The sequence below is a fragment of the Nomascus leucogenys genome, chromosome 24 (genome assembly GCF_006542625.1).
Source record: "Nomascus leucogenys isolate Asia chromosome 24, Asia_NLE_v1, whole genome shotgun sequence".
In the NCBI taxonomy this organism is placed as follows: Eukaryota; Metazoa; Chordata; class Mammalia; order Primates; family Hylobatidae; genus Nomascus; species Nomascus leucogenys.
Genome location: NC_044404.1, coordinates 12,820,623 through 13,397,338, shown reverse-complemented (window position 1 = coordinate 13,397,338; position 576,716 = coordinate 12,820,623). Strand labels below are relative to the sequence as shown.

General features: G+C 46.9%; 4 protein-coding genes, 2 non-coding genes and 2 pseudogenes across 13 annotated transcripts; 4 read left to right on the top strand and 4 right to left on the bottom strand.

Annotated features, from left to right (window-relative positions):
- Window positions 1-19,498: 19,498 nt before the first annotated feature.
- On the top strand, window positions 19,499-69,658 carry DHRS3 (dehydrogenase/reductase 3). Of its 3 annotated transcripts, none has more exons than XM_030805565.1 (6): window positions 19,499-20,610; window positions 56,888-57,031; window positions 58,126-58,245; window positions 58,582-58,820; window positions 64,671-64,796; window positions 69,144-69,658. In XM_030805565.1, exons 1-6 carry the CDS (start codon window positions 20,416-20,418, stop codon window positions 69,226-69,228), a joined length of 909 nt encoding a protein of 302 aa, XP_030661425.1. In that variant the 5' UTR covers window positions 19,499-20,415; the 3' UTR covers window positions 69,229-69,658. The 3 variants fall into 3 exon arrangements, with proteins under 3 accessions (XP_030661425.1, XP_030661427.1, XP_030661426.1); XM_030805567.1 differs by lacking the exon at window positions 19,499-20,610 and adding an exon at window positions 41,482-41,886; XM_030805566.1 differs by lacking the exon at window positions 19,499-20,610 and adding an exon at window positions 41,787-42,109.
- On the top strand, window positions 67,479-67,579 carry LOC115833124 (annotated as a pseudogene).
- Window positions 69,659-124,443: 54,785 nt separating the features above from the next.
- VPS13D (vacuolar protein sorting 13 homolog D) lies at window positions 124,444-400,094 on the bottom strand. 5 transcript variants are annotated; one of them, XM_030805963.1, is made up of 70 exons: window positions 399,997-400,094; window positions 395,852-396,024; window positions 387,706-387,783; window positions 385,605-385,795; window positions 385,424-385,504; window positions 380,724-380,840; window positions 376,499-376,603; window positions 373,829-373,999; window positions 373,261-373,361; window positions 372,246-372,414; window positions 369,560-369,661; window positions 369,205-369,406; window positions 368,283-368,462; window positions 363,192-363,322; window positions 362,297-362,372; window positions 361,334-361,504; window positions 359,024-359,154; window positions 357,555-357,687; window positions 352,826-355,039; window positions 351,216-351,367; window positions 347,119-348,150; window positions 342,502-342,592; window positions 339,678-339,804; window positions 337,074-337,254; window positions 331,386-331,568; window positions 326,138-326,360; window positions 321,973-322,183; window positions 318,870-319,041; window positions 318,570-318,682; window positions 316,204-316,416; window positions 312,205-312,470; window positions 310,916-311,049; window positions 308,595-308,750; window positions 306,356-306,566; window positions 305,333-305,407; window positions 301,008-301,214; window positions 298,945-299,034; window positions 295,507-295,647; window positions 293,067-293,189; window positions 290,294-290,368; window positions 286,724-286,826; window positions 285,557-285,709; window positions 283,091-283,226; window positions 281,985-282,032; window positions 279,647-279,797; window positions 279,246-279,456; window positions 274,054-274,301; window positions 272,187-272,378; window positions 271,753-271,879; window positions 269,678-269,820; window positions 265,768-265,898; window positions 265,371-265,546; window positions 260,141-260,264; window positions 259,040-259,275; window positions 254,912-255,020; window positions 250,181-250,344; window positions 249,176-249,284; window positions 245,381-245,560; window positions 243,167-243,280; window positions 242,207-242,356; window positions 237,358-237,507; window positions 235,965-236,061; window positions 233,716-233,864; window positions 222,510-222,644; window positions 220,905-221,072; window positions 181,696-181,828; window positions 177,414-177,609; window positions 140,402-140,533; window positions 129,393-129,633; window positions 124,444-127,581 (listed from the first exon to the last, which is right to left on the bottom strand). In XM_030805963.1, the coding sequence occupies exons 2-70, from the start codon at window positions 395,946-395,948 to the stop codon at window positions 127,450-127,452; spliced, it is 13,164 nt and encodes a 4,387-aa protein (XP_030661823.1). In that variant the 5' UTR covers window positions 395,949-396,024; window positions 399,997-400,094; the 3' UTR covers window positions 124,444-127,449. The 5 variants fall into 5 exon arrangements, with proteins under 5 accessions (XP_030661823.1, XP_030661825.1, XP_030661826.1 ...); XM_030805965.1 differs by lacking the exon at window positions 290,294-290,368; XM_030805966.1 differs by lacking the exon at window positions 395,852-396,024.
- LOC115833076 lies at window positions 129,088-129,240 on the bottom strand. Its single transcript, XR_004028528.1, has one exon. It is a non-coding gene; the product is annotated as a small nucleolar RNA ACA59 (small nucleolar RNA).
- Window positions 400,095-408,837: 8,743 nt separating the features above from the next.
- Window positions 408,838-408,961, top strand: LOC115833109 (annotated as a pseudogene).
- Window positions 408,962-420,543: 11,582 nt separating this feature from the next.
- On the bottom strand, window positions 420,544-461,414 carry TNFRSF1B (TNF receptor superfamily member 1B). Its single transcript, XM_003274258.3, has 10 exons — window positions 461,202-461,414; window positions 441,083-441,182; window positions 438,902-439,030; window positions 437,878-438,027; window positions 437,295-437,388; window positions 436,731-436,966; window positions 435,770-435,847; window positions 435,188-435,222; window positions 427,628-427,835; window positions 420,544-423,062 (listed from the first exon to the last, which is right to left on the bottom strand). Exons 1-10 carry the CDS (start codon window positions 461,277-461,279, stop codon window positions 422,782-422,784), a joined length of 1,389 nt encoding a protein of 462 aa, XP_003274306.2. The 5' UTR covers window positions 461,280-461,414; the 3' UTR covers window positions 420,544-422,781.
- Window positions 461,415-484,204: 22,790 nt separating this feature from the next.
- Window positions 484,205-564,061, bottom strand: TNFRSF8 (TNF receptor superfamily member 8). 2 transcript variants are annotated; one of them, XM_030805471.1, is made up of 15 exons: window positions 563,686-564,061; window positions 543,910-543,997; window positions 531,895-532,011; window positions 524,596-524,748; window positions 519,449-519,539; window positions 518,900-519,063; window positions 517,098-517,214; window positions 513,352-513,504; window positions 505,432-505,525; window positions 504,983-505,095; window positions 502,812-502,913; window positions 502,628-502,681; window positions 492,999-493,024; window positions 489,978-490,185; window positions 484,205-486,126 (listed from the first exon to the last, which is right to left on the bottom strand). In XM_030805471.1, exons 1-15 carry the CDS (start codon window positions 563,746-563,748, stop codon window positions 485,882-485,884), a joined length of 1,788 nt encoding a protein of 595 aa, XP_030661331.1. In that variant the 5' UTR covers window positions 563,749-564,061; the 3' UTR covers window positions 484,205-485,881. The 2 variants fall into 2 exon arrangements, with proteins under 2 accessions (XP_030661331.1, XP_030661332.1); XM_030805472.1 differs by lacking the exon at window positions 543,910-543,997 and having other exon boundaries at window positions 489,978-490,182; window positions 563,686-563,987.
- Window positions 550,377-550,480, top strand: LOC115833092. Its single transcript, XR_004028542.1, has one exon. It is a non-coding gene; the product is annotated as a U6 spliceosomal RNA (small nuclear RNA).
- Window positions 564,062-576,716: the final 12,655 nt, after the last annotated feature.

The following is a 576,716-nucleotide window of genomic DNA, read 5'->3' as shown; positions in this document are numbered from 1 at the left end:
AGCATTTCCATCCCAGGCCTGGGAGGACTCCCACTGGGAGGCTGGGTTTGTCTTCCTGCGAGAGAAACCCAGGCACGCAGGGGCAAGGGGCAAGGTACTCATCTACCTCCCCCCAGCCTCCCGAAGCGTTAACTGGTAAACAGCTGAGCAATGTTCAGCCAGAGGACTTTCCTGGGGTGTGAGCTTCCCTTGGGAGGCAGGGTGGGGGCCAGCAGTGAAGAGGCAGTTTCCTCTCAGGCAGAAACTTGGTTGGGTTTCAAATTCAAAGGAATGACCTTGGTCAGGAGCCTGACATCTATTTCATGACCATGTGGCATTTTCCAGCACCAGTCTAAGCATCAGTAAACATGAAGGGGTAGGGGCGTAATGGACACTGTACCCATTTTACAGCAGGAAACCAAGATAGGAAGAAGTGAAGTGACTTGCCCAAGGGCACACAGCAAGTGAGTGGCAGAACTGGACTCTAAACCCAGGGGAGTCCACCCCAGGGGCTGTGGGGCTGTGTCTGGCCACCATGAGATTCACCTTCGCTTTAACTAACAGGGTTAAAAATGACATCACAGGACCGGGTGTGGTGGCTCACACCTGTAATCCCAGCACTTTGGGAGACCAAGGCAGGCGGATCACGAGGTCAAGAGATCGAGACTATCCTGGCCAACATGGTGAAATCCCGTCTCTACTAAAAATACAAAAATTAGCTGGGTGTGGTGGCACACGCCTGTAGTCCCAGCTACTCAGGAGGCTGAGGTAGGAGAATTGCTCGAACCCAGGAGGTGGAGGTTGCAGTGAGCCAAGATCGCACCACTGCACTCCAGCCTGGGGACAGAGCAAGACTCCGTCAAAAAAAGAAAAAAAAAAAAGACATCACAGAGGTGGAGTCATCCGCACCATTTCCCATAAGACAGCCTTGACAGTCCATGACTAGCTGAGGTCCTGTCTTAGCTGTGACAAGCCAGACCTTGAGGCTGGGTTTTCTAATGTCCCCTTGTGCCCCCGCAGGAGGACAGAACTAGTGTGTGGGGCTCACTGCCCAGGAAGGGGCACTTAGGGGGTGCCAAGCCTCCCTCTGAGAGCTCTACCCCTGACTCTTATCAAGAAGCCCTCACACACCCCCGATGTAGGCACTCCAGCTGTCCCCATTTCACAGATGTGGAAGCCAAGGCCCAGGGACATTAAAAACTTTGCTCCAGGTGAGGCACTGTTTAAGTGAAGAAGGAGGAATATCCGTGTCCTGTTGATGAGGAGCAAATGATCACAAACTCAGTGGCTTAAAACAACATAAACACATTCTTTCACAATTCTGGAGGCTGGAAGTCCAAAATCAAGGGGTAGGCAGGGCCACAGTCCCTCCGGAGGTTCTAGGGGAATCCTTCTGAAACGGCATCATTTGCCTGGGGTAATACCCCAGGTTCGTTGCCTCACGCCAAGGAACTTAAGGATGCATACACGCAAGGAGTGAGTTTAAGGGTGGAAGTTTAATAGGCAGAAGGGAAAAGCTCCCTCCCAGTTTGCATCGAGATGCGGTAGATGCGGTAGATGAGCTTGAGGAGGCGGTGTCTGATTTACATAGGGCGCAGAGGATTGGTTGGACCAGATGTGTCATTTACATAGCGCAGGAAGAAGCTGGCCATCCCACCCTAATCTTTTTTTTTTTTTTTTTTTTTGAGACGGAGTCTCGCTCTGTCGCCCAGGCTGGAGTGCAGTGGCACAATCTCGGCTCACTGCAAGCATCACCTCCTGGGTTCGAGCCATTCTCCTGCCTCAGCCTCCCGAGTAGCTGGGACTACAGGCGCCCACCACCACGCCCGGCTAATTTTTTTGTATTTTTAGTGGAGACGGGATTTCACTGTGTTAGCCAGGATGGTCTCGATCTCCTGACCTTGTGATCCGCCCGCCTCGGCCTCCCAAAGTGCTGGGATTACAGGCGTGAGCCACGGCGCCTGGCCCTAATCTTTTGTTATACAGATGAGGTCTCCACCTGGGCAGCGCCGCATTGTCTGCTTCTTTACTGCACATGTGGCCTCCATGTTGAACATGCCTGGTCCCCAGATAGCCGTTTCCTACGGGCACGTGGGAAATTCCTACGTACACACAGGCACACAGGAATTTACTGCCGGCATTTCCTACGCAAGCTTCCAGCTTGCTTACCTGTTTGCAGCTTGATTTTTCAGGCTGCTTTTTGTTAGAAAAAGAAATGATTTGCCTGTAATCCTAGTACTTTGGGAGGCCGAGGAGGGCAGATCACCTGAGGTCAGGAGTTCGAGACCGGCCTGACCAATATGGAGAAACCCCGTCTCTACTAAAAATACAAAATTAGCCAGGCGTGGTGGCCCATGCCTGTAATCCCAGGTACTCGGGAGGCTGAGGAATCGCTTGAACCTGGGAGGCAGAGGTTGCTGTGAGCCGAGATCGCGCCATTGCACTCCAGCCTGGGCAACAAGAGTGAAACTCTGTCTCAAAAAAAAAAAAAAAGAAAAAAAAAGAAAAGAAAAAGAAAAAGAAAAAAAGTATTTGGAGGCTGCTTCTTTTAAAGGGAAAACCTTACCGCGGACTGTCTTGCCTTCACTATCCACCTAAATTATTTATTTTTAGCTCCTGTATCACTTCCTGGCCTCTTGGAGCTTCCGGTAGCTCCAGGGTTCTGCAGCTTGCAGCTGCGTCACTCCAGTCTCTGCCTCTGTCCTCACATCGATCGGCCTTCTCTTCCCTGGGCGTCTGTCTTCTCTCATAATGACACCTGTCGTTGGATTTGGAACCCCTCTGGCTATTCCAAAATGACCTCATCTTGAGATCCTTAGTCAAACCTGCAAAGACCCTTTCCAAGTCAAGTCACATTCACACATTCAGAGATTAGGGTGGAGATATATCTTTCGGGGGACCCCCTTCCAACTCGCTACAGAGGATTTGAACCAGGTCTGGCTGTCACTCAGCCTTTAAAACCGCATGAGGGGGTAGGGGAGAAGTGAGGATGGTTAATGGATACAGAAAATAGAATGAATAAGAACTAGTATTTGACAGCACAGCGTGGTGGCTATACTCAGTCATAATTTAATGGCCAGGTGCAGTGGCTCATGCCTGTAATTCCAACACTTCGGGAGGCTGAAGTGGGAAGATCACTTGAGCTCAGGAATTTGAGACCAGCCTGAGCAACATAGTAAGACCACCTCATTTCTAAAGAAAAATAATAATAATAATTTAATTTTACATTTAAAAATAACTAAAGATATGATTGGATTGTTTATAACACAAAGGATAAATGCTTAAGATTATAGATTCCCATTTACCCTGATGTGATCATTACAGACTGTATGCCTGTATCAAAATATCTCAGGTACCCCACAAATATATACACCTGCTATGTACCCACAAAAATTAAAAAGTAAAAAAATAAAAACAACACAAGACATCCAGCCAGGCGCGGTAGCTCACGCCTGTAATCCCAGCACTTTGGGAGGCCGAGGAGGGGGAACATGAGGTCAGGAGATCGAGACCATCCTGGCTAACACGGTGAAACCCCGTCTCTACTAAAAATACAAAAAAATTAGCCAGGCGTGGTGGTGGGCACCTGTAGTCCCAGCTACTCGAGAGGCTGAGGCAGGAGAATGGCGTGAACCTGGGAGGCAGAGCTTGCAGTGAGCCGAGATCCAGCCACTGCACTCCAGCCTGGGCAACAGAACGAGACTCCATCTCAAAAAAAAAAAACACACACACACACAAGACATCCAACAAGTGCCCAGGGCACCATCACCTTGTGGGGGTGAGGAGCTCCTGCCTACCCCAATTAGAGCTGAAAGCACAGAAAGTCCACTTCCTTGAGACGCCTGGTCACACAGGGACAGTATGGCCTGGAATTTCGAGCGTTTGGGACAGAGAAACCTGGGTGGTTTTCTCACCTCCACCATTTCTTCCAATAAAACTTCCTCAATTCCCCCAACCCTGCCCTTGGCAAATCCCCCACTCACCTGCCACTCACGCGACACTCTGTCCTCTCCTCTGGGACATCTCGCAAGTGTGAATCCACTTTTGTGGTCAGTGATTTCTGCCTGTCCCTCCACCTCCGCTAGATGTGAGGGAGAAGGGCAGTGGCTACAACTACTCATGTGGACATCTTACCCCGTGGGGCTTTTCTCTTTGTTTGTAACAGCTTTATTGAGATGTAATTCACATACCGTACAATTCACCTATTTAAAATGTACAATTCAAGGTTGTTGCGGCGGCTCATGCCTGTAATCCCAGCACTTTGGGAGGCCAAGGCAGGTGGATTGCTTGAGCCCAGGAGTTCAAGACCAGCCTGGACAACATAGGGAGACTCTGTCTCCAAAAAAAAAAAAAAAAAAAAAAAAAAAAATACAAAAACTTGTTGGGTGTGTTGGTGAGAGTCTGTGGTCCCAGCTACTCAGGAGAGGGAGATGGGAGGATCGCTTAAGCCCTGGGAGGCAGAGGCTGCAGTGAGCCGTGATTGCACCACTGCACTCCAGCCTAGGTGATAAAACAAGATCTTGTCTCAAAAAAAAAAAAAGAAAAAAACTTAAGAGTACAATTTAATGGGTTTTAGTATATTTATACAGTGGTGCAGCCATCACTGCAATCAATTTTAGAACATTTTTACCATCTTCCCTCTTAAATTCTGTCCCCATTAGCAGTCACTCCCCTTTTCCCCTCCCCCATGCCCTAGCAACCACTAACCTGATTTCTGTCTCTATGGAGCTACCTGTTTTGGATATTTCATAGAAACAGAATCAGACAATGTGTGGTCTTTGTGACTAGCTTTTTCACTTATGTTTCAAGGCTCGTGCATGTCACAGCATATACAGTACATTTCATACCTTTTCACTGACAAATAATATTGCACTGTATGGATTTGCCACATTCTATTCATCCATTCATTAATCTGTGGACATTTGCGTTGTTTCTGTTTGTTGGTCATTATGAATAACACGGCTATTAAAGCAGCATCCATGTGCAAGGTTTTTTTTGTTTGTTTGTTTTTTGTTTTTGTTTGTTTGTTTTTCTGAGATGGAATTTCACTCTTGTTGCCCAGGCTGGAGTGCAATGGCACGATCTCAGCTCACTGCAACCTCCGCCTCCTGGGTTCAAGCGATTCTCCTGCCTCAGCCTCCCTAGTAGCTGGAATTACAGGCAAGTGCCACGCCCGACTACTTTTTGTATTTTTAGTAGAGACGGGGTTTTGCCATATTGGCCAGGCTGGTCTTGAACTGCTTACCTCAGACGATCTGCCCACCTTGGCCTCCCAAAGTGCTGGGATTGGAGGCGTGAGCCACCATGCCTGGCCCATTGTACAAGTTTTTGTGTGGACATATGTTTTCATCTCTCTTGGGTTTATACGTAGGAGTGGAATGGCTGGGTCACATGGAAACATCACGTTGAACCTTTTGAGGCCCCCGGGGGTTTTTAGTGAAAGACTCAATGTCTCTCATCATGACTTTGGCCCAGAGACTTGGCCTTCCCAAGCCTTAGTTTTCTTACCTATATAATGAGAATGGATTCACTCAACAAATATTTATCAAGCACAGACTATAGGCTGGGCCCTGTTCTGGGTTCTGGGACAAATTCCTGTCCTTGGGGAGCTGACTTCCAATGGGGAGAGCTGGATGATAAACAAACAATGACTTCAATATAGCAAGTCCAAGAGAAGTGCTCCAGAGAAAAGGCAAAGGAGGAGACGGGGGATGCAGAATGGGGGAGTATTACTGTTATGGGATCTTTAGGTTGTCATTTTTCTGGCCAGAAACCTCTGTGGCTGGGGGCGCCTTTGCCCAAGTTTTGCTCAGGCCCACTGGGTTTCCTTCACCTACTTGGCCTGGTAGGTTGAGCTCAGCTCACGCTACTGGCCTGGGTCCCACACCTGCAAATCAGAGGAGGAATGGCAAGGGGCGTATGAGTAAATATGGGGTCCGGCCACTGTGCACAGACAGACATGCCAGCTGCTGCAGCAGGATGAGCAGCTCTGGGTGCCGGCAAAGTCGCTGGCTCTCTGCGAGGCTGCAGCCAGACCAGGCGCACTGCAAGTAGCTTCCACAGTTGGCACCAGGGAACACAGTGGCATTCAGAAGCTTGGAGACACCAGGAACTGTAGGGTCCAAAAGAGGGAGTCAGAGCCCTGGCTTAGGGAGCTCTCAGGTCTGGGGTCCCTGAGGGGCCACAGCTCTTCTCTTCACCCACAGCATGGCAAGCAAGGGGCACGTCTCAACCCTGTTTGTGTTACAGCTCTTTTAGTCTCACCATTCAGTGGGTCCTGAGTTCTTGTCCTGCGACAAGGAAGAATGAGGTACACAGACAAGAGGAAGTGCAAGACGAAGAGGAGCTTTATTGAGCAATAGAACAGCTCAGAGGAAACTGGCAGGGGGCAGCTCCTTTCTGCAGCCAGGGTGTCCCCACAAGTGTTCAGCTCCTAGCAGAGAGGGTAGCTCCTCTCTGCAGCTGGTCATCCAGTCATCTGTGCAGCTCTCAGCAGAGAGGAGACCATATAGTGGGTGGCTCATCTCTGCAGGCAGGTCATCCCATCGTCTCTGTAGCTCTCAACAGAAAGGAGGCCCTGGAGTGGGTAGCTACTCTGCAGCTGGTCGTCCTGACACCTGCTCAGCTCTGGCTGATCTTGGGGCCTTTATGGGCCTCAGAGGGGAAGAATTGCATGATGATTGGTCCATAGGTGGCCATGGGTGAGTCCAGAAAAGGCACCACAAGTTCCCACTCTGCGGAACTGGCAGCCCAGCCCCCAGCTTTCAGACTCTCCTAGCCTAAAGGTAAGGTCTCACTGGGGACTCACCACCGCCTTCTGCTAAGGAAACTGTCTGCCTCCTGCTGTTGTTTTTGGCACCTAGGCTGTAGGTGCCAAGGGGTGCCTGCTGCCATCAGCCCCCCCTCGGCTTCCCTCCTAAGCTTGTCAGTTCCCAAAGTCCAGAGGGGGCCAAGGCAGCAAGGGGCTAGCATGTCAGCACTGCCCTGAGTATGCAAACATCCAGCCGGGCTGCAACAGCACCCAGACTCAGCCCCGACTTTGCTCCAAGATCAGAGCTGGCACCAACAGCAGGGAGAAGCCAGGCAGCGGGAGCAGGCACTTCTGAGCCTGCGAGGGTGGGGGACCTTCTTGGACCCCAAGAGTGCCGGGATGCCTGGGTCTGCAGCGGCAGTTTGGGCAGCTGCAGCTGCACCCAGGAGTATGGGGATCCTGCCTACTCTGAGGAGCATGAGGCCTGGGTCTGCAGCCAAGGTTTGGGTGGCTGCAGCTGTCCCCAGGGGGCAGAGCTCATGCCTGCTCTTGGGCCCCGAGAGCACAGGGATGCCTTGGTCCACAGCTTTGGCTTGGATGGCTGCAGCAATAGCTGGGGAGCTCCTGCCCCAACACAGAGGGATGTGACTCCTGCTTGTCCCCAGCTCCCACCGGCTCCATGGAGCATGTAGCCCCAGCCTCGCCTCCCTACTGCAGCTGGCATGATGGCAGTAGCCACTCCAGATGGCCTGCCGCTGCCATCATTACAGTGTTAATGACATCCTCAGTGACACTGAGCTGAGACCTGTAGAAGGTGGGGGAGCGAGTCTTGCAGATATGCAGGGGTTGGGGGGATCACAGTCGTCCCTGCTCATCAGATCTTTTTGCCAGAATTGCATGTAGCCACATTGATTATCTGTGTCCTCACCATCTCGGGAGTCAATTCTTGTGAAGTTTGCCCAAAAACATTATTTTGAATTCATTAGAAGCTCAGGGTCGTGAACAAGCCAAGTGTAATGAAAACACTCAGCCTTGGGGAAACCTGGGAGGACTCTGGGAGGAGGTGGCATTTGACTGCCACCACCTTCTATTGAAGGGTAAATAGAAATGAGGAGGGTCTCTCTGACTGTCCAGTCCCTATCACAAGGAAGCTCTCTGGGGAGCCTCTGCACCCTTCTGAAAGGAGACAAAGGGGCAGCTCAAACGGGTCAATGGGGAGTCCAGTGTAGAAGCTGCCCCAGGATTCCTGAAGCCAGGTTGTCTTTGAGGAGTGCTTGAGGCTTAGGAGAGTCTCTACCCGGGCCGGCTCCTGGTTTTATGCAAAGCAGCAGAGCTTCCCTGCTCCACGCCTGTCCCTATTCTTAACAGAAGCCTTTGTTTCCTCCCAGTGCCTTCCCCTCACCCTCCTCCCCAACCTGCCAAGGCCACCAACCAGAAGCTAATTTGAAACAGTACATTTGGGAGCAGGAGAGAGGCAGAACAAGGCAAGTGTCTGCTTTGCCCCCAGGCCAGCCTGAGGGAAAACCTCCACTAGTGGGCATCTGGCCTTCCTTTGTCTTGGTTGAATCAACAGTCCATTCATTCATGAGAAAATTCATTCAACAAACATTTCCTGCACATCTCCTCTGTGCTGCCCCCAAGCAGTCCCCAGGCTGGAAGGGGTGAAAGAGGGGGGAGAGCCACAAGTAAATAAACGCATGCCATAAAGTGTTTCTGGCATTCTGACAGCCATCTTCATTGGGTGCACAGCCCTAATAGGTCTCAGTCTGGGAAAGGGGCCAGATGCAGGACCAGCTACATCATTTGCAGGTGCAAAATGAAATGCAGGCACCTCATTCACAAATTAAGGATTTCCACAGGCCGGGCGCGGTGGCTCACGCCTGTAATCCCAACACTTTGGGAGGCAGAGGTGGGTGGATCACGAGGTCAGGAGTTCAAGACCAGCCTGACCAACATGGTGAAACCCCATCTCTACTAAAAATACAAAAATTAGCTGGGCATGGTGGTGCACACCTGTAATCTCAGCTACTCCGGAGGCTGAGGCAGGAGAATCACTTGAACCCAGGAGGCAAAGGTTGCAGTGAACTGAGATCACGCCACTGCACTCCAGCCTAGGCAACAAAGTGAGACTGTGTCTCAAAAAAAAAAAAAATTAAGGATTTCCACAGCAAACCACTGAAACAAGCGTGGGGCCCTCCTCAGTGTGGGGGCCTGTGGAACAGCCCAGATCACGTGTCCACAAAGCTGATCTGGCTCCTACTCCTCAAGAGGTTGCCAATCAGACACAAGATTTGGACAGGTTATTTCACCTCTCTATTTTCAGTTTCTTGATCTGGAAAAGTGAGTTTGTACCCGCCACGTACATTGGGTCGTTTGGTAACCACCCAGTGGGTTCTTCCTGCCTGCTGCACAAACAAAACCAATCCATTGAGACCATGGCATTGCAGTAAACAAAGAGTTTAATTGACCCGAGACTGGCCATACCATGCAGGAGACAGAGTTATTACACAAATCAATCTTGTTGAAGACTTGGAGGTTAGAGGTTTTTTCTTTTTCTTTTTTCTTTTTCTTTTCTTTTTTTTTTTTTTTTTGAGACAGAGTCTTGCTCTGTCGCCCAGGCTGGAGTGTAGGGGCACGATCTCGGCTCACTGCAACCTCCGCCTCCCAGGTTCAAACATTCTCCTGCCTCAGCCTCCCGAGTAGGTGGGATTACAGGCACCTGCCACCCCGCCTGGCTAATTTTTGTATTTTTAGTAGAGACAGGGTTTCACCACATTGGCTAGGCTGGTCTCGAACTCCTGACCTTTTTGCAGGTGAGGCCACTCTCATCCCCTAAAGCAACCTTAGAAAGGTCCTGTCCCGGGGTGAGGCAACAGGGTAAGCAACAGGGTGAGGAGAGAGGTATTCATTCCTGGTTTTACAAACCTGTTGTTTTTTCTCTCTGGGTCCCAAAACTGAAGGGCAGCCCTCAACCCCTTCTGGCCCCATAGATGTTCAGTGTTTGACTAAGATGAAATAGGCCAGGCGCGGTGGCTCACGCTTGTAATCCCAGCACTTTGGGAGGCCAAGGCGGATGGATCACGAGGTCAGGAGATCAAGACCATCCTGGCTAACACGGTGAAACCCCATCTCTACTAAAAATATATTAAAAAAAAAATTAGTCGGGCGTGGTGGCAGGCCCCTGTAGTCCCAGCTACTTGGGAGGCTGAGGCAGGAGAATGGCATGAATCCAGGAGGAGGCGGAGCTTGCAGTGAGCTGAGATTGCGCCACTGGACTCCAGACTGGGCAACAGAGCGAGACTCTGTCTCAAAAAAAAAAAAAGAAAAAAAAAATGAAATAAAGACCCAACATGATCTGAACAAAGTGTTTTTATGAACTCATGAAAAGAGTCCTTATTAGAAAGGGCTTAGGCAGGAGGCAGGCTTGGGGGGTTGCAACATGTCTGATCACTTTCTGCAGGCTCCTGGCAAGCAGTGATCATTAGCGGATTTTGTTCTGGGGAGGCTCAGTGTCAGCACCACATTATGGGATTTTATGGGATTTATGCACAGAACTTTCCTACAAAGCAAGGTATTATAGGACGGATTAGGCAGTTCCAAGAAGCCAAGGTCCTGGCTCCCCTCTCTGTCTTATTTTTTGGGAGAGTGTTTCAGAGGCCGGTGATCAGGGGCTCTCTGGCCTCACCCCTGTAAAAGAAGCATGCTTTTACAGAAAGATCATACGGTGGATTTTTTTAATAGAAACTCATTATAAAACATAAACAATATGTAAAAAGGCATTAAAAGAAGATAAAAAGCATAAACAATATGTAAAAAGGCATTAAAAGAAGATAAAATCAAGATAAGATAAAAGTGCCATCATCCACAGACAGCCACTGTCAACATTCTGTGTTTCCTTCCTGTCTTTTTTCTGTGTGCAGGCATGTGTGTGCTCACAGGGAGACAGAGAGCTTCAGAGCAGGGAGCAGAGACAGAAGCAGAGAGGATGGGCTTTGATGTCAAACCGAGCTGAATTGTAATCCCCTATCTGCCACTCACTGGCTCCATGAACTTGGCCAAGTTGCTTTACCTCTATTTCCAGTGATGTAAAAGGAGACCATAGATCCTACCTCCAGGGAGTTCTTTTGATTAAATGAGATTAAATGAATATAAAGCATTTAGTGTACAACCTGACACACAGTAAATCCCAACCAAACAGTAACTAAATAAATATGGATATATACTATGGGCCTTTTCGTTCCAAAAACGGGATCATACTGGTGACTCAATTTTGTATCCTAACCCTGTAAGAATTTCACTGCTATCAATATGGAAAAATTGACTTCTATTCCCAGGCAGCTGAAAAGTAATAATGATACAATTTCCAATTATACCTTGCTTCCTAGACTAAACTTTTAACAATGTAGTATACTGTCAATATACTTTTTGTTTTTTTGTTTTGTTTTGTTTTGTTTTAGACAGGATCTCACTCCAGTTGCCCAGGATGGAATGCAGTGGTGAGATCACGACTCACTGCAGCCTCAACTTCCCCAGCTCAGGTGATTCTCCCACCTCAACATCCTGAGTAGTTGGGACTACAGGCACACATCACCACGCCCGGCTAATTTTTGCATTTTTAATGGAGACAGGGTTTCACCATGTTGCCCAGGCTGGTCTCAAACTCCTGGACTCAAGCAATCTGCTCGCCATGGCCTCCCAAAGTGCTGGGATTACAGGTGTGAGCCACCACCATACCTGGCCAGTGTGCACCGTTTTTTTGTTTGTTTGTTTTTTGAGACAAAGTCTCGCTCTGTTGCCCAGGCTGGAGTGCAGTGGTGCTATCTTGGCTCACTACAACCTCCACCTCCTGGGTTCAAGCAATTCTCCTGCCTCAGCCTCCTGAGTAGCTGGGATTACAGGCGCATGCCACCATGCCTGGCCAATTTTTGTAATTTTTAGTAGAGACGGGGTTTCACCATATTGGCCACGCTGGTCTTAAACTCCTGACCTCAAGTGATCCACCTGCCTCAGCCTCCCAAAGTGCTGGGATTACAGGTGTGAGCCACCACGCTTGGCCAGTGTGCACATTTTGTTTGTTTTTTGAGACAAAGTCTCACTCTGTCACCCAGGCTGGAGTGCATTGGTGCTATATTGGCTTACTACAACCTCCTCCTCCTGGGTTCAAGCAATCCTCCTGCCTCAGCCTCCCAAAGTGCTGGAATTACAGGTATGTGCCACCATGCCCAGTTAATTTTTCTAATTTTTAGTAGAGATGGGGTTTCACCATGTTGGCCAGGCTGGACTTAAACTCCTGACCTCAAGTGATCCACCCACCTCAGCCTCTCAAAGTGCTGGGATTGCAGGTGTGAACCACCACGGCTGGCCCAGTGTGCACGTTTTTTGCGTTTTGTTGTCCTTGTTTTCCTTCTGCCCATCGAAAATCCAACTTGCACCTGACTGAGGCTGCAGGTTCGTAAAATCCAGAGGATCTGCCTGTTCCACCTGTGTTCCAGTAACACCACTTAAAACTGCATGATTTTGACATGTTACCCCGTCCTCTCTGGGCCTCAGTTTCCTCATCTGTGAAATGGGAACAGCAATGGTGTCCCCTCAGCAGCAGGCTGTCGCAGCCAAGTAAGATACTCCACATGACGCACTGCACCTGGCATCTAGTAAGCATTCAGTAAAAGGTAAAATAATTAAGTTTCTTGAGTTTGAGACATAATCTTCATATTACAAATATATGCACTTCCAATTTGTTTTCTACTTGTTTTTATAAACTGATTAGGGCAACATGCATTAAGATATTGAAATAGTCCGGGTGTGGTGGCTCACGCCTGTAATCCCAGCACTTTGGGAGGCAGAGGTGGGTGGATCACCTGAGGTTGGAAGTTTGAGACCAGCCTGGCCAACATGGCAAAACCTTGACTCTACTGAAAATACAAAAATTAGCCGGGCATGGTGGCGGGCTCCTGTAGTTCACCTACTCAGGAGGCTGAGGCAGGGGAATCGCTTGAAACTGGGAGGCAGAGGTTGCAGTAAACTGAGATGGTGCTACTGCACTCCAGCCTGGGTGACAGAGCGAGATTCCAACTCAAAAAAAAAGAAAAAAGATATTGAAATAATTGGCCAAACAGAGCTTTTCAATGATAGAGTAGTCATTGAAGGGAGCCATGGCTGGCAGGAAGCACCTTCATGCACTCTGCCCACGGAGAGAGACAAGCCGGATGACAGGCAAGCTAACCCTAGCCCTAACTCTAACCCTAACCCTAACCCTAACCCTAACGGTAACCTGGACACAGGTGGCTGAGGACCCAGGATATTCTGCAAAGCCAGGGAGTCTCCTGTCTGCCTCCCCACCTGAAGGCAGGGACTGGACTATGCTTGTCATCTTAGACAGCCCTTCTAAAAAATGGCAGAGACATCATAAATCCTGAGAGAGGCCCATTGTCAGAGGCAGTTAGAAGCAGTGGTCTTGGGCAAGTTATTGAATCTTTGGAGGTCTCTGTCCTCATCAGTTCAGTTAGGTCCAGATGAGACATTACCTTTAAGGAGCGAAAGAAGTACCAGGGTGTGGTAAGCACTCAATAAATGGTAGCTCTTTGTGATGACAAATCCATCACTAGAGTCACAGGCTTTTGTTTTGTTTTGTTTTAACCTCTCAATGAAATCAGTCTCCTGCGTGACCTCTTTAACAACTTCTTCTTACAGTGGATATTAAAACCTGGGTTAGGCCGGGCATGGTGGCTCATGCCTGTAGTTCCAGCACTTTGGGAGGCCAAGATGGGTGGATTGCTTGAGCCCAGGAGTTTGATGCAGCATGGGCAACATGGTGAGGCCCCATAACTACAAAAAAAAAATACAAAAATTAGCCAGCTGTGGTGGTGCGTGCCTGTAGTATCAGCTACTCAGGAGGCTGAGGCAGGAGGATCGATTGAGCCCCAGAAGTGGAGGCTGTGGTGAGCCATGACCACACCACTGCATTCCAGCCTGGGTGACAGTAACGCTTTATTTAAAAAAAAAAAAAAACCTGGGTCTTTGTGAATATATTTCCAGAAAGAGTATAGATAGAAAAGTAGATTTTTTTTTTTTTGAGACAAGGTCTCACTCTGTCATCCAAGCTAGAGTGCAGTGGTACAATCACAGCTCACTGCAGCCTCCACCTCCTGGATTCAAGCAATCCCCCTGCCTCAGCCTCCTGAGTAATTGGGACTATAGGCATGCACCACTGCACCTGGCTAATTTTTCTATTTTTTGTAGAGATGGGGTTTTACTATGCTGTCCTTGAACTCACTAAGTTGCTGGTCTTAAGCTACTGGACTCAAGTGATCCTCCTGCCTCAGCCTCTCAAAGTGCCGGGATGACAGGCATGAGCCACCGTGCCCAGCCTGGAAAGTAGATTTTGCCTTCTTGAGACTGCTTCATTTATTTCTTAGGACTTGACAGACTGAAGTTTGCTAGCTTGCTAGTGGTAGAGGAGAGACGTTGACAAACTGAAAACAGTCCACAGACCAAATCTGGACCACTGCCTTTTTTAATACAGTTTGAGAGTCTGAATGGTTTTCAGTTTTAAATGGTTGGAAAATAATCAAAACAAGAATGATATTTCATGACGTGTGAAAGTTGCATGAAATTCATATGCCTGCGTTCATAAATAAGGTTTTATTGGAACATGCCCACACTCATTCATTTCCATTTGGTCACTGCTTTGATGCTAGAACAGCAGAGGTGAGTTGTTTTGAGAGATCCATGTGGCCCACGTGTTTCAACAGAGATCCATGCGGCCCCTTTATGGAAAAGGTCCGCTGACTCTTGGTTTAGGGTAAGGATTTAGTATTCCCATGGCCCCAGCTCTCTCCCACCCACCCTCACGACTGTCTGTCCCTGCCTCCCCGGCTCCCCGCTCAGCCCCAGCCCCACCCCAGAGAGTGTGTTCCTTGAGGACATGAAGCCGGGAGAAGGACACAAACGACCACTAGCATCTCCCTGCCAGGCACCACCCCAGGCCCTGCAGAGATGTCATTTCAGTAGTGACAACATTCCTACTTTAGGGATGAGGAAACTGAGGCTCAGAGAGGCAAATCATCTGCCCGAATTTACACAGATAATAAGCGGCAGAGCTTGGATCTGACCCCAGCCATGCTAGCGTCAAACCCATACTCCACGCCCTGGTTTAGAATTACGTGACCGGCCCAGAGGCAGGACACAGGTGAGCACCCGTGGGTGCCCTCTGGCCTCGGCCCAAACTTTCTCAGGTGACACGGTGACACCCTGGGGCCTGTTCCCTTGCTAAGCACATCCCTCCCACTCCTCCGTGTTCCTGCCATGTTTCAGCCTTGGCTCCCGCCTGCATTTTCACCCGACCCTGGCAGCCAGAATAAACACGGCTGCCCCAGCACCCGCTCCTATGGAGCCAAAAGAACTTACTTCCCTGCTGCCATGGCCTGGGATTCCAAACAATAATGAAAAAAAACCTAAGCCCGTGCCCAGAAGAGACAGACACGATTCCATGGAAAATACTCACCTGTGGCGGGGCGTGGGGGAGGCATTTCGTGGACTGAGGGGAGCCGTCTAACCTGCTTTTATGCGTCCAGTTTTACCCACCAGGCCTCGCCGAGGAGGAAAGGGGCCCTCTTGGCGAATGTTCTGTATTAGGAAGGGGACGTGTTTTATGAGGGTTTTAAATCGTCTCTGGCCTTTGCAGATTTGCTTTCCTGGACCATGGTCCCCATGGTCCCCCCAAGGGATTTTCCACTCACCTGATGCCTGTTTTCTCCTCTCTGTTGCCTCTGGCCAGGCAAACTGCCCAGTCGGCCATTGCATACGACTCATGTTTTCCCAGGAGCCTGTCTCCATGAAGAGACCCTCCAGGGCGGCTGATGTTAAACTTCGTGGAACACTTTTTTCCACTAGACCAGGAGGTTTTCCAAATCTCCCTGGCTGAACACTGCCAGCTTGTTCTGCTCAGGGGAAAGTAGCCAATTGTCCCGCAAAGCCATGTACATGTGTGAGTCCACGTGTGTCTGTGTGCACATGCATTTGTGTGTGTCAATCACACCAAGTCGTTGGTATTAAAATCCTGCTCAAAAGCTGGAGGAAGGGTCAGGAGGGAGGCAGAATAGCTCAGCAGTGAGCACAGACCTACTGGGATTTGGCTCCTGTGACTGCAGTCTCTTGGGAGGGGAGGGGAGAGGAAGGAAGGGGCCCCCCATCCCCACCCCAAAGTCCCTGAGCTGGGCACTCATGGCAGCAGAGCTCCAGGTGTCACTGTTCACCCATCATGAGCTGGTGGCCCATGGCCATCCCTGGCCTGAGTACCAATGGCCTCCTCACTGTTCCCCCGACATCCACTCAGTTCCCAGAGCTATCCTGGACCCAGCAGCCTGAGCAGACTCCGAAAACAGAGATTCCAGCACATCTGCCCTTTGCTCCACAGCCCCCTCCCAAAAGCCCCCATCGCACTGCAGATGAAACCCAAAGACCTCCTCCTGCCTGCAGGCCCCAGCCTCAGTACTTTTCAAACCTCAGTGAGCCAAGGAGCACCTGGGGATCTCGTTCAGTAAAATGCAGAGCCTGATTCAGGAGGGCCAGGGTGCGGCCTGGGATTCTGCATTGCTTTTTGTTTTTTTTTTGAGACAGAGTCTTGCTCTGTGGCCCAGGCTAGAGTACAGTGACACGATCTCAGCTCACTGCAACCTCCACCTCTGGGGTTCAAGCGATTCTCCTGCCTCAGCCTCCCATATAGCTGAGATTACAGGTACACCCCACTGTACCAGGCTAATTTTTGTATTTTTTATAGAAACGGGGTTTCCCCATGTTGCCCAGGCTGGTCTCAAACTCCTGGCCTCAGGTGATCCGCCTACCTCAGCCTCCCAAAGTGCTGGAATTACAGGCATGAGCCACCGCACCCGGCCTGGATTCTGCATTTCTAACAGGCTTCTGGTCCAGGAACCGCAGGGTGAGTGTGGATCCTCACTGCACCGGGGGAGCTGAGCCATGGAAAAAGTTAGTTCTCCCGACTGCAGCTCACCTCTTCCCTTCAGCCCAGAAAGGCTCCTTTCACATTTTCAGGGACAGACCTGGGATGTGAAATTTCAAACTCTGCCCTGAGTTAAATTCCGGCAGGGGGTACCAAGAGCAAAGGAGAAAGGCTGGGGGAGGGAGGGAAAGGCAGAGAGGATGTGTCCCTTCTGTTCTCACTGAAGCTAGGCCACAGCGACCCTCAGGGCCAGCCTGCTGAACTGTGCACACACGCGTCACCCTCACACAAGGTCTCCTTGGCCCCATCTTCCCAGGGACCTCGGGGGAGGGCAACAGAGGAGGTGACAGTTTCTCTCTGAGCAGTTGATGCTGGGAGAAAACTGTGGCTTGCAGAGCTGCCAGTCCCACAAAAACCACATCCTGAAAGGTGGACCAAGAAAAAAAAGGCCACCATCCACCTCAGGCCAGCTTCTGGAACTGTCAGTTCCTTTGGGGAATGTCTGATATGTTCTTTTTTCCTCTGATTTCATCCCAAACCTTTTGAGAAGCAGGTTGCGTGGCCTTGCACAAGTTACTTAGATTTACTGAGCCTGTTTCCTCCTGCAATAAACGGGCATGTGCCTCCCTGGGCTGTTAAGGAAATTAAATCAGAAACTGTGTAAAGGCCCTGAGGCACTAAAGGTCAATTTGGGTTCCCGACCTCCTACCCACCCACTGTCTGCCCTCCATCCCAGGCACACAACCAGAGAGATGTAAGAGGGACCTAATGGTTACCCAGCCGGTCTGGCATCTGACCAGGGTGGGCTAGTTGGGGTGAAAATGCATCTCTGTATATGAGTTGCTTCATATCTTTTGGCTTTAGTTTCCCCAGCCATTAAAGTGTGTCGGGGGTTGGGGAGGAGGACTATAATCTTCCCAAGCCCTTTTAGACTTGGGGTGTTGACCTTACATGAGAGAAATGCCTGGAAGAAAAGCATAGCTAGTTAGCAGGAACGCTGCGAGGCTGGAAGCCAGGCAGCTCGGAGGCGCAGTATCCTATCTAGGCCACTAGGCGGCTCCGAGGACAACAGATGAGCAAAGCCCGCTTTTGCAGCCTGGTTCTGTCTTCATATCTTTCCAGGCTTCTTCGCAGGCCTGGCGGACACCAGCCGCTGCTGGGTGGGAAAGGCCTGTCACTCCCAGGCTGGAATCTCTTTCCCATTTTTACAGACCTCGAAGATGGGAGGAGGCCGTCACCACAATGGAGTCCGGCCCTGGGGTCTGATGGAGACATTGGTCCGCCCTTCGGTCAGACTCTTGGAGGCGTTGAGGGGGTCTCTGCTCTGCAACCCTTAGCTGAACCCCATCCTCCACTTGTCTCCTCCCGTCTGGTCAGAGTGGGAAGAGGTCTGGATTGGGATCCCCCTTCTGCACGTCCTGGCTGGGTAACCTGGACGATGGGATAATAGTCCCCCGATTGCAAGGTCAGGGGAAGGACTAAGTGTCAGAATATAGGCCCTCAGTGCAGGACAGTTGCTCATCCTAAGCCTCTCCCGCCTTTTGCTCTTCCAGTGGCTTTTCACCCAGAAGGAAGATCCTCACCTGCAGAACTTCTCCCCAGAACTAGGTCTTTGCAGGTGACGAGGTAATCCCAGCCTCCCCTCCCCGCAGATCAGCGTTTTTCGAAGTGACTTTCTCACCCGGGCGGAGCATTAAAAGTACCGATCCCAGCGCACCCAGCCCTGCTGAATCAGAATCTCTGGGGGTGAGGCCCAGGAATCGCCGTCTGAACAAGTCGCGGGCTGGAAACGGCTGCCCCAGATTACAGGGCAGCTCCCTGCTTCGCTCTCGCTCCTCCGGCCCCGGGAACGTGCAGGGGGGCGGGAGGCAAGTCCCATCAGCACTTTGAACTGGGGCTGCTTTTTAGTGACTCACCTCCCAGACTTCCTGCAACAGACAACTCTAAATAGCTCGGTCCCACCCTCTAGCAGGGGAGACATTCCGGTCGGGAAGGGCAGGAGGTTAGAAGGTGGGTGCCCCGCCAGGGCAGTCCAGGGAGACCCAAGGACAGGAGACGCTGGCTGCACAGCACAGGGGCGCAGGAATAGGACGTTTTGTTTGCAGGCTTTTGTTATTAAGGAAATTGCTGTCAGTCAAGGTAATTCTAGCTCAGATGAGCAATAAATATGCTCCCAGCTAATCTTATGGGGATTTTATTGGCACCCGGAGCAGAGGTTCCTTTACCCTGACTACTCCCTCCCCTCAAAGCAAAGTCCTGCTCCCCAGAGGCTTCCCCCTAAGCATCGTGAGGGACTTGGGTCAGGCTTTTAAAAGTCCACTCTAAGTGAACACAGAAGAGGTCCGGGCAAAGGTGAGGAGTGGCTTCCTGATCCTACCTGGAGGCCGGGGATGACCAAATGACCTGAAATAAAACCCTGGGTGACCTGGTTGGATCAAGGCATACGCAAGCTCCCCCGGGCCTGCTCCACACTCAGGGGTGATCACCTGGCCCGCGGGCGGCCCAGGCAAGGAGGAATGTCTCGAGAAGGCAGCCGGCTCGCCGGAGTCGGTTCCAGCGTGTTCGAGTTACAGCTGCGAGCCCTCAGGGACACCGGCGGCAAGTCCCGGCTTGCAGAGAGGGGAGCCAGTCCCGGGAGAGCGCGAGTCCCGGCGAGCCCGAGTGCGCGCCTTATGCGCGCTCCCCGCGACGGCGCAGGGGGAGGGGAGGCCGCAGCAGCCACTCAGAGGAACGGTAGTGAAGCCTCCCAACAACTTTAACTGTCAATCAGGCTTAATGGGGTATTAAAAAAATGGGGGAAAAAGGGGCCGCCCTCTCCGCGACGCGGCTGCCCGGGGAGCGAATGAATAGGGCCGCGCAGACCAAGGCGTCCGATCCACGCGCGCTCCACACCCGGACCCTCTCCAAGTTGGAAAGGACAAAAAGAAGGCAATAAATGCTAAAAAGGGAGAGAAGGGGAGCTGGATCGAGCGGCAACTCCCAGCCTCTGCTGGAACAGAGAGGGAGGGAGGAAGCCGGAGCGAGCGAGCGCGCGCGAGGGCGAGCGCTGCACGTAAAGAAACTGACACCCGGACCCCCCACTTCTCCTGCACGTTGCTGGCAATCAGATCGCGTTTAAGCAATTTCCTGAGCCCAAGAATAGCAATGAGTCGGGAGACTTTCGCGGGCTGAAATTGGGAGCTCCAAGCACTTTTTCCCCCCACTTTTTTTTTTTTTCCTGGAGACGGGGTGGGGGTGGGGGCGCTACAATTTGGAAACAGCCTTTTTTTTTTTTTTTTTTTTTTTTTAATCTTGCACTTTGAAACCGCGCGACCGAGGCAGGGTGCGCGCGTGTGGTTGGTGCCTTTTTTTTTTTTTTTTTCTTCCCCTCCCTAAACTCCTCTGTCAGTCTGTAAACATTACCTGAGAATTCCCCAGCCGAAACGGCTGCTGGGGCAAGAAACTTCTTGTTAGAACTTTCCACCTCCGGCTTCCCCCTCCACGTCTTTTACCGTCCCAACCTTAGGAGACGCTTTTTCTCCCCCAGAGGAGAATTTATCTTTTTTTTTTTTTTTTCTTTTTCTCACCCGGTGCTTTGCATTTGGGAAGAGGTGATTTCAAGAGTGGCCAGGTGGGACGCCTCTCTCCTCCTTATTCGGTTTACTATTTATTGTTCGGGGTGTTTTTTAATTCCTGTATTGCTCGGCCCGGGGAGTTTCGCCCCCTGCCCGGCTCCGCGGCGCGGAGGATGGTGTGGAAACGGCTGGGCGCGCTGGTGGTGTTCCCTCTACAGATGATCTATCTGGTGGTGAAAGCAGCCGTCGGACTGGTGCTGCCCGCCAAGCTGCGGGACCTGTCGCGGGAGAACGTCCTCATCACCGGCGGCGGGAGAGGCATCGGGCGTCAGCTCGCCCGCGAGTTCGCGGAGCGCGGCGCCAGAAAGGTACCAGGCACTGCGACTCCAGGGAGTGGGGGGCCGCAGGGGCTGGGGTGAGCCCACCTGCTGCCGCTGCGGGATCCCGCGCCCGGGAGCTGAGAGTCGCCGGCCACCCCACTTCTCTGCGCCACCCACGAGTGCTGAGCTAGTCGGTTTCACCTTGTAAATTTCCCGGGCACCGGACTGTCTTTTTTGGCAGGTTCAGAGTTGATCCGCTCCTTTGGGATCGGTGGCTGGCTGACTGGGCTATTCACCCCCACCCTGAAACTTAGGAGACCCACCCATTTCCCACATTCCTGCCTCCCAAAGGAAGGTGTTGTGCCCCCCTCCCCCGCCTTCCCCCCTTTTTCTTGCCGCCACCCTGGTGAGTGCAGGGTGTGCGCACTCCTGGGTAGAGCTGGGAGCCGCCTGCTAGCTGGCGCCTCGTATTTTCCTTGGCAACCCGCTACCCAGCCCCAACCTGGGCGGCTGCAGCTCTGAAGACACGAGAGGGGGTACTTGGTTTGGGTTTGAAAAGGGAAGAGCGGTCTTGGATGTAGTAGTCTGGCCGGACCGACACTGAGAGGCCCAGGTGTTTGGAAAGCAGGAAAGAGGAGGCCAGGGTAAGCAGCTACTGATAAAGAGCCCTTGTTCTCACCTTCAACCCTGTCCCCTCCCCCCAGTACAACCCCAGGGATCCCTCCCCATTTAGCTGGAAGGTGGTGCTGCAAGGAGGGTCCTGCCCACCAGACACGGCCTTTAACTTTTTGGTGGTCCTGGCACCCCTTGCTCCAGGTTTTGGAGACCTGGTGCCAGAGAGTGGGGAGAGTGAGCAGGCTGTCACCCAACTCCCAGCCCAGGCCAGGCTGACTCACCCGGTGACCAGAGCCATCGGGAGAGGGAGGCAGGCCAGGCTGTCTCCAGCCAGCCCTGTGAAGAGGAAAAGAGAAAACAGGGAATTAGTTTGAAACTTAAACTGTTGTGAACTAGGGGGGTGAAAGGGCCGCAAAGCCAGCTGATCTGACATGGAGCCGCATACCTTGGGGATTAAGTAAATATGTACTGTAGAAAACCAAACCTGCATGTAATTCCAGGTTGCTTTTGTTTTGTTAAATACTGCCCTGAGATTTACAATTCCTCCGGGGTGGCTCTGACTGGGACTGAACTTTGGAGCCTGAACTATCAGCCAAAGCCGATCCGATTAACTCTTCCCTAGCCGGGCTGGCCGGAGCCTGTGGTGGCCAAGCTAGCAGGGGTCTGGCTGTCCAGGACTCCCTCTTCTCCTTGGGTGGTTTGGACAGCCGCTTGACCTTGCATTTGGAGGAGGAGTTGGGAAGTGTTTTTAACCCTTGGACACAACGAATAAGGGGAAATCAGAGTTGTTCTCAGCAGTTTCATTTCCTTGAGGCGATGCCCCATAAAAGGGCTCCCGAAGCTCTTTGTGAAGGGGTCTCAAAAGGGCAGATGAGGGTGTCCTTTGCGGGGGGATGTGGGGTTTGGGACAATTGCATGTGATTGTCATTCTTTAGCTGTCTGCATCCCACAGAGACTTTTTTCTGAGTCTTCCAGCTGGCCCAAGTCCTAGGTCTCTTTTACTGTTCTTGTAGCTGACTACAGTAGGCAGATGAGGAACTCTTAGTCAATCTGGAAAAACTCGACTGACTATAAACAATCCTAAATTGAAAGAAGTGTATGGCATTGGGGGGTGGGTGTGATAGTACAGAGTGGAGCCTGCAAGTTCACGCACCGAGAACCAAACCCCACCTAACTTGGACTGGACGTCCTCTTCCAGGGAATCCAGCCAGGGCCAATTAGAAATATGTCTTAAATTGGTGTCAGGGTCACCAAAAACAAAAACAGGATCCATGGGGGCCTGTGAAACTTCGAGTGCCATTCATGCTTGGTTCAGTCATCTGACTCGTCAGGATGACCAGCAGCGCTCCCTGTAACTCGACATTATCTGACCAATTACTGGAGCTACACTTTATAATGAGGCTTCTGTTTGCTGTCATGGTGGGGAGTTTGGAATTGTGGCTTCTTGCCTAACACCAGTGAGAGGACTTTGGGACAAACCCCCAGAGCCAGGAGTGTTTTGGGGCCTAGTGGGGTTGGGAACAAAGGGTCAAGTGTTGAGGGAGTGGGGAATTTATGGTTGGGGACAGGTGTGAACAGTGGGCTTGGGGGTGGCCCAAGAGTACTGGACCAGAGAGGGCCAGTGCCACCCGCAGCCTGCAGTGATACTAGACAGGGGGCGGCTGTGTGGAACCACAGATGACGTTCCTTCTCCTCTTGATGGAAGTGGAGGCTGCATCTGAGAGCTTCCCAGCCTAGATTCTGGTGGCTGCATCTGAGAGCTTCCCAGCCTAGATTCTGGTGGGATTGGATCTGGGGGGAAGACCCCAAAAAGAAAAAAAAAAAAAAGGAGTACCAGAGTCTCTGCAGAGAGCTGACATGTCCAGGAGTTATTTGTTTATTTGGGAAGGAGGGAGAGTTGACAACCCAGTTTCCCATAATGACCTTGAGTTAAATAGGATTTGGCAATATTTGTGGGTGGTGGTGAGCCTTAGGGTGCAAAGGTGGCCCAAATAAGCGAGGGTTTTTTTTTTTAAAGGCACACTAAGGCTGTAAGAATTTGAAAGCTCAGGACACATCTCTCCTTACCCACAGTGCACTGCGGCAGACAGAGGCAGGGCCAGTCATAGTTAGGGTCTGCAGGTGTAAATTAATTTTCTATGCCCTCCTAGAATTCCTTCCACAAAAGCATTCACAAACCTTAAGCTTATTCCCCTTCCCTCCAAGGGAACTAACTTCTGGCTAGTGGTCAGCCCAGGCTCCAGTCTTTGAGTTTGACACGGTGTTAGCAGGAGCCCCTGGGAGGACAAGTGGACCGTTCATTTAGAAGTATTTGTAGGGGCCATTCCAGCCTTTGGTTTGGTATCAAGCAAGTGGCCGGATGAAAGTCTTGGGCCATGATTGCAAACCTTGGGAGGTGGGCAACATACATGGGCCTAACACCATGTCAAGAACTCCAGGACCTTGGCTGGGAGCAGTGGCTCATGCCTGTAATCCCAGCACTTTGGGAGGCTGAGGCAGGCAGATCACTTGAGGTCAGGAGTTCGAGACCAGCCTGGCCAACATGGTGAATCCCCATCTCCACTAAAAATACAAAAAATTATCCAGGCATGGTGGTAAGCACCTGTAATCCCAGCTACTCGGGACGCTGAGGCAGGAGAAGTGCTTGAACCCGGGAGGTGGAGGTTGCAGTGAGCCTAGATCACGCCATTGCACTCCAGCCTTGGCGACAGAGCAAAACTCTGTCTCAAAAACAAACAAACAAAAAAACTCAATTCCCATTTCAGAGAGGTAGTCTGAGGGGAGGTATTTCCGGAGGGTAGTATGGGAACTGGCTTGGAGTTCTGTCTTGCTGTCAGTGAATTTACAGCATGTGGATAGATAGCCCTGTTCCTAAAGCACCCAGCTAGGAACTAGCACTGTGAGTAGATTTATGAACCCCATTCTCCGGCACTTCCACTCAGCAAGTCCTGTGTCCTTCCCATCCCTAGCCCTGGGGCCAGCCCAAGCTCATAAGTCCCTTGACACCGTCTCTGAGAGACCTAGCTTAGCAAACCTACCTGGGGTATCTGTTCGGTGTTTGGCGCAGCTCTGGGCCTGTAGGAAAATGTAGCAAAGATGAATAAAGACCTAGAGTGTGGCCAGGGGCTTACAGTGAGGGCACAAATCACCATGTGTATGTGCTTCCTGTGGTTACCATGACAAATTAGCACAAACTTGATGGCTTACCACGACAAAATGTAGTTTCTTGTGGTTCTGGAGGCCAGAAGTCTGAAATCAAGGCATCAGCAGGGTTCCGGGTTCCTCTCCACTCGAAGACTCTAGGGGAAGATCCTTCGTCATCTCTTGCAGCTCCTGGTGGCTCCTGATGCTCCTTGGCTTGTGGAAGCATGGCTCCAATCTCTCCTTTCATCATCCCATGGCCTTCCTTGCTGTGTGTGTCTAGGTCCCATCATCTCCTTTTTTTTTTTTTTGAAACAGAGTGTCACTCTTATTGCCCAGGCTGGAGTGCAATGGCGTGATCTTGGCTCACTGCAACTTCTGCCTCCCAGATTCAAGCGATTCTCCTGTCTCAGCCTCCCGAGTAACTGGGATTACAGGCGTGCATGCCACCATGCCCAACTCATTTTGTATTTTTAGTAGAGATGGGGTTTCTCCATGTTGGTCAGGCTGGTCTCGAACTCCCAACCTCAGGTGATCCACCAGCCTCAGCCTCCCAAAGTGCTCAGATTACAGGTGTGAGCCACCATGCCCACCCCCATCATCTTCTTATAAGGACACTAGTTATTGGATTCAGGGCACATACTAAATCCAGTGTGATTGCATCTCAAGATCCTTAACTAGTTATAGCTCCAAAAACTCTCTTTCCAAATGAGGTGACATTCTGAAGTTCTGGATGGGCATGAAGTCTGGGGGATGCCACACGGTGGAAGTGCAGAGGAGCAGTTAATTTATAGCAAGCACTCATGAAAGGTTTCATGAAGGAAGGAGCATTTGACTGAGCCTTGAAGAAGGTCAAGAGTTTCAACCAGAAGGGGTGTGACAAGGGCAATCTAGGTGCAAGAAACCACCTGATCAAAAGCTCTACCTGGCTGGAATTGTGGGAGGGAAGTGGAAAGGGAAGCAAGAAAACACTGTATTGTGGGATAAGGAGGTAAGCAGGGAGTTTATACCTCAGACTCTGAGTCAGGTCAGTACTGGTGAGAATAGGAAAAGAGAGAAAGAGAAGAGAAGGGTCCAGACAGGTCATCTGTGGGTCCCTAGAGTCATCAGGCCAAAACAGCTGCACTAACCAATTTACAGGGGAGAGAGCAGTGGCCCATCTCTCCCTCCTCACTCTGTGCAGCCTGAAAGCAGGCAGGTAGGCTACCTGTTCTACCTGTGACATCTAGAAGTGTTTCCACTTGGAGCATCGGTCACAACTGACCTTACAAATGAGGCTGTCTCATGAATAGACAAACATCTTCTTACTCCCCCAGGCCCTTCCCTTGGGGGAACAAGGGTGGGTGTCTACCTCTGGGACCACGCCCCCCTGCAGTCTTGCTCACCTGTGCGGGAGGCCAGAGACTAAGCTTTTATTTATTTATTTATTTACTTACTTATTTATTTATTTAAAAATAGAGACGGGAGTCTTGCTATGTTGCTTAGGTTAGTCTCGAACTCTTGGGCTCAAGCAATCCTCCCTTCTTGGCCTTCCAAAGTGCTGGGATTACAGGTGTGAGCTTCCACACCCGGCCAGGACTGGGTTCTTGACCCTGGAAAAGTTACTACCTTCTCCAGGTTGCAGCTGAGAAGCACACCTATAAAATGAGAGGGGTTACAATGATCCCTAAGATCCTGGCATGCTCGAAAATTCTCATCTTACAGATCAGTCAACCCAAGAAAGCAATGGATTACCAGGCTTCCCTGAGTTGCAAGCAGGAGACTTCCGGGTGAAGAAAGCATCTGTCCCCATCACTGATGATCTCAGGCTTTGCTAGTCATCAGATGCCACCAAATGAAAAAGAAGCAACTCAGAGTTGGAAGATGTGCTGTGTCCCAGCTCCGCCGAGCCCCACACCCGTTTAAAACTCCTCAACAGGTAGCTGTCTGCCGTGGATTTATTTCAGCTCTTGCAGAAGACGTTAATATTTCCAAACTGTCGCTTCTAAGGGAATAAGGGACCCAAGTTCCCTAACTAGCATGTCAAACAAAATTTCCTGTTTTTTTCTCCTAAATTCACCAACTTGTCTATTTGGGCTTTCAGGAATGCCTCCTCCATCTAGTAATATTGAATCTGAGTCAAGTTCATTTTCAGTGTACCCAGCCCTTCTGCTAATTCTCGTTTCGACTTCAAGCTCTTCTGAGCTTCTATCTTTTCAGGTGAAGCGCACTTGTTTATGGCTGCACAGATCCCTTCCAAGCCCTTCTGATCTCTGCATCATTGCAGTTACTTTCTCTGGTTCATTTCCATCTTGGTACTTGCCGAGGCCATCTGCTTTGAGAAAGTGATCTCGGCTGTATTTATGAGGTGTCCTTTCTACCCAGGAAGTGTATCTGGTTGTCACAATCGCCGTAACAAAAGCCCTTGTCTTAACCTGCCACTACCAGCGATATCCTGCCACAGTTTTGAGTATCAGTGCGGGATGGGTCCCACACACTACACGTTCTCCCTTATCCTTGGACAAAAGCATGAACACACCTAGAATTTTATGAGGTCGTGCCCACCGTTGTCTTCAGGAGACACAATCCAAAAATGTAAGTCCATAAGATACTTGAAACATTTCAAACATATTATTCAGATGAACCATGAGGATTAGGAAACCACTGAAGCCCATTGGAAATGAGAAAAGTGAGTCTATTTAGACACTAGCATGCCCAAATGTGTGCTCATCTGCTGTGGCACCCCTGAAATGAGTGAGATCTTAGAATCTGAAAATGAGCACATGCCTAGATTCTCAACAAGAAAGTGCCGGGTTAGCAAATGAATGGTTGGTGGGAACTCATTCATTTATTCACTTATTCATACATTCAGCACATTTATTGAGCACCTACTATATGCCAGGCGCTGTTCTGGGCACTGAAGGCATGCAAGGAGCAAAGCAGATGAAAATCCCCACCCATGTAGTGAGAGCTGGCATTTTAGTAAGGGAGACAGATAGAAAGCAAGATCAGTAGAACAGCATATTCTCAAGCCTGTAATCCCAGCACTTTAGGAGGCTAAGGCAGGCAGAACACTTGAGGTCAGGAATTCAAGACCAGCCTGACCCAACATGGTGAAACCTCCGTCTCTACTAATAATACAAAAAAACCCAAAATGCTGGGCATGGTGGAGCGCACCTGTAATCCCAGCTACTTGGGAGGCTGAGGCATGAGAATTGCTTGAACCTGGGAGGTGGAGGTTGCAGTGAGCAGAGATCATTCCACTGCACTCCAGCCTGAGCAACAGTGGGAGACTCTGTCTCAAAAAATAAATAAATAAATAAATAAATAAATAAATAAATCAGCACATTGAATTGTCATCATAAACAATGAGGAAAAAACCAATGAGGCAGGAAGGATGGGAATGCAAGGGCCTGAGATTCTAGGTAGGGTATAAGGAAGGTCACACTGAGAAGGAGACACGAGGAAAGACCTGAAGGAGGCGAGGGCATGGTGGGAAGGGAGCAGTAGCGTTCCAGGGAGAGGACAGAGCAAGGGCTCTGAGGAGAGAGTGGAGTGTCTGAGGACCGAGAGGTGGCCAGTGTGGCTGGAGCAGTGAGTGAGTGGGGAGGAAGAACTAAGGGGGACAGGTTCCCATGTAGGACAGGTAGACCTAGCTGGCCCCAGGACTCAAGCGTCATGCCCTCATCCAAGCCTTAGCAGGATCCCCTGGCTGCTGTGACAGGCAGGCGGTGGAGGTGTCAGGCCAGGAGTGGGGGACCTGCTAGGAGGCTGCCGGATCTCCATGCCTCCTCCAAGAATATCACCCAGACTTGCTTTGCCACCTTCTTTGAGAGCTTCCCAGAGCTCAGGGAATGCTGTCAGCATTGCACTAGAGTTTTAGAGGATGCTGAGGGCCTCCTCTGATATCTTTACCGTCAAGATGGAAGTGTCTGGGCTGAGGGAAGTGGAGAATCTAGGCAGGCCAGGGTGGCACTGTTGGAGGGGGTGGGAGGCAGCTGGCATCCAGCCCTCGGGGCTCTGCTGGGCAGCCCTGCTCCTAGCCAGATCCTGATCTTTCTTGCTGGTAACTTAGGTGAGGAGTGACAACCAGCTTCAGGGTGACACGGCTCCGAGGAATCGTGACTACGTTGCCCCCGTTCATTGATTCAGCAAACTAGGCCTTGGAGATGCAGCAGGGAACCTCATAAACAAGGTTCTCTCCTTGTGGCACTTAGTGTTCCTGGAGTGACCACCATCCCCAGATTGAAAAATCTGACACTGTGGAAGGATGAGTTGACACCAACAAGCAGGCTTCTAACGGCAGTAGTGCTTAACCCCTCTAAATAAAAGCAGATAACTGTGCTGGTGCTCAGAGTGAAGGAGATGCTTGTCAGTCCTGCTTTGTCAAACGACTTCTGGGGCATTGTGTCCATGTGGGCCAGCACTTTGACAGGGCCCTTGACCAACTGGAAGGTATACAGGGAGCAGGCTGGGTGACAAGGGCTAGAAGCCATGATGGGTTGGGTGGCAAATCCATGGGAATATAGTTGACTGCTTAAGAGGCAGGAGAGGGTATCAGCTGCATTCCAGTACCACAGAGGCATGGGACCTGTTCTAGATGGTTCTGGAGGCCCACGCTAGGCCCGTGGGGAGAGCTTGAAAATGCAGACCTGGGCCCTGCAAGAGAAACACCTTCCTGCCCTTTGGAACAGGTTGCTCTTTAAGCAAACATGGTGTCGAGATTTCTGCACTGGGGGAGGTTAGGTTCTGGACAACCTCCCGGGTCCCTTCTACCCTTTGATTCTGTGAGTCATTGTCATGATGTCAGTGAGGGCAATGACACAGGCAGGGGCAGGGGGCAGGAGGAAAAGAGGACACCACCATCAATCAACCAACACTTGAAAATTAAAAGGAGGCAGCCCTTCTCAGCATGACTTCAGCAGGATCCTCGAGCAGTGATGTCATTCCTTTGTCCAGGCTTTCCAGGGTGCTGGGGAGCAGGGAGGAGGCGAGAGGGTGCAGGGTGGGCACAGACTCACATCGTTCACTCTTGCTTGGACTCCTGTGGCTTCCGAACTGGATGCTGATGGCTTCTTTGCATTCCTAGTAATATTCATGACCGTGGTGCTCTACATGTCTGTGGTACCATACGTGATTGGTAATATATATGACTGTGGTAATATACAAGGGGGCTTCAAAAAGGTGGTGGAAAATGGAATTAAAGGATGAAAATAAAAAATACAGGCCAGGCACAGTGGCTCACTCCTGTAATCCCAGTACCGTGGGAGGCCGAGGCGGGCAGATCACTTGACATCAGGCATTCGAGACCAGCCTGTCCAACAGGATGAGACCCCATCTCTACTAAAAATACAAAAATTATCTGGCACGGTGGTGTATGCCTGTGATCCCAGCTACTCGGGAGACTGAGGCAGGAGAATCACTTGAACCCGGGAGGCGGAGGTTGCAGTGAGTGGAGATCTCACCACTGCACTTCAGCCTGGGCAACAGAGCAAGACTGCGTCTCTCTCCCTCTCTCCATATGCACACACACACATATATACAAATATGTATATTTTATTTCTCAACATAAGCTTCATCAAGTTACAAGACACTTTTGTAAGCAATGATACCAGCCATCTAGTCCATCCCTAAATAACTGAAGGTCCTGAGAGTTCAGCCATGTCAATACAGCCTTTTTTTTACATCATTAGCTGAAGAAAAATGGATGCCCTTTGTCTTAGTCCTTTCTCACATTGCTATAGGGAAATATTAGAGACTGAGTAATTTATAAAGGAAAGAAGTTAACTGACTCACAGTTAGTTGACTCGCATGGCTGAGGAGGCCGCAGGAAACTTACCGTCATGGCGGAAGGAGAAGGGGAAGCAAGGCACCTTCTTCACAAGGCGGCAGGAAGGAGAATGAACTTAGGAGGAGCTACCGAACACTTATAAAACCATCAGATCACGTGAGAACTCACTCACTGTCATGAGAACAGCATAGAGGAAACACTCCCATGATCCAATTATGGCTACCTCATCTCTCCCTTGGCAGATGGGATTATGGGGATTATAATTCAAGATGAGATTTGGGTGGGGACACAAAGCCTAACTGGATCACCCTTTAAAGATTTTTTAAGATTAGGAAACAAAAGGAAGTCAGAAAGAGCCAAATCAGGACTGTAAAGTGGATGCCTAATGATTTCCCATCAAAACCCTCACAAAATTGTCCTTGTTTGATGAGAGGAATGAATGGGAACCTTGTCTTAGTGGAGCACGACCATCTGGCGAGGCTTTCCTGGGTGTTTTTCTGCTGAAGGTTTGGCTAACTTTCTCAAAACGCTCTCATTATAAGCAGATATTATTGTTCTTGTCTCTCCAGAAAGTTAACAAGCAAAATGCCTTGAACATCCCAAAAAAACTATTGCCATGACCTTTGCTCTTGGCCGGTCTGCTTTTGCTTTGACTGGGCCACATCCACCTCTTGGTAGCCATTGCTTTGATTGTGCCTTGTCTTCAGGATTGTAGTGGTTAATGCTTCATCCTCTCTTACAGTTCTTTGAAGAAATGCTTCAAGATCTTGATCCCACTTGTTTAAAATTTTCATTGAAAGCAGCCAGATGTGGTGGCTCACACCTGTAATCCCAGCACTTTGGGAGGCCAAGGCAGGTGGATCACCTGAGGTCGGGAGTTTGAGACCTGCCTGACCAACATGGAGAAACCCCGTCTCTACTAAAAATGCAAAAAAAAAAAAAAAAAAAAAAAAAAATTAGCTGGGCATAGTGGCGCATGCCTGTAATCTCAGCTACTCAGGAGGCTGAGGCAGGAGAATTGCTTGAACCCGGGAGGCGGAGGTTGCCGTGAGCCAAGATCACGTCATTGCACTCCAGCCTGGACAACAAGAGTGAAACTTGGTCTCAAAAAAAGTAAATAAATAAATAAATAAATAGTAAATAAATAAATAAAATAAAATTTTCATTGAAAGCTTTGCTCTCATCTGCACCTGATCTGGATGCAGTAGTTTTGGTGCCCATCAAGTGGAAAGTTTGTTCAACTTTAATTTTTCAGTCAGAATTGTGTACACGGAACCAATGGAGATGTCTATGGTATTGGCTATTTTTTTTTTTTTTTTTTGCTGTTAATTGTCAGTCCTCTTCAGTTAGAGCACAAACAAGATCAACTTTTTCTTTCTAATTTGATGTGGATGGTCTGGCACTTCAGGCTTTATCTTCAACATCGTCTCATCCCTTCTTAAAAAGTTATCCATTTATTAACTACTGCTGATTTCTTTTTTTTGTTTTTTGAGACAGAGTCTCACTCTGTCGCCAGGCTGGAGTGCAGTGACATGATTTCAGCTCACTGCAACCTCTGCCTCCTGGGTTCAAGCAATTCTCCTGCCTCAGCCTCCCAAGTAGCTGGGACTACAGGTGCACATCACCATGCCTGGCTAATTTTTGTATTTTTAGTAGAGACGGGATTTCACCACGTTGACCAGGATGATCTCGGTCTCTTGACCTTGTGATCCGCCTGCCTCGGCCTCCCAAAGTGCTGGGATTACAGGTGTGAGGCACCGCGCCCAACCAACTGCTGATTTCTTTGGGGCATTGTCCCCATAAACTTTTCATAAAGTATCAGCGATTTCACCATTCTTCCATCTAAGCAAGCTTCACTGTAAATTTGATATTCGTTTTTGTTTCAGTTTTAGTAGAATTTATGTTGCTCTGATAGGACTTCTTTTCAAACTGATGTCTTATCCTTCTTAGTGCCTCAAAATAGATCCCATTTAGTCATGTTATAACAAGTTACTTATTTTGGGGCAAAAAAAATCTCAAATATATGCCTAGTTTTTTCATAATATGCATTTTCCTTGAACTTTTTGAAGACCCTTTGTACATGATTGTGGTAAAAGCATGAATGTAGGAATATACATGGCACTATTACTATACATGGTACTATTAATATACATGGTACTATTAATGACTATGGTACTGTACAGGACATGGTATTGTATATGACTGTGGTATTCTACATGACTGTTACTATATATGACTGTAGTACTATATACATGATGTGGTGCTGTACATGGCTGTGGTACTATATATAACTGATAATATACATGACTCTAGTACTATACATGATTGTGCTAATATACATAACTGTGGTAATATACATTGACTGATACTGTATGTAACTGCAGTACTGTACATGATTGTGGTAACATACATGGCTGCTAATATACATGGCTGATACTATACATGACTTTGGTACTGTACATAACCATGGTAATATACAAGATAGATACTGTACATGACCTTGGTAATATACAAGATGGATACTCTACAAGACCATAGTAATATGCAAGAATGATACTGTACATGACCATGGTAATATACAACATTGATACTGTACATAACTGTGGTAATATACAAGACTGATACTGTACATGACCATAGTAATATACAAGATTGATACTGTACATAACCGTAGTAATATACAAGACTGATACTGTATATGACCTTGGTAATATACAAGATTGATACTGTACATAACCGTAGTAATATACAGGACTGATACTGTATATGACCTTGGTAATATACAAGATTGATATACTGTACATAACCGTGGTAATATACAAGACTGATACTGTACATGACCATGGTAATATACATGGCTGTGGCGCTGTAGGTGGCTGTGGCAATGTGTGTGACGATAGTAATACACGTGACTTGGTACTCTACATGACTACACAGTGCTTTTGCACATTCATTGTCTTCCTTGACCTTCCTTTTTTTTTGAGATGGAGTTGTGCCAGTCGCCCAGGCTGGAGTGCAGTGGCACGATCTCAGCTCACTGCAACCTCCACCTCCTCCCGGGTTCAAGTGATTCTCTTGCCTCAGCCTCCCGGGTTCAAGCGATTCTCCTGCCTCAGCCTCCCGAGTAGCTGGGATTACAGGCATGTGCCACCCCAGCTAATTTTTATATTTTTAGTAGAGATGGGGTTTCACCATGTTGGCCAGGATGGTCTCGATCTCTTGACCTTGTGATCCGCCTGCCTCAGCCTCCCAAAGTGCTGGGATTACAGGCGTGAGCCACCGCACCCGGCCAGCAGCACGCATTTCTGAGATCCAGGTGAAGTGGCCGTCCTGGGACACGTCGCTGAGGGCAGATTCTGAACCCAGGCTTCCCAGCTTCAACACTGCATCTTTTCCCGCTGCAACAGATAATCTCAGCCTGGCCTGGCCTGCCTCATTCAGGGTCATGGAGAGGTCAAGAGACAAGCTGTTAAGTAATGGGGCTTAGTACACAGAGGGTTCTGGAGAGAGCTGTGATAAGCAGTGAGTGAGTCAACAGGATGCGGGCAGGGATGTAGTGAAATCCGCTTTTACACAAACATCGTTTAGAGCACTGAGTAGCAGTATTTGCATACAATGAATGGGAGACTTGCCAAAGGAATAAAATAGTCCTCAGTTATCAGGGTTTCTTTTTTAAAGAGTAAACTGACAAGCAGGGGAATAGCACAGTTGAATTTCTTTCATTTGACAACTAGTGTGACATCTTAACATGCAGAGACCCAGCTGCAGAGGAGAGAGTGAGTGACAGCTCCCTCCAGTTAAGCCCGAGGTCACTGAGCTCTGCGTGGCCTGAGAGCTTTGATCACTGTAAATTAAGGAAAATCTTAGAAGACTTCTTGAAGTAGGTGGCAACTGAGGGGGTTGCAGTAACTCTCCATTTTTTTGCTGGTTGTAGAGCCCTTCAAGGGTCTGAAGAAAATATGAACTCTAACCAAGGAAGAAGGTGCAACTGAAAGTTTTGTACTTTTAAGGGGTCATGTACCCCTGTCACCTATCCTAGACTCTGGGTTAAGAAGGCTTGGACTAGATATAATCAAAACCCATCCAAGCCCTACAGGCTCAGATGCAGGCCCAGGGGGAGAGCTCGTGTGAGAGGCAGGGAACGCCCCAGTATCCTGTGACACAGAAGCCAGGGCAAGCTCAGGGTGGAGAGTACAGATGTGTGGCTTGGTGCTTAAGGCCACCAATGGTCAGCCTGGTGAAGGCCACTGGGCCCCAGCCTTTCTTACCCCATTGGCCAACCCTACTTCAAGGAATGTGACCTTAAATCCCCTTTTCAGCAGCCTTTTGGGGATTTTGATGAGTGAAGCGTATGATGATCTTGTCCACACTGAAACAGCCTCCTAGGGAACACGGTCTCCTGTCTGCGTCCCACCTCCCGCAACCACTTCTACCAGCCTCCAAGCCCCGCGGTCCCCATGCAGACCTCAGCACCAGCTGAGGTTCAAGGTCCAGGTTTTCAAACTGGGTTCCAGAGCACCCTAGAAGCCCCAAGAAGGTAGGGCCAAGTGGGAGTTGGAGCAGGAAGGGTTCTGAGGAACCCCTCCTTCCTGTGGAGTAGATCGGTGTTGTCACTTCTGTTTTGTGGCTTACAATTCCATGTTAAGATTTTGGCTTGCGTTTTGAAAGAAAGTCATTGTTTTAAAGAAAGGAAAAGAATAAGGCTTGAAAATGATGCTTCAAGGAAATGACTCAGCCCACTCCCTCTCCTCGATGGACCCTTCTTGGATTTGCTGGACGTCCCCACTTTAATGACACCTCCACCTTTGGCTCTTTACTCCAAGGTGCTGTGGCTTCTGGACCAAATGCCCTCTAGTTCGCTTCGGCTTTTGCCCCGCAGGAGAGGGACCCACACTCCCACCCCAGACGTGTGGAACCCCTCTGCCCTCAGCCTCGACACCTCCTCTACCTCTGGGGTGCCCACAAGCTAGAAGCTCTGAATGCCCAACCGGGGCTGAGACAGCCTCTCCAAGGGGGACTCAGCCCAAATCCATTTGCCAGAAAGGACACAGGAGGTTTCTCCCAGGCCCTCCCTGCCTCCAAAGCACCCATCCCTGGGAGAGTGTGCCTTGACAACCCCAGCCCCAAAGCCCAGACCTGGCCCGTAGGCAGTGTCACAGTGGCCAAAATCTTTTGGGCGGTAGAGGCCGGCTCTGGCCAGAGCACTCATGCAATTTGTAGTGCCGGCCAGGGCTGCTGGAAACCAGTTCCTAATGCTGTAGATTATGAGAGGCCTCCCAGTGACCTGCTGTGTGACCTTGGGCAAGCAACCCTCTCTGGGCTTTGATTCCCTCATCTGAAAAATGAAGATGTGGAAATGTAGTGAAATAGCTCCTATCACCTCCTGGGTAATTGCGAGAGTGTTTCCAAGAGACAACCACTCCTTCCAGTTGGGGCAATGGCCGTGGGGGTGGGGGGCGGTGGATACGCCCTGCTCCAGCCCTTCTCCTGCATATTAGACCAGATGCTCAGCAGGGCACCAGGGAAAAAAGGCAACAAACCCGCTGGCCTGACTCAACCTTGGTTCTGGGACTCCCCCGGGAAGGAGAGAGTTCTGCCCCTGCCACAGAAGCCCTCGGGGAAATTGGAGCCCTTGACCCTTTCTAGAAGTCTGTGGAAGGGAACCACTCCCTACAGGGAGGCTGGCCATCTCCCTTCCACCCATGGCCTGACCCCTGTTGAGATGACCCGTGGCACAGCCCCTATCTTCCCAGGCAGGGGCTGGTCCAACATAGGCCTTTCTGCAACCCAGGGGCTGAGGCTGGTCAGGGGTACAGCCTCCTCTCTGGTCCTGGCTGCCCAACCCCCACAACCATCCAACTTCCCCTGCACAAGGCATTAGTCATTTTTGATGTCTGCGTCCAAGTAGCTCAATTGGTCAGGACTGGGCTGCGGTGAGGCCAAAGTCAAGGGTTACCATAGCAACTCACCACACTTTGTGGCCACTTGTTGATATCCACAGGGGCAGGGGGCATGCCCTCTCACTCACCAAGTATCTGGCAACTGGCACAGCACCTGGCCCACAGTAGATACTTAATAAAGGGTTGTTGCCTAAATGAATGCATGACCGACCCATCGTAGCTAGGTAGAGCCAGTGATTATTGAACACCTACTATGTGCCAGGGACTGTTCTAAGCCCTGACATGTCACAAGGTCATTTACTCCTCGAAGTAACCTTCCAGCGTGGGTACTGTTATCATCTTCTTCTTACCAACAGGACTCTGAGGGTCAGTAACTTAGAATCACACAGCTAGTAAATGACCCAGCAGGATTGGAACCCAGGGTGTCTGCTTGTAACCAATGAGTCTTGCCTTTTGGTTGACAGTTTCACGGAAGAGATGGTGTTGATGGCCCCTGGTGGAGTCCATAGCCAGACAGTCTATATGGGTCAAACAACATCACCTCCAGCTTTCCCGATGGGGGCTCAGATTGGTTTATTGACTCATGGGACCAGATTGGTTTATTGACTCATGGGACCAGAAGTCCCTGGGTAGGGCTGACTTCGGGCATGTCTCCAGGGGTCAGTGCTGTCAGGATTCAGGAGAGCTTCTCTCTCCCCTCACTTTGAGGCAGACCTCTCTGCCACGGGGCTGCTCACACCTGCCCCCTGCTGCTCGTAACGTAACCTTTCCAGCTCCCATTCGAGTAGACACAGGTGTTCTTTGCCCAGAAGTCCTGGAAGGGTCCAGGAATTGGGTCTCTCTGGCAGTGACTGGGTGAGCCTGAACCAAGGAAATGGTGCTCTATTTGGCCAGCTGTGGGTCATGGCCAGACTCTGAGCCAGGGGTATACCAGCCCCAGCCAAGCCATAGGGTTTGGGAGTCGGGAGGTGGGCTTCTGCAGGGCAGATGGGGATACCATGAGCAGGAGCAAGGGGTCCAGTACACCTTCTTGTGGAAGGACAGCACTCATCTTTCAGTCATGCCATGTGGAAACAGCCAGGAGAGCCAGGCCTGCCTGTATCAGGCAGCCCTCCAGATCTAATCCTGCAGACCTTATCAGGTCATTTGCTGATGCCTTACCACCCCCTTTATGTCCCCAAGAAAAAAAAAATATAGAATGGACTTTTCAGGGTTGAGCTAAAATCTCTGCCTTCAAGGAGATTGTAGTTCAAAGAGGCAAAATGCTCAGCCACCGAAGTCCAGCAGGTTGTCAACAGACTGACTTTGGAACCTTTTCTAGACGACAGATAGAGAGATAGACTGTGATATGAGAGGAAAGAAGCCCTTTGCTAGGTCACGGTTGCTAGTGATACTTCACAGGTGCGAGAGGCCAGCTCTCCCTCCCCTCCAGATGTGGGCAGGGAAGCAGAACAGAGATGATATTGGGTCCTTCCAAGGTGGTTGGTGGGGGGCCTCTGGAGTCCTTTTAGAGCTTCCCCAGCCCAGCAAGCAGTGGCCCCTCTCACAGGCCTGGTGGCAGGTCACCGTGGGGAGCTGGGGCCAGTGTGACTATAAAGGGCGGCATGACCTTCATGCAGGCAGGCAGTCCTGCCAGACACACCCACATGGCGTCTGTCCACCTCTGGCTGCACGGCCCATGTTCTTACATCTCAGTTGCCAAAGAATTAAGAGTCTGACCTGGCCTCTCCAGGCCACTTCCCTATGAGCACACAGCAGAGGAGACAGGGTCCTTAAGGGATGGCAAGACACAAGGTCAGTGTGGACTGGGCACATGGTGCCCTCCGAGGGCTCACACCTCCTCAGCCAGCAGATCCATGCCTTGGCTTTGGGGATGTTTCCTGAGCTTTCAAGTCAGCGGAACTGTGTGTGTGTTTTGTGTGTGTGTGTGCGGTTCCTTCTTTCTCAAGGAGCCAGTAAAGCATAGAGATTCAGATTCTGAGTTCAGGAGTCAACCGCACCAAAGTTCATATGCTGGCTCTTCTATTCGCTTTGCCATGTGACCTTGAGCAAGTTACTAGACCTCTCTGAGCCCACATGCCTTGGTAGGGCAGACCATGGCTGGAGGCAGCTACAAGCACAGACAGGGGCTTCCAACCAGTCTTTGTTGTTAATAAAGTGCTACCCATGTGCTAAACAATTTCCGTGACAATCTGATTTACTCCTCAGAGCAACCCTATGACACAGTCACTGTTCCCAGTTTAAAGATGGAAATACTAGGGCTCAGAAAGTTTAAACACTTGCCCAAGGTCACACAGCCCAGGTAGCCATGGGATTCGAATCCAGGCAGTCTGGCTTCTAGGAAAGGAAACCTGGCTGTGCCTAGGACTGGGGTCTAAGCTGAGGCATTAAGGATGAGATAGAAGCAGCAGAAGGAAAATATCCCAGGCGGAGGGAAAGAGCAGAGCTAGAAAATGGGAGATGAGAGAGTTTGTTTCCTTTGGGAAAAAGACCCTGGCCTGGCCAGAACAAAAGTGTGAGCAGGGAGTGGAGAGAGATGGACACGGCCATACCTCATAGAGCCTGGTGGTTGTGGGGTGAAGTCTGGACATGATTGGGAGAGTACTAGGGAGCCACTGAAGGCTTTCTACAGGATGCACAACCAGCCCACATTAATGGAAGGTGACAGAAGCCTGATTTTCCATAGAATTCTCTGATGTTGGAGGGATGTGATGCTCTCTGAGGACCGCGGAAAATCACTTTCTGTGGGGCTGGTGCTTGGGAAAATTTCTGCCTCACCTGGCCCTATAGGCCAAGGGCCTGGCTTTTCTCCCAGCATCCTGGTCTTTGCAGGGTGTGCTGGCCTGGCCATTTCCCATTGAATGTCCCGCTTCCCCTGAATCCCCTGGCCCTCTGGGCCCAGAGCCACAGCCTGATAGCATGAGACCAGTCAGCCGGAAGGGTCAACTCCAAGGCAGTTGACCTTCATCCTAGCAGAGATTAAACTGATTTCTAATTAATAGCCTGTAGGATAGCTACCTTGGCACAGCTTGCAAGTAATTTAAGGCTTGTCCTTAGAGGCTGGTCCATAAATTACGTTTAATTAGCTGAAGGTCTCCCTGGGACACATCAGCCTGGTGTGTGATTGAGCCTACCAGCTCAGTGACCTCTGAATTTCATGTTGGAGTATGAGGGAGATGCTGAGATATTCCAGTAAAATGTTTATTTCCTTTTCCAAAATAAGAGCAGAATTCTTTCTTCTGCCAGCAGCTCCGAGAGGTACCACCAACTGGTCTGGGGGTCTCTGCTCAGCTAGTTCCTGGCTTTGCTCTTGACCGATTACTTATACTTCCAGGGTCTCAGTGCCTTATCTCTAAAAAGAAGCCGAGTTCAAGTCTACAGACCCTTATCTGAAACCCTTAAGGCTAGCTGTGTCTCACAGGTCTGATGTTTTGGATTTTAGAAATGCAATCCAGCACATAGGCCATATACCTAGTGACGCCCACAGCAAGGTCTAGGGCGGCCACCCGTAATCACAGTGATAGTCACCACAGTGGGATAAAGAGACCAGAACTAGCCTCATGATGGTTCCAGTTAGTGCTTGCTCTAAACGCATGTGTCAAAATTAAATGTAGGATTTTAGAGCTTTTTGGATTCTAGAACGGAGGATAAGGGGCCGTAAACCTCACTGTTGAACTCAGAGAAACTCCTAAGTAAATGCTAATTATGATGAGGACTGTCGTTATTTTTTTTTGTTTTATTTCACTTGCTGAGACAGAGTCTCACTCCATCACTCAGGCTAGAGTGCATTGGTGCGATCTCAGCTCACGGCAGCCTCAACCTCCCAGGCTCACGTGATCCTCCCGAGCGGCTGGGACTACAGGCGCGCACCACCACGCCCGGCTAACTTTAGTATTTTTAGTGGAGACAGGCTTTTGCCATGTTGCCCAGGTTACCTGTTGTTGTTATTCCTCTTTCCCCTACAGCTAATACGCTGCCATGTCTACTGCCCCTGCACATGTAGAGATTGGATGTGCGGGCAACTTTTAGTTTGCCAGGTGTCACCTGTCTGCCGGGGATGTGTGATACGTTCTCCCTGGAGTGGCTCTGCCCGAGCTGTGTTTGTGTTTCCTGCTGCCTGGGGGAGCGTGGAAGGCTCGTGACTTGGCACGAGGTCCCACTGGGTGTTCCTGTTGGGCACCCTCTGTGTGATGGCTGGAGCTGGCTTCCTGGGTGTGACCCAGGGATTCTCACTGGGCCCTGCACTTGGTTTGAGGCTCTGCTGTCACCATCTTGAAATTCTTTACAATTTTTGAACCAGGGACCCTGAGAATTATGTGGCTGGTCCTAACGATAGCCATACCACACAGGTTGTCAACTTCATCCCTCCCAAGTTCCCCTCAAAGGGAAGTTACTAATGTTTCACAGAAGAGGCAAAACTATTTCATTCAATCATTCACATAGTCACCGGGCACCCAATTAACAAGCCAGGCCTGGAAATTCCTTGGAGAGCCTACGTTCTAGAGAGCGTGTGTGTTTGAGAATGGAAGAAATAGACAAAAACCAAGCAAACAAATAACCACAATCACTTCAGATAGTGACTAAGTGCTGCAAAGACAAGAAAGCAGAGGGATGTTAGGGAGAAGGATGTAAAGATTAAATTCAGTGAAGGAGAAGCTGGAATCAGGGCTGGAGTTCAGCTGTGCCTTGTTGCACTCCAGGGGTACTCACTAAAGATCTGGGGTCATTTCAGGCCGGGCGCGGTGGCTCACGCCTGTAATCCTAACACTTTGGGAGGCTGAAGTGGGTGGACCAGTTGAGGTCAGGAGTTCGAGACCAGCCTGGCCAAGATGGTGAAACTCTGTCTCTACTAAAAGTAGAAAAATTAGCCTGGCGCAGTGATGGGCGCCTGTAATCCCAGGTACTCGGGAAGCTGAGGCAGGAGAATCACTTGAACCCGGGAGGCGGAAGTTGCAGTGAGCCGAGATCGCGCCACTGCACTCCAGCCCGGGTGACAGAGCAAGACTCCGTCTAGGGCGGGGGGAGATCTGGGGTCATTTCTAGGTTCCCCACCCCCCACAAGGCAAGGTGATCATTAGCTAATGGGGTCCAAGTAGGGGAGTCAATGGGGGTCTCCTTGAGCCAGGGTGGACTATTCATCCCCAAAGACCTCGTCACCCCAGCTTCTCACAATAAACCCAGAGACTCAGTTTGGGGGGGCATGGGTGAGGAGAAGGGCAGCTTTGGTTTCTCTGAGGGTCTCCAAGTTCTCGCCGTGCCAGGCCCCCTGCACCTGAGGCTTCTGACCGGCCCTGCGGTTTGGAGAGCATTTTCTTGCACTTTTGACCTTCCCCACACCAGCACAGGGAGGCCAGTTTCAGTTTTCCCCACTTCCCCAGATGGAGATGGTGAAGCTCAGAGATGCCAAGTGACTCATCCAAAAGTCACACAGCAAATCAACTCCAGAGCAGATTCCTTGAGGCCCCAACCAGGCTGCTTTTCATTCCAAAGGACAGTGCAGGCTCTCAGCTCTGAGCGCTGGCTGCCAAGTTAGTGCGGTCCAGGGCTGCTCTGGGAGCTCCGCGAGATAAACAGGCCCCCTGCTTCGGAAGGGAGGGGCGGTGCGCGGCCAACGGGACACTTTTATACCTCTTTATACCTGGAAGCCATCCCTGCAACCCCCCATCCAGGCTTTGCAAGGGAGAAGTAATGAGCTTCCCAGAAAGCCCAGGGCAAAGGCAGGCACCTCCCCAATCTCTTCCCACGAAAACCCGAAGCTGACCTCGGAGGCCCAGCCCTCGGGTTTAGAGGCTTCTTGGGGAAGCGGAGACAGAGACCCTAGAGGAGAGGCTGCCCCCGGAGGGGAGGGAGCTGCCAGCCCCCAGGGGTGCTCGAGGGGAGCGAGGCCGCTCCAGGGAGGCGGGTGCCCGCCAGAGGGGCGGCGAGGGCTGCCGGGACGGTTCACGCGGCGGCCAGCAGACTGGCTGCGTGTTGCAATGTCTGGTGGCGTTTGCAGCATCCTGTCCGTGTGTGCAGCTGGGGTAACCTCGGGCCGGCGGAGGAGCGCGTGTGGCTCGTAGGCCCTGCGGCCGGAGGCTGCTGGCACCTTGCATCTCATTTACAGCTCCGGGTTCAGCCACAGGTCAGCGGCGCCCGTGACATCACGGCGTCTGTTTACCGACGGGTCTGGGCAAGAGCGGGCGGTCCCGGGGCGGGAGGGGGACCCCAGCAGCGCCCCGGCCCCCAGCCCGTCTCCCCTCCTCGCCCCCTCCGCCCAGCCCCTCCTCGTCTGCACCTGAGACCTCAACCCAGCCCCCTTCTGCAGCCACCTACCCTGCCCCCTCCCCATCTGCACCAGGGATCCCAACCCAGCACCTCTCCACAGCCCCCAGCCTCTCCCATCGCCCCCCATCTGTACCCTTACCCCACCGCGGCCTTCCTTCGCAGCCCGGCCCAGGACCCCAACCTGCTTCCCCGCTTTCCCCGCAAAGCCCTCCCTATCTGCTCCCGGGACACCACCTGGCCCCCTCCTCACCCGCTCCACCCAGTCGCCTTCCCGTCTGCACCCAGGACCCCAGCCTCGCCCCGCCCCCTCCCCATCTATCTCCCGCCCCTTCCCATCCCCTTTCCACCCCTTTCCTATCCGCCGCTTGGGATCCCAGCCCGATCCCCACCCAGCACTGCAGCCGCGCCCAGCCCCTCCCGGGACCCCCGCGACCCCGCCCCGCGCCCACCCCTGGGCCCACTTTCAGAAAGACTTCCTGGAGCCTCCTGCCCGACCCGCTGAGGCTTGGCGGCTCCTCCTGCCACCCCCTCACGCCATCATGTGAGCCAGGCTGGCCTCCCGGCCGCGCACCGAGCCGGCTGCAGCTCGTTAGCTGTCAGGGCCGGGGTTGGGACGGCCCGGGCACTTTGTTATTGGAAACTGGGCTCACCCCCGCTGCGCTAGGTGGGTCCCAGGCGCTGGGGCAGCCTCTTCCCTGGGAGCTGCCCTTGCCACCTGGAACTGCTTTCTCGATCACCGCCTCCCCTCCCCTCCCCTCCCTCTGCGTAAACCAATTGTTCTGGAAGCTGAAGGGACCCGGGATTCTCTTCCTGCACACCTGGGGCTTGTCAGAGCCAACCCTCCTGGAGAGGGAGGCGCTGGGGCTCAGGGAACGGCAACCTCATTCTTCCATTTTCTCAGGCCAAACGCTCTGGGGTCCTCTGGGAAGCTCACTTTCTCCAGCACCCAGCTCTGCAACCGTCCAGAATCCCTCTTCTCCCATCACCTAAGCACCCCAGCCCAGCCCCTTCCAGCTTCATGTCAGAGGCTGTCTTTCTTCTGCTTACAACCTCCCAATCTACCCCATCTCACAATAGAATTCAAAGTCCTGCTGTGGCTGGTGTCTCCCGCTTGCTCTTCCACACTGGTCTCCGTGCTGGGGAAGCTCATTCCCACCCCAGGGCCTTTGCACCAGCTGTTCCCTCCACCAGGGATGCTCTTCCTCCACACATCTGTATCGCTCCCTCCTTCACTTCCCTCAGATCTCTTCCAAAATGTTACTTTAACCAAGAGGACTTCCCTGCACCTTCCCCCACCATCTGAATACCACTCCCGCCCCGTAATCACTCCCTCCAACCCCCTACAAAGCTATGTGTTCCTCCCATGCACTTCTAGCACTTTCTAGTGGCTAGAAAACTACTTACTATACAGTCATTCGTTCACGTGAACAAGTGTTCATGCTCGTCGTCCCCGGACTTAACACACAAGCAAACTCCGCAAGTGAGATAAATGTATTCCCCGCTGGATCCCAGGGCCTCCAAAGTGCCTGGTGTACACAATTCCACAAATACTCCTTGAATGAATGAGGCAGGACAGGGCTGTTAAAAGAGCTTCCCTTTGGAGTCCGGCCCTTGCTTTGAAACTTCTAGTAGTGCAGCCTGCATGAGTTACTTAGACTGTCTAAATTTGAATCCCACCCGGGTGGACAGTAACCTGGAGATGTGCGCTGTGAGGGAAGGGTGGTCTGTAGATGCTGGCTCCTCCCTCCCCTCCTTGGCACTCCCACCCCAAGATCACCCAGCACTTTCCAGCAAGAGGTCCAGTGGGGGAAAGGGGCAAAGGTTATGAGGCATCAGCCATGAACTCTAGCCTGAGTTTCTCTGCCTCCGTGTTTTGCCAAGTGTGGCCCTGGGCAGTCAGATGGAGGTGGAGCCCCGGCCAGTCTTGTAGGCTGTGGATGTTTGTGAAAAGAAATATCAGCCCATGGGTTTCTGGCTGGGAGTGAGCAGTGTTCTGCCTGCCCCGAGTCAGCTTTTGTGACCATTTCCCTGGAGAGTTTTCTGAGTGGTCCCAGAACCAAAAAGTTTCGCAAGAATCACACCCAGGGATGAGGTGGAGACTGCCCAGTTGTCAGGTACTGGCTCTTGGCAGGGCGTGGTTTTAGCATTTGAAGGAGTGTCCTCAGGAGCACGAGGTGCTCATCACAGGGGGAGACATGCCTGTCTCAGCAACTGGGAAGGAGGAAATCAAAGAAGGGTAGAAATCAAATCAGAGCTGGTGTTTGTGGGGTTGGGGCATTTTACATGAAGACCTCTTGGGTAAAGAGACACTTGAGCAGAACCTATGAGAAGGTGGCCAGGTGTGGTACCTCACTCCTGTAATCCCAGCACTTTGGGAGACTGAGGCAGGAGGATCACTTGAAGCCAGGAATTCAAGACCAGCCTGGGCAACAATGTGAGACCCCCGTCTCTACAGATAATAATAATCATAACAATTTTTTAAAAAGAAGAGAGGGTGCCCTACAAGGAGAGGGATACTTGGGAAAAGAGAGCAGAGAGCAGCCAGTGCAAAGGCCCTGAGGTAGAGGGGCCAGTGCTTCTGCAGGGCCGAGACCTAGGAGGGAGGAGCTGAGACGAGGGGATGGGGCAGACCAGGAAGGGCCTGCGATCCCAGTAAACACTAGATTCCAGTCTGTGAGATAGGCAGCCATCAGTAGTCATGAGCAGGGTGACGTGGCCTGACACATTCTAGAAGGATCTCTGGCTGTTGTGTTGAGAACAGACTGAGGCAGGGGCCCTGGGGCAAAGGTAGGAGCCAGGTGACCTTTTGGGACCAGGTGAGGGGTCCACCTGTGCTCCAGGTGAAGGGCGCTGAGGCAGGGCCCCCAGGTGCCGTGGAGGTGGCGAGAAGTGGTGAGAAGCCTCTGGATTTCAGAGGTCAGGCTGACAGGGTGCGTGGTGGAGTGGGCATACGGTCAGAGAAAACACTTAATGCGGGACAGTGAAGAGGCTTCGGAGGTTAAAAAGAGCTGGGCATCTGAAAACAGGGAGTGGTGTGGAGGGGACGCAGCCTCTGTCACCTCCCAGCCTCGGGAGCCTGGGGCTGGGCCTCGCTTGGCCTCCTCTGTTGAATGAGGATAATGGAGCCCATTTGTGTTAGTTTCCCGTCAATGGCACAACAAATGACCACCAGCTGCGTGGCCCAAAACACCAGAGCTGCTCTCACGTTTCTGGGTACCAGAAGTCCAAACTCCAGGTGTCAGCTGGGCCCCACTCCCTCCCGGGCTCTAGGGAAGGATCCTTCCTTGTCTCTTTCAGCTCTTGGTGGCTCTTGGCAGCTCCTGGCATCGCCTTCCTTGCGGCCGCCTCACTGCCGTCTCTGCTTCCATCTTCACACAGCCTTCCTCTCCTCTGTGTGTCCCTCTTCTGTCTCTCATGAGGACACTAGTCCTTAGATTGAGAGCCCACCCTAACCCAGGATGATCTCTCTTTGAGGTCCTCAACTCAATCACAGCTACTCAATGACAAAGACCCTTTTTCAGCATAAGGTCACATTCACAGGTACCAAGGGTCAGGACTTGGACTCAGCTTCTCAGGGGACACTAATCAGCCAACTGTACCACCCCCGGGCAGCCGAGAGGATTCAGTCTAAGAGCCCAGAGCGGGACCCAGCCTGCAGTAAAGGTCCACAGACTGCTCACTGTGGTGGCGATGAGTGCTTGCCACAGTCCCGTCCCGCCCACTTGGAGACCAAGGGTGCTCCAGGCACACCCCATACCCCCTCACAGCAAACACCAGCCCTGGGCACTGTGCTGACCCATGCTCAGAACAGCTTCTGTCCTCACCTGTCCTCCCACCTGAGCCCCATCAGAGCCCCAGTGTCCTCGCAGAGGGGCAAGGAACATCTCTGTCATGCCTTTCATAACCACTTGGTCATCAAGACCGAATGATGACCGCACCTTTCCCTCGTTCCCTGGGAGGTGGACACCTTTCTGTCCAGTCCTTGGCACATGGCATCTGCTCACTGTACCTGTGCACCGAATGAATATGTTGTTTTGTAGGGTCATTTCGCTCCCGCAGGTAAAGTCAGTGGCAAGGGCACAGATTGCGTAAGTTGAGGTTCCAGCTCTACCGCTTACCGCTTGGAATTACATAGCCCCTTCGTGTATCAGTTTTCTCGGGTATGAGCCCTTCTGAGCTGACAGAGGACTAGACACCCCATGGCACCCATGCTGAGGCAGCGTGGCCAGCTAGTGAGCCCCACATGCATGTCAGAGCTACTGTCATTCCTGTGCCTCCCAAGCCAGCCAGTTCCAGGCTGGATGTCCGCCTGGAGGAAGTCTCTGCCCTGCTCCAGGTTGCGGTCAGGGACTTGTGGGAGGGCGACACCGCTGGCTGATCTAATTTGAGGAGCTTCATCACAATCCTCCCCAACAGCTCAGCCAGCGGTAGCCAAAACATTCTCGGCAGGCCAAAACAGGGGCCTGGAGCCAGGGAAAGCCTGTTTCGCAGGGCTACGTGGGAGAGACCTGCCTAGGCTGCAGCAGCTGAGCAGTGCAGGAACAGGAAGGACACATAAGGACCTAGCCGAAGTCCCTGACAGGCCCAGTGGCTTCTGTCACCTCTGACCTCCTGGGGTCAGCCGTGGGGCACCTGTAACGAACCTAGGGCTACACCAATAAATGCCAGCTGTTACTATTCTTATTAGCACAGCAACAGATATAGATCCCCCTTGCTGATGGAAGATCCAGAACGCTGTTGGGGTAATGGTTGCCTGGAAGACCCCTTCTGAAGCTCTATGTCTGTCTCCTCCCCTAGAAACAGCCTTGAGTGGGGCAAAACCACAGAATCGCGCGATCTCTCTGTCCCCATCCTTTTACCTGACAGCATGCAGACTGGATTGTGTAGAGTCTGGAAAACAGGCCTCCCAGAAAAAAAGGTGGAAGGGATTAGAAAGTCTGGGAAGGATTTGCTGGAAGTTGGTACCTGATCATTGTGGATCAGTTTTGATCAGTGTGATCAGTGTGGATCTGCACAGGAAGCAGAAGAGCTGGTAGGCTTGTTGGGTGTGCCCGGGTGACAGGCCAGCACTCTCAATGGGTGACAGCTAGAGGGATCCCACTGGGGTCCATTCGGAGAAAGCAGGCTTCCTTCCAGGGCTGTGCTGGAGAGGAACAGGCTGCAGATTCAGAGTCACATTCCAACTATTTTTTTTTTTTAGCAACAGAGTCTTTGTAGAAATGACTATTCTAGGTCGGGCGCGGTGGCTCACGCCTGTAATCCCAGCACTTTGGGAGGCCGAGGCAGGTGGATCACCTGAGGTCAGGAGTTCGAGACCAGCTTGGCCAACATGGAGAAACCCCGTCTCTACTAAAATTATAAAATTAGCCGGGCGTGGTGGTGCACGCCTGTAATCCCAGCTACTCGGGAGGCTGAGGCAGGAGAATCGCTCAAACCCGGGAGGTGAAGGTTTCAGTGAGCCAAGATCGCGCCACTGCACTCCAGTCTGGGCAACAAGAGTGAAACATCATCTCAAAGAAAAAGAAATGACTATTCTAGAAACCTGAAGTGTCACCACTCTGGGTGACTGGGGCAGGAGCGAGGAGAAGCCTGGAATGATGTCTGCCTGCTCCCCACGCCACCCTCAGCACCTCCAGAGGCTCCTCACCAGAACCCCCAGAGTTCCTTGGGGCTCTGCTTGAAAACCTCTCCTCCCTAAGAAATCCCCCCGCAACTTGCTCTGCAGGTGGACAGTTTTGACAGCTGGTCTCTACCTTCTCAGGTTTGGGGGCATAGACAAAGGAGGGTCTTCTAAGTAAGGTGGAAGGATGGAATCAAGAGATAGCAAGATTCTGCGGTTTTGCCCCAGTCAAGGCTGTGCCTAGGGCAGGCATGCCCTGGGCAGTCAGATGGAGGTGGAGACCAGATGGGGTCTTCCAGGCAACCATTTCCCCAACAGGGCATGTGGATCTTCTACTGCAAAGGGGGATCTATTTCTGTTGCTGTGCTAATAATAATAATAATAACAACAATAATAATAATGACAGCTAGCTTTTTAAAAAACAGAGACAGAGTCTTGCTATGTTGCCCAGGCTGATCTTGAGCTCCTGGCCTCAAGCGATTCCCCCACCTCGGCCTCCCAAAGTGCTGGGAATATAGGCGTGAGCCACCATATCCAGCCCACAGCTGGCATTTATTGTGCCCTTTCTTAATCCTCCCAACCTACTCTTCAAAGTGGGTGTTTTAGGCTGGGCGCGGTGGCTCACACCTGTAATTCACCATGTTGGTGAATTATGGTGAAACCCCATCTCAACTAAAAATACAAAAATTAGCTGGGTGTGGTGGCACACACCTGTAATCCCAGCTACTTGGGAGGCTGAGGCAGGAGAATCGCTCAAACCCGGGAAGCAGAGGAGGCAGTGAGCTGAGATCGCGCCACTGCACGCCAGCCTAGGCCACAGAGCGAGGCTCTATCTCAAAAAAGAAAAGAAAAAGAAAAGAAAAGAGAGAAGAGAAGAGAAAAGAAAAGAAAAAGAGTGGATGTTTTAAACCTTAATTCATAGAGGTTAAGTTCATGTAATTCATAACTGTTAAAGAATTGAACCCAGGCAGTCTGGCTCCGCAGCCCATGTTCTAAGCTGCTCTACTCGAGATAGGGTCTCTCCTTTTGGAAATAGGGTTGTGAAAGGGGGAAATTCCAGTTGTAACCTATGCCACGCTCACACTCACCCTCTGCTATCTAGCACCCCATTCTAACCCTAATGTCTTACAAGCTAGATGCTGCTTGCCTGCTCCTTCTCATCTGACCACAGGGATGGATTTTTATTAACAGCCTCCTACTGGAGGGGCCGGGGCAGAGAGCTGTGCACCCTCCACGCTGTGACCTTCCCACCCCACCGCCCAGCCTGCTGTGGTTTGGGGTCTCTGGCGGGTATTTTCTTTCCCTCTGAGAAGCCAAGTCAGCACCAATCCAGCTCCAAAACATGGGGCCCATGGGACATGAGCTGGCCTGCCAAAGATCTGCCCAGGGTCTCAGATCTTTCCGGGGCTGCCAATTATAAACAGATGCTCCTCCTGGGACCCACCCAGAGACCACCCAGCTCATGTCGCCGGTGGGAGGGTGAGCTGCAGCTGAACTCCAGGAATGAAAGCCAAGTCCAGCAAGCCCCTCTGGGCTAGGAAGGCAAGGCTGGGTAGAGAAGGGGCACTCGGTATCCTCCTGGGGCTGGTGTCTTGTGATGATGTTAGCTGAGCTTTTACTCTTATGCCTGGCCCATGCTGGATGCTGGGGTTACGAGATGAATAAGATTCCCTGGAGGACCTTGCACGCTCATGGGAGAGGCAGGGGTGTTCACCAATCAGTCAGCATGCTCACATCTGTGCACTAGTGGAGGTTGAACAAAGGCTAGTGTTAGCAGTGAGGAATGGGTATCCTGAGTCAGGCTGATCTGCTCTTATGAGCTGCGTGACCTTGGAGGAGTCACTGTCTGTCTGAGGCTTACCTATTAAATGGAGAAGGTAAACATACCCACCTCGAGGGGTTGTAAGGATTAAAGAAGAAAACATATCCATGTACTCAGCACAGTGTCTGGCCCATGACAACTGCTCAACAGATTTAGCCATTGTATAGTGGTGGCGCTGTTGTTGTTGTGGGGAGGCTGGAAGGAACAGCCAGAGAGGCTTCAGAACTGAGGGAACATTCAAGTAGGGTTTTGCAGGTTGAATAGGAGTCCATAAGTAGCCCTGAATTTGAAACAGAGAAAAACAGCCCGGGCCAGGCACCAGGTAAGGACACAGGAGAAACCTGAATTTGAGAGATTTAGTCCCTGTCCTCTAAGAGACAGGATATAGACCCCAAATGGCAGTGACAGCACACGCAGGGCCAAGAGCACTGTGTAACGAGCAAGTGGAAACTGGGAGCTGTGGATCCCCTGGCAGGCTCCCTCCCTTACTCACTCAACAACGGGAAGAGAGATGTGAATAGACAGTCACTTGCCAATGGATGAGGGCCCCCGAAGGGCACCACTCCGGGGCTCGGGGACAAGGGGTTGGACCCACAGGGCTGAGTGACGTTACCTGTGGGTAAAGAATCTATTTGGAGAGTGATCCATGGGGAAGCTTTTACTCCACCTTCTGTTGTTTTTTGTTTTGTTTTGTTTTTTGTTTTTTTGAGACTGGGTCTCTCTCTGTCATCCAGGCTGGAGTGCAGTGGTGAGATCTTGGCTCACTGCAGCCTCTGTCCCCTGGGCTCAAGCGATCCTCCCACCTCAGCCTCCTGAGCCACCACACCCAGCCCCACCTTCTATTTTTAAGATCATAAATAACAACACTTGTTCTTTAGAGATATTTTTTGCTTATACAAATATAAAGAAGCAAAAGACAGTCAGCTGTGATCCTGCCTGAGATAACCAATCTCTGCGTAGCCTGTTGACTTCCATTGACCTGGTAGCTTATGCTTGTAATCCCAGCACTTTGGGAGGCTGAGGTGGGACAATCACTTGAGCCCCAGGAGCTTGAGACCAGCCTGGGGAAACATGGCAAAACCCCATCTCTACAAAAAATATAAAAATTAGCCAGGAGTAGTGGCTTGCACCTCTGGTCCCAGCTACTTGGGAGGCTGAGGTGGGAGGATCACCTGAGCCCAGGAAATGGAGGCTGCAGTGAGTCATGATTGTGCCACTGCACTCCAGCCTGGGCAACAGAGCGAGACTCTGTCTCAAAAAAAAAAAAAAGTTTAGAGTTGAGATTATCTTATTCAAATAGTGTTGCACCCATTTTGTCTGAACATTAGACTCATGAGTACTTTTCCATGTCGTGACACTTATCATTTTAAAGCCTGCAGAAGAGGGTGTATCAGAGGCAGTGCTATGATTTTCTCAGCTTTTCCTCCCCATGGGAAATACCAACAGGGAGTGGGTACTGAGCAGTTAGTTAGTGGATGCCAGCTTCTGCCAGCTTAATCCCCACAGGATCCCTTGAAGAGAGGAGATGTGCTTTCTCTTATAGGACAGTGAGTGGTGGTGCAATCCCCACAGCCTGGGGAGCTAGACATGACCTTGGTTCAAATCGCAGCTCCATTATTCAGTTGCTGTGTGACCTCAGACAAACTGCAGTGAACTACAGTTTCCTTATCTTTAAAATTATGACATGGCTACCTTGTCAATTCCCCGATGCAAATGAGGTTTTCTTGTTTCTTCTTTATCCCACTTAACTGTCGTTTGCGACTGACTGTTTTCTGGTTCCTTCTCTGTCTTCCCCCACTGGAATGTGGGTTCCTTGAAGCAGGATCACATCTGCTTCATTCTCTGTTGGATCACCACCCCAGCCCATAGCCGGCTGTCTGTGTGGTGCTGGATGGACGGGGCTGTTGTGGACATTGGAGGAGACAAAGCAGGAGAAGGCTGGCTGGGCGGGGATGAATGCAGGGCATGGGGATGCCTCTGAGGAGAGTAGAACCATCAAAGCTCAGATGACCCCACCGTGCCCGGGGGCTTAGGGGTGCCTCTGCAAAGGTCCGAGGCTCTGGGTTCGAATCCTGTATCACAGTGAGTGGCGTAGGGGGAGTTACTTACCCTACCGTAAGGAAAAAGCCACGGTTTTCTCCACTGTGACCATGGATAATGACAGCCTTCAGCGCAGAGGGCCGCTGAGCAGTCTGTCTGGCTATAGCCGCTGTGAGAGCAGCTCTGGGCGAGGGCAGGACAGCCCGGGGCCCCAGAGACCAGAGGTCTTTCTCCCCTTCCCGCCTCCCCCTACCAGTCACTAGGAGAGAGAAGGGGACAAAAGCTCACCATTTGCCCCGGAGGGGAGGGAAGAGGAGGGGAGGCCTGGAGGTGCTGAGCCACCCCAGCCCTTATTCTATAAACCCTGCTTAAGAGTAAATTCCAGGCCTCTGGCCTTGCCAGCTGCTGCCTGTCCCAAGTTCACTAAGAGGCAGCCACACTGGTTCCAAGGGCTCAGAAATCAGTTCCCTCTGCAGGCCCCCACCCCACATACCCTCAGACGCCCGCCTCCACCCGCCCAGTCCTCATGCTCATGCTGGCCCTGGGTGGGACCCTTGTCCTGTCAGCTGTGCAGGTCACCTCCAGGGAACTCTGGCAGCAGCCACCTGGGCAGGCCTGCAGAGCGGTATCTGCCAGTTACCTGGTCAGTGATGGAGATTCCCCAGAAGGGTCAGGGTAGGAGGCTGGAGGGGGAAGAGGAGCCAGGAAGGGACAGTGGCTGGGGCAGCTCCACGGGGCAGCACCTACCAGGGAAAGGGGCCCATTCCCTCCACTCAGCTCGCTCTGGCGCCAGCCCAGCACTTCAGAGGCGCTACTGGTTCCTAAGATGGAAGGTGCCCAGCCCCACTTCCCTGCGACTCCCAGCATCCACCAAGGACCTAAGGAAACACAACAGCACACATGGCTACACACTCACTCACACACACACAGTCACACACAAACACACACTCACACAGAGACACATAGAGACACACAGACACACAGAGACATAGACTCACATAGAGAGACACACAGAGACACACATTCAGAGACACAGAGACACACACACACACACTCGCACACAGACACACACACAAACACATACACTTACACAGAGAAATGCCCACAGACACACACACAGAGACACACACACCGAGAGATGTACACAGACACACACATGATCTCGCACACAGAGATAGAATGGGATAGAATTGGGGCCCAGGGGGTTGGGGGTGAGGAGGCAGAAAGGCAAACCTATCATGATGCCAGGGAGAGGTGAGGCCAGTTCCCCAGCCCGCCTGGGGCGCCCTCAACAGACCCTTGAAAGGAAACAGCCAAGTCTTAGGGCCCTGCCTGGGGGGCTTCCTGGCCCACAGAAGATAGTGGGAGACAGCTTTCATTTCTTCTCCCTCAGCCCTGCTCCACTTCCTCTCCAGGGTGGTCTTCCAGCTAGGTCGACAGTGCTGGGGTGACCACTTGCCCCCACAGACATCTGAACCCTATACCTTCCTGCAAGCCCCCCGCTTTAAGCTTTCCTCTCTGTCAACTTGCCCAGCAATTCTTAGGGCCCCCAGAGGCACCTCTCCTTGCCTCAGCCAGACCCCAGGGGACTGTGCAAGCCCCATGGTCCTGTTACACATAGGAGCCAGAGGGAGGATGGGGTTAGGCGGGACCAGAACAGAAGAATGGAAACCAAGGATTACCTCCCCCTTGGGCTGACATACTCAGAAACCAGATGGATGGATAGGTGCAGTGGGGCTGGTGGGTGGGGCTGGTGGGTGGGTGGGTGGGTGGATGAATGCATAGATGAATGGAGTTGGGCAGGTGAATAAATGGATGGATGGATGCATGAATGCATGGATGGATGAAGTGGGGTAGGTGAGCGGATGGTTGGATAGATGGAGTAGGGTAGATGAGGGATAGATGGGTGGGTGGGTGGATGGGTGGATGGATGGATGAATGGATGGATGGATGGAGTGGGTGAGTGCATGGAGGGATGCATGAATGGATGGAGTAGGGTAGGTGAGTTGATGGATGGGTGGGTGGATGGATGGATGGATGGATGGATGGAGTGGGGTAGTTGAGGGATGGATGGATGGATGGATGGATGGATGGATGGATGGATGGATGGATAAGTAGGTGAGTGGGTGGGTGGATGGATGGGTGGATGGATGGATGGATGGATGGATGGGGTGGGGTGGGTGAGGGATGGATGGATGGCTGGATGGATGGATGGATGGAGTGGGGTAGGTGAGTGGATAGATTAATGGAATGGGGTAAGTGAGTGGATGGGTAGATGGAGTTGGGTAGGTAATTGGGTACAGTGGGGTAGGTGAGGGATGGATAGATGGATGGATGGGTGGAGAAGCAGATGAGCGGAGGGATGGATGGAATAGGGTAGGTGTGTGGATGAATGCATGGATGGATGAATGGAGTGGGGTAGGTGAGTGGATAGATTAATGGAATGGGATAGGTGAGTGGATGAATGGATGGAGTTGGGTAGGTGGTGGGTACAGTGGGTACAGTGGGGTAGGTGAGAGATGTATAGATGGATGGATGGGTGGAGAAGTAGGTGAGTGGATGGATAGATGGAGTGGGGTGGGTGAGTGGATGGATGGATGCATGGATGGATGGATGGATGGATGGATGGATGGATGGAGTGGGGTGGATGGATGCATGGTGAGTGGATGGATGGATGCATGGATGGATGGAGTAGGGTAGATGAGGGATGGATGGATGGGTGGATGGTTGGATGGAGTGGGGTAGATGAGGGAGGGATGGATGGATGGAGTGGGGTGGCTAGATGGATGGACTGGTGAATGGGAGAGTGGACAGATGGACAGATAGATGGATGGGTGGCTGTATAGACAGGATGCTAAGGGAGGAATAAAGGAAACCTAGATGACAATGGCTGCAAGGCAAGGGGGGTGGTCCAGTGGAGTGGAGGAGGCCTACACCAAATTGCCTGCCTGGAGCAAATGTTTTTCTTTTTTCTTTTCCATGAACTGAACCTCCCAGCTTCTCCTGGAGGAACACATTCTGTTTTTAGTTCAACAGACAAGAAAGTGTCCCTTGGAGACTGTTTAATTGCAGTCCATCTGCCTTTGAAGGACTTGTATGGTCATGGAGAGGAACTAACGGGACCCACTTGTTAAGCCCCTTCCTGTATTTCAAGGCCTTAATTAAAATAAAGTGGCTAGACTAAGTGGGGGTTTCAAATTGGGCTTTAGAGAACACTTTTTTTTGGTAAAATATTTTGAAAGCTTTTAAAACTCTAATTTAAAAAATCGATTCCATTGGAGAATACCGGAATTTCTGAGAGCCGCCAACTAGGCCTGTTTTGTGCCCTCTCTGCTTAAGTGACAGTTCTGAGATTTCAAGGTGAGCAGCGGATAAACGGTTACCATTAGCAACTCCTTATCAATGTGACTTTTCTGTATACCGTGTAACAAAGCAAAATAGAGAAATCAGTTGTCTCTGGGTCTGATGTCATTGGAGCCGCCATCTGTAACCCCCAGTTTAAAATGTTTACCTTCCCAAAGCTGCCACTTTGTTCTCATTAGCAACCTTCAGAGTAAGAAAATATTATGGAGTCAGGTGTATCATTTATTCCTTTTCTAAGTTTCACGCATTGGGGTTTCCACGCTGGATATTTTTTAAGGGGAAATTTCACTGATAGTCTTAAAGAAAAGAGAAAAGAAACAAAAATAGAAGGCCACTGGACGAATTCCCAAGAACCCTTTCGGCTCTTCCTGTCTCTGCTTCTGACCTCCGGGCGGTGTTCAGCCCCCTGCCTTTCTCCCTCTGTGCTGGTGAAGCTGGTTCTTAGTTAAGGCTCTTGGTCCCCCTGTCATCTGACTCCAGGCCCTTTTACCAACAGAGGCCTTACTGACCCCAGTGACATATCGTGGGGAGGTGCGTCGTCCTCCGTTAGGTCAAGGTTAAGAATTAGCCAGGCTTCTCTTCTGAGCCTTTTATGGGCTGGCCATTCATAAATTTGCCCAAACCCTCAGTGGTCCTGCCAAGGTCAGCTTCTGGCGTAATGAGTCCATGTTTATTACCTGCCGGGTGAGGCCATGCTTCCTTCTCAGTGGCAGCCTCGTCACTGCCCTTCCAGAATTTCCCTAGGGGAGTGACTGCAGCTAGATGGGAGGCTCGGCTTAGCTCCTGTGAACCTTGAGGCTGGAATGGACCCATCTATGCTACCAGCTGGTGTTAATAATCCTGGCTCTGGCCAGGCGCGGTGGCTCACGCTTGTAATCCCAGCACTTTGGGAGGCCGAGGCGGGAGGATCACGAGGTCAGGAGATCGAGACCACAGTGAAACCCCATCTCTACTAAAAATACAAAAAATTAGCCGGGCGTGGTGGCGGGTGCCTGTAGTCCCAGCTACTCGGAGAGGCTGAGGCAGGAGAATGGCGTGAACCTAGGAGGCGGAGCTTGCAGTGAGCTGAGATTGCGCCACTGCACTCCAGCCTGGGCGACAGAGTAAGACTCCATCTCAAAAAATAAAAAATAAAAAATAAAAAAAATCCTGGCTCTAGACCCAGTTGGTGAAGCCAGCTGATTCCTAAAGGAGAGCATTCTGGAGCATTGTGCTAAAAGTAATATACAAGAAAAACTTGTAAATACCCGTCAATTGATTGATCATAAGTGGGCTCAGAAACTACTGGTTCACCCAAGAGTAGATCATATCCCTTTAAAAAGTTCTATTGTTGGCTGGGGGCAGGGGCTCACACCTGTAATCCCGGCACTTGAGAGGCCGAGATGGGAGGATTGCTTGAACCCAGGAGTTCAAGACCAGCCTGGGCAACATAAGAATAACCCTACTCTACAAAATTTTTTTTTTTAATTAGCTAGGTATGGTAGCATGCACCTGTGGTCCCAGCCACTCCAGAGGCTGAGGTGGGAGGATCTCTTGAGCCCAGGAGTTTGAGGCTGCAGTGAGCTATGATCGCACTACTGCGTTCTAGCCTGGGCAACAGAACAAGACCCTGCCTCAAAAAAAACCAAAGTTATATTATTAATCTATGTTGTATTTTTTATCTTTCGGTGGAACCAGGGAGGCCAGTCATTTCAAGACAAATCACTTTAAATCCTGAATTTCTGGTGGCAATTGTTGCATCACCGTGGCTTAATGACCATTTGTTCTGCGTTGTTATTCTCTTCTTCCAGATTGTTCTCTGGGGCCGGACTGAGAAATGCCTGAAAGAGACGACAGAGGAGATCCGGCAGATGGGCACTGAGTGCCATTACTTCATCTGCGATGTGGGCAACCGGGAGGAGGTGTACCAGACGGCCAAGGCTGTCCGGGAGAAGGTCCGTAGCCTGGGAGGGTCTGTTCCTAGCACAGCTGACCACAGGCTAATTCCGGGCAAAGAGAACATTCTCATGTGGCCTGGAAGAGAGCTCTGCTTATGGCACAATGGCTTTGTCAGGGGCACCTTTGGGGACTCTCCCATGAAGTTGGCCCTAGTTACATAGGCAGGGATTAGGGTTGATTACGTAACAGGCGTAATCATCTGTTATTCCCTTGGAAATGTAGACAGTGTGGGTTTCTCTCCAGGACCATTGGCCTCTGGGAAAATCCTTCTGACTCCAGTCATCTGTTTGGACTAAATATATCAGTGACCTCCAAGAGAGGGAAACCCACCCTGAGTGTCTGGCACATGGTAATGTTAACTGTTTTTATGTCACAGTAACCTCATTTATTATAAATATACTGTGTGCCAGGTAGAGTGTGTGCCATAAATTATTTCTCCTCCTCAGAACAGTCCTGATGTGGCATTAGCCCCATCTCACAAATCAAGACTGGCGCTCAGAGAGGCAGTTCTCTTCCCCAGGCCCCGTGGCTGCTGGTGGTGGGGCCAGGTGGCTGCTGGGCCTCTATGTAGGCAGGATAACTGGAACTAGGCTGGCGGAAAGTGGCCTGTGGGAAGGAATATCTAAGAAAAACTTGTGGGAATGTCTAAGAAAAACTTGATTGATCATAAATGGACTCAGAAATTACTCTTTCACTTAGGAGTAAGCCATATCCCTTTTAAAAAGTATATTGGGCCAGGTGCGGGGGCTGACACCTGTAATCCCAGCATTTTGGGAGACCGAGGCGGGCGGGTCACTTGAGGTCAGAACAAGACTATCCTGGCCAACATGGTGAAACCCTATCTCTACTAAAAATATAAAAATTAGCCGGGCATGGTGGCAGGAGCCTGTAATCCTGGCTACTTGGGAGGCAGAGGCATGAGAATTGCTTGAACCTGGGAGGCAGAGGTGGCAGTGAGCCGAGATGGTGCCACTGCACTCCAGCCTGGACAAGATGGAGTGAGACTCCATCTCAGAAACAAACAAAAAACATATATTGTTGGCCCTGGACTGGCTGCCCTCATGGCCCCGTGGCTCCCTCTCGCCTGCAGGTGGGTGACATCACCATCCTGGTGAACAATGCCGCCGTGGTCCACGGGAAGAGCCTAATGGACAGTGACGATGATGCCCTCCTCAAGTCCCAACACATCAACACCCTGGGCCAGTTCTGGGTAAGGGCTATCCCGGGCCAGGGCCAGCCCTGGGCGTGCAGGGAGCCCAGGCAGGATGGAGGGGAGGGGATGCTTTGCCAGGGCTTGGGCTTAGGCCAGCAGGGATGTCCACGAACGAGGGGGCCAGACAAGACGAATGACCAGCTCCCGGACACATCAGACTTTGTGAAATACGCTCAGTGTCCTGGGGCAGGGAGCCCTGGGCCCTCTCCCTCACAGGAAGGCTCAGGCACTAGAGCATCATGTGTGTCCAGGGTGGGCTGTTCTCCCCGAAAGAAAGGTGGAGGGGTTGTCAGAGCAGCGGCTGCTCCACCCTGACACCCCATCCGCCCTCAGACCACCAAGGCCTTCCTGCCACGTATGCTGGAGCTGCAGAACGGCCACATCGTGTGCCTCAACTCCGTGCTGGCACTGTCTGCCATCCCCGGTGCCATTGACTACTGCACATCCAAAGCGTCAGCCTTCGCCTTCATGGAGAGCCTGACCCTGGGGCTGCTGGACTGTCCGGGAGTCAGCGCCACCACAGTGCTGCCCTTTCACACCAGCACCGAGATGTTCCAGGGCATGAGAGTCAGGTCAGTGAGCACGGGACCCACCTCGGGACCAGCCTTCTCACCCGCCTCCCCAAGCCATTCAGTCAGCCAACTGCAGAAAGAGCTCTGATATAAAAATCGGGCTAGGCACGGTGCCTCATACCTATAATCCTAGCATTTTGGGAAGCCAAGGCAGGTGGATCACTTGTGTCCAGCAATCCAGTCTGAGACCAGCCTGGGCAGCATGGAGAAACCGTGTGTCTACAAAAAAAAAAAAAAATTAAAAATTAGCTAGGCATGGTGATGCACACCTGTATTCCCAGCTATTTGGGAGGCTGAGGTGGGAGGATCAATTGCTTGAGCCCAGGAAGTTGAGGCTGCAAGTGAGCTGTGATTGTGCGACTGCACTCCAGCCTGGGAGACAGAGTGAGACCCTGTCTCAAAACAAAAAGTCACCAAGGAGCCTCTACCCTCTGTTTGACGCTGTCTTACCTGGTTCTCGGTCTGCAAGGCAGTGATGCCACAACGGGGAGGGTCCTGCTGCTTGGTTCAGGGAGCTTGTATGAAACGACCAGAGCTACAGGCATGCAGCGGGATGTGCCCAAAGGTCAAATGAGGGAGATGCACTTCCACAGCATCATGCGGGGCAAAGGAAGCTTGAGACATAGGGTGCATTCTGCCTGGTTCCACCTGTGAGAAGTTCCAAAACAGGCAAAGCTGGGTTAGGGTGATGGAAAACGGACACATGGCTTCCCCTGGAGGGCTGGGGGTGTAACCTGGGAGGGAGGCCGAGGGAACTAGCAAGACTTTCGGAAATGTTCTCTCTTCTTGATCTTAGCAGTCATTAAATACGTGAAAGTTAATCAAACTGTCTGCTTAAGATTTATACCTTTTGTTATATGCAAATTATAGCTCAATTTATTTGTTTGTTTATTTATTTATTTATTTATTGAGATGGAGTTTCGCTCTGTTGCCCAGGCTGGAGTGCAGTGTCACGATCTCGGCTCACTGCAACCTTCACCTCCTTGGTTCAAGTGATTCTCCTGCCTCAGCCTCCCGAGTAGCTGGGATTACAGGCGTGCACTCGCACCCAGCTAATTTTTGTATTTTTAATAGAGACGGGGTTTCACTATGTCGGCCAGGCTGATCTCACACTCCCAACCTCAGGTGATCCACCTACCTCAGCCTCCCAAAGTGCAGGGATGACAGGTGGGAGCCACCGCGCCTGGCCATAGCTCAATTTAAAATAAGCAATAGGGAGGTCCCACCACTCTTCCTCCAGGCCAATTAAGTCAAGGGGAACGGGGACTACTGGTCTAGAGCTCATGCCACCTGGGGTGGTGACTCCCTCATAGCTGTGATGTACTCTGTGACATTGGGTCCTGTTAATTACTGCTCTGGCTGATCTGTAAGATGGGGTGCGTGAATGTCTCCATCATAGGTTCTGCAGTGAGGACAAAGTGGAATCCGGCAGGGAACACCATATGTGGTACATATTAAGTGCCCAATAAATGGCGCTTTAATGATGTGCTGTCATGTAGGGGCATGACGTCATCGATGAATGAAAACTGGGAATTACTCAAATACTATTCTCTCTGGTTTTTTGCAATCCAGCATACAGTGCTTCACCTTCTGAATTATATATTTCAGCTGCTTCCAAAAATGAGGATGACATGGAAGGGTCATGAGGAGAATTCAGTGAGACAATTTAGTGTAGTGCATGCCACGTGGGAGTCACTCATTATGCCTTAGTTACTATTAATAGGGACAGTGCGGTGTTGACTGTCAAGAATCAAAAAGACTGGGCTTGGTGGCTCATGACTGTAATCCCAGCACTTTGGGAGGCTGAGGCAGGAGGATGGCTTGAGCCCAGGAAATTAGAAATAATACATGTAACACATCTAGTGCAAAGCCCGAGGAGCTGCTGCTTTTATTATTTTTACTAACAATAAACATCTTCATAAATGCATGTTATTAATTTTCCTAGCAGACCACCTGGTTTGCATGCAAATTGTCACCAATTCTGAATTTTGAGGAGTCTAGACTAATGGCTACTAATGCTTCCTGTTGGCTTTTTCCCCCCATGGGTTTTGGTTTGGTTTCTTTTCATCTGAGTATACAGAAGGGGCTCAATAAATGCGTACTGGACAGAAGTGCATCAGTGGCAGTCTGCAGTTTTGTTTTGTTTTCTTTAAGACGGAATCTTGCTCTGTCGCCCAGGCTGGAGTGCAGTGGTGCGATCTCTGCTCACTGTAAGCTCCGTCTCCCGGGTTCACACCATTCTCCTGCCTCAGCCTCCCAAGTAGCTGGGACTACAGGCGCTCACCAACATGCCCAGCTAATTTTTTGTATTTTTAGTAGAGACAGGGTTTCACTGTGTTAGCCAGGTTGGTCTCAATCTCCTGACCTTGTGATCTGTCCACCTCGGCCTCCCAAAGTGCTGGGATTACAGGCGTGAGCCACCGCGCCCAGCCCTCAGTCTGCAGTTCTAACTGGGTGTCCTGAGCACAGGAGCAAGCAGGACATTGCAGACATCCAGTTTGTGTGTCTATTCCACCTTCTAGCATAGTTTCTTTTCTACCACTTTAAGAAGGAAATTCAAGGTTTTCCTGCCACATTTTTTCAGAGTGTGAACCCAAACTGTTTGGGGTCAAATCCCAGCTCTGTGTGACCCTGGCCAAGTTACTTGACTTTTCTCTGCTTCAGTTTCCTCACCTCTAAAAAGAGATTCATAATAATAGTATCCCCAGCTGGGCACGGTGGCTCACGCCTGTAATCCCAGCACTTTGGGAGGCCAAGGCGGGCAGGTCACCTGAGGTCAGGAGTTCAAGACCAGCCTGGCCAACATCGTGAAACCCTGTCTCTATTAAAAATACAAAAATTAGCCAGGCATGGTGGTGGGTGCCTGTAATTCCAGCTACTCAGTAGGCTGAGGCAGGAGGATCGCTTGAACCTGGGAGGTGGAGGTTGCAGTGAGCCGAAATTGCACCATTGCACTCCAGCCTGGGCAACAGAGCAAGACTCCACTCAAAAATGAATAATAATAATAATAATAGTATCCCCTTTTCACGGGTTAGATGAGCTCCTGTGTGTGAGTCATCTGGCCACGCCTGGCAAGTAGCGACCACTAGGCGAATATTAGCTACCTATGGTTGTGCAGGGGAGCCCCAAGCTCGGCCAGAAGAGTAGTACAAGGAAGATGGGTACCTAGCCAACTCCCGTTTCCTAAAAGAATAAAAAATGGATAAAAGCATTGGTTTCCTCCTACAACCATGCTTAACAGCCTCCCAGGGTTAAATGGGTTAAATGTGAAGACATGTTTAGGACAAAATGGATGAGTTTCCCAGCAAGACTGGCCATGTCAGTGGATGTTATTGTTTATAAATTGCTATTTATTGAGCCTCTTTTTTATTTTTTTCTTTTGAGACAAAGTCTTGCTCTGTCACCCAGGCTGGAGTGCAGTCGTGTGATCTTGGCTCACTGCAACCTCCGCCTCCCAGGTTCAAGCAATTCTCCTGTCTCAGCCTCCCAAGTAGCTGGGATTACAGGCACCTGCCTTCATGCCTGGCTAATTTTTGTATTTTTAGTAGAGACAGTGTTTTGCCATGTTGCCCAGGCTGGTCTTGAACTCCTGGCCTCAAGTGATCCACCTGCCTCGGCCTCCCAAAGTGCTGGGGTTACAGGCATGAGCCACCATGCCCAGCCAATTGAGCCTCTTCGATGTTCCAGCCATAGAACCACCTGGAGCCACTAGACACTTTACAGTGGCCCTCACAGCAACCCTGCAAGAGAACTTTTATTCCCATTTTACAGATGAGGGAACTGAGGCTCAGAGAAGCAAAGTTACTTGCCCAAGTGGACTTGCCCAAGTCCACACAGCTTGCAACTGGCTAGCTGAGCATGCTTCTTCCACGAATTTGCACTGCTTCCGTGGGAGTTAATAGCTGTGCCAGTTCCCCATGTCCCCATCCCACCCACCGTGGAGAGGAAGGAGAAAATCCTGTGCACAGATGTGCTTGAGGCCTCCTCTGTTGGCTTCCCTGGCAGGGGTCTTACCAAGAAGGATTCCCCTCAAGCCCATGGACTTTGGTCTGTCCATCCTGCCTTCCCTTTCCCAAGAGACAGGCCAGGCCACAGGTGGAAGCCAGAGAATCCAGACTGTCCACGACACCTGTAGGACTCCAGTATCAGTGAGCTGCCTCAACACGTTCATCTCTGTAGAACGGCAGAGGCTGGCCCCTCTTGACCACAGGGCTGTGGGCCTCAGAATCACCATCATGGCCAGGCATGGTAGCTGGGTTCACACCAGTAATCCCAGTGCTTTGGGAGGCTGAGGCAGGGGAATCACTTCAGCCCAGGAGTTGCCAACCTGGGCAACATGGCAAAACCCCATCTCTACAAAAAATATAAAAATTATCTGGGCATGGTGTGTGCACCTGCAGTCCCAGCTACTCGGGTGGCTGAGGCAGAAGGATTACTTGAGCCCAGGGAGGTCGAGGCTGCAGTGAGCTGTGATCACGTCACTGCACTCCAGCCTGGGCAACAAAGTGAGACCCTGGACTCAAAAATAAAAAACAAAAAAAGAATCACCATCGTGATGACAAAGGAATTACAGGGCAGGGGGTAAGATCCATGTGCCCTCTAAGGCCAAGCCCCCGCTAGGAGTCCAAGGGCTGCCTGTTACTCAGGAATGACATCAAACTTGGGTGATTCATCACCCTTAATCTTCCTGGTGCCAGAGCGGATCACAAGCTCTTTGTGGGATTGGGGTCAGAGCCAGCAACATGGGCCCGGCACCTATAGATCCAGGAAGGGCAGGAAGAGCAGCGAGCAAAGGTGATGGAGCATTGGCCTGGTTTGAATCCTTAGCGCCCTACTGACTCAATACAACCTCAGTTTCCTTATCTGTAAATCGGGAGAATAATTTGTACATGAGTCTGGCACTTAGGGAACATCATCATTGTTTGGGTCTAGGGTCAGATGCTTTTAAATAGTCATGAGAAGCCCCTGATGTTTGCTTATGCAATCATTCATTCATTCATTTTGAGACGGAAAGCACTGTGCAAATCTTTGAATCAATGCATCAATGAATGAGTTAGTGAACCAGCAAGCTGAGCCGAAGCCATCGCTAGCCAAGCCCCTGCCTCCAAACAGAATGAGCAGGACACATTTGGGAAGCAGCAAGTCGTCAGTGTGTTCAGTCCTTCAAGTATTTATTGAGCACATACTATGTATCAGATGCTGTGCTAGATGCAGGGGAGCAGGACCGACCAGGCCTCCACCCTCATGGAACTCATAGCCCGATGGGGGAGATAGGCCACTGACAAGGAAACAACCCAAAAAGCAAGGCCTTCCTAGGTGGGGTGAACGTGGTCAAGGAAATTAGCAGGGGACGGGATCAGAGGTCGCTTTGGGTGGACTGGCCTGAGATGCCTCCCAAAGAAGGAGCTGGGAGGAGAGAGCCAGGCCGTGGAGAGAGCTGGCACAAAGCCCTGACCCGAGCATGTGATGTGACAAGAACAGAAATGGGCCTGTCCTGAAGGAGCAGAGTGTAGGGAAAAGGACTCAGAAGGACAGCCAGGGCCCAGATCGTGCAGGGCCGTGGAAAGGCCAAGCCCTAGGGCACTGGGAGCCCTTGGAGGGCTTGGGAGAATGGGTTGCCGGTGGGTGGGCTAGAAGTCCTTGACTCAAGAAGAGACCCCTGTGTGCCTGGAGGAGTGAGGGAATGTGGCACCTGGATGAGTGTGGGGTAGAGGGAGTATTCCAAGCAGGCCTCGAATCTCTCAGGCAGGAAAGGCCAAAGGGTGACCCAGATATATCAGCCTCATAGAGGCTTCCAGATAAGCACATGCCTCTCCAGGAGAAACCCACTGTGTCTCTTCCTGTGTTCAGGTTTCCCAACCTCTTTCCCCCACTGAAGCCAGAGACAGTGGCCCGGAGGACAGTGGAAGCTGTGCAGCTCAACCAGGCCCTCCTCCTCCTCCCATGGACGATGCATGCCCTCGTTATCTTGAAAAGGTATGGGGCTGGGAGAGAACACTCTGGGTCAGGGGAAAATACGCATGTGATCGATTAGTCATGTCTGCTGTGGGCATGAGCATGAGGAGTGCTGGCACATTTGCCATTGACGTACTGTACTTACTGTGGGGCAGCAGTTCTCAAACTTGTTAGTCACAGGGCCCCTTAGAATTTTAAAAAGTATGGAGGAACCCAAAGAGCTTTTGTTAATGTGAGTTGTAGCTATCGCTATTTACTATATTAGAAATTAAAAGCCAGGGCCGGGCGCAGTGGCTCACGCCTGTAATCTTAGCACTTTGGGAGGCCGAGGCAGGTGGATCACAAGATCAGGAGATTGAGACCATCCTGGCTAAAATGGCGAAACCCTGTCTCTACTGAAAATACAAAAAGAAATTAGCTGGGCATGGTGGTGGGTACCTGTAGTCCCAGCTACTTGGGAGGCTGAGGCAGGAGAATGGTGTGAACCCAGGAGGTGGAGCCTGCAGTGAGCTGAGATAGCGCCACTGCACTCCAGCCTGGGCAACTGAGCGAGACTCTGTCTCAAAAAAAAAAAAAAAAAAGAAGAAGGAGGAAATTAAAAGCCAGAAAAATGTTATAAGATGTATACATTTGTTTATAATCTTTATTCATTTATAAATAGCTATAACAAACCCATTACATTAATATAAATATATTTTTATGACAACTAGTTATGTATTCTAAAACAAAATAAATGTAGTCAGGAGTGGCATTGTTTTACATTTTTGCAAATCTCTTTGTTTGGCTTAATTGAAGACAATGGGATTCTTCTATGTGCATCTGATTTCAATTTGTTGTGATATCTCGTGTCACATAGCCTCTGGAAAATTCTACCATTCACTGAGAGAATGAAAGTGAAAAAACAAATAACATCTTAGTATTATTACCGAAACAATTTGGCCAGGCACGGTGGCTCACGCCTGTAATCCTAGCACTTTCAGAGGCCGCAGTGGGTGGATCACCTGAGGTTGGGAGTTCAAGACCAGCGTGACCAACATGGAGAAACCCTGTCTGTACTAAAAATACAAAAAAAATTAGCTGGGTGTGGTGGCGTGCGCCTGTAATCCCAGCTACCTGGGAGGCTGAGGCAGGAAAATCGCCTGAACCCAGGAGGCAGAGGTTGAGGTAAGCCAAGATCGCGCCACCGCACTCCAGCCTGGGCAACAAGAACGAAACCCCGTCTCAAAAACAAAAAAACAAAACAACAATTTGACCTCACAGACCCCTGAAGAGATCTCGGGTACCCCAAAGGGTTCCTGGACCTCACTTTGAGAATCGCTGTTCTAGAGCCTATTGGACATAGCCCCTGCCCTCAGGAAGTTTACTGTTAGAGGGAACACAGGGATCTTGATGCCAAGGGCTCAGAATTCACAGAAGCGTCTTAGTACCAGTCAGGTGGGATGTAGCGGGGCAGACCACTTTGGGGAGGCAGGCTTTATAAAGGAGAGACTCCTCCTCCAGAATTTGCCTGGCATCCTATTCCCCTAGAACTTTCCAGGCTTTGTGCAGCAAACCCTTCCCATCCCAGTCCCACACTCAGTTTTCTTGGGCCTCTTAGTACAGCAGGAGATTCTTGTCCCTGGAGCCACAAGTGACCATGGGCTCTTGGCTCCCCTGAGGCTCTGGCCCCCGCCTGACTGAGCCCCTCTGACTTGGAAGTCTTTTTAAGGAAGGTAAGTCCCCAAGTGCCAGGCTGGCCCCTGCTCTCATGAGACATGCACTCCCAGGAAAGCCAACTTCTGCCCTGGCTGCTGGGACGTGGTGAGCCCCAGCTGAGGGGCTGCCCCAAAACATGCAGGGCGCAGAAACCTCGAAACCGAGGGGCAAGCCCGATCAGCCCTCTCTTCCCCAAACTCAAAGCCCTTTCAGAGGCACAGGGAAGGGGGCACCCAGGGGCATCCAGGCCACACCTCGGCCTCCCTCAGTCCATCCTGATCTCAGGTCTGAGATGCTCCTCAGCCGTCTCTAGGACCCCCTAGTTGATCAGGGGCTCAGGTCTTCACTGAGGTCAGGCTGCCACCCTCCACCTCAGGGGAGCTTCTTAGAAGCCTTCCAGAGCTTTCTAGAGAAAATTTGGTCTAGAACACCTCAGCACTCTCCACAGTAAGCCCTCAGCCTTCATTTTCCAACCTTCCCCACAACTACTTTTGAACAGGAAGCAGGAGCCACCCCCCTCCGCATTCTCTGAACTGCATCCCTCCTCACCTTCCCCAGGAGAAAGCAAGGCTCAACTCTAATACCACCACCCCCAGGAAGCCTTCCAGATTGCTCCAGCTGGAAGTGAACCTTTTTCATCTTGTACTTAGAGTGGGCCAGGACCCTTCAGTTTGAGTCACCAAACAGCCTGAGGGCCCTCTCTGTGCTGGGCCCATGTGAAGGCCTGGGGATCAGAGATGAAATATCCACCACGAAGGCCCCCACAGGCTTGACAAGTAAACGGGTGGGAACTACACCAGGGCTTGCTGGGGAAGCGCCAGAGCTCCAGCTGTACAAGGAGAAGCCTGAGGGTGAGCCCAGGACACTTCCCTGGAGGATGTGACGCCCAAATCGAACCTGATTCCTCAGATCCACACGGTCATCTTTGTGGAATCAGGGGCAGTTGGGATCGATGGATCTATGAGCTGCCTGTGGGCGCCAAGATGCTAAGAGCTTGGGTTTGAAAGTGTGTTGTATGAAGGGAGAGAAGGTCAGCACTCCCCTCGACAAGGAGCACACACAGGTTAAGCCATTGTCACCTACTTAGTGGCATCTAACCATCATTTGTTTTTAATGGGTACAAAAAATAGACCGAATAAACAAGTCTTTGATAGCACAGCAGGGTGACCATAGTTAATAATAATTTAATTGTACGCTTAAAAATAACTAAAAGGGCCAGGCACAGTGGCTCACGCCTATGATCCCAGCACTTTGGAAGGCCGAGGCGGGCAGATCACCTGAGGTCAGGAGTTCAAGACCAGCCTGGCCAACATGGCGAAAACCCGTCTCTACTAAAAATACAGAAATTAGATGGGCGTGGTGGCACATGCCTGTAATCCCAGCTACTCGGGAGGCTGAGGCAGGAAAATTGCTTGAACCCAGGAAGCAGAGGTTGCAGTGACCCCAGATCGTGCCACTGCACTCCAGCCTGGGCAACAGAGTTGAGACTCTGTCTCAAAAAATAATAATAAACATAAAAATAAATTAAAAAACTAAAAGTGTATACTTGGATTGTTTGTAACACAACAGATAAATGCTTGAGGTGATGGATACCCCATTTACGCTGATGTGATTATTATACATTTGCATGCCTGTATCAAAGTATTTCATGTACCCCATAAATATATATACCTACTATGTACCCACAAAAATTAAAAATAAAAAATGAGCTCTGTTTCAGGATCTAGGAAAAAGATAAAAATTTTAAATTTAAAAAAAAGTTTGCTCTGACCACTCACTCTCTGCCTTTTTAAAATATATATTTTAAAAAGAGTGTGTGTGTGTGTGTGTGTGTGTGTGTGTGTGTGTGTGAGAGAGAGAGATAGAGAGAGAGACAGAGTTTTACTCTTGTCGCCCAGGCTGGAGTGCAATGGCGCGATCCCGGCCCACTGCAACCTCCGCCTCCTAGGTCATGCAATTCTCCTGCCTCAGTCTCCCGAGTAGCTGGGATTACAGGTGCTCGCCACCACGCCCAGCTAATTTTTGTATTTTTAGTAGAGACAGGGTTTTGCCATGTTGGCTAGGCTGTTCTCGAACTCCTGAGGTGATCCACCCACCTTGGCCTCCCAAAATGCTGGGATTACAGGCATGAGCCACCACGCCCAGCCTGAAAAGAATTTTTGAGACAGGGTCTGGCTCTGCCACCCAGGCTGGAATGCAGCAGTACAATCTCAGCTCACTTCAACCTCCACCTCTTGGGTTCAAGCCATCCTCCCACCTCAGCCTCCCCAGTAGCTACGACTATAGGCACATGCCACCATGCCCAGCTAATTTTTGTATATTTTTGTAGAGACAGGGTTTCACCTTGTTGCCCAGGCTGGTCTTGAATTCCTGGGCTCAAGCGATCCGCTCACCTCGGCCTCCCAAAGTACTTGGATTATAGGCATGAGCCACTGCACCCAGCCTCCCCCTGCCTTTTTAACAGCTGCTTATCCACTTACTTGAAAGCTCTTCCCCTGGGGAGGGTGGGGGTTTGGGGAGAAACTGGTGTGTGGCTTGGAGGGGTGGGGAGCACCTTCAGGAACCAGCCCTCCACTGCCCCATCTCACATGGCCACCAGCGACCCAGCCCCTGGATCCTGCCCCGCTGACCATCGCTGACCATCACTATCTTCTTTTCTTCCTCCCACTCCAGCATACTTCCACAGGCTGCACTCGAGGAGATCCACAAATTCTCAGGAACCTACACCTGCATGAACACTTTCAAAGGGCGGACATAGAGACAGGATGAAGACACGCTTGAGGAGTCACGGAGTTTGGGGGCCACAGCACCTGGGCACACACCCGAGCGCCTGTCCATTGGCATGCTTCTGCTGGGTGAGCAGGACAGCTCCTGTACCCAGTGAAGAATCTGGCTGCCCCTGGGCCAGTCCCAGGACCTTTGCACAGGACTGATGAGTGTAACTGACCCCCAAAGGGAGGCAGGAAACCAGCCGGAAGCCACCTTGACACTTTTGTACATTTCCAGTTCTGTAGAGTTTATTGTCAATTGCTTCTCAAGTCTAACCAGCCTCAGCAATGTGCATAGACCATTTCCAGAAGGGTCTGTCCCCAGATGCTCTGCCTCCCGTTCCAAAACCCACTCATCCTCAGCTTGCGCAAACTGGTTGAACGGCAGGAATGAGAAATAAAGAGAGATGGCTTTTGTGAGTTCCTTTGTTCAAATCTTCGGTGGGCAGTTGGGAGGGAGCCAGTCTCAACCACAAAACTCCATCCTTTGAGAGAGAACTGGTCTGTTCAAGGTCCCCAACTGCCAAGGGTGGAGAGAAGGGGGCCGAAATCAGGAGAGAAAGTGGAGCCAGGCCTAGGGGCAGAGAGAGGTGCCGGGTTCCTTGCCGGCTCCACCAGGCCCCTCCCAGCAGCCACGGGTTGAGGCCGCTTTGTCTCCTTGGTGTGACCTTTATGAACCAGTCTGCAGACAGCTGGCCACAGCTAGAGATGCCCTCTGTCCTGCCATGGCACCACCAGCCTCCAGGCCACCAACTCAGGAGAGCAAAACCAGTGTTTATGGAGCACCCACTGTCTACCTAGGGTGTGTGTGGTGCAGAGAGGGGAATGTTGCTGAGAAGACCACCAGTACAAGAAGCCAATAATCTGGTTAGGAAAGGATCACAGGTCACCGGAAATACAGTGACAACTCCTCACCATAAGGCCAGTGCCGAGGGGTGCTACAGACCGAGTCCCATTTGATCACAGGGGCAGGGGGAGGTCTGGAGTGGCAGAAGAGATTGGCCCAGGTTCCATCAATGGGACAAAGTCACGGCCAAAATGACCTAGTAGAGATGCCCCCTGCTTCCTCCGGGGCGCACGCTCCCTGCTGCCACAAGCTTAATAAACCTCACCTTGGGTAGCGGGGAAGTGAGTGGGCCATGTCATTTCATATCAAGTAGGCTCCATTCATACAGCTCTTGCAGATGGGTGCCAGGGTGGCAGGAGGGGAGCAGGCAAGGTCCCCGGGAGGTGAAGGAGGTCACAGCCCTCTGACCCAACCCAGGAGCTTCCCCAAGAGTCACATAAAGTCTTAACCTACATGCAAACCTCAGGCTGAAACCTCCCAGTTTGGAGAATATTAGACATGGCTCAGGTGATCATCAGTCTGGTCTATGTGCAGAAATGCCAAGTCATGATTATAGCCGTGCTTTTTTTTTCTTTTTTCTTTTTTTTTTTTTCAACATGGGAACTTGCTCTGTCACCTAGGCTGGAGTGTGGGGTGGAATGGCACAATCACGGCTCACTGCAGCCTCGACCTCCCGGGCTCAAACAATCCTCCACGGCAGCCTCCAGAGTAGCTGGGATTACAGGTGCGTGCCACCACGCCCAGCTGTTTTCTTGTTATTTTTCATAGAGACAGGGGTCTTGTTATGTTGTCCAGGCTGGTCTTGAACCCCTAGGCTCAAGCAATCCTCCCTCAGCCTCCCAAAGTGCTGGGATTACTGGTGTGAGCTACCACACCCGGCCTGTAGCCACTCTTGATTGAGTACCTAGAATGGAGGCCAGTCCCCAGGCATAACATTTTAACTCTTCATTATCCATGCCACTTGGCAGCAGCTGAAGACCAAAAAAACACAACTCTGAGACCACTCTGGAGACTTCCAACAGCCTTGATGTGGAGCAGCCAGAATGTGACGCCCAAATCTCAGTGGCTTCCAACAATGAGGGTTTCTGCCTTATTATTGCTACTTGTCCTTCAAGAATGGCTACAGGTGTGCTCCGTGTCATCTTCACTCTGAAACTCAGGCTGACCAGGGGGCCTCTGGGAGGATGTCTTGTGGCACAGGGTAGACATACCTGGTGAACTGTGCGCTGGCTCTTGAAGTTTCTGCCTGGAAACAACACTGTCACTTCTGCTCACATTTCACTGGCCGGAACAGGTCACGTGGTGGAGCCTGTTATTAACATAGCAGGAAATACAATCCCGCGTGGAGGAGCAGTCGCTAGTTCTGAACCAGGCTGCCACGCCAGGGAAGCAGACATCACGAGCAAAAATTAAAATATAGGTTGAGGACAGAGGGAAGCAGATGTATGGCTTCCAACTGCAAGCCCAAGGCCACAGTGACTTTTGGGAGGGCACAGAAGGTGCTAAGCAGAGCTCTAAAGAGGCAACTGTCAGTGTTCGCCTCACGCTAAACTTATTTAGGTCCTCACTCTGTTGCCCAGGCTGGAGTGCAGTGGCCTGATCATGGCCACTGCAGCCTCCACCTCCCAGGCTCAAGCAACCCTCCCACCTCAGCCTCCCGAGTAGCTGAGACTACAGGCATGTGCCACCACGCCTGGCTCACTTATTCATTTTTTGTAAAGATAGGGCCTTGCTATGTTGCCCAGGCTAGTCTGGAATTCCTGGCTCAAGCAACCCTTCTGCCTTGACTTCCCAAAGGAAAGCTGGGAGTACAGGTGTGAGCCACTGCACCTGGCCCACACTAACCTTTTGAAAAGTGGTATTATGAAGCCCATTTCATAAGTGAGAAGACACTCGGCAGGGGAAACCCTTGCCCAAGTTGGTGGGCTTGTGAGCACTGGAGCCAGGTTTTTTTTTTTTAGAGGGACAGGGTGTTTCTCTGTTGTCCAGGCTGGAGTGCAGTGGCACAATCATAGCTCACTGCAGCCTGGAACTCCTGGGCTCAAGGGATCTAGAACCAGTTCTGCCTGACCCCCAAGTCCCCTTGCTGACTACAGTACCAGGTGACAGCAAACGACGAGGCCCCAAGCCAGGACCCATCTCCTTTTTGGTCCTTGAGGACATGTTACCAAAGTATGGGGGGTTGCTAAAGACGTCCTCCTGGAATGTCCACACCCATCTATCGCCCCACCCTTAGTGTGTCTAGACACAAGTGAGCCCACAGGGCAGATGCCTCTCACTGGCTTTCCCGGGAAACAGGTTGGGGATGAGCACGTCTCAGTGGGCAGGGATAAACGAGGAGGATGAAATGGGGGTCTTGTCTTAGTCCCGATTTTTCTGACCATCCTTGAGCTGCAGACAGACTTGTGTCCTCATGGTGTGGCCCCAGCCCAGCCTTTTGGAGAGGATTTGACTCCTGAGGTTTCCATGAAATTGCATTTGGCCTGCAGGCCAGGAGTGCAGCAAGGATCCCTGAAGTCTGATTGGACTCTGGGAGTTGCAAGCCCTGCCAGCCCTCCCCAGTTACATTAAGAACCAATCGCTGTGTTAGCAGAGTGGGACCCTGGCTTCCCAGAGCCCCAGGGGCTTCTGACAGCAGGGCAGGGCCTGGTCCCACCCCACCCCCTCCCTCTCAGCGAGGAGCTTTCAGTCTTTTTCTGGATCTTTTCCCAGAGGAACCAAAAGAAAAAGCACTGGGCAGAATCCCAGGAGGCCCCATTCTGGTCCCTCTCCCAGAAGGTTTGGCACTCAGAGAGCCTTGAGAGTGAGCGTGGAGAGCTAATTCTGTCCTTAGCTTGGCCATGCAAAGAAGAGTGACAAGTGCCAAACCCCCAAGGGGCAGGATGGGGCAGGCCAACCCTGGGAAGAGGACTTGGGTCCTGGGAAATAACCTCGTTGCCATGCTTAGGGTTCCTCCCCATCCCCAAGGAAAACCAGATTGGAGGTAGGGATCCAGCCCAGGGAAGCACCAGACCCAAGCCCCATGCTGGCACCATTCCAGGGGCCTGGACTATCTGGCCTGCTGAATGTTCAGGAATTGAGTCTGTGGCCACTGCCCTGCTCCTGGGGGACAGAATGCTTTGACAAATGGACTTTCTTCTTCTTGAGCCAAACTGATGTCCGGGAGGGACCAGGCTGACAGAAAGCTCCTGGGCTGATCACACGGAGAGCCCTGCCTGATGAGGCAGACAGCCCTTGCCCCTGGGGATGTCCCAGTTCAGTGGGGATCAAAAAAGGAGCCAAGTCACAAATACAGGAACCCCACTGCCTCAGTCCTAATCAGCACAAAGGGAAGAAGATGGTTGTGGTTTGTGGACAAGGGGGTCATCTATGGTGAGAAGCAACCCCCACCCACCACAGCACATCTGGGACTTCTGACCCTGAGGGGTCTTCTCTGATATTCAGGAGAGGCCTTCCAGGGGAAGCAGGTCTGTGGTAAGAACCCAGAGGTGTATGCCTGTGAAGAGGGCTTCTATATATGGGCAGCCCTCACTTGAGGAAAAGCCAGGAGGTGACAAATGTCCCTTGTATTAGTTCATTCTCACACTGCTATAAAGAACTACCCAAGACTGGGTAATTTATAAAGAAAAGAGGTTTAATTGGCTCATGGTTCCACAGGCTGTACAGGAAGCATGGCTGGGGAGGCCTCAGGAACCTCACCCTGGGGAATCATGGCAGAAGGCAAAGGGGAAGCCATCACATCTTCACATGGCCAGCAGGAGAGAGACAGAAGGGGAGAGTGCCACACACTTTTAAACAACCAGAGCTCATGAGAACTTGCCCACTATCGCAAGACTAGAAAGGGAGAAATCTGCCCTCATGATTCAGTCACCTCCCACCAGGTCCCTCCCCCAACATTGGGAATTACAATTCAACATGAGATTTGGGTGAGGACACAGAGCCAAAACATAAAATTCCATCCCTGGCCCCTTCCAAATCTTTTGTCTTTCTCACATTTCAAAACCAATTATGCCTTTCCAACAGTCTCCCAAAGTCTTAACTCATTCCAGCATTAACTCAAAAGTCCAAATCCAAAGTCTCATTTGAGACAAGGCAAGTCCCTTCTGCCTATGAGCCTGTAAATCAAAAACAAGTTAGTTACTTCCATGATACAATGGAGGTACAGGCATTGGGTAAATGCTCCCATTCCAAAGGGGAGAAATTGGCCAAAATAAAGGGGCTACAGACCCCATGCAAGTCCAAAACCCAGCTGGGCAGTCATTAAATCTTAAAGTTCCAAAATAATCTCCTTTGGCTCCATGTATCACATCCAGGCCACGATGACACAATAAGTAGGCTCCCAAGACCTTGGGCAGCTCCACCCCTGTGGCTCTGCAGAGTACAGGCCCAACAGCTGCTTTCACAGGCTGGTGTTGAGTGCCTATGGCTTTCCAGGCACACAGTGAAAGCTGTTGGTGGATCTACAATTTTGGCATGAGGAGGACAGTGGCCCTCTTCTCACAGCTCCACTAGGCAGTGCCCTAGTGGGGACTCTGTGTGGGGGCTACAACCCCACATTTCCCCTTCGCACTACTATAGTAGAAGTTCTCTGTGCGGGCTCCACCCCTCCAGCAGACTTCTCTCTGGACATCCAGGTGTTCCATACATCCTCTGAAATCTAAGTGGAGGCTCCCAAACCTCAACTCTTTCCCTCTGTGCACCCACAAGCCCAGCACCATGTGAAAGCTGCCAAGGCTTGGGGTTTGCACCCACTGAAGCAATGGCCCAAGCTCTACATTGGCCCCTTTTGGCCACAGCTGGAGCATCACGTCCCAAGGCACCAGGGCTCTGGGCCTGGCCCACAAAACCATTTTTCCCTCCTAGGCCTCCAGGCCTATGATGGGAGGGGCTGTGCAAAGTTCTCTGACATGCCCTGTAGGCATTTTCCTCATTATCTTGGCTATTAACATTCAGCTCCTCTTTACTTAAGCAAATTTCTACAGCCTTGAATCTCTCCCCCAAAACACAACAAAAAATGGGTTTTTCTTTTCTACCACATGGTCAGGCTGCAAATTTTCCTAACTTTTATGTTCTGCTTCCCTTTTAAATACAAGTTTCAATTTCACACCATCTCTTTGTGAACACATATGAGCATATGCAGTTAGAAGCAGCTAGGTCACCTCTTGAATGCTTTGCTGCTTGGAAACTTATTCTGCCAGATACCCTAAATCATCTCTATCAAGCTCAAAGTTCCACAGATCCCTAGAGCAGGGACACAATGCTGCCAGTCTCTTTGCTAAAGCACAGCAAGAGTGACCTTTCCAATTCCCAGTAAGTTCCTCTTCTCCATCTGAGACCATCTCAGCTTAGACTTTACTGTCCATATCACCATCAGCATTTTGGTCACAACCATTCAACAAATCTCTAGGAAGTTCCAAACTTTCCCTCATCTTCCTGTCTTCTTCTGAGCCCTCCAAACTATTCCAACCTCTGCTTGTTACTCAGTTCCAAAGTCACTTCCGCATTTTCAGGTATCTTTATAACAATGGCCCACTTCTCTGGTATCAATTTTAGTGCCATTCTCACACTGCTATAAAGAACTACCTCAGACTAGATAATTTATAAAGAAAAGAGATTTAATTGACTCACCATTCCACAGGCTGTACAAGAGGCATGGTGGCAGAGGCCTCAGGAAATACACAATCATGGTGGAAGGGTGAAGGGGAAGTAAGCACATATTCATATGGCAGCAGGAGAGAGAGCAAAGAGGGAAGGGGTACACCTTTTTTTTTTTTTTTGAGACAGAGTCTCACTCTGTCACCCAGGCTGAAGTGCAATGGTGCAATCTCGGCTCACTGCAACCTCCGCCTCCCAGGTTCAAACGATCCTCCTGCCTAAGCCTCCCAAGTAGGTGGGACTACAGGTGTGTCACTACTCCTGGCTAATTTTTGTATTTTTCATAGAGAGGGGGTTTCACTATGTTGGCCAGGCTGGTCTCGAACTCCTGATCTTGTGATCCACCCATCTTGGCCTCCCAAAGTGCTGGGATTACAGGTGTGAGCCACCGAGCCTGGCCAGGCCTACATATTTTTAAACAACCAGATCTTGTGAAAACTTACTCATTATCATGAGAACAGCAAAGGGAAAATCTATCCCTATGATTCAAACACCTCTCACCAGGTCCCACCCCCAAACCTGGGGATTACAATTCAACATGAGATTTGGGTGGGGACACAGAGCCAAGCCATATCATCCCTCAACCGAAAAGGAAGGCTTGGGGACATCCCTGGCATGCTGAGCTCCCTGAGAGTGGGGCTGTCACACTGTGATGTAATTTACAGATATTTGTTACCACACTGCTCTCCATAAACGAGGGCTGCCCACTATGAACCAGAATTGGCTCAGCCTGGGCCAGGGGGCCACTACCTCTGAGCTGTACAGGGTCCAGTCCCCACCTCTCACAACCTCCTGAGGCACTCAGCTCACAGCAGCCTTGGTGCTCAGATGCCCCTTCCAGGGTGCCCCAGTTCTCCCAGACCCCCCAGGAGGCCAGGGGACTCCCCAAGAGGTGGGAGGCCCTGATATTTGGAGGGAGGAAATTCACACTCTGGAGTTCCACTGGCCTGGGTTCAAATCCTGACTCTGCCAACTTTTAGTGTGACGTCAACTTTTTTCAGCTGCAGAGCAGAGGTGATGCAGGTCCCTGCCTGCCTCCTGGGACTGTGGTAAACATCCAGTGCTCGTGGGATCTAAGAAGGCCCTGTGAACTTCTGAGGGCGTGGTGCGACGCTGGTGGCTCCCACGGCTCCCAGCCAGGACCCAGCTGTCCCCCAGGACACATGGGGCAGTGATGCCTTGGTTTGGCCTGTGACAGCAGCATCCTGCAAAGCCTGGCTGGTTCCCATGTGATTGGGGTGGGATGAAGCTGTGGCTCGGAACACACCAACATGGGCTGGGCTCAGTGGCTCACGCCTGTAGTCCCAGCACTTTGGGAGGCTGAGGTGGGCAGATCACAAGGTCAGGAGATCAAGACTATCCTGGCTAAAAAGGTGAAACCCCATCTCTACTAAAAATACAAAAAATTAGCTGGGTGTGGTGGCGCGTGCCTGTAGTCCCAGCTGCTCGGGAGACTAAGGCAGGAGAATCACTTGAACCCGGGAGGCGGAGGTTTCAGTGAGCCGAGATCGCACCACTGCACTCCAGCCTGGGCCACAAAGTGAGACTCTGACTCAAAAAAAAAAAAAAAAAAAAAAAAAAACACCAGCCTGGCCAACATGGTGAAACCCCATCTCTACTAAAAATACAAAAATTAGCTGGGTGCAGGTGCGGTGGTGTGCGCCTGTAATCCCAGCTACTCAAGAGGCTAAGACACAAGAATCACTTGAACCCAGGAGGCGAAGTTTGCAGTGAGCCGAGATCGCGCCACTGCACTCCAGCCTGGGCGACAGAGTGAGACTCCGTCTCAATAAATAAACAAATAAATAAATCTGCCCTATGCAGGGAAGCTGGGCTATCCGTCTAGGTGTTGAGCAACAGTGAGAAAATATTTCTGAGGGTTTCTACCGTAGTGGCCACATCACAGATGTCAATGGGTTCCGTCTACATGATCACCCAGACGCCACTCTAGTATCTTGGTGGCTCACATTCCACGGCTCAGGCTCTCTCTCTCCCTTCTGAGAAGATGCTGAGTTCTTGCTGAGAGCACCTGGGGCTCCCCGCACACACCATGCAGTCCCTCCACCTGGAGCTCTGTCTCCAGCTTCTCCCATCCCAACTCGCAAGCCCCGCCTCAGACGTCACCTCCCAGAGGTGTCCCAGCCAATCTCAGCCTTTTGCTTATTTTAGTCATCAGTCATCTCACCACTTGCCACTATTATTTTTTATATATTTTTATTTTTATTTTCGAGATGGGGATCTCACAATATTGCCCAGGCTGGTCTTGAACTGCTGGACCCAAGCAATCCTCCCTCCTTGGCCTCAGGATTACAAAGTGCCCCAGGATTACAGGCATGAGCCACTGCCTCCTGTCTATTTTTTATATTTCCCAGCTTGATTGAGATATAACTCACACCACACAATTCGCCTATTGAAGTGTGCAATTCAGTGGCACTCAGCATATTCACAGAGTTACGTGAACATCACCATAATCATTTTAGGACAGTTTTATCACCCCAAAAAGAAACCGTGTGCTCACTAGCAGCCTCTCTCCATCTTCCCCCAACTCAGCCCTTGGAAACCCCCAATCTACTTCTGTCTCTGTGGATGTGCCTGTTCCGGACACTTCATATACGTGGAATCCTACAGCATGTGGCCGTTCATGACCGGCTTCCTTCACGAGCATCACGTTTTTGAGGTTCATCCACGGTGGAGCGTGGATCAGGACTTCGTTCCTTGTTATTGCCGAATATCTTCATAGTACGGCTCTACGGCTCTCCCACAAGTTGTTCATCCATTTATTCGTCACTATCAATGGATATTTGGGGCTATTTTTACTTATTACTTTCTTGCTCTGTCTGAGTCTGTCTCCCCCTCTGGATCAGACACCCCAGGAGAGCAGGGGTGGCCACTTTTCTCAGCACCGGGAAGAGTGCCAGGCATGGACTAAACACTTAGTGAATGTTTGCTGTCTGAACGAAGAGGGACAAATTCTTCTTCTTCTTGCTTTTTTTTTTTTTTTTTTTTGAGACAGAGTTTTGTTCTTGTTGACCAGGCTGGAGTGCAATGGCGTGATCTCGGGTCACTGTAACCTCCGCCTCCCAGGTTCAAGTGATTCTCCTGCCTCAGCCTCCCGAGTAGCTGGAATTACAGGCATGTGCCACCATGCCCGGCTAATTTTGTATTTTTAGCAGAGACGGGGTTTCACCATGTTGGTCAGGCTGGTCTCAAACTCCAGACCCCAGGTGATCTACCTGCCTAGGCCTCCCAAAGTGCTGGGATTAGAGGCGTGAGCCACCACACCCAGCCCAAATCCCTCTTTGGAGGCAGCCGACATGGGTACTTTGCTGTTTACCCCAAACACCCCGTTTTCCCACACACCTTCCCTTTCACTTCCACATGGGCCCTTGAACAAGAAAACCAACACAGATTATTCGGTGTTTGATGTCAATATCAGCATTTCCTCAACAGCAGCACTGCTGGCTTCCCAGATGGGATTCTTCATTGTGGTGGGGGCTGTCCCATGCTCTGTAGGGGTCTGGCAGCTTCCCCCGTCTCCACTCACTGGTTGCCACAAGCACCTTCCCCCACCCCCAGTTGTGACAACCCAAAGAGTCTCTGGACATTACCAAATGTCCCCTAAGGCAGTGGTCCCCAACCTTATTTGCACCAGGGACTAGCTTTGTGGAAGAATTTTTCCATGGGCCTGTGGTGGCAGGGATGGTTTTGCGATGATTCAACCACATTACATTTACGTGCACTCTACTTCTATTATTATTACATTGTAATTGTACAATGTCATAATTATACAACTCACCATAATGTAGAATCAGAGGGAGCCCTGAGCTTGTTTTCCTATAACTAGATGGTCCCATCTGGGGCTAATGGGAGACACAGATCATCAGGCATTAGATTCTCATAAGGAGCATGCAACCTAGATCCCTCTCATGCACAGTTCACAAGAGGGTTCAAGCTCCTATGAGAATCTAATGCTGCCGCTGATCTGACAGGAGGCGGAGCTCAGGCGGTAATGCGAATGATGGAGAGCAGCTGTAAATACAGAGGAAGCTTCACTCATTTGCCTTCCACTCACCTCCTGCTGTGCGGCCTATTTCCTAACAGGCCATGGACCAATACCTTAGGGACCCCTGCCCGAAGGAGTTAAATCATCCCCTGTCAGGAACCCCTGGTCTACATTCATTTTCTCATTTCTTCTTAACTCGGAGCAGTGAGAGCTGGCATTATTGGCACTAAGTAGCTGAAGAGACTGAAGCCCAGAGAGCTTCCGTGGCCTGACTACAGGGAGGCCCGCAGCAGAACAGGGAGGTGAACCATCTGCCCAGGGCTGGGCCTTTAACCCGCCAAGGGGGAGCCAGGAAACCTCTTGGGCCTTCCATGTAACCACTTGAATCTCTCCCTCTTTGGAGCTGGTTTGAAAACTTCACTCCACCCTCTTGGTGAGTTCCGCCAGCACTGCAGAATTTTCCAGGCTGCCTTCCCCCCTCCAGCCCACAAATCCTTATCATTCCTTTCGTTTCTCAGTATTCACAAGACAAGAGAAATAAGCCGTTGGAGGCAGACACAAGCTGTGTTTGTTCCTTCGAGCTGCTGCTGTGATGTAACTGGATCCTGCTTGGGAAGGTCACAAGGAGACTGTGGGCAGAGCCCCAGCATGGGGCCTGGCTGTGGGCACGAGAGAAGGCTAAACATCCCCCAGATGCCACGGTGGATTCCTCAGGCAATGAGCTTCCTGGAGGGGGTGGCTGAGTGGGGTTCTGGCCCTAGACCACCCTTCTCAGCCATGCCAGGCCAATCTCCTTTGCTGTCCACACTGGCTGCAAACCGACTTGTCCAGCCTATCTGGGAGCCATGGAGTTTGCAGAGAAGGGAAGAGACTGGAGTTTGGAGCCAGCCATGACTGGCTGAGATTCCAAATCATGGCTCTGTGGGAACTGGAGCTTCACCTTCACCTTAACTTAACCTCTGTGAGCCTCAGTTTCCTCATCTACAGGATGGGACTAATAACCCTGTCCTCCATAAAGTTGCTTGTAAAAATCAAGGGAGTAATACACACCATAAATTAATGCATGTGTGCTCGGTATTAATACCAAGTAACAAATTAATAAATTTGTATTACATCTTATTTTATATTCTATTATAATAAAAGTAATAACTCATTGTGTGCTTCATATGGGATAGACCCTAAGTTATATACATTTAATAATGAAAATTTCCCAATATTTTACAGGGAACTGAGGTAGAGAGAGATGAGGTCATCTTCCCAGGGCTTATTCACAGCTAGTAACTGGTAGAGCTGAGATTTGAACCCCAAAAACTAGTTGCGAAATCCTGGCTCTTAATCCCCGAGTTTTGTGATTTCTTGAATAAGAAGCCTGCTGTGTAAAGAGTGCAGAGATGGTACTTGCCATTATTCGTCAATATCTTTATGCAGTCCAGGACCTGGCCTCCTCCCGCCCAATCCATGTCAGTGTCAACGCCAGGTTCCGGCACACCTTTGCCTGACTGCCTGCTGCCTGTTGCAGGTGGGCCAAGGCCAGCCTCAGGTCGGCTTCTGGGTCCCTGTCCTTCTGTGATGAGGCATAGATCTCCTTCCAGAGCTCACTGGGGACAGCCCTGCCCTCTTCACTGTGGGCCCAGGAGGAAGCAGAGCATCCACGTCTTCCATGCTCCAACCCTTCCTCAGAATACACACTTGCCCACCTTCTCCCCCTCTCCAGGCCCCAAGGCTTGGCACAAAGCAGCACCCATGGGCAGACTGCTCCTCTGGCCAATTCCTGGAGCCCCTAAAATGTGCCCAGCACTCTGCCAGGTGCTTTGAGGGACACTTAACAAGAATGAGGCCAGGTGCAGTGGCTCACTCCTGTAATCCCAGCATTTTGGGAGGCCAAGATGGGAGGATCACTTGAGCCCAGGAGTTTGAGACCTGGGCAACACAGGGAGACCTTGTCTCTACAAAAATAGTTAAAGATATTAGCCAGGCGTGCTGGCATGTGCCTGTGGTCCCAGCTACTCAGGAGGCTGAGGTGGGAGGATCGCCTGAGCCCGTCAGGTCAAGGCTGCAATGGGCCGAGATCATGCCATTGCACTACAGTCTGAGCAACAGAACACAACTGTGTCTTAAAAAAAAATAGATAAGTAGAGTGAAGAAGTGGCATTCATGCAGTGCCTGCCCAGTGTACTGCCCAGGCTTACCCTGGCAGTGGTAAGCCAGCCAGGGGTTCACCAGCCTCAAGCCAGGAACTCCCTCCCTGGGGTGCCCTAGTCCCTGGCAACAGACACCGACATTACCTGCAGAGTGTCTCAAATGGATGTAGGGAGCTCAGAACCTAGGCAGACGTCAAGAGATGCAGCCAGACCCCAGCCTGCAAGTCCTGCCCTAGGCTGGTCTGGTGGGCACAGGTGCCCTGGCTGCAGCCGTCGCCGCTGAACCCTAGGAGACCCTGCTGGCCCTGGGTGTGCCCTGCTGCCGCCACCCCCACCCTCTCTGCTTGTCTGCTTCCCTCGTTGCTGAGTCAAAGGCTGGGGGAGCATCTGATCCATCGAGTCATGAGGATGCCCACGCCTCAGCAGCCAGGGGCGGGGAGGCAGGTACGGGGCCTGTTTGTCTCATGCTTTCAGTCAGAAGTTCCTCTGGAAACATCCCAAGCCTCAGACAAGGGCTGCTTCCCTGACCAGCCGATGGGCCCCCATGAGACACTAGAAAACTCCCCGAGTGGTTTCTGGTCCCATTCACAGCAATTCTTGCTTGGGCAGAAAGGAGGAATTTATTGATTCGTGTAACTGGAAAGCCCAATGATCATGGGTTCCTGTTATTGCTGGATCCAGGGTGCAAGAAGTGTTTCCAGGATGCAGCCAGGACCCAGTTTCTCTTTCTCTGTCTTTCATTTCCACATCCTCTGGGCTGGCTTCATCCTCAGACATCTTACTCTCATGATGACAAACTGGCTGCCTCAGCTCCACCTGACAGCCACCCTCCCAGGTACGAGGGCAGCAGGAAGAGAGTCTCTCTCTAGTGACCCAGAGTTAGTTCTGATTGGTTCTGGTTGGTTTGAGTTGAGTCACATGTCCATGTATAAGCCAATCACATTGGCCAGAAGAATGCAATGCTCTGATTGGCCAGCCCTGAGTCTTGTGGTCTTCTGTCCCTGCAGCCAAGGAGGGAATCCGCCCGTGGAGGCACATAGACTGCAAGTTGGAGAGGGGAGGTTCCCTGGAAGCCCAATGGGGTGCCCTTGCCAGGGGAAGAGTGAAAGGATGCTGGGCACCAAAAGCAATAGCTGTCACCAGAATGGCCATTAATAGACTCCTTGACTTGCCCCTGGGCCTTTGTGAGTGACAGTTGGCCTGTGCCCTGACAGGCAGCCCTGAGCTCCTGGGTCTCTGTCCTGTCCTGATTGACGGTTGGCCAGCATGGTGACAGGTAGTTGGCAGCCCCCTCCTGACTGCCGGCCCCTCCTGACTGGCAGTCGGTGGGCGTCCTGGTGGGCAGCTGGCAGTGTGCTGTTGGCAGCTGACCAGTCCTGTCTGGCAGTCCATCATGGGCTGCCCTGGGGCAGGGACAGGGAACCCCTGGGATCAACCCCGTCTGGTTCTGCCTCTGTCTCTGCCCTTCCTTGCAGGAGTGGAGTTAGCCCTGCTCCACCGCTCCCCAGCCAGGGGGAGAAAAATGGCCGCTGGCGGGGCTGGGGCTGGTTCTAAAAGCCTTTTCTCCTCACGGGGTAGCGGGAGCCCCTGTCCTGCCACAGCAAGAGGCCATTTGGGGCCAGCAGTGCCCTCTGGGAGCTGGAGCCAGTGGCCTTGGGGTGGAGGAATTCGGGAAATGTTGGAATGGGTGCCTGGTTTGTCCCTGCTCATTCAGTGTCACTCTGCTTCCAACAAATAGTTCTTAAAGGCCAACTGTAGGTCAGGCATTGGGGGTGCGGCCGTGAACTTGGGCAGGGGCTCCTCGGCACTGAGCTTTCAGCAGATTGTGGAGGGGGCCATGATGCGTATTAGATGGGATGGGGAAGCCTTGTGTGAAGTGGTATGTGAGCCAGCACGCAGGCAAGGCTGGGGAGAAGGGGAGGGTGTTCCAGGGAATGGAAGGCAGTGAGCAGCTGCAGTGAAGCCATGAGCGCCAGGGCTCCGGGCTCGGGAGAGGCCACATTGAAGAGCACATAATGGGCCTTGTAGGGATCGTGGATCTTTTCCCAAGGGACAAGGTGCCAGAGCAGGGAGGAGCCATGATGAGGCCTGCATTTGAGAAAGGTCATTCCGGTTGCAGACAGCCGGACTGTGGAGGATGCAGGTGGAAGCAGGGAGCCCGTCCATCATCCAGACAAGAAACGAGGTGGCCAGGGCGGGAGGGGTCACTGTAAGGAGTGGGAAGATCTGAGCGTAGTGAACAGGTCTGGGGTGGGGGCCTGGTCACTGAAGAAGAAGCCTGGCCCCGCTGTGCAGGCGCCACGGGGCGGGTGCCCACCTCATTAGTGCTTTGTGCCTTGTGCCAGCCCCTCAGGCCAAGAAAGCCCCTTAGGAAAAAGAATGGGTCCCTGTGCCTGGGCTGGGAGGGGCTGACAGGGCAGCCTGGTGGGCAATTGGAGGGTGGGGTGCTGGCCCAGGGCTAGGGTAGGACGCGGGGAGCAGCAGGTCATCCCCCTGCTACAGGGAGGCTGAGGGTGGGGTGCTGGCCCAGGGCCAGGGAAGGATGGGGAGAGCAGCGGGTCATCTTCCTGCTACAGGGACACAGCAGAGGGCTGAGGGCCAGTGTGTGTCGTGGAGTGCTGGCCAGGCGGAGGGGCTCCAGGCCCCAGTCCTCAAAGAGCCGAACGTCACCGTGATAATGTCACGTGCTTCCATCACGCTGTGACGCTTCCAGGGCACTCCTGAGTTTGTATCATGTGGTTCCTCCTATATCACTCCTGGGAGGTAGGGCTGTGTCCCCTGCCCGATGAAGAAATCAGGATTCAGGGAGCAGCCAGCACCCAGACCTGGCATGGAAGAATGGAGTGGGACCTGGCCCCTGCCACCTGTGTTTCCAGGGCTGGGATCCTGAGATGAGGCTGCCCTGCTGGGGCCTGGGGCCCCAGGGGAGGCAGGAACAAGATCCCTGGACACCACCATCCTTTTCCCAGCTCTTCCTCCCCTGAGCTGTGCCCTTGGCTGATCTCTCAGGAAGTCCTGACAGTTCTTCCCCTCCCTCTTCCCTGGCTCTCCCCTCCCCTCTGTCTCACCTGCACTTTTGGACAGTCTCCTAAGTGTCCACAGTGTCCCACTCCATGGACTCTGAGTCCCCCACCACACAGCCAGGGAGTCCTTTCCAGAACACAGATCTGACCATGCCATCTTCTGTGTAGAACCTTCAATGACTCCCCATTGCCTACAGGATAGATAAATCTTACATGACTCCTCAGCAAGGCCTAAAAGGCTCTTTCTGACCTGGTCCAGCCAATGAGGCTCCATAAATTTTGCTGGGTGATTTTCCAGAGTGAAAGAAACATTATCTTTCTGGACAAGTATTAAAGAAAAACTTTCATTCTCATCAACACATGGAAAGATGGAGTCTCTCCTTTTTTTTTTTTTTTGAGACACAGCCTGTCACCCAGGCTGGAGTGCAATGGCTTGATCTCAGCTCACTGCAACCTCTGCCTCACGGGTTCAAGCAGTTCTCCTGTCTCAGCCTCCCAAATAGCTGGGGTTACAGGCACCTACCACCACGCCCCGCTAATTTTTTGTATTTTTAGTAGAGACAGGGTTTCACCATATTGGTCAGGCTGGTCTCAAACTCCTGACCTCAGGTGATCCACCTGCCTCGGCCTCTTAAAGTGCTGGGATTACAGGCGTGAGCCAGGAAATCCAGCCAGGAATCTCTCCTTTATGTATAAAAGTGCTAGCACACAAAGGGGAATGTGGACCAATGCTCATGGCAGCATTATTTATGTTGAAAAAGAAACAAGAAAACGATGCAAATTTGCATCAGTTAGGAGTAGGGATGACTTATGGTAGCTACTCATACAATGGAACACTACACAGCAATGAAAATGAACACCTCCCAGCCACATGCAATAACATGGGTGACACAAACAAAACATTGAGCAAAGGCAGTCAGATACAAAAGACTATATTCTGTATGACGAAGTTCAAAGACAAGTGCAACTCATCTGTGAGATCGAGGTAACCCGAGTGGTCACCTTTAGGGCTGCTATGGTTGAGGGGAAAACCTCTGAGGGCAGGAAATGTTGGGTGTCATGATCTGAGGGGTGGCCACGCACATGTGACACTGACTGAGCTGTACACTTCAGAACTCTGCACCGTATGTGGGGCCTACCCCATTACAAAAGCAAGCAAGTGGCCAGGAGCAGTGGCTCACGCCTGTAATCCCAACACTTTGGGAGGCCAAGGTGGGAGGATTGCTTAAGACCCCTCCTGACTGGCAGTCGGTGGGCATCCTGGTGGGCACCTGGCAGTGTGGTGTTGACAGCTGACCAGTTCTGTCCGGCAGCCCATCATGGGCCGCCCTGGGTCAGGGACGGGGAACCCCTGGGGTCAACCCCATCTGGCTCTGGCTCTGCCCTTCCCTGCAGGAGTGGAATCAGCCCTGCTCCACCACTCCCCAGCCACGGGGAGAAAAATGGCGGCTGAGGGGCTGCGGCTCATTCTAAAAGGAGTTCGAGACCAGCCTGGGCAACATAGTGGGACCTTGTCTCTACAAAAAAAAAAAAAAAAAAAAAATTAAAAATTAGCAGGGCGTAGGGATGAGCATCTGTAGTCCCTGCTACTCAGGAGGCTGAGGTGGGAAGATCGTTTGAGCCTGGGAGGTCAAGGCTGCAGTGAGCTATGATGTCGCACCACTGCACTCCAGCCTGGATGACAAGGCAAGACCCTGTTTCAAAAAAACAAAAAAAAAAAGCAAGTGATATTAACCACGATTCATCCCAGATTAGGAATCTCGTGCAGCTATGAACAAGAATGACTCAGATATGCTGGAGCCGGGGCTGCCCCGCGCGGCGTGGTCAGTAAACAGCTGCGGAGGAGTGTGTGGTGGGGATCCTATTATTGTCAAAACAAGCGATTCCCTGCTGACACACACGCCCAGGTGTCCACACGCTTGTGTGCATTTGTGAGTGCGGAGACCGTGGAGAAAAGGTCACCTGAGATATGGGGGGCGGGGCTGCGGCTGGGATGATTCACTCTTGGTCTATCTTCGTGTTTCCACTGGCTGCTGCCAACACAAATGACTTTTATAGTTGCCAAAAAGGGATTTCAATGAAAGAATGAAAAGTGAGAATGGGAAAGAGAGTCCAGGGGCTGAGAGCGCTGGCTTTGGGGTCAGAGTGACCTGGGTTGTTCGGTCACCACCAGCTTGGAGAAGTAAGGAGGTGACTACCCCCGACCCCCAGCCGAGTCTCCCAGGCTGGAAGACCGAGCTGCTTCATGGATGATGGAAGTCACATGTGCCAGGCCCTTTGCACAACCTGGGACCCCACGTGGTCAGTGGCACTGTCACTATGGCCACGACTGTCCTCTGCCCTCCATCCCCAACCCGAATCCCTCTGAACTCCCTCTCTCCACAGCCTTGTCGCATCTGTCAAAGGGAAAGGGAGACCGAAGGGTCTTCGGAGATCAGACCCTGAGCCATCAGAGGCAGACCGAAGGCCCGGAGGCCACCCCAGGGCCAGGGAAGGAGGCCGGCCTCCCTTCGGAGGCTGGCTGGTCCATGTGTCTGGCTCCCGCCCAAAGCCAGGATGACAGATGGCCCCCGCAGGAAAGGTCACTGTCTCCTGAGCAGTTGTGTGTTTGGCAAAGGCGGGCGGGCGGGGCGCCTTCCGAGGCTGGCGGATGTCTGGCCTTCGGGGGCCTGCACCTCGCCGGCAACCGGACTTTATTTTGGTTACTGAAGATGGGAAGGCTCCGGTCATAAATAACTGTCCACAGCCATGTAGCCATCCTCTCCTGGCGCCCGGGCCCCAGGCCTCTTCAAGGTCAGCATGTCCCTGCCTCAGGGCTTGGGTGGGAGGTCTGGTGGCGGGGCTCGGAAGCCCAGTGGGGAGGCGGGGGAGAAGGGAGAGGGGTCTCAGGGCCTGGGTTCAGAGCAAGGTTAGCCAAATAGTGGATAAATTAAGCGAGGGAACAGACAGCTCCCCTCACTGTGAACTTTTCACCCAGCTAACCTGCTCCTCACCCACTCTCAGGTGGCGGCGGCTCCCGCCCCGGGGCTGTCACCTCTCGGGGGGGTTGTCACCTGCCTCTTCCCCCACTGCCAGCCCAGGTGAGGCTGAGGATGGAGGGCTCGGGACAGACTCCCCAGCCAAGGGCCCAGCGAGAAGCTGTCGTGACTTCATCTGGAAGCTCAGGGCTTGGCCCAGCCTGAGGTCCACACTTGGGCAGGGTGGCCAAGCTTCCTCCCTCCCTCCCTCCCTCCCTCCCTCTCCAATGCCCTCACCTGGGCTGGTCACACAACCCTGGCGAACCCCAGCATCTGCCCTTGATGGGGACAGGGGACCCTTGCGGGGGGACCAGGGTCATTCCACCTGAAGTTGACCCTGGCGCTCCGGGGCTTCTCCCAGGCGTGACCCTCTCGCCCAACCCTTCTTCTCTTTGCTTGTTTCCAACCTGAGCCACCCCTTAGGGGTCAGCTCTACCTTCAGGGAAGAAGGGAAGAACCCTCCCTCTGGAAAAGTGGGTTCAGGGACTCCCGGGCGATGGCCATGGCCCCAGGCTCCTGCCCCAAAGGTTTGTCCCTCACTCACTGGAACCCACCTGGACCAGACATCATGGACAGAAGCCTCTAGGTAGCCACAGAGTGGGTGGCTTATGGGTTTGGAGGAGACAGTGGAAGTGTCTGATCCCCCCAGGAAGGAGGGTCCGCAGGAGAGCAGGACGAGACCTGGCGGTCTGGTCACAGGCCCCGGCCTCCAGCCGCCCTCTTCCGCCAATCTCCTCCGCTGCTGCCTGCCCAGCTCATATCCTCAGATGGTTCCCCAAGAAGATGCAGGGCCCAAATCCACGTGGAGCTGGGCCGGGGCGAAGGGTGACCCAGGCGGGCACAGGAGGATGCCCTGGGGCCCTGCGAGTGGCCTGATGTCCCTTCACTCCACGGCACTGGGTGGCTGTGGCATGCTGAGCACTGGGCTGGTGCCTGCGTCCACAGAGGGGAGAGTGACAGAGAGGGGGCAGGAGGTGGGCAGACAGATGTGGGCACAGACCACACACAGGGCAAATGCCAGGGGGATGGAATCCTTGGAGGGCAGCTTTGGTGGGGCTGTCAGCACAGGCCTCTCAAAGGAGGTGGCCTTTGAGCTGAGGTCCGAATGACAGGAGGGACACCTGTGTAAGGAGAGTGGTGTGAGCTGAGGTCAAGAGCTGGGCAGAGCAGATGCACAGGGCCGCGGGGCAGTGTTACGGGCCAGGAATTAGCAGGGGTCACGCCAAGGTCATGAGCTGAGATTCGCCCTTGGGCTTCTTGGTAGATTGTCCTCCTGTTGTTGAATTGAGGCGACCCCATCTCCCTAACGAGGGCACCCTCTGATCCTGTCCACCACAGGGAGGACCCAGGACAGACGAGCCCTCTGGGAGGCTCGTCATTGGGAGCCAGTCCTTCTGGCTCTGTCATTTCCCATCCTGGCTTTAGGCCCTGTAGTCTCAGTTTGGGTTTCTGTAAAATGGGAGTTCAGTATCAATCTTCTCCAGGACTGAGGAGGAGAAAAAAAAAATGCAGCTGCTTGGGAAGCGAGCATCCCCTGGAGAGAGGGTGGAGGAGGAGGAAATGTGCTCGCAGCTTGGCAAGCAGGCGGGAGCATTTGGCCCCCGTTCTCGCAGTCACAGACGTTCCAATGTGGCCAACACCCCGTGGAGGAAATGAAAACCCGAATGCTTTGTCCCTACCATCTGTAACTTTCTTCTCTCCCTGGGGAGGCATTTGGTGCTGACAGGCCTGAGGCCTCTGTAGGAAGGGAGGATCGGACCATCCCTGGTGCGATATAGACCCCTGAGGTCTATATTCTGGGACTGGGGACCCACAGGCTGCCTGCTCCTCGCTGGACCCAGAGCCATCCTTCCCATGAAACAAATGTACCCAGTTTGGGGCCAATCATGTCAAGAACACAATCCCTTGAGTTGTGTTCCTAAGAGTGGGGCTCCACTGCCCAGACTAGTCACACCCTCCTACCCCGTCCTCCTGGCGTCAGGAGCCTGCCAGCTCCTGTATGGGGACCTAACAGGATGAACCCTGTGGTCATTACCCATCATCATAGGCTATGGCCAGGGAGACGGGGAACTTGGGCCCAGGGTGGAAAGGATGAGGCTGTGGCTCTCCTATGAAGAGGTGTCTGACTTCAGGGAATCTTCCTGGGACTCCATAAACCATCACCATTGTTTACTAACATGCAATTAGCTCTATCTTTTCCTTCTTTCCTTTTATTTTCCTTTTCTTTTCCTTTCTTTCTTTCTTTCACTTTCTTTCTTTCTTTCTTCTTTCTTTCCTTCTTTCTTTCTTCTTTCTTTCTTTCTTTTTCTTTTTCTACTCTTTCCTTTCCTTTCCTTTCCTCTTTTTTTCTTTTTTTTTTTTTTGAGACGTAGTCTGTCTCTGTGGCCCAGGCTGGAGTGCAATGGCGTGATCTCGGCTCGCTGCAACCTCTGCCTTCCGGGTTCAAGCGATTCTCCTGCCTCAGCCTCAGGAGTATGCCAGCATGCCTGGCTAATTTTTATATTTTTTTAGTAGAGTCAGGGTTTAGCCATGTTGGCCAGGCTGGTCTCAAACTCCTGGCCTCAGGCAATCCACCCGCCTCGGTGTCCCAAAGTGCTGGGCCATAGCTCTATGTTTTCTAATTGTAAAAATGATACAGCAAAGCGCGGTGGCTCATGCCTGTAATCCCAACACTTTGGGAGGCTTGAGTCCAAGGGTTCAAGACCAGCGTGGGCAACATGGTGAAATCCCGTCCCTACAAAAAGTACAAAAACTGGCCTGGCACGGTGGCTCATTCCTGTAATCCCAGCACTTTGGGAGGCCGAGGCAGGCGGATCATGAGGTCAGGAGATTGAGACCATCCTGGCCAACATGGTGAAACCCCCTCTTTACTAAAAATACAAAAATTAGCTGGGCGTGGTGGCACATGCCTGTAATCTCAGCTATTCATGAGGCTGAGGCAGGAGAATCTCTTGAACTAGGGAGTTGGAGGTTGCAGTGAACCAAGATTGTGCCACTGCACTCCAGCCTGGTGACAGAGCAAGACTCCATCTCAAATAAATAAATAAATAAATAAGTATAAAAATTAGCCCAGCGTGGTGGCAGGCGCCTGTAGTCCCAGCTACTTGGGAGGCTGAGGCTGAGGCAGGAGGATCGCTTGAGCACCAGAGGCGGAGGTTGCAGTGAGCTAAGATTGAGCCACTGCCTGGGCGACTGAGTGAGATCCCATCTCAAAATAAATAAATAAAAATGATACATAATTATTTTTATTTTGTTTTTTTGAGACGAAGTCTTGCTCTTGTCCCCCAGGCTGGAGTGCAGTGGCACAATCTCAGCTGATTACAACCTCCACCTTCCGGTTTCAAGCAATTCTCCTGCCTCAGCCTCCCGAGTAGCTGGGGTTACAGGCGCCCGCCACCACACCAGCCTAATTTTTGCATCTTTAGTAGAGACGGGGTGTCTCCATGTTGGCCAGGCTGGTCTCAAACTCCTGACCTCGGGTGATCCACCCGCCTCGAACTCCCAAAGTGCTGGGATTACAGGCATGAGCCACCGTGCCCGGCCGATATATTATTATTTTTTTAAATTAAAATACTGCCAACATGCATTCAGATCTGGGCCGAGATTTCGCTGCATCGAGGCGGTTTGTTTTCCCCAACTACCTCATTAAACGTGTGTCTGTCACAGAGGAAGTGCTCCATTCAGATGTGTTGAATGAATGAAGGAAGGAAGGGAGGAAGGAAGGGATCATGAGATAAACTTATGTGATCCTTCAAAGAGAGCTGACTACTTTAAAAATGGGTCACTGTGGTCATCACCATCCTGCTCCCCAGAGAAACAGGTTCTTCCTGAAGCTGTGCCCACCCGCGGTGGGATTTCCCCCAAAGACCATGACCTTTCCGCTTCCTGTCTTTCCCACAGTTCCCCAGCCAGGGGCTTCCCAGAGCAGATGGTCCGTCCATGGGCTCATTGTTTTAAAATATTTAATCAGTATTATTACAAAGATGATATCGTGACAAGAAAGGAAAAAAATTAAAAAAAAATTGGGCACTCACCAAGTACCCAATTTTTTCAATCATCTTTATAATTTATGATTTTTGCTTAACACTTTCATAGATTTTTTTGTATTTCCGCATAATCTTTAAATTTCTCCTTTTAAATATCATTTTAATAGTTTTCTACTATTCCTTCATGGGGTTTTACCGTATTTTTGGAAAGTTTTTTTTGATAGTGGATGTTTAGGTTGTTTCCAGTTTTTTGCTGCTGACAATAATGCAGCCGTGCATGTTCGAATGGCTCTGGCTTTTTGCATCTCATAAAGCTTTTCCTTGGGATGAATTCCAATAGAGAGTTACTGGGATGGAAACACCGTCATATGACTTTCTTTCTCTGGGTGTTAGTTAATTTCTAAGTACGATAGCAATTTGCAATCCCTTCAACAGCAGAGTGAGTACCTGAATTTCTCTGCGTGCTTCACAATCCTGGGTGTGGCCTTAAGAACACTTTTCTTTTCCTGGTGCAGTGGCTCATGCCTGTAATACCTGCACTTTGGGAGGCTGAGGCAGGAGGATCACTTAAGCCCAGGAGTTTAAGACCAGTCTGGTCAACATAGGGAGATAGGGAGGCCCTTTTTCTACCAAAAATAATTAAAATTAGCCAGGCGTGGTGGCACATGCGGGCAGTTCCACCCGTGGTCCCACTGAGATGAGCAGATTGAACTAAGCCATGATCACACCACTGGACTCCAATCTGGGTGCCAGAGCGAGACCTCGTCTCAAAAAAAAAAACCCTTTTTTTAATTCATTTTGTAAATATAAAATAGTCTCTTAATACTGCCTTAGTATCCCCCTCTTCGATGATGAGTGAGGACAATCACGTGAACTCACAGCACGAGCTTGCCATGTTCACTAACCTCTGAGCCCCAACCGGGTCAGATATAAACTGGGAATAATGCCATTTTCAGCTGGTAAGTTTTTCTTTTTGTCCAATTCAGCCAATCATTTGATCTTTATTTGTTTATTTATAGGAGCTTTAGATACATGTGGTACTTTCAGAATAGCAAAATCAAAACATGGTCTTTGCCCCAAGAACTTACGACCTATTTCCGTATCGCCAGTGTCTCTCAGAACTACCCTAAATGAGTCTTAGGAGTAGTTTGAATGTCCAATAGTAATTACATCATCTGTGGAACCCAGATGCCTCAGAAATAAATTAATTTCATCTCAGACGTAGTTATCAGGGTTGTGACTATGTAAACAGTTTTCATCACTTCATACCTGAATGAATGAATTATATTCTGCAGAAAACTGGTTGGTTGGAGAGATTTAATTAAGACAGGAATGCAGGAATTTTCTTGGGACAAACAAAAGGATTATAGAACTTCATAAATAATATAGAAAAAAATTAGAAACATGTACATTTGTTGGTTGGATTTTCTTTTTTCTTTCTTTTTTTTTTTTTTTTTTTTTGAGACAGGGTCTCACTCTGTTGTCCAGGCTGAAGTGTGGTGGCATTATCCTGGATGGCTCACTGCAGCCTCGACCTCCTGGGCTCAAATGATCCTCCCACCTCAGCCTCCCAGTAGCTGGAACCACTGGTGAGTGCCACCATCCATAGCTAATTATTTTATTTGTAGAGATGAGATCTCGCTGTGCTGCCCAGGCTGCTCTTGAACTCTTGGGCTTGAGTAATTCTCCCACCTTGGCCTCCCAAACTGCTGGTATTATAGGTGGGAGCCACTGTGCCTGGCCATTTGATTGGATTTTCTTGCTATACTCCCTGTGATAATTAAGTGAGATGTAAAACTTACTTCATTGTCTAAGACAGATAAGCATTCAATGAATGCTGATTGCCCAACTCTAGTTTCTTCATATGTAAGTGATTCTTTCACATCCTCTGTTCATCTACATTAAGCTCAATGTTTTTCTTGTTTATTTTAATGAATTCTTTATATATTATAGCCACTCTTTTGCTTCCTGTTTCCTGACATTTTACTTTGCCCACAAAATTTAGAATATTGGAAATATTTCATGTCCTGGGTTACATTAGAGTCACACTCCTGCTGTTCTACCCCTGTCCCGCCAACTCTCTAAGACTCAGTGGGCTGAAATGAGAGCCAGGAGGTTTAGCAGTTGGAGCAATTTAGTTGATTTTGTCCTAGGCTCAGGCAGCTTTCCCTGATGTCATTTGTTCCCTGGGGATTTGGCTCATTGAAGCACACAGAATAATTCTTCTGGAATGAAAGGACTTAGAATCTCCTCATTCAGAGGGTCTCTTGCCTCAAATTCTATTCTGGGTCGGTTTTCTTATTTTATGGTGGTAGTTGTTATTGTTCTTGCTTTTTCTCCTTTTGCAGCAAACTCATTCATTTATCAAATTTCCAACAAGAGCGTTCTAGGTGCAAGACTTTGAATTTTGGGGACACAATGGTGAACAAAACAGACATGTCCCTGCCCAAGCGGAGTTCACAGCAGAGTTCCTGGGAGATGCACACTGGCCAATGCCATCCGGTCCACAAGTGCTCATCAGGCACCTGCCGTGTGCCAGGCTGTCTTCTGGGCCTGGGGACAGACAGGTGAGCAGAGATGGTCCCTACCATCAGGAGCTTATCATCAACACAAATCCACGAAACATGACATTTAACATGCGCAAAGCTGCAAAGGAAGGGCTGGCAGAGCCATGTGGACTACGGTACAGGGAGGGACTTATTCTGACCAGGGGGTCTGCCAGGAGGGGTGTCAGTCATGGAAGGCTTCCCTGAGGAAGCGACCTGTGTCATGAGCTCGATGGCTGACTTAGAATTAACCGGGCAAATGGGGACAAGACTTTTTGACACAAAGGGAGTAATAGATGCAAAGCACTTGGGGTGGGAGGAAACAGTTTTAAGGGCCCACTCAGTGCTGGATCCAGGGTGGGGCACCAGGATTCTTGGGGCCAAAAGGCTGGGTTTCTCCTCGTCTGGTGAATCAGAGTTTGGGGGAAGCCTCTCCTGGTTCAGCCCAACCTCAGAGCCCTGATCCACCACCGGGGCAGCTCAGCTCAGCTCATCTTTTGTCTGGTGGTGGGGAAAGGCTGTTGGGGGAGCTGAGGGGCAGAAGCCTGTTTTTGGAAGGCCCGTGGCACAGAGTAAGGGAGGGCCACGTGGAGCCCTATGGTCACCCTGCTACTTTCTCTGACCTCAGCTGCGGCTTGGCCTCCCGCCCTTCGGGAGTTCACAGGGAGGTGAAATCTGCAAGCGGGGGCTGGTTTCTTCCCCTCCTGGGAGGACTGAGCTGTCCAGACAAGGCCCGGGAAGGCCCCTTCCTCCCCTTCCAGGGCTCTCTGGGATCCGATGAGCCATTTGTCCAGCTCTGTCCTCTCCCCTCCTCAGCTCTGGGGACAGAGCAGCTGGGACTGCAAAGACTGTCCTGTTCCTGATGTAGGTCCCCACACCTGGAGACCCAGGGGCTGAGGCCGGCCCCCTGCACCTCCTCCAAGCTGCTGAGTTCAGCTGCACTCTGTGGCCCCAGGAAGGCATGGGAAAGGCACTTCATGTCTGGCGAGGCGCACGCTGCAAACCAGGCTCTGGCGCTTTGCCTCTGCGAGCACTGGGGGCTGTCACTTACGACCCTGTCCTTACAGGGAAATTCCAGCCCACAGCTCAGGGCCTTGGGAGCAGCCGCATAGACTTCGGAGCCAGGCAGCTCTGCGTTGGAGTCCCTGACCTGTCTCACTCTCTGCAGGACGCCTGGCACATTTACCTCTCTGAGCCTCAGTTTCTCCATGTGTAAAAAGAGGTCGACCCCTAAGCTGCAGAGCTGTGGTACTTATGGTGGCAGCTGGTGACAATTCCTGACAGTGGGAGTTGGGGGGTTCTTTACCACCAGTGGCTCCTCTCAGAGTCATTCAACCCAGGCATGGGTACTGGGGAGATGGTCAGTGCCACCCAGGTGAACCGAGGCCTCACGTGTAGGAGCCTGCTTTCTGGAAGGGAGGCTCTGCCAGCAAGTCTCATTTCATCCTCGAAAGAACCCAGGGATGGAGATATAAGCAGGATTCGCCTCTGACAGATGAGGAGAGGTTCAGAGAGGTGGACAAACTCACTCAAGGTTGCACAGCAAGTAAAAGGCCCAGCTGGGATCCTCCAGGGGTTGCTGGACCAGGGAGCCCGTCCTCTGCACCGTCAGGAGGGGTCCAGTGCTGGGCCCTGAAGCCAGGAGCCCGAGAGGACGTTCTCAGCACCAGCTCCGCCTACAAGCTCAGGATTTCCCACCCCCCATGCACTGCACCCGGGACCCCAAGACAGTGCCCACCCGCACACTGGGCTCTGGCCTCAGCCTGCCTCTGAGAACTTGGCGTTGGAGTTGGGGGAGGGTGAAGGAGGGAAAGGCGGCCCTCGGAGCTGTCCCTGGGAGGGGAGCCGTTTGGCGTGCGGGCCGGGCCAGGCTGGCCTCCTTTGTTGCAGGCTGACAGGACGGTGCGGCCACCACACACTTCAGCTGCCAACTCGCCGCGGTCACTCAATCCATCACCGAGGGCGGGGGCTCCCGGCCCTGCTGGCTCCTGGCCGCTCGGCCTGCGGTGTTGTTTTAGTCTGACTCGGGCTGTGAGATAAACGGGGCATGAACCGGCCCCCTGGCAAGGGGTCAGCCCCTTCTGCCCTCATTAAAGTGCCAATCAAGAAGAGGAATGGAGACGCTGAGTGAGCTCAGCCCTCTCGGCCAAGGGGGCAGGAGCCGGTCCCCCCACCACGGATGCCTGGAGAATTCCATCCAGGGCCTGCGGGCGTCTGGTTGCAACACACTCAAGGCAGCCGGCCCTTCGTGTTCCCTTCCTTCCCAAGCCTGCGTATGTGAGCAGCGGGTGGGGTGGGTACTTGCGACTTTGAATTTCCAGCTCCCCCAACTGGAAGGGAAATTCAAAGCCGCAAGTACCCACCCACCTCCTGCTCACACCGGCAGGCTTGACTTGCTGTTGTGGCAACGTCACAAACCACCCCGAAACTTTATGGCTTAAAACAATTATCTCCAGGCATGGTGACTCACGCCTGTAAAACTAGCACTTTGAGAGACCAAAGTGGGAGGATTGCTTGAGGTCAGGAGTTCAAGACCAGCCTGGCCAACATAGTGAGATCCCACCTCTATCAAAAAATATAAAAACTAGCTGGATGTAATGGGGCACGCCTGTAATCCCAGCCACTCAGGAGGCTGAGGCAGGAAGATCACTTGATTCCAGGAGTTCAAGGCTGCACTGAGCCACTTGCACTCTAGCCTGGACCACAGAGCAAGACCCTCTCTCAAAAAACCAAACCAAACCAAACAAACAAACAAAAAAACACTCAGCCATTTGATGATCTTGTTTGAACCTGAGGGTGGACAGGGCTCAGCTAGGTGAATCATCTGCTCCATCATCTGCTGGGGCGGTGGCTGGAGGGGCCGTTGGCTGGGGCTCTTCTGGGCTGAAGGGTTCAACATGGCTCAGGCACGTGGCATCTTTGTGGGGAGACCCAGAAGGCTGGGATACCCAGTTCACAAGGATGGCTGTGCCTGTCTCTCCATCCCTGTGGAGTTTTGGGGCCTCTCTCCCTGTCTTACATGGCCTCTCCATGTGGTCTGTCCTGCAGGGTAGCCAGACTATTCAGTGACTTGGGGCTCCCAAAAGCACATGAGTGAAGGTGCTAGGCCTTCGTAAGGTTTTGGCCTGGAACATGGCACAGAGGAACGTCTGCCCCATCCTAAAGCAAGTCAGGGACCAGCTCTCTTTTCTCCTGGGCACTCTGCCTGGATGGTGAGTGGGTCAGCAGCCTCTTGGGGTGTGGGGTGAGGTGGCTGGAATTCTCTCTCTCGCTCTCTCTCTATATATATATGTATACACACACACACACACACACACACTCCACAATTCTTCAATTCTCTGGAAGAACCCCTCAAAGTCTATAACAAGGCATTCGTAAAAACATAATTAATAGTATGCTTTCATATTAATTTTACATATTAAATAAAAATAATAATTGGACCGGGTGCAGTGACTCACGCCTGTAATTCCAGCACTTTGCGAGGCCAAGGCAGGCAGATCACTTGAGGATCTGCCAGCAGTTCAAGACCAGCCTGGGCAACATGGCAAAACCCTGTCCCTACAAAAAATTAGCCAGGCACAGTGACATGTGCCTGTAGTCCCAGCTACTCGGGAGTCTGAGGTGGGAAGATCACCTGAACACAGGAAGCAGAGGTTGCAATGAGCTGAGATTGCACCCCTGCACTCCAGACTGGGAGACAGAGTGAGAGTGTCTCAATAATAATAGCAATGATAATAATAATTGTTACCATTGCTTAAGAACTTATGCCAAGCATTGTTCTAAGCAATTATAGCCTATTTAATTCCCCTGATAGCCCTATAGGGATGATATAACTGTTACCCTTGCTTTACATGTGTCTAAGATAAGTGGCTAAACTGTAATAGACTCCCAAACATTTAGTAACTCAAACACAATAGAGGTTTTTATCTCGTTCTCTTAAGGAAAGCTCAGCATTCCTGGTGGGCAGGCAGCCCTCCTCCCTTTACTGTCCCATAGATCCAGGCTCCATCCATCCTGTGACCCGCCCCTCACCTCTGGTCCCCAGTAGTGCATAGATCACTCTGGCAGCTACATGAAGACTGGGCCATGGATGGTGTGTGCAGCTGTGGGTAAGCAGAGGGGTTTGGGATATTCACCATTTGCCTTCTAAATTTACTCTCCCTTTGTTCACCCTGCTGTCTGCCCTGGGAGGCTGCCCTCTGTGGACTATATCAGTGGGCTCCCCAACCCTCCAGCTTCCAGTTCGTCTCAGCCAGTGGGAGACAGAGCAGGAGATCAGAGGGCAAGAGGAGAGGGGAGGGTATTGATTTTCCTGGCTCTCTGTCTCCACTAGGCTGTAGTTTGGAAGTAGCTGACTTTTTCTACCAAAGGCTATGGCTCCCATCAGGGGGCCAGCAGCTTTAACTCTCACCCATCTTAGGGATGGTAAGAGGATACGTCACCGTCTCTTGTTGGTATCCCTGATCCCACCCACAGCTTGTAATCAGCCCGCCTGCTAACCTCTCTGCAATCTCTGTATCTGTCAGAGGATATAGCTCATCTACATTCTGCAGTGGTCTCAGCTGGCACAGGAGGCAAGGGAGGAAGCAAGGAAGCATTGAGAATGCTACAGTAATAATCCAGGAGGGAGATGATAGTGGGGTAGCTTTCCAAGGTCGGGCCAACGGGATTTTCTGATGGATTGGATATGGGGTTCGAATAAAAGAGAAGTTTCCAGGATGATTCCAAAATGGTTGGCTTGAGCAACTGGGAAAATGGAGTTATTTATTAAGATGGGTAAGACCAAAGGAGAGGCAGGCTTAGTCAGTTTTGGACATGTTAAGTAAGGGATGCTTTTTAGACTTCTAAATGGAGACATTGAGAGGCAGATGGAGCTCTGAGTTTGAATTTCAGGGCAGAAAGTCAGGCTGGAGATAAGACTTTGAGAACTGCCCGTATACAGATGATATTTAAAGCCATAGGATTCAGTGAGATAACCAAGGAGAGTTTGGCTGAAGAAAGGAAGAGGTCTTATAGTGAATGCTGTGGCTCTCCAACATTTGGACGCCAGGAAGATAAGAACAAAGAATAACGAGTGAAGTAGGAGGAAAACGAAGGAATTGGGTTTTCTGGAAGCAAATTTAAAAAAAAAAAAGTTTCAAGGAGAGAGTGGCTGGCGTGGTGGCTCACGCCTGTAATCCCAAGGCGGGCAGATCACGAGGCCAGGAGATCAAGACCATCCTGGCTAACATGGTGAAAACCCGTCTCCACTAAAGTACAAAAAATTAGCCGGGCGTGGTGGCACACACCTGTGGTCCTAGCTACTCAGGAGACTGAGGCAGGAGAATTGCTTGAACCCAAGAGGCAGAGGTTGCAGTGAGCCAAGATTGTGCCACTGCACTCCAGCCTGGGTGACAGAATGAGACTCCATCTCAAAAAAAAAAAAAAAAAAAAGAAAAAGAAGGAGAGAGCGTACTCAACCATGACAAATACAGCTTTTATTCAGATTAGATAAGGCCTTATCATGAAGATTAGAGCTTGAAATATGAATGTCATTGATTATCTGGAAAGGGTGAGGTTGTGGGGATGAAAGCTTAATTGGAAAGGGCTCAGAGAAGAGGAGAAATTTCTGGCTCGATCCATGGCAGAGAAGCTGGTACTGGACAAATCTGCCTGTCATAAATAACTGCAAAAATGGTCAAAATATATGAAACAATTATTAGGCATTAGACCGCAGGCAATGCCATGCTACAATCCTTTTAAAAGGGAAACACACAAGGCTGAACTACACATCCACCTTGACTTTCTGCCTTGGGGTAATTTTCAAACCGTGGTACCAGGAAGAGGATTACACGCAGAGAGTCACAGTCTCTCTGGGTGGAGAAAAGGAAGCTCAGGGTTCAGGGCAGCAAAAACAGCTAGAATTTGTGGGCAGGTTACCAAAAAGGAGGGAACCACAGAGAAATCCAGAAAGGCTACCATTCAGAAGTAAAGATCATACCTTAGGAGTAAGGGCTTCATCCTAAAACTGTGAGTAAAACTGAAATAGACCCACCCTTTAATAGACTTTAAACAAAGTCTAAAATCAACCTTTAACAAAATCAAGACAATCCACCAATTACTTAATTGCCAGAAAAAAATGTTTAACACTCTTCAGAGGATAGTATCATAACCCAGAGTTTCTACAACGAGGCAATCAAAATGTTTAGTGTATAATAAAAAATTACTAGACATGTACAGAAGCAGGGAATGTGAACCATTGACAAGGGAAGAAAAAAAGGCAGTCAATAGCAGCAAAGTCAATATAATCCAGATGTTGGAATTAGCAGACAAAAGCATTAAAATATATAAATATATTAAAGGATTTAGTGGAAAGGGAGACAAAACATGTGAGGAGATGGGGAAATTCAACATAGAAACGAAAACCTTTAAAAATAATTTTGAAAATTATGTATGCATTTATTTGTAGAGAGAAGGTCTCCCTGTGTTACCCAGGCTGGTCTTGAGCTCCTGGTCTCAAGCAGTCCTCCCAAAGTGCTAGGATAACAGGTGTTAAGCCACCATGCTTGGCTGAAATGAAATTTTTTTTTTGTATTTTTTTATGTATGCTTTTATTTTTCTGTGATTACAAACACAACTGAATATCAAATGCACAAAGTAAGAATTATACGGGGAAAAAAAATCAGATATGTTCATATATATATCACCTTTTCAAGGCTATTTCCATCCAGAATAACCTTGATTTGCCAGGGCCAATAGAAAGAAGTCACTAAATTGCCTTTAGTCAAATTTGTGTGTTTGCTTTCTTCTGTAATTCCAATACCTCCACCATCAATGACTTGAGATAGCTGCCAAGGTGTTAAATAATCAGTGCCAGTGTCTTCATTCATTCTACAATGAAGGCTGTCACTTCACACTTGGAAGGTTGCACAGCGGCCAGGCAGAGACGCTCCTCACTTCTTCCCAGACGGGGTGGCGGCCGGGCAGAAGCGCTCCTCACTTCCCAGACGGGGCGGCCGGGCAGAGGCGCTCCTCACATCCCAGACAATGGACGGCCAGGCAGAGACGCTCCTCACTTCCTAGACGGGGTGGCGGCCGGGTAGAGGCTGTAATCTTAGCACTTTGGGAGGCCAAGGCAGGCGGCTGGGAGGTGGAGGTTGTAGCGAGCCGAGATCACGCCACTGCACTCCAGCCTGGGCAACTTTGAGCATTGAGTGAGCGAGACTCCGTCTGTAATCCCAGCACTTCGGGAGGCCGAGGCGGGCAGATCACTGGAGGTCAGGAGTTGGAGACCAGCCTGGCCAACACGGCAAAACCCCGTCTCCACCAAAAATACAAAAACCAGCCAGGCGTGGTGGTGTGCGCCTGCAGTCCCAGGTATTCGGCAGGCCGAGGCAGGAGAATCACAGGAGCCCGAGGCAGGGAGGTTGCAGTGAGCCGAGATTATGGTGCTGTACTGCAGGCTGGGCAACAGAGGGAGACTGTCTCAGAAAAGAAAAAAAAAGAAAGAAAAGAAAAGAAAAGAAAAGAGAAAAGAGAAGGGAAGGGAAGGGGAAGGGGAAGGGGAAGGGGAAGGGGAAGGGGAAGGGAAGGGAAGGGGAAGGGAGGGGAGGAGAGGGGAGGGGAGGAGAGGGGAGGGGAGGAGAGGGGAGGGGAGGAGAGGGGAGGGGAGGAGGGGAGGGGAGGGGAGGGGAGGGGAGGGGAAGGGAAGAAGGAAAGAAGAAAAGAAGGAAAGAAGGAAAGAAGGAAAGAAAGAAAGAAAGAGAAAAGTTGGAAGGAAGGAAAGAAGGAAAGAAGGAAGGAAGGGAAGGCAGGCAGGCAGAAATGAAAATTTTTAAATGGAAATTCTAGAACTGAAAAATATATAATGTGAAATAAATAACTTTTTGGAAGTGCTTAATAGCATATTAGACATGGCAGAATAAAGAATCTATGAACTCAAGACAAGTCAACAGAAATTATCAAAACTGAGGCACACAGAGAAAGAATAATCAAATAAGACACAACAAAGCAGTCAAAAACGTGGGACAATATTAAATGAGCTAATATGCTTTTATTTGGAGTTGCAGAATGAAAGGGAGAGAAAATGGGACAAAGAAAATATTGGAAGAGGTAATGGCCACTTTCCAAAACGGATGAACTATAGCAACCCACGGATTCAAAAAGCTCAGCACATCCTAAATAGGATAAATACAGAAATACTATACCTAGACCATCATAGTCAAACTGCTAAAAGCTAAGGACAAGGAAAGCATTCTTAAGAATCAGCTGGAGAAGTATGGACACATCACATCCAAGAGAACAAAAATAAGAATTATGGCTGACTTCTGATCAGAAACTTTAGAAACCAAACATAATAGAATGATATATTTAAAGTGCTGAAGGAATGTAGAATTCTTCATCCTGTGAAAATATCCTTCAAAACTAAGGTAAAATAAAGACATTTTCAGGAAAACAAAAATTGAGATAGGCCAGGTGCCGTGCCTCATGCCTGTAATCCCAGCATTTTGGGAGGCCGAGGTGGGAGGATCACTTGAGCCCAGGAGTTCGAAACCAGGCTGGGCAATAAAGTGAAACCTCCTCTTAACAAAGAATCTAAAAAATTAGCCAGGTGTGGTGACGCATGCCTGTAGTCCTAGCTATTCAGGAGGCTGAGGTGGGAGGATTGCTTTAGCCCAGGAGGTCGAGGCTGCAGTGAGTTGTGATTGCACTACTGCACTACAGCCTGGGCAAGAGAGCAAAACTCTGTCAAACACACACACACACACACACACACACACACACACACACACACCAAACACTAAAGAACGTTCTTTAGGTGACCCAAATGGGTCGGGCGCGGTGGTTCACGCCTGTAATCCCAGCACTTTGGGAGGCCGAGGTGGGTGGATCACGAGGTCAGGAGATCAAGACCATCCTGGCTAACACAGTGAAACCCCATCTCTACTAAAAATACAAAAAATTAGCCGGGCATGGTGACAGGCACCTGTAGCCCCAGCTACTCGGGAGGTTGAGGCAGGAGAATGGCGTGAACCCAGGAGGTGGAGCTTGCAGTGAGCCAAGACCACGCCACTGCACTCCAGCCTGGGCAACAGAGTGAGACTGCGTCTCAAAAAAAAAAGGTGACCCAAATGGAATCTTAGATCTTTGGGAAGGAATAAAAAACACCAGAAACGGTAAAAATAAGTAGGTGTTTATAAAAATTTATTTAAGGCCGGGCACAGTGGCTCATGCCTATAATCCCAGCACTTTGGGAGGCCAAGGCATGAGGATCACTTGAACCCAGGATTCTGAGAACAGCCTGAGCAACACAGCAAAATCCTGTTTCTATAAAAAATACAAAAATTAGACGAGCATGGTGGCATGTGCCTGCAGTCCCGGCTACTCGGGAGGCTGAGGTGGGAGGATCGTTTGAGCCCGAGAGGCAGAGGTTGCAGTGAGTTGAGATTGTGCCACTATACTCCAGCCTGGGCAAGAGAGCCAGACCCTGCCTGTGATGGTTAATATTGCATGTCAACTTGATTGGATTGAAGGATGCAAACTATTGTTCCTGAGTTTGTCTGTGAGGGTGTTGCCAGAGGAGATTAACATTTGAGTTAGTGGATTGGAAGAGGCAGACCCACCCTCCATCTGGGTGGGCACCATCTAATCAGCTGCCACTGCGGCTAGGATAAAAACAGGCAGAGGGGGGGGGGGGGGGGGGGGGGGGGGGGGGGGGGGGGGGGGGGGGGGGGGGGGGGGGGGGGGGGGGGGGGGGGGGGGGGGGGGGCGCCACTAGCGGGGCAGGGGACGTAAAAAAAACAGGCAGAGGAACGTGGAGGAAGCAGACTGGCCGAGTCTTCCAGCCTTTATCTTTCTCCCGTGGTGGAGGCTTCCTGCCCTTGAACATTGGACTACAAGCTCTTCAGCTTTTGGAGTCTTGGACTTATACCAGTGGTTTGCCAGGGACTCTCGGGCCTTTGGCCACAGACAGAAGGCTACACTGTCGGTTTCCCTACTTTTGAGGTTTGAGGACTTGCACTGGCTTCCTTGCTCCTCGGCTTGTAGACGGCCTATTGTGGAACTTCACCTTGTGATTGTGGGAGTCAATACTGCTTAATAAATTCCCCTTCATATATACACCTATCCTATGAGTTGTGTCCCTCTAGAGAACCCTGATTAATACATTGTCTCAAAAAAAAAAAAAAAAATACAAGCCAAAACTGACAGAACTCAAAGAAGAAATCAAGAACTCCACCATCATAACTGGAAATTCTAACACTCCTCTTGGAGATATTGACAGAACAAGCATAAGTAACAAATCAATAGCGATACAGAGGGTTTGCAACGGAGTCTATGAGAAGAGAAGGTGGAGAGAGAAACTTCAATCTTTTGAGAAATTATGTTTTAAAGAGAGCCAGGCCAGGCACAGTGGCTCACGCCTGTAATCCCCACACTTTGGGAGGCCACGGCAGGCAGATCACCTGAGGTCAGGAGTTTAAACGGGCCTGACCAACATGGCAAAACCCTGTCTCTACTAAAAATACAAAAGTTAGCTGGGCGTGGTGGTGTGTGCCTGTAATCCTAGCTACTGGGGAGGCTGAGGCAGGAGAATCGCTTGAACCTGGGGGGCAGAGGCTGCAGTGAGCTGAGATCAAGCCACTGTGCTCCAGCCTGGGAGACAGAGCAAGACTCAGTCTCAAAAAAATAAATAAGTAAAAATAATAAAAATAAAGAGAGCAAAGAATTGAGCAGTGGCTGGATCGGGGTACAGGATCAAGGGTGGATTAAGAGGTGAGAAGTAACAGTGTGTTTGTGTGCTGGTGGCCAGGAGGGGTGGGTCCAGGAGGGATCCAGGAGTAGTGGCATCTGATGACTGGGGACAGTGAGTGGACAGCTTTAGATACAGTGTCTTTCAGTAGGCAAGAGAGGACGGGATGCTGGGCCTAGGAAGGAGAGTCAGCGTGAAGGGGAGCTGTGTTCATGTGTCAGGGGGACACAGCTGGAGAAGGGGACTCTTCCCCAAGGCGGTGACAGCCTGAGCCTCTGGGCCCTGCTCTGTGGCCAGGCCTCCAGAGAATGGGGCAGCTTGGGCAGGATTCTCCCCAGTCTCTGAGACTCCTGTGCCCCTGTTCTTCTCCAGGTCTTTGTCCCAAGATAATTCAAGTTAATCATGGGAAGCTATCCCATGATAAGAGGCTAGAACAAGAGTGCTGCTTTATAATTTTTCTATTTTTTTTAACATTTAGGGATTTGTTCCAGCCTTTAAAATAAGCAGATAAGGATAGAAAACACAGACAAAGATAAAAAAAACAGATAAGAGGCTGAGCGCAGTGGCTCATGCCTGTAATCCCAGCACTTTGGGAAGCCAAGGCAGGCGGATCACTTGAGGTCAGGAGTTCAAGACCAGCCTGGCCAACATGGAGAAACCCCATCTCCACTAAAAATACAAAAATTAGCCAGGTGTGGTGGCATGTCCCTATAGTTCCCAGCTACTTGGGAGGCTGAGGCAGGAGAATCACTTGAACCCGGGAGACTGCAGTAAGCTGAGATTGCACCACTGCACTCCAGCTTGGGCAATACAGTGAGACTCCATCTCAAAACACAAACAAACCAGAAAAGATTTTTAAAACATAGTTCACGGCCGGGCGTGGTGGCTCACGCTTGTAATCCCAGCACTTTGGGAGGCCGAGGCGGGTGGATCACGAGGTCAGGAGATCGAGACCAGGTGAAACCCCGTCTCTACTAAAAATACAAAAAATTAGCCGGGCGTGGTGGCGGGCGCCTGTAGTCCCAGCTACTCAGAGAGGCTGAGGCAGGAGAATGGCGTGAACCCGGGAGGCGGAGCTTGCAGTGAGCCAAGATTGCGCCACTGCACTCCAGCCTGGGTGCCAGAGCAAGACTCCGTCTCAAAAAACAAAAAACAAACAAACAAAAAAACATAGTTCACAGAAAAGGAAATGGCTCTTAAACATAATTTCCCATAAGAGAAGTATACATTCAAACTACACTGAGATACCCATTTTCTCCAAATTGGCAAAGTTCAGAAAATTTGCTAACAGATTGCATTGGTAAGGGTGTGGGTAAATGCACTGTCATTCATTTCCAGTGGCTGCGTAAATTGGTACAAAACCTATGGAAGGCAATTTAGCAATATTTATCAAAATTACAGGTGCACAAAGGATTGGGCAATTTCTCCTCTAGGACTTTTTAACTTATCAAAAAAATCAAGTATGCACAAGGTGATTCGTGGCAGCCTTGTGAATAGCAAGAAGATTGGGAAGGCTGGAAACAACCTAAGTGACTATGGGTGGGGGACTGGCGGAATAAATACGGTATTTCTATACAATGGAAATTATGTTGTAATCCAAGAAAACAGAATGGTCTTTATGCGGCGGCTCACAACTCACCCATCCCAACCAGTTACAGATTTCTTTGCTGCTTCTCCACTCCCACCGCTTCACTTGACAAGCCTTTGAAAATAAAAAATAAAAGAAAGTTCATGTGCTGATAAGGAATGATCTCCAAGACAAAGTGAAAAATGCAAGGAAGTACTATGTTAGAATCTTTGTAAAAAATAAAATATGAAAAGAGAGGCTGGGTGTGGTGGCTCACGCCTATAATCCCAGCACTTTGGGGGGCCAAGGCGGGCGGATCACTTGAGGCCAGGAGTTCGGGACCAGCCTGGCCAACATAGTGAAACTCTGTCTCTACTAAAAATACAAAAAATAAAATTAGCCAGGCGTGGTGGCACACACCTGTAATCCCAGCCACTTGGGGGGCTGAGCTAGGAGAATCGCTTGAATCTGGGAGGTGGAGGTTGCAGTGAGCCAAGATTGGGCCACTGCACTACAGCCTGGGTGGCAGAGCAAGACTCCATCAAAAAAAGAAAAAAAAAAGAGGAGTGGAGAGTAAATATACAGATATATATGTAATTGCCAACACACGCACACATATAATTTGACAAATTGTATTTTAAAAGAGAACAAAGAATTGAGCATTGGCTGGATTGAGGTACGAGATCAAGGGTGGATTGAGATGAGAAAAATAACAGTGTGTTTGTGTGCTGGGTTGGGGGGGCTGTCCAGGAAGGGTGGACCCAGGAAGGATGGGATCTGGCCTATTTTATATATACACAAATGTGTGTGTGTGTGTTTGTGTGTGTGTCTTCCTGGAAAAAAATACACAAGAAACCAGGGTGGGGAACTGGGTAGTTGAATGACAGAGTGGGCGGGAGGAGAGTGATAAGGCAAGCTAAGTAAAAACAAACACAGAAGGTAAGAGATAGCATTTAACAAACAGCACTCCACACCGTCTACTTCCTGTTCCCTTCCCAATACTACCTCTCCTCTTCTAGACAGACGCGTTTCAGGAATTCCACCTATAAAGTCTGAAGGGCATTTAAACCCCACTCAGTAATTTGACCATCAACTAGGCTAAGTGGGCAAGAGGTATGCTGGGGTGAGAGCCCCTGGGCACATGGGTATGTTTTTTCTGCTTAAGATGGAGATGGAATTACCACACTCAGGAGACGGTTTACAACTAACGATGCACCATTCCTGTTTTCAGTCTGTTGACATTTTAAAAATATTATAAATTTTTACATTCAAACACTAAGAGCCACCGACACTGTCTTTGGTCATTTGTGAGAATGCTGTTGATATGATAACTAGATTAACAGAAAAAAGCTGAGGGTCAAATGTGAGCTGATGAAAAGTTGACAGGATGTCTCCCTTCCCCTAATACCTCCGCTTTTATTAACAGCATGGATGTCATCTTTTTTTTTTATTTTTTTGAGACGGAGTCTCGCTTCGTTGCCCAGGCTGCAGTCCAGTGAAGCAATCTCGGCTCACTACAACCTCTGCCTCCCAGGTTCAAGCCATTCTCCTGCCTCAGCCTCCTGAGTAGCTGGGATTATAAGTGTGAGCCACCACGCCTGGCTAATTTTTGTATTTTGAGTAGAGACGGAGTGTCACCATGTTGGCCAGGCTGGTCTTGAACTCCTGACCTCGTGGTCCACCCAAAGTGGATCACTCCTGACCTTGGCCTCTCAAAATGCTGGGATTACAGGTGTGAGCCTCTGTGCGGCCGCTAACTCCTGCGCTGAGTGCACTGGGACGGACCGGTGGGGGAAGCCTTTGCTCAGCCCTGGACCACCAAGGTCTCCGCTGGGCTGCTCTCCCCTCGGCCTGCTTGCGTGTGCAAGTCCACGGGCACACGTCCTGCCTTCATGCCTTGGACTTTAAACACCCTGGGCAGCTGGCCAGGCCTTGGTTTTGTTTGCAGAGTTGCCTAATCTAATATTGGTATTTAGCAAACAAAGCCCAAACGAGGGAGAAGTAGGCCCCTCTTGCCTCTTCTGAGCTCCCAGGGCTCTCCAGTGGACCCAAGAAGCACCGTGAGATGCCCCAAAATTTCATGGCCAAATAAAGAAACTTGAGTTAACCTTCTCTGTGGTTGACAGGCAATCCTCAGAGCAGGAGTTTTAGGTCCAGGCCACCCCACGCAAGGAATCCTGCTAGGAGAAAATGGGTCACTCCTAGTGGGGCTGGCCTGGGGCAGACTGTGGGGTGAAGAGGGCTGGCCATGTGCCCCTGACGCCCATTCCTCAGATGCCCGCTGCTCTCCCGCTCCGTAGAGGCCGTGGACCTTGTATTCTTGCGGTGGCAGCTCCCCCTCTTCTCACAGCTCCTGGCTCCCTCCTGTCATCCAGATGTGTGTTCCACGGAGCTCTACAATTAAACAGATGCATCTGACAGCGACCTGCCCTTCACCCAGCAAGACACTCTCGAAGTGCCAAAGCCGTAGGTGGACATCATCATGGTGGCCGTTTGGGCCATGGCCGGAGATCCTGGAGGGCCTGGAGCAGAGGGGCCTTCCCTTCCCACGGGGCTCCCACCAAACCCCCGTCTCCTGTCGTGGCTGGTTCAGTTCCAACCCTTGTGCCCTTTGAGATCACCTCCAGCCCACGCTGCAAAGTCCACTCACCCGCCCTCCTGAGGAGCTCGTGCGTAGCCCAGGCTGCCACAGAGGGTGACGTGCACCTGGGGAAGAAAGGCAGGTCATGGTCTTGGGCCACAGCTGCTTCTCATAGACTGGACGGAGCAGGTGATGTGTCAGCCAGGAAGGAGGAAGGAGGCACTCTCGGCCACGGACAGGCTCCGGGAACAGGTTCCTCACAGCAGGACCCAGGCCCCGCCCTCCTCGAGGGCCCAGGATCCAGACGCTTCCGAAAGTGCTCTCCTTGCATTTCCTGACCCACCTCTACCGTGCCGTCCAATCTGACAGCCACCAGCTACAGCGGCAATGGAAATGCGCCTATTCGGAGTTGAGCTGTTCTATAAGCGTGAAACAGGCACCACATTTCAAAGATTTCGTGCAAAATCACAACATAAACCATCTCATTAACAATGTTTTCTATTGATTATACATTACATGATAATGTCTTGGACATATTGTCTTTAATTATTAAAATTAACTTTCCATTTCTTTTTCTTAAAAAATGTCACCTAGAAAATTTTATTTTTATTTCTTTTTATATTTATTTATTTATTTATTATTTTTTGAAACAGAGTTTCACTCTGTCGCCCAGGCTAGAGTGCAATGGTGCGATCTCGGCTCACTGCAACCTCCGCCTCCCAGGTTCAAGCAATTCTCCTGCCTCAGCCTCCTGAGTAGCTGGGATTACAGGTGGGTGCCACCACACCTGACTAATTTTTCTATTTTTAGTAGAGACGGGTTTCACCATGTTGGTCAGGCTGGTTTCGAACTCCTGACCTCGTGATCTGCCAGCCTCAGCCTCCCAAAGTGCTGGGGTTACAGGCGTGAGCCACCGCACCCAGCCTATTTATTTTTATTTTTTAGTGACAGGGTCTTGCTCTGTTGCAGAGGCTGGAGTGCAGTGGTTCGATCTCAGCTCACTGCAGCCTCTACCTCCTGAGTTCAAGAAGCCTCAGCCTCCCTACTAGCTGGGACTACAGACATGTGCCACGATGCCCAGCTCATTTTTTTTTATTTTTAAAGTAGAGACAAGGTCTCACTATGTTTCCCCAGCTGGTCCTGAACTCCTGAGCTCAAGCAGTCCTCCCGCCTCAGCCTCCCAAAGTACTGGGATTATAGATGTCAGCCACTGCTCCCAGCCTAAACAATTTTAAATTACATGTGTGACTTGCATTGTTTCTTTGTTTTTCTTTTTGGATACAGAGTCTTGCTCTGTTGCCCCGGCTGGAGTGCAGTGGTGCCATCTCACTCACTGCAACGTCCTGGGATTACAGGCGTGCATCGTCATGCCCAGCTGATTTTTGTATTTTTAGTAAAGATAGAGATGGGGTTTCGCCATGTTGGCCAGGCTGGTCTCAAACTCCTGGCCTCAAGGGATCCGCCTGCCTCGGCCTCCCAAAGTGCTGGGATTCCAGGAGCCCAGGTGACTTGCATTATTTCTATGGGACAGCGCCGGTCCACTTGGTAACGGTGGAAGCCATATTTCTCAGAATCCACTTCCTGTAGGTCTCAGGGCAGAGTTGTCAAGAGGGAAGGCACCCATGATTTGAGAGGCAAAGGTGAGGCTGGCCTTGCTGACCAACACTGACCCCAGGCCCACCCCAGACCCTTTGCTGCAAACTCACAGAAGACACCTCCCAAAGACGCCCACCCTGGCCCCCTCGGAAGTCCTCCTTGCCCTCCACCCAGCTGGGTGAGGCCTGACTCCTAGAATACATCCTTTTTTCCACGACAGACCTCATGGTTCTGGCTGCTTGTTGAACCCTGTCTGATCCCCACCTCTCCTGGGCCTCTGGAGGCCGCATCCAACACAGCTGAGAAGGTTAAGGTTAAGGTCTCAAAATACAGCCGGCCGCAGCTCAACAGCAAGAGGCCTCCTGCCCAGGCCTCTAGGGTTCCATCTCCTCTCCTTCTGCCCACCACCCCTGGCTATTCTCTCTCCCATTCGCTACCCACTTCCCCTCCTCTCCTCCCTGTCTGCGGGCTCCTTCCTTCCAGTCCACAAGCAGCTCAGCTTCCTGCTGCTTTTAAAACACCAACATGGCAAAAACCAAAACCACCCTCCCTCCCACAGTCAAATTTTAAAGATAATCTACACTCCCTTCTTCACCTTTGGATCCTATTTCAACACTGGGGACTGGCTTCTGGCCCACATCCCAGAGCCGCCAGGGACAAGGCCACCAATGGCCTCATTTCCCAATCCCCAGCCTCTTTTCAGTCTTGCTCCACCTGAGAGCAGAGGTGGTCACTAGTCCCTCTTCCTCTGCCCTTTTCCCCATGACACCCCCTTTGTCATCCCCGTCACTGACCCTTCCTGGTTCCTCCTCCCCTGGCAGTTCTTACGTTGACATTTCCCAGGGTGCTGGCCTTAGACTCCTCACTTTATGCTCCCTCTGGGTAAGGCATTCATGCCAGGACTTATTTAAACTACTGTCTCCAGGCCAGGTGCGGTGGCTCAAGCCTGGAATCCCAGCACTTTGGGAGGCTGAGGTGGGTGGATCACTTGAGGTCAGTTCAAGGCCAGCCTGGCCAACATGGTGAAACCCCATCTCTACTAAAAACACAAAAATTAGCCAGGCGTGGTGGCACATTTCTGTAGTTGCAGCTACTCAGGAGGCTGAGGCAGGAGAATCGCTTGAACCTGGGAGGCAGAGGTTGCAGTGAGCTGAGATCGCAGCGCGGCGCTCCAGCCTGGGCAGCAGAGTGAGGCTCTGTCTCCAAAAAATAAACGAACAAACAAACAAAATACTGTCTCCAAAAGAATGACTCCCCCATCTCTACCTTTCTAATGCTGCTAACTGGATATTCTGCAGGGTCCCATGTTCAATGTGTCCAAAGTGAAACCCATCACCTAAGATGGCCTCCCAGTTCTCTCTCTCTTTTTTTTTTTTTTTGAGATGGAGTCTCGCTCTGTTGCCCAGGCTGGAGTACAATGGTGCAGTCTCGGCTCACTGCAACCTCCGCCTCCCAGGTTCAAGCGATTCTCTTCCTTAGCCTCCTGAGTAGCTGGGATTACAGGCGCACGCCACCACGTCCGGCTAATTTTTTGTATTTTTAGTAGAGACAGGGTTTCACTGTGTTAGCCAGGATGCTCTTGGTCTCCTGACCTCGTGATCCGCCCACCTCGGCCTCCCAAAGTGCTGGGATTACAGGCATGAGCCTCCCAGTTCTCTATCTCAGGGAGTAGCCAAGGCCAGAGGCACATTTACTCATTTAGGTTACCGGCTTCCTGTTCTCGAAGAGAAAATCTCTCTCTGCTCACTCCCATTCACGCCTCTTCACACCACTGACTCTTTTTTTAAAGCTTAGTTTGGCCATTACTCTCACTCTGCACGATTCTGAGCTCCTCTAGGCGGCTTTGTGTGTCAGGAGTTTGTGGGTTTTCATTGCTGCATAGTATTCTAACCTTATGTTATACTATAGTTTGTTTATCATAAAATGAATTGGAAAGTGCTTTCTTCTCTAGTGTGGACTTGTGTAGCGTTGATACTAATTTTTCCTTGAGTGTTTTCCTTGAGTGGAATTCACAAGTGAAGCCATCTGGGCCTGGATTTTTTGTGTAGGGGGAAGGTTTTTGATTAAAAATTTAATTTCATTGATAGATATAGGGCTATTCAAATTTCCCGTTTCTCCTATGAAGTTTTGTTACTTGTGCCTTTCGAGAAATGTGTCCATTTTATCTGCATTGTTAGATTTAAAGGCAAAAAGTTATTCATAATATCCCCCTGCTATCCTGTAAACAGCTAGGGTCTGTAATGATGTTTCTCCTTTTCTCCCCAGTGTGGAATATTTTGGGGAGGTTGTGGGGGAGACGGAGAGAACTAAAGCCTAATCCTCCACAGTAGAAAATCAGTAGACCACACCTGCAACTGGAAAAAAAATGCAAAAATAGGTGAAAACATGATATTTGGAAAAATAGAGTTAAATACAAGTAGACATTGGAAAAGAGTTCAAAGTAGCTGCCTCTGGGGACAGGATTAGTGTGGCGTGGAACACGGTGGGGCACAGGATTGGAAAATAGTTCATTCCAAGCTCCCATAAAACTCCAGTTCAGGACTCTTTCATTCTAGATCTCCCCTCACCCACCTGCCCTGCCCTTCCCCAATTCAGACTGCACTGAAGATGTTTCAGTCCTTTTGGGAACTTCTCTCATCAACTCCATGAGGGGCCTTGGCTTAGTCTGGCGGTGCCAATTGTCAGACCCAACTCCTCTCCCATCTCCAGGGATGACAGACACTGGACATCCCCCAGGACCCTTACCTTGGACCAGTGGTGTGCTTAGTAGGCTGGAAGCCCATAGAACTATTCTGAGTTTTTTGTTTTGTTTTGTTTTGTTTTTTGTTTTTAACTCTTCCTTTCTCAATATGACAAAACTACTTTCAATGACAAAAACAGCAATTACCTGCCAGGCACAGTGGCTCACGCCTGTAATCCCAGCACTTTGGGCAGATCACCTGAGGTCGGGAGTTCGAGACCAGCCTGACCAACATGGAGAAACCCCGTCTCTACTAAAAATACAAAATTAGCCGGGTATGGTGGCGCATGCCTGTAATCCCAGCTACACGGGAGACTGAGGCAAGAGAATCGCTTGAACCCAGGAGGCAGAGGTTGCAGTGAGCCAAGATCGCGCCATTGCACTCCAGCCTGGGCAACAAGAGTGAAATTCTGTCTCAAAAAAAAAAAAAACCCAGCAATTACCTTTGCAGCAACCTAATATCTTCACTAATACTAATGAATGAAACAATAAGAAGAAAATAAATGCAGATGGTGAAAATTTTTTACTGAACTTTAAAAATACACAATCACAGTACAAAAGTATGACAGTACAAAAGGGCACAACTACTTACTCTTATTACATGTTTTTTGTTGGTTTGTTTGCTTTTTTGAGACAGAGTCTCGTTCTGTTGCCCAGGCTGGAGTGCAGTGGCGCGATCTCAGCTCACTGCAACCTCCGCCTCCTGGGTTCAAGCAATTCTCCTGTCTCAGCCTCCTGAGTAGCTGGGATTGCAGGCGCCTGCCACCACACCAGGCTAATTTTTGTATCTTTAGTAGAGACGGGGTTTCTCCATGTTGGCCAGGCTGATCTTCAACTCCTGACCTCAGGTGATCCGCCCGCCTCAGCCTCCCAAAGTGCTGGGATTACAGGCGTGAGCCACTGCATCCGGCCATTGCTATGTATTTATTATATTTACTTAATGATTTGTATTTTGGTCTTTTGGTGATAGCCATATATAACAAATGTCTATTTATTATATATCAAATAGACATTTGTTATATCTATCACTTTGAGGTAATTCTCCAGTAACTAGTAAGTGGATTTTAAGAAAATCATCAGCAAAAGGTACAACTGAAATTGTGGCAATTATAAAATCATACTGCTAACATAACAATTTTCTTTACATTTCATGGATGAACTAAAATTTGCACTTACCAGACAAGAAGATTCCCCTTCCTAGTCTGGATTCTATTTCACTCTTTAAGGTTTTGTTTCTGAGACAAAGTGTCTCTCTGTCGCCCAGGCTGGAGTGCAGTGGCACGATCTCAGCTCACCGCAACCTCCACCTCCCAAGTTCAAGCGATTCTCCTGCCTCAGCCTACTGAGTAGCTGGGATTACAGGCGCGCACCACCATGCCCAGCTAATTTTTTTGTTTTTTTAGTAGACACGGGGTTTCACCATGTTGGCCAGGCTGGTCTCAAACTCCTGACCTCAGGAGATCCACCTGCCTTGACCGACCTCCCAGAGTGTTGGGATTACAGGCGTGAGCCACCGCGCCCAGCCTCACTCTGTAAGTTTTAAAACACAAATAAACTGCAAGTGAGGCCGGGCGCGGTGGCTCACACCTGTAATCCCAGCACTCTGAAAGGCTGAGATGGGCAAATCACTTGAGGTCAGGAGTTCGAGGCCAGCCCGGCCAACATGGTGAAACTCCGTCTCTACTAAAAATACAAAAATTAGCTGGGTGTGGTGGTGCATGCCTGCAATTTCAATTACATGGGAGGCTGAGGCAGGAGAATTGCTTGAACCTGGGAGGTGGAGGTTGCAGTGAGCCGAGATCGCGCCATGGCACTCCAGCCTGGGAGACAAGAGTGAAACTCCGTCTCAAAAAAATAAAATAAAATAAAATAAAACCGCAAGTGGTCACACAGAATGACAGCATTGAAGCAACTCAAGTCCCATTGCTTTGTCTTAAAATCTGTTTAAATGCAGGAATATGTTGGAACAGGGGGGTTAGAGACTCCAATGTGCCCCAAGCAAGCCTGAACAATTCCAAACCATTAGAACATTCTCTTGAAATGAAGGTGCGTTAGCTGAGTCCACACTTGGTGGGCGCCCACTGCATAACCGGAGGATCTCAGAATTAATGTCCACGTGGTGTACAAGGTTTACTAAAGGAAAAGTACCACAATGTGCTAATTTAAAGCGTGCCTACATATCTACTAAAACTCACTGGAATTTAAACTCACTAAAGATTTTTGAGGGGAGGAGAATTTTATCTCCACCCCAAATCTCCAGATTTTGTTTAGAATTGCCAAGAACACAGTGATAATAAAAAGCAGCCGGCTTTTAGTCCTAGTTTTATTATTGTTTTTTAATTGTTTGCAGGCTGGATCTGCACTCTTTCTCCAGCATGCAGGCTCCTACTCCCACCGACCGCCCTTGTAAGTCACTGTCGTGGGCCAAAGTTCCATGGCCACCGTGTCATATTCATCTCTCCTTAACCTGCCATTGGTGCTTCATCCTGCCTAATGTCACTCTGTCTGAAATTCCAACAAAACTTACAGGCAATGTCCTCTATATTGTTGAATACGACATATGTCTTACTTGGCGTTTTAGCGCCATGCAATCCAGTTGACTGTATTTTCCTTCTCGAAGCACTGTTTTTTTTTTTTTTTTTTTTGAGATGGAGTCTCACTCTGTCACCCAGGCTGGAGTACAGTGGCGTGATCTCGGCTCACTGCAAGCTCCACCTTCCAGCTTCACGTCATTCTCCTGCCTCCGCCTCCCGAGTAGCTGGGACTATAGGCGCCCGCCACCACGCCTGGCTAATTTTTTTTGTATTTTTAGTAGAGACAGGGTTTCACCATGTTAGCCAGGATGGTCTCCATCTCCTGACCTCGTAATCTGCCCACCTCGGCCTCCCAAAGTGCTGGGATTACAGGCGTGAGCCACCGCACCCGGCCGAAGCACTGTCTTCTATTTTGCCAGCCACCTCTCTAGTTGCTCCTTCGCCATCTCCTTTGCTCGTGCTCCTACACACATCCATTACATGCTGGAACTCCTTAGGGCTTGTCCAGGCCCCCTTCTCATCTCAAATTCTACTCTCATTATCATCAAATCTGCCCCCATGGTTTTAAACACGTCACTGGTTGCTTAAGCTAGAAACCCAGAAGCTACACTTGATATTTCTTTTTCCCTAATCTCGCTCTCTCTTTTTTTTTTTTGAGACAAGTCTTGCTGTCTCCCAAGGTGGAGTGCAGTGGTGCAATCTCGGTTCACTGCACACTTGACTTTAGGACTCAAGTGATTCTCCTGTCTTGGTCTCCTTAGTAGCTGGGAGTACAGGCGTGTGCCACCACGGCCAGCTAATTTTTTTTTTTTTTAGAGATGGGGTCTTGCTATGTTGCCCAGGCTGGTTTTGAAGTTTCAAACTCCTGGGCTCTGGTGATCCTTCCGCCTCCATCTTACAAAGTGTTAGGATTGTAGGCGTAAGCCACCCTGCTTGGCCCCTAATCTCTGCATGAAATCAATCTCACTGGTTTTTCTGTTCTCCCTCAAAAACATATCCGGACTCTATTGGCTCCCTTCCATCTCTCTGCCCCCATCCTCATCCAAGCCTCCTTATTTCTTGCCTGGGCTATTGCAGCTGCTCCCCACTACTAACTCATGCTACCCTGTCTCCATCTGCAGCCAGACAGCTATTTCTTTTGCGACACCAACCTCACTGTGGAACCCTCTGCTTATAGCCTCTCCTAGCGTGGCTTACAGAGTCCAACATGACCTGGCCCGGCTGCGCCCCCCACCTCCTCTCATTGTGCTCCAGCCAGTCCAGGGATCCTGGGACTCAGCTGTGCTAAGCAGGTCCCTGCCTCAGGGCTCCAAACGGACACTGCCCTCTTCCCGGTGCCTCGTGAACTCTCCTCACTCTTGCTGGACTCAGACCATCCGCCTCTTTCTCGGTTGAGTCTTCCCTGCCACACCCTGACGTCCACCACTAGTATAGCTAGCTCAGTGAGGGCAGCAAGAATGCCACCCTATTCACTGTACATCCATGCACCCAGTACCGAGCCTGGCACCCAGTACGTGCTCAAGAGCAGGGGCTGGAAGTGCCTCCCTGTTGTTGGAGGGGCAGAGGATTAGGTTCTGTAGCATCAGAGTCACTTGTGTTGTCTGGGAACACCTAGGGATGCGTGATCTCTGTGGACAAACCGTGGAACAGATTCAGAGTTCCCTTTCTGCAGGCTTGGCCAACCTTCCCAGAAGCCTCTGTGTACCCCTTAAGCGTCTTAGGAAAATACGCCCAAAAGGCAGGAATTTTCCCTCTAAAGTGGCCCTGGGAGCTGTTTCAGCACCCGCCCCCTCCCAGCACCGCCTCCTCCCGTCTCCCACACACCCCCTCCCTTGGGGGCTCACTTGCCCAGGGTTTCCAAGAGCCGAGTTGGTCTAGATTCACACATTTCCTCCAAGTCAAAACGTACCCATGACCTTTCTGTGCTTTTGAGTCAGACCAGAATAAGCATGAGGTGTGAAGTTTTATGAGCCCCTGGGAGCTGCTGACGCTGGCTGTGCTCCTTGGGTAAGACTGTGGGAGAACACGGTCTGGCTCCTCTCAGCGACAAATGGGTTGGCCCCGCTCCTGGGCGTAGGGCAGGCAGCTCTGTAGTGCAATTGTTCAGCATCAAATCCTTCTGAAGTTCCAACTGGAGTATTTGGAGGAAGCTTAATTAAGGCTGCTGTGTTCTTTTTCCTTTCTTCTAACTTTGTTTACTTTAAGCACTTACTGCACTTCCAAAGGATATAGCTGGAGTTAGAAACTCTGCCCCTCAGGCCACTTGAAGATGCAAGGCAGTCTCTCCCACACACAAAATAAGATCCTGCAGGACTTAATTCAGACAGTCTACAAAGTTCTGTGTGTCTGTCTGTCTGTCTATTTGCATGCCTCAAAGAGAGAATATACTTTTGTTTCATATGCTCATGGAACATTTATTTATTTATTTTAGATAGAGTCTCGCTCTGTTGCCCAGGCTGGAGTGCAGTGGCACGATCTCGGCTCACTGCAACCTCCGCCTCCTGGGTTCAAGCAATTCTTCTGCCTCAGCCTCCCAAGTAGCTGGGACTACAGGCGCAAGCCACCATGCCCGACTAATTTTTTTGTATTTTTAGTAGAGACGAGGTTTCACCATATTGGCCGTGCTAGTCTTGAACTCCTGACTTCATGATCTGCCCGCCTCGGCCTCCCAAAGTGCTGAGATTATAGGCATGAGCCACTGAGCCTGGCCCTGGAACATTTACATAAACCGATCAAGTACTTGGACAATAAGAAAATTACAACGAATTTTTTTTTTTTTTTTTTGGTCAGAGTCTCACTTTTGTTATGCAGGCTGGAGTGCAGTGGTTATGGCTCACTGCAGCCTCAACCTCCCCGGCTCAAGGGATCCTCTCACCCAAGTAGCTGGGACTAAGGCGCGCACCACCACGCCAGGCTCATTTTTGTATATTTTGCAGAGATGGGGTTTCGCTGTGTTGCCCAGACTGATCTCAAACTCCTGAGCTGAAGTGATCTGCCCACCTTGGCCTCCCAAAGTGCTGGGATTACAGGCATGAGCCCCTGCGCGCAGCCCAGATGTTTTTAGAGTGTAGAAATCTTCAGGTTACATTTATTTACTGATCATAATCCAATAAACTTCAAAACATTAATTTAAAGGAGATAATTTGGCTGGGCACAGTGGCTCATGCCTGTAATCCCAGCACTTTGGGAGACTGAGGCGGGAGGATTGCTTGAGGTCAGGAGTTCGAGACCAGCCTGGCCAACATGGTGAAACCCCATCTCTATTAAAAATACAAAAAATTAGCCAGGTGTGTGGCATACCAAGTCCCAGCTACTCGGGAGGCTGAGGCAGGAGAATCACTTGAACCTGGGAGGCAGAGGTTGCAGTGAACCAAGATTGCACCACTGCACTCCAGCCTGGGCGACAGAGCCAGACTTCGTCTCAGATAGATAGACAGATAGATGATAGACAGATAGATAGATGATTAGATAGACAGACAGATAGATAGATGATAGACAGACAGATAGATAAATAAGATAATATTTGGAAATTAACAAGTAGGTAATCCTTAGATCAAAGAAGAAATTAAAAGCAAAATTAAAGACTACATAGAAAGCAATAAAAGGAGAACGCTTAATGCCAAAATTAATGAGGCAAACAGAGTACCAGAGGAAAATTTATAACCTAAAAATAAGAAAGATGAAAAAAACACAACACTACAAAACAAAATACTTACCTTAGAAAGCAAGAAAAGAATAGCAAAATAAATCAAAACAGGCCAGGTATAGGGACCAAAAGATTAAAGATGTGATCAATAAAATAACAAAAAGTAGCAAAGAAAAGTACATTTCGAACCGGTTCTTTGAAAAGAACACTAACTCCTCAAAAAGTTAGTTATGAAAAAAAAGTAAAAACAAAAAAAGAAAAAAAAAAAAAAAAAAATTTTTTTTTTTTTTTTTTTTTTTTTTTTTTTTTTTTTTTTTTTTTTTTTTTAATCAAGCAAGATAAGGAATGAGAAAGGAGTAATAACCAGATATGAGGCCTTAAAATAATTTTAAGAGAATACATGCAACTGTACCAGCAACAAATTCAAAAAGTTAAGAGAACTGAATGATTAAAAAAAATCAAATGTTACCAAAATTGACCTATGAAGAAATGGAAAACTTGAATACTCCAATAAACAGAGTAGAGTGCGGGATGATGATTAAACGGCACCATTGAAAAGAGTTCTAGCCCAGGCACAGTGGCTCATGCCTGTAATCCTAGCACTTTGGGAGGCCGAGACGAGCGGATTGCCCGAGTTCAGAAGTTTGAGACCAGCCTGGGCAACACAGTGAAACCCTGTCTCTACTAAAATACACACACACAAAATTAGCTGGGCCTGGTGTCGGGCGCCTCTAGTCCCAGCTACTCGGGAGGCTGAGGCAGGAGAATTGCTTGCACTCACAAGGCAGAGGTTGCAGTGTGCTGAGATTGCGCCACTGCACTCCAGCCTGGGCGACAGAGCGAGGCTCCATCTCAAAAAAAAGTTTTATAACCTAAGGGTTTACAGCCCGCTTTTATCCAAGCTTTGAAAATCAGAACAGAAAATTCTAATGTAATTTAAGTATTGTAAGCCAAATGGTGTTAAGTTCCCCAGTCCATTCTACGAAGACAGCATAATTTTCATTCTAAAGTCTGATGAAGAGACCGGGCACCGTGGCTCATGCCTATAATCCCAGCACTTTGGGAAGCTGAGGCAGGTGGATCAGTTGAGTCCACGAGTTTGAGACCAGCCTGGGCAACACAGTAAGACCCTATCTCTACTCAAAATAAAAAAAAATTAGCCGGGCAAGGTGGCACATGCCTATAGCCCCAGCTCCATGGGAGGCTGAGGTGGGAGGATTGCTTGAGCCCAGGAGTTCAAGGTTGTGGTGAGCCAAGACTGAGCCACTGCCCTCCAGCCTGGGCAACAGAGTGAGACCCTGTCTCAAAAGAAAAAAAAACGTTACTCTGAAAAAAAGAAAATTATAGGCCACTTTCACTTAAAAAGTGCCAGGACTCAAAATGTTAGCAAAAGAGCCAGGAATGTATCAAAAGAATAACAAACTAACACATTTTATCCAAGTGGAATCCATTATTCCAGGGATTAAGAGTGGTTCTGTATCAGGAAATCTATCAACATGTTACTTAAACAAAAATTAAAGGAGAAGAAACAGTATAATAATAAACTGTTCATAATAATAGATGCTGAAAGGCATTTGCTGTAATTCAGCAAATGCCGTTCCTAACAGTAAATCCAAATGCCAACAAACAAAACGATGGTCAAATTCACTGCTGGGGACACGCAAGATAAAGTAACAATGAACTATCACTTTGTACCCATCAGACAGGTAAGAGGCGCAGGGATGGGTGCTGCCCTTCACATTCCCACCAGCACTGGGGGAAAGTGGTCTGGAACATACCTCCTAACTAATCAGCTCCCGTGAAGCGACTGCACAGAAATAGAACTGGCGTGTAAATGCATACATATGAGGGCATCTATTGCAGTGTTGATCTTCGGGGCAGGGTGGAAGCATCTGGAAAGCAAAGTGAATGCCCACTGAAGCAGGAATAGGTGAGCAAATTATAGAACATTTACACCATTAATGAACATGCAGCACTTCAGAGAATAAACTAGAGTGATACCAGCCTGAGGGAACAGTGAGAAAAGCAAGTCACAAAACAGTGTTTAATAGATTCCATTTTTGTAAACACAAATGTTAGGAATCTATGAATATGTCTATCTGCATATGAAACTATACATAATTATATAATGTGGTGAAAATTTGGGCAACACACAAGGTTATTAATTTTGAGGTGGAGTGGATGGAATAGAGAGGGACGATATAGTGGGGGGAGCAAAGAGGGAAGACTACTTTTAAAAAGTGTCAGTAGGATTATTCAGCAGTGTTGTTTTTTTTTTTTTTTGTTTTTTTTGACACGGTCTTGCTCAGTCACCCAGGCTAGAGTACAGTGGTGCAATCGAACTCACTGCAGCCTTAACCTCCTGGGCTTAAGTGATACTCTTGCCTCAGCCTCTCAAGAAGCTGGGACTGCAGGCATCCATCACCATGCCTGGCCTTTTTTTTTTTTTTTTTTTTTTTTTTAGTAGAGACAGGGTCTCCCTCTGTTGCCTAGGCTGGTCTTGATCCTCCTGGCTTGGCTTTCTAAAGCGCTGGAATTACAATCCCTTTCTCTGGTCTTTATGATTGCTTTTATCATGCCCCTAGCCAGAGAGCCACAACTTGGATGATCTTCAAGACCCCTGCAGATGCGAGTGCAATCTCACTTCCAGTTTCCTGAAGAAGTGCTCTTCCAGGTTAATCCAAACTTCTAAATAATAATGAACATGCTTGGGCGTGTGTTCAGGAAGCACTTTCTGTTCTTAGGGTCTTGGGATGCAGTGTGCAGTGAACAGCAAACATCAAGTATCTCTTACGGTGCTAGAAATCACATTCTTGGTCTAAAGAGCTGGGGTGAAAGCTGTGTTTGTAGCCGACCAATACCTGCAAGACGCCTTGCTGAACTCGGCTGAGGAAATGGAAGATCGTCATACACATACCCTTTCTATGTCAATGACATCCCCATGCCCTGGAGTGGCTGGCTGCTTCACCGTCAAACACTGACTGTCCCACTGCATCTGTGAACCCCTGAAGAGTCTAATTGTGTGTGCATGTGGGGGTTGCTAACCACACCTCCCACTTGGAAGGGGCATAGTCTTCAGAAGCTTTGGTTTGGAAAGCATAGGCCTTCCCTTCTCTAGGCTTTTGGATTTCTGTTGACATTTTGTTCTGACTGGCTCTTGGCCAGTTCAACTGGGCAACGGTGGATGAGGTACTTGAATAGGTGAGGGGGAACATTTCTTGATTAAAGCCAATTCTTTGCCTATCCTACAACACTGAAGCTGTGCAGCTAAATGTGGCCGGACAAAAATACAACCAGGCTGCCCGATTCCGCTGTAAATTCATGGTCATCGATGTCAAATGGGTCCTTAATGTCGCCCGGCAAACATACCATGCTTCTGTGGCCTATTCCCTTTCCCGTCATCCTACATGACTATGTGTACCTTCTCTCTCTCCAAATCTGCATCACTTCCTGCCCTGTATTCATTCTTGCCTGATGTGAGAAAACAGGAGCAATCAACCGAATCTCAAGCTCTCCCACCTCCACCCATCTTCCTGGCCCGCCAGGCCCTCTTCTCCCTTATTCTTTCCCTGCCCTCTTGAATTTCTGGTCAGTTCTCTCCATTTATGGCCAGATTCCTCTAGGGAGCTGTTGATATTTCTCTCCTTCCATTTTCCTCTTGAATCGACTCCAACCCAGCTTTCACCTCCAATGCTCCATTGAAACCGTTCTCAGAAAGATCTCCAGTGACTTCAGCATTGCTAGGTCCATTGATAATTGTTGGTCCGCATCCCACCTGACTTAGCAGCAGCACTCAATAGTCTTTGAAACCTTTCTGGCCTCAGCTTCTAGGATCCACCCCCTCCTGGTGTCACTCCATCTCTGGATGATCCTTCTGAGTCTCCTTTGCTGTTTCTTTTTTTTTTTTGTTGTTGTTGTTGAGACAGAGTTGCCAGGCTATTGTGCCAGGCTGGAGTGCAGTAGCGTGATCTCGGCTCACTGCAACCTCTGCCTCCCGGGTTCAAGCAATTCTCCTGCCTCAGCCTCCCAAGTAGCTGGGACTACAGGTGCCCACCACCATGCCCAGCTAATTTTTTGTATTTTTAGTTATATACATAATTATATAACGTGGTGAAAATTTGGGCGACACACGAGGTTATTAATTTTGAGGTGGAGTGGATGGAATAGAGAGGGGCGATATAGTGGGTGTTAGAGACGAGGTTTCATCATGTTAGCCAGGATGGTGTCAATCTCCTGACCTTGTGATCCGCCTGCCTCAGCCTCCCAAAGTGCTGGGATTACAGGCGTGAGCCACCGTGCCCGGCCTCCTTTGCTGTTTCTTCTTCAGCTGCCTAAACCCTAAATGTGACGTCTGTCCCGCTGGGGCTTGGACTAGGAACCTCAGAGTGGACTGAGCAGCAGCCAGTGTAGCACGGAGACTGCCACTTCCTCTTGGGAGGCTGAGACTGGTTAAGGTGTGGGGGTGCTTCCCCAGGCTTGGGGGGAGAGGCCACATTTTATTGTGAACATCACACTATGTTTGGTGTTTGTCACTGGCGATAGCTCTAGCAGCTGTGGGTCACCAAGAGACCAGAAGAAAACAAAAGGACAAGTCTGGGAAGTCCACAGAGCATTTTATTCCACAGGAAGAAAAATGATGATTCTGATATGAGAACCAGACTCAAGAGTCTTCACACACTGGTGACTGTAATAGTGTTTACATAACAGAGAACCAGATATTTTTAGAATTTTATCAAGCAGCTACTATGGTATTTTGAGGCACAGATCATACTTACAAACAAAATGGCCCCGGAGCCTTCAGAACGTTGCGATGAGTACCCACCAAGCAGCAAGACACTCTGGGATTTGGGGGAAGGGGCCGCTTGCCTGTTTTCCACTGTGTAGTGACCAGGCCCAGGGGCTGGGGAAGCACTGGCCTGGCTCACCCTTCAGTGGGCACAGAGAAGCAGCGACAGCCAGGGAGTGACACGGGTCGGCCAACTGTGCTGGGTCAAGGGACTGGGTAGCTTTGGATATCTCCTTACCCAATTTACTCTTATTCCACTTATTTTACTTTCCTCAGAGATGAACTGCGTGTTTGAGGCGGAAAGAAAAGCAGCATAAATGATCTTAACAAAGTCTTAGGCATTGCTGGCTGCATATCAGTTTACAAAGAGACGGGGCATTTAAGGAGCCAGGGGCAGGGCCTGTTTCCTCCAAAGCTTTAGATGTTTTCCTGGTGAGAACCAGGAGGGGATGTCAAATGCCCCTGAAACCTTCTGGCCTTGTCTGGCCCAGGGCTGCAGGGCAGGGGAGAGCTGAGAAGTGGAGCAGCTCGCAGCTGGCCCTCCCATCTCCCACCCAGCCCCGCCCTAGATGGTCTTTGGATTCCATTTTAACATCTGCCTCTCCTAAGGTGCAAATGTCAAAGTGCTTGGTTGTGCAATCACAGGAGATGGGCAGCTATTTAAAGAGCTGATTAAAATTAGAAAGGAGCCCAAGGGGGGCATCTGAACACTTCTCTGGATTCCTCCTGAAGCACCAGCCCACAGGGCAGCCCAGAGCTAACTTCCTCAGTCAGGTCTGAGAACACCCAGCACTGCTGCGGCCCAAAGCGGATTTTCTTAGTAACACTAAACTCCTTAATCTCATCAAGAGATTTCAAGTGACTTTGTTCCAGAAGGTGATAGAAGGCTCACTGACGCATACAATCAACCCTTCCAAGAGTCTCATCTTTTAAGAGATCATGATCTCAGGCAGTGGGTTACTGATGACAAAAACCACAAGCCAAACTTGTGGGGGTGCAAAGAGGGAGGCTGAGGAGGAAGCTGCGGAGGAGCTGCCACTTGGCTGTATCCTGCTGCCATCTTGTGCAGTGCATGAGTACTGAGACAATCATGACCACCCCCCAGCAAGACGCACACAAACTAAAACTCACCCAGTGCTGCAAAAGCCAAGTTTCAATTCTGCAATCCACTAACTTGGAGTTCAGCAAAGGCAACCAAGCCTCGGAGTTCAAGAAAGCTGATCCTTGAACACTATGTAGCTACTTGTGCTAAAGCTCCCTTCCTTCCTCTCTGCATGCGTGCACACACACACACACACACACACACACACAGAGACACAGAGACACAGAGGGGAAGTGGGAGAGGAAAGGGAGGGGAAGAAGATTAGCTTCATTTGTGTCTTGGAAGGATTTGGGTCATGAGTTATAAACACCAAAACCTTCCACGCATCCACTGATCCACTGAGTCATCCCAGACTCAGCTACATGTGACAAGGTTGTGGAAATTGATTAGCTTTATTAAAATAAAAATTTAAAAATCACAAGGTGACTCATTCATTCTAAAGTGAGGCCCTTTTTCCCTTCTCCCTATCTGCTTAATCCTTACAGAAAAGCGAAAACACCAAAAACAAGACCCAGGGCGCTCATACTAGGCCTTGCTCCCAGTAGGAATTTAAAACCAAGGATAAGAGATGTCTTCGTCAAATCTTGGTTCCACGAAAAGCTTACCCACGCAGCTTTTTAATACTCCTATTTCATCCCCCTTTCTGGAACTCTCCCTGCTCCCTTCTCATCCTGGGGTTTCCATCCTGTGTCTCCTCGGGCTGTGGAGCTGCGATGCCTGCCTGTGGCTTTATTAAAAAGAAAACAGTTCCGGGGCTTTGTTCTTGGTTGCTGCTGCCCAGGCAGGAGAGCACTCTTATGTGGATTTCTGATTTGTTGCAATAGTTCAATGGGATTTTTTTTTTCCTTCTCAATCAACAGAGTTTACCAATGTTTCCAACCTCTCTAATAATAACCTGAGAAAACTTACAATGCTGACTTGCACACGTGTGGTAATGGAGCACAGGTTTCCCCCTAAGTTTGGTAAGACTAGTTAGGAAAAAGCCAAATGGATAACTTAAAACATAATTTGCGAGAATCTAAGCACTCTTTGTAAAATGGGGGTGAGAAATTAAAAGTGGGCTCCCAAGTCCCTCTCCTAGATCCTTCCGAAGGGCCAGCGCCAGTCCTGGGTGCCACAGCTCACGGCCCAACTGGACAGCCACGATGTCAAAGGCGTCCCTTTCAGGACCACAGCCCTCACCTCAACCCACTTTACTGGGAATACTTTAGTCTCCAAAACTAAGACGTAACATTCTTTAACTTTTAAGAATGCCTTTCTATAGACAGTATCCTGAATTAGACATCTAGAATTAGTGCAATAGAAGATCCAATATAATTTTATATTACTTTACAGTTAACAAACCTTTACACATAGCACAGGCCCTGTTCAGAAACTTTCCTATATATTTACAAACACACTGTTGTACATATATACATGTTAACAAAATACAGGGCAATCTAAAAATTAGATTCATCTCAGTACATGTTTTTAAACGCTATTTAACCAATACCTTTAAAAATTATTTCACATAATCTAAAATAACTCCCTGCCTCACAAATTAATACAATTTCCATTTATACTTTTCCTCATGAGGATTTACTTTCCCTCATTCCTTGACAACTTCCCCAAACCCGACTCCGGTTCTGCCTCTAACGTCAGCCGAGAGCTGGGCCTCTTTCCTCCTGGTGGGTCTGCGCTGTGTCGGGAGCGCCCGTCTCGGCAGCGGGGCTTCAGGAGTCCAACTCCAGCTGCTCTCGGTTCTCGCTGAGTCTTAACATAAGCTGCTGTTCATAGTAGAGGCTCTTTGCGTAGTTTATTTCTTGTGACAACTTGACAGCGAGGACCTCAGATTTCACGTGGACCTAAGGAGGAGAACAGGATGGGTCACCTGTCCCCAGGATGGGGAAACCCAGGAATCAGATCCACCCAGGCGGCGGCTCCCAGCCCAGCTGCGTCTCAGGATGGGATGTACACGTCAAAGAAACAGTGATGGCCGGGGCTGCTCCTACTTCAATTGCACTCACAAGTCTGGGGTGGGTCCCTGCAAATTTTTTTTTTTTTTTTTTTTTTTTTTGAGACGGAGTCTCTGTTGCCCAGGCGCAATCTTGGCTCACTGCAACCTCCGCCTCCCGGGTTCAAGCGATTCTCCTGCCTCAGCCTCCCAAGTAGCTGGGACTACAGGCGTGTGCCTGGCTAACAATTTTTTTTTTTTTTTTGGTAGAGATGGGGTTTCACCGTGTTAGCCAGGATGGTCTCAAACTCCTGACCTCGTGATCCACCCGCCTTGGCCTCCAAAAGTGCTGGGATTACAGGCATGAGCCACCGCGCCTGGCCAGTCTGTCTTTTTAAACATTCCCCAGGACTGTACAGCCAACCCATACTCACCTGACATTTGAGACCTCCCCCCACCGGCCATAACTGATCTGCAGAGGTAAGACCAAGAGCAAGAATGTGGGATTCACATCTAAGGTCTGGTAACGGCTGATGAAGGAAGAAGAATCAGTGAACAAAAGCCTCTAGGTCTTTCTTACCACAAACACCTCTCTGCCCACCTGCTTTGAAAGGGGCAGAAGTATAGTGGGCGAGGCTGCCCACCTGCTACAGTGAAGGGATCTGGAGAAATACTCACACTTTGAGGTGCTCGCCCTCTTCATTAGCCAGCTCTAACTTAAGCCAATGACCCCAGGGGAGCCTTACACAAGCCCAAACAGGCCCAAGTGCATTCCTGAGCAGGGGGAGGCCAAAGGACTCCGGAGGAGAGAGGCCCAATAAGGCTGGTGCTATTTCCGATCCGTAGAGAGAGCAGAAGTGGGCAGGCCCTTTTGATTAACGTATCATTCTTGAATGCAAGCTTCAAAATCCGGGTATACTGGGTGAGAATGAGCAGGACTAACACCTGGGTGTCATGGCAAGCCACCAGGGTCGACTGGCCAGAGACAGATCCGAGAGGGGCTCTGCAGCCAGCTCTGGTGCCAAGCCACTTGGATTTGAACCCCGGCTCCTCAAGGTCAGCTGTGTAGCCTTGAATGAATCACCTGCCATGACCAATAGTGAGGAGGGGATGACAGCAACACAGTGATCAGACAACCCACAAGACAGCCAGCCCTCCAGGAACGTTAGCTACTCGCAGGAGCTTTATTATTTAAAAGCCTTGTCATAACAATACCTTGTCCCCTTTGGAGGCAAAGTATAACTTTTATTTACAAGTACTTATTGAGCACGCTAGATGCTACTAGAACAAAAGTTATGGTTTCCACCGTTAAGGAGAAACAATGGAGAAGCCAGCGTGAGTGAGCTCCAGCGCTTTCTTCGATTCGGTGCACTGAAGAATCCCATTTGGGGAGCAGAAAAACCCTGTGTGTTGTGTTAGCTGTTCCTTATCACCAACGAGAGTTAAGTATTGTTACCCTCACTACATCTATGGGTAACTGAGGCACAAACCTTGTGAGGCAGTTAACGTTCCCAGGGTCACCCATGGGCCAGCTGGGAGGGCAGCATCACCCCAGGAACATACCCCGGGCCCCTCCCATGTTCAGGACTGAGAGGCAGCACTCCTGGGAAGGGCCCAGCCTGAACCTCCTAAATGAGCTCCTGCTGAGGAGGGGGAAGCAGGGCAGAGGCATCGAGGCCCTGGCCCCGCCCCTCAGGAGCCTGAGAACAGCCGGGCACTCACCATGGGCTTCTGGTGGGAGGGGCCGGGGATGGACACTCCACTGCTCGTGCTCACGGCTTTCTTGGTCACCTGCACATACACCTTCCCATGGTCTTTGGAAACAAGGCAGTGGTAGAGGTCATCGTATTTGACTTCTAGGAAAATGGCTTCTCGATCCACGTAGTCTCCACTTTTCAGGAAATAAACAGCTTTGGAGGAGATGAGCACGCAGTAGCTGTCAATGTTCTCCACAGCGATGAAGCTGCAAAGCGAGACGGGAACACAGGAGTGACACCTGGGGCTTCGCCCAGCATCAGGGGGAGGCCCACTGTGGGCTCTGTGGCCCCAGGGCCTGAGTGCGAATCCCGGCCCCCTTGCTCACTACACCTTGGGCAGGTGGCTTAATCACGCTGAGCTTCAGCTTCCACTTTTGTAAATTAGGAACAAAAGTGGGCCTGGCCTCAGGAGGCTGTTGTGACGCCCATGGCCATGGCACCCCACACCCCTCGATGGGGTGCTGGATAAACGTCAGCTAATGATGACCACCAACAATTTCAACAATAGAAATACTTTTATATCCTGAAATTGTATCTTGTGGGGTGTTTGTTGTTATTTTCCTGTGGGCATTTTTGGATAGCTTAAAGCTTACAGAAAACTGTAACAATACTCTATTGGACAAAACAGAAAACACAACGCAGCTGAGAAAGTGAACTGCCTGGCAGAGGGGAGGGAAACATGAAGGGGCGAGAAGACATGGCTGGGGGCGCTGAAAGCTGAGGAGGAAAAAGCAGAATTAAACAGGTTCATCAAACGGCACGCCATGAAGAGACAGCCTGGCGTTAAAACACCTGTACTCCCACATCCGCTTCCTCCCTCTCTAAGCTCAGCACCTCCAGGGACAGGGCACTCCCCTATCCACTTCATGTTCAGAAAACTCGAAGAGTCAGAAAACGCTTTCTTAGGTAAAGCTGTCATCTTCCTTTTGGAAACTTCTAGTTGTTACTTCAGGAGCTTTAGGGCCACTCCGAAAAAACTGAATTCCTCTATCATGGAGCTCACACATTTAAAGTGGAAATTTATGCACATCAAACCTCTCTGGCCACTGAATGAAGAGCAGTGAACCTTGGGAACAGCGTGACAGTTCCCCCCGGCCTGGCTGCCTCCCCTGCATCTTGTGACAGCCCTTCACAATGGGGCTGCAGCGTCCAGGGACAGCAGACAAGGATGGACGGCGGCAGGAATACTAAAGGCTGACGACAGAGTGGCGGTCAAGCTCCCTCTGGCAAACTGAATTGCTCAGAGCCAGGCTCCACCTGGAAGTGTTCTGAAACCTGGGTCCAGAACGGCGTTGTTCCCAGGTCCTCTGAAGGAGGCAGAAGCCTGGGGGTAGGAGGTGACCTGCCTGTCGAGGGGAACAGGCTGCCGGGCCCTCGCTCACTTGGGGTCCGTGCAGGATGCACACCTGCTCTCTCAACTTCTCTAAATCCCATCCCCCTCCCCGCAAGGATCACAGGTTCTAACTTCTCTGTGAAGCATCCCCCATATACTCCAGCCTCTCCTCCACTTTTGAGCATTTAATTGTGATGGCCCCCAAAGCACAGCCAAGCACAAACTCGTTCTTTCCACGTGTCCTGGATAAGTCTCTTTGCTCTCTGACTACGAGGTGAGCCCTGTAAGTGGGGTCCGTATCTCACAGCACCGTGTCTCCCTGAGCACCCCACAGAGTTGGCCACCCCGTCAGCACTCAGTAAGTGTCTGCCTTATTCCAGTTGCCATTTTAATTACAGACGCCCATGACAAAAACTGGGGTTTATTGTTCTATTCTAACTGGTTGGCAATGCCAAGAATGTAGACTTGTAAAGTCTCAGTGCCAAAATTAGACAGACCCACAGCCTTCAGTGTACAGGCCACTCAGCACAGACATTCTCACATCTTGCGCTCTAACAGCATTGAGAGCAGCAGCATCACTGAACAGAGTTGAATGGAATCTGAAATAGCTGGTCCAGGGAAGAAAGGAGGGCGCGGGGAAAGACAGAAAGACAGACAGAGAGGGATAAAAATGATCCTGACACAGAGAAGAGGTGACACAGCGCCAGCCAGAACCGGTGGGGACCCGAGCTGAGACCCTGGAGCAGCCTACACCCCTGAGCATCGGTGGGCCTGGTGCACAGCCACTGAGGCCGTCACGGGCTCTCCAAGGAGACTCCAAAGTTGGCCACCATGATTGGGATGACAGCAGGAATGTGCATGAAAAATCTAACTGAGATTTGAGGTTCTTTCCTCTAGGTGAGCACAGCACAGGCACTTCCACCTCAATGCCCAGCCCCCAGCCCCCAGTGCCACCACATTAGGCACTCGACATAGCTGACATTTACATGTCAGCCAAGGGCTTCCCATCCGGACAGATGCTCTCACACCCAGGCCAGAGTGGCCGACATGACTAGTGTGCTTTCCATCCCAGAACACTTCTATAGGCTTTAAAACAGACTCTTTTCCAAGATGCCCCAGATGGTTCAAGTCCTCCATCAGGCCAGAACCACTTCTGGAGGAGGGGTGACTCTGAGCTGGGACGCCCTCCGGAAAAGTAGAGAGCACAGCGAAGGAAACACAGGCCGAGCCGGCAGGAAAGCCCAGCCCGCTGGCTGACTCTGGCCAAGTCCGCTGCTTTCTTGGTAGCCCAGACTCCTTCATCTCTCTGATGGAGAGGGTAATCCCTGCCAGTTTTCTTCACAAAGTGAGCACGGAGGTCAAGGAATTCATGTCCATACAGAAAGGTAAGTGGAGGAAGGCAGTGCTGTCACTCCACACGGATCTCTGTCCTGTAAGTCCAGGACCCTGTGCATGCCCCGAAGCTGCTACTGATAATAACATATTTTTGGAAATTGTGCGTGAAATGTTCTAAAGTCCTTTCAAATCAAAAGCAGATCAGAGCCAAGGGTCTGGCTGAAGGAAGGAAGAAGGGAGAGAGTGAGGCCACAGCTGGAACTGGGCAGTGACCCCAGGGACCAGGCGGCCACAGCTCTGGCCCATCATCCTCCTGCAGCTTTCCTGCATCCCACAATGGCCAGGGCTTTGGGTTGCATCATCATCGTTATTATTATTAATTTTAATTTAATTTTTTCTTTTTCTTTTTTTACAAAATCTGCCAAACACATCAAAGAATAATTAAATAGCTCCAGACCAGACCCTTTATCTAATGGAGCCTGATACCAAACTTGTCACTCTGTGAGAGAAGCAGCAAAACTCAGGGTGGTAAGAGAAGCCTGGCAAACGTGGCACGCTCCACACCCTCCCCTCTGCCCAGCTGCACCTTCTTCCGTTCCCTTTCTCTAAAGCAACAGGCAATTCCCCCTCCCTGGCCTAGTTCTCCCAGGCTTTCCTTTGCCTCACTTAAGGTTCCTTGAGGTGCTCACACTGCTTCGTAGTCTCAAACCCAGGCTCTCTTCTCTTCACTGCCCTTAGAATCAAGCATCCCGCAAGGCCTGCTTTTGGTCCACAAACGAGTGACTGTTGGAAAAACCTCGAGGGAAGAAGGCCACCATGGTCTCAGGTGGCCCTGAGCACACTCCTTCTGTTCTCTGATCTGTTATTAACTGAGAGGAAAGGGGAGCAAAAAAATGCAGCCAGAAACACACAGCATCGGATAAGCTTTATCCTTCCAATCTGAGACCTAGAGAAACACACAGCATCAGATAAGCTTTATCCTTCCAATCTGAGACCTAGAGAAGTCACCTCAGTATTCAGTTGACACATTTTAGGTTGCTGTAGATACTATAATTGATTCTATTTAAAAAATATGATTTTTATACTATTCTTAAACCTCGGTTAAAAGTTTCACCTCTTGGGGCAGAGCATGGTGGCTCCCACCTATAATCCCAGCACTTTGGGAAGCTGAGGCGGGAGGATTGCTGGAGCCCAGGAGTTTGAGACCATCCTGGGCCACATAGTGAGACCCCCATCTCTATTAAAAAGAAAAAAAAAAAAAAAGAAAAGAAGAAAGAAAAAAGTTTTAAGTCCCCTTTAAGGAGAGAAGAGGATACTCTGGCCTTGGGGCTCAGTGTCAGAAAGTTTCTTCTGAGAGAAGGGAAGGCTGCAGCACCAGCTTACACCCTCTTCCAAGATGACAGGTGCTAAGAGTGGGTGAATCTGCCAGGAGCCAGTGCCGCCTTAGTAGAACCCACCGTCACTAATGACATCCATAAACCACGAAACACGGGGCATTCTCAATAGCAGCCGTAGTACCATCAACAGCAGCCTCAGGCCTCCTCTGGGGCAGGTCACAACGTCCTCCCAAGCCATGCTGCAGTCTCGCCAGGGGAGCCAGTTGCCCTGATGCCAGTCGTCTCCGCCTCTCTCTTTGCCTAGAGCTTCCCCATCTTGATGTGTAGAACCCCATGGGTCTACTCTGTGGGGCCACCGTGATGGTGTGAGCTAATCTACGCGCCCCACACAGAAGAGATCCACAGTTAATGGTGGCTCTTCTGTTGAGAACAGGTGCCCAGTTATCCCAAACCTGTGGGGATGACCCCTCCTTCCCCCACACATCCTCTCATCAGCAGATTGGAGAGAGATCTCTCTCTAGAAGGCCACATGGAAAACAGACTCATGACCAACTTCTCTCAGGGAGAAATCTGCCAAGTAACTGTTTCAGCCACTCTACTTAATTTTCCTCCCGCTCTTTTTTTTTTTTTTTTTCAATAATAACTCATTTATATACCTGATTCTACTCCCTCTGGAGTCATTTCAAAATCAGAAGCATTCTGAGACGCCTGACTCAGTGCTCCTGGAACAGGCTCCTCTACCCCTAGGCGTTACCCACCCCAGGTCCACCTATGGCCCTGACTCCCTGGTCTGGGCCCAGTGTTGCTCTGAGTGCCAGGCCCTCTTCAGGGCACCTCAACACGTCCACTGGGGAGATGCTCCTTCTCCAACCGTTGCTCTTCAGCACTCCCAGCCTCAGCTGATGGCATCCCCATCAACCAGACAGGCAAGGAGCCCGGAGCCACTCACAACCCTCCTCCTCACTCAGATTCCAATTTAGCAGTTGAGGGATCCACTGACGCTGCCTCCTAAATGCCTCTCCAATCTGTCCTCTTCCTGTCATCGTTACGGCCACTGTGTTCAAGCCTCTCCACCTTCTACTTGGACTACCCCACGGGCCTAACTGGCTTTCTGCCTTCAGTCTCTCTACCTGCTGCTGTCAAGGTTTATTTTTCATGAGGAATTTTGAGTGGGATCCTCTTCCTCACAATCTCACTCCCACCTACAGGAGAGGCAAGCTCCTCGGCATGACCACTAAGGTCAGCCTTCAGCAACTGGCCTGGGAGCCCACCCTTCCAGCCTCTGCTCCTTCTCTCCACATGTGCTGCTGCTGCAAAAGGCTGACCCCAAATCCTCTAGACCTGCCGTGAGCTCTTCTGCCCATGTCTCTGCCCAGCACTGTGCTCTGCCCATGTGCCTTCTCTCCTTGGCACATTCCTCCGCCTCCTGCAAGGTCAGGTGACTTGTCCAGCGCCTTCTCTGTGAAGCCTTCCCTGGCTTTCCAGTATAAATTAATCACTTCCCATCTGTGGTTCCATAATACGTTGCTCATACTTCTATTTTAACAGCAATATATGTTACAGGTTGTTGGTAATACAGTGTCTGCTTCCCCTGCTAAACTGTGAATGCACTGAGGACAGAGGAAATTTCTTACTCACCCTGGCACATAGTAGGATTCAATAAATGTATGCGTTAGTCTGTCTCAGAAAATGGCACTGGCATTACGGTAAGGCAAGAAATTTGCCAGTGCACAGGCAACTTTGGATGCTGGACATATGTTACCAGTAGGAAAGTTGAAAACTTCTCTTAGAACTCCTGATTTAGCTTTTAAAGATTTAGCAAACCTTTAACTTTATCAGAGTAGCTGAGGCATCTGCCAAATGCAAGTTTTAATTCAGGGGCATATCAACAAATGGCCAATTCTGTAAGTGTCAATAGTTACTAGTACATTATTTCCTGGTTTAGGAAATGGAAGCTAATAAATTCTATTCCATTCCTCAGAAGGAGGAACTGTTTTTATTTTGAGACTGTATATGTTACTATAAGGTTTGTATTTCTAATGATATGCTATTAGAATCAATATCATATGGTGTGCTCAAAAATTTTCCTGATTTCTCTCTCTCTCTGAAATTTCTCAAGGAGACAAGGTACTAAAATCGTAAACAACATGTTTACAAAGTAGACAAGAAAAGAGACTTTTACTCTTGATTTTATTTTCTTCTATACTCTTGGATTTGCTAACCATGTGTATGAATATCTTTTTGAGACAGGGTCTCACTCTGTCACCCAGGCTGGAGTGCAGTGGCGTGATCTCAGCTCACTGCAGCCTTGACCTCCCAGGCTCAAGCCATCCTCCCACCTCAGCTTCCCAAGTAGCTGGGGCTAAAGGTGTATGCCACCATGCCTGGCTAACTTTTGTATGGATGGGGTTTTGCCATGTTGCTCAGGTTGGTCTTGAACTCCCGGCCTCAAGCGATCCTCCCACTTCAGCCTCATAGCTCTTTGGGAGGCTGAGGTGGGAGGATGACTTGAGGCCAGGAGTTCAGACCAGCCTGGGCAACATGGCGAGACCTCATCTCTACAAAAAATTGAAAAGAGGAACGACTTATCTGGCTGCTGGATGCATAGGCTACTTTTATTTTTTATACTTTTCTGTATTTAAAAAAACCTCATAAATGTTACTTTCTAAAACTACATTTAAAAAGTACAATTTCCTAATTGAATACCCTTTATTTCCTTCTCCTGCCTGATTGCTCTGGCCAGAACTTCCAGCACTATGTTGAATAGCAGTGGTGAGAGAGGGCATCCCTGTCTTGTGCCAGTTTTCAAAGGGAATATGCTTCCAGTTTTTGCCCATTCAGTATGATATTGGCTGTGGGCTTGTCATAGATAGCTCTTATTATTTTGAGATACGTCCCATCAATACCTAATTAATTGAGAGTTTTTAGCATGAAGGGTTGTTGAATTTTGTCAAAGGCCTTTTCTGCCTCTATTGAGATAATCATGTGGTTTTTGTCTTTGGTTCTGTTTATATGCTGGATTACATTTATTGATTTGCGTATGTTGAACCAGCCTTGCATCCCAGGGATGAAGCCCACTTGATCGTGGTGTATAAGCTTTTTGATGTGCTGCTGGATTCGGTTTGCCAGTATTTTACTGAGGATTTTTGCATCAATGTTCATCAAGGATATTGGTCTGAAATTCTCTTTTTTGGTTATGTCTCTTCCAGGCTTTGGTATCAGGACGATGCTGGCCTCATAAAATGTGTTAGGGAGGATTCCCTCTTTTTCTATCGATTGGAATAGTTTCAGAAGGAATGGTAACCAGTTCCTCCTTGTACCTCTGGTAGAATTCGGCTGTGAATCCATCAGGTCCTGGACTCTTTTTGGTTGGTAAGCTATTGATTATTGCCACAATTTCAGAGCCTGTTATTGGCCTATTCAGAGATTCAACTTCTTCCTGGTTTAGTCTTGGGAGGGTGTATTTGTCGAGGAATTTATCCATTTCTTCTAGATTTTCTAGTTTATTTGCGTAGAGGTGTTTGTAGTATTCTCTGATGGTAGACTGTATTTCTGTGGGATCGGTGGTGATATCCCCTTTTTCATTTTTTATTGTGTCTATTTGATTCTTCTCTCTTTTCTTATTAGTCTTGCTAGCAGTCTATCAATTTTGTTGATCTTTTCAAAAAACCAGCTCCTGGATTCATTAATTTTTTGAAGGGTTTTTTGTGTCTCTATTTCCTTCAGTTCTGCTCTGATTTTAGTTATTTCTTGCCTTCTGCTAGCTTTCGAATGTGTTTGCTCTTGCTTTTCTAGTTCTTTTAATTGTGATGTTAGGGTGTCAATTTTGGATCTTTCCTGCTTTCTCTTGTGGGCATTTAGTGCTATAAATTTCCCTCTACACACTGCTTTGAATGTGTCCCAGAGATTCTGGTATGCTGTGTCTTTGTTCTCGCTGGTTTCAAAGAACATCTTTATTTCTGCCTTCATTTCATTATGTACCCAATAAAAAAAAAAAAAGTACAATTTAAATTGTCTTAATTCCAAACAGCAGTATAGTAGAGCAGCTTCGTAGGTCACGCGGGTTGCTCATGAGCATTTTTTAAAAGGCAGGAGCCACCCTACTGCTCACCAGCCTGGTGTGCACCGTTACATGTGATGCAGTATTAGAAATAAAATAGGTACCTTAAAAAAAAAGAAAATGAGTTTCTGGCTACAAATGAGACATGAGTTAGAAAGAAAAATTAATTTCACCATATAGGACAAATTTTACTTTAACATCATCTTAATCTGGATCCTGTTTCAAACCAAAATTGAGAAAGATGGGAAGCAATGACAATTGCGTAACTTATCAGAGGAATACATGATTAATTTGAAAGTGAAGACTTTTCAGCTGGCCAGACCAGAAATCATACGTCGGTAACTATCTTTTTAATATTAATTAATTAAATAGAATGACAAAATTAAATGCAACTCGATCTGGGAGAACAAAGTTGAAGTCACCAAGGCACTGGGGACTTTGTGGGGTTTTCACTCCATCGGGAAATAATTACACAATATTTTCCAGAAGTGAAACAGTGAGCCTAACTGGAAAAAAATGTGGAAACATTTAGTCAGAACAGTAGAGCAAGGTATTAAAGATCCTTTAAAGGGGTTAACTCTGAAGGGAAATATGCAAATAATTAGGTCTTCAAACATGTTTTTAATTACAAATCTAGGATAAAAGTCAGAGGTATAATTTGGCGCTCGTGGGCTTTTCCTGAAAACTCCCTTCCTGCAAAGTGATGAGTGTAATGTTCACTCCACCGCGAAGACCCAGGCTGACAACTGAGGACACTTCAGAGGAACATGCGCCACACTCCCTGATGGCTTCTTCCTTGTACACTTGGGAAGGCCACGGTCACATGCCTCCTTCAGCATTCACTGGCAAGATTTAACCCACAACTTGGGTGGAGACACATGGTTTTCATCTTTAAAGTCAAAATTCATTCATGCCAATATCTCTTCCTAGTTCATATGAATTTCATGAGTTTCATGAAAACTATTTTACTGATTTCATTTTGATTCCAGTTTTTAGCTCTCTCTGGCTCTGTTTTTCAATGTGTGTATCTCACTGGGAGCAGTCCTATGTTGGCTGTGCAATTTCTTCTACTGCAAACGCATTTCAGTGACCACAGATAGTTCGACTTGAATAGAGGTGAGTTGGGGAGGAAAGTGAAAAGACAACATGCAATAATTTATGATCTTTTAGCCTGTGACTAAAAAACCCCCAAATGATTGGAAAATGGACACATGTGAACACAAATGCTGAACTGCAGCTATCTGGCTATATGTACTGGGTACCTATTAGATGCCAGGCACTGTTCTATGTGCTGAGGATTCTTTCCTGAATGGAACAGGCAAAAATCCCAGCCTCACAGGGCTGCCATTGTAGTAGACTCTGCACCACGTCCTGCCAGACCTGAGAAATGACTCTCTAGACCCCCCTTCCAAAAGCTAAAAGTTCCATCTACAAAGCAGTATCAAGAGCAGTCATGGTACCAAATCCCTGCCCCAAGGAAGGCAGGAATATAAAGTTCTCCCTGGAGTGAACTGATGGGCACTCTGGGCACTGGACTGAAACGGCAGAACCTATTAGCAACACCTGCTGTGGACAGAGTTACTCCCTCCCCGCCAATTCATATGTGGAAGCCCTAACCCCAATGTGACCATTTGGAGTAAGAAAGTAATTACAGTTAAATTAAGTCATAAGGTTGGGGCCCTGAGCTGATAGGATTAGTACCCTTATAAGAGACACCAGAGAGCTCCCCCTCTCTCTCTGCAATGTGAGGACACAGTGAGAAGAGGGCTATCTGCAAGCCAGGAAGAGAACCCCCACCAGCAGCAGAATCAGAAGATGCCTTGATCCTGGACCTCTCAGCCTTTAGAACTGCGAGAAGACAAATTTCTGTTGCTTAAGCTGCCCAGCCTATAATATTTTATAATGGCAACCTAAGTAGACAAAACAAGAAAATACAACTCCATTTTCAAGAGACCTTCTAATAACACCACAGGGGTCACACAAGGCACATGCAGGAAGATGCCATTCTATCTGGCAAGCAACAAATACCTTCTGGATTTGGCTTTTGATATCCGCATTCAAATACTGCCATGAAAATATGAGATGAGATCTACTTAACACCGTCCCTAACGACTCTGAAGACTATCCTGACAGTTGACCTCTATTTCAGACATTCCTCCACCCACCAAAAACATTCACAGCACTCAAAATCCTCCGAAGCTCGCTTTACCTTAAAGGAAACGACAAATAAGCATCAGAAGAAATTAAACTAGTATTTTGCTACTCCCAGACACAACCAACTGCTTTCTCTGGGCTGGTGGTTCTAACACCTATTCAGGTTACAGAGCACTTTTATGCTACAAGGATCTCTGCAAAATATCCTAAAATAGTGAAATACTTAATTCTACCATGTCAACTAGGAATAATATCACTAACTGAAGATATGACAAGGTATATAAAGCTCCATATTTAAAGAGTAACAAAGCAATCTTAAGAAAAATACATTTCCAAAATGTCCAACTATTAGTTGTTTGCTATTTGTTTTTCTGTTTTGTTTTGCTAGCATTCTGCAGCAAAAATGGGGTATCAAAGTTTAAGAAATGTTTACAGGAGAAAAACCTTAAAATTGAGAACATTTTATTCATGATCTTCTCTCTTTGAACTAACTAGAAAGAGACTGCCATTATCTAGAAACAAAACACTAAGGCCAGGCTGTGGCACACAGTTGAGAACCACTCCTTTGAGTAAAAGGCTGTTTACCATCAGTTATATCTAAATCTAAAAAACATTTGGGGCAAGGAATTCTTTGACCAGATCTAAGGTCCAAGAGTCATGAAAATAACTCCGATCAGATGGAGACTTCTCAGGATCAAAAGGAGAAGACGCAACTCAGTAGACCCACAGGGCTGGTTTCCCATGCTCTGACTTACAATTCGTCCTGTATGTTGTCTGTGAGTTTGAAGAGCTGCTCCTGTCCTTCCGCCTGGCTCTCAGAATATCGGGGAAGCAGTCCCTGGGGCCCCGTGCAGCAACGCGGTTTCCGAATCCTCTGTGCTTGAGTCCTGGATGGGTAAATGGACAAAAAGCCAAGAGGTTAAGTGTGCAGGTTAAAATGATTTTCCTTTGTCACTAAGACAAAAGCACTCAGTAATACGAGACATACTCTACATTTAGTGAACAGAATTAAACTACAGTATTGCCTGTGAATGCACCACGAAATAGTGGTTAAAGACCCTCATTTGAGTTTGAATCCTGCCTCTACCATTTTCTGGCCATGTGATCATGGATTAGTTGGTTACCTTCCTTAACCCTCAGTTTCCGTTTTCTCTCTGAAACAGGACGATGACACCTACCTTACAGGACCGCTGTGAAGATCAAATAAAACAGTGCCCGCCAAGCCTGGTCCTGGCGGATGGTGAGCTGCCCACCAGCGGCGGCTCTCGTTCCTGCGGTTATTACTATAATAGATCCCCCCGGGCCGCACCCTGTTTTTCTAGGCATCTCTTCAGGAGAGCCATCTTTGGATTTGTGATGGGTCTGGAAGAAAATCCTGGGCATTTAGTAAGAACACACCAACCCTTGAGACTTCTTCTAAGATGAGGTCAGTTGCTTGGGCAAAGGGTGAGGGACGTGGTAATCATGCGAGGGGAAGAATGCCTCCTGGACCTGGACCTGGCCCAGGCCACAGGCTGGGATTCCGCAGAGGCTCTAACTCGGGCCACTCAGCTGTCGGCTGCCCGGAGGAATCTGCTTTGTTATGGCTTTCAGGGTAGGCTGATGTTGTCTTTTTCCGCACAGCATATACAGGGTAATTGGTAAGTACTTTCTGGTGTTTTCCTAGAAACAGGAGTGCACATTTGTCTTGGAAAGGCTGTGCATATTTCAGATGACTGATAACAGCGCACTGGGTCTGTCCTCGGCCTTGTACTTGCTGTACTTATTATTTGTTCCTGGAGCTCACTGAAGCAAAACACCCCTCTCTAGACAGATCTAAAAGAGAGAAGGCTTCCACATTGAATCAGCACTTCAGAAACAGGAACTAACAGTAAGCAGCATAGAGATTTACTTACAAGGGCAGAAAGTGCCCTGGTGGGCAAGTCAGGTTGGAAATATGGACAGAAACAACCCCAGAAACTTGTCACAGGCCATGCAATGGGCCATGCACAGCTGGGGTAACTGAAAAGTGCTCCTGAATCCAGGTCAGCACTCAGTTCATCAGGCTGTGACATCTGAAGGACAGCCTCATACCTTGGTGAGGTTTAATGGGTGCTGGAAAGACAAAAATCCAGCAATAATTTTACAAAAGTTCAGTTATAAGGACGTCTTCAGTACTATTAATTGTACTCTCTAAGGGTAATACAAAGAGACTTTATAGAAGTTTCAATGATCTGCACTAAGGGAAAGAGTACAAAACCCATTGCATTTATATCACACACTCACATACCCTGCCAGTCTCAATTCTTCCTTCAAGATGCAGGCTTACAGTTGGCTACTCAGAGCCCAACTATCGATTGAAGGTGGGGAGGGCAGTACAGGGGCCGCTGCTAACCCATCAGCAGAGAAGCTGGACGACTGCTGCCGAGAGGATGCTGGTAACCTCTGCGGGCAGGGGGGTTGGGGGAAGGAGCTTGGCATGCCTCTCCAGGTAGCAGAGCTCTGTTCTTATCTCCTCGCCTAGCAAAACACCTGCTGTCATTCCAATAACTGCCTACACAGGCTAATAAAGTATCCTTTCCCCAAGGCAGTCCTGCTGACCTCTCTGTCAGGCTACATGGTAGAAGCCCAAAGGCTCTCCAAGAGGAATATGGCAGGGTCTGCTTCCTCATCACTTTCAATGTAAGGTTTGATTCAGACTCGTCTCAACACATCTTCCTCAATCAACTGGGAGGCCTGCAGGCTCAAATTCAATATATATCCCAAATCTGACTATTTCTCCATCTCCATCATAACTAACAAAGGATCCCTGGATTTGTAATATGTTATTACAGTAGCCTCATCATTTGTTCTCTTTCTTTCCATCCTTGTCCACTCTCCTCATGGTAATGAGAATGGCCCTTTCAAAAGATAAGTTACATTGGCCCGGCACAGTGGCTCACGCCTGTAATCCCAGCACTTTGGGAGGCCGAGGCAGATGGATCACGAGGTCAGGAGATCAAGATCATCCTGGCTAACACGGTGAAACCCCGTCTCTACTAAAAATACAAAAAATTAGCTGGGGGGGGGGGTGGTGGGCACCTGTAGTCCCAGCTATTCAGGAGGCTGAGGCAGGAGAATGGCATGAACCCAGGAGGCGGAGCTTGCAGTGAGCCGAGATCATGCCACTGCACTCCAGCCTGGGCAACAGAGCAAGACTCTGTCTCAAAAAAAAAAAAAAAAGTTAAGTTACATCAAGTCAGTCATCCACTCAAAACACATTTGCTTTCCATCCCAGGTGGATAAACATGTTATTTACTGCTTGGCTCCCATGTGGACTGGAAGCTCCAGGAGAGGGGGAATTTGTTTCATTCACTGCATTCCTGGGATGCAGAACAGTGTCTGGTTTACGGTAGAACAGCAGTCAGGATAAGCTGAATAAACGAGTGAGTGCCTGGTGGCTGGCAGATGGTATAAGGGCAATTAATTGAGCTAAACAGGAAGGCCAGTATGCAGGCTTTGGTGGAGAGTTTGAAGACCAGGGATTTTGAGCCCTGAAAGCAAAATCAACACTGAGGCAAAATATGAAGCAGCTAGAACCCCATCCTCCTGACAGAAAGGTCAAGGCTGTCTGTCTGCCCCACTGATCAAAACACAGAAAGGGACATGACGGCAATGTCCTGAAGCTGACACTGATGACAGGCCTTTCCCTTACATGAAGCAGGATTTTCATTAGTACTCAAAGCTGAGGGAAAACATGCTACCAGGCAGGAGAAAACTTGCTGAAGTCCTAAATGCCTCTGGTGGATCCGAGCAAGCCAGAGAAGCCAAGGAAAGGCGACTTGTTTCTGGACCTGAGCTCTTAAAAATTTAATCTCATGACAGCTCCAGAATAGTTGAGAATGGGAGTAAAGGGCTCACCTTGTTGATCTTCTCACACAATCAAACAGCTTTCTAGTGTAAACAGTTATTTCCTGACTCAGTGGACTCCCTCAGAGCCTTCCCCAGGTTTCAGTGATCCAACCTCACCCCCACTCCCAATACATTATTTTTTAACCTGCAAACTGCAAACCCACCAAAACATCAGGGAATACAAAAGCAGAGTGGCTCCCCTGAGGATACACACTGACTATTGTTGTTATGTTTCTTTTCTTGACTGTCTTCACAATAGGCCACAAACTATCTTCCCATTTCCAGGGTTCTTGCCTTTTGATCAAACAATATCAAGGGCAAGGTTGGATTCAGTGCTCAACACTGCTGACTAGGGGAGCTCACTGTGGCATTCAAGGCTAATTTTTCACATCAACATGGAAGAAAAGACAGATGAGTTCAATTTTACCCTAAAAGGAAACATCTTCTGTTACAGTCTTATGAATACAAGGACTTCCAGAAGGCATACTCTTCCTAGAAGCAGAAAGCTGGATTAAAGGAATTTTCCCCCCACTCCCCTATCACCTCATCAATGTCAGTGCCTGAAAAACTCTTCTTTCTTCTCTAAAACTCAACTAAAAATTTACCTTCTCAGGTCCAAGTTGGTAGGCTGTGGGTAGGGGGAGAGTATTTAAAGTCACTGCATATGAACAAATTTAGTTCCAATCTTAAAGAATTACTAAAATAATGTAAAAAGCTAACAGTAAGCTAGTGTTTTCAAACCTCGTAAGCCAGCAAAAAGTTTAAAGTGAAGTTCGTGTGACGATGCTGTTTTCTTCATCTATTGATGTAACACTGTACATTCAAGTAGGCCTTTAAAACGAGTATGACCATGTAACAGCAATCCTACATTTGTTCATGCTCAGTGACAGTGTGTCCATTTTTAAGTGACTTTCCTGTATGTTCCAGTGAGCCTATGAGCACCTGGAGGGAAAGGACTCTAGTCCTTTTTTTTTTTGAGATGGAGTCTCGCTCTGTCACCCAGGCTGGAGTGCAATGGTGCAATCCCGGCTCACTGCAAGCTCTGCCTCCCGGGTTCATGCCATTATCCTGCCTCAGCCTCCCGAGTAGCTGGGATTAGAGGTACCCACCACCACACCCGGCTAATTTTTTATATTTTTAGTAGAGACGGGGTTTCACCGTGTTAGCCAGGATGGTCTCAAATCTCCTGACCTCGTTATCCACCTGCCTTGGCCTCTCAAAGTGCTGGGATTACAGGCGTGAGCCACCGCACACGGCCAGTCCTTTTTTTTTTTTTTATAACTGGTCTTTAGGACTGGGCTTATTATCCTCAATTCAAAGCCCACTCTCATCATTGGGCTCTCTTTATTTATTTGAAATAAACATCTGTGGAAGCAAAAAGCAAAAAAAAAACTCCATCACTCTATCGTGGACCACAAGTTGGTCTTCTGCCACCCCAAATCCCTGTTCCTCCTTTACCTAAGGCGGCTGCTGTTCTGAATCTTGTGTTTCTCATTCCCATGCTTTTCTTTCTTATGTAGTCTTACCACATTTCAAAGGACGCTCCAGTACATTCTGGTTATGTTCTTTGGGTTTAGTTTTGGGCTTTTGAAAAAGGATGTCGCTGTCACATTGCTAAGATTCAGGCATTCTTTTGTGTGTAGCTATGATTAATTCACCATGTCTCTGCTTTATTAATATTCCATTGTATGACTATCCCATGATATATCCATCTTCCTGTTGATGGCACATGGGTTTCTTCCAGGTTCTGCTATTACAAATGATGCTATTATGAACATTCCTGTACGTGTTTCCTGGTGAACTTTGAGAATCTATCTAGGGGGAATTTGCTGGCTCACAAGATATAAATGTTCACTTAACAAGATAATCCAAACTGTGTTCGAAGTGGCTGAACTATTTTTACACTCCTGCCAATGAGGCATTTAAGAGGCCCTAGCAATCTACATCCAACACTTGGTATTGTCTAGGACAGCACTGTCCAATACATAGCCACTGACCACATGTGGCTACTGAGCATGTGAAATGTGGCCAGTGGAACTAAAGGACTGAATTTTAAATTTAAATTGTATTTTGGATAGCCCTGGTCTAGACTCTTGAATCTTTGCTGCTTGAATGGATATTAAATGTCTTTTTATTGTTTTTTCATTCCCATCTTCTCCCTTCAGTCTATAGCCTACAGCATAGTGGTAACCAATAAATACATAAATTAATAAATCAAAAAAAGTGGAGTAGCTGCGGATCCTGCCATTGGCGCTATAGCAGCAGATCAACGTCTAAACGACTTGGGCCCACCACTGTTAGGCCTGCAGCCCCCCTGGTGGCTTTGTTCCTTTCCTCTGACCACCTTTGCTACTACCTGGGCAGGGTCTTGATACAATAATTCTGGGGACAATGGATCACCAAACAAGAGGTGGCCAAAATCCACCCACTCACCTCTCCTTAGTCGACAGCATCTCTTATGAACCAACACTCAACCTAAGAGTCTGTTCAGTGCACATGCAGCAACTCTGCCTCCACAAACCTTTGTTTGGCCAAAGGTCTGCGGTATATTTAATTGCTGCCAGCTGGAGCTTGTCGGCCATGTTAAGCCCTCAGCTGCTGCGGTTTATAAATTTCACAGTGTATAGAAAGAAGCAGTCCTTCCAGTCAACCAGCTAATCCAGAATGTCAGCACCAAACCAACTTGAGCTTTGAACTCCATGAAAATGTCAGGGAGTCTACTGTACAGCATAGAGGACTCTTCCCCCAGGGAAGCGGCTGTGGATACAGTGGCTGATACACTGCAGATATTCATCCAGTGAGGGCAATCAATACAGAGTGTGCCTGCATCTGGCCATTGCTATCTGACATACACCAAAGGCCCAAAACCAATGATCAGAGTAGTAACAACTCATGTCTTTTCTTAAAAAAAATGAACAGTAAATCCAAACAAGGTGACACAGGGAGATCTAGCCAATTCCACTTGGTTGATCTTGCCTTTCAGCCTGAGAGTCAACCATTAGCCAGGCATTAATTATTCGTAGCTTATATGATGAGTAACTACGTCATAGTTCTGTTAGTTAAGACAGATGCTGTGCACACATACACATACCCCTACACAGCTTAATTTGGTTAAGAAGTCTGTCATGGCCAATGTCCATCAACCAAGTGATGTTCAAAAACAATCAGTAAGTGAGTAGAAAGTGTATGTCACACATGTGACATTAGCATCATAGTATGTTTATTCAACTGATGGCTGCCATCTTCCTTAAGGGCTGTGTGATGGGTTGTGCTTGTACTCACTTTATGTATGTGTCCAGGGCTTTTGTTTTAATCAACTATCTTACTGATATATACTGTGCTCGAGTGTGCACAATTAGACTGAGAACGAAGGTCAATCCAGACTGCCTCTTCCAATACTGGTCACTGATAACAGCTACAAGATACCAGGGTTCTTGACCAAATGGCCTAATCAAACATTTGTCATTTCTCTAAGAGAAACCCCACAGTCTGTCTAAATAGTACTGTCTGCACTGGAGTAGATGAATTGGTGAAAAACCCTCTGGTATCCACAGCAGTACAATGTCTGCAAGCCCAAGAAGCCCACCATGCTGTGGGCTGCATCTATCTTGAACCTGTAGCTCCTACCATGCCATGGGCTGCATCTATCTCGGACCCATAGCTCCCACCATGCCATGGGCTGCATCTATCTTGAACCTGTAGCTCCCAGCATGCCGTGGGCTGCATCTATCTCAGACCTGTAGCTCCCACCATGCCGTGGGCTGCATCTATCTCGGACCTGTAGCTCCCATCATGCCATAGGCTGCAACTGCCTCTGACTTATAGCTCCCTCCTCTTGGCCACATGCATCTACTTCTAAAGACGAAGTGGAAAAGCATTTCTTCTCCATAAACAGATTTTACTCCTTTCAGTGCAAACTGTAATCAGAGAAGACTCTACTAGAGGATGAAAATTTCTAAAGTTTGCCTCTGTTTACATGAGAAATTCTTCCCCATAGTTTCAAGAGAAACAGAAATAGAACCCACTCAAAGATAGTATTCAATCCGTAGGTTGGGACAATTTGGATTTTGGACACATGGAAAATAGGTTGGGCAGAAAGAAACCCTATGCTAGCAGAGATTGGTTCTTAAATGGAATTACTGACTGAGGATCCAAACTAGGGTAGCCAGAAAAACGAGCCTACTTAGAGCCCTGCAAATGGTTTGTGCCTGCCTCCTCCAGTCCCCTATCCAACCAACCTTTCCCAAACTATCATATGCAGAGGCCAGCACTAGGCCCTGAAGAAGACTGGGATGAATTAAGTATCCAGGGAGCTTACGGCAATTCAGTGGAGGAGATGAACAGAAATGGCAACGAGAACACAGCAGGGAAGCACTAGGAGAGACAGGGAGCACTAGAGTAGGCAGCATCATATAATGGCTGAGAGGATCGGCTCTGGAGCCAGCCTGCCCAGTGGGTTTGAATCCCAGCTCTACCACTTACGAACTGTAACCACAGGCAAATTATGTGACTTCTTGGAGCGATGGTTTTCTCATCTATAAAATGGGGGTGATGATGGGTTGTTGTGAGGAGTAGATAAGTCAATACATGTACAGTGCTTAGAACAGAGCCTAGTACATAATAGGCACTCGATAAAATGCTACCTATTCTTTTTATTAGTATATTATTTAGAGTGCCATGGGTGCACACGAGGAACCCTAGTTGAGGTGTCTGGGATCTAAGATGGGCTAGGGTGCAACATCCAACCTCTTGTACTTAGTTTTCCTACTGGGGAGGCTCACTGCTTCAAACTGAAGTATTTTCCTTTCCCCTTTGCTTTCTTGTTAACATTCTACTTACCTCTCCCGAGAGTTCTCAAGTCATACATGTATAACACACATAAAATCCCATGTTGTACTACTGCCACTGAAAATGTGAGAAAGATGTTGATTCAAGAAATCATTAGAAATTATATTAATATTGTTAAGTTTTTAGCAATTTGACATCCAGCAGCAGGGACGACATTTCCTGGGCTGGGTTTTCTCCCATCAGTGGGATTCACACCTGACTTGTTTATAGGGGTCAAGGCTTCCCATAATTTAACACATGTTTTGGGGACCCCATGACACTGCAACTGTGACAGCTGGTAGGACTAATGCCAACAGATACGCCTATTGGGATTTAAACTCTAAGACAAAAATACTCCAGATTTTTTTTCTTAGTCAACTGCCTCAGGGGCGAGACTACCTGTTAATGGCTGGGTGGGGAGGGGCAGAGTTACTTTATAAAGAATTCCAAGAAAGTAGATCATGTTATAGTAAGAATGGAGGCTAAAAGGCTTGGATTTCTTAAAAGGCCATAATTTTTGCATGCATTCTGGGTTTGCTTTGCTTTTACAAAACAGTAGACAACCTATAAAGTGGTTTGCAACTTTCAACATCATGGAAGAACAAGGCGCTTCACAAATGTAAGCTTTGTGTTCTAAGTAGAACATTCTGAGTCAGAGAGTGTAGTGCTTATTGGAATCTCTCAAGCCATTATCCCATTCCTTGCTAACCTGTCACCTCTAATGCCAATCCCAAGATATTTCACAAGAACCGAAATACACCATCTCTGGTAAGCTTTATTTTGTGGCTATTAAGTACACATGCTAATAATAACAAGCTGATTACATTAATAAACCATACATTTTCACTACTTTTTTTTTTTTTTTTTTTTTTTTGGTTCAAATGATTTTCCTGCCTTAGCCTCTGAAAGTGCTGGGATTGCAGGTGTGGGCCACCGTGTCCAGACCAATATTTTCAGATTTATTTCTGGCAAATGATTACATAATCTCTTTCTTTTAATGTTTATATTATCTACCTTCTCCCAAAGTTGACCTCTTTTAAGAGAAGAGATGAAATTTAAGAACAAAGTAGTATAAAGGAATAAACACAGACTGAAAAAAGACAAACACAGGCTGAAATCCCAGTCACTTATTAGCTGGGTGACACTGAAGAAGTTACTAGATTGTTCTTAGCCTCAGTTTCCTCATCAATAGGTGAGAACTTAATACCTACTTGGTTGATAATGTTGAGATAAAATATGAAGAATGTGTAGCATAGTGCCTAGCACACAGTAGGTACTTGTAAAAGTTAATCATCTCCCTCTTTCCTACCTTTATTCAGAACTATTGGGTGTCAAGTCCATTTAAAATACCAAAATGCAAAACTGCAGTATTTAAAATTTTATCTTGATGGAGCACCCTGGGGAACAAGTTTTCCTGAATCTGTCTGAATGACTCATTAGGAGCACATCACATGTTGGGTACAGAGGTGTTTTCTGAAGAAATGAGTGCTTAAAGCATTTACTCACCTGACCCACTCCCATCCATATCCTATTGCCTGACAGAGCTTTTTAAAAGGAGCTAGGGCGAATCAAACTAGCAGCTCAATGAATTATACCAGATATCAAATTCTCAGAATTGAAATTAATGAAGTTTTAGAAAAGTGCCATTAATAAAACTCACAGCAGGCGCTTTCAAAAAAAATTTCAGGGGTAAAACACTTTCTGCAAATGAAGTTTGTAACACAATCTTAGTACGTACAACTGCTGACAATGAAGCTGCCTTGACTGAAGTGTGGAAGGTGTGTGTCCTAACTGTCACCTCTCCCCTGGGAAGCCCTGAAGCCCCTCCCCCAGGGCCTCTTTCAATGACCAAAGCCAAGCAGATATGAGAAAGCTCCAGCCCCCAGAGGGGACCTGCTTTGTGATTTGTTAGCTCTTTTTTTTTTTTTTTGAGATGGAATCTCACTCTGTCACCCAGGCTGCAGTGTAGTGGTATGATCTCGGCTCACTGCAACCTCCGCCTCCTGGGTTCAAGCAATTCTCCTGCCTCAGCTTCCCGAGTAGCTGGGATTACAGGTATGCGGCACCATGCCCGGCTAATTTTTTTGTATTTTTAGTAGAGATGGGGTTTCACCATATTGGCCAGGCTGGTCTAGAACTCCTGACCTTGTGATCTGCCCGCCTCGGCCTCCCAAAGTGCTGGGGATTACAGGCGTGAGCCACCCTGCCCGACCCGATTTGTTTGCTTTTTCAAGACCGCCTGTTCACTCAGCCTGGAGGTTTTAAATCTCCTTCTACTATCAAACAGAGACTATGGAGGAGGGTGAGGAGGAAAAGAAAGGGGCAACAGGAGCAGATGCTTCAAAAAGTACTAGGGACACGGAAATTAAGAACTCAGGAGAATGAAAACTTGTGCAATCACCACACTCATGGGTTTTTAAAGAGAATCTGTTTCAGGCCCTGCAGTTAGACTTCAGATGGTAGAGGGAGAAACTGAGGCTCTTGGGAGGGTCTCAGGGGAGCCAGTGACATGCTCTCCTTCCAGTCACTCATCTCTTCCAGGGAGGGTGATTCTTCTGAATCCAAGCCATGGCCTGGAAACGTAGGTGTTGAGGGAAGCCACGCAGAACCAAGGATTCTTGTCTCTTCTATGCATGGTCGCACCTCAGCACTCAGAACGGTGCTGCGTGCTGAGAGGGTGCTCAAGACATATGTGATAAAGGAGCAGACCAGGGCCACAAGACTGAGAACTGGGTGCAGGGGAGCCAGAGCTGCCACTTCTGAAGCCCAGAGGGTGAAGCAGCAGTCCGCAGTGGACCTCCTCCTCCAAACCTGAGCCAGAGAAAGGCAGGGCATTGGTAACAACTCAAGAACTCAAGGACCCCTGGAGTATAGGAATGCTGATCATTCCAACGTGGGGGGGACACTAGAAAGTTACTGACCTGGGTCACGTTCACCCAGAGGGCAACTGGAGAGCTGCCTGGTGGCCTCCGGGGAAGGTGCACCGTCTGCATTTTCCAGGAAGGAAAAGAACAGTGGGGCTTGGAACCCTGGCCGCTCCTCAGGAGCCTGGCTCCCTGTAGACAGTTGACATTCAGCACTTAAACGGCTCAGAACCGTCTGACCAAGGGATCAGGTCACTGCACTAGCTCACATTCCCCAGGAGAACTCTCTTCAAAGGATTTTTTACAACACGGCTCTCATTATTTTGGACCCAAGTTTTAGGTTCTTTAGAACTAGACACAGGAAGGAAGCAACCAGTCACCCACTCCTCCTCATCTTCCTCCCGACCAGCTGGTGCTTTTCATTGTTTGCCCTTAAATGTAACCTATGGCTGAGCTTTCTCAGAAGCCAGGGCCACCTCTAGCCAGATGTACCCCTCTAGAAGCAAGAGATGGCACCTTCTCCTTGAACTTGTGCCAAACTGGCCTGGCTCATCATTCCAACGCCCTCAAGAGTATCTTGGATTTTTAGGCAAAGGAAGAGATTTCTTTGTTCCGCCTCTTGCCATAGCGCCTGGGTGTAAAGCCACAGCAGGCATGAGGCAAGAATATCCATGTGTCTGAGTGGGGACTGGGTTCAATGGTGTCCTTTCTCTGTGGACAGGAAGGAGGCAGGACACGAGCTGGCAGCTTGGTGGTGCCCTTCAGTGCCTCTACAAGGGGTACATTTCTGCCTGGTGCTGCGACGGTCAACCTGGTAACAAAAGATTATTCTTTATTTGGTGATAAGGAGGTCAAGCTGCCTTTTAATTAAGTGCGGCCAGTGTTAACATGAATTGGACTGATTGTCATAGTCCATCAACCCTTGGCAAACTGGTTTGTTTGGTCTGGACAGCAAACAACATTCCACACTACTGGATTTTTTCTCCCAGATCCCCTGCGGGCCCACCCCCGCTCCAACAACCTTTTTAAAAATTACAATCTGTTCTGATGTCTCAAGTTACATTCTGTAAATAATAAGCAACACTGATGAAATGCAAAAAGCTGAAAATTTGTAAAGCAGAAAGATCTGCAGTATGTCCCACATCTGTGTCACATTAAACATGCACTCAACGGATTTGCTGATTCCTGCCTAATCAGTACACAGGGTGATGCGGGCCAGAAGGGCTCTTGTGCCATATGACACGGCAGGGCCAAGGGCCACCAAATGCAGGCAAGGAAGGCCAGGAGCTGGCAACCTAAGGTACAGATGCCAAGACCACTGTGCAGACAACCCTGGGCTGGCCACCCTGCCTGTTTCAGTTTGCGTGCATTGCAAGCTGGTGGGTCACTGCTGCGGTCAGGTCAGGAGAGAACAGCCGCTCAGAACCCTCTTCACAGTCCTCAATGTTGCTGAAGCCGGGCCCATGCGGTTAAACTAAATAACATGTTTTAATGACAAAATGTCTCATTTGAAAGAGTTGGCTCCCCATACATTTAAATGACTACGAAAATAAAAATAGAATTGAAATAAACCAGTTAAAGTCCATTTAGTTAAATGTTTAGAGGATACTAGAGGTGAGAGTTGCTATGCCATGCCAGACAAAATTTGATCCATCTTTTTTTATCCCAAGCATTTTACATACACAAAGACGCACAAACACGTGTGTGTACACGTGCATATGCACTCATATTCCCATATTTAAAAAATTGGCAGAACATTAGAGACAAACTGGCAAGTTTTAAACTTGTGGCATCATGCTGAGTCCTTGAATGATTATGAGGCTCCATATTAGAAAAAAAAAAAGATTCAGATTCAACAAAAAGGAGCATTTAACCCTCCAAGGAGACTCCATAAAAAAACTCCGTGTTATCAACACCTCCTCAACGAGCTCTTTTATCTGTACTTTCCCACCAATCTTAGGGCAGAAGAAACCAGGATTGAGACTGTTGGGCCACCAAGGTCCACGCTATGTCTCTACAGCTGCACTGACTGAGTGCTGAATGTATACTGGATACTCTAAGCCTCCCAAGATTCATATAAGGAAGTATCTTACTAGTATTTCATTTTATGGATGAGGAAGCTATGCCTGACAAAGCCAAACTAGATCTTGGGTCTTTCTGACTCTCTTGATGTACTTGGTCAACTTACTGAATGGTGTGATTTTGATGAACATCTCTTTAATACATACTCTGAGTCCATCACTACGTGAGGTATTCTGAACATCCTTGAGGAATACCAAAAAAGGCAATAACAACAAACTCACAATCCAATTGAGAGGATAAGATCTACATCCTTGAAGTGACTCTGTAGAAAACCTAGCCCATGTATCAACAATGAAAGAGTGAAGGAGGTAAGTGGGAGCGCTGGGGTGGTCCAGCACTATATGCTACAGAGGGTAGGACGGGCTTCCTGGGAAGGCCTGGCCCAAGCAGGGCCCTGCCTCAAGGCACAGCAGGATTTTTACTAATACAAGAATGTACGGCATCAGTACTAATTGGTCACGTTTTACAACAGGAACTGGTGGAAAGAAATACTAAGAAATAGGAGGAAACAAAAACAAAAACCACTTAATAGGCCACGCCACATATAATCCAAAAACATCTGGCTGAAGCCTCATTCTTTTTTTTTATTTTTTTTTGAGACGGAGTCCCGCTCTGTTGCCCAGCTGGAGTGCAGTGGCACCATCTCAGCTCACTGCAACCTCCGCATCCCTGGTTCAAGTGATTCTCCTGCCTCAGCCTCCTGAGTAGCTGGGATTACAGGCGTGTGCCACCACACCCAGGTAATTTTTGTATTTTTAGTAGAGACAGGGTTTCACCATGTTGGTCAGGCTGGTCTCGAACTCCTGACCTCATGATCTGCCCACCTCGGCCTCCCAAAGTGCTGGGATTACAGGCGTGAGCCACCGTGCCTGGCTGAAGCTTCATTCTTAATGCCAAAGCGATTCCTAAAGAACTGTAGGCACAGTGATGGTCTTTTATAAAGTCATGATGCAGATTCTAACTTACAGGAACGGAATTCACCAAGAGGCTGATATAAACTTTGTCAATATCTGGAAGAAAGATATGTACTTACATGGATGACAAACTGGCTAAATGACAACTGTTGAAGGGTTAGACCAACACTGGATAAGAATTTAAAAAAAAACACATACTAAAATGACAAACTCTGACCTTAACAGGTTTAAAAGGATTGAAGCAAAGAATACACAATGTAATTCACAAAAGAAGAAAAATTCAAATGGCCAACTGAAATACGAAAAGATGTTTCAACGCTTCTAATTCTCAAAGAAATGCAAGTAGTAACACAGATACTCACTTTCAGATTGGCAAAGACTTAAAAGAGTAACAATGCCTGGTTCTGAGTACAGCATCTGGCACACTGCAGCTACTTCATAAAATTCTTGACTGAATTCTGAATGAATGAATAGCCAGAGCTGGTACACGGCTGGAGGAGTCAGTCCTCTCACACATTGTGGGTGGGAGTACAAATCGTTTCAACTCCCTAGAAGGCAATTTGCAATGTGTTTCAAAGCAGAAGATATACACACCCTTAAATCCAGCAATCATATTTTTAGGACTTTAGCCTAAGGAGAGAATTATTCAAGTAAGATAGGATATATGTAGAGGATGCTTATAAATAGCAACAAATTAAAAACATCAATCAATGGGGGACTAGTTAAGTACCTTACGGAATATTTGTATTATAATATTATGTAAATGTTAAAAATGATTTTTGGAATGGAAAGACGTTCTAGCGCCATTGTAGAGTGAAAAAGATTAGACATCAACATATGTACTCCCATTCATGTCAAATCATATATATATACACACACTAGTGTATATACACATATGTACCCAAAGAGATGTGGGATTACCATTATTAATCTCTTAGTGCTTGTCAATGCCTAGGGAGAGTAAGTCCTTTTTATTTTCTTCTTTGAAGTGGGAATAATAGTACCCATCACATTCGTTTTGTAAGGATTAAAGAGATAATTCATGCAAGGCCTCTGGAGCAGTGTCCATACACTCTAAGAGATCATATATTGTATGTATTTTCAGAAGTTTACATTTGTACATTCTTTAACTTACATAATCAAACTATTTTTTAAAAAAGACGATATAGAGAGCATTCAGGCACAAATGCCAAAATGTCTAATATGCATTTAAAATCAAAGCATGAAGAGTGCAAATTTCTACCATCATATACCGCATACAGCACAGGCTGGGTGCAGACTAGGAAAGAAGGCATCAGAATGGCTAGGCTTAGTCAGGAATGGCTTTCTTCTGGATAAGGGGAGGCTGGGTGGAGTTTCTCAAGAGTAAAGGGCCATCAGTTGACCATTACTATCTATGCTTCTTCTACCCAAGATTGGGAGGCAAAGCCCTGTACTATCCTAGCTGGTGGTGAACAGGGCCGTGAAAGTTGCTTTGTTAACCCAAGGGTCATCTGCAGGTCTCCTTCCTAGCCTGCCTGACTTACTTCTCCAGCACGGTCTTGCTTTCTGACCCTGAATAGCAGGAAGGCGGGCTTCTCTTGCTTGCAGTAACCAGCCAGCTTGGAGCAGCATGCTCTAACCGAGGAGCAGTAAGTGCTGGCTGGTCCCAAATGGACCCAGGCGCTCAGCACTCTCCCTAAAGTGCCATGAAGCAAGACACAGTTTGCAGATAGGGGTACTCAATGAATGGGCAAAAGCAAAAGCTCTCTGCCTCCCTGCTTGCCCGAAATTCCCTTCCGGCCAATACAGGGAGACAGAACATCTGGAACTGGTTTTGAGGCTCCCCAGCTGCAGAGCCACTAGAGTGAAGGGGTTTACAGACTGTCCTTTCTGATTCTCATCAGGGTGAACTACAGCCTAGAAGACAAGCTGGTTCAGAGACCAAATCAACTTTGCTTTGAAATGTTCTCCTTTCCCCATCCCCCTTGAAAGCAGAATTAATGATCCAGGTGGTGGGAAATCAAAAAATAAAAGAGAAGGACTTGGGGTCACCTCAGGTGCATTTCTGTGCCTTCATAAAAATCAGATACACCCCTTGGGTCAGAGTTGACACCAAACCTTCAGAGCACTTGTCCTTCTAGGAAACAAGAACCAACAACACCGAATCCATTTGAACTCCTGGACTGTGGGGCTTGCCTATACAAGCCTGGAAATCGATGTACATAAAATGTGTTAGAACTTGGTGAAAGCCAGTGGGGAAAGAGGCCAGACCCTTTCAGGTCGGGGAAGGGGTTGGGCAGGGAGCGGAAAGACCTATCTGGTGACAGCCCCGGCTCACACTCCACTATGTGCCTTTTCTACTTGGCCCCATTGGGTACTGGGATGCGGACTTGCAAGCAGGACAAACTGGTCAGCAGCAGGCCCTGGGCCCCTGCCTGGGCCTCCCACTGCCTCTGGGAAAAGCAGGTGCAGCCAGGAGTTGGCCAATGCAGAGGCAACAGCACCACTTCCTATCATGCTTCTCTGAGCAACACAAAGCCTGTGCTCTAGACTTTCCTCCAACTGAGGGTTTGTTTCTCCCTCTGGACCTGGGGGCAAAAGGCAGACAGAGAGGGCAGGTGCCAGTGTCTTCCAAAGACCAAGTTCCTTGGGGTGGAGAGAAGCAAGCAGGCCTGGGGCAAACTTGAAGTTGACAAAGGAGAGTGAGTCACACAGAAGGCAGGAAATGAGTCTTCAGTTACTGCTCTTCATTGCTCCCTTTCCAAAGGATTGCTCAGATCCAAGAAGCTGAGACCAGACTTCCTTCTGCATGTTACATAAAGCACTGGGAACCTTCTAGTTAGTGCCCTCTGTCTTGAGATTTTTGCAGATAAGAATTTCCATAAATCCCAGGTAGTCAATCATCTGGCTACCTCATGGCATTTTTAGGTACTGTTAAACAGAACCAGAAAATTTCAAAAGAGCAGCAGAATTTCTTTATACAATTCAACCTTAAATACATGATGAGGCGAACCCTCAAACAGGTACTCCATTAAAAGTCAGCCAATACCAACGTTTGCTGAACTTCAGGATTAGCAATCACGTAATGGAGTCCAGATCGTAAGTTAGCTCCATCCTGGGACTCACTACCAAAGCCAATTTCTAGGTTTTTAAAGCACTTTGACCATGGAAGCATAACACAATCCAACAATCTCTGGGTTGGCCAGCCATTTAGTCTCTTCTCCTACCTCTAGAAAGCTTTTGTCCAGGAGCCGCAGCACCCAAATAAACAGAAGCTCTCCCTGGCCTCCAAAAGGAGACGGCTATGACATACTGAGAACATGCTCCTGGGACAGTCTACTGCGGAGGCTTCTTGTACTGTGTACCAGCTGGAGTTCCCAGGTTACCGCCTGGTGAAGATAGTCTTGGCTGCATGGCAGAGCAAAGATGGGTTGGAGCAGAGAAGTGTCATTGCTATTCTGTGACAAACTGGCACATTGTGAACTTGGAAGGCTGTAGTAGTTCATTATTTAGGGAGTGGAATGGAGTACACAGGGATGGACCGGGGACAGCACAGCTCCTGGGCACAAAGCTTATTGACCTGCTTCTCTAGGCACTGGCACTAAAAGGCCACGGTCTCTTCATGCTCAGGCCCACTGCTGTTTGGCCCAAAGAAGCCCTTGAACATGAGCCCTTCCAAGCTTCCCGGCTACAGTATATCCCTCACACTGTCTCTGTGTTAAGCGGGTGGTCTGAGGGAATTCGATACATACCCTTCATTCACATTATGGGGTTCAAATTTTATAGTACCTCCCCTCCAAGTGAACCCGGGTCTTTGCACAAATCTTCTGGGCTATAGGCAGATATTCAGCTCCTACCCTTCATATCCAAGAATCGAAAGGAAGTAGACCTAACATTTGGTCAGATGCTTTCGATTGAAATCATGAGGCCTTTTGATGTGAGGGACCGAGAGAAGGCCCAGAAGCAGCACAGACATTAGGAGCATGTACTCTGTGTTCAGTTGGCCAGGGTCCACATTCTGGTTCCCTTCCTTACTACCTTTGAAAACTTAGACAAGTTACGTATCCCCTGTGTGCCTCAACTTTCCCATCTGTACAATGGGGAAAGTATAGCACCTCATAGGGTGGTTGTGAGGACTGAATACTAATGACAGCGATACCATGCAAACTAGTCAACGTTTTGGATCAGTTTCTGCAGCACTGTCGTCCCAAGCAGGTGTCCGCCTAAGAGGCATTGTCCATTGCAGACAAGCAGCAATCTGGAAGTGACAGACACAGATTTCTTCCTGGACACCATGGACAACGCACAGGCAGGTCCCAAGTTTGGCCAAAGAACGTGACTGGCTGATGGACAGGACTAAACTACCCCTTCACCCACTTTCTTCCTTTTGTCCTTTGAACACAGGCAGCCCTTTCTTTCTGACTATACTTATGCTAAATCCTTGTTTGTCTGCCCATTTCCTCAATGCAGTACCCACTGTAAGAACCCAGGCCACTCCAGGCCCTGCTGTGACAATGTGCCTATTTCCACATGCCCTCCCTATTGAAGGGACAGAGTTCCCATGGGGCCACCGGCCTCGGACAGTGAGAACTCTGGGCTCACAGGCCACTCCGTGGGGCGGCCTTCCACCTGCTCTGTTTTAGCACCTGGGCTTAGCTGTGGAAGGCCAGAAAGCAAGGCTATTAACAGCCTTCGAGGTGGTGGGGAAGGAAAACGGCATCATCCCAAGCTTGACGAGAGCACTCCACAGCCAGCATCTGACCCACCTCTGCCACAGATGCGGCCTCCTTGGAGACGGGCAGGTTTCCTGTGGTGTCAGCCCCGTTTCCTCCAGCAACATTATACCGCAAACAGAGAGCTACTCTGAAGAAAGCACTAGGGTGTCCCGTTTCTGGCCGGGGCGGGGGGAGGGAGGCAGACTGCTTTGCTTCTCCAGAGAGAAACATCACCGTGCCTTGACCCTCTCTAGACAGCGTTTCTTCCTCTCCCCAGTCCTGAAAAGCTGTTTGAAGAAAAGAAACGTGCAGGCTTTCCTTTATGACCTCAGATGGGCAAGTTCTGAATGGCAGCTGGGTCTATTACATGCAGTGTGAGAGGGTTAAACAGGACAGCCTCGACTCTTTATAAACTTTTGCCCTGTGGATATGCACTCATTGGCGGCAGTACAAGACTCGAGCTGTATTACACGCCTTAACGATATGGTTCAACTGTCGGTCAGGCTTGGGCCTGGCACTGGGCCAGACCGCAATCAATGGGACACAGAACCTCCCCCTTTCAGATCATCACGAAGGCTCATATTATCTCCTTTTCGTCGTGCTGGTTAAATTTATGGAGCAGAACCCTGAAGCCGCATTCCTCGGCCTGGGCCGGCCCACGCGGCACTCCCTCCCTTTGTTCAGTACTGTAAGCCAGCCGTGCTTCGGAGGACTGCAGGGTTGTTAGTTCAGGCACTGACTGTTTGCTCATGACTGAAGTGAAAAGAGTTCAGGGGAAGGGCAAAAGGACAGCCCAAGTGTAAAACCCCATCCCAGCAGGCCCTGGGCCCCTATATATAGGCCCCGAGCTGCTCCTGAATGTCACATTTCACTTTGTTCTCACAAAAGCAAAATCTTCAGTCTGATCCCTGACGAACCTTCCATAAAACAGCTGCTGAGTCCTCCTACAGTGCACCCCCACTTGAACTCCTGGATCTTCTGGGGTGCCATGGGAGGCAAGCTTGCCCTTAATACAACCACACTAAAAGGAGACAGATTTCTATAGCTGTCTGCTAGTCCTCCCAGGTTCCACAGGAGATGGGAATGCCAACCCTGGCTACTAGCCAGTCTTATTTTTAATATAGAAAAAAAAAATAAACTTATTTTTTGGTCTTTGGCTATAAGGGAGGGACACGTGAGTGCTGTATGTGAATGCATGTGTGTGTGCACGGGATGGAAGTGTTTATAGGGGATTTAGTCTTATGGAATCAAATAGGAGAAGGTCCCAAGCATTAGCCCTGCCGAATCTATCCATGTGTTCTCATTAATACTCTGATTAGCAACCAAAGTGTTCAACAAGCAGCTCACATGGGCAGGACTTCATTTTAGTTTTAGAGTTTAGCCCAAGAGGAGGGCTTTCCTGGAATGTTCTAGAGTGGCATATTTACAGCTCACTACAGAGGACGCCACTGGAGGGCTGGAAAGGCAGGTCATCGCAGAGGTGAATCCAGGCTCTTCAAGTGATTAACTGTGAGTCTATGGTTTATCACATCGAGCTGTTGTGTATTAGTGGGTCCACCTGTAAAATGAGGCTACTGGGTTGAATTTTGGAAGTCTGAAATGATTACTTGAACTCTTCTAATAACGAAGGCCCAAGCAAAATAGAGAAAGAAAGAGTAGGAGGAACATAGAGAAAAAATTCAAAACCAAAAACAAACCAAAGGTATAAGAGGAGCAGGTGGGAAAAACGGCCTCTGAGGGGTGAGCCATTGCTGACTTGATACGTGTTTTTCTGGTCAGCTTTGTCTTCACCCATCTTGATACAATACTAAGAGTTGGGCCCAAGCTTGTTAAAAATAAAAACAGAAATCCCATACTAGCAACTACATGCCCACTGGCACTTTCCAATTCTGGGTAGAAGCAGACTTCTTCAATGGGGTTTAGTGAAGCCAGTGGTCTGTTTCAAATAAGACCCTAGTTCTATCTGAAGGTGAAAAGTCACGCTTCCTCATTCAAAGTAAGCCATGTATTTCTGAATAGAAACTGTAAATATACTCTTGGATTTTCCTCACAAGGTTTCCTTGTCTACTGTGTTTGGAGCTGGTAAGTGAATTTGCCATTCCAAATCTCAATTTAAAGCCCCTTTTGGTGGTGGCTGCGGGGTAGAGGGGAGGTGCCACGGATCACAGAAAACCATCTCTTGTTATATCCGTCTTATCTATGCTTTTGTATACTATTTGTTCTGGTTTGTTTAAAATACAGTGTTACAGAGAACCACTTAAGCTGGGAAATAAAAGGCAAGAAAGAGGTAGGCTAATTTAGGAAATTTTCAAGAAAAATGTGTAATCCAGTCAATCTGTCTCCACTTATTCATATACATGTTCAGGGTTCAATTAAGTCTTTAGTCATAATATCTCACATCTCCCAGGACAATCTACAAAGCACTTGCACTCACATGATCACGCAGGTTACATTAATACACGTAAATGAATCCAGTCTCCATTAGGCGTCGAGTGTGTAACACGAGGACTCCTGAAGGCCTACTTTGGCCCGTCATGAGCCCAGATGCATCAACAGTCTCTGATATATTAAAATTTGGAAAGCTGGACCTACCCCTGAGAACGAGACTTTATTATGGGCCAAGACAGACTAAGAACTTATAAACTCAATGCCCCCGCTTCCTGTGGACTTTTTCTATCTCAGGATCACTTTTATGACAATATTCCAGGAACATGCAATTCTAAGTAAATAAATTGGCCAAACTCTGAAAATGCAGGAACACAAGTTGCTTACAAATGAGATGTAGAAACCAGGACAAAGAGAGCTGCCATAGCAGACTCACTGGTGTGCACGCTTCTCTCCTGTACATTCTGTGGTTTGCCTGTTCCACGAGCTACGTGACACTGCTATTTACTCTAGCACTGTGGCCAAGGCTAAGAAGTACTCATCTAATACGGGTTTGGGAACTAAAAGGAAATATGTTTTGGAATTTACTTTTTCACACCCACACACCATTCTTGTACAAAATGCCTCTGTCAAGGTGTTTTTTTTTTTTTTAAACATTGATTTCTTGGCCATCAGCTAAAAGAAACTGAACATTCAAGTACCTCCATGATGACTGAGCATGCGGGAAGTGGTTGATTTACAACAGGTTCCCTGGACATTTTATTTGATGCATGCTGTCCTGACACACTCCACCCATGTGATCGAGCCTGCTATGTATGTCTGGGGCCACTTTGTAGTTTTCCCAGAGGTGAAATCAGAGGGAGGGCTGAAGTGGTGACAAGGCCAAATTGGCTACAGACTCAATCCCTTGCAGGGATGAGATGTAACTAACTTAAATGGTGCTAAGTCCAGCTGGGGATTAGACTAGGGCCACAACCTGCTAAAGAATACTTTAGGTACATTACAGCTGCAGATTAACCTACTGCTTTTTTATTTTTAGAATACATTATCGGGCTGCCATATATTCTGCATGGGCTTTTTCTTCATTCTAACATCCAGCTTCCTCCCTGATGGCAGAGCCAGCCCTAGGAAGGCAGCTTCCTCTGTGCCACTCCTCCAGGAAGTTACACAACTAGTTATTCACCTCAGCCATGCAGACATGACCAGGGCAAGGATGACCCTCTCCCCCTTTGTATGGGGGAGAATGACCTGAGGTGGGGATATAAAGCTGTCTGCACAAGGTCACGAAGCACAGTAGCGTCAGAGCTGGAGTCAGGGCTCTGCTCTCATGATTTGCAATCCTGTTCTCTTGCCAAGGGGCCAAGCTGCTTCCAGTACCCAAAGGGAACATCCAATAGCTTATTTTGATCACAGAGAGTTGAGTCAAGAAGGAACTGATCCTATGCTGACAGAGTGAATGAATGTGAACTGCTGCCACTTCCGCACAATAATCAGGACGAGGCTCCATGCTACTCTGTCAGTTCCACCACTGCCTTTTGGGAAAAAGAATAAAATCCCATGAATCTCTCTAAAACTTAAAAAAAAAAATCTGCATTAGTATATTGGGATTTAATAGGGTTTTAAAAAAATCTGTCACTACAGTGCGTTGTACTTATCATATGTTCTAAGAAGAGCCCAAGTTGCAAATGAATTGCCTGTGGCCTGAATGCTATTCCCCCAAGAGCTACCTCCCTTGCCTAAAGGATACCCAAAATTTCCTAGGAGGCTCAAACGGCAACAGTTAAATTTCGGGAATTACGACAAATGGGAGGATGAAGTTTGAAATGAATTACAAAGGGAACATTTATAATCTAGAGAATGTTCATTTTCAAAGGCTCAAGGCATTACGATAATCCACAGTTATCGATCTTGTATTTTCATTACGCAGAAATTGTGAAATAAAAGATGCATGATGAAAGCAATGTTTGAAAGGGCCCATCATACTTAGTTAGAAATGAAAGAAATAGTTTTTCCTCTTAAACACTTAGCCCTGAACTTTTTTTTTTTTTTTTTTTTTTTTTTTTTTAACAGACCTAGGGGACCCCGACCTACATAATAATATTGTTGTGAGATTGTCCTGGCGGGAGTCAGACAGATCAGCCCTCGACAGTTCCAAGAGCCCCACTGAAAAGGAATCTGATTCTACAATTTAAAACCCTTAAATAATACTGAACAGTGGACTGTCGTGCGTCTGGAAAATATAACCATTTTTGAAGAATGCTTTCCAAACCACGTAATGCTTTTAAAGCTGTTTATCAAAAGAGCTGGATGAGCCACGGTGGCCTGAAACAGTTTATCAGCTGTTACAGGGTCGCATGCCCCATCCTAATTTCCTTAAGCACTCCATCATTCTCGGTTGTCCTAGTCTCGGCAGACAACAGATGCCAATGTTTGGAGACATTTGCTACATAACTTTTACCCGACAAACCTGGCTCCAGGACAGATTTCCATGTCATGTGGGGCTTTTGGCTGAACTCTGCTCGAACCCAGAGGCATATCATTTACAGCAGACACTAACAATAGTTTGGGGTCACCTGCTCTTCACAAGTGGGTTCGGAGCAAGTTCGTGGCCTCTGCACACCTTTTCCAGTGCGGTTCCCACACACAAAGGCTCAGAGCCCAGGAGAGTCCCTCCACCCAGCAACTCAACCAGGTTTGGTGGCCTGAGTTCAACTGTTCATTTTGTGTGAAGAAAGAGAATGGGAAAGACAAAAGCCCAGCCAAGCACATGAACTCCTAGTCCTCGTACTCTAGCAGGTGGTCGGCAAGAATCCGGGGACAGGGTTGAATTTAAGTAAGAGCTATGGACACAATCCCTGTTTCACCTTCACACAACATTCCAACAATATTCAGGGGAGAATATTCACACCGACACCATTTCTTGAGCCCTACCTGCATGCCACATGCCAGGCTGAGTGCTTTATATACATGATATAATTTAATCCATGTAACCACCCACCAAGGTAGGCATACGACTCAAAGGAATCTCATCTCAGACAGATTAAGAAGGGAAAAACTTGCTCCAGGCCACAGCCAAGCAGCGGCCCAATGACTCAAACCGAGGGCCATCCGACTCCCCAGTAGGCCTGTTTACCCTCGCACTGCAGATGCGGGAAGCAAACAGTGCTGCGGAACCCCTTCTTGCTTCCTGCAAATGCGTGGTTTCTTTTCACACTGACTGCCACATTGCCCCTTCCTATTTCTTTTTCAGAACTGGGGAAGAACCTGTGATTTTACGTCCTTTCCACATCTTTTTCTGAAACAAGCGCTTCTCTTTGAAGAAAGACCTCTTGCCCTTGGAGTGTCAAGATAAGAAAACTTTCAGCAACTTCCCTTGGAAACTACAAAACACCCATCAGCACCCAGGATCTAAGTACAGTCGCTCCCCAGCTGCTGGCCCCTCTGAATAGCTTTTATGGTTCAATGAGGGGTGGTGACAGGGCCATGTCACTACCGTAGGGTGTGCTATTTCTTTCATGTTCCTGGGATCTGACAAGAGCCTTCCACAACCTGTTTCTTTACAACACACAGAATGAGAGATTAAAGACCAATACCAGACTCAAAGCAGGGGCTGGGACTGGCAATGGCTTCTCACCAGATGTATTCTCAATCTTTCAGGGAAAGTAAGAGCCACAGACTACCTGAGCAGATGCTGTGCAAAAGCTGCTGTGATGACTAAATGAGATAATACATAGAACCATGGCTGAATGGATATGGGTTTCATAAAACCACACTAATTCAGAGCCACTAGTTGGGGGTAAAGGGGAAAGAACACCAAGAAAGGAAACACAAATTAGTGAAAAGTCTAAATTATAGGACTTCTGATTAAACATGACAGATCTAGTCCAGAGACCCCTCTAAAGGGAAAGCGAAGGGATATAAATGGCACGAATCCAAAAGGATAAAGAGAAGGTGTCAACAATATTTTAAAAGCTGAAAAGCAGATGGACACGTGGCGCTGAAATGTAAGCCTGAGGGAGTGGAAGCCACAAAGCAGAAAGCTAATTAGGATGGTGGCCTCCACTGCATTTCAGAAAGATGGAGGCAGCAAGTAGCTCTGAAGGCCTGGAGCATAAAGGAGAAACAGGTAGGCCTGGAGTGAGGTGAAAACAGGAAGATTGGTTAAAAGGCTGCACGGGAAGCAGTTAGAGCTTCAGGTCCCCTCTCTCATCCCCATTCAGTTTTGCTCCTCTCAACAGGAGCCCAGAGTCAGCAGGTCCCCACTTGATCATTCCACAGTAAGGCCCCCTCAGCCTCAAACCAAGAGCTCCCAATTGGCTTTTTAGTGCCTCATCTTTAAAGAGGAGTAGAACAGATAGTCAAGAATCACCAGATTCTCTGGGGACTGTCTCTATTCATGAAAGAAAAAGACCAAAACAAATAAATGGAAGAAAGAAACTCAGAATAGTACTGCTATAGGACTACTATAGAAAAATAGCTTAGAGACAAAAATAGCTAGACAACAACCAGTCAGATGGGAGCAGAGGACATCAAGAGGGAGAATTTAATTAGAAACCAATAAATTGCTCAATGCATTTGTACACATACAGAAGAGTGTTTGTGGATAAATTAGCAATAGGTAGATTTTTTTTTTTTTTTTAAGAAAACTGAGTTACTAGGCCCAGGGTTAAAAAAATGTGGAAACTAAGCATTTGAGAATAAATTACGAATGCACAAATAGAAAATGAAGCAGACAATACTGAAAGAGCAGTTACTAACTCCAGGGAGAAAAAAACAAATCACAACGTTTAAAAAGGAAACATCATCAAAGTGACCTGGGTGGGGGGCTTCACTGAGAATACTATTTACGCAGTCATAATAATGAAAAACGGAATACTAAGTTATTCAAAAAGGATCATACAACTGTACTGAAAAATGGGGAAAGGGAACATGTATGTATAACAACATGAAGTCAAATGATGTCAAGAAATAGCAGTTGGTTTATTTATTTATGAAATATAAAGCTAAATACCTCCACATTGAAGAAATGGCCCAAAGTGTTGAAAGTGGTTGCCTCTGAGGGAGCAGGAATCAGGGAAATGTAGGGCAGGAGATTGCTGTTTTTTGGTTTTAGACATTTAGAAAGACTTCAACTTAAAAAAGTGAATACATATCTACTTTGATAAAATCTAATTTGAAAGGTAAATTTGTCATAGCAAAATAATTCAGGTAAAAATAATAGGTTTTTAAACACTGTTCTTCTTTTTTTGAGATAGAGTCTTACTCTGTCACCCAGGCTGGAGTGTAGTGGCACGATTTCGGCTCACTGCAACCTCTGCCTCCTAGGTTCAAGCGATTCTCATGTCTCAGCCTCCTGAGTAGCTGGGACTACAGGCGTGTGCCACCATGCCCAGCTGATTTCTGTATTTTTTAGTGGAGACAGGGTTTCCTCATGTTGGCCAGGCTAGTCCTGAACTCTGGCCTCAGGTAATCTGCCCGCTTCAGCCTCCCAAAGTCCTGGGATTACAGGTGTGAGCCACCACGCCTGGCCACCACTGTTCTTATTAATTGCACAGAAGATACTAAATATTTATTAAATATAGCTAAGGTATAAAAAAACTAAAAAATCAAAGGATCATTGGCTAATTTTATAAACAATTAGTAGAACTGTAACAGTTTGTTTTCGAGGAGCTGTGATGGACCCGGTCATGAGGGAAAAACGCCTGTAATTACCGCTCTCAACACATACCATACGCACAAATGCAATTTTGTTGTTTTCAAGAATAAACAGTAAGTCAAATCACTAAAAAATGAGTTCCTCAAGAGAACTATAGGGAAACTTCCTTTAATGAACATGTAAGAGTGACTTAAGAATATTAACACAAAAACCAAACAGCCTGGTGATTCTTCAGAGCAGTTTGTCCTCAATTATTTAAATATTCCCAGTACTTAATACCTATTAAATGCCTGAAATGTAGTAGGAGTTCAAGACTGAATTAATAAATTTCTACTGTCAATTTGCCTGTACGTACTAAGTGATGGATCTGAATATCACAAGGTCAGAATTGGCTCAACTGAATTAACTGGGCCCTCAATAGTTCAAACAAAAATAGAAACACACTTCAAGGTTTGCATCTTCTCACTAAAGGATAGAAAAGCACTTCACATGTGGTAATTTGGCCTCTAACGCCTCAGGAGGTGGGCAGGTGCCAGTTATTACCACTCTAACTGTGCTGCTGGGGTCAATTAGTAAAGTCTAGGGAACCGATGAGCCCTGGCCTCTGTCCATCCCGGCATTACTCTGCGAGGTTACCATGGATTCTAGCCAGGATTCCTGTGACCCACACTCCTCATAACGAGAGGTGAGGTTTTGCTCTGTCTCCCCTTTGAAGTCTCCTGCAGTCCCTGGGATTTTATGATACAGTTTGGGTCACCCCTGCCATTATCGATGTTTGAAGTATGTTTGGGGAAATCTGCTAGGAGTTGTCTCTGGTGTTAACACAGAACAACTGCCTCATAAAAACTGCTTTCTACAAGGAGTTCAAAGGAGCTTATCCAAATATTGTGGGTTTATCCTACTCCAGCAACTTTGCTAGGGGAGAAAGTTGAGGTTTTGGCAAGTGAATTCTGAAACAGATACACCTTCTCGAGTACCTGCAAGAGTCAGGGCAGTGCAAACACAACCAAGCAGCCTTTGGACAAGATCCTGCACTTTGAAGTAATCTGCTCTACACTTACTACCCTGCCGAAATTAAAATTTATTGGGATGGTAGGTTAAGGTGAAGGACTAAATTAGGTAAATTATTGTAAGAGGTCTTTCTGATATGTGATAAAATCTTTCCAATTGTTACTTCCAGAAACCCAGTAAAAGTCAGGAGCAAACCAGGAGGGCTGACAACTGTTGGCAGGAGGCCAAAGGGAAGCATTGCATTACAGCGGCTCCTACGGTTTAGTCCGAATTAGCCCATCATTGCCGATACATGCTACTTATCAGCAAGATGATGGATTATCAATCACCGTATTCTCAAATAAAGCAGCTTGTCAGAAAAATTAACCAGGTACGTTTGTTGGCTGGTGGCGTGTATGCAGAGTCACAGAAGGTGAGGAGAGTGGCACCTGCATGTTTTCGTAAATCTCTTAAGTCTTGCTAACTGGAAAACAGCTGTATTCTATCTGCTTCTACAGTCAATCTGTTACAATATCACACATCGTGTAGCTTCTGGAAAACTCCACCGTACACTCATTAGAGAATACTATTATAACAATTGTTATATCTATAAATTCATATATAAGTATATGAATATATACAAATAGGTTTTAGGTTATGGATCTGGGGTTCCGCAGGGGGTCCCTAGACCGTATTTTGAGACCCTCTGTTCTAAAAGAACCCATATGTACAAATTCTCTCTGCTAATCAGAAAGTGGTTTCCTCAATGTATTAAAGTAAATCCACTAAGGATACAGATAAGTAACATTATTAATTTGAATTATATAAGCCCAATATAACAAAAGTTTTTGTTTGTTTGTTTTTGTTTTTTTTTGAGACAGAGTTTCACTCCCATCACCCAGGCTGGAGTGCAGTGGTGCAATCTCAGCTCACAGCAGCCTTGACCTCCAGGGCTCAAGCGATTTTCTTGCCTCAGCCTCTGGAGTAGCCGGGACCACAGGCGCATGCCAGCATACCCAGCTAATTTTTGTATATTTTTGTAGAGACAGGGTTTCACTATGTTGCCCAGGCTGGTCTCGAGCTTGTGAGCTCAAATGATCTACCTGCCCCAGCCTCCCAAAGTGTTGGGATTACAGGCGTGAGCCACCACGCCCAGCCTCTTTTAGAGTATACTGTGATAAGAATGTTTTACTAATTCAATCTTATTTCCCCTTCACTTGACAAGTTAGTGAGAAATTTAGCAAGAAAATGTCTTTGAGAAGGAGTCTGGCAAAAGAGTACCAGATAAATACATCAGGGCAAGAAAACCACAGATGAATTATAACACCCAAACCTATCTTTCCTTCCCTTAGTGCTTCCAAGCCATAATGTGTAATACAATAGTGAGTCTTTAAGTCCTGCTAGTCCAAATGCCCTCTGTGCATCGCAGAATTATCTTACAGTCTAAAGCTCTCTGGGAGCAGGGGAGTTGAACTTTAACAACTCCTCTTGTTAAAGATTTAAATTTTATCTTGGGCAAAGGTGGATGATTCTGTAAGGGAAAAACATGAGAGACATGGGATAGTCATGAAAACCTAAAAATAAGTAAATCCAATGCCTTTACAGAGGAGTTCCACAAATAACAAATGGCTCTTCAGCCTTCTCTAATGCACAAAATACAAATTTTTTCTCAAAAGGAAATACAGACACTGTTTTATTTTTTCTTGAAGTTCAAACCAAAAATCTCAAATGTCTATCTTATGTATGTAATATTAGGTGTCACGTTAGAGTTTTAAAAACAAATTCACTGAACACAGAAGGGACTACAGATGTATAATGGCAACATTATTTCATTTTTAAATGGAATAACCCCAAATCAGAAAATAAATGGAATAACCCCAAATCACACTTTCCATTCATTTTCTTTGCACAAGGACCTGCTGGTTGAGATGCAAGGACTGGACTTTGAAGAGATGTTGATTCAGATGTAAATTCAGTAGGTTTTTTTTTTTTTCTTTTGGAAGCAGGATAGTGTGGTTTCTATGAAGTCAGTCATCTCTGCATGCCAAAAATGGCAAAAATTAGACGCTCTCCTTTCTAGAAATGATTATAATGTACCATGACCAAAAAAGTGGGTTTTTTCCTAACAGATAATCTTGCATAAAAATGACTCTTGGGATTTCAGAAATGGAAAGGCTTTTCTCAAACACGTGTGTGCATGAACACACACACTTTGCATTTTTTCCAACAATAGATTTGAGCTTTCCATAAGTTATGTTATAATGAGAATGGCATCGTCTGGGGCCTTTGAGTGAAAAGGGAATACAGTATTTAGAGTTCAGCGAGAGGGAAGAAGCCTGTCTCAGAAAATAAGATTTCTCTGCTTATGTTCCTGTGAGAGGAATTTTAACTTATAAGGCATGAAGGACTGTTAAGATGCTTCTTTAAAATATCTGATCCTGACTGGGTGTGGTGGCTCACGCCTGTAATCCCAACACTTTGAAAGGCCAAGGTCGGCAGATCATGAGGTCAGGAGTTCGAGACCGGCCTGGCCAACATGGTGAAACCCCATCTCTACTAAAAATATAAGAATTAGCTGGGCGAGATGGCATGCGCCTGCCATCCCAGCTACTCTGAAGGCTGAGGCAGGAGCACTGCTTGAGCCCAGGAGGTGGAGGATGCAGTGAGCCGAGACTGTCCAGGCGACAGAGCAAGACTCTGTCTTGAAAAAAATAAAAATAAAATATCCGATCCTATAATTTCATCAGCTTAATTTCAGAGCCAAGTGAGACATCCAATGTCATCAACACAGATCTTAGTGTTCTTCTGGGGTTGCTCACGTAGAGGGAGGAATGAGAAAATGACCCATCTACCTTCAAGCATTCTCTGGAAAGACCTGATTTGGCAAGATCAGGAAGTGAGGATATATGGCTCTCACCTCACAAATATATACGCAAGGGTGAGTAGAAGATAAAGGGACTGTCACTATATCTACTGTGCCATGTTTGGACAACAGAGGAGAGATCTGACAGTCCCTTCACTTCAGCTGGATATAGCAATAATTTTTCAGTTTCACTGAAATGTAATGCCTTTTTCATGATGAAACTGACATGTTAACTAACACAATGGCTGTCCCAAGCAGCAGATGTTACACCAAGCCAAAAGACAGATATGCTCAAAGATTAGAACCACAGCCTTAGGGTCAAACAGGTACAAGTTCCAGCTTTTCACCTCTGCCATATACATGCCTCTATATGGATGCTACTACAGCGTACAGGACTCATCTGGGACTCATCAAGCGTGCTGGAACTTCCTAGGTAAGTATGAGGCAGGAGCCACAGGATAACATATCAGATCTTTCTGAAATGTTAATTTTACTGGGTAGCAATTAAAAATATTTTCTTATTAAGCCAAACATGGAATAAAATATAAAACCCATTTACAGTTTTAGGGAACAGGAACTCTGAAAGAAATATTGGACTTGATCCACTCTAGATACATGGGATATCAGCCTACTCTCATGCCTTGAATGGAATATTAGTGGGAAAAAAATGAACACTGGTATATCCTAATAAACATTTGAATCTTTACTCAATTTTTACCTTTGGAAGTTCCCTAAAGGCTCAATTCAAGCCAATTCTGCTTGATGTGCTATGTGTAATACCAAGTATAAGAAATGGCTGCTTTCAGAGCAGAGTAATTAAAAGCAGTATTACCCAGCTAGGATGAAAAAGTTAATGGAAGCATTTCCTAAGTTCTCTTTGCAGACTTATTTTTTTTTTTTTTGAGATGGAGTCTCGCTCTGTTGCCAGGCTGGAGTGCAGTGGCGCAATCTCGGCTCACTGCAACCTCTGCCTCCCGGGTTCAAGCAATTCTCCTGCCTCAGCCTCCCAAGTAGCTGGGAGTACAGGTGCGCACCACCACGCCCAGCTGATTTTTGTACTTTTAGTAGAGACAGGGTTTCAACATGTTGGCCAGAACGGTCTCGATCTCTTGACCTTGTGATCCGCCCACCTTGGCCTCCCAAAGTGCTGGGATTATAGGCATGAGCCACGACACCCAGCCTCTTTGCAGACTTTTTGCTGACCTGTCCAACCTGACTGCATTCAGGCTCTGGTGACCCAAAAGAGTCTTAGTCCTTTTACCCTGGAGAGTCATGAGTAAGGTGCAAACACTGTTAACAAAAGGGGCCTTTCCTTATGAAAACCCACTTCCGTTTCACATCTAAGATGTCATTCACGAGAAGTGTCTTAACAGATTTTGGGTGGTGTTTTGGGACTGTTTTTACTGAAAAAGTCAAATATGCCCACCATAAATCTTTTCTGTGAAATCAACCAAAAAGTTTCTTTTTCAAAAGTTCTCAGAGCAAATGGAATTTACATCTACGTGCACAATCCAAGGGTCCTGGGATTCCAGAACATTATCAGTCCTGATGGCTATATTCTTAAACACTGATCTATCATTATCCTTCAAATTCCCCTTCCTCCTTATCTAACTTAAATAACGAGATAAGCTCCAACACTCCTGAGCTTTGCTAAATTAGTTTAAATATTTCAAGTTCTGCCAACTCCTACTTCTCTCCCCACTTTTGGGTCTTGACTTAAAAGGTGAAGAAATATTTTAGAGGAAACCTCAGGGCCCAGCTTCATAAATCTTCATCTGCTACTTCCCTAAAATGTCATGCATCCCATAGTCTGCAACAGATGGCATTTGGAGAAACAAACAAGCAAACACATAGTGCAGAGGCAGACATTCCTTTCTTCTCAAAGGTATTTTTGCCTTCTTTTGTGAAATGGCTGCTCCCGGGTCCCTGCAACTTTCTACTAAGTATCTTTTCAAACACTGCCATCAGAGGCCGTCACATTTACACAGTGGACTGGGCACTCTCACATGGCTTGGCACCTTGCTTGGGCCTGGTCTGTTTGAAGGGTAGCAGGCTCTTCACATAGCTTCAGTGGCACCTCAAGTGTGGCTGCATCTGTGCCATTTTCATAAACTTTACTTGGGAACAGACAAATGTGGCCCAATACACGTAGGCCAGAAGATGCAACCTGAGCCAGCAGAACGTTGCCTTGGAAAAGGTTTCTCATTTCAGTTCCAAACCACACATACTTGTACAGTGAACAAATGCAGTGGGGGATATTGGTCCACAACACTCATGTTGAGGCCAAAGGCTCTGCAGTCCTCCGCCCTCTTCTCTCCCCACCCCCACCTGCCTTCCTGAGAACTATTGGGTTGCCTGGAAATTTCAGAGGAAAGTTAGGTGGCTGTCGCTTGGAATGCCAACGCACTCCAACAAGGAGAGGAACTTGGAAGTATTTTAATCTAAAAGAACATAAGGAGGGGGGTTCCCTATAAATAAAATCATGTTCAAATAAACACAAAAAAGGAGCCAATGTTTCCTGTAAGGCCACTTTTCAGATGGATTACTGGAAGGAGTACTCTTTCACAGTTTTATGGCTTACTTTCCTATCATCTGCTTAAAATTTGGGTCTTTTAAAACATAGATGCTAAGATCTAAGCCTTTACTTGGATGAAATATTACAAAGGAAGCAGAAAGTCTCATTCCAATTGCAGGCTCAGAGGCAGAACTCTTGGACTCTTGGGTTCTATTCCTGGCTTGGTCCCTGGGCTCAGGTCAACCCTCGGTCAGAATCTCACTTCTAATCCCTTCAAATCATTTGTTAGTCCCTGTTGTCTAAACAGTGGGGAAAAACCCTGAGTAACACCCCTGGATCCTGTTCAATCAACTGGGATGGTTGGAGATGGTTATAACTCACTTCCAAGAAACCAGGGTGATTTATCCCTCGGTGATAGTGTTAGAGCCAGTGTGTTCCTGAGAGATACAGTGTCATCAGAACAAACTGGCACTGAAACATTTCTCCACCTGCAGGGATCTCTGCGCTCCTTTAATAGGACTTTAAAACAATATCACCCAGCATTTTTATAGTTCTTTATAGCTTCCACATTAAAATAACTCTGGTTGGGCTTCAAACCCCTGAGAAGCAGAATAAACAGAGAGATAAATTTATCCCCACTTTATAGATGAAAAAACTAAAACTGAGTCTTACACAGATGTCTTGACTTGACCCAGGGCCCAAAGCTAATAAGTAAGGTGGTTGGGACTCTGGCCTGTTGTTTTCCAGATCAAGTGTTCTCTTTCTTTGTTTAACAGGGTCTCACTGTTGCCCAGGCTGGAGTGCAGGGGCACAATCATAGCTCACTGCAGCCTCAACCTTCCAGGCTTCAGCAATCTTCCCACCTCAGCCTCCCAAGTAGCAAGAACCAGAGGTGCACACCACCCACCACCATACCCAGGTATTTTTTTTTTTTTTTAAGAGATGGGGGCTCATTATGTTACCCAGGCTGGTGTCAAACTCCTGGGCTCAAGCGATCCTCCCACCTTGGCCTCCCAAAGTGCTGGATCACAGGTGTGCACCACCATGCCCAGCCCAAGCACTCTCTTCTAATGCATAGCTCCTCATGAATACTTCTGGACCTGGAAAAATGGACTGAGGGACATTGGTGAAACGGCTGCTATGTATCCCTTCAGAAGAACCTGTAATTTTAGCTTTTTCTGCACAGTAAAGGACACTGATCCACTGATCCAAACATATACCCCACTCGCCTCTGCCCCACTTGCCTCTGGTAACTTCTGCCATGACTCTGCCACTACTGGCACCTCCAGGAATAGAGAAGGGATGTGGAAGTTAATCCCCCTCCTTTGAGGATATATGAAGACCGGCTGTGCCTCAATTATCACGGTGGCTTTCGTTTCTAGGAGGAGTGAATGGTTAGGCAGATCGCTGTCTCATGAAACTTGCAGTTAAACTTCATTTTTTTTTTCTTTTTTTCTGCAGCCTACAAAGTTGGAACTTGCAGTTAAACTTCAATTAGGCTGCCCAATTACTGTCTGCTTTGAGTCAAGCTGCACAACTTTTCTATATCCCGAGTGCCTCATCTATATGGAAATGTAAAACTTCATTGGGCTGAGATGAGGAGTGGCCAGTGCTGACTGTGAATGGCTCCCCAGTGCCTTCATGAGGACATGGTCTCTGCTGCTGAGGTCCAGATAAGGCTAAGGTGGCAGGCCAGAGGAACCAGACAGAGAAAAATGCAGTGCTGGTCAAGACATGAATCATGTCAGCGTGCAGGTAATAGTAAAGTAAATCTTGAGTCAGCAGGGAAGAAACTATGTGGAATGCCATATCTTGACACTAACTGACTCTGAAACACATATAAGAGAAATCCAATGAGCCCCCTCCCCGCAGACCCAGGTAGCAGGGTGCAATGCAGTGGTGCTGGGCACAAGGTCAAGACATAGGCTGGGTCTAAGTCTAGGTCTACCATCTCCGACCAGCTGTGTGGCTGTGGACAAGCTCCATGACTTCTCTGGACTGTCTTGTCCTCATTTGTAAATCAGGTATGAAGATTAAATGGGATTCCACACGTGGAGGCACAAAGACGATGCCTGGCACATAGATAAGTTCCTTCCTTTTGGTGTTGCACACACAGTAGTTTCCTTTTACCTGGAAGGTGATTCTCTCTTCTCTTCACCTGGCCAACTCCTACTTCATACTCCAGGCTTCACCTCAAATATTACTTCCCTAGAAAAGCCTGTCTCAACTCCCCTGATCACTAGGTTAGCCACCCTCCTTCTCCCCATCACCTTCTCTGATCATAGTCTCATGGCACCCTCTAAGTCTCCTCTATGTCATTTGTCACAATTTCAGCAAATAAGTGTTTATGTAATTTTTTATGTTTGCTGCCCTGCTTGATTATAAGCTCTTTGAGACCAGGGACAGTTTTGGTTTCTGCTATTCCCAACCCTGAGTTCATAGGAAATTTTCAATCACTATTTACTGACAGGGAATGAATAAATGGCAGCTACGTACTGGCTGACAGAAAATCAAACTTCTATGGCAATGTTGAACAACTAATAAAAATGACAAGAATGTCCCTCTCAAAGACATTCTTTCTGCAGTGACCGTGGCTACATTACTTGTGCTCCTAAAAAGAATGAAAAACCTCATCAAGACTTTCAAGCTGACAATGTATAAAATTCAAGCCATTTCTTTCTCGTCAACATTATTAAAACTTCACAGCACAAAATCATCTTTAAAAAATTTATCACATATACCTTGAACCCTTTTTATCAATCAATCCCTTGGCTATTTTGACATTTTAAGAATACACATGCTTCTTCGGGAACTCTTAGGCATCTTCAGCTTTACACTTCATTAAGTCTTATTTTCTTAACAAATACTGGAGGTGGACTTCTTGGGCTTCGAGCAGAGATGGAAAAACTAACTGGAAATACTTTTGAAGCCTCCTCACTGCCTGCCCCTCCCCACAACTTCATAAATGCTTCAAAATATACTCAAGGATTGTTTTAGTTTTGTATCTGAGAATAGAATGTAACTTAACTAAAGTAAACCATACAGAGTTTACTCAGCTGCTTCCAGATGGAAGGCATTCTGGCACAGCACACTGCATGGCCCCAGTCCACAATCGGAGCGTTTCCCCTACTGCAGTAATGCGTCTTCAGTAAGTTTTCCTGGTGACAGACAAATGGATTCACTTCAATTGGGGACAATTTCACTTCATATCCTATTTGAGGGAGTGATAGGGTGTGGATGTGGGCCAGGCCCTAGGCATTCTAAAAGGGCGTACTAATTCACTCAGGGAAAATCTATTATCCAGGCAGCAGCAAAATCCTTCTGGGCTTGAGTCGAGTCTAGCTTGGCTGGGCCCTTAACATTCATTATACCCTTTGTTGATAAGAATCCCCAATTAGTCACTCTGGAAAAGGGAGGCTAAAATAGGCCATTCAAGCAAAGAGCTACGTTAAAGTGGTTGGGTTCTGTGGGGTTTGGAACCATATGGGCTGTCCCTGATTTCCAGTCTCAGCTGGTATCAAGGCCAGACAGCCATCCCACAGCAGACTTGCCGACCTGCTGGGGGGACTGGGGGGTGGCACTTTTCTTTATGAGGTTGGGGCTGGCACTTTCAAGCAGAAGGAAAATTAAGAAGGAACAGACCCATGTGGTGAACAACAACTGTGGGGATTCTAGAACTATACCATGGGGTGTAGGAGTAAGAACCAGACTACAATCTGACAGTTTTCTTCATGGGCATGTGGGGATCCAGTTGGCTTGGTGAACAGAAGAAGCTTCTAACAATTTAATCCTAATTCTGACCTCTCTAGTGGAGAAAAATAACAAAATATACTCATATATACCTATATATATAATATGCTATATATACATACATATATAAAATATGCTATATATATATATATATTTATATGAAAAATTCATGCCAGGTTTCTGTACCTCATTTTCATGTTTTTATATTAGGCAGATCAGAAATTTCAGTTACAAGTATTCGAATTAAAAACCCTATAACTAAGAAAGTACACAATTAAACACATCAGTATGGATTAGGAGAAGCAGCAGACCTAGCCTGGAAACTGCAAAAGCCACTCTTCCCACACCACTGACCTGGGGCCGCTGAGTGTGGCTGTGTCTCTCACCGCCTGGGCTGTTTCTGATGCAAAATCCAAGGCACCTGCCACTGGCTTGGTTACAGTGCCAACAAGCCCTTTTCCAAGGCCAGATATGAAACCGCTGACACCCCCTTCTGTTTTCACACCTTCCACTGTCGAAGTTATAACACTGGTCAGTCCACCAATGATACCTAGTGAAAAAGACAAGGGCTGTTGTAACCCGACAAGGACAAAAGCAAAAGCATTTAAAGCCAAACCCCTTGATTATGGAATGATAACTTAAGGCCATTCTATTAATCTCTGTGCCAGAGAGGCCACAGACAGGCCAACTGACAGAAGAGGATCCTGCAGATTTGCCCATTAAGTTCAGAGTCAGAGGATATATGTTACATGTTAGTCAGAAGTAAAATGTGTTCCAGTTCAAAAAAAAAAAAAAAAATCAAAGAAAAGCTGAGAGGTTAACAGTGGCCAATTTTTCGATCCCAGAGCTTGGGCAGCCTATGGACAATCAGGAGAGGATACAGATAGAGGATTAAATCAACAGGAGACTAGAAAATTGGGCCTTTGGGGAAAGTTTGAAGATGATGGCATCCTATGAAACATAAGGCAGAGGCTGGGCGCAGTGGCTCACGCCCGTAATCCCAGCACTTTGGGCGACTGCAGCGGGCAGATCACGAGGTCAAGAGATCGAGACCATCCTGGCCAACATGGTGAAACCTCATCTTTACTAAAAATACAAAAATTAGCTGGGCGTGGTGATGCGTGCCTGTAGTCCCAGCTACTCGGGAGGCTAAGGCAGGAGAATTGCTTGAACCCAGGAGGCGGAGGCTGCAGTGAGCCGAGATTGCACCATTGCACTCCAGCCTGGTGACCGAGCGAGACTCTGTCTCAAAAAAAAGAAAGAAAGAAAGAAAGAAAGAAAGAAAGAAAGAAAGAAAGAAAGAAAGATATATAAGGCAGAGAGAGATAACTAAATGTAGTTGTTTCTTAGTATCCATGTGGGATTGATCCAGGATCCCCTGCAGATACCAAAATCCTAGGATGCTCAAGTCCCTTACATAATGTGCTGTAGGTGTTTGCATATAACCTACACACACCGTCCTGTATACATTAAATCACCTCTAGATTATTTATAGTAGCTAATACAATGCCCACATATCACTTCGTTTGTGTGGAGTCAATACAGTATTTGAAACGTGTGGCAAATTCAAATTTTGCCTTCTGGCACTTTGTGAAATCTTTTTTTTTCCCAAATATTTTCCATCCATGGTTGGCTGAATCTGTGGATATGGAGAGCTGATGGGATACATTTGCGGTTTTCAAAGAACACTATGGGGGTGACTGGCCAACCCCACTGGATGCTTGAAATAAGGTAAAAGCTACTGCATGCTTTGATGAAATTCGGTATCGGCGATTACATAAACCTTCATGAAGAGCACCCCAAAAAGCTGTGAAAGCTGGCTAGGACCCTCAATGGAGTCAGTTCAAAAGACCAATCTGGGTCAAAAAGACATTCCAAACATTTTGCAAGTTGACAGCAATGGCTGAAAACACCTTAGAAGAGGCCAGAAGCTGGCAGAGGCTGAAGAGGTCACAGTCACTGAAGGGAAGAGGCAGCCCGTCCGGGGAGCATCTCCAGGACCTGTGCCAGGGACACTCACAGGATGTTTACCCTCTGACAGTGGGGTGTGAGGAAGCTCTCTAGACTGTTCAGCTCTAGTGAGACAAATTGGTAAAGGAAACTCCTTGGGTGAGAATGTACTAACAATTCACAACATTTCTTTTGGATTCTGGGTAAATTTGCTCCAGTGAGGCAATATCTCTTTCCCAAACTTTCTGTTTTTGTTTTTTTTAAGAAACAGGGTGTCCATCTGTCACCCAGGCTGGAGTGCAGTGGCATGATTACCGCTTGCTGCAGCCTTAAACTCCTGGGCTCAAGCGATTCTCCCTCTAGGTCTTCCAAAGTACCGGGCTTACTGTCCTGAGCCACTGCACCCAGCCCTTTCCCAAACTTTTGAACAAAGTTCTTGGCAGAGCACACACAGAACAGGAATTCAGACTGGGACCTGAGAGACAGAACATGACTGAACCTGGGTCCAGCAGGGCCTGCAGAGAGAACTGAGCACAATTCCCAGTTCTTACACCAAGGGGATTGAGTGGATTCTGGTTCTTATTATCTTCTAAAGGTCTTTTCATCCTAAGGGAAGACTCTCACTCCAGGATACTGCCTTCATATAACCCAGAGCTCAGTGGATCCTCTTTGGATGAAGCCACTGGCTCCCAGAGAGGCTGTACATATTATAGGAATGATTCTTGATGAGAGGTAATTTTGCAGCTTTGAACCAATCATGCATTTTCTCAGCACATTTGTGTGTTCATCCAGAAAGTGAGGAGAGCCATGCTCTCTCCACGTTGCAAGGATGCTGGCCAGATAAAGGCCACCATACATAACAAAGCATTTTATATTCATTTTAAAAGTCTTCTAAGAGTCCAATGTACTGTCATTACCGTTACTAGAAAGAATGATTAAACCTTAACCTCAAATGATTGCCCAACACTCAACTTTTAAAATCCATAAACAAATTACTTTCAGCCAAATTTCACTTCTGGCCTGACGTCTCCTTAGGAACAGCTCCCTTTATGGTTGGGCAGCCTTAGGAAAAGCAAAAGCATTTTGATCCAAATCTCACCATTAGGAAAGCTGATAAACAAAAACTCTATTCTAAACGTGTCCTAAGCACAAATAGAAATATAATTTTTTACTGTCTATATTCCTTCCTCTTCTTCCAAATGCAGATAATTAATACTGATCAGTCTTGATATGACTCTGATAGCTTTGGATGGTTCCTAAGGATCTGGTACAAAGAGTTTAATTTACTAAGCCTTACTATGCATGAGCTATGTGCCAAGTGTCATGTGAGGTACACAAAGATAAAGGTGAATGCAAAGTGGTCTTTCTCCCCTCCTCACATTCTCAATCTATCAGACGTACACAGCTGGTGACATACACAACCCAGACTGTGCTCTGTCATTAACTCTAACAGGGACAATCGAGCTGGGAAAATGTATTGAGTTGGGACTTACAGGCTGAGTAGGATTTTGATAGACAAGGAAGTGAGGCAGCGGAGGCAGAGCAGAAGGACCATGTGTGAGCAAGGACTTGGAAGCACACCTGGGAAGCAGTACATAGCTCTGTGTGGCCAAAGTGCAACATGGCTGAGGGATGGTGGTTGGAAAATTGGCTGGATTTATAGTTCCAAGGGCCTTGGATGCTGTACTAAGAAATTGTTAAGAAAAATGCAACAAAAGGCAAATGACTCAGAATTAAAACATTAAAAGAATTCAAAGTCAGAAACCAAATGCATTCATGCCATCACCAACATCTCTTAGGCAGATAAATTCATAATTTTAGTGAATGCACATTTTTGCAAAACTAAAAAACACCTGGGCTACAAACCTGGCCACAGATTCCCCATTTCAATTTCTTTGGAAGGAATGATCAGTAAGAAGGCAGAGGTTACAATTCTAAGAAGAGAAGTAGCAGCTACAATTCTAAGAACAGGTCTGGTTGATTACACCTTATGATACTTTGAGAACAGAAGCCAGAGAACGAAAAGGAATTGCAATGTGCACAACATGCAGAAAACGAATGAGGAGTTCTCACCGGCTGTGGTATTTCAACTGCAAGGAGGATAAAGTAAGAGAGCTTGGAAGGCTATCAGGTACATCAACACAGGATTTCCTCTGTTGTCAGCTTTTTTTTTTTTTTTTGAAATGGAGTCTTGCTCTGTTGCCAGGCTGGAGTGCAGTGGCACAATCTCAGCTCATTGCAACCTCTGCCTCCAGGGTTCAAGCAATTCTCCTGCCTCAGCCTCCCGAGTAGCTGGGATTACAGGTGTGTACCACCACGCCCAGCTAATTTTTGTATTTTTGGTAGAGACGGGGTTCCACCATGTTGGCCAGGCTGGTATCAAACTCCTAACCTCAAATGATCCACCCGCCTCAACCTCCCAAAGTGCTGGGATTATGGGAGTGAGCCACTGTGCCTGGCCTAATTTTTGTATTTTTAGTAGAGGCGGGGTTTCACCCTGTTGGCCAGGCTGGCCTCAAACTCCTGACCTCATGATCCGCTCTCCTAGGCCTCCCAAAATGCTGGGATTACAAGCATGAGCCACTGCGCCCAGCCCAGCTTTCTTTTTTTATAGCTGCAATCAGATTGATACAAAGGCGCCTCTGAGGACCAGCAGCAGCAGAGCCTGATGTCACCCATGACTTACCATGAGCCAGGCCATGGATGCCGGCTACAAGGTGTTCACCACTTGTGGCTGCGTGGTACCTGATGTACTCCCGCTCTGACTGATGCCGATTGTCCATCGTCTTCCCTAAGCCATCTGATAATGTTCCAGCAAACTAGAAGGAGTTAAAAACAGGAAAAGAGTTTTAAAGTCTTAGCACTATTTTTACTATTTGAAATACTTTAAATAAATTTAAATTAAATACATTTAGATAAGCCCATGCTGGTCTGCAGTGGTGTGATCTCATCTCATTGCAACCTCTGCCTCCCAGGCTCAAGTGATTCTCCTGCCTCAGGCTCCCGAGTAGCTGAGATTACAGGTGTGTACCACCACACTTGGCTAATTTTTGTATTTTTAGTAGAGATGGGGTTTCATCATGTTGGTCAGGCTAGTCTCGAACTCCTGACCTCAAGTGATCTGCCCACCTAGGCCTCCCAAAGTTCTGGGATTATAGGCATGAGCCACTGTGCCTGGCCAATAATTTAAATATAAATAAATTTAAATATTTTAAATGCAGTTACCTATACTGTCTGCCCCAGGTGAGTGGTTCTCAAAAGGACTGGACACATACAAATTGGGGGATGCATACAATGGAGGACACTAGGCTTTGCAAAGCAACTACTAAAAATATTTAATGACATTCACTTTCCAGAATACTACTCCAAATTTACTGAAAAAATCAGAGGTATAACAAAATAGTCTTGAGGGAGGAGAAGTGAGCTTCAGGACTGTATCATGGTAAGAACATAGGCTCTTTGCCCTAAGAATCAGTGGAATTCAAAACAGGAAATGTGTCAGATTGTTGCTTTAGGGTTTGGTATCAAATATTTGGAGACATCAAACTCCCTCCAGTAATGCTCTCTTTCATTTATTCAATAATTACTGAGTACCTATGAGGTGCCAAGCTCCATTTGTCAAAAGCCAAAAACGAAATCAATGGAAAGATGAACAGGTTAGGTTACCTTTCATAGGAGGTGGCAGACTTGAACTCATGATTTCAAATGCAAACCCACCCTTTCCACAATTCAGAGATTTTATTTATCCTGGCATACTTTAACCAGAAAAGCTGTCTCATCCATCAAAGCTGGGATAAAAAGGACATAAAACTCTGTTTTGTCACAAGACAATCTGAAAAGGTTTAAAGTGACAGTTAATAAACCACAGAGTACTTATCCTCATCATTCAGGCATAAAAAGAGAAGGATATCAAATATATAATTAACCGTCTCAGGAAGGATCTACCAAAACAAGTGGTTTAAGTGCCAATGACCCAGGACTAACCTCTTAGAAAACTCACAGGAATGTTCCTTAGATACAAGGCTCAGGGGAAAGCCTCAAGGCAAGCTGCCTGCCTGGAAGGCCCAGGAACTGGGTGGCCATCTAGGGGCCTATTTCATTCTCCTTTGGCAAGGGGGTTAGGGTGCGTGTTACACAGATCAGATCTGCCCTGGAAACCTCAGTCATGAGGATTCTTGACACAAGTGACACGTGATTTCTGGGCACAGAAGAGGGACTAGTGAACGCAGCAGTAATTCCACGTAAAGCAACAGTTCCTGGAAGAAGCTATGGGCAGACTCATGCCTTTTACTCAGTACAAATATTTTACAACCTAGGGCAGTGATTCCTGACCTTTCTGGAGATGTAACCCCTATCATTATGTTTGCTTTCTGCCTTGCCTTCTATATCACTGCCTGTCTAATGAGAGAATTAAAGTTAATGAGAATTAATAACTTCCTTTAGGACAACTGGAAACACCACACAATGCTGCAAAGCTAGCACCGTGAATCACTAAGGAGTGGCTTCAGTCAGAGACCCCATCTGAGAGTTACCACAGTATAGGAGAAGGGCCACAAGCTGGGGCATCTGACCAAATCCGGCTTCAGTCCTCCCTCGACCATTCTGGTAACTACATGACCCTGAGCAAGGTCACCTATCTCTGAGCCTCCTCTGCATCTGAAGAATAGCGAGAGTACGTACTTTGTCATGTGGCTGGGAGCATTCATGACAATGGCTCGGGGGCCTGGTATCTAGTTAGCATTCTTACTATTCTTATTACTCTGCTACTAGTCCAAGGAGGAACATGCTGCAGTGTTTGAGGGAAGCCTGTCGAAGGTTTAGAATTATGGTCATTTGCACTACAGTGTAACATAATAAAATCCTCTCTTTCCAGCAGATAAACACCAGCCTCCCAAGTAAGTTTTTGGAGTGGTACCACTTACAAAATTAGAGTGTTGGACTCCACGATTTCCAAAATCCTTTCCAGCTCTGGCACTGTGTGACCTACAACCCAAGGTAGAATGTCTTTACTAAGTACTTCCTCTGAGCCCAGGACAGATTTAGGTACTGCTGAAGACACAAACAAACAGCAGCCTTGAACCCTGCCCTCAAGATCTGACAGTCTCTTTGAGAAGGTAACAATAGTATACACTAAACAGTCAGCAGGAACCCAGGACACAAACTACACAGAAAGGAAATGTGACCTTTGTTTTGGAAAGAATCAATAAGAGTCCCTGCTATGTTTAGAATTAAGTAGGCTGCCAGTGTTCTTCAGGTTCTGGACAAAAACGTGTCTCTCTGGTGCCCCAGACGCTGTGAGAACCACAGTTATGTGACGTGTGCCCATGTCCTGTGTGTCTCCAGGGGACACATCTCCACCTGAAGAGACCCAGGAGCACTGCAGCCAATTCAGGGTCTTATTCAGGTCTTTCCTGTTTCTCTCAAGCTCTTACATTCTTTGTAAGAGCTTACATTCTCTTTCTTGGAAGACAGATTGGGTAAAGTGCTTTTTACCTATTGCTGGCAGCTAACTAGGAGGAAGTTACAAATCCCGTAATACTCCCCCGCCCCAACCAAGAGAATATGGGAGAATAATCTAGGCAGAATACCCAATATCACTCCCTCTTCTTCTACTGCCATCAGTTAATATCCAAAGTTGATGAGTGAGCCTATGCCAAAAGCTTAATTTCCAACTAAGTCTGCTGTGGCAGCCTCAGCTCCCCAGCACCAACTGGGTCCTGGGTGTTCTCTGTACAAAGACAATGTATTGACCCAAGGAGGATGGGATGAGATGACCTAAGACATCACTCTTTCCTCTAATGCTGGATTCTTCCATAAGATGAAGACCTTTGCCATGGAAAGGTACCTACACCTATCTCAACTTACTGTAGGACTTCTGTCTGAATTCCTGTTTCTCTGTCCATAAATAATTGCTTGTGCAAGCCAACTGGACTTGTCCTTTGGCACTTGTTAACAGTCAACCATTACAAAAGTCTTCACCCCTAGAAATACAGCTTTGAGAACCCAGAAAACTTGAGTGGATGTTGAAATCTATGATCCAACCAAACCTATATTGATGAGTAGTTAATCAGATTTTACTGGGAAAGACGTTTTACAGAAACTAAACCAAAGCCAGCCAGATGATGGATACAGTGGTAAAGGTAGGGCCCTGGGCCAGTTCACTGCACTCTGAGTATTGAATCCAGACTACCATAAAGCATGTGGCCTCCTTTTACTATGGAGGCATTTACTTAGGCATCCTTAATTCTACCCCATTCCCCACCTCAGTGGGAAGGTAAGTCCTGCCCAGCTGTTATTTCTCCCTCAAAGACAGCAGAAAACACGTGGGCTGTGGAGGGAGGGAATTCCAGTGGTGCTCATCATGGGTGCCCTCTGGCCTTGCTCTTCTCTGAAGCTTGGAAGCACTATTTTACCCAGGTCCTTGACTTTGAAGATGGTCATCAAAACAGGGCAGAGATACCCAAAAGAGCTACACCATCATGTAGGAGTGACTGGCCCAGGCCATCCTTCATGATCCCATCCTCCCACTGTCTTGTGACAAGTAAAGCCTGGAGGTAGAGGTCCAGATTATTCAGACGAAGGAGAAATGAGTCCCGATGTGAGCAAGTACAAATCCACTACACATCCAGTCAACCAAGCAATCCAACATGTGCAGAAGCCCTACTTGTATGGCAGGCTAGAGACAGAGAATCAGAAATCAGAAGTGGTTTCTGTCTCTTGCCTTCAAGACCTCAGTAGGGAAGTATGGATGTGGCATAATAGAAAGATAATCACACCTGAGTTTGAATTTTGACTGTGACACCCAACAGCTATGAGATCACAGACAAATAATCTTTGCGGGCCTCTGTTTTCCTCCTTTTCAAAATGGGGATACAAATATTCCCTACAAAGATGCTGTAAGGATTAGGTAATACATGTAAGGCACATAGCACAGAGCCTGATACATATGAGACATTCAATAAGAACAGTATTATGTTACCTAAATTTTGACTTCTTCATATGCAAAATGGGAATAATCGGATTCTGCAGGATTGTCTTGAGGATTCAGGGATCGTGTGCACGTAAAGCATCTGGCATGGCATATCCCCCCTAGCAAAGCGGAAGCTATCTGTAGCGGGCATAACAGCACCAGGGTGTGCTAGGCTTTTAAACTGGGAAAGCGACTAGCAACTGGAAGGTAATCTGCAGACAATTTGTAACTCTTTGGTTATAATACCTTAATACCAGAAGGAGCATTTGCAGAGACTTAAGTCTGCCTACCTCATTTTGCAGCAATCTCAAGTCCACAAAATACTTAAGGCTTCAAGTGCATGTTGTTCTAGCTAAAATGAAAGGTTCCAAGGAACAAAATGTCCTTCAGAAAATCTGCTGTTACACTCACAAAGACAATGATTTTCCCCTTCCTTTCACTTCAACACACGCCATACTTGTGAATTCTGGCCACAGTCCGAAGTCATTAACTTCTATAAAGCAATATTTTCAGCAAGAGGGTAAAAATCTCAGAAGTACTTCAAGATGCCAGTTCTACTGAATAGCTAACACACACTCTGTCAACACCCCCTTCCCAAAATAATCTCATTGTCTACACAAATGGAGACACCGCAAATTAGCCTGGGTTTTGGGCCTGGCTCTGAAGGGTTGATTTTATAAAACCTAAATTCAAGTAGACACTGGAATGGGGCAAGGGAAAAAATTCACACTGTGTTCCTCTATTCTGTCCGATCAGTTTACCTGACCCTTTTATGATCTTCAGCAAGCATGGGGTGCCAAAGGCATTTGGCCAGTGTAACAGGAGCTGGGGCTTGAATTTCTCTCCCTTCTCTTGGGTTCTTCTTTCACAGTTATTTACCTAATGGAAATTTCCTCTTTAATATCTTTGCCTCACTGAGTAATTGCTGGTGGCAGTATCTTCCTTGTCACCAGGGAAGATGATAACCAAACACAACAGGAAAAGAAAGAGAAGTGGCAGGACTCCATAGCGTGATGGAGAAGTTTTATATTCTTCCAAGTACAGATGCTCCTTGACTTATGATGGGATTACATCTGGGTAAGCCCATTTTTAAGTTGAAAAGGCTGCAAAAATGAATTTCATACACCTAACATATCTAAACATGCCCAGAACACTTATATTAGCTGACAGCTGGGCGAAGTCATCTGGCCGCAGGGCTCACTGTAGAGTATTTGTTCCCTCTTCATGATCACGTGGCTAACTAGGAGCTGCGGCTGCTGCTGCCCACCACTGCAACAGAATCAGATCACATGTCACCAGCCCAGGAAGACCAAAACTCAAAATCTGAAGTACAGTTTCTACTGAATGCATATAGCTTTTGCGTCATCGTCAAGTCAAAAAATCGTAAGTTAAACCACCACAAGTCAGAGACTATACAAGGCTGTACAGCTGCAAACCTCAGCTACCAACACAGCTCTAATTCTAACCAGCATTGTCTGCAATAAGCTATGTTTGAACCCATAAATTTGGAAAACCCAACTATCTATTGTGCCTCTAAGTAAGGCTGCCATAAACTTTGTGGGAGCTGCCATGATGCAGTCAAACAAGCAGGAGCAAAGGAATCAAATCTTACCCTGACAAGTTACCAAACACGCATGCTGGTGGAAGAAGCTTAATTTCTCTGAACCTCAGTTTATCCATCTGCTAAAATCACATACTTTCTATCTTTTTGCTGGCTGAGTCTCGCTCTGTCACCCAGGCTGGAGTGCAGTGGTGCAATCACAGCTCACTGCAACCTCCACCTCCTGGGTTCAAGCGGTTCTCCTGCCTCAGCCTCCCGTAGCAGGGATTACAGTTGTGTGCCACCACGCCTGGCTAATTTTTGTATTTTTAGTAGAGACAGGGTCTCACCGTGTTGGCCAGGCTGGTCTTGAACTCCTGGCTTCAGGTGATCTGCCTGCCTCGGCCCCACAAGGTGCTAGGATTACAGGCATGAGCCACCAAGCCTGGCCTGCAAAGGACTGTTTTGAAGAGTTAAGAGGATAATTAATGCAAAATGTTTGGTGTAGCATTTGGCCAACACTTTTTACAAGTTTCTTAGAAGTAGTATGGGACTTTCAACTTCAGAGTCATTTTCAACTCTGCTGGTATACTACTAGGAAAACCACCTTTGAGTCATGTAAGACCTAAGTCACTTCAGAACGAAAGTCTTCACCACTGACTTCTGTTTGACACTGTCAAAATATCCACAGTTAAAAAGTATTCTGAGTGCGAGTTTTGCCTTGATGTTGAAGAACCCTTTCGTGATACTCACAAACAGAGAAGAGTTAAAGGAAAATGTGACCTGAAAAGCAGTGAATATCTATTGTTTATAAAAGGCAAACCAAACGGCTAGTCCTCACTCAGCCAAATCACGAAGGGGTGGTGAGACTGGGAAGAGGATTAAAAAAAAAAAAAAAAAAAAAGGCACGGAACAAGTTGAGGTTTGGCAAGAAGGAAGCATTTCTGGATTCCAGATTTCTACCCACTAGAAGAGGAGTGCGTTTGTCTGTTTTCAGTTCTACTTGGTTATGGATTATGTATAGCCCTTAAGGCAAAGAGAAAAGAAGGGGAGGAATCCAGAAAGGGGACCCTGAATAAAAACAATAGAGGCATTTTAAAGTTGGGACTGACATCCTAATTCCAGTAATATGCCTAAGCCAATGACCTTGCTTTTTTTTTTTTTCCTGGTCTCTGGAGATCTAAAAGCCCTCCTACCCTAAGATGCACACCATGTTGCTATTTCACGGATAAACACTTATCAGGCAACAGACACTCCTTTTTCAGTTAAGAAACAAAGTTATCTAAAGCCACCCAGAATTATCTCAGCACACAAGGTTGAAACACATGCAAGGAAGTCAGGCCTCAGGACTGTCCTGCTGTCTTAACTAACCCAAGACACACGCCTGCTGAACTGGCAAGTTTCTCTTGCTATTCTGCAACTCTGACCCAGTTGTGAACTCAGATGCTGTTTCAGATTAATCTGGAAGCTCAGAGTGGTTTGAAGCATTCCCATAATAGGATTTTGCTTTTTCCTTAAAAAGGATTGGTGGAGTATGCTATAAAGTGAAAAGCACAGAAATAAGCAGGATGTACACAGGTAGAATCAAGACAATTGATCTTCAACATAGAGAAGTCGGGGCTTAGTCAAATCCTATTTTCCCTATAGTTTTTCTACATTGAGTATAAAGAATTATGAAGGAAGGATGAATCCTGAGGCCCAGCTGTGGACGGAATTGTGTCCTGCCTTTCAGCTCTTCATCAGCTAGGACCCAGTGTAAGACTTTTTGGCAGAAGGGGTGCATGCTCATGGTGAAAATGTGAGGCCCCTACTTGTCCGTTGCTGAAAACCCCATAAAGCGTGCAGAGGGAAGCCTGAAGACAGGTTTCCCTACAGTTAGTACTGGCCATGGGGAATATGCCTTCCCACCCCATGAGAGCTCCAGTTTTGCCATCCTAACAAGGTTTTTCAATATGCATAAATAGCTTGTGCCTCAGTACTGAACCAGGAGATAGATTATAACGCAGGAAAAAAATTCCCTCTATGGTGGTCACACTATAAAGCCTGATTTGGCAGATAACTTATTTCAACTCCAAGAAAGCACACAGGCTTTCAAAAGCAGAGTCCTGATGCCAAGTCTGTCATTAGTATCAGCTGGGTGAACATGAGCAAAAGACACACTCTCTTTAGGATCAGTGTCCTCATCTACAAAACAGGGAGAACACCACCCATGGAGTTACCCACGGAGACCTTGGTTACGAAAGCACTTGGAAAAAAACACAAATCAAAGGGTTATTACTGGAAATCCTATCCTTTCTTCCAATGAGTGCTCTCCGGCTCCCTCCTCTTTCTCCCCCACTGAATCTTGCATGTCTCATCCTAAACTATGGAGATCACCTCACGCCCATTCTGGAACAAAGGAAAGCATAAATATGTCAATTAAAATCGCAAAATACAGAACTCTAGAAATGAAACCGAACATTCCTCAACAGAAAAGAAGCTCAAGATGATCTCCTTCCTAGTCACAAGAACTCCATTCTTACAAAGTACTTTGTATTTATTTCAAATGAAAAAATATATTCACTTTAATGCCAAAGGCTTAGAAGAAAGGAGGTTGGTGACGTCAGAGAGAATAATCATAGATGCTGGGCACCAGTATAAGCTGAGCTTCTTGTGGCAAAAGTAAATAGGTTTCGAGGGTTTGGAATAAGTTTTTTGAGGTTTTTAGAAAGAAATCCGTTCCCAACTATTTCTTTAAATAAATTAAGTTTCAGATGAGTGTGTAGCAGAGTAGGTAAGGGCAAACTTCCAAGTACTGAAGACCACAGTGGAACTTCTGGAATCATAAGCATCAGCCAACAATGTTCGTCACGTGCCAGCCACTGTCTTTGGGGCCTCTCATCAATGAAATATTTAACTAGCTTAATCCTCACAACAATCCTGTGAGGTAGTATTATTATGCTTATTTTACAGATAAAGCTGGAAAGACCATGAGCATTTCCAGCAAAAGTCTGCTAAGTATCTATGTGTGATACTGGGTAACTTAGAGAGGTAACCCAACCATGACTTTTGCTATTGTCTTCATAGAAAAATTCCTTCCTAAATGCCAGTGAAAATTATACAGAATCATCAGGCATATCTCTTTTCTCTCCCAAGTAGCAGAACTGACAAAGGAAGGCAGGTGACAAAAGTATATTAAAAAATTTCTGAAAAATTACATGCAAATATCTGGACAAGAAAGAGGAGTCAGCCTCCAGTGTTCTTTCTTGATCCATATCCCTAACTCAGACACCTGGCCCACTTCCATCACCCAGACCTTTCCAGAGGCCACTTGGCCTAGAATCTACTTCTTTTCCCGAAGCTACTACTCTGACAATCTGAAACAGGCCCTGAAGAAATAGGAGGCTTGGTACATGTCCGTTACATGGATCACATCATACCACACCAGCTTACATTACTAGTATGTACCATTTATACTAGGAAGAAAGATGGAGGCCAGGAGATTAGGACCAGTGATTTCAAGAGGTGCTGCCTATGGAGGAGAGGTCTCCTCTCCCACCCCAGTGTCTCACAGGACAATGATTTCCTGAAGGAGGTAGAGCACCAAAGCTAAAACATTTGCTTAGTTAGAGCTGGTCTGGTCAAGCAAACTAACTCCAAAAGAAGCTACTGCTCTGGAAAGGCCTGTTTCATGTACCAGTAATGGACACATATGGAGATACAAATATAGGGGGATATGGAGAGAAGAGGACTATGGAGAGAAAGCAGGCAAAACCAACCATGCTCCTAGAGTAAAAAAAGAAGATTTTGAAAGTTCATCTGGTTCAATCTTCATTCCTCTTGATCTTTGCCATTGTTCATTCTTTTTTTTCTTTTTTGAGAGGGAGTCTTGATCTGTCACCCAGGCTGGAGTGCAGTGGCATGATCTTGGCTCACTGCAACCTCCGCCTCCTGGGGGTCAAGCAATTCTCCTGCCTCAGCCTCCTGAGTGACTGGGATTACAGGCACATGACACCATGCCTGGCTAATTTTTGTATTTTTAGTACAGACGGGGTTTCACACCATGCTGGCCAGGCTGGTCTCAAACTCCTGACCTCGTGATCCACCCGCCTTGGCCTCCCAAAGTGCTGGGATTACAGGTGTGAGCCACCATGTCCAGCTGATCTTTGCCAGTCTTCTGCTATTCAAAATACCCCTGACCCATCTAAGAGTAATACACCATTCACAGTGGAAACTAAGCTATTGTTTCTAACAACTAACTTTTTATGGTGGTGGGTAGGATAGACCTGCATTTTGGGAAAGCTGCATATGCAAAGCAGATACTTCACTTCTAGCAATGCCCAGGGAAGTTATTTATACACAAGTGTCATGTATCTGGGTAAGACCACCAATTGGGAACTGGTCTTTAGCATCTGGGAGAACAAAGAAGTTGAACCTGTCTTTTGCGGAGGAGGTAGAATGGGAATGGGAGGTAGTTCAAATCTAAGGTACTTAAATTAAGTCCCGTCTCATTTCTTTAGAAAACTGGCTTGATCCCAGGCTCAAATGAAAGGTCAAAAGAAGGTTCTTTTAAAAATGAACTCAAATGTTCCCCCCTTTCAGATGGGCTAAAATAGAAATAAACTTGCAGCTTAGCTACTTCCCAACAGTTCCTCAGAAACTTCTGGTCTTTGCCTAGGATTTGCCTAGGATGTCCCTTGGATTCCTCAGTGGCCTTTCAGTCAGCATTCCAACCTTTGCTATCTCTCAATCCACAAACGGTGACCTGGGAAAGGACATTAAAAATTCACACCCATCTACTTCCAGCAGATCTGGTGTCTTGAGCCTGAATTAGTCATCTCCAGGTTAACTGATTTCAGGTCTGAAAAGTCCTGGACTATGGAAGAGAACAGAATCCACTTAACTCAACATCTGCCCTTTCCAAAGGTGGCTACATGGCCTATCCTGATGCCTTTTGTTGATTTTAAGAGAAAACCTTCAATGACTAGAAAGATAGGAAAATGAGAGATCTGGATCAATGTACTTTTTACTTAGAAGAGAACTAATTAACCCTTGTTTATGAAAAAGATTCACCGACTTTCCTGCTTAAGCAGAACGGATTCTTCAGGACTCAGTTTCCTTTAAGTCCTTTGTTGTGATTCCAGGGGTTGAAGCTGATTACTTTCTACCTCACACACACTGTCTCTGACCTCCTCTTTCTATTGTCCATCCCAAGAAAAAGAATCCTTCCTCTAGACTCTTCCCTTTAAGCATCAGGCTTTGATCCTTTCAAAAATACAAGTCTCTCTGGGAAACTCCTGCTAATATTTACCCCTTGCCGCAAATAAAAGGTTAAAAATGCAGGGGAGGTATGCATGGGGGAAAATTTAAAAACTGGGTATCTGAGGTAGAAGGAAAGAAGAAGTTTAACTCCTCTCTGGAGAAAAATAATATTGGCCAGAACCTCTAAAATCTTTCTTATACAATGTCAGGAATTCAATTAAAATTTCCAGATATGTAAGAAAACAGGACTAAATGACTGAAAACTAAGAAAAAAAAAACAAGATTAATCACTGGTATAGTATGATTACTATCTTCAGAAGAAAAATAAGATGGAGAGTTTTACCAGAAAACTAACATTAAGATTTCAGTAAATGGTGAAACAGCGGAGTCGACAGGATTAGCAAACTAGAAAATGAGTCAGTAAAAAATATCCAGATGAAACATGAAGAACCAAGGGGGTGAAAATACAGAAAAGTGCATGAGAGGGGTAAGCAGCATGGTAAAAAAGGTCCAAATTCTGCATAACTGGAGTCACAGAAGGAAAAGAAAGAAAGCAAAAGGGGGCAGAAACAATATTTAAAGTGACGCTGGCCAAGAGTTTCCCAAAATTGTCCAAAGACTTCACTACAAATTCAAGAAGTTCTACAAATCCCAAGCCTGAGAATCATATCGAGGCATATTATTAATAGAAACTAAAAAACAAAGAGTAAATCTTAAAGTTGTCAAAGAAAAAAAAAGGACACATTACCTTTGAAGGACGAACAATAATACTGAAAGCTGTTTCAAGAGAAATGGATGGAACAACAATGGGATGATATCATAAAAGACTGAAAGAATAAACATAGTAAAAACATCTTTCAAAAATATAGGTGAAAGAAAGATGTTTTCTGAAGCTGGGCACAGTGGCTCACAGCTGTAATCCCAGCACTTTGGGATGGGCGGGCGGATCACCTGAGGTCAGGAGTTCAAGACCAGCCTGGCCAACATGGTGAAATCCCATCTCTAAAAAAATATACAAGTTAGCTGGGCATGATGGCGGGTGCCTGTAATCCCAGCTACACAGTGGGCTGAGGTGGGAGAATCGTTTGAATCCAGGAGGTGGAGGTTGCAGTGAGCCGAGATTGTGCCACTGTACTCCAGCCTGGGCAACAGAGCGAGACCGTCTCAAGAAAAAAAAAAAAAAGGAAAACAAATCTGAGATAATTCATTGCTATAAGAGCCACAAAAGGAAGTTCTTTAGCAGAAGGAAAAGGGTCCAGATGGAGGCATGGATAGGCAAAGAAAAGAACAAAAGATGCGGACAGGATAAATATGTGTAGAGATCTAAATGGATATCAATTATTTAAACCAAAAAAAAATCATGTTTTGTGAGGGTTAAACATAATGTAAGTAGAACTAAAATACATGACAATAATAGCAAAAAAGACAGGAAAAGGCAAATGGAGGTCAAGTGGTATAAGGACTATGCATTGCCTGGGAGGCAGGAAAAAAAGAAAAAGCAAAATAAAGATGGGACCAAAAAATACTCTCTAATCAAGTAACTCCCATAATGGAGAGACTTTTATATGTGTTCCAGGAAACATGAACAAGAATGTTTGTAACAACATCAGTTCATGCCAGCAAAAACAATGGAACAGTCCAAATGTCTAATAGTAAAATAAATAAACTGTGGCACATTCCTACAATGGAATACTATACAGCAGTGACAATGAATGAACTACAGCTACATATATCAACATGCAAGAATCTCAAAAATGTCACAGTGAGTGACAAAAGGTCACAAAAGAATATATTCAATATGACTTATATGTGAGTTAAAAATAGGCAGAATTAAAAATATATGTTTGGTAAAACTGTAAACAGAAGAGAAAGATTTGATTAAAACAATATTCAGGACAGGGAACACCTCAGGGTATAAAGTGAAGGAAGAAGATGTGATCAGGAAGGCTTCAAAAGTACTGGTATATTCTACTGTCTAAGCTAAGTGCTAGGTCCTTGTTTTCATTTCATCGTTCTTTAAATTGAACATATACTATACAATACTCTAATGATCAACTCTTCTACAATTTAAAAAATGTAATGGAACTTGTTTTCTAAGCATGCTACCAAAGGCAGAATTCGACTTAAGAAATAAACCTTACGCTGGGCATGGTGGCTCATGCCTGTAATCCCAGCACTTTGGGAGGCCAAGGTGGGAGGATGACTTGAACCCAAGAGTTCAAGACCAATCTGGACAATATGGCAAGACTCCGTCTCTATAAAAATTAGCTGGGCATGGTGGCATGCACCTGTAGTCTCAGTTACTCGGGAGGATGGCTTAAGCCCAGGAGAGGTAGAGGCTGCAGTGAGCTGTGATGATGCCACTGCACTCCAGCCTGGGTGACAAAGCGAGACCCTGTCTACAGAGAAAAGGAAAAAAAAAAAAAGTAACGGAAATCTTGGAAACAATCACTCAGCAAAAGTTTTGAGAAGCTGACTAAATAGTAATGGAGAATTATAATAACTTGTATATTCAAACAAGTTAGCCACAGAGACTTGAAACTCTTCTGTTGAAACACACAATATAAGTTTGTTTCATATAACTTTAGTTTCATCTCTTAGTTTATAGCCACACTGTCCAATAAGTTGACACACTACAGAGCACTTAGAAGGTGATGAGTACTACAGATTAAGATATGCTATACAATTATAAAATATATAATAAATTCAAAGACAGTGGGAAAAATATAAATCATCAATTTTTACATATTGATTACATATTGAAATAATATTTGAAACATAATGAGTTAAATCAAAACATTAAAAATAAGTTTACTTGTTTCTACTTTTTTAATCTGACAAGAGAATTTCTGTCAGATAGTGTTGTTTTAGAGATCTGACTCTAAAAAGTTTAAGGACACAGCTTATTAAAATTAAACTCGGAAAGTACCAATATACAGGATAAATATGTGTAGAGATATAAATGGATATCAATTATTTAAGCTAAAAAAATCATGTTTTGTGAGGGTTAAGCACAATATAAGTAGAACTAAAATACATGACAATAACAGCAAAAAAGACAGGAGAAGGCAAATGGAGATAAAGTGGTATAAGGACCATGCATTGCCTGGGAAGCAGGAAAAAAAGAAAAAGAAGCAAAATAAAGATGGGACCAAAAAATACTCTCTGATCAGGTAATGAATTTCAGTTAATTCCTTCCACATAGACTTCAGATGACCAACGATATCTTGCAGATGACTGCTATCGCTGAAACAGAAAACAACAGATGAAAGGTATTGGTTTGGATTGAAGAAGAAAGACCTTTGCAACTCCAGATGGAATATCTAGCAGGAAGGTGGGGGGACAGCTCATTACGGAGTCGTGCCAACATCAGCTACTACTTTTATCGTTCCTGCCATCAGCAGGGACCCTTCAAATCTGTGACTTCTCAACTTCGACCTGGTCCTCAGGAATGCCTGTCCATGCACACAAACCAGTGCTCCTACTGACTGTGCTGCCTCTGCGTGTGGCTTTCTGAGAGTGGGTATCCGACTGTTGTGTGACCATGTGTTCATACCTCTTTTCTTCACAAGGCTGGTCGGGGTGCTGCATGCAATGCTGAAAAGCTGGCGTCCATGCTCTTAATGACAGGAGGCCACCCTGGTCATCTTTTTACCCTGCCCCCCGCCCCGGACAGTGCCTGAAACATGGTTCGAGTGCAATAGAGATTTGCTTTGTATTCCTTTTCAACTCCATCCCCATTTCATACAAATGACAGATTCTATTTACTCTACTAAGAAAAACAAATCTTGGTTGGGCACAGTTGCTCACGCCTGTAATCCCAGCACTTTGGGAAGCTGAGATGGGCAGATCACCTCAGGTCAGGAGTTTGAGACCAGCCTGGTCAACATGGTGAAACCCCGTCTCTACTAAAATTACAAAAATTAGCCGGGCATGGTGGCGCACACCTGTAGTCCCAGCTACTCGGGAGGCTGAGGCAGGAGAGTCGCTTGAACCCAGGAGGGGGAGGTTGCAGCGAGCTGAGATCGCACCATTGCACTCCACCCTGGGTGACAAGAGTGAAACTCCATCTCAAAAGAAAATAAAAATCTTTTCCTCCCTTCATTTTATTTTTAAATATTATTATTTTTTATTTTTTTGAGGCAGAGTCTCGCTCTGTCGCCCAGGCTGGAGTGTAGTGGCACAATCTCAGCTCACTGCAACCTCCGCCTCCCAGACTCAAGTGATTCTCATGCCTCAGCCTCCCGAGTAGCTGGGATTACAGGCGTCCACCACCACGTCCAGCTAACTTTTGTATTTTTAGTAGAGATGAGGTTTTGCCATGTTGGCCAGGCTGGGCTCCAACTCCTGGCCTCAAGTGATCCACCCACCTCAGCCCCTCAAAGTGCTGGGATTACAGGTGTGAGCCACCGCGCCTGGCCTCCTCCCTTCACTTTAAATTGCATAAATAGACTGACTCTTTCAAGAATTCAAACTCTTCTTCTGTGCTCTTGTAAGACCCTGTCCTGCGTATTACTACTGCTCTGTCAATCATCTCTTTTCTCATCTCTTCAATCTTTGCAGCCTGTACCTCTTAATCTACACAACCTTAAAAACACCTGCCTTTAGCTTTCCCTCCCATTCAAGCTGCTGCTCCAGCCCTGCTCTTCCCTCTACAGCCATATCTTTTAAGAGTGTTCTACACTTAATGCTGCCACCACCTATTTTTCATTCACTGAAAACCCCCAAAGCATATACTGATAGTAAATATGCCAGGAATCAAAACAGGAAATGATGTCCCTCAATACTGAAAAGCCTGGATGTAACTGGAAATATGGCAAACATATTTAGTGACGGTTGCTTAAAGATTTCTCAGCACCTCTCTCTCTCAGAGGAGCTCAGGCATCACTTGTTCTTGGGCTGCACGTAGAAAGCTTAGTGGAGTATCCAACAGGCAGCATCTAGGGAGCTAAGAGATTCTGATGCAGTATTCCCTTTAAAACATTTTAATGTGTTCATATCACCACAAATGTGAATACAAACTCATAGAGCCAATATTCACTGCAGACATAAATGAGGGTGAGGCATCCATAGGAAAACAGCACAGTAAAGTAGAAATCAGAAAAGCTTTGGGGTCACACATTAGGGTGCAAATGTGTGACCCCAAAGTGGTTTCACTTATTGGCTGCGTGATCTTGGGAAACTTCTCCGAGCCTCAGTGTCTTCATCTACAAATTGAGGTAATGCCTAACTCCAAGGGTCTGTCTGTTCCTTCCTTCTTCCCTTTCTTCCCTCCTATCAATAAAAACTTACTTAGCACTATTTGCCAGGCACTGTTCTAAGGGCTGGGGATGTAGCAGTGAACAGAAAAAACTTTCAGCCCTCATGAGATTTACATATACTATGGACTGAGTGTGTCCCTCCAAAATTCGTATGTTGTATGAAAATTCATGTTACATTTCAGTTGTATTCATAGCTGTACAGAAAATAAATAATATAAAGAAGTAAAATAAAAGCAGTAACAAATGTTAAGTAGAAAAACAAGAGGGGAGGAGGAGAAGAGGTATAGCTGGAGGGGGCTGCAATTTTAGATGGGGGAGGGGACGTCAGGAGGGGCCTCCCTGAGAAAGTGACATTTGGATAAAGAAAATGTAGATGAAAACCATGTGGCCATAGAACATTCCAAGAAGAGAATCCTGAGTGCAGAGACCCTGGAGTGGACGTTTGAAGGCAGAGGGTTGAGAAGCAGCAAGGAGAACAGTGTGGCAGGAGCTGGTGAGGGGTGGAGGGTGGTGAGACAGTGGGGCACCAGGTCAGAAAAGGCCTGCGGGAGGCTGACCTTGTGGGCTTCGTGATGCTGCACAAGCTGGAATTTTCTACGTGGAGTGAAACGGGAAGCCTCTGGAGGAGCTGGGACAGGAGTGACCAAATCTGAGTTATGTTTTGACAGGATCACTGTAGTTGTTGTACTGAGGTTCAATGTCAGTAGTAGGAAGCAAGGGTGGAAGGAGAAATGTACTACAATAAAAACCAGGCCAAAGATGAATGAGGACTAGAAGGTGGGCACAGGAAGGATGTGTTCAGATTCGAGATCCGCTGAGGGACTGGACATGCGGCACGACGGAAAGGAGCCCAGGATGACTCCAAAGTATTTAAGCAACTGGCAGAAAGGAGATGGAGAAGAATAGCCAAAAAGCTATGAAGTGGCTAGCACTATGCCTGGCACACAGGAGAGGATCAAATATTAGTTCTTTACATCTCAAAATTTCAGTTCTGACTCAGAGCACAGGCAGCTAGCTCTAACATGCAAGCATCCCAACACTGGTTAACTTTCTCCAAAAACCAGAACACCTCTCATTATCTAATTCTTCTTTTGCCAGGGAGGAGGAGGTGAGATCTTAGGTTTCATGTGGTTGGCAAGGGCTGGGTGCTGATCTGTGTTTCCCCACTAAACAGGGAAGGATCAATAAAAAAGACAAGTAAACCACATGGTAAAAACTCAAGAAAATTTTAAAGAAACAGCATTCTGTGTTATGTGCTGTCTCAGTGTGTTCATGCTGCTACAACAAAATACCATTAACTGGGTGGCTTATGAACAGCAGAAATTTGTTTCTCACAGTTCTGGAGGATGGGAAGTCCAAGATCAAGGTGACAGCAAATTCGATGTCTGATTCAATGTCTGATGAGGGCCTGCTTCCTAGACGGCCATCTTTTCACTGTAACCTCACATGGTAGAAGGGTGGGCTAGCTCTCTGGGGTCTCTTTGATAAGGGCACTAATTCCATGACCTAATCACCCCCAATGGCCCCATCTTCTGACACCATCACCTTGGGGGTTAGAATTTCAACAAAGGAATTTTGGGGGGACACATTCAGTCCATAGTATAAGAAAACTTCTCTAAGTCCTGTAACAGTGACTCAGTTTACTGAGTTCAGGACATAAGTGACGAGCTACAAATGCTCAAGTTTTAGGGGATGGAGGTGGGAAGACAGCTACAGAACACACATCAAGGTGTGCTAAGAAAGCCAGGGCTAGGAGAGTACATCCTGACTGATATTTTCCCAGGTTTTGCTCAGGGAACCCTTTCTTTGCCACATTTGCCAACTAGCTCAACCTAAGTTCAATTTTGGGAGTCAAAGGGCCCAGCCTGTCTCCCATCCCAACAGCTGGAAAGATGCCATCCAGCACTGTAATTTTTGAGTGCAGGGAAAACATTAGGGCTCAAAGGTTCCAAGAAGTCCACAGGAAACCTACCTAGCCTTAGTCTAAACAATGGCAGAAAAACAGCCATTCCTGCCTCAACATAAACATCCACTTTTAGTCAATACACGGAAAACTAAAATTACGAATCAAAAATTGGATACTGTTAGTTGCCTTGAATGGAAAAAGAAAGGATGGATTTCCAGAGAAAAATCTACTCACTGGAATGGATGGGGCAGGGGAGGGTTGGGTTAGAAAACCATGAACCACATTCCCATATGTAATGTGCTCTTCGCTCTCAAATTTAGCTCATATCTCGTTTAGCTTTGTGTAAAGAAAATGGTGGAACAGTTGAATGGCCAGTCAAATGGGGTCAGATAAATTAGTTTCGCAAAATGTGGTTTGGGGATCAATGGCAAACACTTCATCTGTTGAGCTCCAAATTGTACAGGAAAGCACAAAGAATGCCCCCCTCCCTCCTTTCGTCCTGCCTTTCTAGTCAGTTGTTTCAGGGTCCAAAGGCCTTTTCCTTTCACAAGTACCCTTAATTTGTTTCCTCTGGGCTTTAGGGAGGGTGAATTTCTACTCTAGATGGAGATATTAGGTTAATGAGAAATGCCGGAGGCAGTTCATGACTTTGTACTAGACTGAGTCACTCTGGCCAGAAAGTACAATTTGGTAACTCTGCAATCTACCTACTGCAAACAAGCCATGACTTGGTTTGGTTTAAGCTCTAATTATATAAAAAGTGAGTCAGGGTTTTTGGGTACCACCCCCTGCCACACACACACACACAGGTGTGACAGGCTGTTGTTTTTGTTTGTTTGGGCCCACTCAGTGAAAGGTATAACTGTTTTACCCACATAAAAATACTCGCAAAGGCCAGGAGCGGTGGCTCACGCGTGTAATCCCAGCACTTTGGGAGCCTGAGGCGGGCGGATCACCTGAGGTCGGGAGTTCGAGACCAGCCTGACCAACATGGAGAAACCCTCTCTCTACTAAAAATACAAAATTAGCCAGGCGTGGTGGTGCATGCCTGTAATCCCAGCTACTCGGGAGGCAGAGGCAGGAGAACTGCTTGAATCTGGGAGGCGGAGGTTGTGGTGAGCCGAGATCACGCCATTGCACTCCAGCCTGGGCAACAAGAGCAAACCTCCATCTCAAAAACAAAAGCAAACAAACAAAAAAAACTTGCAAAAAAACCAGTTAACATTGTATATATGCAGATTATGGTCAAATCATGACAAACAACAATACTAGGCTCAAAAAGTGAAACATTCAGTTAAGTCTCTTCCCCTTTAAATTCACGTGGTGGGTGGGGGCGAAACAAGGGAAAACAAAGGGACGTACAATGAGCCAGTCTTTCCCCACTAGGCCAGCTCCTCATTCCAGAGGCCCACCTGCTAAGCTCCACTGACCCCTCCCCAGTCCTGCTGCTGTACACCCCAGGCTCCCTCCTGCTGGGACTGCTCCCTGTGTGCCTCCTCTTGTCCCCACCTGTCTCTTGTCCACATGGCAAGCATCTCCTTGGACTTCAGGACTGGGCACCGGCGTGCCTTCCCCTGTGCAGACCTTCCTTGCCCTGGGTAGAAGAGTCTACCCCTCCCTGAGATGCCCCCCACGGGAACCCGCACAGACGCCAAGCTCAAATCTGGAACACTTTCCCACATGTGTGTGACTGGAAGGCCTCCTCCCCTGCTGGATGGTGACCCCAAGGGGAGAGGGCTTTGTTTTGTTTATGTCTGTGTCCCCTGTGCCTAGCACAGAGCCTGGCATTTCTAGTTGTCCATATATAGTTGTGAACTTGCTCTACAGACACGATAAATAGACCTGTTAACATGAAGTTATGCTTCTTTCACATAAATCTATAGTCAGCTCGATGCGTGGAGTTAGAACCAAGTCAAAACTCCTTCACTAAGTGTCTCAGACAGGGTTAGAACAATTTCCTGGTTTCAGCCACATGCTTTGGCCTGGATGGTATAGCATCTACAAAAGAGCTAATTATACAACAGAGGGTAGCACAGGAAATGACTTTAAACTGTGACTCAAATTCTCTGTATCCCCTTGATAATACATCCTTACATGGTTAATCCCTGCAAATATGATATTGCAGAGAGGTTCGAGAATGAAGCCTACTAGATAGAGTGCTGCTTTTGCACTGGTACTAAGAGGACGGGCTCCAAATCAGAGAATCTCGGTTCTTAGCCTGGCTCTCCTGGTAACCCTGGGCAAATTACTTAATTTCTCTGAACCTCAGTATCCTCATTTATAAACTAGTATTCCACAGGGTCGTTATGAGGATTAAACAAATCAATTTGTATGAAGACTCAGAACCGTACCTGGCACATAGTGAAGCAGTCAATAAATATGAGTATCATTTTGTTGTTGTTGAGACAAGGTCCTGCTCTGTCACCCAGGCTGGAATGCAGGGGTGCAAACACAGCTCACTGCAGCCTCAACTTCCTAGGCTCGGATGATCCTCCCACCTCAGCCTCCCATGTAGGTGTGACTACAGGCGGGTGCCACCACGCCCAGCTAATTTTTGTATTTTTTGTAGACATGTTTTTTTTTTTTTTTTTTTTTGTCATGTTGTCCAGGCTGGTCTCGAACTCCTGAGTTCAAGCAATCTGCTCACCTCAGTCTCCCAAAATATTAGTACCATTTTTAAAGCTATCCATTCAGCTACTAGTTTAAATTCAAAACTTATTTCAACTGGGCAATCAGTATCAGTGTCTATCCCATATTTTCTGTATAGCAATGTTGAGAAATAAAGATAAATGTAATTAACATTTTAAACACTTATGGTAAGGATACACTAACATATTCCACAGGGCTAAATTAACTACTCCATTGTAACTATTTATTTCATAAACTGCATGGCAAGCCTGACAAGCCTCCTGGTCAACTTTGACAAAAGATTATGTGAGACAAATGCCAAGGAAATACAAAATTAACATTGTTGTTACTCCTTATCAGACCACAGACAAAGACAAACCCACCAACAGTTCAGAATGAAGGAAACAGGTTGTTGGCTTTTGACTGGAATTTCCTAGGATTGTTACCATGTAGTACAAGATTAATCTAAATGTTTCTTTGCACATAGACAAGCTTAGGTGGAATGTATCAGAATAATATAATAAAGGCTTAGGTTTATGTGTTAACAAAACTGCTTTCAAAAATGTATCATTATCAGGCTGATTAAGAAAATACCACAGATTTAAACATACCTTAGGCCTATAAATAAGTTAGTTTGCTGCTTACTGGGGGTGCAGGGAATACACGGGCTAAATAAATGAAAGTACAGGAAAATCAAACACTTTCAAATGAGTTTTTTTCCTTAAGTAGGTGTAACTAAAATCCAGTTGTATGCTAGGACTACTGAGTATTTTCAAGATAGTGCATGCTGTGGCATTTTAAACCATAAAGCCAAGCTGCTACCATCACTACCTCAACCACCAAACTTTAAGAGCACACGCTGTGCACTGACTCATTTCATCCTCCCAGCAGTACTCTCCACAGCTGGCAAGTGGATTTTCCAAGCAAAAGGGAGAAACCTAGAACACATCAAAAATAGGTACCTATTTTTGCCTTGATGTGTCAAAGTCAGAGAAAAGGGCAAAATTCAAGCAGCTGACCAACAGTATTTCAACAACAGGATGTTCCCAGGGAGACTGTGGCAAAAGATGTCTTTCATAGTATATGTAATTCCACGAAAATAGCAGTTAAAACCAATACAGCATCAGGCACAATGAATGACAATTTCAGGTTAGAAATAACCAAATGCTCAGCCTCTAATTTGTTTTCTTCTGTTTTGAGGGATAACACAGAGGAATAAAGAATGTGCTGGAAATCTGGGGAATGCACTTCAAACTTCTTTCTTCCTCCTCCTCCTACACACACACACACTCTCTCTCTCTTTCCCCCCATCCCCCACCTCCTCCTCTTTGTAAAAGGCCTTTAATTAGCTCACATCCTATCCTGACCAGGGCTGCCTAATACATTCTGACACCAGCCTGTTGGCCAGGCAGTGGGGTCTAAGTGCAGGCCTGATTAGCGGGATCCCAGCGGATCCCCTGCCGCTCTTATCTCTACAGATGCCTGATGAGTTTGGTATCTTCCTCCCAGCCCTCCCGGGAAGCTGCCCCAGCAGGTGCCCATTGGCAATAGTTTTGTGTTACAGGCCTGAATGAATGATCCCCGCAGGAGCTGCCGACTGTTTTCACAGACACAGAAGGCAGTCAAAAGTCCACTGCGTGAACTTGGAATGACCCCAGCTGCAGAGTCACTGGCGGGTTCATCGGGAGGGCAGGCACGCTTTATTAAACAACTAATACTCTTCACAGATAACTTCCCGAAAAAGCAAAAGTGTTAACTCTTTGCAATCTTGCTCTGACAAAACACTTCAGCTGTGGCGGGGCTCCCTGTGTGACTGAGGGTCTGAACCCAAGTGAGGGCTGTGAGATGGAGAAACGGTGCCAGCAGGGACCATGATTTCATCTGGCCTGAAGAAGAGTTGGGACTCAGTCACCAATTGGTCTACTGTTTTTTTTTGTTTTGTTTTGTTTTTTGTTTTTTTTTTTTGTTTTTCCCAAGTGTTCCAGATTAAAGCGAAAAGGCAAAAAACAAAGGTTTCGAGCACCTACTCCAGGGAGGACAGTGTGGCCGGGAGTCAGTCTGACAGTTACAGCCCCCAGCCAGGACGGCTCTCGGCACCTCCAGAACAAGCGGGTGCCCCCTGGCTCATTCTGCCACATGCCTGTGCACCCTCGCAGACATGTGTGGGCCCCCGTGGGGCTTCCATTCTAAGTTACCAGGAGAGAAAAGGTACTAAGGTACTAAGCTGTGAAGGCCATTGCAAACTCTCATCACCTGTGGGGCTGGTGGGGCAGTCATTTTGTTGGCAGCAGCCAGATGCTGTGCAGTGAGTTCCTTTTACAAGGAGGACTCAGACGCCAGGCACAGTGGCTCATGCCTGTAATCCCAGCATTTTGGGAGGCTGAGGCAAGAGGATCACTTCAGCCCAGGAGTTTGAGACCAGCCTAGATAGCGAAACCCCATCTCTACTGGAATAAAAAAAATTTAGCTGGGTGTAGTGGTGTGCACCTGTAGTCCCAGCTACTCAGGAGGCTGGGTTGGGAGGATTGCCTGAACCCAAGAAGTAGAGGTTGCAGTGAGACAAGATGGTGCCATTGCACTTCAGCCAGTGAGACTGTCTTAAAAAAAAAAAGAGAAAGGATTCAGAAAAGGAAAGGGGTTCAGATCAAAGTGTTCTCATAATGAAGACAAAGCCATCACAAGTTCTTCCAGGGTTGCTGGACAGCAGGCAACCGGACACATCCACATTTTCAGTGTCCACTGAGAGGTACGGCAAATAGCCACTTCTGTCCTAGGGCAAGAACCAGTACTAAAGATGTTTTCGCTCTTTTTTTTTTTTTTTTTTTTTTTTTTTTTTTTTGAGACGGAGTTTTGCTCTTGTTGCCCAGGCTGGAGTGCAACGGCACAATCTAGGCTCACTGCAACCTCCGCCTCCCCGGTTCAAGGGATTCTCCTGCCTCAGCCTTCCAAGTAGCTGGAATTACAGGCATGCGCCACCATGCCCATCCAATTTTGTATTTTTAGTAGAGATGGGGTTTTTCCAAGTTGGTCAGGCTAATCTCAAACTCCCAACCTCAGGTGATTCACCCGCCTCAGCCTCCCAAAGTGCTGGGATTACAGGCATGAGCCACCGCACCTGGCTTGCTCTTTTCTTTCACACAGCCTTTAGAAAGAACCCGATGACAATTCTAATAACAACATACAGAGAAAAACATGAACATTTAGAAAAAATTTTAAAATTCATTTTAACCAACAAAGTTAGATTAATTTTGGCATCACCCAAAGACTATGTGTCTATTAAAGTTTCATCTCTACTACATCTCACCACTGCCCACTAAATCTAATTATAAAGGGATTCCCTATTTCTTTCTTTTCACGGGGGCGGGTCTTGTTCTGTTTTCAGGGGAGATGTGAAAGTTTTGCATGGGTTTACTCACTGGATAAGATTCTGCTGAAGGACTAGTAAGGAGCTGTAGTCCCTGCAGCCCCTTCTGGTAAGTTGACCTTGACACAGAACAGACTGGTTCAGTGCAACAAACCCTTGAGGGCTTTCTAGATCGCGGGCTAAGTGCTTAGGGTTAAAGATACCAAGACGAGTATGACTTAGTCCCTTGTGCTCATGGAACTCAGTATAGTATGGGAGACAGACACACAAATGGATAAAAAATAAAGAACACTGAGAAAATATACAGTAGGCAAGGCTTACACCCTACTACTTTTCTCCCCCTCACTCCTACCAAGCAGGTGCCCACAAGCTGCCGGCCCAGTCTCAACAATCATACTAGATCTGTAGCCAGAAAGCCTGGGTTTGAGGGCTAGCCCTGTGACTAATCAGCTGTGAGAACTTACAGGGTCTCAGTTTCTCTACATATAATTTGAGAGGGCTAAAAGGCTGGCCTTAAGGTTCTTTCCCAAATCTGCTATCCAGAGTTTCTACTGAATATCAGCGATTGTGTTAAGAGTTCTGCATCTGGGAAAAGCTACTGTAGCTTTGCCATATTCAGCTGGAATAACTAAGAAAAGTTTTAGTGTTGATACATCTCTTAGGAAGACTACAAGATGGGGTTAAATAGAAAGGCAAAAGTTAGAGAGTTTAAATTATCATATGAAATATTATTAAAACTAGGCTTCTCAGCAAATTCAATTTTTTAACATAAGTTAGACACAGTTCACTGTTATGTTTTTACCTTTTACAGAGAAACAAGTGGCAAATTCTTCCTGTGTTTAGTCCTAAGAACTTTTATCTCTCCATATAATTTATTCGTTGAGGCACCTCAGTTTGTCAAGTTAATTGATTTCTAAGCAACTCTTTTGTAGCAATCCTACAATTTTCACTTGCTAATTCTATTGCACACAAAATCCAAACAGGCTGGTAAAATCTATCTGGCTTTGCCCCGTTTTGCTTTGTTTCTTACTGATTGTAGGCCTGGAGATTTGTATGACCCACTGAGATTGTAGAACCAAGCATTCACACAATCTGGCACGGGTGCTAGGAAAGCAAGGCCCTCTTGGAAGCAAGATGTTTCACAGCTGTCTTCACGGCGTCAGAAGCTCCTCTGGCTCTCCTCTGAGAAGGCTTAGTGTGGTAGGAAAAGAGCAGGCTCAGAGTTTGTGAAGCCTGGGCACCATCCCCTGGTTCCAACATTGACTACACAGCCTTGGCAAAACCATTTAACCTGTGTAACTTAATTTCCCATCACTGGAAGGGAAGTGATAATCGTATCTAACCTGCTGGCCCCACTGGGATGTTGCAAGGTTAAATTATCTCACAGACATGAAAGTGCTTTAATTCCCGAAGGAGGAAACAGTGCTTTCTAGAGCAGCAGTGTGGTCTTTAGAAAAGAGCCTGGGGCTGTAAAGAGCCTGGTCCTCTTCCACAAACTCCCTGTTTGACCCTCCGGAAGTTAATTACCTTCACCGTGACTCAATTTCTTCATCTGTCAAATGGGGATAAACTTGACTCTTTAATGCATAAGTTTGTGAAGATCAAATAGTAACAGGATGCTGCTACAAAGGTTGAATTGCTATAAAACTACAAGGAGCCATTAGTGCCTCTTCTTTTACAACTAAAATAAGTTTGGCATGATCCTTGCTCATTTCCAAGTTACCAATAAAGAGAAAATTACCTCAATGGCCACAATATCCTGCTTTGAACATTACAAAGGCAACAAAACTGAGACAAGCGGCTGTTTTGGGAAGCATGTTTTGCTTAATTTTCATTTCAGTGAAAACAAGGTTTCCAAACCAAAGTTTTATTATATAAATTCAACAGCTTGCAGGAAATGTTTACTTTAAACATTTTCCTCAAATAAAGCAAATATTTCCCATAAATATTCTTTTAATTCATTAGATTAAGAGGGATTAGGTTTTCCTCTCCTTCCTCTAAATCAGTTTCCTGCTACCTTAAGCCAAGCCTGGGTCCGATCAATAGTGCACACCTGGCCTCATCAGAGCCAGGTCAGTATTTGCTAAGCGCTTGCTGTGCCCCAGTGCTGTGCTAGACCTGAGGCATGGGGAAGGCAGGAGAAGTAGGATCCTAAAAGTCAATGTCCTTTTCCTGTCTATATTGCTATAGCACAGTTTTGGCTATTCACCAGCTTACAGAGATGTTTGGGGGGAAACTTGTAAATAAACTTTTAAAAAGTTTGTATGCGCCAGGTGCAGTGGCTCACACCTGTAATGCCAGCACTTTGGGAGGCCAAGGTGGGTGGATCAGCTGAGGTCAGGAGTTTGAGACAAGCCTGGCCAACATGGCGAAACCCCGTCTCTAGTAAAACTGTAAAAATTAGCCAGGCATGGTGGCGGGTGCCTGTAATCCCAGCTACTCGGGAGGCTGAGGCAGGAGAATCGCTTGAACCTAGGAGGCAGAGGTTGCAGTGAGCTGAAATCACACCACTGCACTCCAGCCTGGGTGACAAGAGTGAAACTCCATCTCAAAAAAAAAAAAAAAAAAAAGTTTGTTTCCATAAAAAACAGAAAATAGCTAGATAATAACACATTCATTGAATGTATAGCATGTGAAAAATGCTATGCCAGATAAAAGGCAGCCCACATGGATACAACCTGGATCACTTTAATTTTCCTTACAGTAACTATTTATGGCTAGAGGGGAAACTGGCAAAAAAAAAAAAAAAATGTTGTCAGATAAAATCCTGGCCCCCCCTCCACAGGGTCTACTTTGGGATGCAAATAAATACAGACCGTTGCATTCCATCTTTTGTCTCCAGCCAATCTCACCCTTGAGGAACAGAATCAAGTGTTCTTACCCCTTGCCCCACAGCACTTCTCTCACGGAACTGTGCAGTTTGCACAGACCCCACTGCAATACTTATTTCCTCTGGATTATCATTACTTACTCCTTCTCTGCCTTACCTGTTCCACATCCTCACAAAAAGAAGAAAACATTTTCTAAGTCTTCCTTTCTAACATTCCTTCACAGCGCCCAGCACCTAATTGGTGATGTGAGAAATGTTGATGGATATCAGAGACGTGTGCACAAATGGTTACAATTCAAGGTAAAATCTGGTGCCTGCTGTAATGGAAGCACACGGGGCCACAGGAACTCACAGTGGGGAGAGATCACATTCTCAACATGGCATGTGGGCTGGGCCTTACAGACTTGGAGCCTCTGGCCAGAAATGGAGGAGGGCACCCCAATCAGAGGCAAGACTGAGTACGAGCGCAAGGAGAGGACAGCACGAGCGTGACTGGAGAAGTGGCGCACAGTCCACTTTCTGTCATGTTCTCTGCACACTTTAAACCTGACTTCCCCAATGTGGCTCCTAGTTTTTGAGCTTATCTTGATCATTCTTATGTGCCTAACTAGAAAATGTCCTTGTTCTTAGGAATGGCACTGGAGGGCTTCCCCATTGGTGTGTAACAGAAAAGGAAAAGCGAAGCTGTAATTCCCCCTTGCCTGCTGGAGATGAGTGTGATATGCCTGTGCCTGTATCCAGGGACCAACTGCGCCTCCACATCACCACTTCATGCTGAGGCCTCCCTTCCAAGTCAGGCCGGACACGCCATCATGTGGCTATGAGGAAAGCCAAGGAAAAGCCAGACTCTCACCCGCTTCTAGAAGTATCTTCCTTTTCCTCTTGGGGGGATTCTCCTTCATCCCCAACACTGTAGAAATTACTTAATGTAATGTCCTGACATAAGCTTAAATTTTTCTCCCTGCCACCCTCCACTTCACAAAAACTCTGCTACAAGAATTATTCTTGTCATACATTGTTTCTTTGTGAACTCTCAGATATATGACTCTGAAATGCTTCATACAAATAGCAGCATAGTTAATGAACAGTGCAACAAGCCTCTAAGAGGGAAAGATACATTTTTCTCCACCTCTGTTCTCTGAAACTCATTCTGCAGGGAAGGAGAGGCTAACGAGGCTCACAGACAACAGTGGCATTGGAAAACCCAACTATGATATGGAGACGATATTGTGAATCTTAACCTGCAGTATCAGGTTAAGACGTACAGCTGTCCCTCAGTATCCATAGGGGATTGGTTCCTGGACATGCAGAAGACACCATCCATCCACAGATGCTGAAGTCCCTGATATAAAATAGTGTGGTATTTGTATACAACCTACACACATCTTCCTGTATATAAATCATCACTAGATTACTTATAATGCATTACCTTACCATGTAAATGCTATGTAAATAGCTGTTATTCTGTATGCTTTAGGGAATAAAGACAAGGAAGAAAACATATACATGTTCAGTACAGACACAACTATCCTTTTTTTTTTTCGGTTTTGATCTGTGGTTGGTTAAATTCATGAATTCAGAACCCACAGATATGGAGGGCTGACTGTGCCATCCAGCAATGTTCCAGGAGTCAGGAGAGCTAGGAAGAAGTACAAAAGCTCTACCACTTTTTGTTTGGCCATGTTGAACCAAGTTATTTACTTCCACTGGGTCTCCGTTTCTTCATCCATAAAATGGTAACAGGAGTCATAATAATAATAACGATGACAATAATAATACCATTTACCTAGTTTCAGGCTTAGAGAAAGGATCAAAGATATGTAAATGCTTTACCAACAACTAAAAATCAAGACAAATATAAAGTGGTATTATTATTCTTCCAATAAGGAATGATGAAACTCTAAGTTAATCATATTGTTACATTCCTCCAAGAAGCAAACCATAGTTCAGTTCAACATAACTTTATTTATTTATTTATTTATTTAATTTATTTATTGAGACAAAGTCTCACTCTTGTCGCCTAGGCTGGAGTGCAATGGCGCAATCTCGGCTCACTGCAACCTCCACCTCCCAGGTTCAAGCGATTCTCCTGCCTCAGCCTCCCGAGTAGGTGGGATTACAGGTACCTGCCACCACACCCAGCTAATTTATTTATTTTTAGTAGAGACGGGGTTTCACCATGTTAGCCAGGCTGGTCTCGAACTCCTGAGCTCAGGCGATCCACCCGCCTCAGCCTCCCAAGGTGCTGGGATTGCAGGTGTGAACCACTGCGCCCGGCTGCAGAACTAAATTTAAAACTCTCAGGAATAACACACTATCCCCAACATTCTCTCTCTGGCTTCTGAATTCAAGCAATGGTGTCACTAAGCATCTGAAAGCCAATCTGTTAGCAGAACTGAGAGACAAAAAATCTACAAAATTTGAAAAGCTACAGGACAGATGAAGGGGAAAAGGGTAAGGAAAGAAAAGGACTATTGGGGACAATGAGTTTATTTTCTGCCTGTAATTGATAGTGGGAATGCACAACTCTCCCTAATTCTGGGTACTCTGCCCTAAATTAAATACTATTATTTTAAAATGATACCCTAGTTGTTTAGAAATGCTTAAAGGAGTGAAGTTCAGGAAACGGCTTAAAGAAATTACAACTTAACACATAGCATTTAGAGGAAGACAGTCATCAGGAAAGTGATCTGAAGCTCACTATCAGCTCATACCAAAGTGGTCCAAAGCTCTGCTCTGCTTCCCGGGCCAGGCAGGAGGAAAGGCCTGGGGACTGCACATCCCACATGATTTAAATTTGAATAAATCTTGGAACAGGAACATCAGCTGGGTCAGCTTACTCAAATGCTTTTGAGTCATACATTTTCTATTTGAATGAAGAAAAATCTCCCAATCCTCTTCTCTCATTTCAACCCTTTTAGACTAGATTAGAGATTTCCAGATAGTAAAGATTAATTCAGAAAGCTTAGAAATTACAGTTGGAAAATTCCAAGGCCCAACACAGAGGTGTTAAAGTTGGGAATGAATGGAAGACTGCTTGAGCTTTACTTTTAAGTAATGTTGTTTCCAACGGCTCATGGTTTTGCTTCTACAATGTTTTGAGTTTGGTAAAAAATTATACCTGAGAAGTTGCATTGTGTGGAGGAAAAATAGAGGCTGCCCCCCAAATTAATTTTTTTCGAAAACTTCTAGCTCCAATAGTGAGTCATTATTAAATTTCAATCAAGGTTCCTGACGAGTCTGAGTCTAATTTTTCTCATCTGTAAAATGGGCTTAATCCTCCTTCCCTCCCTCCCTCCCTCTCTTCCTCCCTTCCTTCCTTCCTATTGGGTATACGTGAATGTTACATGAGAGAGCATAGGAAAAGATCCTGGGCCCATATTTGACATGTAGGAGTTAATAAATGATGGCTACACTCTTCACATCGCTGATTTTTTTTTTCAAAGACAGAAACAACATTGTTCTGTCACCCAGGCTGGAGTGCAGTGGCACGATCTCAGCTCACTGCAACCTCCGCCTCCTGGGTTCAAGCGATTCTCCTGTTTCAGCCTCCCGAATAGCTGGGATTACAGGCATGCGCCACCACGCCTAGCTAATTTTTGTATTTATAGTAGAGGTAGGGTTTCACCATGTTGGGTCACGCTGGTCTCGAACTCCTGACCTCAGGTGATCCACCTGCCTCGACTTCCCAAAGTGCTGGGATTACAGGTGTCAGCCACCATGCCCGGCCTGCTTTCTGATTTTTAAGCATGATATTGACTAAGACATTCCCTCTTTCTCCTAAGAATAAACTTTGATTTAGCTTTTCTTCAAGATGGAGATAGACTTTTAGAAAGAACAATTAAGAGAAAGAATTTAAAAAAAAATAGAACCTTCCAAACAGAGTGAGTGTCTTGAAAATTTTATCTCACTTAAAGTTTGTCACAATTTTTCAAGAAAGGCCAAAGACTGATATGAAGAATACTGAATTACAGAAAAGGGATGCATGACCACAATGCCAAGCGTCACCAGCCAACCCTAAGAAAGCTTGAACATATGATTCCTTTATAAACCATGTTTACACTAGGGTAGAAAACCACTACTTTTGGGGGACACAAATATTTTCTGTCTTTTCAACTTAGCAACTGAACATACTTTTCTACCACACAGGCTCCAGTTTTGGAAGATCAAGTGAATTCCTCTCAAATATGACATGTTCAGGCCTAAAAAAAAAAAAAAAAGAAATCTGAAGAAGCTTGTTCTTAACTGAACTACCATTAGGAAATGAAGAAGTTTTGAACTTTTTCTTTCTGTTTCAAAAACAGGACATCAATAGTGGCATCACTCATTCCCTGCTCTGTCACTTCTGGCTACTGAGCTACCTGATTAGGGTGGAAAAAAGGGAAGGCTAAACCCTGCTCACCTGGCTCCTTCATGAGCAAACTCTGCTCACCTGGCTCCTTCATGAGCGAGGCTGCTCAGTGAGGTACATGGGGACCACCTGTGAATTTTGGTCACTTGCGGTTCTCACGACACCACTCCACCCTGGCCCTCACAAATATACTTTTATCTGATCCCCCAAGATGGTTGAGAGTTGCCCAAGTTAGGGTGAGTCATTCAGCATCTAAAATTTGCTTCTAACCAAAAAGAGTTCAGACTAAGGGAATGATTTTAGTACTCAAGATTATCAGAGGAAAATAAAACAAAAATTCTGATGCCAAAAATTTGAGTCATTTCCCTACATACAACAACTTGAAGGTACCTCCTCTTGGCTGGAAAAGAAATCCCTCGGGTGACTTATTTAGGATCAAAGTCTTTTTGAAAATAGAAAGCCCTACATTCTCTAAGGGAAAGATCACTGTCTGAAGTGAATTTCATCTACCCTGAAGTTTTGTGCCAACTTAAATACACTAAAACCCCAATGCTTATGAGAAGGCATTCCCCTATTACTTGCTTATAGGTACATGGAAAAGCTATTATGGGGGTAATCAGCTCAACTATAAAATGGAGCAGCCATACATAATGACAAAAACAGATACAAGTCATAAATTGCCTTTTCGCCTTCAGAATCCATGCAGGGACTCACTCAGTGCATTCTTTCATGCAAAGATAAAACTTTCACCTTGAATAAACATTGCTCTTAGTTTTGTTTGAGCCTTATAAATATACTGACTGCCAAGTAAACAACAACAAAAAATGCTGTTTCTTAAACAAAAGGCAGATGGGCCCCTCTCTCCTCAACAAGGTCACAGTACATATGATAGAAGGCTGGCTGATGGCAGGGGCTGGCTGAGAGTCTCTGTACAGGGACAGGAAAGTCAGTTTCCACTGGATCATGGCTAGGCATCAAATCTGGTGTCCTGGGACAAAGGGCTGGTGAAAGGTTTGCTTCGAAGAGAAGCAGCTCCTCCACACTGCTGTCCCAAACAGAAACCAAAGAAATGGAACAAAATGGTATTTAAAGTCCTAGCTAGATTTTCTGCTGAACTATCTGAACTGTCTGAATTTCTCATTTTCTCGGTCTCAACTTGCTTGTATTTATCTTCAGACAGTTTTCCTAAAAGTTATCAAAGTTCATTGTGAGACTAGGTAGGGCTTTTTGTTTGGTTTGCTTTTTATTTTATTTTTTTGGTTTATTTGTTTAACATATAGAGGCATGTCTAGAATAAATCTTGTAGTTAAGTGATATCTCAAAAGTCTAATTAAAAATGAGAACTGAGATGCCAGGTCTCAGCTCTGCAGTGACCTGGCTGATCTTGGGAAAGTCACCTGACCTCTCTGGGCCTCAGCTTCTTCATTTACATAATGGGGCTAAAAATGCCCATCCAGCTACTGACCAGGTAATTCTGATGATCAAATGATATCACATGAGTAAAACCATGGTTGCAATTGCCAAGGTTCTTATTGCCTATAAAGAAGATGGTGACAGCCACAAATAACCTAACACGAGAATGACGGTGGGCACCAGCACTTCCTGAGGGCCTGCTTTGTGCCAAGAATGCTATGATAGTGGTCACTGACCAGTTACACAGTGACGTCAAATAAGAGGCTTCTGGTGGGAAGTCAGCAGTAATTAATGTTTCATATTCTCTGCAGTGCCTAGAAGAACGCCTTACAAACACAAAGGAAAAACATCCTGTAAGAAAAGAAAAAAAAAAAGACCTTCAAAATTAGCTGGACTTGGATTCAGATCAACCCCTGTCACCTCTAGCTGTGTGACCTTGAAGACTTAACTTCTCTAACTCCCAGTTTCCTGATTGGCAGAATAAAGCTTAACATACACAAGACAATGTATATAACGGTCTCTCACCAAGCCTAACCAACAGAAGGTGCTCAACAAATGTTTGTACGTTAGTATGTATTCCACAGTGAAGTGCAGTATTTCAACCCTGTTTCTACACCTTTTCCTACTAATGCTGTTTGCACCAAGAAATCATCTAAAAAGTTAGATCTTTGTCAAATTCATAAAAAACAAAACTGATTTAAGACAATGAAACAATGGCTAAAACAACATAGAATAAAATGCATTAACTAAAAACTGGCAGAAAACTCACAACTCCTTGACAAAAATTTGATCTGCAGAATTTGAGCTGGGAAATTTGGGCCGGGTAGAAATAAATACCACAAAGCAAAAGAGAAAAATAGAAAACTACCATACAACTACAAAAGTTATTAGTAAAATTAACATGTAGCAAACAGTGAACAACGAATTCTAATTTACATGAACAGCAAATAACCACTATGAAAATAATTTCAGTTAAGAACATGACAAATTATGAAAATATCTGTATTCATAAACACAGAATCAAAACAAACATGGGATCAAAAAGGTACCCAGAATCAAAAGCATCCTATATTGACTTGATAAAGACATAATGAGGGGGATGAGGCTGGACGCAGTGGCTCAAGTGTGTAATCTCAGCACTTTGGGAGGCCAAGGAGTGCAGATCACTTGAGGTCAGGAGTTCAAGACCAGCCTGGCCAATATGGTGAAACCCTGTCTCTACTAAAAATACAAATTAGTCGAGCATGGTGGCACATGCTTGTAATCTCAGCTACTCTGGAGGCTGAGGTGGGAGGATCACTTGAATCCAGGAAGGCAGAGAGTGCAGTGAGCCGAGATTACACCACTGCACTCCAGCCTGGGTGATAGAGTGAGACTGTCTCAAAAAAAGGGGGATGGAAAGTAGGACAAAATGAGCAGAGGGTTCATTAATGATGACTGAAAGTGCTTCTCTCCTTTGCTGGAAGAAATTAAGTATGCTGTTGGCTTTCTTCCCTTAGGAAGACCAGATAACAGCTGTGCAGAGCAAACAGTTTCTACAGGGGCAGAAAAGACAGTGGAATCATTTGCCCTATTGTTAATATCTGACATTTTATTAGTTTAAAAAGTACTTTATTTATATTGTTGAGGATAGCTATGTATGTGAAAATATCACAAGAATGAAGGTACAAACGAAGCTAGAGTCTATAAGAGAGGAAATTTTATCAATAGGGGGTCTTCCCAGTTCTCTGCCTTTAAAAGATGTTAGAGTGTCTTGCAGATTTCACGTGACACACAACTAGAAGAAAGTATACTTTTTGCAACTCATGCTGCAGAAAGAAACTTTCTCCTCTGATATGGGTTTGGAATATGAAATGCTGTCATTTTCTTGAATAAATCACATTCAGGGAAGTCCTTCCAGACCGATTGCCTTGCCATGGCCTCAGGAATGGGATCAGATCTTTGAAGTTCCGCTAAGGGCTAGAGTCATCTTGCCAAGACCCAGGCAGGGGAGTCATGGGTTAGATGCTCACAATTTGGTGGCTAAGACTTAAATCTTAGATTTGAATCCATATGCTGATTTCTAGGGTTGGGAGATGAGAAAGAAAGGCAAAGAGAAATAACTGAGATAAAAGGGCATAGGTTATTTCCTACTTATATTTCCTTGAGGCCAATATTAAATAAATTAAACAACAAAGATGAAATGAGATGTTCCTTTTGCAGGAATGCTCTGGGGGGAGAAAAAAGAATGAGAAATTCCACAAGTAGATACACTATAGACCTGAAATTTAAAATTTGTGCATCTATCCACAGATGACTAAAACCTACAGGTCTATTATCTTCTTATGTAATAGAATGAATTCCCTTTTAACTCCTCACTGGGTTTCATATACTTCATCTCTTTTGCTCCTCAGGCCAGTGTGACGGGGGAGTTACCATCATCATTTCATAAATGTTAAAAACAAATCTCTTAACAGAGGAAAAGATTATTTAAAGGTAGAAATGCAATTAAAGTGCTGGCATCCTGACTACCAGCCCCAAGCTCCCCTCAATGTACAAGCCTATGTCTATAATAATGGCTTACAATCTTTGGAGGCAAGAATCTCTCCGTGAGGATACAAAAGAAATGTTGGACCCTCATCCCAGAAAAATGCACATTTATACAATATTTACAATTAATTTAAGAGGTTTATGAACTTCTCCACTACATTCAAAGCCCATTCAACCAGGCTAAAGCCCTCTGGTCTTTGCAGTAAAGTGCAGTGCACTGGCAGGGGCTCAGTGAGGTGCAGTTCTGTCCCCTCTGACCCTTTTTTAATCATTGGAACTCAGGCACTCTTTAAAGCAATAACTGACACAGGCCAACAGTTGATTCTTGTGGTCATTTGTACTTCCTCAAACTCCTCTGGTGTACACAGAAAAACAAACAAAACATTCCCCTAAAACAACTTTAAAGGTTGATTTCGACCCACAAAACTACAAGAAAATGCATATCTTTAGTCCAACCACATACGTGCAGAATCACAGAGGATCTGAATGGGTATCCAACTGATAGACACATTTAGATCTACCATTTCCTATAAGAAGTGGTAATTTTGTGTTTATTTGCTTTCTCATCTTAGAGATATAACTAGTTTTTATATCTCTATAAACACACCTAAGATTGCTGGTATCAAAATACAGTCATGTGCCAAATAACATTTTGGTCAACTATGGGCTGCATATATGACGATCCACCCATAAGATTATAATTCCATACTTTTACTGTACCTTGTCTAGGTTTAGATATCTTTAACATGCTGTACAGTGTTGTAGCCTTGGCGCAATAGGTTATCCAGATAGCCGAGGTGTGGAATAGGCTGTATTCCATCTAGGTTTGTGTAAGTATATGATGTTTGCACAATGATGAAATCACCTAGTGAAATGATTCTCAAAAGGTATCCCTGATGTTGAGCAATGTGATATAGTATGGTGTTTGTCCCTCAAATCTCATGTTGAATTTTAATCCCCAATGTTGGAGCTGGGACCTGGTGGGAGGTATCTGGATTACAACGGTGGATTTCTTATGAATGGATTAGTGCCATCCCCTTGGTGTTCATGATAGTGAGCAAGTTCTCGTGAGATCTGGCTGTTTAAAAATATGTAGCATCTCCCCCTTCTCTCCCTTGCTCCACTCCCGCCATGTGAGACACCTGCTTCACCTTCCACCACGATTGGAAGCTTCCTAAGACCTCACCAGAAGCAGATGGTGGCATCATGCCTCCTGTACAGCCTGCACAACTGTGAGTCAATTAAACCTCTTTTCTTATAAATTACCCAGTTTCAGGTATTTCTTTAGAGCAAAGCAAGAATGGACTAATACACAATGTATGCCTGTAAATTACATAGCAATCCCCTCAGGTGCAGCCTGTGGCTCCAATACTAATAGCTTATTAAAGGCAAGACAACTATATGAAGGAACCCAACCCCATGGGAAGGTAGGATCCCATTCAAGAGGACTCGTTCCCTGGAAAGCAATACCCTTATATAAATCCGGCAACATACAAAGCATGATACCCAGTCAAATGTATTGTCACTGCCCCCAGGCCTTCATATAGATCCAGGGTGAGGATGGCAATACGGAGGACACTGCCCTTTCTTTCCGCCTAAGTTATAATCTCATGCTGACCCTCAGGCTTCAAAAACAGTTTTTCAGGGAAAACAGAGAAACCAGGAAACAAATGAGACTTCCATAAACCAAGGAGAATAAAGAAAGGGCCAATCCTTTCACTAGGATGTTGCCAGGAGACTCTGGAGAAACTCCTAGGAGGTGTCTCCTATTGAGAAGTCACAGGCACGTGAACAGCTTCTTCATTCTTAACCCAGTGAACTATGGAGGTTCCTAAGAGTCAAACTGGCCCTGATGGGGTTTGACTCTCCTACTCTCAGTGTCCCAGACCCTCCTTCTCTGTAGTTCATAATAGATTGGTTTTCATTTCAAGAGCACTAATGGCTCCCTGGTGGCTCAAGTCTCGATGCAAATACTACAGTCAAAGTAATGACCTATTTATCTTCTTCACTCTGTATTTTTCAAAATTTTTGTAACCTCATACCTTATTTTGTTCTCACAATAAACCTGTGAAGTAGGTGCATTTCTATTCCACAGTGAGGAATTCCTATTGTTAAACCATAAGCATCTTCATTTTTAAAATTATGGTAAAGCCCAGGGTACAAAAACAAAGAAAGAAATTATAAAACCAAGAAGACTTTCTTATGTCAATTAGAATTCAATAAAGTTAATATAATTTAATAAAATATGTTAACTGGGCATTTACAACTAAATATTTAAGTTCATTCATTTATATCAAGTCCAAGAGCTAAAGCAAGAAGAGTGAGGAATCTGTGTTACCACTATGAGGGTTTATGATGCGTGAGGGGTAAGGGGCCATGGGAGTGTGAGAAAGGATTCAAGGCAGAAAAGTACACGCTAGTTCAGACTTTGAACCTGAGTCTCACTGCTTTCAAACCGTAAGTGGGAAAGTCTCTCTAAAAGACTGTTGCTGTCCGGGTGCAGCGGCTCACACCTGTAATCCCAGCACTTTGGAAGGCCGAGGTCGGTGGATCACTTGAGGTCAGGAGTTCGAGACCAGCCTGGCCAAATGGCAAAACTCCGTCTCTACTAAAAAATACAAAAAATCAACTGGGTGTGGTGGCGGGCGCCTGTAATCCCAGCTACTTGGGAGGCTGAGGCAGGAGAATTGCTTGAACTCAGGAGGCAGAGGTTGTAGTGAGCAGAGGTCGCACCATTGCACTCCAGCCTGGGCGACAGACCAAGACTCTGTCTCGAAAAAGAAAAAAAAATAAAAAATAAAAAATAAAAAGAAAAGACTGTTGATTATTTTGAACCACAAGCTCAACAGTACACTTTGGTTCGATAATCCTACAGAACTGATCTAACCAATCTATCATCCCTAGAAAATAGTTTGGGGAAAAAAGGATAAATTCTCAGCTTTCGCACATTATTAACAAGAACACCATACCACCCGGAAATGCTAATCAACTCTACTCTCTTATCTCCTCTTCAAGATAAATTTCTATGCGGTGCCACAAAGATCTCTTTGGGAAAGCTACTTTTACGTCCTATCAGCCTGTGGCACAAGTACACCTATGATCTCACTACAAAAATGCTCTCTCCACAGTAAATAAGCAGAGAGCACAGGTGTTTCCTCCAAATGAGTTCATTCATGAAAACGCCAGTCTCTACAAGAAAAGTGTGTTGAGATGAAAGGAAGAGCAAAAAAGCAGAGCTTTTTAGAGGCCTGTATGTCAAATAGCAACTACCTTCAACTCGCTTCACCTTTTCCAGCTTTGCATATAATCAACTCCTGCCAGAAAATACAGACTGAACTAAGAAAATGTCCATGAATTAAGATGTCAGTGAACAAACCAGTCAACTAGCTGCAAGATCACTGTCCATCTGCTGCTGGTTTCAGGCGGCTTAAAAGGTTGTGTCGTTATAGAAGGCTATACTTCAGCTTGGACTTTCCCTGTAAACTGTGGGTAATAACTGGTAGATCTTAGGCAGGAGAATGGCACGATCCAGTGAGTTCATTCTGGTGGCACAGTGAAAGGTGCAGGGGTCATCACGAAAGGTCCAGGGTGTTAGGGGCTATTGCAGTGACCCAGGTAAGAGATATGCAATGCCTGGACTAAGGCAGTGGCAATGGAGAGGAAGGAGGAAGAGGTATTTTAGAGGTGGACTCAGTGCACCTGGTGGCAGGTGACTGGAGGTGAGGAAAAGGCAAGGCATGTGGGCAATGAAGCAAAAGCCATGAATATAACTTCTCACAGCCTATTAACTATAAAAGAAATTGTAGTACTGTAGAGGACTCGTGAGGTTAATTATAATGGAATTTCACCTCTATTTCCTTACCTTGGCAGCAGAGTTTGATACTCCGTGTGTAACATTTCTGATGAGGCCCCCGACATTTCCATATTTTATCAGTCCAGTAACCCCTTCAGAAACATCATTCAAAAGCCCCATAGGATTGCCAAGAAAATCCACTGATCCCAGGATTCGAGCTGCCTGGCTGAGGAGTTCCTGCCAAATGGAACAGGAAGAAAAAAGTCCAATCAGCATCTACTTATATTTGCAGATACCAGTGTCCCAAGCGAAAAGGTTAGAAATCTATTTTGTCCTCCATTCTCATTACTACAAGTAATTAGCTTTTAATCTTCATCAACTGCAAAATAACCTCCTGTCCTTTCAGGAGCACCACCTAAGCTTCTCCCAATACACATATCCCAATACACATACTCTTCCAAGCCAGTTAGAAGAATAAAAATAGCTATGAAACAGGAAGCATTCTTATGAGTATTTGCTACTATATACATCATACTCTCCTTTTCATCATGCCTACAAATAGAGAAGTAATCACCAGCAGGGAGAATTATAAAAGGAAAGTGAGGAAGAGAGGTAGATTTGCAGTTCCTCTCATAAGCTGTGGTGTGGGTGGGGGGCCTGAAGAAGGCATGGAGAGACTTAGCAAGCAAACCTCCACTGTTTCTTTCTTTCTTTGAAGCAGGGTCTCAGTCACACAGGCTGAGGTGTGGTGGCATCACCATGGCTCACTGCAGCCTTGACCTCCTGGGCTCAAGCAGTCCTCCTACCTCAGCCTCCCGAGCAGCTGGGACTACAGGCAAGACCTCTACAACCAGCTAATCTGTTTTCTCTGTATTTTGTAGAGATGGGGTCTCAATATGTTGCCTAGGCTGGTCTTGAACACCTGAGCTCAAGTCATCCTCCTGCCTTGGCCTCCCACCAAGTACTCGGATTACAGGTGTGAGCCACCATGACTGGCCCCCTCCACTCTTTCTATACTTCCAATTGCCTGATCCCAGGTTCCAGTGATATCTGCTGTTTCACTTTCCTTAGTTAGGTGGAAATATCACCAATTAGGAAAGTCAAAAAAGTAAACAGGGAATGGAGAAAAGGAAATGAGAATAAAATATATTTTAACTTTGAAAGCTACTAAATTTGATACGATCTTGACCTATCTATTCATTGAAGAATATGCCTTGCCTTTACTTTTTGATCTTTGCAGTCTGGATAATAAATACAAAATGGAAAATGTCTAAGGTGATTTAAAAAATTTCAAGTTCAACCCAAGTGCAGGATCCCATCGACTCTAAGAACATGGGTGACGTTGCTGAAAGAAGGCCCACGCCTGGTAAATAAAAACATTATTTTGTTATTATTAAAGCATCAACTAAACCATTAAGAGTCATGACTAACCTAGCAGAAACCCCTCAGACTAGCTCTGAGGGATGAAACTAACAGCTCATAGGCCAAATGTACTGTCTTAGGATTTTCATGACATATATGGGCTTCTTGGGAAGTGACCTGACCCGTAACACAACAGAGTTGAAATGTTTAACTGGGTTCTCAATAGTAATGTCTTGGTAACCAAAATTCCCAAACAACTAAAACAAACATTCTGCTTATGCTCCAGCCAATGAGTACTTCTCCAAGCCTCACCTCCTGGAAATGTTTGAGGATATCATTGATGATGAACTCCTTGGTCTCATAGGGATGTACCCGAGTGAATGGATCTAGATTAATCACAGCGTCTTCAAACCGTATCAAAGGAAATCCCAAGGTGCTTTTTAGGGCCTAATTAGGGAAGAAAGGAAATGACATACTTAAGTCATATGATGGCCTTCTGTGATACTATAATTCTAGATTCCATTAAAGCTACAAGTCACGTTAACTTTCGAATGAGGGTCAGGTTTTGATGTGTATAAATAAGGATTTTCCCTGTAACTATGAAAGTAAACTATTAGGGAAAAATACATATATAGACAGACATATATCACCCAAGTCACATATATCACACAGAAATAAACACTATCAGTTTGTGTCATAATTCCTTTTGGTCTGTTTTGTATCTGTCTGTCAGGTTTTACTTTTTGACTGATGTATGCCACACACACAGAAAAGTATACTAATCAAATGTATAGTTCAAAACCCAAATGACTCTTCCCAAAGTGAAGACAATAATGTAACCACTACCAGATTAGAAAGCAGACTGTTATCCCCATCTTGGAAGCAGCCCACTCTCCATGAGCACGCTCCCACTCCCTCCTCCCTCCTTCTTCCCCAGAGACAACCACGGTGATGACATCTATCACCACAGGTAAGTTCTTCTGCTTTAAACTGCATATAAATGGAATCATCAGTATGCACTTCGTTGTAGGTGGCTTCTCATAGACAACATTACATATGGGAGTTTCCTAGATTGTTGCATATAGCTGTAGTTTGTCAACGTCCATTGCCATATAATACTCCACTGCACGAATAAAACAATGTATTTAACCACCATTGTTGATGAAAAGTTCAAAAGTTGGGTTGTTTCAGGCTTTTTGCTATTATGAATAATGCTGCTATAAACAACATTAGACATGTCTATGGCAGACTACATAACAGGATCTCACTCTGTTGTCCTGGCTGGAATGCAGTGGCACAATCACAGCTCACTGCAGCCTTGACCTCCTGGGCTCATGTGATTCTCCCACCTCAGCCTCCTTAGCAGGTGAGGCTACATGTGCGAACTACCATGCCCAGCTAATTTTTGTATTTTTTGTAGAGAAGGGTTTTCACCATGTTGCCCAGGCTGGTCTCGAACACCTGGGCTCAAGCAATCCGCCTGCCTTGGCATCCCAAAGTGCTGTGATTACAGCTGTGAGCCACTGCTCCCTGCCTAGATATGTCTTTTGGGGCACATTTATGCATTTTTCTTGTACATATACCTGGGAGTGGAACTGGATCATAAAGAATGTACATGTACAATCTTAATATATTCTGCCAGTTTTCCAAAGTGGTCAAACCAGTTTATGCTCCATTCAGCAGTCTACAAGATCCCTTGTTATTCTACACCCTCATCAACACTTGGTATAGATAGTTAAAAAAAAAAAAAAAAAAAGATATTCTGGCTAGGAGTGGTGGCTCATGCCTGTAATCCCAGCACTTTGGGAAGCTGAGGTGGGAGGATCGCTTGAGGCCAAAAGTTCAAGACCAGCCTGGGTGAAGAAGTAAGACCTTGTCACTACAAAAAGTTTAAAAATTAACTGGGCATGGTGGCATGAGCCTGTAGTCTCAGCCATTCAGGAAGCTGGAGGAGGAGGATCACTTGGACTTTGAAGGTCAAGGCCACACTAAGCTGAGATCATGCCACTGTACTTAGCCTGGGTGACAGAGTAAGACCCTGCCTCACTCTTTCTTTCTCAAAAACAGAAAACAAAGTCTCTGTTGCCCAGGCTGGAGTACAGTGGCGGGATCTTGGCTCACTGCAGCCTGGACCTCCTGGGCTCAAGTGATCCTCCTGCCTCAGCCTCCCCCTACAGGTACATACCACCACGCCCAGCTAATTTTTTTTTTTTTTTTTTTTTGGAGAGACAGGGTCTTGCTTTGTTGCTCAACTCCTGGCCTCAAGTGATCTACCCATCTCAGCCTCCCAAAGTGCTGGGATTACCACAGCTGACCCTGTCACTTAAAACAAACAATGACAAAAAAAAAAACAAAACAAAAAAACAACAACAACAACAAAAAAAACACCCAGAAAATCTGAACAGTGTGTAATGGTATCTCAGTACAGTTTTGACAGATAAACTGATGGGTGTGTAATGGTACCTCAGCGTGGTCTCTTTTCAGTTGAGAAGTGAGATTAAGCAACTTTTAAATGCATAAGCCATTTGGATATCTTTTTGTGAAGTGCTTATTGAAGTCTTTTGCTGATTTTTGTAGTGAGTTCCTGTTTTTTCTTTCTTACTGCTTTGTAGGAGTTCTTATATATTCTGTATACCAAGTCCTCTGTTGAACAGATGTGTTGCAAATATCTTCTTCCATTCTGTGACTTGTCTTATTACTCTTTAAATGGTGTCTTTTAATGTTCCGACAGTCTTAATTCTAAGGAAATCTGCCTTATCAATCTTTTCTTATATGGTAAGAGCTTTCTGTGCCCTGGTTAAGAAATTATTGTCTACACCAAGGTCATAAAGATATTCCCATGTTTACTTACAGAAGTTGTATTGTTTTACTCTTCACACTTAAAATCTATGCTCCACCTAGAATTTATTTTTATGTATGGTATGAGGGAGTGGCCAAGATTCATTTTTTTCTGATAAATATTGAACTAAGTAATATTTATTGAAAAGGTCATCCATTCCACTACTGCAGTATGGCATAAATGCTGTCAAAAGTCACATGATGGTATTATATATCCATTTCTGGATTCTCTCTTCTGTTTCACTTTGCTCTGCTTTCTACTAATGCCACACTGTCTTAATTACTGTAGTCTTGTAATAATCTCTGAAATCAAATAGTGTAAGCTCTCCCCAACTTTGTACTTTTTCTCCAGGGTTACCTTAGCTGCTCTTTGCGCTTTTCAACTGCAGAGAAATTTTAGAATCAGCTTGTCAATTTGCTTCCAAAAAAACTGCTGGAATTTTCATCAGGACTGTACTGAATTTACAGATCAATTTGAGGAGCAACGACAACTTTACTGAATCTTCCAACTTATTGACATGGTATGTCCCTTCATCTGTGTAGGTCTTTAATTTTTCACAATAATGTTTAATTGTTTTCTGTGTAGAGGTCTTATACATCTTTTGTTGGGTTTATTCTTAGATACCTGTGGTAGATTTTAAATGACCACATATTCTTTGCATCTTCTGTCAAGTGGTGAAGTCTATGTTCCCTCCACCTGAATCTTCACTGGCCTTGTGATTTGCTTCAGCCAATAAGATGCAAGAGATATAATAACGTGTGACCTTTGAGCCTAGGCCTCAAGAGAGCTTGGAGCTTCTGTGCTGCCTGTTTTGATGCTTCCACCATGTGAAGAAGCTGGGAGTGGCTTCCTTGAAGATGGGAGACCATGTGGAAAGGGGTTCTGCTGACAGCCAGCACCAATCCGCTGGACATGGGACTGAGGTCATCTCATACCATTTAGTCTCGGTTAACTGCCAGGTGACTGCAGCCATATGAATAATCACTGGTGAGACCAGCAGAAGAAACACCCAGCTAGGTCTAGTCCAAATTATTAACCCACAGAATTGTAAACAAATAAGATGGTGGTTGTTTTAAACCACTACATTTTGGAGTCATTTGTTACACAATAATAGATAATGATACAGTATTTAATGTTTTCTTTCTCTCCCTCCCTCCCTCCTCTTCCCTCTCATCTCTCTCTCCTCCTCCCCCTTCTCTCTATCCCTCCCTCCTTCCTTCCATTTTTGTACAGACAGGGTCTCCCTATGATGCCCAGGCTGGTCTTGAACTCCTGGGCTCAAGTGATCCTCCCACCTAGGCCTCTCAAAGTGCTGGGATTACAGGTGTGAGCCACTAGACCCAGACCTGTTTTCTTAATAGCCTCCAAATTTTTCTTTTCTCTGTAATTATTGCTGACATGTAGAAATACAACTGTTTTCTATACTGTCTCTAGTGACCTTACTAAATTTACTTATTCTAATAACTTATCTGAAAATACTTTTAGATTTTCTAGTAAACGATCGTGTTTTCTACAAATAACAAAGTTTTTATTTTCCTTTCCAGCTCCTATACCTTTTACTTCTTTTTCAAAAAGATCATCCTTGACTTATTTTACTGGCTGAACTCCCGTGTAATGGTGAAAGAAGTGGTGATAATGGGTATCTTTCCTTTATCTCAAGAAAAAGCTTTTACTATCTCACCAATTAGTATGATGTTTGTTGTAGCTTTTTAATAGACAGACCTAAACAGATTAAAGCAGTTATCTTCTATTTTTAGCTTGCTGAATTTTTACTGTAGATGGATGTTAAAGTTTGTCAAATGGCTTTTATGCATTTTTAAATAATCATATTCTATTTTATCTTGTTGATGTGATAAATTACCAAATTTATCTGCAAATGTGAAACTGAATGTGCCTTCCAGGAAAAAACCCAATTTGGTTACATTAGCCTTCTTAAATATTTCTGTTTTTGATTTACTAATATTTTGTTCAGATTTCTTTCTTCCATATTCATGAAAAAGTGCTGGTCTATAATTTTCCCTTATTATTTGAGAATTTTTTTTAAAAAATTATAGTTTTCTGGTAAACTTCTTAGATACTTTCATAGTATTTTCAATTCAATACCAACATCCAGTTTATCTATGGTTCTGTTTCTAGTGTTTGTTTTTTCTCTTGGTCTCATCTCATCTTGGCCTGGTAATTTGTGACTGAATGCAACATTTTGTATGAAAACTTACAGAGACTTTGGATGAGTTTTTAGCTTCTGGCAGGCAGTTGGAGTAAGAAGCATAACGCCTAAATCAACCAGGGTTTGGATTTTCTCAAGGCTGTGTTTCAGTCTTTATCTAAGTTCTGGTGTGTTTCAGTCCTTATGAGGCCTGGTGTAGTCCTTTAGCAGTCTCAATGAAAACCAATGCCATTCCCCCACTTTTAATCTCCCTGGTACCACAAAACTGCTGAAAAGACTGTTTAAGTTCTTCAGCCTCTTAGCTGCCACTTTTTGCGTGATTTCTCTCAGACTGTGTCACTTAGAAATCAGCAAATATCTCAAGAAAGTACCTCAAATTATTGGGGTTTGTTTTCTGCCTGTCCCTGCTCTGTAAGATATTAGCCCTTCAATTACCAGCTCTCTTAGTAGCAATGAAGTCTAAGTTTTGCTTTGCTAGCCCCATGAGACTGCCAAAAGCTTTACTTGCATTCTCTGCCTGTTGGCAGCTGCTTTCTGCTTGGCTTCTTCACCTTTCTCCCCACACTGCTTACAAATCAGAAAAAGTCTCAAGAATAAAAGCAAAATAAATGTTGGGCTCACCTTACTGAGTTTCTGTCCTCTCATAAATCTTGAACTCTCCAGTCCTGGCTGTTTTGGTAGCTTTCCAATGGCTTCACATGGACACTCCCCATCCCCGCCCCCACCATCTGTCTTTTCTTGAAGTTCTCAACTAGCATGGGTCTGCTATAAGCTGGTTAACAATCTCTGGATATGGGTCTATTTTCTGATTATATCTTTATTTAAAATGATTGATATTTCAAGGTGTTTACAAGGCATGCCAAATACTCTTCCTTACTGAATATAAAAACACTTTTTCATGCTAATATTACCAGTAAATCTCTGATTCACTTGGAATTTATCCTTAAAGTGTCAAGAATAAATCTAATTTTATATTTTTTCTATTGTGATTTAGTCTAATAGCACTATTGAAAAGTCTAAATACTCCCCACTGAATTAAAGTCTCTTTATTATATATTAAAATTTCATGTGCAACTTAATGACATTTCTATTCTGTTTTCTTACTTATAATCTTTTTGCATGTGTCTTCTGAGACTGCCTTAAATTATTTTGGAACAAGAATACATTTAATTGAAATTAAATCATATAATGGAAGAAAGTGAAATTTTTTAAAACCAGAGAGAAGGGAAAACTTTTTTGTGACTCAAAATTCAGATTCAAGACTATACTTTCAGGGATAATTTTCTACAGTTTGTTACTAGAGAATTTCTCTGAACATGTAGTTTTCAAAAAAAAATTAGATTCAAAACAGCAAAAGACTAATAAATTTGAGAATATAAAAATAAACAGCTCTTGTATAATTAAACACAAACACACACGTGCACGCCAAAAGCAAAGTAAAAAGACAAAAAGCTGAAGAAAAAATACTTGCAACTTTCATCAAAGACGTAACTTTTAGAAAGAGCTTCTAAAATTAGAAGAGATAAAAGACCTGACAGAAAAATAGACAAGTGACATAACCAGGCAGTTCACAGAGAAAAATCTGGACCTTTAACATACAGATCAGGAAAAGAAGTAGAATAAAAGAAAACAGAAATAGGCAGAGAAGCAACAGAGCAAGAGGAGAACCAGAAGGGACAGATGTCAAGAACAGGGAAGTCAGCAATGTCAAAATGGCAGAGGATGCTACAAAGATAAGGCTAGAGAAAAAGGTCACTGGATTTGGTGCCTTGGGAAGTCACTGATAACCTCCTGCTAAGTAATTTCAGAATATTTTAGAGATTAATAGCAACTTCAAGTTGAGCTGGGCCCAGTGGCTCATGCCTGTAATCCCAGCATTTTGGGAGGCTGAGGTGGGCAGATAACTTGAGCCCAGGAGTTTGAGACCAGCCTGGGCAACATGGTAAAAACTCTGTCTCTACAAAAAGATACAAAAATTAGCCAGGCGTGGTGGCACGCATCTATAGTCCCAGCTACCTGGGATGCTGAGGTGAGAGGATCACCTGAGCCCAGGAGGTTGAGGCTGCAGTAAGCTGTGATCATGCTACTGCACTTCAGCCTGAGTGACAGAGTGAGACCCCGTCTCCCCCACGCCCCAAAAAAGTCCAACATCAAGTTAATTCAGCCTAACTCTCCCTCTCTCTCTCTTTGGTATAAATAAAACAAGAAATGTTAAGTGGATGGCCTAAAGTCATATGGCTAGCTACTTGATTTTAGACTTGAATTATGTACATTTTCACAATAGCAACTACCTATTAGGCAGAAAGCATGAAAGCCAGAATGGAGGATATTATTTCTCCTGAAAAATGTTCTGCTTTTCATTCACCCATGCCTCACCCCACCTCATGGTGAGTGATGATAAAGTACGTGAGCAGGCCTTATTTTCCTCATTTCACTGGCAGAGAAACTGAGGTTCAGTAAGCTCAGCTGCTTTGCTTAGAGCCATAAAATAAACACGCTGGGAAAACAGGGTACTGACAATCAGTTCAGCACTCTGTTTTGCCAATACTACTTTGAGCATTACTTTATTCTCAGAGAAGAGAAAATGAGATCAAAACAAAGGCTTACGGTAAAAAGCTTTTATACCCCAACTTCGTCCTTGCAACCAAATATTAAAGAAGAACCACACAAAGTAGCAAAGACTTTGAAACCTCTACTGAGGTTGGTGTCATCATAGACACCATTTACCTTTCTGAACGACTAAGGTGTTTGGTCTGAATCAAGGAAATATTCTGGCCCTTAAGTAAAAGTTATCCTTACCTAGTCATTTACTGCTTTTGGGACTCCACATTTGAAAAAGCTGAGATACAGCCCAATGGTATGAATTATTCTGCCACCTTCAGGTTGATCTGGTCAGTCAAAGTCGATGAGATGAGGGAACGGGCCAAACAGGGCTTATTCTTGTAGTAACTAAATGACTAATCAAATACAGTAGTATCCAAAGTTGAGGCTTACTTACTCAAGCAGCAGACAGTTTCCTGTTATAAAATGGATTTTGGAGAAGGCAATCCTGTGTTCATAAGCTCCTAATAAAAATAGGAAACTGTCTATTTCTACCTCCCCACAGGAAAACTGCTGAAGTCTTCCAGAAACTTCATAGAGTTGAAAGAAGAAATACCTGTCTATATACCATAAGGTCTCAGATCCCAAGCTACTCCCTGGGCCATGTCCTTTCCTTTCTTAGTTTATCCTGCACTAAACAAAACTGTCTGGAATTCATTCTTTAAAGGTTTATTTATGGTACATAGAGACTGTTTATGTGAAGCAGGGTATTTGCCTATTTCCCTCCTGGGACAATGTTTAAAACTACAGGGATATTTCCCTCTCTGGCACTTTCTGAAATACAATTAACAATACTGGATCTTTTTTCCTTTTAACAAATCTGGTTTTTATTTAGGGAGGGGAGGAAAAAAGTAAAGGGTCTGAAGTTTCCCAACAAATTATTTCAAGCCTTTGAGAAGACAGTTTTAGGCTTTTTAAATAGTGTCTTTGTTCGAAACTCCCCCTAACCCCCACCCTCTCACTCTGACCATTAAAATGTGGGTTTTCTTCCAAACTAGATTGCTCAATTAAAGCCCTTCTTTTGTAATACCCCAATGCTCTAAATGGAAAAAGGACTGCTGTAGGCCACCTCATGAAACCTTTTAAAGGCTCCTGGCCTCTTTTGATCTTTAAAAAAAAGCCAAAAACATGTATAAACTACCTGGCATTTTCAATATCACTCTGCCACTTTCTAACACGCAAACTTGGGAGAATGGAGAGAATGGGGAGTCAGGCAGGAATGCTGTGCTTTGGTCTCTGCATTTGTGAAATGGGACTATTATCTCCCCATTCTTCCATCGCAGACTAAGGAATCCAATTGAGATAGCACATGTGAAACTGCTTTCAGTCCTTTTGAACAGACACTATATCTGGCAACAATGTACCCTCAGTGTAAACCTGAAGAGACTTCCCTCTGAGATTTCTGACAGTCTCACTTCTGGCCTGGAGTCAGGAGAATCAAGATAATTATTCCTTCAATACCAAAGACGTGGTTTACCTTTTAGTCAGGCTCTCGTGACTCCTGTTCAGGGACAGGACTCCATTTTCTAAGCACATACTTTTAGCCATTATATATTCATCTAAAAGAGCACAGTACCCTTTCTAAGAGCTACTAATAAAGGCATATTACTCTGTTAGAAAACTCTTTGAATAAATGACATTATTTTATGAGTCCCAGACTCCACTAGGAGACTCAAGACACAGTAAAATGTGACTCCCACAAGCTGAGAATTTAACTCTTTAGTCCCAATTCCCCGCACCCTGCTGGAAACATTAACTTACTACACTCGGCGTGCCCCCTACACACCTCATCACATGGCTGCTCCATGTAATTGTTTCACAATGATTTGAAAAATGCCCTGAAAATGTTCCTTCAATTCAGTGCCAGATGAAACATTCAACTGAAATGATTTCGTTGATTGTATGCCGAGTGCACACACAACCATCATGTAACTGGGGGGGCTGGAGCTACTTCGACTGCAGAAAATCAGACTGCTTTTCTCAGTCTGGGGAGTTTTCTGCTGGGAGCAATTTGAAGGGAATAGTGAGGTGTCTGTGTTTCTTAGTAAGATGATTTTAAAAACAAGAAGTCCTCAACCCTCAGGAAATGCTTCACATTGGTTTGCTGGGCAAGTGCCAAGTGCTCTGGGTGAATATATACTTTATCAAACAAACCCATTCCAAAGGTCACACAAGTCAAGTGGATACTTGTGGATATTAGCAAGATAGTGGTTTTCCCATGGTTTTCCCCTCACTCCCATGCTAACTATAAGTATCTTTAATCTCCTGGGAAACATGAAATTAAAGCGAATGAAGCAGACAGGGCAGTGAGTGAAGGGCACGCTGCACTCTTCCGGAGATGGCTGCAAGACCAATTCCTGCTCCAGGTCCCCACCAGCACTCCCTACGGCTTGGCCCCAGTTTGCCACCCCAATGCTGTCACCCTTGCCCTACCCTTACCCAAATGTGATCTGATGTTGACCAGACTACTGTCTCATTACCTGTGTGTCGATTTTAGAAGCTGTGAGTTGGCAGACACGGCCACATGAGGCCCACACATGTGTTTTGTTAGGCCCACAAGGTTTAAAAAAACCAAAAAACTTGAATTGGTTGCCAATGTTTAAAAACCAGGAGAGTCCACATAAAAATCCAGATTTCCGGCTTCTCTTTAAAAATCTGAAGATCTGGCAACACCGGGTTCACATTCCCCCATGACAGCAAGCGGCTGGAGCGGGTTGTGGCAGCCCCTTCAGATGGAGCAGGCACTCCTGGTCAGGCAGACACGACACCACCCCGGTGTGCGGCTCCACTCGCTGCATCGCCAGCACAGCTCCTGCAGGCGTCTAAGTTAGGACCCTAGACTTACTTCTTATCTGCTCATGTCTCTACCTGTTCCTGCGCAGCAAGACGACTATCTTGTAGCATCTTAGAGGAGGAAGCATGGGGCAGTGAGAAGAGTCCTGGACTGGTGGTTAGTAGGAAGGTGAGTATCATCTTTAAGTGCAACAGAATGAAAAACCAGAACCAATGGATCCAAGCCGCAGGGGGCTGACTTTGACTCAAACTAAGGAAAGACTCTCTAACACCCCTGGATCCACTCCTGCTCCTATCACTTCCTAGCCACACAGGCTTGACTAACAAAACACTTTGAACTTCAATTTCCCTGTCTACCAAGCAAGTACATCATTGAGGACTCACAGGTCTAAAATTCTCTGGTTCCTTATGTTCTATGGGGAAGCATAGTATAGTGGAAAAAAAAAATAGACTTTAGAGTCAGACAGGCTTGGATTTGAATCCCAGCTTTCTTCCTTAATGAAGATAAACTTTATTGCTGAAAATGAAGATGGTGTTCAGGCTGTGTCTAGTAAGTAGTCATCAAGATGGTCTAAGGGTTTCATCCTGATGTGGTGGTAGAGGAGGCCACATCCCAGTGGGTAAGTGGGCTGAGTCTACTTTAAACACTCCTAGTAGACACTCCTAGTGACAATCATTCAAAAAGAGGTGGATACTTAGAAAGAGAGAAGTAGGAAGGTGAGCAGGCCTCGGGCACAAAAGGAAGATGCCGTCTTGACTTTGCTTTTTCTCTTGATCCTGGACACAACTTTAGGAAAAAGGCTTTTATCTCACTGAGGTAAGCCAGGAGCTAAACAGACAGCAAATGGGTTTTACAGAATTATCTGTGAATCTCTTGAGCTACTCCTTGATCTTTGGCAATGTCATATTTAAATTTTTTTTTAAAAAAGACAAATACACATAAGTCAATAAACCTTCTGAAAAAGGAAATCTATAAAAATAAAATGTCTGCTATGAATGATGATGAGGGACAAAAAAAAGCACACACACACACACAACAACAAACAACAAATAGTAAACACACTCATTCTTTTCCAAGGAAAAATCATCTAAAAACATTTACCCAAATAGCAGCTCACCTTAAGATCCAACGGGAGCTTGTTGGAGGTGAACACACTTAGCTTCATCTGAGGAATGCTGATTTTGAGATTTTCAAAGTAGTATCGAATTGGTGTTCCACCTTGCTCAGCTGCCTTTTCATGGAGGTTTTCATCATATTTTTCCACCTCTGGTACAAAGGAAGAATTAAAAAAACAAAAAAGAATTTCTTAGTCTCATGATCCAAACACTTGTATTCACATTGAAAAAAAATCATCAAAAAAAGAAAACCATCTATCACTCTCAATTTAGTTTGTGAGGGTACAGTGACGTGTATAGTATTCTGATGCCATTCTTTGTGAGAGTAGATCTGTTTTGTGTTGTTTATCAAAAAAGAAGACTAGCATGTTAATTCGTGACTCTATACCATCCAACAGATGTCATCTTTGGAAAAAATCATCCAGATGGAAAAGCCAAAGGCCACAGGTGTATTTGTTAGCAAATGTTATTATCAATGACCCAGATTATCTAAATTTATTTTCCTAGGATCATATCCAAATAAGGTCTTGGAGTGCAGTGTAACTGAATCAAAATGAGTATCACCAATTCATGAATCTGAGTGAAACATAATGCCTGAAAAAGAATCAGGCTGCGGGCTGTAAAGACGTAATATCACTACAAGCAGCACCCTGTCTCCCAAATGGTGGACATCCATTTAAATAGGACAATGAAGGCAGATTTTTTTACTTGCCATCTCATGAAATAAAAGGAGTAGCATGGGCTACAACACAGCAATGTGCTCTTTGCAATTGATGCCGTATGCACATCCAACTGGGCAGCATATTTTGCCTTGGCTTCACGTGCCTTGGAAATAAAACCAGAGAGCTTGTACATACCTATTTATCAAACACATTTATGTTGTAAGCTATTATCAGTGCTACTTACAGAAAAATGATACTGCAACAGAGACCTGCCCATTTATGCTGAGGAAGCAGAAACAGCTACAGACAGGATGGCAGGTACTTTAAGGAGCAGCAGGACTGGGCTTGTGGATCTGAGGGCTGCATGCTGCCTCTGTCCCATCCCATCAGCACTGGTGACAACATACCAAAAATATGGGAAGCAACCTCTTAGTCAGCTCCCACTTCAATGAAAGGCAGGCAAGGATTTTACAAAAGTCTAAATCCATGCTTGAGGAGAAATTTATTACAGCAACTTATAAGAAAATTTACAAGAAAAGCATGTCGAATCAAATTTAAAGTAAAACTTCCCAGGAAGGTACCAAAACAGAATGGATACCTGGCAGGCAGGCTCCCAAGTAGCTGTCTGAATACAAATAAACACAGGCGTTCCAACCCAAAGTGGAAAACACAGCATTAAACAGACAGGATCTTGCTCTTGATCCCAAATACTCTTAAAGCTTAAATTCTAAATCTGGGATAAAAAGAACAAAAATATTTTTCTTGCATTGTGCGTATGTATGTACATGTGTACACACATTCCCAGTGATTTTTTTTCTCTAGCCAACATGGGCAGATAAACATAAAAGCCTCTTTCTTATCATTTCTTCAGGCTCAATATTTAGTTTAGGCTTCGAAAGACTGAGTATTATCGACTTTTTTCTAAGCTGTATACACAGCCATGAAAAGCCCATCTAAGAGCGGGAGGAAAGGCTGTGATAAAAAGAAGCAACAGCTCAATTATTTCTGTAGCACTGCTGGAAACCTGGGCTTTTCAACAGCTTATCTTATTCCCTTCTACAAAGAAGAGAATAAATAAGTAGAAACCTTTGTAATTACAGAAAGGCAGAAGGGTTTGGATGTCAAAAGTTAATGAATTGAGGATAGCCAATTTTATTTTCTCAACTAAACCAAAGGAACTGCCAAAGGGATTTCTGATTCTTGGCCTGGAGTCTGTTTAATAAACAAAGGTTAGGAAACAAAGTGGTTTGCTAAATGACTAACATCATTTCTATCATCCTAGAGCAGATGAATCAAAAAAATGCAAAGCAAAGAGGAATAGTATATTGCTTCCCAAAGGTGTACCACCGGATACTCCAGGATTCCAGAAGACCCTCTGAATGGCTCCTTTAGTTCACAGAGATAACTCAGACAACAAGTAATACTTTGAAAAAGCACAACTGAAACACAAGCCTTAGCTTCCTAGCTCAGGCTGAGATGTGGAAAGGGAGCCTATCAGATACCAAGGGGCTACCTACTTTTACAAACATACTCAAAAATATCATCTTTGGACCAATTCCCAAACACAGAAGTAGAACATTCAACATTACCTGATTCTGCTTGATCGTAGCCAAAGAAACTTAGCAGCTTGAGGAGCAGTTTCTCCTCAATTTGCACTGTGAATCTCTGAGCTGTGATCATCAGATGCTAGAGATAAAGAAATTCTGATTTAAAGTGTGAACACCAGAAGGAACGTTCATCTGTGCTATTAAGAAGGCCTCAATGACATGGTATGCTTTCATTTATCATGTGGCTTTATAACTGTAATGCCAAATTATTTCTGGGTTATCTCTCTCGATATTGTTGTGATTAACTAAAAACTCCAAAAGATGTTTAATAGATGGTTTGCCATTCTACTGTTTGGTTCCCAGGCAATCTGGGCCTCATTAGTCAGGATTCCAGCCTCAGATGCACTGTGGTGGATGAACTTTATGGTGTGTGCTCAGATGGATGGCAGCTAATTTAAGGAGCAGCATGGCTGGGCTTGTGGATCCGAGGGCTACAGGCAGGCTTGGTCCCATCAGCACTGGTGATAAAGGACCAGAAATATGGGAAGTAACCCCTGGTCAGCTTCCACTTTTCCAGAGTTTGCTGTTGGAACAGCTAGCTTGTGTGCGGAGACCCCTCCAAGAAAGAAAGTTTATCATTTGTAACTATCTGCTTTTGGTAAACAGTGTGGTAACTTAGGTAGCAGCACGTCTGTCTCAAGGTCAGACCCATCATAGCCCTTTCCCAATATTTCAGGGTTATTCTGTGTGTGTGTGTGTGGTGTGTGTGTGTGTGTGTGTGTGTGTGTGCGCACGCACAGGTGCACATCTCACTCTGTCACCCAGGCTGGAGTGCAGTGGCGTGATCGCAGCTCACTGTAGCCTTGAACTCCCAGGCTCAGGACCTCCCACCTCAGCCTGCTAAGTAAGTAGTTGGGACTACAGGTGCTTGCCACCACGTCCAGCTAATTTTTGTATTTTTTATAGAAATGGGGTTTCACCATGTTTCCCAAGCTGGTCTCAAACTCCTGGGCTCAAAAGATCCGCCCGCCTTAGCCTCCCAAAGTGCTGAGATTACAGGTGAGAGCCAGTGAGCCCAGCTGGGGTTATTCTATTTTTAATAATAGATCTGGATCATGCCTGGTCCTGACCTATCTAGAAGATGCTATACTTTCCTACAGTGACTTCACTCTGATGAATATGGACTCTGGCCTATATGGACTCAGTACCATCAAACTATCACCTGCAAGGTTACTGAAAACACAACTGAGAATACAAAGGGCCAGAAGGAGGAGTTCCTTCAATTCCTCCAAACAATCTATTATGTCACATGTGGCTTAACCCTGCAGAGCTATTCCCATCAGCACCCAGCACTGCTGCTCTGAGACTTGGCTGTGAGAGAACAAATCAACGTTCCAGCATGGCATCAACCCACCAGCCTCCTCCACCAGCCCACCTTGTAGATGTTGGTCAGTGCACTCTTACTGGGGAACTTCACTGCGTTGACTTGCACAGCTGGGCCGGTCTCGATGACCTCATTCTCATTGCTCAGGGGAGTCACATAGAGCATGAAGGGCTGCGTAGTACCAATGAGCTGATTGTCCACCTACGGCCACGAAGAGGTAGCAAAGCAAAAACAAAAACAGACCAGTGGCTCAGTTTCCATTTTTACGCTTGAGTGGGGCCTCATAATGCGCAGGTTGCTCAGAAAGTACCCTTGTCATTTCACTCGATCTCAATAGCAGCTCACAAAAGGGCAGTCATAATAAAGTAAGCAGTCATAATAACAGACGCTAAATTTCATTAGGGGAGTGCTTTTCTAAGAGAATAGATTTTGTTTTCTCACCTCAAAAAAATAAGTACGTGAGGCAATACATATATTAGCTCAATTTAGCCATTCCACAACATAAAAATATCGCCGAACATCATGTTGTACACGATGAATATATACAATTTTTTTTTTTTTTGAGACAGAGTTTCACTCTTGTTGCCCAGGCTGAAGTGCAGTGGTGGAATCCTGGCTCACTGCAACCTCTGCCTCCTGGATTCAAGTGATTCTCCTGCCTCAGCCTCCTGAGTAGCTGGGATTACAGGCATGCACCACTATGCCCGGCTACTTTTATATTTTTAGTAGAGACAGGGTTTCTCCATGTTGGTCAGGTTGGTCTCGAACTCCCGACCTCAGGTGATCTGCCCACCTTGGCCTCCCAAAGTGCTGGGATTACAGGCATGAGCCACCGCGCCCAGCCAACTATATACAATTTTTGTTCACTGGTTAAAAAATCAACTATTGGCCAGGCACGGTGGCTCACACCTGTAATCCCAGCACTTTGAGAGGTTGCGGTGGGTGGATCATGAGGTCAGGAGTTTGAGACCAGCCTGGCCAACATGATGAAACCCCGTCTCTACTACAAATACAAAAATTAGCTGGGCGTGGTGGTGGGCCCCTGTAATCCCAGCTACTCAGGAGGCTGAGGCAGGAGAATCGCTTGAACCCAGGGGGCAGAGGTTGCAGTGAGCCGAGATAGCGCCACTGCACTCCATCCAGCCTGGGCAACGGAGACAGACTCCATCTCAAAAAAAATAAAAATAAAAAAAAATAAACTATTTGAAAAAAGTAATGTTTTAAGTCCACGACCTGCTGAATGAAAAAAAAATTAATTAAAAAAATAAAACAGGTGATACTATGTGTGAAGCTCCATGCTAGCCACTTCATATGCGTGATCTCAAGTCACATCATACCTGTAATGCTGGTGGTTAAACTAAGGGTTTGCTGCAGTCCTTATGACAACTTCATGAGCTCTGTCCTTATATTACAGATGAAGAAGCTGAGAAGAGAGGCCCTTGCTTAGGGTCACACCGCTGGTCAGTGGCAGAACTAGAACTTGAATCCCGGTCCGTCTGACCCCAAGGCCAGCACTCCTAAACACTATGCTATCGATGCTTCTCTCTCGCTCCAAATTCCTTCAAGACAATTTAAATTAGAGAACCAGGAGCTCAAATGCCTACCAAATTGTAACAGTTTCCTCTAGTAAAGTCAACTCCCTTCTCGGGAATGAAACGATTAAGTCAGTGGCATTAGGGTTGACTCTATTTACGCAGCCCTGATCAGTGCCATCACAGAGGACACTTGCCACACTCAGACGTGCATGGATGTCTAGAGGCTCCTTGCAGGAAGCAGCCATCTTCATGTTCTGTCTCACATCGAAGTTCACCACCAGGAAGAGGAAAGAGGAGAGACCATCTTTTTGGGTACCCCTAAGAGACCATCTGCAGGTACTTTCCACACACCCCCATCATATCACTTCCTAAACCCCTAAAAGCTAGGTATTATTCCTCCTCATTTTACAAACAAGTAGACAGAAGCTTAGAGAAGTTAAATTATGTTGGCAACAGAATGAGACTCCGTCTCAAAAAAAAAAAAAAAAAAAGAAAGAAAGAAAAAAAGTTAAATTACTTGCCCTCATTCGCACAGCTTGTAAGTGAAAGAGGTGGGATACAAATGCAGAGATTTCTGGCACCGAATCCTCTGACCTCTCCATTGTATTGCAGGGATTTCCAAATAGACATGTTTGTACAACCAGAAATGACTTTCCTTCTGTTCGTTCTCAGGGCAGGGATAAGGGCAAGAGACTTGCAGTATTTTCTCCTACTTCCATTCCTTCCTCCTGCAATGTTTTCTCTATATAGCAGCCAAAGTGATCTTTCAATAAAATACAAATCGAGTCATACAGCCCCTTCCTTTACACTCTTCAGTGGTGTCCCTTTCTCTTAGGATAAAACCAGACTTCTCACCACAGCCTCTGAGGCCTGCATGAACTGGCACCAAATTCTCCAACTTCATCACACACCCACCACTCTTTCAGGTTCCCTACCATCCTCACTCGAGCCTCCTTACTGTTTCTAAAATGTGGGCAATTCCTTCCTTCCTCAGGGTCTCTGAATTGCCTGAAACGGTTTTCCTAGTGACCATCTCTATCATTTGCTCATTCTATTCCTCCAAGTTTCAGTTCAGCTCTCATTTCCTCAGGAAGATCTTCCTGAGCCACTTTTTCTAAAGTAGCACTTTATCTAAAGTAGCTATTCTTTACAGCAGTTATCACAGAATGTCATTATTCATTTGTTTGCTTGCCTGCATATTTATTGGCTGACTTTCTCTCTAGGCTGTTGGCTCAAGAAGAGCAAAGGCTGCATTTTTGAAGTCATAACCATATCTCCAGAACCTAATACAGTGTCGGGCACACACTTGATGCTCAGTAAGAATGGACTGAATGAATGACTCATTACCTATCTCATCCAAATATGAAATGGCAATAAAGGGCTCGACCATATTGTCTTCTCCTTTATTCTTTCACTAAATACATCTGACACAAGGTGTCATAACTGAGAATTACTAATTCTAGCTAGTTTTATTCTCCCAATTAGATCAGATGCTCCCTAAGGAGAGGATCTCTATTTTCTGTTTTTAAAAATTCCTTCTTAGGCCGGGCGCGGTGGCTCACGCTTGTAATCCCAGCACTTTGGGAGGCCAAGGCGGGCGGATCACGAGGTCAGGAGATCGAGACCACGGTGAAACCCCGTCTCTACTAAAAATACAAAAAATTAGCCAGGCGTGGTGGCGGGCGCCTGTAGTCCCAGCTACTCGGAGAGGCTGAGGCAGGAGAATGGCGTGAACCCAGGAGGCGGAGCTTGCAGTGAGCCGAGATCGCGCCACTGCACTCCAGCCTGGGCGACAGAGCAAGACTCCGTCTCAAAAAAAAAAAAAAAATTCCTTCTTGCAGCACTGTAATCACAGTAAAATACAAACCTGCTTATTTTCTATGATTTGCAGCATACATCACAGAAAGAGGTATTATAAGAAAAAACAACTTTTTGGCCGGGCGTGGTGGCTCACGCCTGTAATCCCAGCACTCTGGGAGGCCAAGGTGTGCAGATCACCTGAGGTCAGGAGTTCGAGACCAGCCTGGCCAACAAAGTGAAACCTTGTCTCTACTAAAAACTACAAAAATTGCTGGGCGTGGTGGCAGGCACCTGTAATCCCATCTATTCGGGAGGCTGAAGCTGGAGGATCACTTGAACCCAGAAGGCGGAGGTAAGCAGTAAGCAGAAATCGCACCACTGCACTCCAGCCTGGGCGACAGAGTGAGACTCCATCTCAAAATAAATAAACAAACAACTTTTTAAAGTAAAGAATAAAGTTAAAGAAACTAATGAACAGCAAATGGTTCCTTTAGTCTCCTCATTATATAGAAAGTTTTCCTACTCCTTTGCACACCTGGTAATTTTTGATAGGATGTCAGATATTGTGAATTTTACCTTGTTGGGTGCTACATTGTTGTATTCCAATAAATCTTCTTAAGCTTTATTCAAGGATATGGTTAATTTACTTGGGAAGAGGTTGATTCTTTCGGATCTTTTATGATTTCTTAGGCAGGTCTACAGCAGTGCTCAGTTTAGGGCTAATTAATCATGAAGGCAAGGCTTTCCTGAGACTCTTCCCAATGTCTCATAAATTCTTAGTTTCTCCAGTCCAGCTGGTGGGTGCAAGCACTATTCCTAGCCCTGTGTGGGCAGCAGGCACTGTTCCCTCTGACCCTTTCAGATGGGTAGTTTCCTCACATACATCACTGACTAATACTCGGCTAAATATTCAAGAGGGACCGTCTATAGATCTTCAGAGTTTTTCTGTGCAGCTCTCTATGCCCAAGTGTACCATCCTATAACTACAGATACCTTGGTCTCTCTAGACTCTCACCTCTGTTTTTTCAACTTCTCCACTGTGCTGGGTACTTGCTTGTTCTCCCCTCCCTGGAAATTTTCTCAAATTGGTAAGAAGGGGCAATTACAGGGCTCAGCTCTTTTGTTTCCCACCTCTCAAAGCACTGTCCTTCATTGTTCTGGGGTTGTTTCAGGTGGGAGGGTAAATTTAGTCCCTGTTACTCCATCTTGACTGAAAGCAAAGTCCAGTTCTTTAGTTTGTTCTCCCTATGACAGACCTCAATTCCTCCAAACGATGGTGAGATGACTTCCTGTTGGTTTTTCTATTGGCAAGATGGTGAACCATGGGTCACCTTCCTCCATGCCACCTTGACTGAGTTACCTCTAATATATGCGGAATTCTGCCGTATGTAGAAAAATTAATGAGACGAATGTACGTAGAAACAACTATTTCATAGAATGATTTTTTGAAGGCCACAAGATATTTCCTCCAAAACATTAAAGTTCTTAGAACATCAAACATTAGATCTGGTTGGGTGATCAGCATGAAAACAAGGTGACTAACAGCTGTGGAACTTCCCCCTTACCTGTACATCCTGTATGCTGAGTTCAAGCATGTGACTGGTTGCCAGCTGTGTATAGTGCACATTGATTCCCGTAAGACTTGCAAAGACCAGTTCTTCTGGGACTTTATTAATTAAAGACAACCCAATTCCACCTTCTAACCTCACAAGCACCTGAAAGGAAACCAAAATATGGCACCCTGAGTGTTTTAAACACAGCTCATAGTATCCAGGAGAGTATAAAAAAATAAAGCATTTTACATTCCTCTACTCCCAACCTCTCAGCAGATGAAAACTACTTAGGGGAGTCCTATTATTTGCCTGGAGAGCTCAAATGCCACCGTCCTACTGGAAGTCTTGCTTTCTAGGCATACCCTTCATCCCAACGAGAACTCCAGAGTATGTGATGATGCCTCCATCAAAGGACCGATGACATTCTGCATTTCATTACAGAAATCTAATTATGTGGGAATCTTCCGCCTTATTTGAGATGAAAGCTCATAATTTGTTATCCACTACACTTCCATAACATCCAACACAGTGTTTTACACATAGGCGTTTGATTTTTTCAAAAATTACTGAATAAACGTCAAATAAATATACTTTTTCATGTTCATCTCATCTTCCTTTTCAAACTTGTCACTCTCCAATCCCAAACAGATAAAACAGAAGGAAGATGTCAGAGTGGCTGAAGCAAAAAACAAAAAATTGTTTGTCTTAAATCTTACTGAAATTCAAACAGTTTAGCTTCCTTTATTGTAATAATAGTTTAGCAATGCTTGCTACATGCTGATTCCACATAAACTTTGTTGTCATTTACATAATACATTCACACATTCAATGATAAACAGTAAACACTGTGAAGCATAACTCATATTTAGAATCATACAGGATAGAAAGAAAACAGAAGGTCTAAACTACTACCAAGTAAAATTCTAAAAAACTGATGATCAAAGAAATAAATTTACAATATTTAGACCTTACTTCCAATTCCTGCTCTGTATCTGGATTCTTTAATTTCTGCAGCTCTTGTTCAGTGACAGGAAGTTCATCCACTTCATATGAACGGCTGCTTTTCCGGTGGCAGAAATCTGTTATCTGAAGTCAAATAAAACACCATATGAAGATGATTCACTCTTCCTTATTGAAACCTATTCTAACCCAGCACAACTGTGTAGGTGAAAAGTCATTATGTAATCAAGAATCCTATGGAAGCGAATGGTTTCCAAAGCACTGCTAAGGTAAGACTTGTGTAATAAAGAAGCAAACTTGGTTTTAAGTCTGCATGGCAAACTCAAGCTATACACCTTGAGAGCCTCACGTAGTGGGGTTAGATATCTGCAAATGATCTCAAATTAGAGCTCAAGTCAAAATATGCAAACCTCAAGATCATTGCATTCATTTTTGCCTTAAGATTGCTTTTTAAAGTAGTATTGTGAGCTGGCACAGTGGCGCACACCTGTAGTCCAAGCTACTTGCGAGGCTAAGGTGGGAAGATCGCTTGATCCCAGAAGTTCAAGACCAGCCTGGGCAATATAGCGAGACCCTATCTCCACAAAAAATGAAAAGTAATTAGCTAAGCATGGTGGCATGCACTTAAGTTCCAGCTATTTGGGAGGCTGAGGTGGGAGGATCACCTGAGCCCAGGAGTTCAAGGCTGTAGTGAGCTACGATTTTGCCACTGCCCTCCAGCCTAGGTGAAAGAGAGTGGCATAGCTAAATAAATAAATAAATAAATAGTGGTATTGTGAATTGTGATGCACTATCTCAGAGAGCTCATTGCTACATTCCAACATCTTTTTTTTTCCTTTGTTCTGATTATGCTATGATCTAATAAACCCTTATCCCCATCAAAGATCTCTCCCCTGGGTTTCAGAGCCATAGTTACAATGACTTATGGACATCTTCACATAGATATCACACAGTCACCTTAACTCAACAAGTCCAAAACCTAACTCCTCCCTTCCTCTGCAAGTCTGCTCCATGTTCATCCCTTAGTGATCTGGATTATCATCCTGTGAGTTGCCCAAGTCAGAACCTTGGAGGCCATTACTGACTCCTTCCTCTCCCTCATTCCCACATTCAGTCACAAAATCTGCCTGACTCTACTCCTAAGTAAGCTCTCATTTCTATCCATTTCTCTCCAGCCTCTTCATGTCCACCCCTGCCACTTCTTCCAGTTCAGGCCACCATAACCTTTCATTTACATTACTGCAAGAGCCTCCTACCTGGTCTTTCTCTATCTCCAGTCTTGCCCCACTCTGATTCTCTACACTGCAGCCAGAGGAAGTGATCTAAAACAATTTTCTAATCATGCCATTCCCTGACTCCTTGCTGCCTTAGAAAAACCACAAATTCTATGTATCTCAGACTTTTTATGATCTGGCCCCTGCTTCTATCTCCAGCCTTCTTTCTTACCACATTCTGTGTGCCACTTGGGCTGAGGATCACTCTGCTACCTGTGGGCCTTCACTAGTCAACTTCCACATCGTATGTCATTTACTTCCTATGTTTATTGGTCAATGATCGTCCATCCCCACTAGAATGTAAGCTCCAAGAAGGCAGGGAGTTTTGTCCGTTCACTGGTAAATGTTCCGTACCTAGACCTGTGCTGGCTCAAGTAGCTGCTCAGTAAATACCTGTTGATGAACATGCTTATTACTGAGGGCACAGTCCCTCTGCTTGTACCTTTCTATTTGGCTAATTCCTCTCAGTTAACCTCTAGGTCTCGGCTTAAGTACTACTTCTCTTAGGAAGCTCCCCACCCTCTAAATCTGGGAATACAAATCCTTTCCATACACCCTCCACTCCTACTCTCATTAACACAATATTTTAATTATCTGATTAAGGATCTCATATCTTCTTGTTGTTAATGTTATTAAGATATTGTGTTATTAATAATTAACAACACTATTAATATGCACTGTTAACATTATCTTGTTTAAATCTTATACTGTTTTAGATTACCACATATTTCATTGATACTTTGCTTATACTTCATGCTTATCTTTTTGTTGTACTTTAGTACAACAACTTTGTAACAACTTTGTGAGGTAGATCCTATTCCCATTTTACAGATGAAGATACCATATCTTCATATCTGGCATAAACATGTTCAATAAGTATTTGTTAAACAAGTAACCATCGGGGGTGGGGGAAGTACAGAGTTTCACATCAGCTCTTATGACAAATTATCACCTGGAGTGCTCTAGTTGGTCCATCTGGGATGACTCTGATGGATAACATTCCAGAACCAGGTCTCATTTTTTGATTAATAAATTGTTGTTCAGGTGGAACTGGCCCCAAAAGCTCCATGGAAGTGTCAGGACCAAGAACAACTTCAGCTCCATCAAACAAACCAGAAAGTCCTCCTTTGGCCTAACAGACATTGGAGTAGAGACGTGAGAAAAGACAGAGGCACTGACTTTGACAATTTAACACATCATTTCAAACAAGTTCCTAAATTTACATTCTCCTCTGGAGGGTCATGATCAATGTGCAACAAAGCCTTTACTATTTGTTCAGCTTTGCAAATGATAAAAAACAGTAGGATTACTCGAGTAAGATGAAAAGTTATGCTCATAAATTTGGGTAATTATGAATAAGAGATAATTTCATGCATAGATCAGTTTAATTCTGCCTTTTACTAGTACTAACTTCTTGTCATTAAAATAAACTTCTAAAAAAGTAGCCCAAACTAGCTGTTTCTTTGAGTATTGTTACTAGGGTTTGCTTAAAAATCTGAAATATTCTGAAAATAGAAAATAATTATTATAATCATTCAGCTTTCCAGTAAGAGGAAAATTCTCAAGTTGAAAACCTCCCAAACAGGCCTATGGCTGGACAACCAACCCAAATACTCAAAAGATGGTGTTTCTTCTAGAATGGAATACAGAGTTGAGAAAGTCACCCAATACCCAGTTATTCAGGCTGTTAAAAGAAAAACTTCAAGCCGGGCGAGGTGGCTCAGCCTGTAATCCCAGCACTTTGGGAGGCCGAGACGGGCGAATCACCTGAGGTTAGGAGTTTGAGACCAGCCTGGTCAACATGGTGAAACCCTATCTCTACTAAAAATACAAAAATTAGCTAGGCATGGTTGCAGGTGCCTGTAATCCCAGCTACTCAGGAGGCTGAGGCAGGAGAATCGCTTGAATCCAGGAGGCAGAGGTTGCAGTGAGCCGAGATTATGCCATTGTACTCCAGCCTGGGCACTAAGAGCGAGACTTTGTCAAAAGAAAAGAAAAGGGGAAAAGGAAAAGGAAAAGGAAAAGAAAGAAGGAGCGAGCGAGCGAGAGAGAGAGAGAGAGAGAGAGAGAGAAAGAAAGAAAGAAAGAGAGAGAAAGAAAAAGAAAGAGAGAAAGAAAGAAAGAAAAAGAAAAAGAAAGAAAGAAAGAAAGAAAAGAAAGAAAGGGAAAGGAAAGGAAGGAAAAAGAAAGAAAGAGAAAAAGCAAAAGAAAGAAAGAAAGGGAAAGGAAAGGAAGGAAGGGAAAAAGAAAGGAAAGAGAAGAGAAAGAAAGAAAGAAAGAAAGAAAAGAAAGGGAAAGGGAAAGGAAAGGAAAGAGGAAAGGAAAGAAAGGAAAGGAGAGGAGAGGACAGGAAAGAGGAAAGGGAAGGAAAGGAAAGGAAAGAAAGGAAAGGAAAGGAAGGAAAGAAAAGAAAGAGAAAAAGAAAAAAAAAGAAAAGAAAGAAAGAAAGAAACAAAGAAAGAAAGAAAGAAAGAAAGACTTCAGCCGAATTAAATTTAAAGGAGTTTAATTGAGCAATGAACAATTTGCAAATCAGGCAGCCTCCAGAATCACAGCAGATTCAGAGAGACTCCAGGGATGCCTCGTGATCAGAATAAATTTATAGACAAAGAAAGGGAAGTGATGTACAGAAATTGGAAGTAAACAGCTGGATTGGTCACAGGTTGGCGTTTGCCTTATTTGAACACAGTCTGAACACTTAGCTGTCTGAATGGTGGAAGTATGGCTGCTGTGACTGGCCAAGGCTCAGCTACTGTTACAGGCACATACTCCTAAGTAAGGATTTCAATCTTGCCTGCCGATTACACTAGGTTACAGTTCGTCCACAGGGATTCAATTATAGAAGTACGGAGTCCTTCTCAGGCCATATTTAGTTTGCTTTAACAAGGCCTTTGGAGGAAAACACCTGCTTGCTACATGCCCCGAGTAAATCGAGTCTACAGGATGATGGCTGTGGGAAAGCAAACACAAGGCTAGAGAAGACAATGGCAAAGAGTGTCTAAATCCCCTTTGTTAACTTTTAAATTCTGACTCATGAAAAGCAAACTTTGAGCAGGGTTTATAGTACAGGTTTCAACACAAAGAAAGCTTTTTATAGCTATTATAAGTTTAGAAAGAAAGAACATATACAACCTAATAAGAGCAGTGTTAGAAAATGTTTTAATGTCTTCAATGACTTTATTCAGCATAATAAGACTGAAACAAGCTTACTTCCCTAACCAAAACACATTCTGCTCTGCTGAATACTGTTATTATACCGTCACTAACAAGCAGGGAAATGATGAAATAGATTCACAAAACAACAAACACCAAAGAGAGATTTTAAGGAAGAAAATGCTCCAAGAGCATTGGAATTACATGGGCTTTAGAAACAAACTAGAAGTGAAGTCAGGGTCAGACATGAAACCCACCAATTATAACAAGCCCTCTTTGCCTCTAGAAGTTTGAATTGTATTGCTAATTGAAAATCACAAATCCATTCCAGATGTGTGCCACATATAAGTAAGCAGCTTGTCTTTGATGAAAAAAGCTCAGGGCTATAGAGATAAAGAGAATAAATCTCACCAAAAGCAGTCAGAGGCTCCTTACAGTGTTTGCAAACTGCCCTGGAGTACAATCTAAGTACACTCAGAGTTCTCTACCAAGGGCCTGATAGTCTCCTGTTTCCCTTTTTTGTAAAATCCCAGGCTGCACAGAACTGCACACACAATTGCAGGTGCTAGTCTACTGTATGTCCAAACCTCCTAGACACCTTCCTACTTCTCAGACCCCTGTTCTCACTCCCAGCCTGAAGCCAGAAAGGGCAGAAAATCCAAACCCTTGGTAATTTGCCAAACACATATTTGCTTAGAAAGTAGCTGGCAGTTTATTATGAGGTAGACTGGCTGAGGAGACGACAGAGGAAACTGTCCAGCAATCTTCATTCTGACATTTGCTACAGCAATTCAATGCTTATTTAGGCCAAAATGAACAGAATCAAGAGCATGTAGATGCCTGACGAATGCTCACCATGTCATAGAACCCTTTACAGAGGACTTGCAGCTATGCCATTGACTTCCCAGGTCTAAACCTAATTCATCTAACTTAGTGATGGACTTTTAGTTACACTTTTTTTCTTTTTAAAATTACATAGGTAATATACGACATCAAAGAAAAAGTCCAGGTAAGCCATGAAAAACATATCTTATCATCCAGGGCAATCACTCTTAACACGTGTATTGCATACCATCTCCAAGAACTTTTCCCATGGAAACATACACAAATGCAGGGCTGGGTGCGGTGGCTCACGCCTGTAATCCCAGCACTTTGGGAGGCCAAGGCGGGCGGATCACGAGGTCAGGAGATTGAGACCATCCTTGCTAACACGGTGAAACCCCGTCTATACTAAAAAATACAAAAAATTAGCCGGGCGTGGTGGCGGGCACCTGTAGTCCCAGCTACTCGGGAGGCTGAGGAAGGAGAATGGCGTGAACCCAGGAGGCGGAGCTTGCAGTGAGCTGAGATTGCGCCACTGCACTCCAGCCTGAACGACAGAGCAAGACTCTGCCTCAAAAAAAAAAAAAAAAAAAAAAATACACAAATGCATAACAAAACTCTGACTTCCTTTTAACTAAAACGGAATAGAATAAGTATTGCTCTGTAACTAGTTTTCCCATTGAACAATTCACCACGTATAACTCAGTAGAGACTTTGTTTCAAAGAAGGCTCAACCACTGCTTGCTGCAATTGGGGATCAAAAATGACTGACCTGGACGACCAACCCATGTAACCCACAGGTCAGTTTTCCTTCTCGGAAACTCCACGTCTGAGTTGTGCTTCGCCTGCGGTCAGGCTTTCTCAGCATCAGTGGCTCGTATCTGGAAAACGGAATGTACAATGAACCATGAACCCTCCGAGTCAACTGTTTCACGCCTGAAGGGAACATGAGGATGATAGTTTTGCTCTTCTTCCTTCTAATACCCTCCACCCTTAAAATTGAATGGGTAGTTAGCTTGAATCCTAGGGCAGTTAGGTATCTCTTGATAAGAAAAGAGGAATAAAGCAAAATGGAAAAACATGAAGAGGGGACACAAAGTAAGACATTAAAGATTTCATAACACATAATAATATGGCTCCTCGCATTCTCAAAATGGCAACCTACCATGCAGTATGGAAGGAATAGCTGCTACATATATGTAAAATCTTTCCAACAGTCTTTTTTCTGTTGTATTTCTAAATTCTTTTCTGTTTTAACTTGTAAGTCAACTAAAGTTTTTCTGGAAATAAGGTATTAACTGAAAATACACTGATTTTTATGGAGAAACTAAGGCACAGGCAAATAAAGTAACTTATTCAAACTTAGAGAGCTAATTTGAATCCAAGGATTTATTCATAAAAATGAATCCGATTATTCTCTTAATAATTAATTTCTGCTTTTGAAGGATTTAACAAAGTTATTAGAAAGATGTAAAAAAGAAACTACTTCCACAGAATAAGGATGGACTGGAATTTGGGTGGAAGAAATACTGACTTTTCACATTATACCCATTTTATTGTTTGAAGTTTCTTAACGTCTGCATGGGTATTTCATCATAGCTTAAAAAAATTAAAGGGAAAGCCCAATACTCATATTTGGGAATATGACAGGTTTTTGTCATTGAAAAAAATATACATTTTTACTTCATTTATAGAACTCTTGGTTTTTGGTGTATATCTCCTCTGAGTCCGAATTTGAAAGCAATGAGCTTGAATCAAAAGTTGCCTAGAAAATTACCTGTTGTCAGTCACTGCAGCGAGACCAGCAATATCTAAGATGGCAGACCCCTCGGTGGAGCGGGCGGCTGAGGGCTTATTGGGGTTGTGAGGAACTGAGGAGCCCTCATGGGCCAGCATTCCTGTTCCTGTCATCCTCCACAGCTGAGAACGCTTTCCTGGTTCCTGTTAAGTAGGTACAAGCAAAAAGAGAAAGAGCGATTATGTGCGGCCACAGCTAGCTCCTCACTTCAAGAGCTTCCTCTAGGGCTAAATAAGTTCTCATATAGGAAGTTTATTTAGACATTTTCCACATTATATAAATGCTTAATTCAAACTTTCCTGGTTATCTATCTTTTGTTGTTCTTAGGGTAAAATATGCTAACCTCTTGAACTAAACAACCAAACATTACAAATAATGTGCATTTTAACAAATGTATTATTTTCATGACCGAATTTTTTTCCTTTTTTAGGAATTAGAAACAAATGGCGGGGCAGCCTCCTACACTAGCTATACTGCCATGATCACCGCCATTCCAGATGGTGACCGTCCGGTGCCCTTACCTTAAAGAAGAGTGCAATTACATAAAGACTATACGATATGCTCAATATCTGACTTTCAATCAGAATTTACCAGAGGTCTTCCTCCCCGTCCCGAACGTTTATAAGGAAAGCGTACTATATTGCTGGTGTCCAATTTTCATGAATTGATTGTATCACAAGCGTTAAGTTGGTTGCATTCAAAGGTTATGCTAATTGATTGCTAGTTTTGTTGTTGTTTTTTTTTTTTTTTTGAGACGGAGTTTCGCTCCTGTTCTCCAGGCTGGAGTGAAATAGTGCGATCTTGGCTCACTACAATCTCTCCTCCTGGGTTCAGGCGAATTCTCCTGCCTCAGCCTCCCGAGTAGCTGGGATTACAGGCAGGCACCAACACGCCTGGCTAATTTTTGTATTTTTAGTAGAGACAGGGTTTCGCCATGTTGGCCAGGCTGGTCTCAAACTCCTGACCTCAGGTGATCTGCCTGCCTGCCTCGGTGAGCTACCGTGCCCGGCCAGATTGCTAATAATTCTAAATATATTTTCTCTTTAGAAATATTTTGGAAACAGCAGTTGGGCTTCCAGGTCAATCATGAAAGCCTATATAATCCATTATATACTAGAAGTCATAATACTTATTGAGAACTTACTATGTGCTAGACACTGGTCCATAAGACTTACATAAAACAACTCATTTAGGCCGGGCGTGGTGGCTCACGCCTGTAATCCAAGCACTTCGGGAGGCCGAGGCGTGTATATCACCTAAGGTCAGGAGTTCAAGACCAGCCTGGCCAACATGGTGAAATCCCGTCTCTACTAAAAATACAAAAATTAGCTGGGCGTGGTGGCGCATGCCTGTAATCCCAGCTACTTGGGAAACTGAGGCAGGAGAATCGCTTGAACCCAGGAGGCAGAGGTTGCAGTGAGCCAAGATTGCGCCATTGCACTCTAGCCAGGGCAATAAGAGCGAAACTCCATCTCAAAAAAAAAAAAAAGAAAAAGAAAAAAAAAGAAAGAAAGAAAAAAACTCATTTACTGCTACAAACAATCCAGTGACATATGTCCCTCCTCATAGATGAGGAAGTTAAGGCTCGGTGAGATGAAGTAACTTCCCCACAGTGAAATAACTAGTTAGATGGTAGGTCCAACATCTGAATCTCTGCAGCCTGATTTCAGAGTCAGCACGCTTAACTGCTCTGCTATGTTGCCTCTCTAGCACAATCTCTATCATTCCTTTTCAGTCGCACCTATACTCCAGCTACAACTGCCAGGATCACATACACTGCCACTAGGCAGGAACTCCTCCAGAGCATCAGACACATCAGGGTACCACAAACTCATTTACATGCTACCCCCGGCCAGACAGATAGCTTTTCATCACATTCTACAAGGTGAAAACTAACAAAGTAGCATGAACATTGGAGTCAAAATGCCAGGATCTGAGATCCAGCTACACAATTTACCAGCTGAATGACCTTGGACAAGTTACTTAATCTCTTAGAGCCTCCGTTTCCTGATCTGTCAACGAGAAAAATTGCCTCATGGTTTTTGTGATAAGTGTAATAAATGTAACATGCTTATTAGTACATGCCTGGCACAGGGTAGAGTCTCAATAAATGTTTGTTGTGTTATTATCATTACATCTCTTTACAGAGCACTTTATGTACATTATCTTAGCTAATCCTTCCAGCAAACCTGGGAGGTCAGTTGAAAAATGAAACTGAGAGAAATGGGAAATACCAGATACTATATATCTTTAAGTGGCAAACCCAGAACTCAAACCTAAAAACACATCATGCTGTCTCTGCTGTGTGCTACTGCCTCCTCTGTCTGCAAAACGAGATTAAGCTGAGCTGTGCTTCCCATCTCCAATTCCCACATGCTTGCTTCTCTGTTCACAGTAAGAGAAAACATCTCTCCACAGCACCAGAAACAACATCTCGGTTATCTTGTAGATGCTGCAGATTGGGAATCAACACAGACATACCCAGGTGAGATCGAGTTTCCATACTGGGATTCCTCTACTGCCTGCCCATTTGTCCAGGCTCATCATAATTTGGAAACTACCAAAATTTCCACTTGAAAATCTGAGATGCACCATTCTCCTTCCAGTTCCCTTCCTCCCTTCCCTAATAATTTAGTCCTAAAATCTCTAGATGGGACTGTGGAAGGCAGAACTCCATGGGGCTTGTGTGTGTGTTGGGGATGGGGGCTGTGGTGGCCCAGTGTGGAATTGTTAAAGCACATGTGGAACAAGAAAGGCATCCACCTAAGTGATGGGGCAGCCCAGAGCAGGGGCTGAAGCCAAGTTGGGAGGTTGGGGAGGGGTTTAATGGGAGCATCATAGAGGGAGGTGAGGAGGGCATTCCTGCGAAGGGCAGGGTGGGAAGAGGGCAGGGCTGCCCAGTACATGGAGATCAGAGCCCAAGGGAAGAAACCAGGGTGTTCATACAGGACATGGGACAACTGTGGTGACGGAGGATGAGTTACATTGTTACATTCAGGGGAACCGATCAAATCAATAAATATATTCTCAGTGCTGGACAAGGGAAGTACAAATATGGAAAGGGAGAAAATTAGAATGAACTTTGTCATACTGGACTTGAACTGGAAATATTGGTGTGAACTGCTAGTTTTTGATATATAGATGTAGAAATAAATATGTACAGTATATAAATATGTACATAAAACACACATATGTATATTTATGCATAGATAGCTTAAAAAACCCTAGGTCTGTCTTCTGAGAGAGCCTGGGAACCACAACACCACAATAGCAACAAGTGCACCTAATTCATGAATCTCAGGTTTCTAAATTCCATTCTCTGATAGAAGGGATGAGGGCTCCCTGGAGAAATGGCAAATTCCAGGAATGGTGCAGGGAAAAATATAAGATGGACCCAGGATAACTTGCTGTGTCAGAAAGTAAGGGAGTGAGGGCACATGTTGAAAGGACACGGAAGGTTAAAGGAGCTCCCACTGGCCAAAGGTAAGAAAAACTGAGCATCAAAATAAATACTGGCAGGGCATGGTGGCTCAGGCCTGTAATCCCAGCACTTTCGGAGGCCAAAGCAGGCGGATTACCTGAGGTCAGGAGTTCGAGACCAGCCTGGCCAACATGGCAAAACCCCGCCTTTACTAAAAATACAAAAATTAGTTGGGTGTGGTGGTGGGCTCCTGTAGTCCCAGCTACTCGGGAAGCTGAGGCAGGAGAATCGCTTGAACCCAGGAGGCGGAGGTTGTAGTGAGCTGAGATCGTGCCCTTGCACTCCAGCCTAGGCAACAGAGTAAGACTCCATCTCAAAAATAAATACATACATACATACATACATACATACATACGCACACACATACTGACACAGTAACAGATAACACACTGAATAAAACAGCAGCCCATACTGAATGACACATATACATATGCATACATAAATAGAAAATATGACAAACAGGAGGTTTATGTAGTCTCAAAGTGCCACGCCACAAAATCTTGACTGATTATAAAAAGAAAAAGAGTAGCCTCACTTCTCAGTGGAAAAGGCTACCACACACCTTCTTAATCAATTGCAATAAGTTAATGTCACCAGTAAGGGGACAAATCAACACCGCAGCCCCACTTTGGTAAAATTCTTGCCAATTTTCTGGAAATCTGAGATTGTTTCCAAATAAAAAGTAAAAAAAACAAAAACAAACCAAACAAAAACCTAAAATGTCAAACTTTCTATACTTGGTTTCCAACTAAAAAGGAGAGGTCCATTTCTTAATGCCAATTCATACACTTTTACCTAATTTTAAATTTCAACGTAACTCTTTTATTATCTACTCTATTTACTAGCTGCCATCCTTATCAAGTGAAATAATGACTGAAAATGTTCTATAAGTTATAAAATGTTATATAAAACGTTACAATTATTGCTACTTAATTTTAGAAATTTGTTCTTGTCTGCTTAACAGTCACCCAGCCCTTAGTAATTCCACATGTATTTATTATTCACGTTCTGCTCATCACACCTGGTGATCACATCCCACTCCAGCAGTCATCTTACTCCTGAGCTAGTACTCATCTGCCCTAACACTGACCTGGAAATGCCAAGAGGCCTGGGTTCCACACAAGTCCCTATGGCCTCATCATGAAATAAGGACTCTGCACTGGGTGATCCTGAGTCCCGTCCAGTGCTAAAAACCTTGTATTCTAAACTCTGATTATAAGCTCTCTTACCTTCTTTTTTAAAATGACTCTTTGTGTCTTGGGTGAGACATCCAAAACGAGCTCCGCACAGGTAATGACCTTGCTGGAAGCCACAGGCCTGCCTGCTCCCTCCTGCAAGCTAGAATTTAAAATATATATATATATTACATATAAATATATATACAGGTATACATACATACTCACGCATGTATTCAAATATTAATAAGCAAATGCCCAAAACTTTTATTAAAGAAGAAAATTTTTTAAAGGATAGAAGAAAAAGTCTGATGCAAGAGCAGAAAGATCAGGGATGCATTTTTTTTCCCTACACAGTTCCAAGATTCATCTCTCAGAAGACATACTCTGACATTTTTCTTCTCTTAATAATTTTAGTGACTTAAAATTCAGATGTAAAAGTATAACCATATATCTTTAAGAGGCAACCACCCCTCAAAAAAAAGGCAAAAAATTTGGCCAGGCACGGTGGCTCCTGCCTGTAATCCCAGCGCTTTGTGAGGCCAAGGCAGGTGGATCTCTTGAAGCAGGAGTTCGAGACCAGCCTGACCAACATGGCAAAATCCTGTCTCTATTAAAAATACAAAAATTAGCCAGGCATGGAGGCAGGCCCCTGTAATCCCAGTTACTCAGGAGGCAGAGGTATGAGAATTGCTTGAACCCGAGGCAGAGGTTGCAATGAGCTGAGACTGCGCCACTACATTCTAGCCTGGGTGATAGAATGAGATTCTGCCCCAACCCCCCAAAAAAAGCAAAAAAAAACAAAAAAAACCAAGCCAGACAATTCAAGGGACCAAAAATTAGCTTTCCTCTGCCAGGCAGATGATCAGCACCATTGCATCCCCAAGTCTTGGCAAGAAATCAGAGGTCCCTTTAGGATGAAAAGAAAACAAAGGGTTCTAATCAACTTCCTCCAATTCAATCATGTTACGTTTCTCTGAAGCTAAAGAATCCTAAGCTTTATGGAATGTTGCAGCCTGGCTACACTTAGGGATGTTTGGAAGTTTTATTTAGATTATTCTCCTCTTTCTATTAACCCCTATTAGCAAAAAAAAAAAAAAGGTAATGGATTAATTCAGCGTTAAAAACTAGTCTTCATGACACCAAAAGCACAAGTAATCTTTGTTTCCCCCAAAGCAGATAAATTATATGTGATCAAAATGAGAAACTTCTGTGCTTGAAAGGACACAATCTAAAAGTAAAAAGAAAACTTACAAAAATAATGGGAGAAAAAAATTGCAAATCATACATCTGATAAGAGACTGACAGATATGAAGAACTCTGACAATTCAACAATAAAAAGGCAAATAATTCCATTTGAAATATGGAAAGTATTTGAATACACTTTCTCCAAAGAATACACACAAATGACTAATAAGCATGTGAAAAGACGCGTAAACATCGTTAGTTACTAAGGATGCAAATCAAAAGCCACAATGAGATACCACTTCATATCCAGTAGGATGGATATCATTTAAAACAAAACAAAACAAAACCAGGCCTGGCACAGTGACTCACACCTGTAATCCTAGCACTTTGGGAGGCTGTGGCAGGTAGATAGCTTGGGCCCAGGAGTTTGAGACCAGCCTGGGCAAAATAGTGAGACCCTGTCTCTACCAAAAAAAATTTTTTTCAATTAGCTGGCCATGGTGCTGCATACCTGTAGTCCCAGCTACGAGAGAGGCTGAAGCAGGAGGACCGTTTGATCCCAGGAGGTTGAGGATGCAGCAGGCCAAGACTGTGCCACTGCACTCCAGCCTGGGTGACAGAGACCTTGTCTCAAAAATAAAAATAAAAATAAAAACAAAAACCAACACATGTTGGTGAGGATGTGGAGAAATTGGAACCTCTGTACATTGTTGGTAGGAATGTACAATCGTTTAGCCACTGTGGAAAACAGTATGGCGGTTCCTCAAAAAGTTAAACTTAGAATTGTAATAGAACCCAGCAACTCCACTCTTCTGTATAAAGCAAAAGAATTGAAAACAAGTACTCCAACAAATACATGTACACACATGTTCATAGCAACACTGTTTACAATAGCCAAAACGTAGCAACAAACAAATGTCTATCAACAAATAACTAGATAAACACAAATGTAGTATGTAGCACAGTATTCAGCCACAAAAAATAGTGGGTACTTTTCATAAAAAGAATGGGCCAGGAGCGGTGGCTCAAGCCTGTAATCCCAGCACTGTGGGAGGCCGAGGTGGGTGGATCACCTGAGGTCAGGAGTTCGAGACCAGCCTGACCAACATGGTGAAATCTCATCTCTACTAAAAATACAAAAAAATTAGCCAGGCGTGGTGGCGTGCACCTGTAATCCCAGCTACTCAGGAGGCTGAGGCAGGAGAATCGCTTGAACCCGGGAGGTGGAGGTTGCAGTGAGCTGAGATCACACCACTGCACTCCAGCCTGGGAAACAAGAGCAAAACTTGGTCTCAAAAAAAAAAAAAAAAAAAAAAGAATGCAGCATTGACACATGCTACAATGTGTATAAACCTCAGAAACTTTATGCTAAGTGAAAGAATCCAGACAAAAAAGGTCACTCCTATGATTCCATTTCTGTGAATGTCCAGAATAGGTCAACCCATAGAGACCAAAAGCAGATGGGTGGTTTCCTGCGGCTGGAGACAGGGAGGAATGGGGAGTGACTGCTCAACAGGTTTTGGTTTCTTTTTGGGGTGATAAAAATGCTCTGAACTAGGAAGAGGTGGCGGTGGCACAACATTATGAATGTACCAAATGCCACTGAACTGTTCACTTTAAAATGCTTTTATTTTTTACGTTATGTTTCACCTCAAAAACAAAATTAAAAAAAACTATTCTTCCTCATCATTTATTCCAAGAATGCAAAGAATTATCTAATATACTCCAAAAGATGGTTCAACCTCTTAGCACAGCAAGATTATTCTAATTCTGCTGTTAGATTCTGCACACCAGATTCCAAGAGCTTCTCTTTTTATGTCTTCCGTATCGGTTCAACACATTAAGCCCATAATCCTCCACTAGGATTCTTCAGTTAAAGAGCTTAGTAACTACTGGAATTTATAGAACATAAGGAGAAAAACATGACTAACAACCAGATTTAGATTCGGTTTTTCAGGAATTAAACCTTAAGTATGTCCCACTGTTAAGTGCCATAATCTTTAAAAACAAATTAACAACAAACAAACATATTGACTCAATTACAACAAGATAAACATCCTAGCACCATCGTTACCAAAGGGAACATCAACAGACAAAGAAAGAATGGTCCTTCTCTGCAGATTCAATTATTACTAGTGAAATCTGGACTCTAAGCAGATGAGAGAGATAATGCAAAAACCCAGAGATTATTTTCTGGGCCCCAGGCATGTATAAAAATCTTATTCATATGCAAAAATGTTCCGAACATTTTGGAAAGGAATGTGACTTTAAACACCCTATTCATCAGGTGATTTATATTTGTAATGTTAAAGATTAAGCTATTTTCCATTTCTTCACAGATACACTTTAAAATTGGCCCTGTTATTTCAGCACAGAAACAATAAGCTATATTTATATGCTGGTAGAATGATTACTTTCTGAAAGCCCAGTGTTTTGAATCTCTGCATGGCAATCTAACAGAATTAAAATAAGCTCAATATTCTTCATCTGACTTTTCTAAATAGAACTAGTCAAACAACAGTGAAGATTATAATTCTAAGGCAATGGAATTTCTGTGAAATTAAGCTACTATCTTTGGCTTTAGGTGAATATTAAGACAGGTGTCTGCTTAATCAGCATTCTCAATGGGATGGTGGGAGGAGAGCGAGAATGATGACTTGTATAATTATGATGAAGACTGGTCAGTTTCAAAAGAGGAAACAGGCAAAACAGACTAATAAGTAGCAAAAAGAAAATTTAAATACTAGAATGAATTCTTGGGAGAGATCTTTAACACAAGAAGGGTCTTGACTCTTTGGATAAATTTTAATCTAGCCAAAAGTCAAGAGTTTAAATTACATGACCTCTTAAGATAGACACTGAGCCCAGGATTTGGTAAAGAATGAAAGAATCTTCCTTTGTACTTTGGTCTCCTAAGAAACTGCTTAACATTTAAAGCCTGCTAATAATTAGAACCTTCTGCTTTATAAGAACAGTAATTTAATCAAGAATTACCCAGAGAATGTATATGTAGCAGCAATGTAAATGAAATTTTCATAATAAAGCTGCCGATTATCCTGGAAATCATTCATGTTGCAGTTGATCTCGGAGGACCCTGCCCCTTTAACAGTCAGAGTGATAAAAGGTGGCAAGGTGGGTTCGTCCCAGGCATAATCCAATGAAGTCATGGGCTTCACTTCAGTCCGGAGCCTGGGTTCAGCTACGCCATGCTGAGTAAAGACAACCGGGACCTAGAGTGATGGCAGAGAGGACAAAGAGGACTTTCATTCAGAGTGGGGTTACTGAAAAGTGAGTCAGTGCTTTCTAGGTTTAAGTTCCAAATCCTTCCTAAATGAATCTTACACAGGGAATAAGCCCCAGTGAAATTCATCATCTCACCTTTTGAATGTTTCTAATCATCTCACACATTCCAAAAAAACTCACCAATTAAAGGACATGTGCTACACACACACACACACACACACACACACACACACACACACACCCTATTGAATGAAAGGCTTTAAACGCTTTGCCAAGTCAAATATCTAAGGGGAGCAATTCTATCCTTCCAATGGCATCTTTCTAGCCCAAACCCCCTATGATATATTTTGAATACAGAAAAAAATAAGAATTTTGGAATTTGGCTACAGATCATCACATATAAGACCTATTATTATTTGAAAGCATAATTAAAATAGAATCTAATGATTTCCATATTGACTTTCTTGAAAAATTTATTAAAATGCTCACTGTAACTAAGCAACAGCAGAGTTGCCCATTCCCATTGTCACTGACAAGCCGATGTCTTTCTCTGTTTGAACGGGATGTCTACAGAAGGCACAGCGTCAACCAACCACTCTACTCAAAATAAATAAATCTGGGGGCTAAAAGATTACTTCTGCCTGGACAAGGCTGCCCAGCAATCAAAATAACCAGCAGAAAACACCTCTTAATGGTAAGGGTTTCTAGGCTTGTCCAGATATAAAGAACCTATCCATACAGCTTCCTTTAAACCCAAGTTGAAAATGTATTGTACCATTGTGTCAAGGGCAGTACACACTCCACCCTCCCACACATGAAACAGTCAAACTGGCTCTCAACTCCACTTGATACCTTAGAAAAGTTGTCAATTCGGAAAGGAGGAGGTAACTGATCTGTGTCACTAAATGAGATCCTGTATGTAGCTCCTCGGAGAGTAATTTCCACTCGTAGGAAGAAGCATTTTCCCAAGGTATCCCTGCAGGACAAGGAAACAAAAGAGGCTACATAAAATGTAGGAGACAAGATGCCATCCACTTACTTCTCATATTTCTGACAATCACAACACTGTTTGGGCCTCAGTCAATACCACTGAACTTACAGCCCATTGTGTGTTCTTTCATCATCTGAAAAAAGTAGAAATTGGTAATATGATTACAAAATGGTGATTTTCTAATTCTCCCATTTCCTCAACATTTATACGCTGATATTCTGCTGTAAAGAAGAGGATGGATGGATGTAATGTACGTGTATGTATGTATAGTATTATATTTAATTAGATAAATCGCTGAAGGGAATGGAAAGTTTACCTTAACAGAAAAATAACAGAGAATAAATGTAGAGGAAATTAAAGAATTAAAAATCAGCATTTCTGGCTGGGCATGGTGGCTCACACCTGTAATCCCAGCACTTTGGGAGGCCAAGGTGGGAGGATCACTTTAGTCCAGGAGTTTCAGACCAGCCTGGGCAACGTGGTGAGACCTCATCTCAATTAAAAATAAAAATAAAATAATTAATTTTTTAAAAATCTGCACTGCAGCCGGGTGTGGTGGCTCACACCTGCAATCCCAGCACTTTGGGAGGCCGAGACGGGTGGATCACAAGGTCAGGAGATCGAGACCATCCTGGCTAACATGGTGAAACCGCGTCTCTACTAAAAATACAAAAATATTAGCGAGGCATAGTGGCAGGCACCTGTAGTCCCAGCTACTCAGGAGGCTGAGGCAGGAGAATGGTGTGAACCTGGGAGGCGGAGCTTGCAGGGAGCCGAGATCGCGCTCCAGCCTGGGTGACTGAGCAAGACTCCGTCTCCAAAAAAAAAAATTCATTGCAACCACCAATGTAATAAGTGATTCAAGAACCACTAAACCATTGAATGAAAGGTTTTTGGGAAACAGAATATTCACTTAGTCTTAAATTATTCCCTCAGCAGGATTATTCTTATTTACAAAGAACAAATGAAACTTCACAAAAAAGAGGCCTGCTGGACACCACCTTAACCAGGTGATGAACAACTTATCACCAATAATGAGACCAACAGACATCACAGACATCCTGATGTGACACAGTGGGAAACACACAGCATCACATAGGTAGTATAGTTATCAAAAATATTTGACCCAAATCTACAGACTGGAAATCACTGCCCAAATGCAGAAAATAGGACATTCTACAAGAAACTAGCTTGGAGTCTTCAAAAATGTCAATGTCACTAAAGACAAAATGGGCAAAGTGGGACTACTCTAGATTAACGAAGACAAGAGAATACACGTGGCAAGTAAAATAAATGATCCTTGACTGGATCCTAGATCAATGGGAAGGGAGTTGCTTCATTCAGTCTATGAAAACTATTTATTAGAAAACATATCAAGGTTAAATTTTTAATTAGAAAAATGTCCCTATTTTTAGGTGATAAGTGAAGTTTTTATGGCTTAAGTATCATGATGACTTTAATTTACTTTCAAATAGCTCAGGAAGGAAAATGTGTGTTCATGTATGTGAAGAGAGAAGCAACATGTAGCAACATGCTGAAAACTGGTAAATCTAGGTAAAAGATATAGGGATATTCATTTACTACTTTTGTAACTGTCCTATAGTTTAAATTGTTTCCAAATGAAAAGGTGAGGAAAGTAAATGAAATAGATGGCATAGGTCTGTTCACAGTAGTTTAGGACTGCCCGTTATAACAAACCATTTTAAAAGGATTAACAAAAATTACACAAATCATCCTCCTCCTCCAAACTGGCTTCCAATTCTCACACAACAGATAGGGGATGCCTCTACCCAGGGAATATACAAAACAATGGTGGTTTTAGCTATAGAATCCCTTTTCCCTCCCCACTCCTTCACCCAAATAAAATCTCACGGGGAACACATTATGCTAACAGACAAAAGTGCTGGTTGAGATAGGGATGAGAGTGCTAGAGCCCAACCCAGTAGGCTCCCTTGGGCACTAGAGTCACCTCCTTAAAACCCAACAGCTCCTAAAAACATAGGCTAAAAACCACTATATCCAGATCCAATTCACACTAAAAAAGGCCAGGGCAAAGTATAATTAAGAAGGGCTCACTACTGAATCACATAATACATTTAAAAGTCAAATATAAATACTATTTTGGGGCCAGGTATGGTGGCTCACGCCTATAATCCTAGCACTTTGGGAGGCCAGGGCAGGAAGATCAGTTGAGACCAGAAGTTCCAGACCAGCCTGGGCAACATAGTGAGACCTTGTCTCTACTTTTTTCTATTTTTTTTTTTTTTAATTAGCCAGGCATGGTGGTGCATGCCTGTAGTCCTAGCTACTCAGTAGGCAGCAGGGTCACTTGAGCGTAGGTGTTCAAAGTCACAGTGAACTATGATTGCACCACTGCACTCAAGCCTGGGCAATAAAGCAAGACTCTATTTCCAACAACAACAAAAAAAACAAAAAAACACTATTTTAAGAACTATTTTGGAACATCTATTGTTAAATTATCATATTTCTGTTCCTTTGTGGTAGTGTTCTCAATAGAGAGCTGACCATTAAGTAGAAAAGATTAAATTTTGCTTCTGAACATGTTGAAATAGCACTGATTTCAGATTCTTTAACTTCAAAAGCATTTGATGAAAGAAATTTATTTTATTTTATTTTATTTTTTGAGACAGAGTCTCACTCTGTCACCCAGGCTGGAGTGCAATGGCACGATCTCGGGTCACTGCAACCTCCGCCTCCTGGGTTCAAGTGATTCTCCTGCCTCAGCCTCCTGAGTAGCTGGGATTACAGGTGCACACTACCATGCCTGGCTTATTTTTGTATTTTCAGTAGAGATGGGGTTTCACCGTGTTGGTCAGGCTGGTCTGGAACTCCTGACCTCGTGATCCACTCACCTAGGCCTCCCAAAGTGCTGGGATTATAGGCGTGAGCCACCATGCCCGGCCTGATGAAAGAAATTAAAGACACAACTGAAAAGACTTCCCATGTTCAGGGACTGGAAAACATAATTTTTAAGATGTCAATCCTACAAAACCCTATGGACTTAATGCAATCCCTATCAACATCCCAATAGCATTTTTTACAGAAACAGAAAAATCCGTCTTGAAATTCATATGGATCTAAGGAACTCTGAATAGAGAAAACAACCTTGAAAAAGAAAAACAAAGTTGGAGGTCTCACATTTCCTTATTCCAAAATGTAATACAAAGCAACTATAATCAAAACAGGGTGGTACTGGCATAAAGACATATAGACCAATGGAATAGATTAGAGAGCCCAGAAATAAACTTCCACCTGTAGGGTCAAATGATTTTCAACAACAGTACCAAGATCATTTAATGCGAAAGGAGAGTCTTTTAAATAAACGGTGTTGAGAAAACCAAATATCCACATACCAAAAAATGAAGCTGGACCCTCACCTTACGCCATACACAAACATTAACCCAAAACGAATCAAAGACCTAGAAGTAAGAGCTAAAACTATAAAACGCTTAGAATGGGAAGTCCTACAATTCAAAAACAACCTAATTCAAAAATTGGCAAAGGAATTGAATAGATATTTTTTCCAATGAAGATATACAAATGGTCAAAAAGCACATGAAAAGATGCTCAACATCACTAATCATTAAGGAAATAAGAATCTAAACCACAGTGCGATACCACCTCACACCCATTATACAGAGGCGGGACTATCACTTAAGGCTGTGTCAAAAACAAAGAAAACAAGTGTTGGTGAGGTTGTGGAGAAAGTGGAACCCTATGCACTGGTGTCAGGAAAGTAAAATGGTACAATGACTGCGGAAACTTATGGTGGTTCCACAAAAAATTAAAACCAGAATGATCATGTGATCCAACAATTCCACATCTGGATCTATACCCAAAATAACTGAAAGCAGGGTCTTGAACCAATATGGATACACCTATGTTCAAAGCAGTTCATGATAGCCAAAGGTGGAAGCAACCCAAGTTTCCATTAATAGGTGAATAAACAAAAATATTAATATGGACATTGACAACATTATGCTAAGTGAAATAAGCCAGTCACAAAAAGACAAATACTGTATGATTAAACTTACATGAGGTACCTAGAGTAGTCAAATTTACAGACACAAAGTAGAACATGGTGGCCAGGGGCTGAGGGGAATGGGAATGAGGAGTTAAGTTTAACGGGTACAGAGTTTCAGTTTCGCAAGATGAAAAGAGTATGGGGGATTATTTCCATAATAATGTAAATGTACTTACACCAGTTAACTGTATACTTAAAAATGGTTAAAGTAAATTTTATATTATATCTGTTTTACCACAATTTAAAACATTTTTAAATAATTTTTTAAAAGTATTCGATGAAAGCAAGAAGAAAGTTTAAATCATCCTGAGCTAGTTAAGGCTGATTTTTTTTTTTTTTTTTGACATGGAGTCTCACTCTGTCACCAGACTGGAGTGCAGTGGCATGATCTCAGCTCACTGCAACCTCCACCTCCTGGATTCAGGCAATTCTCCTGCCTCAGCCTTCTGAGTAGCTGAGACTACAGCCACACACCACCACGCCCGGCTAATTTTTGTATTTTTAGTAGAGACGGGGTTTCACCATGTTGGCCAGGACGGTCTCGATCTCTTGACCTCGTGATCTGCCTGCCTCAGCCTCCCAAAGTGCTGGGATTACAGGCATGAGCCATTGCGCCCAGCCTGGTTAATTTTTCTTAACAAGGACTGAGTGTTACCACATTACGTGTAGAAAGCCAGATGATTTACTAGAACAGCATCAAATGAAAGAAGGGTTTGTATAAATATGTCAGAATATACAAAAATATTTATAATGAGCGTTACCATCTAAATGCAGACAGACCTTTCAAAGTTGCAGGTAATCAAAATATGAGCTCAGTGTTACTCTTTGGATCAGACAACAGCAATTACACCATGGTCAAAACGGGCAACACCTCCTTTAGTTTATTCCATCAAATTATCCCCTCACACTTCCCTGGACTTTGCAAGTTCTAAGACCTCTGTCTGAGCCAGAAATAACTGTGCCCATTTTACAAAAGGCTTGTTATTACAGTACTGCATCTCAAACACGGGCTACTTTTTTGTCTATATTTAGAGTCTCAAACTTACCTCATGTTGATATGGAAGGAATTATTCTTGTTGACTTCAAAGCCTCCAGACCAAATACAATTGGGAACATCCATCAGTCTGACACACAATAGCTGATCATAGTCATTCCGAGGCCAGTGGAACACCACACTGGAACCAGGAAGGGTGGAAATGTAACCTTCGGGATTGGCTGTTCCCTAAAACACATAGGATCACAGGCTTTAGTCAACATGTCGATTCATGACAATAAGTGTTACTGAGTACCTACTCTGAGCCTTACCCTCTAACAGGAGCTATCTGGGTACCAAAGGCACAGGGCAGTTACTCGCATCACAGAACGTACAGTCTTCACAGAAGATGACATTAAAACTTGTGCTATTAAATAGGCACTCTCATCCTTCAAAAGCAAACTGCTCACCTGTCCCCTGGCAAATTCCCTCTGTGCAAATGCAAGCTTGTGAGATGATTTATTATCTAACAGGTAACGGGGGGCAAAGATGACCATGCAGGTATCAATGTAACGACCTCGGCCTTTCTTGACATCAATACCTACAAATAACAAGAACCACTTTTATGAATTAACCATGAAGAGAGAAAACTCTTGGTCTGACAAAAATAAATAACCTTCACAGTTACTTAGTTTCTCTGAGAAAATAACTGTATCACCCAGAGGATATTGAACCTTCTAGGAATGTAATGAAAACAGCAATTGTACTCAAAGTATTATTACTCCTTATTCCCATTTAGGCCTTAAAAAGGGTCAGAGGCAATATCAACATCCCCTTAATTCCTAGTTTCTTCACACAGTGTGTACCATTTAACAGCAACTAAAACATATAGGTGTCCAGTCACATATACCTTAGGTTTCCATTTATGAAGCCGAATACTCATAACGGTTTCACATGATACTTTTTTGCTTACACTGGGACACAAAATTTCCTTCTGGAGAACCTGCCAGTTTCACAGATATAGTGGAAATTTCAGATTACTTAGTTGGATTCTGTAATGTTCTAAACTTCACTGACTCTTCTCTAGTATTTTATTTTAGCCCAGTGCCCAAGAATCCAGCTCAAACATAATGCTAAGTATTATAGAACTTATTCATGGCCGGGTGTGGTGGCTCACGCCTGTAATCCCAGCACTTTGGGAGGCTGAGATGGGTAGCTCATTTGAGGTCAGGAGTTTGAGACCAGCCTGGCCAACATGGTGAAACCCCATCTCTACTAAAAATACAAAAATTAGCTGGGCATGGTGGCACGCACCTGTAGTCTCAGCTACTTGGGAGGCTGAGACAAGAAAGAGAATTGCTTGAACTCGGGAGGCGGAGATTGCAATGAGCCAAGATCGCACCATAACACTCTAGTCTGGGTGACAGTGCGAGACTCCGTCTCAAAAAATAAATAAATAAAAGAACTTATTCATTTATAAAATTAATGTTTTCAGTGCCTACTACATATTAGGAAAAAATAAGAAAACAGTCCAAAGGAAATCTCAAGACAGCCGGTTCCAAATATAGAAAAGCACTGAATTATCTTAAAAACTCTGATAACAATTTTTAAAAATAAAAAATTCAATGGGATGAATTTATTCACTCATTCATTCAGACAATAAATATAGCAATGACATTCAAGGTACTGGGCTGAGCTCTGGTCACCCACTGACAAAAATATTTATCATAGAAATAATAAAAATAACAACAACAACAACAACAATAATAATAATTACTGATCTCTTAATACATGCTAGGCCCTCCCCCAAAGGCTTTACATTGAATCCTCATAACAACCTTCTAAGTTAGATATTTTAATTATTTCCATTTTACAGATGAGAAAACGAAGGCTTGGAAAGCTAAGTAACTGACTCTATGTCATGCAGCTAGTATGTGCCATAGCTGGGATTCAAGTCCAGGCAGTCAGCCTCCGGAGCAGCACCCTCATCAGGCTTGCTTGTATTGTGATGAGACATATACAAGGACTCCACTCCATTCAGCAGTTATCAAGTATCAAGAGAACCATTAAAATAGAAAACTCCACCTTAGCATTTTGACAACCGGGTGTCATAGATTTCTCAACACAATCCCAATTATAAATATTCCAATCTGTTAATGCCGTAATTCACTTAAACTGGCTTGAAAATGCTGATGTTCCTTTAACACAAGCCTTGAAAATACCTGAAAGACTGAGAAAAGTCACACACAAAAATCTCTCTAAAACTCTGTATCTAAGAAATGCTATGTAATACTGGGATATGGAGCTATACCCTATCATTTCTTTCTGTGACATACAGAGAAGCTTTCATTGTCAGAAATCAACATTATCATAGTTAGGTGATATCTAATAGAAAGTCTAACTACTAAAGATGTATCTAATTTAATATTATAAAAAGAGTCTAGGGTACTCTGGACAATACAGACACTCAATCTTTGGAAAAAGGTGGGCTCCTTTCCCCCTTCACATCTTATACTGCCCTGGGAAACCCCTGACAAATCAACAAGCTGATAAGATCAACAGGCACAAAATCATTCTTTTTGGAGATCCATGTGAGGCTACCTGGCAAGCCTATCCCTGGCTTTTCAGTTTGGACTATGCTTTAAACTTTCCTGATAGGGAGTTGGTTATCTATCCTATTCTTCAAAATATTTGAGCAGGAGATTCCACAAATTCCCTTGTGGGAATATATGGCAAAAGTTCATGACCCTCAAGAATTATAAAGTCCTATCTTAGCCCACTCCCTCTATCCCTTCCCTAGGTGGATCAACAAAACTTAAATCACAGTCTTAGCCCTCGAAACATATGCCATGAGCTTTAGTGAATGCTCTTAGCATAACAACTTATATGGGTAATCACTGCATATGTCTGATCAGTTTGCTCAACTGGACTCTGCAAGAATTCTGTGGTTCTTAGTGCTAGCTGCTTTAAAAGGAACAAGCTCCTCCCACCCCAATTTGTCCCAACTACAGCTTCCAGTCAACCTGTGGTAGCTTGCTTTGCAAAATACATCAAGGGCAAAATACTCCAGCAGAAAGCCAAACTCAGCATGAAGCAGCCTTTGCCTATTCAAGGGGTGGAGCAAACAAAAGTGAGAAAAAGTTAAGATAACTATCTTGTGCTGCAATATCAAATAAAGTTTATTTCTTTTAAAAATCTTAATGTCAACTTTAAGAAGACAGTTCACATGTCAAGGGAGAATGAATACAAACCTATGATTAAAAATCCAAAAAGGAAACTATACTTGGAAGATTTATTAATAAATCCTCAGACATCTAAACATATCTTTGATTCTCCATGGGACTCAGGATAAATATGTAAATGATATCACATCAGTTTCTCCTTGCTCTAGGAAGGAACTATGACTACTACGTGCATACTGTCCAATACGGTGCCAGTAGCCATATGTGGCTATTTAAACCTAAATTCATTAAAATTAAATAAAAAGAAAAATTCAATTCCTCAGCCATACTTGCCTTACTTCTCACTAATGTGCTCTCCAGGGCTCAGCAGCCACATGTGGCTAGTGGCTACTACTACATAGTGCAAAATAGAACATTTCCATCATCACAGAAAGTTCTACAGAACCATGCAGTCGTAGATGGTGTTCCAATGTTCAAAACTAAACATTGCTTTGAGATGCTGGGAAATTATATACTGAAAGGATGCGCTGCTACAATTTTCACCCTGATTCATATTTCAATCAAATTATCTTAACCCTTTAGAGACTTTTGAGTGTTCTCAAGTGGCTATGAGGCAGATGGGTACAGTATCCTCCCCTCCCTTTTCCACCCTTCCCATCTCCATAAGCAAAGTGAGTTTGGAGATTGCTTTAATTACTACAACCACCAAGTGCATTTTATTTGTATCCCCCAATCCTAATCCTACTTCTGACCCAGACTTCCCCTTTGCATCTAGGCAGGTCACTTAACCTCTCTCCTTCAGTTTCAAGAACAATGCTTCTTACCCTCTTAGGGCTTGCAAATTTTAATGAATGCGTGGGAATACTTGGAGGATGAAAGGCACGCTAAGTGTTCCTATTATTCCCCTGAAAAACAAGGATTCAAGCCAAACTGATACTTTCCTGACACAGGTGAGTCTGAAATTAAACAGAGCCACAGACCTCAAAAGGGCAGTGTTTAGGTGGCTCCTCATATCCCCAGGAGAATAGATCTGTGTTGATATCAGTGTAGCATTCAGAGAACAGATACCTGACCCAATGCCAAATAAGAAAATCAGTACTTGTAGTCAGGCCAAAATGCACGGCCAGCTCATTCCTCCAAGCCCGAGGTCATCAGCCAATGATTCTGATTGTCCCGCTGTCCCACCAATGTAACCCACCAATGTTATAGATCAGCCCTGGGCGGTTTCCTTGCTGGATGACTTTCAAAGCTCGGACACCACTACCACCATCCAGGGAGAAGCCCTGACACCAGCCCGGCATGCCTTCTGGATGAATCCCCCTTCCGATTCTCATCGTGCAGCTGTGGGGCAGAAAAGCAAAGATGTAGATATGCATCCACAAGAAAGTCTTATCTGCCTGTTCTAACTGGGAAACACTAATACAGTTATCACCCAAATTCCATCTCTACCACTGACTCTCTTCCTCACTCTCAAGTGATTCCCCAGCACAGTAAGAAAATTCATCAGTGGTTAAAGCTGTATCTTAGAGGCAGCCACAGTACAACAGTGTGTGAAATTTACTGACATCTACAACTAAATGCTTTAGGAGAAAACATTAGGATTCTATGAATATAACACATGGGAAAATGGTGCAATTTCTAATATTACCCTAAAAATCAAGGATTCAAGTCAAACTAATCCTTTCCTGACTCTGCTGTTCAAGGGTTCATTTTAAAAAGCAGAAGAAGCATATGTACAGAGGATATAGGTATGATGCGTTACTTCTAAGGGCTGATACTTTTTTTTTTTTTTTTTTTTGAGACGGAATCTTGCTCTGTCGTCCAGGCTGGAGTGCAATGGTGCCGTCTAGGCTCACTGCAACCTCTGCCTCCCAGGTTCAAATGATTCTCCTGCCTCAGCCTCCCGAGTAGTTGGGACTACAGGCGTGTGCCACCACATCCGGCTAATTTTTGTATTTTTAGTAGAGACGGGGTTTCACCATGATGGCCAGGCTAGTCTCAAACCCCTGACCTTGGGATGCGCCTTGGTCTCCCAAAGTGCTGGGATTACAGGCATGAGCCACCGCACCCAGCCGGACTGATACTATTACAATAGCAAAGCACTGTTTAGTTGGCCAGTGTCCTGTCACGGATTTTGGCAACATAATTCCTGAATGTGTGTTCCAGCTCTACCACTAACACGCGATGTAAACTTGGGCAGGTAGCAATCTCTCTAAGCCTGTTTCCTCATCTTAAAATATAACAATATTCCTGCCCTGTCTAAACCATTGGGATGGTGGGAAGAATTCAATGAGATGGTCTATGTGAAATGCTTTGGGAACTGTGGAATTCACAGATAAAACACACTGTGTGACACATGTCAAGTCCTAAATCTAAAACTGTCCAAATCATTTCAGGAAAAAAATGAGACTGGGCTCGCTGCACATGCCAAGAGGCTGGCTACATCCCCTACAATATCCAGAACTCTCATCAATCCTCTTTCCATGCCTCAAACACTAATCTACACTCCAACCTTCCCTTGTAAACACATCAGTACCCACTGAAGTGTGGTACTCCAGAAGACTTTCTGTTAAGCTGTCAGCACGATTCTACCGATAACACGGTATGGCATTTTAGCACTATTGGATACACCCATTTATCTTTGATTAGAGCTCTATTAAAAGACTCTTGTAAAAAGCAAAATGTCAAAACCAAGAACAAAAGTGAATTAATGCTCCTACCATACATTAAAAGCACATGTCATCTAATCCTCACAGTTGTTTTTTGTCCCTGCTTTTAAACACGCAATGAGTGCTCTGAGACCATAAAATGGCACATTTTACTTCAAGAGTAAAAGGGATGAATTTCCAAATGTGATACAAATCCTGGATTGGATTAATGAGGCTGATGGCTTTACCAAAGAACCAGTCTATCTCCATTCTGATGCCAGCTCCTGTGCCTGTGCTAAAAGTTAACAGGGGAGGAAAAACTGCAGAGAAGAGAAGAACACGTGGCTTTCTCTTCGTTGGCAGAGTTATGAATAGGAAAACTACTTCAATGCATGTAAAATAAAACTAGCTTTCATTATAAACCAACCAAATAGTTTATTTTCAGTATCAAATAACACAGAAATTAGATCCCCAAAAATCCCATTAGGTCATGGTTCTATTCCCCTGCCAAGTCAGGATTGTTATCTACAGTATATTTCTACTTACACGGATATATTATAGCCTTTACTAATTTCTTCCCTTCCCTGGGAGCTTATTTCCCCTTCCCATAAATAACTGCACTCACAGGTTTGGCTGCTCTTTGTCAGCATAGCAGAATAAGAGAGGACTCAGGCTCCGGGCCAGCTCATGCTCCTCAAACTGGCCTGCAGCATCTGTCTTGGCATTGTCCTGTCTGAAGATCAGTGGCAACCCTTTAGGAAGGAGAGAAAAGTTTACATCAATACCACCCAGTCTATCTGAAAGAGATGCAAATGGTGAACGAATAAAATCATCAAGCGGGAAAAGAGTGAAAATTGAATCTATTTAGTGGGCTCAGTTTCTTGCCTAAAAGGACAGTTTTGAGCATGATTAAGCATTTATGATGGAAGCAGGAATGTTTCAGCAGCTCAGACTGTTGAAGTAATCTATTTGCATTGGCCCCATTTAGTTAGCTAAGCAAATAAATCTGAATTCCCATGACTAACGCCAAAGACCTATTTGAGCAGCCCCTGTATGTACCTGTTTTGTTAATCAGCCAATATGGAGCAGAAATGAAGATCTTTAAGGATCCTTCTGCTCGACACACAATCCGGATGGTGAGGTTCAGCTGCCGATGGTTGACGTCATAGAGTCGCATTCTCACCATATAGTTTTGGGTTCCAGGTGGAATGAGCAATTCTTTACAGAGGGGGAAATTCTCCAGTGATACCCCTAAAGAAGATACAAACTGTTAACTTTCAGAGTTCTCACTATAGTTTGTCAAAATAGCTCACAGCAAAAGTAAACTGAATTCCTTTTGGAAAAACCAATAACTAAGTATCTAACTGCAAAAATGTTCATTAGAATGGCTCTTTCCCTCTAGCTAGGGTAAGGATCAACATAAGCAAACCAGATGGCCTGGAAGTCACACTGGAGAGCCTAAATTGCATAATCATATGGGTTTGATATCCTAACCCATATGATTAGATATAAATTAGATATTTTGATATTCTAACTCTGGGTGACAGAGTGAGACTCCACCTCAAAAAAAAATTAAATTTTTAATCGACACATAATAATAACTGTACATACTTTGGGGGTACAGTGAGATGTCTCAATACACATACACATTGTGAAATGATCAAATCAGGGTATTTAGCATTTTCATCATCTCAAACATTCATCGTTTTCTAATTAGAACACTAAAAATCCTCTCTTCTAGCTCTTATGAAATACACCATACAATATTGTTAACTATGATCACCATTCCTCTTTGTTTCAAGTGTTGCAAATATGATAATGATTCTCTACTTTGACTTCATTCACCCTGTTAAAGCAAACTAAATATGGCCTGAGGACTCCGTACTTCTATATAAATCTTTGTGGATGAACTGCCAGCTAACTTAATAGGTAGACAAGATTGAAGACCTGATTTAGGATTATGCACCTGTAACAACAACTGAGTCTTGGCCAATCCCAGGGGCCACACTTCAACCCACTCATGCACTGCTGAGTGTTCCAACTGTGTTCAAATAAGGCAAATGCCAACCTGTAACCAATTCAGCTGGTTCTGTACTTCACCTCTGACTTCTGTACGTCACTTCCTTTTTGGCCTATAAATTTGTTCTGACCACGAGGCATCCCTGGAGTCTCTCTGAATCTGCTGTGATTCTGGGGGCTGCCCAATTTGCAAATTGTTCATTGCTCAGTTAAACTCATTTAAATTTAATTTGGCTGAACTTTTCCTTTTAACAACCCTTACAACTGAAACTTACTTGATGCATTCCAAACCCCCATTTCTTCACCAGTAAAATGGGGCAAATAACTATTTCTATAAGGATTACATGAGATTACACGTGTGAAAAAGCCCAGGTATGCCTGGAATAGAGTGAGTGCTTAGCAAACGTTTATACTTTCAATAAAAAGAGAATAGGCATAAGATTTTGCTTGGGAAAAGCATAGTTTAAAAAGATGAAATGACTTCCTACAATCATACATCGTGTAAAAAAGGCTCTGTTGAGTGCCTCCTCTGTAAACCTTTTGGTTTGATAAGTTTTTTCTTATCCTTTTCTATAAGGTTTTTTTTTTTTTTTTTTGAGACAGGGTCTTACTATTTTGCTCAGGCTGGTGGGCAGTAGCGTGAGCATAGCTCACTGAAGCCTCGAACTTCTAGACTCAAGCAATCTTTCCGCCTCAGCCTCCTGAGAAGATGGGACTACAGGCATGTACTGCTGCCGCCTCCAGCTAAAGGTTATTTTTTTTAACTGCACCGATTCCTTTGAGCTGGCTTACTGAGATATTATATGTGCCCCAATTTCTCCAAGATGCTTACCAAATAAATAATCACAAAATATTCACTGATATTTTCATAGGATTATGACAAATGATCATCTGACTACATTCTTACCCAGCTCAATGTTCTGGGATGTATCAGCTGTGTGGAGAGCTGCCTCCTTGCCAGGTTTCAGCGTCCCATTAATTGGCATTCCTTTAACATAAAAATCAAGTTCACAGGGTAGCAAGTTGCAGATTACCACAGTTGGCAGGAGATATATGGTATGCCCAGGCTGTCTGAAAATCTGTTTTGCACTGTCAGAAAATATGTTTGAGGGCATATAATCTGGATAATTCTCTTTCTTTATAGCCACACAAAACCTATGAAGATAAAATGGTATAAAAATTATCAGACTTAATGAAGAACTTAAATTTTTTCTCCTTAGCTAAGTATGAGAAAGAATAACATTAAGATGGTTCAATGAGTAAAATTATTTGCAGTTTTCAATCCAAATACATTTACTAAGATATAAATGCACAATAATATGTATAGATTTTAAATGTTCAGTTTGATGAGCTCTGACAATTATACACACCTCTATAAACACCATCCAAAATAAATTATAGGATATTTCCCTCACTCCAGAAAGTTCCCTCATGTCCTTTTCCAATCAATACTCTCCTCCATCATTCAGGCAACCCCTTTCTAACATTTATCACTATGGATTAGTTGTGTCTGTTCTGGAACTGCATGCATATAAGTGGAATCATGCAGTATGTACTACTCTTTATATCTGGCTTTTTTTTTTTTTTTTTTTGAGATGGAGTCTCGCTCTGTCGCCCAGGCTGGAGTGCAGTGGCACGGTCTCGGCTCACTGCAAGCTCCACCTCCCAGGTTCACGCCATTCTCCAGCCTCAGCCTCCCAAGTAGCTGGGACTACAGGCGATCGCCACTGCGCCTAGCTAATTTTTTGTATTTTTAGTAGAGACGGGGTTTCACCGTGTTAGCCAGGATGGTCTTGATCTCCTGACCTCGTGATCTGCCTGCCTTGGCCTCCCAAAGTGCTGGGATTACAGGCATGAGCCACCGCACCCGGCCTATGTCTGGCTTCTAAAACCTGAAGTCTCAACAAGATTCAGCCATGTTGTTCTATACATCCTCTTCGATAATTTTTCACTTCCTAGTAGTATGCCATGATATGAATAAATCGCTGTTAATTTATTCATTATCCTCTTGATAGCCGATTGGTTTTTTCCAGTTTAGGGTTAAATGAACATTCTTGTACAAGTATTTTTTTGGACATATATCTTCATTTCTTTTAGGTAAATACCCCAGAGTGGCCTTGCTGGGTCCCTAACTTTTTTTTTTTTTTTTTTTTTTTTTTTTGAGACTGAGTTTCACTCTTGTTGCTCAGGCTGGAGTGCAATAGTGCTATCTTGGCTCACTGCAACCTCTGCCTCCTGGGTTCAAGCCATTCTCCTGCCTCAGCCTCCTGAGCAGCTGGGATTACAGGAGTGTACCACCATGTCTGGCTAATTTGTTGTATTTTTAGTAGAGATGGGGTTTTACCATGTTGGTCAGGCTGGTCTCGAACTCCTGACTTCAGGTGATCCCCCTGCCTTGGCCTCCCAAAGTGCTGGGATTACAGGTGTGAGCCACTGTGCCCGGCCAGTACTTAACTTTTATAAGAAATTGCCACACATTTCTCCAAAGTAGTTATACCATTTTACACTCCTACTAGCTACTTATGAGAGTTCAGTGGCTCCACATCTTTGTCAACATTTGGTGTTGTCATTCTTTTTTTATTTCAGCCATTTCTTTTTTTTTTTTTTTTTTTTTTTTTTGAGACGGAGTCTTGCTCAGTCGCCCAGGCTGGAGTGCAGTGGCGCAATCTCGGCTCACTGCAAGCTTCGCCTCCCGGGTTCACGCCATTCTCCTGCCTCAGCCTCTCCGAGTAGCTGGGACTACAGGCGCCCGCCACCACGCCCGGCTAATTTTTTGTATTTTTAGTAGAGACGGGGTTTCACTGTGTTAGCCGGGGTGGTCTCGATCTCCTGACCTCGTGATCCACCCGCCTCGGCCTCCCAAAGTGCTGAGATTACAAGCGTGAGCCACCGCGCCCGGCCTATTTCAGCCATTTCAATGAGAGTAAAACATTACCCACTGTGTGCATTTCCCTAGTGAATAATCACACTGAGCATCTTTTCATTTGTCTATTGGCTGGGTATTTTCTTCTGTAAATTGTCCGTTCTTTTGTCTATTCTTTTTATTATGTTTTTATTGTTGATCTGTAGGAAGTTCTTCACACACTCTATGCAAAAATCCTTTCTCAGATATATGTATTTTTCCAATTCTGTGGCCTGTGTACTCCTTCTCTATTTTTTTGAGAGTCTCACTCTGTCACCCAAGCTGGAGTGCAGTGGCATGATCTCAGTTCACTGCAACCTCTGCCTCCCAGATTCAAGCAATTCTCCTGCCTTAGCTTCCGGAGTAGCTGGGATTACAGGCATGCACCACCATGTCTGGCTAATTTGTTGTATTTTTACTAGAGATGGAGTTTCACCATATTGGCCAGGCTGGTCTCGAACTCCTGATCTCAAGTGAGCTGCCCACCTTGGCCTCCCAAAGTACTGGGATTATAGCCGTGAGCCACGGCACTTAACTCTCTTTTAGTCTCTTAATATGATGAGTTACATTTACTGATTTTCAAATATTAAGCTAATCTTAAATTTCTGGGATAAACCACTTGCTGGATTGCATTTGATAATATTTTGATAAAGGGCTGGGCACAGTGGCTCACACCTATAATCCCAGCACTTTGGGAGGCCAAAGTGGGCGGATTGCTTGAGGTCAGGAGTTCAAGACCAGCCTGGCCAACATGGTGAAACTCCATCTCTACTAAAAATACAAAAATCAGCCGGCTGTGGTGGTGGGTGCCTGTAATCCCAGCTGCTCGGGAGGCTGAGGCAGGAGAATCACTTGAACCTGGGAGGCGGAGGCTGCAATAAGCCAAGATCACACCACTGCACTGCAGCCTGGATGACACAGCAAGACTCTGTCTCCATTAAAAAAAGAAAAACTTGGCTGAGCGCAGTGGCTCATGCCTGTAATCCCAGCACTTTGGGAGGCCAAGGTGGGTGGATCACCTGAGGTCAGGAGTTTGAGACCAGCCTGGCCAGCTGGTGAAACCTCATCTCTACTAAAAATACAACAATTAGCTAGGTGTGGTGGCAGGCGCCTGTAATCCCAGCTACTCAGGAGGCTGAGGCAGAAGAATCGCTTGAATCCAGGAGGCGGAGGTTGCAGTGAACCAAGACTGCAACCTTGCACTCCAGCCTGGGTGATAAGAGCAAAACTCCACCTCAAAAAAAAAACAAAGAAAAATTTTTTAATAATGATATTTGCACCTCTTCATGGGGAACACTGGTTCATAGTTTTTACATAGTAGCTATATCAGGTTTTGGTATTAGGGATATGTTGGCCTCATAAAATGAGTTCAGAATTGTTCTTTCCTCTTCTATTTTCTGAGAGATCTTGTGTAAAACTGTTATTATTTCTCCTTAAATGTCTGGTAGAATTCACTAGTAATGTTATATGGGCCTATAGTGTTCTTTGTGGACGAAGGCTTTTCTAACAGTTAAAGTTCTTTTAATTTAGATACTGAGCTATTTGGATTTTCTATTTCTTCTTTGTATCAGTTTTGATAACTTGTGTTTTTCAAGATAGGTGTCATCTACATGTGGAATGTATTGGCATAAAATTGTTCTTACCTCCTTTTCATCCTTTTTATGTCTATAGGATCTGTAATAGTGCCTCATTTTTTCATTCCTTATATTGGTAATTTGTATTTTCTGTCTTTTCTCCTTGAGCAAGTCTTGCTAGAAGTTTGTCAAATTTATGTCAATTTTGACATTGTTGATTTTCTATTTTCTAGTTCACTGATTTCCATCCATATTTTTATTGTTTCCTTTTCCTATTTGTTTTGAATTTGCTCTTCTTTAACTAACTTCTGAAGGTAGAAGATTAAATCAGCGATTTTATATATTCTTCATTTTCTTTTCTTTTTTTAAATTAATTGAGACTTAACCAAAGGATCTTCCCCATTTTCGAATATGAGGATTTACAAACTATAACTTCCACCCTCAGAACTGGTTTGCTGCATCCCCCATATTTTAACATGTCTGCCTTTTATTATCATTTGATTCGAAATATTTTCTAAGTTCCTTTGTGATTTCTCTTTTTTGACCCATGGATTATTTACAAATATATTGTTTAATGTCCAAATATTTGGGGTTAGGTATCTTATTGTTGTTTATTTCTAGTTTACTTCTATTGTGATCAGGAAATACATTCTGTATGGTTTTAGTTCTTTAATATTTATTGATCTTTGTTTTATGGCCCAGCAGATGATCTTTGTTTTATGGCCCAGCAGATGATCTCTCTTGATGAGTGTTCCACATATACTTGAAAAGAATGTATAATCTGTATATAAATGTCTATTAGAACAAGCTCATTGATAACATTGTTCAAATCTTTTACATATTTATTGATTTCTTTGTTCTATAAATTACTGAAATGGAAGTGTTAAAATCACCAACTCCAGCTATGTATTTGATGTATTTCTTCCTTTAGTCTGTTAACAATTTGCAGATCTGGGTAAAGAGTATACTGAAATTCTTTACACTATTCTTGTATCTCTTCTCTAAGTTTAGACTAAATGAATGTCTGTCTTCACTATAAAAGAAACTAAAGCCAATCCTCATTAAATAAGTTGAAAGTCTAAATTTGTTAGGGTGTAACATAGCAATCCAGTATTTTTTCCAACATTGAATCTAGTAACATACCCCTGTATAATGGGAAAACAGGAGTTTAAATGGTTAGGCAATTTTGTCAAAGTTCTCAAGAAAGTCAGTATTAGGTACATAAACCTTCAAATTATTTTGAAATCTCTCATTTGAAAAACTCCAAACCCCAGGATTTTGCTTTCCAATTTTGGAATGAGAACTCGTTATTTTCTGTTTGTTTTCCTTCCCGTCTCTGTATGTCCTCTCTTTATGCTGTTGTACAGCACAAACTTCTAATCTTGTATGAGTAAATAGCGTGTGTGTTGGCTGTCTCTCCCATGTAATAAAGCCTCCCCAGACCCCACCAAGAGTTAGCACTTGAGTTCTCATGAACCCTAACTAAAACTCAAGGAATAAGAACTTTAGAGTTTAAATAAAGATAACTGAATCTCTAAGGGTCTTTAGAGAAAGAATGGTAATAGTCATTCCAAAAGAAAAAAAAAGGCAAAAGTGATATGCCACTGCAGTGGTGCTACATACCTGAAAAATCGGCTTTTTTCTGTGTCCATAGAGTGGCACTCTCGTTTACTGCTACTAATTTCTGCAGTCTTCACTACATTGGTCCAATGAATGGGAGCCTTACAGAAAAATACACCCAATCCTTTGGGCCGGGCCTGTAGCCGCCAAGAAGTGAGGTGTAAAGGCACAGCAAACGAATCCCCTGGCATGATAGCAGGAAGCACCACTGGCTCTGCCACAGAAATAAGGGTTAACACTTTCAGGCAATGGTCATCCACCCCAAAGATTGACCATCTCAGGACAAAAGAAGACAGACCATATATACTGACTGCTGGGGAAGATACCACTGGGGAAAAAGAGACTTGACAACAGTCAAGAAATATTTATCAGCATTTACTATATTCTAGACAATCAAAACATACTGTCTGGAGCTGATGGGCTATCCAGTCTTAGTTCCATTGGTGTCTCAAGTCTGTTCCTCACAATGAGGGCTGACCGGACAGTGATGACTTTCCGCGCACTGCCTTCCATAGTCACTGCAAAGACCACCCGCACTGGTGGGAGTGAAGAGAACTGTGAAAGAGAGATAAAGACAAAATAGTTATGTTTCTAAAAAAACATATAAAATACAATAATATCGATCAGAATGTCTACCTTAAAAGCATCTTATTACTACTATAGCTCTTCAGTGAAATCAGTCATAAAACCCTAAAGCCATTCAGCTTTAAAGGAAGTAAACATTCTATAAATATATACTATTAAAAAAATAAATTCTAAAAAGTTCTTAAAAAACAGATAATCCACTCAGATGTGATATCACAAAGTGTGTCACTAAGAAAAATCAGTCCTAAGCCTCTAGAAACATTATTAAAAACATTCACCTGAGACTGTGATAATAACCTATCCAATTTTCCAAACTTCCTGTAATTTGGTAAGAAAGTATCTGCTGGAAATTATCCTTGATTCATAAAGCCCCTGAGTTCCTTATAACGAAACTGAAAAAGGCTTGTTTTCTACTCTACTGGCAGGGAATTAAATAAAGAGCATCCAACACAATTAAAATTAGAAATAATGAAGTAGGACTTTGCAAAACATTAAATGATTTACCTTCTGTGTTATTTTCCTCCTAGATTAATATCCAAACAATGGGTTGGGTACTGCCCAAATACAGAAAAACAGAAGGAAGTCTTCTGAGATTAACATTTGTCTTTGTAAAATCCAGAAAGTGTGAAAGAAAGAATTGTCTGTATTGGTGTGCCTTTCATAGGAACAAATAATAACTTCTTTTTTTCTAAATGTCATAAAATATATTATTTAGGTCCATATATTATTTGTTGACATGCCTATATAAAAACCATTGTCTGTATTTTAAAGAGCTTTAAAAATAATCACTTGTTCATAAAAAGGACACCAAGGTTCAGAAACTCAACATAATGAAGGGAAATTATTTTTGGTCTTGGGTTACAGCCATTACATTATTTTTCCATATGTTCATTCACACATTCAACACACATTTTGTGCTAATACCATGTGACAGGAAATTTTCTTAAAAGTAGAAAAATCCCATGTTAGGTACACCAAAGAAAAAGTTTCTGAAAGTACTACTCTTAGAATGAGTGTCCAGAACATATTAACAATGCTTTTTACTGGAGAAACAAATGGCATGACATTGAAGCTTTTCATTCTGCCAACTTTCTCATTAAGACAAACAGCAACTGAAAGTCAATCCAATAAACAATAAAATGAAGAGCTCCATGTTTTGAACCAAGACTTCTAGGAAGTCCAAACGAAAAGGCAAACTACAATTTTCTAGAGTGTTTTTAGAAGGACACAAAACTAGGCATAATTCATCATCGAAGCACAAGCTTCCAGTGACCCAATCCTAAAAAGGCCCCAATAGTCAAAGCCAGTAACAATTACTTGAAATCCTAGGCCGGGCACGGTGGCTCACGCCTGTAATCCCAGCACTTTGGGAAGCCGAGGCAGGCAGATCACGAGGTCAAGAGATCAAGACCATCCTGGCTAACACGGTGAAACCCTGTCTCTCCTAAAAATACAACAAATTAGCCGGGCATGGTGGCATGCGCCTGTAGTCCCAGCTACTCAGGAGGCTGAGGCAAGAGAATCACTTGAACCCAGGAGGTGGAAGTTGCAGTAAGCCGAGATGGCACCACTGCATTCCAGCCTGGGCAACAGAGCGAGACTCCGTCTCAAAAAAAAAAAAAAAAAAAGAAAAGAAATCCTGTTGTTGTTTCAAACCTTGATATTTTTCAGGCCTACCTGAAGTTTTATGTTTCAAAACCTACAATCATCAAGGAGGAGAAATTATAAGTAAAAGCCTGGAATAAGTTTGTTAATGTCATCTCCTGATGATGTTTCAAAAGTCAAATAGGAAATAAATGCTACTTTTTCCTTCTTATTTACTTTCATGACCTTTGGACCCAAAACTATGAAACACACATGGTCATACCAGGGTTAATTTCTATTTTAACTTAGAATGAAAAGGAGACTTTGGACCAAACATTTGCCTTTTCTTCTCCTTCCCTGTAATACTTAGTCTCACACACCAAGCTAGGTGAAGACATTTTCTTGCAAGTTTTTGGAAAAGGAAGGTAATCATTAATAGAAAAGGGCAGAGATAAATTCCAATCGCATATATGTCATAAAGTCTCTCTGATCATTAAGAAATGTACATCCACATGGTTCAGGTGCAGTGTATATACGCAATAAACACAATGACAACAGGAAAATCATACTTACATAAACCTGGGGATGTATAATATTTGTTCTGCTGCTTGGGCTGCCAATCTGAAAAAGATTTCAGAAGTTAGAGTCAGCACAGACTTAAGACAATTAGCATCATTAAATTCAATGACAACATAATTTTCTTCAAAGGGTGGTGTTTGTAAATACTTTCAAGTAAAGTATAGTCTACTATGAAGATAAAACATCTCCTCTTAAAGATATGGAAAAAACAATATTCATTTTATAACTATTCAATGTATGCCAAATTTCTCCCCAACACATCAATGCAGTAGGAAAGGTACCTATGAGGGAACTGGTCCTTTCATTACCAGACATAAACTTAGGCTGAAAAGTAATCCTGAAAAGGTTTTGTTTTTGTTTTTTCTAAGGAACTTGGGGCACAAGAGCAGTAAAAATGAACACTTGTGCAACAGTGTTCTCTAAGAATATTTTTCATGAAGAAAGCTGCAATATCTCTGCAAATCTGCATTTCCACCTCACTACTGGAAATAAGTGCAAGTAACCCATGAAGTATGAAGGAGGATGGGGCAAGAGCACCCATGGCAGCTCTGTCAGCGAGGATGTCAGCCTCCACCTGCATGTACAAGTCAGGGATGCTACCTGCATCATTTCCTGGGCTGTCTCTCCAACCACTAGGACTACAGGAAGGGATGAAATTGGGGGAAGGGTACGTGAGAGCATGTGTGATCAGAAAATAAACGACAATGGACATCTCTCTTTGTGCCACAGAGAAAGATTTGGAGACACAGAGTAAAAGGATCAAGGTGCTGCATTATAAGAAATATTAAAAAGACAGTGTATATGGACAGCATAACAATATGTGAAATAAAGCCAAGACTCAGGTTCAGCAGACTAGTAAACTGCCAGTCAGGCCAGCTAGCATGAAATGGATCTACAGAAGTGAGGAAATGTGTTACTGCTGATTTTAAATCTTGTTTTTCTACTGAAACTAACCATTGGCTGGCTTATCTACATATTGATTACCAATGCCTATGACTGACTCAGTCAGTCCTAGAATTAGGGGAAAGAAAGAACAAGAAAGTTTCATTAGAGTAAGCTTATTACAGGCTTAACCATCTGACTTCCTGACAGTCACACACCGTAGAGGAAGATGAATTTTTATCTGGTGCTGCATATCGAAAAAAGGTCCCAACTTTGTCCACAGACACTGGGCTCACTTGCTCCCAGCCATTTACTCTCACTTGCAGTTGATGAATCCGGAGGTCATGGGTGTGTCTGTCAGGCAGAACAAAGAAAAAGATATTAAGCACAATCTCCAGAGGGGATGAAAAGTAGAAGCAAAGACACAAATCCGATTTAGTATATAATGATGTAAAAACCCAGTTGGCTAAACCTTTTGGAGATTACCTAATGCAAGGGAAATCAGGAGCACAGTTTAACTGGGTTTTACACTTACAACACAAACTGCAAGATCTGTAAAGCTTGATTGAGTAAGAGTGGCATTTATCCTCCATTGTACAAACCATGCAAATCCAGAACACAAGCCAAGGTCTTTCCCCCACCAACCCTCACCCCAACCTATATAATGATGTCACTGGGGTGGTAAAAATGCAGTAGCGATTTAATCAGATAACCATACTCTTGGAAATGCATAAAAAATTATTCTTGGTTCCTTTGTTGAAATCCTACTTCGCTCAGAACCACATGCAGTTGTTTGGCTCCAGCGTTGCGTGACTACAGACAGGGCAGGAGAAGCACAGCGCTCATTTCAGGGCTCCTATGCTCGACTGAAACTGGAGCAGAAGGCAGTGGGCAGAACAGGAGGAACAGGAGGAAATTGCACATTTAATTCTATTTTAGATTTTGCCTAATTCAAGCCAGAAGTGAAATGGGGAACTGGATTTGAGGCTGACAGGAAGCAGGGAGGGAGGCATGGAGTGGGGTGCAGTGTGCCAAAAGGGGAAAAAGCCAGAAAAGGCATTTATTTTGAAGAATTCAAGCAGAATAGTGGGACTTGAAATGGATTATGAAATACGGAAACAAAAACGGAAATGACAAAGAGGTCAAACCCTTTCTGATATGACAGAGGATGGACTTATCCAGAAATCTTCTCAACAGTTCTGTACTTAGCTTCTCCAAGAACTGTGGGGACCAACAGGAAAATGCCCACTGCTCATACCTGGAAGCTAAAGTGGTTTCCAAGTACCTGTGTGCCCAGCATAGTGATTTTTTTTTTCCCTATAAAATCCCTGGAGTCCCACACGTTTAGAACTCTTCCTTCTTGGGAATAATGTGTGCGGGTACCAAAGCTATGCAAAAGGAAACCTGCTTGACTTGGGAGCAAGTTTACACTCAGTAACTGAAAGCACCACAAAAAGCACGTGATTACAGAAAGCTAAAGCCAATCTCTTCAATTTCAGCTCAGCTTGAAAACAAACATGAGGCTCAAATACTAAATCTTAACCTATTCAAATGCTGTCTTAACCTATTCATATCCACTGGATAGCCTGTGCATAGAAAAATACTTGTAAATAACACTTTATTGGATATTTTATGATCTCTCAGTAATCAGATAGAACATTTTCTCACATTCATTCCAGTTTTTAGTATGGGTACTTCAGGAATGCATCAGCTAGCAGTCTCCCCAGATCAGTTCTTTTTAGAATCAGAATTTGTCTTATTATTAGCTTTGAGTCCTGAAACTATCTGCTTGCTAAAAGTACTACGCAGCATATATGTAAATTAAAATTGAAATCAACATGCTTTGAGAATCTTTTAAGAATACCATATCACCAATCAATCATGAAAATCAGGCCAAGATGCAATAAACTTGAGGGTTATGATATGTCTATGTTTCCACCAAATTCTGTGAAACACACAGGTTATCACCTCATATGTCAAATAAATGGATAGTTAATGAAAAGACATATATTTCCAAGATGGCAGCAAAGTCTTTATTTTTTAAAAGGAGGCTGGGTGCAGTGGCTCATGCCTGTAATCCCAGCACTTTGGGAGGCCGAGGTGAGAGAACTGCTTGAGCCCAGGAGTTTGAGACGAGCCTGGGCAACACAGTGAGACCTCATCTCTACAAAAATAAAATAAAATAAAATAATAAAAGGAAACACTGATTTATGAAATATTTTTTAATAAGAAGACATTAAAATCATTAATAAGGGGCCAGGTGTGGTGGCTCACACCTGTAATCCCAGCACTTTGGGAGGCCAAGGCAGATCACTTGAGGTCAGGATTTCGAGACCAGCCTGGCCAACATGATGAAACCCCATCTCTACTACAAATAAAAAATTAGCCGGGTGTGGTGGAGCACCCCTGTAATCCCAGCTACTCAGGAGGCTGAGGCAGGAGAGTTGCTTGAACCCGGGAGGCAGAGGCTGCAGTGAGCCGAGATCGTGCCACTGCACTCCAGCCTGGGCAACAGAGCAAGAAGACCCTGTCTCAAAAATAAAATAAAATAAGATAAGATAAAATAAGATAAAATAAAATAAAATCATTTATAAGGAAAGTGAAAAGGCAAAACACTAGGGACCCTCACTTACATCCACCTTTTTTTTTTTTTTTTTTAAAGAAAAGAGTAAACCATACTTTACCTGTGTCTTAACTTTCCTCTTGCTTCAAATTCAAAGGGAATCTCTTCACCTGTAAGGACTTCTCGCCATTCACTAACATTGTGAGTATCATCGAGAAATGTTCCATTCCCTTCTGGAACTACCCCTGGACTCCCACTGTGAGACAGTGCAGCTCTGGAACCAAATCAGATGACATCAGCCTGTCCCTGTTTCTTCCCAACTCCCTCTCACAGGAGTCCCGTGCAGAAGAGCAGAACCTTCTCACAACTCAATTCCCAGCAATAAAAGGCTGCATGACCTAGCTACAAAGAATGACCTTGAGGGTCACTAACTATAGCTATCTTCATGCTGAATCACAACTTATTTGAAATTTTAGAAACAGCTGAAAGCTGTCACTCTGTAGTCACTTACCTCAAGCAGTAGAATCTGGTACATGTGAATTACGGCACGACTTTTTCAAGTGGCATTTAAGTGACTAGTTAGAATTTAACAGACCTACACTGTTAAAACAAAAAAGCTTCTCTTCTAGAGCAGTCTGGTACTTGGGGGAGGTCAGAGAAATGTGATTTCAAATCAATGGATTCTGTTACTCATGCCATGTGCTTCATAACCTAAGCTGGAACGATCACCATGTACTTGGAAGGCTGAGCCAAGATCTAAACCGGCAGAAAGTTGTTAGAAAAGGTTCTCGCCTGGCTTAGGTAAAGTCTCCCTTGTTCTCCAAACTCCACCCAATTCCATCTGGGGTGAAGTGCGTTTTAGGTATGAAAGAATTCTTTAGGGATAGAGGGAGAATGGGGATGTTTTCAAAGCAGTCTTGGAATAAAATGGCAAAACATTTGGTGTGATAACCATACATAGCTTCTTTAAAACGGGAAAGAAGGTAGAGATCGAGGAGAAAAGATGGAATGGCTTTTTCATACTTCCTACTCACATCCTTAATTTGCTTGGTTTTTAAACATAAGGTATACCAAAAACAAGATCATAATTAGACTCAGGACCTGCTTCTCTGACTATAGATTCTCTACAAAACCAGAACCTCCATCATAAATCTCAGCAAAACAGCAAGTTATTCATTCAAATATCATCCCAAGAGCCTCAAGAGGGGGCCCACCTTGCTCTACTGGGCTGGCACAAGAAGGCTTTGGTGGCAGAGATGACTTGGGGTAATATAAACTGACTGCTTACCTGGTGGGTGTGGTGGTCAGGGTGGCAAACCACAAAGTGCACCCCGTGTGGTTCCTCAGAGCAAAGGGGACAAATGGCTGCCGGCGCTTGGGGGTTTTCACCTCTGCTACGACAAACAGAAGAAGGCTATGAGCAGACGCCTCTATCTGCATGGCAGAGACCCTCCCCCTACCTGGAGACAGTGCCCAAATTTGTCTCTTGTACAAAGCGGCTGAAGATGGAAGCAAGAAAGAAGGAACAGGACAAATGGAAGCTCCACGTATTTGCTGGCTGCTATGGGAGAATTTGGTCCCTGCCTGACTATTCCCAGCCCCCAATTCTTCCACAACTCTTAAAGGCCTTATCTCTCAGAAGAAGGCATCAGGACCTAACTTGGTGGGAATCACAAAAGAAATAAAAATGGACCTCCCCAGTGCTCCCAAGAACTATATTCTAAGTGGGTAACCTAAAATGTAGCAAGATATATCATATGTACTTATTAAAACTTTGTCCAAAAAGCCTTTACCTTAAGGAAGCCTCCCTTTATATGTTACCCTACATAGTATGCATTTTGTAACAAAATAAAATAAAAACATTCTTTCCTATTCTTTTATACTAATAGTTGTTTTTATCTCCCTGGAAAGTCATAGGTATACCATCTCAAAGCTTTTCAAACAAAATTGTTAGCCCATTTTTTAAAGATAGATATCACCACCATCTATTATAAGGTGGGTACCATGGAAGCCATAAAAGGAACATAAAATACGGCTTCATTGCACAAAAAGCTTCTAATCAGGGAATGTGGAAAGAAACAACAATCAACACAAAACTGTAAGTAACCAAATTCTAAAGAGCGGTGACCTGACTATAAAGGTTGTAAGAAACCCAAAGCAGGCTTTCTGGTGCCCCAGCTGCTTTGGCAGACAGATCCCTCTGCAGGTACCACTGCCCGTGCTATGTGGTTCCACATAGAACACAGAGTACCAGAAGGAAGGGCAGCAGCTCCTCTAACCAAGGCCTGTCTCCTCCACTGGCCACACAAATAGGGAGGAAGCAGCAGCAAACCAGTGTGAGAAAGCCTCCTGGTTGACATGTTCACAACACACGTACACAACCAACAAAAAAAGGGAAGTGTGGTTCAATCTTCTTATGTGTCTAGCATTAAAGTAGGAAGACAGCATTAGAAAGACCATGACCCATGTGCTCTGCAGCTGGGAGAAAATGACATCTAGAGGAAGCTGCAAATGCTAACTGCAGAGAACACTATGGCAAAACTGAATTCATCCTACAGGACATCTTCTGTCAACAAAATCGAGAAGACAAACTGCAACATGTCCTGCCTTCTGCAACCTCCAGACCGAGGCTGGGACTGTATCATAACAGTCGGTAATTGTCACTGCCTTTTAAAAAGCAATCACTTCCTTTTTTCTCTTACCTCTTTTAAAGTTTTGAGAGGTTAGCACTGTAAACAATGAAAACCAAGCAATTTTGGGTCAAGGCAAGTCCTATTTTGATAATGACGATGGTTCAGGGGAGTCTAAGATATAGTAATCTGCTAAATAAATGAGCAGTCTCCAGTGTGTTCCCACAATTTTGTGGTCAGTCATTTAGAGATACCCCAAATACTTCTAAAGATAATCTCCACTAGGAATATGCCCATTTCTCACCCCAATGGCCTTACTTAGCTCCCAAAGTTTAGTTTAAAAAAAAAAAATTAGTGCTCATCAAGTAGAAAATTAAGAAGTAGCTGTAAGGCTGCTGACAAGAGCAGAGGGGGAGTAAAAAATTTAAGAGCTGTCTGCAGGGTAAACGGTATTTATTGTGGCACTTTGAAAGGCACCTCCCTCTTCTATGAGTGCAATGAGAGAGCTGCTTTTATTACAGTAGATAAAGGGCCCAGGAGAAAAAGACGCCAGATGTGCTTTCATATCCCACTGTGAGCCAGACTGTAAGTTTCCATTTGCAAATTAGATTTAAAAAGAACAGGTGGCAGATGGCTTTGATCAGTTTGTTATACAGAATAAAGTGCTGCGAATCCATACAAATATATTCACAAGTACACTGCTTTGGAGTTAAATAGCATGGGTAGGCACAATGCTTAGGTCTCCAAGCTTCTTGCATTGATTAGACATAACGGCACAGGCTTCAGTAACCCATTTCTCTGAGGATAAAAATACACAGCATGCACGCAAATCCAAGCCCAACATCAGGCAACAAATCTGACATCTCCTGCACCAGGGTCCAAATAAACTATGTACTTGCCTTTGGCACAGCACCAGAGACAAAAGTTCCCAAGTCCATCAAAGAGAACATTATTCCCTAATGGCCTCAGAAAATCTGCCTCTAGTGACCAAACCCAATTTCTTCATGGGCTGAGAGAGAGTCTAAAGCTACCCGTATCCAAGTTCAGCTTCAAACAGCTCCAGCTAAGGAAATTTCTACCCCTTTGGACTTATTTCACACAGTAATTTTGCCATTATAAACAGTGTAGGTTGTCATGCCATGTAAGCAGCTCAGATCAGAAAGGACCTGGTTTGTAAATCATAAGAAGCAGATTAAAATACTAGGTTTGCTACTAGCAGGTCAACTGAATAAAGGCAAATCACCTAGTGTCTCTGAACCTCACTGTCCTTATCAGCTGAGTAGGAATAATGCTTGGCTAAGCCTGAAAGATTAAGTAACATATAGAAAGCTTAGAAGCAGGAATACATGAATAAATTAAGATTCAGCTCTGGACTTTCTTCGTGAGCCCTCCCTCAAACATCCATCCTGGTAAAATTGTCCAGAAAAAAAAACCCAGGGCAACGTACCCTGAGTATTAACATCCCTGTTCTATATTCCTGGTAGAGGGAGTTCCTGTGGCCTCTTTCTATTTAAAAAAATCATGACGAATAATCTGGAATTTGCCATGTACACACATAAATCATTCAGATTAAATTGCACTCCCTAAAACAAAAAATGAACACCTTCGGACTCCAATTCCTCAACGATTATGGTGTTTTCTACCATATTCACTTACCAGTGAATTTCTCAAGAAACTTTCAAAGATCAGAGATAGAAATAAAGAAAATTTTCTTTTTTATCTCCTAAACACAAAAATTGACATCCAAAGAAATTAAGGTTTGTGTCTAAGCAATTATTTACTGAGAATTTTTTTTTGCACTATCCCTATTATTATAGTGCCTGTTCCAGGGCCCCATGCATTCCCATGAGAATTTTCAGTGGGTATTTTATAAACTTAAGACTTGTGGCACCACTGTTTGATGAAGCATGGTGTTCCTCAATCCACTTGCTCTTCAATATGAGAAATCTCCTCTAATTGACACTGTATTAACATATTTCTGCATCATACACTGTGGAGTTTATTCCATTTCCACCAAAGTTAAGGGAGATGGAAGGGAAACAATATAAGAATCAGCTGATAATATGCACCACTCTGTTCATCAGTTGGAAATGTTCTTTCCTATTACCAAAGTACTCATGACATGGAATACCCCCAATTCAACTCCCACTCATTAAAAAAAAAATTGATGTACAAGGCAGTTCTTAAAACAGGAAAATAAAGCAAGCCCTCGCTTGGCTATACTGTACCTCTAGCATAGATCTGGTGCTCTAGGTTAGTCAGACTGGCTGTACTCCTAGTTCTAAGGTAGACAAGGGGGAGGCCTGGTAGACAGGAGAGACAAAGTTAGAGGCTAAGAATAAATACAGTGAAATAAGAAGACTCGCTTCCAAACGATAAGCACAAATAGAGAACATTACAAAAATAGCAAGCATCATGCAAGTACAGGGTCATTCCCATCAGTGATTACTAAGCGCTACGAATGTACTTGACAAAGTGAACACATTTTTATGCTAGTTTTTATTGTGGAGGCTGGATCAATGTAGCATGCTTTTTTTTTTCGTGAATTAGAAGAATACGTATTGAACCTTCTCTTGAACAGAATGACAAGCCTTTTGAAGATTTTTAATTTAAAGGTGTTATGTTCTTAAATGGCATTAAAAAGTTACAAAAATTAATCAGTACAGATTTTAGTGGAGGTTGCTCCATTCCAACTGGTAAAACACAGAAGTAAAATGCTAGTCTCAGGGGATCTCAAAAATTCAGGGGAAGAGTCAGTATGTGTTCCAAATTTAAACAATCTCTACCGAGGAGTTGTCTCATAGTGTTTATTTAAATTCTAAATCAAGCATGGAAGTTTTCAGAATATTTGATATTTTCATAAAATGTCCTTGGAATACAAAACTAATAAATTCAATGAAGTGCCACATCGCCCAGGTTTACCTGCAAAATCTCAGCCCTGACTGAACAAAGCCAACAATTTTGTCAAAAGGAGGCTGGCATTTTCTTTCCCCTGATAAAGAAACAGTGAGAAAGCAGCAGGTCCCTTAGGCTAAATTTCATGTTAAGGGCTATTCCCAAGGGCTTGTTTTAAGGCCGGTCTGAATAAAAGGCATAACTTTTGGGGGAATATGACTTACTATTCTTGAATAAGACCTGAAAGTTTATGATTAGTTCAACAAGGTTGAAACCTACTCACTTTCAAAATAAATTCCCAATGATCATTTTAGTAGGCCTGCTAAAAGAATACAATACCGGAATGTACTATACTACCATCCAGGAATTTCCAATAAGAAAAGAGGATTGGAAATTTATGCATATTTAAGTTATGTCTTATTAAAAAGATATATTACACTTTTATAAGCCTAAGTAATCATAAAAATCTTTAAATAAATAAAAATCAAGCTTTAATTCAGCACTGGCATTTAATATAGATGAGGAAGCCTTTTAACTATAGAGAAAGAGAGGGACAAAAATTTTAAAAAGGAAAGAAGAAAGGGAGGCAGGGAGGGAAGAAGGAAAAAAGAAAGAGAAGGACAAGAAAGTCTTTCATCAGAATCTTGCAGACTAGGCCTTGCTAGAGTTTGACTCTGAATTGAAGATGCCCCTGCATGAATAATGTTTTAGAAACACACTCTCTTGGACATATTACAAAGATTATTTAGAGTTTTCTGGGTAGACTATGTTACATTTTCTTGACACACAAATTGGGAAGGTTGGAGGAGGAGCCAAAATCAAAGCTGACAATATCTGAAAAGCCCTGGCTCCTAAGTAATGACCTTGAGACTCAGAAGCAACAGCCTGGGAAAACAGAGAACAAGCACAGCTGACATTTCTTTGTGTCTCTTTCTAGAAGTACAAGGCAGACAGAAAGTCCACTTATACACCCTGAGGAGAGATGAACCAGTACAATTACTTCATACACTAAGAACACCCATCTTCCCATGACACGTTTGCAGACCAGATGGAATATTTAAGTATTCATGAGCTATGTGAAGTCCAGCCAAGACTCCCCAAAGAAACCACATTGTAAGAGTTAGAGCTGAGTTGAATTTGGATGACAATGGCTTGTGGAACAACTAAGACCATGCAGTTGTCCATCACCATCTCCCCAGCTCTGAGGAAAACAGAGCTGGCGAGGCATTAAATAAGGAAAGAAAGCATCATCAATAGAGAGCAAGCTGACTCCTCTTTCTTCAAGAGGCAGGGCATTCAATTCTTTTATACTTTATAAACAACACAGGGCTCCCTTTTTAACAACTTTTTCCACATGGGCTTCTGCTCACCCTCTTTACAAGAATATGTCCAAACCCTCTATCTCTAGATTTAGAAGACCATTTTAGATGCTTTTAAAAATCTGGTCAGCCGGGCGCAGTGGCTCACGCTTGTAATCCCGGCACTTTGGGAGGCCGAGGCGGGTGAATCACGAGGTCAGGAGATCGAGACCACGGTGAAACCCCGTCTCTACTAAAAATGCAAAAAATTAGCTGGGCGTGGTGGCGGGCGCCTGTAGTCCCAGCTACTCGGAGAGGCTGAGGCAGGAGAATGGCGTGAACCCGGGAGGCGGAGCTTGCAGTGAGCCAAGATCGCGCCACTGCACTCCAGCCTGGGTGACAGAGTGAGACTCCGTCTCAAAAAAAAAAAAAAAAAAAAAAAAAAATCTGGTCAAAAAATCCAATCAATTAGAAAACCAATGTTTTGCAGAGTAAAACACAAACCACAGCTGATCCTGATGCATTCTCAGGTGCACCAGTTCATATGCATTATTACCAGGATTTAGGAATTATGTGTTGCAGATCTTTTCTCCCCCGCAAAGGTGGAATTACAGCCCACATTTATAAGTTCAGTAGTTCATGCCAGAAAACTGTCTCCTGCAAAGACTAAAACAGAACTATAGAAGATAGTCAGAATTTCCTGTAGGTTTTTCCACGCAGAATGATGGTTCCATTTGAATTTCTCAGTCAAGCATTGCTTTGTAGGTCAAAAGTGATTTAGTTAAACACATGTAGTGAAAACTCTTACTTTGTCCAAAACATGGAGGATCCACCGAAGAGCCCATCCAGTCTTCTGATTTAGCTGACTCTATTTCTTTGTCATCTTTACAGTAATCTGCCATCCACGATTCCTTGGTACTTACATACTGGTCTAGAAAGAATCCCCAGAGATATTAAGAGAACTAAAAAAGATGGAGGGTTTGAGTCAAATAATTTCAATTCAGCAAAACAAGCTTTTATTGAGTGTCTCATTACATGCCTGGCCTGTGCTAGATTCCGAGAAAGCCTGTGCCCTGGAGAGCCTCACACTCCATTGAAAGAGATTACCATGAACAGACAACCATTGCCACAAAACTCTATCATAATGTGTAAGACATTAAAGATGTGGATTTTCTTCAAACCAATCTATAGATTCAATAAAATCCCCATGAAAATACCCATAGGGCATTTTGTGGAATTTTAAAAGCTGAATCTAAAATTTATATGGAGGCCGGGCGCAGTGGCTCATGCCTATAATCTCAGCACTTTGGGAGGATGAGGCAGGTGGATCACTTGAGTCCAGGAGTTTGAGGCCAGCCTGGCCCACATAGCAAAACCCCATCTTTACTAAAAACACAAAAATTATGTAGGCATGGTGGCGTGCACCTGTAGTCCCAGCTACTCAGTAGGCTGAGGCAGGACAATCGCTTGAACCTGGGAGGTGGAGGTTGCAGTGAGCCGAGATCATGCCACTGCACTCCAGAGGCTGAAATTCAGTGGACGATTCTCCACAAGTAGTTGTACTTCTGTGAGGGAATTACAATGGGGATAGCAGGTTAACAAAAATAATTACAGCGCACCACACCTAGATGAAGATCTTTTATGCTAATTAAGATGTTATACTTTCTGGAAGAAGAATTATTGGTTTCTGGTTTTCAATTACAACACTTGGCTACAGAAGTAATATTTATTTAAACACTAAGAGGTCACAGCAACGTTTCTGGGTTTCAGTATAGTATTCGGAATAAGGAATTGAAGGTGAGAAAACAAAACAAATTTTACCACTGACAAGAATGCCTTTTGGAAGATTTTTTGTTTGGTTGGTTTCTTAGAGACAGGGTCTCGCTCTGTCTCCAAAGCTGGAGTACACTGGCACAATCATAGCTCGCTGTAACTTTGAACTCCTGCACTCAAGTAATCCTTCCACCTCAGCCTCCTGAGTAACTGGGACTACAGGCGCATGCCACTATGCCCAGCTAATTGTTTATTTTTGTAGAGACAAGGTCTCACAATGTTGCCTAGGCTGGTCTGGTACTTCTGGCCTCAAATGAGCTTCCCATCTTGGCTTCTCAAAGAACTGGGATAACAGGCATGAGCCAATGTGCACGGCCAGAAGATATTCTTAAAGAGACATATACTGTGCTCATCAGAAACACCAATAAGAACCCTTTAGGTAAGCTCTTGTTTACTGCAGCTTTTCAAAAGACTACCACAAACTTTCTCTAACCTTCTAGAGTAAGCGATGTTGTGAGAAACAATGTAGGAGTTAAAACAATACAGTTTAGAGAGATCATAGGGTCAACTTACTATTATCTAGGTGATTGTAACAACCAGGCAAATTAGTGGATGAAATCTGATCACATAAAACAGCGGTTTTAAATTTGGGGGTCAACAAACTTATGGTCTCATTTCACAATACATTCTTTCCATCCTATTCTGACATGCGTAAGGAAGTAGATATTCTAACAGCCTCAATCCAACATACACACCAAAGAAAGTTCACAATTTGCAACAGTATGTTATCGCTCAAAGATAAAGTATAGTAATTCCAAAATCAGATCAAGTAGATCAATAAATCAATGAATGTGAGTTTTCACAGTGAAGGTACACACTACCTGACTGTATGATTATATTGCTTTCCTTTTAGATGGCAGAAATGTAACAATAGAGCAGTTTTTATTCACGACATTGAATCCAGAGATGTACATTTCAGTGCTGCCAAAGATACTTTTAGATAACACACCATTAACCTGGTAACCCTTAAGCAAGTCATTTTCAGAGTTAGGTCAAAATGATAACGGGAAACAACAAAGGCAACTTATTCTACTATAACGATATGGTCAAAATCACACCTTTTAAGAACTAGTCCGTGAATAGCTTGAGCATAGTTAATCTAAACTCACTTCCAGGACATTTAATAAACTCTAGTGACCAAGCATTATGAGGAGAAAGTCCATTGCGGCCATTTATGTTTCCCAAGTAATCTAAGTTCTTGCTTAACCACTGATAGCATCATTATGGGATGCCAACGCTGGAGAAACAGGTTCAGAATCAAGAGGCTATTAGGGTTGATCAGGAAAGCAGTCAGGATGAAGAAGTGATGCCTGGTACAGGCCCAGGTATTTGCTAAACTAGGATTAATAGTCTTCCAGACTCAGAACTTAGATAGGGAAAGGTATCAGTATATGAAAGACAAACTTTCTACTCACCAATTAGCACAGAAGTGATATTGATGTCCAAACGAGGTTTGGCCTTGGCTTCTAGCTTCAGTCGAGGAGGATGGAGACGACTAGCTGCCTGCTGTTGCCAGGATACAGAGCATGGCCAAGGCTCAATAAATGGCTCCCAGCCTAAAAGAACACAGGAAATAAGACATCTGTTCAGCAGATATCAAGAGTTTATAGGGGAACACTGCTCGCAAATGTTCAGCAAGGACAAACTGGAGCTTAATAGCTTTCTACTTCCAATTCAATTTCACAACAAAAGCACCAACCACCTTTAGCTACAGGTCACCCTACAGATGTCTGCATTGTCCAGAAGATACAAGTAGAAGGGCATATATGTACCCCCATGATGGTCTTCCAGAGGTGGCAGGAAGGAGGGCAGGCAGTGTATGTGCCCTCTTCCACTAAAGAACAGGCAGGATGTGTTGAGACACTCAAGACAGAAAAAGGAGTCTCAGACAAAGATTGGAAAAATAATAAAGTGTCTTAAATAGCTATTAAATTTGATTCTCCTGGTTACAGGACCAATACATTGGTTGAATAAATAGGTACATATGAAGGCTCGTTAACTTTTTCTTTTTCTTAAAATATGCACAGACTATATAAACAACATATAAAATAATACCACAAACACTCGTGTACTCACTATTCAACTTAAGAAACAGAAAACTACAAGTTCCTTTGAAGTCCTCAAGGGCCATTCCCTACCATCTCATTCCCTTCCTTCCCACCAACCCTTCCCACCCAACTCCAGGTGACCATTCGCTTGAATTTTTAGTTAATCATTTCCTTGCTCTTCTTTATAATTTTACCAAGCATATATACCTTTCTTAAGAACATATTAGACTGTCCTGTTTGTGATCTTTACATAAATGGAATCCCCATTTACATTCTTTTTCAAGTTTCTATTCTTGCTCACCAATATGTCTTTGGGCATACTGTTGAGCACACTGCTACATCACATTGATGCAGGTCCCTGTGGTACATTGTTTTCACTACTGAATATTAACATGCATTATAATGAATATACAATTTATTTATCCATTCTACTTCTGAAAGACATTCACTTGATTCCAGTTTTATTGCTATTGGAATACTACTATAAGCAGCCTTATATACATCTGTAGTTCACACAGGCAAGACAGTCTCTATGGTACAGACCTAGAAGCAACACGTTGCTGGGTTGTTGAGTATGCTTACACTCAAATTTACCAGGTCACGCCAAATTGTTTTACAAAGTAGTAGTAGTAATATATAGTTCTAATAGCAGGGACTATGGCTTATATCTTCCAATAATTAGTAGTGTCCCACTTAATTTTTGCTAATCTGTTGGGTGTCAAAAATGGTACATCACTGTGACTTAAAAGACTCAACTTTTCAAAGCCAATTAATTTTTAACAGATCTTTAAATAGACTCACACAATCAGCCATTGAACAAATCCAAACTGGTATGTAACACACAGTAGGTACATTAGTCTCCTTACACCATTTGACATTTAGTGACCTGAATGTGTTCATACAACTTTAAAAGTAAGCAATATTTGGCCTAAGAAAACAAATGATTCTCAGAAAAATAGCTCCCACACGCAAGAGTTTCTCTCAACGAGAAAGACTTGGGCCATTATTCTTTTTTCTTTTTTTTTTAAGATGGAGTCTCGCTCTGTCGCCCAGGCTGGAGTGCAGTGGCACGATCTTGGCTCACTGCAACCTCCACCTCCTGGGTTCACGCCATTCTCCTGCCTCAGCCTCCCGAGTAGCTGGGACTATAGGCGCCCACCACCACACCCGGCTAATTTTTTGTATTTTTTTTTTTAGTAGAGACGGGGTTTCATCGTGTTAGCCAGGATGGTCTCGATCTCCTGACCTCATGATCCACCCACCTCGGCCTCCCAAAGTGCTGGGATTACATTCTAAAGTAAAACACTTTGAACAATGAAGAAATAAGGGTGTTAGCTTTAAGTGAGTCTGGTACAGTGTGAAAACGTTAACATAAAATTAAATGTGATAAATACTCTAGAACACTCAGCGGCAGCACAACAAATCAAGGCTTAATTTCTTACTGAAATTAAAGGGAGCAGGCCATCGGAGGTTTACACCTTGGACTGCCCAGCACTACTCTGCTTATCCTGTCCATGCCTACTACCAACTCCGATGAGACCTTCTTTCAGCTCTCTTAAGGCAAAGTTCACTGCTCAAACGACCTGGCCCTAATATATTATGGCTTCTGAATTTCAACCTGTATCTATAGGCTCTTATGTTGGTCTTTCAAATGGGAAGAAAGAAACCTGAAAATGCTTGCGATATTATTGAGGTTTACATCTCCCAAAAAAGAGCCTGCTCTGATCAGCAGTGGTTTTTAGTTTTTGTTTTTTTTAAGACAGTAAGTAGGGCAGAATACACAGTGTCACTGACTCAGTAGATTCTAATAAAACAAACGAACCCAGTGGGGAGTGAAGGGACTTGAGATTTAAAATGCTTGGCTGGGCGCAGTGGCTCATGCCTGTAATCCCAGCACTTTGGGAGGCAGAGGCAGGTGGATCACCTGAGGTCAGGAGTTCGAGACCAGCCTGGCCAACCTGGTGAAACCCCGTCTCTACTAAAAATAGAAAAAATTAGCTGGGCATGGTGGCAAGCACCTATAATCCCAGCTACTCAGGAGGCTGAGGCAGGGGAATCACTTGAACTCGGAGGCAGAAGTTGCAGTGAGCCAAGATCGTGCCATTGCACTCCAGCCTGGGTGACAAAGCAAGACTCGGTCTCAAAAAAAAAAAAAAAAAATGCTTGTGGGCATAAATCTCCCTTGAAATTTAGCTACTCTCAGGGCCAAACAAATGATCCTTCACTATTGAGCAATGGCATATTCTAGAATGAGCCAAACTGCAGGATCAAAAAAAATTATAAAAACATCATTTTTTTTATTTTTTTTGAGACGGAGCCTTGCTCTGTCATGCAGGCTGGAGTGCAGTGGCATGATCTCAGCTCACTGCAACCTCTGCCTGCCGGGTTCAAGTGATTCTCCTGCCTCAGCCTCCCAAGTAGCTGGGATTATAGGCGCCCACCAACATGCCCAGCTAGTTTTTGTACTTTTAGTAGAGACACAGTTTCGCCATATTGGCCAGGCTGGTCTCGAACTCCTGACCTCAGGTGATCCACCCTCCTCAGCCTCCCAAAGTGCTCAGATTACAGGCCTGAGCCACCGCATACAGCCAAAAACATCTTTTTAGTTGCAACATATCAGATATGTTTTTAGCACAACAGAAAATCCTTATTTTCTGTGTTTATGCAGTCTACTTGCTTTTCATCTTTCCCTGTCCCACCCCACCCCTGCCCTTTCCTTCATGTAAAATTTACGTTAGCAATAGGTCCAGGCAAACATTTAAATTTATTTTTTAAATCCCATGATAACATATGCTTTATACTGACCTGAAAGAGCACGGTTATAATAATCTCCAGAAAGGGTGAAGTGGGCATAGCCTTCAGGGCTAGTTCTTACACGCTGAAGAAAATTCAGACCTGCAATGAAAGCAAACCTTACTGCAGCTGCAGGGCAGGAGCAACCAAAACTGCCTTTTGCCGATAAATGACATTAAAGAAACGTTAGAGCTAATACTCGCAAAGGAGAGCACACAACATTCTGATATTTTGTTCATCATGTGTTTTTTTGCATCAATTTTTAAAAATATGGCACTGAGATATTATTTATCTCCATGACTGAGTTTTTTGGCACCCTCCTTTAAACTCTGTGCCTGAGGCAAGTACCTCATTTGCCTTCCCACAGTGCCAGCCCTGGCACCCAGGTGTACCTGAAGCCTGTGGGAACATAAAAGATATTTCTGGCCAGGTACAGTGGCTCATGCCTATAAATCCCAGCACTTAGAGAGGCCAAGGTGGGCGGATCATGAGGTCAGGAGATTGAGACCATCCTGGCCAGCATGGTGAAACCCCATTTCTACTACAAATACAAAAATTGGCCGGGCGCGGTAGCAGGCGCCTGTAATCCCAGTTATTTGGGAGGCTGAGGCAGGAGAATTGCTTGAACCCGGGAGGTGGAGGTTGCAGTGAGCCGAGATAGCGCCACTGCACTCCAGCCTGGCAACAAAGCAAGACTCCGTCTCAAAAAATAAAAAGAAAAAATAAAAAAAAGATATTTCTACCTGAATAATGACAAGAAGGCAGACTGATTAGAGAAGTCATGTCCTGAAAAATATTAGCTCAAAATGTTAAAAATGACATACAAAAATAAGAATTAACTAATTAGTCTCTGCAGAAAAGATATTCACGGAAACAGTCAAAATTCCAGTTGTCACTTTTAACCAAGCAGCCCTGGTGGTGCCCTAGAAGCTCAGGGAAAGGGCAAGCTCTGTAATGTGCAAGAGGCCAGATTCAAGACCCAGAAGCAAACTGTACTTGAAGAAAGAAGAGGCTGGCAAGATCGAAACAATGGAAAGTTAAAACTAACCAGAGTAGGAAGATTTTCATTTACTCTCCTCAAAACCTCGCCGGGTGCGGTGGCTCATGCCTGTAATCCCAGCACTTTGGGAGGCTGAGGCAGGCAGATCCCTGAGGTCTGGAGTTCGAGACCGACCTGACCAACATGGAGAAACCCTGTCTCTACTAAAAATACAAAATTAGCCGGGCATGGTGGCGCATGCCTGTAATCCCAGCTACTCAGGGGACTGAAGCAGAAGAATCGCTTGAACGTGGGAGGCAGAGATTGTGGTGAGCTGAGATTGCACCACTGTACTCCAGCCTGGGCAACAAGAGCAAAACTCCATCTCAAAAAAAAAAAAAAAAAAAAGACCTCAACTTCACACTGCTTGCAGTGATGCACTTAAGGATCAAGTACTCCCGCCAGAAGTGGTGGTGGGCCACTTTAATCCTAGCCACTTGGGAAGCAGGAGAACTGCTTGAGCCCATGAGTTTGAGACCAACCTTGGGCAACAAAGCAAGACCTCACCTTTGAGGGGAAAAAAAAAAAAAAAAAGGATAGAGTACTCCTACTTTGGTTCCCACTCTAGCAAAGGACAGCTCACATATAGTGTTTTACCCCTTACATGGCCCTGTGGTGGAGACTCAGAAGTGCACTTTCTAGTAAGATTCTTGTTTTTGATTTTCAAGAGATAATACAACAGAACCATTGTTGTCTGAGCTTATCTGTTAAATGCCTAGCACTATTCACTACAATCTTTAGATACATAAAAAGATAAGAAAAATGAAGAGATCAGGAATTATTTAGCTAGAGATGTTAATACAATGGAAATTTTATCAAAGACCATTCCTATTCCCAAGCTATAGGCTGAAGGCCACATATGGCAAATAAAAGTTTCTTTAAAATATACATAATGAAAAACATATGTAAAACTATTATCTAAATTTCACCCAAATGACTAAATAGAGTATGAATGACAAAAAAAAAAAAGACCCCAAATAATTCAGCAATGACTGAAAATATTCAAGATGAATCTGAAAACCAGGACAACACTCACGGGAAAAGGTGAGTTCAGCAAGAGGAACATCACAATCCATGCAGTCATCGATGAAACAGATGCACACACTCTCGGCTTTGATCTCCACGCCAGAGATCAACGGTGCTGCCACAGCCCCTGGGCTATCTCGGCTGGTGGAGGCCAAGGAAAGAGACTTCAGAGGTTCCGCATTCTTAAACAACCAACTTGCTGCCTTTTTCAATTGGCCTTCAAAGAAATTAAGAAGTGATCAGTTCTACCAGCTTCCACAGCTACCCTGGCCACTCACAGAGGAAATAGAGAAATAAAATTGTCTAGAGACCTACTGGGAAGCCAAGAGAGCCTTGATCCCAGAAGTATTCTTGGACTTAATAAAAAAGGAAGGTGGGGGTGGTGGGGGTGGGGGGTGGGAGGGAATCCCAGCATAATAGTAATCCTGCTTTTAAGCAAACATTTTGTTGCACACCTTCCACTCAAATTTACCACACCTTTCATGATCTGGCCCAAAATGCCTCCAGGAAGCCATCCCTCTCTACCATGCCATCTGTTGAAGGAGAGGAGAGAAGAGGACAGGAGAGGATCCAGACACGACGCCACTTGGTACCTAAGTACTTAATCTTCACTATGTAGTTTTGCAAATATATTGATGTGCTGTTTTGTAATTGTTCTCAAATATCTTACTTTGTATATAATGTGTCTTCTAATCAATCCCAAATGCCTTGAGAACAGAGAGCAACGCGAGAACTGCATGTGTGTAATATATAACCGTTAACTAATCGCCTCTTGAGTACAACCCGGTTGCTAAAGTCCCCCTCCACCCAAAAAAGGAAAGAGAAGCAATGCCACCCCATACTCATAAGTCACCAGAGGCCAGTACCAGGGACAGTGTAAGTGATTGAGGGCATGGGCTCCAGAGCGAGTTGGCCTGGCTTCAGGTCCTGTTCTGCCCTTACCAGCTGCTGGCTCTTGGGCAAGTTATTTGATCTCTTTGTGCCCGACAGCACCCACTTAAAAGGACTGACAGGAAGAGGGAAGAATGAGTACATGGAAAGTTCTCAGAGTGAAGCCTGGCGTGTAATAAACATTATTTGCTATTATCTACATTACAGATAAACATTAGTTGCTATTATCATATTAATTACTGATGGAATTAAGTTTTATCTGTTAAAGAAATAAAAATTATTAGTCGGGTGCAGTAGCTCACACCTGTAATCCCAGCACTTTGGGAGGCCAAGGCAGACAGATCATGAGGTCAAGAGATCGAGACCATCCTGACCAACATGGTGAAACCCCGTCTCTACCAAAAATAACAAAAATTAGCTGGGTGTGGTGGCACGTGCCTGTAATCCCAGATACTTGGGAGGCTGAGACAGGAGAATCGCTTGCACCCAGGAGACAGAGGTTGCCGGGAGCCAAGATCGCACTATTGTTCTCCAGCTTGGGCAACAAGAGCAAAACTCTGCCTCAAAAAAAAGAAAAACAATTACCAAACAGAGGCGGAGCACAGTGGCTAATGCCTATAAAATGCTTTGGGAGGTTTAGGCAAGGGGATCACTTCAGGTCAGGAATTTGAGACCAGCCTGGGCAACATAGCAAGACCCCGTCTCTACAAAAAATTTAAAAATTAGCCAGGTACGGTGGTGCATCCTGTAGTCCCAGCTACTCAGGAGACTTAGGTGAGAGGATCATTTGAACCTAGGAGTTTGAGGCTAGAGTGAGCCACGATCGTTGTGCCACCACTACACTCCAGCCTGGGCAACAGAGCAAAACCCAGTATCTAAAATTAAAAAAAAAAAAAAAAAAATCCAAAAGGTTCTCAGAACTTAAAAAAAAAAAAAAAAAAGTGCTCAAATTGTTAAAGAAAGAGTAAAAAGCATAGGAAAAGTAAACATTAAGGGGTATAAAATTAATTAAACCAAAAACTAATGATGACTGGGTAAAACAAAACCAAGGAACACATGAGAACTAAGTCTACCTTCATTTTTTTCAGAATCCAAAAGGTAAGTTAATGTAAACCAGTATGTCATGAAACAAGCCTTTTCACACATAAATTGGCTGGAATAACCCAGATACAATTTTTTTAGAAAAAGATTTGTCGATTCAAGAGCCCCAAAAAAATTTAAAAAAAGAAAAATTTAAAAAAAAAGAAAGAAATCAAATAAAGAGCCTGAAAAATATATCTATACCCTTTGGTCCGCTATTTAAAATATAGATCTCTCTACCAAGGATATACTTAAAAGACACAGACAAAACTCACACCAAAAAAATGTTTACTATATAGAAGTGTGTATAATATTGAATAACAAGTGAAGAATGATTAAATTATAATACATCCTTAGAGTCAATGTAAAAAGATCAGTGTTGATAAATAATTTCAATGACATGGGAAGATGCTGCTGATATATTAAGTGTATCGTAACAGAATTATAATCATAATTCAATATTTTAAAAGACTATAAAATTGTATTGGCAACAGAATCTATCAGTACATTAAAAATTTAATGTGTGCGTGTGTGTGTGTTGGATATACTGTCCACAGTAGGCAGAGAAGTAGAAAGAGGCCGGGTACAGTGGCTCACGCCTGTAATCCCAGCACTTTGGGAGGCCGAGGCGGGTGGATCACGAGGTCAGGAGTTCAATACCAGCCTGTACAAAAAAGGGAAACCCCATCTTTACTAAAAATACAAAAATTAGCTGGGCGTGGTGGCAGGCACCTGTAATCCCAGCTACTCAGAAGGCTGAGGCAGGAGTATCACTTGAACCTGGGAGGCAGAGGTTGCAGTGAGCCAAGATCATGCCACTGCACCCCAGCCTGGGCCAGAGAGCGAGACTCTGTCTCAAAGAAAAAAAAAGAGAAGTAGAAAGAAAGTGCACACAAGTGTAAAGACTGGAAAGGAGGCTGAGGCAGGAGGATTGCTTGAGCCCAGGAGTTGGAGGCTGCAGTGAGCTATGATTGCACCACAGCTATGACTGCATTCCAGCATGGGCAACAGAGTGAGACCCTGTCTCTTTAAAAAAGGGAAAAAAAAGATGGAAGGAAATGCAGCCTGTACTGTACTTCTCTTTTTGAAGAGAAAGGGAAACATGGAGATGGAAAGGAAGTGAGATGGAATAGAAAGAACACAGATTTAGGAGGCAGGTAGACCTGGCTTTAAACTCATCGTAGAGGACTAAGATGTGACCTCAAACAAGTTTACTTAAGAAGTTTTACCTAACCAATCTGAGCTGGTTTCCTCATCTCAAGTGGGAATAATAATGTCTGCCTCCAAGGGCTGTGAAGAGGATGCAAAAAGAAAACACATAGATAGGCATACAGGACCTCAATAAATGGTCATAATTATCTATATCACCACTATTAGCACAACCACTAGTAACAGTGGTTAACATTTATAGAGCACTTACTGTGTGCTAGCACTTTCTTAGTGCTTTGCATATAGTAATTTACTTACATCAAATCTCTGAGGGAGGCAGCCTTTTATCTTCTTTGTACAGGTAAGGAAGCACTGGTTCACAGAGGTTAAAGCCACTTCCCAAAGTCATTAATAGGTAGTGGAAGAGAGTAAGGATCTGAACCCAGTCAGCCAGCTCCAGAGCCCTTTTTTTTTTTTTTTTGAGACAGAGTCTCGCTCTGTTGCCTAGGATGTAGTGCAGGGGCATGATCTTGGCTCACTGCAACCTCCGCCTCCCAGGTTCAAGCAATTCTCCTGCCTCAACCTCCTGAGTAGCTGGGACTACAGGCATGTGCCACCATGCCCGGCTAATTTTTTTTTTTTGTACTTTTGGTAGAGACGGGGTTTCACCATATCGGCCAGGCTGGTCTCGAACTCCTGACCTCAGGCAATCTGTCTGCCTCTGCCTCCCAGAGTGTTGGGATTATAGGCATGAGCCATTGCACCCGGCCTCAGAGCCCAAATTCTTATCCACTACTAAGGACTGCTGCCTGTCATCCCAGCACTTTGGGAGGCCAAGGTGGGTGGATCACTTGAGGTCAGGAGTTCGAGACCAGTCTGGCCAACATGGTGAAACCCTGTCTCTACTAAAAATACAAAAATTACCTAGGTGTGGTGGCGCATGCCTATAACCCCAGGTACTCAGGAGGCTGAAGCAGGAGAATGGCTTGAACTGGGGAGGCGGAGGTTGCAGTGAGCTGAGATGGCGCCACTGCACTCCAACCTGGGCGACGTTATTATTACTGACCTAAGATGATATGCAGTCCAAAGAAGACACATAAAGCGTCCTCCAAACACACTCAGCTCTCAAAGTTGCCTTGTGGCAGTAAGAGAGGAAATGGGAAGGAAGCATATCATCAAGATAAACAATGGGTAACAGAACCCTGTTCAAATTACCTTGACACACCAAAAGAGCTTTGCGACAATCATCCATGCTGAATCCCAGCTCCTGCAGCCTAGCCAGCTGTAACTCTAGGAAACAAATAGCATAAAATTTTCATAAATAATTTTATGTAAATTAGTCTACAAACTAATTTTAGAAAAAAAGAAAAGAAATTTAAAAACCAGTGACTAAAACATTTCATTTCTCTAAGCAAAACTGGATTCCTAATTGGAGAGTTCTATCAAGCGTACCCTGAAATCTTTGAGTCTTTTCCTCATATCGACTGTGTTTTTAAAGTGGTGTCCTTGCCAGGAATTGTGGGGGGAAAGGTCTATTTCCCATCTGGCCCCTTCATTCCACCATCTGGCCCCTACATTTTCCCCTGACTGTGTTTTAAACAGCTTAAAATTAGGGGTGGGCACAGTGGCTCACACCTGTAATCCCAATATTTTGGGATGCTAAGGCAGGGGGACTACTTGAGACCAGGAACTCAAGACCAGCCTGGGCAAAGTAGCAAGACCCCGTCTCTACAAAAAAAAGTTAAAAATTAGTGAGGCATGGTGGCACACACCTGTAGTCCCTCCCAGCTACTCAGGAGGCTGAGGAGGGAAGATGGCTTGGGCCCAGGAGTTTGAGGCTGCAATGAGCTATGATCACACCACTGCTCTCCAACCTGGGTGACAGAGCAAGACCCTGTCTCAAAATAAACCAATAAATTAATAATAAAAGCTTAAAAATAAAACAGTGTTACTCATATAACTTCAGAGGAGAACTCTCAAAGCTTAAAACTCAACTTTGGCATTATCCAGGTAACTCTGGGAAAAACTGAAAGAGGAAAAATAGTGGAGTAGTTGGTTAGAGATGTTTTGTTTGTTTTTAAATTTTAAAAAATGAGAGAGTCATACTTAGGGCTTAGTTATACTTAACGACATACAATTAAACTCTGAACAATTTAATTGTGCAAAAGAAAATTTTAAGAGTCAAAAAGAAGAAGCGTTATTAGCAAGACTGAGTGGGTTTTATAGTTAAACACCTACCCAAGACAGGATCTAAGGTGTGTCTTGTCCCTTCTCTGATTTCCTCTCCAACGCGAGATGCACCTGGAAGGTAACTGCCAATGGAGTCTGACTCCGGGGCCACTGAGTCTGGCACTGCAGCACTAGCTTGCTCTGGGATGGATTTTGCAATGGCAAGAAACAGCTGAACATCATTATAGGAGAGTCTGATATCCAGGGCTTGTAACTGAATCTAACAAAATGTAAAAAAGGTAGCAATTTTTTAAAGCTGCATTGGTTTTGCATCTATATCTCTTACAGATGTAATTCCTATTTCAAGTTCTAAAAGTCCAACAGATACTGCACCAAATTTCTCATTTAAAAGATTGCAAAGATCTTGAAATTAAGCACTAATAACCATAAGGTAAGATGTCTCAATTATGAGGTCAAATGGTCACAAAACTGCACCACATAGCGGGTGATCACAAGGTCAGGAGATCGAGACCATCCTGGCTAACACAGTAAAACCCTGTCTCTACTAAAAAATACAAAAAATTAGCCGGGCGTGGTGGCGGGCGCCTGTAGTCCCAGCTACTCGGGAGGCTGAGGAAGGAGAATGGCATGAACCCAGGAGGCGGAGCTTGCAGTGAGCTGAGATCACGCTACTGCACACCAGCCTGGGCGACAGAGCGAGACTCCGTCTCAAAAAAAAAAAAAAAAACAAAAACACTAGGCTAGGTTAATTACTAGAGCAATTAGTATTTCAGCAGGATGATTTTCATACAAGTATATTAATCATTAAAGCAGAGGACCGAAGATGGCTCTGGGGGAGAAGGGATCGCCTATCAGCAACACTTGTTAATCCCTTTTGCATGGATCTATTTAATTTTTTAAATCTCTCAAACAAAATGACCAACCAACAAAATTTATCTCTTTATTCAAATATAACTTAAATGAGTCAAGTTTGACACTATTTCCTGAAATCCAGTCTTCCTGAGCAATGAGCAGTACAGCTACCTCTGGTACAGGCAGCGCAGACACCAAAACCAGACTAGTGCACAAACGAGCACTCTGGATGGCTGTCTCAATGTCTGAAAAGGGTGCTTTATTTATTAATTCTTCTTTTTCTGTGAGAAAAAAAAAAAAGACCAGCCAGGCATGGTGGCTCATGCCTGTAATCCCAGCACTTTGGGAGGCCAAGGAGGGCGGATCATGAGGTCAGGAGATCGAGACCATCCTGGCTAACAAGGTGAAACCCCATCTCTACTAAAAATACAAAACATTAGTTGGGCGTGGTGACGGGTGCCTGTCGTCCCAGCTACTGGGGAGGCTAAGGCAGGAGAATGGCGTGAACCCGGGAGGCGGAGCTTGCAGTGAGCCGAGATCACGCCACTGCACTACAGCCTGGGCAACACAGCAAGACTCTGTCTCAAAAAAAAAAAAAAAATTCAGAATGGCTTTTCTCTCCCTTTTAACCTCCTATGGTTCAAATGGATTCATTAATTAATTATCCTCACTCAACCAAGGAAATCAAACGCCCAATTCTCAAGCCTGCCTTCCCTTGCTTCACCTTGAATCCTCCTTACTTCCCTACATAGTTATTTGCTCTAGTTAGACCGTCCTGCTTCCACTCAGTTTAGGTTATTCAGTTGGAACGCTCTCACTCCTCCTCTCTAGTTACATCCAATCCTTCCTACCAAATCCACCTTACCTGGAGTCTTACTCAAGATTTATATTCCCACCTATGCTGAGTTCTGCTTTCTATAAGCGTCTATAGAACTTCAAGATTATACAAGATAACTCAGGACTTTTATCCTCCCCAAGACTGTAGGAACTTCTAGGACAGAAACAATGCCATATTTATTTTGTATTTGCTGAAGTAACTAAGAGGTTGTTGACGGCCAGGCGCAGTGGCTCATGCCTGTACTCCCAGCACTTTGGGAGGCCGAGGCGGGCAGATCACGAGGTCAGGAGATCGAGACCATCCCTGTCTCTACTGAAAATACAAAAAATTAGCTGGGTGTGGTGGCGGGCGCCTGTAGTCCCAGCTACTCAGGAGGCTGAGGCAGGAGAATGGCGTGAACCCAGGAGGCGGAGCTTGCAGTGAGCCGAGATCACGCCACTGCACTCCAGCCTGGGCAACAGAGCGAGACTCCATCTCAAAAAAACAAAACAAAACAAAACAAAAAAAGAGGTTGTTGGGCTCAGAGTAAATAAGAGTGCCTGCATAGGACAGTGTTTGAGAGCATATCAACGTATTGCACAGATTTTGCATCATTACCTCCAGCACAGGTGGGAAATCTTCACTATTGAATGCATCCATCAATCCTGAACTATTTTGATAAGAAGAATTCCCCACCAACTCCACTTGAATTTGTACGGGATCCACAATTGAAAGAGCTGTATCATGCTCATTCCCTAGTCGGCATGAAAACACCTAGAGAATGAAATGCAATATGGCAAGAATTAACGTCTGATTTAGGAAGGGTCCAACTACCAGCACAAAGAGGCTATCTCAGAAGCAGTCAGCCATGTGTTATCATAAGACCCATAACAACTGCTGAAATAAATACTGTGAAGAGTGAGGCCCCCCACCGCTGCCAAGAGCACAGGCAGTGGTTCACCCAGAGGAAAAGGGAGTTTAGCAATACATCCCCAAAGCCTTACAAATCTCACACCCTTTGATCCAGTAATCCTACTTCTCTCTAGGAACTAGCAAACAAACAAAAAAAAAATTCACTAAACCATTATTTAATAGTTAAAGAAAATTAAGAGCAGCGAAGGTTATATCACATCTACTCAATGGAGTATTTGCAGCCATTTAAAAATGACAAAAAAGACCATATGGATTTTAAGAAGACATTTACAACACAGACTATGTGAAAATACAACCCAAAATATTGTTACTCCCCAACTTTAAGGAAACACACCAAAATAACCTATCAGAAATCATATATGATTATTTTCCCTCCCCACAATATTTTCATAATTAAAAATAAATATATTATTAAAGCTGGGTGATAGGTATATATGGAGTTCATTATATTATTGTTTACTTTGTACATGTTTGAAATGTTCTATAATAAAAGGTTAAAAAATAAATACATTCATTGGGAGAGAGAAAGAAGGGAGAGAGGGAGACAGGACTCCAGTTCTAGGACCAAATTATTTTGCATGCTCAGGAAGAGCACAGAGGAAAGAAAAGAGCAATCATTTGGGTCCTTCGTACCCTCTTCACCCACTCCACCACCTTTTTGGGACCTATCCTAGTGCTGTGAAAAACATGTGACACCAAGGTCCTTTGCCATATTCAAAATTCATACTTTATAAATTCTCCCCAATGATTTATCAAGCTGGTCTTAAAATTCAGATCCAATTGTGCTGCCTCAAACGCAGGACTGAAAGGAGTTTCCAGCGATCTCAAACATTTTGCCATGTAGTTGTCCTAAGACTTCAGAGCAGAAAAGTTTCATTTTCCTTTTTCCTTCAGGGGTTTTTGCTACACAAAACCCAATTGTACCTGACAGTTCATTAATCAATCAGCAAGATTCTCCATTCAAAGCTAGCATTGTGGTGGCTTGGAAGGCAGATGAATTGCAATTTCATGATCAACTCACATCACACCAGCATGCAAATCCTTCCTCTCAAACGGAGGTTTCTTTACAAGAGAGAAACAAGTGGTCAAGAAGTAGAGTCCCTACAGGCCTTATTCCACTATGTTTGTCTCAAAACCATAAACCATATACTCCTAACAGTGAAAATAAGTTTTATTCGTTCAAACCTTGAGCAATCCCACTGGAAAGAAAAGGGCATGAAGAGGCCAATCGTAAAGCAAAAGGAACCCTGACAGTATGGCACGGGAAATGTGAGCTGAGATGAGTCAAGTACAAACATCTGATAGAAACAAGAACCTGCCATGGTTCCGCTTCTGTCTCCACACCCCATGGCTTAACAAGAGACAAAGCACTTTTGGCCTAATATTGCATAATGACATTTTCAAGCTACAAAGGCCACTCCAGCACAAATTATCTTCTTCATGAGATGACATGAGAGCCTAAAGCACCACTATTATCCATGTGCTCCTTTCAGCCAGGCAGGACTCTACAGAGCTGCCCTTTTATGGATCAGGTATTCCTGAAAGGATAACATATAAGATCCTTAGCATTTTGTATAAATAGGTTTCCCTTCCCAAAGCCCTAGCTCTTCACAGGGCTGCACTCCAGGTGAGGAGAGGGATGCAGGGGAAATGAGACCCACGGCCTCACCTTCATGGACGAGGTCTGCAGAATGAGAGGGCACAACAAGGTGCCTGACAGGGCAGTGGGGACTGGAAAAGCCTCCTTGAACTTCTTGAGGAAGAAAGGGTGTAAAAGAAAGAGGCAAATGCCCTCTGCATATTTATAGCCTAACACTGGGAGACTGAATTCATTCATTAGAATAGCCAGGTAGATCTGGGGAGAAAACAAAGAGGAGAAGAGGGCAAGGGTCTTCCAATTTCATGAATTACTTCTCCTAATGAAAGTTTAAGAGGTAAAATTCTCTTCCAGATGCTTTTCTCGTGAGCCAACATGCACTGCTGTGATCAACACATAGACTTCTTACCTCGATGCCAAACAAACTTCCTGAAAAGGGGCGATCAACAAACCGGGGCTTATAGGTGAGCACTGTGGTGCCTTTCAGAATAATGGCATTGGTGTCAAAGCAGGACACATCTTCAACGACCACAAACTCCGTACCTGGAAAGGACAACATCGTCAATCAAGCCAGAGCTGGGAAGCTGGAAAACACCAGGCTGTTGCAAACGAGGCAGCGCATTTCCACCAGGCAACAACACGAACCAGTAAGATTTTTCTCCAAATTGTCTGCTGACATTTACTAACACTGTCATCCTGAACCAATACTCTGCATCTGGCCACATGCAGCTGAGCCAACAGAGCTCTGCAGCAGCAGGAAAGACTGGGATGTGATTTCTCTCTTTAGAATATTTCTAAACTAGATAGAGAAACTGCACTCCAGTCCTCCTGGGAGGCCTAGGAGATATTCAGAAGTTCACAAAATCATCCTTTCTCTAAGTGATGACCTGACTGAAAATTCCAGGAAGAAGACTCAGGTACTAATGTTGGTCAGGCACTATGCATCTAAGTAGCTATTTACAAGGTTGTTTACAAAGAACATAGACCAATTTAATATCGATATTTTTGAAATCAGTAAGTTTTCAACTTATTTGTATATATTTAATAGTAAATTCATTCTGCCTTAAACTGTGTTTTTATCAAAAACCATATATAGATCAAGCTTGTAATTGAACTCATGTAAAACGCATTGTGCTAGCCAGCTTCATCAAAATCATTGAGAAGCAGGTACAGGTATCAGAAACATAAGAATAAATACACAAATACATACAGATGCACTAGATGAGTTCGCTAGTCAACAAAAGCCATAGTAAATCCATCTATACAAAGAAAAACATTCTTTTTGTAATGAAAATAAAAATCTCCTCACTTACTTATCTTCAAAACTGAGGTTTTCACATACAAAACTTGCCTAAACTCCATAAAGCACATCTGTTAGGGCCCTAAAGATCAAACGGCAAATTGAAGACAGACTGTACACTGGAAAAAAAGACTGCTGCCCAGGTGGGTGCTTGGGCCAGACACAAGCGCTAGGCAGGCAGGGGACAGGGACAAGCGACCCTGCAGCCTTCAGTGGGCCAGGCAGCTCCCACCTGAAAATGAAGGCCAAGACCTCTGATGCTTGCAGATCTGTAAAAGAGGCAAATGTGTAAGTGCTCATGTGAAAAATGGGAGGCAAAAGAGCAATCATCCTGTAAGACAGATATTGAGTGTAACATCCAAACTAAGCACCAATGAATCACACCGACATATAATCACCTGTTACATTGACCTTGACTTCCAGGTGCCTTTCATTGGACACAGGAAGGGAAGACCGCTTGGTAACTACTCCACTCTTTACAGTTTTGGGAACTATAGCAGATTCGCTGCTAGAGTTACGGTGACGAGAAGGAGTAACATGATTTTGTTTCTTAATATCACTGGGAGTGTGGAGAAAATCATGGACTAACAGTAGCCAGTCAAATATGAGAAACACACGGAGATTGTTGAGAACTACTGTAAAGCAGGAGGAATCCTTGGTAGATCTATAAAAAAGAAGACAGGGGAAAATAAATAGGAAAAAATAAACATGGTATTTCAATAACCTGCAAATGTACTGCTCGGTTTTGGCAGGTGGTATTCCAGTATTTTCCAAACTGCCTGCTTTGAGTATCAGTAAACTCTGAACACTGGTTGAATAACATATTCCGTGTATTACTGGCTTAATAACACATTCAGTGTAATAAGTCAATCATATTTTTAAACAACAAGGAACATTTTATAAGAAAGCAGCATAGATAGTATAGCTCAGTGGTTCTCAATCAGATGGTTTTGCTCCCCTGGAGACATTATTTCCTTTTTCTTTTTTTTTTAGAGACAGGGTCACACTCTGTTGCCCAGACTGGAATGCAGTGGCATGATCATAGCTCACTGTAACTTCAAACTCCTGGGATCAAGTGATCCTTCTGCCTCAGCCTCCCAAAGTGCTAGGATTACAGGTGTGGGCCACTGCACCTGGCCCTTGGAGACATTTTTTATTCACATTTCAATTGCAATTGCAACTAGAGGGAGTTGCTATTGCTCTCTAGTATAGGTAGACCAGGGATGCTGTTAATTATCCCACAATGTACAGGACAGCCCCATAATAAGGAATTATCTGACCCAAAACGTCAATAGTGCTAAGGTCAAGAAATTCTGGTATGGTAAAGAGCACAGGCTTTGAAGTCTGAGACGCAGACTTAAATAATGCCATTTACAAGCCATGTTATCTTATGAAAGTCACCTACCTTCTCTCAGCCTGTTTCCCCACTTATAAAATGAAGAATATTAATATGATAAGAAATAAAGCACCAAGCAAATAGCAGGTATTTGATAAATGTCACTTTCTTTCCCTATGGGCTATTTCAAGAATATCAATGAGGCACTCCTTCTTTGACGTCTAGGATCACTTCTTTATAAATAATACCAAGTTTATACACACTAGTACTAGATTGTTTCTCTAGTTGAAATTGACCTGACAGCCCAAATCTTTTGGCCGGAGGAGAACAAGTAAGATGACATTTACCAGGGATAAATGTCCCCTAAGTAACCTAGAGGTAGAGTTGGGGTGGGGGTGGGGGGACAAGTTGCCATTACTCCAAAGTCTATATTTGACATGAAAACCCAGCGAGGACTCTCAGGCCTGACCTCAAACCATGATGCAGTCAGGGGCTTCATCCAGGCCCTATTAGTACATCAGCAGGCCCAGCCTACTAATGGATAGGCCTCAGATGAGTAGGACAAGAGAAACGGGCTGGAGCACTTAACATGGGGTTTTCTGGGTTGAACTTGGTTCCGTAAGCCCAAAAGAGACTCTGGGGTTCTAGCTACTACATGTACCTGGTTCCCTGACCTAAAAGGTATTCCTATGTGGGAAAACCTAACTTGGAAATATTTCTAAGGCTGGTTTCTCTGCTCCTCACTTCTCCTAAACCTGGCTCACTGCCTCTAGGAAAACAGCATCATGATGCATGGCTCCTTGTTACAGACACAGCATTTTTCACAGAAACACTCTACTCTTTTGTAATGGAGAAAAAATGTTGCCCTCAGTAAAATTTTTCCACCCCATTTTGAACATAGATTGTCAGAGTTCTGTATTTAACTGGAAAGTCACAGTGTGTTGGATCCCTTTTCTGGAAAATATTTCAAGCCTTTAAACACAGTGAAGTGATTTATATTTGACACACAAGATCCCAACAGAAGAGTAATTCTTCTTCAGACACGAAAGGCGTTCAAAAATTCCCATCAAAAGAACATTTCACTCCTCTCGCTAACAATAGTATTTCTGTTAGCAAGAGCCAAGGTAAGGCTTTATTATTTGACTCCAATTATACACCTATAATACACAAATATTTCCCGGCTCCCTGTATATTAAAAATATGATAAGAAGGAGACAACTACCTGACAGTCTAGGAAGCCAGATCAATAATAATAAAGTAAACTCAAAAAGAAATGTTTCTCGGCCAGCCACGGTGGCTCACGCCTGTAATCCCAGCACTTTGGGAGGCTGAGGCGGGCAGATTACAAGGTCAGGAGTTTGAGACCAGCCTGGCCAATATGGTGAAACCCCATGTCTACTAAAAATACAAAAATTAGCCAGGCATGGTGGCAGGAGCCTGTAGTCCCAGCTACTCAGGAGGCTGAGACACGAGAATCACTTGAACCCAGTTGCGGAGGTTGCAGTGAGCTGAGATCGTGCCACTGCACTCCAGCCTAGGCGACAGAGTGAGACTACGTCTCAAAAAAAAATGTTTCTCCAGATGGACCAAACAGATGCCAGCCTCTTGTTCAAAGGAAACATCTTCAACCAAATGAACTGCAAAATGGGACCATCTTATCACATGACTGCGATCAGCCCAATGACGAGACACCTGATAGGTCCAAAGACTGTTAGAAACGTCATGGGCTTTAACATCACACACCCAGGTTTGAGCTCTGATTTCCTGACCTACGAGCTGTGTGACCTTAGAAGAGTGAACTAACCCTTCTCCAAGTTTCTAACTTGGAAACTGCAAAATGAGGAAGAAGTCACCCCCTCTGCAGACTTGTCAGATTATGCTGAGCGTAGCTGAAGTGCCCGGCTCATGGCAGGGCCCAATAAGAGGCAATTAGGATTCCCACTCCTGAAATTTTAAAGTTCATAAAAAAGTGTAAATGTCTACTCTGCTAGACTTCCTAAAGGCATATGGAGAAATCATGACTTCTCGCGAAAAACAAAACAAAACCTAAACCCTGGGCAATTCTGAACAGCACATTGAAATGTCAGGCATACGGAGACATGTAAGAATAATCCTGATGACTTTTTGTTCTGTTTTTTGCTTAACCACAAAGTTTTTCACAATCTTTTTACTTAGTGGTTTATACTTACAACATGTCTGATGACATGAAGCACTAACAAAAGGGAGGGTCTCCTTTTTGGATTTTCATTGAAAGACTTCTTTAGATCAGGCCTAATTTTTCAGTTTTAAGGTCTATGTTCAGCCATAACATCAGCAAATAGTATATCATAAAACAACACGTTATATCAGCAGTAACAATGACAGCTGCCAACTGTGCCAAGCAATATGCCAGAATTACTTTATTACCTCTACCCCATGAGGTGGGTATAGGTAATTTTCTATTTTATATAAGAGGAAGTTGAGGCTCAAAGGGGCTAAACAACTTGTCTGAGGACACATAGCTAGATGATGGGAGAGCAAGGTTTTCAGCCCAGATCTCTCTGATTCCAAAATATATGTTCTTTCTGTACACAACACTGCCTCCCATAATACCAGAAAGAAAAATATAACCTAATTCAAAAAGGTAAAAACTATGTATACATGGATAATGAGTCAGTAAGACTTGAATAAATGGGTAATTCAAGTCAAACCCACCTTCCTTTCCATTATTTGTAAAGACCAAAAGTCTTGTTACTTTTTTCCTTAAACCAGCATAATTTCTTCCTTCTCCAAGCCACTTCGCAAATTAAAACAGTCTATAGCTTACAAGGAGATTGATTTTAAGGCTCAATTCTTAACTACTTTATTTTTAAAGGCAACAGAGACATCTTCTGGCCAATAAATGAAACTGCAAGATTATAGGAATAATACATTAATATACAGTACACAGCACTGATTAAGCCATTATCTATTTATCTGTCTAGTGATTCCTTGGTTTTTTGATGTTCTAAAGCCAACAAAGACTTGACCCAAAAGAGAATGTCTCCATAAAGAAAGGCAGAAAAGGGTCTGGACCTGCTACCTGAAATGTAGTTCAATCTGAATGGACCCTTGGGTGGTGCTACTGTTCTTAGCGGGCTGAAAGATACAGCTGAACACATTCGTCATGCCAGGGCTGGTCTTCTGCCCAGCGTAACGGGTGTCAAAAGCCATCATGGAATGGGAAACCAAGTTAATGGACTTGGTTTGGTTGGAAAAACTTTCATAGAGCAGTTTGCATTTCTTGAAGTCAAATCTAAAAGAGAGAAAAGAAAGCAGGCAAGATGTGAAACACAACTCTTCCATTTTACAAAAGTATATAAGTCCGAGATAACAAGAGCAAAATCAAAAATATATCTAAGTCCCATAAGGAGAATAACTTTCATTCTGAGTTTTCTTGATTCTGTTAATAGACTCCTCAAAATGGAGTGTTACTGTGCCTTGGATCTTACTTTTCCAGTTCCAAAGAGATGATCTTGTTCATAGGAACGGCATGAGAAGTAACAATACCACATGTTTAACATATTCTGAGTCCGTTATCACTCCCATGACCCACCAGAAGTCTAAGAAGGCTGTATATCCCCAAAGGATGTCAAGGGTCCCTCTGGGCCTTCATTTGTCAGCTTCTAGCTTGCCTGGATGTTTCACTCTCCAGTGTCTGTCCAACTGTTTATGTGAAACTGTTATAGTGTACTGGGAACAAATAATACTCTTCACATGGAGAATAATTCAACTAATCTACCAACAGGAAATGCATTTGGAACCATCATTTTTTCATAACAGAGAAAGCTGCAATGAGCAATTCATAATTACTCGGTACCATTATGACAACACATACAGAATTATTCCATATTGAGAAAAACTAAGGGCATAGCCAATCATCACAAAAAATTGCTGGGTGAGGTGGCTCACGCCTGTAGTCCCAGCTACTTGGTGGGGCTGAGGTGGGAGGACCACTTGAGCCAGGGATGTGGAGGTTGCAGTAAGCCGAGATGGCACCACTGCAGTCCCGCCTGGGCAACAGAGAGAGATTCTGCCTTTAAAAAAAAAGGAAAGAATAAAACTGCTGGCTCACAAGACCACCAATCTGGGACCATGGTTTCAGTATGCAATGCTCTCATCAGCTGAGTTAGGTACAGACCATGGCGGACTTTCAACAGAAAGATTAACTAGAAGACAGAGTGCTTCAGCAGGGAATTACTGGCCTTGAAGTCCTGTTTTCAAATGCCAAACCACCTTCCCAGTCATACGACCTTAAGCTAGTCAGAAACTCTATCTGGAAAAGAATGATGTACGCCCAGCTTACAGGGCTGATAAGAGATCAAAAAGAAAAGGTTATTAAGTGTGAAACGTACTCTTTAAAATTCACACCAGTAATCATGAATTCATACATCTACACTGACTAAGGAAGTGACAGAAATAAGCAAAGTACTAGGTAACCATATGCCCCATTTCAAGGGAGCAATTGCTACTCTGCTTCCAGATGCTTCCAAGTGATAACATGGACCTAGTATTGCCAAAGCTTCCAGTTTTTCAAAAGAAGCTAAATACAAACCTTTTATATAAAATCCTGCAACTTTTTGGGGCGGGGGGGACCAGGTTTCCAGCTGTCGTCTAGGCTGAAGTGCAGTGGTGTGATCATGGCTCACTACAGCCTCAATCTCCTGGTTCAAGTGATCCTCTCACCTTAACGCCTTGAGTAGCTGGGACTACATGCATGCACCACCATGCACAGCTAGTTTTTTAATTTTTTGTAGAGACAGGGTCTCTATGTTGCCCAGGCCAGTCTGGAATTCCTGGCCTCACGCAACCCTCCTGCCTTGGCTTCCCAAAGTGCTGGGATTACAGGCCTGAGCCACTGCGCCTAGCCCCTAACTTTGAAAATGTTGGCCAGCAAGGCATCAATGCTGCACATCAAGTGGTTCTGCATCTCCCACCCCGTAACTACTCAGACACACAGCAAGACAGGACTTTCTGACTCCATCACCCTGTGTGGGACCACATTTTAGCTCCACGAAGTCTGCCAGAGCATTTAGTTGCCATTCAAGACCATTCAGAGCTCATTTTCTCTCCGGCACATCAAAACACTAGCCACTCTGTCACCCTAAGCGACTATAACGAGTAGAGCAGCCTGAGACCCACAGTGGTCACAGAGTATGAGGGAGAAAAAGATCTTCACTGTTTTAAGTCACTGATACTTTGGGGTTGTCTGTTACTACAGCATAACCTAACCTATGTTGACTGACAGAGCATCAACCTAAACTTTTCAAAAGCACTGTGTATATCAACCAAAAGACACTCTGCAGACAACATTCCATCACTCTGCAACCTCTGCTCTGTGTCAATGCAGAACATGTGTACTATGTGGATACTGTTACTAACAGTATAATAACATAATAAAAAGCATACCTGGCTAGGGACCCAGTACCTTCTTTTCTTTTTGGATCTTTAAGCTCCAGACTTACATTCACCATATCAATGAGGAAGCACATGCAAGTGTACACTTCTCCACTCAGGACAGTCTACAAAAGGAAAATGCCTGTCAATCCACAGCTGATGATGCCATCCTAAAAATAGGTTCATACGCCAAGAAATCTAATTTGCTTGTTGTTCCACCTTCTTTCTCCAGGTGAGTTTGAGGAATAGCTACACAGGGTGACCGTCAGCTGAGACTATGAGAGTTACAGAAGAATATAAGGTCTCACTCACATGAATTCTTGGATCTTGTAAATCATAAGGCCGCATAAATTCCTCTATCGGTTCTCCCAGGTTGTTCTCTAATAAGCCACGTATCAGCTTGTATTTATACAGATCCAGAGAGCAGTGGACTGAGGAGAGATTGCCATGGATAGATATGTCTGGCACAGTATGACTTATTTCTCTAAGAAAAAGAAAAAAGATCACTTACACAAACAAGTCATAACTTAACATTGATATAGCTCACACCCAAATAACGGGGCTAAAATGTACTCACCTACATTATCAAGTAGGTAATTCCTACTTCCAATGACAAAATGTACTCACCTACATTATCAAGTAGGTAATTCCTGCTTCCAATGACAAAAATTTCATGTAGCTCCAAATGAAGCAAGTTAATATGACTGTCATGCTTCAACTATAAAAAGCCCCTTTTCTCCCAAAATTTACATTTAGAAAATCCTCAAACCAGGCCAGGTGTGGTGGCTCACACCTATAATCCCAGCACTTTGGGAGGCTGAGATGGGAGGATCACTTGAGCCCAGGAGTTCCAGACCAGCCTGGACAACATAGTGAAACCCCATATCTACAAAAAATGCAAAAATTAGCTGGGCATGGTGGTGTGCACCTGTGGTCCCAGCTACTCAGGAGGCTGAGGTAGGGGGTTCACTTGAGCCCAGGAAGTCAAGGGTGCAGTAAGCTGTGATCGTGCCACTGTATTCTCACAGAGTGAGACCCTGTGGGAGGGAGAGAGGGAGGGAAGGAGGGAGGGAGGGAGGGAAGTAGGGAAGGAGGGAGGGAGGGAGGGAGGGAAGGAAGGAAGGAAGGAGGGAGGGAGGGAAAGAGGGAAGGAGGGAAGGAAGGAAGGAAGGAAGAAGGAAGGAAGGAAGGAATGAAGGAAGCAGGAAGGAAGGAAGGAAGCAGGAAGGAAGGAAGGGAGGGAGGGAAAGAGGGAAAGAGGGAGGGAGGGAAGGAAGGAAGAAGGAAGGAAGGAAGGAGCAAGAAATGGAGGGAGGGAAATCCTTAAACCTAGTATGAGCTAACTAACTAATCTATTAATAAGGACAAGCTCATGAGACTCACAAAGAGCTTAAATATTACAGTTGGGAAGGCAATAAAGAAAAGATGCAAAGATCTTTATTTAACTCTTTGGATTTAGTGGTAACTAAAGGCAAACACCAGTGTTTCATACTGAGCTCAGATGGGACATTAGGATAAACTCTGAATAGGTTCATCATCTCAGCTGGGATGGACAGAAGTAAAGTTGAAGAAGGGGAGGGGCACACATCTATACCACATCTCAATACTAAAAAGCTTTCTCTAACCTCCCATGGGTGAACCGGGCATCGTGAATCCTACAGACACTATGCTCTAAGTATAGAGAGGGCTAGTGTTTGAAATGGCAGAGGTATATAAAAAAAATTGTTCTGTCTGCAGAGAAAAGCCGACATACAACAGAGTTTTAAAAGACAATGATGCAGTAACAAAGAAAAACAGAGACGGCTGACCAAGTGCCATCTCGGGTTGCTGTGTGTGCAGTATGAGACTGACAGGACACCTTGCATTCAGCATCACCTTCTATCAGGCCTAACAGAATACAATTATCTGCACAGAAACACTAATGGGAGTGGGGAAAGTTTAGATAAGCTGAATAGGAAAGCTTTTTTTTTTTTTTTTGGAAAGCATTGCTTGAAAAGAAAACAAAGTGTTCAATTTCTAAATAATGAAGCTCCTCTTAAGACTGCTTAGCCAGTAAAACCAAATATAGCCCATGCCAACCATAACTGAACACCAGCCAGGGAGCACTTGAATAACACGTAAGACTGAAACACAAACATCCCAGTGAGAACAGCTAAGTTGTATCATTAATCCAGAGAGAAACTAAAAAAGCGACACTAAATGACTTGCCCAAACCAAGAACTGTGAAGGGAGTGGCCAAAAAGAAATTCAAATCATGCTCTATACAAATAATAAACCTGTTTTTCTTTATTTTTTTTTTGAGACTGAGTCTTGCTCTGTCGCCCAGGCTGGAGTGCAGCAGCTCAACCTCGGCTCACTGCAACCTCCACCTCCCTGATTCAAGCAATTCTCCTGCCTCAGCCTCCCCAGTAGCTGGGATTACAGGCGCACGCCACCATGCCTGGCTAATTTTTGTATTTTTTTTTTTAGTAGAGATGGGGTTTCACCATGTTGGCCAGGCTGGTCTCGAACTCCTGAACTTGTGATCTGCTGCCTCGACCTCCCAAAGTGCTGGGATTACAGGCGTGAGCCACCATGTGCATATGCCAAGGTGGGCATGCCAAGGCAGGTGGATCATGAGGTCAAGAGATCGAGACCATCCTGGCCAACATGGTGAAACCCCATCTCTACTAAAAATACAAAAATTAGCTGGGCGTGGTGGTGTGCACCCGTAATCTCAGCTACTTGGGAGGCTGAGGAAGGAGAATCGCTTGAACCCAGGAGGCGGAGGTTGCAGTGAGCCGAGATCTTACCACTACACTCCAGCCTGGTGACAGAGTGAGACTCCATCTCAAAAAAAAAAAAATCAAATCAAACATTAAATTAGAATCATCTGCTTAACTACCTGTATCCCTCAACAAAACATAAGTTCCTTCAAAGGAATTAGTTTCCTCTTTCATCATAGTAGCCCTCATGTTCAGCACACAGTAGGGACTCAATAAACATTTGTTAAATAGATGAAGAAGTAAGTGAATAACTAGTTCTTCCAAACTTATCTTAATAGCACTGATTTCCACGTTAAGATTCTGCTTATCATAGACAGTTATTCAGATATAAAACATTGGTTGGGCATGGTGGCTCATGCCTATAATCCCAGCACTTTGGGAGGCTGAGGCAGGCAGAACACCTGAGGTCAGGAGTTCAAGATCACAACATGGTAAGACCCCATCTCTACTAAAAATACAAAAATTAGCTGGGCATGGTGGCATGTGCCTGTAATCCCAGCTACTTGGGAGGCCAAGGCTGAGGAGAATCACTTGAACCTGGGAGGTGGAGGTTGCAGTGAGCCGAGATTGCGCCACTGCACTCCAGCCTGCCTGGCAGACAGAGCGAGACCCCATCTCAAAAAAAAAAAAAAAAAAAAAAAAACACTCACTTGTCCAAGTTCCTTTCCACCTGCAATTTCAGCCTACAAGGCTCGGTTAAGAGGCTTCCTCCTGTCTGTCGCACAAAATAGGAAGGGAAGATCAGATCTCCACTACTGTCCTCTGGTGCCTTGGAGTATTCTCTTGGATGTCTCTCTGCAGCAAAGATGTCCATGTCCTGGAGATCCACGACAATGCAATCCAGCAGGCAGACATGGTCTTCTACAAGGACCCAAGGAAAGAGAGGCAATGAAGAAAAGCGGACCCAAAAAGGGGTTGCACTAAACAAATAAAAAATGGAAAGCTCATTCTGTCTTTGAAAATGTTTACAGCTGCCTGCTTCCCCGCACTGGCCACTACTCAGAAAACTGGCTGTCCAGGAGTCTCCACTATGGCAGCCAGATCTCCTTATGCAAAGCTCCATGTGCTTGACACACTCTGCCCACCCGCCTCCACTCCAAGCACAGACCGCGTCACAGTTCTACAGTGTCTTATGCCCATGCTGTGACGACAACTGAGGCTGGGGGGTTGATGACTAAATCTGACTCCATATGCAATCCTTCCCCACACACAATGCTACCAAAAGGTTTACAAACTTTTCCCAGCACTAAAATTCTTTTTTCGAACAAATACTGCCACATGTAACCACTTCCATTTCCACTGACCAGATCCAAACCACCTTCATTCTTGCCTAGACCAAAAAGAACTCTCCTCCATTAGACCTGCATAATTCCATTCTAGCCGTCACAAAACCACTCTCCCCACAAAATACCTGAGTAATCCTTAAAAAAAAAAACAGTCCATAACATTCACTTATTTTATACACTTACTGGCTACGGTTAATCCAAAATTCTTTCTGTAAGCCAGGAGTGGTGGCTCACACCTGTAATCCCAGCACTTTGGGAGGCTAAGGCAGGCAGATCACCTGAGGTCAGGAGTTCAAGACCAGCCTGGCCAACATGGTGAAACCAGTCTCTACTAAAAATATAAAAATTAGCCAGGGGTGGTGTTGGGCGCCCAAATCCCAGCTACTCAGGAGGCTGAGGCAGGAGAATGGCTTGAACTTGGGAGGCAGTGGTTGCAGTGAGCCAAGATCACACCACTGCACTCCAGCCTGGGCAGAACAAGACTCTGTCTCAAAACAAAAAGTAAAAAAAAATTATTTCTGTAAAACTCCCCCAAATCCCTACAAGGCCCTGCACAAGCCCACTGCCTTCTTTCCCAAGCTCATTTCAAGCCATTCTCTCTCCTGCTCACTAGGCCTCAGGCTTACTGTCCTTTGTTACCCCCAAAATGCCAAGTTCTCTGCTGCCTCAACAGCCTTACAGGTGGCATGGCCCTCCCATCTCATCTAAATTCAGTCTTCTCTCTTCTTCTGTCTTTTCCGTGATAACATTTATTATAATCTATCAACATTTAAATGCTCAATGTCTTTTTGTCTTTTTCATTAGTCTATAAGTAGCATTATAGGAGGAGCCATGTCTAACAGCATGTTAATATACTAGGGAATAAAATATCATAACACCTGGCATTAAGTGGGCACTGAAAAAATGAGTTTATTAGTTAATTACATTGATAAATACATGGACTAGATAAAAAGTAGAGCTGATCTGCTAGAAGGGGGGAAGGAAAGTGAATGAAACAGGCTTTAGAGATTCTCTAGGGCAGGGGTCCCAAACCCCCAGGCCACGGATGGGTACTCACAGCAGGAGGTGAGTGAGCATTACCACCTGAGCTCTGCCTCCTGTCAGATCAGTGGTGGGATTAGATTTTCATAGGGGTGCAAACCCTATTGGGAACTGCCTAAGAGAAGGATCTAGATTGTGTGCTCCTTATGAGAATCTAATGCCTGACGATCTGAGGTGGAACAGTTTCATCCTGAAAACATCCCCAACCCTGTCTGTGGAAAAACTGTCTTCCATGAAACTGGTCCCTGGTGCCAAAAAGGTTGGGGACTGCTGCTCTAGGGTACTGCTATGGAATCCTAGGATTACATGGAAACAGTGTGAAAACCACTGTCTTAATGCAAGACAATGTATCATTAATAGTGAAATTTCAGAAACAAATAGCAAATCAGTAGGAGATACACTGTTAAAAAAGAGACATTATTTCTATAAAACATCCCAAATCACTTCTTAAAGGCATCCACCAATACATATGTAAGACTGGCCTTGTTTCTAATCATCACGGACGTCATAACATCAGCGGCGGCAGGCACCATATGCTGAATGGCCCTCAGGTGCAGCCCCCTCTGTGTTCTATATGTGCATGCAGACAGACTGGCAAGCAGTATCATGTTCAGTTACAATTCGCTTCTGGAGTCAGACTGCCAAAATTCGTAGTCCAACTCTTCCATTACTACCTCATAACCTTGGGCAAGTCAGGTTACCCAATCTCTGCAAGCCTTTGCCTCTTCATCTGTGAAAGCAGGGCGGATCATGAGGTCAGGAGATTGAGACCATCCTGGCTAACATGGTGAAACCCCATCTCTACTAAAAAATACAAAATATTAGCTGGGTATGGTGGCGGGCACCTGTAGTCCCAGCTACTCGGGAGGCTGAGGCAGGAGAATGCTGTGAACCTGGGTAGCAGAGCTTGCAGTGAGCCAAGATTGCACCATTGCACTCCAGCCTGGGTGACAGAGCGAGACTCCGTCTTAAAAAAATAAATAAATAAATAAATAAATAAATAAATAAATAAATAAATAAAAATTTAAAAAAATAAAACTCTACAGGAGTGTAATGTAAATAATGCATCATAATGTTTGGCACATAGTGTTTCACAACTACTACTATGGTGATGCAAATTATCCCGTTAAATGATCAACATAATTAAAACCACTTTCCTGTCACCTCTAGGACTATAACGTACCAGAGAGAGCTAACAACTCCTCGGATCTATGTAACAAGACACTCAGCAGCCTCTCTCAGCTAGTGTCCTGCATCTTGCAAAGTCTCATCACACTGGACTGATCTTTGCAGCTCATCATATTCTGCCTCCCTCTCTAGCAGCTCAGAGCAGCTCCCGCTTATCGGGCACATCACTCATCCAGAACACATTTAACAATAGAAAAGAGACCAGGCCCAGAGGCTCATGCCTGTAACCCCAGCACTTTGGGAGGCCGGGGCAGGAGGATCACTTGAGCTCGGGCGTTTAAGACCCAGCCTAGGCAACATGGTGAAACCCCATCTCTACAAAAAATACACACAAAAAAAATATTAGCTGGGTGTGATGACGCATGCCTGTAGTCCCAGCTACTCAGGAGGCTAAGGTGGGAGGATCAATTGAGCTTAGGAGGTCAATCTGCAGTGAGGCATGATCACAACACTGCACTCTAGCCTGGGAGACAGTGAGAGACCCTGTCTCAAGGGGAAAAAAAATACATAAAACCAGAAAAGCCTCCAAAATAGTGCTCTCATTTGGAATGACTAATTCTTATATTGGAGAGAAGAACACCAATAACCAGATGGTTCATGTCTTTTAAACTCTGTGCTACAGCATTTCTGTTGTTGCCTAACTTACGCTAATATTTTTTAATGTGTCCTTTTATATTTTTTAGAGTTAGTGGCTCTCAAGGACAGTGGCTGGGTAGTGGCTTGCAGAATGCAGGACTCTTTTTTTTTTTTTTTTTTGAGACGGAGTCTCGCTCTGTCGCCAGGTGGAGTTCAGTGGCGCATCTCGGCTCACTGCAAGCTCCGCTCCGGGTTCACGCATTCCTGCCAGCCTCTCGAGTAGCTGGACTACAGGCCCCCCACCCCGCTATTTTTATTTTTTAGGACGGGTTCACTGTCTCGATCTCTACTCGTGATTCGCCACCTCGGCCTCCAATCTGGATTACAAGCGTGACCCCGCCCCCAGACTCTTTCTACTTATACTATCACTATCTGGTGGCAACTATTTTCACCTATAAGAAAAAAGTCCTAATAGGCTATCTAAAAATCTCTTTAATTACACTGTATCTTGCTAATTTAACCCTACTGTAGAAGTCATCCAATGATAAATCTACACCTCAAACTCTTAAACCTTGCAAAGCAAAATCAAAATCTCATCATCATTAAAGAAATGCTAACTCTTTGTTAACATTTGCTTGAACACAATGCCCACCCCCTTCAGGTTCCTGAACAGTCCTGTGAATTTCCCCACCTTCAGTATTATGCAGCTTTTCTCCTCTTTTACCTGGACTACTGGACACTTGGCCAACAGACAGTGTGGGTTGTGGCCCTCGCTGCTTGGTGGAGGTACTGGGCACAAACTCACTCTTCAGGCTTCCTAGGCTCATTCCAGCAAGAGGCATCGTGAACTGCCCCTGGGAATGGGTTCCCCTGGGCTCCTCCGTGCTTGTGGTTTTCCTCAGACTGTGTTTGGGAGTACCTGTTGGGGAAGCTGAAGGCACAGATTCCTGGGAAGAAACAAAATAAAACTAGAATGCAGGAAATGGGAAGGGGGCAGCACTGGCAGTGGGACTCTATCTTTAATATCTCCAAAGTCCTATCCCAGTCCCTAGGGTGTTCAAAGACTCTGTAATACTTGTACTTCCCTCAGCCTCCCAGATCCCATAAACAAGAGGCTACCAGGATCATGACATTTACTGCCACAAAAAATTATCAGCAGAGATGTTACATATAGTTCAATACTTGCTGAAAACTTCTGCAGGAAGATACCATCTTTTGGCTCAAGAGCAAATGTGAAGATGCCAATTGCTTCAAGTGGTTTAATCAAGGTCAAATGCAGCAAAAGCAAGTCTCAGCTATATGATAGTTTGTTGCTTTGCTTTTGGGGAGGGGCATATTGTTTTAAGAAAACACATCTAATGGCAACATGGCTCCAATGTGTTTGTACTTTCTAGACATCTCCCCTCATGGGTTTACATTTCCCATCTAAGTAACTGTGGAAATGAAAACAAAATGGAAAACAAAAGAGGCGAGCCATTCCTATGATGTTTCTGCTCAAGGACATACAAATTAAGAAGGGCTAACAGAGAATAAAATAGATTCAGTAATTCTGTTAGAAATACTACTCTTTTCTTACACACTTAGTACCTTCATTCGGTTAATTGCTAACAGAGGAAAATCTATTTCACCAGAACAATTCAATAATTGACTTTTAAGCTTCCCAAGGCTTCTCCATGGAGGCCTCGGAGCTACATGTCTGCATGGCCCCCGCAGCATCATGGTTCCCATCTTGCCATTCTCAACTGCATCTGGGAAGAGAGGAAGGATGGCTCTCCCTCTAGGGCTGCCTTTATTTTGACTCATCTCAGCTTTGGAAAAGAATACAAAAACACTGCTCCCTTTCACAGTTCTCTCAAGGAGTAATTACAAGTAAAAGAAACTAGTTCTTGCTTTCTGCAATATTTTTTTTTTGCAAGGCAGATTACTAGGTAAATGTCATTATTTAAGTATTTCAACATTAAAACCTTTCCCTCTCGCTTAGTTTATTTAAACTCTGTAAAGTATTTGTTGCCCTTTCATTTGATTCATCTCTACATCCTCTCTGTAGTTGGTTTAAATAAATCAATGGCTTGAGAAGATTAACCCAAAGCTTTTCAAAGACACTGACTTAGAAATTGTGGTTTAAGCATAAGCTATGGTTGAGAAAAATGAAATAAAAGCATATGCAAAAAAACTCAATCTTGTACTCATTAAGACATGGATTTATGTAAAACAATTCCAAACACACAGGAGTCCTGGAACTCAAGGGCAAATAACCCCTCTCCAAGCTTTGATTTCAGGATTATTTCCTGTTCTTTAACCACTGGAATGCATATTAGACAAACCTCACACATGCAAATGTATTCAAGGGCAAATGCAAATACAAAATGATGGATGGTGAAGAAGGTAATTATTCATTTCATACAGACTGTAATCAATTATATTTAACTGTATGCATGGGGAGGTATACTTCACAGATACGTTTATCTGGTTACAAACACTTGAACAAACGACACACTCCAAACAGCCCTTATGGAATTCTACAGAACAATCACTGGTACCTAGTAAGATAGTTTTTCTAAGATTTAAGGATATAAAATAAGATCACCAAGAAAGTACTACTGAGGGCTAAAAAAAAAAAAAAAGAAATTCTTTTTAATGGGCTTTAAGAACAACTTCTTTACATAGTAGGGAAATAATTCAAACACTAAGAAAAAAAAAGTTAATAAGCAGGCTTTCTCAAGTAATGAGATATTTTAAAGGGTTGGTTTTAATTTTCTTTTTAAAGTATGTGAATGTGGATTGACTGCTGAATCCCATAAGGTTTTTCAGAATAGTCAGGTTGCAAAAAAAGCACATTATACCTTGAAGAAAAAGCGATCCTTGTATGCACTGCCACTTAAAATCAAATCCTCAAAAACAAATACAGGGAAATTTTTTTCATTAAAACGCTACAAACTCTGTGCTATTATTTGGCTTAAAAAATAGGAACCCTTTTGCAAAAATTTCTTAAGTATTTTGGCAATTCTTCTGCCAAGGCTAACTTCAGGGTCTGCTGGTAAATCCATATATAGATATATCTGATAAGGAAATTCAGTCCATTACCTTTTTAGGAAGGATAGAGAAACAAAAATGGTCCTGGTGAACTTGGTCACACGTTCTGGCTAGAAGTGATTTCCTCCTAAAAATTTTAGTATGGCCTCAAAGTAAAGATTTAACACAAACAAATGCAGTTATGCACCGTATAATGCCATTTCAGTCAACCACAGACCACATATACTATGATGGTCCCATAAGATTATAATGCAGTATTTTTATTGTATCTTTTCTATATTTAGATATGTTCAGATACACAAATACTTATCTTGGTGTTACAACTGCCTACAGTATTCAACACAGTACTGTGCTGTACAGGTTTGTATTCTAGGAGCAACAGGCTATACCATAGAGCCTAGGTGTGCAGTAGGCTAAGCCATTTTGGTTTGTGTAAGGACACTCTATGATGATCACAGAGCAAGCAAATCACCTAAGGATGCATCATTCTCCCAAGTATCTCCCTGTAGCTAAAGGACCATAACTGTATTTGGTCTCAGTCCCTCACATAAGAGTTTCCAAGACCCTTGGAATCTCCAGAGTGATAAAATGTCCTTGTGTATGTTAACGAGATAACTGGTGGCTAAAAGCCCCTAAATAGCTTTAGAATGGGGGTTGCTGGAAGTACAGGCAACTATGTGATTAGAGGGTTGGAACTTTCAGTTTCAGTGCCCAGGCCTCCAGGGAGAACAGCAGGGCTAGAGATTGAGTCTAATCACAAATGGCCAATGATTTAATTAATTATGCCCATGTAATGGGGGCTCCACTAAAAGCCTAAACAATGGGGTCCAGAGAGATATCAGGTTGGTGAATACATCCACAGTCCAGGAGATGGAGCACCCAATTCCATGGCACAGAAGCTCCTGTGTTCGGGACACTACGGGATCTCGCCCTACACACCTCTTCATCTGGCTGTATCCTTTATTACGGCCTTTATATTAAACCAGTAAATGTGTTCCCCTGAGTTCTATGAGCCACTATAAAATTACTGAACCTCAGGAGGCATTATGGCAACCCCAAGCTTATAGCTAGTCTGTCAGACATACAGGAGACCTGGACTTGTGATTGGTGTCTGAGTGGGGAGCAGTCTTTAGGGACCTGTGGGGTCTTATGCTAACTCCAAGTGGTTAATGTCATAATTAAATTATAGACAAGTTGGTATCTGCACAGTTGGAAAATGGTTAGTATGGGGGAAAACCCAACACATTTGGTGTCAGAAGCATTGGGAGCTGTTTCCTTTTATATGTAAAGAGCACAGCACTGGCTGATGTATAATAAGCATTCAGCAAATGGCAGCTATGTATTGCTATTTTCGGCAGTTTTTAAATCTTACAATCAAATCTTACATACATCTCAAAGGCCATCTCTCTCCCTATGTTATTAGCTATTATACTAAAAATAGGCATAAGTAGCTGGGAATTTCAGTAAGTGCTTTTCTGACACACTAAAACGAGTTTGCAAGGAATAAGCAAATAGACGGAAGAGCTGCTGTGGAAACCAGCAAGGAATGATGAAAACACACACCAGGAATGACAAGGCCTCATCTCTGGTTCCAGAAATGTCACTCAGTCTCCTCAGATGCAAAAATGGATGAAGGGGGACTAATCAGACCATCTAAAAGGTCCTCTCAGCTTTAAGGGTCTGTAAATTACTAGGTGTTTCTATTTTTATTGTTTATTCTCAAAGAATCCTAGTTTCCCCAATGTAAAACACAAATAACAACAGTCCTCATCCTAATTACCTCCAAACACTGTTATGAGAAATGGATAAGTCACAGCCATAAAAAAGAACGAAATCATGTCCTTTGCAGCAACATGGATGGAGCCTGAAGCCACAATTCTAACCAATTAATGCAGGAACAGAAAAGCAAATGCGGGCGGGCACGGTGGCTCATGCCTGTAATCCCAGCACTTTGGGAGGCCGAGGCAGGTGGAAAACCTGAGGTCAGGAGTTCGAGACCAACCTGGCCAACATGGTGAAACCTCGTCTCTACCTAAAAACATAAAAACTCGCTGGGTGTGGTGGTGGGTACCTGTAATCTCAGCTAATCAGGAGGCTGAGGCAGGAGAATTGCTTAAACCCAGGAGACGGAGGTTGCAGTGAGCCGACACGGTGCCACTGCACTCCAGCCTTGGCAACAGAGACTCTGTCTCAAAAAAAAAAAAAAGAGAAAAGCAAGTGCCACATGTTCTCACTTGTAAGTGGGAGCTAAACATTGAGTACTCATGGATGGACATAAATATGAGAACAACAGATACCCTCCTAAGGTTCTATAATTTGCGAAGAGAGCTCACAAAACTCAGGGAAACACATTTACTTGTTTAACGTCAACTGCTACAGCGGAGCGGGGGGTTGGGGGGAATGGGTCGGAAAACTACCTATTGGGTACTATGCTATCTGGGTGCAATATACCCATCTAAGAAACCTGCACATGTACCCCCTGTATCTAAAACAAAAGTTGAAAAAAAAAGGTGCCACAGTAATTTAAAACTGTAAAGCAATATACTGTATAAGACGTTATTATTAAGACATTTTTAAATGGCTTCAAGTAAACCATGGGCCAATCACATCCTCTGAAAAAAGCCACAGAGTCTAAAACGTTTATATTATACAAGGAATGCTTTTATATAAAGAAAGCATTATAAAAAGATGGAAGGTTGATTCCATTGGTTTGTTTGCTAAAACAAGTTACTACCTACATTTACTAAGAGTTATAATTTACACTACCTCAATTCATAAGGTTAATTGAAATATCAATAAAATGTCAAAAAAAATTCTTCAAGCCACATACCCTACAAAAGTAACAGCAATTATGGATCATCTTACAGCAGCATACAAATTTTTCAATTAGCGATCAAATACTAGCTGAACGGAAAAGGAAATGGATACTGATTGCTCACCTTATCTTGTAGGGAAAAGGTGCCAGGAAAACCAGCAAACAGAAACTTATTTTTGACTTTCAACTTCCCCAAATTTGCTACAATCAGATTATTTGATCTGGAACTTTCTGGGATCAGGAGAACAGGAGCACCAGCCTCAATATCCAGGAGAACCCGTGAACAGCGCTGGGCTTGATCTCTCACCTGAAAGAGGAAGGAAAACTGACTCAGAGGATAATTAATTCCCTAATTTTACCACCAAATAACCTCAGGTTCCCAAAAGTTTCGTGAGTTTATAAAACAATTAAAATCATACAGAGCATATTCTATGACCACCATGGAGTTAAATTGGAAATCAGTAACAAGAAGATAATGGAAAATCCCCAAATATTTGGAAAGTAAACTACACACTTCTAAATAACCCCTAGGTCAGAAGAAATCACAAGGGAAATAGAAAAATATTTTCACTAAAATGATAAGGAAGACATAATACATTAAAATTTGTGGGATACACTTAAAACAATGCTTAGAGAGAAATTTACACCATTACTTTAGAAAGCAATAAAGACTTAAAAATCACTAATTGAAAGCTTCCACCTTAAGAAGCTGGAAAAAGAAAAGTAAATTAAATCTGAAGTAGAAGGAAGAAAATAAAAAGCATAAGTCAATGATACAGGAAACCGACAATTAGAGAAAAATCAAACATTTATAGAATATGACTGCACCCAAAAACCACAGAACATACTTTTTTTTTTTTTTTTTTTTGAGACAGTGTCTTGCTGTGTTGCCCAGGCTGGAGTACAGTGGCACAATTCCAGCTCACTGCAAACTCCACCTCCTGGGCTCAAGTGAGATTCTCATGCCTCAGCCTCCTGAGTAGCTGGGATTACAGGCATGTGCCACAATGCCCAGCTATTGTTTGTATTTTTAGGAGAGATGGGGTTTCACCATGTTGGCCAGATTGGTCTCAAACTCCCGGCCTCATGTGATCCATCTGTCTTGGCCTCCCAAAGTGCTGGGATTACAGGGGTGAGCGTGCCCAGCCCAGAACATATATTCTTTATAAGAACAAGTGGTCTATTGGCTGAGAGTATGCCTCGGCCATAATACAGGCCTGAATAAGTTGGTTATTTTAAAAGATAAAACTAAGAAACCCCTGGCCACTTAGTAGCTTGGTTATCTTGGTTAAGTTGTTAAAGTCTCTGTGCCTCCATTTCCTTATCTATAAAATGAGAATAATAATAAGCCGTAAGTCCTACCTCAAAGAGGTGTAGGGATTAAATGAGACAATACACCCAAAAACTGAGGTGAAAATGTAACAGCTATTATTATTACCACATCAACACCATATCTTTTCAGTCTTTTTTCCTGTACACACAGCTATGTATTTATATATATACAGGCATCCTGACTAGCACTTACATCTTTAACATGCGTTCAGTTATATGTTAATGGAAAAAACACTGAATCATGAGCCAGACAACCAGGGCTAAGAGTTAACAACGTTTCCTCACTTATAAAATGAAAGTAACACATCTGTCGACCACCGCCTCATTAGGTATTATCATAACTAATTATCTTTTTTCCTTGATTATATCCTCTCACTGAAATATAAACTCCATGAAGGCAATGACCTTGGCTTTCTTGTTTTCCACTCTGTTCCTAGCACCTGGCAAGCTGCATGACACACTCATTCCTAAATTACTGAAGAAATGAACAAACAGGGTTGTTATAAGGATCAAATGAAATAATGTGTAGGAAAGCACTTTGAAAACTCCAAAGCATCATTAATACAAATAATTATTGCCAAAAGTACAGGCTACTTAATTCTGCTATCTCCATATTCCTACTATAACTGAGTCAAGGGAAGAATAGTAAGAAAAATAACTCCCTGATGGTCACATAGCTAATGGAAGCAAAACCCACACTCAAGATATTTGTCCCAAGATTTCTAACGCGCAGAATTACTTTACAATACCAGTTGCTAGGTGAATGAAGAAGTGTAACAAATATAAGACGTTACATGTAAAGTGGAAGGTATAGAAAAACTGCATCATACTTCTGGGGTAAAACATACGGGAAATAATTTATATTTGGCCAAATACATCTGGTACAACTGATACTCTTATTATTTCAAACATTAAGAATACAAAGAAATTCAAAGACCCACTGAATCATTATTTACAGACCTCAGAAAATGTAGGAATAAAAACCCAGCTACATGTCAAAAACACGTGTCACCAATACAAGGTGAAAGAAATTTAAATTTCAAACAAAATAGCCTCTTAATCTTATCGACAAATAAAAGTAGATCTTAGCTCTATATAAACCTAATTCAAACAGCTAGAATTAAAGATTCTTGAGAAGATCAGCTTCTCTTCAAAGCCTACATATTGAACAATGTTCAAAATAGAAAGACATTCCTTTAACCTCCTACTTGTCTTATATAATTTGATAAAGCAAAACTTTAGACTTATTGTTCAACTCTGCTTAACCCAGGAAGTTAAACCCAATTACTCAGTAATATACAAGTATCTCATTTCCTAACCCAAATGATTCACCACCATAAGACTTACCACTGTTTCAACCACACATGTAAAAATAACTGTTTTAAATGCACACAATAATTCTAACAGAAAACATTTAGCAGAGTTGTATTGAAAGTCACAAAAATGTTCATAACTTGGATAAAACAGTACCATTTGTAGGAATCAATACTATAAACATAATCCAAAAAGTGAAAAAAAAACTTCACTTCTGTAAAGATATTCATGGAAGCATTAGTCATAAGAATGAAAAGCTGAAAGCAATTTAAATGTTAAAAATAGGAAAATGGTTAAACTAATAGATTATATAGTTGCTACATAGGATATCTATGAAAAGCGCAAAGCAAGATGGAAAAAGATTCTAAAAAAGGCTAGGAAAAATAGCTGGATTCTAAAAGTGCATGTATAAAATTACTGTGTTTTACATACTTGATACACTGTATGCTATTTCTCAATCTAAATTATTTTATAAAAGCATATGCAGACCATAAATGTAATATCATTTTATATCAAATAAAAAGTCTGACAATAAGAGTGTTGGCAAAGATATGAATTAAAAGAAATTATTATACACTGCTGATGGGAGACTATCATTGAGACAGCTGTTTTGGAAAACGATCTGGCTTTATCTAGTGAAGATAAATGTGTGCACACCCTATGGCTCAATAATTCTACTGCCAGGTATCTCAGAGATCAGAGAAAGTCTCAAGTATGTGCATCAGGACTCATAGTACACAAGAGCTAAACACTGTAAACAGCCCAAGTGTTCCAAAGGAAAATGGATAAATCATTTATACACAGAATGAAATGCAATGGTGAAAATAAATGCTATTGTATGTAACAATATGAATGAATCTTATCAACACACTAACTGGGGGAAAAAGCAAGTCAAGGAACATTAACTACGGTTTAACACCATTTTTATAAAGATCACAAGCAAAGCAAAAGATACCATTTAGGAATTTTTTCTTTTTAATTTTAAAGGATCTTATAGACCCAAAAATCACTAGAGTGGTTACCCGAGGAGTTGACACGGGAACGGAATAGGGAAGGAACACAGCATATGCAGGCAGCTGTCTTCCTGATGTTTTAATTTTCAGTTACAGGTGGGTTCACAGATGTTCATCTTATTATTATACTCTGTAACATATATATATGCTACAGATAATCTTTTATAGGTGTAAAACACTAATTTTTTTTTGAGTTTTTAAAGAAAGAAAAAAAGGTTATATATTCCATGAGTAAATACATAGAAAAATGTATAGAAAAAAAAACAACAGAAACAAATTAAAACATGCTATAGTGCAGAGATACTAGTATGATTCTTTTTTCCAGATTTTCTATCATTTGATTATGCTACTTGTATATTTTTTAAAAATACATTCTCTGGAAGATACCCAGGAAACCGACAGCACTCATTGCTTCCAGGGTGAGAAACTAGACAGTTAGAGAAAAATAATTGAGGAGACTTTTCTCCAAATGCCCTTTTTCACTTTGCTACTGTACCAAATCAATATCTACCAAGTCAAACATTTTTTATTTAAATTAAAATGTAATTTTTAAAAATGCTGCTACTATAAAGTATCTATTTATTAAATTATAATCTTTTACCTAATAAAGTTTTGTTTTTTTTTTTTTTTGAGTCATGGTCTGGCTCTGTCACCAAGGCTGAAGTGCAGGTGGCATGATCTCAGCTCACTGCAACCTCCACCTCCTGGGCTCAAGCCATCCTCCCACCTCAGCCTCCCAAGTACCTGGGACTACAGGCACATGCCTCATCACATGGCTAATTTCTGTATTTTTTTGTAGAGACAGAGTTCCACCATGTTGCCCAGGCTGGTCTCGAACTCCTAAGCTCAAGTGATTTGCCGCCTCGACCCCCAAAGTGCTGGGATTACAGGTGTGAGCCACCACGCCTGGCCATAAAGTTTTTTTAAAAAAGGAAAAATAACACATTTTTTACAAAAGTATATTGTTGTTTTTTGTGGTTCCCAAACTGCACTGAGACACCACAGGGTGGTGAAGGCTTGCAGCTGTCAGGACTCTTTTTTTTTTTTTTTTTGAGACGGAGTCTTGCTCTGTCGCCAGACTGGAGTGCAGTGGCGCCATCTCGGCTCACTCCAACCTCTGCCTCCCAGGTTCAAGCGATTCTCCTGCCTCAGCCTCCCGAATAGCTGGGACTACAGGCACGTGCCACTATGCCCAGCTAATTTTTGTATTTTAGTAAAGACGGGGTTTCGCCATGTTGGCCAAGATGGTCTCGATCTCTGGACCTCGTGATCTGCCCTCCTCAGCCTCCCAAAGTGCTAGGATTTACAGGCGTGAGCCACCACGCCCGGCTGCCAGGACATTTTAAATTTTTGAAGGAAAAACAACATCTGCCAGACACTGCACTAACTAGTAGCCTGTGGTAGTTGGCATTCAATAATAGATCATTCTATACTCCTTTCAGTAAGGTCTTATCTTTGCAAAGCTGGGTCTTCAGCGGTTGCTGTGATAAAAAGCAAGTACCGTAAGAAGATAAATGGGGACAGGAAGTGAGGGTTGTAATGTCCAACCTGATTCCAAGTTTGAGAAGTTATGCAATACCTAACATGCACATACCTCCTACCAGTCATTGTGGTTCCTTAAGAATTAAATATTATTCTTTCCATTTATGTGTTATTATTTTTTCAAACACCTACTAAGTTGTTAGGACATATGTACTTGTTGTTTAGACTTACTTACTTTGTAAATGGAAATACCATTAGGTGTTTCCTTTGGCCTAGGATGTGCCATGAATAAACTACCAGGACCCCACGGGTGCCACCAACTCAGTTTAGAACTTCTGATCTACTGCATTTAGAAAAAACCTACCACTTTCCAAGAAAAACATCCCCACTGAAGTCCTAAAAGGGATCAGAAGTCTTAAGTGTTCTTTGTAAATCTCCCTTATCTTTTTTTACAGAAAGTAAAAGCTAAAGTTTGAAGGTAATTTAAGTGAGATACAATAAATAAGGAATAAAGCTCTTCAATTACACACAGATTTCTGTAGCTAATCTACACGGAGAACATATTAGCAAGGATAAATTACCTTTACACTTCCAGATTTATCTCTAGAGGCCTAAAAGTTCTACTGATCACTCAAACTGGAAAAGCAGCTTGGAGGGCCCAGGCTACCTACCGTCTGCCCCTCAATAGCAGCTCGCTGGCGCCCTAAGACATCTTGCAGCTGAGTGAAATGCTGAATGAAGGCCACCACATCTGCCTGGAAACGCTGAGTATGCACGTACTGCACAGAGGCCATCCGGAGGCTCACGCGAATGTCGTGTTCTCTCCGGAGCAGAGGGTCAGGCCGTCCATATCTAAAAATTAGGATAAAAATGTGACTCAGATAACAGCAAGACACAAGTTAGTATTTCAAGAAAACTCAGGTTGGTTTAGGGGCTTCCCTAAAACCAGCTTTAATTATGAAATGGAAATCCAAAATTAGGCTTTACAAAGCAAGCTCTAATAATTACTCCCTTTGTAAGCTTCTGTGATGGGATAAAGGTGTGATAGCCAGGAGTATAAACAGGTGGACAGCTCTAGCACTGAGGTCACTCAGAGGCCACTTGAGGCTCTGACCTTTCTCCCTGCCTCTTTTCCCTGCCCTGAAAGGTAACTATTCCTGCTCACCAAGTTCCTGGCAAAGATTGTGAGGATATAAGTGTGAAAAACAATAAAAATAAGGCCATGAATTAATGGGTAAAGAAAATTAGGCATCAGAATCAATGTTTCTGGGAAAAACTGTCTTCTAGAGGCAGAAAGACATCTTTTTACTTCAGTCAAATGTAAGTCAAAGAGTTCTGGAATCTATAGTCGAAGATAAATTAGAAGACTTCTACAAATTGTTCTGAATTTAATGGAGCATGGTGCCATAAAAATATTATTAAATAGGACACAGTCAACCAACATTGCTGAGTACTTATTTTGGGCTAGGTGGAAAATAAAGAATTTTACATTAATTATCTGATTTATTTTAGAGTCATGACACGAAGGTATATAACACAAACAAATCCATTTTCAACAGGGTATAATATAACCCCCCTAAAAATGAAAAAGCCCTCAGATATCTTCTTGAAACAGTTTTTCTCAACCTTGGTTGAACATCAGCATTAAAAAAAAAAAAAAAAAAGACTGGCCAGGCACGGTGGCTCACGCCTGTAATCTCAACACTTTGGGAGGCCCAGGCCGGTAGACTGCCTGAGTTCAGGAGTTTGAGACTGGCAACATGGTGAAACCCTATCTCTCAAAAATACAAAAAATTGGCCGGGTGTGATGGTGCATGCCTGCGGTCCCAGCTACACAGAAGGCTGAAGTGGAAGAATCGCTTGAGCCTGGGAGGCAGAGGTTGCACTGAGCAGAGATCACACTACTGCACTCCAGTCTAGGTGACAGAGTGAGACCTCATCTCAAAAAAAAAAAAAAAACAAAAAAAAAAAGAGACTGAGCATGGCCCTAGACCAATTAAATCAGAATACATAGAGGCAGACCTGGACATCTATATTTTCTAATACCTCTTAGATTAAAAAAAAAAGGGGGTTGAAAACCACCATTTTAAACTCCCTATTTTCTAAGCTTTTTTTTTTTTTTTTTTTGAGATGGAGTTTCGCTCTTGTCACCCAGGCTGGAGTGCAGTGGCGCAATCCCGGCTCACTGCAACCTCCATCCCCCAGGTTCAAGCTATTCTCCTGCCTCAGCCTCCCGACTAGCTGGGATGACAGGTACCCGCCACCACACCCCACTAATTTTTATATTTTTGGTAGAGATGGGGTTTCATCATGTTGGCCAGGCTGGTCTCAAACTCCTGACCTCAGGTGATCTGCCTGCCTCAGCCTCCCAGAGTGCTGGGATTATAGGCGTGAGCTACCACACCCGGTCCTGAGAAAATAATTCTTTAATAACCAGCCATGCCTAAAGATCCCTTTCTAAAATCTAACATAGAAACAATTCAATATAGATCATGTTTATAAACAAAAATGCATAATGAACTCATATCCTCAACAACCTTCTGAGGCTGAAATCATTCCAGAACGTTTAGAGCTACATGGAAGCTCAGAAATGTTCGAATGATTCAGTCCCCTTAATATATAGAAAAACTGATGCATGAAGACTACATGACTTGTCTCAGGACATACACCAAGTTCGTGGAAAACCAGCAAGAGAGCCCAGGGCTTTTAATAATCAGAAGTATTCAATCATACCCTATCTGGGGTGGGTGGGTGGGTGTGTGTGTATGCGTGTGTGTGTTGAGACAAGGCCCCCCTCCGTCACTCAGGCTGGAGTGCAATAGCACAGTCATGGCTCACTGCAGCCTCCAACTCCTGGGATTAAGGGATCCTCCCACCTCAGCCTCTCAAGTAGCTAGAACTACAGTTGCATACCACCACACACAGACGGCTTTTTTCTTCTACAGAGACAGTGTCTATGTTGCCCAGGGTGGTCTCGAACTCCTGGCTTCAAGCAATCCATCTGCCTTGGCCTCCCAAAGAGCTTAGATTACAGGCATGACCCACCGCACCTAACTCATACCCCATCTGTTTATGAAGCTTTAAGTAGCCCACTTCAACACAGATCCATTTTAATGAAATTTAAAGCCAGGAAGAACTCCTCATAATAACTTCTCAATTTCACCTCTAAGAAGGTAAAAACTTTTTAAAGTTTTCTTCATTGTCTAGCCAACAAGAATCTGAAACAGCAAGTATTATGATAAAATATCAAGTCAGAAAAAGATTGACATTTTTACTTAAAAGTCTGGAAGATGAGTGCTTCTTCACCACTGGTAGTGAACCGTTCTCTGTAGAACTCTCCATGGGATGTGAGGTCACTTAGAGACAGACTCCCAATGCTGCCCTGTAAGGTCAGGTCTCCCTCTAGGGATGATAAAGTTAGAACACATTACTATGTATCCTTTTTTGTCACACAACTTAAATATGTCTGTAACAAAACCTGGTATACACATGCCTCAGACTTTTCACTTTGTAATCAAACCTCAAAAGCAAATTTTCATGTTCCAATATACCCCGAAAAATATTTTATGTAATATTTAAAACAAAGTCTCAATGCAAAAAAAGAAAAAAAAAGTCTCAATGCAGAAGTCCAAAGGGGCCTGAAATAATATGGCAACATTACTTTTTTTTTTTTTTTTTTGAGACGGAGTCTAGCTCTGTCACCCAGGCTGGAGTACAGTGGTGCAATCTGGGGTCACTGCAAGCTCTGCCTCCCGGGTTCACGCCATTCTCCTGCCTCAGCCTCCCGAGTAGCTGGGACCACAGGCACCCGCCACCATGCCTAACTAATTTTCTGTATTTTTAGTAGAGATAGGGTTTCACCGTGTTAGCCAGGATGGTCTCGATCTCCTGACCTTGTGATCCGCCCGCCTTGGCCTCCCAAAGTGCTAGGATTACAGGCGTGAGCCACCGCGCCCAGCAACATTGCACATTTAAAGGATAAAACCTTTATAAATACAGACAGAAACTTGATGCTTTCTGAGATGAGATCACTAACTAGAATTAAACATCATTAGATCTATTAATTATACTCTGGATAAAAGAATAAAGGAGGACGTGTCAGAAACATGTCAGGTATTCAAGCAACATTAAGAGTGTTTTAGTGTGATTTAATGAAAGACCAAAATTAATGACGTAGATAGGCACTGGAGACACAGATTTGAAACTACTCTGATATATGAGTGAAGTTTCTGGAAGGTGGAAAGAAGAACGAAGACGTGACTGAAACATGTACGACTAGAATGTGAATCTATAATGAGTCATTATTAACACTGTATGGATACTAAAAAGGAATATTCTGAACTGTTGCCTCTGTAAAATAAAATTTATTATCATAATTATCGTTATAAAACAATTACTAAAGTATATCTGGCATGCTAATTCAGCTCCCAATGAATTGAAAACACAATTTTTTTTTTTCTTTTTTGAGACAGGGTCTCACTCTGTCGCCCAGGCTACAGTGAGTGCAGTGGCACAATCATGGCTCACTGCCGCCTTGACCTTCCAGGCTCAAGCAATCCAACCACCTCAGCCTCTCTTGAGTAGCTGGGACTACAGGCACTGGCCACCATAACTGGTTAATTTTTACTATTTTTTGGTAGAGATGAGGTCTCACTATGTTGCCCAGGCTTGTCTCAAACTCCTAACCTCAGCCTCCCAAAGTGCTGGGATTACAGGTGTGAGCCACTGTGCCCAGCCACATACTTATTTTAGATACCTAATGTCTTCTAACAAAAATACCCAAGCTTTTACCAATCTTAAAGGCCATTAACAGGAATACGTTGTAAGAGGAAGAAGAAGAAAAAAAGCCAATCTCCTCTAAGAAGCTTTTCTAAAATAATTGTGCAAGGCATGAAACCTCAGCCTCAGTTCATTCCTTCCCCAAAAGACATTCTTGTTTTCACTAGAGCATCAACATGAGATTTGTAATCTTCGATAATTAGGGAAGGAAAAATGTTTTACTTCACACTTCATAAATCTCTACCTAAAGGCTGGATATGGTGGCTCACACCTGTAATCCCAGCACTGTGGGAGGCCAAAGTGGATGGATGGTTTGAGTCCAGGAGTTTGAAACCAGTCTGGCCAACATGGCGAAACCCTGTCTCCATAGTTTAAAAAAATAAGTTAAAATATTATTTTTTTAAAATCCTACTATTTAGAACCTGATATAGCTGATCACTTGTATTCAGCTAAGAATTTTAACTTACAAAGTCCCATTAGAGAGAATGCTGGCCAGGTGCTGTGGCTCACACCTGTAATCCCAGCACTTTAGGAGGCAGAGGCAGGAGGATCACTTGAGGCCAGGAGTTCGAGACCAGCCTGGTCAACACGGTGAAACACCGTCTCTACCAAAAATACAAAAATTAGCTGGGCATGGTGGCGTGCACCTGTAATTCCAGCTATCTGGAAGGCTGAGGCACAAGAATCACTTGAATCCAGGAGGCGGAGGCTGCAGCGAGCCAAGATTGCACCACTGCACTCCAGCCTGGGCAACCAAGCGAGACCCTGTCTCAAGAACACAGAATAAAGAATGCCAGCTTTGCTACAATGTCCTCCTGCATAACACCATGGCCTCTACTGGTAGCTCCCCCAATTTATGACTCTAGATGCAGTCATATCCTCTGATTTCCCAGAGACAGCTCTGTTGTATGCTCTGTTTTCTAGGTGTAATTATATTAATGATGTCCCCTTTAACTCTCAAAAATATCCCAATTTGAACAAAAAAAAAAGTTATATGGGCACCCTAGATAGAGTCTGTTGAAAACACAGATAGACACCAGGGCTCCATCTCAACTTAATCAGATTCTTGGGAAGGAGATGAGAGACAGGAGGAGGGAAGCGGCTGTGCCAACACCTGCACTTTTAACAAGCTATCCAGATGATTCTGATCCACAAGCCAGCATTTGGGAACCACCAACATGAATCCTGGCCAGACTAATAACCACAATCAAGCCACTGCCACACCTTACTCAGCACGTGAGGACAATCAATTTGTGATCACAATGTTCAAATGCTGACCAGATTTTGCAAGTTTGCTTCCCTCCGTCCCCCATCACTTACCAATCATTTCCAGGTGTGCTACCAATTTGGACACACTTGCTTTGGCAAGCTCACTGGTGGTCTTATTCAGCACTAGAGAAAGTGAATGAACCTAGAAACAGACAAGATAAAGTAAGGCCAATATTACTAGGGAGAAAAGGTATCTTTCAGGAAAATGGCAGAGCAATCAAGGAAAATGCAGAAAGGCTTGGGAAATTTGAAGGTAATGCTTTTAACGATGCCAATTTCACTTCAGCTTTCTTAAGCCAGAGAAACCACGACCTGAGAACAGGGCGGAGACTGGACAGTCTAAATTTCAATTTCTGTCCTAGACCGGTGGACAGCTGTGCCGGGCAGCTCCTCCTGGCTGATTAAAGTCCCAGCTATGCCCGGTCTGTGCCACCCGTCCTGACTCGTGTCTCACTGCTTAACAAACCACCCAAAAATGCTGTCACTTCAAATAAATTTCAGTTTCTGTGGTGCCTTCTCTATGCTTGCCTTGTCTATTTTCTGTTCATGAGATACTTTACATTATAAAACCAATTTTTCTCATTTTGGCATTCATCATTAATATTATACAATTCTATAGTAACTCAAACAGATCCATTAAATCTCATTTTAATAAATTTTTCAAAACAAAATGATAAATATGATTTAGAATCCCATTTACTGCCTTTGAACAAATATTTAATAGAAGCCCACCATTAATCAACTAAGACTTCACCTAGAAGCCATAATCAAAGATTTTCTTTCCCAGGGACAACTATAAATAGAAGAAAAAATCTCCTGTCTTGGGAGTAGCATTCTTTGTAACAAATAAATTTCATAATGCAATACTGTAATTGTAACTATTAAAAAGATCTTGTATGTCTAGGATTTGTTGAGTCAGTTCCCAACAACCTTTTTTGCTTTGAGTAACATCACAGGGGACAAAACATTGATGGAAGAGAAGGAAGGGAGGAAAAGACTAGAGAGCAGATTTAATCTTCAATTCACACCCACCACTTCCTAACAGCAGGGACCATGCCTTCACCCCTTTGTCTTCAGTGCCTGCCACAAAGTAGGTACTCAGGAAATGTTTGGTGCAAGAATAATCAGGAGGAAAAAAAGATGGGAAAAGAAAAAAGGAAAGTAATAGAAGGAAAGGAAGAGGGAAAATCATTTATAGAAGAAGACAGAGAAAAAGCAGTGGGTTATTATAGTTGGAGCAATGACTTTGTGGGGGGAACTCCAGTTCCCTTGCAGTATGATTTCTGACACAGACACAGAAGGAATCTCAAGGCGAGATCATCATGGGGGAATTAAAAACCTCTAGTCAGCTGGATGCAGTGGCTCACACCTGTAATCCCAGCACTTTGGGAGGCAGAGGCAGGAGGATCACTTGAGGTCAGGAGTTCAAGAGCAGCCTGGCCAACGTGATGAAACCCCGTCTCTACTAAAAATAGAAAAACTAGCTGGGCATGGTGGCAGGTGTCTATAATTCCAGCTATTTGGAAGGCAGAGGCAAAAGAATCGCTTGAACCCAGGAGGCAGAGGTTGCAGTGGGCCACGATCGCACCACTGCACTACAGCCTGGGCGATAGGGCAAGACTCTGTCTCAAAAAAATAAAATAAAAATAATGAAAACCTCTAGTCGTTTAATTTTACCAAAAGAACATGTACACTGGGTCTAAAAATGCTTTGTTTGGAGGAATCCAACCACCACCACCACTTGAACCAGCTCTTCGCATGAATCTTAGTGTCACTAACGGATGATGATCAGACGCTGTATGCCTCCTGCCTCAATGCAACAGGAAGCACTCAGCAGCCCCTCTGGCGTGTTCTTACCAAGCTGAACTGAATCTGATGGGGTCTCTAGAGCTAACATCCACTTGTTAAAATAGAGGATAAAAGAAGTCAAACAGTCAAACAAGAAAACACAAACCTAAAATGTGGGACACTCTACAAGGCACTAACCCAGTTTCTATAACAAGTTAATAGGTGGTGGGGTTGGAGGGGGACAGATATACTATAATTAAAACAGATTTAAAAGACATGACAGCAAATGTAACATGGAACCTTACCCAGATCCTGATTCAAAAAAATTCATGCATCAGTCTGGGCACAGTGGCTCATGCCTATAATCCCAGCACTTTGGGAGGCCAAGGCAGGCTGATCACTTGAGGCCAGGAGTTCGAGACCAGCCTGGTCAACATGGTGAAACCCCGTCTCCGCTAAAAACACAAAGGTTAGCAGGGTGTGGTGGCACACGCCTGTAGTCCCAGCTACTCGGGGGACTGAGGCAGAATAGCTCGAACCCAGGAGGCAGAGGCTGCAGTGAGCCAAGATCACACCATTGCACTCCAGCCTGGGCAACTGAGCAAGACTCCTTCGAAAAGAAAAAAGGAAAGGAAAGGAAAGGGGAGGGGAGGGAGGGGGGGAGGGGAGGGAAGGGAAAAGGGAAGAGAAAGGGAAAAGGGAAGGGAAAGGGAAAAGGGAAGGAGGAAGGAAGGAAGGAAGGAATTCATGCATCATTTTATTTAATTCTCCTTATTTTGTAAATGAGAAAACTTTGGCTTACAAAAGCACAGTATTCTACTGAATTATAGAGACCAACAGAATAGAAAGATTCCTCTACAATCCACCAATTAAAGGGCATTTTTGAGACAATCAGAGAATCTGATTTTGGACTGGTGTTAGAATAGGCCAAGGAATTCTTGTTAGTTGGACATGACAATGCATTGTGGTATGTCCATTGCTTTTTTAGAAATAAATACTGAAGTATGTAGAGAGAAAATGATATATCTGGAATTTGCTTTAAAATACTTCAGCAGGCCAAGCGTGGTGGCTCACTCCTGTAATCCCAGCACTTTGGGAGACTGAGGCAGGCGGATCACTTGAGGTCAGGAGTTTAAGACCAGCCTGGCCAACATGATGAAACTCCTTCTCTACTACAACTACAAAATTAGGCATGGTGGCGCACACCTGTAATCCCAGCTACTCAGGAGACTGAGGCAGAAGAATCGCTTGAACCCAGGAGGCAGAGGTTGCAGTGAGCCAAGATCATGCCTCTGCACTCCAGCCTGGGCAACAGAGCGAGACTCCATCTCAAAATAAATAAGTAAATAAATACATAAAATAAAATACTTCAGCAAAGAAAAAAAGGCATAAAATGTGATGAATTATAGGACTGGGCAAATGGGGGTTCATTATACTGTTTCTCTGTGATGTATCTGAATTTTTTCACAATAAAAATGTTTTTCAAAAATTCTTATTTTAAAAAATGCATTGTTGAGGGACACTTATCCAGTCCTGTTCCCTTGTAGAACCTGCCACATCAATCAAGGCAAAGCCCTCTGGGAGCACTGCATATTCAACACCAAAGAGTTCCTGACACAGACCATCACAGGCACTGCAAGAATAAAGTTCCAGGTACAGACACATGAAGCCCAAAGGAATGGCTAACGCCTCTCCATGTTCCATCCACCTTGCTAAACCAAAGGTACCAGAGGCCTCAGAGTACTGCAAAGTCATTCATTCACCAGACACTGAACAAGAGGGGTAAGCTGGTCCTTTCCCATCTCTCCCCTGAGATGTCTTCCATTTCTAGAGGAATGAAGCCTACTATCAGCTAGGGAAATAAGAAAATGGCAACAGGATAAAATGTGATTCTCCTCCCTGACTTCTCCCCAGCAGTAAGTGCAAGTCCACACATGCTAAGACATGTGGATGAAGAACATCCTTGAGGCACACAAATGTTACCAGCCACAGCCGGGGTTCCAGGGCTCTGGATGAGTGCTAGTGACAGCAGGCCTATGTGCCCTCAAATGGGCTATTCAGGTTAACTGCTTTCACATCCTGCTGGTCTATCACACAGAGCAGAATAGCCTTAAACTCAAATGCTGTCTTTTTCATGGTTTTTTTTTCTTAATACTTACAGTATGAGTATCAAGGACAAGTTATAAGTATGGTAATCCATGTAATATAAAAATAATAATGGCTTCCATTCATTAAATCCTTATTGTGTGCCACACACTGTGTGGAGGGTCTTACAACAACCCTATGATGGGGGCACCACTGAACATCCTCAGTTACTCATGAAAATATTAAGGGCAAAAGAGGCTAAGTGGTTTGCCCCAGGCCACATAGCTATACGGGTACAGTGAAAGTACCAGGACTCAAACTCAGGCAGTCCAACTTTTGAGACCATTCTTAACAGTTACGCTGTTGCCCTCAATGAAAGCAAATAATGTTCTGAAAGAATGGGGAGACAGAAACAAAAGCCACACTTTAAAGTTGCTATTACAGATTACACACTTTGCTAGGTACCTTCCACACATCACCTCATTTAGTCATCTTAGATGATGGAAGATGAGGAAACTATGGTTCAGAGAAGCAAAGTAACTCCACTGAATTATAGAGCTCAAAGGAAAGGCAAGATTCTTAAACCACTTACTTTCCCTGCCTCCAAATGGGATTTACAGTAAAACCTTTCCCAAAATATTCACGTCTACCTTTTGTAGCAAACACCTAGAAGACTAGATAGCTCCCCTGCCAACAAGAGATATTTTCCAAAGTAAATGTAAAATGCTTGTATTTAAATCAACAAGCCCAAATCCATTTTTAGAGCTTAAGGGAGCCAAAGGGAACTGAGGATACCTTGAGATCCAGTTTGGTGTTCACTGGATCCTGAAGTCCAGACTCCATGGAGGCATGTGGTTCCGACTTCACGTTGTGTAGAATGCCCTCAGGAGGCAGCCTCATCGCGTGGTTGTCTGCAGTGGAGCCGATTCCAAAAAAGTCTAATATCACAACCCAGGTTTGCAGTGTGATCAGCACATCCAAGCAATTAAAATCAACATCAATGCTCCGGTTAACTCGATTGTAACTGGAAGAGAATTCTGGATGTTTCTTATCTACCAAGAATATGTTGATGTGGACTAAGGAATCATCAAATTTACTCTTTCCAACAAGTATCTTGGGCTCATCCGCTGTCGGAGAAGGAGGTGGGGTCAAGGGATAGTCCTTGTCTTGGACTTCCTTTTGCTTTTTCCGGGATGCAGAGGTGGGCCTTTGATACAACTGGAAGACGTTAGGAGCTTCTTCCATGTGGGAGGGGAGAGACCGAGGCATATCGGGATATTCCACATTGGACACTGAGGGGCAAGACTGAGAAAGGTATTCTTTTTGTGCTAAACTAGATGGCTTAGGGGCTCCTCGAGACACCATCAAGTTCTTATATTTAGAATCTGGATTCTTCTCCAGTAAGTCCTCCATCAGCAGAGAACGCAGGGCAATCTGAATAGATAAAGTCTGGGGATGGTCTTTACTGAATTCCACCTCAAAGTCCTGAAACTTTAAGCTCACAAGACCTTGGGCCCCCAAAGTCAGATCTCCACTTAGCTGAACCTGAAGCTCTGATATACAAAAGGTGGCTTGAATCTGAGTAAAGGATTTGACTTCCTTCACTGACAATGACTTCTGAGAGGTGTTAGAAAGGCTGGAGTGGCTGAACAATCCATTCTCCTTCCTTTCAACAGAAGATTCTCCACAGGTACTGAGGGGAGGCAGAGGAGAATCAGGGCAAGGGGAGGAGGTAGCACTGGTTGGATACTTATTCAGATCTTCACTGTACACGAGATTGTCCAGGGTTTGTAAAACCTGCTCATATACATGCTTTGCTAACACCACCTGTATTGAAAAGAGAAAAATTCAGTTACTCTACTACTATTATTAAATGCACACAGATGTAATGCCCATAAATGTCTACAGTTGCTACATGATTTCTACATGAGGCTGTAAGTTAGCTGATAGCAAAGACTATCTCTTTTCATTTCTTTTCTGTCCTTACCTCTTTTTGCCCCACTTCTATTCACAAAGCCCTCCCTCAGCACCCTATACAATAATCTACATACAATAAGAGTTCAATAAGTACTGTGGATTATGCCTGAATCAACAAAGTCACTTTTTCTGACCCCACAAAAATGAATGCAGAAACTGAAGAGTGTTGACAAAAGTCTGGCGTGGATACACCACAGGATTGAGAAACAAGGTTCATGGTTCTAAAACTGGCTGATCACCACCAGTTAGTGTAACAGCCAATGTTTAGTACTGGTAGTACTTTTTAGATAAAAATGATGATGATCCATGATTAGTTATGTTTCCTTTCTCCTTTGCTTCATTTTTAATTACAATTTCTTATTAAAAATATTTTCAGCCAGGCACAGTGGCTCACGTCTGTAATCCCAGCCCTTTGAGAGGCCGAGGCAGGCGGATTGTGTGAGCCCAGGAGTTCAAGAGCAGCTTGGGCTACATGGTGAAACTCTGTCTCCACAAAAAATACAAAATTAGCAGAGTGTGGTGGCACAGGCCTGTAGTCCCAGCTACTTAGGAGGCAGAGGTGGGAGGACCGCTTGAGCCCAGGAGGTGCAGGACACAGTGAGCTGAGATCACGCCACTGCACTCCAGCCTGGGCCACAGAGCATGACCCTGTCTCAAAAAAAAAAAAAAAAAAAAAAAATTTTTTTCAGGCAAGTTTTTTATTTAATGAAGGGCAATTTTTAACAGAAGAATTCCAACCAATAGATACAGAAATAATGATGGAATTAGAAAAAGTGACCATTTTGTAACCTCTAATTAAATAATGTGTGCCATCGAAGTTCATTAGTGGAATAAACCATTATGTGAATGACTGACAGGGAATTTTGCAATGGAGAAATCAAGGCTCTTGCCACCTAAATACAATTATCCACTTTAACATCAATAAGAGAGAAAAAAGACATGATTATGTGCCTCCTGATATAAGGTAATATGAAGTATACGGCACCACCTACCTGAAGTCTATCCCCCAACTCCCCTGCCAAAAGAGAAACCTGAATCCAGTCAAACCTATAGAACTAAACCTGCTCTATAGATTTTACAGGAAATATGCGGGAGAACAAGTTAAGTGGCACACGAACAGCCAAATCCAGAGAGTGGGACGTTCTACAGGACAACTGACTTAATTCCACAACAAAATATGACATGGGGGGACAAAAAAGAGAGGGAAACTAGATGAACAGAGACCTACACAATGTATCACCCAAATGCAATGCTTCTAATTGTCTGTATCCTGATTCCAACAAACCCAAAACAAAGACATTTTTGAGATGATCCAAAATATTTCTGAAATCTGAAAATCGATTAAAATTTAGATAGTATCAAAGAATGCTCATTAATTTTGTAAGGCATGAAATACCACTGTGGTTATGTAAGAAGAAGCACCTAGTTTTTGGAAATACACTCTAAATACATAGGGGTGATAATGGCATGACATCTGGGATTTACCTTAAAATACTTCACCAAAAAAAAACAGATAAAACAAATGTGGCAAAATCTTCATAAGTGGAATCAGAGTGATGGGAACATAAAGCTCATTAGACTATTCCACTTTTGTATAGGTTTACATTCTTTCATAATCAACTTTTTAAAAAATTAAATTATTAAAATTACTAATCAATTATTAACGAATTCAAATAATTATATTAAACAATTATTTTTAAAGAAAGAATTATCTAAAATAACGTTTTTAAGATTTTCATCAAAACAACAGTTAAGTCAATGGTAACCACAAGAATAAGTCAACATAGGCCGGGCGTGGTGGCACACACCTGTAATCCCAGCACTTTGGGGGGCCGAGGCAGGAGGATCACTTGAAGCAAGGAGTTCAAGACCAGCCTGGCCAACATGGTGAAACCCCGTCTCTACTAAAAATACAAAAATTAGCCAGCATGGTGGCGAATGCCTGTAATCACAGCTAGCTGGGAGGCTGAAGCAGGAGAACTGCTTGAATCTGGGAGGCAGAGGTTGCAACGAGCCAAGATCACGCCACTGGCACTCCAGCCTGAGACTCTGTCTCAAAAAGCAAAGTAAGTCAACATAATCCAATAGAACTTATATCACATGCTAGATTTAAGGTGAAAAATTTGTCCTGGTAGCTACCACTGATGGGGCAAAGGCTTAGTCTGAGAGGGGAAAGCTTTGGAGTAGTTCTCTCAGGGGTCCCAGAGACCCCGGGAGGAACCACGAATACCAAAAGGCAGGCCCACTCCATAAACAGCACTCCTGGGTTACTCCAGAGCAGCTGCCAGACACAGACCAACTACTGTTGTGCCAGATACAGACCACAGACCGTCCTAAGAGCCTGCCTGTCATTGCTATTTTATAATGTACTGCTCTTTGCTCTTGTCCCTGTGAAATCAGGGAAAATGACACTTTTGAAGGAAAAAAAAGAAAAGGTGTATACATACACGCATGCCCATAAAAAAAGAAATCCCTATCCTGGCCCATTTCATTTCAGAGAGGGCAGGACTAATTCTCTGTTGAAAGGATCTGTCCACAGCTCAGATGATCACAATGTTTCATAGGCTGGGTTCAGTATGTCTAAGTGTGACAAGAATGATATTCTCCTGGGAAAGGAGACTCTGACTCTGTAAGCAATCATTTCCCCATTGCTGAATGTCAATGGAATGAAGAATCTGCCGTCTTCCTCTAGATAACCCACCCCTCCTCCATATGAAAAAGGCTGACAAGACGGATTCCCCATGACAAAAGGATTCCACAATTATTGGAACAAGGTTTCAACAATGGTATTATGCATGGGTGATAGATCTTTGAAAATATATTTTCCTTCCAACATGTAATATACATAAATATATGTCATATTTATAGAGTATTAATATAAACGTATGACTTCAACTGCCCTGACATGAATTTACCTGAACTGGATTGACAAATTTTCCTTCAATCTTCATGATGCTAGAAGTTCCCAGGTCATCTGGGCTAAGAGAAAAAGTCAATTCAGATTCTCTCTCTATAGGGATCTTCTCCAGTTTAAACTGAATGGTGGTGTTGTTCAGGATGTGAAAAGCTGGCATAAAAGAGACGAAATGATAGACCATAAACCTTAATACTTACTTCATTACTGCTGATTAAACGCAGAATATACAAACTACAGCCCATGAGTTACACTTAGACCAGGAGGGCAGGTTAGCCTGGCACCTGGGGTCTATGATTGAGAGTGCAAACCTTAACAGCTATCCTGAGGCCAAAACTCATAGCAAGCTGAGGTACAAGATACATTTACACAAAAAAGGAAACAATATTTTCATCACATGCTCCACTTAGTAGCTTCAAAATACGATGTGGCCAACATTATTGCAGTCCAGAGACTACATTATGCTTCTCTGAGCCACCCAAGCTGGCATTTTCCAAACCAAATTATTCATCCTTACCTAGCTTTCAGATACAGATGTATCCCTCTTATTAGGCCTAAATCAGAATCTAGGACAATACAAGTTCTAAGTAAACAACTTTTATCCAAGCAGAGAAAGCAATCTTTTGATAAGTATAAAAACAAATCAGTGAATTAACATCTAATAACCACAGAAGGGTAAGTTCTCAAAGGCATTAATTTCGTCACCAATGAATAAAGCCGTGCTCTAGGGCTTACCTGATCTCTGTGTGCCAAGACCAACAGATTGGACTGTTTGGTTTTAGCTGATCAGATCCAGAATACAAACATAAGCTTTTATTCTTAGAACCCTGGACCAACTCATTATAGAAGAAGATGGCAGAATATTAAAGAAGATAATATCCACAAACTATTTACATCAACCCCTTGAGGTATCTTGGGCTAAAATATTTAACTAGGAAGGATCTACAGCTTGGGAACAGAAAATCACATATATTTGACCAAATTAAACAATACTTTAACAACATCCATCCACTGAAGCATCTCTGTAAATGAGCACTCATCCAATTTCAAACTGGAACACTTTAAAAAAATAAATTGCTGCCCGGGTGCGGTTGGTCACACCTGTAATCCCAACACTTTGGGAGGCCAAGGCAGGCAGATCACCTGAGGTCTCGAGTTCGAGACCAGCCTGGCCAACATGGTGAAACCCTGTCTCTACTAAAAATACAAAAATTAGCCAGGCGTGGTGGCGGGCGCCTGTAATCCCAGCTACTTGGGAGGCTGAGCCAGGAGAATCACTTGAACTCAGGAGGTAGAGGTTGCAGTGAGCTGAGACTACACCATTGCATTCCAGCCTGGGCAACAAGAGCAAAACTCCGTCTCAAAAAACCAAAAAAATAAAAATAAAAGTAAGTAAATTCCTGTTTTGTCAAATATGACATTCAATGGAAAAGGGTGAAAACATGCCAACCTACTACAAGGCATTCTATTAAAACTCTTTGATTTCTTAAATATTAACTGAGGATTATTCTATAAGAAAAGGATTTTGTTGTTGCTGTTTTAAGCAAAGGACTCTGTGAGCTGGGTTTTCAATCATTAAACAAAATGGAACAAAAGACTGATGCTCCTCACCTTGACCTCTATGCAAAGATTCAAAGAAATCATGTCGCGTGAAATGAGCTTCCTCCTGACTGTTGGCACTGCCAGACCCGGAAGGTGGGCAAAATGTCCGGCTTCCTTCAGACCCAACAGCTTCTCTACCTGCCAACTGGGTGCAATTCAAAGAATACAGTTTAATGTCCTTGATTTCCACCTGCAGACGGTCACTTCTGGATTCATCATCTCCCGCCACAAAATTCTGGATGAATATCTGTCCCAAGTGTCCCACTAACAACTCAGGACTCCCCGGCTTCCGAGGGATAGAAACAACTGGTGATTCAATGTTTATGTTCAAGATTAGCTTTACAGTGTCCAAATGAGACGAAGCTAGGTCAAACCCATATATTTCATTTTCCTCTAAGATAAAGGGTTCCCGAGTCTTCCTTGGAGTTTCAAAGAGCGATACCATCTCGCTATACTCGGCAGTCTTGGTAGCTAGTACTGTGGTGACTTTGGTGGCTGCGCTTTTCAGCATACTTCGAAAATTTTCTTCCAGTTCATCCATGGATAACGTCAACTCCTTCAAAAACTTAGCAGAGTGGTTATAATGTAAAGAAGCCATCTTCAGGTTGAGAAAACACTCCTGTTTAGATCTCTCAACAAACGTAAAACTCAAAGCTTCAGTGAGGGCTGCATCTTCCATTCTGACAAACACAGATTCAAAGTAGCCAATATCACTGATGATATTTTCATAGCCTACAGAATTCCCAATGCTGACAACATACTGGTTTTTAACATTATCTTGTGTCAAATCCATAAGCTGTAAACAGCCGAGAGAACCATTCATGTCAAACGTGCTACCCATTGAGACATTAACTTTGGTGCCACCTATACTTGCAGTTGCAATTTTTCTGCCATATTTCTCTCCATTTGCCATGCCCACTGTCCGAAGAAGCAGTAAGTTAAGCCTATGGATTTCCACTGCAACCTCAGTGTTTTGTTCATATGTAGACTGGTAAGTTCCTTGTTCTCTGAAGCTTCTTTCAAAATCAGTCATCAAAGGTTGAGGACTTAAATCATCTTTTTCCTTGGGAAAGGATTTTTGAAGAAAACCAATTAGCTCCACAATCGTCTCTGGATTGAGGATAATATCTAAATTATTCACCTGTAGGGAAATCACCTGAAGAGTACTGTCTAAATTCATCGATGGGCACTCTGAACTCACAAACTGATATTCCAACTTAATAAGGGACTCTTGCTCTTTGGTAAGAATTTTGTCAAGTGAAACACTAGTAGCTGATCGGTCGTTCAGTGCAGCTCCATCAGTTAAGTGGGCCACATTCGGTCCAGAGACAGGAGACTGGGCCCTGCTGTCCCGAAGGCTTCCCGTTGGAATATCAAAGCTCAAGTTCTTATGTGAAGCCATCAAAAGGTCAAAATCAGCACCATATGTCTGCATGGTATCCACCAGGAGTAAACCATGAACAGTTAGGGAGACTTCAGCATCATAAGGCCTCTTCACAAAGTGAGCATTGGTACCAAACACCTTGAGCACAGAAATGTACCGGCCATTGCTCTCAACACCAAGCTGCATACAGTTCACTTTAAATTCTGCCAGGAGGAGCTGCGACTCCACCAGAACCTCGCGGGTATGCTGCTCCAGCATCACAATGCTCTGGGTTAAATTCATTACGGAGTCTTGCAAACTTCCCCGCTGCTCCTCCTGGGGAAAAATCTTTTCTTTAATCTGAGTGTCAGAAGTTTTCATTTCTGGGGTGGTGAGGAGAGCAAAGCAATTCTTTAGTGCAGATATTTTATCTTCATTAATGTGGATTTTTAAGTCTGGCAAGTTGCCTGAGAGCACGGCTCCTGGATATTTGGGATCTGAAGTATAAATCAATCGACGCTCTAACTGTAGGTGAACGTTGAACTTCTCTACCACATGTGTTGGTCCCACGTCAATATCCTGGACATGCTTCCAATTGTCTTTCACTCGTCCAACCATGATCTGGAGGTCCATAAATGACAGCGAGTACCTCTCATACATCTTTGTGCTCATTAGATGTGCTTGAAGCTGTTCTTCACTGAATTCAACTCCAGAAAAGGGAGGTGTTTTCTCTCCATTGCTGCTGCTTGACTCGGGAGGTGGGGTGTTAGGAGGTGTGGCCAGGGGGGTCTTATATTCATCATCACTAAACTGGGTCTCTTCAGATGCTGACCCATCCCTACTTTTCCTCCTGGAGTTATCTGCAGATAAAAAAGAGAAGATTCAAATATATGTCTGCTATTGCCCTCCTCTTTCCCTTAATTAATAATTATGAAAGGTAGAGAATCAACCAACCCCAGTTTGTTTAAGAAAACTGAGGAAAACTCTAAGCATAATATCTTTGTTTACCTTTTTCTAAGTGTGAATTTACCTATAAATTTGGAAATTAAAACACAAATATAAAAAAGCATGGCCATGGAAAAAGCTGGAGGCCCCCTGACATGAGCGCCACCTGCTGACCCAATGCTGCCTCCCCACTTCTCCCCTGCCTTGCCATGGGCGTGAGCTGCTTTCACCAACCCTTTCTTACGTCCCTCTCTAGAGTCTTTTATTTCTTTTCCTTTTTCTGTGTGTTCATTTGTTTCCCCCACTGGAATGTTCCTTTATTTCAGGTGAAGTCTCACTCTGCCACCCAGGCTGGAGTGCAGTGGCGTGATCTTGGCTCACTACAACCTCCACCTCCCATGTTCAAGAGATTCTCCTGCCTCAGCCTCCCGGGCAGCTGGGATTACATGTGCCTGCCACCATGCCTGGCTAATTTTTGTACTTTTAGTAGACAAAGGGTTTCACCATGTTGGCCAGGCTGGTCTCGAACTCCTGACCTCATGTAATCCACCCACCTCAGACTCCCAAAGTGCTGGGGATTACAGGCGTGAGCCACCAGGGCCCAGCATCCACTGGGATGTTGAGAGAAGAGAGGTCTCATCTTTCTTGGTCAACACAGTCTTCCTAGTGCCGAGGTAGTGCTTGGTGAGAGGTAACTGATCAATATGCAATTGTGTGGCCCCAGAGTCCACACTCAGCCCCTCTGTCTCCAGGTGAGCAGCGCCAAGACAACTCTAAAAATACACCACTGGGGCTGGGCACAGTGGCTCACACCTGCAATCCCAGCACTTTGGGAGACTAAGACAGGCAGATTGCTTGAGGTTAGGAGTTCGAGACCTGCCTGGCCAACATGGCGAAACCCCATCTCTACTAAAAATACAAAAATTGGCCGGGCGCGGTGCTCACACCTGTAATCCCAGCACTTTGGGTCGCCAAGATGGGTAGATCACTTGAGGTCAGGAGTTCAAAACCAGCCTGGCCAACATGGCGAAACCCTGTCTCTACTAAAACCCGTCTCTACTAAAAATACAAAAAATTAGCCGGGCGAGGTGGTGGGCGCCTGTAGTCCCAGCTACTTAGGAGGCTGAGGCAAGAGAATGGCATGAACCCCAGGGGGCGGAGCCTGCAGTGAGCCGAGATCGTGCCCTGCACTCCAGCCTGGGTGATAGCAAGACTCCATCTCAAAAAAAAAAAAAATTGGCCAGGTGCGGTGGCTCACGCCTATAATCCCAGCACTTTGGGAGGCCAAGGCGGGTGGATCACCTGAGGTCAGGAGTTGAGACCAGACTGGCCAAGTGGAGAAACCCCATCCCTACTAAAGATACAAAAATTAGCCGGGCATAGTGGTGGGCGCCTGTAATTCCAGCTACTCAGGAGGCTGAGGCAGGAGAATTGCTTGAACCCAGGAGGCAGAGGTTGCAGTGACCTGAGATGGCGCCACCGCACTCCAGCCTGGGTGACAGAGTGAGACTCCGTCTCAAAATAACAAACAAACAAAAACAATTTGGTACTTCCTCAAAATATTAAAACATGGAGTTACCACATGGCTCAGCAACTCCACTTCTAGGTATACAGAGAATTAAAAATATATGTCTACATTGCAGAAATGGGGGTGTATAAAAAAGAAAAAAAAATTTTAAAGAAAAAGAAAATATATGTTTATACAAAAACCTGTACGTGAATGCTCACAGCAGCAATATGCCTAATAGCAAAAGAGTGGAAGCAACTCAAATGGCCATGAACAAATGAAAGGATAAACAAAACGCGGAACTGCCACACAATGGACTATTCTTCTGCCATACGAAGGAAGGAAATATCAGTATATATTACAACACAGAAGAACCTTGAAAACATCATGCTAAATGAAACAGCCAGACATAAAAGGCCACACATGGCATTATTCCATCATATGAAATGTTCAGAACAGACAAATCCAGAGACAGAAAGATTAGTGGTTGCCAGGGGATGGGGAGCGGGAAGGTGAATTGGTGTTTAATGGGTACACACAGAGTTTCAGTCGGGAAGATGCGAAAGTCCTCCCGATATTAAATAGCAGTGAGAACTGCACAATTCTATCCACATACCAAAAACAACTGAACTATACATTTAAAACTTAGAATTATCTCAATAAAGCTATTATTTTAAAAGTAACAAGTGAACCCTCAGGTCTTAAAATGTTATGTAAACATTTTACTAAGCTTTACTTAGATAATCATAGATAGGTCGATCTACCAAGATATGTTTTCATTATTTCACTATTTAAAAAGTTACAGGTGAACCTTGAAGTTTAAAAATGTTACATAAACATTTTATTAAGCTTTACTTAGATAATCATAGATAGATAATCCATCTACCAAGATAGGTTTTCATTATTTCTCACTCACACTATACCTTGGGTGTTCGTCAAAAGCATTCTTCCTAGATCCACAACAACTAACACAGGATTCTTGAATTTGAAATCATCAGGAAATATCACCTGAGGGGCAGAAATATCCAGTCGCACGGTCCATCGTTTACTCTCCTCCTGTACAAATAAAACAGTCATTAACCATAACTGCTGAAACCCAACAGCTTTATCCGTGGTGCTCAAGCATTTCTGGAAGCTGCAGCTAGGGTTATGGAGTGACTCAGTGGTCTACTGTATTGCAGTAAAAAGTCTAAGACAAAAGTAGATGTAAATGCTTGAGGATCTGAGAAATTACCACAGGTAAACACCTGAACAGGGGAGAAAAAAATAGCAAATAACTAAATAGGGGGAGAGTCTGTACTTTAGAAAGATTTTGTTTCTAATTTACAGGGTTTAATACTTTAAAGGATTATAGAAATTTTAGAATTCAAATAAACATAGAATTCTAAACATTTTTACTTATTCAGGGGCATTGGTAACCATGAACTTCCATGCCAAAATATCCTAGTGAGAAACATAAGCTTTGACATTTGAAATATAAATAACACACCAATTAATGATTTGTTCATTGTTCTTCCCTCCAACCAAAATCAGCCTCAACTGTACGTATGTGGCAAAAGCTAATTTACATTACCAAAAAGAAACCTCTTTTGTTTACAAGAATACTAATTGTCATACTTTATGTAGAAACATACACACACACACACACACCAAAACAAAAAACAGGACTAATTCTCCATCCCATACTACACACCCCATTTTACTTGGATCATTTCTGCTTCTCTGACACCTATAACTTACTCTGCACTGTCCAAAAGCCACACTTTTTCTCACTGTGCCACCTGCTGCTGTATTGTAGCAGTGCACCTCCATGTCACCCGAGAAACTGTGCCTTACTGGACTATTTTGATTTCTTGAGACAAGGTGTCACTCTGTCGCCCAGGCTTGAGTGCAGATCATAGCTCACCGCACCCTCCAATTCCTGGGCTCAAGCAATCCTCCCGCCTCTGCCTCCCCAGTAGCTGGGATTACAGGGACCTACCACCATGCCCAGCTAATTCTTGTATTTTTAATAGAGACGGCGGTTTCACCATGTTGGCCAGGCTGGTCTCGAACTCCTAACCTCAAGTGATCTGCCCACCTCAGCCTCCCAAAGTGCTGGGATTACAGGTGTGAGCCATAGCACCCAGCACAAAGATGAGTCTTGAAAGTAACCTCATCCTGGTCCAAGGAGACACAGAATCTAGTCACAGTCATTCATTTTATTAGCTAAACCCTGACTATAAAAGACATAGATTTTATTCTATGCTAGCTGATAAGGATTTAACATTTTCAGTTTACTCAGTCAGCATAATTGATATAAGTAAGCCTATCTATAGTAGGTAGTGACTTGATGGAAAGAATTCCTGCCCCTTCCCCAATCCCCAAAGAGGGTTTATGGATGCCCACTTACAATGAAATCACCCACTAGCAAACGATCAAGAGTCTGCCGGATTTCTGCCTTGGTCTGCATCTTCAGCTTGTTATATTGTCTTCGGGCAGCTTCAGCCACTCTCAGCTCAAGTTCAGACTGATAACCAAAACCTGCAAGATTGGAAATAGACAGGAGAGTCAGAATTTTCGCACGGCTGAGTGAGTCAGAATTTTCGCACGGCTGAGTGAGTCAGAATTTTCACACGGCTGGGTGAACAAAAGTGCTACATCAATTCTCACCAAGAATTTCCATCAAAGCTTAAAAAAAAAAAAAAAATCAGGCTGGGTATGGTGGCTCACACTCGTAATCCCAGCACTTTGGGAGGCTGAGGCAGGAGGATCACCTGAGCCCAGGAGACTAAGGCTGCAATGAGCCATGATCGCGCCGCTGCACTCTAGCCTGGGGTGACAGAGCAAGACTCTGTCTCAAGAAAAAAAAAAAAAATCAGTAACAACAGTTTCTTACTCCAGTATGACCTGGCGTAACACAGGGTAACAGGAATAAGACAAAAATGGGTAAGTGGACAGCCATGGGGGAGAGGAGGCAAGCGAGAGAAGTATACCTAAGTTACTAGAATTTCTTAAGCCATTTTCTGAAAGATTCCAAACTACTATATTTCAAAATTCTTAAAAAGCACTGAAAGAGAAAATGGAATTTCAAAGGAAATGCCTTCTGTATTGTTTTCTTTTTCTTCTTCTTCTTCTTCTTTAAGACAAAGTCTCGCTCTGTCTCCTAGGCTGGAGTGCAGTAGCATGATCTTGGCTCACTGCAGCCTCTGCCTCCCAGTTTCAAGTGATTCTCCTGCCTCAGCCTCCCGAGTAGCTGGGATTACAGGTGCACACCACCACACCCAGCTAATTTTTGTATTTTTAGTAGAGATAGGATTTCACCATGTTGGCTAGGCTGGCCTTGAACTCCTGACCTCTAGTGATCCACCTGCCTCAGCCTCCCAAAGTGCTGAGATTACAGGTGTGAATCACCACACCCAGCCTTTCTATATTCTTTCTTTTTAAGACAGGGTCTTGCTGTGTTGCCCAGGCTGAAGTGCAGTGGTGTAATCATAGCTCACTGCAGCCTCAAACTCCCAGCCTCAAGCAATCCTTCTGCCTCAGCCTCCCAAGTAGCTGGGGCTACAGGCACACATCACCATGCCCGATTAATTTAATTTTATTTTTATTCTTAGTAGAGATGAGGTCTCACTATGTTGCCTAGGCTAGTCTCAAACTCCTGGGCTCAAGCAATCCCCCAGCCTCAACTCTCAAAGTTCTAAAATTACAGGTATGAGCCATTGTGCCTGGCCACCTTCTGTATTCTATCAGTGACAGAGCAATGAATTCATGGCATTTATGGCTACTGTTTATCTGAAAAGACTAAAAAACTAATCCAAAAACTAAAACAGCTTCATTGTAATAAAGGGGGAAGGGACATTTAGGAAAATACTATTATTTTACAAATCTCCCGGTCCATAAAAGTAATTTTTCTGCACCTACTGTTTCAAATCTTTTTGGGGAACAAAGGGAGGCATAAATAAATCAATGATGACATTTACAACTTTGCAGTATTTAATGCTGCACAAAGGAGGTCAAAGAAACCACTGATCCTGTCATCTAGAAGGAAATTCTTGAACATTCCTCCTCAGTTCACTGGTCTAAAATATCCTGGGTAGCCAAGGAAACCACTGTCCTAGTGAAATGAAAAGTATGGAGATCATCGCTTTTCAGTTCCAAGATGCAGATTTCCAGTTACAATTCTGGCTGAAAATACAGCCGTGGTTAAATCAATATCATGAAACTACTTTATGCCTGTAGTACTTTCATCTATTTTTATAAGAATGTTTTGTAATTGAGAAACCTAAAAAAGATGATGAACTCCCCCACCCCATACTATTTTATTGCCTTTCAATTACTCTTGGTAATATTTTAAGATAGGTACCGATTCAAAGGTAGTGGCTTTCAAAAAGTACAGCTGCTATTCTTTGGTGCCATTATTCAGAATGACAATATGAAATAAAAATGGAAAAAAAAACAGAAATGAAAAGCATGAAAAAATACATGCTAAATGGAGGCAAACAAAGAGAAAATATTTAAGGATATAGATTTCTCTTGGAAAAGACTGTCCACAAACATCTACCCTGATTTAGTAACAGGACAGGGCAACCCTACTGACTTACTCTGCAGGCCTTTTTTGTCACTATCAGAGCATCTGAATAACCCTTGTCCAGAACACCAGAAATAACAATAAAGATGTTTTTCAAAAGGAACATAAGATCAAACAAACAAAAAAGTTAACCTGAGGTATGAACCTTTCCCTTGTAGAAAAAGTCTGCTACTTTTTTAATGGCCTGCGGATTGTATATGATGTTCAAGGGCCTTGTGCTGACATCGAGCCGCCTCTCAAAGTGGCTGTGCGCCGGATTTCTCTCATACAGCATCTCAAAAACTGGATCATCTGGGTCTGCAGCTAAAGGAAAGAATCGGAATAAGAACATGGAACAAAGCAAAAACAATAACCTTATTATTAATAGACCTGTGAGGAATTCTGGAAAAACAGAGATTTTCTAAATTATTTTTCAATTAGTTCACATTTATGCCTATCTTTAAAATAGAAAGCCTAATCAGGATTGACTGTTTAATTTTCCACAAGAATTATGTAGACTGGCCTGTTGTATTAGCTCCCATATCATGGAAACCAAGGACCTGAAGGCCCTGCAAGGTTGCCCAGTTAGCCCCAAGTTCGCAACTCCACTGAGAGAGGACCAGGCTGTCTCCACGTCAAACCCTGGTACGCACGGCAAACCACTGTGCACAAAACAGAAAACATTCCCTCTTTTACTACTGATCAAAGACTACTGATCTGGTTTTTGCTGGAAAGCCCCCCAAAAAGAATTTTTAAATTATTTAAAAAAAAAAAAAAAAAAAAAGGTCAGGCATGGTGGCTCACACTTGTAATCCCAGCACTTTGGGAGGCCAAGGAGGGTGGGTGGCTTGAGCTCAGGAGTTCAAGACCAGCCTGGACAACATGGCAAAACCCCATCTCTACTAAATATACCAAAATTGTCCGGACATGGTGGCACACGCCAGTAATCCTGGCTAAGGCAGTTCGAGAATCACTCGAACCCAGGAGGCAGAGGTTGCAGTGAGCCAAGATCACGCCACTGCACTCCAGCCTGGGTGACACAGCGAGGCCCTGTCTCAAAGGAAAATTAATTTTAAAAACTTAAAAATTTTTAAAAAACAACATAGGACAAATTACCTGGGTAATGATCACTTCTGTCTGCAGATGCAGTTTGTAGACCAAAAGATTGTGAGACTCTGCCAACTTCTTTTTGCTATTAAACAAACACACAAAAATGCATAAACGTCAGGGTGAGAGTGGACAATTCACTAAACAAACCCATCTTACCCTTTAGCAACACACTCCCTTAGCACAATCAAATCAAAACTCACTTTACCTCAGATTGAGTACTTGCAGAATTGTTTCGTTTTCTGCCCTTTTTCCAATCTAGTAAGACCACATCTTTTCCTTTGTACTGACAATATGCTACTTTGCACTCAGCACATTTAATGATCAGTTGCTAAATGAAAATTAAACATGTCTAACTTTTCAAACTTTAAGTCTGCCTTCCCACCCTCTCCACAACCTTCCCCCAACCAAAACAAAACTATGGACAGAATAAGGGGTTAACTACTCAACCATTTGGACAGTTTGTTGCCAACTTAAGATCAAAGATCTTATCATCAATAATGTGTATATTTTAAAAATTACATACATATAGAAAACTCAAGACGTTTCTGTTTGGGGCCCTGGCAAGACGAGATTTCACGTCAGTGACTAAGGGTCAGAAGGCATGAAAATGACTGTCAGATACAGAGGAAACCCAAATATTGACTTTGAAATGCAGAAAATAGTGATCTTATAGAATTTTCTTCCAAATTGGAGCAAAATATACCATGGTGGCTACAATACAGGAGTGCAAGAAGGCACAGCCATACATCTCACCAACATTTTCTCTTTAACAAATTCAAGAAACTTCTCTAATCCCAGCCCATCAGTCTCAAGATGATCAAATGTCAGGTATCATTTCCCTAAAACAGACTACAATTTACCAACACTTCAGATACATTAACTATCCAACTGTTGTACATACTGGATTAGGGAAGACTAGAAGAGGAAACATAGTTCCTTCCGTAGCCAGGTCTCGAAGAAACAGTCCACCCAACCGGACTGAAAGCAACGAGGAATTTCTTCGAGGAAGAGACTCTGCTAGAAGTTTTACATCTATAAAAGATAAAATAGTTGATATAACGCTTATGAGAGCCCAACAAACACGTTTTTAAAAGTATTAGATATTCTGTTTTACAGAGGATTATTAGAGATGATGAACTATTTTTTCCTTGAAATTAAACAAACAAAAAAACCCTATCTATCTACACGCACATATTGGAGATACTGCAGGTTTGGTTCCAGACCACTGCAATAAAGTGAGGATCACAATAAAGTGAGTCACACAATGTTTTGGTTTCCCAGCGCATAGAAAAGTGATGTTGACACTATACAGTAGTGTACTGAGTGTGCAACAGCATTATGCCTGAAACTGCAATATAGATACCTTAATTTTAAAATATTTTATTGCTAGAAAGTGCTAACAATCATGTGAATCTTCAGCGCGTTGTAATCTTTTTGCTGGTGGAAGGTCTTGCCTACATGTTGATGCCTGCTGACCGATCAGGGTGTGGTTGCTGAAGTGTTGGGGTGACCGTGGTGATTTCTCAAAATAAGGCAACAATGAAGTTTGCTGCATCAACTGACTCTTCCTTTCACAGAAGATTTCTCTGTAGCAGGTGATGCTGTTTGATAAAGCATGTATTTAACCACAGTAGAATTTCTTTCAAAACCACAGTCAATCCTCTCAAACCCTGCCATTAGCAACTAAGTTTATTTAGTATCCTAAAAATTTTGTTGTCGTTTCCTTTTTTAATTTTGTTTTCTTTTTTGAGACAAGGTCTCGCTTTGTCACCCAGGCTGGAGTGCAGTGGTAAAATCATAGCACACTGTAACTTCAAAGTCCTGGCCTGGGCTCAAAGGATCTTCCTTAGTCTCCCAAGTAGCTAGGACTACAGGTGCATGTCACCATGACCAACTAATTTTTTTTTTTTTTTAGTAGAGATAGGGTCTTGCTGTGTTGCCCAGGCTGGTTGTGAACTCCTGGCCTGAAATGATCCTCCTGCCTTGGCCTCCCAAAGTGCTGGGATTACAGGTGTGAGCCACCACGCCCAGCCTTTGGTTGTCATTTCAACAGTGTTCACAGTATCTTCACCAGGAGTAGATTCCATCTCAAGAAACTACCTTCTTTGCTCATCTGTAAGAAATAACTCTTCATCCATTCAAGTTTGATCATGAGATTCCAGCAATTTAGTCACATCTTCAGGTTCCACTTCTAATTCTAGTTCTCTTGCTATTTACCCTACATTTGTAGTTACTTCCTCCACTTAAGTCTTGAACCCCTCGAAGTCACCCAAGAGGGTTGATTTCTTCCAAACTCCTGTTAATGTTGATATTTTGACCTCCTTCCATGAATTACAAATGTTCTTCATGGAATCTAGAATGGTGAATCTTTTCCCTAAGCTTTCCTATATACTTTACCCAGGTCCATCAGAGGAATCACTATTTATGGCAGCTACAGCCTATGAAATGTATTTCTTAAATAATAAAAGTTGAGGTTGGTGGTGGTGACTCAACCTGTAATCCCAGCACTTTGGGGGCTGAAGCAGGAGGATCGTTTGAGGCCAGGAGTTTGAGACCACCCTGGCCAACAAAATGAGAGCTCATCTCTGAACAAATTAAGTAATTAATTAAATTAAAGAAACAAACTTGAAAGTTGAAATTACTCCTGGATCCATGGGCTGCAGAATGGATGTTGTGTTAGCAGGCATGAAAACAACACTAATTTCTTTATATTTCTCCCAGCAGAGCTCTTGAGTGACTGGATGCATCATCCACGAGCAGTAATATTTTGAATCTTTTTTTCTGAGCAGTAGATCTCAATAGTGGCCTTAAAATCTTCAGTAAACCATGCTGTAAACAGATGTGCTGTCATCATCCAAGCTTTGTTGCTCCATTGATAGAACACAAGCAGAGGAGATTGAGCATAATTCTTAAGGGCCCTGGGATTTTCAGAAAGGTAAATCGGCAACTTAAAGTCACCAGCTGCACTGGCCCCTAACAAGAGAGTCGGCCTGTCCTTTGAAGCTTTGAAGCCAGGCATTGACTTCTCCTCTCTAGCTATGAAAAGTCCTAGATGGCATCTTCTTCCAATAGAAGGCCTTTTCATCTACAATGAAAATCTATCATTTAGCATAGCAAGGATCTTAGCTGGATCTTCTCGATAACTTGCTGCAGCTTCCCCATCAGCACTGGCTGCTTCACCTTGCATTTTTATGTTATGGAGATGGCTTCTTTCCTTCAAACTCATGAACCAACCTCTGCTAGCTTCAAACTTTTCTTCTGCAGTTTCCTCACCTCTTTCAGCCTTCCCAGAACTGAAATGAGTTAAGGCCTTGCTGTGCATTAGGCTTTGGCTTAAGGAAAGGCTGTGGCTGCTTTGATCTTCTATCCAGACCATTCAAACTTTCTCCATTGCAGCAGTAAGGCTGTTTTGCTTTCTGATCATTCATGTGTTTGCTGAAGTAGCACTTTTATTAATAATTTCCTTCCAGAACTTTTCCTTTGCAATCACAACTTGGCTGTTTGGCACAAGTGGCCTAGCTTTTGGCCTATCTCAGCTTTCAACATGTCTTCCTCACTAAGCTTAATCACGTTTAGCTTTTGATTTAAAGTGAGAGACATGTGACTCTTCCTTTCACCTGAACATTTAGAAGCCATTGTAGGGTTATTAATTAGCCCAATTTCAACATTGTGTCTCAGGTAATAGGGAGGCCCCAGGAGAGGAAAAGAGACAAAGAAATGGCCAGTTGGTGGAACAGTTGGAACATACACAATATTGACTAAGTTACCATCTTCTATGGGCATGGTTCATAGCACTCCAAAACAAATACAATAGTAACATTACAAATCGGTGATTACAGATCACCATAACAGACAGAATAATAATGGAAAAGTTTGAAATATTGGACAAATTACCAAAATGTAACAGAGACACAAAGTGGGCACATGCTGTTGGAAAAATGGCACCTATAGACTTGTTCATTTTTAAATCTTCAATTTGTAAAAAATGCAGTGTCTATGAAGTGCAATAAGGCAAAGTGCAATAAAATGAAGTGTGCCTGTATCTATCTGCTATCTAAACATACAAACATCATTAGAAGTTTCCTAGCAGAATGAATTTTAAATAGTGCCTTTTCAATTCAGTCAAGTAATCTGCTAGTTAATACTAAGTTTATGACAGCTCAATTTTCTACATTATGAAGTCAAACAAACTGGCTTTTTAAAAACATCATTTGTCCTTCTTCAACTACTCAGGAATCTCAAATAAGCTGCTGTTTTATGGACTGAAATAAAAATATTTGTGAGATGTCCAAACCGACATCTGCATATTTATTTATACACCTTTAATTCAAAGTCACAAAAAGAAGGCAAATACTGTCAAGTCAATCCTCATTATTCACAGATTCCATATTTGCACATTTGTTCACTCGCTAAAATTTGTAACCCCAAAATTAATCCTCATGGCACTCTGTCAGTCATTCAGACACTCACAGAGCAGAAAAAAATTCAAGCCGCCTGATATACACATTCCCACCTGAGTTCAAACAAGGCAACGCTTTGCCTCCTCGTTTCAGCTCTCACACTGTGAACAAGCATCCCTCCCATGGTCTTCTATTTGGAGCCATGTTTTTCATGCTTCTGTGCTTTTTGTTTGCGTTTTCACTGTTTAAAACAAGCCCCTAGTGCTAAAACGCTGTCTAGTGGTCCTGAGTGCAAGAAGACTGTGATGTGCATTACAAAAAAAATATGAGTATTAGAGAAACTTCATTCAGGCATGAGGCAGAGTGCTATAGGCCATGAGTTCAATGTTAATAAATCAATAACACAATGCTCCTCAACTTAGGATGGAGTTATGATAAACCCACCATTAGCTGAAAATATCATAAGTCAGCTGGGCACAATGGCTCAGGCCTATAATCCTGGCACTTTGGGAACCCGAGGAGGATGGATTGCTTGAGGTCAGGAGTTCAAAACCAGCCTGGCCAACATGGCAATACCTTGTCTCCACTAAAAATACAAAAATTAGCTGGGCATGGTGGCGCGTGCCTGTAGTCCCAACTACTCAAGAGGCTGAGGCAGGAAAATCACTTGAACCCAAGAGGCAGAGGTTGCAGTGAGCCAAGATCATGCCACTGCACTCCAGCCTAGGTGACAGAGCAAGACTCTGTCTCAAAAAAAAAGGAAGAAGGAAGGAAGGAAGGAAGGAAGGAAGGAAGGAAGGAAGGAGAAAGAGAAAGAGAAAGAGAAAGAAAGAAAGAAAGAAAGAGAAAGAAAGAAAGAAAGAAAGAAAGAGAAAGAAAAAGAAAGAAAGGAAGAAAGAAAGAAAGAAAGAAAGAAAGAAAGAAAGAAAGAAAGAAAGAAAGAAAGAAAGAAAGAAAGAAAGGAAGGAAGGAAATATAAGAAGTCAAAAATGCATTTCATACACCTAACATACTGGACATCACAGCTTGGCCTAGCCCACCTTAAAAGTGCTCAGAATACTTACATTAGCCTACAGGTAGGCAAAATCACCTGGCAACACAGTCCACTGTAGACTATTAGCTGCTTACCTCATGATCGCACGGCTGACTGGGAGCTGCGGCTCACTGTTGCTGCCCAGCATCTTCAGAGAAAATCATACTACCTATCTCTAGCCCAGGAAAAGATCAAAATTCAAAATCCGAAGTACAACTTCTACTGAATGTGTAGAACTTTTGTGCCACTTGTGAAGTCGAAAAATTCAAAGTCAAACTATCCTAAGTCAAGGACTGTCTGTATATCTGTATTAAATGTCTTTAAATACAGACACACATTTTAAAAATTAAGGTTAGGTACTGATCAGTTGATGAATGTTATGACCAGAGGTTCACAGGAACCTAACCCAGTATTTCCCCTAAGAGCAATGGTTCCACATTAGCTAATACAGTTTTCACACTGACTTTCTAGACTATCACCACAGTAAACAATGAGAATCGCCTGGACATTGGCCCAGAGAGAGACAACAGTGGCAGGTAGTTTCTCAGGGGCAGTGTACCTGAAAACTCGAGCTGCATGAAAGCACTTTCATTCATTTGAGGAGTTCCTTGCTCCTTGTGTAACAGAGTCACTGTACCTCGCTGCAACTGCAAATTCAGTTTGGCAAAGACATGATCTCGCTTTGTATACGTGTTCATATAAGAGGCATCTGCAGTGGGGTCAAAAAACTCCTCGGTGCCTAAATGGTAAGGGAGAAAAGACTGTAAGAAAAAACGTGGAAGAATAAAAAAGCACCAGCAAGCAGACTGATCACAGTTATGATGATGTTATTTAACTATTTTTCCCTTTGTTAAGGAAGAACTCCAAAGTCATGAGTGACTATTTTATAGTATTTCCTAATGTAAAACAACCCTAATTGTTTTTTAAGGGATCTTATCAACTTATCAAACCAGGGAGGATAAGATTCATGATAAGGGATGGTATAAAGCAGTGCTGCCCAGTATGGTGAAATGGTCCACATCTGTGATGTCCAGTACAGTGGCCACTAACCACATGTGGCTACTGAGCACTGGGAGCACCCGTGGCTAATGTGCTAGTGCAATTAAGAAATTAAATTTTTACTTGAATTCAATTTGAATTAAATTTTAGTAGCCATTTGTGCCTATGGCTAGATATCGGACACTGCAGGTTTAAGAGAGGCTCTAGACTGGTATTCAAACTTCAGAGTTTAAAATTGTTGAACTTGTTCAAATTTAGTTCTTTTACAACCTCTGCCTCTCAGCTCTTTCTGAAACTGCATTAATATGCACATTTAGTCACGGGGTTACAAATGGCATATCTCCCAAAATATCTCCTCTCAGCCTCTATGAACATAAACTGTTTTCCAAATATCTACTTTTGTTAAGTTTGAAAAATACAAGCTGTTGCACAAATAACAGACCAATTTGTTTGAACCAAGTGAAGGCCAGCTCCCACCGTACCCAGGATCTCTTCAGGAATCCACTGCTCCTGTTGCTCTGCTGACAGTCCCTCAACCACATTCCCCTCTGGGGTTTGCTGCCCGTACCAGCCACCCCATCCAGGAAACCAGGACTGAAGATACTGCAGCATCCCACTGCCTCCACCAGGTTCTGGGTCTCCCGGAGAGGCTCCTGGAGAATCAAACTGAGGCTCCCGCAGACTCTGTGTCAATCACAAAGGAGCAAAGATGAGTACTCAAAGATAAAAGCAAGCTGTGATGTGCTGCTGTTTCCCCACAGGAGCATAAGCACATCAAAACTGTAGAACTCAGGGTGTGCTGGGTCTGAACAAATCCTCTTGTAGAGGATTTCTTACCTCTGCTAGTTCTTCTTGTTTGTGAAATCGATCATGAACCAGTTCACGCAAAATCTTCAATTCCTCAAAGCTCTGTTCCTCTTCAATCCGACACATTTCCTCCTGTTTGGGTGAAAACAAAAGCAAATAAACAAAAACACAAACGTCGTAGATCCAGAGACACTGGACACCCTCACAAGCCACTAAAAGTACAGCACAAGAACCTCTCTGGTCCCCTGCATTTGCACTGAAGGCCAAGAAACAAGATAAATAGTTCCATGATTGCTGTTTCTGGCTTAAGTAGCTTTTCCATATAATCCAGTAGATGGTATTTGGTCTTAAAAACATCACTAACAATTCTCTAGAAATTGAGCTCTATGAAAGAAGGGGAAAAAAAAAATCACTAACAAGTTTCATGATACCTGAGACGAATGGTGAATGGAGAGGGAGCAAAGAACTTACTCAGTTTTAAGAGTCACTAAAGCGTGGCCGGGTGCGGTGGCTCACGCCTGTAATCCCAGCACTTTGGGAGGCCGAGATGGGCAGATCACGAGGTCAGGAGATCGAGACCATCCTGGCTAACACGGTGAAACCCCGTCTCTACTAAAAATACAAAAAATTAGCCGGGCGTGGTGGCAGGCACCTGTAGTCCCAGGTACTCAGAAGGCTGAGGCAGGAGAATGGCGTGAACCCGGGAGGCGGAGCCTGCAGTGAGCCAAGATCGCACCACTGCACTCCAGCCTGGGCGACAGAGCGAGACTCCGTCTCAAAAAAAAAAAAAAACAAAGAGTCACTAAAGCATATGGACTATCGCAGTACCCACACTTTGCACAGCGCTGACCCCGTTTACAAAGGGCTTCCACATGCATTAGCTCAGATGAGCAGTAAGCAGCCCAGTTTTCGCTCTTCCTGAAACCCAGGACCAAGTTTCCACAAGAAGTGTGCAGGCCCCAGCTCTTTTACACTTCATGTAGGAAATTAGCAAGAACGTGGTCATTTTCACTTGCTTCACATTAGTTAGGAAAGAACCATGATATCCAGCTACATTTTTTAAAAGCAGAATCAGCTGTCCTGAACTGCTTCTTACACCGTAACATTAAGAAAAAAGGAGATTTTACGTGTTTACTTGCTCATCTCAGTTGTAAATGAGATTTTCTGTCTCTGTATGTCTTTGCCTGTGCCTTTAAGAAAATCATCCAAGGGTTGGGCACAGTGGCTCAAGTCTGTAATCCCAGCACTTTGGGAGGCCAAAGCAGGCAAATCGCTTGAGCCCAGGAGTTCCAGATCAACCTGGGCAACATAGCAAAACCCTGTCTCTATAAAAGATACAAAAATTAGCCGGGCATGACGATGCACAGCTACTCAGGAGGCTGAGGTGGGAGGATCCCTTGAGCCAAGGAGGCAGAGGTTGCAGCAGTGAGCCAAGATTGCACCACTGCACTCCAGCATGGATGACAGAAAGAGATCCTGTCTCAAAAAAAAAAAAAAAAAGAGTAGGCTGGGGCAGTGCAGGCTGAGGCAGGTGGATCACTTGAGCTCATGAGTTCAAGACCAGCCTGGGCAGAAGGATGAAACCCCATCTCCACAAAAATTTAAAAATTAGACAGTTGTGATGCGGGCCTGTAGTCCCAGCTACTTGGGAGGCTGAGTTGGGAGAATGGCTTGAGCCCGGGAGGCAGAGGTTGCAGTGAGCATGATCACGCCACTGTATTCCAGCCTAGGCAATAGAGCCAGACCTTGTCTCAGAAAAAAAAAAAAAAAAGAAAAGAAAAGAGAAAAGAAAAGAAAATCATCCAAAATGTCTGGTTTATTTTATCCTTCTCATAAGCTTCCTGTGTCAGTAACCACATCTGACACTGATGATAAAAACATTAGCAAACTGAGTGGGCCACAGCCTCAGGGTGCCGGCAGGAGAGGCACTAACCACTAGGGATTCAGCATTGCCCTCAGTGACCACACAGCAGGTGCTGAAGGGAAAAGTATTCCTTTGTGCTTGGAAGAGTCTACTAAACAAGTGGTTAGTTAAGGGGCAGTACCTGAGCCAGAATCTCAGAAACAGTCTAAGCTGCTACTGCAAAAATTGATGCTCACAAAACTGAAACAAAACAAGAAGCAAAGCAATCCCCAATACCTTCCCGCAAAAGAGAGCAGGCAGACAGCTAGAGAACGGGTGGGGTCCCATGCCAGGGCTCCGGGAGAGGGCATTCTAAGGGCCTTTAGCCCTACTATTAACTAAAACATGAGCTTGCCTTCACCACGTACTTCACCCTTTTCTGCCTAGCCTCTACCACCTAAATATCCAAGGTCAATCAAGTCCACTGGGATTACAGAAAACGTAGGCCAAAGTTCACAGAGATTACAGACTTTGAAGTAAAAGAATTAGGACTAGGATCAGGCTTTGAAGAGAGGAGGGTGACTGTATGAAACAGTCTCTCGAGCTGGGGGGCAGGGGTGTGGGCACAAAGGCATAGCAGGACCACGGTGTCTTTTCTTCCTCCTACCCCATGGCCGGGCTCTCCTCGGGCAGCAGAGGGTGGAGGATGCTCCTGGCTTAGTTCTCACTCTACTAAGACCAACTCTATCCTATAAAATTTAGCCCCTTTGGCCTGGGACTTTGTTACTTCACAGATCCCATTTTCTTTAGTCTTTGAGAGAACATTCTTATCTTCCGAATAAGACAAGAAACACAAGACCACAGTCCACTTACCTTGTCATCTGTGGACAGCAGGCCCCCTTTTAACTTGTTGAAATATTTGTCAGTGTAAGATACAGCATCACGAGCGCGGTGCAACATAAAGTCCCAGGTGCAACGTTTCCTCTGCTCTCTGATCTCATACAAGTTAGCATTCAAAGCAAAATACCACCATTCTCGGCAGCTGAAATAGTCCATAACAATGTAATCACTTCTTACAACAAAAGCAATGAAAAGGCTACCAATCCAAGACAAGCCACATAACCCCACTCCTCTCCTGAGACATCTTTTCTCGTCAGCCACCAGTTTATATATTAAGCTCATCTTAATATTAAACCCACTAGGTGGAGAAGGCAAATCTGCCAAAGAACATCAAATAATAGATCCCCAATTTATATATCAATAACACAGTTCTCAATTGGTTTGAATTATAATATCCATCCCCTCTACTGACAGAATATCGAAGGCTGACTGTAAGGTAAATACCGTCTTAAGATAATTACCAAGGATTTGACTACTAAAGATTTTTAACTGAATACTTCTAACTGAAGACATGGAGATACATAGGATCTTTAAAAAGTTTTATTATATCAGACTGGTCAAGTTTATCACTGCAACATGAAAACAGGATTTAGTTTTGCTATAGAGGCTGCAAAGAGTACTATGTAAATGTTGACCAAACAACCTGGGAGAAAAAACACAGGGAAGTAGGTTCAAAGAATATTTAAAGTATTGATAATACACACCAGACCCCACCAGAGCAACATCGGTCTACTCGCTAAACAACACTGAGAGGATCCTCTGAATTTTACTACACTCAGTCTAAGAGTAAGCCGATGACACCAAATAAATATACAGAAAGAATATCAATGATGATAAACAACGGGAATGGCATTCCAAGGACCAGAAAAATCAATTGTACTTTTATCTCCAAACATGGGTAAAGGACAGTGAGGCATATTTCTGATCTATGTACATAGTCAGAACAGGCTCTAAAATGTATTTCATGACCACAATGAGAAGCCCTTACTTCTTAGATATCGCCACCTTGGGTTTCCACCTTCGGAACTTCACCTGCCTCTCCTTTCGTTCCAGCTCCTTGAGGAATTCCATGATTTGCCGGTATTGCAGCTTTTTATTAGAGGTTAAGAGATACCAGGTTAGAATAGGTTTGTTTCTTTTACTCAGTTAAGACCTATATCTAACAAGAACAGTTCACATTAGTTGATCCACTGAATTGAAACCCAGTGCAAACTGAAAGACCAAAATATCAGCATCAAGTGGCATGTTTCTCTGAACACTGACAGTTAAGCCTATACATTACCGTATCTCTTGTATTTTTTGTTCAGCTCTTAACAATACCAGAACTTTCCAATCCATATCACCAACTAATTAAAAAAAAAAAAAAAAACTAACCTGAGATCAACCCAATTTAACTACGTAACAGATGGTGAGCTTTATACCTAACACAACTTTGGTCTGGAGGGAAATGGTCTCACGTGAACTTTCTTTCCTGCTGAGGATACATTAATATCAAGACTTTCACCGCAGTCACCAGTTTGACAGTGAGCAGACGCCACTGAGGAGAAAGGGCATACCTGAGAGAGTTTCAAGGGAATGGTCTCCAGCTGAATATCACAATCAATACGGGGACTGTGCCGAGACCGCAGGGGCTTCTTGGAGCAGTTTCTCTTCAAAAGAGCAGATGCAAACACAGGCTCCAGGACGTAGTGATGGCTGCGACTCTCCATGCTCCTGGCCATGGCCTCCTGTGTGTCACAAGAACACCTGCTCTGCTCAGATATGGCTTTCCTTCTGGTAGTCACTCTTTTACAATGTTGGAGTTTTATGACAAACAGTGGAGCTCAGCCATGGGCTGTGTCACAGTGGCAAATGTTTTTGTCTGTTTTGTTTTTATTCATTTTTATTCTTTTTATATAGGGACAGGATCTCACTATATTGCCCTGTCTGGTCTTGAACCTCTAGGCTCAAGTGATCCTCCCGCCTCCCAAAGTGCTGAGATTACAGGCATGAGTCACTGTGCCTGGCCAACAGCAAATGTTTTTAGGATCAAGTTACATGTTGGTATGTTATCTATAGTGTATTATATCAAAATCCAAAAACACTATAAAACTGGGTTATAAAACTCTAGTATTTTTAATTTATTATTATTTATATTTTTTTCTTTTTTTTTTTTTTTTGAGACGAGTCTTGCTCTGTTGCCAGGCTGGAGTGCAGTGACACAATCTTGGCTCACTGCAACCTCCGACTCCCCGGTTCAAGCGATTTTCCTACTTCTGCCTCTCAAGTAGCTGGGATTATAGGCACACACCCCCATGCCCAGCTAATTTTTGTATTTTTAGTACAGATGGGGTTTCACCATGTTGGCCAGGATGGTCTCGATCTCCTGACCTCGTGATCCACCCACCTCGGCCTCCCAAGTGCTGGGATTACAGGCGTGAGCCACCGCGCCCAGCCTTTTTATTTCTCAATAGGTAATACACTCACATGGTTTAAAATTTTAAAGGAAAAAAAAAAGGTCAAATATCTCTTTCCTGGTCTCATCCCCCAGCCACCCACTTACCTCCTCAGAGGCAACCAACGACACCAGCTTCTTATGTCTCCCACCCAAGCCATTCTGTACATATGCAGATAAATCTGTAATTTTCTGTTTTCTTAAATAAATGCTACATATGCTGTTTTTACCTTAGTTTGCTTAACTTCATACTATATGTTAGAGACTATTACATACTCATCATAAAGATCTTTACTTTTATTATTTATAGCTGCATATTGTTTTACTGTATGGATACAGGTTTATGTAATCAAATTAAAACAAAAACCTGCGGGGCACGGTGACTCACGCCTGTAATCCCAGCACTTTGTGAAGCCGAGGCAGGTGTATCACCTGAGGTCAGGAGCTTGAGACCAGCCTGGCCAACATGGCGAAACCCCGTCTCTACTAAAAATACAAAAATTAGCCGGGCATGGTGGCATGCACCTGTAATCCCAGCTACTCGGGAGGCTGAGGCAGGAGAATCACGTGAACTCCGGAGGTGGAGGTTGCAGTGAGCCAAGATCGTACCACTGCACTCCAGCCTTGGCAACACAGCAAGATGCCATCTCAAAAAAAAAAAAAAAAGAAGAAGAAGAAAACCATCATGTACAATAGTATCCAAGTGAAAGATAACCCTGGGTGGAGGAAAAAAATGAGTTATTTTCCCCCGTTTTCACTTAAACCACCTATAAATTATTTACAGAAGGATTAAACTGGCCGGGTGTGGTGGCTCACACCTGTAATCCCAGCACTTTGGGAGGCCAAAGCGGGTGGATCACTTGAGGTCAGGAGTTCGAGACCAGCCTGGCCTGGCCAACATGGCAAAACCCCATCTCTACTAAAAATACAAACATTAGCTGGGTATGTTGGTGGGCACCAGTAAACCCAGCTATTTGGGAGGCTGAGGCAGAACTGCTTGCATCTGGGAGGCAAAGATCGCAGTGAACCAAGATTGCGCTACTGCACTCCAGCCTAGGTGACAGGGCGAGACTCCATCTCAAAAAAAAAAAAAAAAATAGATTAAACTGACATGTTTTTTAATCCTTCACAAACAATAATAATATCTGATGATTTATGACTTTTAAATATCACTTAAGGGAATGCCATCAAAGGTGAAGTTTAAACATAAATGTGGTAAGAAAGCTCCTCTTTAAGATTCAGTCCTGGTGCTCTCTTCATTTAAAATCTGGATACCTAGGCCGGGTGTGGGGGCTCATGCCTATAATCCCAGCACTTTGGGAGGCCAAAGCAGGAGGATTGCTTGAGCACAAGAGTTTGAGACCAGCACGGACAACAGAGTGAGACGGCATCTCTACAAAAATAAATAAATAAATGATGGAAAAAATCTAGATGCGTAACTATGTTACTTGCACATGCAAACAGTGGAATACTATGCAGTAGTCAGAGCAATGAACTGGAAGTACAAACAGCAACATCTTAAAAGCATGGCTTTAACTGAATAAAATAAACCAAAGAAACCTACAGTCTAGTATAAATTTAAAACATACATAAAACAAAGCACTATATATTGTTCAAAGTCACATACATAGCAAGTACCTCAAGCAAACACACTTGAGAGTGAATGGCTTTAGAGGAACAGTGGGTGGGAATGGGAATCAGAGATGCAGGAGACAAAAGCCCCCATGGCAGTGACCCTACGCCACTTCCCTTCCACACTGTCTGGCAACAAAGCTCCCTGCCAAAATCATACCTGTAACTCCATCTGAGGCAAATCCCCCAGTAAAGTGCAATCAGCATCCCAATAGATGCTAAATTCTGCTACGTCTAATTGCTTTTTCCGCATTAGTTTCTGTACCTGAGGTAAAAAAGACAAAGAAGAAAATAGGATGACTGTCTTTATTCGTGAATGTCATTCATTCAACAAACCATTTGTAAAGAATCATGTGTCAGGTACTTCGCAGGGTGCTGTGGACATATAACTCAAAACCTGCTTCTGCTCTTACAGAGTTCAAAATCTAGCTAACTGGGGATACAAACAGGCAAATACATAATTTTAATGCACAGAGGGAGGCAGAAGAAGAATCTATACGATGCTATTAGCAAACAAGAAAATGTCACTGTGCAGATGAGTGTCGAAAGATGTACAAGTTTCAGGCAAATGGTCAGGTAGGGGGAAAGGGCTGGGTCAACCATACAGTCCTCCCTCAGTATCGGCAGGGAGTTGGTTCCAGGAACCGCAAAGATACAAAAATCTGCAAATGCTCAAGTCTCTTAAAATGGCATAGTATTTGCATATAACCTACCCATATATCCTCCCTGTACACTTTAAATCATCTCTAGATTACTTATAATACCTAATACAACATAAATGCTATGTAAATCATTGTTATACTGAATTTTTTTTTTTTTTTTTTTTTTTTTTTGAGATGAAGTGAGTTTCGCTCTTGTTGCCCAGGCTGGAGTACAACGGCACAATCTCGGCTCACTGCAACCTCCACCTCCCAGGTTCAAGTGATTCTCCTGCCTTGGCCTCCCGAATAGCTGGGATTACAGGCATGCGCCACCACGCCCGGCTAATTTTGTATTTTTAGTAGAGACAGGGTTTTTCCACGTTGGTCAGGCTGGTCTCGAACTCCTGACCTCAGGTGATCCACCCACCTCAGCCTCCCAAAGTGCTGGGATTACAGGCATGAGCCACCACGCCCAGCCCTGAATTTTTTTATATTATTTTTTGTTGTTATATTTTTCTTTTTATTGTTTGTTTTTTTAGGGGGAGGGGAATATATTCTTCTCTTGGTATTTTTTTTTTGAGACAGAATCTCGCTCTGTCACCCAGGCTGGAGTGCAGTGGCGTGATCTCAGCTCACTGCAACCTTCACCTCCCAGGTTCGAGCAATTCTCCTGCCTCAGCCTCCCAAGTAGCTGGGACTACAGGTGTACGCCACCATGCCCAACTAACTTTTTTATTTTTAATAGAGATGGGGTTTCATTATGTTTCCCAGACTGGTCTTTAACTCCTGAACTCAGGCGATCTGCCCGCCTCAGCATCCCAAAGTGCTGGGATTACAGGCATGAGCCACCGCACCCAGCCAGCAGGGGAGTATTTTTGATCCTCTGTTGGTGGAATCCATGGATATGGAACCTGAGGATACGGAAGGGCAACCGTACAAAAGGCCTGATATCTTCAGGGAACAGTGAGTCTGTCTGTATAACTGGAACACTGGATGTGTGGAGTGGGGGCAGTATTGGTACATGTGGATGAATACGTATTTGGGATGAGGAGTTAGCTAAGAGTTGAGAAAAGTAGCTTGGAATGTTACTAGATACACTAGGTTGAATAGTGTCTTCCCTTCCCAAAAAAAAGTCATACCATGCAGAAGCGTGTATGTAACCTTATTCGAAAATTAGGTCTTTGCAGATGTCATCAAATTAAGAGGTCATACTGGTGTAGTGGAGGCCCTAATCTAACGAGTATTGTCCTTACAGGAAGAAAAAGAACACAAGGAGAAGGCCACGTGAAGACGGAGGCAGAGGCTGCGTGAAGCACCCGCAAGCTGAGCAACCTCAATGACCACCAGCAGCCACTAGACAAGGAGAGACACATGGGACAGTTTCTCCCTCAGAGCCTCCAGAAGGGACTGATCCAGCCACAACCCCGACTTCAGACCTCTCGTCTAGAGAATAAATTTATGTTGCTTTAAGCCATCCGGTTTGTGGCAATGTGTTAGGGCTGCCCTGGTTATCAAATCCATTAGGAAAGGAAATTTATGCCATGCTAAGGTGTTTGGACTTCAGGCCTTAAGTGATGCGGAGCTGCTGAACGTTTTGATGCGGGCAGATAGCACGATCAGGTATGTGTTTCAGAAAAAGAAGTCTGGTGACAGCGTAAAGTAGGGCTTTCCCTTCAGCGTGCCAGGAAAATATGAGTTATGAGTGTCTCAAGTATGAGCCAGTATATGGGATCAAGTTATATCTTAGAAACATGTGGTTACTCTGAGCTGGCCACTTTCAGCCCCAGGCAGCCACAGCCATTTGCCCCGGTGTACTGTACAAATACTATCTTTTTACTGTGTGGGTTCTGACATGGAAAACACTGGAAAGCATTGGTACAGGACAAATGGAAAGATCCTGGAGATCACAGAACACGGTATTTCATTAGTCCAGGTAAAACCTGACAGCATCCTGCAGGGTGACGGTCATATGAAGATGGACAGGAAGAGCTATGTTTGAGATGCTTTGTCGGAAAAAGTAGCAGGACACTGTGAACAACTAGACATGGAAATTGAAGCGTAAGAAGTGAAAGGAGGAGCACACAACTTCTAGAGATCAGTGTGGCAGGCAGGAGCACATGGTGAGGAGCAGGGATGGCACACCCCTCCATAAAGGGCCAGAGAGTCAACAGCTTAGGCTCTGCAGGCCATGCAGTCTCTGCTGCAACTACAGTATTCCACCGTGGACAACACTAATGAGCATGGCTGGGATCTAATAACCCTTTATTTACAAAAACAGGTGGGGAGCCAGACTTGGCCACTGGCCAGTTTGCCAAGCCCTAATTTAGAGCTGGTCCACCTGGGTTCAAGACCTGGCTCCACTTTTCACTCCACCTCTTGTGCCCTAGTGTCTTCAGTAGGGTTATTGGGATAACAGCAGTGGTGAAAATCAAGATTTAAATGAGTTGAATCATGGAAAGTGCTAAGAACAGTGCCTGTCATATAAAAGGGCTCAAAGCTGTTATTATTGGTTTTTACATTCAATTACATGCCAGGGAATAAAGAAAAATACTTCGTTTAGGGGACAAAATGGGCAGATGGAATGCACAGAATCATTCTAGTTATGACAAGCTGTGGTATAACATGAAATATATTTGGTCTTTGTCCCTGGTTCCTGGCACAGAGTTCCTAAAACCCTTGGAAGTTCCTGACAGGAGTGTCATTGTTGTTGATAAAGAGCCTCATGATCACACCTCAGTATATGCTAATTAAGTGACTTTTGATGGGGTCCCTAGACAGCCTCAAGATGGGGCTCATCACAGAAAGATCAAGTAATTAGAGGATTGGGCCTTTCAGTGCCACTCACTAACCTCTGGGTGGTGGGGCTGGAGATTAAGCCACATAAAAACTTTGAACCATGAGATCTGCTGAGTTTCCAGGTTGCTGAACACTGGAGGGGGACATGGCCCTCTTTATCTAGATATTCACCTGGAACCTCGTAACACCCTTTATTATAAACCAGCAAATGTAAGTAAAGTGTTTCCCTGAGTTCTGTGAGCCATCCTAGCAAACTACCTAACCTGAGGAAGGGAACTGTGGGAACTCCAACTTCTAGTCAGAAGCACAGGTCACAACCTGGGCCTTGTGACTGGCATCCGAAGTGGGGGGCGGTCCTAGAGGACTGAGCCCTTACCTGGCGGGGTCTGCAGTAACCCATTAGTGTCAGAATTGAGTTGAACTATAGGACACCAAGTGGAGAACTGCTTGGTGTGTGGGGGAAAAACCTCACACATCTAGTGTCAAAAATGTTGTTTTTTGTGTAGAGTGTGAAGAAACAGAGTGCATTTTGAGACAAGTAGTAGTTTTAAGAAAACCACGAATATGAAAGTCAAAGGGTGGAGAATGGAGTTCAAGATGTGGAAGCCATCATCAAATATTCCCAGGTGGTAGCTACAACTATGAAACACAGTGAGTTTACCCCAGGGAGTGTACATAACACGAGAAGAAAAAATAAAATCCTTTCTGCCCCTCAGTTTCTTCGTGTATAAAATGAAAGTGATATAACCAAAGGTCAGAGAAAATTACCTGTTTCCCTACTTCAACAAATTTGATTTGTTGCAAACATACAAGAGACACCCATGCCTATCACAGAAGGCAATGGAAAAGAATGTGATTCATTTACATAACACAAAATGGCAAAAGGCAGAGCCCCAAATTCCTAGAGCATGGCTTTCTTCCTGCTTTGTCATCACATTTCATACTCACAGGCTCATTCACAGCATTTTGCATGGACACATTCTTAATGCAGATGCCAAAGGCAAAAGGATGGGAGGGATTGGTGACACCATCTTCAAAGCGTAAATGGACATCTTGAATTTTTAACTGCAAAGAGAAAAAAGAAAAAGCAACTGATGCACCTACAGAATAGTGTTCCAAAGAAAAGAAAAAAGAAAAAGCATTTAGATAACTGCTGTAGGTGACACACTATAGTTAGGGGTCAAACTGCCCTTGAGCCCTTGAGCCACTAAAGGAAACCACAGCAGGCACTTAATACAAACATATCACACACATATCCAGTATCCTATAAGTTCCTAAGGGAGTTATAATAACTCTCTTCTTATGTTATGTTATAACATGTTATATTATGTTATGTTATAGTAACTCTCTTGAATGCTACTTTGTGATTAGTTTTACCAAAAGAGCTCCAATATATTCATTAAATCATTTCAGAAGACATCTTAAAAAAAGCAATTAAAGAAACTAAAGCCATTGTATACAGACAATTGTTCCTCCTGCTCTGTTGATATCCTCATCTTGCCTCTATGTCCCCACATCTGGACCAAGGAAGCCAGCAGGGCACATAAACTATGTATGTATGTATGTATGTATGTCCCCTTGCCCCTCCCCGTAAGTGGGCTACAGGAAAGGCACTCTGCTTCAATGAATTAAAAAATAATAACAGGTTGAGCACAGTGATTCATGCCTATAATCCCAGCACTCTGGGAAGCTGAGGCAGGAATATTACTTGAACCCAAGAGTTAGAGACCAGCCTAGGCAACATAGCAAGACCTCACTTCTACTAAAAATGTTTTTTAAATAGCCAGGTATGGCGGCACGAGCCTGCAGTCTCAGCTACTCAGGAGGCTGACGCAGGAGGATTGTTTGAGCCCACGAGATGGAGGCTGCAGTAAGGTATGATGGCGCCACTGCACTCCAGCCTAGGCAACAGAGTGAGATTATGTCTTAATAATAACAATAATAATAACAGAAAGTAAAAAGACAATCCACAGAATGGGAGAAAGTATTTGCAAATCTGATAAGAATCTGGTATTCAGAATATATAGAGAGCTCTTATAACTCAACAATAAAAAGATAAACTGATTTGTAAAATAGGCAAAGGATGGCCAGGCACGGTGGCTCATGCCTGTAATCCCAGCACTTTGGGAGGCTGAGGCAGTCGGATCACCTGAGGTCAGGAGTTTGAGACCAGACTGGCCAACATGGTGAAACCCCGTCTCTACTAAAAACACAAAAAATTAGCCGGGCGTGGTGGCGGGCACCTGTAGTCCCAGCTACTCGGGAGGCTGAGGCAGGAGAATGGCATGAACCCGGGAGGCAGAGCTTGTAGCGAGCCGGGATCACGCCACTGCACTCCAGCCTGGGCAACAGAGCAAGACTGTCTCAAAAAAAAAAAAAAATACAAAAATTAGCCAGGCATGATAGCACAGACCTGTAATCCCAGCTACTCATGAGGCTGAGGCAGGAGAATCGCTTGAATCCGGGAGGCGGAGGTTGCAGTGAGCCGAGATCACACCACCACACTCCAGCCTGAGCAACAGAGAGAGACTCCGCCTCAAAAAAAAAAAAAAAAAAAAAAAAAAAACTGTGGCAAAGGATTCAAACAGACATTTCTCCAAAAAAAGATACACAAGTGGCCAGTAAATACATGGAAAAATATTCGGTATCCTTCGCCATTAAGAAAATGCAAATCGAAATCATAGCAAGATCATCATTTCACACCCACTAGTACACAATCAATAATAAATGTTTGCTTTTTTTGTTTTTTTTTGCTTTTTTTAAATTTTTTTCTTTCTGTCCTGAATGGTATTAGAGAGAATGCTATCTCACCATTTCTGCAGGCTTTGTTTTTTTTTTTTTTTTTGAGATGTTGTCTCGCTTTGTCGCCCAAGCTGGAATGCAATGGTGTGATCTTGGCTCACTGCAACCTCTGCCTCCCGGGTTCAAGCGATTCTCCTGCCTCAGCCTCCCCACCAAGTAGCTGGGACGACAGGCATATGCCACCATGTCTAGCTAATTTTCTATTTTTAGCAGAGACAGGGTTTCACCAGGCTGGTCTCAAACTCCTGACCAAGTGATCCGCCTGCCTTGGCCTCCCACAGTGCTGGGATTACAGGCGTGAGCCACCATGCCCAGCCCCATAATCAATAATAAATGTTGATGAGGATATGGAGAAACAAAATGCTCATACATTGCTGGTGATATCGTAAAATAGTACAGCCTCTCTGGAGAACAGTTTGGTAGTTCCTCAAAAAGTAAACAGAGTTACCCCATAATTTGGCAATTCTACTCCGAGATATCTATTTGAGACAACTGAAAACATGTTCACTCAAAATCCTATACATAAATGTTTACAGCAATATTATCCATAATAGCAAAAAGGAGAACCAACCCAAACGTCCAGCAACTCATGAACGAATAAACAAAATGTCTTATGTCCTAAGAAACGCAAGGACTCTCGGCAAGAACATTCCATTCAAAAGAGACTGGACCAAACTTTAATAAGGCTTCTGGCAGCCCGAGGCCATGTCCCTGGGGACAACACAGTCCCCTATTGAGTTCTTGCCTGGTAAAGCTCAGGACTATCAAAAGAACGTACCCTTTATTCCAGCCAACACCTGACATAGGCCCCGACCTCCCTTTCTTATAGCACATTTACTGAAAAGGGTTTCCAGGTTTGCAGAGCAATTCAATTGAGACACTTCTTTGAGAGATGTATATACACAGGTCGCGTATCCCTTACCTGAAAGGCTTGGGACAAGAAGTGTTTCGGATTTCATTTTTGGGGGGATTTTGAAATATATGCATTATACTTAACTGGCTGAGTATCCCAAATCCAAAAATCCAAACTCCAAAATGCTCCAATGAGCATTTCCTTTGAGTATCATGTGGGCACTCAAAAAGCTTCAGACTTTGGAGGATTTCAGATTTTCAGATTTGGGATACTCGACCTGTATCTCCTACAGCTCAGGAGTGTCTTTCTTAAGGACCTGAAAGCCATTCCTTTGAAATGTAATCATCAGGAAGGGTAAGGCTCAATCTCCCAGTCTGAGGGAGGATAGAATCCTAACTTTGATCACTGCCAGCAGACACAGCTAGCCTAATGACATTCACAGAGACCAACGCCTTGTAATTTTTCACTTGAGTACCCACTCACTCCACCTCCCTGCACCCTAAAGCTCCCTTTAAAAGGCCCAGCTACCTCCGCACAAGTCAGCCTGGAGCTCAGCTCTTTCCTTTACTGTCAGTAGTTACAGAGTAAAATCTGTTTTTATTGCTCTGAGGTCCGGCTTTGTTTAATCTTTGACAATCCATACAATGGAATATATGATTCAGTCATAAAAAGGAACAAAGTGCTGACACACGCTACTACACAGATGACCCTTGAAAACATTATGTCAAGTGAAAATGGCCAGGCTATATATAATTCCATTTAGATGAAATGTTTAGAATAGGCAAATCTAGAAAGAAAGTAGATTAGTGATTGACAGGGGCCAAAGGCAGAGGGGAACTGGCAATGACTACTTTTTTAAATTATTATTTTTTTTTAAGATACAGGGTCTTGGTCTGTTGCCCAGACTGGGGTGCAGGGGCACTATTATAGCTCACTACAGCCTTGCAGCCCAACTCCTGGGCTCAAGTCATCCTCTTGCCCCAGCCTCCCAAGTAGCTGGGATTACAGGTACATGCCACCAAGCCCAGCTTTGGCAGTTACTACCAGTTGGGATGATAAAAATGTTCTGGAATTATTTAGTGGTGGCCAATGCACAACCTTGTAAATATACTAAAAAACACTAAATTGTACACTTTAAAAGACCGAACTTTCTGGTATAAGAACTGTATCTCAATAAAATTATTTAAACTAAGATAAAATTAAAAAATGACTAATATTTTATATATTTGTTTGTCAAAGTTAGGAAAGTTACGAAACCAAAAACCTCAGACTGTAATTTTTGGGAACATGACATACATTGAACACATTTGGCCTGTGTCACATTGGCACTGCAAGAAAATTCTAGAGGTAGTAAGTATGGACAAACTCTTATAACATTCATGAAAATTAGTGGGACCCTGATCAAGTTTTTGAGGATGAAACAAAATTATAACTGAAGTAAAAAAACATGGGTAAGGCCAACAGCCCCAGTCCTGTAACTCATCAAATTGCCACAAGATTCACCAGCAAGAGGTTAGGTATCTTAGTGAGCAGTTCGCAATTTCACAACTCACTACGTAATCAACTAGAGACCAGGCATCCAAGCTCTCTCATTTTACAGATGAAGAAACTGAGACCAGAGAGGTGAAGTGATTTGCCCTGACACCATACAGTCATCAAGGCTCAAGTAACCTGGATTCTTAGGCGATAAATCCTTTAGCAAGTGGGATTCCAACATTCAAAAAGAAAATGCAGGTAGTGAAATGGAAGAGATGTGAAAACTCCTCCTCATTCCAGCTGAAGCAAGAAAACCCTGTCTGCCTCAGAGCCTAGGACTTGCTTGTCAGGTTTTCCCCTTGGCACAGCCTACAAGAGGACATACCTGAGCAGCCAGCCCCATCTACACCCTAGATCAGCTGAGCCCACAAGAAATGAGAAACTAAGAGGAGAAACACATTTAAACCTGAGAAATCCCTTTCACGTTGATACTTTTATAAAAGTCAGCAGGACTTACTTCAATATTCTCCACAATCCTTGTAACTACGGAGGCGGTAACTGAATACCAATAGGACTCCCCTTTCTGCTGGCGGTCATTCTACAAAGGCAAGAGTCAGCGTTAGCTCAATCTAGTGTTCTTGCTCATCTTACACGTGTCACCACAACTGCTCTTAAGGTCCAAAAGATCTCTGCCTTGCCTTCCATTTCTCCTCCAGGGCTTGAAGTAGTGCTTTCTTACGTTCCCTTTCCAACAGCTTCTCCTTTTCATCATTGAAATCCTGTATTTTTTCCGGGGCTCCAATTAAGTGAAGGCTGGAGATGGAGATCACCCAAGGGTCCACATGGGGGCGATAAAAGGGAATCTGAAGGGTTACTTTCCCAATGAAACCTGGAAGGAGAAGGAAAGTCTTGTTCACTGTCTGTACACATTTTTAATTCTTTCCATTTTTCAGTATTTTTATAATTTTGTTTAAGGAGCATGGATTGCTGTTATACTTTTTTTTTTATTTAAAACAACAGGTAGCAGGCTCTTGCACATGTGAAACAAGTGTTAGGAAGCTGACATCTGTAAGAACAAGGTATAATGACTTATATAAGCTGGAAAAAGTTTGCAAAGACTTTACCACATCAACAGTAACATCCCTCCTCTAGAAACTATCTCCTTTTCCAACTGGAGTACATCTTACACTTCCTCAGAGTGTCTTTCTTCTCCGGGTCCCACACAAGCCCATGGACACTAAACTCATTTCTTGTTCATTATTCACTGTCTGGTTGATAAGCACTAGTTGGAGTCATCAGACCTATGATATATCCAATCTTGAACATATCCGCCACAAACTGAAACACAGGTAACATGGCACTGGCCTTCTCTCAATAAATAATTCTGATTCTTCATGAGGACCTGGGCTGACGAGAAAGCCAAACGGCTTGGTAGAATTGTGATATTTATTTCCCAAGTTCTTCCATTTCTAGCCAAGCCTCCTAGAATACAAGCTTTCTTTATATTCAATTTATAAGAGTCAAGCTATGTTGCCCAGGCTGGTCTTGAACTCCTGGCCTCAAGTGATCCTCCTGCCTCAGCCTCCCAAAGTGCTGGGATTCCAGGTGAAAGCCACCAAGCCCAGTCCAACAATGATATTTTTAATGACAATGTCAAACGACCAACTGTGTAATCCAGTAATAAATTCAGAAATTTAGCCAAGCTTGGTGGCACGCAGCTGTATTCAACTATTTCAACTAACAGTTGGGGAAGCTGAGGCAGGAGGATCTCTTTAGCCTGAGAGTTCAAAGCTGTAGTGAGCTATGACAGCATCCCTGCACTCCAGCCTGGGTGACAAAGCAAGACTCTGTCATAAATAAATAAATAAAAGGAGGCCAGGCGTGGTGGCTGAGTCACCTGAGGTCAGGAGTTCAAGACCAGCCTGGCCAACAAGGTGAAACCTCGTCTCTACTAAAAATACAAAAAAATTAGCCAGGCGTGGTGGTGCACACCTGTAGTCCCAGCTACTCTGGAGGCTGAGGCAGAAGAATTGCTTGAACCTGAGAGGCAGAGGTTGCAGTGAGCCAAGATCGCACCACGGCACTCCAGCCTCGGTGACAGAGCGAGACTCCATCTCAAAAAAAAAAAAAGAAAGAAAAAGAAAAATGGAAAGGGGAAAGAAAAGGAAACCTTAGGGCCGGGCACGGTGGCTCACGCCTGTAATCCCAGCACTTTGGAAGGCCGAGGCGGGCGGATCACGAGGTCAGGAGATCGAGACCACGGTGAAACCCCATCTCTACTAAAAATACAAAAAAAAATTAGCCGGGTGTGGTGGCGGGCGCCTGTAGTTCCAGCTACTCGGGAGGCTGAGGCAGGAGAATGGCATGAACCCATGAGGCAGAGCTTGCAGTAAGCCGAGATTGCGCCACTGCACTCCAGCCTGGGCGACAGAGCGAGACTCCGTCTCAAAAAAAAAAAAAAAAAAAGAAAAGGAAACCTTGAATGTAGAACAGAGGTTCTCACACTTGAGTAAACATAAGAATCACCTGGAGTGCTTATTAAACACTGTAGGCTTAATGACATTCCCTCAGAGATTCTGATTCAGTCGGTCTGGGGATCACCTGACCTCCCCACCACCATCACAAAGTCATCCTGATACGAGCGGCCCAAAGACCACACTTTACGACTGGCCTAAACTCTAACATTTGCTATATCCTTCCTCTAACTGGTCAAATCGATACAAACTCCAGGGCTCTCAGTTTTCACCTCTCAAACAATTTAAGACTCAAATTTCTTCCCCCTCCTTTAGTTCCACATACCAGCTTTGACTTCAAATGGTAATTCCAATTCTTTCAAGGCATCTTTCTTTAATGGCAAGTTTTCTAATTCAACAGCACCTAAAAATAAAAACAGCATCATGAAATATCCATTTAACAAATACAGTAGGCCACCTACTGTATGTAAAGCATTGAAGGTTAAAGGGAAAGTTTTACGTATAGAACAGGCTACATCATGTGAAGGTTAAAGGAAAGTTTTACATCTAGAACGGGCTACATCACGTGTAGGTTAAAGTTTTACATCTAGAACAGGCTATATCATGTGTAGGTTAAAGGGAAAATTTTACATCTAGAACAGGCTTATCATGTGTAGTGCTACCACCAACCCATACGCTTCATCTAAACGAACTTCCAGGCTGTCCGCTCTAACATGTACATGAGAGCTGAAGCTTAGGCGCTGATGAAGAGTTCAGACCAAGAGTTACATTTTCCGTAACAAGCCAGATAATAAATATTGTAGGATTTATGTGATGTCTGTTGCATATTCTCCTTTTATTTATTTTTATCAACCTTTAAAAATGCAAAAACCCATTCTTAGTCTGCAGGCCAGATCTGGCCAGCTAGTCTCTTTGCTGACCCCTTTCTTAGGCTAATATTTACCAGACGAACATCAAAATCTGACTCACCTAGGATGACATGCAGGCTCCTGGGCCCCACCCGCAGACCAACTACCTCTGAATCTCTGGGATTGAAGCACAGAAATTTGCAGTTTCTAACAAGTTTCTTCCACCCCCAACCCCTCCCCAAAATGAGTATAGTGCAAACAGTATTCAAAAGTCTATGATCTAATTAAATGAAACTGGTCTTCAAAAGGAATTATACTCTTCTCTTCTGGGGAACTCCTTAGCACCTCTACTTACAAGTGCAATAACTGATCAGAAAGCAAAGGAACGAACAGGATCGCCGCTGAAAATTCTTTTCAGACCCAGCTTTTATGACTTAAACCCAAAAGTGAATAGACAAGAAGGCAGCTAGATCCATCACTGTCCCGGCTATGCAAGCCATTCACCCTCACACATATAGAGCTCTGCTCTGTCGGAGGCACTGTGATGGCCACTGGAAATGTAAAAAGAGAAGGCAGAGTCCCCATCCTTAAATCACTGCCATTGTTTTTACAAAATCGTTTGCGTGACACAAGGCAATTTTTGAGCAACCTAAATCTGTCTGAGATAATACATTCTCAAGAACACGGAGTACAGACAACAACCATTAATTAGTAAGAAATGCAAGAGAGCCGTTTACTCCAAGTACAAAATAATGCAGAAAACGTGATTATGTTTCCCTTTAAATGACTGTTCAGGACTTGTGGGTCACTGGCTTCTAAAGAAGAATTCAGGCCAGGTGCGGCAGCTCACACCTGTAATCCGAGCACTTTGGGAGGCTGAGGCTGGGAAATCGCTTGAGCCCAGGAGTTCAAGACCAGCCTGGGCAATAGAGCAAGACCCCCAACTCTACAATAAACTTTTAAAAATTCGCCAGGCATGGTAGCACGCACCTGTAGTTCCAGCTACAGGGGAGGCTGAGGCAGGAGGATCACTTGAGCCCAGGAGGTCAAGGCTGCAGTGAGCTATAATCACACAACTGCACTCCAGCCTTGGTGACAGCGCTAGACCCTGTCTCTAAAAAGAAAAAGGAAAAAAAAGGAGAAAAAATTCAAATCTAGCAACTTGGCAGATCTGAACAAACACAATCAATTTATTTTTTGATTTTTGCAGGAACATTTGTCCACATGGGCCATGCTTCACCCCCCACCCCACCCCAACACCATACCTTAAGACTAACGGAAAGAAAAAGTTTATAACCCCAGCGAAATAACCCCATTTCCACATTTGGGGAGAAAATAAACATAGGGGAAAAAAAATCATGAAATGTTTTCCTTAGTTGAAACAGGCTTAAAGGGGCAATTAAATAGTTTCTTCTTTTGAAGAGCATGATTTACACTTCGAACCACCTTATTCTTTTTTTTTTTTTTTATTTTTTTTTTTGAGATGGAGTCTCGCTTTTGTCGCCCAGGCTGGAGTGCAGTGGCGCCATCTCGGCTCACTGCAAACTCCGCCTCCTGGGTTCAAGCGATTCTCCTGTCTCAGCCTCCCAAGTAGCTGGGACTATAGGTGCCCGCCACCACGCCCGGCTAATTTTTGTATTTTTAGTAGACAGGGTTTCACCATATTGATCAGGCTGGTCTTGAACTCCTGACCTCAAGTGATCCACCCACCTTGGCCTCCCAAAGTGCTAGAATTACAGGCGTGAGCCACCGCACCCAGCCTGAACCACCTTATTTTCCAATACCCAAATCTGTCACAAAGGCAGGTGAGCTCTGGGCTTCCCTGGCAGCTGTACAAGCTTGGGAAAGTAAAGGGAATTGCAGGCAACTCACACCACAAAAAATCAAAGCTGAAGCATAAGAGGGCAAAGGAGAAGATCTAGAAAGGAGACAGAGAATGTAAAGGAAAAAATGAGAAACAACAGCCTACACCAAGCCAAAAGCAAAGGAATCCAGCAAAACAGCACAGCCATAGTTTAAGACTGAAGGTTTCCTAGTCCCCACCCACTCAAATATGCACCCACGACTGGCCCTGCAGGGAAAGGTCCCTCCAAAGAGCCAAGCAGAAACACACCCAAAGTACTGAGTGCTTTATAAATGATAATGCGGGTCACTCACTCCAGGCAGACATTACAGACTTATGGATGTCTCATCCAAAAACTCCTCATCTCAGGCTAGCAAGAAATCTACTCACTAACCTGGGAGTAATATAGAGGTTGGTCATTTCTTAGTAATTTCTAATGGCTACTGAACTCTCTTCCCTCTGCTCCAGCTTATTTTAAGAGTCAACCTAAGGTTCAGAGCTTATAAAAACAAAAAGGAGGGGAAATGGAAGTTTTGGGTTACAAATATACGATATGCCCCCAGGCTGAAGTTCAGATTCCTTGACATGGCACTGGCAGCCTCTACCTTCTGGCCCCAAACCATTTCAAAAACACCCTGCAAGTTTTCAGCCTCTGCTCACAGGGTGCATTCCACCTGGAATGTGGGGACCTGCCCAGTGCCACCTGTGGAAATCCTGCTAAAATCCACTCAAGGCTGGGCGCAGTGGCTCACGCCTATAATCCCAGCACTTTGGGAGGCCAAGGCAGGAGGACTTCTTGAGCCCAAGAGTTCAAGACCAGCCTTGGCAACATGGTAAAACCCCATCTCTACAAAAAACAAGACAAATAGCCGGACCTATGGTGGTACATGCCTGTAGTTCCAGCTACTCAGGAGACTGAGACGGAAAGATCACTTGAGCCCAGAGAGGTTGAGGGTGCAGTGAACCGTGATGGTGCCACTGCACTCCTGGGGCGATAGAGCAAGACCCTGTCTCCAAAAACAAAGAAAAAAAAAGAAAAAGAAAAAGAAAAAGATCCACTCAAAAGCTACCTCCATAACCTTCCCAGAGTCCTACAGGCAGAATGGACAGCTCTCTTCCTTCACACCCCATCACATGATGCCTGTATTTCCAGAATAACCATTTAATCTATACTGCCTTGTATTACTGTATAATTTATCTCCCAAACAGGTTAACAGTCCTCTGAGATCAGGGACTATACAGGTGGAATAAGAAGATGGGCGCGGTGGCTCACGCCCATAATTCCAGCACTTTAGGAGGCCAAGCAGGAGGATCACTTGAGCCCAGAGTTTCAGACCAGCCTAGGCAACATAGTGAAACCCCGTCTCTACAAAAAATAAAAAATTACCCAGGTATGGTGGCATGCACCTGTAGTCCCAGCTACTCTGGAGGCTGAGGCAAGAGGATCACTTGAGCCCAAAAGTTCAAGGCTGCAGTGAGCTATGATCCTACTACTGCACTCTAGTCTGGGTGACAGAGTGAGACTTTCTCTCAAAAAAAAAAAAAAAAAAGAATAGCAGCTACCATTTAGTATGGTCTTACTGTGTCCAGGCACTTCATACACATTATCTCATTTAATCCTCACAATGATATAAATAAATAATATTAGTTTCTCAATTTTGAGGTGGAAAAAAAGAAAGGCTTAGAGAACAAGCAATTTGCTTTAAAAATGTTTTTGTAATTGTATCATTATTACTATCTTTTAGAGATAGGGTCTCACTCTGTTGCCAAGGTTGCAGTGCAGTCGCACAATCGTAGCTCACTGTGGCCTCAAACTCTTAGGACCAAGGGATCTTCCTGCCTCAGCCTCCTCAGTAGCCAGGACTACAGGCATGTGCCACTATGCCTGTATATATATATGTATGTATGCATTTTGGGGGATTACAAATATATATATATATTTGGGGGGGGGTTTGGGGATTATTATATATATTTTTTTGGGGGGGAGATATTTTTTCTTTTTTTTTTTTGAGACAGGGTCCCACTGTCGCCCAGGTTGGAGTACAGTGGCGACACTGCAGCTCACTGCAGCCTCCACAGCACACTGCAAGTGATCCTCATGCCTCAGCCTCCCAAGTAGCTGGGACTACAGGCACATGCCACCACCCCCGCTAACTTTTATATTTTTAGTAGAGACGGGGTTTCACCATGTTGCCCAGGCTGGTCTCGAACTCCTGGCTTCAAGTGATCTGCCCACCTTAGCCTCCCAAAGTGCTGGAATTACAGGCATGAGCCACCATGCGCAGCCTCAATAAATGTTTTTGAATGACTGAACAATGAACTTTTTTTTTTTTTGAAACAGGGTCTTGCTCTGTTGCCCAGGCTGGAGTGCAGCGGCAAGAACATAGCTCAATGCAGCCTCGACCTCCTGGGCTCACGCGATCCTCCCACTTGAGCCTCCCAAGTAGCTGGAACCACAGGCGTGCACCACAACACCCAGCTAATTTTTTTTTTTTTTTTTTTAGAGAAGGGATCTCACCATGTTGCCCAGGCTAGTCTTGAACTTCTGGCCTCAGGTGATCCTCTGGCCTTGGCCTCCCGATGTGCTAGGATTACAGGCGTGAGCCACCACACCCGACTTCAATAAATGTTTTTGAATGACTGAACAAGTGAAAATTTTTGGGGGGAAGGGTCTTGCTCTGTTGCCCAGGCTAGAGTACAGTGGAGGGAACACAACTCAATGCAACCTCAACCTCTCCAGCTCAAGTGATCCTCCCACCTCAGCCTCCCAAGTAGCTGGGACCACAGGTATGCACCACCATACCCAGCTAATTTTTTTTTTTTTTTTTTTTTTTTTTAGAAAAGGGATCTCACCATATTGCCCAGGCTAGTCTTGAACTCCTGGCTTCAGGTAATCCTCCCATGTTACTTTGTATTTTATTTATTTGTCTTTAAGTGCTATCTCCATTCTTAAATGACTCATGTTACTTTGCATTTTGTAACTTTTCATATGTGGATACAATCTATATATATACACATACACACATATATATACACACACATATATATATACACATATATATACACACACACACACACACACACACACAATCTCTTTGAAGTCCAATCCATCAGCCAATCCAATCATACACTTATGATCATGAGGATGGATGATGATAACTAAAATTGACTGAGAGCTTACAATATGCCAAGAACAGCTCTAAGCTCTCTGACCCACATTAATTTCTTAGTCCTCAGAACCTTACGAGATAATTAATATTATCTCCAATTTACAAAAAGGGAGAGTGAAGCATGAAGAAATTGAGTAACCTACCCAGGTTACTGGTAAATGGAAGAACTGGGATTCAAACACATAGTTTAGCTAAAAAAATCAATACCCTTGACCACTATTTCAGTCCTCTTTGTATCTCCCAAAGCATCTAGAACAGTAAATATCAGTAGATGGACTGAAATGACATTCTCGGCCGGGTGCAGCGGATCATGCCTGTAATCCTAGCACTTTGGGAGGCCCAGGTGGGAGGATCACTTGAGCTCAGGAGTTCAAGAGCTGCCTGAGCAACATGGCGAAACCCCATCTCTACCAAAAAAATACAAAAATTAGCCGGGCGTGGTGGTGCATGCCTGTGGTCCCAGCTACTTGGGAGGCTGAGGCAGGAGGACTGCTTGAGCCCAGAAGGTCAAGGTGGCAGTGAGGTGAAATCACACCACTGTACTCCAGCCTGGGCGACAGAAAGAAACCCTGTCTCAACAAAAGAGAAAAAACATTCTCATTCCGATCTAGTACGCTCTCTATCCCCAAACACTGCTTAACTGTGTCAGAGATGAACATGCAGCACCAACTTCTTTACGAAGCCATTCCCTCAGTACACTTCCATGCTCCCAAGATTGTTCTGGCCATGCTCTGTGATGTGCTTTGGATCCATAAGCATTGGGTACCATACTAACACCGGTTATGAAAGAAAAAGCATTTTTCTATCCTGCAGAGAAGCATTCTTCAAGTTCCACAGGTTCATTAAAAGCCATAAAGAATAATGTTTTTAGAAAGGAAATAAGGGCAGAAAAGCAGTTTAAGGTACCAGATAAACACAGTTGTTACAAGATATATTCTAAAACTGCTGAGAAATGTTAGTACGGCTCTGTAACACATCAGGTATCATCCATTTCTATTTACTCATTTCTTTGGCAAATGCTGTTGCCACATCATTCCCAACAGAACCAGCTCTTTGATTAGCAGGGTCGCGGTCTGCGGCTTTCTTTCTAGGCCCTGTTACCTAAACCTCATACAATGTAATTAGCTTCACAGTGGGTCTGAGAACTTCAGTAAGAGACCGGAGAGGTGAACTTGACAGTACTATTGCACTCTGAATGCATCCTCTTCCCTGACAGACTGCTCACTCTCACTTTCCACTTAGCTCCCATTTCAGGACAAGAGGAAAACCAGGAGAACAGGAAAGGAAAGGAAGAGAGTGGGGAGGCGTGACCATGACAGCTCTGCCCATGGCCTATTGCTGCCACAATCATTTGGTCAGAAAAACATGAAAAGCATCACTTTTTTTTTTTTTTTTTTTTTTTTTTGCGATGGAGTTTCACTCTTGCTGTCCAGGCTGGAGTGCAGTGGTGTGATCTCGGCTCACTGCAACCTCCGCCTTCTGGTTTCAAGCCATCTCCTGCCTCAGCCTCCCGAGTAGTGGGATTACAGGCACCCGCCACCATGCCCAGCTAATTTTTGTATTTTTAGTAGAGACAGGTTTCACCACGTTGGCCAGGCTGGTCTCAAACTCCTGACCTCGTGATCCGCCTGCCTTGGCTTCCCAAAGTACTGGGCTTACAGGCGTGAGCCACCGCGCCTGGCTGGAAAGCAACACATTTAATGGAACATGTGAACCACTGGTACTCTATTCTCAGACTATGCAAACAGCTGTGTCACTGTTCTCTCTAACCAGTTCTGGTCCACTTACCAAAACTCACATCCACGAAGGTGAGGTTTCACTGTATTTGAAGTCTCCTTCCCATTTCCTGTGATTTTACATACTTGCAAACTGACTTTCTTCTCTTCCCTACATATGTTAAAAAGCTCCATTTTGAGTTGAGCAAAGAGAATTTAAATTAAAACAAGGAAAGGGTGAAAATGCAGTTATCGAATTCCCATGCCAAATCCGGGACTGCATTTACCAAGTCTAGGCCTATAAAGGGTAAAATGTCTCAAGCTTCAGGTACTTTACTATTAAGCAAGTCAAAACCTCAGAAATTCTGTTGAACACCTCACAGTAATCAATTTTAAAACTTTTATTGAGTGCCTACTATATGCCAGCAGGCTAGGGGCTTTAAATGTCATTCCAGTTGATCCTTATAGCAACCCTCTGGAGGTATATTATCTCTGTCTAAAGAAACTGAGGCTCGGAATTTCAATATGAGCTATTGTTCACATAAATGACAAAACAAGATTTGAAGCCAAAGTCAATGCCACTGTCAGTACATTGTGGCTGCCTCCATAAAGCTTCATAAAGCTAAAAATTAACTGGGACTAAGCACAGTCACCAGTAGTATAGCTTATTTTGTTTTTGTTTTTTAATATTTAATAGTTCCTTCAAATCTACAACAATACCGCTATAAACTTAAGTTACTCTGGAATAATCACCAGGGTGATATGGGACCTTTTTACATACATTTAGTACAAAGCCATCTGGGCATTAGGTTTTATGATTCTCAGGACAACAAAAAAACATACAAAAACAGAAATGCCACCTATAAAGCTGTATCTCACCCAGAGAAATACTCACCTTTGAGAAGTGCAACTGAGAGCTGGTCAGTGTTCAGGTTATTGACATATTTCCCCAAATAGGTATTGAGAACCCAGGCTACAAGGCCTTCCAACATGACTATATCCTCAGGAAAAGGTGTTTAGAAATCATGCATCATTCTTTATTTCTCTCTTTCATGGTCACAGAGAAATCTATGAAAGGAAAATAATGAAAATCGACATAAAAACGGGATGATTTTCTAAGCCAATTTCCTCCTCTACCTGCCGGAAGGTAGACTAATGCAAAGCACAGATGTGCAAAGCCACTCTCTTCCTTTCCTTTCCTTTTGTTTTTGTTTTTGTTTTCAGACAGTTTCGCTCTTGTCACCCAGGTTGGAGTGCAGTGGCACGACCTTGGCTCACTGCAATCTCTGCCTCCCGGGTTCAGGCGATTCTCCTGCCTCAGCCTCCTGAGTAGCTGGGATGACAGCTGCCCACCACCACACCCAGCTGATTTTTTGTATTTTTAGTAGAGATGGGGTTTCACCATGTTGACCAGCCTGTCCCAAACTCCTGACCTCAGGTGATCTACCCGCCTCAGACTCCCCAAGTGCTGGGATTACAGGCAAGAGCCACTGTGCCCGGCCGCAGATGTTTTAAAAGATGAGGCAAGAAGCTCTGTAAGATGTCCCCATCAGTAACTGGAGGGCCAAACCAAAACACCTACATTCTGATGCTGCTTCAGGGAATAGTCACTCTTAAATTTACCAAAAATTACCTACAATTCAAAGCTGTCTATCTTTTCAGTGTAACTGTCCACTGCTTGCTTATGGTGATTTACCTTGGGATTCGACCGCCCTGATCAGAGGCTCTCATATGGGCATAATTTAGTAATGTCTGGAGGCATTTTTGATCATGACTTAGGGGCTGCTACTGGCATCTTGTGAATAAAGACCATGGAAGCTGCTAAACCTACAATGCACAAGACAGCTCCCACAGCAATGAATTATCTAACCCAAATGTCAACAGAGCCAACGTTAAGAAACCTTATCCTAGATTAAGACAGAAAATGCCCTAAGAGATTGTCTGAATGAAATTCATGAAAGAGGCCAGGGGTGGTGGCTCACGCCTGGAATCCCAGCACTATGGGTGGCCGAGGCAGGTGGATCACCTGAGGTCAGGAGCCCAAAACCAGCCTGGCCAACATGGTGAAACCCTGTCTCTACCAAAAATACAAAACTTAGCCAGGCATGGTGGCAGGCACCTGTAATCCCAGCTACTTGGGAGGCTGAGGCAGGAGAATCCCTTGAACCCGGGAGGCAGAGGTTGCAGTGAGCCAAGATCACACCACCGCACTCCAGCCTGGGTGACAGAGTGAGACTCCATCTCAAAAAAAAAAAAGAAAAAGAAACTCATGAAAGAAACCTGAATAAAGTTGGGGGTGGGGGAGAATTCACATTCTTTAATGATCCTCATTTAGGCCGCCCAAATTAAATGTCTCAAATTTGTTCATGAAGATCACTTATAAAATAATATACATGGGAGAGAGACGACAGTGCTTTATCACTGCTCTTAAATGTCCTGGAAGTGCATTACTGGTACCTGGGCACCAGATGACGCTGATACAATGAACAATCTTAGTTGATTATTACAAACCCCAAACTCCAGAAATCCTCTGGCTCCAGCTACGGTATTTAGATTTTGTAGGTACTACTGCCTGTTATAATAACAGGTGTTTACCAGTATTACCAAAAAAAAAAAGATTAAGTTTAGTATTATGAAAAGTCAACATGAGGGAAATTGAGACACAAAAGTTTAACTGGGTTCTCAGATTGCTCAACTAGAAGATCCCAGTGGAAACTGTGAGCCTCAAATCTTGCTCTGATCCACCATGTCAGTCATCAGCCACCCTGCCAGGCACTACAGACTTGCCATGGCACGCATCCCACTGGAACCAGCCTACTTTCAGGATCCTTTCCAAGCACGCTGCCCCACCTCTAGTGATTCATCTTAGTGCCAGAAGATACACCCATCCCAACTGAGAGGCTGCCATCCAACAACTACCTGAAGCACAAGGCCTCCAGAAGAATGAATTCAATCTCCTGGAAAAACTGGCATTTGTTTGTCAACAATATCTTATACTTCCAGAGAAGATTAACTTTTATTGGTCAACAGTGACAGTAAAAAGAAAAAAACAGCATTTGGTAAAATATTTGCCCAATTTCTTTCCAAAGATTTTCTTTTCTGCAAATGGAATATAAAGATATTTTTTAAGGGTAGAGTTACATAAAACTTATTATTAGCTACATTTGTTTAAAGAAGATGTTATAAGAACAATTTTTTAAAAAATAAATGCTCAACAGTCTGAATAGAAGAAACATTTCTCTATTGAAACTTTTTTTTTCCGGAGACAGAGTGTTGCTGCTCCGTCGCCCAGGCTGGAATGCAGTGACGGGATCTCGGCTCACTGCAACCGCCATCTCCTGGGTTCAAGCGATTCTCCTACCTCAGCCTCTTGAGGAGCTGGGATTACAGGCACCTGCCACCATCCCCGGCTAATTTTTGTATTTTTGGTAGAGACAGGGTTTCATTATGTTGGCCAGGCTGGTCTGAACTCCTGACCTTAAGATCTGCCCACTTTGGCCTCCCAAAGTGCTGGGATTACAGGCGTGAGCCACCGTGCCCGGCCACTATTGTAACTTTAAAGGAGTAAATCTGGGAAAACCAAATGTGAAACTGACTAATCTTACTATGGGGACTCCAAACAAACTTGAGCAAGAAGCCAAGGTCAGAGTACTCTTTATTTTTGTAGTTATTGCCACTAATTTCGGCCCTAAATGCCAACTCTCTCTGAGTGCCAACTACCAATTATCTCCAAATCAAGGGAAACAACTGTCAGTTTGTAAACAAGTTCAGGCCCTACCCTACTTGCCCTAAACGGAAAAGAATGCAAAGCACAGATTTTAAAAGCATGAGTGATTAGCATTGTAAGGCACCCTGGTCAGTAAAATTGAGGCCCAAACCAGAAAGCACCCATTATTTGCTCTGCTAAGCATCTAGACCGTGCTTGAGGCCACTTCAAGGATTCCCTTAAGGAATTCAGTGTCAGCAAGGGCCGCCAGACTGGCCAGAGTCCCAAAGTGTTTACACTCCGGTCCATCGGGACTTCTAGGCAGCTGCCTGGCACTAACCCCCACCTGGGCTCCGCTACCCAGTGGGGCGGGTGACAGTAGGGATCAGTGCTGAGCCCACGGGCGGGCAGACAGCCGGGCATGACCTTGAGCCAGGCCCCTCCCCTGAGGAGCGGCCAGACCGGGAATAGGAAGGACTGGCAACCGGACCTGGGCGTCCCTCCCCGAGGCGGCCAGGGCTGAACGCTGCCGGTGCCAGGGAGCTCCAAAACCGGGGCGGGGACGGCTGTCCGACCGGTGGCCCCACAGGAACGGCACTACCCGGAAGGAGACGCTCCCACAACCCTCCCGCCCCCAGCTCTCGGAACCCTCGGCCCCCTCCAGGGGACAGAGACGCCACCACCCAGGTAAAACCTAGAGGGAACGGCGCCGGGATCCCACACCTAGGAGTGGCTGGGCCAGGGCGTGACCCTGGAGGGCAAAAGGTAAAGAGAGGTTTTAGGCCTGATGTCTCTACCCGAGAGTGTGACCTCGGGTGGCTGATTAAGGCAGGTGGCTAAGGCATTCTAGAGAACTGACACCCCACTCTTGGGCGTAATGTGGGGGGCTCGCACACTGGAGTCTTGCATTGAGACCAAGGCTCAGGCGGACAGGCGCGGACTGACACCCCCCAATTCCAGGGCGCCAGGCTGCTGGGACCCCGGAAAGTGTGCCAGGGTCCAGCGGGGGCTCGGGCTCCCCAGGACACGGACGTCGGGGTTCCCAGAGGTTCAGCCAGCCCGAGCCTGTGCTTGGGGTGCTCGCGGGGACTCGGACGCAGGGGTCCCCGGGAGTGGCGGGCTTGGGGCCCTCAGGGGAGCAGACGCCCACAGTTACCCCGAGGGGCTCAGACCGAGGCCGGACGACGGGGCCCCCAGGCTCCCAGCATCGCTCTCCCCACGGTGGGCCCGGGCCCCCAGGTCTAGGCGGAGCCCTAGCGGCGGCCCGCAGGTCCGCGCCACCCCTGCAGTTCCCGGCCCTGGCCCCGCCCGGCGCGGCGCCGCTCGGCCCCTACCTGTCGGTGTCCGGGCCGCCAGCCCCAGCCCGGCGCTGCGCGGCGCTTCCTCCCCGCCGCTCCTCAATGGCGCAGGCCCGCGGCGCTCAGGCCGGCCCCGACCCGACCAATCGAGCGGCCGACGCGCCGATGCCTGGCCAGCCGAGCGCCGAGTTATCGAGGAGGCGCCCCCTGGCGCCGGCGGCCGCTCCTGCAGGGCTGCGGGCCCCTCCAGGGTTCGCAGACACTGGGGCCTATTTTATAGGTGGGGAAACTGAGTCCCAGGGGAGGGCAGGGCCACAGATGACTCTGGTTCAGACAGCATGGGAACCCAGGATTCTTCCCACCTACAACCACCCTGCCTTCCATCCAAGCGAAAGGTGCAATTGGCCGTCTGTCTGGCCCACTCACCCACAGTCCATTCCCCACTTCGCAGCCACAGGGGCCTGTTAATTCAGACCCTGCCCTTCCCTGCTTAAAACGGCGTCCCCACCGTACTTCAGTTAAAACCCACCTCCTTACAGAGCTGCCACCAAGGTCCCACTGGATCAGGTCCCTTCCCATTTCAGCCACTTTTTCCCCGGCCGACTCTGCCTCAGCATCCTTCAGTTTCTGCCCCAGGAACTGTATATTTGCCGTTCTCTCTACCTAGGACCCTTCTCCCCAGACCAATAGAAATACACTGCCAGCCACATAGGCAATTCACATTTACTAGTTGGTACATTTTTTTAAAACGAAAAAGAAGAAAATGAACTTCATTTTAATATATTTAATCCAATATGTTCAAAATATGATCATCTCAACAACGTAGTCAAAAGAAAAAATTACTAATACAATATATTAACTTTTTTATAGTAAGTTTTTGAAATTCGGGTATATTTTACATTTACTGCACATCTCAGTACAAACTAGCCACAATTCCAGTGCTCAATTGCCTCTTGTGTCCAATCCAGAGCTACAGAATAGCTCTGGATATTCATATAGCTGACTCCCTCTGGCTTCAAATGTTCCACTCAGAGAGGACTTGTGCCTATCTATGGTTCCATTATGAGCTGGGCACGGCGGCTCATGCCTGTAATGCCAGCACTTCAAGAGGCTGAGGCGGGCAGATCACTGAAGTCAGGAGTTTGAGACAAGCCTGGCCAACATAGTGAAACCCCATCTCTACTAAAACTACAAAAATTAGCAGGGCGTGGTAGTGCACACCTGTAGTCCCAGCTACCGGGGAAGCTGAGGCAGGAGAATCACTTGAACCCAGGAGGCGGAGGTTGCAGTGAGCCGAGATCGCCCCTCTGCACTCCAGACAGAATGAGACTCCCTCTCAAAAATAAAAATAAAGTTCCATTATCCATTACCCTGTTGTATTTTTTTCATGGAACCTAATACTCCCTGAGATTATCTTATTTGTTTATACATAGGTTATTCTTTCCCCAGTACCTTGAAAACAGAGATTTTGTCCCTTTCACAATGTTTCTTCAACACCTAGACATTGCCTAGCACAGAAAAGACTCAATAAGTGTGTATGAATGAACAACTGAATACTTCCTCCTTGCATTATCACAAGAAGGGCAAGAGGGAGACCTCAGGCTCATATAAAGTCAGAAGATGCAGGAAGCAGAACAGCAAGGTTACAATCATGTATTTACCATAATTACCAACCCTCATGATGCTAAGCTAATGAGGGTGCATGTGGGCTGACTCACTCCTGACCAAGACCGGGGTTCCTGTATGGTGGGATCAACCTCTCAGAATCTGGATGCTGGGTCTCCTCTGAGGCTGAGGTTTGGGAGTAAAACCTGGAACTCCACAGACAGAAGGACGAAGGAAGGCAGTCCTTCAGAGGTGAAGGACCTCGAAGTCCAGATCACCTAGCACAGACACCTGGCTGTACCTGGGAAGCTTGTTAGAAATGCACATGGCCCAGGCCAGGCGCAGTGGCTCATGCCTGTAATCTCAGCACTTTGGGAGGCAGATGTGGGGGATCACCTGAGGTCAGGAGTTCAAGAGCAGCCTGGCCAACTTGGCAAAACCCCATCTCTACTAAAAATACAAAAATTAGCCGGGCATGGTCTCAGGTGCCTGTAATCCCAGCTACTCAGGAGGCTAAGGCAGGAGAATTGCTTGAACCCAGGAGGCAGAGGTTGCAGTGAGCCAAGATCTCACCATTGCACTCCAGCCTGGGCAACAGAGCAAGACTCCATCTCAAAAAAAATCCAAAAAAAAAAAAAAAACTGCACATGGCCCGGCACCATGGCTCACACCTGTAATCCTAACACTTTGGGAGGCCGAGGCAGTGGGGGGATTTTTTGAGGCCAGGAATTCAAGACCAGCCTGTGCAACATAAGGAGACCCCAATCTCTACAAAAAATTAAAAATGAAAAGATTAGCTGGGCATGGTGGCGCGTGTCTGTATTCCCAACTACTGGGAGCAGAAGGCAGGAGGATTGCTTGAGCCCATGAGTTCAAGGTGAGCAATGATCATGCTGTGCACTCCAGCCTGGGCAACAGAGACCCTGTCTCAAAAAACACAAGTTTCTGGGCACCATTCATTCAACCAGTATTACTGAAAGTCTTCGTGCCCTCAGTTTCCTATAAATGTTTAAATATACATTTACCATACAGCAATCCCACTGCTAGATATTAGCCAAGAGAAATTAAAACATATGCCCACACCAAGACTTATACATGAATGCTCATAGCAGCTTTATTCATAAAAGCCAGAAACAAAAAAAAATCAAAATGTCCATCAACAGGAGAGTAGATAAACAATTGCAATATACTCATGCAATGGAGCACTACTCACCAACAAAAAGGTGAGTAGTTCTGACGCAGGCACGATCTGGAGGAACCTCAAAAGTATTAGCTATGTGGAAAAAGACCACAAAGACCACATACCATAATGATTTCATTTCTATGAAATTCCAGAAAAGACAAAACTGTCAGAGGGACTACAGGCTACAGGTGCACTACCATACCCAGCTGATTTTTGGCGGTTTTTTTGTTTGTTTGAGACAATCTTACTCTGTTGCCCAGGCTGGAGTGCAGTGGCACGATCTCGGCTCACTGCAGCCTCTGTCTCCCAGGTTCAAGCAATTCTCATGCCTCAGCCTCCCGAGTAGCTGGGATTCCTGATGCGCACCACCACGCCCGGCTAATTTTTGTATTTTTAGTAGAGACGGGGTTTTGCCATGTTGTCCAGGCTGGTCTTGAGCCCCTGAGCTCAAGCATTCCTCCCACCTTGGCCTCCCGAAGTGCTGGGATTACAGGCAGGAGACACTGCTCACAGCTTTTTTAAAAAATTTAATTGACAAATAATTGTATATATTTATGGGCTACAGTGCACTGTTTTGATATCTATTTACAATGTGGAATGATTAATTCACACTAATGAACAAATCCATCAGCTAACATATTTTTTTGGATGAAAACACTTTTTTTTTTTTTTTTTTTGAGACGGAGTCTTGCTCTGTCGCCCAGGCCGGACTGCAGTGGCACTATCTTGGCTCACTGCAAGCTCCGCCTCCCAGGTTCACGCCATTCTCCTGCCTCAGCCTCCCGAGTAGCTGGGACTACAGGGCACCCGCTACCGCTCCCGGCTAATTTTTTTTGTATTTTTAGTAGAGACGGGGTTTCACCGTGTTAGCCAGGATGGTCTCAATCTCCTGACCTCGTGATCCGCCAGCCTCGGCCTCCCAAAGTGCTGGGATTACAGGCGTGAGCCACCACGCCTGGCCGGATGAAAACATTTAAAACCTACTCTTTTAGCAATTCTGAAATATGCAATGTATTATTTCTTATAGTCACCATTCTGAGCAGTAGATCACTATAGCTTCTTTCTCTTAACTGAAACTTTATAATCTTTGTTTTGTTTCTTTTTTTTTTTTTTTTTAAAGGAGTCTCTCACTGTCACCCAGTTGCCCAGGCTGGAGTGCAGCGGCGCAGTCTCAGCTCACTGCAACCTCTGCCTCCCAGGTTCAAGCGATTATCCTGCCTCAGCCTCCCAAGTAGTTGAGATTACAGATACGTACCACCAAGCCTGGCTAATTTTTGTATTTTTAGTAGAGACGGTGTTTCATCATGTTGGCCAGGCTGGTCTCAAACTCCTAGCCTCATGTAATCCACCCACCTCGGCCTCCCAAAATGCTGGGATGACAGGCGTGAGCCACCGTACCTGGCCCAAACTTTATACTCTTTGGTCAACATTCCCGAGTTCCCAACCCAAGAGTTCTGGGACCCCCAGTATCTCCAGAGAGATAAGAGTGTCTTTTCATAGGTTCCTGAGATGACTGGTGGCTGAAAGCCCCTAGATAGCTTCAGAATGGGGCTGGTTGCCAGAGGGAGCAACCATGTTATTAGAGAGAGGGTGGGCCTATCTCACACAAAAACACACACACTCTTCGACCGCCTCCGACCTGCGGGGAGGATTGGAGATTGAGTTCTATCACCAATGGCCAAAGATTCAGTCAATCATGCCCATGTAAAAACCCTAAAGGTGGTCGGGTGGGGTGGCTCATGCCTGTAATCCCAGCACTTTGGGAGGCCGAGGTGGGTGGACCACAAGGTCAGGAGATCAAGACCATCCTGGCCAACATGGTGAAACCCTGTCTCTACTAAAAATACAAAAAAAATTAGCCGAGCATGGTGGCGGGCGCCTGTAGTCCCAGCTACTTGGGAGGCTGAGGCAGGAGAATGGTGTGAACCTGGGAGGCGGAGCTTGCAGTGAGCTGAGATCAGGCCACTGTACTCCGGCCTGGGCAACAGAGAGACTCCATCTCAGAAAAAAAAAGAAAAAATCTCTAAAGGTTCAGAGTGTTTCCAAGCCCCACCCCATCTCTAATACCTTGGCCTATGCATTTTTCCACTAGTTGCATCCTTTATAATAAACTGTAAATGAAAGTAAAGTGGCCGGAGTGGTGGCTCATGCCTGTAATCCCAGCACTTTGGGAGGCCAAAGTGAGTGGATCTCGAAGTCAGGAGTTCGAGACCAGCCTGACCAACATGGTGAAACCCCATCTCTACTAAAAATACAAAAATTAGCCAGGCATGGTGGCAGGTACCTGTAATCCCAGCTACTCAGGACGTTGAGGCAGGAGAATTGCTTGAACCCAGGAGGCAGAGGTTGCAGTGAGCTGAGATCACGCCATTGCACTCCAGCCTGCAACAGAGCAAGACTCCGTCTAAAAAAGAAAAAAGAAAAATAAAGAAAGTAAAGTGTTTCCCTAAGTTCTGTGTGCCATTATTGAAAATAATCAAACCTAAGGGAGGGGTCATGGGAAACCCCAATTTATAGCTGATCAGTCAGAAGTACAGAAGGCCTGGACTAGTGATTGGCATCTGAAGTGGGGCAGTCTTGTGGGGCTGAGCCCTTTACTTGTGGGATCTTCTGCTAATTCCAGGTAGGTAGTGTCAGAATTGAATTGAATCTCAGGACACACAATTGGTGTTCAGAGAATTAGAGAATTGCTTGGGGTGTGGAAAACCCACAATTTGGAGTCAGAAGTGTTGTAAGAAAAGCAGTTTAGGCTGCACACAGTGGCTCATGCCTGTAATCCTAGCACTTTGGGAGGCCAAGGCAGGAGGATCTCTTGAGCCCAGGAGTTCAAGACCAGCCTGGGCAACATAATAAGACCCTGATACGGTTTGGCTGTGTCCCCACCCAAATCTCATCTTGAAATGTAGCTCCCATAATCCCCACGTGTTGTGGGAGGGACCTGATGGGAGATAATTGAATCATGGGGGTGGGTTTTTCCCATGCTCTTTTGCTGATAGTGAATAAATCTCATGAGATCCGATGGTTTTATAAAGGGGAGTTTCCCTGCACATGCTCTCTTGCCTGCCACCATGTAAGATGTACCTTTGCTCTTCTTTTGCCTTCTGCCATGATTGTGAGGCCTCCCCAGCCATGTGGAAGTGTGAGTCCATTAAACCTCTTTTTCTTTTTTTCTTTTTTTTTGAGATGGAGTCTCGCTGTGTTGCCAGGCTGGAGTGCAGTGGCACAATCTCGGCTCACTGAAACCTCCAACTCCCTGGTTCAAGCGATTCTCCTGCTTCAGCCTCCCAAGTAGCTGGAACTACAGGCATGCGCCACGCCCAGCTAATTTTTGTATTTTTAGTAGAGATGGGGTTTCACCATGTTGGCTAGGAGGGTCTTGATCTCCTGACCTTGTGATCCACCTGCCTTATCCTCCCAAAGTGCTGGGATTACAGACATGAGCGACTATGCCCAGCCTAAACCTCTTTTTCTTTATAAGTTACCCAGTCTTGGGTATTTCTTTATAGCAGTATGAAAATGGACTAATACAGTAAATTGGCACCAGTAGAGTGGGGTACTGCTATCAAGATACCAGAAAATGTGGAAGAGACTTTGGAACTGGGTAACAGGCAGAGCTTGGAACAGTTTGGAGGGCTCAGAAGAAGACAGGAAGATGTGGGAAAGTTCAGAGCTTCCTAGAGACTTGTTGAATGGTTTTGACCAAAATGCTTATAGTGATATGGACAATGAAGTCCAGGCTGAGATGGTCTCAGATGGAGACAAAGAATTTATTGGAAATTGAAGCAAAGGTGATTCTTGCTATGCTGTAGCAAAGACACTCACAGCATTTCACCCCTGGCCTAGAAATCTGTGGAACTTTGAACATGAGAGAGATGATTTAGGGTATCTGAGGGAAGAAATGTCTAAGTAGCAAAGCATTCAAGAGATGACTTGAGCACTCTTAAAAGCATTCAGTTGGCCAGGTGCGGTGGCTCACGCCTGTGATCCCAGCACTTTGGGAGGCTGAGGCGGGTGGATCACAAAGGTCAGGAGATCAAGACCATCCTGGCTAACACGGTGAAACCCCATCTCTACTAAAAATACAAAAAAAATTAGCCAGGTGTGGTGGCAGGTGCCTATAGTCCCAGCTACTTGGGAGGCTGAGGCAGGAGAATGGCATGAACCCAGGAGGCGGAGCTTGCAGTGAGCCAAGATCACGCCACTGCACTCCAGCCTGGGCAACAGACCAAGACTCTGTCTCAAAAAAAAAAAAGCATAAAAGTTTGGAAAATTTGCAGACTGACAATGTGATAGAAAAAAAAAAACATTTTATGGGGAGAAATTAAACCCAGCTGCAGAAATTTGCAGAAGTAATAAGGAGCCAAGCATTAATCACCATGACAATGGGGAAAATGTCTAGAGGGCATGTCAGAGGTCTTCATGGCAGTCCCTCCCATCACAGACCTGGAGGCCTAGGAGGAAAAAATGGTTTTGTGGGCCAGGCCCAGGGCCTTGCTGCTTTGTGCAGTCTTGGGACTTGGTCCCTGTGTCCCAGCCATGGCTAAAAGGGGCCAACATACACCTCAGGCCATTGCTTCAGAGGGTGCAAAGCCCTAAGCCTTGGCAGCTTACACATGGTGTTAGGTCTGCAGGTACACAGAATTCAGGAATTGAGGTTTGGGAACCTCTCTGCCTAGATTTCAGAGGATATATGGAAACACTGGGTAGAGGTGTGCTGCAAGGTGGAGCCCTCACAGAGAATTTCTGCTAGGGCAGTACAGAAAGGAAATGTGGGATGGGAGCCCCCACACAGAGTCCCCACTGGGGCACTGGCTAGTGGAGCTGTGAGAAGAGGGCCACCATCCTCCAGACCCTAGAATGGTAAGACAGCTTGCACTGTGCACCTAGAAAAGCTGCAGACACTCAATGCCAGCCAATGAAAGTGGCCAGGAGGGGGACTGTACCCTGCAAAGACACAGGATGGAAAGCTGCCGAAGACCATGGGAACCCACCTCTTGACCTGGATGTGAGACATGGAATCAAAGGAGATCATTTTGGAGCTTTAAGATTTGCCCCACTGGATTTCAGACTTGCATGGGGCCTACTGCCCATTTGTTTTGGCCAATTTCTCCCATTTGGAACAAGTGTATTTACCCAATGCCCCATTGTATCTAAGAAGTAACTAACTTGCTTTTGATTTTACAAACTCATAGGCAGAAGTGACTTGCCTTAGTCTCAGATGAGACTTTGGACTGTAAACTTTTGAGTTAATGCCAAAAGGAGTTAAGACTTTGGAGGACTGTTGAAAAGGCATGATTGGTTTTGAAATGTGAGGACATGAGATTTTGGAGGGGCCAAGGACAAAATGATATGGTTTGGCTGTGGCCCCACCCAAATCTCATCTTGAATTATAGCTCCCATAATCCCCACATGTTGTGGAAGGGACCTAGTGGGAGGTAATTAAATCATGGAGGTGGGTTTTTTCCCATACTGTTCTCATGATAGTGAATAAGTCTCATGAGATTTGGTGGTTTTATAAAGCGCAGTTCCCCTGCATACACTCTCTAGCCTGCTACCATGTAAGATATGCCTTTGCTCCTCCTTCGCCTTTTGCCAAGAATGTGAGGCCTCCCCGGCCATGTGGAATTGTGAGTCCATTAAACCTCTTTTTCCTTATAAATTACCCAGTCTCGGGTATTTCTTCATAGCAGTATGAAAATGGACTAATACAGACCCTCTTTTTTTTTAAAAAAAAAAAAGCACCTTGCCTTTTTTTAGTTGTAGACATACCAGAGGAAGGGCTGCAGGAGATGGGGGTCATTCCTTAATTACCACCCACTTAGATGCATGTTGGCCCAGAAGGAGTAAGTTTTCTGGGACAGGCAGATTTGCAGAGCCCAGCTCCACATTCTCCCCACATCAGGTTCCTCCCCACCTGTCCTCCTATATCAGTTTGTGGAATCATCTGGACCACAGGGGATGCAGACAGGTAGCCAAAACTCCTGCAGAAATGTTTCTGTTGGCACACACAATGCTTTAAGGTCATTTGAATTACTGAAAACCTAGAAAAATCTGGAGATTACACATGAAAATCTGTATTTAGGACATCTCTAGAAAAATTAAAGATTTGGCCACTCTGGAAACTGCTAAGGGCCCCATGTGTAATGGCTGCAAACAGCTTCCTTTGTTGTGTAGACAGCCTGATTTTTGCTCTAAAGGACTATGGAGACAGCCCTTTCCAATGTCTTTGACCTTGGCATTGTCCCCAGCGTAGGCTTCAGACAGGCATGCAAGGTGCCTTTGGAAAGCCCCAGGGCACCGTGGCCAGGGTTCACATTGGCCAAGTCATCATGTTCATCCACACCAAGCTGCAGAACAAGGAGCATGTGATTGGGGCCCTACGTAGGGCCACGTTCAAGTTCCCTGGCCACCAGACGATCCACATTTCAAAGAAGTGGGGCTTTACCAACTTCAATGTGGATGAATTTGAAGATGTGGTGGCTGAGAAACAGCTCATCCCAGATGGCTGTGGGGTCATATCCATCCCCAGTCATGGCCCCCTGGAGAAGTGGCAAGCCTTGTACTCATGAGGGCTTTCACTGTGCTGCCCCCAGTAAATTATGCCCACCAATAAATATCCTACTTCCTGTCCACCCCAAAAAACAAAACAAAACAAAACAAAACAAAAACTGAATGCTTCTTTTCCTACATTCATCCAATCATTCACTGTCAACTGAGCACCTACTATGTGCCTGTCACTGTTCTTTTGCAGTGAGAGGGCTGGACCGGTTCTCACTCCATTGCCCAGACTGGAGTGCAGTGGCACAATCATGGCTCACTGCAGCCTCAATCTTCTGAGCTCAAGTGATCCTCCCACCTCAGCCTCCCAAGTAGCTAAGACCGCAGGTGTGCACACTCAACTAATTTTTTTTTTTTTGAGACTCACTTTGTCACCCAGGCTGGAGTGCAGTGGCACAATCTTGGCTCACTGCAACCTCTGCCTCCAGGTTCAAGTGATTCTCCTGCCTCAGCCTACCAAGTAGCTGGGACTACAGGCATGCACCACCATGCCTGGCTAATTTTTGTATTTTTAGTAGAGATGGGGTTTTGCCATGTTGGCCAGGCTGGTTGTGAACTCCTGGCTTCAAGTGATCCGCCCACCTCAGACTCCTAAAATGCTGGTATTATAGGCGTGAGCCACCGCGCCCGGCCCTGGCTAATTTTTTGATTTTTTGTAGACATGGGTGGGGGCTCTCACTATGTTCTGTAGGCTGGTCTCGAACTCCTGGGCTCCAACAATCCACCCGTCTCAGCCTCCCAAAGTGCTGGAATTATAGGAGTGAGCCACTGGCCACTGAGCCTGGCTGCCCAGGACTGTTCTAATCCTATGACTGAGTAAAATAAAGCTCTGCCATCCTAGAGTTTCTATTCTAGCAGGAGGTATAGACAATAAGAAATAAATATAACAGATATGTAAATTATATAGTAGTTGAGAAGGTGGTAAGTACCATAAGAGCCCTGTGGGGGGTAGGGAGATCGCAGAGGTGAGGGAGTCGCAATTTTATTTATGAATTAATTTAATTAGATCTTGAAGGCTTTTAACTTTGTAAGGCAGTGCTGTCCAGTAGAAATAGAATGCAAGCCATATGCATAAATTTAAAATTTTCTAGTAGCCAAATCACAGAGTGAAAAGAAACAGGTAAAATGAAGTTAATATTGTATTTAACCTAGTATATCCAAAATAAGACCCTTTCAACATGTAAATCAATGTAAAATTACTAACAAGATATTGTATATAGTTTTTCATAGTAAGTCTTCTATATTTGGTATTTTGTATTGAGATGTATGTTACACATCTCAGCCTGAACTAGTCATGTTTCAAGTACTCAGAAGCACCTGTTCCTGGTAGCTACTCTATTTGGAAGCATAGGTCCAGAATCTCTTGTGAAACTGCAAGCAGCCCAGGGAGAGATGGTACCATCACCCCGTGGGGAAAAAAAGAGAAAAGGTGGCTGGGCGCGGTGGCTCACGCCTGTAATCCCAGCACTTTGGGAGACTGAGGTGGATGGATCACGAGATCAGGAGATGGAAACCATCCTGGCCAACATGTTGAAACCCCGTCTCTACTAAAAATACAAAAAATTAGCCAGGCATGGTGGCTGGCGCCTGTAGTCCCAGCTACTCAGGAGGCTGAGGCAGGAGAATCACTTGAACCTGGGAGGTGGAGGTTGCAGTGAGCTGAGATTGCACCACTGCACTCCAGCATGGGTGACAGAGTGAGACTCCGTCTCAAAAAAAAAAAAAAAAAAAAACAGAGAGAGAGAGAAAAGGCAAAGACTAGACCACAGCTCAGAGGCCAGCGCCCTCATCTTACAGATGGCAATTCTGAGCTCCAGAGAGGGACAGAGGCTGCTCAAAGTTCACATGGCAAAATAGTGGTGGAACCAAGGCATGGTCACTTAGGATTCCCAGCCTTTAGATTTACCCAAAGCAGCTGCTCAGCCCAACCTCCCAGCTTTCAGGGTGCTGCTAGTTAGTTTCCCCAGAAAGACATCTACCCCTTTAAATCCAGGCTTCCTTGACTTTCTTGTGAAATTCTAAGGAGCTGCTTATCAGGAACTTCCTACAGTAAACAGCCTGTCCAACACAATCCTAAGATAAGTGTCAAACCCAGCCCAGCCAGCCCTATGTCCTCCTCTGCAAAGCAGGGATAATGAGTACCTTGCCTATCTCACAGGGCAGTTACCGAGTTGAAATGGTGCAACCTCGCTTTCCCAACTATGGTATTTTGGGGTTTTGGGGGGACAGGGTCTCACTCTGTCACCCAGACTGGAGTGCAGTGGCACCATCACAGCTCAAGCAATCTAGCTAATTTTTTGGTAGAGACGAGGTCCCCCTACATTGCCCAGGGTGGTATTAAGCTCCTGGCCTCAAGCCATCCTCCCACCTTGGGCCTCCCAAAGTGCTGGGATTACAGGTGTGAGCCACCATACCCAGTCTGCTTTCTCAGCATTAGACCAGACAATGCTATGGAACTTCCCACACTCCCCAGCTCGGGCCCCTCCCATCACACTGAAGATAAAACCTAACGGCCCTGGCATGGTGGCTCCCACCTGTAATCCCAGCACTTTAGGAGGCTGAGGCAGGCGGATCACCTGAAGTCAGGAGTTCAAGACTAGCCTGGCCAACATGGCAAAACCCTGTCTCTACTAAAAATACAAAAATTAGCCGGGTATGATGGCACACACCTGTAATCCCAGCTGCTTGGGAGCCTGAGGCAGGAGAATCACTTGAACCCAGGTTGCAGTGAGCCAAGATCACACCACTGCACTCCAGCCTAGGCAACAGAGCAAGAATCTGTCTAAAAAAAAAAAAAAAAAAGCCAACGTCCTTTCCATGGCTTCACGCCACTCTCCCAACCCCATATCCCATCCCACCCCCCATAGTCCCATGGCTGTCCTGCCCTCCCCTCACCAAGGTGTCTGCTTAAACTCCACGACCTCAGAGAAGCCCTCCTCAACCCGCCTTGCAAACTGGCAGCAACCCTATCTGTCCCCTTACTTTGATTTATTTTTCTTAGCACTTACCACTACAGGCATAGCCTACATGTCTGTCTTTACATAGTCCCTGCTAGCGTGTCAGCTCCAGGTGGACAGGGACCTTGCCTGTGCTGTTATCTGCAGCATTCTCAGCACCTATACATTAAAAAAAAGCAATTAACATGTATGGAGCCCTGACAATGTGCCAGGCACAGTTCTAAGCATTTCAGACAGTAACTCATGTAATCCCACAATCTGAGGGAGGTACTATTTTAATCCCATTTTACAGATAAGGCAAGTAAGGCACAGAGACATCAGAGACATTCATTCACTTGACTGAGGTCACAGCAACAGGAAGTGTCGCATCCAGGATTCACACCTGGGCAGGTAGGCTTCAAGGACCTACAAATTTTTTTTTTTTTTTTTAAGACAGGGTCTCACTCTGCCACCCAGGCTGGAGTACAGTGACTCGATCACGGTTCACTGCAGCCTCGACTTCCTGGGCTCAAGCAATTCTCCCACCTCAGTCTCCCACAGTGCTGGGATTACAGGCTTGAGCCACCACGCCGGGCTGGACCCACAATTTTGGGTTCTGTGCTTGTTCATCTATAATGATAATTAATGAATGAGAACAAATAAAGAGAACTCAAAAAGACATTCCTTCTCTACCCAGGCTGGTCCTAGCTCAGCCAAACCACATGTTCTGTCCTGATTAAAGTAAAGAAATGGGCAAGAGGAGCTGCAAGCCTGGCCCATGCTGACTGGTTACCATATCAGGCAGGTGGCTGCCCTTGGTTGCTCCAAATGGACCCCCTCAAACAGAATCATCTGGTGCCTCCTCTGTCTCCAGATAGGCGGTGAGCTCTGGGAAACAGCAGTGCTGGATCTGGTCCCTCGGGCTCAGCACCAGCCGATGTCCAATGCCTATGAGAGGAAGGAGCCAAAGCTGCCCCCCTCTCCCAGCACCGAGTCAATTCCCTGCTCTCGAAGTGGGTTTATTCCAGTTTCCATGATCCACACGCCGGCTCAGCTCATGTTTCATACATTAACATCCCAACCAGCTTGGTGCTGTTACTATCCGCATTGTATATATAGATGGGGACTCAAGCTCAATGCAGCCCCAGCCTCTGCTAAGTGGATGTTCAGTAAACGTGAACATCCCCAGCAATGGCGCCATGAGTGAATACCAGAGCTGCTGGGGCTGCAATGGCCTCTGTGCAGGAAACACAGGGCACAGGCAAGTTGAAGGAAGACACTTTTGCCAAGGAGAGGCAAGCATTAGAAGAACCCACAAGGAGAGGCACTAGCGGGAAGCTATGGGGCCACAATGGTGGTGTCAGGGAGAATCTACCAGAAGGCGAAGGGGAGGAGGGAATACACACCTGGCCTCACTTTCCTCCCATCCTCCAGTCTCCTGATGAGATGGGATCGTTCCCTTGGCCCCCTTCATAGGCAGGAACTGGAGTAGCTCATTTCACTCAGCCCCCCGCTGGCCACTCCTCATGGGAGGAAGCATGTAAGCAAGTGAGTGCGAGGACCGGAGGGAATGAATGCCGGAACTGGCCAGTCGCTCCTTTCTGGTAGGAGCAGGCTCTGTGCAGGCCCCACAGCAGCATCCAAGTCCCTGCCTTCTCAGCACGCAGATTCTTATCTGGCGTCCAGGAAGAATCAGGTCACACGGATGGATTGAAAGATGATGAATGCAGAAGACTTTATTGAGCAGTGAAAGGGGCTCTCAGTGGAAGGGGAGCTGAAAAGGGGATGATGCAGGAAGAAGGTGATCTTTCCCTGAAGCCACACCATCTGAAGTCAATCACGTCTATCCATGGTCTCTGATGCTCAGTTGCTTCTCTGCTCAGGTGCTTGTTATCTCCGCCAGTCAGCCGTTTGTGTCACTCTGCCAGCTGAAGTCTTTTTATGGGCACAGGATAGGGGCATGGCAGGCCAAAAACGCAACATTTGGGCAGAAAAATAGGGTCAGCTGTTTTCACTTACGGCCGCAGTTCCAGGCTTCAGGGTGGGGTTTAGCTGTGAGCCTGGCCATTCTGTATCACTGCTAGTGCTCTCCCATGGCCAAACCCTGCTGGGAGCCTCAGGGAAAGGGGTCCAGGAATGTGTGTGTAGGAGGCAGCCTCCCAGGGCACAAAGCAGGGCAGAGGGGGGAACCGGAGGGGTGGATGGAGACTAGCCAGCACATTGCTGGTCTCTCTGCTTCTAATCCATCTCTCTCCAGCCATCCCCCCATGTAGCCAAGGCAAGGGAGCTTCAGAAGGAGCCCCCGCCTCCTGGTAAGCAGTCCCCACAACTGCACTTTCCAACCTCCTCTATCCCCAGCACCTGGTGACATCATTCCAAAAGACAAATCTGGCCATATCCCCCCACCAGTGAAACCTCTTCAGCGAGTCCTTTGTCCCATTGTCTGCCTTAGCAGGACAGTGGCCATCCTTTGGACCTGGCCACTCCTCAGCCTCATTTCCTGCCACTGCCCCAGGCCAAGGGCAGGCTTGGCTCATCCCTGGCTCCCTCAGGCCTCTGCTCCCAGATTACCTCTCCCGGTCCCCTCCCTGATCCAAAAGAGCACTTCCATCCCTTGGTCCCCTGTGTCCAGCTTCATTTTCTTCATCCCTGTCTGATATTATGTTTCTTTTCTTCCTACCCACTACGTAAGCTTCATTTTAGCAGCCACTGCATCCCTGCAACTAGAGCACAATACATACTTGTTCCTTCAAACAACAGGAGGTATCAGGATATATTTAAGGTATTTAAAGCTGGATGGGATCCGCAACGAGGGGGTTGGAGAGGGAGAAGAGGTGCAAGAACTGAGCCCTGGGCCCCCTCATCAGTCAGACGTTGATGAGATGAGGAGGAACCAGGCAGGAAGGCAGAAGGGGTCCCTGAGATGGCAAGAGAGTCAAGGGGTGTGGGCTCCTGACAGCCAGGCAAGGAAAGACTTCCGAGGAGCGGAGATTGATCAGTCGGGTCAAATACCGCCTGCCTGTAGGAGAAGTGAGATGGGGACTGAAGCTGATCATTGAATTTAGCCGTATGGAGTTTCATAGAGACCTGGTCAAAAGACAGGTTGAGTAGAGTAGGGGGCACAAGTGGTGGGCACATGAGAAAATGGGAGAATACAAATTGGAGACCTGAATATGCTGTTCTCCGGGTGTTTTTGCTGTAAGAGTAGCTGAGAAATCTGACAGCGCCTGGAGGAAGAATTGTGAGCAAGGTTTCTGTTGTTAATTGTGGTTAAATACACATAACAATTTTTTTTTTTTTTTTGAGGTGGAGTTTCACTCTTCTCTCCCAGGCTAGAGTGCAATGGTGCGATCTCGGCTCACTGAAACCTCTGCCTCCCAGGTTCAAACAATTCTCCTGCCTCAGCCTACCAAGTAGCTGGGATTACAGGTGCCTGCCACCACACCCGGCTAATTTTTGTATTTTTAGTAGAGATGGGGTTTTGCCATGTTGGCCAGGCTGGTCTCGAACTCCTGACCCCAGGTGATCACCCACCTCCGCCTCCCACAAAATTTTATCATCTTTTTGTAGTTGTTGCTCTTTTCTGGCTTTTGTTTAAAAGTTCTCATCTTAACCATTATTAAGTATAATTCAGTGGCGTTAAGTAATTTCATATTGTTGTGCAACCATCACCACCATCCATCTGCAGAACTCTTTTTTTTTTTTTTTTTTTTTGGACAGGGTCTCGCTCTGTCACCCTGGCTGGAGTGCAGTAGCACAGGTCACTGCAGCCTCAACTTCCTGGGCTCAGGCGATCTTCCCGCCTCAGCCTCCTGAGTAGCTGGGACCACAGGCGCATGCCACCATACCCAGCTCATTTTCAGAGACAGAGTCTCCCTATGTTGCCCAGGATGGTCTTGAACTCCTGAACTCAAGCGATCCACCCACCTCGGCTTCCCAAAGTTCTGGGATTACAGGTATGAGCCATCATGCCTGGCCTAGAACTCTTCATTTCAAAAAACTGAAACTCTGCACCCATTAAACACTGACTCCCCATTCTCTCTTCTCCCAGCTTCTGGCAACCAACATCTATTTTCCATCTCTATGAATTCTACTACTCCACGTACCTCATGTACGGGAAACATATAGAATTTGTCCTTTTGTGACTGGCTTATTTCACTTAGTTTAAGGGACAAGGGATCCTTGTCCTCAAGGAACATCCATGTTGTAGCACATGTCAGAATTTCCTTCCTTTTTAAGGTTCAATATACCACTTTTTTTTTTTTTTTTTTTTTTTTTGAGATGAAGTCTCGCTCTGTCACCCAGGCTGGAGTGCAGTGGCATGACCTCAGCTCACTGCAACCTCCGCCTCCCGGGTTCAAGCGATTCTCCTGTCTCAGCCTCCTGAGTAGCTGGGACTACAGGCATGTGTCACCACGCCAGGCTCATTTTTGTATTTTTAGTAGAAATGGGGTTTCACCATGTTGGCCAGGCTGGTCTCGAACTCCTGACCTCAGGTGATCCACCCGCCTCGGCCCCACAAAGTGCTGGGATTAAAGGTGTGAGCCACCGCACCCAGCCTGTAGATCACATTTTGTTTATCCATTCCACCTTTTGGACACCTAGGTTGTTTCCACCTTTTGGCTATTATTAACAGGGAGCACTGCTGTACAAATATCTGTTTGAGACTCTGTTTTCAATTCTTTGGGGTAGACACCCAGAAGTGGAGTTGCTGGATCAGATGGTAATTCTATGTTCCATGTTTTGAGTCGCTGTCACGCTGTATCCCATAGCAGTTGGACCACTGTGCACTCTCCTCAGCGACACACAAGGTTTCCATCTCTCCACACTTTCACCAACACTTACTAATTTCTGGGGTTTTGATAGTAGTTGTCCTAATGGGTGTGAGGTTGTTTCAGAAATGGGAGGAACCTCAGTGTGTCTATATGCAAACAGGAAAGATCCCGGAGCCAGAGAAATTGATGCTCAAGGAAAGAGACGGGAGACTCGCGGAAGCAACGTCCTTGAGCCAGGAGAGATGCTAAGATCCCGTGCAGAGGAGGAGCCATCCTCAGACCCAGTCACGGCAAAGGCCAGGGTTGTGAGCACAGACGCAGGGTGAGAGGGTAGATGTGGTGGGGCAAGCATGAAGCATTCTCTTGTGTTTATTTTCTCAGTGAAATAGACAGCAAGGTAACCAACTGAAGGTAAGGGTGGGGTGAGGACAGAGGCTTGGGGATAAAGGAGAACACATGAAATAGTCCATCTAGAAGAGTGGGGTAAGGGGTGGTGGCTCATCCCTATAATCCCAGCACTTTGGGAAGCCAAAGTGGGAGGATCACTTGAGCCCAGGAGTTTCAGGCTGCATTGAGCTGTGATTGCGCTACTGCCCTCCAGCCTGGGTCACAGAGTGGTACTCAGTCTCAAACAAAAACCTCAATTAATCCTTTTATTTAAAAGATACAATAGGCTGGGCGAAGTGGCTCACACCTGTAATCCCAGCACTTTGGGAGGCCGAGGTGGGTGCATCACCTGTCAGGAGTTCAAGACCAGCCTGGCCAACATGGTGAAACCCCTTCTCTACTAAAAATACAAAAATTAGCTGGGCATGGTGGCATGCGCCTATAATCCCAGCTATTCGGGAGGCTGAGGCAGGAGTATCACTTGAACCCGGGAGGTGGAACTTGCAGTGAGCCGAGATCACACCACTGCACTCCAGCCTGGGCGACAGAGCGAGACTCCATCTCAAAAAAAAAAATTAATAAAATTAAAAGATAAACAGAAAGAGTGGGAGACTGAGTGAAGAGGAGTTGGTAGGCTGCATAACCAAGGGTTGTCTTTGCCTCTGCAAAGATATTGATGTCTGAATTCCTGAAACCTGGCCAAGATGCTAAGACGAGGAGAGTGTCCTGGATTTTCTGGGTGGTCCATTGTAATTACAGGTGTCCCTATAATTGGGAGGCAAAGGGAGATCTGACTTCTGAAGAGACTCCGTTGCTATCTCTGAAGATGGACAAAGGGGCCATAAGTCAAGGAATGCAGGTGCCGCTGGAAGCTGAAGGCAAGGAACCAGATTCTCCCCTAAAGCCTCCAAAAACAAATCCCCCATTTGAGCCTAGCAGGCCTGGCGACACCTTGCTTTTATACTTCTGACTCCCAGAGCTGTAGGAGAATGAAATTGTATTGTTTTAAGCCACTGAGTTTGTGTGGTTTGTGTATATCAGCAACAGGAACTAATATATCGGGGAGGGGACCTGTTGTCACTGCTGGGCGGCAAGAAGGACCCCCATAGAATTTATTCTTTTTTTCCCGTCCCCCAGGCTGGAGTGCAGTGGCGAGATCTCAGCTCACAGCAACCTCTGCCTCCTGGGCTCAAGCAATCCTCCCACTTCAACCTCATGGGTAGCTGGGATTCCAGGTGCGTGCCACCACACCCAGCTAGTTTCTGTATTTTTTTGTGGAGATGAGGTTTCACCATATTGCCCAGGCTGGTCTTGAATTCCTGAGCTCAAGCAATCTGCCCACCTCAGCCTCCCAAAGTGCTGGGATTACAGGCGTAAGCCACCGCGCCCGGCCAAGTCTAATGATCATGAAATGAAAATGCGACCAGCCAGCATGGTGGAATGCCATCATCCTGCCCCATCCAGGTGCAGACGTGCAGGTGTGGCACAAACAGAGAGCTGGGTTCAACCAGAGAGAGAATAACAAACCAGGAGAAAGTGTCGTGGGTGCACACAAGGGAGAAAACGTAACCAACAGGTGCAGGTGCCAGTGAGGGAGCAAGACAGGAGGAAGTAGGGGTGGCGGAAAGTGGGATGCTTGAAATTGAGATTAGCGTGCAGTTGTCAGTAATGCCAGGGTCTAAGGCGTTGGCCTGTGTACATCCCGAAGGCCACATCCGCCTCCTGCCCATTCTTTTATGTCCTGTGCACAGCTGTTTTCACACTACAACAGCACAGTTGAGTGGTTGTTGCAGAAACTGTAAGGCTTGCCAAGTGTAAAATATTTATTCTGATCAGGCGCAATGGCTCATGTCTGTCATCCCAGCACTTTAGGAGGCCAAGGCCGGTGGATCACTTGAGCCCAGGAGTTCGAGACCAGCCTGGGCAACACAGGGAAACCCCCCAAAAAAATAAAAATTAAAAAAATTTAAAATTTGGCTGGGCATAGTGGTCCATGCCTGTAGTCCCAGCTACTCAAGAGGCTGAGACTGGAGGTCAGGGCTGCAGTGAGCCACGATCACATTTCAGCTTCGGTAACAGAGTGAGACCTTGTCTCAAAAAATTAAAATAAATTTGCTTCCTGGCTCTTTACGGAATAAGTGTGGGGAGCATTGGTCAAGGGTTGAGTGACTGAGACACGCTGGAGGACAGGACCACAGAGGAGAGGAGGGCGAGAAGCCAGGAGGCGGGGCCTTCCATCAATCACAGATCCTACAATCACCAAGAATGAAAATGGTCCCACTGAGGGTGTCACAGGAGCTGGAGTGACGATGGTGACCCAGGGGGTCAGCGGAATCAATACACAGGCCAAGGTTTCTCTCCCCTCCGAGGCTTTCTTTTAATTAATTTTATTTATTTATTTATTTGGAGACAGATTCTCACTCTGTCACCCAGGCTGGAGTGCAGTGGCCCGATCTCAGCTCACTGCAACCTCTGTCTCCTCGATTCAAGCGATTCTCGTGCCTCGGCCTCCTGACTAGCTGGGATTATAGGTGCATACCATCATGCCCCGCTAATTTGTTGTATTTTTAGTAGAGATGGGGTTTCACCATGCTGGCCAGGCTAAGGCCTTTAAACTCAGAACTCCTTTTGCCTGACAGTTCCCTGCAATCCTTTGTTCTGGAAAACTGCTGCTCATGCCTCAGGAGGAGGTCAGAGGTCATCTCCAGAACCCTGTTCTAACCTCCTACCTGGGCCCACTAGGCCCCCAAAACCCTGTACTGGTCTGAGCATCCCAGGGGCACCCACTCTCCCTGAGTGGGGTCCCCAGGAGGGCAGAGCCTGGCTGCCTAGGCTGCTAGGGATCTGCAGAGACCCCATCCCGGTCCTGAGAGCAGGCCCAGGAGACCTGGGGGATGAGGGCATGAGACCAGGGCACATTTGGAACCCAGCCAGCTGTGTGGTCCTGAGCAGGAAGTTCTCTTATTGTTCACAGGCTTGAGAGGGCGGCTGTAACAGGGGTCCCTCTGTGGTCCAGTCACAACAGGGGCCAGCCAGACCCCAGGGACCATGACGCCATCTCCCCTTACACAGGGGTGGCAGACGAGCAGGACCATGGACAAACCCAAGCCCAGACCCCAGGCAGAGCCAGGGGTCCACGTGTAAAACAAACAGGTTTATTGATAAGCAGGAATGCTGTCCAGCATACAGTGCAAACTTTCATTGTCTCGGGATCAACACACGCAAGGGAACCAAGGCTCCACAGAGTCTCCAAATTCATCGCTTCCCGGCTCTGCCCGGTGATGCCAAGGAAGCCTGAGGTTCTCCCAGGACTGTCCACCAGGGGGCAGGTGCACTCCATCACGTCCTCGTGTGGGTCCAATGTGGGCAGAAACATGGCCAGCCCTGGCAGTCTGACTTTTTTTTTTCTTTAAGAGACAGGGTCTCACTCTGTTGCTCAGGCTGGAGTGTAGTGGCGCGATCATAGCTCGCTGCAGCCTCAAACTCCTGGGCTCCAGTGATCCTCCTCTCAGCCTCCTGAGTAGCTGGGATTACAGGTGCATGTCACTGCAGCCAGCCAGTCTTACATCTTGATTCCAGGGTGGAAAACCCTTCTTGTCTCCGTGGTAATGGCTGGGCTCTCCCACCCTCCAATAGTTCAGCTGCCAAGCTCAAGTCCAGTGGAATTTATCAACAATTTATCACCCTGCCCCTGCTCTTCTAGATAATTTCATGCCTTCTCCTTTATCCCCATGCACCTGAGACTGAGCCAGCCTTTCCAGGAGCCCCTCAACCTGCTTCCTCCCAGAATCCGGGCAAGGCTACACTGGTTTCCCCTCTGCAGGGCCCTGGGCATGTTTGGGGGAGGGGAGGGGGAAGGCTGACTCTAATGGGGAGGAATCCCAGCTTCAGCGGCTTCAAGGCAGGCCATTCAACTTACCGACTTTGGCTACACACACCCACAACATGCAACACAGACGCAGACACAAGACTGGCATTTGGGATCACACTGGCCATGTACCAAAGTGGCGGGGCAGCCCGCTTGGGGCCCGGGAATTGAAGGTGGGGAATGGGGAAGAGGAACCCATCTCTCTGGAGGGAGGAGGAGGGTCTAGGCTGAGGTAGGAGGAGAGAGATGGCTACGAGGACTCAGTCATCTCTAGTTCCTGAAATTCCCTGAAAGGAGACGACGGTGTGGCCTAGGACATCACACCAGACAGCAAGGAAGGAGGAGCGGGGCTGCAGGCACACCGGAGTGAAGGCGGAGGGTGCAAATGGCAGGTGGGGGGTTGGATGTGGCTGGCAGAGTTTGGCTTTGTCATTGGTTTGTTGGTCTGAGTGGTACTTACTTTTTTAAAAAATTGGCAGATTTCCAGTTAGAAGTGCGTTATCTTGCTCAGGCCACAGCACTGAATATGTTGGCCTGCCTGGGCCCTCTGGGCATCTGACTTTCACACCATGGTACAAAAGGACAAGTTAGCATTTGGAGGCGGTGCTTTTTTTTTTTTCTTTTGAGACAGACTCTCGCTCTGTCGCCCAGGCTGGAGTGCAGTGGCGTGATCTCGGCTCCCTGCAACCTCCGCCTCCAGGGTTCAAACGATTTTCCAGCCTCAGGCTTCTGAGTAGCTGGGACTCTAGGTGCCCGCTGCCATGCCCGGCTAATTTCTGTATTTTTAGTAGAGATGGGGTTTTAACATGTTGGCCAGGCTGGTCTCGAACTCCTAACCTCAGGTGATCCACCCGCCTCAGCCTCCCAAACTGCTGGGATCATAGACATGAGCCACTGCACCTGGCCTGAGGTGATGCTTTCCAAGCCTCCTGAGCTAACCTGAAGGACCCCGTTCCCTACAGGGCTGCCACCTCCTCCCTGCACAGAGCCCTGGGACCGTCCCGCAGTCTGAGCCTCAGGCTGAAGCACTGTCCTCTCTTCATGGGTGACTCAGGCAGCATTCCCTCCTCTCCAGAAAGCCCCTCTGCAGAAAAGGATGCTGGGGTTTTCTGGAAGCCAGAGCTGGGTCAGAGCCCAGGGGGAGAAACAAACAAACAAACAAACAAACAAACAAAAAACCCAAGGGCTCCAGAAGCCAGGCTCAAAGGTCCAGCTGGGCGGGACAGGTCACAGAGAGTCAGGGACTTGCCCCAGTATGCCCCAAACGTCCATGCCCAGCCAGTCCACTGAGAGGGACACACAGTGGCAGCAGAGGCTTTCCACAACTCGCTGCCTCTGCTCTTGGCCTGCAGAGGGAGGCTGCGGCTGTGGAGGGCACTAAAGGAACTTGGCCCAGAAAGAGCCTCAGAGTCCTAGTAGTGGGGGCCTGGAAGGACCAGGGCCCCTTCGCAGGGTCATCCTGCCAGGGCTCAGCCCGCCTTGGCTACAACACAGCCCACACCAGCCTGGTTAACTGGGCTTCATCCCAACATCGGGCACTCCAAGGGGCAGGGGCTTCTCTTCAGTGCTCCCCAGCAGGGTCTCTGGCGTCTCCAGCTGTGACCGAAAGGCACATTCCTCCTTGGAGAAGGGGACCTGCTCGTCCTTCGGGGACTCCGAGGGGCTGGAATCTGTGTCCCCCATTGTGGAGCTGGCCTGGGAGGAGCACTGTGAGCTGTGGTCTGAGCTGCTACAGACGTTCACGATGCAGGTGACATTGACCTGGGTCCCATGGCCACCGGGGGAAGAATCTGCTAAGCACAAGATGGGGTGGGGGTCAGTTCAGGGGTCCAGGAGTGGGGCCCTGGGACCCCTGCCCAAGATGCAGATTCAGACACATGGGAAAGAGCACTGGGCCAGGAGCCGAGACCGAGATTCTAGCCCAGCTCTGCTGTGTGACCTTGAGCAAGTCACTTAACCTGCATGTGCCTCATTTTCCCCTCTGCTGAATAAGAATAGCATCACTACCTACCCAGCCCCAATCACCCCAGAGATGGGAGGAGCCAGTTATATAAAACAGATGTCTACCTGGGAGGCCAAGTTTGTAGGATTGCTTAAGCCCAGGAGTTCAAGACCAGACTGGGCAACATAGTGAGACCCTGTCTTTTTTTTTTTTTTTTTTGAGACAGGGTCTCCAAAGAGTGCTGTGTCACTCTCTCGACTCACTTCGACCTCTGTCTCCCAGCCTCAAGTGATCCTCCCACCGCAGCCTCCTGAATAGTTGGGACTACAGGCCACCGCACCCTGCTAATTTTTTGTAGAGATGGGGTTTCACCAGGTTGCCTGGGTTGGTCTCGAACATGTGACCTCAAGGGATCTGCCTACCTCAACCTCGCAAAGTGCTGAGATTACAGGTGTGAGCTACCATGCTCAGCCTCAAACTTAACTCTTGATTCTACTCCCATCTCCCATCCAACCCTCTCCTCCTCATCACAGTTCTCATTGCTGCCACCCACCCAGCTGCTTGGGCCCAGAGCCTTAGACCCATCTTTCTCTCTCATATCACACACCCATCCGTCATTCCTGCCTTGTCTCCCTTCAAAAGATGACTTCTGGGCCAGGCACAGTGGCTCACGCCTGTAAACCCAGCACTTTGGGAGGCCAAGGCAGGTGGATCACCTGAGGTCAGGAGTTCGAGACCAGCCTGGCCAACATGATGAAACTCCGTCTCTACTCAAAATACAAAAAAAAAAATTAGCCAGGTATGGTGGCAGGTGCCTATAATCCCAGCTACTCGGGAGGCTGAGGCAGGAGAATCGCTTGAACCCGGAGTGCGGAGGTTGCAGTGAGCCGAAATCACACCATTTCACTCCAGCCTGGGTGAAAGAGCAAAACTCCATCTCAAAAACAAACAGAAAAACAAAAGATGACTTCTGCAAGGGTCACCCTGCCCTGCTGCTGCATGGTGCAGTGGGCTATGGAAGCCTCCCCCCCACTTGCATCTGGATGGGTGTGAACAGCCTCCATCTGTCCTGGCTTCAACCCCACCCCTCTGAAATCTGTTTCCCATCAGCAGCCAGAGCTGGCCCTTGAACCTGGCAGATCACTTCCTTGCGGGCTCAAAAACCCACAGTCCTCACACAGCCTACCAGGCCCTGTCTGATCTGGAGCCTGCCTTCTCCCGCCCCCTCTCCTGCTGCTCCAAGACCTTGATGGGGTTCCTTCCAGCCACACTCCCCGCCCCCTGCTACAGCCCCTTGAGCCCTTCAGGTCCCCTGGGCCTTTGCACAGGCTGCTCCCTCAGCCTAGAGAGCTCTTCTCTAGTGCTCAGGCCTTAGCTCAAAGGCCACATCCTCCACGAAGCGCCCCCCCACCCCCTGGCCTCCCTCTTTAGAGACATTTACTTCCCATCCTATCTACCACTCTCTGGGTCCCTCCCCATTTGTGTGATCTCCTGATCTCCAGGGCCCCCAGCTCCTGGGGTCCCCAACCAGACTCTGAACCCGGGAGGATAGGGACTTTTTTTTTTCTTTTTTTAATAGAGACGGGGGTCTTGCTATGTTGCCCAGGCTAGTCTCGAACTCCTGGGCTCAAGTGATCCTCCTGCCTTGGCCTCCTGAAGTGCTGAGATTACAGGCATGAGCCACCTTGCCTGGCCAGACCAGGGACTTTTTGATCGTTCCCTGCTGTGTTCCTAGTGCCTGTGACAGGGACAAGTCTGTGGGCTTTTTTTTGTTGTTGGTGGTGGTGGTGGTGGTGGTGTTTTTAAGTGAATTGATTACCAACATTTAAAATTCAGGTGTTTACATTTAAAAATCTGGATTTATGGCTTCCCTTGGGAGCCAGATGCAGGAGATCCGGCCAAGGAGAGCCCAAGGTTTGCCTCACCTTCCTGCCCAGCCCCTGTGGGCAACTGAGTTTTCTAACTGGTTGGGGAGGCACTGGATGGTGGGTTTGCTGAGATGAATGTGAGGGGACTGGCATACATTAGCCCCCTCAGAAAATGAGAGTTGCTGCTGCTGTTGCTGCAGGGGCCTGCTGAGTGCCCTCACCCCAGCCTGGTTCCCCCTAACTCCAACTACTCGGGTAGCCGGGAGGCGGATGGAGCTGGCAACCTGCTGTGCTCAAAACAGCCCCAAGCAGATGGTGGGGGAGGAGGGTTGAAATCACAGGGCCGGAAGGAAATTTCCACCCTGAGCCTCCACAGCACCCAAATGTCACCCAAAGTCACCATGGCCTTTGCATATTGAGCATGAGACATTGCGGGGGTGGATGGGGGACCACGAAGGGGCACAACCCTGGGGTTTACAGGTTCCCACAGTGGAGGGAGGTGTTAGGGGTGGGAGGGAGAGAAGGAGAGGACAGAGGCCAGGGAAACGGGCTGGGGGACTCGGGAGAAGGAGCACAGAGCAGAAGGGGCAGAGGGGAGAGGGGAGGGCAGACATGGTCAGGGCTCCACCCTGGCCCAAGGAGGGAGCCACACCAGGTGTAGCTAAGAAATCAGAAAGATGGGCCGCGCGTGTTGGCTCACGCCTGTAATCCCAGCCCTTTGGGAGGCCGAGGCAGATGGATCACCTGAGGTCAGGATTTCAAGACCAGTCTAGCCAACATGGTGAAACCCTATCTCTACTAAAAGTACAAAAATTAGCCAGGTGTGATGGCACACGCCTGTAATCCCATCTACTCGGGAGGCTGAGGTGGGAGGATCACTTGAACCTGGGAGGCGGAGGCTGCAGTGAGCAGAGAAGTAAGCGAAGACTGCGCCACTGCACTCCAGCCTGGGTGACGAGCGAGACCCCATTAAAACAAAAAAAAAAATCAGACGAATCCAAGAACTGGGCAAAGACTAAAGAGTTTATAATTGGAGCGCACTCATTCATTCATTCATTCATTCAACAATGTGTAGGGCCCCTGCTCTCTTCCAGGCACTGGCCCAGGCCCTCCCACAGGGAGTTCTCAGGCTGGAGTGAGGGGCACTGATGAGACCTCCCACCGAGGAGGCTGGGGGCTATGATGGGGCAAACAGAAATGGGCACGTCAGCTCCTGTGGGCAGTTGGGGACAGGTAGGAATGGGTGTGGCAGGCAGGGGTGGCATGAGTGCAGGCAAGAGGCAGGGGCTCAGTGAGCTGGGGAGCAGCTGGGGGTGAGTGAGCTGGAGGAGGGCTGCGTGGTGGGGGCTGCAGCCATCAGTCCCCACCTGGAGGTGGCCCAGAGGGAGCCTGGCCCTGGTCTGGTGCCCAGCTGGGCACGTCACCAATCTCTCACCAGTCCTGGCAAGGACGCGCCATAGCTCACCTCTAGGTGAAAAAAACAAGGCTTGGCAGGGTTAAGCATCCCACCCAAATTCTTATGGCACCAGAGTGGCCGGGCAAGTATCTGAGACTGACCCAAGTTCATGGTCATTCCCTGAATTCTCACTGGCTGGCACTGCCAGGTAAGAGGGAGAGAGGCACAGGCCAGCAGACCCTGTACAGGGGCCCCTCCAGTGTGGGCCCTAGAGTCGCCAACAGAGTGACATCTGTCATAGACCAGGTCCAGGGCACAATGCAGCCTGCATAAATGGGACACGATCCCCGACAGTCCCAGTGCCTCAGACCCAAAGAGACCCAGCAACAAACTGCAGTGAGTGGAGCCCTGGAGCCACCATTTCTTCATTCATATTCCAACCCCAGGGCTCTGGAGCCCGACAGCCTAGGGGTGAGTCTGCCTCTTCTGTTTACTAGCCATGTGCCCTTGAAGAGCTGTTTAACCTCTCTGGGGCACAGTTTCCTCACCTGTAAAATGGGATAACAACAATAACTATCTCTTAGCATTGACATGCAGGTCAATTTTATGCATGTAAAGTGCCTAGTATAGTGCCTGCTGTACCGTAGCCTTCCATAAGTAGAAGCAATTGTTATGATTAATTATTAGTAGCTGGGCCATGTTGGGCCTGCAGATACAGGGATGAATGAGATGATCCAGGCTCACCAGGTGTCCCACAGCCTGGTGTGGGAGCCAGGAGGAGAAAACAGTGTCTGTACATGCAGTCTGACAGTCCTGTCAAAGGGAGGCCAGGGCATGGTGAACCCGGAGGAGCAGCCAGGCCAGCTGGGGGTGGGTAGCAGGGAGGAGGTTTCAGGAAAACTCCTCCCCCAGATACCGGGGACTTGGACAGGCTGGGGTTGTCCCACAGAAGGAAGGATTTTGAGGTGATAGGCCCAGCATGGGCAAAGGCGGGAGGGAACTTAGGTTCAGCAAACGGAAGGAAGTTCCCTGTGGCTCAGGCCTCGTCCCACCCCACGGGGAGGCTCAGGAGGAGATGGCTAAGACAGAAACCAGGTGAGAAAGACCAAGGAGGCTTGGGATGAAGCCAGGTGTGCTCCCACTTCTTACCTGAGCTCCCGGTGCTGGCCCGGGCCTCCCCGGCCCCACTGGCCTTCTCCACGCCTGGTGCCTGTGGCTGGTTCCGAGTGGGCACCCTTCTGTCCAACGCGCTGGCCGAGCTCTCCAGGGAGCTGCTGCTGGAGCTCGGCGCTGTGATCAGCAGGTGCTGCTGCTCGGGGCCCTGTGTACCCCGGGTCTTATCGGCAGGCAAGTGAGGCTGGATAGGCAGGGGGTGGTAGGGGAGAGCAGTCAGCCCACCAGCCAGCTCCTTCTTCCCCTCGTCCTTCCCACTGCCATCCACACCTCTTGCCATCAGCACTTCTCAGTTTACGTGACGTTTCTGCCCACCCTTGCATGTTCTTTCCACACAAGGCGCTTTTTGGGAGGTGTGATTCTCCGTGGTTTCTGTGTTTCTGTTATTAGCACCCAGCTGCTCTACTAGAGTGAGTGTCCTATGAGGGCAGAGACTACCTGGCCCTGTTCACCAAATAGTCCTAGAGGTGGGGCAGGATTTTCATCCTTATTTTGCATAACAGAGTAGAAGGAAAGCAGCTTTCCCTCACCCCATCTGCACAGGGAGACATGGCCCAGCCTAGCAACCAAGAATGTGGACTCGAAACCCAGACCACACAAGTGCAAATCATGACTCTACCACTCACTTGCTGTGTGACCTTGGACAAGTTACTTAACCTCTCTGTGCCTTTTTTTTTTTTTTTTTAAATCTATAAAGGGAGAATAATAACCTACCTCATAGGGCCGTTGTGAAGATTAGATGGCTGAATATTTGTAAAGTGCTTAAAACAATATGCCTATTACATAGTAAACTCCATACAAGAGTTTGTTAAATCAGAAGTAGGCAAATGATTGCCCAGGGGCCCAGTACAGCCTGCCACTAAGAATGGTTTTCACTTTTTTTTTTTTTTTTTTTTTTTTTTTGAGACAGGGTCTCACCCTGTTGCTCAGGCAGGAGTGCAGTGGCCCAATCATATATAGCTGACTATAGTCCTCGATTTTCCAGGCTCAAGTGATCCTCCTGCCTCAACCTCCTGAGTAGCTGAGACCACAGGCACGCGTCACTGCTCCTGGCTAATTTTTGTCGATTGTTTGTAGAGACAGGGTTGTGCTATGCAGCCCAGGCTGGTCTTGTACTCCTGGGCTCAAGCCATCTTCCTACCCTGGCCTCCCAAAGTGCTGGGATAACAGGCGTGCACCACCACACCCCACTGGTTTTCATGTTTTAAATGGTTGAAAAAAAAATGTTTAAGAATAATTTGTGGCCAGGCGTGGTGGCTCATGCCTGTAATCCCAGCACTTTGGGAGGCTGAGGCATGCGGATCACCTGAGGTTGGGGGTTGGGGACCAGCCTGACCAACATGGCGAAACCCCATCTCTACTAAAAATACAAAATTAGCTGGTGTGGTGGCTCATGCCTGTAATCCCAGCTACTCAGGAGCTGAGGCAGGAGAATCGCTTGAACCTGGGAGGCAGAGGTTGTGGTGAGGCGAGATCGAGCCACGGCACTCCAGGCTGGGCAACAAGAGTGAAACTCCATCTCAAAAAAAAAAAAAAAAAGAATAATTTGTGACACATGGAATGATGTAAAGTTCAAGTTTGGGTGTCCAGTAGCACAATTAGATTGGAACACACCACTCTCAGTTGGGTGTGTGCTATCTATGCATGTAGCTGCTTTCTTGCTACAGAGGTGGGTTTGAGTAGCTGTCGCTGAGACCATACGGTCCACAAAGCCTGAAATTCCTACCATCTGGCCTTTTACAGAGAAAGCGTGCAGACCTTTGTGCTCAGTCAATCATTCTGGGGCAGAGAGCGCTCGCATCTGAGACCCTCTGCTGCCTGCCTCAGCCTCTTGTTCCAGAGTCCGCCCACAGGCTGCTCTGCAACTTCCCCTGATGTCTTCTTCCCATAGAATAATAATAATATTATTAGCTGATATTTGAGTGCCACCCAATGCCATGCGCTGTACCTACATCCCTCCAGACACTATCTATGTTGATTCTTCCAACAGCCCAGTGTTATCCTTGCTTTGTGGAAATTGAGGCACAGAGAGGTTGAGTTACTTGCCCAAGGTCACAGTTAGGACATACTATGGCTGGGCTAAATACCAAAGTGCCTTTCCTGGGTGTCTGGGGTTTCAGCTCTGGAGGCTCAAGGCAAGGTCCCCATTTCCAGACACACCCACACTGGAGAGAGGCTGGAAATTCCTCTCCCAGGCTGTTGTCTGTTCCCACTGGCTGGCCAGGCGCTCACACCCTTGCCTTGGAATTCTAAGTGATTGTTTGCTGATCCCAGCAAAAAAGGAGATGGCACGGGCCACGTTCCCAACAGCTGCCCTGGCCCCTGGCCTGCCCAGGATGAAAACAAGGGTCCCAGGCAGAAAGAAGGCGGGTAGAGATGAGTTGAAGGGCTGATGGGGCTCGCCAGCACTGCAGCGGGAGGTGAAAGCAGGGGTGGAGTGAGCAGCACAGGTGCCACTGCCCCCCAGGAAAGGCTGAGACCTCCTGCCTCCCTCCAGAGGGAGCTACAATTCCAGATGTGGTCTGAGAACAGATGCGAGTACCAGGGTCCTCTCTGTCCAATCACTGCAGCCCCCGGCTCCCATGGCTTCTGGGACACCTGAGCGCCACCTGCACCCTCAATTCCCCGAGGCCACAGCCTCTCACTCAGGACTGGAGGGATCCCGTGCAAGCCGTCCCCATGAGGCCACGGAGGCCCAGAGAAAGTGCGTCCTGTGCTCAGCATCACACAGCTGGTCCGTGGCAGGAGCAGGAGAAGCCCAGACCAGCTTCCCCAGGAACCCCCGCACCCTCCCTGGGCTGGGTCTCCCCGTTTTGGAGAGATGGAGGGCATGGCAAGTTCATGCTGAACCTCCGCCCAGGTGGTCTGACCCTGGTCGCTGCCCACGACCGCCCCCCAGTCCTGCTCCGAGCCTGGAAGGGGAGGAGGAGCAGCCAATTGTCACTCCTCACAACCCCACAAAAGGGGTTTTTCTGGCCTGTGCTCCATCTCCTCTGCTGGTGTCTACAGCCAGGCAGAACAAAAACCCCCAAAGGTCACGGCCACCTCCCTCCTCCCAAGCCACAAGTCGCAAAGTTCAAGCAGCCCCAGGTGGCGCAGAAGCAGGCTGAGTCCTGTTCCTTGGGCTGGGACCCCAGTAGGGCCGAGTACTGAGGAGCCACATTCAAAACACAGGATCCCAGGGCCAGGCACGGTGGCTCATGCCTGTAATCCCAGCACTGTGGGAAGCTGAGGTGGGCGAATCATGAGGTCAGGAGATCAAGACCATCCTGGCTAACACGGTGAGACCCCGTCTCTACTAAAAATACAAAAAATTAGCTGGGCAAGGTGGTGGACGCCTGTAGTCCCAGCTACTCAGGAGGCTGAGGCAGGAGAATGGCGTGAACCAAGCTTGCAGTGACCAAGATTGCGCCACTGCACTCCTGCCTGGGCGACAGAGTGAGACTCTGTCAAAAAAAAAAACAAAAAAACAAAAAAAACACAGGATCCCAGCCAGCCAGCCAGCCAGCACCCTCAGCTCCCAGCCCCTCCTGGCCCAGTCCCACTGGGCAGAAGCAGAGACCCAGCAGAGCCATGGGCCAGGTCCTCCAGGTTCCTGCTGGGTCCGTCTGTTTGTGTGTTCACAAGGCTCACACACCTGTGTCTACAGGCATGAGGGTGTGAAACGTGCACACGTGTGTCTATGTTGGGGGTATGTGTGCATATCTGTGAGTGACGTAGTGAGTGTGTGTGCTGGGGTGGCGAGGAGAGACGCTCCTAGGTTTGTGTTCCAGGCCGCTCTCATTAGCTGTGCCACACTGGGAAAGTTACTAACTTCTCTGGGTCCACGATTCCTGAGCCATATAATGCGGGGCAAGAATCATACTGCCTGTGTGTGGCAGCATGGCTGTGAGAATAAAGAACACTGGGCACAGTGCCTGGCATCCATTCAACACCCGATAAATGTTCGCGCCTGTTATCAGACATGGGTCCGTGCACGAGTGTGTCCGTGGGGCTGATTGTGGGTAAGCTCACATATTGGTGTTTTCTTTTTTTTTTTTTTTTTGAGACGGAGTCTCGCTCTGTCACCCAGGTTGGAGTGCAGTGGCGCAATCTCAGCTCACTGCAACCTCCGCCTCCTGGGTTCACACCATTCTCCTGCCTCAGCCTCCCGAGGAGCTGGGACTACAGGCGCCCGCCACCATGCCCAGCTAATTTTTTGTATTTTTAGTAGAGATAGGGTTTCACCGTATTAGCCAGGAGGGTCTCGATCTCCTGACCTCATGGTCCGCCCGCCTCGGCCTCCCAAAGTGCTGGGATTACAGGCGTGAGCCACTGTGCCCGGCCACATGTTGGTGTTTTCTAAACAAAGGGACGCCACTGTCTCCCATGCCCTGGACTTCTTTCTGTGGCAGGAGGAGCAGGTGGGTGCTGAGTCCACACTCTAAGCCCAGCAGCCCAGCTCGAGGACTCTCCCACTGGCCTCTTAGCAGGAGTAGCTGCTGGTTGAGGAGTAGCGTGGGACACGGGCATAAACCTGATTCAAACCTGGGCTATGCCACTCACCTAATGATCTAACCCTGCAGGAAAAATGGAACCTCCCTGAGTCTCAGTTTCCTCCTCTGTAAAATGGGGGTGATGATGCTCCCTGCCCCACAGGGATGCGTGGGGACTCAGTCACAAAGAGCCTGGCAGGGCTCAGCCAGGGCTGTGCTGGGACAAGCTCAGGCCTGTGCAGATTTCGTCCCAACTCCATATTCGGGAAGGTCTTGGGAGTTGGAAATTGGCTACAGTGGGAGTGTTTAGACCACAGAAATTAGCAAACACCACAAATCCAGGTTTGGGGTTTTTTTTCCGCGCTAGACACACCACTGGGGCACTCAACAAATACTTGAGTCACTCACATTCAGTGAACACTGAGAGCAACCGTGAAAGGAAAGGGGCCGGGCGTGGGCTCACGCCTATCATCCCAGCACTTTGGGAGACCGAGGTGGGCGGATCACTTGAGGTCAGGGGTTTGAGACCGGCCTGGCCAACACAGCAAAACCCCGTCTCTACTAAAAATATAAAAATCAGCCAGGCATGGTGGCACACGCCCATAGTCCCATCTACTTGGGAGGCTGAGGTGGGATGACCACTCGAACCCGGGAGGCGGAGGCTGCAGTGAGCCAAGAGGGTGCCACTGCACTGCAGCCTGGGCGACATAGCTGTCTCAAAAAAAAAAAAAAGAAAAAGAAAGAAAAAAAAAAAAGGAAAAGGGAAGCAGAGGCTGCTGGGCCACACCCAGGACATCTTCAGTGCACAGAGGATTGGGAAACGCTTGGTGGGGAAAGGGAAGGCGACAGCTGGGCTGCTGCGGAAGAGCTTGGGGGAGACACCTGCTCTACGCACGCCACCAGGCGGCAACTGTCAGTGTCACTGAATTGAAGCTGGAGAAAGGGAGCAGTGAAACGCACTCACCGGGGAATGCGTAAGTTTCCTCCCCACTGATATATTGTAGGGCGGGGCAAAGAGCACTGAGATGGGAGTCCAGAGACACATTGTGGTATGACCTTGAGCAACTCAGGTTTCCTCCCTGCATCTCTTCTTGTCACCAAAATCAGGGGATGAAATCAATCTATCTGATTCCAAACACCTGGTGTAAGCTTCAGGCATTGGGCTGCCCAGGGCTAAGCTGTTCCCTCGAGCAGTGGTTCTCCACTGGGGGTGATTTTGCCTCCAGGGGACACTTGGTGATGTCTGGAGAATTTTTGATTGTCACCACTGGAATGGGAATGTGGCTGGCATGTAAGTAAACAAAGACGAAAGATGCTGCTGAATAGCACGGGACAGCCCTCGCAACTAAGTAAGATATTTTATTTATTTTATTTTTTCTTTTGAGATGGAGTCTTGCTCTATTGCCCAGGCTGGAGAGCAGTGGCATGATCTCAGCTCATTGCAACCTCCACCACCCGGGTTCAAGCGACTCTCCTGCCTCAGCCTCCCAAGTAGCTGAGACTACAAGCACGCGCCACCATGCCTGGCTAATTTTTGTGTTTTTAGTAGAGATGGGGTTTTACCATGATAGCCAGACTGGTCTTGAACTCCTGACCTCAAGTGATCCATCTACCTCGGCCTTCCAAAATGCTGGGATTACAGGTGTGAGCCACCGTGCTCAACCAAGATCTTTTTTAAAAATATTTATTTTATTTAATTTTGTTTAGGGATAAGGTCTCACTGTGTTTCCCAGGCTGGTCTTGAACTCCTAGACTCAAGCAATCCTCCCACCTTGGCCTCCCTTAAGTAAGATGTTGTCTCAAATATCCATGAGGTTGAGAAATTCTTTCTCTACCTGCCCCTGAAGTCGAGAAAACTCATCAGACTCTGTTTTCTCATCTGTCAAATTGGGTAAAAAACCTGCCCTGCCTACCAGGTGCAAGGCTGTGACAGACCCGTGTTCTGGCTCACCCCATACCCACTTCCAACCCCCCTCCCTTGTCCTCCTCCTCCATAGAGGCTGGAAAAGCAAAGCACCCTCTTTCTCAGCTTCCCTTGCATCTAGGGGTGGTCATGTGACACAGTCTGGTCAGTGAGATGAAATAAGTCTACCCAGGGCTTCTGAGAAGGCGTCTGATTTACTGATAAGGGCACCATGGCTGACCTGGCCACCTGCCCCTTCTTCCCACCTCAGACTTAGAGGTGACATATGAAGTGATGATCACCATCTTATGACATGAGGCTACAAACAAGAGAACAAAAGTCAACACACTAAAGATGACAGAGCCTGGGGTCCTGCTGGCACCATGCAAGGGGACAGTGGAGGCCATTCCAGCAGACACCAACCCCTTGACTTCTTACAATGCAAGAAAAGTAAAGCCCTTTTTTCTAAAGTCACCTGTAGGTTTGGGGTTACTTGCAGCCAAATGCCTTCCTGATGGAGAATGAATGAAATACTAGATATGACACTGTCAGTCTGTCTCTAACAAAAAGCCTTCACAGGCCCTACTTTATAAAACAGATCAAAGGTGAGTTGCTTTGGGAGGACCCAGGGCCCAGCCCCACAGCCTCTACCTCAAACCTGAGAGATGACCACTTCCCCCACACCCAAAGGCCCTCTGTGGGACACTGGGCTACCCCAGAATTCAGTTTGAAAACCACTGCTGTCTGAGAAAGTGCTCTGTAAACACAATGGAGGCAAGGAGAAACATCACTGTCAGCTGACCGAATGGCACCACCCTGCAGGCTGGATGGAGCAGACATAGCACCCATCTCGTGGTAAGGAAGTAGCCATAGAGCAATTTCACATCTGCCCAAGGTTGCACTGTGGGTCCACGACCACGTGCCTGCCACGAATGCCACGAAGGCGTCTGCTCTCTGCCGGAGTATTTCACACTCACAGCCTCTCTTAGTCCATAGAGGGCTGCCTGACTCCCCGGCCTTTCCTCCACCTCCCAGGGCTCTGCACACCTCCTGACACTGGACAGACCAACGACAGAATTCACTGCCACCTCTGTGACAGCCCAGCCCGCCGGGAAGGAGACCGGGGGAAGAGGGGGAAAGGGCAGTGGAGACACTCACCACCTTGGCTTCTCTCTGCAGGCACGAGGGCTTCTCTATAAAGAGGAGAGGGGACAAGTAAGAGATTGACTTCCTCAGGCACATCTGTCCTAAGTAGGAGGGCAGTGTGGGGCCCAATAGAACCAGCAGAGAGGCCCAGCCCTGCGGGGAGCAATCGCCTACCTGACAAGGTCCACAGAAGCCCCCACCAACTCTACCTGCCACCATCCCAACCATTCTCCAGTCCCCCATCTGTGCCATCCACACCTCCACTGAGGATGCACGTCCTTCCCTGCACAGACTCCACCCGTCGAGATCTTACCCAGCTCACAGACCACCTGCTGCAGGAAGTCCGAATCCCCCAGGCTTCCTGGATAGGAATCGTGAACTCCTACCCTTTGGAAAACCCTGATCACCTCTTGCCTTTTAGTAATTAAGTTAGCAGAGATGCCTTCACCCCAGGCCCTAAGCTCCCACAGAACAAGGACCCCCATATCCAGCTCTGTCTGACCCCTAAGGCTGTGCCCAGTGCTGGACTCACAGGAGGCACCCCACAAAAGCTTCCAGAACAAGTGGATGAAGGAAGGAAGGATGGACTCTTACTTTTCACCTGGGTCATGATGACACAGTTCACCACTCCTATTATTAGTAGACCCAAGGCTGTCACACCCACAATCAGTCCTAGAAACAAAAGAGAAGCTCAGACAGCTACAGAAAACAAACTCAAATGTACCAGGGGCCAGCCAGGCAAGCCAGGGACCCAGGGTGCTTCGGGTCATTGCAAGCGAGGGGCGAGTCTAGGCCAGAGGTTCTCAAATCCAATTACAAAGCAATCATGTCTGTGTGCCTCATTCAGCCTAAGGGCTACCAGTTTGAGACCTCTGGCTTGATGCAGTTCTAGCCGCAGAATGGAAGGCCCCGGAGATGACCTGGCCCAGCCCACTGTCTTCTTAGCCTAATGGGCTCATCAGAAACAGCAGCAAGGAGACCATCTGCATATTCAGGCGAATTGCTGACCCCATCTCTCCCCTATCCAGAGATTTTGTTTTGTTTTGTTTTGGTTTGGTTTGGTTTGGTTTTGTTTTGTTTTTGAGATAGGGCCTCACTCATCGCCCAGGCTGGAGTGCAGTGGCATGATCATAGCTCAATGCAGTCTCAAATTCCTGGGCTCATATGATCCTCCTACCTCAGCCTCTTGAGTAGCTGGGACAATAGGTACCATCCCACCCAAATAATTTTTTAATTTTTTTATAGAGATGGAGTCTCGTTATGTTACCCAGGCTGATCTCAAACTCTTAGCCTCAAGCAATCCTCCAGCCTCCTTGGCCTCCCAAAGCACTGGGATTACAGGCTTGAGCCACTGCATCTGGCCCACCCACTTAGGGATTTTGAATGATAGCACCAGGTGTGGGGAGAAAGCAGTCTCACTGCCACCCGTATCCCAAGACAGGGCACAGGGTCCAGCCCCCCATGGGTTCTCAGTAAAACTATGGGAGAGGAAGAAAGAGAGACAGAAAGACAGGCAGACAGAAGTAGTGAATGAACGAGCCTTCTTGTGACTTACCAACTGGAAGAGCGAAGTCACCAGTGCTCCCTTCAGCTGGGGGGCTGGGGCCCATCGGAAGCAGGAAGGAGGTGCTTGGAGCAGTGCTGGGACCTGGAGTTGGCTGCATGTGTTGGGATCGTGTGGACACTGGCTGGGGTAAGTGTACTGCCCCTGGGGCCATGCTCCGAGTGGGGGACGTGGACGTGCAGACTGCATCCATGCTTGCATTCCCAGGGATGGCCACCACATTACAGCTGGAGGAGGAGGAGGCTTGGTCAGGAGGCAGCAGAGGACAGAGTGGCTGGGCTCATTCACTAGTCCCAGCAGGCAGGATAGGAGAGTGACGATGTGTGCCCTCTCTGAGGACCACCCCCTCCTGACCCTCCCCCACCTCCCACGCACCCACCCAGTCCTGCCTTCCAAGGCAAGGTCCTGCCCACCATGCTATTTATCCTGGGAGCCACCCTCAGATAAAGCAGTCTGGACAATGGTGGCTGGTGAGCTGCTCTGTGTCCTGGACCCACAGTCACCCAGGGACAGCCTCTCCCTGCTCCTCCAGAACCAAAGGACTCAGCTACTCACATCTGGTGGGGCCTGCAAATATCCGTGGATGAAGTCGTGTTGGAGAACGTCCCCGGGGTGCAGGGCTTGCACACCACGTCTGATGTTTCAGTTCCTTCAGGGAACAATCCGAACTTGTCAACCACTCAGACACTCTGCGGGACAGCTGGGCCTTGGCACTAGAGCCCTAGGAGAGGTCCGAGGGGCCCAAGGACCTCTGTCTGCACCTCCACCCCTTACACACACACACACACACACACACACACACACACACAGATGCCTGTACACACACGCACGCGATTGGGCTGTAGAGTTATGTAAGTTCATCTTCTTGCAGCATCACATAACTTTCCTAGCTTAGGGCTTGGTCTGATCCATCTCTGGGTCCCCTGGTTCCAGCACATAAGAGGTGCCTAATCAAGAGTGGCTGGCAGGAAGAATAAACGGTGGACAGGTGGACAGACGGATGGGCAGCAAGCACCCAGCCACCACTAACGGTGTTCCCTGCTGGACTAATTAATGGGTTGATGCCCGTGACACTGCAAGGATGTCTACAAAGGAGAGGCCCAAGGGCGTCCCCAAGGACCTGAGCCCCACCCCATACCTGATTTGGCCACGCCGAAGCCCGGGCGGCACTTGCGCAGCGGCGTGCACAGCCGGCACCCCTCCTGCTTGCTCAGCGCGCAGTACCAGCCGGGCCTGCAGGTGCAGACGCGGTTCTGTTCTCGAGTGCAGGCTTGAGTTTCCACCTGGTCTAGAGCAGCAAGAGGGCGGCAACACGGTCACGCCTGCCTCCGCCACACCCACGCTGCCCTCCCAGCCAGCCCAGCCCTCTCAGACAGCTCTGATCTCCAGGAGGCTGGCGGACCGCCTCAGCATGGGGCACACACAACACTGGCCAGAGTCCAGGAGCAGGACCGGTAGTCCTGCTACTCCCCACAGTCCCGCTCGTCCCTCGCATTCCCGCTCGTCCCCCGCATTCCCGCTCGTCCCCCGCAGTCCCGCTCGTCCCCCGCAGTCCCGCTCCTCCCCGCAGTCCCGCTCCTCCCCGCAGTCCCGCTCCTCCGCGAAGTCCCGCTCCTCCCCACAGTCCTGCTCCTCCCCGAAGTCCCACTCTTCCCAGCAGTTTCGCTCCTCCCCCGCCGTCCCGCTCCTCCCCCGCCGTCCCGCTCCTCCCGCAGTCCCGCTCCTCCCGCAGTCCCGCTCCTCCCCGCAGTCCCGCTCCTCCCCACAGTCCCGCTCCTCCCCGAAGCGCCGTTCCTCCCCGCAGTTTCGCTCCTCCCAGAAGTCCCACTCCTCCCCGCAGTCCCGCTCTTCCCAGCAGTTTCGCTCCTCCCCGCAGTCCTGCTCCTCGCAGCACGAGCATGCGCACCACTCTCCCACGCACCACCTCCTCAACCCTCACGTGCGCACAGTTCTCCCACCGCCTGCCCCGTGGGGCTGTGAAGAGGCTTTGGTGAGACAGAGGAGGAAAATGCCAGTGGTAGGGGGTAAACAGCTGCACCTGTGCCACTTCCAACACCCAGCCTGGGGTAACTCCAGACACCTGGAAGCCGAAGAGGCTGGAGTTGCCCGGGGATGTTGGAGGCAGGGGTGTGAGGGCCCCGCTTTTCTCTGAACCTACTCACCAGAGCTACAGCGGGAGCCACAGCTCAAGCACTCGGGAACCCAGTTCCAGAGCTGGGTGTATGTGCTGTCCTCACAGGAGTCACACACGGTGTCTGAGGTCTTGGTACAGAAGACTTTTGCATGTTGGCCTGAGGAAACAAGGGCCAAAGGTCTCAGCTGGGCGGGGCTTCTGCCAGGACCCTGGGCTCATCCACTGTCCCCACAAAGTCCAGAGTTCTAAAGCCCAGCTGGGAAGGCTATTCTGTGGAGTTCCAGTTCCTCAGAATCATCTCTCATCTAGTATTGTACCAGCTATTACGTCATTTCTGAACCCCTTCTGCTCAAAAATGGATTCCTCTCTGCTCTTTCCAGATGCTTGAACCTCCAGCACTGGAGACCTATTGTCAGTCAATCACACTTTAGTAAGAACTAGCTTGCCAGTTTCTTCCTTCTTGATAGATGGCTAACATTCTCCAGCTAGGGGCATGAATGACAGGGGGAACAGATAGTAAGAATGTAGTCCCTGGTATCCTATCAAGGACAAGGGCATGGGCCTGGAAAGCAGGCATGCCAGGGGCAGAGAACACCAACGGAAACCTTAAAAAAAAGTTGACCCAGTAACTGCTTTTTTTTTTTCTTGAGACAGAATCTCGCTCTGTGGCCCAGGCTAGAGTGCAGTGGCACAATCTCGGTTCACTGCAACATCTGCCTCTCAGGTTCAAGCAATTCTCCTGCCTCAGCCTCCCAAGTAGCTGGGATTACAGGCACCTGCCATTATGCCCAGCTATTTTTTGTATTTTTAGTAGAGACGGGGTTTCAGCATGTTGGCCAGGCTGGTCTCAAACTCCTGGCCTCGGGTGATCTGCCCACCTCGGCCTCTCTAGTAACTTCTTAAAGAGACCCTTCCAGTTAATAAAAGAAAGAAGAGAGTCACTTTCCCTAGGGTGTCTTAAAATGGCTAGGGATGGTGACAGGTACTCATATGCCCACCTACATCTCAAGGTAACGGCTGAAAGCCCTCCATTGGCTCCCAGACAGAATAAAATCTAAACTCCTTCCCATGATCTCTGCTCACTCCTTCCTCCTCCTCCCCCACCATACTTGCTTTCACTCATCCTAGGCCACACATGCTGGCCCTGCTGTTCCTCCAGCTCACCAAACAGGCTCCGACTTCAAGGCCTTCGCACATGCTGTTGCTTCCTCCTGGCACACTGTTCCCTGTATACGTGCATGACCTGCTCCCTCACCTCCTGCAGGGCTCTGCGCAAATGTCACCTCCTCAGAGAGACCTTCCCAGACCACCCTGTGTAAAACAGGATGTCCCGCTCTGTCTCCCCCGCCTTACCTGACCTTGTCATTCTACAGCACTTACAGACAGACAGGACCACACGTGTCCTAATTTATCGGTCTGCGTCCACCATTAAAATGCAGACTCCAGGAGGGCAAGGGTTTTGTCTGCCCTGCTCTCTGTGTATTCCCAGCACTTAGAACACACAGCAGATACCTTATAAACATGACATGAATGAATACAGACGCAAATGAATAGATGGAGGGCACTGGGAGTCAGGCTACCTGGCTCCACCAACTATGGCTGGGCCTCAGGTCTACCATCTGTGAAATGGGTAAGCATTCACACAGTCAGTCAAATATGCACCGAGCACCTACATGGCATTGCGCCACGTGCTGGGGATTCGGCAGAAAACAAGCCACAATCTCTGCCCTGGAGGAGCACACAGTGGAGGCAACAGGAAGCGGGACCGGGCTGTAATCACACAGCGAGGAAAGAGCTGCCATAGGAACATCAGGGGCCAGTGAGAGCTCAAAGGAGGCAGCACTTGTCTTTCAAGCCGAGTGCTGCCTCCTCCAGGCAGCCCTCCCTGACTCCCCCAGGAGCTAATTTAGGCTCTTCCTCCCCCTCCTCCTCCAGCTGGGCAGTATGGGGCAGGCAGGCTTCCTGGAAGAGGGGACGTCTTCAGCTGAGGTCTAAAGGGCAAGTCGGAGTTAACCAGGGAAAGGGAGTTGGGAAGTGTGCCAGGAAGAGGGAACAGCATGTTCACAGGCCCAGAAGCAACAGGGAGCATGGGCCAGTGCATAGAACTAGGAGTTCAGTAAGAATCAAGGGCCATGTCCTTGCGCCCCAGCCCCTGTACACACATGCTCCTCCAGGGCATGGGCCCCGAGTCCCCCGCGGCTGCCCTCACCTGGTGGGCACTTGCTGCAGCACATCTGAGCTGTCTGGTCATAGTATTCTCTGAATCGGCATGTGCTCCCAGGCTCTGGGGCGTAGGGTGTAAATGCCACCTGGAAGGAAGAAGGGAAGACTGCCTTCAACAGGGCTGCCCCTGGGTTCTGCCATGCCTGATGCCCAGGTCCCTGCCCTGCAAATGTTTGGCCCTCCTCCTGCCAGGCTGCACTGATGATGGATGGTACGGTTTCTCCCCGAGGAGCAGGATACAGGAAGGAGAGCTCGTACCTTCTTTTACCTCCCCTGCCTCCCCACCTCAGTGTATCCTACTCATGTCTGCAGGCAGAAGCACTGAGTCTGCTGGCCTTCTCCAGTGCTGGGTGGCCCCTAACACTATATGGGACAGATATCCAGGAGACAGTGGCCTTGGTCACAGAGAACGGGGGTTCTCAGCACAAAGCTGCCCCCCGCCAAGGATACCCCTCCTTCCCTCCTGCACCTGAAACGTCCCTTTGTCTTTCAAGATGAGTGCTGCCTCCTCTGGGAAGCCCTCCCTGACTCCCCAAGGCTAATTCAAGCTCCTCCTCCTACTACTCTGGGCTGTCTCTAAACATGGGTTATAACCCCTCTAACAGTCATCTCAGTGTTCTGGAATGGTTACTTGTTTGTCCTTCCACACCCTGTGGGTATGTATGTGCACACATGTGTACACACACACACTCATGTGATGCAGACAGCAGAGGTGGCAGCCTTTGTCATCTCTAGACCCTCAATCTCTCACATGGGACCCACCGCAGAGCCGGTACTCATCAGCTGAATGTTGGTTATGACCATGAGAATTGTTGCCATTTTTGAAGCACTGCCTAGGTACCAGGCACTGTTCTAAGCGTTTCCACTGCTCGAGTTGGTGGGTGCTATTGCACCCCACTCAGACCGCTGCTGCCAGCAGGGCACCTCTCCCCCAGCTGCTGCGGGTGTTGGCTGATAATGAATGCTCCACAGCCTCAAGGTGGGACCCACCCTGGTACAATTCATGGTCCAGAGCCACCCCCCTGGTGTCGGGCTGAAGCTGATGAACATGTCCCTGCTAGGCCCCCTCCCCTGCCCTGTCCTGCCTGCTTCTCCTGGGAGCCCTCCCTAGTAAATCACTTTCACAAAGATCCCTGCCTCAGGCTTTGCTTCTAGAAGACCCTACCTGAGACAAGTGTGTGGTCTCAGCAAGACTTCCCAACCACCCAATGAAGACGGAGACGGTTTCCCTACTACAGCCATTTTATAGAACAGGAAACCGAGGCCTGAGAGGGCAAGTCACCTGCCCAAGGTCCCAGACCTGGTAAGTGACAGAGAAGGGTTTGGACCTTGGTCCTGTCTGACTTCACAGCTCACAGTCTCAAAGACTGTGCTGGATGCCTCCGGGAAGAGATGAACAATGTGATGAATGAAAAGAGAGAGAGGGCCGGGCATGGTGGCTCACACCCATAATCCCAGCACTTTGGGAGGCCGGAGCAGGTGGATCACTTGAGGTCAGGAGTTCGAGACCAGCCTGGCCAACATGGCAAAACCCTGTCTCTACTAAAAATACAAAATTATCCCGGCGTGGTGGCGTGTGCCTGTAATCCCAGCTACTGGAGGCTGAGGCAGGAGAATCCCTTGAACCTGAGAGGAGGAGGTTGCAGTGAGCTGAGATTGTGCCACTGCACTCCAGCCTAGTTGACAGAGCGAAACTCCACCTCAAAAAAAAAAAAAAAGAGGGGAGAAAAGCAAAGCCACCCAGAGAAGCTGCCGCCCTGGACAGAGGGGGCAGACGCAGGGCCCTCCTCCCTCGGGTCTCTGAGTGACCCTCCAGGAGTGCAGAGCTGCAGCACTGTCACCACTGTGCCTTCCCAGGACCCCTGGGAGCAAGCCCCTGAGTCCTGCCCTCTCTCCTGAAAGACTGAGGTTGGCAGTCCGGGCTTTCAGGGACAAGCATTAATTATCCACCTCTACCAGGCTGAGAGCAAGCTCAGAATGGAGACACTCACATGTAGGAAACATGGGTGTGAACACATCTGTACAAACAAAGAGGGTGTACACACATACCCCAAGTCCTTCAGGGGCCCCCACAGATGCATCACCTGGAAATGACCAAAGGGCAGTTCTAGGAGGCCAGAGCCAGGGCTGGCGCACTCCCCACTGTGCTGCCAGCTGCGGTCATGTGGCCAGTACAAGATCGAGATCCATAATCTTTAGTGAATGAGTGATGGGGCCTCTCCATAGATAAGGATACAGGGAGTCAGAAAGAACTGGTTTCAAATCCTCACTCCACCACTTAGCGACTGTGTGGCCTTAGGCAAGTGCCTTAACCTCTCTGGACTCCAGTACCTAACATAGAGGAGCAGGGCAGATACTGAAAATATTTAACAAACCAGCACAACGTGGCCATGGACCTATCCTGGACTTCAGCTGTCAGCAAGCCAGTCAGAGCAGACACCAGTCACGACACCCAGCACCACTGGGCCAGTGCAGACCTGGCCAAATTTCCACCAGCCAAGGTGGCAGGGGGGGTTCAGTGTGCCTCCTCCTCCCCTTCCTCACAGCACTGCCTGAGAGTCAGGACTGCCCACAGTCTGGGGCTGCTGAGCCTTTGGCTGCACCTATAGCAAGTGACAAGCAGGGCTGGAAACCCAGCTGTCTCCAACCTCGGCCTGGCAGACAGCACCACCCTGCCCTGGCTGCACCCCTCGGTGCCAACAGCTGGAACCCCTCAACGGGAACGACCCAGAGGAGCTGGGGCTTCCTGCCATGGAGCAATCTGCCACTCTTCTGACCCCCAGGCCTTTGCGCCCCAGCTGACTTCTATGCCTGGAATGGCCTGGTGCTTCCTGTAACAAATTCCATGTGTCCCTTAAGAGCCCTGCTCAGGCAGTAGCCTCCCTCCTGAAGGCTCCCTGCCCACACCCCACCCTGAATGAGCCACTCAGGCCCAGAGTCCCCACCTTCCTCCCTCATGGCTCTCCTCATGGCCTCCCTGGGCCCCTCGCTAGATGGGAAGCCCCGTTGAGGCTGCAGGCTGGGGGTTACACTTTGCTGTTGCCCCACAGCCTAGCAGGGTGTAGGTGCTCAGCAGCTGCTAGTCTCAACCATGGGCTGGGTTACAATGTCCTTTCCTGTAGGGATCTAACTCCAGCGCCAGGGCCACAAAGCTCAAACACAGATGCACTTTCCACCCTGCCTGCCCCGGAGGCCCACACCAAGCCCATCAGCTCTGGTGAATTCTGGGCACGGGCAGTGGGAATCACGCTGCATAACAGGGTCTGAAGAAGTTACCCCCGTCTGGAGCCTCAGTTTGCCTGGGCACGGTGCTGCCACACACACACGGTGCTGCCACACACACTCGGTCCCAGTACTCCTCTCCTCCCTGGTTTGCTGCTGGAGCAGACTCCCAGGCACCCTAGACAAAAGGAGAAGCCTTCTCAGGGGTTCCCACAGTATGGGGGGAGCTCACTGCCTGTGTCCAAAGCACCCAGGGGTGCCCGCCATGAAGCCAACCCCCACTCCCCAAACAAGTGCAGAATCTCAGGGGTGGGCCCAGGAAGCTGTACCATTAAAAAAAGAAAAAGAAAAAGGAAATCTCCCCGGTGATTCTCACGCTCCTTTGCAGAACACACTCTGATTATCTGGCCCCCTGGATTGAGCAAGGTGACCTGGGGGAGGGGTGGTGGAGGGGACTCATGGCCCAGACCCGGCATCCAAAGGCTGTGGGAGCCCCTAACCCAGAGAAATGGCAGCTTCTGCAGCTCCCTCTGCACAAGCCATTCCATCGAATACTAACTGTGGGAGAGGGTCTGCCTGGCCCCCAGCAAACCCCCAAACTGCCTTCCCTGAAGGCTGCTGCTGGGCGCTTCCCCAAGGGCAGGGGCTGTGCCTACCCGCCCTCTGACTGAACCACTTCCCAGACTCAGCTGCCTCTTCCCTCAGATCGCATGCCCAGGCAGGAAGGGGCTGCACCTCTTCCCTGGCAGCCCCCCACCCCCCACAGTGGCCAGCACAGGTCTCATGGGAATCCTGCATCCCACGGGCTTCATCCCCACGAGTGCCCTTGGGATAACCAGGGAGCCCCTCACTCTTCCAGGGCCTGAGAACCACAGGGCCAGGGCGGCTCCAGGCAGCAGCAAGAAATCCCACACTGGCTGGGGAAGGGTTTCCTGTTGGGGCTCAAAGGGCCTGATGGGAAAGAGCCCTGCCGTGGCCAAGTTTGGGCTCTCAAGAGCCGCCATGGACAAGGGCTCCTGGCCACTGACGGCAGGCAGCTGGACTCCCATGGCCCCCAGGCCGGCTGAGTGGTGGCCTCCCAGCTCCTCCCCTCCAGGTTCCTCTCTTGTCTGAGGCTTTGCTGTGAGTGACCATCCCTGGACTTCCTCCCTGGCTCTGTGAGGCTCCAGCCCCCGGTAGCTGGCAGAGGGGGTCGGCTCCCTTGAGCAATCTCAGGCCTGTTTATCCTCTTGGACAGAAAAAAAAAAAAAAAAAACCCACAGCTTTGTCATGGCTAAACAATGAGGAACAGAAAGCCCCTTGGCAAAGCAGAACAAAAGGTCACTCCCTCCACAGCAGCGGTCCCCAGGAGCAGGGGGCTGGGCCCAAACCACAGCCCTGGGAGCCGGCCTCTGGTCAGCACAGGGGCCCCCCAGGAGGTCCCCAAAACATGGCAAGCATTCTCTAGGAAATGCAGGGCTACGGAAGCTTCCAGTTACTGTGCTTTGGATTGGGGAGGCTCCAATTCACACCCCACTCACCCCACAGGGGATCTTTGACATGTTAAAATGAGGAAATAAGTTGGATAGTACTTGATTCAGTCAGCGTGTTCAGCAAACTACAATCTTCCAAAATATGGGGGCCTCACGTGAAAACCTGAAAATCACTGACGAGGGTTAACTGACCATTTGTTTAACAGGCAGGGAATCTGAGACCCAGTGGTGAAGGAATCGGAGAGGATGGATAGATAGATAGATAGATAGATAGATAGATAGATAGATAGATAGATAAAATAGATAGATAAAATAGCTAGCTAGATAGATAAAATAGACAGATAGATAGAATAGAATAGAAAGATAGCTAGATGATAGATTAAATAGATAGATGATAGAGATAATAGAAAGTAGATACAAGATAAATAGATGGATGATAGAAACTATCAATAGATAGCTATATATAAAGAGAGAGACAGAGAGAGAGAGAGAATAGATAAAAGGAAGGAAAAAAGAAAACTGCACCTAAATCTATATTCCGATTGATGAGGCAGGTCTGATTGTGCCCATTTCACAGATGAGATAACAGAGATGGAAAAAGGCAAAGCCACCTCCCCTGGTCTCCCAGAGACTTTGGGCCATGCCAGGGCCAGGATGGCAGCAAGCGGATAGAGGACTATGGATAAGAAGCTCGTCAGGGACCACCCACAGGCTCTGAGCCACCTCCCATCTGGGTCCACAGCTCCCATTTCCCCTCCTCCAGATTGGGCTCCCTCCTCTAAGACAGGTAGCACCTGCAGTTAGCAGTAGCTCATCGGTACCGAGCACCTGCTACCTCCCAGGGGCAACTGTGCGTGTTAGACCCACTGTCTGGTCTTCTCACTGACATTCACAGGTGTTCAGGGAGACAAAGCAGCGTGTCTGAGGCTATCCCAGAAGAGCTGCAATCCTTGCCACCCCCAGTCCTGCTTCCCTTCTCTTGGGGCCCAGAGAGCTTCCCTTCCCCCTCAACACAGACCCAGGACTCCAAGGGCCCCGAAGCTGAACAGCCCAACCTCAGCAGCTCCTCCCACCATGCAGCCTCCATCCCAGATGGGAGCTGTCTCTGTTACCCAGGGGTTAGACCCCCACCCTGTTGCTCCTCCAGGTCTTGGCTTTGGCCCTCTGGGGAGGAAGGAAAACAATGGGATATTTGTTAAGTGCCTACTATGTGCCGGGCCAGATGGCAGGCACTGTATAAAATCCCAGTTCCACCCTAAAAAGCAGGTGTGCATGGCCCCATTTCACAGCTCAGGGAGATCAAGTCACTTGTCCATGGTCCATGGAGAAAGTCAGGGGCAAAGGTGAAAGCAGTGATTCATTCATTCATTCATTCATTCATTCAACAGATGTGCTGAGCACCCAGTGTTGTAGGTGCTGGGTAAACAGTAGCATTGAACAAATCAAATCCCTGCCCCCGGGAAGCTACGGTCTTAGCTAGGGAGACACATGCACATTCAATAGAGAATTCAAGGTGGTGATAAGAGCTAAGGAAAAGGGTGACACGAGGTGCAGGGCCGGGGCGACGGGGAGTTGCCCTTGGCACACTCAATGCATGGCCGGGAGGTCAGGGCAGTGGGCCCAGAGTGGGTGGATGAGGGTGAGGATGAAAGCAGCAGTACAGCATCTACTAGAAGCCTGCTTCATGCCAGTCATTGTGAAGAGATGTCCCGGCATCAGAGCCTCTCTGAATCCTCCCCTGGTCCCCCTGAGGCCAGTCCTATTGTTATTCCCAAGTTACAGATGAAGAAACTGAGCCTCAAAGAGGCCTCCTCACCTCCAGTCCTGCGTTTCCTCCCTGGCCAGGAAGACTGGGTCTCAACCCTCAGGCCCACCCCTGCCCCAAAGATCCTCTGTGTCCTCACTCAGGTGTCCCCTCTGCTGTGGGCAGTAACCAGGTTATCTGTGCCTCAGTTTCTCTGCCTGTAAAATGACAGTGTGGGCCTGCGTCAGCTCTTGGGGAGTTGAGCAACCCTGGGCCAACTGACTTGCTGCTTGTCCTGTTCCCAGGCCAAGGCCCTGCAAGTACCCGAGGCGGGGGCCCTCAATCCCTTCTCTTATTTATAAATAGACAGCAAGAGAGGAAGGAAAGAAGGGAGGCCTGGGGGAGAAGGAAAAAGCTGAAAGCACCACATCTGTGGTGCCCTCTGCTCTTCCGGCCGCCATTAGCACAGCCTTCTTTGGGGATCTTCATGGCTTTATTATTACTTTTTAATTTATAGAAAGAGACCGGGTCTTGCTATGTTGTCCAGACTGGTCTTGAACTCCTGGCCTTAAGCGATCCTCCTCCCTCAGCCTCCCAAAGTGTTGGGATTACAGGCGTGAGCCACTGTGCCCGGCCTTCATGGCTTTTCAATGTTCCGGAGATCCCTTTTAGATGCCAGTACCCTTGGGAAGAGGTCATGCTCCCAGCCGTCCCCAGGGAGTCCCCCCTGGGCAGGGATGCACCCGCTGAGAATGGAAGACGATGCGGTGGGGAGGTGGCCACAGGGAGAAGCTTCAGGCTTTAGGGGTCAAGACCAAGCCTTTACACAAAGCTGGAAGAACAGAGACTGTTCAGATCCAGGAAAAGTACCTACTGTGTGCAGGCACAGTACTGGGCCCGTTCATATACCTTGTCTTCATTTTATCCTAGCACTAATGCAATGAGGTCAGGATGACCCCATTTTACAGATGCAGAAATTGAGGCTTGGGAGATTTCGTGCAAATTGTCCAAGGTCATGCAGGCAGTGAGCGGCATCCCAGGAGCTGATGGCAGCCACATCAGCCTCTGTGCCCTCTGACAGTTTTGTACCCTGTGATCTTGTCCCGCTCCCTCATTTTACAGACAATGAGCCCACAGAGGGGAGTGACTCTTCTATGAACACACTGTGAGCAGGGGCGGGTGGTTCAGTGACTCTCCCAGGCAAAAGGGTCTCCAGGGTCTTAGGGCAGGTGCCAAAGCTGTGGGGAGGGGCAGAGGTATCTGTCCAAGGACCCAGGGACCCCCACACAGCGGAAACCCTCTTCAAGCAATGCGGAAACCACATCATTTGCATGGCGGGTCGCGGGGCCCCTAGGGCGTGGCGGGAGGCAGCAGAGGCATTTGGGTCTCAACCTTGGGGGTTCACAGGAGCCCCATGGACTGCAGGGTGCAGCTACATCAGGCCAGGTCATCACAGCGACGCCAGGGCCAGTGACAGCGGAGGCCGGTCTGCCGTCACGGAGAGGAATAGCATCCGTGTTAGGAAGGACCGACCACATCACAGGCAGGCAGCCCGGGGGTGACACATCCCACTCCTGACTCGCTGCCTGTGATGTTGCTTTAGAAATGAGCTGGGGGCAGACAGGAAGACTGGGCTGGTATCCGGTTCTTGGAGCCAGGCTTTGTGCTAAATGCCAGGGTACAAAGACGCTGGGCATGGTCCCTGCCTGCAAGGAACCCTGAGTCTAATGAGAGACGCCCCAGCCTCTCCCACTGTCACGCTCCAAGGGGCCTGCTCCATCTCCCACAACCCCTCCTCCTCACTGCCCTCAGCATCTCCTGCCAGCTGCAGGCTCCTTGGTCTTGGTTCCCAGCCTTCTGTCCCTTTCAGATGGACCTAAGCCCCCTTCCTACAATCAAGCCTGACTCTCCTTAAAAGCTTCCAGCGGCTGCCACCACCTGCACAACCTCCTTAGCCCCTGCCAGCATCTCCCACCTGTATTCATCACTCACCTGTTGCCGTCACAACACAAAGCAGCACCTGGCTCCCCCGCCCACTTCTCCATGCCTGTACTGCTGCTGCCTCTGCCCAAACGTCCTGACCCGCCACCCCCAACCTGGCAGGGCTGACTTCTCAGCTTCTTTCAAGAGTTCCCTCTGCCATCATTTCAGGGGGGTCAGAGTCCCTCCTAGGGGCTCCTGCGACAACCCGGGTGCATCTCTATACTGCCCACACTCGACCAGTTTTGGGTTAATTATTGGTTCCCTCGTGCCTCCCCCCAAACTTGACACCCTTGTATGGGCGCTGAGCCAGACACGTGGGCTTTGATCCCAGTTCTGCCATTCCCCCACCTCCACTTTGTCATCTATAAAATGGCGACAGAAACAGTGCCCCCTTCACAGGGCTTTATGATTCATGAAGTCAGTATGCGTGACATGCTTGGCACCGTGCCCGGCAGTGGAAAGAGGTCAGTGTCACCCGTGTTTCTGCTACTCATCGCCCTACACACAGCCAGCACACAGCCCAAAGCTGGCATCTCATAGATGCCCAATTGCTCAACACAAGCAAAGTTTTAATTTTCAATTAGCTGAAATGAGCTGGAGCTAGCATGAGAACTGGGCAGGAAATGGACTTACAAAGAGAGGGGGCGGCGTCCTCAGAGCAGCAGACTGAGTGCACCAGTGTTCAGGTGACAGCAGCTCACGGTCTCCTCCACCACCACCTCATTTGAGGGTGAGGTAGGCACAGCGCTAGGAGCCTGGCCACCTGGGGTGGAGCCTTGGCTCTGCCTCTAGTGAGCTGCAAGTACGTAACCCTAGGTACATCGCTTAATCTCTGTGCCTCAAAGGCCTCTTCTGTAAAATGGGGATAATGTTCCCCTGCCCCCAGGCAGCTGTGACAAGGAAGGGCACTCTGTGCATTTAATGCATCGGTCTCTTGCGCCCCGCACCCAAGAAGCACCCGCTAAATGTCAGCTCTTTTTTTTTTTTTTTTTTTTTTTGAGACAGAGTCTCACCGTGTCACCCAGGCTGGAGTGCAATGGTGCGATCTCGGTTCACTGCAACCTCCGCCTCCCAGGTTCAAGCGATTCTCCTGCTTCAGTCTCCTGAGTAGCTGGGATTACAGGGACATGCCACCACACCCGGCTAATTTTTGTTATCTTTAGTAGAGACAGGGTTTCACCATGTTAGCCAGGCTGGTCTCGAGCTCCTGACCTTGTGATCCGCCCGCCTCAGCCTCTCAAAGTGCTGGGATTACAGGCGTGAGCCATCACGCCAGGCTAAATGTCAGCTCTTAGCCCTCGGCTCTCTGTGCCCTCCCAGCATCTGCCCGACCCTAGGGGAAGTGACAGAGAGCAGCCCTTTTGCTTCCACCTCACAGTCAAGGAAGCCAAAGGTCTGGGAGGAGCACGAGGGGTCTGGAGGCACAGGGGCAGCAGCGCCAGGCAGGCCCTGGAATCCTGCCCCCCTACACCAGTGGGGGTGCGGCCAATTTCACACCTGAGATGAGCAACCAGCCCTTTCCAGACTCTTGCCCAACCCAGCAGGGGTAACCAGCCAGCGGTGACCAAGACCGGGCTGGCCCTGTGACCGACTGCAAAAGCTCCAGGGACAAAAGGGGCTGACACTGACCAGAATCAGTTCACTGGGGCTGGGCACGGTGGCTCACGCCTGTAATCCCAGCACTTTGGGAGGCCGAGGCAGGTGGATCACCTGAGGTCAGGAGTTCAAGACCAGCCAGGCCAACATGGCGAAACACCATCTCTACTAAAAAAAATACAAAAAATTAGCCAGGTGTGGTGGCGCACGCCTGTAGTCTCAGCTACTTGGGAGGCTGAGGTGGGAGAATCGCTTGAACTCAGAAGGCGGAGGTTGCAGTGAGCCGAGATCACACCACTGCACTCCAGCCTAGGCAACAAGAGCAAGACTCCATCTCAAAAAAAAAAAACAGAATCGGTCCATTGGGCTCAGGGCTCAGGCCAGGCAGAGCTAAGGCCAGAGAGGCTGCATGTTGCAAAAAGCGGGTGGAGAGAGCATGCTCCTCACCTCCTATGTCCCCACCCTATATCCATGGCCCAGTCCAAAGGCTTCCTCCTCCTCCCTCAAGCCTCTCGCCCCTTCCTTCCTGTTCTCTGCTTCTTCACCAACCCAGAGCTGTCACCTGAACCATGTTGACAGCCTCCTCACGGGCCTCCCTGCCTCCAGTCTCTCCATCTCATCTGTGCTTCACACTGAGGCCACAGTGATCTTTGCCCTGTCACTCTCTTGCTCAAAAACTATAATGGCTCCCCACTGCCTCAACTCCTGATAGGAGGAGTGTGTGTGGTGGCTGAGAGCATGGACACTGGAATAAGGATGCTGGCTTGAATCCACACTCCTCCCCTCTTAGCAGGCAGCCTTGAGGGTGTTTTGTTTTGTTTTTAAATAAAGGAGTTCATAGACCTCAGTCTTTTATCTGTAGAATGGGACTGATAAATGCACATGCCTCCTGGGGCTGATGGGAAGATTCAATAACACATGTAAAGTGTTTAGAAAATTCCTCCCAAATTATAGTTGCTACAGTTTTCTCAATGTAATTGGTATTACTACCTCCATAAACTGGCCCTAAACTTACAGCCTCGTGTGCTGCTGTCACTGTCCCCAACAAACCTTTGGCTCCAGCTAGGACAGCTGGGACAGTCTAACATTGTCCTCTAATATTCGGTTTTTGTTTTGTTTTGTTTTGTTTTTTTTGAGACAGGGTCTCGTTCTGTCACCCAGACTGGAGTGCAATGGTGCAATCTCAGCTCATTGCGACCTCCGCCTCTGGGGTTCAAGTGATTCTCATACCTCAGCCTCCCAAGTAGCTGGGACTACAGTTGCACACCACCACACCTGGCTAATTTTGTTGTTGTTGTTGTTGTCGTTGTTGTTTAGTAGAGACAGGGTTTCACCATGTTGGCCAGGGTGGTCTCGAACTCCTGACCTCAAGTGATCCGCCCGCCTTGGCCTCCCAAAGTGCTGGGATTACAGGGGTGAGCCACCGCGTCCGGCCTGTCCCCTAATATTCTTCCCTCCATACCTCCCTCCCCACACCATTCTCCTCCCTGTAGCCACTCATCCTAAACCCGCCTACCTTTCAGGGCTCAGCGGTTAGGAGGTTCCCTGTGTGGGCCTGGAGAAGGGCAGAATCAGGAAGGGGACAAGAAAAGACCAGGGCAATGACCAAAGGACCAAGCCACGACAGGAAGGAAATTGAGCCAAGGGGTGGGAGGGGTGATGTCTAGGGAGAACGGGATGCAGGAGCGGGGCTTGAGGGAGCTGGGGAGCAGGACAGGAAGGAGCAGGATTAGGGGCTTGCAAGGCTCAGGAAATGACAGCAGGAGCTGCTGGTGATGGGGCCACAGGAGCCTGGGGCCTCTGTGAGTTGCAGCCAGAAACTGGGGCTGGGGTCAGCGGGAGGAGGGGCCAGCAGGGGCACCCAGGGCACTGGTGGGGGTCCCGCTAACTAAGGCAAAGGGCCAGAGCCCTTTCCCCAGGAGTTCACAGCTGGGCCACACCTGGGCCTTCTGAGCTGGGTGACATGGTAGTGCAATCTGCACTCAACCCCCTGCCCAAAGCCACTTACTTCTGCTGGGACCAGGGAGGTCCTTGCTAATCTCAAGTGACAGCTGGGGCCACCGAGGTTCAGAAACGAGAAGGGAACTGGCCAAGTTCTCCCGGAAGCAGAGGCTGGGCCAAGATAAGGCCTCGGACCCCTGACTCCCAGCCCCAGGCCCCGCCCACTCCCACAGCCTCTGGCCTTGCTCCTGAAAGACCTTCAAGAAGGCCTCCTGCTGGCAGCTCGGAAGATGTCCTCCCTCCTCCCTGTCCGCAGCTTGCCTGCCTCCAAATCCCCTCCCGCTCTGCTCTCCCACACAGGCGCACTCATTCTCTGAACCTGTGGCCACATCAGTCTCACTAGTGCAGGGCCACACTCAGACTGAAGCAGACGGTGGGCCACTGTCTGGACAGCAAAGGAAAACAAACAAATGCTCCTGGGGATTTCTGCGCTGTCTCCGGTCAGAGTGGCTGGGTCAAACCTGAGCCCCAGCTCCGAAAGGGACCCACAGAGTAGAGATCTGCTAGGCCTCTCAAGGAGCCAGTAGGTCTGAAAGAGATTCAGCCTGCAGCCCTCGAAGTCAGGTTACACTGTCTGTTTTCCCAGCAGAACATGCCCACTCGTGTCCAAAAGAGGGGGTAGGGAGGGCAGCTGGCCCTCCTGGGGCCTGAGAAGGGGCTCTGCAGCCCCCCTCCAAACACCCAAAACTTGCTGTGAACTAGCCAGCTAACAGGTCTCCTGCATCCAGCAACAGAATCAATAATCTAGCAATCATGAACCTCCAGGGTGACAATTCCAACCCCTCCTACTCTGCAAAGAAGAAATGGAGGCTGGGCGCAGTGGCTCATGCCTGTAATTCCAGCACTTTGGGAGGCCAAGGCGGGCAGATCACTTGAGCTCAGGAGTTTGAGACCAGCCTGGCCAACATGGTGAAACCCCATCTCTACTAAAAATACAAAAACTAGCTAGGTGTGGTGGCGCATGCCTGTAATCCCAGCTACTTGGAAGGTTGAGGCAAGAGAATAGTTTGAACCTGGGAGGCAGAGGTTGCAGTGAGCCGAGATCACGCCACTACACTCCAGCCTGGGCAACAGAGCCAGACTCCATCTAAAAAAAGAAGAAGAAGAAGAAGAAATGGAGTCTTAGAGATGCAGGGTGGCTTGTCACAGCCCACAGGAAAGACAGGCTAGATGCAAGGGCAGAGCCAGAGCCCTGGGATGCACCGCCAACAGCCCTCCCCCTGCACTCCCCCCTGCACACTTGGGGCTCACGCTTGGGGCAGAAGTCAATGATCTCTTCCAACCCCCCATCAGCGAACAGACATTTCCTCCTTCAGGGCTCACAGCCAAGTACCTCAAACCACAGTGACATCGCTGCCACCTGTGACATCACTACACACCACAGTGGAAAAAGACTGTGGGTCCCAGAGAGGTGGGTCCTGAGCGTCAGAGCCCCAGCCCCGCGGTCAGCTGCTCAACAGAGGTGATCAAGGCCCAAAGCCCTAGGCCGGGAAGGGGGCAGGACTCAGAACCGGGTCAGAGCAGCCTGCACCCATTACCGGCGACAAAGGGCGTCTTCAAGGAGAACGCCCTTCCTGCTCAAGGCTTCCTTGAACCTGTGGGTTTCCAGACAGCAGGCTCTGCAGCGCCTGCCTACAGTGAGGACTTTCCTACAGTGTGGGGAAGGGGAAAGGATCTAGCTCCTGAACTTGAAAAGGTGCCACCTAGGTACCAAGGGGCAGAGAGGCAGGACATCCACAAACCCCAGTTCTGCCTAAGGAGATCCACCATGTCCTTCATGAAGCCTGAAAGGCAGCCATGAATTCTTGATGGCCCTGGAGCCTGAGTCAGGAAATCATTCCACCCAAAGCAAGTGAGATTGAGGTCAGCAAGAAGAAGAGAAGCTGGGGAACCGAGATATTGACAGTGGGGAGTCCTGGGCTCTCCTTCCTGGGGACTTTTAGATATCCCACCCCCAATCTGTGGCCTTTGTCAAGTATACTCCAAGTTGACACTTCCCCAATATTCTAGGAAAGCATTGGAACCAGGGTTGTTAGGTTTCATAGATAGGGATGCTTAGGCCCAGAGAGGTTAAGTAACCCAAGCAAGGTAGCACAGCAAGCCAGTGACAGTGCTCAGATGGGAACTATGATCTCCCAACACCCAAGTCAGTGCTCCTTCCTCAGAGCCATGCTGTCTTAGAAGTCACTTGGAGGCAGGAAAACGGACAGCATGATCTCAGAAGAGGCCCCACAGGGCATCCCCTTCTCAAGGTCACAAGTAAACAGAACCTTCAGCAGCACAGAGGTTGGAGATGGAAGAGGTTTTGGAGACGGCCTGGAATCTTGCCGTGCCCATCTTGCAAGCTGAAACCTTGTGCACTCTCTCTGTGCTTCACCAAATGTACCCTTACTCATCCCCAAAACACACAGCACCTGTTACTCACTAAAAGGGGTGGCAAAGGGAGGGGAGGCGATATCCTGACCCCACAGCCTTTGCCACAATACGGTGTCCTAAGACCAGGCTGTCAAGCAGTGGGTATGAGAGGCCAGCTAGGGGGCACTGGGGCAGAAGCACAGACAGGAAAAGGCAGGGAGGAAAGAAGTTGCTCTCTGACATGATGGGCAGCAAAGCCACTTAGACAGGAACTCTGGGCAACTGCAGGGCTGCCACCCAAGCTGCCGGGCCCTGGGGCTCAGAGCAGAGAGTCTGACTCCACAGGGGTCCCCCCCTAGGCCCGAGCACCACCCCATGGCCCAGAGAGTCGGGTCAGACCTGCAAAGCCACCAATGGCTCAAATAGCTGCCAATGCCAGGATTAGAAAGCACTTTTAATCCTGCCAGCCAGCCCGTGAGGCTAGGATTACTCCCATTTTACAGATAAGAACACAGGGGCTCCGAGGGATAGAAAGACTTGCCAAGGTCACACAGCCAGTAAAACAGCAGAGCAACGACTTGAGGCTTATCTGATTCAGAGGCCTGGGCCTTTCCCCAGAGTCATCAGTGCTGCTTCCCTGTGCCCAGACGAGGGTCCAGAACTGGGAGCCACAGCGCCTCTCCTTTGTTCCTGTTGGGGTACCCCATGGTACCCCGAACCCCAACTTCCCTCCTTGCCCGCTTCTGGGTAAATCACATGCATTCTGGGGCCCTGAGTCACCGTCAGTGAGTGGCCCCTTCCCTCACTACACGAGGGATGTCGAGGGGGTGAGCAATCTGGGGAGAGGATCCCTAACCTCAGCAGACACCATTCAATGGGAAGAGGAGCCCAGGAAAATATCCTAAGAGATGGAGGCAAACAGAACCCCACCCTGCCACCACTGACTTTTCAAACCCCCGTCTCCTCATCTGTAAAACAGGGCCATTATCAAGGTCAAGGTCAGATGAATATTTTTTGAACACTTACTATGTGCCAAGCACTGTCCTAAGCCAGGGGTTCTCAATCGGGGGCAATCCCCCAACCCCAAAGGACACTTAGCAATATCTGGAGTCATTTTTGTCACAAGGGAGGGTGGTGCTACTGCCACCCAATAAGTAGAGGCCAGGGATGCCGCTAAACATCCTACAGCTCACGGGACAGCCCCACAACAAAGAATTAAAGTCAAGGGCACTGATTGAAAAATCCTATTCTAGGCTAGAGTCTACAGTGGTGAATGAGTCCCTGTCCTCACGGTACTTACAATCTTGTAGGAAGGCATAATAAAAGTGAAAGAAATAGAATAGGTCAAGAGCATTATACAGGAATACAAAGCAGGTCAGGGAGTGCGAGTGCCTGGCAGGGAGCATCTACAGGCAGGATTGTCTACTTCAGCAGAAGGAAGCGAGGGAAGGAGATCAAGAGACGTCAGCAGGAGGAGTACTGGAGGCGAGGGGGGAAAGCAAGTGCAAAGGCCCTGGGGCAGGTGTGTGTGCAGCACATCTGAGGACAGAAAAGCGTGGCTTAAAAGTAAGAATGGGGCCAGGTGGGATGGCTCACGCCTGTAATCCCAGCACTTCAAGAGGCCGAGGCAGGTGGATCACTTGAGTTCAGGAGTTCGAGACCAGCCTGGCCAACATGGCAAAACCCGGTCTCTACTAAAAAAAAAAAAAGAAAAAGAAAAAAAGAAGAAATTAGCCGGGCATGGTGGCACACACCTGTAATCCCAGCTACTTGGGAGGCTAAGGTAGGAAAATTGCTTGAACCCAGGAGGTGGAGGTTGCAGTGAGCAGAGATTGGGCCACTGCACTCCAGCCTGGGCGACAGAGTAAGACTCTATCTCAATAAAAAAAATTAAATAAAAAAAAAGACGAAGAAGTGAGAACGGGCCAGACACAGTGGCACATGCTTGTAATCCCAGCACTTTGGGAGGCTGAGGCAGGAGGATCACTTGAGGTCAGGGGTCCAAGACCATCCTGGGCAATATGGTGAAACTCTGACTCCACTAAAAATTAAAAAAAATAAAATAAATTAGTTGGACATGGTGGTACATGCCTGTAGTCCCAGCTACTCTGGAGGCTGAGGCAGGAGAATTGTTTGAACCCAAGAGGCAGATGGAGGCTGCAGTGAGCCGAGATGTCGCCACTGCACTCCAGCCTGAGCAACAGAGCAAGACTCCATCTCAAAAAAAGAGTAAGAAGTGAGTTGGTGCAGAGTCAGGTGTAAAATACATGCCATGGCTCCAGCAAAACTCTTCCCCTTCCCACGCACAACCGTCGCTGCTACTCCTCCAGGGAACATTGCATAGTAAGGACCATAAAGCGTCACCCAGCCCTGGGGAGGGACAGTGCTACGGGGAGCCACTGTGCCAGGCGCCAGGATGACGGGGTCACCTCAGACGTAAGAATGCCCGGCAGGTTCTCAGCCTTTCACACCCATGGCTCTGTGACAAAGGCCAGGCAGGGAATACTTTCCACATCAACAGATGAGGACATAGGCTTACTAGCTCAGCTAAGCTCATAAGGGCAGTTGGGACAGAGCCCAGGTCTGTGAGGTCTGTGACCTATTGGTAGTATAGCTCCTAGAGGGTTGGAGCTGGAGTCATCTTGAGGTCCCCAGAGCCAGGCACTAGGCTGGGCTTGGAGTAGGTGTGTCCATGAACTTTGGGGAATGAATGAATGAATGGCCCTGCCTCAGGGTGCCTGGCCACCTACGCATTGCCCTCTGAAGAGGTGCCTGACCAACAGACCACACCCTCAGTCAACACACAGGCTCCCCACTGGGATTTCAGACAGAGGGCAAAGAGACAGAGACGTGGTGGAAGGAGGGAAGAGCCCCCAGGGCCAGCAGGTACCCCAGATCACCCAACTCCTCTTTGATGTCCAGCCTGGGAGCCCCCAACCTCTCCCCTAACCCAAACTGGCCCCAGGCCCTGGGTGATGAGGAGGCAAACAGTAGCACCTCAGCACCAAGACTTCCAGGGGTAGATGGGCCAGGCCCATCAGGCAGAGACCCCTCATCCTCTTCCCGAGACAGCCCAGACCCTGCTCATCCCCACCAGAGGGCACCAAGCACTCACCTACTGCCAGCTTTACTGGCATTTATTTGACAAATGAATAAATGGCTAAATGAATGAATGATGTTTTCCATACCAGCTGGCAAATAAGACTTTTAAACGGGGCAAAAGCTCTGCTGGCAGTGAGTCGGCAGTGAGTGTCCATTGCTAGCTCAGGTCTCCTAGGGGCTCCTTCTGCAGCTCAGTTGACTTCCATCCTGAGAACCCACTGTGTGTGAGGGCCTGGCTGGGAGCACGAGTGCAGATACGGGCACCGGGAGGGTGCAGTGGAAGGAGCTTGGGAATCAGGCAGACCTGCATTCAAATCCCACCCCCAGCTCCCCAGCGCCCAGCTCTGTGATCCTGGGAAACGCCTCAGTTTCCACATCTCTAAAGACAAACGGCACCACCCACCTCTTGGGAGTTGCTGTAAGGGAGGTTTCAGTGAAATATTGTGACAAAGTACCTAGCCCAGTGCCTGGTGCTTAGTGGATGTTCAGAAATCAGGAGCTATGGTGATGCTACTGATGAGAAGGAGGAGGAACCCACGGTTCTGGCCCTCAAGACACCTTCCATCCACTGAGGGGGATAAAACACAACTAGATTAAAAAGCAGAATGCAATCTGTCCTCAAAGGGAATGAAAGGGCCTGGGAGTTCGAAGAGAAGATCAAATCCAACTGAGAATGAGGAAAGGCTTTCCTGGAGAGAATGGCATTTGCAGAAGGCCTTGAAGGATAGGGGTAAGGAGTGTCCGTTGGAGAGGGGACGGCACGGACAATGCTTTTTGCACAATGACACACACAATGACCATCATCAGTTCTACAGAGGCGGGGGAGCACATGTGCAGGGAGGCACGGGGAAGAGCTCAGGTACCTTACTCTGGCCTGGGATCTCCAGGGGAGTTTCTGCCTCGACCATTGGGAGCCACAGGAGGCTCCCCAGGCAAACAGAGAGGTGCCTCATGCTTGAGAAGGGTCTCTCTGCCAAGGATCAGCGGGAGAGGGGCCAGGGCCCGGAGACCAGCTACAAGGCTGTGGCAATAGTCCAGGTGGGGCGGCGGGAAGCAGGGATGAGGGAGGAGGGAATCTGAGCTGCCACAGGAGCCGGTCAGGAGGGGAAGGAAGTGGGAGGGAACCTCCTCCAGCTACTCCAGGACTGCAGCCTGGTGTCCTGCTGAGCCCTGTGCCTGCCACCCCTCTCCCATCCAGGGGCTCACACGACCCCAGAGTTCACCCAGGCAGGCCCAGGCTCAGCAGCAGGAAGAGCCCCTCTGAGGCCAGAGTCTATGGCATGACCCCAAAGTCAAGCTGGGGACCACGGTCGTCCCCATTCACACTCGGCTCTAGAGTGGGGACTCTCCTGACCCAAAGGCCACCCAGGACTTACTCTGGGGCAGTTCTCCATGACCCACTCCTGACGCCCACTGTGGGTGAGTCAATTCTAGTCTGACAGCCCCCATCTTCCAGCCACAAGAACTGGACTCTCTGGCATCAGATCAACAAGTCACCTTATGTCACCCCAGAAGCCAGTGCCACCTCCCACCTTCCTCCTCGGTCAAGATGTCAGATGGGCGCAGATGGGCCATGTGTCCATCACGGGCAGCTCTGAGGAAGGATGAACGCCCACCTTCCCCGCAGCCTCAGGGCACAGGGGCCAAAGGCAGGAGAGGCCCCCTTTGTAGGAAGAGTTCCCCCCAGGCCCTTCCATGAAATACAAGTTCTCTGAGCCTCAGTTTTCCTTCTCTGAAAAATGGGTTATCTTATCTTACCAAACCATGGAGACAGTAAAAAAAAAATGGGGTTATCCTATGTTACCAGACCAGGAGACAGTCAAAAAAAGGCAAAGGGTGCACAGTCCCTTGTACGCCCGTTGCTTTTGTGGGAGTGATGTTCATATTGAACAGGAGCCCTAGGGTTTCTGCTGTCTCCATTTTCCTGCAGCCCCTGGAGACTTCATTTGCTTTGCTCGATTACCAGCCCAGACCTCCCTCGCTTCCCCTGCCCCCAGAGGCCGCCAAAAACAGACTCTGCAGTAGCCCCCGGACGCATTGGGAGGAAGCAGACAGGCAGCTCGCCCTCCAGCTGTGCCCTCAGTGGACCTGACACACACCTGGTCCTGCTCTTCAGACACAGGACCCTGGTATTTCTAAGAAATCGGAAAACCGTCGCCCAGAGGATGAGGAAGTCTTTTGAAGAGGGTGCCTGGCGTGGGCAATGGGGCAGCGCCCAGGCGCAGCCCCTTCTCCACCGCGTGGGAGGGAAGGGCTGCCGCGGCAGTCGCCGGGGTGAGGGAAGAGGGGTCCCCGGTCTAGCGGGGGTCTGCCCAGGGCCCGCTGCTCAGCCCCAAACGCCCCGGTCTGCGCTCGCGAAGGAACCAGGGTGCGCCCCTGTCACGACGCGGGTAAGAGGGGCTTCGGGGGCCAGAGCTGTGCCCCGAGCGCACGTGTGCCGGGCCCGGGGTCCCCGGCGGGTCCCCAGAGGCGCGCGTGTCTGATGCGGATGGGGGGCGGCGACTGGGACTCCCAGCCTCCCAACCCGTGACAGCGCCCCGGGAGAGCGCGGCCCGGGCACCCGAAGGCTGCGCACCAGCCGGGTGGGCATGCGGGGCGGCTGTCCCCCGTGGGCCGCGCGAGTCACCCACCTGGGCGGGCAAGGCGTGCCCCGCGGCCCAGAGCTCCAGTCCGACGGCCAGCGCGGCCCAGACGGCGACGGGCGCCATGGGTGCGGGCGGGGTCCGGCTGCCCCCTGCCCTCGCGCCCTCGCAGCCCAGCGCCTTCTCTCCAGGCTCCGCCGCGCTCGCGAGCCCGCGACTGAAAGCGAAAGCCCGCGCCCCAGCGGGCCAGAGGCCAGGCGGCGGGGCGGGGCGGGGCGGGGCGGGCCCAGCCGGCCTTGGACTCGCCTCCTCCACGCCCCTCCCCAGCCGCTGCTGGGCCTCCGACCGGACCACCCCAGCATCGCTGGGCCGATACCTCCAGCGTCACTCCCCCTCAACCTCCTCCTATCGTCCCCTCCTCTTCGAATCACCATCTCCACCTGACCGGCCTCCACCTGCCCTCCCAGCTCCCACAGGCTTCCCTGTCCCGTGAGGGTGATGCACTAATTTGGAAAAACATCCCCCAAAGCTGACATCTGCTTTAGGGGAATCAAGAGAATTCTAGATCATTCACTCATTTAGACTCTATTTTAAATATATTTAATTCTTATTTTTTAATTTTTTTAGAGACAAGGCCTCACTCTTTCACCCATAGCTCACTGCAGCCTCCAACTCCTGGGCTCAAGCGATCCTCCCACCTCAGCCTCCCGAGTAGCTGGGACTACAGGCTCGGGCCACCATGCTGGGCTGATTTCTTTGTAGAGACGGGGTTTTGCCATGTTGCCCAGGCTGGTCTCGAACTCCTGAGCTCAAGTGCTCTTCCCACCCTCAAGTGATCTTCCCGCCTCTGGCCTCCCAAGGTGCTGGGATTATAGGTGTGAGCCACTGCACCTGGCCTGTTTAGACTCTAGAGCCAGATCACCTGGGTCTGGATCTCTGAACTGACCTCATAGGACTATTCTAAAAATTTAAAGATATGTAATATACACAATGCAGTCTGTACCTTATATATACTTAAGTAAGTATCTACATACATAACAATAGGCGTTTATAAATCTTGGCTGTTGTTACTACTCTTCATGTGTTCACTTATCCTTAAACATGCATCCAGCCCTTCTCACAGTGAGAAGACTCTGCACTTCCCTGCTCAAGTCTCCTGCCCAGGCAGTGGGCAGATGAACAGAGGCTGGGAGAGAATGTCACCAGGGAAGCGGCAGGGCCCTGAGGGGCTGCTGAGACCAGGCCCAGGACAGCTGGCTTCCCCAGGATTTACATCATGACCAAGCACCCATTCCAGCTGCAATCTGTCCCCCCATCCCCACTTTGAGTGCCAGCCCTAATACGGGGCCAGCCCTGCGGGGCCAGAGCACATTCCTCCAGCCCTGGATTACGGGGGTCCGAGCCCCCAGCACATAGGGCATTTCTAAGGGTTGGGGTGGGCTGGGTGGCAGGAGGCTATTCTGTTCCCCGTCTTCTCACTGCAGGCTGCCTGAAGAGGTACAGAGACCCTTGCTCTGGGCCACCAGCCCCACAGTGGAGCCTGCAAGGATGGTGCTTCTCGGAGCTGAGTGCCGAGTGAGAAACTGGGAAGTGACTCCCTGGGGATGGAAAACCCCACCTCCTGACCAGGAGGCTGGGAAATCACCTGGTTCCCACATGTTTCTGTGACATGGACCACACTGAGGGTGTGGCTGGTATGACCCACAGACTTAACTCGGCAGAGCCGCTGGACAGGCATGCAGAGCGCTCCTGGCCCTTACAAGAATTGCCTGGGAGCAGCTCCAAGGACTCCCTGATCCCTAAAATAAAGCCGAAGGCAGGAGGGAGATGTCACCTGGTGGAAGCAGGGGACAATAGTTCTCTCTAGTTGTCCCACACACACCTCAAGATTAATGGGTCCAACAGACTCCCCGCACCCCCACCCCTCAACAACCGGCTCCCCCTGCCAGTTTCCCTATCCCAGTGAATGGCACCATCACCTCCTGAAGGTGGGGATCCTCCCAGGCTTAGGTCCCATCCTGAGAGCGAATTCAAGCTTAATCTCTATGCAACACGGGGCTTCTCCCCTTCTCCAGGCCGACCCAGGCTTGAGAGCAGGCGACTTCTCTCTGAACTCTGCCAAGTGCAGTTCTTGACTCCAGGGTCAGGCCCAGGGGTGAGGGTTTGGGAAGGAAAGGGCACAGTGTTCCATGGCAGCCAAAGTTGTCACCCATCTGGCATTGGGGGCTTTGGGGACAGTTTCCAGCTCATTCTCTCTGGGGCTCTAGAGCAGGTTTCTTGGAGACCTTCTTACTGACTCCACTGGCCACAGCTCCCCAGCACCAGAAATGCCTGCACCTCCTCCTGGCCACAATTCACCACCCCCGCTTCAGCTCCTACAGGATGGTGCCCTCCTGGCTTCTCCTGCTGAGGCCGCCTCCCCTACTAGGAAGCACTTTGGGATGGAGATGGTCAGGCTGGCCTCCTCGCTGGGGTCCATGGTTGCCCTGCCATTTGCTGCGCACCTATAGCAGCCCAGCTAACTCTCCGTGCACCCTGGCTCGCTCCAGCAATGCTGGCTCAGGTCCATCCAGCCACAGGCTCCTTTATTAAGCACCTACTGTGTGCTAGCCCCGGAGTGCTGGGGACTCAGCAGTGGACAAAATAGACAAGAATCTCCCATCTGTGTTATGGTCCTTAAACTCCTGGGATATGAAGCTCCCAGATGGGTCCCTCGCATCCCCTCCTGCTTGGCCCAAGGTAAGAGGAAGTGCCCTCTCCTCTCCAAAGGGCAGCAGGGGGCACTCAGCCCGATGGATCAATTGGGATCAATCCCTCCTTCCCCAAAATCCTCTCTCTCGGCTTCTCCAACCCCACATCTTGTTTAGGCTGGGGGTGGCGATGGCCAGTTCTGGCTGAACCAGTTTCTCTCCCACATGAGCTGCACACGTGGTCTGGGACTTTTTCTTCAGTGCGGGGGGGGGATTGATCTTGACACTCACCATATTGTACCTGCCACTGGGGAATCTGGTAAAACTCGGTGACAGCAGAGGCAGCGTGGAGGGCCTGGCCTCTCTCCTTCTGCCCCACAGCCCAGCCCTGGCTCTATCTCCCACCCATGATGCTCTGGGCCTCCCAACGAGGCTCTGGCCTTCAGTCTCTGTCCCCGAATCTGCCTCTCCATGGAGTGGTCAGGCCCAGCCCTGCAAAGCATAATCCACTCATACCACTCTCCTAGCCCAGGATTTCTCAACCCAGAGATCATTTTACCCCCTCTCCCACCCCAGCACATTTGGCAAAGTCTGGAGACATTTTGGGTGGTCACAGCTGCAGGGGGCAGGGAGAGGTGCTGCTGGCATCTCGTAGGTAGAGGCCAGGATTCTGCCAAACATCCCACAACGCGCAGGACAGCCTCATCCACAGAGAATTATCCAGCCCAAAACGTCCAGAACGCCGGGGTTGAGAAGCAACCTAGCCCATGGCTCCCCATGGCCTTTAGAACTGATTTCAGCCTCCTCCACAAGACAGAGGAGGCCTTCATGTCCTGCCCCAGCTGGCCCACCGGGCACAGCCCCACCACGAACCCCAGCTCTACACGCTAACTCCCTGGGCATTCGGGGCAACCCTGAGTTCCCACCTCCATGCTTTTGTCCATGCACGTTCCTCTGCCTGAGGTGTCTCTTCTTCTCTGTTTGTTTGGTGATCACCTACTTGTCCTTCCAGTCACAGCCCCACTAGCGCTCTTCTGTGAAACCACCCTTGACCACACGCCAGCAAGCTGGGCAGGATAACATGGTGTGTCTACAGACTATTAGCATAACACTTACTCGGTGTTAGTTGCTTACATGGCCCCTGCCTCTCTTAGTAATTGTGATACTAGCGGTTATGGAAAGATGACTTACACACTTTGTCTTGCACCGGGTGGGGGGCAAGCTTTATGGTATGCTTATCCAGCTAATACGGGGTACAGCGGGTTCAAACCTGGTTTGGTGGCCTCCCCATAGCCAAGGGGCTCTTCCCAGCACGGAGCTCTCACACTGCTGAACCGTGTGATACCCGAGGGTAGGGGGACTTGCTCTTGGTCCCCTCTATTTCCCTTGATTGAGCCCCTTCTTGTGCATCTCCTGTATGTTCTAGCCCAGGAGATACCTAACAGGAGGGGCTTGATAAAGTTGAAGTGAATAAGGACCAAATACAGGATGAAAGGTACGCAGGAGGCGATGAAGGGATGAAGACTTGAGAGAATGAATGAATGCATGAATGGGTACATGGATGTCCGGGTCAAGGCTCAGGAACCCAGTCCAGCCCAATCACTCCCAGGCCCTACATACCCAACCCAGACTCCCAAGTCATGCATCTGGTAGACTCCCAGCCCTACAGTGCAGAAAAGTCCCCATTTGCTCCTTGTTGACAACACTGACTTCAAGCAGAGATAGAACTGTGGCCCTCAGGTCCCCAACTCAGGGGCTGCATGTGCAGAATCTGAACTCTTGGCCGGATGCTCCCTGGAGCCTCTCCTCACTTCCCAGCTCAGTCTACAGCCCTCAGAGGTCCCCTGCCATCTCCCACCCCAGTAGGTGGATGACCGCGCTCCTACAAGCGAGGGTGGAAGAAGGCAGGGCCGAGGGCAGGCCACGCGTGCGAGGACAGCCGGTCTGTCCACTGACAGTGATTGAACACCTACTGTGTACCGGGCATTCTAGTGGATCTTTTGGAGGAGTGGCTTTCCAGCTTCAACCAGCATAAGAATCATCCGGAAGGCTTGTGAAACATGCAGAGTCCTGGGCCCCACGTCCATGTCTGTTGAGAGCCTAAAGATCTGGCTTTTTAATGGACCCCTCGGTGACTGAGGGGCACCTGCTGAGAAACCGTGCAGAGGGCTGAGGTGCAGCAGGTGCTGTGTGTGGCTGAGGGCGGTTTGGAAGGCTGAGCTGTGGTTGTGCTGGGAGGGGCTTTTTCCACCATGGGGAGGTCTCCATGCAATATTCTTTTTGGAGTGAGCTTTCAGAGCCAGCCACAAAGCCAACTCCTTCTGACCTGGCCTCAGGGTCCCATTGGGAATCTATCTTACAGGGTTGCTTGGACAGCGGGAACCCTACTCCTTCCCTACCAAGGCTGGCCCACAGCCAGGGCAAGTAACCTTTTCTTGTCCCTCTGTCCTGCTTATCTCAGCGCCCTGAATGTGCGGGGCCAGCCCCTTGATGACTCATGTCCTAAAATCACGAACAGGAAGCAGCATTTGGTGTTAGCCACAGCCCTACAACTGCCTGCTTCATCTGGCCCTCCCACCGGTCCTCCTCCCTTCCCTGGGGCCACATCTTGGGCTGAGCTGGCCATACCATGCTGTGGGCTGGGGGCACTGAGAAACACCGGCTCCTGTCCCCAACTCCTTCCAAAGAAGAGGAGGGCCTAGGGGTGCATCTCCCCCTCTCTCCCAGTACTCAAAGAGGACCACAGGCAATTTGGGGAAGGAAGCCAAGAGAACCTCCAGGCCTCCTCCTCCCCTTGCTTCACTAAAACCTCCCTATTCTGAGTGGCCTCTTCCCAGGACTCAACCCCAGAATCAGCCCCAGACGTTCTGGAGAAGACCCTTGGTTTCTAAACCCAGCAAACGGGACCAGCTAAGACTCAGGAATCCCCATTCTAGCCCCCTTCCTGTGTGACCTTGGGCCAGTGCCTACCCCTCTCTGGGCTTCAGCGTCCTCATCTGTAACATGAGGAGTTGGATTTCAGGGGAGGCAGGCTGGTTTCACCCTATATGCAGCTCCACTTCGTGATGGCTGCCTAGGGCTCTGTGTTGAGAAGGACTCTGAGCCTGCGCTCTGCAGGAAAGGATGCAGGATGGAGCAGCCCTGTGTGCCCTGGGCGGGAAGGGGCTGGCCTCAGCACAAACACCTGGCCTTTGCCATCTCTGGATTAGACCAAGTGTCCCTCTTGTCCTGAAGTTGTGTGCAGTGGGGTGCAGATGTGTGCGGTGGGTACACCAGATGTGTGCGGTGGGGCACAGCAGGGCTAGGCTTGACTCCAAACCCCTGCCTTTATCGGCACAAGGCAGGTCTTGCCTGACCTGTGGGAATGATTGCCCAGGTAGGGGGTGCACAGTTTGCCCTTTATGCAGGGCCTTTTCCTGACGGGAAATTCTCCTTTTCATCCTGCTGCAAACCACGCTGCTGTATTTTACACGCAGCAGTAACTTTTTTTTTTTTTTTGAGACAGGGTCTCACTCTGCCACCCAGGTTGGAGTGCAGTGGCGCAATCACAGCTCGCTGCAGCCTCAACCTCCTGGTCTCAAGTGATCTTCCCACCTCAGCCTCCTGAGTAGGTGGGACCACAGGCACATGCCACCATGCCTAGCTAATGTTGTATTTTTTGTAGAGACGGGTTTTCGCCATGTTACCCAGGCTGTTTTCGAATTCCTAGGCTCAAATGATCCTCCCACTTCTGCCTTCCAAAGTGCTAGGATTATAGGTGTGAGCCACCATGCCCAGCCTTTTTTTTTTTTTTTTTTTTTTTGAGACAGAGTTTCGATCTTTCCCCCAGGCTGGAGTGAAATGGCTTGATCTTGGCTCACTGCAACCTCCGCCTCTCCCGGCTTCAAGTGATTCTCCTGCCTCAGCCTCCCAAGTAGCTGGGATTACAGGTACCCACCACCATGCCTGGCTAATTTTTTGCATTTTTTTTTTAGCAGAGATGGGGTTTCACCACGTTGGCCAGGCTGGTCTCAAACTCCTGAGCTCAAAAGTGATCCACCCGCTTCAGTAGCCTCCCAAAGTGCTGGGATTATAGGCATGAGCCACCATGCCCAGCCTTATTTTTTTTTTTTAAGTTGTATTCTAGTTACACTTTGTCTTATTATTTTTAATAGTAAAGAAGGGTTTCACTATGTTGCCCAGGCTGGTCTCAAACTCCTGAGCTCAAGCGATCCACCCACCTAGGCCTCCGAAAGTGCTGGGATTACAGGCCCCACTGCACCCAGCCTCCCAGCAGTAACCTTTGTAACCCTACATTATCTTTGTTTAGATTTTTTTTTTTAGAAATTAAAAAAATTAAAGCATCATATAAAAAAATCCATATTCCACTACCCAGAACTGACCAGTGGTAACAGCCAGCGTTGCCCTCACTCCTCCCTGACCCCTCTGGCCTGGCCACCCTTGCTGGAACACACAAAGCATTCTCCCACCTTGAGGCCTTCGCACTGGCAGTTCCCTCTGCCTGGATCACCTTTCCTCCAGATACCTGCATGACTCACTTCCCCTTATCAGTCTCTGCTCAAAAGCCACATCCTCAGAGAGGCATCCCTGGCACCCCGCCCCCGCCCCCCCCCCACCAAAATAGCTGCTTTACTTTTCTTAATAGCAGTTGTTATAATTTCTCTTTGGATCTGTTTATCATCTGTTTCTCCCATGAAGGCAGGGACCTTGTCTGTTTTGCTCTCTGCTGGGTCCCTAGCACCTAAGAAGCTGCACAGATATCAAATATATATATATATAGTGTGTGTGTGTATATATATATATATATAATGTGTGTGTGTGTATATATATATATATATATATTTTTTTTTTTTTTTTTTTTTTTTGAGATGCAGTCCCAGTCCGTTGCCCAGGCTGGAGTGCAGTGGTGTGATCTCAGCTCACTGCAACCTCTGCCTCCTGGGTTCAAGTGATTCTCATGCCTCAGCCTCCCAAGTAGCTGAGATTACAGGCATGTGCCACCATGCCTGGACAATTTTTTTTTTTTTTGAGACTGAGTCTCGCTCTGTCGCCCAGGCTGGAGCGCAATGGTGCGATCTTGGTTCACTGCAACCTCCGCCTGCCAGGTTCAAGCCATTCTCCTGCCTCAGCCTCCTGAGTAGCTGGGATTACAGGCACGCGCCACCACGCCTGGCTAATTTTTTGTATTTTTAGTAGAGACGGGGTTTCACCATGTTGGTCAGGCTGGTTTCGAACTCCTGACCTCGTGATCCGCCCGCCTCGGCCTCCCAAAGTGCTGAGATTACAGGCGTGAGCCACCTCACCCGGCCTTCAATTAGATATTTTAAAAAAAAATAGTAGGCTCTCAGTAAACATATGTTGATTATTTTTTGCTTCAAATACTTTTATAATTCAAATGGAAGTCCTTGACACCCAGCCAAAGTTGTAGTCCCCTTGATTCAGCCCCCAAAAGAGCAATTCCTCTGGGTTTGTGGTGTTTCTCTCCAGTCTGTTTTCTGCTTCCACACACCAATGTAGAGTGTTATTCTATATACACACGTCTACATCTACACAAACGATGAAACACCAGGTGCACCGTCCTGCCCCTTGCTTTTTTCCCCTCGGCTGTGTTTCTGAGAACTTTCCATATTGATGAGTTCAGATCCGCTTATTGTTTCTACCTGCTGCTGCTGCTACTCGGTGCTGGGCCTGCCCGGTGCCTGTCTCACACCTTGCTGCCCCACTCCCCTGGAACGGGCCTTTGGGGTGTTTGTACTTTGGCTCTGCTGCACACACTGAGATGTGCGTTCCTGCAACTGTCTCTCGGGGCCCAAGGTTGAATGTTTCTCAAGGTCTTAAACCTGGAAAGTAGAACTGCTGGGCAGCGGCAGGCCGTGGGTTTGCATGTTTTCATTTTCACCGGGCCCTGCCAAATTCCTCTCTCAGGGGGCTGCACCCCTGGACACTCCTGCCAGCAGCGTGTGAGAGTCCAATCCCCACATCTGCAGCAAGGGCGTTTGATCTTGTCACTGGGTTTCCTTTTACAGCCCTTTGTATTTTCAAAGGGCTTTCAATTCTCCCTTTCAATTCTTTTCAATTCTTTCAGCCTCATCGTGGCCCTGCTAAGTGAGTGTTACCCTTTCCAGGATCCTGGTCTCTCCACCTCTAACTCCCAACCCGTAACCCCTCCAAACCCACTCTCTGTCCCCCTTCCCCAACCCCCACTTTCCAAAACCCCACCCCACCAAAGCCTCCCCATCTCACTGGTCTCTCCTAGTAGCAGCTGGGGCCATTTGTGGACCAAAATTCTCTAGACAAAGTCTCAAACATAAGCAACAGCTGCCCTTCCACCAGATATTCTATGAACTCTGGCCTCAGTTTCCCCGCCGCCCCTGAGTTCCCCTTTTTTCCTCTTTACAAATAAGGCCACTCTGGCCTGGGGAGGAATGTGATTCCCCTCATGTAGTCCCTCCTCCTCCCACCCCCTTCCTCTTTTTTGTCAATAAATCTTAGGTATTTCAAAATTTGGGGGCGAGTCTTAATGGAATCTTTTTTTTTTTTTTTTTTTTTTTTTGCGTAACTTCTCTCTCGCTCTCATATTTTGGACCTCAGGTACAGAGAGTTGAGTGAATCTACTGCACAGATCTTGCCGTACGAAGTTCCTCTCTGGCTTGATTTTTTTCCTCAATCTCTGTTCCCGTCCTCCTCCGCACCTCTCCAACAATCAATGTGTCATAAAACATGTGGTAGTGTTTGCAGGTGTTTGAATTTCTCTGGCGCAGGACTGCTGGATCGGTGAGTATTTGTGTACCTATTTCACTAACACTGCCAGAAATTTCTCCAGGACTGTGTTCTTGATGTAGAAGCTGGTTTTTAAAAAAGAAAAGAAAAGAGAATTTCTGCAGGATGACCACCCCAGTGATGCCTCCACTGTCAGGACTATAGGGTTTCACCACTCTCTTGCCCCGAAACTCATCATTAGCCAATGTTCTGATTTGGGCCGATCTGATGGGTGTGAAGTGGAGCCCAATGTCATTTCATTTGCATTTCTCTGAATATCCGTGGGTTTGAGCACCTCTTCATTACTTGTTAGTCATTTGGGTTTTCCCTTCTCTGAACTGCCTATTCACATCCTTTGACCATATTTCTATTATTTCCTGTCTTTTTCTTGTAGCTTTGCAATAATTCCTTGCATACTCTAGGTATCAATCCCTTGTCATTTTTAGATATCACAAATACTTCCTCCACTCTGTCGTCTATTTGGTATCCTTGCTGATGGTGTCCTTTATTGTTGGCAAAAAAAATCCTTAATTTTAATGCAATGGAATCCATCAATGTTTTGCCATTTGAATCACATTTGAATTCCCTACTTATGGGTAATGAAAGAAAATATAGAAAAGTATCTTCATGACCTATAGGTAGAGCTACTCATAGGTCATGAAGATACTTTTCTATATTTTTCTTTCATTAGCTTTATAATTTTCCATCTCATGTCTAGGTCTTTAATACACTGAGACTGTATATGGAGTATAAAGTCTGGAGACCAACCTTTAGTTCTCTCCATAGAGTGAGCCAGTTTTTCCTAAACCATCAGCCAAACAGTCCATCCCTTTATTCTTTATCATAAATACCTGGTTCTGTCACTGAACAGTCTATTTTTTTTTATTTTTATTTTTTTTGTTTTTTGTTTTTTGAGACAGGATCTTACTCTGTCGCCCAGGCTGGAGTGCAGTGGCATGATCACAGCTCACTGCAACCTCTGCCTCCCAGACTCAAGCCATCCTCCCACCTCAGCCTCCCAAGTAGCTGAGACCACAGGTACACACCACCATGTCCAGCTAATTTTTGTATATTTTGTAGAGATGGGGTCTCGCCATGTTGCCCAGGCTGGTCTTGAACTCCTAGGCTCAAGCGATCTACCCACACTGGCTTCCCAAAATGCTGAGATTACAGGCATGAGCCACCATGCGTGGCCACTTTTCTATATTTCCTTTCACTAGCTTTGTAATTTTCCATCTCACATCCAGGTCTTTAATAATCAGGATTGTATATGAGGTGTAAGGTTTAGGGAGCCACCTTTATTTCTCTCCATAGAATGAGCCAGTCTTTCCAACCGCATCAGCCCAAGAGTCCATCCCTTCATTCTTTATCGTAAGTACCCGGGTCTATGGCTGAACAATCTATTCTGTTCCACTGGCCTTTTGTTCCTGGGCTAGTTTCATATGGTTTTTATTATTATAGCTTTAGAGAACATTTAGTATTTGGTAGAGTGAATTTCCGTTGTTTGCACTCTGTTTTCAAAATGGACTAAATTATATTTGGTTTTTATTCTCCCTCATATTTTTTTTTTTTTTTTTTTGAGACGGAGTCTCTCTCTTGTTGCCCAGCCTGGAGTGCAATGGCGCGATCTCAGCTCACCACAACCTCCACCTCCTAGGTTCAAGTGATACTCCTGCCTCAGCCTCCTGAGTAGCTGGAACTACAGGCGTGCGCCATCACACCCAGCTAATTTTTGTATTTTTAGTAGAGATGGGGTTTCACCATTTTGGCCAGGATGGTCTTGATCTCTTGACCTCATGATCCACCCGCCTCGGCCTCCCAAAGTGCTGGGATTACAGGCATGAGCCACTGTGCCCGGCCTCTTCCACATACATGTTTAAATCCATTTGCACAACTCCAGCTGTGATTTAATTGAGATTTCACTGAGTTGATAGGTGAATTGGGAGAATGGACATCTGTGCAACATTAATTTATCCCATCCATGAACATGGCATACGCTTCATCTGTTCAGAGCTTCTTTGTGTCGTTCAATAGTTTTCACTTTTCTCTGGGTGTTCGGGTGTGGCAGGGATGAAAGGTGTCAGCGTCCCTCCCTAACCCGTCACCTCCCTACCTAGGCCCCCATTTGACATTCACACTAACTCCAGGCGAGCCCAGTGGTAGGGCCTGATCGTTCTATTTTATAGACCACTTTAAGCAACTCCCCCTAGTCCACACAGCCAGCAGAGTGCAGACACAGAAAACAGGACACATCTCTCTACAGTAAATCTCATTATAATCTCAAACGTCTGTTTCATGAAGCATTTGCCAGGCCCCAAGGCAAGGGCTGCTAGTGCAGTTGTGTCACTCAACACAAAGAGGTTCCACTTCACAGAGGGAGAACCTGGGGTTCTTCATGCGCTCTGAACACAAGGCTTTCTCCAGGGCTGGCTCTTGGAAAGGGGTGAATTACCAGGAGCCTCTAGCTCCATCCATCACCGGCTGCCTACGCTCAGCCCAAGCCAGCCAGCCCTAGGTCTGCAGGCTCCTGCAGCCAGGCTGCAAAGGCCTCACCCGGCCTGTCTCCCTCTGGCCTCTCCTAAGGCAAACAGCTTTCTGAGCCTGTCTTCACCTCACCTTCCCCAGATGCTCCCTCCAACGCCCTCCCCAGAGGTCCCCCACCTAGACCCCCAGGCAGTTCAGATACAAACAATCCCCCACAATGAAACATGACCCCTTGCCATTCCTGATGCTGAACCATCTTTCACGGCTCAGCTCCAACCCCACTGCCTCCTTAACGCCCTCCAGGATCTCTCCAGCCCACAGGGTTCTCTTGCCCTGGCTGCAGGTGGTCTGGCATTGGAGGAAAAGCACTGGAATGAGCTAAACCAAAGATTCTCAAAGACACTTCCAGCCATGAAACGCTTTCAAATGAAATCTTAGGATGGAGAGGTAACAGCTTTCTCAGATTGCTGGTTCTCTGGATCTAGATCCCAGCTCTAGGGCAATAGATCAAGACCCTATCTCTAGAAAATTCAATAAATAGGGCCGGGTGCAGGTGGCTCAAGCCTGTACTCCCAGCACTTTGGGAGACCGAGGCAGGTGGATCATGAGGTCAGGAGATCGAGACCATCCTGGCTAACACAGTGAAACCCCATCTGTACTAAATATACAAAAAAATAAAATTAGCCAGGCGTGATGGCAGGCGCCTGTAGTCCCAGGTACTCTGGAGGCTGAGGCAGGAGAATGGCGTGAACCCGGGAGGCGGAGCTTGCAGTGAGCCGAGATCGCACCACTGCATTCCAGCCTGGACGACAGAGCAAGACTCCGTCTCAAAAAAGAAAGAAAATTCAATAAATAAATAAATGATTGAAGATAATTTTTAAAAACTACTCAGAAAGGAGGGAAGAAACCAAAATGTTTAAAGGAGCTTCATGGATGATGGGATTGGGTGCAATTTTTTTTTTTTTTTTAAGGAATACTGATTGTTTTACTTTTCTTGTTGTTGTTGTTGTTGTTATAAGGTCTTGGTCTGGCTGCGTCACCCAGGCTGGAGTGCAGTGGTGTGATCTCAGCTCGCTGCAACCTCCGCCTCCTGGGTTCAAGTGATTCTCGTGCCTCAGCCTCCCAAGTAGCTGGGACCACAGGCGCGCACCATCATGCCCGACTAATTTTTGTATTTGTAGTAGAGATGGGGTTTCACCATGTTGGCCAGGCTGGTCTTGAACTCCTGACCTTAAATGATCTGCCCATCTGGGCCTCCAAAGGTGTTAGGATTACTAGCATGAGCCACTGTGCCTCGCCAAGATTGTGTGTAATTTTTATTATATTTATCATATTCCTTATACTTCATTTCTTCTTTTATTCATCTTTTCCATTTATAAAGTTTGTTTATTTTTATCTTTAAAGTACCAGCAAACTGGGTGCTTGTCCTGAGGGCCACGGATTCTCTGTGTGACCTCAGGCACATCTCTCGCCTTCTCAGGCCTCAGTTTCCCCATCTATACTCTCAGAGGGAGGGGCTGCATAAGGCTATGAGCCCTGGGAGTCACACATCGCTCGTGCACATCCTCCTTGCCCCGTGCACTCTGTTTCCTCCAGGCCATGCTCCCCGCTGGGACCTACCAGCCTAGCCAGCCCAGCCAGCCCACAGAGGCATAAACCAGCACATTTTTTTTCTCATTAGTGAGATTCCAGCTCAGAGCGAGGGCAGTCAGGGTAGAGGCTTAGAGCGAGGACAGAGAAGGGAGTGACACAGTGAGATGGGTAGTTTCCTGCCAGACTGGACGAGACACAGCTCTGAGCCCATTTCCTTGACGCACTACCCAGCCCTCCCTAGGAAGGCAGCACGTGAGACCGGCCCTCTGCTCATCAGTAAGGAGCATCACCACGTCACTGACCTCATTTCCCCAGCAACATTTCCCCTCCCCAATTCAAAAGAGGAAGAAATAAGTAGTTTTTCCCTGGTGCAATTTCCCAGTCTTCACTTATTCAGACTTTTACGAGTATGTGTGCCTACCGCTGCCCCCGCGAGAGCTGGGCAGGGCTGGACGTGGATGAGTCACAGTGGGCACACTCCCTGCAGGAGCTTGGGTAGGGTGGGCAGGCGACTTAGAAAAGGGACCAAGCCACCTTGGCTGGAGTGTCCTGGCGGCTTCTTGAAGTAGATGGCAGTGATTCGGCCACCTCTCGTTTGTCCTTCAGGTGAAGTTGGTCTTGAGGCTCTCACTCCCAAGAAACTGGACCTCCCTCCAACCCAGGCCTGTCCTGCCTGCCCTGCAGACTTACTGAGCACCTACCGTATGCCAGACAGAGCAGCTACTGCCCCTCTGCCAACAGATCGAGATCCTGCTCCTAGACATATGCCCCAAGGAGGAACCCAGGAACGTTTAGCCCCTAGGAATGAGTGGTAAAATTTCAAACACCAAGAGGCCTAGCAAAAAAAAGGGTTGCCTTAGACAGTTGGGGTATATCAAAAGGAGAAATAGCATCAACTTTGCCATCACCTAGACCTGGGTTCAAGTCTCTGTTCAGGCCATTGACGGGTATGCAACCATGACCTTGGACAAATCACTTTACCTCCCTGAGCCTCTATTTCCTCATCTGTAGAATGGGGATAAATAGCCTCTGCTTTACGGGGTGCTGTAAGGATCCGAGATGGAAACTCTACAGTGCCTGGCATCTAGTAAGTGCTTAATGAGTGCAGACCCAAAACGTGATGGAGGCCATGTATTCTGCCTTTCCAGAATGGAGCCCAGGTCCCCTAGAGTACAGGAGAGGGTTTCCCTGAGAAGTTCCCAAAGTGCCCAGCCTTGCTTTTCCTCTTCACCCTGGAAGGAAACCCCCTTGGGCTCCAATTCCCCTGCAGTTCCCCACCCATCCTGAGGCTGTTGCAACGTCCCACCAAGTAGCCGGCTCAGCCCTGCCAGCCTCCCTCCCCAGCTCCTGCAGAACAATTTCCGCCCATGAAATTCTCTCCATCACCTTGCCCCTTTCTTCTGTAGAAACCTAGAGATGCAAATGCAAGGATGGGGCGATGTCTACCACAGACTCATGATCATAACTAGTCACTTCCCCCTGCACACCCTGAATCGCTACATTCTCCCAGACCTTTGTACAGCAGGTGCTACATCCCCAAGCCCTGGCTACATGCCACTTTCTTTTTTGTCTTTATAGCAATTACCACCAGACAACGTTATCCCAAATACTCTTTCTTGTCACTGCAGAGGGGAGGGCTGTGTGTCCCCAGCACCCCAGCACAGAGTTTGAGCTTGACAAATATTTATTGAACAAATTAATGGATGAAAGTAATCCTTACAACACCTCTTTGGGGTAGGTGCTCTTATTAAACCCATTCTACGGAGGGGAAAGCAGAGACCTCCCTCCATCTAGGCTAGGTGCCATCCACTGGGGTCGTGAACCCCAAGTTTCTCTCCATCAAAGCAAATATCACGCTCTAGGCCATGACCAGCCTCTAGGTTGGTCTCCCAGTTGGGCTGTGACTCCCTGACAGCAGTACTGTATATCCCTGCCACTGCCCCACTTCACTGTGTTCCCCAGAGCCAAGCACAGTGCCCAACACACAGTAGGTGTTACACACAGATCTGTTGCTTGAGTGACTAAATGAGTGGCTGTATGAATGAAAGAATGCATTTATTCAGAGAGATTTTTTGCAAGACTTCTGGAACTTGGCCTCCAGTCCCCCTTCACAGTCAGTGTTTTGGGAGCTCGGAGGTCCTGGGCCTGGGTGTCCTGGAAGGGTTTCTGGAGGAGGAGGAGAAAGATGAGGTTGGAAATTCAGGGGTTGGAGCACTGAGCAGAGATTTCATGACGAGGATATGCCCTCTGTATTTGGTGACTGAGCGGAAACAGCTGGGTCTCAGGAGCTGGATATGGGAGCTGTGGAGGTAGCAGCAAAGCTGGGTTGGCAGACATTGGCCTGTAGGCACTAGGGAGCCATAGAAGGTTATGTGAGGGAGAGGCCTGGCCACAGCTGGGCTTTGGAAAGGAAAGGTGGGATAAAAGCCAAGAGCAAATTCCATTACCTGTGCATTTACTGAGCCCCATGGATGCCTCCACAGTGTTCTACAGGGTCTGGGACTCAGGGCTGGGGCCTCAGCACAGTGTTGACCTCGGCCTGAGCCACGATGGAGCAGCATGGCCAAGTGGGTGAGGACGCAGACTCCAGCCAGGTGGCCTGGGTTCAAAGCCTAGCTGCACCACTTAGCAGCTGTGTGACCCTAGGGAACTGGCTTAGCTACTCTGCGTGTCGGTTTCCTCATCTGTAACATAGGGGTAATGTAATAACTACTTCCTAGTGCACTGTGAGGTTTAAATGAGAGCACACGAAAGCCTCAAGTACAGTTCTTGTCTTTCTTACTAACCTGTGACTCCATGCATGGCAGGAATAAAGCCTCTTCAACTCTATTGTCAAAGCCCAACCCAGATGGACACAAAGAGGCTCTTAGGGAACTTTTGATGAATGAATTTGGCCCAGAGGACCCAGGGTCACCCAGCGAGTGCCCCAGTATTCACAGGAGGTCTTCTGCACAGGGTGAGGAACCCTCCCTCGATATGTGCAGAAGCTGTATTTCCTGAGTGAAGTGTAATTGCAGTGAAAAACAACATCCCTCCCGACAGCCTGTACTTGCATAATCTGCCCACAACTCTCTGTGACTTCCTGACATGGTTCTGTGCAACCCAAGTTGGGGGCCCCATCCTGCCCTGGAAGGTCCCAGACCCTGCCCTCTTCCTCAGGGGAGGCCTGGCAAGACCTCTCAGAGCCTTGATCTCCCTATCTAAAAACTAGATAGGGCCTAGTTTGTATGGGTACCAAGCTCAAATGTTCTCTAATCAGACAGATGTGAGCTTGCTTTCCAGTCCTGCCACATTCTGATTGCATGGGTCCCTGAATGCACAGGTCAGCAGCTCAGTCCAGAGCTCACACTCTGGAGACAGACCAGCTTGGATTCAAATTCCAGCCAGATGAACTTGGGATTCCACCAGGTTATTTAGCTTCCTTGAGCCAACTCCAAGGACAATAATGGCAAAATTACCGAGAGGCTAAAATGAGACAATATGTGAAGTGTTCATGCTGACACATAAGATCTCAAGATTCTTTGACACTCCTCCTAACGAGGGGTGGGATCTGTGTCCCCTCCCCTTGAGTCTGGGCTCTGTGACTACCCAGAATGTGGCAAAGGGGATGCAGTGCGTTTCCGGGGTCAGATTTTATGATGCTGGCAGTTTCCACTTCCTGCCCCTGGAGTTGTTGGCTCCAGGAACCCAGCGGCCATGCTGTGAGGAAGCCCAAGAAGCTCTACAGAGAGAAACTGACAGCCAGTACCAATTTGCCAGCCCTCTTGGAGGTGGATTCTCCAACTCGTTTCATCACCCCCGCTGGTACTATGTGAGCCAAGATGTGCCTTCCCTGCTAAGTCCAGGCCACATTGCAGATTTGTGAGCAAAATTAATGACCATTGTTTTAAGCTATTAAGTTTTGAGGTGATTTGTTATGTAGCAAGAGATGACTGGAACAGTTACGTCAGTTACTGGTCATTTAACACTTTTTAAAAATGGGGACATGTGTGCTTATCTATAAGGTCCCTCTGAGGTCACATGACAATAGAGATAAAATGCTTTGGCACTGAGTGAATTCTGAATTAACAATTTCCCTGCCCCCATGCAAGATCAGCTACATAATTTGTAGAACTCCATGAAAAATGAAAACACAGGGCCCCTTGCCAAAAATTATTAATCACTTTCAAGATGGCGACAGCAGAGCATTAAACCAAGCCCAGGGCCCTTCTGAACCTGGGGCCCTCTGACTCCACGGATCAGTAGCTTGTAAAGCTGCAGAAGCCCAGCTGATGGGATATTTTTGTCTACTCTGTTTATTCTTGCAAAGCTGCCTTGTAAATAAGAACCCAACCCTCTCACCACAGTTACCTTTAGCATCGATTTTTTTTTTTTTAAAGGAAGAATGAAAACCAGCATGTCATCTTTACTGCTCCCTTGGACTGGACAGTGACTTTCCCCTACCCCAGCCCCAACTGACGCCTAGACTTAGAGCTGTCTCCATCACACAGCACCAAGCTGGGACCCTGGGAAAACCGTTTTGTCTCTATGGGGCTCAGTTTTCCCATCTGTAAAATGGGAGGCTTGTTCTTGATCGTCTTCCTTCAGGGAGCCTCAGGTGGGGCAGTGAGTAGGATATGAGGTGTTACTGGGGATGGAAAGGGCAATTCCACTCTCAGGCAGTTCTCCCCCAGAGATTCCCTGGACTCAACCCAGCCCTGAGTCTCCCCGGACCTCAGAATCACACACCTGTAATCCAGCACTTTGGGAAGCCAAGGTAGGAAGATTGCTTGAGCCCAGGAATTCAAGACTAGCCTGGGCAACATAGAGAGACCCGTCTCTGCAAAAAAAAAAAAAAATTAGCCAGGCATGGTGGCATGTGCCTGTGATCCCAGCTACTTGGGAGGCTGAAGCAGGAGGATCGCGTGAGCCCAGGAAGTTGAGGCTACAGCGAGCTGTATTTGTGCCATTGCATTCCAGCCTGGGTGACAGAGGAAGACCCTGCCTCAAAAAAAGAAAAAAAAAAAAAGAAAGAAAAAGAAAAATTACACACACCTTTGAGGAAAGCTGTGTCAAGGAAGGAGGCCCTGGCTCGGTTAGCTCTGTGTCCTTCCTGTCTGGTCAGAGCAGTCAGAAAACCACACCCAGCCTGGAGTTTGACCTTGGGCAGGTTACCCTGCCTCTTGCAACTGTCTCTGCCTTCCCATAAAGGGAGGAATAAAATCAGCCTCTATTCTATCTCTCGATTGTGGTGACTTGAAGATGAAAGGAAACTTATCTAGAAGGCATAGTGCCAGGGGATGACCACAATACGAACACAACCCCTGACCACAGAGGCAGCCAGGCCACCTGGGCATGGGGAGGGATTTAGAATCACAGAGTTGGGGGTTGAACTCTGGCTCTGGGACTTCCCAGCTGTGCGGCAGTGGGCCAGTTGCTTCGCCCCCCTGAGCCTCAGTTTGTAAAAGGGAGTGCTGCCACCCAGCCTATCTACTGTCCAGGGTTCTATTAGGAAGCCAAGATGCACAAAGAATGCGGGAAGGCCTAGGTGAACCCTCAGCTCTTAAGATGCTGCTCTTGATGGCTGTCGTTTACTGAACATGGCATACGTGCCCAGACCTGGACTTCTACAGTCCTTCTCAGCCTTACAGATCCTTTTTTTTTTTTTTTTGAAGACAGAGTCTCGTTCTGTCACCCAGGCTAGAGTGCAGTGGCACGATCTCGGCTCACTGCAACCTCCGCCTCCCAGGTTCAAGCAATTCTCCCACCTTAGCCTCCCAAGTAGCTGGGATCACAGGCACGTGCCACCATGCCCAGCTAATTTTTGTATTTTTAGTAGAGACGGGGTTTTGCCATGTTGCCCGGGCTGGTCTCGAACTCCTGACCTCAAGTGATCCACTCGCCTCGGCCTCCCAAAGTGCTGGGATTACAGGCGTGAGCCACCGCGCCTGGCCTCATTAGGTCCACTTTGCAGACCAGAAAACCCACATTGAACGCACATAAGGGCTTTGCTTGGGACCAAGCAGCTGGGAGCTTGTCGAGCCGGAAGCCACAGCTCCATGCCACCATCATGAAATGGCCACTGCCTCCATGAGGGCTAAAGGGTAAAAAGTAAGCACAGGCCACCGCTGTCCCTGTGATACTGAAATAATCCCTCTGCCTCATGACCGGGAAAACAATCACCACACCAAAACACAAACAAAGGCCTCCAGGCTTCCCAGGGTTTTTCAGTTTGGTTTTTACTCTCTGGAAGATACCCAGAGAAAGGGGGAAGCTAGACCAGCAGACTCCTAACCCTACCCGTAGCTACAATCATCACCAGGAATGCTGTCTTAGTTCTTTCTGAGAAAACCCATTTAACTGCTTCCTGGCTGCCAGCAACTGCTGCCTGTTTCCCCAACTTCCCTCCAAAATAGGTTAAAACAACCTTTGCTGCCCCTAGTTTGGCCTTTCTCACTCATTGCTGAAATAATACCAGGATGTTTATTGTTCTACTAGGAAGAAAACAGAAATAAACATAGACCAGTACTTTTACGATAAAATCTAGGTGCCTAATCACAATGGCCCACCAGGCCCTCCTCCCCAGGCCTTCCCACCTCACCTCCTTTTTTCCCTCGCCCACTGTGCCTCTTCCACCACCATGTTCTTCCTGGAACTCGAGGCAGGAGTGTGCCCACTTCAGCTCCTTGCCTTCCAGACCTCGCTGGCTTGTGACATCACTCAGGCCAAGTTCAAAGGGCACCTTCTCAAAGAGGCTTGCCCTGACCACCTAGCTAGTGGTGGCCCTCCCCTCCCACTCTGCCACAGTACCTGGCTCGGGCTTCTTGTGGTTCACAGCGTGATCTGACTCTGGAATGACGTTGTGTACTGATTTGATGGTGCCACCGTCTGTCCCATCCACCAGACACAGGACCCACGAGAGCAAGCCTGTGCCCCACGAGTCCTCAGCAGCTAGACTTGGGCCAGGCTCGTCAGAGGTGTTTGTGGAAGGAAGAGAGGAAGGAAGGCCACTCTTTAATTGAGGAAAGACCTTGAACAGCAATGCGGTGCAATCTGGAATGTGCTAGAACCACAAGTGAGATGTCCCTCCGGAGGGACCCGCAGCACTTTGCCGACATATCCAGAGTTACAGGCATCAAATAATGAGCCAGTCCTATCACTGTGATTTGAAGGGTTCTTGGGGTAGCCCACAGAACAAGAAGAGGCCTGCCCACTGCAGGGCTTCCCACAGTAAGTTGGCCCCAAGGGCGGCTAGGTTCCCAGGCTGGCCTGAAAGCTCTGATTAACATTGATGGGCTGAATTCTGCAGACACAAGAAGGGCTCGCTCTTAGCAAGTGGCCACGAGGCTGGAATAAGGACAGAACCTGCCACTCAGCACAAGCCACACACCAAGTGGCATGTCAGGGAAGCCCCAGGACCCCGTCAGGTAGAGACTGACACCCCCATTTCACAGACAAGAAAACCGAGTCTTAAAGAGATCATGGAACATAGCCAAGCTCATGCAACTGATAAATGGCAGAGCTGGGATTCGAGCCTGTGTGTGACCCCGCAGCGCCATCACCATCCGCACGCTTCTGTTGTGTCTGGGCTGCAGAGAATGGCAGGCAAGCCTCTCTGCCCTGTGCCTGGCTCACACCCATGGCCCCAACATTAAACACCTGCTCCCCTGGGTCAGCCAGGGGCAAGGGTTGTCCAGGGTGTTTGGCCAGCATGGGGTGCCGGCTCAGGAGAAGGGGCCTGGCAGTGGGGCCTGGCGGAGGGTGCAGGGGCCTGAGGTGTCCTCAGCAGCTTCTCCTTCAGCCCAAGAGCCACCTTTGAAGCTGAACAGTTTCGCCTTAACTAAGCTTTTCTCTTGGGCCCTGGCTGTGAATCTGATGTCCCCACACATTCTGGCCCAAGCCCCCCCCCCACCCCACACTTGCCCCCGCACTGCAGAGGATCGAGGAAGTGGGTGGAAGAGAGAAGGCACCCAAGGAACTGTGGCTGGGGAGCCGCCTCTCATTCGCACACAGGTTTTCATTTTTACTTAGCCCAACCAATCAGTGCCTGGTGACCATGGGACAAGGATGACCAAGACCCAGTCTTGGGTCTTTAACACCTCACAGTTGGAGGGTGAGGTCGTGATGGAGTGAGAGATGCTCTAGGGAGGTCCCCTCGTTCCATTTTAGGGACTGACCCGAGCCATGGAGATTCTGCGAACTGTAGAATGGTTTTTACCACCTACAAAAGTGCCTTGGGAAACAATGGCTTTTCTTTGAAGGCAACAGCTTCCATCTGATACTTAGCACTTGCTGTCCCTCTCTGATCACAAATGTTTAGGAGGAGGTGTGTGGGGGTGTCATCACAGCCTGAGAATTGCTACCTTGAGTAGCAGGGAGCTCTGTCCATCTGCCAACCTGGACATGAGCACAGCCAGAGAATAGAAGGGGTCCGCTCGTCGCTGGGCAGGAGGGGGAAATTCACCCTGGCTCCTGGACTGAGTGCATGGCAGGCAGTGGCTGGTTCAATGGCTGGGCTGATGTCTGGGTGTGGGCTGGAGTCTTAGGGATGGGGTGGGCAGGGTCTGTCCGTGGCTGTGGGTTTCCTCCACCTCGCACAAGACACACAGTCAGAGGGGGCCTTGGGCTGGCTGCCTGGGGTGGAGGCTGGCCCTAAAGTGCCACTAAGCTGTGCGCAGGGAGGCAGTCTGGGCTCCTTCCAGCTCAGACACAGAAGCCCAACACTCCCAGATACCTGTGGTCCTCCCCCTGCCTCCCAAGGCTCCCAGATACCTGTGGTCCTCCCCCTGCCTCCCAAGGCTTGGGCACTCACGCTGTTCCTTGGAGAATCCCTTCTCCAAAGCTGTGGGGCTGCTCGGCCCAGCCCAGAGGGAAGAAGGCCATGGGGAGGCCCAGAAACCTTTCTACAAATACCTAAAGGGAGCCTTGTGACAACAGTGGCTTTTTTTTTTTTTTTTTTTTGAGACGGAGTCTCACTCTTGTCGCCCAGGCTGGAGTGCAGTGGCACGATCTCGGCTCACTGCTGCAACCTCCACCTCCCAGGTTCAGGCGATTCTCCTGCCTCAGCCTCCTAAGTAACTGGGATTACAGGTGCCCGCCACCACACCCGACTAATTTTTATATTTTTAGTAGAGACGGGGTTTTACCATGTTGGCCAGGCTAGTCTTGAACTCCTGACCTCAGGTGATCCACTCGCCTTGGCCTCCCAGAGTGCTGGGATTACAGGCGTGAGCCACCGCAACTGACCGACAGTGGCTTTATTTAACTGAGTGTCCTCAAAGGGCAGCCTTTGGACCAGGGAGTGGCAATTACACGGAGAAAGAATTCGCCTTGAGTGATAAGGAAAATCTTCCAGCAATGAGAAGGACTGCCCCAGCAGGAAGTGGGCTCCCGGCCCCAGAAGTATCCAATCTACCAGAGACTGGCCACCTTAGTGCCTGGGGGTTCAGCGGGAATCCCTGCCCTGCGGGGAGACTCCCAAAGGCACTTCTGCTCAGGGGTTCTATTAATAACATATTCTCAATTTCAACGATCATGTCCTCAGCCTTACAGTTCTTTAAGGATTTTATGGATTTTTAGAGATTCAAAAGTTGTGTGAAGGGCCTCTAGGTGAGAAGTGCATTATTTTGTTAAAACATGTCAATCCCTCCCATCATGGGCACCAGACTGCCCTGCCTGGCAGGCGTGTGCCTTCCAGTGTGCCTTATAGCTGCGGCTGTGGGCGATGCAGAGACACCCACTCCATCCTTGCACAAACACTGGGCAAACAGTGTCTGCCCACTTAAGCTTCTTCTGGCCAATGTCCAGGTTCTGGTGTAACCACCTCTCGCAAGGTCACGGCTTCTCCAACTTTCCCCAAAACATCTGAGAGGTTTCAGAAACTACCACTTCCTCCAGAGAGCACGTGGCTGGCCGATGAGTAAACAGCAGCTTTCCTGGGCCTGCCTCCAGGCGGTAAGTCCACGAGTCTCCAGGCTGCCCGCAACTCCAAGACTCATCCTTATCCATCACTCATTTGCATACACGTCTGAAGGCCCTAGGGAGTCAGCTGGCCAGCCGAACGGAAGTCAGGGCCGCTTTACTACTTAGCGTGAAATGTGAAAAACCCAAAACCCGGATGAAACCTCCAAACAGTCTTGTTTCCTATGGTCCAGAGTAAAACAGATGCCTGGGTGAGGCCGTGGTGCCTCTCGACGTCCGCACCCCAAAGGGTGCAGAGCCGGAACCAGGTGGTGGGGTCGGTGCTGGTGGATTTGCAAGCAGGGCAGATCTAAGGAAGATGCTTCTTCATTTCCCAGGACAGAGTGGGTGGGGCCCACAGAGAGCGGTCAAGGACCCCAGGCAGGGCCCGAAGTTCCCCATGTTCACGTGGGGAGGAAGTCCCTGGGCAAAGTAAAGCAGGTTCTCTGGGTTGTTGAGGGTCGGTCTGCAGCTGCTGAGGGCTGCAGACATCTGGGACCCGAGGCGCCTGCTGTGGTGGGGATTGGTGGGGACATTCTGAGATGAGTGACTTGATCCTGGGCCCTAGGCCCTGGGTCCACTGAGGGGGCTATAGGACAGGGAAGGTGGGCAGCACCAGGAGGGTCCCGCAGCCCAGGCAGGGGCCCTCATGCCAGCGCAGAGTACAGTGTGGCCGCTGCAGCAGAGATGGTGCCAGCTGACGACACCCCATCCCTCGACTTCCCTTTTGACTCTGGAGAAACAACCACAGGCACTGGCTCCATGCCCACTGAGGGCCACTTTTACAGTAACTGAGGGCATGCCGGAAGCGCCCAATGGGTGTTACCTCTGAGGTCCAGGGAGAGAGGAGAGTAGGGTTACAGGGGCACTGGGAGCCGGCCTCACGACCTCTCCCTCGCTGGGCTCTGGGCCTGGCGGTGAGGGTCTGATGCCCAGGGCCCTGGGACCAATGCTGTTCTCGGCAGTGCCCATCCTGCCATCTGTTTGCTGCCTCAACCAACATCACTGCTGGGATCCAGTCCCCTTGGACTGTCTCTTCTGTACAAGCCCCGGATCCCCTAGGCTCTGGGTCAGGCAACAGCTAAGTGGGGGATGCAAGCAGACACCACCAGACCCCTGCAATGACCAGCCGGTCCACCACTAGATGCTGGAACCTCAGTTCAGGCCAGATGGGCCTCTGCCCCCAACCTTGGTGCCAACAGTGCCATCCTGGCCTCCCAGAGGCCACCCTGCTGCCCTCCTAGCCCCAGCCCAGCCCAGGCCTCACTTTCCAGAGGCGGCTGTGGGCAAGGGGTCTTCTTTCCCTTCCTCTTCCACTGAGAGCATGACATCGCTGCAGCTGCCCAGAGGTGGTTCTGTCTCCTGCTCGGGGTAGTGGGGGGTATGGTCCGCCTCCAGCTCCATCTCCAACTCAGGCTCTGCTGACCCTGCCAGGCCCCGGCCCTCGGGCAGCTCAGCCTTCACGGTCCCCACGATCACGGTGTCAGCCTTCATGATGTAGATTTTCTCTGCAAGGCAAAAGGATGGGTGAGCGAGGGAGGCCAGAGCACCAGCCAGGATGGGAGTAAAGAGGCAGAGAAGGGCTGAGGCCCAGTGCTGATACACCTGCCGGGTGGCTTCAGGCTGATGGCACAGCCTCTCTGACGCACCTTACAGGCGTCCTGGGGGCTCAGAGGAAATAGAACAGCTAGGAGCTGGGCCTTGGGGATTTAAGAACCAGCCCACTTGTACTTAGGATTTTCTCAGCACTTCTCTGGGGATGGGTAGGGAAGAAGAGGACAGGGTGGGAGAGACAGCAAACTGTAGACAAAAACAGGCAAAGCCGTGGGTAACCAGAGCACGAGCAGACACAGCAGAGCTGAGCAGTTTCCACACCCCCACTCCTGGGTCCCCAGCCCTCCTGCAAGGCGGACACCATCAAGATTCCCATTTACAGATAAGAACCTGAAGCCTGGAGAGGTTAAATGACCGGCCCAAGGTCGCCACGTAGTTAGGAGAAATCCCGAAAAAAACACCCGCTCCTCCTGGTGGCCCTTTCTGCTCCTATCCGTGTGCCTGCAGCCAAAACCCAGGGTGACCAACTTGTCCAGCTTGCCCGGGAACATTCCTGGTTCTAATGCTGCAAGTCCCGTGTCCTGGGAGCCCCCTCGGTCCGGGCAAACTCAGCCAGCCTATCACATCCTGCAGAAACCCAGGCTCCCTCAATAGGTCTCGGCAGCCCATGATTGAGACAGCCTGGCTCAGGCCGTGAATTTCAGGGCTTACTGCTCAGAGCCGATCTCCTGCCTGCAGCGCGCATGGCTGTGCTGCGAGCACACGGTGGGAGCTTGGACGGATGGCCGGTCCTCGCCACAGTCTGATGTGGGGGCTTCTGGTGTGGCCTTCTGATAGAGGGGACACGGAGGCTCAGGTTCAGTGGCCCAAGGAGCTGGGGAGTGGGGAAGCCTGGCCTCTGCCCAGCTGATGGTATCTGGCTCAGGGTGGGCTGGCTCCCAGCTGTTCTGCGCTGGACTCTGGAGGCCAGAATGGGGAAGCTCAAGAGGGAACTTGAGAGCTAGGGTGGGGTGGGGGTGCAGGGACCCCTGCCTTTCTGGGTAACGCAGTTAAAGCCCTCGGATTCAGGAACCCCAAAAAGGTTCTCGAGTCCCCCACACCCTCAACCCTATTGCATGACGCTGGTTCTTCTATTCTGGTTTTGAACACCCCCAGGAAAGAGAGAAGTGCGCCAAATGGCAGCAAGAGGAGAAGGCCCAGAGTGTGGGACAGGCTGTGGGCTGGGTGTCCCCACAGACCCCAAAACAGAGCAGGGCCTCAGCACTCCCCACACCTCCATCAAGGCCTGTGGGCTCCCGGCCCTAGGAGCCCTGTAGAGGGCTGGGCAAAAGATGGGCGCTGGGGGTGGTGAGAGAGGAGACCCCAGGAGGGGAGAGAAGGCCCAGAGGGGGATGGGCAGAGAAGACGAGAGGCGGGTAGGGTCAGGTGGGAGGGAAGTGGGGGTGGGGGTGCTGGATTAGAGAGAAGGAGCCACAGCTGGGGACAGGCTGGTCCCCTCACATTCCTCAGGGAAACGGGCAGGAGTCCCCAGGAAACCCGGAATTAACTGGATTCAAGGCGGTGGAATTGGCTGCTCCGGGTGAGGAAGAAGCTCCCACCGAGCTCAGAAGTGAGAGAGGGGTCTGGAAATTTCAGAGCCGGCCATGAGGGGTCTGCCCCACTCTGGCTCTGCCCCCATCACAGGCTGCCCAACCCCCAGGCTGTGGGGGTGGCTTCCAAGGGCTGCATGGATTTCTTGCCCCCTCCTCAGAGTTCCAGAGTTCAGGGAATCCGTCTTGGCCAGGTGGGGAGGGCAGGTAAGGAAGTTGGGGAGAAAGGGGTTCTTCCCTTGCCTGGTTCCCAGGGGGAGAGGGATGATGTACAGACCCCAGTGTGACCCCTCTTGGGAACTGGATGGGAAGGGGGAACGCTCCCCTGGGCTGGCATCAGGAGGACAAGGGGGTTGCCTGTGTCTTGGGTGCCCAAGAGAACCTCCAAGGCCTTCCCTTCCCACCATGGCGGAGGTGGCCCCCGATCCACTCACCAGCAAGGCCTGCAGGCCATGCCAGGGGAGGGCAGCCCACACCTGAGCCAGCTGCTTGGGAGCCTGGCACTTCCCTCTCCTCCCCATCAAACACCCTGTGAACCCCACCCCTGGGATTCCAGGCTCTGCCCTCAGTGTGGACTCAGATGTTCCAATTAGGACTTCTTAGGAATTCTGAAGAAGCCTTTGATGCTGTTTCCCAAAACACATACTTTTCAAATAAGACTTACTAAAAGCTACCATTTCAAAAGCTTCAGTTTGTTACAAAAGACTGCCCAGGCTGGGCACGGTGGCTCATACCTATAATCCCAGTACTTTGAGAGGCCAAGGCAGGCAGATCACCTTGAGGCCAGGAGTTCCAGACCAGCCTGGCCAACATAGTGAAACCCCGTCTCTACTAAAAATACAAAAAATTAGCCAGGCATGGTGACACTCGCCCATAATCCCAGCTACTCAGGAGGCTGAAAAAATAAAGAGAAGATGACTGCCCTGAAGAGTTCTGGCCACCACTGTCTGCCATAGAAATGCACAGGACAATTACAAATGACTCTTCAGTATTATCCCAGTGCCAGTTACCCTTCCAGAAGTGACAGAGGTGGGGTCCACCAAGGCCCTGCCCACAGGGAACACAAAGCCAGGTGGAGGTGGAAGAAGGCTATAAACACGCAGTCACACCGCTGGGTGCTAGGACACTGGGTAGGGGAGGCCTGGGTTCTTAGGGAGCATAGCACAGTGGAGACGGCACAGAAGGCTTCCTGGAGGAAGGGGCAAATAAGCAGGGTCCCCAGGATATCCAGAATTAACTGGATTCGAGGCAGTGGAGCTGGCTGTTTCAGGTGAGGGGGCAGCTCCCACTGAGAAGCTCAGAAGTGAGAGAGGGGTCTGTAAATTTGGGAGACTGCCATGAGGGGGAGGGACAGACTGTGGGGTCAGAAGGTAGGTGAGTCTGGTGGGGGAGCTACAACTTGCTGTCAGCCTTGACTGCCGGAATGAGAATGCTGGAATTCATCCCATAGGGAATGGGAAGCCGCTGGAGGCTTCTCAGCAGGGGTGCAATAAGGTCAGGTATATATTTTGGGGAAAATGCCGTACCAAGGTGACGAGAAGCAAGAGAGGAGGCAGGGAGGCCCGCAGGAGGCCAAAGCCAATGTCTGTCCAGGCTGGCAGCAGCTGCCGTTGGGAAGCTCTGAACATCTGGGCCCCATCTGGCCTCCTGCTTCTGCAGAGGGTGGGTGGTAACGTGGACAAACCAAGAGCTTCAGGGCCCAGCAGACGCAGGGGCGAGTCCCAGCTGTGCCACTTAGTAGCCATGCGATGGGGAAAATCACTTCACCCTCTGAGCCACAGTTTCCCCAACTGTAAAATGGGGAGAAAGACACCATCCAAAGAAGGTGGTGAGACCATCAGAGATGAAGAGATGGCACCTGCACAGTGCCTGGAATGCACCAGGCAAGTGGCAGGTCCTGTGACCACTGGCACGTCTTCCTCCTGTCCCCTAGGGTGCTCAGTGTTGGGGGCTGGGGTGGCGTTCATTTTTTACGTAACAGCAGGCACCTCATGCACACTGGCTCATGAATTCGCACAATGGCCTACGAGGTAAGTACCCTTGCTGTCCCTACTTACAGAAACTTAAATTGGGGTGAAGAATCTGGGCCTCTCCTTTCCTGGGCCTTTCAGCTCCAGGGTCTCCAGGTCCCTTCCAGGGCCCAGGGCCCAGGGCCCCGTATGCATCTCCCATCTGCCCCTGGGCTGCAGAGGACCTCCCAAAACAGGCTGACTCACCAATCTTGTTATTGGTGTGCTCCGTGGACACCCGGGGCTCAGGAAGGTCCCTGGGGGATGAGGGGCCCCCGGCCGGGCTGGCATCCTGCAGTGGCAGGCTCTCCAGGTAGGCTGCCCCCACGTTGTGGCAGGTCTCCGTCAGTGGCTGGTTCATTAACCCCAGCTCTTCCGCGCTGGGTTCTGTCACCGACGCGCCACTCCTCAGCTGCTGTGGGAGGGGAATGGGTGCTGCTGCAGGGTACCCCCAACCTCCCTGCCAGTCTCTGAACTGGGAGGTCCCCTTTTTTTTTTCATCTCTACAGACCCCAGTGAGCCTCCCTTTCTGCTTTAAAGCTGCCATGAGCTGCCCCAGGCTTCTCAGCTTTCTGGGTGAAGTCTTTTGCTTTTAATTTGTACTAAATAGTAGGGGTAACAGTCAGCGACTCACAGGGTGCTCACCACGTCCGTGGCCCTGTCCTAAAGTCCTTGACATATGTTAATCCTCACAACCACCGTATGAGGTGGGTAACAGCCCCCTCCCCATTTTACAGATGAGGAAACTGAGGCACAGAGGAGTCGAGTAACTTGCCCAGGGTTATACCATCAGTAAGTATCTGAGCTAGGCCGGGCGCGGTGGCTCACGCTTGTAATCCCAGCACTTTGGGAGGCCGAGGTGGGCGGATCACGAGGTCAGGAGATCGAGACTACAGTGAAACCCTGTTTCTACTAAAAATACAAAAAAAATTAGCCGGGTGTGGTGGCGGGCGCCTGTAGTCCCAGCTACTTGGAGAGGCTGAGGCAGGAGAATGGCGTGAACCCGGGAGGCGGAGCTTGCAGTGAGCCGAGATTGCGCCACTGCACTCCAGCCTGGGCAACAGAGCGAGACTCTGTCTCAAAAAAAAAAAAAAGTATCTGAGCTAGGATTTGAACCCTGGCATCTGGTCCATAATCCACACTTGTAAGCACCAAAGTCTGTAAGTACCATCTCCAGGTCCCCCGCCTCCTGGAGCAGCCCCTTCAGCTCCCCAGCCCCGACATCCTGGAAAGCAGTCTTTTATAATCACACTCAAGTATTCTAAAAACAGACTACTGTTAGTTGCAGTGACAAGCCCGGTGACCTCTATACTATATAATCTAAATTCATGTATACTATTAATAAATATTTTCTAAATGCTAAAAAAAAAAAAAAAAAAACAGCTATGTCATGAGGAAAGTGTCAGTTTAGTTTTTGACTTTTACAGGTAAGGGCAAAGAAGTGGCCTCGTGAAATGTCCTGATGCCTTCAAAATGGAGTGAGTTTGAGTAATTCAGAGGAGGCAGGGATGCCCGTGCTGATGCAATGATTCTCAAGGCACAGAGAGCATATCTTTTAGATTGGTGCAAAAGTAATCACGTTTTTGCCATTATTATTATTATTTTTTACTTTTTAAATGATTTTATGTACAAATAACGAACATATGTTATACCCATAAATCCTACTTTCCCAAAACAGGCGCTTTTTTTTGTTGTTGTTTGTTTGTGGTTTTTTTTTTTTTTTTTTGAGAAGGAGTCTCGCTCTTTCACCCAGGCTGGAGTGCAGTGGCGCGATCTCGGCTCACTGCAGGCTCCGCCCCCCGGGGTTCACACCATTCTCCTGCCTCAGCCTCTCCGAGTAGCTGGGACTACAGGCGAAACAGGCGCTTTTTAAAAGAAAACCACATAGTAAGTTTTAAAAGGCGCTGAGATTCCTCAGCTTCTAGATCGCTGCTGGGCTGGAAAAATAAAGTTTGTTCTAGCGGGAATCACAAGTTAGAACTGAGTATTCTTCAAAGTGGAAATTCTAGAGTGTGGTGTCACTCCAGGCAAAGATTATTCAGTTCTCAAACCCAACATCCACAACTACCTATCAGAAGGGTTAAACCAGGTTTGCCATTACTTTTAATGGCAAATGGCACCAACCTTAATACATAATCTTGAATACTCTTTCATAATTATATGAAGGCTAAAAGACTGCTTTTTTTTTTTTCCCCCCACAGAGTCTCACTCTGTTACCCGGGCTGGGAGAGCAGCGGCGCAATCTCGGCTCACTGCAACCTCTGTCCCCCAGGTTCAAGCGATTCTCCTGCCTCAGCCTCCCGAGTAGCTGGGACTACAGGCGTGTGCCACTACACCTGGATACTTTTTGTAGTTTTAGCAGAGACAAGGTTTCACTATGTTGCCCAGGCTGGTCTCGAACTCCTGACCTCAGGTGATCCACCCACCTCAGCCTCCCAAATTGCTGGGATTTTAAGTGTGAGCCATCGTATTCAGCCAAAAGACTACATTTTAAAACAAGTTACTATTAATGCATTGGCTTATGCAGCAAAAACATATTTGATCATCTTACAAATTGTTGAATACCTCTTTCATGAAATTTCTTAGTATTGTAACAGTCACTTGTCATATCCAAGCATGTTCGAATGTGATCCCACATAATTTGAAACTGAACTAGCATTATGGTTCTGTATATTATATTGAAAAATGAAAGGATAGAAACCCTTCTTAATGTATGAATGCTTGAATTAAAAGAAAGTAATGGAAGAATTGATACATTGAAAAAAAAAAAAAGAAATGGACCATAGCCACCTGCTCTGTCATCCAGCTTGGAGGATGAGATTCATGGAAGAGTAAAGAAAAGGGGAAAATGAACACAGTCTTCCTCCTGACCAGACCTGGTACCCAAAAGTGGCCCAAACCAAATCCACTGTGTGCAGGCCCTTCTGGAAATTCCCAGCAGGCTGAGCCAGGAGCTGGAGGCTGCTGTGAGGGTGGGGCTCTCCATCCTTAGCCAAGGCCTGGCTGAGGCCCCAGGCGAGGCCCCTGTGCACAGAGGTCCCTGTGGGGCGGCAGACTCAGCCTGAACTTACAGCACGGGCCTGCACCCTGGGCACTGTGGGAGGGGAATGGCCCTTCTGTCCCCTCCCTCTCCCTTCCCCCAGCAGCTCTCAAAACTTCAGATCTGTTAGGGAAGGAGTCAGATTTAAGGGCACAAAGCTGAGGTGGGGGCAAGAGAGGGGTACTTACCATTGAGCTCCTCCTGGGTCTGGAATCTGCAAAAACCAAGAGCAGCAACTTTACCAAGGAGAGTCTGGCAGCCCCCGGCCCCACCCACCCCATCTATTGGCGAGTGGTCCTCCTAGATAACAGGGGGTGCTGAACTCAGCCCAGGGGTCAGGTCCTCAGTCTGGAGAGCCCTGGATGGGTTTCAGAGTCAGCGCCCACCCCAGCTCAAGGCAAGGAGGCTCACTTCTCCAGTGGCAGATGGAGGACAGGTGACCACCTCTATCCCCTGGCCACTCTCATTCCTTTTTTTTTTTTTTTTTTGAGATGGAGTCTCACTCTGTCGCCCAGGCTAGAGTGCAGTAGCACGATCTCGGCTCACTGCAACCTCCGCCTCCTGGGTTCAAGCAATTCTCATGCCTCAGCCTCCCAAGTAGCTGGGATTACAGGCTCGTGCCACCAACCCCAGCTAATTCTTTTGTATTTTCAGTAGAGACGGGGTTTCACCACGTTGACCAGGCTGGTCTCGAACTCCTGACCTCCAGTGATCTGCCCGCCTCGGGCTTGCAAAGTGCTGGGATTACAGGCGTGAGCCGCCACACCCGGCTGCCACTCTCATTCCTAATGACTAAACCAATGAACACGCTGAACTGCTCTCCCAACCCCCACCTCCGCGCACATGCAAGGATTGGTTCACGAGAAGCACAGGCCCAACCGGAGCCCAGGAGGCTTCCACTGGGTCAGAGGCTGGTCTGTAGCTGCTGCCCCCACCTTGCTGTCTCCAGGGTGTGGAGAGCCCCAAACTCTCTGGAATACCAAGCAAAACCCGCATGGAGGACCTCAAGGCGGGTCATGGAGACAGGATGACACATCCTGCAGATGCTACCTGGACCCTTCCTGGGACACGTCCGAAGCCAGTCTGCCGTGGAGCCCTTCTGACTCCAGCTGGACTTCGATTTTCTCTTTCTTGTGCCTGAAAGCACCCAGGTGGCAGCCTCTGAGGAGGACAACTGCTCTCGGGTCATCTCATTTCCTTCAATCCCATCCTTTTGTGGGCTCAGGAGGTGCTGATGCAATGATTCTCAAGGCACAACCTCTATCTTCTCATCTCAAACCTCTACCCTCCACTCCCATTGTTCTCCCATATTAAACAGGGGCCAGGTCACGCCCCAGTGCATATTGACATTGAACATTTAACCTTGGTTCACTGGCCATTTGAGAAAGGTGAGAGGGCATCCGGGCATCTAGCCCATCCTGGAGCAAGTCAATTCCCAGAGCAGACCATCCTCCAGGGATGCCCAGCCTTTAACCACACCCGAGAACGCTACCTACGGAGATCTGGAATATGCTGTTGTCAGGCACGCATCCCTGGCTAGACAAATCTGCCACCAAGATGCCCGTATGCCAGCCACGCCACCTCCTGCACACATCTCTGACTTCAGCAGCTGTGGAGAGCCACCAGCCCTGAGCCCTCGCAGATATGCTCACCAGTGCTCAGTCAACAGGTAGAATAAAGTACACACAAGACTGACCATTTGAACATGCTGTGTGGACACTAGGTGAGTTTGGGAAACACTCTTAGGGGTACTTTTTTCTTTTTTTGAGACACAGTCTCACTTTGTCACCCAGGCTGGAGTGCAGTGGCACGATCTGGGCTCACCGCAACCTCCGCCTCACAGGTTCAAGCAATTCTCGCGAGTAGCTGGGATTACCGACATGTGCCACCACTCCTGGCTAATTTTTGTATCTTTAGTAGAAACAGGGTTTCGCCATGTTGGCTAGGTTGGTCTAGAACTCCTGACCTCAGGTGATCTGCCTGCCTCGGCCTCCCAAAGTGCTGGGATTACAGGCATGAGCCACCACACCCGGCCAGGGGCAATTTTTTTTTTTTTTTTTTTTTTTTTTTGAGATGGAGTCTCACACAATCTCGGCTCACTGCAACCTCCGCCTCCTGGGTTCAAGCGATTCTCCTGCCTCAGCCTCCCGAGTAGCTGGGATTACAGGCGCATGCCACCATGCTCAGCTAATTTTTGTATTTTTAGTAGAGACAGGGTTTCACTATGTTGGCCAGGCTGGTCTCGATCTCTTGACCTTGTGATCCACCCGCCTTGGCCTCCCAAAGTGCTGGGATTACAGGTGTGAGCCACCGTGCCCGGCCAAGGCACATTCTTTTCGATGATGTCAGTGAAACTAAATCATGGTCCCTCCAGAGTGATTTTGAGTTTTACAAGCAGCCAACTGTTCTTTGGTACCAAGTCACTGGGGGTGGCCAACAGAATGAAAAAAAAAAAAAGTGTGGCAAAGTAACAAAACAAAATAAATAAAAATGACACAACTCGGCCTTGAAGGGGAAATGGGTGAACAGGACCGCAGAGCTGCCCATGCCCTGCAGGCTGGTTCCATTTTTCTAAAGAGCCATCTGGCAACAAAAACCTCACACTCTTTACCCAGTCACCCCTCTTGAGGGAACACACCCTCAGGAAATAACCCGAAAGAAAACAAAAAGGCCAAGCACAGCAGCGGGTTTCTAATAACCCTCAAATTGAAAACCAGCCAAATGTCAAAAACAAGGAGGCCACTCAGCCACCCTGGAGCAGGGGCCTCCTTGGCGGTGAAACTCAGCACAATATTACTTCCCTTCTTCGAGCCTCTGTCCTCCTAGCTGGAAAATGGGATGAATCACATCAACTTTGGGGCTTGCTGTGAAGATTAAAAGAGATCTCAAAAGTGACGGTGCCCAGTGGTAAATCAGGTTGATTTTTTTTTTTTTTTTTTTTTTTTTGAGATAGAGTCTCGCTCTGTCACCCAGGCTGGAGTGTAGTGGCACGTCCTCAGCTCAATGCAACCTCTGCCTCTGGGGTTTAAGTGATTCTCCTGCCTCAGCCTCCCAAGTAGCTGGGACTACAGGTGCGCGCCACGACACCCAGCTAATTTTTGCATTTTCAGTAGAGACAGGGTTTCACCATGTTGGCCAGGCTGGTCTCAAACTCCTGACCTCAGGTGATCCACTAGCCTTGGCCTCCCAAAGTGCTGGGATTACAGGCATGAGCCACTGCACCCAGCCAAGATTTGATGTGATGAGCATGACGTTTCACCTCTGTGATCTTCTTCCCCCAATGCATAACTCCAGTCTAATCATGGGGAAGACATCAGACAGATCCCAGGAGACAGGCGTCCCGCAAAACACCTGATCAATACTCAAAAACTGCCAAGGCCATCAAAGAAACTGGTCTTGAGAAACAAGATCTGAGAAACGGTCACAGGCCAGAGGAGCCTAAGGCGACGTGATGACTGAATGTAATGTGGGCTCCTGGATGGGATCCTGGAACCTTAGGCAACGCAAGGGAACCCTGAACACAGTGTGGGCTTTCATTCGTAATCCTGTGTCAATAACGGTTCACATGTTTTGACAAATGAACGATGCTGGTGTAAGATGCTAATCACAGAGGAAACTGGGTGTGGGGCATGTGGGAACTCCTGTGCTCTCTTCTCCAATTTTCTGTACATCTAAAACTATTTTTAAAAATGAGACTGGGTGCAGTGGCTCATGCCTGTAATCCCAGTACTTTGGGAGGCTGAGGTGGGCAGATCACAACATCAGGAGTTCCAGACCAGCCTGGTCAACCCCATCTCTACTAAAAATACAAAAATTAGCTGGGCATGGTGGCGCATGCCTATAATCCCAGCTACTCGGGAAGCTGAGGCAGGAGAATTGCTGGAACCCAGGAAGCAGAGGTTGCAGTGAGCTGAGATTGCGCCATTGCACTGCAGCCTGGGCAACAGAGCAAGACTCTGTCTCAAAAAAAAAAAAAAAATGAGGAAAATGAGGACTAGCTGGGCACAGTGGCTCTCGCCTATAATCCAAGCACTTTGGGAGGCCAAGGTGGGCAGATCACTTGAGCTCAGGAGTTCGAGACCAGCCTGCACAACAAAGGGAGACCCGGTCTCTACAAAAAATAGAAAAGTTAGCTGGGTGTGGTGGCGTGTATCTGTAGTCCCAGCTACTGGGGAGGCTGAGGGATCACTTGAACCCAGGAGGTCAAGGCCGCAGTGAGCCATGATTGTACCATGGCACTCCAGAGTGACACCCTGTCTCCAAAATAAAAATAAATAAAACTTAAAAATAAAAATGAAGGCCACTTAGAATGTCTTTTTGTTTGTTTGTTTGTTTTGAGACAGAGTCTCGCTCTGTTGCTCAGCCTGGAGTGCAGTGGTGCAATCTCAGCTCACCGCAACCTCCACCTCCCAGCTTCAAGAAATTCTCCTGCCTCAGCCTCCCGAGTAGCTGGGATTACAGGCGTGTGCCACCATGCCTAGATAATTTTTTTATTTTTAGTAGAGATGGGGTTTTGTCTTGTTGGCCAGGCTGGTGTTACACTCTCGACCTCAGGTGATCTGCCCACCTTGGCCTCCCAAAGTGCTGGGATTACAGGTGTGAGCCACCACACCTGGCCTACTTAGAATTTTTTTTATTTTTATTTTTTTTTGAGACAGAGTCTTGCTCTGTCGCCCAGGCTGGAGTGCAGTGGCGCAATCTTGGCTCACTGCAAGCTCCGCCTCCCGGGTTCACGCCATTCTCCTGCCTCAGCCTCTCCGAGTAGCTGGGACTACAGGCGCCCACCACCACGCCCGGCTAATTTTTTTTGTATTTTTAGTAGAGACGGGGTTTCACCGTGGTCTCGATCTCCTGACCTCGTGATCCACCCGCCTCGGCCTCCCAAAGTGCTGGGATTACAAGCGTGAGCCACCGCGCCTGGCCTTAGAATTTTTAAAAATTAAAATATTTTAAAAAGAAGGTGTCCAGGATGCTGTTGAACACACAGCAGGTCCAGGAAAAGCCCAGGATGGTAACATGGCTCCGCACTCCGTCACACTGAATGGAAAGTCAGAGTTCGATACCGACTCTCCCAAACAAGTGTAAAATCACAGAGGTAAAAAGGCAGAATCTGGAAGGCTCTGACATTGACTAGAGCCGTATTACAACCCATGAGGATTTTGATAAAGACCCAGAACAAATCTTGCCAAGTACAGAGGTCAGATTTCATAACTGCTCTTCCCCTAAAAATGTTGATTCAATCTGCTAGTCTTATTGGTTGGTTTCCTTGCTTTTTGGAATAACCACTGTCTTCTCGTAAGCCTGTCTGGTACCCCCAGGACACAAGTCCAGGACCACGCTGGGCAGCAGCAGGCCGCCTGGCACAAGTGCATGGTGTCACAGGCTGCTCTGAAGGCCACGCTCACGGAGCACATGCGTTCTGATGTGTGATATAAAACTCTTGGTCCCTTCCATCCCTGTTATTCTCCACTTTTAATCCCCTCCCCTCTCTGGCCTGTGATTCCCCAATGCTGTGGGAAGCAGAACAGGCCCAAGGGGGGAGTTCGGCATAGAGGTTCAGCTAGGCTTTGGCAACAGGTACCCCTAGATGCAAACCCCGGGCTCCTTGGAGAGAGAGCTGATTGCAGGGCCGGGGCAGGAGCATACAAGTTAAGCTGGGAACATCTCAGAATAGGAACGTGCTCAAAGCACAGGATGAGGATACGCCAAAGCACACAAGAGCCGGCTTAAAGGGGCTCTCCCTGACCTCATCTGGGACCGTTTGAGCATCAAAATAAAAAATGATGGTAAGAGATTACAACCCATTGAACAGAATAGGAACCCATGAATCCATACAGATGTAAATATGTAAGTGAAGAAAATAAAGTTCTGGGCTGGGCGCGGTGGCAGCTCACGCCTGTCATCCCTGAACTTTGGGAGGCTGAGGCGGGAGGACCACTTGAGGCCAGGAGTTCGAGACCAGCCTGGCCAACATGGTGAATCTCTGTCTCTACTAAAAATACAAAAAATGAGCCAGGCATTGTGGCACACGCCTGTAATCCCAGCTACTCGGGAGGCTGAAGCAGGAGAATTGCTTGAACCCAGGAGGCGGGGTTTGCAGTGAGCTGAGATCACATGACTGCACTCCAGCCTGGGTGACAGAGCCAGACCGTGCCTCAAAAAAGTAAACAAATAAATAGAGAAAATGAAGGTCTGCTGAAGAATGGGCTATTGACATAGTCTCAAAGTAACGCCCCTAAAGACTTAGTAATGACCGAGGAGCGAGTGGAGACCTCACAGTGGAGAGGCCCGGCAGACATCACCTCCGTCAAGCGCTCAAAGTGCACAGCACCAGGAAAGGTACACATCGAAACCTGGCAGGACGCCCTGAGAGAGGAGAGGCCAGCATCACTCCTGGGGCCTTCCAGCCCAAGATGCGTGACCTGAATCCACTCGGGAGAAAACACCAGACAAACCCAAAGCAAGGAGCATCCACGAATCACCAGCCTGTGCTCTTCCCAGAAAGTGAAGGAAACGCCTGGGGAACGGATCCGGACAGAAGGAGACTCGAGAAACCAGACAAGCAAATATAACACGTGGCCCTGAGCTGGAGTCCTCTGCTATAAAGGACATTAGTGGGACAAATAAAGAAACTTGAACAGGGCCTGAGAATTCGTCGTGGGTCATGTATCAGTGTGGATTCCCTGATTCTGACAATCCTTACCACATTGTGTAAAATACACCCTTGTCTGTCTGAAACACACACTAAAGTTTTCGGGGTGAGAGACATCCAGTCAGTCAGTTACTCTCAAATGATTCAGGTCAAAATAAATTCTTCATACTTATACCATTTCTATAAGTTTGAAACTGTTTCAAAACAAAAAAGAATTTATTTGAACCTAAATCTCCCTGGAATAATAGAAAATGACTCAAGTGCTCATAAAAATGAAGGATTAAAAGAATTTTAAGGCCAGGCATGGTGGCTCACGCCTGTAAACACAGCACTTTGGGAGGCCGAGGCAGGCGGATCATGAGGTCAGGAGTTTGAGACCAGCCTGGCCAACATGATGAAACCCCGTCTCTACTAAAAATACAAAAATTAGCCGGGCGTGGTGGCGGGAGACTGTAATCCCAGCTACTCAGGAGGCTGAGGCAGGACCATCACTTGAACCCAGGAGGTGGAGGTTGCAGTGAACCCAGATGGCACAGTGCACTCCAGCCTGGGTGACAGAGCGAGACTCTGTCTCAAAAAAAAAAAAAAGAATTTTAGACCAGTGGTTCTCAACCAGGAGTTTTTCCCCAGGGGCCATGTGGCAATGTCTAGAGACATTTTTGGTTGTCCCAAGTAGGGAATGTTACTGGTATCTAGAAGAGCTGCAGAACATCCTATAGGATAGCGCTCCACAGCAAAGAACGATCCATTCCCAAATGTCAATGGTGCCAATGGTGAAAAATCTTTTTACAAACATCTCAACAGCCACGATAAAATCCCTGTCCTACCGCTCACCCAGCACGTGGTCTTAAACAAATTACTTCATCATCCTGTGCCTCAGGTTGCTAATCTGTGCAACGGGGATAACAGTAGGTACCTCACAGGCCACTGGAGGAGTGGATGAGAACACGTGTGTGCTTTGCAAATGCCTGTCACCGAGGACACACACGGGAAGGTCGATCAACTCGAGGGCTGGTTGGTGGGCATCTCATTGCACCTGCACGGACCACAGATCCTTTGTGCTCACTGCTCAAAGGAACCAAGAGCACCCTGTGCCCCAGGTCTGGGATGTGGGAGGCCAAGGGGCGCACACTCCCCTCCTGCCTGCCTTTGGCTTCTGTGGGCAGTTGGAATTAGTCTAAAAGCTTGGAGGGAGCTAGGACAGCTTCTGGGCCCGGCACAGAGCCTGCACGGAGGAAGTGCTCCGTGAAGACCATGTGAATAGATGAATGAATGAACCAACGAACCGGTGCTCCTTCCCTCCTTCACCACCCACGGCTCAGGAGGGAAAGGGGCATCCGGCCAGCTCGGTCCCTTCTCACCCTGTGCCCTGTGAGCTTGCCTGTCTTGGCTTCACTTTCTGTCCATCTTGAGCCTGGGAACCCAGATCCCGAGGTCCCACCAGAAGCTAGAGGGTCAAAAACGACCTGAGATAAGACGTCCGCCATTGAGTGTCAGGGCTCAGGTCTTTAGAGATCTGGTTTCTTAGGGGAAGGTGTTTTCTTTCTTTCTTTTTTTCTTCTTGTAACAAAACTGCTCTCACAGAGGTTTGAAGAAAAAAAATAAACTGACGGCAATGGAAATTCTAATACTAGAAAAATGTCAAGAAAGCAAACGCCGGTTTCAATGAGACACTCAGCCTGACAGGTCATGGAAACAGGCTTGAAACTATCAAAACACAAAAACCCCCCTTGCACAGGGACCACAGCGCTTGCTTGTGAAACTCATCAAATTCAAAACATGCCTCAGTGGACTGTGTTTTTGTGCCCAAGTCAACAGTCAGCCTATGCAAGGGCCTCTCCAAGGGTCCTGGGGAGATCGGGTGACGGGCCAGGGCCTGGCCTTAGGCTGAGCACGCGGCTCTTGGGTAGGCATTGCAGTGGTGGACAGAGCTGGCGGGGGGAAGGAAGAGGGGACAGGGCTGGGCCCTTTACAAACCAAAACCCCTAGGACCAGTGCCTGAGGCTGGCTGTGCCACTGCCAGGCTGTGTGGCCCTGGGCCAGCCGTCCACTTCGCTGAACCTGCCTCCTCCTTGCAGAACAAAGGTCATCACTGGGGGAGTACAGGAGACCTGTATGGGGGCCCACCTTGCAAATCAGAAAGGAAGGCTCAGACGATTCCCCCATCAGAGCTCAGCACAGAGCAGGCACTCAATCCATGCCATGCAGTGCTGAGGAAGACCCTGGCCTGCCTTGAAAGGGCTGCCCAGGAGAGAGAAGGTGCTTGGCACAAGGCAGCTGGGAGCCCCCTGCCCCAGGTGAGAGCTGGAAGACATGCGCTGTATAGATGCCCCTGCGTGGACAGGTGAGGAGGGTCCCAGCTCCCAAGGGCTGCCTGGAAGAGCTGGCCCAGAGGCTGGGCAGGGATCAGAGTGCAGGGACCAGGGAGGGGGTCAGAAGCAACCAGGACTCAGGAAGGCCTGAAGCTTCCAGGGAGGAAAAAGCCCCAGGCACAGGCCAGCCTGTCAACAGGCAGCAGCCACCGACTGCAGGCAGGTACTCTATGATGCACTTAACAGCCCGACCTCGACGAATCCACAGGCCAAGCCTCTGAAGTAGGTTCTACCACCTGCATTTTCCAGATGAGGAAACTGAGACACATAGCAATTCAGTAACTCACCCGGGGTCACACAGCTTGTAAGTGGCAGAACCAGGGTCCCTCCTGCCCCATGTGCTCCTTTCCCCTCCTGCCCCTGGGCTGACTTGCTGGGTGGTAGAAGAGGGGGAGAGAGGGGAAAGAGAAAGGGAAGGAGGGAGAGGGAGAAAGGGAGGGTAGAATATAGAGAGGAAGGGAAGGCTGGCAGGAATGCCCCCTGGGGGTACTGGAGGAAAAAGTGAAAGACAAGATAGACTTTTAAACATTCATGCCAGCATCCATCCAGGTGCTGCTCTGGGCAAGCCACACAGTCGTCACACCCAGTACAGTCTTCACCTCATTGCATTCTCCACACGCATGAGTTTTCACCCGCATTGCGTCCCTACAGATGTACAGAATGCGACAGGAGCCACAGACAGGGAGCTTCGAGGCTGGGGTAGAAGTTCAGTCTCTGGAGCCCACGCCCCAGGCCCAGAGATGCCCTGTGTTCCTCTGGCTCGGGCAGCCCCTTTGGACGGCTGGACACTCACCCACAAGCTCTAGCTTGGGCTGGGAGGTCTGGACCGGGTAGCACAGGTGGAGCTCTGAAACGACACCAGGAGGAAGGCTGGGGGTGGCGGCCTCAGAGGGCAGGAGCAGGCGGGGAAAGGACCCAGGCCAGGCTGGCAGAGAGCAACCTGTCCTCCCCAAGGCCCCAAGGACACAGCCACTTACTCTGCCGAATTCGCTTCCTGCAGGCCCTCCGGTGGCACAGGAGGAAGGCGCTGGAGGCAACGACCACAGCCAGCACCACGATCACCCAGAAGAGCACTGGCCCTGGAACACAGAGACGCCCCGCACTCTTTGCCTCACCGCAACCACACAGGACAGCCCCAGCCCCAGACTGCTTCCTCCTTCTCCTGGGACACAGCTTCCATCATGGCTAACAACAACAAGTCCTTTCCAAGCCAAGGCTCTATCTCATCCTGCCCTCCCTCGCCTGGCTCCAGGAAGCTGATCAACTATTTAAGGCTGAGAGAAGGGCAAACTGTGTCTAGAGGGTGAGAAATTGAGGCGTCTAGGAGCCAGAACAAAGGAATTGAGGCCCAATAGACCAAAATTTGGGGACTGTGGAGGAGGGCCCGGTGTGACCGGCATCTGGCAGCGCTGCTGGTATGGCCGGAGTCAGGGTGGGGAGGGCCAAGCAGTGAGGGGAAGGAAGGGGTTGAACCCAGTCCCCTCCCGGCCAACCCTCTAGACCTGCTTGATGAGGGCAGGCATGGAGTCCCCACTGCACATAAACACACCCCACAAGCGTTCCCTGAATGAATGATCCCAACCCTATGCCCTAGGCACCGTCACTACCTTCAGTTTAAAAATGAGGGGAGCTGAGGTTCACGGAAGTTGGTTAACTTGTCCAAGGTCACCCTGAGAGTAAGCGGTAGAGCCCCAGCCCAGGCCAGGCCAGGCCAGGCGAACTCCAGGGCCCACGCTCTTAACCCCTATCTGGATCTACTTCTTCACACCTCGGTACTAAACTCGCTTCCTTTTTCCCTTTTGTCACTTACAGAGATCATAGAGCTAGTGATTGCACTTTATTGAAGTCCATGTTTAGATGTTTAAAAAGTAGTATATGCCAGTTAAGTGCTTTTCAAACATTAGTGTGCATATGAGTGCCCTGGAGATCTTGTTAAAGTGCAGTTTCTGATTCTCCAGGTCTGGGATGGGGCCCATAATTTGCTTTCCTAAGAAGTTCCCAGCCGGTGCCAATGCTGCCAGACAGGACCGCACTTTCAGAAACTCTGGCCGGAGCACTACTGCCACCTCGTGTCAGCCACTAGAACTGCAAGTCCTAAAATGAGTAACCTGGCATCTTTCCCTAAGAGCTAACTCTTGGGGGTTTTGTTTGTTTTGTTGTTTTGTTTTGTTTTGTTTGAGACTGATTCTCACTCTGTTGCTCAGGCTGGAGTGCAGCGGCGCAATCTTGGCTCACTGCAACCTTGCAAACTTCGCCTCCCAGGTTCAAGCGATTCTCCTGCCTCAGCCTCCTGAATAGCTGGGATTACAGGCGCACGCCACCATGCCTGGCTAATTTTTGTATTTTTAGTAGAGATGTGGTTTCATCATGTTGGCCGGACTGGTCTCAAACTCCTGACCTCGTGATCCACCCACCTCGGCCTCCCAAAGTGCTGGGATTACAGGCGTGAGACACCATGCCCGGCCTAAGAGCTAACTCTTACAGAGGCCGTCCACAATGCTACAGATGAGACAACTGAGGCTAAAAGGCTCAAACAACTAGTCGAAGTCATGAAATCAATCAACAAATGAAATCAATCAACCTATTTTCTGAGTAGCAATTATGAGCCATGAGGATGAAGCTGTGAAAAAAAATTCCTGCCTACAAGAATTAAAAAATAGTCACTAGCAGCCAGGCGCGGTGGTTCACACCTGTAATCCTAGCACTTTGGGAGGCTGAGGCAGGTGGATCACCTGAGGTCAGGAGTTTGAGACCAACCTGGACAACATGGCAAAACCCCGTCTCTACTAAAAATAAAAAAAAAAAATAGCCAGGCGTGGTGGCAAGTGCCTGTAAACCCAGCTACTCGGGAGACTGAGGCAGGAGAATCTCTTGAACCTGGGAGGTGGAGGTTGCAGTGAGCCAAGATGAATGCCACTGCCCTCCAGCCTGAACGACAGAGTGAGACTCTGTTTCAAAAAAAAAATAGTCACTAGCAAGTGCCAGAGCCACAGCACCAACTCAAGAAGCCAGAAACCTGGGGTCAACCTTGATCCCCCTTCTCAAGCCATACCCACAAAGGAGAAGCTCCCTCCTGGCTCCCCCGATCCCCACCTCCCCAGGAGGAAGCCCCTGCTGGGAGTAGGGGTGAGTGGGCTGGGACCATTACCTGCATCCAGAACGGGCTTCCCTGTGGAGGAGAGAGCGACAGGAGCGCTGGTTGGGATGGGCAGCGTCTTACTGGCCTGGGACTCCACCAGGGAGCTCTGAGTGGGGCTGGTGCTGCGGGGAGAGGTCAAGGCAGGAGTGATGGAGATGGGAAGAGGGAAGTGTGTCCTCAGGAATAATTCCCTTTCTCTAGAGACTGCGCAGCCAGAGCCTGGGCCCCTAGATCCTCTGCCCCGAGTCTCTGCCAGGCATTCTGAGGGCAGGGACTGGGTTTCAAGGCCTTCTGGCTTTCCAGTGGTGTCAGCACAGAGATGGGCACACATTTAACAAAACAGCAGCCCAGGCCCCACCTCCACCCCCAGCCCAGCTGCCTCCCAGGCATCCCCTGGGCATGGCAGGGACAGCTCCCTCCCGCAGCAGCCAAACAGAGAGAAGGGGCGGGGGAGTCACCTGGCAGGCGCCTCGCCATTCTCTGGGGTGGGGTTGCAGTCAGGCTGGATCCCCAGGGGTGGCACCTCAAAGGTGGTGTCCTTCTCAGCCATATCTGCAGAGGGGAGGTAACATCTGAGAACCAGCACCAAGGAGGCTGGTGTCTCCAGGAAAGAGTTAACCAGCAGGGACTGGTGGCTTCCAGCGAGGCAGCACCATGGGAGCTAAGGTAGTCAGATTTGTGTTTCAAAAGATCAAAGTGGAAAAGCTGGCCAGGCACAATGGCTCACACCTGTAATCACAGCATTTTGGGAGGCTGAGGCAGGAGGACCACTTGAGGTCAGGAGTTCGAGACCAGCCTGGCCAACATGGTGAAACCCCATCTCTACTAAAACCACAAAAATTAGCCGAGTGTGGTGGCACACCCCTGTAATCCTAGCTACTCAGGAGGCTGAGGCAGGAGAATCGTTTGAACCCGGGAGGTGAAGGCTGCAGTGAGCTGAGATCATGCCACTGCATTCCAGCCTGGGCGACAGAGCAAGACTCAAAATAAGTAAAACAAAGTGGAGAAGTTGCTACTTATCTCTAACAGCTGTGGTCACCCAGGAAGGTGGCACAGTGACGCTAGACCTTTTGCTTTTAAGAGAAACCTGAAATCTCCTAATGTTTAAATACAGCCTCAATTTTTAAAGTTTTTTTCTTTTAAATCAACTTTATTAAGGAATTATTTATTTATTTATTTATTTTTTATTTTTTGAGATTGAGTCTTCCTCTGCTGCCCAGACTGGAGTGCAGTGGCACGATCTCGGCTCACTGCAACTTCTGCCTCCCAGATTCAAGTGATTCTCCTGCCTCAGCCTCCTGAGTAGCTGGGATTACAGGTGCCTGCCAACATGCCCAGCTAATTTTTGTATTTTTAGTAGAAACACGGTTTCACCATGTTGACCAGGCTGGTCTCGAACTCCTGACCTCAAGTGATCCGCCCACCTCAGCCTCCCAAAGTGCTGGGATCATAGGCGTGAGCCACCACGCCCAGCCTAAGGCAAAATTTATATACAAGAAAGTATCCCCTGGCAGGGTAGGGTGGCTCCCGCCTGTAATCCCAGCACTTTGGGAGGCTGAAGCAGGCGGATCACTTGAGCTCAGGAGTTCGAAACCAGCCTGAGCAACACAGCAAGACCCTGTCTCTACTTTTAAATAAGTAAAAATAAAAAAAGAAAATATCCCTAAGTGTGTACAGCCTGATGAGTTCTGACAAAGGTAACTAACTCCAATCAAAATACAGAACATTCTCATCCCTCCAGAAGGTTCCCTAGTGCCCCTCCTCACTCACTCTGCCCCCACCTCCAGATCCAGGCAACCACCAATCTGCTTTATGTCACTATAGAGGAGTGTATCTGTTCCAGAATTTCATGTCGACAGAATCATGCAGTATGTACTCTTTGGCGTCTGGCTTCTTTCACTCTGCATAATGTTTTTGATAGTCATTCAGGTTCATTCTTTTCTGTTGCCAAATGGCGTTCTGTTGTACAGATGAACCACTGTTTACATACCCATTCCCCAGGTGATGGACATTTAGGTTGTTTCCAGTTTGAACTATGACAAACAAGGCAGCTATGAGTATTCTTGTCCGTGCCTCTGTGTGAACATATAATTTCATTCCTCTGGAGTGCCTAGGAAGGGTGTGTGGATTGCTATGTTGGCCAGACGGAATGTCTCTGAAGGCCAGTTCAAAGCTGGCCACCACTGGTCTGACCCAGCCACCTTGTTTTACAGATGGAGAGAGCCACAGGGCTGGAGCTACAGCCAGGAAACAGAGATGGCAAGTTCCAGCCGAGAGCACTCTCCTCTGGACGGCACTGCCTCCTGCCTGGGGACTGGGCACCTTCTTCAAAGCTTCCTGCTTTTCTGGGGCAGGAGAATTTGGCCCACATTAGAAGTGGGTTATGCTCAGTCACTACACCTCTCCACCCCCAGAGCCCTGGTGGAGGCACCCCTTTTTGATGTGGTACAAAGCAACCCCACACACATACCCACACCTCCCCTCTAGGAAGTGTTCGTGACGCCTCTCAGATTTTTCCTCAAATAGACAAAAAAGTAAAGCCAGGATTAATTTATTTCTTGGGTTGTAGGGTTCTGAGGAACCCTCCTCTTTGGGGAAGGTCACTGGACTCTTACCTGAATTAGTTGGAGCCTGGAGGCTGGAGACTATGGGGAAGATGATGCGATGTGTTATGATGGTTCCTACATATTCATTAATCAGTATTTGAATCAGTGTTTGAAATGTCATTGGGTTTCAGTGAACACTTACTTTGAGCGGACTGGAGCTCTGGTGCTCAAACCCATTAACTGTGGCTATTCCCAGTTAGCATCATGAGGAGAAAGCCCCCTGCCCTCTCTCCAAGGCAGCCTGATGTAACTAGACAGGCCCATGGTCTCAGCTGCTGCTGAAACACCTGCTGAAATCCAGCGACAGATCTGCTGTCCCTCCTGTATGTGCAGAAGGGGGGGGACCTAGTATCCCTTGGGTGCCTCTCATCCCATCTCTGAATATACTATACCTCACTTGTAACTTTCCTTCTTCCTCCCTGAGTTAGTGATCCTCCCCTTTTCCTCCTCTTTGGATTTGAAGGTGAGGAGAAGGCATTGTCTAGCCCCTAGTTAGTCTGCCTGTGTTCTCTGGTAATGGCCTACTGGAAGAGAAAAAAAGAACCTGACTACTCAGCCTCCATTTAAGAACTAAAAAAAGATATTATTTACCAGATGGATACATTTCTCTTTAAATCCAAACACCCAGTCCTTGGGCCATTTAAAGAATCGTCTCAGCATCAAGGCCAAATGGATTCTCTTTTTGTACATCCAGCAATCGCTTAAAATCAGGTGAAATTTCATCTTCATATTTGGACTGTATATTTCTTGTCAGCTTTTTCTTTTCCCTAGAGTTTTCAATTGCCTTTCTTTTTCTTGTTGATAAAAGGATAGTGTGCCCTCACCATATCCTCAGGTTTTTCAACTCTACTAATCATGAAATTTACTACAATTCTCTCTTCTATTCCTGGGAACAATTCCTTGGAGCCTTCCTTCCATTTTCCTGCTCTGATCTGGCCCAACTGGTCTATACCACATCATTCTGGGACTCCCCTTCCTTGTTCTGCTAGGATGGAGTGCTGGTCTCTAGATTCCATGGCTTCCTGTTGTTTTTCTTTTTTGCCCCCTCACTTAGCTGAATTACATCTTCAAATAACTGCCTAGGAGAGGATATACATAGAAAAGCTTTCTGGACCTTTTATGTCTGAAAACGTTTTTATGCTGCCTTCAAACTTGATTGTAATTTAGCTGAGGTGACTGTAATTTAGCTGGGTAAGTTCTAGGTTCAGAACTAAGAAGGAGGTGGGTGGGTGGTATCTTCCAGTGGAAAGTACCCTGGGCTGACCCTTGGGATCCCTGCGTTTCAGCTCTAGCTTCGGCCCTGTGCTTCTCTCTGGGTGTAAAATGAAGGGGTTGTATCAGACCAGAGTATCCAGCTTTGACTAGTCCTCAAAAACATTCTGACTATGTGACCAGCACAATGACCTAGCCACTCCTCCTAGGTATTTACCCATGAAAAATGAAAATATACATCCGCCCAAAGACTTGTACAAGAATTGGCCAGTCATGGTGGCTCATGCCAGTAATCTCAGCAGTGTGGGAGGCCGAGGTGGGAGGATCGCCTGAGCCCAGGCGTTCAATGCTGCAGTGAGCCAAGATCATGCCACTGCACTCCAGCCTGGAACATAGAGTGAGACCCTGTCTCTAAAAATAATAATAATAATAAAATATAAGATAAATTCATACATATTTAAAAAAAAGAATATTCACAGCTGTTTTCATTCATAATAGTCCTAAACTGGAAACAACCCAAATGCCATCAACTGGCAGGTAGATAAAATTCTGGTGGTGCATCTATCACATGTAGCGTGGGTAATTTCCATTGATCCTGCTTTGCTCTTGGTAGGTCCTTTTGACCTGATGTCTACGCTTCTGGTCAGGTGCACAGAGAAATTGGGGTTGCCACTGTGGGGGAGACGCCTGGAGCACTTTGGGGTGCCAAAGACCTGTGGCTGGTGGGGGATACACAGAGGGAATCAGGGAGTCAGGACACTTTTGCAGACATGAGGCCTGGCACATGCCAATGTTTGCACTGGGAGAGCCACATCAAGGTGGTCACCAGGCCAGGCCGCAGGAGCAAGAAGAAACAAATGGCCAGGCACGGTGGCTCATGCTGGTAATCCCAGCACTTTTGGGAGGCCGAGGCAGGCAGATCACGAGGTCAGGAGTTCGAGACCAGCCTGACCATCATGGTGAAACCCTGTCTCTACTAAAAATACAAAAAATGAGCCAGGCGTGGTGGCACGCGCCTGTAATCCCAGCTACTCGGGAGGCTGAGGCAGGAAAACTGCTTGAACCTGGGAGGTGGAGGTTGTGGTGAGCCAAGATCGCATCACTGCACTCCAGCCTGGGCGACAGAGTGAGACTATGTCTCAAAAAAAGAAAAAACAAACAAACAAACAAACAAACAAATGCAGCCAGAAGCCTCCTTCCTCCTGCGATGGCCCTCTAGCGCCCTCTGCTGGCAAGGCTTAACTGCATGCTCCCTATAGAGGAGAAACGCAGAGCCCAGTCGTTGACCGCAGGGCAGGGATGGAAAGGTGAATGGAGAACCTAGAGACGATGGGCCGATCACAAGCAAACTTTCTAAAAAGCCTTTTCTTGTCCTCTGATCCCATATTGTTCCTTTTTCATAGCATTCTGTGCCCACATTATGGATGTAACGAGTTCGTGAATTTTTCTGCAGACACAAATTTAATGTTGCTAAGTACTCTTCTATTCCTGGATTTATCATAACTTCATGTGTGGTAATAATTTCTGGTTTCGTATCTTTTTATTCTCCTTCGTAGGGCTGGTTTTCCTTATAAGTCTCTGCTCATTCATATTTATTTTAAAAGGGTTATGCTTGGCCAGGTGCAGTGGCTCATGCCTGCAATCCCAGCACTTTGGGAGGCTGAGGCAGGCAGATCACCTGGGGTCAGGAGTTCGAGACTAGCCTGGCCAACGTGGTGAAACCTTGTCTCTACTAAAAATACAAAAATTAGGCGTAATCCCAGCTACTTGGGAGGCTGAGGCACAAGAATAGCTCAAAACCCAGGAGGAGAGGTTGCCGCAAGCCGAGATCACGCCACTGCACTCCAGCCTGGGCAACAGAGCAAGACTTTGTCTCTAAAAAAAAAAAGAGCGGGGGAGGTTATGCTGCATCCACCAATAGATAAATGTGGCATCTATACACAATGGAATACTACTCAGCCATCATAAGGAAAGAAATCAAGTCGGCCGGGCGCAGTGGCTCACGCCTGTAATCCCAGCACTTTGGGAGGCCGAGGCGGGCGGATCACGAGGTCAGGAGATCGAGACCATCCTGGCTAACACGGTGAAACTCCGTGTCTACTAAAAAAAAAAATACAAAAAATTAGCCGGGCGAGGTGGCGGGCACCTGTGGTCCCAGCTACTCGGGAGGCTGAGGGAGGAGAATGGCGTGAACCCGGGAGGCGGAGCTTGCAGTGAGCTGAGCGCCTGGGCGACAGAGCGAGACTCCATCTCAAAAAAAAAAAAAGAAATCAAGTCTTTTGCAGCAACATGGATGGAACTGAAGGCCATATTCTTAAGTGCAGACATTCAGATACAGAAAGACAAATACTGCATGTTCTCACTTCTAAGTGGGAGTGAAATACTGTGTCCACACGGAGGTGGAGAGTGGAATAAAAGGCAATAGAGACTTAGAGGGGTGACAGGGTGGGAAGTGTAGGTGGGTGGACCATGAGAAATTATTTCAGGGGTACAATGTATGCTATCTGGGTGATGGATACCCTAAATGTCCTGACTTCACCACCCGATCTAAGCATGTAATAAAATTACACTTGTACCCCATACATTTATACAAACAAAATAAAATCCTAAGGACTCTACTGAATATTCCAGTCACTGAGCGGGGAGAGTTTCTTCTGCTGTGTTAGTATGTCCCGTTTGCAATGGGTCTCTTCCCTGAGTAGGAAGTTGGCCAGGGAACCCTGGGCCCATGGGTGGAGAGTGTGAGCTGGCAGCCTCCATTTCGGGGTGATGGGGTGTGGCTAGTCTGTTGACAGGTGCACTTCCAAATATCCAAGTAAAGAGGGCTTTACAAACAGAGTGACAGCACCCCACTAGTGGCCCGAACTTTCCCCGGATATTCCTTCAATGTTCTGACTCAAAAAGACAATTGTTGGCCAGGCACGGCAGCGCACGCCTGTAATCCCAGCACTTTGGGAGGTGGAGGAGGGCAGATCACTTGAGGTCAGGAGTTCCAGACCAGCCTGGCCAATATGGCAAAACCCCGTCTCTACTAAAAATACAAAAATTAGCTGGGTGTGGTGGCGGGCACCTGTAATCCCAGCTACTCGGGAGGCTGAGGCAGGAGAATTGCCTGAACCTGGGAGACGGAGGTTGCAGTGAGCTGAGATTACACCACTGCATGCCAGCCTGGGCAAGACAGCGAGACTCCGTCTCTAAAAAGAAAAAAAAAAGACAATACTGGGGATTAAAAACTCAGGCATCATCTGTGCAAACTGGCCAGTGGCCATGCCATGCCACGGTAATACATTTTGAAGTTGTGTTTGAAGGTGTAGTAGTCACAGGCCACTGCACCTCACAGCTCTCCACTTCCCTCCCGCTCTTCATCTGCCTGCCTCTTCCAAGCTCAGAGCCTCTCTGGGGGTCCTAGAAGCAAGTCACCCCTCACTTCTCCGGCAGCCCTCACAGTCACATTGGGTGACCTTTCCTCCACTAGGTTTTTTTTCTTTTTTAGGCAGAGTTTCGCCCTGTCACCCAGGCTGGAGTGCAGTGGTGCAATCTCGGCTCACTGCAACCTATGCCTCCCGGGTTCAAGCGATTCTCCTGCCTCAACCTCCTGAGTAGCTGGGACTACAGGTGCCCACCACCACACCCAGCTAATCTGTGTATTTTTAGTAGAGACGGGGTTTTGCCATGTTGGCCAGGCTAGTCTTGAACTCCTGACCTCAAGTGATCCACCTGCCTCAGCCTCGCAAAGTGCTGGGATTACAGGCGTGAGCCACCATGCCCGGCCATTCCCCTTGGTTTTGTCATCACTCTTCCATCTGTTTTAAGCCACCTGGAAATTTGTTAAAATCTCTCAAAGCCCTTTAAAAAAAAAAACAAAAAACTGTCAGGGTTTTAGTTTCCTGCACACTGGTAAAGCCAACCATCCTGTTAGAAACCTCTTCAGAAACCTGATATTCATCTCTCTAAGTCAATAAAACAGCCTTGCAAACAGGTCAAGATTTTACCAGCCCGGGGCCGAGCATGGTGGCTCACTCCTGTAATCCCAGCACTTTGAGAGGCCAAGGCAGGCAGATCACCTGAGGTCGAGAGTTTGAGACCAGCCTGGCCAACATGGAGAAACCGCGTCTCTACCAAAAATACAACATTAGCCGGCTGTGGTGGTGAATGCTTGTAACCCCAGCTACTCGGGAGGCTGAGGCAGGAGAATTGCTTGAACCCAGGAGGTGGAGGTTGTGGTGAGACGAGATTGCACCATTGCACTCCAGCCTGGGCAACAAGAGCGAAACTCCATCTCAAAAAAAAAAAAAAAAAAAGATTTTACCAGCCCAATAATTTCAGGAATAATTTTTTTTTTAATCAACAGAATCTCTTACCAAAATGCTAAAACTGGATTTTATCATTGCATTCACTGGGTCTGACTACTCAAAGGATAACCAGAATCCAAACCTGACCTAATTAACAGCCAAGGGTGTAGGTCATTTTCCCCCACCCCTGGCTGTCGGTGGGGAGAGGCACAACAGTCGGGGCACAGACTCCACCCCGTGGTCGAGGCCTGGGGTGAGAACTGCTTACCCTGGGGCTTGGTGACCGTCTCTGCTGCACAGATTGGGTAGGGGACACAGCGGGCACAGGAGTTGGTGGCTGATGTGGCACAGATCATGCCAGGTCGACATTCGCAGATGCGGGAGGAGTTCCATGCACACGGCGTCTTCTCCACGAGGTCATCTAAGGGACACAGACGAGGGTCATGGAGAAAGATCAGGATGGCAAGGGCAGGGGGTCCAGAGAGCCCCCAGGAGGACAGAGAAGCAGTTGTCCAAGGGTCATCCAACAAGAAAATAAATGCTCGTCTGACTATGCCGTAGAGCAGCTCTCCCAGCATGCTCGAGATAATTGTGCAGGGTGCAAGAAGGCAGGCCAAAGGGAGGGCATTCTGTATGTCGCATTTAGATGAAATTCTAGAAAATGCAAGCTATTGCATGGTGACCATAAGCAGGGGGTGGGAAATGGTGACAAGGAACCCGAGGTAACTTTTAGAGGGGGATGGCTGGTTGCTCAGCTGCATGCATTTGTTAAAACTTATCAAATCACATCCTTTAATCTATGCACTTTACCACATGCCCACTACGCTCCATACAGCTGTTAAAAGAAAGTCCTCCAGGGGATGGGGTGAGTGGTCATGGGTGCAGAGGGGCCATGACTGGCCATGACTCCATAACCGTTTAAAGCTGGGTGATAGGACATAGCTATCTCTGACTCACTCTATATCTGAATATGTTTGAAATGTTTAATAATAAAAAGATTTTTTGGCCAGGTGTGGTGGCTCACAACTGTAATCCCAGCACTTTGGGAGGCCGAGGCAGGCAGATCACAAGGTCAGGAGTTCGAGACCAGCCTGACCAACATGGTGAAACCCCGTCCCTACTAAAAATTAGCCAGGCCTAGTGGCGCGCGCCTGTAATCCCAGCTACTCAGGAGGCTGAGGAAGGAGAATCACTTGAACCCGGGAGGCAGAGGTTGCAGTGAGCCAAGATAGTGCCACTGCATTCCAGCCTGGGCGACAGAACGAGACTCCGTCTATTAAAAAAAAAAAAAAAAAAAAAAGATTTTTTTTTCTCCAAAAGCAACAAAATAACATGGTAGTAGAGGTATTATTTTTAATAAGTGTAATAATGCATTTGTATGTGTTCGGGAATATTTTGCAACGCTCCACTTAGAGGTAAATTCAGAATGACTGCATCAGTAGATTAGGCAAATGCAACTTCTCCTCAAGAGTAGTTATCAATCAGCAAGATACTTAGAGACCCAGCATGATAATGATAAGGGCTGGACAGTCTCTTCTTACAACCTCCAGAGCAAGGAAACTGGGCAGGATTTGGGGAATTTGTGCAGAGGGTGCGCGTGAGCTCAGCAATGAATGAAACCATTTGGGACAATGGCAGCTATTATCATTATTATAGCTCTTAAGATAACTGAGTATATGTGAGACAGTAGTCTCAGCACTCTACCCAGATTAACCTACAATCATGTATTTAATTCTTACACGGTTCTCTGAGATAGATAATACTATGCCCATTTTGCAGCAGAGGAAACTGAGGCACAGAGAGGTTAGGAAACCCGCTTGAGGTTATAGGCTATCAAGCGGGAGAGGCGGAATCTGAAGCCGGCACGCAGGTTCTAGAGCTCATGCCTTTAGCTACTAATACGCCACTCCACTGCCTCGTAGGGCTTCAGTTAGGAGAGCTGAAGGAATTACTGGGCCCAGAGCCAACTCCTCTTTCTCCGTGTGTCCACATGGTGGTTGTGGCAGACTGTATTTTCCCAAAACATGTCTACAGTGATGTTTCTGGCCCTTCCAGAGCCTTTGCCTCCTACCTGTCATGAAGTACAACTGTTTTCCTTCCTTCAGTCTCAAGTGAGATTTGTAGTTGTCTCAACAAACAGAAAGTGGTGGAAGTTCTGTGTGATTTCTGAGGCTAGGTCATAAAAGGGGATGTGGCTGCTGCCTCTGTCTCTCTGTCTCTCTCTCTCCCCCTTCTCTCTCTCCCTCTCTCTCTCCCTCTCCCTCTCTCTCTTTATGTCTCTCTCTGTGTCTCTTTCTGTCTCTCTCTCTGTGTCTTTTTCTGTCTCTCTCTCTGTGTCTCTTTCTGTCTCTCTCTCTGGCGCTCTTTCTCTCTCTCTCTGTCTCTCTCTCTCCCTCTCTGTCTCTCTCCCTCTCTGTCTCTCTGTCTGCCTCTCTCTCTCTCTGTGTCTCTCTGTATGTCACTTTCTCTCCCTCTCTGTCTCTTTCTCTCTCTCGCTCTCTCTCTTTCTGTCTCTCTCTCTCTTCCTGTCTCTCTCTCTCTTCCTGTCTCTCTGTCTCAAGACTTTTATGGCCGGGCGCAATGGCTCACGCCTGTAATTCCAACACTTTGGGAGGCTGAGGCGGGCGGATCACTTGAGGCCAGGAGTTTGGGACCAGCCTGGCCAACATGGTGAAACCCCGTCTCTACTAAAAATACAAAAAAAGAGAAAAAGACCTCGCCTTTAGAACCCAGCCACCAGACCATGAGGAAGCCCCAGGTAAGACACGAAGAGGCCGACATGGAAAGGAACCAAGGCTGCAGCCAGGAACCGACATCAACCCCAAGGCAGGTGAATGAATGAGGCTTCAGAGGATCCTGAATCGCAGCTTTTGGGCTTTCCAGCTAAGACCCCGGACATTGTGGAGCAGAGACAAGCTGTCCCCGCAGTGCCCTGTCTGAATTCTGACTCACAGAATCTGTGAGTACAAAGAATGGTTTGTTTTCATGACTAAGTTTTAAGAAAATTTGCTATGCAGCCTTAGGAACTAGGACAGAGACCTCCAATGACAACAAACAGTGTCTGTGGTTCTTTTTGGCCTCCCCTGACCCTTCGCTCTGCTTTGCTGCCCAAAAGAAGCTCTGGACAAGGAGACAGACTCACACATTCCCAGTGACCTCCGTGAATAGCCAGGGCCTCTAACAGTCACAGCAGCCTGTGGCTCGAGCAACACCCCCTGCCCTCATGACCCTCGGGGTGCTGCTGGTGCTGGGAGGTTGTGATGGGCTGGGCACAGGGAAGCCCCACACTCGTATCGTGCTGTGCCTGCGCACTCAGTAAGTGCTTGTCAAAGCAGCTCACAGGCCAGGCATGGTGGCTCACGTCTATAATCCCAGCGCTTTGGGAAGCCAAAGTGGGAGGACCATTTGACTCCAGGAGTTCGAGAACAGCCTGGGCAACATAGTGAGACCCCCATCTCTATGAAAAAAAAATTTTTAAATTAAGCCAGGCATGGTGGTGTGTGCCTATAGTCCCAGCCACTTGAAAGGCTGAGGCAAAAGGATCATGTGATCCTGGGAGGTCGCAGCTGCAGGGAGCTATGATCGCACCACTGCAACTGCAGCCTGGGTGAAGGAGTGAGACCCTGTCTGGGGAAAAAAAAAAAAAAAAGAAGTGGCTCATAGGGGCAGCGAGTGGAGTGGACGAGAACCTGGAACCTGGTGGCACTTGTCTGGGTTCAAACTCCAGCCCACAGCCCTTGGAAGTTCCCTGACTTCCCAAAGCCTCCGTTTCCTCCTCTGTAAAAGGGGAATGATCACAATCCTTGAATCACAGAGTAGTTACAAACATTAATGAGCCGAGTTTGGAACATGTGGGTGATTCACAAATGCTTCCTGGAAGGAAATAATATGCAAATGGAAGCCCTCTGAAAAGAGGCAACCCCCATCAAAAACCCGCAAACATGAGGGGGAGTTACTGGAAGTTCAAAAATCCAGAGAGGTAAACTGAGGTCCGGGGAGGGACGAGGCCCTTACCTCGAGAACAGCTCACGCAGGCCGTGCAGCGGCCGGCCTCGTCCAGGTAGTAGTCGGGCTCACACTGCTTCCTGCAGTCACCAGACCCCTGTGGGCATGGCTGTGTTGGGGACAGACCTGGGGAAACAAGCAGAGAAGCTGCAGGCCAGGCCGCCTTGGCAAAGGCCTCACTCCCCACCCAACCCTGAAGCCCCCCATCCCTCACCGTGGCCAGCTCCCAAACTCCGCACGTCAGCTCAGTCCGGCCTTTCAGAGGGAGTCCTGAGGCTCAGAGAGGACAGGAATGCTGCGTGCATTCCACACGAGAGGAGGGTACTCACTGCCCCGCAACCAGCCCCTGCCCACTGTTCCTCCTGAGGCCACCATGCCACAGCTTCCCCCAACCCTGTCTCACAGCTCTGTCACTCCCCTGCTCAAAACTTTGGGAACAGCTTCCCTGAGAGCTCAGCACACTAGCGTAACTCCTGTTCAGAATGGTATTGGGCGGGGAGGGGTTGGATGCCTCCTATCTCCCTCTTTTAAAGACCCGTGTGGGCCAGGCGCGGTGGCTCACGTCTGTAATCCCAGCATTTTGGGAGGCTGGGGCAGGTGGATTACTTGAGGCCAGGAGTTTGTGACCAGCCTGGCCAACATGGTGAAACCCCGTCTCTACTAAAAAAAAAAAAGTAGCCAAGTGTGGTGGCAGGCGCCTGTAGTCCCAACTACTCGGGAGGCTGAGGCAGGAGAATTGCTTGAACCCAGGAGGCAGAGGTTGCAGTGAGCTGAGATCGCGCCACTGCACTCCAGCCTGGGCGACAGAGCAAGACTCACCTCAAAAAAACAAACCACAAACAAACAAAAGACATCATAGAGAGAATACGCAAAGCCATGGAGCGGGAGAAGGTACAACTATAGGAAAAGAGCTCCAACCCAAAATTGTTAGAAGTCCCAGAAATTCATTTTTTTTACAAAACTGACCCAAGAGAAAGGAAAGCACATGCACGCAAGGATGTATTTTTTATTCTTCATTATAGCCAAAGGCAGAAATAACCCAAATATCCAAAAACTGGATACACAGAGCACGGCATATCTACGCCATGGAGGGCTATTCAGTAATAAAAAGGGAATAGGCTGGGCGCGGTGGCTCACACCTGTAATCCCAGCACTTTGGGAGGCCAAGGTGGGCGGATCACCTGAGGTCGGGAGTTCGAGACCAGCCTGACCAACGTGGTGAAATCCCATCGCTACTAAAAATACAAAGTTAGCCAGGCGTGGTGGTGCGCACCTGTAATCCCAGCTACTCAGGAGGCTGAAGCAGGAGAATCGCTTGAACCCAGGAGGTGGAGGTTGCAGTGAGCCGAGATTGCGCTATTGCACTCCAGCCTGGGCAACATGAGCGAAACTCCGTCTCAAAAAAAAAGAAAAACAAAAATGACTGAGGGTCGACCCTTCGCCATGGGGACCAGGAGGGCATCAGATGGACACGTGCAGAGGCTGGCCAGCTGAGTTGCAAGTGTCACAACAGCAGAGTGGGACCCATTTCCCTCTGACAAACCAACATAGAGGGAAATAGAGGGAGAGATGGGGCACCGGTGCCCGGCACAAGGCAGGCCCTCTGCACTGCTGGCAAATGAATGAGCCCTCTGGTGTCTACCTCTGCCCCTCGATGCTTTCAGCCCTAGATCATACCTTGCCACTGTCTTCTCTCCCCACCAGGAAAAGACCACAGATCAGTGCCCGCCTGCTCTAAACACCCCCACTCATGGGCCATCCACTAATCGGGCACCCCAGGGAGACGACCCACAGCTTCATGGGGAAATTACCTGGATCTGAACTAGGCCTTCCCACAGAGGAGGCAGAGTCGGGAGCCCTTGTCAGTTTAGAAGCAGCTTCCTGGGCGAGGCGGGTGCCCCCTCTTAGAGGCATGGTGCTGGCACTGGAGGTTGCTGGGGACACCGGGGTGGGCTTGGCCTGGGGGATGGTGCCACTGGGGAAGAAGCCAGAGATGGGACTGATAATTCTGCCAATGGGGCAAGGGAGGCCTGTGCTCACGAATAACAGTTTCCACAGAGACGGGGTCCCAGGCCCTCGGCCCATTGCCTCTGGCGGGCCCACTGTAAGCTCCTGGGAGCAAGGCCCTGTGTTTTCTAAGCCCTGTGGGTCTCCCATGTGCTCAGGGCAGGGCTGGGCACACCCTAGGGCCTCAAATGATCTGAGGGGCTTGGCAGAGAGGCACCCCGAAGTCCTGACACCATGGGCTGAATCCCGCTTACACCCCCAGCCCAGTTGTACCATGGGCATCCTGTGGGGTGGGACAGCTTCATCTGAAAGCCAGCTTGGGGGAAGAGGACGAGGCAGAGCCAGGGAGTCACCTGGAGGGTTCCTTGCAGTTTTCTGGGCTGGCACAGGCAGGGCTGACCCCTGGGGAAGCCGACTCACAGACCGTGTTCTTCTGCGCCGTGCCTGCAGGGGGGACAGCAGTGCCTTCAGAATCAGTGTTGGGGACCCAAAGTCTCCCGGAATACACCCTTCACTACCACAGGCCAGAGTTGGAGATGGGGCCATTGGAAAACGCAGTAGTCATCTGGAGGTGGCACCTGCCTGGCACCCATTCCTCTTCGGAGCAAAGCAGCCTACCTTTCCCTGGGGAATTACTCTCCCTCTGATCTCAGCATCTGTGGTTAGGGGTCAGGACCGACTGAACCCCCTTTCCCGAGTGGCCATGAGACCAGGCTGGACCAATCAATCCATTCCATTCCTCTGGCCACGATAAGCCAGTTCAGGGACGGACATGTGACCCAAGCCTGTGAGGCAGAATTTAAAGATTCTGGTTTGGGATTTAAAGGTTTTGGTTTTGGATATTAAAAATGTAAGAAAGGGGAGCTGTCTTCCCACTGGCGCTGGGCAGAGCTGCTAGTAAGTATCTTGCCGACGAACCAACAGAGAGGGAAACAGAGGTGAGAGATGGGGCAAGATGGAGCCCTGGATCCAGCCATGCCTGAAGCTTCTCAGAGCTATCCCCAGACTTTTAAGCTACATGTGCTAAAAAATTGGGGATTTTGCTACTTGCAATCCAAGGAGTCCTGAAGAATGCTGGACGGAAGCAGAGTGGAGAAGAAAACACACACATCATCCATCCAGTGCCCCTGAGTTTTCCTGCTATGTCCTAACTGTGCCAGGAAAGTCAATTTTATTTACTTATCTATTTATTTATTTGAGACAGAGTCTTGCTCTGTCACCCAGGCTAGAGTGCAGTGATGCAATCTCGGCTCACTGCAACCTCTGCATCCCAGGTTCAAGCAATTCTCCTGCCTCAGCCTCCCGAGTAGCTGGGATTACAGGCGCCTGCAACCACGCCCGGCTAATTTTTGTATTTTTAGTAGAGACGGGGTTTCGCCATGTTGGCCAGGCTGGTCTCAAACTCCTGACCTCAGGTGATCCACCCTCCTCAGCCTCCCAAAATGCTGGGATTACGGGCATGAGCCACCGTGCCTAGCCCAGTCAAATGATTATAATCATACACTCTTCACCAGGCTGTCATCAGGATAAACAGAAGAGTACATGTGAGGTGCCCATCACACTGCATGACATATGGTAAATGCTATGTCCTTACCCCCATCTGGACTCCCATCCCATCACTTAGAAGGTGACCCGTATGTTGCCGGGCACGGTGGCTCACACCTGTAATCCCAACACTTTGAGAGGCCAAGGTGGGCGGATCATGAGGTCAGGAGTTCGAGACCAGCCTGGCCAACATAGTGAAACCCCATCTCTACTAAAATTACAAAAAATTAGCCAGGCATGGTGGCAGGTACCTGTAATCCCAGTTACTCAGGAGGCCGAGGCAGGAGAATCACTTGAACCTGGGAGGCAGAGGTTGCAGTGAGCTGAAGATCATGCCATTGCACTCTAGTCTGGGCGACAGATCAAGGCTCCGTCACAAAAAAAAAAAAAAAAAAAAAAAGGTGGCCTGTATGTGTGAGACTTCGCTCTGAAGGTTTCCGTGGAGGTGAGTGCGAGCAATGCTGACCTCTCGTGTTCTGTGGCACGGTGGAGGGACAACACCTAAGCTTAGACATTTCCTGCTCTGTCTCTGCAGGCAATTTACCTCCCATCTCTGGACCTCGACTTCCACACCTGGAAAATGGGGCTAATACTGTCTGTCTTATGGAGACTTGAGAATTTCAGGAGAGACAGCCAGTGAAGGCTCTTAGCCTGGGGCTTGGCTGACTGGAGGCAGAAACTGCTTTCTATTTTACAGCTGGAAAAAAACCAACAACCCCAGACAGCTGCCCCATGGGTGAGTCCACAGGGGACCCCAGAGATTAACCAGGGTTTGGCAGCTGAGATTAGAACACTTCTAAAACAGTGCTGTCCAACAGAAATATGTGAGTCACATAGGTCAGCTCAAATATTCTAGGAGCCACACTTTAAAAGATAAAAAGAAATAAGTGCAATTAATTTTCATAGTATATTTATTTAACCCAGTATATCTAAAATATTACCATGTTTGCAGGCAATCAATATAAAAAGTAATTAATTATATTCTTGTTTATACCAAGTTTTTGAAATCCAGTGCATATTGTACACACAGCACTTCTCAATACGGACCTAGCTGCATTTTTTTTTATTTTTTATTGGGTTTTTTGGAAACAGAGTCTAACTCTGTCGCCAGGTTGGTGTGCAGTGGCACAATCTCAGCTCACTGCAACCTCCATCTCCTGAATTCAAGCAATTCTCATGCCTCAGCCTCCTGAGTAGTTGAGATTTCAAGCACCCACCACCACACCTGGCCAATTTTTATATTTTTAGTAGAGACGAGGTTTCACCACGTTGGCCAGGCTGCTCTCGAACTCCTGACTTCGAGTGATCCGCCTGCCTCAGCCTCCCAAAATGCTGGGATTACAGGTGTGAACCAACGCACCCGGCCCCTAGCTGCATTTTAAGTGCGTGGCCAAGTGCGACGGGCCAGTGGCACTGCATTGGGCAGCTCGGGTCCAGGGGCAGCAAAGGGAGGCCTCTGGCGCCCACCGTGTGGCAGTCTCAGGAACACCGCCCAGACAGTCCCTCCAGCAGGAAGCCTTGGCTGGAACAACTGAACTCAAGATGTTTTTCACAAAGATGCAAAAGTTTCTGAGCTGGAAACTTTTTGGAAGTCTGGCCTTTTTGGAGAGGCCCCCAAGGCCTTCAGTTACACCTCCTCATTGACAAATGGGGAGACTGAGGTCCAGAGACGGGTGGGAACATGCCCCACAGTTGCAAATCTTTGCAAAATCCTACGTATCTGCCACCCAGTCCACTGCAGCACTCTCCCCTGCTTATGGGTGGAGGCCTCCATCATTCCTTAGCAGAGCGCTCTCCCCTGACCCTGGAATTTGACCAGATTTGAACTCCACCCACCCCCAGCTTGGCTCTCCCTGTCAGGTGCCTCCATATCTTAATTCAGCGAATTTCTATGGGGAGCAGGTGCCATGCCTAGCATTTGATCAGGCAGTGGGGAGGTGCTGATGAACACCAGGAGCATGGTCTTTGCCCTCAGGAAGCTTCCAGCCAGGAAGGGAGACAGACATTGATCAAACCAAGAGACAGACAGAGGTATGTATCCACATTTGCAAAGGACACAGTGCTACCAGCTTCCCTAGTGAGAGGCCAGGGACGGCCTCTTGAGGAAGTGGGGTGGAGAGCTCAGGGCTGAGTAGGATTTGACTAAGTGAATGCGGAGGGAAGGGTGTCTCTGACAGAGAGAACAGCACGTGCAGAGGCCGGGTGGGACAGAGAAGCGCACACGTCCTCCGACCTGGAAGAAGGGCAGCGCAGGTGGAGCCCAGAGAGTGAGGGCTTGGTGCTGAGAGCTGAGGCAGGGAGAAAGGAGGGGGCTGTGTTGGGATCACATCCTGAGACTCTGATTCTGGGAAGATGGCACAGACACATTTTCCCCTCATCCTCCCACCAAGAACCGCTGAAAGCCCTGGATATTATGTACAAAATAAATGTAAGAAAGCTCTGAAAGATGAAGAGAAGAAGGCAGGTCAACTGGGGGCCTTGGGACCTGAAGGACCCAATCAATGGTGAGTCCCTGGAGTTTTCTTTTTTTTTTTTTTTTTTTTTTTTTTGAGGCGGAGTCTTGCTCTTGTCACCCAGGCTGGAGTGCAATGGCTCAATCTCAGCTCACTGCAACCACCGCCTCCCAGGTTCAAGTGGTTCTCCTGCCTCAGCCTCCTGAGTAACTGGAATTACAGGCACCTGCCACCAGGCCTGGCTAATTTTTGTATTTTTAGTAGAGATGAGGTTTCACCATGTTGGCCAGGCTGGTCTTGAACTCCTGACCTCAAGTGATCTGCCTGCCTCAGCCTCCCAAAGTGCTGGAATTACAGGCGTGAGCCACCGCACCTGGGCTTGTGTCCTTATCTTTAGAGTAACAGGAAGATACTGAAGCATTTCAGGTATATATCCGTGTGTGTGTGTGTGTGTGTGTGTGTGTGTGTGTGTGTGTGTGTGCGTGCGTGTGTGCGTGTGAGAGAGAGAGAGAGGATTACATTCAGATTTGGTCTTGCAAGGGTCATTCTGGCTGTCTGCCATGGGGGCTGTACAAGAGAAGGAATTCGGGGTGAGAAGGTGGGGAAGATAATTGGAGGCCAAGTCTACAGGACTTGAGGATGGGCTGGCTGTGAGGGATGAAGGAAGCGGGGAAGGACAAAAGGGGCAGGCACTGGTAGCGATGGGGGTGACTGCCAATCCCCAGGTTTGCACAACAGGGCATGGGACTCCAGAGAAAGACCTGGTTGGGGGAGGGACCACAGGTACTTTGTGGCACTTTTCTCCTCAGTGGACACAGGGCTGCCTCTGAGCCCATCTCCCCAGCTCCATACAGTCTGCAGCTGCGGCAGCCACTCTGTGCTGTGCTCCAAAGCCCACCCACTCCTCATGCCTGCCTTCTGGAAGATGGTCCCAACGCCACCCAGACAGGTTCTGTGGCCCATACCCCTTCTCTGGTTAAGAGCAGCCCTGACACTTCGTACTATCAGAGAAGTAGAAGTCAGAGAGGTAAGAAACTTGTCTGAGGTCACACGATGAGTTGGAAAAGAAACCCAAGTTTCTCAAGTCTTGAGCCTGGGGCCGGATCTCTCAGCACCTCTAACTCCCAATGCCCTGAACCTGAAAGGGGGACGCCAACACCAATCTTCTAGGGAACTCCCAGGACAGAGACTTGAGGTTTCCTTCTTGTTTATGGGGCATCAGATAACTTCTGCCTTGAGCCTCAAACCAAAGCAAGACCTCCTCCAGCCAGGTCTATGCCAGGGGACAGCAGGGTCTCTCTGCACCTGGAACACAAGGTGGGGGAGGGCAGCAGAAGGGCTGGGTGCTGGGTACATCCCTGGCCCATCACCCAAGGAGACATGATCTGTCCAACAGTCTCCGGGAAGCGGGAGGTTGGAAGTCAATAGTGCACTGGGGTGGGTGGAAGGTGCAGCAGGAACAGCATAGATCTCTGTCCTGAGTCAAGGGTGGGGACACTGACCTGGGAACTTGACAATCATCCCTGCTGGACAGACAGAATGGAAGAAGCAGCGGGCACAGGAGTTGACGGCAGACGTGGCACAGAACATGCCAGGTCGACACTCGCAGACACGGGAGGAGTTCCATGCACACGGCATCTTCTCCACGAGGTCGTCTAAGGGACACAGACAGGGGTCACAGAGGGGAACAGAAGGAAGGCATCTCTCCAGAGAGCTCTTGAGATGAGGGGGAGAGGGCAGGCGCAATGCAGCCTCCGCCTCCCAGCTCAACCCCCTGGTGACCACTAAAATTGGATTAAAAATTAAAATAAATTAATGTACCAATGTTTTAAAATGCAAAAAAATTAAAAAAAGACATGGAGGAAACTCAGATACGTATTGCTAAATGAAAGACACCAGTCTGCAAAGGCTACACACTGTCATTCCAACTACATGACATTTCTGGAAAAGACGAAACTATCGAGACAGTAAAAAGATCAGTAGCTGCCAGAGGTTCAGGGGAAGGGAGAGATGAACCGACGAGCTCAGGACACATTTAGGGCAGTGAAAATATTCCGGATGCCACGGTGATGGTGGGCATATGTCATCATCCTTTTGTCTAAAGCCCTAGAATGGGCAACACCAGGAGTGAACCCTGCTGTAAACTATGGACTTCAGTTAGTAATAATAAGGCATCATTATCGGGTCATCAATGCTAACAACCGTGCCACACTAATGCAAGGTGTTCGTGACAGGGGAGGCTGGGTGCAGTGGCTCATGCCTTTAATCCCAGCACTTTGGGAGGCCGAGGCAGGAGGATCATTTGTCCTCATATGGCGACATGGTGAAATCCCATCTCTATAAAACATGGGCAACATGGTGAAATCCCGTCTCTACAAAAAAAAAAAATACAAAAATTAGTCAGGCATGGTAGCACATGCCTGTAGTCCCAGCTACTTGGGAGGCTGAGGTGGGAGGATCGCTTGAGCCCAGGAGGTTGAAGCTGTAGTAAGCTGTGATTGCACCACTGCACTCCCGCCTGGGCAACAGAGTGATACCGTTTCAAACAAAAAAATAGGGGAAACTGTGGGAGACTGGGAAGGGGGTAAAGGGTATATGGGAACTCTGTATTTTCTGTCAATTTTCCTGTAAACCTAAAACTGCTCTAAGAAATAGTTTATTAATTTTTTTTTTTAAGACAGAGTCTCACTCTGTCACCCAGGCTGGAGTGCAGTGGCACGATCTCGGCTCACTGCAGCCTCCGCCTCCTGGGTTCAAGCAGTCTCCTGCCTCAGTCTCCTGAGTAGCTGGGATTACAGGTGCACAACACCAAGCTCAGCTAATTTTTTGTATTCTTAGTAGAGATGGGGTTCCACCATGTTGGCCAGGATGGTCTCAAACTCCTGACCTCAGGTGATCCACCCGCCTCGGCCTCCCAAAGTGCGGGGATTACAGGCGTGAGCCACCGTGCCCGGCCAGAAATAGTTTATTAATTTTTTTAATGGACAAAGGATTGGAATAGACATTTCTCTAAAGCAGATACACAGCTGGCCAATAAACACATGAAACATGTCCCACACCGTTAGCCATTAGGGAAATGCAAGTCAAAATCACAGTGAGATACCACTTCACATCCACTAGAATGACTAGAATCAAAAAGACAGATAATAACAACTGCTGGCAGGAAAAGCAGGAAATCACAGGTTGGTTAACAGACATAAAAAGTACAGCTAGGCCGGGAGTGGTGGCTCACACTTGTAATCCCAGCACTTTGGGAGGCCGAGGTGGGCAGATCACCTGAGGTCAGGAGTTTGAGACCAACATAGTGAAACCCTGTCTCTACTGAAAATACAAAAATTAGCCGGGTGTGGTGGTGTGCGCCTGTAATCCCAGCTATTGGGGAGGCTGAGACAAGAAAATCACTTGAACCCGAGAAGTGGAGGTTGCAGTGAGTTGAGATCGTCCCACTTCACTCCAGCCTGGACAAAAGAGCGAGACTCCGTCTCAAACAAAACAAAACAAAACAAAAATAGCACTGGTAAAACTGATAATTAATTTGTAACAGGCCTGGAGACCAACAAGGGGCAACCTTGGCAGATCAGAAATGAAGACAACTCCCCGAAATACGGAAGGCAGAGGACAGATGAGATCAGACTGAAGGAGACCACAGCCCAGAATGCAGCCAAGGGGGACTCGCTGAAGAAGGGGTAAAGGCGCTGGATAGCTCCTCATCGACTCATGCCACAGAGCCAGAGGCCACGCGTCTCCCTGCAAAGAGACTATTGCAGCCCCACCTGAGCCTCATGGCCCTCAGAGGTGGGTTTCAGAAGCCCCATTTGCAGACCACCTGCATCATGAGATATGATGTGCACAGAACTAGAAGTCAGCAAACATCAGAGGAAAACCAGCGCCAAGGAAGAGGAGCTCTGAATGCAAAGAGAACTAACACTCAAGGAGGCAGAAAAGAGGGAAAACAGAACGAAACATTAGAAACGATACCTTCACGCACCACAGAGCAACATCTCAGTCAACAATGGATGGCATATATGATGATGGTCCCATAAGATCATAATGGAAGCCGGGCGCGGTGGCTCACGCCTGTAATCCCAGCACTTTGGGAGGCCGAGGAGGGCAGATAACCTGAGGTCAGGAGTTCAAGACCAGCCTGGCCAACATGGTGAAATCCCACCTCTACTAAAAAAAATACAAAAATTAGCCAGGCGTGGTGGCGCATGCCTGTAATCCCAGCTACTTGAGAGGCTGAGACAGGAGAATCACTTGAACCCAGGTTGCGGAGAGCCGAGATTGCACCATTGCACTCCAGCCTGGGCAACAGAGCGAGACTCCATCTCAAAAAAAAAAAAAACAAAAAATGAGATAATAATGGAGCTGAGAAATTCCTATTGCCTAGTCATGTCATAGCCACAGCAATTGGTTATCATAGCACATGCGTTACTCCCATGTTTGTGGAGATGTTGGTGTAAACAAACCTACTGCACTGCCAGTTGTATAAAAGTGCTGCGTAGCACACGCAATTATGGATAGTACGTAATACTTGATAATGATGATAGAAAGCTATATTGCTGGTTTATGTACTTACTGTACTATACTTTTTATCCTTTTTTTTTGAAACAGGGTCTTGCTCTGTTGCCCAGGCTGGAGTGCAGTGGCACGATCACGGCTACTGCAACCTCAACTTCCTGGGCTCAAGCAATCCTCCCACCTCAGCCTCCTGAGTAGCTGGGACTACAGGCGCATGCCACCACACCCAGCTAACTTATTTTATTTTGTGTAGAGATGGGGATCTCACTGTGTTGCCCAGGTTGGTCTCAAACTCCTGGCCTCAGGTGATCCTCCCAGCCTGGCCTCCCGAAGTGCTGAGACTGCAGGCATCAGCCACCAAGCCGGCCTTGTCATTATTTTACAGTGTACTCCTACTTATTAAAAAAAAAAAGTTAACTGTAATACAGCCTCAGGTAGGTCCTTCTGCAGGTATCCAGAAGAAGGCATCGTTATCACAGGAGATGGTACTCCATGCATGTTACCGCTCCTGAAGACCTTCCAATGGGACAGGATTCGTTTCTTTTTTTTTTTTTTTTTTTTTGAGACAGAGTCTCGTTCTATTGCCCAGGCTGGAGTGCAGTGGCGCAATCTCAGCTCACTGCAACCTCCGCCTCCCGGGTTCAAGCAATTCCCCTGCCTCAGCCTCCTGAGTAGCTGGGATTACAGGCGCATGCCAACATGCCCGGCTAATTTTTATGTTTTTAGTAGCGACAGGGTTTCACCATGTTGGCCAAGCTGGTCTTGAACTCTTGACCTCAAGTGATCTGCCCACCTTGGCTTCCCAAAGTGCTGGGCTTACAGGTGTGAGTCACTGCACCCTGCCAATGGGACAAGATTCGGAGGAGGGAGACAGTGATTCTGATGATCCTGACTCTGTGTAGGCCTCAGATAATGTAGGTGTTTGTGTCTCAGCTTTTAATTTAAAAATGTTAAAAATAATAAAATAAAATTTTAAAATAGAAAAAAGTGTATTGAATAAGGCTATAAAGAAAATATTTTTGTACAGCTGTACAATGTGTTTGTGCTTTAAGCTAAGTGTTATTACAAAAGAGCCAAAAGTTTAAAAAGTTAAAGTTTATAAAGTGAAAAAGTTGTTTAATTTATTATCGAAGAAAGAAAAATATGTCTTATAAATTTAGTATAGCCTAAGTGTACAGTGTTGATAAAGTCCACAGTAGTGTATAGTAATGCCCTAGGCCTTCACACTCACCCACCACTTACTCATTGACTCACCCAGAACAACTTCCTGTCCTGCAAGCTCCATTCACGGTAAGTGCCATTTTTTTATCTGTACAAGTGTGCCATTTTTTTATCTTTCATATCGTATTTTTTTTTTAAGATAGTGTCTCACTCTATCACCCAGGCTGGAGTGCAATGGCACGATCTCGGCGCACTGCAACCTCCGCCTCCCAGGTTCAAGCAATTCTCCTGCTTCAGCCTCTCGAGTAGCTGGGACTACAGGCACGTGCCACCACGCCCAGCTAATTTTTGTATTTTTAGTAGAGATGGGGTTTTGCCATGTTAGCCAGGCTGGTCTCGAACTCCTGACCTCAGGTAATCCACCCTCCTCAGTCTCCCAAAGTGCTGGGATTACAGGTGTGAGTCACTGTGCCCAGCCTAGATCGTATTTTTATTGCACCTTTTCTATGTTTAGATACACAAATACTTACCTCCGTATCACAGTTGCCTACAGTATTCAGGACAGTCACATGCTGTGCAGATTTGTAGCTTAGGAGCAAAAGGATCTGCCACAGAACCTAGCTGTGCAGTGGGCTACATCATGTAGGTGTGTGTAAGTACACTAATCTAGGATGCTTGCACAACAACAAAATTGCCTAATGACACGTTTGTCAGAATGTATTCCCGTCATTAAGCAATACATGACTATAATTTATATCCTCAGAGACACACAAAAAAATTGTAAGTTGGGTGCAGTGGTATGCACCTGCAGCCCCAGCTACTCGGGAGGCTGAGGCAGGAGGAACACTTAAGCCCTGGAGTTTAAGGCCAGCCTGGACAACAAAGTGACACCCTGTCTTAAAATTTAAAGATAAGAAATTGGGCCGGGAATGGTGACCTCCAACACTTTAGGAGGCCGGGGCGGGCGGATCACTTGAGGTCAGGTGTTTGAGACCAGCCTGGGCAACATGATGAAACCCTATCTCTTCTAAAAATACAAAAATTAGCCGGGCGTGGTGGTGCGTCCCTGTAATCTCAGCTACTCAGGAGGCAGGAGAATCCAGGAGGTACAGGTTGCAGTGAGCCAAGATCGCACCACTGCACTCCAGCCTGGGCGACAGAGTCAGACTCTGTCTCAAAAAGAAAAAAAAACAAAAATATAGGCAACAGACAAACATCCTCAAACATGAAATAACAGAGAATATTGCAAAGATGAGCCCTTCTTGAAAAATCCACCTGACAGTGTAATCCAATCACTCAAATGGTGAATCGAAGTGAAAAACTCAGGAATGGAGAAGCTGTGCCAAATAAACTCATCATGAATAATAAAAAATTTTAAGGCTAACATGCCAACGGACTTATGGTTGCAGATGAGAATATAAACATTATAGATTATGACAAAGTAAAAATTGTGTAAGGAATAAAAGTCAGGAAGAGGATGAGGAGGTGGGAAAAATAATTACTCTGTTCTTCATTACAGGGAGTCAATCTATTCTCTACTGTCCAAAACTCAAACTAAGCAGATTGTGCCTTTACTGCAAGAGACAGTAGATTCTGAAATTATTATTAACCACGTACTGATTTTCATAACCTCCTTTCTTAATTTTAGAGTGTTTTTTTTAAAGGAACTGCAGTATCTTTTGCTGAAAATATATTAATCTGACTGAGGTTTGGCATTCTTCTGTTTCACTTCGGTTTCTTTTTCTGATACTTTTGATTAAAATTAAATATTATCATTTTAATGCCATAAATAATATGTTGCCATTCTCTTAAAATTCCTTCTTTGTAAGTGTGTACAGGCTGTCTGGTTACTAACCTACCCATCTTTATACAGAGAGGTTAGAGAGGCGTGTCAACCATCTAATGATAATAGTAGTTATCTATAAATGGAGGGCTGGGGAGGGCAATGTTTGTTTTCTTCCTTACACTCTTTGTATTGCTTGAATTTTAAATAATAAATGTTTATAATTTTCATTTCATAAAATGAAGTCATTACTTTTAGAAATTCAAAGATATACCAGATAAATGCTAATAAAAAGAAAGAAGAAATGGCAATATTATTATTACTTTTCTTTCTTTTTAACCTTTGCTACTTCTTGCAGGAAGGAATAGCAATATTAATGTCAAACAAATGTGAAATTAAGGGAAAAGGCATTACAAGGAATGGAGAGGTATATTCATGTGGATAAAAAGCCCAACCCACCAAAAAAACATAATATTCATGAACATTTATGTACCTAATAACATAGCTTTGACATATATGAAGCAAAAATAGAAAGAACACAATGAAAATCTAATAGATGAACAAGTATACTGGGAGATAAGATTTTAACATCTCTCAGAAATAAGGGTGATAAAAGTAAACAAGGGTACATATTATTTAAATAACACAATTAACAAGCTTAACTTACTAGATATATAGAGAACTTTATATGAAACAAACAGAATACACATTTTAAAACACCCATACACTGAACACTCTGAAAATACGTGATCATTTATTATTAGACCACAAAAAGATCTCAACAAATTTCCCCCACCCTACCCCCCAAAAAAATCTACACAAAAATAAACACTAGATAGCACACAGACCGCATTCTCCAACCATAATAAGAAACTAACAATAAAAGGTCATATTGAAACAGTTTTCCTGGAAGTCCTGTGGTCTTAGGAAAAGAACACAGCTCTTGGTGTCAGGCCACAACTCAAACTCCAGTTCTGCCACTTACCAGAGTTTTGTAACTTTGGAAAGGCCCTTAACCTCCCTATCCTCAAATTCCTCATTGTAAAGTAAGGATAAGCAAGAAATCCTCCCCTAGGGCTGTGGTGAGGATTAAACTCAAAAAAATGTGAGTCCTTTCCTTCAGGAAACATGTTAAGTCTCTGTGAAAGTATGGATGCAAAAGGTCATGGCTGATATCAAATCACAAATGCAGAGAGGTAAACTGAGGTACCAGGAGGACAATTCAGAGAACAGACATCAAATCATGATGCTCTCCACCTTCCAGATTCTTCACCTCCCCTCTGAGGACCCCTCATCTCCCTAGAAGGAGGCCCTGGAGAGAAAACAAGGCCCTTACCTCGAGAACAACTCACGCAGGCTGTACAGCGGTTGGTCTCATCCAGGTAGTGGTCAGGCTCACACTGCTTCCTGCAGTCAGCAGGCCTCTGTGGGCACTGCTGTGTCGGGAACAGCCCTGGGAAAAGAAACAGAGAAGCTCCAAGCCAGGCTGACTTAGCAAAGGCCTTACGACCCAATGCCCCACACCTCTCATCCCTGACGCCCCTCCCAGCTCCACCTCCAACCCCCGAAAACTGTCAGTCCAATTCTCGTGTTATGGATGGAAGCGCTGACACCCAGGAGGGGCAACCCTCGCCTAAGGTCTCCTAGCAGGCAAGGAAAAGCAACATAGTTATAGAGAAGAGCTGGGCCTGGGATTCTAGGGCTGCCATTTGCCAATTGAGTGACAATGACCTTGTCAGCACTATTTTTGTGTGTGAGGGTACACAGTAAGTGTATATATTTAGCACTATTAGGTTAGTAATAAGACCCACCTCCTAGGGTTCTTGAAAGGACTGTGGACTGTGAAGATAAATATGTATAAAGTACTACGGCAGTCCCTGGCACCCAACAAGCACTATATGAGCACTGGTTGTCATCATTCTCTGCAGGGGTCTTATCTCACTGCAGGAATTAGGAGAGCCATAACTTTAGACCATGAAAGTCTAGACCAAGCTTGTCCAACCCATGACTAGCCGCATTCGGCCCAGGACAATTTTGAATGACGCCCAACGCAAACTCATAAACTTTCTTAAAACATTATGAGATTTGTGTGTGTGTGATTTTTTTTTTTTATAGCTCATCAGCTATGAGCTAAAACACTATCCTTAGTGTTAGACTAAATTCACTTCTTCCATACTAACACTTCTTCTTCCAATGTGGCCCAGGGAAGCCAAAAGATTGGACACCCCTGCCACTAGGACCCTAATCCAGCCTGATTTACAGATAAGTCACCCAGCAATCGCTGCCTACCTCGCTTCCAGGATGAGCACATGACCCAAGCAGGCCAATCAGAATACTTCTTCCCATCAATATAATTGGCTCAGGATTGCCACATGACCCAAGCAGGCCAATCAGAGTACTCCACATTCCTCAGCACTGTGATTGGTTTAGTATGGGCACATGACTCAGGCATGCCAGCCAATAAGCCTCATCTCTGAGAGTTTCACAGAAGCAATCCAGAAAGATGTCCTCCGTTTATCTGCTGGATTCCTGGCTGAAAGGGCCGGTTAAGCCCAGAGCTGCCCAGGTCATCACGGCCTGTGCGTGGGCATGGTGTGGGCAGAACTTGCCTAAGAAGGAGGTAACTCAGAAGGCAGCAGAAGCCAGAGTTGGAGAGAAATGGGCTCCTGAGGACATCATTCAAACATCTGAATGTAGGGTGTCCATGGACTTCTCTGTTAGGGAGCCAATTATTTCTCTTTTGTCTTATTTGAGCCCTTCTGCCAGTTACAATGAAAGTAGACCGGGGGTTCCCAATATTTCTTGTGCCCCTAATCATTCTAAGGAAGCCTGTGGACACTGCACAGAATCATGAATTCATAAATAAAATATGTAGGAATACAGAGGAATCCAACTACATTGGAATATGGTTATCAAAGCATTAAACAAAATAACATATAGTAACAGGACAGGCACGGTGGCTTACGCCTGTAACCCCAGCACTTTGGGAGGCCGAGGTGGGTGGATCACATGAGGTCAGGAGTTCAAGACCAGCCTGGTCAACGTGGTGAAACACCGTCTCTATTAAAAATACAAAAATTAGCCGGGTGTTGTAGCAGGCACCTGTAATCCCAGCTACTTGGGAGGCTGAGGCAGGAGAATCGCTTGAACCCGGGAGGCGGAAGTTGCAGTGAGCCAAGATCGCGCCATTGCACTCCAGCCTGGGATAGAGTGAGACTCTGTCTCAAAAACAAACAAACAAACAAAAAAACTAGCTTCATGGCTGTCGCTTTTTAACTCAGACACTTCAGTAGTTCCCCAGTAGTCTTTCCAAGAGGTAAATCTGACCCCATCACTCCTTGCTGAAAACTTTTAAAGGCTTCTCATGGCTCCCAGGATGGGTCCTTACCATGGCTAGTGAGGTTCGGCTCACCTGTGTCCCCCTTGCCCTCTGATCTCTAGCCACACTGGCATCTCCCTGTTCCCCAAAGGGGCCATGCTCCCTTCTGCCACCCCAGAGCCTTTGCACAAGCTGGTCCTCTGCCAGGAATGCTCCTCTCCCCTAGTAACTCCCACTCAGCCTTCACATCATAATCAAAGCATTGCTGTCTCAGAGCCTTGGTCGCGATGCCCAGTAAAAACAAAGACTCATTTCCTTGCCCTTCAACATCTAACTGTTGTAATCACACATTTATTTGTGAGCTGAATCTTCACAGTGTCTAAATTCCCCATAAGAATGTCAGCTCCATCGGGTGCGGTGGCTCATGCCTATAATCCCAGCACTTTGGGAGGTTGAGGTGGGTGGATCTTTTTTTTTTTTTTTTTTTTTAGGCAGAGTCTTGCTCTGTTGCCCAGGCTAGAGTGTAGTGGCAGGATCTCAGCTCACTGCAACCTCCGCCTCCCAGGTTCAAGCGATTCTCCTGCCTCAGCTGAGATTACAGGCAATCGCCACCATGCCCGGTTAATTGTTTGTATTTTTAGTAGAGACGGGGTTTCACCGTGTTAGCCAAGATGCTCTCGATCTTCTGACCTCATGATCCGCCCCGCCTTGCCCTTCCAAAGTGCTGGGATTACAGGTGTGAGCCACCGCACCCGGCCCAGGTGGATCATTTGAGGTCAGGAGTTTGAGACCAGCCTGACCAACGTGGTGAAACCTCATCTCTACTGAAAATACAAAAATTAGCCAGGTGTGGTGGTGCACACCTGTAATCTCAGCTACCCAGGAGGCTGAGGCAGGAGAATCACTTGAACCCAGGAGGCAGAGGTTGCAGTGAGCGGAGATAGCGCCACCACACTCCAGCCTGGGCAACAAAGCAAGACCCTGTCTCAAGAAAAAAAAAGTCAGCTCCTTGAGGATGAGTCTTTCTATGTCCGCTCACCAATGCCTCCCCTAACACAGGGCCTCACACATATTTCATTAAAACATGTTCTGTCGACCTAATTCATACGGCATTCCCCAGCCTGCACTCCCAGGCCTCACACTGTCTCCATCTTCCCAGTCTGGCATTCTAGAACATTGCTCACTTCATGCACTCTCTACTACAGCCAGTCTGGGCATCTTGATCTTTTCTCTAGCACCCCTCATACATCCTGAATGTTGGTATGGATTAAATTGTGTCTCCCCAAAAAAATATATATGCCAGAGTCCTAACCCCCAGTACCTCAATATGTGACTTTATTTGGAGATAGGGGCTTTAAAGAGGCAATCCAGTTAAAATGAAGCCGCTAGGGTGGGCCTAGTCCAATCTGACTGGTGTTCTCATTAAAAGGGGAAATTTGGCTGGTGCGGTGGCTCACGCTTGCAATCCCAGCATTTTGGGAGGCCGAGGCAGGCGGATCACCTGAGGTCAGGAGTTCAAGACCAGCCTGGCCAACACAGCGAAACCCAACATAGTGAAACTCTACTAAAAATACAAAAATTAGCCGGGCATGGTGGCATGTGCCTGTAATCCCAGCTACTCGGGAGGCTGGGGCAGGAAAATCACTTGAACCTGGGAGGTGGAGGTTGCAGTGAGCTGAGATTACACCACTGCACTCCAGCCTGGGCAACAGAGGGAAACTCCATCTCAAAAAAAAAAAAACAGGTTGGGCACAGTGGCTCACGCCTGTAATCCCAGCACTTTGGAAGGCGAGGCAGGCAGATCACGAGGTCAGGAGATCGAGACCATCCTCGCTAACACGGTGAAACCCCGTCTCTACTAAAAATACAAAAAAATTAGCCGGGCGTGGTGGCGGGCGCCTGTAGTCCCAGCTACTTGAGAGGCTGAGGCAGGAGAATGGCATGAACCCGGGAGGCGGAGCTTGCAGTGAGCAGAGATTGCACCACTGCACTCCAGCCTGGGTGACAGAGTGAGACTCCGTCTCAAAAAAAAAAAAAAGAAAGAAAGAAAAAGAAAAGAAAAGGGGAAATTTGGACATTGTCAGGCATGGTAACTCATGCCTGTAATCCCAACACTTTAGGAGGCTGAAATGGGAGGATCACTTGAGGCCAGGAGTTTGAGACTAGCCTGGGCAACATGGCAAGACCCTATCTACAACAATAGAAAATTAGCCAGGTGTGATGTGCACATTGTACTCCTAGCTACTCAGAAAGGTTGAGGTGGGAGGATCAATTGAGCCCAGGAGTTAGAGGTTGTGGCCATGATCGTGCCACTGCACTCCAGCCTGGGTGACAGAGCAAAACCCTGTCTCTAAAACCATACAATACAGTACAGATGAAATAAAATAAATAAGAAAAGGGGAAATTTGGACACAGAGACAGATGTGCACACAGGGAGAACGCCATGTTCTCCAGGGAAGACTGGAGTTATGCTGCCACAAGCAAGGAGTCCCCAGTCCGCAGCCAGGGACCAGTACCAGTCCATGGCCTGTTAGGAATGGGGCCACACAGCAGGAGGTAAGTGACGGTGAGCGAGCATTACCTCCTGAGCCCCGCCTCCTATCAGATCAGTGATGGCATTAGATTCTCATAGGAGCGCAAACCCTATTGTGAACTGCACGTGCAAGGGATCTAGGTTGTGCACTCCTCATAAGACTCTAATGTCTGATGATCTGAGATGGAACAGTTTCATCTCAAAACCATCCCTGACCCCCCTTCGTGGGAAAAATCATCTTCCACAAAACCAGTCCCTGGTGCCAAAAAGGTTGGGGACCACTGGTTTAAGCCACTCAGCCTGCGGTACTTTGTTACAGCAGCCCCAGCAAACTAACACAAATGTTCTTCCTGCAGGCTAAGTGGCTTCTCCATCTCCACTTCCACCCACTGGGAACCCTTCACACCCAGCCAGATCAGGCTGAAATACCATTTTCTCATGGAACTTTCCTGATCATCTGACCCCACCCAGATCCTTTCTCTGGGTCCCTTTAAAACTACCCTCTCAGAACACCCAGAGCCTGCTCTGCCAGGGTGTGGCAGGCCAGACCTACCAAGATGTACCACCCCAGGAGCAGCTCCACCAATGGTTGATGGGCATTGGCATATAAATACCCCAGCTCCCTCACCCTCAGCTATTCTGCACTGGCTCCCAGAGGCCCCCAGAGGGATTAAGCCCGAGTTGCCCACAGCAGTAACTAGCTTTCTAACACAACTTTATAAGCTGCCTTCCCTTCCCTCTGCCACTTCCCTACTTCCAAATTGGTGTTTCCAGGCATCACCAACTGTACTCAGATCATTGCCTCAAGGTCTGTGCATCAGTCTGCTCAGGCTGCCATAACAAACTACCACAGACAGGGTGGCTTAAACAACAGAAATTCATTGTCAGTTCTTGAGGCCAGAAGTCCAAAATCAAGGTATGGGCAGGGCTAGTTTCTTCTGAGCTCTTTCTCTTTGACGTATAGATGGACTGTGTTCCCCATGTCCTCCCACAGTCTTGTCCTTGTGTATATCTGTGTCCTAACTTCCTCTTATAAAGGCATCAGTCATATTGGATTTGGGCCTATCCTAGTGAACTTATTTTAACTCAATTGCCTTTTTAAAGACCCCATCTCCGAATAAGGTCACACTCTGAGATTCTGGGGTTAAGACTTCAACATAGGAATTGGTTGTGGGTGGGCGGGCACGATTCAGCCCATAACAGTCTACTTCTGGAGGAATTCAAACTATGGCATCCCCTTTTCTTATAAGCAGATAGAAAAGTCTCAAACTAGTATAATATTTGTCTTATTGAGATTGAGTTTGTGAGGGCAAGATGATAGCTGCCCCTCCATGGTTGAATCTCTAGGGTCTGATAGAATGCAAATACACGAAACATATTGGGTGAATCAATGAATGAATGAGTGGGTAGATGGGTGGGCAAATGGATGAGTGGGTGGGTAGGTGGATGGGTGGATGGATAGATGAGTGGGTGGATGGGTGGGAAGATGGGTAGATGGGTGGATGAGTAGGTTGGTGGGTAGATGGATGGATGAGTGAGTGGGTAGGTGAATGGATAAATGAGTAGGTGGATGAGTGGGTGAGTGGATGGATGAGTGGGTGGGTGGATGGATGGATGGATGGGGGAAGGGTGGATGGGTGGGTAGATGGGTGGATGGACGGATGGGTGGAGGAACAGTGGATAAGTGAGTAGATGGGTGGATGGGTAGATGGGTGGGTGAATGGATGGATGGATGGGGAAAGGTGGATGGGTGGATAGATGGATGGGTTAGGGAAGAGTAGATGAGTGGGTAGATGGATGGATGGGTAGATGGATGGATGGATGGATGGATGGATGGATGGATGGATGCAGACCAGTGATATAGGGGCTTTTCCTCACTGTAAGCTCCCATTCTTCCTCCTTTGAAACGATCTTAGCACAGATACCCTCTGGAGTATCATATATATATATATATATGCATGTCACCTCCCCTACTAGTGGGTTGCTCCCAGGGGGCAGGACCTTGTCCTTCTCTCCCCCAAATGGGTTATTTCCAACATATATAGGGTTATATCCAACAGAGCTCAATAAATGCTTGCTGCATTGGGCTGGTCCTATTTCCTTCTACTGCCTTCCATTTCCTCCCTTCCACACCCACATACTTCCTCCTACACAAAAGAACCCTGGTGGATTTTTCAGGCTTACAGAAAGACAAGACTAGGATGTACCTGCGAGTGGGATGGGTAGGAGAAAGAGGCTGATCTGACTTCAGCAGAGGGAGGTGCCAGGGGGACAATGGAAGCTTGGCCCTGTGAGGCAGCAGCTGCCTGTCACAGAAGAGTATGCAGGGCAAGCCAGCCATATTCATTCATTCACCTATTCTTTCAAAAACTGAGTATCTACTATGTGCCAAGCCCTGGGCTCAGGGCTGGGGATCCTGCAGGAAGACGATAGACAAGTCATGACACACGGAAGGAGTGTTGGGAAAGTGGAACCATGGGAGACACCAAGAGCCCAGAGCCAAGACCTTTGAGCTGGCTTGGGGTCAGGGAGGGCCATCCCTCCATCCATCCATCAAACGTTTATTTCTCTTTTTTTTTTTTTTTTTTTTTTTTGAGATAGAATCTCGCTCTGTGGCCCAGGCTGGGGTCAGGGAGGGCCTACACTTAAATGAACCCTGAGGAATGCACAGGTGTGAGTCAAGCACACAGGAACAGTGGGGGGCCAGGAGGTGCTGTGAGGGGGCTCTGCTGGGACAGTGTCGGAGGGCACAGGGGAGCCCAGCACACTCAGCTGAAGCCCAGGATGAAGAGGGACTGGGCGGGGGTGAGGGAGGGGGAGGCGGCAGGGGCAGCAGCTGTCATGCTAGGTAGACGTGTCCATGCACGGAGCTGGGCTTTACCCAAGGGCAGTGGAAGCTGGGGGAACCCACAAACCCCTCCTCCTCCTCCTTCCTGTTCACAGCCTTTGGAGGAACCCTCAACTCCTGGGACAAGATGGAATACACCTGCCATGCTCCCTACCTAACACTTGGCCTGGCCTCACATCCTTCCCCTGAACCTGGGCAGGCCTCAGACATCTGCAGGAGAGACCCCTTCCTGTGGGGAGTGAGTCTGCACACAAAGGGAGGGTGGTCCAGGAAGATGGAGAACAGGAAGGGCTCTGTAGCCCCCGCATTAGCTCTTCACTCGTAAACTCTTCTGCCTCCCAAATTCGAGGCCTTGGAGGTCAGTATCAACCACAGCTGAAGAGCTCAGGAGACTGCGCCGGGTGGTCATGTTCATGGCCCAGCTGAGCCACTGATCCACATGTGGCCTTGTGCAAATCCCTGAACCCCCTGATGTCCAAGTTTCCTCTCTGGGTTTCTTATCAGGATTGAAGGAACTAAGGTGGGTAAAGGGCCCAGCACAGTGGCCAGCACATAGCGTGCTCCATTGGTATGAATCGTGGCCATTGTTATGAGTCAGTGAATGAGCTCCCCGTCACCAAAAGTATGTAAGCAAAGGGCTGGGGACCTGCTCTCAGGAATGCTGGAGAGGGCATCACAGGCCTGGGTGCAAGAAGGGATTCGATGACATCTACAGTTTTCAATCTCAAAGGTCCCTCAGCTTCCTTCCTCCACCAACCCGCCCACGTGCAAACCCAGCCACACAGCTGAGTGCTGGCTGCAGAGGGCGGGCAAAATGTCAAGAAATTTCCCCAAGAGATCAAAGAAGGGGTTTTTGTGGGTTTTTCTTTTTTCTTCTCTGGCTACCAGGAAGCACAAGGTCAATAAAACACCAGTGAAATGCCCCACCCACCATACCAATATGGAGTATTCAGCCCCAGCCAGCACTGGGCCTTGAAGAGGGGAAGTGGGGAGAAGGGAGCCCCCTCTTCCTAAGTCACAGCTTTTAAGTGGAGGGAGCCTGGGACCTGAGATGTCATTTTTCTCTCCACCCACTCCCCATCAAGGCCCTGCCAGGCTGGGGTCAAAGGGGCCAGAAGAGGATGAGAAGGAAGTGTCTTTCTCCTTGTGGCTGGGATTGTGGGTCCCATGAAAAGTCATAGAGCACTGTGGGCCACTCCATTCCAGAGGATAAAAACCACAGCAAGCGGACCCTGGGAGAACTGAGTGGGAACCACCACTAAGCATCAGGCTAGCAAGGGAAGGCCTCATGAGGAAGGGGTTCCAGAATTGCAGCAGGAAGGGACGGAGGGGAGGGCATCCCACATGGGGACAGGCATGTCCAAAGGCCCAGAAACTAGGCCCGGCACAGTGGCTCATGCCTGTAATCCCAGCACTTTATGAGGCCAAGGCGAGCAAACCACTGGAGGTCAGGAGGTGGAGACCAGCCTGGCCAACACGGTGAAACCCCATCTCTACTAAAAATACAAAAACTAGCTGGGTGTGGTGGCACATGCCTGTAATCCCAGCTACTCAGGAGGCTGAGGCAAGAGAATTGCTTGAACCTAGGAGGTGGAGGTTCCAGTGAGCCAAGATCGCACCACTACACTCCAGCCTGGGCAACAGAGTGAGATTCTATCTCGAATAAATATGTAAATAAGTAAAAAGGCCCAGAGACTTGAAAGCATGCAGCAGTTCCTGTAGAATGGCCAAGGGAGAAGAAGCTGGAAAGGTGAAAGGTGACCCCATTATAAGAATGAGAAGCTGGGCGTGGTGGCTCAAGCCTGTAATCCCAGCACTTTGGGGGGCCAAGGCCGGTGGATCACCTGAGGTTGGGAGTTTGAGATCAGCCTGACCAACATAGAGAAACCCCATCGCTTCTAAAAATATAAAATTAGCCAGTCATGGTGGCACGTGTCTGTAATCCCAGCTACTCAAGAGGCTGAGGCAGGAGAATCACTTGAACCCAGGAGGTGGAGGTTGCAGTGAGCCAAGATCACACCACCGCACTCCAGCCTGGACTACAGAGAGAGACTCTATGTCAAAAAAAAAAAAAAAAAAAAAAAGAGAGAGAGAAATAAACGTTTGTTGGATGGATGATGAATGGATGAATGAATGGATGGAAGGAAAAGTAGATGAGAAAATGGCCAGAAGAGGGGTAGGTATATGGATGGGGGGGTGAATGGGAGGATAATTGGAGGGATATGGGAAGGGGATGGTGCTATGGACTGAATTGTGTCCCCCACAAAGTTCATATGTTAAATGTGTTGAAACCCTAACCCCCGGTGTGACTGTATTTGGAGATAGGACTTCTAGGAGATAATTAAGTTTAAATGAGGTCATAAGGATGGGGCCCTAATCCAGTGGGATTGGTGGCCTTATATGAAGAGGGGGAAAGAGAGAGACAGAGAGAGAGATCGATCTTCCCACCATGATAAGACTGTCATCTGCAAGCCAAGAAGATAGCCCTCACCAGAAACCAAACCCTACAAAAACCTTGATCTTGGACCTTCAAGCCTCCAGAACTGTAAGAAATAAATGTCTATTGTTTAGGTCACCCAGGCTATAGTATTTTGTTATGGCAGCCCCAGCAAACTAATACAGATGGGTGGATGGATAGGGGCTAGATGAGAAGAAAAATGGAAAGGGGATGGGAGGGGTGGGTTAGTGAGTGGTTAAAAAGATGGGTGGGTGGGCAGGTACATGGATGGATGGGCAGGTGAGGGGGGCAGGTACTTGTATGGGTGGGTGGATGGCCGATCAGTGAAGCACTGAAAAAACCAGGGGACCCACCTGATGGATCATTCAAAATCAACACTAAGCCAAAAATAAAAGCCAGAAAGTCCAATAGCACCCAACCCATTACTTTCGCCCATACAATGACTACTTTGAATCATTGTTGGAAATACAAATCAAAATCAAATACAAAACATCAAATTCTTTCCAAAAATGTTTCCCTCTGTCCTTTGGTGGCCTGAGCACGAGCCTGGTCTGAATCTCATGGGGGAGTTAAGAGGCCACAAGTCTAGGAACTGACTGACCTGGGTTCCCGCGCAGCTCCAGTGGAATACCCCTGATGGCCATAACCTGTCACCACCCTCCAGACAGCACAGCTGGGTGGATGGGCCCCTCCGCCCCCACTGTCGAAAGCCCTCCAGACGATGCCCGCCCACTTGCAATGGCCTCAAAGCAAGAAGTGGCGACAATGAACCAGACAAACACAGACTCCCTCCCACCCTTGCTGGCACAGCTAAAGGCTGATGTCCCCGTGACAGTCTCTGTTCCTGGAGGTCAGAGACCACGAGGGCATCGTTATGTCCTGCCCCGCCCATCTAAGACCACTGGTTATGCCTCGAGGCTTTTGATAATAACCACAGGGGCAGAAATGCCTCATGACCCTATTCCAGCTGCTTATCTCCTCAGGCCTAAGCATCATCTGCAAAATGGAAAGAACGACACTCACCCTAGCTCCAGAAGGATTTCCTGGTAATCGACTAGAAGTCAATCAAGGTGCTGGGGGTTGGAGAGCATTCCAGAAAGGGAGCTCTGGTCCGGGAGACTGGTCTCAGAGAAATCTATTGTCCAGGTTGTCCCGGGATAAACGTGTGTTCTGAGCTAGGGCAGTCAAGAACTGCAAAGAGGCCAGGCATGGTGGCTCATGCCTGTAATCCCAGTGCTTTGGGAGGCTGAGGCAGGAGGACTGATTGAGCCCAGGAGTTCAAGACCAGCCTGTGCAATATAGTGAGACCTTGTCTCTATTTTAAATACAAAAAAAAATTAGGCCAGGCACGTTGGTTCACGCCTGTAATCCCAGCACTTTGGGAGGCTGAGGCGGGTGGATCACCTGAGGTCAGGAGTTCGAGACCAGCCTGGCCAATATGGTGAAACCCTGTCTCTACTAAAAATACAAAATTAGCTAGATGTGGTGGTGCATACTGGTAATCCCAGCTACTTGGGAAGCTGAGTCAGGAGAATCGCTTGAACTTGGGAGGTGGAGGTTGCAGTGAGCCGAGACTGTACCATTGCACTCCAGCCTGGGCAACAAGAGCAAAACTCCATCTCAAAAAAAAAAAAAAAGAGAGAGAGAAAAGAAAGAACTGCAAAGGGCTTCCAGGCCCCAGAAATGAAGGGTGGTCAGAGGATGTTGACAGCCCAGGCTTTGAGGTCTCTGAGCCCTGGGCCCCAGCCCTGATCATTCCACTATCTCCCAACTGTGTGACCCTGGTCATCAAGGGAAGTGGCTGGAACTTAACCTTGCCAAGCCCCAGTAGCCTCATCTGCAAATTGAGTGTAATAAAGGATCATTGCAAGCACTTAATGAGATGATGCAGTGCATATAAAGATCTCCAACTCATGGATAGTAAGTGTCCAATAAAGGGCAGCTCTAAGTTAAAAATAAAAACTCATGGAGATGGACGTTCTTGTGGCAGCAACAAACACAGTCTCAATTCTACAGCCCTAGCCTTCCGAGAGAGTCCCTGGACTCTGTGACGCTAGGAATGACCTGCAGAAAACTGTAGCCAATTATGACGATGATGGGTGGCTCTAATTTCCCCACTCATCAATCCCCCAAGAGGGTCATCAATTGAGGACAAATTTCCCCCTTCTCCCCACCCCCAATGCCCCCACTCACCCGTGGGGCAGCGGTAACAGCACCTCCTGACAGCCTTGTCATAGTAGTGGCTGGGGTTTCCATGACAGGTGTCCTCGAAGGGTCGATCCTGGCAGGTCAGAAAAGCTGGTGAGGCCAGGTGGATCCCAGATATCCATACTCCCTCTGTCCCCACCAGTCCCAGGAGGCCTGAGATGGAGCTTTGTATTATAGGAGAGAAATCAGGACGAGAACTCCTGATTCCACAAACCCACACCGCCCTTGGTCTTCCCCCTGCTACTCCAGCTCAGGCCAGAAACTTCAGCATCTCCCTTGACTCTCTCCTCTCAAACAACCTATCAGCAAATGCTCCTGGCCCTTTTCATACCATAATCATCAGTACCTTCACCTGGAGCTAGTCACCCTCCCCTCGCCCTGGGATTAACATAGTTGCCTCCTACCTTGTCTCTGGGATGGGCCCAACAATACAAATTTCTGATAAACGTATTTGTTGAAGTCTAACACACCCGTACAAAAAAGTGCACAGATCTCAAGTTACAGCCAACTGCATTTTTACAAGATGAATGCACCAGGCAATCAGCACCCAACTCATCAAACAGGACCTTGCCAGCCCCAGCTCCTCCGTCATCCCCCCTCCCACACACTCCTCCCAGAAGGCTGATTTCTATCCCTCTATTAGTGTTGACTGCTTTTGGATTTTACATAAAGTAGAATTACACAGTCCGTTCCCCTGCAATCGGCCTCTTTAATTCAGCATTATATTGTGAGACTCATTCGCAGTGTTGCAAATAACAGTTGCTCATTTCTGTCCATTGCTTTGCAGTATAGCATTGCACAAATGTGCACAATTTGTCTAGTCTACTCTCTTTTTTTTACTTTGTTGAGACAGAGTCTTGCTCTGTTGCCCAGGTTGGAGTGCAGTGGTGCAATCTCAACTCACTGCAACCTCCACCTCCTGGGTTTGAATTATTCTTGTGCCTCAGCCTCCCAAGTAACTGAGACTACAGGTGTGTGCCACCACGCCCAGCTAGTTTTTGAATTTTTAGCAGAGACAGAGTTTCACCATGTTGGTCAGGCTGGTCTTGAACTCCTGACCTCAAATGATCCACCCACCTTGGCCTCCCAAACTGCTGGGATTACAGGTATGAGCCACCACTCTGGACCTGCTCTCGACAGACATTCCACTTTTTGGTTATTATGATAGTGCTGCTGGGAACATTCCTGTACACATGTTTTAGTGTCCAAATGTACATGCTTTTGTTGGCTATATACCTAGGAGTGGAACTGCTGGGGCATAAGGCATGTTCAGTTCTGATAGATTCTCCATCCAGGCTTCTAAAGTAGTCGTACTAGTAGGCACTTCCCTGCAGTGTCTGAGAATTCCAATTGCTCCACATCCTTGTCAGCACTTGGTGATGTCAGCTTTTAAAACTTTAGCCATCTTGTTGGATCTGTAGTGATACCTTATTGTGGTTTTTATTTGCATTTCTCTGATAAGTAATGTTGTTGGGCACCTTTTCCCATGTTTATTAACCATTTAGGCATTCTTTTTTGTAAGATGCCTATTTAGGTCTTGTGGCCATTTTTTTTTAATTGGGTTGTCTGGCTTTTCTTGTTGATGTGTGGGGTTCTTTACATATTCTAGATACACGGCTTTTGTTGATTATTTGTCCTGCAAGTATCTTCTTGCATCCTCTGGCTTGCCTTTTCACTTTCTTTATGGAGGATTTTGATGAACAGACATTCTTAGCTTTAATAAATTACATACACTAATGTTTTCTTTTATGGTTAACGCCTTTTTTTGTCCTGTTTAAGAAATATTTGCCCACTCAGTGTCACTTATTCTCCTACATTAACTTCTAGATGAGATTGTTTAATCGTTCATATTCAAGTTTCATTCTTGTGCATGGTGTGAAGTAGGGGTCGGAGAGGCTCACTCTTTTCAGGAAGGTGTGGTTTTTGTTTTGTGGGTTTTTGTGGGGTTTTTTTTTTTTTTTTTGAGACAGGGTCTCACTCTGTTGCCCAGGCTAGAGTGCAATGGTGCAATCATGGCTCACTGCAGCCTCAGCGTCCCAGGCTGAAGTAGTCCTCTCTGTTGCCTCAGCCTCCCACGTAGCTGGGGCCACAGGCTTGCACCCCCACACCCAGCTAATGTTTTATTTTTTTGTAGAGATTGGGTCTTGCTATGTTGCCCAAGTTGATCTCAAACTCCTGAGGTAAAGTAATCCTCCTGCCTCAGCCTCCCACAGTGCTGGGATTACAGGCGTGAGCCACCTGGCCCGGCCTCAGGAAGATGTGTTTTTAACAAGTCCCCCGTGTGTTTCAAGGGTTCTTTGAAAGTGAAGCCCCATCATAAGAAAGGGTTCAAGAGAGAAAATTCTTTGTTGAGATTCCAGGGAAGGAGTTTTGTCTTTCCAGATGGAATGACAGGGGAACACCATTGCACTTTTCTGGGGTGATCCAGGATGTGAAACTTCTGGAGTGGAGCGAAAGGGAAAAGAAGGGAAGCAGAAAGTGAGGCAAGAGGCAGGGAGGGAGCCTTGTAGCATTTCCATGTCTTCAGCATCCAAGATGGTGCCTGGCAGAAAGGAGGTGGCCCCTGGTGCAATGTGGGGCTTTCTTGGTTTAGGGAAGGGAAGCAGAAGCCACTTTCCCCCAGGAGAGAGGCCTGGCTGGCCTAAGGGGCTGCCTGACCCTTCTCTCCACTCGAGGGAACAGTGAAGCTTCCAGCATGTTCAGGAAGCAGCAGAGAGCAGCAGCGTGGCTGGAAGGTGGATAAATGGGGTGTTGGTTACATCATTCTTTTTTTTTTTTTTTGCATGTCTGAAACATGTCGCCATATTAATTTGAAATAATACATGAACCTGATATTTGCCCAATAGTCACATGGCGCTCGAGTTGTCTCCCTTCTCATTTAATCCAGAGCCCAGGGCCTTGAGGACACCCTCCTCCCTCCAGCAGGAGAGAAGAGTGTCCAGGGAGGAGAGTGTCCTCTCTTAAGTCACCCAGAGAGCTCCTGGTAGCCTCTTCAGGGGGGCAGGAACCTGCCAGGACACCCGAAGTGCTCCTAACCCACAGCATATCATCAGGTGAGTTCAGTAGCCTGCGCCTGGGGCTGGCTGGAGGTGTGAGGGCTCACTGGCAAGGCCTGCTGAGTATGGGAACATTCTGGGTCCTTGTCCTTGGTCTCCCCTCCCGGCCTGCCTGCTAATCTCACTGACAGCTCTGGAGTCTAATGGGGACCATGGGCCCAGGCCCTGCTCACTCTGCTGGGGCCTGGGGCACACCTGGGGGGCTCTGGCTGCTTATGTTTCCCTCCTGCCACCACACCTGGGTCAATGGAGGGGTAGGGGGCGCAGAGAATGGGGAGCCCATGGTATTGCACATTACTCCCTCAAGTCTGGCCTTGGGTGCCTGCTTTCACACAACTCCTCCTTTACACACTCCTAGCTCTTTGGGGCCAGATCACTACCCCATGTTACAGATGAGGAAACTGCAGCCCAGAGAGGTGTAGCCACCTGCCCAAGATCACACAGCAACTAAGTGCAGAGAGGTTTGAGCTTCACTGTGTCCCCAGTTCTCCCCCATCTCTGGGCCACAGGCTACCCATCTTTAAAATAAAAAAATCCCAGGGCCGGGCGCGGTGGCTCACACCTGTAATCCCAGCACTTTAGGAGGACAAGACAGGAGGGTCAGCTGAGGCCAGGAGTTCGAGACCAGCCTGGCCAACATGGCAAAACCCCGTCTCTACTAAAAATACGAAAAAATTAGCCGAGAGTGGTGGTGGGTGCCTGTAATCCCAGCTACTCAGGAGGCTGAGGCATGAGAATTGCTTGAATCTGGGAGGTGGAGGCTGCAGTGAGCTGAGATCGCACTATTGCACTCCAGCCTGGGCAACAAGGGTGAAACTCCATCTCAAAAAAATAAATAAAAATAGATATTAAAAGCCCAAATATCCTCGAAAGAGCATTCCCAGGAGAAACAAGCTTGACCACTCTGCTATCAAGTTCCCACTGACCACCGAGTCTGCCATGAAGAAGACAGAAGACAACAACACACTTGTGTTCACTGTGGATGTTAAAGCCAACAAGTACCAGATCAAACAGGCAGTGAGGAAGCTCTATGACATGGATGTGGCCAAGGTCAGCACCCTGATTTGGCCAGATGGAGAGAAGAAGGCATATGTTCCACTGGCTCCTCATTACAATGCTTTGGATGTTGCCAACAAAACTGGGATCATCTTGGCTGGGCGCGGTGGCTCATGCCTGTAATCCCAGCACTTTGGGAGGCTGAGGCCAGCAGATCACCTGAGGTCAGAAGTTCGAGACCAGCCTGGCCAACGTAGAAAAACCCCGTCTCTGCTAAAAATACAAAAATTAGCCAGGCATGGTGGTGCATGCCTGTAATCCCAACTACTCAGGAGGCTGAGGCGGGAGAATCCCTTGAACCCAGGAGGCGGAGTTTGCAGTGAGCCGAGATCGCGCCATTGCACTCCAGCATGAGCAACAGAGACCCTGCCTCAAAAAAAAAAAAAAAAATAGAGAATTAAAAAATAAAGTAGTGATAATAATATGTGTATACATAAAGAGAGTGAGAACACAGGTGTACGAAGCCACACATGTAAATAGCGTCTAAAGGACACCAAATGCTGGGAGGTGGTGGCTTCTTTTCAACAATAATTCTCGGTAAATCCATAGCTTGCCACCGGAGGGCAGTCTTCTTGCTGTGCGGAGGGGCCGTGGGATCTCAGCTGGGATGTCCAGCCTGTGCCTCTCAAATCCCCTTGGAAGGAGGAGCAGAGGACTTGGGGACCCATTTTCCATGTGGGGCTGAATGAGGAAGGGGCACCCCCTTCCCCTTACACAGGCCCTTCACCTGTCCCAGCTCCTGGTGGAGAAGGAGGCAAGGGCCCAGGCGTCTGCCCGCCGCCCAGAGAAGTGTGGCCCTGTGAATTTCCAGGCCCACCTTGCCTGGTTCATCAGCTCCCGCTGCCCTGGGGAAGAGAGAGAGGGGAGCTGGGATGTGCTCGGGCCCCTGCCTGGGAGGGAAGAAGGGATCAGAAAGCGAAGAGTGGGAGGGGGAAGCCCAAGGACTGGAGGGGGGGCTTTTGGGTGGAGTTCCCCGCAGGTTCAAGGCAAAGTGAGGTGTCCACAAGGTAGTGAGCTGTGCAACCGGAGGCCCTCGGGCCTACCTTAGTGACATCAAGATAAAGAGAGGGTGGCCTAAAACCTTACCATTTTCAGGTCTGTCTATTTTCAGGTTGGTTTGGTTTTCCCTACAAGACCAGTTAAAGTTCACTTTCAAAAAGCCCCACCTGGTCTCAGCCGGACCATACCTGTGGGAGACGAATCTAGAAGTTGTGGGGTGGGCGGGGAGTCAGATCAAATGCAAAATCCCCGAAGGGGCCAGAGCTGAGCAGGGCCAGCGAGGTAAGCACCCCTCCCCTCCCTGTCTCCCGGGGATCTCCACCGCTGTGCGCTCTATTATTCAAGGTGAGGCCCCGGGCCAGCAGCGGGGGCATCACCTGGGAACTTTCTCAAAATGCAGAACCCCAGACCTCCCTAATTGGAATCTGCATTTTAACAAGAGCCCCATGGAGTTTGAGATGCGCTGGCCTAGCAGAAGCTGAGCAGAAAGAAGTGCAAATGCTGGAACGGTTTGCTTTCCATAGCAAAAGTAATTCTAATAGCCAACAGCTGTCAACCCATTTTACAGATGGAGAGACTGAGACATAAGGATGAGAAATCTGCCCAAAGTCACACAGCTGGTCAGTGTTAGAGCCAGGATTTGGCATGTGCTCTGATCGCCAGCTTCTGCGGCCTGGGGTTGGGGGTGCTGTAGTCCAGGGCTCTGAGATCCCTGCTCCCCACTCCCCATGAGACTGAGCGTTTTTTTGTTTTTGTTTTTTAAGACAGAGTACTCGCTCTGTCGCCCAGGCTGGAGTGCAGTGGCGTGATCTCGGCTCACTGCAACCTCTGCCTCCCGCGTTCAAGCAATTCTTCTGCCTCAGCCTCCCAAGTAGCTGGGACTGCAGGCGCTTGGCACCACACCTGGCTAATTTTTGTATGTTTAGTAGAGGCGGGGTTTCACCATGTTGACCAGGCTAGTCTCGAACTCCTGACCTCAAATGAGCCACCCACTTCAGCCTCCCAAAGTGCTAGGATTACAGGCGTGAGCCACCGTGGCTGGCCGAGACTGACTGCTTTTTGAAATGCTTGCTTCTCCCTGGCCCCCAACCTATCACTAGTTCTGTCTGTTTAACCTGCAGTTTTACCTCCACATCTACCAGCTCTTCCTCACTTTCCCCCCATCTGGACTTGACAGTGGCCACCTGAGGGTCTCCTCTCGTCCACCCCATCCACCACACCCAGCTCACAGTGCAGACACCAGACTGATCTTTTGAAAACATGATCTACTGTCTTCCCCTCCATCCTACTGAAGACCCTCAGATGGCTTCCAACCCAGCTATGAATAAAGCCCAAAGTCTTGTGTTCGCTTCGATAGCACGTACACTAAAATTGTAGCAATACAGAAATTAGCATGGCCCCTGCATAAGGATGATACGGAAATTCATGAAACAGTCCATATTAAAAAAAAACAAACCCAAAGTCTTAACAGTGGCCCAAGAGGCCCTGCCCTCCTGGCCTGCCTGTGAAGCCCCTGGTACTCTCTCCTACGAGCCTCCTCTTTTTGCCACTGGCACCCCATGGGCACCCCACTCCCTGCAGCAGCCTGTGTGTGCTGTTTCCCTGCCTCCACTGGTCCCTAAATCCAGTGCACTCCCATTCATCCTTGGGACCTCACTCATGAGTGCCACTTCCTCTGGGAAGCCCTCTCTGATCACCGCCATCCAGGTCACTTGCTGTGTCCCTACCGGAAGCTTTAGGGGACTGTTGGTTTCCCTGCTCACTAAGGTTGTTGGCAGAATTCAGTTCCTTGTGGTTGTAGGACTGAGGTCTTGTTTCTTTGCTGACAGCCAACTAAGGGCTGTTCCCTGCTTCTAGGGACTGTGGCATCCTTTGGCTCATGGCCCCCTTACTCCATCTGCAAAGCTGGCAATGGTGGGCTGAGTCCTTCTCACATCACATCTCTCTCTTTGCCTCTATCATCTCTCTCTAACACAGCCAGGAAGGGTTCTCTGCTTTTAAGGATTCCTGTGATTAGATTGGGCCTGCCCTGATAATCCAAGATAATCTTCCTGTCTCAAGATCCACAGTCTCGGATTCCAAGGATTAAAATGTGTGGACATTTGGCAGGGCGCAGTGGCTCGCACTTATAATCCCAGCTCTTTGGGAGGCTGAGGCAGGAGGATCACTTGAGCTCAGGAGTTTGAGACCAGCCTGGGCAACACTGCAAAGGAGAAAAACCCGTCTCTACAAAAGATACAAAAATTAGCCAGTTGTGGTGGAATGCACCTGTAGTCCCAGCTACTCAGGAGGCTGAGATGGGAGAATCTCTTGAGCTGTGGTTGGACCACTGCACTCCAGCCTGGGTGACAGGGTGAGACCCTGTCCCAAATTAACAAAGTAGAATGTATGGACATTTTAGAGGACTATGCGTCTGCCGCCACACCCTCGCTCCTAAGCAACCACTAGACTATACCACCACATGCCGAACTCGGTCACCTCCTAACTGTAGGACTCTGAACCCCTCTCTCCACACTCAGTGCTCACTTGAGCTGCAGACCAAGAGACTACCTGAAACTAAAGTCATCCTCCTCCCCCTCTTTAAACACACCCACAGGTACACAGGGTCCATCCCTGGCCACAGGCAGCACCTCTCACAGTTGTCCCACCTGCAAGCAGGTGCTGAGTTGAGCTTCCCCCAGTTCCTGCACAGCTGAGAAAGAGCGTGCAGGGCCCCATGCTGCCTGGCCCCAGGGTTGGAGATAAAACCCAAAGACAGTGGACATGGAAACAGCATAGAGGGTGGAGCCTGGAGTCCCTGGCTGGAAGGAACTCAGGGACAGGCAAGCACCTTGAAATGATTTTTGTGTAAGAGTTGAAGAAAGAAGAAAAAAATATGAAAAACGGCTTACCAAAGACAGGTTTATTTTGGAGAATAAAACAGTCTGGGCACAGTGGCTCACACCTGTAATCCCAGCACTTTGGGAGGCCGAGGCGAGCGGATCACTTGAGGTCGGGAGTTTGAGACCAGCCTGACCAACATGGTGAAACCCCATCTCTACTAAAAATACAAAATTAGCTGGGCGTGGTGGCTCATGCCTGTAATTCCAGCTACTCAGGAGGCTGAGGCAGGAGAATCGCTTGAACCCGGGAGGTGGAGGTTGTGGTGAGCCGAGATCGCACCACTGCACTGCAGCCTGGACAAGAAGAGTGAAACCCCGTCTCGAAAAAAAAGAAAAGAGAGAGAGAATAAAACCGAGAAGGCCTTCTGGCCAATTTCGGTCAGCAGCATTTTTTTAATGGACTAAGGGTGTTTAAGGGTTCTGGGATGGGGAGCTTATCGCAGGCTAGGAATGTTTCTGTGTGGAGGAGAGTTTTACTGTGTGCTGGGAATGTCTCTGGTCGGAGGGGAGGTTATCTTGGGGCTGGCATGTCTCCAGTCGGATGGGGGTGTTTATCTTAGGCTTGGAATGTTTCTGGTTGGAGGTGTCATTTGTGGTTTATGGTCATGCTGACATTAGCCGTTAGGCTGATGTTTTGGGGCTGGATTTAGGCGGTTTTTAATCAAGGAGAATTTAAAACGGCAATGCTTGTCCAAGATGGTGACGCTCCTGCTCTGACAGTTAGCAAGAATCATACTATCCTCACTGGGTCCCCAGGACCTAGAGTGATATATTCATATATGTGCTCATATACGTCACCTCACATGGCAAAGGGGAATCAGGGTGGTAGATGGCATTGAGGTTGTGAACCCGCTGACTTTCAGATGGGAGATTCTTCTGGATTATCCAGGTGAGCCCAGTGCAATTTAAGGGAATTTAAAAATGCAAGAGGGAGGCAGAAGAGAGAGTCAGGGAGTCAGAAAAAGCGATGAGTACAGAAGCTCTTCACTGTCATTTCCCAAATAGTGTTTCATCAAATGCTGAGGCTACAGGATGGTAACAGATAATAGGCAGAAGAATATGGCCAGGTGCAGTGGTTCACACCTGTAATCCCAGCTCTTTGGGAGGCCAAGGTGGGAGGATTGCTTGAGCCCAGGAGTTCAAGACCAGCCTGGGCAACATAGCAAGACCCTGTCTCTATAAAAAAAAAAAAAAATTTTTTTTTTTTTTGACAGAGTCTCACTCTGTCGCCCAGGCTGGAGTGTAGTGGCACGATCTCGGCTCACTGTAACCTCTGCCTCCCAGGTTCAAGCGATTCTCCTGCCTCAGCCTCCCGAGTAGCTGGGATTACAGGCATGTGCCACCACACCTGGCTAAGTTTAGTATTTTTAGTAGAGATGGGGTTGCACCATGTCTTAAACTCGTAACCTCAAGTGATCCACCTGCCTCGGCCTCCCAAAGTGCTGGGATTACAGGCATGAGCCACTGTGCCCGGCCTAACAAACATTTTTTTTAATTAGCTGGGCATGGTGGCACGTGCCTGTAGTCCCAGCTACTCAAGGAACTAAGGTGGGAGGATTGTTTGAGCCCAAGAATTCGAGGTTACAGTGAGCTATGATTGCAACACTGCACTCCAGCCTGGGCAACAGAGTGAGACCCTGTCTCATAAATAAATAAACAAACAAACAAACACAAATAATCACTGGAGTCCATTTGAGAGGTTTCCATTTTAGATCATGGGGCCTCTCAGCCTTTGATGTGGTTACTTACTCTCTGATTCTCCAAGGAAGGATATGGGGGCTAGTCAGAAAAATCTGCAATGTTTCTCAAACTTTGTTGGCCGTAAAACCTTTTTTTCTCAGAACTGCCATTGCCAGAAACTGAGTTTGAGGCCGGGCGTGGCTCACGCCTGCAATCCCAGCACTTTGGGAGGTCGAGGCGGGCGGATCACTTGAGATCAGGAGTTTGAAACCAGCCTGGCCAATGTGGTGAAACCCCCTCTCTACTAAAACTACAAAATTTAGCTGAGCGTAGTGGTACACGCCTGTAATACCAGCTTCTCAGGAGGCTGAGGTAGGAGAATCTCTTGAAGCCGGGAGGTGGAGGTTGCAGTGAGCCAAGATCACATCAGTGCACTCCAGCCTGGGTGACAGAGTAAGATTCTGTCTCAAAAAAAAAAAAAAAAAAAAGAAAAGAAAGAAAGTAACTTTGGGACATGTTGCCTTTGGCACTAGGGAAGCATTAAAGGGTTTCAGGATCATTAATGTGGTGGGGAGGTGGACAGGATGGAGGAGAGCGAGTCCATTTTAGCAAGGTCACGTCTTGAGTCCGAATTTAGCAACTGCTCGATCCTCACTTCCCACCAAGAAATCCCTCCTGCCTCACAGCAATCCCGTGCCGGCTCCATGAGCCAATTGTTGAGACTGCAGGGATCCTGAAGGTTCCAGGGCCGAAGCTGCATCCTTAGCTACAACTAAGGATATTGGAGCTGCATCCTTAGCTACAGCTCAGACGGGGTAAAACCCACCCAGCCCTGAAGTACGTTCCTGGGCAGCAACAGCTGCCACGGGACATTGGCAGCTACAAAGAATAATGTAGTGGGCCGGGCGCGGTGGCTCCCACCTGAAGTCCCAGCACTTTGGGAGGCCAAGGCAGGCAGATTATTTGAGGTCAGGCATTTGAGACAAGCTTGGCCAACATGGTGAAACCCCATCTCTAGTAAAAATACATAAAAATTAGCCAGGTGTGGTGGTGGGCGCCTGTAATCCCAGCTACTCTGGAGCCTGAGGCAGGAGAATCGTTTGAACCCGGGAGGCGGAGGTTGCATTGAGCCATGATCTCACCACTGCACTCCAGCCTGGGCAACAGAGTGAGACTCTGTCAAGAAAAAGAAAAAGAGAAAGAGAAAGGGAAAGGGAAAGGGAAAGGGAAAGGGAAAGGGAAAGGGAAAGGAAAGGGAGAAAGAGAAAGAAGAGAAGGAAGGAAGGAAAGAAGGAAGAAGGGAGGGAGGGAAGGAAGGAAGAAGAAAAGAAAGAAGAAAGAAGACGGAAGAAGGAAGGAAGGAAGAAGAAAAGAGAAGAAAGAAGAAGGAAGAAAGAAAAAGAAAAGAAAGAAAGAAAAAGAGAGAGAAAGAAAGAAAAAGAGGGAGAGGAGGGAGGGAGAGAGGAAGGAAGGAAGCAAGGAAGGAAGGAAGGAAGGAAGGAGATGGATGTAGTGGACTTGAAGAAAAAGGAAGCAGGACCCAGCTCCCCGGGAGTATTTGACTTTCTGATCCTCTTGGAGGTGCCTTAGGTTCCTGCACCAGCCTCAGGCCACTTGCCCAGAAGGGGCTTGTGTATTTACTTTTTGTTTGTTTGTTTGTTTGTAAGACAGGGCCTCGCGGTCACCCAGGCTGGAGTGCAGGGCTGCGATCATGAACGCGGCTCACTACAGCCTTGACCTCCTGGGCTCAAGTGATCCTCTCACCTCCGCCTCCTGAGTAGCTGGGACCACAGGTGTGCACCACCATGCCCGGCTAATTTTTTGTTGCCCAGGCTGTTCTCAAACTCCTGGGCTCATAAGATCCTCCTGCCTCGGCCTCCCAAAATGCTGGGAATACAGGCGTGAGCCTTGGTGCCCAGCCTGGTGTGTTTCCTTGCCCACCTCCCTCTCCCAGGCTGTGTGTGGGGAAGGGGCGGGGCACATGCCCCCCAGACCGTTTGGAGAGAGAGAAAACTCTTGGCCTGGCCGCTGCGTCCTGGCCTCCCTCACCTGAATCAAGAGTGGGAAGGGTGCCTGCCCAGGCTGGGAAGGTGAAGGTGGGGTTTAGGAGTTTCCTGGTCTCGGCAGGTTGGGACCATTTCAGGACACTCTCTGGAGGCCACACTATCTGTGCATGCACTCTCTGAGGGCAGGAACTGTACCTGGCAGGCAGCAATCCGTCAAGAAAGTTGATGGTTGAAATGAAGCTGTGGGTGACACCTCTAGGAGTTCTTAGCCCCCTGGAGGACCCAAGAACCCAAGGGGAACCTGCTGGGTGGGGCTTCCAAAGCAGGCCCCAGGCTCGCCCCAACCACCCTCACTGATGTGGTGTTTGACCTCTGACCCCTTCTGCTGCCTCCAGAGCCCTGGGCAAAGCTGGCGAGGACAATGGCACCATCTGTGGTGCAGAGCCTCATCACTGCAAACTCTGGAGCCTCCTTCCCCCACTGACCCAGGCGGAAGTAAAGATGGGCTCCTCTGGACTCCCGCAGGCCCCAGACAGTCCCCCCACACAGTACTGGCCACCCTCTCTTCTGTATTCCCCTTCCCACACTGCCACCCATCGAGGGCAAGGACTGGAACTGGTTCATCTCCATGGCTGTATCCACAATGCCCCGCATACAACAGGCACCTAATAAGGCTCACCTTTATTTACACAGCACTCACTATGTCCAGGAGCTGCTCTCAGCACTTGACACATATTAACTCATGTCATCCTTACACCAGCCCTACAATACAAGGTAGCTACTGTTATTAGCCCATTTTATAGATGGGGAAACTGAGGCACGCAGAGGTAACTTAACTTGCTCAAGGTCACCATTTAGTGTCAGAAGCAAGGGATAACCTTGACAGGCTGACAGAAAAGTTCATACCTTTAACCAAATGCTCTACTATCTCTCAAAGGTGGCTCATGCCTATAATCCCAGCACTCTGGGAGGCCGAAACAGGTGGATCACTTGAGGTCAGGAGTTCGAAACCATCCTGGCCAACAGGGTGAAACTCCGTCTCTACTAAAAATACAAAAATTAGCTGGCATAGTGGCATGTGCTTGTAATCCTGGCACTTTGGAAGGCCAAGGCAGGTGGATCACTTGAGGCCAGGAGTTTGAGGCCAGCCTGGCCAACATGGTGAAACCCATCTGTACTAAAAATACAAAAAGTAGTCGGGCGTGGTGGCAGGTGCTTGTAGTCCCAGCTACTCGGGAGGCTGAGGCAGGAGAATCACTTGAACCCAGGAGGTGGAGGTTGCAGTGAGCCGAGAGATCGTGCCACTACACTCCAGCCTGGGTGACAGAGCGAGACTCCATCTCAAAAAAAAAAAGAGAGAAGAAATGTGAGGATGGAAGGAGAGTTCAGAGTGATGCAGGGCCAGGGAACAAGGAACACAGGCAGCTTCTAGAAGCTGGAAAAAAGCAAGGAAACATTTTGCTACAGCCTATCCAGAAGAAAAACATAGCTCTGCTGCCTTATCATAGACTTTTTTCTTTTTTTGAGACAGAATCTTGCTCTGTCACCCAGGCTGGGGTGCAGTGGTACAATCTCAGCTCACTGCAACCTCTGCCTCACAGGTTCAAGCAATTCTTGTACGTCAACCTCCCGAGTAGCTGGGATTACAGGCACGCACCGCCACATCCGGCTAATTTTTAGCAGAGACAGGGTTTCGCCATGTTGGCCAGGCTGGTCTCAAACTCCTGGCCCCAAGTATCTGCCCACCTCAGGCTCCCAAAGTGCTGAGATTACAGACTTGTCATAGACTTTTGACCACCAGGGCTATAAGACAATACCTTCATGTTGTTCTAAGCCACCAAATGTGTGCTAATTTGTTATAGCAGCAAAAGAAAACTAGCATATACTGTAACCAGGATGAATAAAAGAGCCTATGTTTGGGTTGGAATTAATCAACAGGATAATGTGGGGGCCAAAAAAGGGGGTCTTGGACTAGGTTAATAGAAGTAAGGTGAGTCTACTGGGGACTGGTCTTTGGCCCAGGTGGCACCAGGACTTCTACAGTCGACGCTGATACTCAGAGATCCGTATCAGGGGCTTGAACTCTGTAGAGAGCTCCACACTTCAGCACCCAGCCCCCACTTGAGCATGGGCAAAATAGAACTTTTCTCCAAAACACCTGTTCTATCCTTCGCTTGTTTTTTCCCACATCCCAAAATGACACCTCCATGCAGCCAGATACTGAGCTCCCAAATAGAGACAGGATCCCTGATTTCCCTCCTGCCCTCTGTGCTCCCACCAGACCCACCCACAGGTCCTGTTGATTCTAGCTTGAAAGCACATTCCAGCTGGGCACCGTGGCTCATGCCTGTAATCCCAGCAATAGAAGGCGCAGGCAGGAGGATCACCTGAGCCCTGGGAGTTTGAGACCAAACTGGGCAACATAGCGAGACCCTGTCTCTACATAGGCGGGCGGATCATGAGGTCAGGAGATCAAGACCATCCTGGCTAACACGGTGAAACCCCGTCTCTACTAAAAATACAAAAACAAAATTAGCTGGGCATGGTGGCGGGCGCCTGTAGTCCCAGCTACTTGGGAGGCTAAGGCAGGAGAATGGCGTGAACCTGGGAGGCAAAGCTTGCAGTGAGCCGAGATCACGCCATTGCACTCCAGCCTAGGCAACAAGAGAGAAACTCCATCTCAAAAAAAAAAAAAAAAAAAAAAAAAAAAAAAAAAAAAAAAGGCCGGGCACAGTGGCTCATGCCTGTAATCCCAGCACTTTGAAAGGCCGAGGCGGGTGGATTACAAGGTCAGGAGTTAGAGACTAGCCTGGCCAGCATGGTGAAACCCCATCTCTACTAAACATACAAAAAATTAGCCAGGCATGGTGATGTGCGCCTGTAGTCCCAGCTATTTTGGAGGCTGAGGCAGGAGAATTGCTTGAACCCGGGAGGCAGAGGTTGCAGTGAGCCGAGATCGCACCACTGCACTCCAGCCTGGGCGACAGAGAGAGACTCCATCTCAAAAAAAAAAGAAACTAGATTTCAGCATATCATGAAGATCGTCTAAATGCCAAAGCTAACCCAGGATGGCGTGAGCTGCCTCAGCAAGGAGCGAGCATCCTGTCACAGGGGGCATACAAGCAGAGGCTGAATGAAAGTCCCTGGAGCCATGCCCGACCCAGAACAGCTGCTCATTTCAGATCTGCTGAATGCATGCATGCATGAATACTTGCATGTCACCAAAGGACTTAGGCATGCAGGGAGTAACTAGACTGAGCCATGTATAAAAAGTCCCTCCCCACCAGCGAGGCCACGAGAATGCCCAGTGGTTTTCAACCATAGATACCGGAAGAAGGTCCCCCACCCCCACCCCAGTATCCCCTGGGCGGACCTGGGAGGGGAGAGAGAGAAGTGGAGAACTGGTGTGGCCCAGAGCTGCCTTTTTTTGACATTCTGCGTGTCTAGTCTGTGGCTTAGGTGGGCTCTACCCCGACCAGTCCTGGAACTGTAGGCAAGACTCTCCCCTACCTCTGGGCCTCTGCACTGAATCCTTGTCTGTGAAATGAGGACCGTGATCACAGATGGGCCACACCCAGGGTCAGTGCACCGGCTGGACAAGCTGGCCCAGGCTGGGCTGATCTACCGTCATTGCCAAGGACCCTCGAGCCTCCAGGACTCCCCCGGCCCAGACACAGTCATCCTTCAGCCCCATTTTCCTTCTGATGATTGTCGTGATGTGAAGAAGGGTGATGAGGGAGTATGCAAACCTTGGAATGAATCACGATCTGCTCAAGAAACGAGTCTAAGTCAGATATGAGTGGGAGCAGAAGCAGAAACTTACAGTAAACGCCCCTCCTTCCGGCACTCACTGCTCTCAAGCTGAGTAACATGACTCCCTGACCCCAGAGCACTAGTGCTGCCCCAGGAAGGGATGGCTTTGACAAGCCAGACCCTCCTTCCACTCCTTCAGGGTCCCCTCCTCTCCAGGTCCCCCCATCCTTGCCTCCCTGCAGGATTTGAGCAGCCCTGGAAATGTCCCCTTTGCAAAACAAAACCAGAAAATCTCTCCTGCCCTCTTGCCACTCCCTGAAATTCCACCATTAGCACTCCACTGTATGGGGTAACTAGCTAAGCTTTTAAAGTTAAATCGCTAGGTAGAGGAGTCACACATAGAGCTTTTCTATCACCCCAGCTAAAATTCCTCTTTCTTTTTTTTTTTTTTTTTTGAAATACAGTCTCACTGTCACCCACGCGGGAGTGCAGGCTCACTGCAACCTACGCCTTCTGGTTTCAAGCGATTCTCCTGCCTCAGCCTCCTGAGTAGCTGGGATTCCAGGCACCTGCCACCATGCCCAGCTAATTTTTGTATTTTTAGTAGAGACAGGGTCTCACCACGTTGACCAGGCTGGTCTCGAACTCCTGGCCTCAAGTAATCTGCCTATCTTGGCCTCCCAAAGTGCTGGGATTACAGGTGTGAGCCACGGCGCCCAGCCCCAGCTAAGATTCTTTCATGAGAACCTTCCTGGTCCCAGCCTGCACACTAACCCAGAGCAAAGATGCTTACGTCTGGCTGGAATTGGGGATATGTGGATGTGGGAGGAAGGCTTGTTTAGCCTTAGCACTGGCAAGGAACATGATGTTGGGGGAATTCTAAGTTTACAGAGTTCACAGGAAGGCTGGGGCTTCCCCCGCCCCGCAACCCCACCCCGTGGTGCCTGGATGAAAAGGATGGAGCTATGGGGGAATAAATTTTTCTCTGTGGATATGCACCAGTTAATCCTGGGTCGTATTACAAAAAACACAATTGCACAAGACAGTGATATGAAGCATCAGAGGCCAACTCTCAGATGGTGAGAGCTAGCAAGAAAGCATTCCTGCCTCAGAATACCAGGCGAAAAATGATGGAGTCTTGGGAAAAATCAAGTAGAGGTGAAAAAAGAACTTCAGGATGGGCATGGTCGCTCACGCCTGTAATCCCAGCACTTTGGGATGCCGAGGCGGGTGGATCTCCTGAGGTCAGGAGTTCAAGACCAGCCTGGCCAACATGATGAAACACTGTCTCTACTAAAATACAAAAGTTAGCCAGGCATGATGGTGAGTGCCTGTAATCCAAGCTACTAGAGAGGCTGAGACAGTAGAATCGCTTGAACCCGGGAGAGGGTGGTTGCAGTGAGCCAAGATCCTGCCACTGCACTCCAGCCTGGGGGCAAAAACGAGTCCTGTGTTGGGCAAGTAGCCCCTTCCCCAAAGACTCCCTGACTCCTGCCAAGAAATGACCTAGTGCCTGAGCCCAGAGAGCTCAGCTTCCCCGGTAGGCGAGAAATGCAAATTAAGGCAACAAGGATATAACCCTTTTCACTAATCACATTAAGAAAAATTAAAATGCTGATAAGATCAAATGTCGGTTAGGATGTGGGAAAGTTACTACTCTCTTGCACTGCTAGTGGGAGGGTAAATTGTCCAGCCACCCTGGAAGGCAGTTCGGCGGTGTCTTTTAATTTGAATGCATTTTCACCCTGCAACCTCAGTATTCTCTTCTCAGTCTCTTGTCTAGGAAAGAATCACAGACATTTATTTCCAAAAGCATCCATATAGGGCTGTGCACTGTAATAGCGAACAAAGAAAGAAAGAAAGAACAACGGTGGCAACCTTAGCACCCATCCATCCAGGACATAAATAAACTATGAAACATCCAATTTGGCAAAAGATCACATAGCATTTTAAAAGATAGGCAGAGGATCTGTAAGTTTCAGCATGGAAAGCTCACCAAGATGCCTCATAGACATTATAAAGCCAAATGAAGAACCATATGTACCGTAGGGTATAGTATATGGAAAACTCTATATATGTCTATTAAAACAATATAAATATGGACATGCATTTATAAAGGTCTGCAAAGGAAACACACCAAATCAATTACGGTGGTTACATCTTTGAAGGGATCAGGATGAGGCGGTGTCAAAAGACTTGGCTTTGTCTGTAGCGTTTATAGTTTTGCTTTGAGAATATATTTATATATTCCTTGTGCAATTAAATATATAGTATTTTTATTTTAAAAAGGGTATGGGAGGCTGGGTGCGGTGGCTCACGCCTGTAATCCCAGCACTTTGGGAGGCTGAGACGGAAGGATCACTTGAGGTCAGGAGTTCCAGACCAGCCTGACCAACATGGTGAAACCTCATCTTTACTAAAAATACAAAAATTAGCAGAGTGTGGTGGCACATGCCTGTAATCCCAGCTACCTGGGAGGCTGAGGCAGGAGAATCACTTGAATCCGGGAGGCAGAGGTTGCAGTGAGCCGAGATGGAGCCATTGCACTCCAGCATGGGCAACGAGAGTGAGGCTCAGTCTCAAAAAAAAAAAAAAAAAAGGCCAGGCACGGTGGCTCACGCTTGTAATCCCAGCACTTTTGGAGGCCGAGGCGGGCGGATCACGAGATCAGGAGATCGAGACCACGGTGAAACCCCGTCTCCACTAAAAATACAAAAAAAAAAAAATTAGCCAGGCGTGGTGGCGGGCTCCTGTAGTCCCAGCTAGTCAGAGAGGCTGAGGCAGGAGAATGGCGTGAACCCAGGAGGCGGAGCTTGCAGTGAGCCGAGATCGCGCCACTGCACTCCAGCCTGGGCGACAGAGCAAGACTCCGTCTCAAAAAAAAAAAAAAAAAAAAAAAAAAAGGTTTGGTATGAGAGTTCAGGCTGCAGTGAGTTATGATCGCACTCCAGCCTGGACAACAGAGTGAGACCCTGTCTCTAACATAAAAAAAAGTGGAGGGGGCTTCACTCTACAGAAAGGAAGCACATGAGCTTCAGCCGCCAAACCAGCAAAGCCCCCCAAGCCCCTCTCACATCCCTTCCTTCCCTTCATCTCCCCAACACCTTAGCACCCCAAACTCTTACCTTCCCCCAGGTGAGGGCTTGCAGAGCTGGGACAGGATGTCTCTAGCCAGGGCTTTGTCCCCTCTGCCCTCTCGGGGGGAAGGGGGGAATACCTCACATTGCCCATTGGAGATGGAAATGGGCACCTGGCTGTCACCTTTGCTGCATAGATCCTCCCTCCTGCCTAAAGCCCACTCTGCCACTCTCCTCCCACTGCCTAAGGTTCAGATGACTAGAATTGATCCATAGCATGGAGTCCTCTCTTCCTGTAGGATTAAAGGGGAACTGGGTCTTCCCTCTCCCCCACTGTGACCCACCGCTGGACCAATAGCCTGCTCCTTCCTTTCCCTCTGTATCATTCAGCAGGCATCCACTCACACCTACTATGGTTCTATGCAGGGGTCCACCAGGGTACTGGGTCAGCTGAGGGCCTCTCTCTCCAGCAACCCTTGGGCTCAGTGAAACACGCCTGGTTACTTTGCGTTCTCCCCGCAGTGATTAATTTGGCGCTGGCCACTGGTAAGTGCTGTTTTCCTAAAGCAGTCCCCAAACTCAATTCTGAGGCAACCCACTACAGACTTCAGCCCCACCACTGACCTTCTTCCAGGGACAAATGCCCACCACGTGCTCCAGCGAATTCAATCCACAGCGTTGCTTTGCCGGACGCGGATTGGGGAAGCTAATCCCGGTGGTCCTGCACCCTCACCCCACTCTCACCCACAGCCAACTCTCCCTCCTTTCCTTGACCCTCCAGCCAGTGGCCAGCTTAGGGAGGGGGCAAACAGGGGACCGCGCACACAACAGGGTAGAGCGCCGACGACCAACCTCCCATGGTCGAGGGAGGCTCCATCTGGCCTCCCGGCTACTCCCACGGCCTCACCTGATCTGCCCAGGACCCGGACGGGCCCGCAGGTAGGCGGGATAAAGAGCGCCTCCCGCGTATGGCAGTGCTCTCAGTCCAATTCACACTGAATGAATGAATCAGTCCCAGCCATCGGGGCGGGGGGGTGAGGGGTGAAGCAGGCGCCCCCCCCCACTAGCCCTTCAGCCAGCCTCCCACCTGTGGGTGCTTGCATATTCCTGTGTTCCTGCTTGTCACCCGCGCCCCCTCACCGCAACTGGGCAGAGAACGGGGTGAGGAGTGTCCTCCCTTGCGTCCCACGCACCCCACACTGTCCGGGCTCTGGACCGCCGGGGCCTCCCCAGGTGCCTGTCACCCGCTTACCTGTGGGAAGGCTCGTAGAGCCCCCAGGAACAGCAGTCCCAGCGCGGCGAGGAGGACGCGCATCCCCGGGGCCGGACGGGAGGCGGGCTGGCGGCCCGCGCCCACCTGGGAAGCGGGGGAAGCGGGGGAAGCGGGGGAAGCGCGCGGCGTCCACGTGCGGTCCCGGCGGTTCTCAGCCGCGCGCGTGGACTTCAGGCTCCAGCACACTCCCGCCGCGGCCACCTAGTCCGCACCCAACGCACGCCGCGAAGTCACTTCAAAAGTGGTTGTTCCTCCGAGGTTTCAGCTTAATTCTCCCGTATCAAATTGGTTCCAGGAACACTTAGCTACAAGTAGCGAAGAAAAAAGGGGGCAAACACGTGCAGAGATGACTCAGGAAAAGGCACACTAGGAGACGCCTCTCTTAGCTGTTTGAATGGCCCGCCCCGGATTTGACGGAACTAGTGGTCCTGGCTCTAGGGAGTGTGCTGCCCGCCGCACCTGGGCTGCGGGGAGCGGAGGCAGGCAGCTTCTGGCCCTGGAGGTGGGGACTCAGGATATTAGGAGGCCCCAAGGGGGTTCCAATGCCCCCACCTCCACTCCTGCCCCAAGAAACGGTGAAATGTGAGTAGTTTCCTGTCCCTGACACGGTCAGCCAGGACTTTCTCCCATGCCCTTGAGATTCTTTGGAAGGGACAACTGGCCTAGGGAGACTGCAGAAAAAGCACCCATCACCCAACCATCCCCATTCATAAGCATTTGCTGTAAAATGAATCAGTGAGTGGATGATAAATTGGTGGATGGATGGATGGATGGATGGATGGATGGATGGATGGATAGATGGATGAGCAGGTGGGTGGGTAAATGGGTAGGTGGGTGGATGGATGGATGGATGGATGGATGGATGGATGGATAGATGGGTGGATGGATGCGTGGGTAGGTGGGTGGGTGGATGGATGGATGGAGAGGCGAATAAATGGATGGATGGGTAGGTAGGTGGGTGGATGGGTGGATGGCTGAGTGGATGGGTAGATGGGTGGGTGGATGGATGGATGGATGGATGGATGGATGGATGGATGGATGCATAGGTGGATGGATGGATGGGTGAGCAGCAGGTGAGTGGTTAAATGGGTGGGTGGATGGGTGGATGGATGGATGGATGGATGGATGGATGCATAGAAGGATGCATGGATGGATGGATGCATAGATGGATGCATGGATGGATGGATGCATAGGTGGGTGGATGGATGGATGGATGTGCAGCAGGTGAGTGGGTAAATGGGTGGGTGGATGGGTATATGGATGGACTGAATGTTGGAGGAACTGATGGATGGTATAGATCATTTGATTTCCCTGAGCCCTGACCCTTTAGAGTTTTCTTCCTGGAGGAGGCGGCTGGCACTCTTACCTAAAAGAAAGGATTCAAGCCTCCTCGTATTATGTTCTCATTTGCTGGTGAATGATTTTCCCTTCCAGTGCTTCCCCATCCCCTGGGTTCTCTCTTTGCTCCTTTCATTCCTCATTCCATGTGTCTGTGTTGAGTATCTGCTGGGTGGGCCACAGGTCAAGGGTTCTTTTGACTGATTTTGTTTGGTTTTCAGATGTGAAAGCCAAGGCTCAGAAATCGGCAGGCAGTCCTAGGTGCTCTAATTAAGGGTGGGCCAGTTATTTTCCCTGAGCCCAGAATAGCCTAAGGACACTCTGGCTTCTGTGTCTACCTTGATCTGTCCTGCAATGTACCAGGCCTCCATCAGGTGAAGGCCCTATAGGGTGGGAGTGCTAACCTCCCACCAGGAACTTCCCAGCAAGGTCTCCACAACTGACCACTCCACGCTCAACCCTCCTGGGGCTGCTGGACTCCACTTGGGAAAACTGCTCCATCATGCCCCTTCCCAAGAGACCCACTTCCAGACACTCCTCTGGATGTACCAGGCCCAGTATCTTAGGCTGTCTGAGCTGGGACTATGTTAAACAATGAGGTAAGCAATTATGGAAGTGACCTGCCTGTGATAATGACAGAACCAGACAGGGACAGGAGGAACCCAAGACACCTGCTTCCCAGTCCAGAGCTTTCTACTACAGAAAAGCTGGCAGCTGGGTGACATGGCTCATGCCTGTAATCCCAACACTTTGGGAGGCCGAGGTTGGAGGATCACTTGAGCCCAGTTTGAGACCAGCCCGGGCAACATAGCAAGACCCCATCTCTATTTTTTGTTTAATTAAAAAAGAGAGAGAGAGAAGGGCTGGTGTTTTGAATAAATAAATGAACGACAGCATCAAAATAGCTTGCACAAGGAGAAATACAAATAAAAAACAATTACAAGTTTTATAAGTTTAACTTTTTAGTAATTGAAGAAATGCAAATTCAAGCAACATTTGATAACCTTTTAGATCTATTCAATCATCATTTTTTTTTTTTTTTTTGCTTTATAAAAACAATTTTGGTAAATCCAACCCCAAAGTTGTGGTGAGACCAGAATACTCATTCGTACTCTGCTGGTAAATGTTACAACCTTTTTGAGAAAGCAGTATGGCAATTCTTAGCAAAAGCCAAAAAAAAAAAAAAAATGTTTACTACTTGTGAGTGGCTTAGTAATTTCACCTCAGTGAAGAAAAACTAAGGAAATAATTTAACTGGAAAGCTAGAAAAAGAAAAAAGAAAACTACACAGTAATGTTTCCTTATACATTATTTATAAATTTTTGAAATACTCTGAGAGTCACAACAAGAAATGATTAAGGAAATTGTGGTACATCCATTTAGTGGAATATTGCACATCCATTAAAAAGGGTAAATCTATAGATGCTGTGGAAACTTGTCTCTACCTCAAATCCTTCCCTCCATGGATTTCCAAAGAGACCTTTCTAGTACACACATCTCACCAAGACACTCCCCTGTACAGAACCCTTGCAGAAGTATGGTGTGTGTTTTGGCAGAGGACCCACACCACGTAGAAAATTACATTATTCATTTAATGATAACAATAGCAGCTACCTTTAAGTGCTTATTTTGTGCTAAGAGTTTTCAGGCTTTGTTTTCTTGTATCCTCACGAAAACCCCATGAACAAGGTCCTACTTTTATGCCCAGTCTGCAGGAAAAGAACCAAGGCACAGAGCAGTGGCTCCCCTGGGTCAGGGTCACCCAAATCCAAGGGTGCACAAGTCTGCTCACAGCCTGGCGGGGGCTGACTCCTCCCTTGTGCCGTTTTACTTCTCCTGGACCTATACTCCAGCCAAATGTGCAGCCTTCTCACCCCTGCCAGCCTTTGCCCACGCTGGCCTCCACCTGGGACACAGAGACTCCTGATCATCTTCCTAACCCGTTCCAATGCTACCTCCTCCTTGTTGCTTTCCTGGCAGTGTCCCCCGTCCCCCAGCCCTCTTCCCAGTCAAAAAGTGGTTTCTGTCGTTTTTTGTGCCGCAATTCTAGATCTGATCTCATCGTGTCATAACCATAATGACTGGTTCATGTATCCCTCTGCCCCAGGAAACTGTGTACTCCTGAGAACCAGAATTCCCCCAGGGCGCCCAGGAAAGTAGCTGACATATGGCTTAAGTGGAGGGAAGGCACATTTTGTGGCCAGGGAGCCAGCTGGATCCCAGGGGGAGTTGGGCTGGTAGCAACCAAGGAAAACAGCCATTCATGGGACTCTTAAGAGCAGGCAGTGGACAGAGCCCCTGGGTGCCCTCGGCAGGTTTCAGGCCGTATGAAAGTGCTTTGAAGAGTGGAAGGGGAAGTCCCTAGGCTCTGTGCAAGGCACAGCAGCAGTCCTTGTTGTGGGGCCGCGGGGCCCTCCAGAGCAAGCTGTGGAAGGAAGCCAAGCCCGAGGGGCTACAGGAGACTGGGGAGCGAGGAGCGCTTGCTCACACAGTCTCAGCTCCGCAGGCTTCTTGGAGGAAAGGTGAGGAAGGTGAATGCAGTAGGAAGCCATCCAAGGGGAATCGGGAATCTGTGTCCCCAAAGTGATGCTGAGCAAGACACAAGGTCCCAACTTGGTTCAGGAAATTCAGGGACTTCCTCCAACAGCTGGGAACCTGAGTCCCAAATGGCCCCAAAATACCCTTAGCAGATAAAGGGTTCTTTCTTGCCCAGGCAGCAGCTGTTAGGTAGGAGGCTGGAAATCAGAGAGCGGAGCCTGGGGCCTTTCTTCTTCAATAGGTCCAGGTGCACCTTTTCTTTCTTTCTTTTTTTTTTTTTTCTTTTTGAGATGGAGCCTCACTCTGTTGCCCAGGCTGGAGAGCAGTGGTACAATCTCGGCTCACTGCAAACTCCACCTCCCTAGGTTCCAGCGATTCTCGTGCTCAGCCTCCCAAGTAGGTGGGATTACAGGCACGCATCACTGTACTCGGCTAATTTTTGTATTTTTAGTAGAGACAGGGTTTCACCATGTTGGCCAGGCTGGTCTTGAACTCCTGACCTCAAGTGATCCGCCTGCCTCGGTCTCCCAAAGTGCTGGGATTACAGGCGAGAACCACCGTGCCCGGCTGCAGGTGCACCTTTTCTGAGCAACTTTCTTGGGAGCCTTGGTAGCAGTAGGACTCTCCATTAGGCTTCTCTGGTCACCCTTGGCCTCCACCAGTCCTAATCGGCAGGACCCATGTCAGGCTCCCTCCAACTCACATCCCCAGATCTCCCTGCCCTTTTGAGGCACCAACATTAGGGGTTTTCAGCTGCCTGGGTGAACCCCAGCAATGCACACCACAAGCACGACACCCCTAGACCAAGCCTGGCTGGAAACTAAGCAAAGGGGCACTGGCTCTCCAGAACTAGGGTTGTTGTGCCCCTTCCCACGGGCAGGAGGGAAGGCTGTGAGGCCTCGGGGATGCTCTTAAAGATTCTCCACAGTAACACTAACAGTGTCATTCATTGAGCTCCTGCTGTGTACCACATCCTTGGTCAGACATTTAATGCTGGCATCAAGATTTCAAGTCAGTATTGCTATCCCCACTTTATAAATGAACTGAGGCTCAGAGTAGTTAAGTCACTTGCCCGAGGTCACACAGCATGAGGGTGGCAGGGCTAGGATTTTACTCCAACCCTGTCTGACTCTGAAGCCTCAGCTGCCTTCTCTTCCCTCCCCAGGCCTCTCTCACCCTTGCTTTCCGCAGGAGAAAGAGCACTGATGTATAATTCCTGGTCTGGCCATGTGACTTTGGGAAGTCATTTCTCCTCTCTGAATGTATTATTATCTATTGCAATGTGCCTCAAAACCTAGTGGCTGAAAACAATAAACATTATATTGCACTGTTTCTGTGAGCCAGCAATTTGGGAGAGACTTGACAGGGGGATGCTGGCTCAGGGATTGCCATCGAGATGTGAGCCAGGGCTGCAGTGGTCTGAAGGCTCGAGTGGGGCTGGAACATCTGCTTCCAGGATTAGCCACTCCCACAGCTGTGGGCAGGAGGCTTCAGTCCCACGGGGCCGCCTGAGTGTCCCAACAACATGGCTCTGGCTTCCTCCAGAGCAAGTGACCCCAAGTGAGCAAGACAGAAGTCACAATGTTTTTGATGAACTAGCTTCAGAAGTCACATTTTGTCATTTCCACAGTATTCTGTTGGTTATACAGGCTGGCTCTCCCCAGTGTGGGAGTGGACTGCACAAGGGCATGAATAGCAGGGGCTGGGGAACACTGGGAGCATCAGCTTCCCCTTCTGCCAGATGTGCGTTGAAGCATGACCAGGCTGCCCTCTGAAGGTTGCAATGGCCTTGAATAAAACATGGACATAGAAAGCTCTTGGAAATGCAAGGAAGACATGGAAAGGGCTCTGCTTCCCTTTGCCCCTCCCACTGCCTATCCAGGCCCCTGCTATGGCCCCAGACCTCCCATTCCAGAGCACAGCTAAAATGCTCATGGCTGGGGGTTCCCGTTTCTGAGAAACATGCTATCATGACATTCACTGTTCCAGCCAAGGGGTGACTCACGCAGGGCAGGCCCACAGGAGGGAACCTTGGGGGTCTGGGGCCTTTCCTGGCCCCTCAGGTGATGTCAGGTGGGTGACCACTTCCTATGCCTCTGTGGGCCAGCCTGCTGGTCACACAGTCTCTGTGGGGACACTTCCCCCAACCTTTGGCACCAGATTTGGGCTCAGTCTTGGCTCCAGCTTGATAGGTGTGGAAAGACTAGATGGAAAGTCAGGAGCCCCAATTTGGCCCAGGTTGGCATTTAGCTGCATGACTTTCTCTTGGAGGGCCTCAGTGCCCTCATCTGTAAAATGGTGGGGGGCTAGGGTCAATGATCTGCTTAAAAGTCCATTTGTTGCAAGGCCCCAGTGGGGAAGAAGGGGAGGCCTGGATCCCTCTGGGCCTGGCGGCTCCTGCAGAGCATTTACAGCTAGAACCAGACAGCCCTGGTCAAATGCTATCTCTGCCATTTACTAGCTGTGTAAATTGGGCAAGTTACTCACCCTCTCTGAGTCTCCGTTTCTTCATCTATAATGTGAAAATGATAATATCTACTGCAAAGGGCTGGGGAGGATTAAACAGGTTGATGTGACTAGCACCATGGGAAGGCCATGCTGTCTCGGTTGGAGCCTCAGCAGGGGGCCCCCATCCTCCAAGCCCCTCCCTTAGTGGCAGCCAGCCTCCCAGCTCAGGCACCTTTCACCTAACCTTGGCCTTATGGCTGTGAACCCTCATGACTCCTGGGCCTAGCAGCCGGGCTTTCCAATTTCCAATATTTCCTTCCATCCCCCAGAGACACGAAGAAGGAAGCTAAGACCAGAGAGGGAAAGAGACTTGGCCAAGGCCCACAGCCTGGTGGGGATGACCCTGTGGGCTGAGAGTCCCCATCGAGGAGTCCCCGTCTTCCCCAGACCTTCTTGCTCATCAGGGCCGTTGTAAATGGAGGTGAGTCATTTAGACTCTCAGGAAACCAAGCCTAGTCCAATATTAATCATGGAACCAGAGACACTGAGTGCAAGAAGGAAACGGAACCAACTGATGGTGGCAGCAGCTTCATCGGAGGGCCAGGTGAGGAGAGTGCACCCATGGGTGCGTCCATGCAGGGAGGTCTGAGAGTAAAAGTCCACGGGAAACCGCGCACGGTGGCTCACGCCTATAATCTCAGCACTTCGGGAGGCCAAGATGGGCAGATTGCTTGAGCCCAGGAGTTTGAGACCCACCTGAGCAAGATAGCAAAACCTCATCTCTACTAAAAATGCAAAAATTAGCCGAGTGTGGTGGCACATACTGTAATCCCAGCTACTTGGTAGGCTGAGAAAGGAGGACTGCTTGAGCCCTAGAGGTCAAGGCTGCAGTGAGACGCGATTGCACCACTGCACTCCAGGCTGGGTGATAGAGCCAGACCCTGTCAAAAAAAAAAAAAAAAAAAAAAACCCATGGGAAAATGGATGCTCAGAGAAGAAATTGGCCTAAGCCATCCAGTAAGTTCTAGATTCAAACCCAGGTTTGTGAGTCTAGAGTGAGCCTCTGCCCTGGTGGTTGCAGTTGCTGAAACTTGCATCCCCAAATCCCGTCGTCCTGATGGCCAAAGGACAGCCCACATTTCTTGGTGGCCTGGGACCTGCTCTCTGCTCCCCAGAGCCATCTGTTGTAAGGGAGTTTGCTCTAAGGGGATTGGCCTTGTGTTTCCCGTTACCCACCCTCCCTGCCTCCTCCACATGGGCCGAGTCTCTGACAATCAGGCAGCAAGAGCCTCCGAGCCCAGGACCAGCGCTGGAGGATTGGAAGGGGCCACAGGCACCCCTGTCTTCAAATAATGACTTATAACTCAGAATTTTCAAGAAACCAGCACACCTGATCCCATGAAGGCTGAGAACGTAGAGCCCTGAGGAAGAAACTGATCGAGGCTCCATCCAGGTCTTGAAGCTCCATCACTAGTCACTCCTTTGGGTCAAGGAATTGAAGGTCCCAGTTAAAATGTAAATCATTCTTGGAGAAACCCCTTGCTAAGTCCCTGGCAGATGTCGCAGGGGCTGGTTTCTCAGAAGAGCCTTGGTGGAGAGCAGGCCCTGGGATTCTGATGGCCCAGTGTGGCGAGAGGGTGCTGAGGAAGCGCCTAGGTTCAGACCTGAGCTCAGCACCTTGGCTGAGAAGGCCCCAGGTGGAGCACTGGCCACCCCGTCACACTCCCTAGTGGCCTCCTTTCTCTCCTGGTGCCACCAAGCTTGTCCCTGCCCCAGGGCCTTTGTGCTCGCTGGTCCCTCCGCCTGAAACCTTATTCCCCCAGCCCTGCAAAGTGTTGTCCCTCTCAGAAAACTTCTGGGGTGACAGATATAGTGGTCATCTTGGTTGTGGAGAAGGATGTATATACATGCCAACACTTACAAAATGGTATACTTTAAATTGGTCAAGATTACTGTGTGTCAATTATACCTCAATGAAGCTGTTAACACACACACATTTTAAAACCGCAGCCCCTGCTCATCTTCAGGTGTTGGCTCAGATGAACCTCCTCAGAGAGGCTTTCCCTGACCACCCCAGCTGATGTTGCCACTCTCTGCCACATCACCCTGTTCATTAGGGACGTACCACAGTGGGGAGCAGGGATTGTGTCTTTCTGGTCCACTGACATGAGCAGGGCTTGGCTTCATGAATCTTTATTGGATGACTTGAATGACCAAGGACAGGGGTCCTAGCAGACATGGCAGATGTCAACTCGCCCTTCTGGGGCTGGTCTGGGGGTGTTCCAAGAACACCAAGCAAGGCTGAGAAGGGCAGGTACTGCTCTGAAAGTGAAACCCGGAACACAGCCATGCTGCCGGCCCATCTGCGCCATCATCCATGCTGTGGGTGCCTGCAGAAAGTGCCAGCAGGAACCCTGTTCCTAGCAGGAGCTGCCCATCAGCATATGGCATTCATTCAGAAAATCCCTCTGGGATCTCCCCGGTCATTCCCTCCATGTGGCTGGGAGAGGGTCTGCCCCACACCCGGAATCATCCCTCCCTCCAAACAGGAGGCAGGAGGCCTGAAGGCCCAGTCTGGCCTGGGGCTCACCAGACACAAAACCCTGGCAATGTGGGGAAACTAAGGCGTGGCCACAACTCAAGCCTCAGCTAGATCTGCAGACTCATGGGGACCCCCCCGAAGACTGGAACTGTGATCTGGCCTGAGAAAAACCCATCAGTTACCATCCATAACCCCCATCGACTCATGGTGATTTCACTGGGTTCTAGTTTGCATCAGACGCTGGCCAGAATGTGAGAGCTGAGGTGGGGGTTGCCGCATCCAGCAACCGCTCCCCTGCCCCAGTTACACCGACCCTGAGGCCAAAGTCCCGCAGCCAGTCAGTGCAGGGACAGCCCCCAGGCCCCAGCCTCCTGAGCCCCCATTTGGCCCCTCTGCCCTCCCCCGGCTTTATATTGTGTGTATTTGCTGCTTGCGATCATTTTCCTTTTCCAGGCCTGTCACCAGGGGAGCAAAGCCGTGACCCCAAGCTTTCAGACTCTGGCAAGGGAGGCAGATGGCAGGGGTCCCAAGGGTCTGCTTGGCCGTGACTGCAGAGGCTGATGGAACATCAGGGCTTCAGGAGTGGTCAACAGCCTGTTTCAGTGCTGCACACACACACACACATGCACACACACATGCACGCATCTGTGTGAGCACATACTTGCCTCCCAGACTCAGCATCCATCATCCCAAATGCCCAGCCAGCTTATCTACCCATTACCTGAAAACAATCCTGTTATCTGTCCAAGGAGATAGTGTGGAAATAAATGCTTAGCAATAAATGGACTGTGCTGTCTACCCCACATCCACCTCCTGGGGGGCCTGTGTGTTCTGGGGGTCACTCTTGCATTTCAAGTGACTCCAAACAACGTCCCCAAAGCAGCAGCCCACCTTGTGTTTCCTTGAGGCCTGAGTCCGGCCACTGGCTGGCATCCCACTCTCATGCTTGGCAGTGGAAACAGCAGCCACTGCCTTGGCTTGGACTGACACTGCACAGGCGCCAGGGTTCTTTCTGAGCCAGGGCTTCCGGCTCTGCAGGGGCCATTGAACTGAGCCAAGGAAAGAACGTATTGGTGGCAGCCAGGCATCATGGCGCACACCTGCGGTCCAAGCTACTCAGGAGGCTGAGGCGGGAAGATTGCTTGAGCCCAGGAGTTCAAGGCTGTAGTGAGCCATGATTATGCCACTGCACTCCAGCCTGAGTAACAGTCAGCCTGGCCCTGACTCTAAAAAAGAAGAAAAAGAAAAAAAAAAGAACCTGTTGATAGCATCTATGGATATGGGTAGACACTGAGCCCTGGGGTCCCTTCCTTGTATTCCAGGGACCAGCATTTGACCATCCAGGCCTGTGTGGTCTGTCAAGGAGACCTGGTGCCCAGCAAGACCTGGGGCTCTGCCAGGACCACCTCCTATGAGACCTGCTCTTGCTGCAGTGTCTAATGTGCCTATAGTAGCAAGAATGCTTGGATGAAAGGGACACATCCCTGCTTAAGAGGCAATGCCATGGATTAATATTCATTTAAACAAACACTTCTACAGGCATATGGGTACCAGGCCCCAGGATAGGTGCAGGGGTTCATCAGTGAACAAGGCTTTTGCCCTCAGAGAGATGGGAGCAACTGAGAAGTTTGGATCAGGAAGGGGCATGGCCTGACTTGGGTTGTCTTGGTCACTCCAGCTGCTGCGTGGGAAATAGATGGCCCAGGAAAAGAGGGGGAGGACGAGAGAGGGGAGAGTAGACAGGGGCAACTGAAGCATCCAGGGTGGAGGGGGTGGAGGCTGGGGCCAGGAGGGAGCTGTGGGAGAGAGAAGGGGCCGGATTAGGGGTGAACTTTGGGGATGGGATTTACTGAAGGACTGGATGTGTGTGAGAGTGAGGCAAAGGTTTGGCCTGGGAAACTGGAAGTGTGATTTCCTTCAGCTGGGGTAATGAGGGACTACTGAGGGAGGGCAGGGGCTTTAGGAGCACCTGTCAGCGGCCACCTACCCAGACTGTGGTGGGGTGGATGCAGTGGTCAGTGAGGGCTTCCCGGCAGAGGTGACGCTTAAGCTGAGACCTGAAGGAAGGAGCAGGCTGGGGAGAAAGGGGTAAGAACAGCAAAGAGTGGGACTGCTGGGAAGAGCTCACTGAGGGTGGCTGGGGGAACTTTCCATGGCCCCAGGGGTGGCCCGAGGGTTACTGATGGGGAAGGGAGAGAGCTCCAGATGAGGCCAGAGGGGGCAGGATGGGTCCAGGCTGCTTACTCAGCACCAACAGGGAGGGAGGCTTGGCCATGAGCAGCCCAATCAGACCGAGAAATGGAGACGGGTAATAAATAGCCACAGATGAGTCATCTCAAGCCCCAATTCTGAGCCTGCCTGGCTGCTCTCCTGGGCCCGCAGCCTTCCTGGGAGGGGCCCCTGATTTCAGAATGACCAGGTCAGGCAGAGCTCAACTCCCAGGGCCCCTGTGCTGGGAGCTCAACCCTGCAAGGCCCCAGGTGGCAAGACAGCTTTGCTTTGTGGCAGCTGGTCCCATCGCCTTCCTCAGCACCCAGGTCAAAATAAGCAGCACACAGAAAACATTTTTTATGTGATCATTGCTTCAAACTTTTTTTTTTAATCCTAGTATTAATTAGCCAGGTATGTAGGACTAATACAGTGCTCACCTGCGGTCCCAGCTGCCTGGGAGGCTGAGGCGGAAGAATTGCTTGAACCCAGGAAATCGAGGCTGCAGTGAGCTAGGATTGCACCACTGCACTCCAGGCTGGGTGACAGAGTGAGACTCTGTTTAAAAAAAAAAAAAAAAGCTGTATTAATAAAATGTAATTAGAGGTATCCAGATGTTGGGGGAAAAAAGCATTTGGTAAAGTCAGAGAAAGCTGGGTTCAAATCCCACCTCTTACTGCAGCCACAGCTGAGCAACTTGGAGCCAGCTGGTTAACCACCCTGGGCCTTGCCTTTCTTATCCATCAAATGGGAATAACAATGGCACTGACTTCACAGGGTTATGCAAAGATCAGAGATGCTAAATGCTTGGCACAGTACTGAGCACAAAGGAAGCTCCAGGATACCCAGCTATAAAACCACAAAGACAGGGATCTATTCTAAATTTGTGGCCATCTAGTCAGGGCCCGGCCATAGGACAAATGAGGCCACCATTTTCCCTCCAGGCCCCCAGGTCTCCTGGGCCTCAGATGCCGGAGCACAAAGCCTCACTGTATTTGCCCCTGGTTCATGCAGCCCCCTGGAGGCTCTAGACTTGAGAAGGCAAGCTCCCTGAGGGCAGGGAGTTTCTCAATGCTAGTTTCTCAATGCTTTATTACCAGGGCTTGGCATAATAAATATTTATTGAATTAATAAATATAGCAGGCCGGGCACAGTGGTTCACGCCTGTAATCCCAGCACTTTGGGAGGCCGAGGCAGGTGGATCACTTAAGGTCAGGAGTTCAAGACCAGCCTGGCCAACATGGTGAAACCCTGTCTCTACTAAAAATGCAAAAAAAAAAAAAAAAAATTAGCTGGGAGTGGTGGTGGGCGCCTATAATCCCAGCTAATCGGGAGGCTGAGGCAGGAGAATCGCTTGAACCCAGGAGGCAGAGGTTGCAGTGAGCTGAGATTGCGCCACTGCAGAGCGAGACTCCATCTCAAAAAAAAAAAAAAAAAAAAAAAAAGAATATAACCATCCCGAATTAAAAATAATAATAGGCTGGGCACGGTGGCTTACCCCTGTACTCCTAGCACTTTGGAAGGCTGAGGTGGGCGGATTACTTAAGGTCAGGAGTTTGAGACCAGCCTGGCCAACATGGTGAAACGCCATTTCTAATAAAAATACAAAAAAATTAGCTGGGTGTGGTGGTGGGCACCTGTAATCCCAGCTAATCAGGAGGCTGAGGCAGGAGAATTGCTTGAACCTGGGAGGCAGAGGTTGCAGTGAGCCGAGATTGTGCCATTGCACTCCAGCCTGGGCAATAGAGAGAGATTCAGTCTCAAAATAATAATAATAATAATTTTTCAAGCAATTAGTTCGGCTTGCCATATTCTCATAATTCAGATGCTAAGGAGACAATGGGCCCAGCTAGATTTAAAGGGTTTACTACTGGCCTGGCATGGTGGCTCATGCCTATAATCCCAGCACTTTGGGAGGCCAAGGTGGGCAGATTCC

Bases quoted from the DNA above. Each gene is read 5' to 3' on its own strand.
- DHRS3 (XM_030805565.1), top strand. From the start codon at position 20,416: ATGGTGTGGAAACGGCTGGGCGCGCTGGTGGTGTTCCCTCTACAGATG. The intron at 57,032-58,125 runs GTCCGTAGCCTG...TCTCGCCTGCAG, and splicing joins CCAAGGCTGTCCGGGAGAAG to GTGGGTGACATCACCATCCT. The intron at 64,797-69,143 runs GTATGGGGCTGG...CTCCCACTCCAG, and splicing joins GCCCTCGTTATCTTGAAAAG to CATACTTCCACAGGCTGCAC.
- VPS13D (XM_030805963.1), bottom strand. From the start codon at position 395,948: ATGTTGGAAGGCCTTGTAGCCTGGGTTCTCAATACCTATTTGGGGAAA. The intron at 331,569-337,073 runs GTAGGTAGCCTG...TTCCTCTTTCAG, and splicing joins CTGCTATTGAGGGGCAGACG to GTGAGAGATCAAGCCCAGCG. The intron at 286,827-290,293 runs GTACAGTATAGC...TTGTCGTAGCAG, and splicing joins GCACCAGATCTATGCTAGAG to AGGTGAAAACCCCCAAGCGC.
- TNFRSF1B (XM_003274258.3), bottom strand. From the start codon at position 461,279: ATGGCGCCCGTCGCCGTCTGGGCCGCGCTGGCCGTCGGACTGGAGCTC. The intron at 437,389-437,877 runs GTATGGGGTGGG...TGTTCCCTGAAG, and splicing joins CTTCGGCGTGGCCAAATCAG to GAACTGAAACATCAGACGTG. The intron at 427,836-435,187 runs GTGAGTGTCTCC...CTGCCTATCCAG, and splicing joins TGCAGAGAGAAGCCAAGGTG to CCTCACTTGCCTGCCGATAA.
- TNFRSF8 (XM_030805471.1), bottom strand. From the start codon at position 563,748: ATGCGCGTCCTCCTCGCCGCGCTGGGACTGCTGTTCCTGGGGGCTCTA. The intron at 519,540-524,595 runs GTCAGTGTCCCC...TCCCCCCTGCAG, and splicing joins GATGATTGTCAAGTTCCCAG to GCACGGCGCAGAAGAACACG. The intron at 517,215-518,899 runs GTAATTTCCCCA...TTGTTTCCCCAG, and splicing joins AAGGCCTAGTTCAGATCCAG to GTCTGTCCCCAACACAGCCA.